Source organism: Pezoporus wallicus, unplaced genomic scaffold (genome assembly GCF_028554395.1).
Source record: "Pezoporus wallicus isolate ANWC-B61680 ecotype Strahan unplaced genomic scaffold, APGP_CSIRO_Pwel_v1 contig_3952, whole genome shotgun sequence".
Taxonomy (NCBI): Eukaryota; Metazoa; Chordata; class Aves; order Psittaciformes; family Psittacidae; genus Pezoporus; species Pezoporus wallicus.
This window is the reverse complement of record NW_026635034.1, coordinates 7,096,282-7,672,997: the sequence shown is the minus strand read 5'-3', so window position 1 is coordinate 7,672,997 and position 576,716 is coordinate 7,096,282. Positions and strand designations below refer to the sequence as shown.

General features: G+C 39.5%; 12 protein-coding genes and 6 long non-coding RNA genes across 37 annotated transcripts in view; 7 read left to right on the top strand and 11 right to left on the bottom strand.

Annotated features, from left to right (window-relative positions):
* Positions 1-9,577, bottom strand: part of MYEF2 (myelin expression factor 2) — a 17,074-nt gene extending 7,497 nt beyond the window's left edge. Inside the window, exons 1-10 of one of the 2 annotated variants that reach the window (XM_057397206.1) lie at positions 9,234-9,577; positions 5,309-5,538; positions 4,058-4,110; positions 2,774-2,781; positions 2,573-2,666; positions 1,521-1,712; positions 784-937; positions 326-375; positions 177-240; positions 1-38 (exon numbers count right to left, since the gene is read on the bottom strand). The exon at positions 1-38 is cut by the window's left edge and continues 64 nt beyond it. In XM_057397206.1, the coding sequence (XP_057253189.1) occupies positions 1-38; positions 177-240; positions 326-375; positions 784-937; positions 1,521-1,712; positions 2,573-2,666; positions 2,774-2,781; positions 4,058-4,110; positions 5,309-5,538; positions 9,234-9,460 (1,110 nt within the window). In that variant the 5' untranslated portion in view covers positions 9,461-9,577. The remainder of the gene's footprint in view (positions 39-176; positions 241-325; positions 376-783; positions 938-1,520; positions 1,713-2,572; positions 2,667-2,773; positions 2,782-4,057; positions 4,111-5,308; positions 5,539-9,233) is intronic. The other variant, XM_057397196.1, reaches the window with a different exon arrangement.
* A 4,635-nt stretch (positions 9,578-14,212) lies between these two features.
* On the bottom strand, positions 14,213-23,202 carry LOC130592676 (uncharacterized). Its single transcript, XR_008970628.1, has 4 exons — positions 23,025-23,202; positions 21,982-22,088; positions 21,304-21,485; positions 14,213-14,311 (listed from the first exon to the last, which is right to left on the bottom strand). It is a non-coding gene; the product is annotated as an uncharacterized LOC130592676 (long non-coding RNA).
* On the top strand, positions 19,316-24,690 carry CTXN2 (cortexin 2). 2 transcript variants are annotated; one of them, XM_057397156.1, is made up of 2 exons: positions 19,316-19,715; positions 24,243-24,690. In XM_057397156.1, exon 2 carries the CDS (start codon positions 24,300-24,302, stop codon positions 24,543-24,545), a length of 246 nt encoding a protein of 81 aa, XP_057253139.1. In that variant the 5' UTR covers positions 19,316-19,715; positions 24,243-24,299; the 3' UTR covers positions 24,546-24,690. The 2 variants fall into 2 exon arrangements, with proteins under 2 accessions (XP_057253139.1, XP_057253149.1); XM_057397166.1 differs by lacking the exon at positions 19,316-19,715 and adding an exon at positions 19,813-20,921.
* A 7,598-nt stretch (positions 24,691-32,288) lies between these two features.
* SLC12A1 (solute carrier family 12 member 1) lies at positions 32,289-78,594 on the top strand. 2 transcript variants are annotated; one of them, XM_057397135.1, is made up of 26 exons: positions 32,289-32,901; positions 38,089-38,223; positions 38,436-38,511; positions 43,089-43,184; positions 43,838-43,977; positions 44,497-44,607; positions 45,559-45,670; positions 46,163-46,290; positions 48,425-48,509; positions 50,181-50,332; positions 51,948-52,055; positions 52,833-52,956; positions 53,901-54,002; positions 57,820-57,975; positions 59,563-59,662; positions 59,749-59,860; positions 61,335-61,475; positions 63,374-63,480; positions 64,339-64,421; positions 66,871-67,014; positions 68,954-69,085; positions 69,311-69,422; positions 71,818-71,904; positions 73,797-73,932; positions 76,237-76,304; positions 77,305-78,594. In XM_057397135.1, the coding sequence occupies exons 1-26, from the start codon at positions 32,491-32,493 to the stop codon at positions 77,438-77,440; spliced, it is 3,294 nt and encodes a 1,097-aa protein (XP_057253118.1). In that variant the 5' UTR covers positions 32,289-32,490; the 3' UTR covers positions 77,441-78,594. The 2 variants fall into 2 exon arrangements, with proteins under 2 accessions (XP_057253118.1, XP_057253108.1); XM_057397125.1 differs by lacking the exon at positions 43,089-43,184 and adding an exon at positions 42,366-42,461.
* On the bottom strand, positions 45,953-73,900 carry LOC130592657 (uncharacterized). The gene is made up of 3 exons (XR_008970624.1): positions 73,761-73,900; positions 67,754-67,861; positions 45,953-46,327 (listed from the first exon to the last, which is right to left on the bottom strand). It is a non-coding gene; the product is annotated as an uncharacterized LOC130592657 (long non-coding RNA).
* Positions 78,595-85,815: 7,221 nt separating the features above from the next.
* DUT (deoxyuridine triphosphatase) lies at positions 85,816-95,577 on the top strand. 2 transcript variants are annotated; one of them, XM_057397110.1, is made up of 7 exons: positions 85,816-85,942; positions 86,471-86,633; positions 87,480-87,571; positions 88,661-88,705; positions 93,758-93,832; positions 94,733-94,803; positions 95,233-95,577. In XM_057397110.1, exons 2-7 carry the CDS (start codon positions 86,473-86,475, stop codon positions 95,287-95,289), a joined length of 501 nt encoding a protein of 166 aa, XP_057253093.1. In that variant the 5' UTR covers positions 85,816-85,942; positions 86,471-86,472; the 3' UTR covers positions 95,290-95,577. The 2 variants fall into 2 exon arrangements, with proteins under 2 accessions (XP_057253093.1, XP_057253085.1); XM_057397102.1 differs by lacking the exon at positions 85,816-85,942 and adding an exon at positions 86,051-86,128.
* Positions 95,578-101,410: 5,833 nt separating this feature from the next.
* Positions 101,411-122,258, top strand: LOC130592602 (uncharacterized). 2 transcript variants are annotated; one of them, XR_008970588.1, is made up of 5 exons: positions 101,411-101,569; positions 104,452-104,590; positions 113,012-113,102; positions 121,787-121,927; positions 122,012-122,258. It is a non-coding gene; the product is annotated as an uncharacterized LOC130592602 (long non-coding RNA). The 2 variants fall into 2 exon arrangements; XR_008970589.1 differs by lacking the exon at positions 113,012-113,102.
* FBN1 (fibrillin 1) lies at positions 120,866-273,002 on the bottom strand. 2 transcript variants are annotated; one of them, XM_057396838.1, is made up of 66 exons: positions 272,663-272,785; positions 272,188-272,465; positions 258,140-258,222; positions 257,126-257,224; positions 250,214-250,309; positions 248,522-248,617; positions 217,020-217,217; positions 213,660-213,785; positions 208,989-209,114; positions 204,169-204,327; positions 200,649-200,807; positions 199,307-199,447; positions 198,409-198,528; positions 194,937-195,062; positions 192,723-192,845; positions 187,796-187,918; positions 186,396-186,548; positions 185,335-185,388; positions 184,424-184,549; positions 181,145-181,270; positions 180,374-180,493; positions 179,281-179,418; positions 178,236-178,286; positions 175,624-175,749; positions 174,697-174,921; positions 173,278-173,403; positions 173,057-173,185; positions 172,410-172,535; positions 172,156-172,281; positions 170,545-170,667; positions 167,861-167,986; positions 167,195-167,320; positions 159,014-159,136; positions 158,344-158,466; positions 156,452-156,577; positions 154,715-154,837; positions 154,008-154,130; positions 152,980-153,144; positions 152,519-152,587; positions 152,282-152,407; positions 150,865-150,987; positions 150,107-150,265; positions 149,264-149,335; positions 147,140-147,265; positions 145,953-146,075; positions 143,170-143,295; positions 142,296-142,412; positions 141,759-141,887; positions 141,431-141,550; positions 140,865-140,990; positions 138,690-138,839; positions 136,808-136,873; positions 135,936-136,052; positions 135,465-135,584; positions 133,719-133,841; positions 133,166-133,297; positions 132,438-132,563; positions 131,687-131,893; positions 130,961-131,086; positions 130,621-130,743; positions 129,594-129,710; positions 129,121-129,249; positions 128,182-128,301; positions 124,830-125,061; positions 123,644-123,818; positions 120,866-122,143 (listed from the first exon to the last, which is right to left on the bottom strand). In XM_057396838.1, the coding sequence occupies exons 1-66, from the start codon at positions 272,768-272,770 to the stop codon at positions 121,754-121,756; spliced, it is 8,814 nt and encodes a 2,937-aa protein (XP_057252821.1). In that variant the 5' UTR covers positions 272,771-272,785; the 3' UTR covers positions 120,866-121,753. The 2 variants fall into 2 exon arrangements, with proteins under 2 accessions (XP_057252821.1, XP_057252813.1); XM_057396830.1 differs by lacking the exons at positions 120,866-122,143; positions 123,644-123,818; positions 124,830-125,061; ... (16 more) ...; positions 142,296-142,412; positions 272,663-272,785 and adding an exon at positions 272,913-273,002 and having other exon boundaries at positions 143,015-143,295.
* A 3,095-nt stretch (positions 273,003-276,097) lies between these two features.
* LOC130592643 (uncharacterized) lies at positions 276,098-287,613 on the bottom strand. Its single transcript, XR_008970621.1, has 3 exons — positions 287,004-287,613; positions 281,336-281,404; positions 276,098-276,391 (listed from the first exon to the last, which is right to left on the bottom strand). It is a non-coding gene; the product is annotated as an uncharacterized LOC130592643 (long non-coding RNA).
* Positions 287,614-289,235: 1,622 nt separating this feature from the next.
* CEP152 (centrosomal protein 152) lies at positions 289,236-314,243 on the bottom strand. Of its 4 annotated transcripts, XM_057396852.1 has the most exons (27): positions 314,135-314,243; positions 312,742-312,861; positions 310,645-310,745; positions 310,351-310,417; positions 309,790-310,134; positions 309,070-309,238; positions 308,143-308,283; positions 307,112-307,251; positions 306,612-306,812; positions 305,036-305,183; positions 304,279-304,370; positions 303,933-304,096; positions 303,150-303,357; positions 302,170-302,283; positions 301,926-302,056; positions 301,620-301,748; positions 301,339-301,474; positions 300,425-300,604; positions 299,648-299,920; positions 299,055-299,186; positions 298,168-298,815; positions 296,406-296,580; positions 292,220-292,301; positions 292,021-292,127; positions 291,097-291,253; positions 290,751-290,854; positions 289,236-290,513 (listed from the first exon to the last, which is right to left on the bottom strand). In XM_057396852.1, exons 2-27 carry the CDS (start codon positions 312,826-312,828, stop codon positions 289,510-289,512), a joined length of 5,235 nt encoding a protein of 1,744 aa, XP_057252835.1. In that variant the 5' UTR covers positions 312,829-312,861; positions 314,135-314,243; the 3' UTR covers positions 289,236-289,509. The 4 variants fall into 4 exon arrangements, with proteins under 4 accessions (XP_057252835.1, XP_057252844.1, XP_057252854.1 ...); XM_057396861.1 differs by lacking the exon at positions 299,055-299,186; XM_057396871.1 differs by lacking the exon at positions 299,648-299,920.
* A 2,862-nt stretch (positions 314,244-317,105) lies between these two features.
* Positions 317,106-348,469, bottom strand: SHC4 (SHC adaptor protein 4). Of its 2 annotated transcripts, XM_057396923.1 has the most exons (12): positions 347,431-348,469; positions 340,449-340,519; positions 333,509-333,572; positions 332,515-332,634; positions 330,848-330,901; positions 327,605-327,656; positions 326,175-326,301; positions 323,574-323,751; positions 322,175-322,235; positions 320,618-320,797; positions 319,064-319,317; positions 317,106-318,330 (listed from the first exon to the last, which is right to left on the bottom strand). In XM_057396923.1, the coding sequence occupies exons 1-12, from the start codon at positions 348,007-348,009 to the stop codon at positions 318,175-318,177; spliced, it is 1,896 nt and encodes a 631-aa protein (XP_057252906.1). In that variant the 5' UTR covers positions 348,010-348,469; the 3' UTR covers positions 317,106-318,174. The 2 variants fall into 2 exon arrangements, with proteins under 2 accessions (XP_057252906.1, XP_057252914.1); XM_057396931.1 differs by lacking the exon at positions 320,618-320,797 and having other exon boundaries at positions 347,431-348,468.
* Positions 348,470-356,142: 7,673 nt separating this feature from the next.
* Positions 356,143-386,641, bottom strand: SECISBP2L (SECIS binding protein 2 like). The gene is made up of 18 exons (XM_057396896.1): positions 386,411-386,641; positions 375,867-376,045; positions 374,184-374,508; positions 373,549-373,684; positions 372,903-373,132; positions 372,792-372,816; positions 371,893-372,008; positions 370,116-370,247; positions 369,738-369,821; positions 368,535-368,702; positions 368,236-368,377; positions 366,425-366,594; positions 365,217-365,349; positions 364,108-364,270; positions 363,197-363,417; positions 362,401-362,555; positions 361,718-361,937; positions 356,143-360,734 (listed from the first exon to the last, which is right to left on the bottom strand). The coding sequence occupies exons 1-18, from the start codon at positions 386,426-386,428 to the stop codon at positions 360,064-360,066; spliced, it is 3,288 nt and encodes a 1,095-aa protein (XP_057252879.1). The 5' UTR covers positions 386,429-386,641; the 3' UTR covers positions 356,143-360,063.
* A 6,885-nt stretch (positions 386,642-393,526) lies between these two features.
* Positions 393,527-416,710, bottom strand: COPS2 (COP9 signalosome subunit 2). Of its 2 annotated transcripts, none has more exons than XM_057396949.1 (13): positions 416,488-416,710; positions 406,455-406,568; positions 405,332-405,409; positions 404,654-404,779; positions 403,084-403,194; positions 402,867-402,944; positions 401,816-401,990; positions 400,595-400,773; positions 400,432-400,484; positions 398,032-398,129; positions 396,230-396,312; positions 395,064-395,122; positions 393,527-394,283 (listed from the first exon to the last, which is right to left on the bottom strand). In XM_057396949.1, the coding sequence occupies exons 1-13, from the start codon at positions 416,539-416,541 to the stop codon at positions 394,139-394,141; spliced, it is 1,353 nt and encodes a 450-aa protein (XP_057252932.1). In that variant the 5' UTR covers positions 416,542-416,710; the 3' UTR covers positions 393,527-394,138. The 2 variants fall into 2 exon arrangements, with proteins under 2 accessions (XP_057252932.1, XP_057252940.1); XM_057396957.1 differs by having other exon boundaries at positions 403,084-403,173; positions 416,488-416,708.
* Positions 416,711-417,576: 866 nt separating this feature from the next.
* On the top strand, positions 417,577-466,750 carry GALK2 (galactokinase 2). The gene is made up of 10 exons (XM_057396943.1): positions 417,577-418,252; positions 420,725-420,813; positions 422,152-422,275; positions 427,073-427,163; positions 430,014-430,160; positions 442,932-443,030; positions 445,714-445,866; positions 450,751-450,961; positions 460,093-460,294; positions 466,384-466,750. Exons 1-10 carry the CDS (start codon positions 417,945-417,947, stop codon positions 466,586-466,588), a joined length of 1,629 nt encoding a protein of 542 aa, XP_057252926.1. The 5' UTR covers positions 417,577-417,944; the 3' UTR covers positions 466,589-466,750.
* LOC130592636 (uncharacterized) lies at positions 427,073-541,961 on the bottom strand. Of its 3 annotated transcripts, XR_008970612.1 has the most exons (4): positions 541,875-541,961; positions 540,263-540,394; positions 444,074-444,128; positions 427,073-428,039 (listed from the first exon to the last, which is right to left on the bottom strand). It is a non-coding gene; the product is annotated as an uncharacterized LOC130592636 (long non-coding RNA). The 3 variants fall into 3 exon arrangements; XR_008970617.1 differs by lacking the exons at positions 427,073-428,039; positions 444,074-444,128 and adding an exon at positions 465,710-465,902; XR_008970618.1 differs by lacking the exons at positions 427,073-428,039; positions 444,074-444,128 and adding an exon at positions 518,378-518,868.
* Positions 501,299-532,569, top strand: FGF7 (fibroblast growth factor 7). 4 transcript variants are annotated; one of them, XM_057397015.1, is made up of 4 exons: positions 501,299-502,830; positions 503,737-503,931; positions 530,998-531,101; positions 531,484-532,569. In XM_057397015.1, the coding sequence occupies exons 1-4, from the start codon at positions 502,791-502,793 to the stop codon at positions 531,676-531,678; spliced, it is 534 nt and encodes a 177-aa protein (XP_057252998.1). In that variant the 5' UTR covers positions 501,299-502,790; the 3' UTR covers positions 531,679-532,569. The 4 variants fall into 4 exon arrangements, with proteins under 4 accessions (XP_057252998.1, XP_057252980.1, XP_057252996.1 ...); XM_057396997.1 differs by having other exon boundaries at positions 503,693-503,931; XM_057397013.1 differs by having other exon boundaries at positions 503,362-503,931.
* Positions 541,962-549,722: 7,761 nt separating the features above from the next.
* Positions 549,723-563,688, top strand: DTWD1 (DTW domain containing 1). 3 transcript variants are annotated; one of them, XM_057396977.1, is made up of 6 exons: positions 549,747-549,874; positions 552,227-552,508; positions 553,556-553,699; positions 554,887-555,163; positions 557,838-558,082; positions 563,333-563,688. In XM_057396977.1, the coding sequence occupies exons 2-5, from the start codon at positions 552,233-552,235 to the stop codon at positions 558,065-558,067; spliced, it is 927 nt and encodes a 308-aa protein (XP_057252960.1). In that variant the 5' UTR covers positions 549,747-549,874; positions 552,227-552,232; the 3' UTR covers positions 558,068-558,082; positions 563,333-563,688. The 3 variants fall into 3 exon arrangements, with proteins under 3 accessions (XP_057252969.1, XP_057252960.1, XP_057252951.1); XM_057396986.1 differs by lacking the exon at positions 563,333-563,688 and having other exon boundaries at positions 549,723-549,874; positions 557,838-559,329; XM_057396968.1 differs by lacking the exons at positions 549,747-549,874; positions 563,333-563,688 and adding an exon at positions 550,291-550,381 and having other exon boundaries at positions 557,838-559,329.
* Positions 563,689-569,666: 5,978 nt separating this feature from the next.
* LOC130592611 (uncharacterized) lies at positions 569,667-576,479 on the bottom strand. Of its 2 annotated transcripts, XR_008970594.1 has the most exons (4): positions 576,396-576,470; positions 575,923-576,047; positions 570,988-571,156; positions 569,667-569,811 (listed from the first exon to the last, which is right to left on the bottom strand). It is a non-coding gene; the product is annotated as an uncharacterized LOC130592611 (long non-coding RNA). The 2 variants fall into 2 exon arrangements; XR_008970595.1 differs by lacking the exon at positions 575,923-576,047 and having other exon boundaries at positions 576,396-576,479.
* Positions 576,480-576,716: the final 237 nt, after the last annotated feature.

Below are 576,716 nucleotides of genomic sequence, written 5' to 3'. Positions count from 1 at the left end.
ACCTGGTCCAAGTCCCATACCAATACCACCAAGACCACCTTGAAAACAAAAGTATTACCAAAAGATTTTCTTCTGTATCATAAAGAGACCACAGTAAGCAAAAGTACTACTAAACTGTTCTAAGACTCTGTATCAACATATATTAAGTGCAAGAAGCAGAAAGCAGAATTACTCACGAGGTAATTGTGAAGTTTTGCTGTCTGCAGCACGGAAGTCTTCATGAGGAACTGATTTGTCATCCTGATAAAACACAGTGATGTCATGCTATGATCCCTTCAGTGCTTTAGCAGAGATGGGCAAGGTAGAAAAAACGTAAGGAACTCACCATTTTTACATGCATGGGTCTATCAAAAAGGAATTGCCCATTGAACATAGCTGCATAAATACAAGTCAAGGAATCTACCTACAGAAGACAATCTATTTCAGAAGAATCACTGTAATAACTTATTTTACTTCTGTACCATTTCTGGGGCCTTATCTTTCTTATCTAATCCTTAGAAGGCCAATTCAAAGGCCAGAAGAGAATATACAAGCTGTTAGGTATATCAAAGTTTCACGTCATATTCCCACATATTTTAATCTTGTTCAACATTAGCAGGAAAACCTTTTCAGACTACAGCAGTAAATTCAGTCACTATTAAAAATGTAATCTGTACAGTATTACGCTCTAGCCCCAACATACTAGCTACAAGGCAAATAAGCACCATCTGCAAAACTACACTGTCAGAAGCCATTCTAAGTCTAACCCATATCTGATCAATTATTTTTCAAACCCAAGGATACAAATTGCTTGAACAGCTTCAATTGCTTGTTCAAAGGTAACTGTTCCCATCCCTCGACTCTTGCCATCCTTATCTTCTTTGATGTCTGCACGCTTTACAGTTCCTGCAATGCTGAATACCTCCTTCAGTTTCTTCCACCCAACTTTAAAGTCAAGCTTACACACAGGAAAAACATGAGTGATTTTGGTGCACATTTCTGTTCTGCTACTACATTTGGGCTAGATTTTCTGCCTTCTTGTAACTCTTCAGCTTTACTAAATGCTTGATACATGTAAATAGTAAGGATTTTCTAATATACACACACAGAAACAAAGTCCAAAACTGTCAACTAAAAGCAACAATTTGTACTACATGTATGTATTTTACTTTAACATACTAACATTGGGAAGTGGATGTGCTCCTATCAAGAGCAGCTGTACTCCCACAAGTCCTGTTGCAGACATAGTACTCTTTTGTGCAAATAACAAACTTACATTCCAACAAATACAACAGCTCAAGTTAGTCTAAAGTAACTAGCAAGATAAACTGAACTGTACATTTAATTAAGAAATGCAATTGTAATTTCTGAATGCAGTTACATGTAACATAATCTGAATACATATCCAGCATTTTAGTTGAATATACTAATTGTGAACTAATTCCCAATTTTCTCTTTATATTAAAACTGAACTATGCAGAGATGTCAGATGCTTTACAAAGCTTAAATATTACAGTCATAAAATACAGTTTTAAACTTACGTTAGCAACAAAAATAGTGGACCCAAGCCTGCCTGCCTGCAAGTTACTGATAACCTCAGGAGGAATGTTTGGATTATTGAGAATAGAAGGCGGTAAATTCATTATTCCAGGTGCCACATCAGGTCCATGTCCTCCTGGAAACTGTCCTCCTCCACGCTGTAAAGCCCTACGAGCATGTTCACCTTCAGGATCCTGAAACATGGGCAAAAAATAATCATGTTAATCATCAAGCGGATTGACAACAACAAGTAGGTAATATTAGAAATTCTACACAAACCCATCAAAATTATCAACTAACATCCTTGTCTGTGTCAGAGGGGTCAAGAATTAGCTTGGAGACCTAACTCCCTCACCTCTAGAGGTGGGTCCTTTCAGATGAGGGTTGAGGCATATTGGCAAAGCACTTGTTGAGGAAGCGTGCACTGCCACTTCACATGCTGTACCTAGCCTACGGACAAGTAGAAAAGATTTCAATCTAAAGGACTGTCAGTCTGGCACCTTCTTCCAAGAGCTGAATTAATTCAATTAAGCTTTTTTAAGAATTTATTAATACTATTATTAAAGTTGTAACAGGACAAAAAGAACTGCATCAGACACAATCATATACGGCAATGCTACGATAAAATTGATATTAATTTGACTCTCCAGTCAGCACAATTTCTCTACTTCCAGCCCCATTTTTGCCTATATGTAGTAGTCTGATACTCGGCTTGTTCTGTGCTGTATTTTGAAGCAGGTAAACAGTGTAAACATAGAATCATGTAAGTTGAAAAAGACCTGATGACACTAAGGTAAGAATGTGAAGTTAAAGAAAAAGTTGTTTCAAAGAAAAATGTTATATTATTTTGATTTTAGGACAGACCTGTTGGCAGTTCATGTGGTATATATCAAGAACTTCTGCAAGCCAACAGGTGCTTCAGCCCATTAAGAAAAGGTCATTAAAAAATTAACCTGGAAATTACAAAGCTAAGATGCTCAAAATGCTATATCATCATCTCAGTAGTTACAGTATCTTCACTATTTCAAATTAATGCCAGAAGCAATAACCATACCTCTTTAATATTCAGGGGTCTTCCACTAAGATCGTATTTGTTCATAGTGTCTAACGCTTTCTTAACAAATTCTTCATCTTTGAATTCAACCACACTTCAAGAGAACAAAGTACGAAGTATTAAAATAAAGTTTAAATTGATAAAATTAACAGCATGGTTGGATAGCAGTGTGTTTCTACACACATATAAAAAGAAACTTACCCACAACCCTACATCCATGATGATTTGTCATCATAAAGAGAGGAGAAAAAAAAAAAAAGAAAAAGACAGTCAGCACATATGATAGATCATTTAAGATTCCAGTTAAAGATCCCAGCTCACTGTTAAATAACTATTCAAGTTATTTTCAGTTTCAAAATCCGTAATACATGCTCTTTACTGGTAGCCAATCTGAATTTATCTTACTTTCTCAATATACATACCTTTCAAGTCCAAGAAAATACACTATATTTTATTCTCTTTGAGCCAAACCAGAATTGGAAAAATGCCACACAGATCCACGTAAGGACAACTGGGGAGAGGAAGGCTTGGGGTGGGGGTGGGAAAGGAGGGCAGAAAGAAAGCCATAACCAAATGCCAATCAAGACACTCACTGTGTCATTAAAAGCTGCCCACTGACTGCAAAGTTCAAGTCTACCTACATCATCAAGTGTACCAGTACGATGAACAAGGAGTCTGAATACCTCTTCCGTATTACTAGCATAATTGAGAAATTACTTTCTAAGAAAACCTTATTGACTGCACCAGTATCCTTCCAATAAAGTAAAGAGTCAAGGATTGCTTTAAGTAAAGCAAAGCTGACAGCGCGTTTTAGTTTTTTAACAAGCTTTAAAGGAAGTAATTTACAACAAAATTGATACAACCTAAGTTAAGACACAAACCTGCATTTCTCATGGCCTCACTGCAGGTTCAGATCTACTATTGGCCCAACTTTTTACTATTTTTAAGAAGACAAAGGAGCTTTAACAATCTTCACTCTTAGTGCCTCATTGCTGGCACTCTATTGGCTACTAACCATTTCCATCCAGTTAGTTTTAAGAAGGCAAATACATTAATCCAGTGTTTAGAGTACCAACCAAGCAAAGCTGTCAAATCAGGCACTTCAAACAATATATTCTTAGCTAAAATTTTATACTCATTGGCCCCAAGAATACTACACTAACAAAATTTAAATAAAATCACTGGGTTATTGAACAACCTTTGTATGAAACAGATTTGTACCAAAACAAAGACATTGGCTAAAAAGAAGAATTAACTAAATGCCATTTGTTAACATTAACAAAAGTATTTTGTCCTTTACAGCCAGCTAGTTTGAGTTGCTTGGAAGTGTCAGACTACTTCTAATACAGAATCCTCAAGACTATCTTAATGAAAATCGATGTAAAAATGAAACTTACTTTCCAATAACTGGTACAGGTATGATACAAAAATAAAACTGCTGAGGAACTTTTAAACCTCTAGCAGATTGTTGCCCACGGCACTTACCCTTGATTTTCCTTCAGCATCCTTAAACAGCTCCACGTATGTAACCTCACCAACTACATAAGACATACAAAGGGAAAATACCAAGAGACAATGCATTTAAACACCAGTATCTTTCTTTACTGTGCCCCTGTGCACAACTCTACAGAAAAACACCTATTATTCACCAACAATCAAAACCAGACCAACGTACCTCCTGTCAATGGCTATATAATTTAGCTAATTTTCAGGAATATGCAGCAGCCACATTCTCAAAAGCTAAAAGCAAACAACTATATTTAACCTAATTCATACTACAGATCATATTTTGGCCAGTATGATATAGTTGGTGAACAAATTCAGATATACACCCTTAACCTAACAAATGAAACGCCAACGTTCACTGGGAAGTGTTACATTTATCATCCTACTCACAACACCTGTTTTAAGGTGACTTTCTACCTGAATGTCTTCAATCATAAGTTTGCCTTCAATAATAACCAAATTTACACATCAAATATTTCACAGCAAGCCACTCACTTTCTAAAGGAGGAAGTTTCAGTAAATAAACCAATCAAATAGTCGCGTCACCTTACAACAGATAAACCAGCAGTTATGGGGGGGTTTGGCATTTTTCACAGCCTAAAAGCCAAGTGTGCTTTGCATTACTTTTGAAGAATCAATTTTTCAAGGAAAACACAGAACTAACTTTTTACAGAATTCATGTATTAGCATTATTTTACCCCAAACTTAAATAAAGTAGCACATTTGGGGTAGTGAGATTACTCTATCAGAACTGCAACAATAGTAACAAGCTTATAATACAAGTCTCCAGACAGTCATGGCAGTAGTGACAATGCAGACAAAGTTAATTCCACAGCCAGATTCCACCAAAGAAATACAAAACAACTTTTGAAAGACGCCCTTTATTATTCATGTTAACACACTAAATGTGTTGCTTAAATACAATAACCCTTTAAAAAAATCTACAAAGACTACAACTAGACAAAACACAATCTCTTTAAGAAGTCATGAGGTCATGCATGTACTCTCTACTGTCACACTAGAATGGCAGAAGATTGTAAGCACTTCATTTACCAATCCTACCCTGCAATGCAATTGTCTCAGATGAAAGAGGGGGAAGGGAGATAGATATACCAAGTAGAGGCCAAAACCAAAAAAAGCCAAGTCAAATCTGTGTGGCTCAAAGGACATACACGTTGCACTGAGGTTCTACCCCTTTCTGTGTAAAGTGTATTATAATGAATAAGTTACCTTTCTCTCTCATAAGATCTTTAATAGCTTGCCATTTCATGTCATATGGGATGTTGCTAATAAAAACTCTATTACGATTAATAGCCTTCTTCTCTCCAGTGCCTGCATTCTTGTCCTTTGAATAGGGGTGGAATCTATTCTTGTTTCCAAGAGAAGGGATTGCCTTCGGTTTTGCGACATACTTTTCTTTAGCAGGTGCTTTCTCTTCTTTTGCTGTCTCATCATTACCCCTACATTAAAACAAATCCAAACAAAAAAATATTAGTTTTGTGTTGGATCATCAAACCGTTATACCTCCTATATATACAGCTGTATACCTCCTATACTGGCAAATGCTGCTTTTCAAGTTAGGAAAAATAAATACACATTACCAATCTAATTCCAAAATACGATGCTTTAGCTAGGACAAAACATGTTATCATAGATTTATTCACTATTGTGAGTGAAGAAAGTACAACTTGCTGCTTCAGTTACATTCCACTTCCATTATGTCTGTCAAGACGGAACAAGACAGTACTCTGAAACTACTACAAACAGGCAAAACAGAATGACCCAGCTGCAAAATGAGCTACAGCACCCATGATTTGGTGCTTCAGTAATTTTTACATCAGGCTCAGTTGCACAATATTCACCACCACAGAAGAGAGACTTGAAACTGCCTACCTTATGGAAGGAAATGTCCTAAAGGACTGTCAGAAGCGACTGACTGTAAACCCTCCTTCTCAGACTGCATCACTACCTTTACAGTTTTCCACCACATTTCAGAAGACTTAGGTTTTAATCTTGCTTTGACACTTTGGAAGGTTTTTGGTGTAAAATTAGCTGAAACAGGCATTTCAGTTTTACAACCACAACATATGGCAAGATCACTTATTCTGATTAACTGCAATGAGTATTTTTCAGCTCCCTGCACATTTATTAACAAAACTGTAAGTGGCAGTCTTAAACCCAAAAGCACATGCAAGTAGCCTTTCATGAAGCTAAATATATTATCTACTCCAGCCTGCACACTTGTCAGGGAGGAATAATAATAATTCAAATACATCCATATTTCTCATATGACTTTTCCCCAAATTCTGAAGTATTCAAACGATACAAACTTCACAGTCCTTGTGTTTACAAGTGGATCAAGAGAGGATTCGCAATTGAGAAACACACAGGCACTCTACTGGGCCAAGTATCTGTAGAATTTAAAACATTCAAAGTCAACAACACATTATCTGGTTCAAGCACCCTCTAGCTTCCCCTAGCATCATTCCTCCTTCACAACAGCATCCTGTCAGTTGTGGCTATATAATTGTGTGGCTTTAATGAAGGGAACAATACACAGAACTGGAGGGAACCAGCGGGAGAGAAGGAAAGAGCAAAGTATCAGGTTTTCCAGTCAGATCAGTCCCTTCCAATCCAGTCATATTTGCAAAAGCAAAACTCCTGCCCAATTAGACTCTAGCAAAATCTGAGTTCCTCCTTAAATTTTAGGATTAGAGCAATGGATTCTCTTTAGCCTTTTAAGCCCTTTTCCTGCTTAAAGGATTATGAACAGCCTCTGGGTGCTCAATATAGCGCACAGGAAGAGCCAGGTCTCCACATACAGAATCCACAGGATCTGTAAGATCTGGCTGTACAAACCAGTAAAGCATAGAGGATACAAGCCTGGCATAAACTCTGGGAAGTAAGAAAACACTTCACTTAGCCTGAGGACCACAGTCAGTCTCCTGAAAACAGAGGATTATTTGACAAAAAAAAATCCGTCTTGCAGAAATCACCTGCCAAAACCAACACAGGCCAGTGAACAAGCTGGAGCCAGAGGTCCTTTTGTGGATGCAGCTCTTACCCTCTTCCTTAAGTATTAAACATAATTTCAATCAAGTACATTCAAAGCAATGTCATGTTAGTGACCTGCAGATCACAGAAAAGAGTCTCAAAAACAATGAAATGACATATTCCTGAGGGAATAACAAGAGTGATTTCTACTTTTTACCTTTTGTATGAGCCAATAATTTGATACATTTCATTAATATGTGCCTGTGAAATCACTAGAAAATTTCTAGGGTTGAAAAGAGAGGTCTACATTAGTATTTTTTTTTAAGACATAACAAAGCCTATCCTCATAGATTAGAAAGAACAATCTTTACCTTTTGAAAAATAACATCTCTGAACATCCATGAAGTTTCAGAAAAAAAGACAAGGTTTCCATACACAAAACTAAAAGCCTAAAAAATAATAAGCATGAGATAATTCAACACAAAAGCCCTAAAAGCTGGTATTTTTATTAAGCAAACTTCTCCTCTCTGCTCACTAGTGACCATACAAATAATGAGATCAGCAGAGAGAGAAATGCAAGAAGTCCACATGTGATTCCAAAGCACACAGATCAGTTCAGCTTTCTTATGCTGAGCAATTCCACTTCTCAATACAATGAAAGTCGGGAAGCACTCAAGACCAGGATTCCTCTTCAATGTAATCTGAGTGCTAAGCAAACCTAGTTACTGAAATACTTTTTAAATGTAGTACATTTCACCTACGCACTGAGAGCTTAATCGTTTGTACACAGGTTTTGGGGAAGACTGGAAACTGCCGTGAAAGAACAGGATCTGTAACTCTGTATTACTTTCAAACTACAATTGTGATTTCTATCGCACAGAATGTCTGGGATTTTTCATTTGCTTGCAATTTGGTTTGGAGGGAAAAGAAGAAAATTACTGACAGGAGGAGGGAACAGTAACGACTCCAAAAGTCAATAAAACGTTAAAAGCTCCAAAGGTGCAAAAGGCTCACAAACTTCCTGTGAAAATCTACTGTAATTTGTGTAGTGCGGAAGCTGAGGGCCTGGTTTAGGGAAAAAAAAAAAATAACCGCAGTTTTATGGTAATGTAAAATTTATAACTTGTAAACTATTTGCATTTCACAGGGAGACAAGTAAAGGCATGAAGCATGCCTTTATTCCTCTAGCTTTATGTTGAACTTGATCCCATGTGCATTTTTCAAAGCCAACAGTATCAGACTGGCCTGCTTAGAACATGTCAAAACTTCACAGCTCTCAACAGCTTCGATGCACTGCAACAGCAAGTCTACCATACGTGCATTACAGAATTATTTGGGTTGGAAGGGACCTCTGGAGGTATCTAGTCTTCCCTCCAAGATCTGAATGAGATTGCAAGAGACTGAAATTACAATGACATAAGGCCAAAAGCTGGTTCACATGAAGAGTGAGAACCCTCAAGGCCAGACATCAAGAACAAACAAATATATAAAGCTATTCACAGCACTGCTCTAGACAGCTGGTACTTCCAGCTCACCTACACTCCAGTAAAAGTCCTTTTAGACCTGCTATGTAAGGCAGTTTGCATATTCCATATATGACATTACAATGGACAAGAAAAGTTTGTGCATATATGCGGGGCTTTTTGTTTGCTTGGTTTTGAAAAGTAAACCGCTATAGGCCTGTCTTACTGTTCTCACATAAACGAATGACTAGTTCGAAGGCTTTACAAAACGCACCGCTACGGTAGGAAGTGGAAACGTAAACAAAACCAGAAACCAGGCAGAGCACTTCTAGGAACGCATCCCGTGAGAACCGTCCTGACCAGAGCGCACTACAGTAGCCCAAGGGCTCACCACAGCGCAGCGGCTGGCGCTTAGCCCCTGCCCGAGGCGAAACTTCACCTCCCTCGAGCCCAGCTCACCGGGCCGGGAGGCGCCTGCCCCGCCACCCCACCGCCTCAACCGCCCGCCGCGGACCGGCGCTCCACGCTCGGGCCGCGCAGCAAGGCGCACCGCCATCTCCGGCGGAGGAGGAGCCCACAGGGGAATGGGGAGGAGGGGACCGGCCGCCCAGCCCCCGCCGCGGCCTAGGCGGGCCCGCTGCACCCTCGCGCTTCCCCGGCCGCGCTACGCGCGCCGCCCGGCCCGGCCCAGCACACACATTTTGACGCCATTAGCGCTGCCTCCGCCGCTCTCGGTAACTGCCGCTGTGGCTGCTGCTGCTGCTGCGGCTGCCGCCGCCTCCTCATCCCGCGGCGGCTGTTGTTGCGGTGGCGGCTGTTGCTGCTGCGGTGGCTGCTGCTGCAGCGGACGGACGGCGCTAGCGGCCTCCTCGGCTCCGCGCTGCGGCGCAGCGGGCGCAGCCTCCAGCTTGTCGTTCTCCGCCATTTCCTAACCGGGCCAAAACCCCGCTACCACTGGGTTTGAAAAGGGCCCGCAACGCCTCGGCCTCGCCGCGCCGGGCCGGGCTAAGTCTCGCGAGAACGAGACTTGCGACGGAGGGAGGGGACGCGCTAGGCGGCTTTACGGGTTGCCGTGGAGACGCCGGTGGGCTGCCGGGCCTGCCGCCGCAATGGCAGCCCCACAGCGCGGCCCCCGCCCGAGTTAGGCTGAGGTAGTGCTGCCCGGCGACTCAGTAGGTCCCACCCCAATCCCCTAAATGGCATTACCTGCCACATGAAAACCTCTTAACGTGAAACCGGCCTCTCACCTCCATCCCTGGGAAACTAATGGAACACCTTATCCTCGGTGCCATCTTAAGGCATATCAAGGATAAGAAGGTTATGAGGGGCAGTCAACATGGCTTCACCAAGGGGAAATCATGCTTGGCCAATCTCTTAGCCTTTTATGAGGAAATAACACGGTGGATGGATGATGGCAGAGCGGTGGATGTGGTCTACCTTGACTTCAGCAAAGCATTTGACACAGTCTCCCACAGCATCCTCACGGCTAAATTGAGGAAGTGTGGTCTGGATGATCAGGTAGTGAGGTGGACTGTGAACTGGCTGAAGGAGAGAAGCCAGAGAGTTGTAGTCTATGGGGCAGAGTCTAGTTGGAGGCCTGTAACTAGTGGAGTGCCTCAAGGGTCAGTACTGGGACCGGTATTATTTAATATATTCATCCGTGATTTAGATGAGGGAATTGAGTGTACTATCAGCAAGTTTGCTGATGACGCTAAACTGGGAGGAGTGGCTGACACGCCAGAAGGCTGCGCTGCCATCCAGCGAGACCTGGACAGGCTGGAGAGTTGGGCAGGGAGTAACTTGATGAAATATAACAAGGGAAAGTGTAGAGTCCTGCATCTGGGCAGGAACAACCCCAGGTTCCAGTATAGGTTGGGGAACGACCTGTTAGAGAGCAGTGTAGGGGAGAGGGACCTGGGGGTCCTAGTGGACGACAGGATGACCATGAGCCAACACTGTGCCCTTGTGGCCAAGAAGGCCAATGGCATCCTGGGGTGTATTAGAAGGGCGGTGGTTAGTAGGTCGAGAGAGGTCCTCCTTCCCCTCTACTCTGCCCTGGTGAGACCCCATCTGGAGTATTGTGTCCAGTTCTGGGCCCCTCAGTTCAAGAAGGACAGGGACCTGCTGGAGAGAGTCCAGCGCAGGGCAGCTAAGATGATTAAAGGAGTGGAGCATCTCCCTTATGAGGAAAGGCTGAGGGAGCTGGGTCTCTACAGTTTAGAGAAGAGGAGACTGAGGGGTGACCTTATTAGTGTATATAAATATATAAAGGGAGAGTGTCACGAGGATGGAGCCAGGCTCTACTCAGTGGCAAACAATGATAGGACAAGGGGTGATGGGTACAAACTGGAACGCAAGAGGTTCCACTTAAACTTGAGAAGAAACTTCTCAGTGAGGGTGACGGAACACTGGAACAGGCTGCCCAGGGAGGTTGTGGAGTCTCCTTCCCTGGAAACATTCAAAACCCGCCTGGACACATTCCTGTGTAACATTATCTAGGTGTTCCTGCTCCGGCAGGGGGATTGGACTAGATGATCTTTTGAGGTCCCTTCCAATCTCTAGCATACTGGGATACTGTGATACCCAGCCACCCCCGCCCGGAGCAACTGCAGGCCAACAGGGCCCAAGGCAAGCGGCTGGATGGGGAGCACAGATACCTCACAGAAAGCAGTTTCATAAAGCTTACAAATACTGCAAAGTCGTAGGGTGATAACAATAAATAACCTGCTGCACCTTTACGATTCTAACACCACCATCAGCCGCAGCAAATGGCTGCTTAGTCCTTACTTCAGTTGAGGAGCATGGCATCTGTTGCTTGGGGTCCACCTGCATTCCAAAGGAAGCACTTTGGAATGGTCACTGCTTCTACTCTACCTCAGAAAATGGACTGTAATTTACTATTCAAACTTTATGCTAAGAATACTCAGTGAATTGAAGTAATGCTAACTTAAAATTTGCCTTGTATTTTTCCTGCGTTTATAGTCTTCCTTCAAAAATCAGTGTAGTAACAAGTAAAGTACTCCTTCTGCCTATAAGATGTTGTATGGTCTTTTTCCAAGCATTTCCGTACCATCAAGAAGGTCTCCACATTCATGAGGACATGAAAGCTCCCAGATCCTGAAGCTCCTGGTGGACCCAAATCACCCCTTAACCTGTGTTGAGACAGCTCACAGATCAAATACAACCTTATACCCAGCCTGCTTTGGTGCTGGTACACTCTCCTGGTATTGGCTAAAATACTCCCACTGCAGATGTCTGACTATTTAGAAACATACAAAACCACAGGGCAGACTTAGGTGCAAGTTCAATTATAGTTAGAGCACTGGGAGCTTCTAGATGGACATTTGTTTTATTTTTAAATATAACCAACAATGAAATATGAATAGCTTTAAATATGAATAGCAATTCTGCTGTAAAAGTTCAAAATCACATAGCTCCATGCCATACACTCAACATTTTGCATTCTCTCTCACTCATCCTGGAAGATGTATTTGTGATGTAGAACCTGCAACTTAGTCCTTTCAGCCTCCCTTGGCTTCTGCAATCCTGATTTCTCTTTGTCACTGACAAAGTGACAAAGGGGGGGGGGGCAAAGGTTTTAACTAGTATTTTTAAAAGAAAAAAACATCTGTCGTTTGGACAAAGTTTAATCACTTCACTAACCACAGGTACCAAAGTATTTCTAAAGGGGTCACCAAATGGTGTATCAACATCTATGATATAATGAAAACCATTCAGTCCCCTGCAGTGACTTTAGATCAGTGGCTTCTTGTTGGTGACCTGCAGGAATCCACACACTAATTTTAAGAAAACCACAACTGAATGTTAGTAAAAACTGAGCAGTTTTTATTAATAGAGCAACAGAGGCTCCACGCCTCTGTCTTTCTGCAAGAGACAGTTAAGAGTCACTGACCTGGACAAATACGGGTTTTGGAAGTTAACTCCTTTATGAGCTGCTGGGACTCTTTGTCCTCATGACTGTCACACCACTATTGGTAACCTCTGAGATTTTGGAGAAAGCTCAGAGACACTGTGAAACACCTTAAAAACCTAGTAACTTACATCCCAGATGAAGGTAGAAAGGCATTTCTAGAGGTCTGATAAGAGGTGTAATTCTGTTCACACATTAACCATAATTAGCCAAATAACTTGGTATTTGTGATAATCATCATCACTGAAATGGTTAATGTTTACTTGAAGTTGCTGCCATTACATTTTACAGCTCTCACTTCTCCAAGATGAAAGGAAGTAATTTTCATGTTCAGGTTAGTAAACTCCATTACCAGACCTCTGTTCAATTGTGCTTCGCACAGGGCATCTCAAGTGTTGGAATCTTATACTCCCTAACCCAGTATAATGTCACTGAGCAGCTGATGCTGAATTCCTATGCCCATGGGCCCATGGATGCTAGTAACAGGAAGAATTATTGACTTTCTTACACACAGTTTTGCCTACTTGTTCCAAATAATCTACTGGCTATTTCAGCCGCTGCCTTCTCAAGTTTGTATGTCTTTTTGGTGCATGTACCGGGAGGCTGAGACAGTTTATTTTCCCCCTAGCAGCCCTCATAGTGCTGCGCTTTGTATTGGTATCTAGAAAGATGTTGATAAGACACCAGCGTTTGGCTTCTGCTGAGCAGTGCTCCACAGCATCAAGGCTGTCTCTCCAATATCCCACTCACCAGTAGGCTGGGGGTGGACAAGATCTTGGGAGGGGACATAGCCAGGACAGCCGACCCCAACTGACCAAAGGGATATTCCATACGCTATGATGTCTGCTCAGCAATAAAAGCTAAGGGAGAAAACATGTTTGTTACTACAGTTTGTCTTTCAGAGCAACCGCTACACAAACTAAAGCTCTGCTTCCCAGGAAGTGGCCAGACATCACCTGCTGATGGGAAGTTGAGAATGAATCTCTTGTTTTTCTTTGCTTCCACGTGCAAACTTTGCTTTTGCTTTATTAAACTGCATTTATCTTGACCCATAATTTTTTTCCATCTTATTTTCTACCCTTCCCATCCTGCTGAGGAGGAGAGTGATAAAGTGGCTTGGTGGGCAACCGGTCCAGCCAAGGTCAACCCACCACAGCATACATACAGGTTTGTATCAGTAAAATTAGTTGTCACTCAATATGCTTTGTAATAAATACTGGTAACTGTACAAGCCATACAGTGACAAATCTATAAATGTAGAGGTGTTTTGTATTAGAGTTGCATAGGGACATAGTTTAGGATAAAGCCTGCAGGAGTGCTACTAGCTCTGCTCTGTCCCCCTCGCACCACAACTCCTATTTACTGCATTTTGTTTCCCTTGGTTGCCTGTGTCAGGATTTTTATGGGAGTCTTGATCCTTTCCCAGAAGTCGCACACATAATCACTCAGTGTATCCGTCTTCAAAGAACAATAAAAAAATGGGAGAACAATACCACAAAGAGCTGTTTTAGAGAGCTGATGGGTGAATTGGGATTAAAAAGTGGGATTTCTTTGGTCTTCAGAACTGTGTTGAAAGAAGTTTAAGCTTTTCCCTAGGAGGATTCCTGTGTACAAAATGACTGAAATAATAATAATAAAAATCTCCATGGCATAGTAAGCGGAAAAAGGAAAAAAACATACCTTTCTATGCTTGTGTTTGTGTTGAGGAAGTCTCCTTCTGTTACACAACCACCGATGCCTCCTGAGAATATTTGAAAATTATCTCTTGATATATAGACTTCCAACATCTCTTCCACCTCTACTCATGTCCTTACAGGAGACAGATGTGGTCTCTGAGGAATGTCCCTGTTAAAAGGGGATCCTTCATTTAGTACAGAACAGTTAAAAGCATTCTTGATCTACTGTCCTAATAAATTCCTTTCGTTGTCCTTTAATGTAAATAGTGTTTCTCAGTTATGGGTAGAGTATATGACATTATGGCTGTATATTCTGGGCAAGCAGAGTTGGCAGCACTAATTTACACAGGGAGTTGAGAATAATGGAATATCATTAGTGTTCTGGCATATATATGTAAATATAAGCAACTGTAAAGGAACTACTCTTGGAAGTCTCTTGTACAAGTAGTAGTTATTGAGCTAAAATAATTACATATGTTCTAAGTATCAGCATTCTTTCCCATACAGAAAATTAAAAGTCTCAAGTCTTCACTGACAAGTCATTGCTCTCAGCTTGCTAATGACCAAATATGCATCACCATCCTTTTATTGGTTTTTGGTTCATCTCTATATTGGTTTTAATTTTGGTTCCAGTTAAGTCATGATCAAAAGCAGTTCATCAACACTTACGTCAGGTGGGACTTGCGAAGAAGTTCTATCTTCTTGAAAGTCAGTTTGTACGGAACTAGAGAGGATGGGATTTCTGAGCCTCATGTTTTAAATCTATTGACTTTTTTTGGTAAATGATTTCAGTCAGACACTGTTCTCACCTATACAGTGCAGGCATGGTCTTGTTTAGTTTGCAATGGTACCTAAATGTGCTTAGCATTTTCTAGACCCTGTCCCTTCTCTGGGAAGTGCAGCTGGAGAAGGGTTGCTTTAACAGATTTGCTTTGTAAATCATTTGACTTTTGCAGCTCATTTAAAGATTGCTTTTTTGCACAGCCACAGGTATTTCCAAACCAGTCTGCACTGCCTAAGGCTGCTCCCAACCTACACTGCTGTACTTTGCGCTACAAGAAAATTAACCCTACTCTGCAACTGGCTCCCTCTTTTACACAGCTATACTGGACCTGTAATAAAGCAAACACTACCTTCCCCAAACACTCTGTTCGCAATAAACGTTTTATTTCCAGTCTGAGAAATTGTTTTGTTTTTTAACTTTGGAAAACAAACCATTTTACACTTCAAAAGGGCAGGCTACCAAGTGCAGCAGCCTGCCTGGTGCCAGCCATCTCCCAGTCTCACTGCAGCAGAGCTCAGCCATCCACACCAGAGCCTTCACACCTGCCACTGCAGCACCGATTGCTTCTTCCATCACTCCCAAGCTGTTTTGATACCTTTCCAGTTTCCTGCTCTGTCTGTCCTGCCCTCTCTCCCCTATACTGAGTAAGTCACGAACTGGCTCAGCCCGCCCCAGATAAAAGATTGTGCAGACAACCTGCTACAGCAATGAAACTGTGTTGAAGCTTTTTTTCTGTGTGGTGTATGCATATAAACAGAAAAACTGTGCAGCATCCTGTAACCACAGTATAGGATCCCTCACACAGGAGACCTGCTCCACTTGACCTGTAGGGACCTTTTCCCCCACTGAAGGCTTAAATCCCCCTAAATCTCATTTTTTCTTTTTTTCTTTTTTTCAGTGTTCTGCAACCCTTGACCAAAGCTTAAAAGCCTAAAACCCTTAAAAGGCTGCATAACACCAGCCTTTGGGGAGCACTTTTACAGGTCCTACGTTTTATAAATCACATTACCCTCTCTTCCTCCATATCATTACTCTATCTGCTGACGTTACAAAAAAAAAAAAAAGCAAAAAGCAAGCCAGTTGCATTTTGGTCCTTCCTTCCATAACACATGTGGTCCTAAACAGGCTGAGTGCCCCTAACATACCCACCACCTCCCCCCTTCACAACAAGGCAGTGAACACCTCCCTCCTGCATCTCTAAGGAGAATTCATCCATTCTAAGGCCTTAGAAGCCTTTTGCCCTCTGGCCGTGGGCTTGCCCCAACCTTGAAGTGGAGGAGCTGGGGCACCCCTGGGAACATTTGCCCCTCCTTCATGGACCAACTCTCCTGTCCCACTCACACCAGGTGGCACTGTTGGTTTTCACTGTACGTGCGCACTGTTCCACCTTCCCCAACACTGACACTCATGGGTGCTGAACCTAAAAGCCGTGATTCTCAACCTTCTTCAGTTCTGAATCCCTACTCTTTTCCTATTTGAAGAGTGGGCCTATTCAGATATTTAACATGGGGAGACCACTCTGTAGAACCTCTTTTTCTGACTGCATTCCTGGCAGTCACCAGAGGAGTACCCTATGGACTCCCAGGACTGTACACAGCCATATGTTTAAGCTGGTGAGGGCAGTACCTAATAAAAGTATGGTCTTTGGACAAGCACAAAGAGAGATCCAGATCTTTTAAGACTATCGAAAAAAACCCACCATGCTAGAACAGAGGTCTTTATCCTTCTTAAGATGTTAAATACCCTGAACTAAATTTCATTAAATAATTCCCACTTGCAACTCTTATCAATACATAATACATAATCTTCCCTCTTTCACTGTGACCTCTGTTACTGCTTTTATCGCCTCCATAAACTATTGCCTTCTGAAGATGCATGTTCTCATAAACTTGCTTTGACTTGCTTAAATTTGTTGGAGGGAAAGGGGTGTTCAGCTTGATCTGTTTCTTCTGTACACAATGCTCTTCATTGACTCTACCCTTGTCAGCCCACTTTGAATTTCTAACAACTGAAGGGACAGTTTGTTTGCTTGTGAAGGAACACCCAAAGAGCTGTTTAAAGCTAAATGGAAAAGCAGGTTACTTATCACTTAATATAGTTACAATTTCCTTGATACTTACACCACTTAGATGATGCTTAAACATGAAAAAGTATTCACTAGCTAATATACCTAAGAGTTCCCTATTGCCTGGCACCCTGGCACCCACTTGGCTTAAGTGTCTTGCCCAACCCTAAACTAGGCCAGTTGAATTTGCAAGTTCAATGAACCAAATTACTAGATAATTATAAAATCTCTATTTTTGTTCAAGGGCTGTCCTTTGAGGAAACACAATACTCCTTAAAATAAGGATGAAATCCACAGCAAATATGACTGAAGTGAAGTGGAAGTAATAGTTATTGTTCCATTGAACACAAGGAAGATGGAGCCTGATAAAGAAATGGAAAGTTAAGAGTAATGAATGCATCATTTGTCCATGTATCCAGAACAGTTTCACATACACTGCTACTGCATTTGTCTTAAAAAAAAAAAATCACTGTTCCTGTGCAAGAGTAAAACTTGACTTTCAAGTGAAAAAGCAATGAAATACAAGGAAAGATTAAGCCATTCCATCCCTTTTCCATTTTAAAATATAACATCTTGAACAGAATCAAATGGTGCTACTTGTCTGCTGGCAACTGGTAGCTGAAGGAGGAGGCTTATTCCCTGTTGCTGGCTGCCAGTTTCTTTTCCAGTCTCACTTCCATGAAAAGTAGATCTCCAACACATGAAAAAAAAAAAAGTCAAGTCTTTAACAAAGCACAAGAGCATCAGATTCCTAGGAACAATCAAGATTTCACCAACCTCTGCTATTGCCATAGTACAAGAGAGGCAATTATTTCACAGTTAAAAAAAAGGAATCTCTTAACATTCAATCCTACAGGAATAGCAAGAGGAAAGGATACTATAACTATGGGGAGGAAGATCTCCAAACCTTTTCCAGGAAAAATTATAATGAAAGACCCACTGTCCATACCCAAAATCTGACAGAAGAGGCAAGATGCATCCACTCAGAGGTTATGTATTTCTACTGTCAATACTGCCCCTCATTCCTAGCCAGAGCAAACACAGCGGTCCTGGCTACTCCCAAGACCCGCTTTCAGTAAGGTTTTCCAAGTACAGCAATGCTCAGTACTCAGCCAAAAAGCCTGGATTTATGTCATTCTCCCAAACAGTTGTGCTAGGTTGAGGGGGTACTGTGAAATTCTGAGCCTTTGTGTGCTAATCTCCAAATCCCAAACTGTAGCTGTTTCCCTCCACCGAGAGACCTTCATGTGGTCCCCAGGTGAATCGGGGTCAGGGCTAAAAAAGGGAAAACTGGAGCTCCTTAGGAGAGGCTCCTTATATACATATTCTGAAAGCACAATCTCACACTATTTAAAACAAGCTATTTATAAAGTCTTCATAGATCTTTAAATATGAGAGGCACTTCAAAATTAGTTTGACTTATAATTTCAGCACCAGACATTGTTTATGACATGACTGATGCTGCAAAATTAGAAGATCAAACTAATAACCTTTAGTGAGTGCATAGTTAACCATCAGTTTAACCATTATTTCTACTAGCAGGAGAAAGCTTTTTATTGAGACTACCCAGTGCTGAGAAGCCCACTGCAGACAGCAGAAGAATCAGGCATAAAATGGCATGCAATGCAAACCCCATTTCCCAGTTCATATTAGGAGGAAAAAGCTTTAACCTACCCCCGCGTTATTGCATTTAGCAAGAAACATGTGGAGCTTTTAAATTATTTTCTACAGAACAAATTCTGCTAGTAGCTCTACAGTTGCCTCAAAAACCTCATGATGCATGGCACAATGATACAGCCCTGTTCCACTGCCCCATGTGCATCCCTGCAGGGCTGTATTCACCAGGGTGGCATACAAATATGGAATCGCTATCATTTAAAACAGATTTGCTGTATATTACTGTGACATACAGATCTCGCTTTGGGAAAAGAAATCCCTTCTCCTTATCCACCTTAAACACCTGCTGTTGTGGCAAATGGAAGCCTCGCTAGTATACAACCAGCATCAGCTAAGCATAGCTAATGAAAGGCGGAAAGCGAGGTCTGAATTCCGCACCGGCCGGCTCCCCGCCGCCTGTCACCGTATGCTCAATGCCCCAACATTATTACTGTTCAAGCTCCTGGGAGGACCCGAGGCCACGCTGCAGGTGCAGGCTCGGAGGCGTTCAGCGCACCCCGCAGAGTAGCCCGACACCGCCGTGCAGACCCCGCTCGCTGACGGCGCGGTGACCGCTACAGGGCTGCACGCACCCAGCGCGGCTCTACAGGTCCCGCTCCGCACCGGCGGCGGGGCTGGGGCTCTGGGTGGGAGGGAGCCCTCCTCCTGCGGGCACCACGCAGCCTCCGAGCCCGCGCTGCCCGGCCCGGGGGGAGGAGGAGGGCTGCTCCCGCGGCCGGCCGGGCCCTTACCGATGCGCCTCACGTAGTGTTTTGTAGGAAGTTTCCACGCTCCCCGGTTTAATCCGTGCACAGGCGGGTTGGAGAGGAGCGCGGCTGAATAGCGGGGGAAGGGGGCGGGCGGGGAGGAGCAGGCGGCAGCAGGAGCGGCCGTGTCGAATGTTTTAGGGCGGCTTGAGCATCTCCCGGCGGGGTCGCAGCGAGGGGAGCCCGGGCGGGCCGTCGGGGCTCCAGCCTGGGCTCCCGACCGCCGGCGAACCGGGCCCGGAGCCGCGGGGAGCCCCGCGCACCGCCACCATGGGCAGCAGCGCGGGCGCGGAGGACACGGGTTGGTAGCGCTGGCGGCGCGGGGCGGGGGGCGGCGGGTCTGACCTTGCGGCACCGCCCGGCCCGCACCCGGCCGGGGGTGGGGGGTGAAGGCGGGAATGTGCTCTCGCAGGGGAGCCGGGCCGGGGGGGAGCGAGGCGGTGTGTGCGAGCCCACAGCAACAATTGCTTTGCAGGAGGCTCAGCCTCTCGCAGGCTCCATCCCTAGGGAAGCAGGCACCACTGGTCCACGTTCACAAGTTAAGCATGATGCGAGTGAACGAACGTTTCATTCTCCTGCCTCTCTGTATTATCTAAACCTAGACCACAAACATGAAGTCACAGCACAGGAGCTCTTGTAGCTGGAGACTCCAGGCTTGTGCTTTTACGGAGGATACAGTCTCATTTCTGCAATCCATTGCTTGTCTGAAGGCTGGAACTGTCACTGTCTGGCTGCTGCGCTGCAGGGGAATGCCATATATGAGAAAAAGTGTTGCTTGCACCCTGAGCTCCATGCCACACAAACACTGCCTGTTTCTGTGGGGATTTGCTCTCCTTGCAGAACAGTTCACCACCACGCCTTCATTTGCCAGACATCCATGCCCTGGCCTTCCTATCTTATACCTCCCTATATGTTTTCTAAGAAATCTTACCCTGAAGAAATGGTCTTCTCCCCAGCAATTTAGAGAATACAGGCAAGCAGTGTAAACCTGAGCATGACAGGCTGGCTGTGTGGTAACAGAGCTGGCTTTGCAGGACTTCTAGCCATGTTTTATTAGCTCAGCTCAGACCCTTAGGAGAATCCAAATTCATGCTGATTTCTGTTTCATTACATCTTCTTCTCCATTGTCTAACCCTTTCGCCTCCTGTGCCCAATTCCTGTAACAGCAGTCCTGGAATACAGTTCACTTTCCTTGACCAGATTGTTAAGGACAAACGAGGTGCTTCTGAAACTCCCAGAGGATACCTGTTTATGTGCCTAACCACACCAACACCTTTTAAGTCAGGTTTGCTGTCACTCACACACAAGCCTGGGACTGAAGCTATTTCAAGTACCTTCAGAATGACCATGCACCAGCAGCTGGGCTGCAGACATCCAAGGGGAGAACAGATGGCAACTGATTCGGTCCATTTTGTTACACGCTGTCGTTTACGAAGTGAGCTTTCGGGCACCTGAGGCTTAATCATGCCAAGAGGATGAATGCGCCCAGCTTGAGCAGACGTTTAAGGTACTCATTTCCAGTACTGAGCCATTACAAAAAAACTCCATGGTGGGTTCTGTGAGGGAAGGAAACCCAAAATACAAGAAAGATCACTGAGGAAGTCCTTCTTTAACACTTACTGGATACTTTCTTAATCTCAGTATCTCTGAAAACATAAGGGTGAAAGCTAGGTGTGGAAAAAGTGACACTCAAACCACCAAAGAGCTGGGGCTGGGATCTTCAATTTGCACCAAACAAACACTGGCAGAGTTGGGCTGGTGATGCTGCTAGAATAAGGATTTCATCATCTTTCTTCTACCTGCCTTACAATATTTAGTGGCCATGGTGCTCCCCTTCACCCTCCATAGGTGCAGCCACCATCCCCAGCTCATACCTCCATTCTGCTTACATCAATGGTCTGTGTGCTAAGATATTTTCCTCATTCCTATTTTCTCTAGGACTCAGATTGTTACTTCCTGGCCTCACAAGGGTCTCCAAAGGCCTTTTATTTCACAGCAGGATGTTAAGGAGACTTTCTTTATGCCAGTGTTTTTATATGGGCAATGAATCAAAGGATGACTAGAGTCTGACCTATAAAAAACATCAAGAGAGATTAGTCTGAGGCTAGCACCTACAAAATGACTCTGCAGATTCTAACTGATATAATGCCTGTCCTCATCATACTGCCCTAAAGGTTATCCTCAAGGATTTCTGGATCCAGGCCATGTTAGTTAGTATTCAGAGTCTTCTGACTCACAACTTGACACAAACATTGCAGCAAAGGAAAGGATATCTGAGTAACTGGGAAAGGACATCGAACCTGCATGCAGCACTGAAATGTGAAAACAATAAAAAGGCACTCAACGTCAGTCCTGGTACCACAGTAATTAGAGCAAAAAGTTTTCCAAACTTTAAGGCTTTAATTACAATTTCTGAAATTCAGGACAAGGAAGAGAAGAACACAAAGCTATATATCAGAGTTTTCCAGAACCAATCCTGTCCACCCCCAGCAAAGCGGCCACTGTTTTCTGATGCAGCTGTTTTAAACAAACTCTTGCCAAATAAGACTAACATACCTATTTCTTACCAATCCATGTTTCAGCATCAGTCAGGCTTTGCTCAGAGGTCTACCACATAACATCTCCTGACAAGCACATCATGTACAAGCAAATCGCACTAATCCCAGTGTGTAACCTGCAAGAGTAGTAAGACTGGAAGTCATATTCTTGGAATATGATGGTGAAGAAATGTCACCTCAAACACATACATATTTCTCTGGACTCGGCTCAAATGTGGGGTTCTCCAAGGCCAGCCTGTCCCTAAGATTTCTCTGTCTTCCAAGACAGCAATTGTTTTTTTTGGGGGGTCTGGCTTCCCCAGGTAATGTCTAAATATTATTTTCCCTTATAAGCCTTTAATTTAATTTTTACAAACCAGTGTCCAGGACTTTTGGAAAGTATTTTTTCCCCTTAACTGGCTCTCGTTCAAATCAACTTATTTGTGACATAAATTTGTGCTATTGAACCTTCTGTGATTCCTTTGTTTCCCACAGAAGGTCAAACTTAAAAGAAACACTGGAAATATGCCCAATACAAACCTGTACAACAGGTGGGCTTGATCTGTGATATGTTTTCAAAAAGTAAATACTGATTGGTTTTGACATTACTTCTAATTCCCATAGTCCATATCTGTGTCTTTTCTGCAACTTGACTTACAACAGTAAGAGAAAAACAAAGGATCTCATACACAGCTCTACAGAATAAACAGAACATTGGGTTTAATCTGTAGTAAATGTGTAAAGAATGTGATAGGAAAACATATTATTTAATACCTTATATAATGAGGGTTATTGCAAGAAGAGACTTTTCTTGCCCTTTTAATACTTGTTTTAAAATTTTCATTCTTTAGGATAAAATTTAGAAATCCCACGAATTCTGAAGTGAGAAAAGAGACACCAAATGAGATAAAAGTTCTGTCCATTTCTGTCTTCTTACGAATACCAAATCCTATTCTTACTTTTTCTGTTGCTCTTAATTGTAGGCTGTCTCAGGAGATGGCTACTTTCAGCTATGACTCAGTACAGAGTAGAGATACTGGAACTCCCTTTAAACTGGCTGCCAGTGCAGGTACCTGAAGCAGTGTAGCCATGGCAGCACCCAGCTCTGACTGGCCTAATTACTCTGCCAAGAAATAAAGGGATACTGGGAACTCCCTGGGGGAAAGACAGTTGAATTGTTAACAGAAAGAATTTCCCCGTGAGGCACGTTTGTTAAATAGGTGTTAACAGCAAAAAAAAAAACTCAAGCTCCAGCCTTTGTCCTTTGGCACTTGTGATGTCCCAGTCCTTCCAATTCTCCTCCTGTCTATAGAGACAAAATAAACATGTGATTTCAATATCTGATAGAAAACCTGAAATCAAAATTATTCCCACCCCAACTAAAATCTATATGTAAGACCTCCTTAAAAAGACAAAAATAAAAGTCTCCTGGCTGGAAACATACACAGCTCTCCTGGTGACAGTAGCAGGGTGGACATCTTGCCTTCCTAACACAGAGGGTCAGTCTCCAGAGGTTCACGAGGAGCATGTGTTTACTATGCCTGTAAAAATGGCAGGATATGGATGCGTTTAATGGGGAAGACCAAGCAGAAGAAACAAATGAGAACAAGATTTTGGGGAAGGGAAATCCCTTCTGTTATCTTTTTTCCTCACCAAGTTTTCCTCATACACAAAAGTGGACACACATAGAGGAAGATGAACGAGCAATTTTACCAATATGCTCATTTTCTTACAAGCTCAGAATGCACGCAGCATTTTTCTGAAAATGGAGCCCAAGACTTCACTCAAATTGCACACACAATGTTTTGTTTTACAAGTTGGATTTATTTATTTAGCTTTATAAGCTAAATTACATAAGCAAAGACCACATTGATTGGCTGAAATTCCCTCTGAGGTCAATGCAAGTTTAACTACTTTAAGGAGTGAGGTGTAAAGCCATTTCAGAATTTCTCCAGGTGGAGACCTTGGTGAATATTGCCAAATCAGAACTTGTAGGTTTAGCCCAAATCTGACAGAATGCTGTTTGAAACAGCCATGTACTGAAATGGCTCCATTTTGAGGAGACAGAGAGCCAGAAAGCTGTGAGTTTGCTGTCTCATAACAGAGGCCAGTAAATGGATGGTGTGTAGAGGCTGAAAGTTGCAACTTTATCACATTAATTTAAATGTGAAAAAGCAACAGGACATTACTAAAATCCAAACTGCTTTTCATTTCCAAATGTTCATATGCTACAGATCAGATATACACACCCCATTCAAATTTAAACAAAATTATTCTACTTTTCTATACAGGCAAAGAAGCAATAGAGGTGCAAATCCCCCAGAGTCACCAGGATGTGATGCCCAACGATGAGCAGTAATTACTGCAGCAACAGTTCAGCCAGCATGAGTGTCAACGAAATGTCTGCCTTCTCTCTGACTTTAGAACAAAAAACTGGCTTTGCCTTCGTGGGAATCTTGTGTGTTTTCTTGGGACTTCTAATTATCAGATGCTTCAAAATTCTGTTAGACCCCTACAGTAGTATGCCTTCATCTACATGGGAAGATGAAGTTGAGGGGTTGGATAAAGGAACATTTGATTATGCGCTTGCATGAAAACTCACAGAATATCCTGCCTTATATTTGATGTTGATTTCATTTTGGAAACCAACTGTTGTTACATTTGTTATACGTACCTGTGTTTTGGAGATATGTTGGTGCCATCCATTTTGTTAAATAAATATTTGTTGCAGACTCAAAAGGCACTGCATGTTGCTTTTGTTTGAGTAACAGTTAAAGGATAGATAAGAAATGGTTAACAGCAAATAAATACTACAATAAACAATTCACTAGAAAGTTACCATGATCAAAAAGTATTTTCAGAATCAAATGATACCTGCCTCTTCAGAGGAGGATCTCTTTTCTACTGAGTCTCATGATCAGCTGTGAAAGGTGAAAGATAAAAGACATTCACGAAGAGTGAATGCTTAAGTGTAATTCCTTCCCATCTCATCTGACAGTTTTCTGAAGCTCACAGGCTGTGCTTGTATACTGAGAATATAAAAATGGAGGACAACAACTGGCTGTGGCTCAGAGGAGGTGCTTGCAAGAGGTGTGTGTCCATGTTGCTGGGACAAAAGGAACAAGGGCTGTTCTATGCACTACAAACAACAAGGAACTAATGGGAAAGCTAATGATCACATCAACTAACTTACCTCTCACCTTCCAAGAAGAGCAGGTGCTGTACCAGTGACTGTTTATAAAGAAAGTGTACATTGCTTCTCCTGTATGAAACTTGATGTGGTCCTCTGCAAACAGTGCGTAACTCATATGAGAGTATTTTTTGATAGGTTTCCCTTCTCCTTGTCTACAGCAACAGAAAGTCAAGCAGAATTAGTGGAAGGGAAACAAACATCATCAAGGAAGTTTTTTGATTCTACAAATATTCTGCAACACAAAATATATTACCTGCTTAGACCTCCATTCTGAACCAACACCACTACAGTGGTGAAAAAGTGAATGTTAGGTAAATTCTTAGAGTCTGAATTGGTCAAAGCATGGCACTTTTTTACTCCACTTGATTATGGAAGAAGATTCAGTTGAAACTCGAGCTTAACCTGTCTGGTTTACAGCTCCCAGCAGTAATTGCACTAGCTTGGCAAGGCCAAAGCAGAGAGAGTCATGCTGAACACACATCTGTAGCTCCGAGAGGGGCAGGGGTCTAGAGCTAACTGGAGATCTCTGTACTCTCCAGCCTCTCATCACAGTTGGTTCTTCTATTCATGCTCCTGTAACTGTGCACAGAGTATGATCTGGATTGTCAGACTGAAGAATCAGTCGTAGGAGCTTCTATCAAGGCAGAAGAACTAACAGTGAAAGCAGAGACTCAAATCTGGGTATTCAAGGTCACCCTCACATACACAGCTGTTTAGCAAGTGTGACAACACTTGACACAAATTCAATTCAGATTTTAAGAAGGGTGGCATTAGAATTTTAAGCAGTCACTTTTGCTAAACAGCTCTGTTTGCAATGAGGAGCAAAGACAAGGAGATCAGTTACAGCAATTGGTTTCTTTTGCATTCTGAAAAATACATATTGTCCCTTTTGACCTATATACTAGGCAGAGGCAGACAGTGGAATAGAAGACCTCAATTGCCATTTTGAATATGAAATACTTGATTGTACAGGGAAGCACATGAATCTCCTGTCTGAAGGATATGAGAGGAACAGCCAACACTAATCTACACTGGTCCATTTGAATTACAAAACAATTTTGTGAATGTAAGAGCTTTTAACCTGCTTCAGATTCTGCGTAAGAAAAAATGCCAGATCTTCAGAGATTCAGGATGTTACATTTATCTTAGTTAATCTAACTGCAACATCAAAGGTAGGGATCAGTACACTGATTCATGTGACCTGTTAATGCTGGATAGGATCATCCACTACAGAGACCTGACACTGCCATTCTTTTTCCATGCACCTAATCAGCACAGCTGAGCTCTGTGCTGTCAGGTTAGAGTCCTGAAGGTATTTATGTTACCTGGGTTAAATATAGTTTGGTTATCTCTAAACTACACAGCAAACATACCCAAAGAACCCCAATACTGCTGTCCTACTTTTGTTCTTAACCCAGTCTGTTGCTGGAAGCAAGTATCAAATTCTCTTACGATTAGAAAGCTTTATCATTTCCTGCCCATCCTCCTCTGCACCCCCAAAAGACATGGGAGTGAGCCTTCCCGGTAGGAATACACAAAACATACTTTTTCAAAGGTTTTCCTTAAGTCGACAGAGTAAAACTTCAAACCGGGTTAGGTGCAAATGGTTTAAAACTGCATGTAGGACAAGGTGACCCATCAATGACTGATCCACTGAATTCTCTGGAATCTCTTCTGCATAAAATTCTTTGAGCAGAAGCCTGAACTCTTATTATCTCCATTATTATATACGCAAAACTGAAAAATAGAGAGATCATTATCTGTGCACAGAATGAGGCATAGCTGGGAGGGAAATGGAGATAACAAAAGTATTTTCAGTCCCCCTTAGAAATTTTGCAATACCATAAACCCAGTAATTATAATGGATAGGGACATTTACTGGTTAATAGTTAACAAACTAGAATGGCTCTCTAAATCACCATCCAGAAATGTTTTAAACAAGAGGGATTGGATGGTCTATTCAGTATATTAAGCAGGAGAAAAATCTGGCCAATAAGGCAGAGTCTGTAATACTTCAAATAGAGGGTCACGCTATACACATGAATAAAAGAGGCAGATTGTCCTTCCCTAAAAACACAGGATTGATGGTAAGTTAAATTATCCTGAATAAGGTAAACTTGAATATTTATGCATAATGCTAGAATGCTAAACACAAAATTAATGGCAAATAACAGTTGAGACACCTCTGGAAATACAGTGTGAAAATCAAAGTATTATTTTCAAGAACCACAGAAAGGTAAGAGACTTTGCTTTTCCTAACAGAATAGTAATATTATGGAAATAAAATAGTGAAATTACAGAATCATTTTACTTGGTAGCAAAAAGCTCAGTGTTATCAAAGAATCAGGATTTCACTCAGTCATGGAGATGGAAACAAACCTACTTTCACTGACCCTAATGACAACAGATTTGTTTTTGCTCCTTCATGCTTGAAGATGAAACACTTCCTTGCAACTTTAAAAGGCCGAAGGAAGCAGACTACTACTGTCTGTGATCAAAAATGTGTAGTAGGAGTAAAAATAATATTGATTATCCAAATCCAATAGAAGTAAAATAAACTAAATAAATGTAACGTGTTGCTGTGAGGCTTACAAAATATTTAACAAGAAAACAAATATAAATATGAGGGGGGTATAAAGTGGTATTATAGCAGAGAGGTGACAACAGAATACTATCTGTAGCTGCTGGAAGTAGTGAGAAAATATGCTTTAGCTATATCTCATACTGAAGATGGAGGACTTTTGATTATCAGCTGTTGAAATTTATTTTGAGATGTGATTTTAGAGAACATGTACATTGCTGAAGTGTAGCTATTGATGCAGCTGTCTTCCAGTGCCAAATGGCTAAATGCATTTCACTAAATTATTGAGAAATTTAGACTGGAAAAAATCTCTGGGGGGTCATCTAGTCCAACCTCTTGTGAAAACACAAAACTTTAAACAAATGCCTCTAATGGATTTATTTAACCAGATTTTGACTTCATATATTCCTTTATATAGATTAAGTCTTGTTTCTAAAACTTTCTGGTTTTACATACTCTTACAGATTTTCAGTGTCTAAGCATGCTCTGTTTTAGTCAGTTTGAACAGACCTGGACTCCTACTGAGTTATACAGGTCTATACAATCACACTCCCATATCCTCCTTAGAAGCATGTTTAGAAGCATGTTTCAAGATGTATGGATTTCCATTGTTTCGATAGCTTATTTCAAAGCCATGTAGGCCATCCTTGTAAGTTGCTGCAAAGGTACTTAACCTACTAAAGGCCTTAAATGTAATTACCCCTTTTGCTTTTGGGGTTTTTGTTTGCTTGTTTTTTGGAGGGGGCTGTGTGGGAAAGCGAAGGTGAGAAGCAGATTGCACAGCTCTCGTATGTTCACCTTTCTACGGGCTGCCACTCAGAGGGACCTAGAGAGGCTGGAAGAACAGGCCAACAGCAATCTCATGGCATTCCCCAAGGACAAATGCAAATCAGACTCAACCCTGCACTGTACGGGCTGGTGTCTCACTGGGAGGGAGCAACTCTCTCGGAAGGGACCGGGTGACCACATGCTACAGAGGAGTCAGCACCATGCCCTGGAAGCAATGCAGGTGAACAGTGTCCTGGGCTGCGTTAACAGGACCATAGCCAGTAGATCAAGAAAAGCAATCATTCCCCTCTAGAAACCTGAAGTTTGTCTACCTGTCCTGCCCTTCCCTGCCTTTACTTCCAAGATATTGATAAACTTGTGCGTGTCTGATGGAGGGCCACCAAGATGGTCAGAGGTGGGAGTATTTGCCCTATAAGGAAATGGGGCTTGTTTAAGCACAAGAAAAGGCATTAGGGGAACCTAAGCAGCCCTCCTGTACTTATGAGGAGGTTACTGGAAAGGTAGAACCTTGGTTTTTACTGAAGTGCACAGAAAGAGAGAGAGAGATGATGATCATAGGGTGACACACAGAAGGTTCTGACTGGATATACATAAAAAAAACCAAAACCAAACCCACTTAGAGGACAATTAAGTATTATAATAGGCTGACAAGGCAGGTTGAGGAATCTGTCCTTGGAGGACGTCAAGACCTGGTTGCTAAAGGCTCTAAGTAAGATGATTTACATTCAATGTTCCCTCTGCTTTGAGTAGGAAGTTAGACCAGTGTGGTTTAAGCCCAGCCACTGCGCTTGTTGCTTGGGATGGAGCAGCCGCATTGTCTGTTGTTTTACCATCAGATCCAGAGACATCTTTTATGTGCTCTTTACAGAACAGGGCTCTGTTAGGTGTAGGCCAAGCCCCAGCACGTTGCAGTGAGTTGTCCCTCTCTGGTATTGCCAGGACAACAGGACACCTTGTCTAAGTGTTTATTAGTTTCTCTGGATTTTGCACTTGTTCAGGGGTGAAGTTCCAAAGCATTGGAGGGGCCCACTGGCCCAGATGCTTGCCCATATAATCTCACACACGCTGCCACTCATGACTGTCCAGCCTCAGGGAAGATCTCCTGGTGGTATTCTTAGATAGTTGTTTAACCTTAGACAAGACCCAAGCCCAACGCTGCTTAGCTTCTGAGATCAGACACTATCAGGTGTTCTCGAGGTGGTATGGCTGCAGGTAAAATATATGCAGCATACGCAGCAACATGCTAGCTCCCAGCAAAAGAAGCAGGCTGGTTTCAAGGGCATTAAAAGAATATCCAAAATCTTTAACATTCTCAAATGCTGCTGTAAATAATCTGGTGGGAGCAAAGGGTGTGAGAGGATGTCTCCTCCATAGATTGACCCTCTGAGGGGGGGAAAAAGAGGTGTAATTGTTAACAATTCCTATTATATGCTTCCCATAGCATAGAGGTGATGGCCATGCCAACAACGCATGCCAGACCAGTTTTATGATCAATAATTCTATTGTATTACAAACCATTATCATAAAGTACAGCAAAATGAGAACCATAACCCAGGCCCCAGAGCTGATAAACACTAAACCAGCAAATACTGACTGCAAGTGAGGTATAACATAATGGAACTCTGAGACCAAGCACAACCCCAAGAGCAAGTAAATCAATATTGTGATGAGTGACTATTAATCCAAAACAATGAATACTTGTCACAAATACGATTAGATACATTCTGCTCAGATCCGTCATTATCTCAACCTTTCATGCCCCACGCTGGGCACCACAAAGAACTGTTGTGGTTTATGCCCAGTCTGTCACTCACTCCCCCACTTCTCCCTCCCCTTGCTCCTGGAGGGACGGGGAGGAGAATCAAAAGAATGTAACTCCCACGGGTTGAGATAAGAACAGTTTAGTAACTAAGGTATAACACAGATCACTGCTGCTACCACCAATAATAATAATGATAAGGGAAATAACAAGGGAAGAGAATATAAAGCTAAAAAGGGAAGGAAAAAAACCCCAACAATAAATACAAATGCTGTACAATGCAATTGTTTGCCACCTGCTGACTGACACCCAACAACCAACACGAGCAGCGATCTGGGCCTTCTGTGTGAGTTTCTATACTCTGATGTGCTCTGGTATGGAATACCCCTTTGGCTAGTTTGGGTCAGAGGTCCTGTCTTTGCTTCCTCCTGGCTTCCTGTGCCCCTCCTCACTGGCAGAGCATGAGACTGAAAAAGTCCTTGATCAGGGTAAGCATTACGTAGCAACAACTAAAACATCAGTGTGTTACCACCATTGTTCTCAGACTAAAGTCAAAACAGCACTGCACCAACTAAGAAGGAGAAAAATAACTGTTACAGATGAATCCAGGACAACCAGATAAGCTCCCAACCTTCGTGATTCTATGACTTGCTACGATTTCTTTCAAATCATCTTTTTGAGTGTACAAATGTGAAATTGACTGTAAAATTCTATGAACTTTTCAAAGCCCAGGACTATTGTTAGGATTTCTCAATAATTACTACTTTGCCATAGTAATTTATTTCCTCCATTATAATTTAGGAAGCCCAATGCTATTTTTGGATCTGTTTCAGCTCTCTCTTTATTATTTCATATTTCATCAATTTCATTTACATGAAAGATGAACGATTTGCTATATCTTAATTGCTTGCTCATAAATTGCCACCATCCTGTAACTACTGAAACTTAGTTGAGCTTTTGTAGTTATTTTTTTACAGATATATTTGATTCAACCTTTTCATGCAAATTTAATTCAAGATTATGAGAAAAATATACATGGTATCATAATATTTAAGTGGAACATAAACAGTAAATGGACTTCATGGAATCTTATATCCTTTTCTCTGTCTTACTAAACATACATTTTCTCTGGCTTCAATTAAATATTGCATTATTAAAAGAAATGCTACATTTGGAAATCAATTTTATGTATGTAATTCTGATCCAAAGCCCATTTTATGTAAATGGCATGATGAATCCTGATTTAGGATCCTGCCAACTATGCCAAATAGTTGCAAATGGGCAATTTAGATTGCTTAAAGAATCACTTTCAAAGGTATTAGCAAACATGATTTTAATACAGTATGGTAAAAGTTACCATACTACAAGGTTATGCAAGGTATCAGTCACTTACTACTGATCTATCACTGGTAAAAAGTTCCTCTGCCTAAAGGAGCAACATTGAGAGGCAACCCAGCTGAAGCGGAGGTCACCACCATGCAGCCACGCTGCCTAGCAGGAAGAGCTCAAAGAAGGCTTATTTAGGCTGTCATGTTTATGGAATACAGTGGTTAACTTGTAGTTGAATTACATGTGATGGCAAAGGTATGCATGAGACTCCTTGTAGCCACAACTTTCTTTGTTCCTTGATAAGTAAGTCCTGGAAAAGCCACCTGCAATTCACATGTTAATTGCACGAAGGCTATTACAAGCCCATCTGCATCAATGTTCACTGTGTTACTCTGCTCCTTTGTGGGGTTTCAGAGAACACGTTGAACCTAGAGGAGTTCTTGGCCTATTTACAACTTAGGCCTCTACCTCCTTTACAGCCTGTACCAAGCTACCGGTAGTTTGATTAAGAGGTCAAGCACATCCATCGTAGATGGCAACAGCCCCACAAACTCAGGCTCTGACTCAACTAGTTTTTCACTCAACAAGTCATAGGATTACAGACTCATGGATATTTGATGAGGCAGGGAAGAGCTTATGGTGGAAAACATATCTAACTGTGCAAGTTAACAGAAATGTTTTATTTATATTTTTTATGGCAGAAACACAGCAGACAACATTAAGAAGATTGCTTAGAGGTTTAAAGAAAAATATCACAGAACTTCATTGCTTGAAGAGCACAGATTCCATATGCAACAGCACTAAACCTTTTGCTGTAGCTGCAACTAACTAGCTGCAGCCACAGAAAAGTAAACGGATCACTGACCTAAAACCACAGCATCCCTCAAGATGTCGATGAATAATTTGCCAAACGTATTTTTGGATCCAAATGCAAATCGGTTTCAAGTTAACATAATTAATGAAAGCCACGACAACAATGAGACATCCCAAGAGGATGTGGGCTCTGACCCACCACATTATGAAGAAACATCTTTTACTGACGAAGCACATAACAGACTGAGAATCAGTTACAGACCAGGAAAAACAGAATTATATGACAACTTTCTTCAAAATGGGGAGAAAACAGAAGCTAGTTTACATCCCTATGATACTCATAATAAAATGTATTATCTACAAACTTTTGGCCATAACACAATGGACCCAGTTCCCAAAATTGATTATTATAGAAACACCGGCAGCGTCAGTGGGAATAAGCTCAGCAGACCAAGCTTATTAGAAATTCATGAACAACTGGCAAAGGTAAGTGGAAAGGAAAGATACAAATTTTCCCTGTTCCATTTCCAGGCTGTTAATTCTGTTTATTAATATGAAAAAGTCCTTAAATTCATGGACCTTGCCCAAGAGAAAAATTACAGGTAATCACTTACCATATTTCCTTTGGTAGCTGCAGTATGTTTTCTGCCCTGTACCCTGCTCAAAGCAAAGACTGTTATTACAAGGTGATAGTAATGTACTTGATTAACAGGAAATCATAGCTTAATCTTGCCTAAATGTATAGAACTACTGAATTTCTTCTGTTTCACATAGTTACGACGGCAGATGATGAATATCAGTTCATAATCTAACCAAGTTACACAATTCACACTTACCATGAACTTGACTTTAACATCAATGCATAACGTTTCATAGATTCCTGTTTTATTCATTTTTATATATGCATTTGAATATTATAAAAAAAATAAGTGCAATAAATGCAATTTAAACTAATGAGAAATCTAGAGCACTACCTACTTATTGCTGTAATGAACCATTCAAACAGCAAGAAAGAACCCAGAACAAGGGTGTTGAGGTTGAAGTGCTTGTTCAGAAAAGCAATAGCAGGCAACAGTTTCCAAGTACTGATTCAGTGAATGAATTTAGGCCTTCATGCTCATTATATCAATGAATTTGGAGAAAATCTGAGGAGTCTCTTGAATGACTACATAGAAAGCTTTTATGAAGGAATAATTTGGCTAAATTCCTCCTCATCTATTACACAGAAGAGCTGTTTAGACTTTACTTATGTAATAGATGGCACAATATCCACGTAAAATATACCCACAGAGAGAACTGCTGAACAGGATACAACTGGCTAACCTGCCTTTGAAAGATTTTCTAGAGCTGTTTCTCCTCTCCCCTTCTGAGTGGACCTACTTTTGGTTAATACAATGTAGGAGTTTACTATTGATGCATATGACCAATGGATTTTATGGACAAAACTTCCCCTTAGCAGACTCCTCCTGTTTGCTCGACATTTTTTTCCACAAACACACACTACAGTAAATGAATAATGAAATACCAAACATGTCCTTTATTAGGATAATCCTCGCTTTCGTCACCCTATAATAAGAACTTGTGGGGACAAGAAAAACTAAATTAAGCACTTTGAAACAGTTAAACTATTAAAAACCTTACTGCAAAACAGTGGAATAACATGATCCTCTACTGATTTTGGTAAAATCAGACTCTTCCCCCTTAAGCCACAAGACCAAGTTTTCTGTAAAAAGCAGAGGAGAGACACAGGATACACTTACTTACAGAATTAATATCAAACCTTTCCTGAGGTTCTTAATTGTGCATTTGTCAGGGCAGGGCTGGAAAGAGAGAGATCACCTCAGACTAGAAGCGCCAATATGCGGCAAAAACCCCTATACGTTTTCTGTGTTGGGTAAGAGTGAAATAAGAAATCTCCAGAGAAAACACACTCTCATCACCATTCCACTCATACTTCTGAGGTCAGAACAACTTGGGCAAGCATCTGATTTTTGGATGCTGGTCCAGATCTTGTTCAAACTCCAGTTCTCTGGAGATTCACCTGTCCTAAGGAGGTTTAATATAAAGTAAAGAAATCAAGCAAAAAATAGCCATTAAGAAAGTAGGACCTGATTCTTTATGATCTTATTAGGACATATTCCTAGTTTGGACCTGACTTGTTTAAATGAAGGCCTCCACAGACCTGCCTAAAATGGAGAAACGGGTTACCTGGGGCACCATTTATTTCCAAAAATGAATGCAAAGTGGATGTGAAAAGGAAGGAATACAAATTTGGTATCCCTACTCATTTGCAGATGTATAATCTGCTACTCAAGGGACTAAATACATTGCCATGCCCAGAAGAAACTTCCTCTCATAGAAATAATTTACTTTAGTAGTAGCCAGAGAGGAGAAAAATAGTGTATTGCCTTTGAAAGTAATGCTGAATGAACATGTACTGAACATTAGCATATTAAGGGATTTTCAGTTTTATCTATTATTAGAAAATTAAGGGGTTTTACTGTTGCATCTCTCAGTGGTTTATTTTTAAAAAGATAAGATAAATTTGTTTAGTTTTTTTACAGCTTTCACTTAGAGAAAAAAAGAAGGCAGATTCCATCCCAGAATAAAATGAATGAAAAATTGCTTTACAGGTTGGGATTGTTAGGGAAAAAAGCATCATCTAGCTTGGTCATTCTGACTTTTCCCAGTATCCAGCTTAAAGAAGGATAATCTTATCCTCACAGAATAGGAAGGTGAATGTCAGAGGTAATGCGATTTTTGCTACACTGGCAACCCGCTGTACTCTTAAGTAAGTGAGTTGTGGCACTGGTCTAAAAGGCCGCTAACCACAGCAGTGGAACAAATGACCCACCATTACCATGGCTGGAGTTTATTCCTGGCTGTCCCATGGACTCACTTCATGACCTTGGACAAATCACTTTGGGCTACAGAGCTTGTTCTGAAGAATAAACAAGCATGTGGTCACTAAATAGTAGATTTGTAAGGAAGGGAATTAAGATGGTATGAAAAGCTTGAGCTTCTATCAAGAGGCAAAAGCATTATGTGCAGCTGGATGAGATGCCTATCCACCAGCCCCAACATGCAGCAAGCTCTCTAGCCATCGCTAAGGAGGGGATGAAATGCCACACTGGGTGTGTATGGGGGCTATAATAACCCAGACTAATAACCCAAGATGCAGTTCTGGAGAAGATGCTTTGTTTCTTTTTACTTAACACTAAAACCTGGGCTTACTACACCATACCCCAAGGCAATCCCACCCCCTTCACCCCAAGCTTTTTTGAAACTCAAAACTTTGACAACTGTTCTGTCAAAGCCCTTTACCAGATTCTGATAAGCAACACATGTTTGACTTTGGATTGCTAAACATCACATAAGCATTCCCATTGTGCTTTGATGCTGGTCTTAACATCAGAAGATAAATATTAATATTTAATACACTTTGTTAATATGTAATTTTTCAAATGTCAGAACATAAAGCAGGCTGAAAAGAACTTCAAATATCCAGTTCCCACACTGCTGGAGTCAAATTTGTGTCATCTTTCAGCAAGATGTGTCATTTTTTTTACACATATTAAGCCACAAATCACCAATTAAATCCCTAAAAAATTGTCTAAGTGCTATTTCACAGCTGATGGCTGGTGATAATTACATGGGCTTAATATTTATCCTACATAAGAAATAATCTAACCTTTCTTCATTCTGGCTATTCTCCACACTTGTTATGGGGACTCGATGAGCTCACCATCTTTAACCCCAGGAGAGATGAAGACTAAATTGTTCTGAAACAAGGAAGGGATTTTATTTTTTTTTTTTTTTTAAGACAGCAGTTAACTTTTTATTTTGGTAGCTTTTCAAAATGTTCTGTCACTTTTATTCCACATCCTTAATGCATGAGTAGCACAGGTAGAGCTGCCTGGTAAATAACCAATCATTCACTAAAGCACACCAATTTAAAATGCATTTATGGAAGGTTTAAGGCCATAATTTATGATAATGGCATAGAGAGCACAAATTAATTCAAAGTACATAGGAAATGACTTGTTTCAAACACCAACCCTCCCCCTTTTTTTTTTGTCTTTAGAATTCTAATTACTGCAGCAAAAACCCCTCACATTATTCTGCTTATCTTCCTTAACTCACTTAATAATTTACTCTATTTAAGCAAACACAACCATTATTATTTTAGGGTAAGAATTGTCAAAATTATTTGAGTAATTGAGGTGCTCAAAGTCACAGCTTTCAATAGATCTCGTATTCCCATTTCCCTTAGATCCAAAAGGGACATAGGCGTCAAGTTTAATCCATGTTGAAATGTATTATCCAGTCACTTATTTCTCATTTGTGAGCACAATCCTGGATTTACTGTGTCAAAGGCATTCCAGAACCTTGCATCATAGTGACTAGAGCCTGCTTCATGAGGGGGAATGACAAATATTAGCATAAGCATCATATACAGTTGGTCTTTATGTCTGGTTTTGGTTTTGTTTGTTGATTTTTAAGTTCATGGACAAAATACAGAAACAGCCTTGAAGCTTAAACAAGACGAAAAAAATCTCGTATTTTTTACAGAATCACAGATATTTCGCTTCCTTGACCTGTTTAGTTAACCTGGAGATATCTTCATCCCCTTCTAAACCCTAAAAGCACCTTGATTCCTTTCCAGAAGTGACACACTCCCCTGACTGTCTGGCAGACTACAGCAAAGTATGTGGTCATTCTTGAAGGTCTTTGTAGAGGCCCCAGACAATACCTGGCAGTTGTTAACCTAATGCCAACTCCTTGCAAAACCAGTCAGAACTTTGTATTAAAAAAAGAAAAAACAAAACCAAAACAAAACACCAACCCACCCCCACCCCCACCCCCCCCAAAGCAACAATGATAACACATATCAACCGCAGACCCATCACTGATTTCTATTCAAGCCACAAGAAACATATCATGATGCTAAATTGCCTCAAAGATTCTGGGGCAGTAGAGCTGAAGAGAAAATAGATTTATATCTGTAACTGCATATGAACAATCTAAACTACTGGGTCATTTATTCTGGTTACACCACAGATGTGGCAATTCTTAAACCTATCTACTATGGTTATACCAGAATTGGATAAACCACAAAAAGAATTTTTGATTTACTGCATTATTTACTCATTTCACTGTCATTTCTCTGACTGTTTTCAAGACTATGTTACCATTTGCTGCTGCAGTTATGTTTGTACTTCATTCAACAGAAAGCATCACAGTTCATTACATAACTTTGCCATACAGCACTCAGCTAGGTCTCTCTTTGCTAGTGAGCAATTATTTCTATCTCTACACTTAGCATTATTCATAAATTGTTGCAGCAGCATATAAAGGCTAACCACAAGACCATCATTACGCTAGATGCTGTACTAACATATCAAGGCGACATATATGTTGAATACAGTTTACAATAAAAACAATTTAGTATCAGATAATAGTTTATTTACTCTGCTTAAGCAATTCTTTAATATTTTCTTGCTGCTAGTAAGCCCACCTGCTGATGCCTGGTGTGAGCAGAATATGGCACTCTTCTCCAAAGACAGTAAAATCTGATCTTCATTGAAATTCCTTTATTCCATGCCTCTCTTATGCAGCCAGGTGTCCTCTGCTTGGCACAAAACTGTATTTGTTTTCTGTGTGATTCTTCAGAACATAGCTGTGAGCACCGGGTCGGTCGAGAGAGTGGCCAATGGAGAAAGCACCACTGGAGATGAGACAGCAGTCAGCAAGGAAGAAGAAAACAAACCAGGATTTGTCAAGTTTGGATGGGTGAAGGGTGTGCTGGTGAGAAACTTACCTGCATTTCTAAAAGAAACAGAAGAAAAACATCAAGATTAGTTTTGCAACATCAAGGTCTTTTATGAAGTGGGAGGGAGACAGACTTCAGGGATGTTGGGGTGCTTTTTAAAAGCCTGCAAAGGAAGCTACTACCCTTCTGGTTGTTAACACTACTTTTAACATTGCACTAATGAAGTATTTTTTTGTTTAAAACCCAGGTAAGATGTATGCTTAACATTTGGGGTGTGATGCTTTTTATTCGACTTTCCTGGATTGTAGGTCAAGCAGGAATTGGTATGTATCTTATTTAATATCATTTTCAACAGTGAAAGGGATAAAGAGGATAAACTATACATGATCATGATTAATATATAATCCAAGATGTGCATTTGCATGTTGAACTAAATAATGTTTTCAAATGCTTGCCAGGGTAAAAGATGTTAATCCTCCAAACTATTGGAATTTTCCAGACTCACAGCCAAATTACTGCTTAGAGGCACGGATCTGTTAACTATGCATATGATCATCACATTTGAGTATTTCTAAGCTTTAGTGAAATTTGTATTTAGATCCTGTAACAGATGTAAACCTCATGACTAGGGCCAATTCCTAATATGTACGTACAAAATTAACCTTTAAGAGTTCACACTTTGCTTATCTGTGAATCCCAAACCTTGTCATCTATATATTAAAAACAACACTTCTTCACACCTCTCAGCAAAGATGAAAACAGAACTGGAAGGAGGTCTCATCTCATCAGGATTTTGTTATTTTTAACTCTAGCACAGCACTAGATACTACTCTATTATGAAACACTAAGCTTTAAAAAGCTCTGCTACAGTTTTCACATAAATATGTACACTTCATTGTGTGCTGCATCTTTGCTGCGGTAGCAGTGTAATTCTGCGTTACATGATAATACAGTCTAGAATAATGGTCCCTAATCTTTGACTAGCACCCAAATGCCATAAAAAACAGCAATCCAAAGGGTGGATGGCAAGTATTCCAGTTTGGATTCTCACAGAGTGGAAATATTAAGTAGACGCAACCTGAAGTCCAAACTCTGGCCTCAGGCATTAACATTCCTTGGTCTTGCAAGGCCGTGGATCAAACTCAGTGCTCAGATTCAGATTGTATATAAATATCATTCACTTACTTGTTAATGGAAGTGAAATGAAACACTGAATCAAAACATCTCCAGAATCCTGCATGGTTGAAGTCTCATTTCCAACAAAGCACAGCAATGTTACAAGAAGTTTCACTTGAGCAAGACTGAGCTTTTAAAAAGAGAAACAAATAAAACACTTATTAAGAAAAATAAACCAGCTACAAATTTACAGAGACATCCATATGTTTAAAAAAAAAAAACAAAACTAAAAAACCTCAACACCAAAGCAAAAACCAAACCAATAAAAGATCCAAAACTAAGCGGAAGAACTTTATTACTTCTGCAGTGCTCCATGCATGGCTCTAGCACTGTGCCTGACAAAGGGGGGCTTGCTGATTTTATGATGCATACCAAATGAGAGCGTATAGCCCAGGGCACTCATAAGTATATGCCTTGCCATGAAAATTCTGCATCTTAATATTGCCAAGATTTTGCTCTGGGGTTTCATGCAAAATTAGTTTTTAAGGGCAGTTTAGTAACTTATTGAGATCATCAAGAAGTATTACTTTGTTTTGAGGTGTGAGAATAGCCATAGGCAAGAGTAATTCATTTTTGAACAACTTACTTAGCAGCCATATGCCTGGTTTTGAACCTAAACTTTAATCAGATTTTAACATTAATTTGCACCAACATCAGTTACAGCCTTTCTGCTTTCACATTTAATTTTACCATTTTAATTCACTGATAAGCAGGTTCTCCTTTCTTATGGTTTATTGCTCTGCTGTTGCTTTTTAAAATTGCATGCCTTATGTAAGGAGGTTAACTTTACTTCCGAAAATGAGACATAAAATTCCATTTGAATAATTTCTCAATGCATTTTCTGAATGTCTTATAAGCAATGAGCTTTAAGTCCCTAGTCAAGCTGCTTAAGGAGAAAAGTGATGGAAGCTCATCATCACAAAGGCTCAGGGATTTCACTAGGTAATGCTACTAACATGGAAATTAAATGAGTCAGTTAAATCACCATCTGGGCACCATTTATATCCCCATCATTTGAGGGCCAAAGAGAGAAAACCCGATTATTTCCACATCCTGATGTGCTGTCTTGGCTAAAAGCTCTTACAAGGGGAAAAAATGTAACATTCCAACAAGGTTCTCCACCTATCATCAGCTGGGAAAAGAAGGACAGTATGGTCCTGACAAGGTTTCGGATCCAAAACTGATTAGGTATGTCCACCTAATCTAGGGACTCTCCAAAGTCTGTACTTGTACCTGTACATGGCATGGTTAGCCAAAGGCAGGAAAAACCACCAAGTTTCTGTTAACTGAAAATCTGGCCCTGAATATTACAATTCTGTTACATTATGTTTGATTACAATGACATTTTGGTCAAGTCACTTTATTTTATGCACTTATCTTCATAAACATTAAATTTTTTTTAATTAACATTAAATTCTTCCCAAGCAGCTGTAACTCATCGAATTAGCAGAATATCTGACCTTATGTAGCATATACATACAAACAACATGAATTGTGAAATGCGATAGAAAATCCTGGAAAAATCCCCTTAGGATGCAATATCCAGTATGAATCGAAGGAATCTGATCTGGAAGCCAGAAGGTAGAAATAGAGCAGATAAAGCAGTATGTTTGTAGTTGCAGGATCACAGTTTTAATTTGGACAAGCTCTGGTCAATAAAAATTGCTACAAGCAGTGCATGATCTTCAGTTCCACACTGGAGACCTACGTATCTTATGGAAACAAGACAGCTATTGCATAAGTGTTAATAAGTTTAGATAAAACTAAGAACAAATTCCATATTTGACATCAAACTGTAACTGTTTCAATTTATTTTTTTTTTCCCTTCTCCTCTCATAGATAGAAATGGGAATAGAAGCAATAAACTTGAGAGGAAAAAGTCGTATTATTTCTTCACCTGGCTTAAAACAAGAAAGTATTTGGCTCTGTAGTTTGCAATTGCAGCTTGCAATGTCCAGTTTGTACACACGGAAATATTTTTCACTGGGCAGGTATTATAGCCCTGGAGTAAGTAATCCAAAGAGGCTGTGGGATCTTTGTCCACAGAGGTTTTCAAGATCCAGCTAGCCAAAGTCATCACTGATTTAACCCTGTGTTGGCTACAGCTCTGCTATGACTGAGAGGCTGTTACAGACCTTCAGAAGTCAGTTCTAACCAACGTTTCTATGATTCTAAATCATACTAGGCACCTTCCACCCATGTCTAGCATAGTTTCATAAAGTTAACAGAAACCTGACTATATAGCTAAAGACTGGAAACACTCAGATTTCAGACACTACTCAGACTGAAACCCAGCTCACCTATAACTAATCACCTGTCACTGATCTTCAGGTGTTTGGTTATTTCTGTTTAATGATACAATTTTGTGATATTAGCTAAAAATAAAAATAAGACTCTAAGCTTATATATTACAGGTAACCTGCTAAAGCAATACTGGCATTTTCATTTATGTTTATCTCCTGTTAAGAGTAAAATCACTTTTTGCAAGGAAAGAGGGAGATGAGAGAGTGAGGAAGCATAGCACTTGATAGGTTGGCATGTAAGGATATAGAAGGCTCACACTCAGGTCTAGTCTCTCTATCTGATAGACTCTTTGTCCTCATGCACTGTGAAACTATACAGTTTTTCTCTAATTCAATATCTAATTAACTGATGAAAGACACTTAAACACACTTAAAGATACTTACACTTAAATAGCCCAGAAGTATATTAAAGGGAGATACAAGCATCCATGCCAAGGGACACTTGTTTGGTCATTTCCTCCAGCTCCAAAAATCACGAGACTCTTAGGCTCTCAGAAAGAATCACCGCTTCAACACTGATGGGAATAATTTACTACTGTGACATGAACTCCTTGGAAATGTTCTGAAACTGCAAGTGGTCAACAAACCATCTTTTCAGTTTATTGCTCTAATTCTGGCCTGAAAATTCAATTTAAAGAGAGTGATTTGTAGGAATCATGGAACATGAGTAAAATATTTTATCTTCTTATTACTGACAGGTCTTGGAGTAATCATAATTCTTCTCGCTACGATGGTAACCTCAATTACTGGGTTGTCAACTTCTGCAATAGCAACTAATGGGTTTATCCGTGGAGGTAAACATCTTAGGGTTACTAATGCTTTCAAGCCCCAAAAGGTCTTTATGTATTATTTTCATATGAGGCAAACCAGAAGGATGATAAAACAAATGGTACAACTAAAGGAACCAGAAGGTAACAATCCTAGCCACCTAATCACAATTTACAGCATGTCTGAGTTGTCACTTTTAATAACCCCAGATTTCAGTTCAGTCTGTGAAGTACGTTTCAGATGTTCCTGCTGAGTAAGAGACAGCTTCTGGCTTTTCAAGTTCTTTTCTTACCTTTCAGCAGGTCTTTCTTATTCAGAACATTTCAGGTTGGACATCCTTGGACAAACTGAGCCTGAGCCATCTCTTCCTCTCATTTTAAAGACTGATGCAGATCAGTGGATAACTTCAATTTAATGCCTTCTTTATAAAACTCCTTACGTTTCAGCCACTCCTTGGAAGATGAGTAAATAATTTTGCTGGGAAAGTACACATCAGGTATTTCATGAAACAAAGTTCTAGTGCATTTCAGACCCTTAAAATTATAACTGGTTTGCTCTAGTCTCTCTGGGAAATGGCAAGTTCTCACTACGTCGTTTAAGGAAAACAGGTATTTGAATATACTTGAATACACTTTCTTTTTCGGATCTTTCAGGTCTTGGAATCATAGTTATTGGTCTGAGTGTAGTAGTAACAACATTAACAGGTATCTCCATGTCTGCCATTTGCACTAATGGAGTAGTAAGAGGAGGTAAGTAATATGATCTCATGAAAAACAAAAAAATCTGCAGATTTGGATTAGGAAAAGAAAAAAGAAATTAAGATAACTGTTATAAGCAAAGCAATAATAAATAAATATCTTTGGAATGATCTCTTTCAATACGTTAACAGTAAATTAAAATGTATATAATCTTAAACATTTCCTGATAATAAAGTATCAGTGAGATAAGATGAAATAATTAAATGACAAAGTAATATGCACCATTTATGGTGTTATGCAAAAAAGATTCACTGTATCACTATGCAGGAGCTTTAACAATGTGCCACAGAATATGATCTTTCATGCTAACATTGGCATAGATCCAGGTAAGTTAGAATCCGTCTGAAAGTAAGGTTCTTTCTGCTGTGTTACTATATTATGTATCATGAAAAATTATTTGAAGGTCTGGTTTTGCATGCTAATAAAAGATTTTTGCAATAGAAAGGCATACAGAAAGGTCTGGAGGCAGACCCAGTACAAAGCAAATTCCTTTTTTTAATCAGTGTTCTCTATTACTATAGGGCAAATAATGGTTATGTTTGTTAGGCTAAAAGCAGAGATTCCAGAGGTATTATTCATGTGTGAAAAATGAGTAGAACCTGAACATTCAGATGTGCTGAAATAACAATCATTTCTGTCTGCAGGTGGAGCATACTATTTGATCTCCAGAAGTCTAGGCCCAGAGTTTGGTGGATCTATAGGACTTATCTTTGCATTTGCGAATGCAGTGGCAGTTGCTATGTATGTAGTTGGATTTGCTGAAACAGTTGTAGAACTTCTTAAGGTAAGTGTAAATCTTTCATGCATATGACTAAATTGGCAGGGTTGTTTTGTGGAGGGTTTTTTTATTGCTTGAGATTTTGGGGGTTTTGGAGGGGTTGGGGTTGGTTTTTTTTGAGGGGGCCTTTATTTTTAGGTTTTTGTTTGGGTTTTGCTTGTTTGTTTGGTTTATATAATAGATTTAAGTGGTACTTTTTTGCTGAGACTTGAGGAACATCTTTAGCAAAGAAGAAGCTAGTCTGTCTAAACATGCTATAGGGTGCTTCTCCATTATTTCCACCTTATGAATATATTTCACACATTTCTCAACAAGAACCTCAAAATCAGAAAAGGAACAAACACCTAATTAGGCAGCCAAATAACCTCAGCTGCAAAGAGCCAGCCAGAACACAAAATCCAAACATTTGGTTTCACAGATCTCAGAAACTTTGCCAGCTCACTGCTTTCTATTTCACCTTATTACCTGATCCCACCAGTAGGGCAGAGAAAGACTGGTTCTAATAACATTTATTACTGCTTTCAGGAGAGTGATACACTGATGGTAGATGAGTCCAATGACATCCGAATTATAGGTACCATAACTGTTGTCTGTCTTCTCGGCATCTCTGTTGCTGGCATGGAATGGGAAGCAAAGGTAAACCTTTAAAAGTACATAAAAGCAAGCAGTATATTAGACTACTGTAAAGAATTTGTATGTGAGGAATGGTAGACAACAGGTGGAATTTTCAAAAGCACTGTTTCAGTTTATGCTTAATCTTTCTAGAAGCAATAGGAGTTTAATTATTGCTTTCAGTGAAAGCACAGTTACTCCATGCTCTTCCCTGTACATACATTCAGAAGGGAAGAGAAAGTCTGTGCTCTGCTGACAGCTTGATTATATTGATTTTTATAATTCATGACATCATTTAGTGTCTTGAGTAAGTGCCCCTTTTGCCCGTATTTTTGATGCAGAGTGACAGAATAAACAGTAGTAAAAACAATATATAGTTTTATCACTGTACTCACTCAATTGTACTCACTCTACTCAGCAGAAGAGCACTATTTGGTATTCATTCCTTAACCACTAATGATTTATGTTATTTCTTCACCTGTAAAAAGAAAAGTTCAAAATGAAAATACTTTAGAGGGTGAAATAACAGCTATCGAAATCAGGTGCAGAAGAGCACCCTTATTTTTACATTCTGATGTGATGAAGACTAGAACTACTTGTAAAAGAGATCAGAAAAATAATTAGATATTATAATCCTTGAAGTGACAACCCACTGCAACCAAACAAATTTTATAACAATATAAAAATGTCTTACACTTGATAGCAATGCATTAGCTATTTTATTTTGCCTTTTCTTCTAAGGAAACTAACATAAAATTAAATTATAACTATTTATTTCATATAGTTATATAGCCCCCTAGTAAAATCTGCTGTTTTCATTAGCTGATTCAGCTATCTTGATGCCTGGTGTTTAAAAAAACTACAGAAATTAGCAATCTGTCATGGGGAACACATGCGGATAACTTTCTATAAAGCCATCTCCATAGTCAATGCAAATTAAAATAATAAGGGACATGTTTTTGTTTCTATTAATAGGCTCAAGTTATTCTTCTAATTGTTCTCCTTATTGCCATTGCAAACTTCTTTATTGGCACAATCATTCCTACCAACAATGAAAAGAAGGCAAGAGGCTTTTTCAATTACCAAGGCAAGTAACCTCACTGCCTATCATAAAATAGTAAGTCTGCATTCCTTTTGGCTTCATACCAAGTTAAGGATTCCATTGAAAAAGGTCACAAGATCAGCACCTTCTACCCGAGTTTAAGTAAGCTTGCAAACCAAGGGACTTTATTTCATCTTTTATTTTGAGTCTGTCTCTCTGCTGCTGAAGCTGACAGCACAGTTACCTGCAGCTTGAGTCATTTATATATCAGCAGAGCACAGACAAACCTTTCCACAGAGCTAAGTGCAAGTGATGCAGTGACACTCCTGTCACTTTAGTACAGATCCGTAGCTCTGAGATGCAGACAAGCACATCCTACTGGGGACCAGACTAAGGAAATCAAATTCACTTGGCTTATTATAAGAGACAGTTTCAAACCCAGTCGTCCAGACATGAAAGACTAGCTTATTCACCTAAAGTTGAGGAGCTTTAAAACCAAATCATGGTGATATGTTTCATTTTCACCTATATTTGCAGCATCGATATTTGCAGAAAACTTTGGACCAGGTTTCAGAAGCGGAGAAGGGTTTTTCTCGGTGTTTGCCATCTTTTTCCCAGCTGCCACTGGCATTCTTGCAGGAGCAAATATCTCAGGAGATCTGAAAGTATGTATTTCATTATCTTCATAATACTAGCTGTAGGCTGAATAAAGAACAAGAAAACAAATTATGAATCAACACTGTATTCAGTTTTAAATCATGTCTTATTCTGGGAAGCAAAACTCTCCCTTTAAATGTGCCTGGTTTATTATTTAAAAAAATCAGTTCACATTTTCTCTCCTAATGCCTTATGGCTATTTACAGAAATTACTGCATTTAGATTTGGGTTTCTGTATCATTTAAAAACATGTTTCAATAACCTGTAATAATATATTATTAATGGTCCATTAGCAGCACACTAAATAAGAGAAATTACATGTGTATCTCTTGGCACTCTTGCAAAATATCCTATAGCATCATCCAAAAAAGCATACCTGTAAAGCCCACATTTGTACTCACAAGAATCAGCAGAGACTGGCTTTTTCTATTCAGGGTCATAGCAAGGGCAGAACAAACAGAGCATGTAATGAAAGCAAGTATGTCCCAATCCCATGTCACTACCGCTGCTCAAAGGAAACGCTGCTGGTTTGCAGATGTGACAAAAGAAAGGAGTCAAAGAGGAAGGGAAAAGAGGTCCAAAGGTGCCCAGTTCTCTTGCTGTGGCCATTCTGCCAGGTGCCCACTCTCCTCTTGCTTTAAAGCAGTGGTAAGATGATATTCCCAATATCTAAACATACTGCTAAATTAGAGACAGCAATTTAGTTTTACCTTTGAGTGCCCTCTAGTTTTCATGACTTTCCACAGTGTATTTAATGCAAAGAGTGTTTAAAGCTAAACGCAAAGCTGAAGTAAGTCAAAGTTCAGTAAGACATTGGGTAAAATATCTCCAATAAATGTGAGGCAATACTTCGTACTATTACAAGAAATTCAGAAAGGCACCAGGGTATCCATAACTCAAGTCTTGCAATCTAATACTAAAAAAAATCAACAACAAAAGCCAAACATGCAAAAACACACACAAACTAAAATAAAGTCACCAAAAAGTTGTAGCTTACACCTAGATAATCCCAGCATGTCAAATGAAGTTATCTGGTTTTATCATACAGACGCATTGTCTTGTAGAACTTGGGGATTCAACCAAAGGTCTGTTATTTCCGTAGTGGCACAGTAATCAAGTTCACTAGATCCTACCAACCCTGACAGCCAGTTCCGTTTCTCTTCCTCACACTGAGTTGCATGTCTTATCTCCTTTGTTTTCAGAGGACTGCTTTTGAAACAGAGCAGAGAGAGCAGCTATGAGATTCAATTTTTTATTAAAAAACCCCAAAACATTGTACTTCTGCCCAGTGAGACTGAATCAGCCTCACACAATTGCCACCCTTTTATCAAACAAAAATAATTCTTTTGCTATATACAGTGCTCTCTACACATAGCAAGCTCCCAAACCAGCAGCACTTCCTTCATAAGCTATTTGAAAGAGGCTGAGCAGACCAAGGGAAGCAGTTCTCCTGTTGGCTGTCTGCATTTGTTTCAGCCTGGCAGTAAGTGGATTTCTATTACCAAGTCCTCCAGGCTGCAGATTCCCCACTGAGCATGTTTAGATGCAGGAGACAGATCTAATTAAATTAACCAGCCTCTCCAGAAATCTAAAAGACAAGCTAAGAAGTATTTAGAAAGTGTAACATTTACCAATCAAACTTTCTCTAGAATTTGTTGTGAACAGCTATGTACATGCTTCTGTAGCCACTACACATTCAGGCAGTGGCCTGGTCCAAAGCCTGCTTACAGACACAGCTAGTCTTCCTAGTGACTTCAGCGGGTTTTGGAGCAGGCCCTAAAGTGCTAACAGCATATTAAATTAGTGTTTAATTATTGATAAAATTTAAAAGTTGTTAAGCTGCAAGAAGTTAAGATTTAATGTTGCAGTGTTTAAGACTGCAGCATGAGACTCCACATTAGACTCCACATGCACATCAGAACTGTGTAAATTAATGTCACCATGATCTGAGAGTAAAAGGTCTCATGCAGCTGAAGTAAGTGACTTTGCAACTATTTTTCAGCTCAATAAATCCCTATTAATTTAAAAATCATATAAAGGTATCTTCAACTCATAGCACAGCAGGACTCCCTCGCATGCAAATGCAATCAGACTGCAGCATACAGACTCACAATGTTTTCTGGATCACTACTTTGTTTTCAGGATCCTCAAATTGCGATACCCAAAGGAACAATGCTGGCCATTGTTATTACAACAGTTGCTTACATTGGCGTTGCAATATGTGTGGGTAAGTACAGAATCTCTGCTTCATGTCTTAATTTATACACTTAAAGTTTGAAAGCCTGGTAAGCAAATTAATGAATAACCTCTCTGCTTTTTCATCTTGTGGATTTATTATTTAGAGAGATAGTAGTTTTGATTTTACTGTATGTAAAAACACTAGGGGGCAAGCAGCAGAAACAGAAGTTCCTGTTTGGCAGCTGGACTTTCGTATAACTTGTACTGTTACTTTTGCATTCAGTGCAAAAGATTCAGTGACAAAGGCCACTAATATATAGTATCCATGAACATAGTAAAGATTAAAGGAACCTCTGATCAATCTGCTGATCTTTTGCTTCGCATTCACACTGAAAATTCACATGGCTTCTACTTTGCTCTCACTTGTCTGAATGAGCACTCAGGAGTAACAGGGCAACACATAGTTCGTACGTTATATGTCAGACAGAAATCAACTGCCTGTCTTAAAGAAGAGGCACTATATTATTAAGTACTTTACAATGTTAGAATGTGATGTAACAGAACGGATACAAAAGTAAAATGGAGACCTGTACTGAAGCCATGAACTGTGTTGGAGGAACATGCAATTAAATTCTCATTACAGGGGTACAATAAATCTCTGTTCAAGAAAAAGTTTTTTTTCCTATTTTAGTAGTTCAGTAAGAAACAGTGTTGTAAATGACACTCTTCCTTATGAGCAAATACCTCAATGCTGCATGAAAGGCCTGTGAGGCCTCCCTTTTCTGGGAGATGAATCTCAAGTCTTCCTGACTTTTGTGGTTCTTGTACTTGAGTCAAGCTGCAGCTCAGGTTATTGCATTATTTGGATCTAAATTTTGCCTACAATTAAAGTTAAAGTACTCATTCTTCATTTTCTGTTACAAATGTGTGTTAATGCATTGTCCTGTTCTCACAGGCAATAGCTGTATTTCAGCTTCAGAACTGTCCATTTTTTCAGTGCAATAGTTTGATGTTTTTTGTTTCTGTTTGCATATTGGTTTGCTAAACAGGTAATGATTACTTTGGGACTCAATAGCAACATTTTTGTCACACTTGAAGATACCACATAAATTTATGTTTTGGCCACTAAAGATGTTAAGATTAATGCTCTAAGTTAACTCCGTATGATTCTTTTGGGGAAAAAGACAAACATTAATAAAACCCAAAAGAATATAGGTAATTCCTCCTGTTTAAAGTTTTTTTAACCATTCTGATATCAGTAGGGCTACGACAACTTGAACAGCTGAGGATCTGAGTCTCTAAAGCAACTGTGTGTCCTTGTTAAACAAAGAAGTGTATGTCTATACCTAAGGCCATCACTGACCTGTTTCCTCTGAATACTGGCACTTGTAAAAGTGGTCACAGACAGTATACTTCTGAGTCAGTTAATTTATTATTGATCTCTGTCTGGTTCTCTAGTCTCAGATATCTGCTAGTTCTCATTAGTCAACTGGCTGGTTTTTTTGAAAGTAACAGAATGTAAATATTTGCTTACAGATAACTTGAGAAATTAAGCCACACTAGAGGAAGTAATCTCTACCCAACACAAAATGTTGGTCTTTGGGATGAGACTATGGCAGCAGTTGTACCAAATGTGTGCAGACTAAAAGTCAAAATGTGTCAAGAACATTCACCTGATGTCACAAGGAAGGAAAATAATAATATATCATTGTTTCCACAGCCTCCTGCGTTGTACGAGATGCAACTGGGAACATCAATGATACAGTTGTACTTGGAATGAGCTGCAATGGATCATCTGCCTGTGGCCTAGGCTATGATTTTTCCAGATGTGCAAGTCAGCCATGTGATTATGGGCTGATGAATAATTTTCAGGTTTTAAGGAGATAATACATATATATTCATGTTTGCTTATGATTATAAATACAAACATGCAAAACCATTGTTTTCTGACAACTAAGTGCAACAGCACATCCACTTCTGTCTAAAACAAGTAAAAATCTATAGGAATAATCAAAGGGGAAAGTCCCCTGCATTCCACATTACCTTCATACTGCCCATCACTAGCCTTACCAGCACTGTGGTAAGATCTTTACCTTCTCTTTCAACAAGTACCACCCTGCAGTGTATATTGTAACATCTTCAAACTCAAAATCTAGACTTAACAGAGACCTCAGAGCTCCTGTTAGATGAGCAACTCATCTCACTGCTCTTTACACATGGATGTGATTTACCTCAGGGGTGCTGCGGTCACTGTTAAAGGTTTGTGCCACAGCACAAAAAACAGAGTTCTGACTTCTTCAAAAAAAAAAAAAAGTATCCAAAAATAGTTGAGTGAAAAATCAAGTGAGAAGTAAAGGGGTCTTTCTCCTAGGCCAGAGAGAGACTACCTGCCATTTTTATTCTTCAAAATAAAGCTTAGGCAAAGCATCAAAGTAAAGCAGTTCTTCTGCAGCCTGACAACCCCAGATGTCTGTTCAGCCCCTGTGCTTCAGGGCCTGCAAGCGGAGCTCACCACCCACCTGCACTTGCTTTTCAAGTAGTCATTTGCAGTGTTTAAAGCCACTTGCTTTTTTCCCAGCTGGCTCTGCTAAATGACAGGGCTGGGTAACCACCTTAAAAGCGATATGCTGCCCCTGTCATACACTGCTTTTTCTTCCTCTCTTTATCATTTGTCGTGCCCACTCCCACCTCAGTTCAGCTGCCTAGGCCCGCAGTGATCCTTAAAATAGGTGACCTCCCTACGGCCAAACAGTTTAACTTTGTGCATTTATCTTTGCCAGGCTAAAGCCAGAAAACAAGTATTTCTTCATCTGACAGATCTGCAGGATTAACTGGTTTCTTTCCTGGAGTACTTCCTATGCACCAAAAAGCATCTGGCAATCACAGCTGTCCACTTCATCTTTTAGTTTTCTTGTCTGGTGTTTCTCAACAACTCTTTTGATTCAGTAGTTGCAGAGGCCAGTGCAGCCCCTCTGGGAGGCCTGAGAAAAGCCTCATTACTGTACCCAGCGCTACTGCTAAGCCAATACATTCAGGCACTTTCTCTTTTTTAGCCATATTAAATAATCCAGAAAAAAAAAACACCAAACCAAAGCAAGGACCTCCAACCACATTTTTATACTTTGGTGCTATTTCCTGCCATTTCCATTTACACTTCTTGCTACAAGCTGACTGTTTACCCATCAAGTAGAGGCTGTTATTTACAGCAATCAGTTAGTAAAGGAGGTGAGAAAATCTCAGAGAGTACTCATCTGCCCCAGCAGACAGCTGTACACTTGTACAAAAATTTGGCTATGCCTCCATTCCTTTTTACTAAAACAGGAATAATAGTATTTCCCTACTTCACAGCTGATTTGTAGCGTATTGAATTTAGAACTGTGAAAAGCAGAGACATGTAGAAACTGAGTACTTAAATGGGTCTGTGATCAAAAGGTGTATCCAAATGCAAGCCTGACTATTATCTTCCTCTCTTTTTTTTTGCTTAAAGGTGATGAGCATGGTGTCTGGTTTTGGTCCTCTCATCACAGCTGGCATCTTTTCTGCTACTCTCTCATCAGCTCTAGCATCTCTTGTCAGTGCACCCAAAGTTTTCCAGGTAAAATTAAATTATCCATTTAATTTTACTCTGTTTTACTTCAAATACATACAATTTAGTTGAAGTCTATGTGCCAAATGTGATATATGTTTAAACAACACTTGCAGACTTGGGAGGAAGAGGCAGGGAAAACAGTATGTAGAATGTTCTTCTACAGAAATAGGCAAGTTTTATCACCCTCATAGGGTGGTGATGTTCCTTTGGTCAGAGCTCAGCTTTGCTACAGGATATATGTGTGCTTGTTATAGATAGTTTCAAGGATACTTTCAGGACCACTTCTATCTTCTTACAGAAAACCATCCTGTAAGCACAGGAGTGCCAGCAATATGCAGGAGCCCTCAGGCCCATAAAATTCAGGTGCTGGCAGATATGCTCAAACAGGCTGTCCAGAAGCTGTGTGGGAAGCAGCAGTGTGGACAGGATGGGAACAGAGGGCATGGGACAGAAAGATAACATGGACAACTTACACCAAACCACTGATTTGTGGTTCAGTTTCCCCCAATTTAGATTCTATTTAGCTATTCAGTTGATCTTTTCTTTAAAGCACTGAATAAATATGGAATGGCTGTGATACTGTTTTCCCACTATATAATAATATAGCAGGATATCACCCTATTTGAATGTTTACATGCCATAGCATTAGATGTACTTGAAGCACTAAGATAGTCTTAATTTTTGTTTAGCAAAAGCTTAGCAAACTGTCACTCACTGACAGCAAACAACTTCTGATGCAAGAAAGCACTGCCTAACAGAATTAAGTTCTGGTTTGTCTACCAGGCTCTTTGCAAGGACAACGTCTACACAGGGCTCCACTTCTTTGCCAAAGGATATGGAAAAAACAATGAGCCCATCAGAGGATATGTTCTCACTTTCGTGATCGCTATGGCATTCATTTTGATTGGTCTGTATATTGTTACGCAACCACTATGATCTCATGTTCTGAAATGGTATGAACTGGTAATTTAAAGCAATTATTAGCTATGGTTGGAAAAATTTCCAGTCAGGTAAGCTCTGACATAAGCCCAAGTGCACTCAGAGCCTTGGTAGCAATTCCATTATTCTTAAATAGGACAAAAAAAACCCAAAACAGCAGGGACTCTAGTAACATCTCTAGTAATGCCACCACAGCCTCATTTTCAAAGGCGCGGAATAGGTGCAATTCCTGTTCACTCGCTGGAAGAGGGCAGTGCTTAGGACTGTACCACATAAGGCAAAGTCACCAACTTTGAAAATAGTTTTTCAGTCTGTGCTGCACAAAGCTCTACGGTAATTCTGAGCTAATTAGGAAGCCTACTCTGCCAAGCCTTTCACACAGTCAGCCCCAAAGCAAATCCCAGTTTGCCAGCAGTGGTGGTAGAAAATCCCTGCTATCATATTTAGGGGATTTTTAAGATTAGTTTTTCCAAGATTTGAAACGCAAACGGTGTGACACTAAGCAAATGGGAAGTTTAGTATAGAAAATTCAGATTCCCATTTAAAAGGCAAAAGAGTAAGTTTTAGTTCTGTGTCTTTTGTAAAATGCAGCTGTCCTCCCAATTAAAAATGAATTAATTCTGAAATTTACACCAACTCTACACCGTTAAGAGCCAGTCTGTAGAACCAGAGTATCAGGTACAACTTTGCATAGTACATCATATTATTAGCATCAGCAGACACTACTCAATATGAATGAAAATATATCAAGGTGGCCTTAAATTAGTACCACAGGAAAATACCCAAGCTATTTCTGGAAGACAGATTCTGACAGTTCCCAAAAATCTGACAGATTTAATACATCATCAGGAAAAAACTATCCAGTCTAGGGAACCAGTGCCTATGTCTGACTTGTGTCTGTCTGTCTTGCAGCTGAACTGAATACCATTGCTCCCATCATCTCCAATTTCTTCCTGGCTTCATATGCTTTGATTAATTTCTCCTGCTTTCACGCCTCATACGCAAAATCTCCAGGTGAGTGAGTCTGCATTCACCAGTGATTTAGATGTTGGCTTCACAGCCTGATCTCTGCAAGGCTTTGACTGTATGTCAGAGAAAGCTGCAGTCCCTGTAAAATACCAAAGCTATGTGATCTGAGGTTTTACTGCTCTCACGGAATACGATGAGATTTTATTTATGTTCAAAAGATAAAAATAATAGCTCTAGTCCTTACATTCCTTACAGTTGTACAGGATGAAAAAGACTTTGGTGGATCCCACTGCAGCAGCAAAGTTCCTCCTCAGGGTGTTTTTACCTCCTTACTATCACACAACGTGGGTGGATAAAAACCTATGCCAACTCTAGCCACATAAAGCAAGCAAGGTATAGTGGGGACCTGTTATGCCTTTCATAAGAACAGTAATTGCATTAGAAGGGAGACTGTCTGAAAAGGAACATGTAGAACAAGACCAGGTCCACCAAAAAGCATCAGCAGAGATCCACAGTTGCTAGTAGCAGAATTGTAAGGTGAGGTGCAATAAGGTCCTGTTCAAGGTTAGCACATTTGTGCAGCAAAGGAAAACATACCGGCTTTCAGGCTTGTGCATCACCACAGCAGAATAATTCTCATTATGTATGATTCTATCTTCATGAAGGGGTGACACCTTAAGGACTAAAGTCAATCATCTGAGCAACACTGGTTTTAGCACACAGGGAAGACAATTTCCTGCCATTGTGAATCAATTATTCAATTCAAGGAGCGAGGAATACATTTTTGATTTCCAGTGTGAAGAAACTGCAGCAGTGACATTAACACCTCCATCAGCTTCCTTCCTATAGATCTGCACGGTGCCATTTGTTCACAGGGCAGAAAAGCTGAGCACTTCTGCTAATTACCTGCACAGCTGAACAAATGCAGATCTGCTCCAGACAGCCTTGGAGCCGAGTAAAAATTACCTCCATAGACTTCATAGAATCATAGAATAATTAGGGTTGGAAAGGACCTTAAGATCATGTAGTTTCAACCCCCCTGACATGGGCAGGGACACCTTACGCTAAATCATATCACCCAAGGCCTCATCCAACCTGGTCTTGAACACTGCCAGGGATGGAGCATTCACAACCTCCCTGGACAACCCATTCCAGTGCCTCACCACCCTAACAGGAAAGAATTTCCTCCTTATATCCAACCTAAACTTCCCCTGTTTAAGTTTTAACCCGTTACCCCTTGTCCTATCACTACAGTCTCCAATGAAGAGTCCCTCCCCAGCATCCCTATAGGCCCCCTTCAGATACTGGAAGGCTGCCATGAGGTCTCCACACAGCCTTCTCTTCTCCAGGCTGAACAGCCCCAACTTCCCCAGCCTGTCTTCATACAGGAGGCTCTCCAGCCCCTGATCATACTCGTGGCCCTCCTCTGGGCTTGTTCCAATAGTTCCATGCCCTTTTTATGTTGAGGACACCAGAACTGCACACAATGCTCCAAGTGAGGTCTCACAAGAGCAGAGTAGAGGGGCAGGATCACCTCCTTCGACCTGCTGGTCATGCTTCTTTTGATGCAGCCCAGGATACAGTTGGCTTTCTGGGCTGCAAGCGCACACTGCCGGCTCATGTTCATTTTCTCATCCACCAACATCCCCAACTCCTCCACAGGGCTGCTCTGAATCTCTTCTCTGCCCGGCTGTGCCTGGGATTGCTCCGACCCAGGTGTAGGACCTTGCACTTGGCATGGTTAAACTTCATGAGGTTGGCATCAGCCCACCCCACAAGCGTGTCAAGGTCCCTCTGGATGGCATTCCTTCCCTCCAGGGTATCAACCGAACCACACAGCTTGGTGTCATTGGCAAACTTGCTGAGGGTGCACTCAATCCCACTGTCCATGTCAGCAACGCAGATGTTGAACAAGACCGGTCCCAACACCGATCCCTGAGGGGCCTACATTCTCCCTAGTCTGTTTTTTATTTGCTACATACCTGTAGAATCCCTTCCTGTTATCTTTAATACCTCTAGCTAAGTTTAATTCTAACTGGGCCTTTGCTTTCCTAACCTGGTCCCTGGCTTCCCGGACAACACCCCTGTACTCTTCCCATGCCACCTGTCCTTGCTTCCACTTATTATAAGCCTCTTTTTTCATTTGAATTTTCCTCAGCAGCTCCTTATCCATCCAAGCAGGTCTCCTGGCCCTCCTGCTGCACTTCCTTCTGGTTGGGATGCAACACTCCTGAGCTTGTAGCAGGTGATCCTTGAGTATCAACCAAGAGTCTTGGGCCCCCCTGCCCTCTAGGGCTGTATCCCATGGAACCTTCCTAAGCAGGTTCTTGAAGAGGCCAAAGTCTGCTCTTTTGAAGTCCAGGGCAGTGAGCTTGCTGCACGCTCTTCTCACTGTCCTGAGGATCTCAAATTTGACCATCTTGTGATTGCTGCATCCAAGGCTGCCCGGGAGCGTCACATTTCCAACGAGCCCTTCCCTGTTGGTGAGCACGAGGTCAAGCATGGCACCTCTCCTTGTCAGCTCCTCTATTACTTGCAGAAGGAAGTTGTCTTCTACACAATCGAGGAACCTCCTGGATTGCTTGTGCCAGGCCGTACCGTCCTTCCAACAGATGTCAGGGTGGTTGAAGTCCCCCATAAGAACAAGAGCCTGCAAGCGTGAGGCTTTTCCTATCTGTCTATGGAGTGCTTCATCCGCAGGTTCTCCTTGATCAGGCGGTCTGTAATAGATGCCCACAGTAATGTCTCCCATAGCTATATTCCCTTTAACCCTGACCCACATACTCTCCGCGGACCTCTCACCTGTCCCCAGACAGATTTCCATACTCTCCAGCCTATCCCTAACGTAAAGGGCAACTCCCCTCCCCACCTGCCAGGCCTGTCTTTTCTAAAGAGCCTGTAACCTTCCATTCCAACACTCCAGTCACAGGAGCCATCCCACCGTGTTTCTGTGATGCCTATTATATCATACCCCTGTATCATACCATCCGACCCTACTCTGCCACTACTTAACATTTCAGACAAAACCACAGCCATTTTTCTTTTCTCATTTCCCCCAGTTATTTTCTGCCAATTCACAGTGATAGATTATCATAATTGCAAGGCTGCAGGACAGCAAATTTCTTCACAGCAGGACCCTCCCATTCCCTCATTATAAAGATGATCCAAGATAAGGTTGCTTAGCCTCTTCTTGCCTCTCCTGTGTTTTTTTCCCTTCTCCAAAGTGTCTGCTCTGCAGAACACCTGGCAGAGACCCGCAACCCATGGAGGCTCACTGCTCGCCTCACCATTTCAATTGCTAGCAGGGGATGGATTCAGTACTGCAGCTGAAGAGCAGCAGGAATAATGTCTTTTTAAAGTCAACTGCAAATGATTTTATTTTTCTGCAGTGAGGCCAGGCAATTTCCAAGTTTAAGGCAGGTGCACTTACAGTATTGGGATAAAACTCTCCTCTCAGCGTTAACTCCCATTAAGAAGTTTTATGTATATGCATACAGTAGCCAATTACCTGGAGTTACAGGAAAATCTATTTTCAGTTCTGAACCAGTGAGCTTTAATTTGGCAAAAAAATACATAAAACCAGAATGGCTACTCAAAGCCAGGCTGGACAATGCAGTTGGAAAAGGTCTGTAGTAAAAAGCTTGTAAGACCCAGTACTTCATATGTATAGAAATCTACATCAGCAAACACCTGAAAGTATCTGTTTATTCAGTGCCCAAGAATTTGTACATATCACTCCCACCCCTTCTGACAGAGCCAGAAACAAATTGCATGTGAGTTTGTATATGCAAAAGAATCAATGGATCACCATTTGATCTATGTATTTTATGCTCTTCCAATTTCCTCAATTCTCTTTAAACAGGCTGGAGACCTGCATTCAGATATTGTAACATGTGGGTGTCACTCTTTGGAGCCCTGTTGTGCTGTGGTGTCATGTTTGTCATCAACTGGTGGGCAGCTCTCATCACTTATGCCATTGAGCTCTTTCTATATATTTATGTAACATATAAGAAACCAGGTAAGGGCACAGATCACTATTGTTTTGTGTATGTGTTATACAGCCAGACTGAATTTTACAGGAATTAATTCTGCTTACAGAATAAGACATTACTTTTTCTCTAATACTTTATATCCCATTATATCCCACTGTATATAATACAGATTAAGATGATAGTATGGTTAATTTTGCCTGTTTAACAGACACTTTGAGTATGGTTCAGGGGGTTGTGTAAACATTGCAGCATACAGGTTTATTCCTACCATGTCTTCACTACATTTGGGCTCTTACTTGAGTATCACTTGTAATATTTTTCCATCCACACATCTGAATTTTGCTGTGTTCTTAGCTGACTTATCTGGGGCCCTCACTCAAAATGCAAACCTGCTGCCCATTCTACAACAAAAATGCAAGCTGAACTGATCATCCTCCAGCACCTCCTTACGATTCCTCAGTAAATCAAGAACGATGGGCACACTTTACTATAGGAAAAAACTGCTTAGTAACTCAGCAGATCACAGGAGCTGTCCTCAGAAATCTGTATGCCAATACAACACTAGTACAAGATTAGACAGAGTGGTTATTCGTATCTAGGACAAAACTAACCCAGGTCCAGATTTCAGTGCTAACCATCTGAATTACTTCTACAGTAGAAAAAATTATAATACAAATAAAAGAAGCAAGTTTTCAGCAAAAGATATGCTTTCATTGCACCTAGCTTGGGACAGCAACACCTGGTCTGAGCTTGTGTTATTCTTTTCTGTGTATATTGCTGCACTATCTGTGCTCCCATACCCAATGGGATGGTCTATGGTTCTCTTGCTGTAAATATCACCAGCTGTATAAGAATGCACCTGTGACAAGACAGTTGTCAAAAGCATTTGAGGATATCTACCCTTTCCTACTATATTACCAGCGTCCTTGCTGCAAAGTAGCAGCTTAAAACTTGGTTAAATTCACTAAAGACACTGTACGAAAGCTATCTATCTCCTGCTCTCTAAGACTGTGACTTTTGCTCAGCACTTAGATAAGATGACCTATACACAAACCTCCACTTGCACTAAGTATTAGCTTTGTATCTTAGCATAATGGGACTTGAGCTGCACTCACATAGATCTCAAAACATGGAAAGCTGTTTCTTATCTGTCTCCATCCACCAAACAACTGCACAATAATGAGAAAATATGTATATGTCAAAATGGGTTTTCAATAACAATTTTAGACCTTAATAGAACAGAGCTAATTTGACCTAGCAGTGTTCATCCTACTGGTCTAATCTGACCTTCCTGAAATCCCACAGCAAATACGTGATTTTATACATGGGAGAATGATGCAAAGTTAATGGAACAGAGAAGAAAACAGTTTCTAAACAGAGGAAGAACATTCCCTCCAATTTTTACATAAAGCATGAAATTATTTATTTGCATATTTGTTTTTGCATCACACGAGCAAAGCCTATTCTATTATGAAGCACAAAATGATAGTTCTGTATCTATGAAGCATGAGAGAACATACCCTGCTTTGGCTCACACATAACATGATTGCTGATCTTTGTACAGGGAAAAAGCCCATGGTTTAATATGTATTCTTTATCTTTACTATACGCAGATGTAAACTGGGGCTCTTCTACACAGGCTCTTTACTACGTTAATGCCTTAGACAGCGCTCTGGCATTAACTACGGTGGAAGATCATGTGAAAAACTTCAGGTAAGATTTCCAGTGAACAGTAGAATGGCTTATTCTGAATGAGTACATCACCCAAGTAAATACAACCTCTTTTTTCCTCCTAACAGACCCCAGTGCATAGCACTAACAGGAGCTCCTATGATCAGGCCTGCTCTGCTAGACATCACACATACTTTCACAAAGAACAATGGGCTGTGCATCTGCTGTGAAGTGTACACGGTAAGCTCAACTCATAAAACTGAAAATCCAGCACCAGTGGGTGCTGCAGATCTCCATTACACACTCCACTCTCACTCAGCACACAATGTTCTCACTGGTGCTGATGGGTGGCAGCGTGGACCAGGAAAGAGATTTGCATCAAGAATTAATTTTGTCATAAGTCTTGACAAGAAAGCTATTGGCTGATACAGAGCCTGCTGGGAAATGCCTCATTGAGATGTATTTCAGAGTTCACAGTAGATGAACTGAAACCGGTTTGAAAAAAAATAAAGCATTATAAGGAAAGATTGGTTTGGGTTTTTTAAATGGACACAGCAAGGCTTTAAAAACCCAAGCCAACAAAAACAACTATCAAAAAAATAAAACAAAAAACAGAAAACCCCAAAACACAAAAACAACTTAAAGGATTATAGCACAAGAGTCCAGTTACCCAAACTCTTTATTTTCAACTTTGTCACTGATTTGCAGCATTGGGTTTGGAAAGTATAGGATCATAAAATGGTTTGGGTTGGAAGGGACTTCAAAGCTCCTTCAATTCCAACCCCCTGCCACAGACAGGGACACCTTCCTCTGGACCAGGTTGCTCCAAGCCACATCCAACCTGGCCTTGAACACTGCCAGGCATGGGGCAGCCACAGCTTCTCTGGGCACCCTGTGCCAGTGTCTCACTATCCTCACAGTAGAGGATTTCTTCATAAACTAATCTAAATCTCCCTCTTTTAGTTTAAAGCCATCGCCCCTTGTCCTATCCCTACATGCCCTTGTAAAAAGTTCCTCTCCAGATTTCTTGTAGCCATGCTTAAGGTATTCAAAGGCCACAATAAGTCTCCCTGGAGCCTTTTCTTCTCCAGACTGAACAACCCCAGCTCTCTCAGCCTGTGTTCACAAGAGAGGTGCTCCAGCCCCCTGATCATATTCACAGCCCTTCTCTGGACTCACTCCAACAGGTCCACATCCTTACCCTGGAGGCCCCAGAGCTGAAGGCATTGTTTTTTTGTCTCATTAAATTATCAGATGACCACTGGAAGAACCTGGTGACAAAGGCACTTGCATGTTTAATTGTATGGCAACAATCCTTTCCTCTGACTATTAGCAGAAAGGAGAATAACAATATATATTTAGATCTGCTGAGACTTGTTTACATAGTCCAGTCAGGGAAGGACCTTATTCACACCAGGATGCTTCAATGTACCTTAGATATTTTTCTAAGATGTTACAATCCATAGTAGTCCTTCTTTGTGTCAAAATCACTATATTTAAGTAGCATTAGCAGCCTCAGCCCTCTTGAACAGAATGTGAATTATGGTAGCTGCACAATTCTTTTCAAAGGGCTGAATCTCTGCGGACCCTTTTTGGAAATGTATTTTTCTGACTCTCTTCATTTGCTCCCATAGCAGACTAGGTAACTCCTTCAAAATCATTGTGTGATGTACAATACAAAGCCTTCTTAATCGTATTTTATTGTATCATGCAGGGACCACGCAAGCTGTGTGTTAAGGAGATGAACAGTGGCATGGCAAAAAAGCAGGCTTGGCTCACAAAGAACAAAAGAAAAGCCTTTTATACAGCAGTGGCAGCTGACAGCTTCAGAGATGGAGTCAAAAGTCTACTTCAAGTAAGCTTTTTGTTTACAGAACACACAGATGAGTGTTACATCAAAGCATCCCTTCATGTAAAGCACTACTGTTTACTTGTTAAGAAGCCCTGTGTGTATGTGAATAATGTTATAAACAGAAAGGGCATTCTGGGGTATCCGTATATTGTATTACAGGTTATTTCATAAAGATGTCTCGTTCTAGGCTATGGAAGTATGAGACAAAGCAGACCGACTCTCTCCTAAATGAACAAAACATTATTATATATAAAAAAAAAAAAAGAGAGGCAGCTACAGGGCAACATTTGTATGTCTTTGCAGCCAACACTTGATACACTTCAAATCAAGTCAATTGTTTGGTATTATGCAGCATATTAAATGTCTGAGAATATTTTTGCATTAATTGAAGACTGAAAATATGTAATATACATTTTCTGCAAACAGAGAAAAGGCCATCTAAATAAAAGACTGCAATATTTTTCTATTACTCTAAGAACACAGCAGATCATTTCCAACAGTCCATTTAAAATGGCCTTAATGAAGGCCCAGAGGCGCTGTTTTCATATTTCCCATCTCCCTCTCTCACATATATGAATATTTAAATATACAGGTACTGAGGCAAAATGTAGAGAAAATTCCCATCCTTTGCACCAAATACACTGCTGAAAAGACATCAGTGTGAACTGAGACAGTAGGGAATTGACTAAAATACTCTGGGCAACAGTCACCCACTGGTAGCCTACCAGGGTTCTTTGTACATTTGCTGAATGAACAGTACAATTGAGCAAGATGCAATATCATTAATAAAGATCCCTTTGTTCTATCAAAGCATCACAAGGACATTTCATCTTGGGTTTATACATTCTCTCAGTAAGAGATCCTTCTGATGTTTTTGAGAACTGTTACAGTCTGATGATCTCTTCCCTTCCATTACTACTTTAACACTATTGCTGAAGTGAACTACTGGACCACAGATAATTCCCTTCCAGCAAACAGAGGAAAGCCACATCATAACTATTGTAACTTAAGGACACCTGCACTGCTCTGCCAACCAATTATTCATTTCAATGTAAATAGTGCAGATGTATCAGCGCTACTCAAAAAAAAAAAAACAAAACCCACCAAGGTTCCAACAGTTTTTACCTATTTTCTTTTTTGCTAGTAGTAAAGATTGGCAAGTGTACCAACTTGACAAGCTGGTGTATTTGTGGGTCTCCTCCTGAAGGTTCCCAATATGTTGAGTATTTAGATTTTTGTAAAAATTAGGTTAGCTGAATCTAGATCTGACAACCCTTACTTGTTCAGGTTTTAGCATCCAGGCCCAGTTTTGGAGGCAGTCTAATGTCTTGACAAACTATTTGTTTTTCCTGATTATAAACTTTACCTGTAAAGCATGCTCAGCTAATTTTGAATAATCTTTTGGAAAGAATACAGCAAACAGAACAGCAACACTTCCTAAGTCCAAGGCAAAAAAACCCCAACATTATATGTTTAAAAAGATATGTCTTCTCTGCATATCTGAAGTTTTAAGGGATTTCAGACCCCGTTCATCTATTGAGTATTCCAAATGTGATAAGAGCTTTATGCTATTACGTTAGAATAAGCATACAAACAGTGCTTGAACTCTCTCTTGATTCCAAGTTACTGAACCATTTTAATGAGAGCATGTCAGAAGAAATGCAAATGAATGCTAATTTAGCAAAACTACATTTCTGTCATCTAAAATCATTTATAGTTGGAATGATTTAGAGCTAATCTTTCTGCTTTCTGCATGGGTATGAGCATGAAGGACATTCATGAAATGCAATCTCATTGTAAGTGTCTCCAGAACATTGCTTCAGTTATCTTTTGCCATTACTTTTCATTTACAGTAAATGCATGTGTGTATACCTTCTCAAGCAGTGTTTTAATATTGCTAGGCCTCAGGGTTGGGTAGAATGAAACCAAATACCTTGGTGATTGGATTTAAGAAGGACTGGAGAACTGCCACTGCTACACAAGTTGAAAACTATGTGGGTGTTATACAGTAAGTCCCTTTTTTACTCCTCTTAGACTAGATTAATATAGCATTCACATACAGAATTTGACGTATAGAAACAATGTAAACAAATGCCTACAAATCTGGGTTCATATGTTAGCTCTGTAACAGAGGTTTCTGCCCATTAAAAAAGGCTTCTTGGCTTCACACACCTACTGAGACCTGCTTAGCAAACACCTGGCCCTGTCAGAGATGATGTGGTTTGACAATGCTACATAAAGAAGCTGCACTGCTGTCAGCAGTGCTTTTGCAGAACTGCATTTTCTCATTTTTAGTCAGCAGGAGCTCAGAGAAGAACAACCCATAATGTACATACATTCTCTTAGGGAATAAGAGAACATCATGGAATTCTTCTTTTAAGCCTAGGAGACAGAGGAAGAGCCTTGCTTCAAATCTCACGTGTGCCTACGGCTCAGCAGGCTCTGTGGGTTGGGATTTAGCTAGGAAACAGTCATTTATAAACAGGCTTCTCATGGATTCTTCCTCAAAGTTCAGCTGTAAAGCTCCACTGACTGAAAGAATAACTAAACCCAGCCCAGCTTTGTTATGTCCTCTGAGAAAGGAAAAAAAAAGTTATCCAATGGCAACCTAGATCCTAAAAAGCATTGTCAGAAAGACCCATTTCAGCAATAGCCTACCTGTTCCCATGCCCAGTGATACCCTTATTTTAAGTAAAGGAAGAAAGTTGATAGTACTTAAGCTTAGGCAGTTCCTTCTGCAGTTTTACCTACAGCAGCCTAATACATGGCAATAACACCTCCCTGGGACTGATCTGCTCAAAGTAGCTTTCCTTGCCAACATGCATAATGCTAAAGAATATTTACTCTTCTTTTTCTTCCTTTTCAGTGATGCCTTTGATTTCGAGCTTGGAATGATTATTGTCAGAATTAGCCAAGGATTTGATATATCCCAGGTCCTCCAGGTTCAAGGTATGTGGTGACTCAGCAGCTGAATATCTATGCAGATTACATACTTAGCATAAGAAGGAATCTGACCAAAACTGAGAGTTACTGCCTGGTTTCTAGAGTAGTTCCTACATCCGTAACTTCCACAGTTGCTGCTTCTGCAGTTTCAATCCTGCCCGAAATCCTTGCTGAATCACTGGCAGTGATAGAAGGTGGCCAAGCCTCACACAATAAGGGGCTCTGCACAACAGAGAACTCAATTCCCAAAGCACTTCCAGCACAGGCAGAGACTAACGTAGTAAAATCATGCTGTGCCACAGCAACCAGTCACTCTGGCATGTTTCCTTCCTGCTCTGTGCACATCCTCCTCCCTCTGCCTACCCAAGATCTCTGAGAACAGTGGGAACCAGGAAGCTGCACTTTTGGTACCATCTGTGGAATGCTGAGACCCAGAAAATTCCGACCCATGCAAAAATTTGGAATCCACAGAAAAAAAATCAGCTCTATTTTTCACCTTTTTGTTCATCCTTCCTTAGGTAAGTGGTGCATATCCGAGGGGGAAAGGGAAAACCTCCCACCACACCACAGCCAGTCAGGGAGACATGCCATCTGTGTGGACAAAGCATGCAGGAAGCTGCACCTAAATGAAGGGCTTCCAAGAGTGACATACAATGGTGGCCTTCGATTTTCTTTTTCAGGACACAGAGTTATTGTTACTGGTAACTTGCTCCTCAGGTACCCTGGAGGGAGCATGACTCCATAGAAAAAAACCATCAGAACAATTCTCCAGGTTTTCAGTACAGTAATTTTCCCACTTCTCAAAAGTTTGGCCACTTGAGCAGACAGATACCGCCTAAACCTGCACATTATTCCTAGCAACCCTTGTCCTCCACAGCAGATAAATGCTTTGTATTATAAATGAATTAGATAAAATCTGCAGACCAGGAACACAGGCGAGCGTAAAAAGACTGGCGACTCTTTGCTGCCGCCTGCTGTAAACCTGCCTCCAGCTTACCCCGTTTCCCAGAGACACAGACCACGCTCATACCTCCTGGGGAGAACATGCAGAAAGGACGTTAAGTGCCTTTGCTAATTATAAGCAAAATTAACTCTCCATTAAAGAGGACAGCTTCCAGGATGAGGCAACTCTCAAAAGCAAATCACCTCTTAGAATTAAAAGGCGCCAGAAACTCCTTTAAGAAGCAAGGGTAAATGAACACTCACCCAGCAGACTGGCAGCTTGCTGTGCGCGCAGAGCTATGGGGCAAAACTACAGGGATTTACGGAAAAAAATCCAAACCATGGGGTTTTTTTCTCCTCCTCACTGATACCTGAAAGAGATCTGCCTGTCTCTTTGCTTGATTTGAGAAACTGACTTCTCAGAGGACACAGACATCAGAATACCAACTTTGCAAATAAACAAATGTTCTCCAAGCATTAAGACAAAATGAATAAGAAAGAATTAGGATTATAGGGGGCGGGACAGTATTCTATTATACTTGTTAAATTATTCAGTTTAATAGAGAAACAAAGTTTTGAGTAACCATCATCATGTCTAATAATCAGAAGCACACGGCTGTCATGGATGCTAAAGTAAAAGAAATTAGATTGCCAACAGAGCTAACAGTGCCTAGTTTAGGAAGGGTTTAGTTTCTTTAAAACACAATGTCTCAAATGAACTAATCTCACTCTTAGTTCATGTATTACTCAAATAGAAGCTTTCCTTACGAGAAAAAAAAACCTTTCTGCAGGCAAATGCCTGGATCATATTAATTAATGTCTCACATGCATATATTCCACGGTAACACGTGATACCTTTTGCTCGACAGAAGTCTAATATTGCTAAGACTAAACTGTTCTTTTATGTTACTGAATTTACAGAATTGGTTATCTAAATCTTACGTCTTTGCAGCAAATGCAAAAAAAAAAAACAAAACCAAAAAACCCAACCCTAAAACATTAGAAACATTTCAACATAGAAAATAGAAAAAGATTGCATCTTCAGGATCCTTACACATTTCCGAGTCTCAAAGTTCAATAGAAGTCAATACCTCAGCTTTCTCACTTTAGAAAAACAGCTTTCCTCTTGAGTTTTCAAATTCTTGGGGAAAGAAACCAACCAACCAAATCCACAAACATGACTCAATAAATAGCATCTGCAGTAACGATAAAATAGAGTAATATTGAACTTGATTTGGAAGAGGAAATCTGAGAACAGCTGAATAGCACTTCAGTACACAACACTGCTATAGATGGGGGCACCCTAAGTTAGGGCTTCCAGAGAGGAATTCAGCTTTCTCCTTCCTATTGCTTTGCAAGGAAAAATAATTTTAAATTAGTTTTTCCTCCCAGCAGCTTTATGTTATGTACAAAGTACCACAACAATTACATCACCACCATCATTTCAGTAAGTGATTTAATTTAAAACAGAAAATTATTTGTTACCAGTTCCCTTACTTTTCCCAATACACAGAGGAGTTAGAGAAGCTGGAGCAGGAGAGACTGGCACTGGAAGCTACCATTAAAGAAAACGATTTTGAAGAAGGAAAAAGTGGCATCTGTGGACTCTTCAGGAAAGCCAGGACACTCAATATCTCAAAACATGAAACAAAAAAGGGTAAGTTCCAAACTGACAACTTCTTCCTGACCCTTCAGTGCATCAGATTGTCACTAATATGCAAACGGGACTTTGACTCCAAGGCAAAAACTCCTGAGCAACATATAAGCCCCTGGAACAGGACCTACTCTGTGCAAAGCTGACTTGGTGGCCACAACAATGTAATGCAGAGCAGAGTGAGAGCCCTCTGCTGGTGGGACATGGTACCTCATACAAGACAACTGTATTTTCTCCCTCATTTGATAGATGAGCTTCTCAGCTCAGGCTTATGTTAAACTCCATTTGTCAAAAATAGCACATGGTTATTAAAGTCTGAGGAATATAGAACAGGTTGGGGTTTGTTTTGTTGGTTTTTTTTAATAGCAAGTTTTCAGTTTTTAAATAGAAGCCTTTTTTCCTTCTTCTTAAAGGAAACAGGAATATATGCACAATGTTCAGGGAACAAGGAATCTCACTTTCCTCAACATACACACACACAAACCCAGTACCCAGCTGAAAACCAGGTAAAAATAGCACTACTGCTCTATATCCTAAGCACAATTTCCTAAAAATGCACAAATGAAAGTGGCAAAAGTACTGAAAGCACATATACAACATGCTGTGAAATAACTAATTAACACATAAATGTATAGGCGATGAAATCAAAATTACATTTCAGATATAGTGAAATTATACAGAAATACAGCCAGAATTAAAGGTCTCATTTCACAACTGCTGGGCTGCAATGATAATGACCCACCTGAAGCCATGCCTGCATGCAGGCAAGTGTTCTCAGAATTTTCACCTGCAGAGACTATAACATCTGGCTGTGCACGCAGCTCCCATGGGTATCAAGAAGATCTACAGACTGAAAACATAAAATGTCATTATTCTTTACTTGGCAGACTCCAGTTCATTTTGCAGGCTTCAGTAGAATATATTTTTATAACAATATCACAAGAATGTACACCCCTGTTTCAACTACTCTTTTCAATTTAGTTCAGAAAGGCATAAAGGAAACACAAATTACACACTTCGGCTCTATATATGAGATAGATGATGTTAATAAATATCTCTGCCTCTCCATTTTACCTATACATTCATCTTACCCAGAGTTGTTGCATCTTCTAGCCCAGATGCTAGAACTGTAGAGGAAAACCAATATCTGCTTTAGAACTATCCTATCCACACTCTAAAAATACAGGAAACCCAAACAAAGTATTTTCAGAACCTAGCAGATCAGAGTAAAACCTCTAAGGAAGCCTGTCTGCTCCATTTAAAATACTGCTCTAACACAGCCTCTTTGAAACCATCGAAAGAGAAGCAGTAATAAAGCCACAGTCGTCAAAAGATGGAATGAGAGAAGATATTATTAGCACATAGGCAAGACTGTACCTTTTAAAGCCCGCCAAGCAAACAGCAAGAATCAAAGTTTATTTTCAATTAACAACAATCCTCTCAAGCACAGAGAAGTTGCCATATATATTTCTGTTTTCTGCCTTTCAGCCTTAGCTTCACCTGTGCTCTTGCCGTACATTAGCTCTTTCTCCACTGTTATTGTGCATTTCAGGGAGCTCTGTATTTCACAAGACAGCTGAGCTTGTAAGTGACACAAAACGATGCCGTTTCCTTCTAAAATCTCTCAGATATTTCCCAATTGTTTTCTAATGCCCCTGTGAACCTTGGGTTAACTAAAAAGATCCACGAAACAAATAATCAGGTAACCCTCCTCAAGATGTTACAGTCTAGCGAGAACATGTTACACAGGCTTTAGTTTCTGTGTGTGTTGGTGTATTAGAAGTCCACAGCATTTGCACTGTACTTTTTTTTTCAGATTTAAAGTACAGAAATTCCCAGAAATAGTTCATTTTCCTAAAGCTTTGTCTCCACTTGGCTCCCTAAAGCTACTTGTTGCCTCACTTGTCAGAAACCCTTCCATGTATTTTCTTTCTCCTTACAGACAGCACCATTAACACAATGCAGTCAATGCATGTGGGTGAATTCAATCAGAAGCTGCTAGAAGCCAGCACTCAATTTAAGAAGAAGCAAGGAAAAGGTTCAATTGACATCTGGTGGCTGTTCGATGATGGAGGTAAGGAACTGGAGTAAGAACTGCAGGGAGAGAGATTTTTGTTACCAAATACAAAAACAGACTTGGCAACTTGCACAAAACTGTTTTAAGATTACACAGTCAATTTTCTGTCTGCCTTAAATGTTTTATGAATAACCTATGTCCAGCACTGCCAAAGTGAAGGATGGAATTTTTACCACACAATGCACTAATATGATTTTCCTGCAATTTCCTGTGTTCTTCCAGGTCTAACAATCCTAATTCCTTACATTCTAACTATCAGGAAGAAGTGGAGAAATTGCAAACTAAGGATCTTCACTGGAGGAAAAGTCAATAGGATTGAAGAAGAAAAACTAGTGTAAATATATTTTATCATTTAGAGAGTTTGAATTGATGATGAATATAATGCATATACAGCAGGAAGCTGGGAATTTCTCAGCACAACTGGTTTGTTGTGCTGTGCACAGCATGAAGAAAAATTATGTACTTGATAGAAAGGTGCTGAGCTTACGGCACAGCCCTCAAGGCTCAATGTAAATGGTAATTACCAAAGGAAACTCACATCCAGCAATTTTTCCCATTAATAGCTCATATTCCCTTCTCTAGAGCAGTGGTCTGCACTCTGTAATGAGAATATAATTAGTTTTATGGGATTTACATGAGATTGTCCAGTTAATAATAAGTGAAATTGCACATGAAGTTTCTCATATGCAAATACCATAGACAGATAGCTCACATAAATGTGATTAACCATGGTAAAATGTAAAGAAGTTAAAGAGCAAGTTAATGAACTTTAAGACCAAGTTGATTTGACTTAGCTTTTTAAAGAAAGCCTAGATTTCATCATCATCATTCATATCCAAGCAAATGAAAGGTACTAATATAAACTCACTTTCATCATCACTGTATGATGACCTTTCCTTCCAAAGCACTTTGCACACTAGAGATACAGACACTTCACCACAGGTGGAAGCAGGCCAGTTTGGGATGGAAGTCAGTGACTGCAGCAGCACCATGTAGTGAGTTAAAAACCAACATATCCAACAAAAATTCCAGTGGAAAACAAGAGCAATGGGTGCAAGGACAGGAGTCAGAATTTAGCCAGGATCACTACAACTATGACACAGTGTCTCAAAGACAGCTACCACAGGGATGCTCCCTTAAGCTTTTGCTTTCACCTAAAGCAAACTTTACTCCAGTGTTGTTCTGCCAGTTGCAAGGATTACCCTAAAGTTAACATATTTCTGTAGAAGAGATCCACAAGTGTTTGTACAGGCTATTCTTATCACTGGGTAAAAAAAGCCTTGCAGCTGCTCAAGCACCTGCAGGGAAGCATTCTCAGCTCCCTGCCCACACTCGACTGTTCAGGACTGAACCAGTGCATAGATCTAGGATCTCAAGTCACCAGAGTTTGAGAGACATTAGGAGGTTTTGGCATCCAATGGGATTTGTCAAAACATGACAGATCTTCACAGGGCCAGTTCTGGCACTTGTATACACTGCTTGTCCTACAAAAGCCAGAGTGAACAGCAGTCAGTACAATTGACAAAAACCTTGTTTGTCTCCAAAAACACTGAAGTGTATGCATTTCTACCTAAATACTAGCTTTCCTCAACAGCATATGCTACCCACCACACACAGAAGCCTTCAAAGAGACAAATCTGGAGGCCAGGTGACTATTCCATTCCGCAGGTACATTTGACACAATGACATCCAACTACAATTTCATCCATCATATTTCCAATTCAGAAATTAAATTTATCTGGACTCTTGCTAACATGGAATTCCCCAAATTAAAACCCTTCCATAGAAGTTGAGACTGTTCTTTTTTTATGTTCAAAACAAGGACTGCCCAGAGGGACATCAAAATTTCTATAAGCAGTATATAGAAAAAAACAGTATAAGCAGTATATACTATAAGCAGTATAGCAGAAAAAAACAACAAGTAAATTCTCAGGTCATATAAGCTTATCATGGTTTGCTCCTAGGAACTTTCTGACCTTTTCAAATTCCAAAGCTTACATACAAAAGCAAACAAACAAACCAACCCACAAGAAAAGCCTCCTCCCAAAAGAAAGGAGAGGGGGGAATACAAGTTCCCTACTGTGCTTCAACCAAAGGCAAAACTGACATAACTAAACCTCTCTACCCTCAGCACAAACACATACAAAGTTATAAACTATTCCTCCTACCAACTGGGGCAGAAAAGCAAATTATTTAGTTTGATGACAATACGTAAAGACAACATATGAATAAATCAATACAAATTCATAAATGAAAAAGATTTGTTAAGTACTGCACACCAACCTTCCAGACCCAATTTTCACCAGCACATACCAGTGATGTATATATTCCATGCATAAAATTCTGACAAGAGAACAGACGCCCTCTCCAAGTGTTGGAGAATTCTGTCCTCCCACATTTTGAGTACTTTTCCTTTATAATTCAAAGCTTTGCAAAAACTTGAAGCACCATTTTCTCCCAAAATGTAAACACCGTGCCCTCTATTTATTTCAATATTTTGTGATTTTCATCGATTGCCAGTTAAATGAGTTATACTACAGCAATCACATTAATCCAGCTCTGTAATCAGAAACTGAAACACTAAGGCATTTAAAATAATTTGTCATACAGTTACAGATAATGAGACAAATGCATTTGATATCTTAACTCATTTATGAGTGCTCTTTGATGCAAAACACTCAAATACGGTTCTCTCTTTTGAGATAAAATGTTCTCTCTTTTGTTTTCAGGATGGCTTCACTTCTAAGCAAATTCAGAATAAAATTTGCTGATATTAATATCATTTGTGATATCAATATAAAGCCCAGCAAAGAGAGGTAAGAAACATTACCCAAACCCATTACTTAGCAGCTGGCCTTTATCAGGAGCTTGTTTCTTTTATGTTGAGCATTTGAAAAAATTAAAACAATCCACAAAGAGTAATAGTGACAATTTATTACAATCATTTTCTAAAGTACCTTGAGCAGGAGAAACAAACAGAACCACAACCTAAAAGGTCAAAACTAGAGGCAGCCTTTTTCTTTACGATTTGATAAGACTTAATTTTCATACAGACTAATTAAACACCACACTTATGAGCCACAAAATATAACAGGCATTTTATTATGGCTTTTCATATCTATTTAGGTTGCAACAGACTTCTCTTCACCGTATCAGTCAGTCACAGTTCTCTTGCAAACTCTCCATCTTTGCCAACTCAGCCTTCTGGGTTTTACCATGAATTCCTAACTTAATATTTTTCTGGCCAAACATAAGCATGCTTCTCCTTTCCTATAAGGACATTATTATAATACTCCCCTATCACCAAAACATAATGAATGTTCAATGCTTGTCAAAATTAACTTGCCTACAGAATCAATGCTGTCAGGCAGAGGTTAGGAAGTTGGTAGAACAGAGCTCAGGAAGCTCCACCTCCAACTATATTAGCTAAATAAAAAAATAAAATCTTTATGCCCTGGTTTTAGAAAACATGTCATTATAGAAATCGCCCATTTCTTCTGCTTTATGTAGACAAAAGTAGGTGCTAGATACCTAAAGTCACTTATTAGTGCCCTCCATTTCCCAGTTAATATTTTTAAATATATAAAGAACTGTGCAGAATACTTCTCTTTTTTCTAGTACCATGCAGTGACTCTACATAAATAAAAGCTATCAAAAAGAGTCTGTATCTGGCATTAACAAACCATCATATTTGCTGCATCAGCACTATCTGAACAGAACAAGCAAATACCGCGCCAGACACCTGCGAGACCAGGGCAACTCTCTCCCAGCTGGAATCCCATTTATTTCACTCATATTAAGGGGATTATCACTATTTTAGATACCAAAACAGATATACTCAGGATGTTGACAAAGTCTCTGGCAACTTAGCAGCAGCAACGTTAAATACTACATGTACTTATATTTATACCGCCTTTAACCCATCTCTTGACTTCCTGGCCATACAGCAAAGTCCAGCCTGTGCCCAGCCTCCTGTTTCAATTCACAGTGATACCTGTCAGCATAAAGTGCACATGGAAATAGATTTACAATAATATAAAAGAAATTTCCTGAAGTCTCTGTGGGACAACATAAACTTTAAACAAAGGGGCAAGAAGGGAAGTACAGAAGGATGATAAGCTTCTCTGGATGATGACGGTCAAAAGCTTCAAGAAATAAATTGAAATTTAGAGAGAAAAATCTCTGGAGAAGTGCAGAAATTAACACAAACCTGATCCTCCATATAGCAAAAAACCTACAGCATCTCCTTCAGCCCCTTGCCACAGGAGATACAGTTTTACTGAAATGGAGAAACAGGTGATATCAGTCAACTAATGCTAAAACAATAATAAAAGCTCAGTATTTATGAGGAGACCCACACTCATTGTTGACATTAGTACCAATGTTCTGCAGTTTGGAGTTACTGTAGAACTCATTTCAATATTTTTGCTACAATTTGAGGAAAATGCAGAAAAATCTCTGTAACTACAATAGGCCAAATGCGGTGTTTAATTATCCTCAAATAACCTTTTAATTACCCTCAAATAACCCCAACATACTAAAGTGGCACAGATATAACTTAGGGCACAATGTAGCAAAGAATAGTTAAAAGATTTTGCACATTTTTCTGCTACAATTATTGTCAGCGAGGCCTGCCATACACAATGTCTGAAATAAGTTAGTGAGTTCATACCCTGCAGCAAGGCTTCCTTTGTAATTCCTGTTTCAGCTGGAAATTCTTTGAAGAGATGATTGAACCATATCGCCTTCATGAAAGCTGCAAAGATATAACAACTGCTGAGAAATTAAAGCGAGAGACTCCATGGAAAATTACAGATGCAGAGCTGGAAGCATTCAAGGAGAAGGTAAAGCCTTGTCTACCTTTTTACATCTGTACCTTTTCTTACACTCCAGATGTTTGAAGCGATTAGTAAGAAAACGTGAAATACCAGACACAGAATTAGAAACATGACACGTACAAACCTGTACTTGATATTTACAAATTGGATTTATATTGTAAACACTGCGGAGGTGTGTTACGATTGCATTATTCAGCACTCTGTAAGACCTTGGCATGTTTACACAGTATTTTCCAGGCTGATGAGAAGCTCTTCCCACATCAGGGCCAGCCAGCCAAAAGCCACCTCTGAACCAGAAGCCACACAATACTGTGCTAAGCCTGAGCTAGTAACATCTGCCGAGAGGTTTCTTGAATGGCTCCACTGTTCTAGAGCTTGAACGTCTTAAAGAGTGTAATTCCAAACATTCACTACTTTGGGACATTTAGAACTGAATCCAGACCCTACCACTGCCTCTAGAAATTTTTCCAAAGGCGAGATTTAACATGGATTCTTACCTCAATGGCAGAGTGAAGACTAAACCTGCCCTCAACGCAGAAGCTCTCCCACAGTTCAGAGGCACTCCAAGGCTGATTTTGGCTGACCCACTGGGTGAATTCAAGCCTGGGCTGCTCTTTTAATTTTGTTGGAACATGCCTTTTTAGTAATGAACGGCACGGCTTCATCAGGCTAATGCCAAAAGGATACTGCAAACTCTTCCACCTTTAAGAGACAAGTTCTCCTGTAACTCACAGAGAATTAATCTAGCAGTTTTATTTATGGTTCCTGTCGGATTAACCTGAGTGCACTGAGAGTTTAGTTATCTCCACTTTATGGTGCTCGTTAACTTCCTCAGTGGAGCAACGATTGTGAGCCTGAGCTCAGAGCTGCTACAGGTCACAGCCTGACATATTAACATAAGCTGAAATCAATGGTGATTTAAGATAACACACTATACTACTGACTGCAGCAGCTGGGAAGCTGACTGACTGCTCACTGTATTACCCTTTTCATAGATTTGATAACCAGAATAAAGCTATGGTAGTCTGCTGTGGGCAGAAAGATTTTAAAGTACTCTCAGCATAAATCATCAAAACTTGGGAGTCAGAGCCCTTAGAACATCTCAGTATAAAAGACATCAGGAATATAACCCCCAATAGACACACTTGTGTGCAGAACCATTAAGGATTACAACGGGGGAAAAAATACATGATTAAACCTGGTCTTGGCTGGGTCACTAAGGAACTGGGAAAAAACTCACAGGTTGAAAGCAGTCAGCAATATGAAAATGCAAAATCTCTCTATAAAATAAGAACAGCAACAAAAAGTTCAGCTTACACACCTGGAAAGATGTGTCCTTTATCTTCAGAAATAAGGCAGTTCTGGGAATTTCATGGAGGACATTCAAAGACATTTAAAATTCAAGAGAGAAAACCTCCGAAGCACAGATAAAGGGTGATGTTATAGAGTGACTCTCATGAGATAACCACTGGCTAAATTAAAAGATTCTTACCTATATAACACATGTAAAAGAACAGCAAAATTTCTGTAGAGAAGGCAAATTTAAGGTCTGGATGGAGAAAAACCAGCTTTTTACCTTCTCTAGGGAAAGAGAGAACAATTTATATGACCAGTTAAGATACATCTATCTCCCATGCTGCAATCTCACTGTACACAAACTTGCCCTGGTCTCTTGTTCCTTATGACTTGTGTTAAGTTAAAAAACTCTGAGGGCCTGAGCCTGACCATAAAGTAATCTTGGCTGAATGTCAAAGTAACAGCCATTTATGTGATCTGTAGAAGTCCATACACATACACAATACATAAAGCAGCTAAGTCTTACTCCAAACTCCTGGTCTTTTGTTTAAGAGGTGAATTTCTGGCAAGATGCTCATTTACACACTGACTTTCAGCTCTGTCAGCATGGTGGCTGGCCACTTAGAAAACAGATGAATTAATACATTAACTACTGTCAAACAATAGCACAAAGGAGTCTCTGTCTAGTTCCTATACCCCATGGCCAAAGAAATACTTAAAAACTACATTTGAGCCAGCTCTGGTACTGCATCAGTACAAAAAAAATTCCCATTCCCAGGAAAACTTACACAGTGGTGAACAACTCTGCCCCCCACATAACTACACTAATCAAGAAGCAAGCTTAGCCTCATATTTTGACATCTTTATCACTCTGGACCACAGAGCAGACCTGGCTTTCAATGATGCCAAAGCCACAGGAGAAAGCAACGGATACTGTAGCCGTGCACAAGGCACCAGAACTGAGGGTCCCTGACCTAACCATTTTTTTTTCCTTCTTTTCCTGTTTTGTTTCAGAGTTACCGCCAAGTCCGTCTGAATGAACTCTTACAAGAGCACTCAAGGGCAGCCAACCTCATCGTCCTGTGAGTTGCAAGATTTTGGTTCTAGCTTAGAGAATAATGTGTAAATGGATCCTGGACTAGAGCAACAGAAACACTTGTGTTAATGCACCGAGGGCAAAAATAATCTTTTAAGTATGTTTTGACTGAGAGTTCTCTGATACTACACTGAACATGACTCTTTCTTTAGTAGATCTTCATATCTTAAAACAAAGCTCTACTCGTGTCAAAAATGTAACACCCAACATGTAGCTTTGCATGTGAAGATTCCATCTGCTTACTTACCTGCAGAAAATACATATTTTTCATTATTTTTCCCCAACTATTAACAACTTGAAGGTAGAGAAAGGATTATTTTGGTTTGCACATAATAAATGGAGTTGTTAGGCAAGTTCTCCTTGGAACTTTGAAGAACTGAATAAGGATGGTGCAATTGCATAAAATTACAAAGTAAAACAAAGCCATTTTCAGATTCTATGTTTTGTTAGAGCCACATATTTTTATACACAGTTTCAATAAATTAGTATTTATGGTGCACAGATAAACCTCTTTAGCTCTATTAATTAAGTCTCCAATAACGGTTATCAGGTAATGTTCACCATAAATTGACCCATACTTTAAAACTCTCATCTCACAGTAATTACAGATCAGAAAGTCACTTGATGGACTGTAACGCTGTGCATGTACTGTATTTTTTCCTTTAAAAAAAGATCATATTATACATGGGTTTTAAGACCCCAAAAATGCTTCTTTACCACTTTAGGGTTACAATCACAAGCAATCCATGTCCAGTACAACTAGCCATGTTAATGACATTAACCAGGTGAACAAGAGCTTGCAGGATTAAGCCCTAATGGTAGCTTTGTGCTTTATAAGATTAAAACAATCTCATATAGTCTAATTATGAATATTCAGAACTGTAAATGAATAGCTGATATTTTCTAGTTAATACTTAGTGACATGCGTGTTATCAGAACTACCCCTGTCTTCATAATGCTAATTTCATTTTTCTCTTTCTAAACAGGAGCCTCCCAGTGGCAAGAAAAGGAGCAGTGTCTGATTACCTGTACATGGCTTGGCTAGAAATTCTCTCCAAGAACCTTCCTCCAGTCTTAATGGTCAGGGGCAACCACAAAAATGTACTGACCTTCTATTCTTAGAAAAACATCAGTGCCTAGAATATCCCTTGCTTGATTTTAACACCTATGTTTTTAATAGCAGTGATTTATTAAAGATGCTTTTATCTAATACAGATCTAAAAACTAATTACTTGACAGAAAGCTTTTCAACAATCCAAAGCAATACAGTAAAGAGTTAGACAAAAACAAAGAAAAAAGTAAATGGTCCCTGCTGATGTTACACCAATACAGGCAAAAGAAGGAAAATCTACATACATATATATATATCTCACATGAGACAGCAAATATTTTGAACACAGAAAGAAGAAATTCCATTAATTTTGAAAGGTATTGAAAATGCTTTTGATATTTATCCCAGAAAGCCAAAATTCACTGCTACAATACAAAAAGCACTAAATCTATAAATAACTTCTTTCAAATTGCATTGTCATAGTTGCTAACAGACACAGGAGGATTCCAGTGAAATGCACTAACCTGGGAGAGAGAAAAAGAACCTGTATGGTATCACTCAGGTCAAAGTCATAAACTGATACAATGCAAGTAGAATACCCATGATGCTGTTTAATTCTAATATTGCCAAATTAAGACGTATGCCTACAGCAGATGCTTTTACCTAAATTGTTATGCTAATTTATGTTAATTCAAATGCGTCTAATTAATTGACAAACAAAAAAGTTATCTATAAAAGATACAGACTTTATATGACAAGACCTGATAATTTTCAAGCTCTGACGTGGCATAGAATGCATGATTGTAATAATTAAATGTGATAAGTAAATTTCACAAAGAAAATAGTGAAATACTAAATACTCTCACAATTTTTGCTATGAATATTAGGGTTAATGCAGTCTGACATTATATGTTGGGGTAATATATAAAGTGATTTATGTGATTAGAAAACAACAAAAACTCCATTAGCTGAGTTGAATGCCTTATTTTTTGATTTATATAAGGTATTTCTTTTATTTTTAGACTTTCTAAATAATATTCATTATACACGAACTTAAAGGAAATCTATTAAGTTGTGTAAGTTTTCTCTTTCCTATTCTGCAACATTATAGTACTTTATAATTTCAGCTGTCGATAAAAGCAGCTTCTCTTTTTAATGGGGAAAGCTATATCCTGTGTGTAAGCATTACTTAAATTAAAGACCAATAAAGAATGCAGCTATTTAATTACTATAGTTCTGTAACTCCTTTGCAGAGATCGACTGAAATCTAAGCCCTAGGAAAGCCAGGGGACCCTGAATTTCACTACATGTTTATTTTCAAGCAGGCCTCATTTCCATCTTTGCTTGAATTATTAGAACTTAACCTGTGGAGGATCTAGCACTCTATCTCCAAAAAAGACAAATATTTGATGCTCATATTTTTCCAAGTTGAACAGCAGCAATTCAGCATAACATGGTAATGTAGCCCAATAATCCATGTTTTATTTTCTCCATCTATTAAAAGTAGGATATGAAATACTGATATTTTCTCATAATGTTCTTCCCTCACTCCTTCTTGCACATTTACAATCAGGCTGAAGGATCGTTTTGCAGTTTAACTGCATGACATAGATATACAAGATACTCAAGTTTCCTAGAGATACTGGGCTTCCTGCACAGCTTTGAGCACGCCAAATCTCACATTCTGCACCTGCAAAACAAGGAAATTACTCTCGTCCTTCGCAGTGATGCTAGCAACAACACAGGAGCTTGTTGCATGCTGTCAGGTCCTTCCACCTTTGTAGAATTGCAATTGCCACCATCATTTCCATCTCACTTTCAACACCAACCAGGAATAGTCTGAATGTGGTACCCAGACAGTCAATGCAAAGAAGAAGAGCTCTTATGTAGACTCCATTTAGGCTTTCTGTGAGTGTATTTCTTATCTGCAGAAGGATCTGGGAGAATTGCACACCTGCATTAAACTCTTCAATCATGTACATGAGCAGGTATTCTTTCCTAAATATTCCGAAATACTGTAATTCTCAATTGACAGGGAACATCAAACCAAACTGACCTGGGGGACATAGGCAGATTCAAAATACGAAACAGCAATGGCACTTGCAACAGTATTTGCAATTCTCTCTCACAAACACATCACTCGTTTCTAATGTGGGCATTACAAGAATAAATCTCAAGAGACACATTTCTAAATTAACAGCATCAAAAACTAAGTACTAACATACACATCTGTGTAAACTCCTTGCTCTTTGACCATGACTGATTAGAAGATGTATCCATACAACTTGCTAGGATTTATAATGAGCATCACAAACTCTAGACACAAGAGCACTTCACTATCTGAAAGTGTTATTTCCACAAATTCACATGAAATCTCAACACAGCAGTTTCTTAGGAGCTTCTATTTCTTGTTCCTCACCACAATTTCCAAAGCATGTGCACAACCAATTTGGAGAGCATACTAATTATGGACTATTGTAAATTGCAACTTCAATTGCAAAATTTAGTTAGTCCACCTACCTCCTTTCCCACTCTGTAACAGACACTTCCTCTTTTATATAAATTATGCATAAAACAACTGCTGAATTTTAATCACCATGTTAGTAACTGAATTCTAATTACAAGTTTGACATCTCTCGAAAAAAAAAATATGACTAAAGCTGTCTAGCACATTTTGAGCTCATATCACACTACCAACTCTGCAGGTTTATATAATGTAGGGTTGATCTGATCAGCCACGACACAGGTAAGAGTAGATAAGGCAACCAGGGACATTAAAGTGTGAAAATACTACTGCAAGCAAGAACAAAGAATATTTTGACTCTTCCTCAAAAGCCTAAGCATTCTGCACAGCTAAGCTTGTGCCTAAGGGCCTTTTAAAATGATCCACTGCTGCTCCTCTCATCAGTGAATCTTACCTTTCCCTTCAGGAGCTCCAACAGGTACCATAGAAAGCATTTCACTACAGTTCAGACAATACATTTTCCTTAAATCCTTTTGCAACCACTGGCAAGTTGCCCATCTTGATCACATATCCCTCCAGGCACAGTGCTTAGAAATGTTAGTAGGTGTCTCCACCTAGGCTCCAGAACAGCTTTCTTCCAACTGTTACTAGGTTTTCAGCCCCAGCAGAGATTATTGGGGGAGGGGGGGCAAAAGTTGTTTATTAGTTCTATTTTTAAAATCAGCAACCCAATAGCACAAGTATAAAATCTACCTAACCAAAAAGGCATCACATTCTGAAGATAAATAACTCCAACTGCTCAAGCTGCATTGTGCAAAGAACATGCCACTACCATACTTCGCACCCTAATGATCATAATAACAAATTACAAAGCTCCAGCCACTTGCATAGTAAATGTCACGTCTTAAACCTCTGAAATTTTCAATACATCTTTGAAAAGACCTACCAAAAGCCTTCTTGGTTAAGCAAAATGTATCAGGCTACCCTTCATTCTCAGAAAACCTGGCCATTCCTCAGCTTTTGTCTTTCAAAACAATTCCATGATCTTCTTAAAAACAAAAGCAGTTTCAGCAACTAATGAGCAGTTTAAAAGCAACAGACATACAACACGTAACACAAATTAGCACTCAAGTTATAGATATGGGGCAAACAGTTACAGAGTTTTAGCTATTAGTGACTCATTTAATTCCCCATACCTGTTCATCACCTGCTCTCTGGCAGAGGTCCCTGATTTACCAACAGAGCTGGGAGAACAGAATTTGAGCAACCCCCAGCCTCTTCAGCTTGAGGTGCAGTGGTGTCCCTCAAACTGCTGCTTAACATAGTTTGACTGTCACTGGACTTCAATTAAGTGACTTAGGATCACTCTCAGGACCTGATCTTTGTCTCCCCAGCAACCAGATTTTACCTTTTATCAGAAGGACACTAAACCCTTAATGTGCTGCAAATGACTGGCTCAGCTCTCAAGTTACAGGTGAGGAAACCTTGTTTGTAACAGTGCGGTTCAGCATACATCAGACCACTGTAAACACCTATCATTGTGGTACCTGGTTGGCATGGCCACTTGGCAGCTATGTAGCCCAGCAAGACTGCATGGCCAGCTCTGCTGAGGGAACATCTCACACTGGGCCTGACTCTGCTAGGAAAAATGGAAAATGTAGCTCTGCCAGCACAACAACAAACAAATACAACAAGTTGTAGCTCACATTCTGCACAAACAAGAAGAGCAATAACCCACAGTCATGCCACTGCTGGAATTTCATCAGAGGAAATTCAGTTTCAAATGAAATAAAGCAAGAAGGTTTTTCTGGAACAGAGTAAAAAGCAATGGCAAAATTTCACAGCCCCCACACGGTACAGCAAAACACACGATCAAAAATAGAGCTTCATTATAAGTAAACATCCTCACAGCAGCCTTTTAAATCACAAGCCTTAATCACTGTGAGAAAGACAGCTGTTCTAAGTTACACTGGGTGGGCAATCTGTCTGTTAAAGCCACAGTTTTCTTCTAAGAAAAACGCTCAATTCTAACACCAAAACTTCAGTGGGGAGAATTTTATGGATTGTTGTCCTGGAGAGAAGGTCTGTGTTTCTTTCTGCGCACAACAAAGCAGCCTCCACTTCTGCTCTTAATCTAGGTAAAGGGCAGATAATTTCAGTTTGTCTCGTTGTTTTTCAAAGGCGGGAGTAAATGCCCAGTGGAGAGCAACACTAATCAGCAATCAAGAAGGCAGTAATGTTGACCAAGGGACTATTTATCTACAGAAGAAACAGCACATTCCAGGACCCACACAAACTTTCCCAGACTTCAAGCAGCTGGGTTGTTTTCCTTGTAAAGATCTGTGGGAAAAAGAAGTGTCACTCAGCTAAAACCTTTCTCCTTGACAACATGTTTGGAGGACTCCTCCTATCTATTTTTCATGGACTTTCAGGATACCATAGATGCTGTTTAGAACCCAGCCTGCCTCACTGAGCCAAACTATTCATAAGATTAGTCCTTCTCTACACTATAAGGCAGGTTGCAGTTGTAACCTCTATGAAGTTCTGCTTGTATAAATAACCATTTATAATTGGGTACTCATGTGATACAACTTAAATTCTTATAAACATCAGTCTGTGGATGGCTTACCTCAGAATTCGTAAAATATTCTAAGTAGCTTTTTCACATGGGTCTATGATACATACATACACATCCTCATTCAAGCAGTGCTCACTATTAACCTGCGGATGAAGCACTCCATAGACAGATAGGAAAAGCCTCACGCTCACAGGCCCTTGTTCTCATGGGGGACTTCAACCACCCTGACATCTGTTGGAAGGACGGTATGGCCTGGCACAAGCAATCCAGGAGGTTCCTCGATTGTGTAGAAGACAACTTCCTTCTGCACGTAATAGAGGAGCCGACAAGGAGAGGTGCCATGCTTGACCTCGTGCTCACCAACAGGGAAGGGCTCGTTGGAAACGTGACACTCCAGGGCAGCCTTGGATGCAGCAATCACAAGATGGTCAAATTTGAGATCCTCAGGACAGTGAGAAGAGCGTGCAGCAAGCTCACTGCCCTGGACTTCAAAAGAGCAGACTTCGGCCTCTTCAGGAACCTGCTTAGGAAGGTTCCATGGGATACAGCCCTAGAGCCCAAGACTCTTGGCTGATACTCAAGGATCACCTGCTACAAGCTCAGGAGTGTTGCATCCCAACCAGAAGGAAGTGCAGCAGGAGGGCCAGGAGACCTCCTTGGATGGATAAGGAGCTCCTGAGGAAAATTCAAATGAAAAAAGAGGCTTATAATAAGTGGAAGTAAGGACAGGTGGCCTGGGAAGAGTACAGGGGTGTTGTCCGGGAAGCCAGGGACCAGGTTAGGAAAGCAAAGGCCCAGTTAGAATTAAACTTAGCTAGAGGTATTAAAGATAACAGGAAGGGATTCTACAGGTATGTAGCAAATAAAAAACAGACTAGGGAGAATGTAGGCCCCCTCAAGAAGCTCTCGGGAGAACTGGCTACACAGGATTTGGAGAAGGCTGAGGTTCTGAATGGCTTCTTTGCCTCGTTCTTCACTGGCAAAGGCTCTGACCACACCACCCAAGTCTTGGAAGGCAGATGCAGGGACTGTGCAAATGGAGGAGCTGGCAAATGAAGTTGCGAAGCCACTGGCCATCATATTTGAGAAATCATGGCAGTCAGGTGAAGTTCCTGATGACTGGAAAAAGGGAAATATAACCCCCATTTTCAAGAAGGGAAAATGGATGACCGGGGGAATTACAGAGCAGTCAGTCTCACCTCTGTGCCTGGCAAAATCTTGGAGCAGATTCTCCTGGAAGGCATGCTAAGGCACATGAAAATCAACAAGGTGCTTGGTGACAGCCAGCATGGCTTCACTAAGGGGAAATCCTGCCTGACCAATTTGGTGGCCTTCTATGATGGGGCTACAGAACTGATGGACAGGGGTAGAGCAGTTGATGTCATCTACCTGGACTTGTGTAAAGCGTTCGACACTGTCCCACACGACATCCTTGTCTCTAAATTGGAGAGACATCAATTTGATGGATGGACCACTCGGTGGATAAAGAACTGGCTGGATGGCCGCACACAAAGAGTTGTGGTCAATGCTCAATGTCCGGCTGGAGACCAGTAACGAGTGGTGTCCCTCAGGGATCGGTGTTGGGACCGGTCTTGTTCAAAATCTCTGTCGCTGACATGGACAGTGGGATTGAGTGCGCCCTCAGCAAGTTTGCCGATGACACCAAGCTGTGTGGTTCGGTTGATACCGTGGAGGGAAGGAATGCCATCCAGAGGGACCTCGACACGCTTGTGGGGTGGGCTGATGCCAACCTCATGAAGTTTAACCATGACAAGTGCAAGGTCCTACACCTGGGTCGGAGCAATCCCAGGCACAGCCGGGCAGAGAAGAGATTCAGAGCAGCCCTGTGGAGGAGTTGGGGATGTTGGTTGATGAGAAAATGAACATGAGCCAGCAGTGTGCGCTTGCAGCCCAGAAAGCCAACCATATCCTGGGCTGCATCAAAAGGAGTGTGACCAGCAGGTCGAAGGAGGTGATCCTGCCCCTCTACTCTGCTCTTGTGAGACCTCACCTGGAGTATTGTGTGCAGTTCTGGTGTCCTCAGCATAAAAAGGACATGGAACTGTTGGAACAAGTCCAGAGAAGGGCCACGAGGATGATCAGGGGACTGGAGCACCTCCCGTATGAAGACAGGCTGAGGAAGTTGGGGCTGTTCAGCCTGGAGAAGAGAAGGCTGCGTGGAGACCTCATGGCAGCCTTCCAGTATCTGAAGGGGGCCTATAGGGATGCTTGATAGGGACTCTTCCTTAGGGACTGTAGTCATAGGACAAGGGGTAACGGGTTAAAACTTAAAACAGGGGAAGTTTAGGTTGGATATAAGGAGGAAATTCTTTTCTGTTAGGGTGGTGAGGCACTGGAATAGGTTGCCCAGGGAGGTTGTGAATGCTCCATCCCTGGCAGTGTTCAAGACCAGGTTGGACGAGGCCTTGGGTGATATGATTTAGCGTAAGGTGTCCCTGCCCACAGCAGGGGGGTTGAAACTACATGATCTTAAGGTCCTTTCCAACCCTAACTATTCTATGATTCTATGATTCTATTAAGACTGAAGAATGGCAATAAAACAAACCGCAAATTGGGGGGAATATTTTTCACAATTGGACTGCAATATGTAGCAATGGTTTCACTGCCATCTGGCTGCATTTGAAACATGTAACATAGCAAGGAGACAATCACATACACTTGAATCTTTAAAAAGTCAAAGAACAGTTGCTTGACTTAATCTAGACTGCTCCATCCTGTGTCTACTTTGCACGAAGAAAAATACAGCCATCAGAGTGCTCAAGGCCAAGGAGGAGGAGCAGGGGCAAGAGGGGCAGCTGAGAGATGAGGGGCATCATGAGGGGAGATCATGAGGGGAGAGCAAGGGTGGCCATGGGGGCAGATCTTGAGGGGAGGTAAAGGGTGACCATGAGGGGTAGGGGGCGGCAGCTACAGTGTGGGTCACTATGGGAAGAGATAAGGGGTGGCTGTGCGAGGGCATCATGAGGAGCATTTTTCAGATGGGATGGCAAAAGAGAGCAGCCAATGCCAACATCAAAGATGGTGAAATCATTAAAGGATTCTGCTGTGAGACTGAAGAACAAGGCATGTGGCGCATTGATGGGTTTTGCTATCTGCCGCCTCGACAAGGAGGGGAAGCGGTTTTGCCTTCCTACGGCAAACGCTTCTGCCGCTGCCTGAGCGTGCAGGTTATTTCAGAAGGACGCAGGGCAGCACTGTCAGACGCCACGCATTCCTGCTGTGCGGATCAAAAACGGGGCTGGGGGACGCGGCAGCTCTGAAGGGGCTGTAACAGCCCCGGACACACCGAAGGCGCCTCCGCGCTTCTCCCCGGCACCGCAGCTCGGTGACACGACCACGCTCCCGCAACGGGCCCGGGGCCCGGGCCCCGCCCGCCGTGCAGCCTCAATTGCGTCCCCCTACAACGCGGAACGCCGGCGGGGTCCACCGGCAGGACAAGCGCCGACTTGTCCCGCGGAGGGCAGCGGTGCCGGGCCACTGGCGGAGGGACTGCATCGCGCCGCAGGACAGGTAGAGCCCGGGAAGGGGAGGAAGCGGGAAGAAGGGAGTGCCGCCGCCCTCCGCCTGCGCGCCGCGGGCCTGTTACCGCCGGACAGCCGGGGGTTGCGCCTGGCGGCAGACGGCGGCACGGCCCCGCAAGGCGCGGCGTTATGCTGTCCCGGAGCATGAAGCTGTTCTTGCGGCTCCGCTGGAGCAGTAAGGGAACAGCGGGAGGCGCGGGGGGAGCACAAGCTGCCCGGGCGCATTGCGGGCCGGCCGCGACCAGGACGGGCCACGATTCGCCGGGACCGCGAGTTCCCCCCTTCCCCGGCGGAGACACCGGTGCCTTCCGGGGCACCTCAGGGCCGGGGGTTTGGGCGCTGAGGAGGAGCCGGGCGAGGCCATTCTCACCGGCGAGGGGTGGCAAGGGTGCACCACGCAGAGAGCGGCCGGGGAAGAAGCGATTTCCCCCTCTGCTTCCGCCTTCAGTGGGCTGCGCCGCCTTTTCGCGGGCTTTTTCCTCACGGGGTGTCTGTATTCCCTTCTCGTCCCTACCAGCGATGCCTTCCTCCGAAGCCGTGCTGCAGCCGTCCCCCAGCAAGAGGCAGAAGGGCTCGGTGCCCGGGGAGCCCACCGCTCGGCTCCGCTTCACTAAGCTGTCTGAGAACGCCTTCTCCCCCTCTAAGGGTTCTGCTCGGGCTGCGGGCTACGATCTGTACAGGTGAGGGTACCCGCCGCGGGAAGGGGCCCACGGTACGCTCTGGCCCGTCCCGGCCCTGCCCGCTTTTCCCTGGGGACAAGCACTGCCACCCCGCTTAGCGAGCCATCATGACTCGAAGCTCCGGCGGCTGAGAGTCCTCATGCTGAGAAGAGCCCCCACGAGAGGCTCGCCCACCCTGTGAAGAGCTGGCCTGTTCGTTAGCTCCTTGCTTCTCCATCCCTCTCCCTTGGTTTCCAGAGACCTGTGGTCCAGTCATGCTGCAGCATCGAGTTCATCAGGTAGCGATGCAGTCTTGACACATCAGCCCGAGCTGCTGTTGGCATCAACATTAACTAGTACCTTCCTGGGTAGTGCATGTGGCCCTCCCTGCCAGCGCTTATGCTTTTCTGCTTTCCTCATGGCTGTTGAGTGCCACGTGCCAGAAAACGTTGTGGCAGTTTGATAATGCTGGTAACCACGTGGGTTGCTGTGTACAGGCTTAAGGTTGGGTTTGCTTGAACTTAAAATAACCATTGGTCAGTAATATCTGAAGCTAGGTATGTGGTGGTTTGCATAGGGCTTCTGTGATCAGGTACAATCACTATATCTGTGACCACTCCTATCTTCCCTTTTTTAGTATTAAAATAATCAGCCCTTTTTTTCCTTTGCCCAGCTTCCTTCCTGAAGCTTTGCTGCACCACACTTGACACTAGTATTTTTGCCTTTACAGCTGGGTTTTTTTTTCCCCTTGTTCCAGTGATGCACTATACACCTGGGAAAATTTCCATTTTCATAAGGAAACATTTCAGTTACAGAGAAAATTTTCAGAATACCCTGTATAAACTAGTGTGTGTTTCTTTAATATAGTGCTTATGACTGTGAGGTACCACCCATGGGAAAGGCTGTAGTGAAAACAGACATTCAAGTTGCGCTTCCTTCTGGATGCTATGGCCGAGTAGGTAAGTAAACAGATTATAAAAAGGCTGCAGAGTCATTGTACCACTGGTTTGACACCATCCTCTCCTTTTGATTCTGCCTAAAACTTTTAGAATTAGTTTACACAAAAAAAAAAAAGCCTCACAGGCTGCATAATTTATTATTAAGCTTTGTAATAGACATTTGCTGTCAAATACACTTGAGGTTTGTATGTCAAATGACAAAAAAAAACCACTAGCAAAAATCATAATCTACATACAACTTAATAGGCTATTCAGTAGTTCATTATTTCTCTGCAGTTTCAGAATTCAAATCACAAAGACCAACAGATAATGGACATGCAGAAAACACATGCTTTAGTGTTTAAAAATTAATCCTGAAGTAAGAGTACTAGTATAGTAGAATTTGACTACTTTTTATGACAGAGTACTTGAGAGAACCTGGCAAGATACTGTGTTAGTTGTGTTAGTTTTGTGAATTCTTTTTCTGAATTACGTATAAATTCTTTAAAAAAAAACAGTAGTTACTCCAATGGAAGAGCATGATCAGAATTTGTGTGTTGTTTCATATGAAAGGAAAATGCATGTGTCTAATCCCAAAGAAAAATTTGAAGAAAGGTGAGTTTTAGCACCTCAAAGTAGGTTGTCATAATAAAAACAAAGCTCTGTACATAATTTGTGTCTATTTCTTAGAAAAATGCTTGCCAAATACTGTTTTCCATCATCACTTGAATGGATGATGGAAACTAATAATCTTTTGAGATTATGCCAAACCAGTGGTAGTACCAAAAATAAACCAAGATTAGACAGTTGTTGTCTGTTGCAGCTGCCTACCTTGGGGAAGCCTACTGTGCACATGGTGGTCTAAACAAAGATATGCTTATATCACTTAAAGATAGATTGCATTTTTGTTGTAGCCTGTAGCAGCTGTCATTTTGTTTAATATGTACATTAACACAATAGTTCCTGTAAAATCATGTTTATTTTAGAAAGTCTGTGGAAACAGTTCTTGCTGCCATGACTGTGTAAATGTACTATGTAACCTATAAATACTGTGTAAGAGTTCTAAAATAAATAAATTATTGTACTTACAAAACAATTCTTGTTTTCTAGCACCACGTTCTGGTTTAGCTGCAAAGCACTTCATAGATGTTGGTGGTAAGATTTTTGTTCTTTTCACTAAGACTTTGTAAACCTTACTGCAGAAGTGCCTTAATTTCACATTGTAATACATGCAAATAAATAATGCTAGCTTCAGTGATGGTCTGGGAAAAGGAGGTAAGTGGGTAATACCTCATAGAGCCACTGCATTGTAATTATTTTAAGACCTGCTGAATTAGAAAAATACTACTTTTTAAAAAAAAAACACAAAAACCAACCCAAAACAAGACACCCCAAAAAAAAAAACACCAGACCAAAACAAAAAAACAGTATGACTTTTTACATTCTTTCTCCATTTTGACTAAGTGTGTGATTCTTCTCAGTCTAGTGTATAATCTGAATAATTAAATCAATAAAACATAGATATTCTTTTAAACAGAGAATAGTAACGATATTCAAAAGGAATGAAGATGGCACTGGAATACACCATTACTGTGGGTATAATTGATTATTAGGATGAAAAGAGCTTTAGTTTACTCTTACTGATGAAAATGTAACAAATCACTTAAAGCAAATGAAATTTAAAGTCATAAATTTTTACATTAATTGACTTAAAAATTGAAAGTGTTTTGAAACAAAACAAAATTAAACCCCCACTTTTACAAGTCTTTACTGTTCGGGGTGTTTTGCTCAGTACTACCAACAGCTTTGTTTTGCACAACAGGGTGTTTCTTTAAATATTTTGAGCTTCTCATTAATCTTGTTTAGAAATTCATGGATATCTCCTCAAAAGCAATTGTTACAGGCATATCTATAAGGAGGCCTTCATGAAAGTCTTGCTATGCTTTTGTCATATAACTGCAACATGAAGTAAATGATGTTGAAAGTTCTATTCCACTTTTGCAGTGGGGCTGATGAGAGCACAGGCAGATTCTCTTTAACTATTGTATTATAAAATGGCATCTACATTGCACAGAAGTTGTCGCCGCTAAAATGACTGTAGAGTTATTCTGAGCACAGATGTAACCACAGCAATTTAACTAGCATAAGTGCATGTTACGTGGTTCTAATTATACAAGAATACAGTTTAAGTTAAATAAAATGTGTTCTGCCACCTAAACCCCTAAGCAATTAATTTTTCTGACAGTAGCGAAGGAGAAGAACTCAAAACTACATTTCTGATATGATGATGTAAAGAAGATGCATCTAATGGATATCTTCAGAAGTGCTGAGTGGCTGAGAGAATGAATTTTTTCTGAGCACATTATAATTTGAGTTATAATGGAAGTTGATAAGAAAAGCATTTTACTTACCCTGCAGAAGTATTTTTGTCACAATGAGGGCATTACCCGTCTAAGTAGAAATACACTGCCAGATGACCTAAGGATCAGGGAGAACATTTGGGATCATGCAAGAATATATTCAGAATTCACATCTGCTAGGTGTAGATGCTTTCCCAGCAAGTAATATGCCCAACTTCTGACAGAATAAAACAGAATGTCAGACTGTCATTTCCAATGCATGATTTTTTCCAAAACTTACTTAGATGATTTCCACCCAATACACCTAGTGCCTTAGTTGTCAGCAATGTATATATTTATTGCAACTTGCTGTTCCAGAATAACATGATGCCAAGGATGTTAATATGTTTTGCCAGTACACTCAATTACATAGAGCGAGTCTGTGACCCTGTACAGAAGGAAAACTCATCAGATCTTCCTAGGTCATATTTTCTTCTTTCTTTAATACAAATAGTGAAATTTGAACTCAAAATCCACATTGTGGTTAAACTTGGTAAGACTATGTCAGTGGAGGTATAATACATTTAAAGAGAAAATGATTAGTAGGGAATTCATTTCACAGAATGTTTAACTAGCTGTGCCTTTAATGGAATTTGAAATTATCATGGCTTTGACACCATGCAGACACCAGTCACTCAGCCCAGCATGAGACTAATTGTTTTGGCCACAACACATCTTTTTAAATGTTATTTTCTTAATACATAACTTCAACTCTAATTGTTTAAAGTTCTGTTTGTATCAGCTTTGCTTTTAAGGAAGAAGCCTGCTTTTCCTCTCTGCATCCTATGGATATATTTCATCCTCAGAAGCGTGCAGAAAGTACAATTCTTGTCTGCTAGAAAATACATCCAATACAATCTGTAGAACCACTGCAAGATGTTTACTTTATAGCTAAGCTTAGAAAATTAGAGTTGTAGTGAGAGCCTTTTTTCCCCTCTAGCGCATAATACAAGTGACTTTAAGTTTTCAGTATGGCTTTCAATTCAGCCACAGAAATATTCATCTGGCTTTTCCATTTTTACTTGTCTGATAGTTTTCAAGTCCTAGAAAGCCAGTCTCTAGCAGTAGTCAAATAGGTGATCAAACAAATCTGGTGTCTGTTTATAGAGCTATGTGTTGATGACAGCCTTTTCAACAATACTTGTAAAATTAGTGTCTATACATAAAGCTGAGGTTGTGCTAATGCTATTGTTTAAAGGTCGAGGAAGCATCTGGCTAGATTCATTGTAAATCAGCATAGATCAATTGCAACACTCCTTTCCAGGGAAAAAAAAAAACAAAACAAACCAAAACCAACCAACCAACCAAACAAAAAAGGTCTGGGGTTTAACAAAGGGTAGAAGTACTAATGTTCTGTTAAGCTCCAGTTACTCCAATACAAGTTAAGTTTCAGATACTACTGAGTTTTCTCTCCCAGAAAATAGCAGCAACATCTGGTAGATCAAAAAGCTTCATTAGTGGTTGAGCACTAACCAGTACATCAAGTGCAATTTTTGTCATTATGTAGAAATAAACTTTCTTACTGTCAGAGACCTGAAGACAGAAAAGCTAATTTAGAATGACTTCAAGTAGCCCCAGTTGTTCTTTTATAAATTTTCTTCAGATAATTCTGGAAGAACTGATAGGCAAGACTTTCTTCTAACCATACTATTTTAATTGGTACATTTTATACATATAAAATCATAATTTCTATTGGAATAGAACTAGTAATCGAATCAGTTTTGAGTATTGTCTTAGAGTAGAATACTGTCTTATAAAAGAAATAAAGCTGTCCATCGTTATTTTAAATTAGCAAATTCCATCATCGATCTCTAGTGCATAGCAATATATATCCCATCTTATGGTCTAGGAAAATGTTGTCTTAGCTGTAGAGAAACACTTGAGAATGGATAAATTCTTAATTTGACAAACCAAAGAGCTCATGTTTGTTGGGGTTTTTTTTAATGCATTTATGAGCATATGTACTTAATTTTTTATGTGCCAAATCTGAATTCTGGCTTCCAGTTCTCCGGCTGATTGCCTCACATGAACAAATACACCAAATTAACAGGAAACTGAATTCAGAATTTGAATGATGCATAGAATTATCTGTGCTGCTATTACAAGTTTGTTGATTCTCTCTTTGTAATGCATCCATGTAGCATGGACTCAGTGTCTCCTATTGTATGAAAAAAAAAGCAAATCATCTGTGTAGCGGTCTTCAGCTATTGTCACCCCTGGTTTAGCAATTAATGTAAGGGCTGTAAGTTTTCTGATATATTAAAAAGGAGGAAGGAGTAAGTACTTCCCTAGAAATAAGAAGGCAAAATTTTCATGTTATTGTTTTATAGTTCAGCCTTTTTTGCTTATACACTTGACACTTGCACGTAGAATTTTATTTTTAATACTTTAAGTATTCATTTGCAACACTGAACTGTGGTAGAAATTGTGCAAGGAATCTGTGATCACCAGTGAAAGTGGTGTCCTGTGATCCTCAATTTAACTGATGGTATAGTTGTTACTTTCTGAAGGCTGGTCTAACCTAAACCAAATGAACAGCATGAGACCTGTGCATGTAGGTTCTGTACATCAAGCTCTCTGAATCAGCTGAACTGAATGTTACATTCAATAATTTAATTTTATTTTTCTTGAAAACTTCCATGCACACCAACCCCTATGTATTGTGCACTGTTACTGCTGAGAGTGCTCTGTAATTAGGGCCCCTTCAAGAAATTGTATGCAGTTAAATACCTGTGAGTTAACTGGAAAACTGGTTTTTTTTTTCTGAATTTTCAGAATTCGGGATACTCCCAGTATTACTAGCACCTTAATTAGGAAGCTGTTCAGAAATGTGATTAGATTAACCTATAACACTGCAAGAGAAAGAGCTGTGTAAATACCTTTTACATACTAGAACTAGTGCAGACATTGTACAGTAACTGTGGACCATATGTACTGCAATATTGTCACACAGCTGAAGAAAAAAAATACCTCAGTTTTCTATTCTTAAATATGTATGTTGTGGTAAAACATTAAAACTTCAAGGTATAGTCATGCTACGATTTCCTCTAGGGTTTATAATCTCTAAAGGTAGTACTTTGTGTGATAGTCCAGGAGTCTTGGAATGACATGTAATTGTAGAATACAAATTACTACTGCAAGGAGACTTCAAAATACATACTTTAGTCTGCAAGGAAGCCCAAACTCCAGTTTTCTTACTGCAAATGTGCTTCCTGTGTCTGGAGAAAAACTCCAAAGAAGCAGAATATGATTATTTTAATGTATATTCATAGATAATCTTCTGAACTATGTATTAATAATTAAATAAAATGTAAGAGGAAGCTTTTGTTACAGTATTTATACTTAAATGTAGCTGAATGACAATTCCTTAAAGCTTTTGTTCTTTTACCCTGCCTGAGGTCCAGGGTTTGGATCTGCACAAATCCATAGCTCTCAAATAAAATGTTAGAGTTTAAAAACAGATTTCTGCTTGATGCGCAAAAAGCTGAAGTTAGCAGAACAAATGGAGCTTGAATTTGGTCCAGCTGTCTTGATTTCAGATAGTGTATTACAACTAAAATTAGTAGCACACTAGTAAAACACTTTTTGATATGTGATTGTGTTTTTTCAGTTCTTTTTGCAGGACTGATTAGCATTTCTAGATATTTCAGGGTTTTCATATGTATTGTTTAATTGTGCACAAGCAGTGCAGAGGACGTCAATACGAGGTACTGCAATCATCTGCTAATCTAAGCCTTATCTAACCTACTTACCTATTACACTAACAACATTTATTAACTGGTTATCCCTCTATCCTTCTTTATGACAGCTGGTGTTATTGATGAGGATTACAGGGGAAATGTTGGTGTGGTACTCTTCAACTTTGGCAAGGAGACTTTTGAAGGTAAGTGTTAAGCTTGGCAGAGCCTGTTTTCAGCCCTCTGACTGGAAATGAGAAAATAATTTTTCTTTAAAAGTCTCTGAAGAGTTACAGCTAGCTGAGAACAATTTTCTTCTCACAGTTAATAAAACCATAGAAACTTAACAATGCCCTGTCAAGGAAAGAAAAAAAGATTCCACAAACCACCCAAAAAAACCCAAAACACACTATCACCACCACACCAAACCAACTCAGCTTAGCTAAGCTTTAGATTCATGAGCTGTAGTGAAGCACAACTTTCTATTAAGCTGCTTTCTTGCTCCACAAAAAATCACCAAACATTTAGCTGATTAGTATGCGAGATAAAAACCTTGGAAACATGAATAATAAAGGTATGATTTTTCCCTTAATCATGCTATCTCTCTGCAAACAGTTTTAAGCCTCAGGGCCAGTGGTTTTGCAGCCTTTTCTGTCACTTCACAGCACAAGCTACTTCTGGCAGTTCTGTGAACCAGTTTGCTAATCAGAAAATCTGTTTTCCTTTTATCAGTTCAGGATTTTTTCCTCCATAGAAATCAGTTTCTGGGACTAGTTCACACAAGGAGTTACATCATACATAGAGCTCTCTTCATCTCTGCAGTATTTATGCATAATGATACTTAATATACCACAGTATGGGTGGCAGCAGGAATGAGGGGGAATGCCTTGAGCTGGTACTGCTCCTGAAACTTCACCTTAAAAGGACTTAAAAACAAGTTTATCTTATCCTGTGTTTTTCTGTCACTATTAATTTCTGTCTAACTATGTTTCAAATAAGTGTTTGCACTTTAGTACATTCTGATACTCTCAAAAGAGGATTATCTAAGCTTTTTATTGCTGGTTTACTTTTTTGAAGCAACTAATAATATTATAATTTCATTGCAGTCAAAAAAGGGGATAGGATTGCGCAGCTCATCTGTGAACGCATTTACTATCCTGAACTAGAAGAAGTTCAAGTAAGTTGCCAAAAAAAAGTATTTCTCAATTTTCAGTAATTAATAGTTGTAGATAGTTCTATAGAAGCTGAGATTTATGGCCTAAATACTTTGCTTTAAAACTGCGTAGTAGCATTGCTACTTGAATAAAAGTTTTGTTGCTTTGCATACATTTATATTGATTTTTTTTTCTCTGTAGTTTTCAGAGTTAACAGGTACTTGAGAAACACTCAGTATACCCTATAAACAATTGTCTCTCAATGTAGGATTTGTTTAAACTTGTACAAAAGGTATTCTGAAGTCTTTAACAACATTTTTTTGTTTAATTTCTCAATTATACCTATTGTTACGGGTAAATGTACTTTCCTGTATGATAGACCTTATCTGTTGTGTAGAAACAAAAGGGAAGTTAAGACACTAAACCAACTTACCATAATTGATGTCTTTCAGGCTCTGGATGACACCGAACGTGGTGAAGGTGGCTTTGGTTCTACTGGAAAGAACTGAAAATTATTTGAATATGTATTCTAATTTTTAAGTTATTTCTAAATTTTCATTTGAAACAGAAGTGGGATTTTGGTGTACATGTAAAAAAAAGTTTCATTCAGACTTACGTGTATTTGTCCTGTCCATTTTTGTAGGCAGTGAATTCATCTGCATTATGGGTAAATGTGCATGACTAACTTGATTGATTAGTTGATGTGTTGTTTTTGCTTTTTAGATGTACAGTCCTTGGTAATAAGAACTCATTGCTTATGTTCTGATTATGCTCTAATAAACTTAAAAATAAATTAATTATTTGATTTTATTTTACTTACCTAAATTAAAATGGCTGATTGTTCCTGTGCTAGTTTGTGTTAGTCTTCTAAAAGCTATCTTCTGTGTAGCTCAGTATTTCATGCTGAGGGCTTATTTCTTACCAAATCAGTGATAATGCAGGTATCAATATGACTTCCCCCTCTGACCCCTAAATCAGAATAAGGCAAAGATCTTTAATACTGTATCTTCTACAGCCTGTGAAAATACTTGTGTTTCTGTTCAAGCCTAAAGTTCTGTCTTTGATCCTTTGCCGATCCTCAAACAGCTGTTTTTTCAGCTCTCTATTAAAAGATAGGAATAGTGATTGAGCTAAGTAACTCAAGTCATCTGGAAATAACTTATATAGTAAACAAATGCTATGAAATATGCTGTTGAAATACACGTTGACAAATTCATTAATAAGTCACTGTATGGAAGAAAGATTCTGAATTACTGAAGTAGTACACAAACTGATTTTTTCAGTTCTGTTTTGACTGCTTAACATAGAACTCTCTTGGAATTTGTTCTGAACCTGATTGCTTCTTTAACTGTAAGAATCCCTTAATGACTCAAACTCTCAGGTGGAAGAACATGCACACGAGAAGGACAAAAGGAAAGAGTCTTGAGTATTTGGCCACTTAACAGAAAAGGATTAGAAAAGGTTGTGATGCTCTCAAATGTATTTCCCCCCCCCCATCTGCTTGTATTCTCCTTTTAGATTTCCTTAGCTGAAAGGTCACAACAGTGGAAAAGTTTCTTAACCTTTTTATAGGTTAAGATGTTCACACCAGTCTTCTGCTCGGTAGTCTCAGATTTTAATAATCTTGTAATCTCGTTGGTATTAGCTTCATGTCCTTGTGAGGTATGCCCAAAATACTGCATTTTTGATACATTTTGCCCCCACTTCCCCAAGGAGGTGGAAAATAAAGTGTAATATGGCAGAACTGAGATTTCTAACCATAGGATAGTCAGTACAATGACTTGGCAGCGCTGAAAGAAGTCATCTTTGACTAGGGTAGAAGTCCTTTCTTCTATGTGCATTGTATGCTTACCAGCATTTTCTTTTCCCCCTCCACTGCTACCACAACACTGTACTGTCTGAACCTAGACCTTCATAAGCACATTTAACACATCAAAGCCTGTTGTAAGCAAGAAGTACATCCTACCAGTGATGTTTTGCATTAATTGGAAAAGTTGATCTTAACACTAGGTTCCTTCTGTTCTATAACCTGCCAAAAGGAACTTCAATTACCAAAAGATATTAAAAGACCTTAAAATAACTGTTATCCTTTTGTGTAAAAGGTTTTTCTCTAGCTGCAGTAAGTTGAGAGCAAGTTTAGGCTTCTCTTTTGTTCCCTCTCTATTCCCAAAGCAAAAAAACAGGAGGGGATACACTGATGAAAGTCCTTCTTAAGAGATACTACAAGATGATCTCGCTTGAAACAGCAGGCTACAAGGAAAAAGTTGATACTTCTCTGTTGTACCTGTTGGAAACTGATCTTGTTTCCGTTTTGAAAGTAATACTTCAGGTTCTAACGTAAGAAGGAACGGTATTTGCTAGAAAAAGCGCTGTTTCAGAAGCTATCTCAGATGCACAAGGAAGAAGCATAAATTTACAAATCAATGCCTTCTGTAAATTGTTAGCATACAGACTGTTATCTAAGTGTCTACCAAAAAAAGCTCCCTTATTTTGACAATTGGTATAGTTGAGTTCCATTCCACCATTTCTCAATACTTTCCTATAGAACCATGAAATGAGTTTTAAGATTTTTGCAAGGCTCTTGCCAGTAGGACCCTGGAAAAGCCTCTTCATCTGACCCAACAAATGCTTTCACGCTCACCTCCACACTGAACTCCTCCCTCTGCATCAAACTGTTGCACTAGGGTAACAAATTCTGATAGTTCCTTTTAGTGTTGGGGTTTTGTTTCAATAAGAGTAGTAAATCTATAGGAGAGAAATATTTCTAACCAGGCAACGAGAATTACATACCAATGTATCGAAAGTTCTTAAGTCAATACTTGCTACTGCAGACCAGGGTCTGTATTGAAATCTGTAGAAACTTTTTGTACTGGCAGTGAGTAGAGAATTCTAACAACAGTATTTGCTATTTTCTGGTTCAAACTATGCTGCCTCTTCTCCCTCCCCCCCCCCCCCCCCCCCTTTTTTTTTTTAATAAAGAAAGTCCTAGAATTTCATCAGTATGAAATTATTTTGGTGTTCCTTTTTCCATTAATATTACCTATGCTACAAAAGTATTTGATCTTGGTATCTGGCAAGGTATCCCTGGCTCTGACTCATAAAAATCACCCTCTCCCTGTAAGCGAGGGAAAAAAAGATAAAACAGCACTTCTTCAGCAAGGTTTAAATTTTGCTTCTTTATTCTGGTACATTTTAAGCTTTAATTAGCACGTTTGATCCTCTTAAACAGAAATCAGAATGTGTGAAATCTTTATATTAGCAGAAAGAAGAGAGACCTTGGAAACAGGTGGATCTTGTTCATTACTATATCTGAGATCTAGCCTTCTCCCTAAATTAATTAGTTGCAAATTAGTTTTGTAATTCAATGAAAAATTGAACATGCTTGAGCAAGCAACCTTCCGAGAAGCTAGACACGAACATGCATAGATTTCAGTTCTATCTAGACAGATTCCTCTCTCCAAAACCTGTCACTAAGGTATAATCCCCAGGGCTCAATATAGGTATGAAACTGAAGAGATGTAAAGCTCCATAGTGCTATTTGCAAAAAAACCGAAATGAGTATTACATTCAATAATAATTATGCTGGGCTGCTTTCCATTATCACTGAACAGGTTCAGACAAAGCTACTGCTGGAGAAGGGACAAATCTCCCAAGAGAAGTTACTTAAAAGCTTGGGGAATGATCTTGTGGAATGTCCCCTGTGTAAATGGAACATGGAGCTTTTGCAGTGGAAAATAATTTGTTGGGAATTCTCATCTACAGCAGAAAACAGCTTTTTCCTGCAGGGAAATGAAAAGGATATTACTAACTGACAATCTGCTCCCTTTCTTTTAGGAATGGATTTGACTTGTTACAAGCAGAGAGAGAGAGAAAATCTGGCCTTTGACCCCAGGTGAATTTAGAGAAAGTAACTTCTGAATTCAGATGCTTGATTCACTCCTATGGCTTGGGTTCTGTTTCGAGACCTGAGAGGTTCTGTTTTCTGATTTAGACTGAAATACATACGACTTGTATTTCCTTAGAAAGCCAGAAGCTGATAAGCTGATGAGGGTCTTGAAGAGAACCGTGATCACTGTACAATTCCTATCATTTGAACTCACAACTTAGGGGCAAAAGAAAAAAGAAGAATCATGGTAACAATACCGTTGGCCTTTAGTCCTTTTCTTGGTTCCCCGAAGTATTAACCTGGTCTTAAGCAGTCGTGAATTTAAGCACTGCTTCCTCAGTTCAGCTACAACTATATGAGCCATTTGTCATGTTAAGAATTCGTTGGATTTATTCAATGCTTTTAGTAGATCAGCCACTAGATGGCACTTAAAGTTTGCTTTCTCTTCCACTTATTTTTTCCAGAGGTATTTTAAAAAAATATCTGTTCATCTATAATTAAGAGTTGATGACTCCCATTGGGACTATGTTGGCAGAAAGCAAGATGCAGCAATATTTGAGTGAAAGCAGGCAAAAGTATAACCATTAAAGGGGGAACAATGACTATAATTTAAATAAGATTTGGGTGGTTGCAGTGTTTGCATAATCCCTCCTGGCATGCAAGAGCAGTAGAGAAGCCTGTGGCTTTGCTCTCCTGCTGCGCTTCAACAAAAATGGAAAATTGTAATGAACAGCAACATTTTTCCTATCTTTCATATTCACTCTCTTCTTAGTCCTCCTTCCGCCAGTCCTTTAAGTGGAATGCAGTCTTCCTTAAGGATTGCATTTTAATGAAAGTAGTGTATAGCTTTGTAAATGGCAATGGATTCTCCAAATCAGATGCCTCTTGCTGTAAGTTCAGGACATAAATTAAAACTTACTTAATATGTGTTAACCCAGTAAAGGCAGGTGACATAGAGTAACCCAAATTATGTGAATTTTTATTAAGGTTCTCTAGTTTCTCTATTGGTTGCTACTCCCGTAATAGCACAGTCTGGTGTTCTTTTATTCTTGTTTTCCCCCTCCTCTTCTAATTTTTATTTAAATAACTATCATTGTATTTTGGCTTAAAGATGGTTAAATAAGTTTCGGTATTAAGTAAACTTCTATGACCCTGCCTATTTCCTGTCCTGTCAAACCTTTCCTTGTAAGAATAACAGTGTCCTTTTATTTGGTGGAGTGTAGCATGATGTTTTTGGCAGGCCCAACATTTTTGACTTGCATAAATTTGTGACCTCAAGTGCAAGAAAAGTGAATGCTTGCTTCAGTGCCTTATGGTTTTCTGCCTAAAAAGAAAAGTGTCCACATCACTAACCATTACAATTTCTGAAGGAAAATTATCAGCATACTTATTCCACCTGATTGCACATGACTGCACTTCCAAAGAAAAGAACCAGAGATACAAGTGTTTCGCACCTAGTTATGTGAGGTACCAAAACTCTGAAAATATAGGGCAGACTGTACTGCCTTACTGGTTTCTAGAACTGGCACACATGGCACTTCCCTCACCAACAGCTCTTTGGCAACCTCTACGTCAGTATGGATGTGATTCTGCAAAGTGTAAATATGGGTCTGCTGCTGAGCAAAAAATGTCATTGCATGGTAAAAGGTTGCAGGATCAGGGCTGAAGTGAATTAACACAATTATTTTCGTAAATTTTCCCTCCATTAACTTTGTAGTTATTTTAGCTCTTTACCACCAAAGTGATGCTTTCCCTTTTCTCTGTTAGAAGAGAGCAAGAGAACCTTTTACCCTGCCAGCTCGGAAAACCTGACAGATTAATAATTTGAGAACCCTCATCCAGAAAGTAACTACTGTATTTTAATACGTAAAATATGCTTGAACAAACATGGGAGCTGCAAAGGCATACTTATTTCTTTCCCTTAAACTTTATTTTTTTTCTTCCGTTATGTCACAAAAATGTAATAATAATCATTGGCTTTTACAGAGCATTTGTGTAGCAGATTTTGTAACAGAAATATGAGGTTTATATCAATTAATATTGCTTGTAGCCTTAATATTTAAAGCTGATATCCTCAAACTGAAGCAAGTTATCTTTTGACTACTATTGATTACAGCAAAGCAATTTCCTTTTGTTTTGTAAAAGGAAAAAGAAAAAACAAACAGTCATGAATGTAGTACCTTCGGCCACATTCTTTTAACATGAGTATTTTGTGGTTTATGGATTCCTAGTCTGAAATGTTGTCTCCAAGTGTCCAAGACAAAATAACTATGTGTCCTAGTTGGAAGAAAATTTGCCTTTTCCTTTGCAGCCAAGCTAATTGTGCCATGTCTAGCAAGCATGGCCGTATGTAGTATCCAGTGCTGCCTTGCTAATACACTTCAGTCCTGACCACAACCTTCTTGCTGTCATTAGCTTGCACCCTGGCCACTGCCAAATTGCAGGTACCCTTCCTTAGGGTGCAGTAACACATCAAGGAACACCACTGTCAGGTTTTCACAGCAGCAAACGCAAAACACGAGTCTCACTTTCCTATGCTTCTGTGTAGAAGTTACTGCTGGCAGCAAGCCGAACTATCAGCAGTACAGCTAAGTCAAGCCATTTAAATTCTGCAAGAATGATTTTTCTATCCTATAACACTGTATCATAGCAATACATAGGCTGGCAGCAGTCTTAAAGAAAAGGAGGAGGTTCTTGTTAGGGGAAAAGGTATGTTGTTTCAGTCCTGTTCTTACCTTTCTTAACTTGCATTAAGGCATTAGCATTGTGAGAAAACTGAAAAGGGAGCTGTGACAATGCCAACAAATCATGGATCCAGCAACAGAGAAAACTCATTGCCCTCCCTGGATTTGAAGAGGAGACAGCTGAGTCAGAATGGACTGAGCTCACATTTCATCATCTTGGTGAGGGTTTTTTTGTTTGGGGTGGGGTTTTTTTGGTTGATTTGGTGGTTTGTGGGTTTTTGGTTTCATGAGGGGGTTAGGGTTTGTTTTTTGTCTTACTAGTTTAATTGATATGGTTAATATTAAAAGTTATCCAGGAAAAAATGGGGTAAACCTCACTGCCTGGAAGACTGCTGCCAGATGAAAAGCCAAACTGCTGCACCAGGGTGGCAGCTAAGTACTGCTATTTTTGTCAGAGCATAATTCATCACCTAAGTGCGTTACTGTACATCTTGATACCAGTTTCTAGCTGAGAGAGGCTTTAAGAGCAGCTGTAAAAAGGGCTTCATATTTCTGGAAGCATGACATGTATTGTGTCCCACCCCAGGTCACCTGCACAAAGCCTCCAGACTGCTGTTCATAACTTTCCCAAATGCCAGCTGAGTAAGCCTGACTAATAGTCCAGAGGCAAGCTTTCACCATTGTATCCTGAGCAGGCTGAAAGTCTGCTGTGTGGGAGAAGTAGCCACTCTTTGCATTTACTTTTTATTTGGATAACCTTTGAGATGCTTAGCATTTATGGGACAGCCTAGACTGAGCAGAAGAACACAGCTCAGGCACTTCTGAGTAGTCTACAGGATTCTGGGTTTTTCAGTCCTGTCTGATCCTGGGCACCTGTTTGCCAATAGGACCTGCCTATTTATTTTTGCATCATCATTTTCTGTTAATTAAGTTGATTTTAAAACTGTAAGAACCTACACTAATAACAATAACAACTAATTGGACTCCACCTCTGTCCCCCTACTCCTGAAGTTTGTTCTTCGAATGCTCAGAACATGTGTTGAGGGCATGGCTATGTATATATCAAAACATGCAAATGATCACTGATGCCAGGATTGCATACAAGCTAAATGAAAAATCATTGCATACAAGCTAAATGAAAAATCATTTGCAATTATTCCAAGAATTTTTGGGTAGCTGCCAAAACAATAGAACAGTTGGATGAGGAGAGGGCTAGGCTCTGTTTAAGCTGGCATTCAGGCTGAAGAAATTCATGCAAAGCCACGGCCATGGCTGTCTGGAAGAGTCAACTTTTTCCCAGTGTTGGGCTGGTGTGCAACAACATGCACTGATAACGCAGCATGCAGCCACATCTGCCCAGCAAATTGGTTACTCTTCCAGCTTCCGATATACTGGAGCTGTTGGAGAACACCGAGTGCCTCTAGAGCCACAGATTAGCAAAAAACAATACAACATTGACATCATGGCTGCCTGGCTGTGGTAGGATTGTTAATCATGACACTGTGTTGTTGGTACTAACCCGGGTTAGGAATGATATTGGGGTTTATTACTGTACAAATAGAATAGATGTGGAGAAAGCCAAGGCTTAATTCATACCTTATGATCCCTTAGGGTCTCCCTGGATAAGATGTTTTTCCCTCATGCCTTTGCTCATTGATCTCTGCCTTCTGGTTTGCCAAACTTTCATTTTCCAGGTGCACCATCAGCTAGCAGGCAATGGTAGGAGTGTTTAAATAGGAGGTTGGAAGATTCATGTGAAACTTGCTTATTTCTAATGAACAGTAGAGAAATAATTTAAGGTCTATTTAACTGGTGCAAAGGAAAAATTCTTACAAATTAGGTCTAATTTTAATTCTAATGCCTAAGAGCAAAATTCCTGGTTTAGCACTATAAAGCATATGCCAATAGCCTAGGGAAAACCCTTTTGTTACAACTCCATCAGGTCTATTAGGTTGCCTCTTCTACTGCTGCCTTATGATACAGTACGTTATATAGTCTCACTGGCCTGTGCGTGTTCATAAAGTCTGGTGCTGTTGCTGGCAAAGCTTTATTATATTCCTACATTACACAGAGTGCTGTGCAAAGCTAAACAAAAGAAAGTGACATCCAACTGCTAACAAAGACGTTGGGTATTCAGATTCCCCCCTTTTCCCCATAGCCAAAGTGGCAGACAAAGGCTTTTTCTGAATTCTTACTCATTGTGTGAAGCGCAACTCAAACAATCACAAAATGGTACTTGTCATGGCCTTCCATAGCTCTACAGCTAGCATTTTTAAAGTTATCCTGCATGCTAGATATAATTTTCAGTGGCTGAGAGCTGTGAAACTGATGTAGCCCTCGTCAGAATACCAAGGGTACTGGCATTGCTTTAAAACTATCACCATAGTCAAATTCAGTTTGTATGCACATAGAGGATTTCATGTTTTAATAGCTATGGAAGTATTTTATTCCCTCTGAAAAAAAAATAATTGGATTTATGGTTGTTAATGCCCAATACCCAAGGTCAAAAAGCACATTCAGATATTTGGTCTGAAGCATTTCCTTGCAAGAGACCAAGATGCCAGAAAGTTACAAATTATCAACAGTAGGTGCCCAAGGGATTTGAATGAAAACATTTGGAAGTCTTAAATCAATAGCTGTCAGGAGTCCTGTATCTATAAATGCAGTTGTTTTTAGTAAACATCTGTTGAGTGTTTTTAATTCACCTAAAGAAAATATGTTGGAATTAATTTTTATGGGTTTCTGGGATATCAGATCACCAATTGCCAAAGAACTTTGGCACAATTAAAAGGAGTGAGAGTCAGACAAAACACTTCAAACACTAGTTAGGGCAAATTCCAAACATTTGCCAAGTGAAATGCAATTGTTCATGGTTTGCGCACTACTTACTACTGAAAGATGACAAAATATGTCTAAGGAATAATTACTGAAAGAGACAGATGTGGGGTGGGACACACTTAGCCTCATATGATCTATATAGAAGAAGTGATTAACATAGAATTATATCTGAGATACAATACAGTCATAAGGCTCAGGGTCCTGCTCTCAGAGTTCCTTTCCTCCACCAAAATTAAACATAGAATGCTTCTGTTATTTCACAGACTCAAAGTTATTCCTAAGGGCAAGAACTAGTCAGCTATGTCACAGTCTCCTGGGAAGCTGTGGTAACCCCTTTGGCTTGATGCAGACAAAGAAGGGAAAAAGCACACCACACTGAACAGCTCTGCACTGGCTGATGGGGTGAGTAGATGACCTAACGGGTCTTTTCCATCTATAATTTTATTCTGTGGCTTTGATGCTGAAGGCCCTGTTGACATCCACTGTGCTGTTGCTTTCCTGGAAGCTTTAATAAAGATCTGGTTTGGAACTCAGAGTAACTAACACCACTGAACAAACAACACCGGTATGGGGTGACAGGCAACAAAAATGCCAGTGGGAACATGCCCCATCATGCCAGTTGGGTTTATCGCAGCCCTTAACACCAGGTTCCCTGAAACACTTGCATCAATACATAGTAACCGGAATGGATGTCAGCATGCTGCGTACTTCAGCGCAGAAGAAATACAGTACACAACCACTTATTGTACTGTTTACCCAAGTTATTGTTTGGATTTATAAGCTCTGGCCTGAAGACTTTAGCTCATTAAGAGATGCAAAAACACACTTAGAAATCCTCACTCAGCAACAAACCTGTTAGTATTTCTTTTCTATTCTTCACCTAGTCTGTTACTGTCAGAAGCGTACTTTCTCTTCACTACAGCATATCCTTATGTTAAGACTGGTACAAGCTCACAAGAGCCACTTTCTCACATTTATTCCACTGTCAAAACACCAGACTTTCTGCTTTACCCTGTTGCCATCAGGTTACTTCTGGGGCAAACACAATTACATTTCTAGCTCAAAGTACAGCAGGAAGACTCAAAATACCTCTTGTCGTCCAAAACTTGGCGTATCAAGCCTTGTCACTTTGCCTATGTGACATATACCACAAGCCTTGACGGTAGAACCAGTCTGTGGACAATTTCTGTTAGTCTGTAGAGCAGAGCTCCTCAGCTAGCAGTCAGGTTTCCAGCAGTTTGGAAAGTCTACAGATATTTTGCCAATACAGTAACTAAATGAAACATGGTAGAATGCTGCCTACAGCAACCCAGATCTGAATTTAGATATCTAGCCTGCAGAGGCATGGTGGTACCAGAGGAATATTCTGACTCAGCTGGAGCAACTTCTCAGATCTGAAAGAAACTTTGCCCAATGGGAACTCACAGCAGGTCACAGCTCTGTTTCTCATGAGGTTGGCTACATCTGTTCCCTTTTATGCAAGAGAAACACTTCATTAGGGCCCTATGTAACCTTACGTTGGGCAATACTAGGCACTCCTGGTTTCATCAAATGATGAATCAGTGGGTCCCGTTATTGCTTCATACCTCATACAGTAAAATTTTGGGTGGGTTCTTGGACAAGAATCTTAGCTCTGAAAGACTCGTTTGATATGGTAGCCTTGGACACAGCCATACAATAATTCAAGCACTTCTTACAAAGTGTTCACTTACATCACTATAAAATTCAAGCCATGTTTTTTGCTATTGTATAAAAGACAAAAAACCAAAACAATACCATTCTGTCTCTTGGAACGCAGGGACTCACACACACAAAAATGCACCTCACTATGTGGCTTAGGAAGGTATCTTAGATTCCAGACCTTTCCATCTATCGCAGAATGGTCCTGAAGAGAAAATCTTCTCCAGAGCTGAAAGCAAGGGGTTCACACAGGCCAACATCCCCATTATTTAGTAAATCAAATTGCACAGGTACGCAAGGCAGAGCAGAGTCTGGCACTTGGTAACAAATAAGTTGTTGGTATCTTTTGATTTTTTCCTACGACTTCAGCAGATTATCACTTGGCTTTATCACAATCTGATTTTGTCCCTAATTTCCAGAGTAAATTTGAACTGTGAATGTGTTAGAAAACACGAAGAAGCACCAGGCTGGTATGTAAGGACTGAAGGTACTGCCATCTTCAAAAATACAGTGAGAGCCTGACTGCTGAAATCAGTGGCGCTCAGACCGGAGTTTAACAACAGAACTACTTTTAGAGTGCAAAGAGATGTATTTTAGTCATGGGCCCTTAGATGTCATCCCTCCTTCCTTCAGTCTGGACTGACATGGACATGGTGGGCTAAGATTCTGACAGTTACCTAATCCAGCACTAGATTAAATCCAGCACAAGTGTAAGTGAACACCAGGACTAAGACTTGCTTCTGCCACAAATCAAGATTAGTTTCTTTCATTCATCCCCCAAGGAAATGGAATAGTCTTTTCCAGTGACTTATACTGGGTCCTGTAAAACTTTTAAGCATGGAGTTGCAGGTACAGACAGGACATCAGTCAGCACAAGTCCACTCTCAAACCTTTCACATCTAAACCTAAAATAGTCATTAGTAAAACATGTAATTGAACATCGTGTCAATGGAAAGCCTGTTCAACCAACCAGTTGCCCACTGCAGAGAAATGTTCTGGTGGTGAAATAATCCGCTTGTTCCCATTCTTACCCTAATGTAATACTGCTGCTATATTTTGTCCTCCAGAAAGCACTAGACTCTGGCTTTGCAGCTTTTTCTTTCCGCTAAGTGCCTCCCACAGATGACACACCCTACCAGTGCTGGGCCTGAGCTTGGGAACATCAGCCTGTTCCAAAAACCAGATTTCCCACATAACTGCATAATTCACTGCTATTGAGTTACTGGGCTAGCCACAAATTGACTAATGTAATACTCACTAAGGATCAAGAGGTTGTAACATGAGTGCTTAATTTCCAGGGGAGGGTGATTTGTCCTTCAGTATCACAAACACTTTAATTATCAGCACACAAATAAGTACTAAATCCCCTTCTGGTAGCCAGGCATAATGCAAAAAGAAAAGGGAATCTGCAACCTTTGACATGTAGTGTATATAGACATTAGGGCCCTCTGAAATCTGTCAGTGAAGTTCATGCCATGGCTGCTTCCCCATTGGTGGGGAACAGGCCAAGGAGAGGAGAGAAGATGGGATTTAGCACTGCAAAGCACTGTTTGCCTTACTGTGACTGAGGAGTGTCATTCTCAGGTTGGATATCATGCCTTCTCACTTGCTGTTTTCAGCCCATAAACCAAACAGCAGCAGTGATAAAGAGCAGTTCCTTTTGCACTACATGCCTAACTGGTAGAACAAAGCTCTCCCTGAGAAATCATTTCAGAAAATCAGATTAGTCTTTTTCTAAGCTAGAAGGGTCTTTTGAATTGTTCCTTGAACTTAGGCTTCACATGGCTCATTTTTATTTCTCATATTCTTTTAGCAACCAAACTGGTTCAAAACCTGCAAAGAAAGACTTCTGCCCAGCTATCTTTTCAACAGCTTAGAATAGAAGACAGGACCTACTTGCATCTTCTTCAGTAGCTTGAAATCCTGACCACAGTGATCATGTTTTCTTCACCAGGCCAGCTCAACAATACCACATATCCCCACAAAGTAGGGGAATGAGAACAGGCTGTAATTATTGCCTGCAGATGTTCACACCAGCCAGTCTGCTGCTAACTACCTTTAATTGCCAGGGTCATAAGAATCAGAATCATAGACTACTCTGGGTTGGAAGGTACCTTAAAGCTCATCCAGTTCCAAGTTCCGTGCCACAGGCAGGGACACCTTCCACTAGACCAGGTTGCTCCAAGCCCCATCCAACCTGGCCTTGAACACTGCCAGGTATGGGGTAGCCACAGCTTCTCTGGGCACCCTGTGCCAGGGCCTCAGCACCCTCACAGGGAAGAATTTCTGCCTCTTTCAGTTTAAAGCCATTCTCCCTTGTCCTATCACTACATGCTCTTGTAAAAAGTCCCTCTCTGGCTCTCCTGTAGGGCCCCTTTTAGGTCCTGGAAGGCTGCTCTAAGGTAATTTCTTGCTCATGCAATTACCTAAGGCTATAAAAAGACCTTTTTTCTTTTTTTTTTTTAACCAAGCAGGGAATATTTGCACTACAAAATTTTAAAAGCAACCCTTAGTTATCACCATGAATATACCAGACAAATGACAGCAAAATAAAAGACAGTTTGAATGCAATGACTGGAAACTTGCAGGGAAAGTTCACTGAATGTCTCCCTGCCCTCTGACCCTCTGCTAGAGCTGCTAGTCCTCTCTAACAACCTGCTTTCTGAAACAGGTTTCTAAGTGTTAAACTATAAAAATCTAAGCTAGGAAGTTATTTTACAGTAGATCGTTCTTCTCTGAATATTGCAATATCAGCAATCTTTCTTGGTATGCGATTTGCACAGTAATCAGTGAAGAATTTAGTCCTAGCACTGTTATATCTCCAGCTAGCTGTTATATTCACTACATTATCTTATTTATCTGAAAATGGCTATTCTTCAGTCTAGAATGATTTTATTCAGTCTATAACTGCAACTCATCCTAGTAGCATCTGTAAAAAAGTGAACTAATTTTGGAAGAAGTAACTTTTTAAACACCACTGGACTGCTACTCTGTGGGACAAAGAGATTTTTATTGCTTGAGATGAGCAAATAAACACATTCAGCTTCCCAAATCAGGTAGATATAGATAGATGTAGGTATAGATATCTACCTATATCTATAGATAGAGCCACAAGGGTTACATGTACTTACTATGGACTTCACAGAATATGTTACTTTCTATTTAACCCCTCACTCTCTCACACTTTGCAATTACCTCTCAACTTCAGAGCTAGCAGTAAGATCTATTTCATGCAGCTGCTCAAATTAAATCAATTACTTGAGCTCCTCCAGCTCCAGGTGCCATTAAGCAGAGCTCACCCTTTCCTACCCACAAATGTGGCAGGCATAGATGTTAACTGTTTTCTGTCTCAACATCCTGAAAATCAGGTCCCAGAGTAAATTACACACAGGGCCTCTTCCTGCCAGCTCTGCAAAGGAGAAGAAGCAAGTGCTTTTTGTTTAGTGCTTATACTAGACCACACAGTACTGAGAGTTAATAGGTCAGTTTATATGTCTATCCATCCTGAAAAGAAATTTGACTTTATGCCACCAGCTTCTTCTGGCCTAAAGGGACTGGGTGATGTGGAAAAGCGTGAAGGAGCTCACATGCTAGGCTAGGTGGAATAAGTTTGGGCACCATTTCATTCCCTGGAGCAACGATTCTCATGCCATGTAACAGTCAGTGAAATGACTATAAAAAGCAGAAAGAAACTGTGTGCATGCAAAGGAGCAAAAGGGGAAAAGAGAATAATGGATTGATTTTCAGAGTCCACCCTTGTATGTATTTGGCTATAAGTAAGAACCTCTGTAGTATCTCAGCACAAGGTGGTCAAAGGACGCTTTTTTCTTTTTAAAGAGACATCTACAGCAGCACTTTAACAGAAAAAAAAAGGAAGGGGGAAATGATTTCCTAATTAGCTTCTATAATGAGAGGGAGAAGTGGAAAGGAACCCTCGTACAGCATAGCTTGAAATTGAGCCAAGTGCTGTACAGCTGAACTTTTTCAGTGGCTATAGGCCATGAGCTAACTTTAATACTCACAGTTGCTTTCTCCATATGTGTGCTTGAATGTCTTCTAGTAAAAGTACAAAGCCAGTAGTCAGCTTCAGCCAAACTGAACCAAGCAGTAAATGTCTAACAACTCCTGAGCTCATGTATGCCTTTGAGGAAAGCAGGCAGTGAAGGAGAAGTTGGTTTAGTTGCCACCCAGATGAAAGGATGCATCATGAGCTTCACCTGGATTAGACTGCAGCAAATGGGAAGGTGCTGCAATTGATGCTTTGTCCATGTGGGGACTAAACCTGGCTGAACTTTAGCTTTTTCTAGACATCAAAAATATCCACGTACAAGCCGTGCCTTTAGGGTGCTAGACTGCTTTTATTTCAGATTTGAGCTCCCACCCCAATATCAGTGTTGAAAGAGCTCCAAATATCAGAAACCCCACAGCACAGCTTAGAGATGAGCTCACCTGTGATCAGTGGGAGGGGGACTGAAGTAGCTGTCAAAGAAAAAACACTGCTTGAATCCAAACATGGAGAAAACCTTTTGGTCAGCTTAGCAAATGGTAAGGTATGGGAGAGTAAGCAAAACAAGAAGAAACCACTCCAACAGCTATTAAATAACAGCAATTAATTTCCTTAGCTCTGTTTTGTGGAATAAAACGCTGATCTTGTTCATTTACTCTGGTAGATGGGAAAATGTCACCAGGGGTCATGCGTGCTGGGATGATGGGAAAGTGTATGAGCAGGAAGTAATTAAGTAGTCGTAAAAAAGCTGGACAGAATATGACATAGCACACCAGGTCCAGCTAATGAACCTGCCTGAATTTATAGGTGGATAAAACATGTTAAGCTACAGGTCATTTGAGTTCTCAAGTGACAGGTCAGATCTGTGGAGTGGCAAGCATAGCATCATTATTAAAATAAGCATTGGCAAGTATTATGAGTCTGCCCTTACGTTTAATAACATTTAATTTTATAAGTGGTTCTGGATGATATCAAGTAGCTGTTGAGTCAATTAAATGCACACAGAGAAGTGCCTATGGAGGCTGGATTACTGGCACAGCGTCAAGGCACTCCTGGGCGGGGGGGACATCCCTCCATCCATAGACATTTTTATTTGTTTGTTACTTATGCTCTGGCCCTCTGAGAGCTCAGGGCAAAGCTCCACTGATTTATAAAGCTCTGCTTCTGTGCCAAAGTATCTCCATCAGCCACTTCAGCTGCATGACACCTATCTCACACCCAGGCCTGTCAGCATTGCCAAAGTGATACTCTCAGCACATCTGCCTGAGCAGGACCCATGTGCAGCTGGGGGAGCGCCAAGGCCCTTCTCTGCGCTCTGCTCTCCTTCCCCCCACTGGAGCTGTGTATGGCTGTGCTGAGCATGGGTGAGATCCCAGGGGCACGTTGAGGATTCGGGGTAAATCTTCTTCCAGTGAAATCAATGGGAGTTTTGCCATTGACTTTGGTGGGGCCAGACTTCATTCATAAAGCGTTGACTGTTATAATAGATTTACCAGCCCCGCAGGCAGCCCATGCAGAAGTGTAATAGATCTCACACTCTTGCTTCTAGAAATGAATCCCCTGGCTCATGAGAAGGTCTGCAGGGAACAGCTTCCCTGAGCCAAGCCCTTTATCTGGGAAACCTACCACATGGTTCTCCACTGTACACACAGGGTGGAGCGGGGCTGACTGTGCCTCCACCATGGATGGATATACATGCATGCCATCCAGCTCTGGGAGAAGCCAAAAGTCCCCCAGAGGATTGGCCCGGGTGGTTCTGCATCACAGTGAGCTGGTCCCTTGAGCAATAACAGCAAGGGTGGACTTCCCCTGCTTGCACTGTGGCCAAGCTGGCCCTGAGCAGCCTCAGCACAGAGGCGGCACAAGCCACTGCGTGAGCCAGCATCTGTGCAAGCAAAGGGTTGAATTCTGGCTATTACAGAGCAGGGAAACTGCTGCAGCAGCCAGCACTGACCCTGTGCTACAGCTGTGCAGATCGCTGTGGGCTGAGTGCTGCCGGACATGTGTACTGCCTGTTCACTTGATTTAAACAGAAAAGGAGACAGGGAATCCTGTTCCATTGTCCCACTGCAAGTGGGAAAGGGCTGACCTAATTCAAACCAAACTCAGCACAGAACCTCCTCCCAGGCAGAGACATTTTTCTGTCAGGTTCCAGCCCAGGAGAATTTTTACAGCTGAGCAATAAACTCTTGAAACAGAGGTGAAGGCCTCACTAGCTCCAGGCTCCTGATACAGGGAGCAGCACAGAGCAACGTAGGACTGTGTCAGGCTCTGGGGGAACTGGAGGGTACGGGGGGAAGGAGAGGGTTAATCACCACAATTGCCCAACAAGCGTTTCCTAATATTGTCAATTTTACCCACAAGTTACAATTTCTCTGTTACTATAGAGGCAAGATGTTGATACTGGATTCATTTTCTGGGTTTTATTTCTTTTTGTCATTTTTCCCATGAACTAATAAGCCACAGTGGATTTGAAAGTATGAGCAAATGTGAACACTATACAAAGCACTTTTATATTCTATTGACATTTTCTTCCCACCCTAATAATTTAGAGCTGTTAACCTAAAAAAAAAAATAAAAATTAAGATGATCATACTTCCCATCACTTTCATTTCCCAAGTTTATGAAGGAAGAATCATGAGTAATTTCCCATAGTTATTGTTTGCAGCACAACACATGGTCTCAATTACTGGGATAAGAAACATAGAGAGGGTATTGGTGAGGATAAATGATTTATCTGAGCATTTCATTCAAAATTCATTTTCCATGCCATAGTTTATATTACTCTGATCAACCATCATCTTTCTTATTGCACTTTATAAACTTAATCCAACTCTTCTGAGCAGGACCCTGGGTCAAGAGAGATCAGTTTGCTGACATGTTTTTGGAGCAGTGAAGCATATGCAGGGTGACCCTCCAGCAAACCTCCTTGCTGCTAAAGGTATCTACATAAGAAGGGCAGATCTGGACAAATCTAGGCTAACAGGACACAAAATAACTCTTGGATTCCACTTTTGTTCTAATTCCAGGGAAAGAAAAACGAGGCAACAGCTAGTATCAGGATCCATGCCCACACAGAACAGAACTTGTGCATTAACATGGCAGTTGAAGGTGTTTCACTTTCCTTTATGCTGTAGCAGTAGATTTGAAGAGCATGGCTGGGACAGGCTGGTGGCACCGCCAAGACTCACAGCAAATGGAGTTTGGCTGCTTGCAGTTTTTGAAGAGGTAGGGGTTCAGCTGACATCACAGCCAGCATTTCTTTCCCTTTCACACTGCCTTCCCATCTGGTGCTCAAAGCACGATGTTCAGCTGCTTCTCTTGTAGGGCTGCTCCTGGTTAGAGATCATGCAGGACATGAGGTATTTAATGCTTAGAGGGCTGGTGGAGAGGTCTCTCTGCTTAAATCCTTTACCACTTCTCTGGTTTTAAGCAAATTCCAGGCTGGTCTGTGGGGAACTCAAGGCTGTGCTCTTTGTTAGCACAAATGAGCCCAAGAGAAATAACTGGCCTTTTCACCAGCGGGTTGTGCAACTCCTGCCAGACTTGGGCCTGGCCATCACGTTGTGACCCACAAGTTCCTCCCAGAGTTTTAGCTGTGCTGTCACTGCAGAGCAGAAAACACTCTTGTTTCCAGTATATTTTGGGATATCAGAGTGCACAGTGGACATACGTATGGGTGACACCATGATCAGTAAATTCAATCTCCTCAATGACATAAATGGGCAAGTTCACATCTAGCTGGCTTTGTTGAAGAGCGAACTTTTGAAATACTGCTCTGCTTCCTGGTACGCAGCATCTTGTCTTTGCTCTGAATACATGTAGCAGACATTTGTCAGCCTTTTTTAATCCCTTTCCTCTCATTGCTGGCTGCTGCTTTCAGTCCTAATCCATGCAACACAGACATGATACACGATTTAAAAAATGAAGACCAGGTCTCCTGGGGGCCTCCACCCATCCCTCAGCCAAGCTTTGCCATGCCACACAGCAGCTCCACTTGGGATTCTCCAGCTCTGACCTCATGACGTGTCACACCACAGTTGCACCCCAAGAGCAGAGACCATTGCTGGTCTAATACATGGCAACATCTCACCTCTGTGCTGCTTTGATGTAAGAGCTCTACTAACAGATAGAAGATCTCTGAGCTTTACATCCTTTGTTGTGAGTACTTCTCCCCAGTGCTGTGAGGACACTGAGATCTTGAAAAAGTACTGGGACATCTTTTACAGAAGCAGATTTGAAAATTGGAGGCAAAAAAACCTGATAGTGAAGAGCTTGCAGTGAAGGGGGTTTATGCCTTTGGCAGGTACAATTTAAACACGTGGAATGAGAAATCTGTTAAACCTTTTCTTTGGAGTTCAGTAAATGAGGAATTGTCTCTAAGAGCTTAATAATCTACACTCAATACTTGCTAAAGTCTCTAATGATCTGGCCCCAGTAGGTCTTGGGTTTTTTCTCTTCTTACCAAAGTCCTGTGAACAGCTCTATGGCCCTTCTTAAAGTGCTGGTTGCCTCAGGAGTGCCAGCTGATGGGGAGGGCTTTGCATCAAGGCTGGCAGCCTTGTGGGCCTGGCTACTCCCAGGGCAGGTGGCTGCTGATCGACATCAAGTCCTCCTTTGCGCAGCCACCCTGCAAAGCCAGTGCTGCTCATTTCCTCTCTCCTCTCTCCTGGTTTCCTGTTGTTTCAGCCTTGCACTGATGTGAATGCAGGCTGACAGCACAGTTCCCTTCGTATCCCATCTGCTCTGTGCTGGCACCTTCCTCCTCTCTTCCTGCCCATCCCTCCTATCACGTTTCTCAAAGCAGCAGCAACTTGTGCTATCACCTTCTTCTCTATATTCCCAGTTCAGCTGCTCATATTTTGCCTGAAAGTTGAAGCCAGCTCCTGCTCGAATATTTTCCATCCACAAAGAACATCATGATGAAGGGATTTAATGATGATACATATTTTTTATTTATAAAGACAAGTTTATGTCTGAATTTCCCTTTAAAGTGCCTGAATGAATCTAAAGAAATCTGCATGAGAAATGCAGCTTCTTTAAGGTATCTTTTTGATCTCTTTTCCATCTTTAAGGTACCTGTGCTGTGGCAGAGCTGGCAGCAGTAGCAAGCCGAGACCCATAACCCTGTTAGGAACCTCTAGGCTGGACAACTGGTACCGTGTTGCTCTGAATCTCAGGAATTCAGGTAGAAAGTCCATTTTCCCACCGTGTACTTGGATACGAGCCACGTTTAACTGCAGAGTGGGGATGAAGACGATGGGTCTTGTTCTCCTGTGTAGATTCCTTAGCTGACTTTACTCCTCAAAATGCAAACGCACAGTATGGACCAGATCTTTGCTGGATAAGCCAAACCTGAAGTCAGTGCACTCCAGGCTTGGAAATCGCACATGTGACTTCAAATTAAGAGCTTGGGGAAGGCTTAATTACTTGGAGGATTTGCTGGGGCAGCATGAGCCATGTCAGACTCCCAGCCAGACATGCACAGCATCACCTGCAGTGGGGGAATGCACCCCACTGCTGGTGCAGCACCACAGGTGTCTGCTCAGTGCATGCAGGGCTTTGGGTACCCACCCTGTGAAGCAGTTTCTGTGTGGTTTGTTCCTGGGACTTGCCTCTGATCTTTGTTTTTATGGTCAAATTCAAAATCAAAGTGAAATTCAGCCAAAGTGCCAAGAGTTCCTGGTTACAGATCGACACCAAGCAGAGAATCCACGGTTTGTATGGTTTCAACCTAAAATCATAAATCATCTCTTAGGCACCAAAAATTTGTTCCAAATTTGCTCGAAACCTGGCCTAGATTTGCCTGAATCTTGGTCCAGGAGTGCTTGAAACTGAGCCCAGCTTCAGAGAGAGGTTCATGAACCTCGACAAACCTGGCCGGAGAACTGAGGTTGTAATGAAACCCAAAACCAGGGGAGCTTCACCTGGTTTGGGTTTGGTTATAGACGTTTCTCATGGCTCTCATATTTATTATGATTACAATAACAACACATTCATGCAGAGCTGCGAGCATACACACAACCCTGCAAAGTAGAAGAGTCTAGACAGCTTTCCTACCTGTCCAAGCTCACCGCTGAGTAATGTACTGCCCTACAGCTCCACTCAGACTCAGTCCCACGTGAGCTGCTTAAAAAATCCAATGTCTCCTGGGTTGTCGCAGACCAGGGGAAATAGAAAAATCACCCTGAAGCACCTCACATAGGAATGAGAGGAATAAACGATCAACCTCCAAAGAAAACTAAGCAGAAGCCATGTTTTCCTGGCTGGTTGACCAGCAGCCTCAGAGATGAGCTGGGGAAGCTGGCAGAGCCCGGGTCCTGCTCACCAGCATTGTCAGTTCTGATTATCTCCACGCAGCCTGCTGACCTGGATACTTACCACAGGTCTTTTTTTGCCAGCACAGAACTACTGGACACTCTCACTCTGGTTTTTAAACCTATTAATTTTTAACTGGTGCTGCTGCATCTGCAGTGGCAGCATCCTGTCTGTGTGGGGTACCTACAGACACAGTGCCCCAGGGGATGATGCTGGAGCACGGGGCCATGCCTCTGGCTTTCTGGAGAATGCAGGGAGCATCTGGGGCTCCATCAGGCTCCATCTGGGACATGTTGTAATGTAGAGGGGCAGTTCCCATGGCTTCTTGCCCATGTGGCTCCTTGTCCTCTTCTCCAGGGACACCTCAGTTCTTTGGGGCTGCTCCTGGCAGAACAGCCATTGCCTATGAGCTCTCCCAAACCATCTGGTTCTCAGTTCCTGCCCTGTAAAACAAGGATGACAAACACATCCCAACCTCACAAGGGTGTAGCGAGGCTCAACATGAGTGTCGGTGAGGCGCTCACATCCTACAGCCCTGGGAGCCATAGAGAAGCTCATAAACAAACAAACCTGCAGATGTGAGAGCTGAGCCAGGGCAAGGGCTGGGCCCCCATGAGTGAGGGAAGTGTCCAGCCCGAGAGAGGGAAGGAGAAAAAGCCCTTCCTGGGTAGTTAGCAACGGTTTAGCACAGTGTGACTTCAGCCTGGAAGCACTGAGATGTAGTTACCTGACTAGACCCTTACGAAAACCACCTGCATTTCTACATACACATGAGTGTGTGTGTAAGCAGGTTGAGGACTTGGATGCTAACAAGCAGCACTGGGAACACACGGGACTGTAGCACCAACACGGAGCTACAGCACAGCTTTGCCAGCATGGTCCCACCAGCTGGGCAGCCCTGGCCTCCACAGCCATGGCTGTGCTGCGCAGGGCTATGTTAGAAATGGAAAGGAGAGCCTGAAAACGAAAGCGAACACTTTGGTGACCTCTCTGGCCTCAGGGTTGCTCCGCTGAACTCAACTGGAAGCTCATAACGGAGGAGTTGGCTTGGCCGTGATATTCCTCAAAAGCATTTGTTCTGAGGGTGTGAAATCTTTGGCAAGTTTTAAGGTCGAAGTAGATCGTTGGAATTTGTCAGAGCTGAAATCATTGGCATCTTCAAGGTCTTTGCTGCACAGGAAGAGGGTCTCATCCTCAGGCAAAGCAAAGCACACAGCCCACCCCATGGGCTCCGGGCATTGCTCTCAGAGCCTCTGGGGGCATCATGGACCTTGGTGGAGCACACACTGAATGCAGCAGCACCGCAGAACCTGCCGCTGACCACCTCCACCTTCCCAGCACCAGCAGTGCTCTGCCTGCTCCAAGAGCAGTGGTGGTGCTTCCCCGGCTGCGGGGGCACTGCTGCAGCATCTGCATGGGGACCTGCAAGCGACAGCTCAGGAACAGCACAAGGCACCAGGGCTGGAGGAGGACCAGCACACCAAGCGAAGCACAAGCCACGTGCACTGTGGCGTTTTGGGCCACTAAGCAACTGCAGCATTCTCCCCCCTCCCATTTTCTTTCCCTTTTGCTACTGCTGCAACCTGTCATCACTGGCGTTCTCATTAGTGTGAATGATGGCATATTTTGCCCCAGATTACAGCTGCCTGCTTGCCCTGTCCTAAGTTTTCACAGCATCCACACCAGAGTGATTCTGCAGTTAACAGGACACCCTGGATCCGCACTGCCGGTGCAGTTTGCACACAGAGCCTCCTGTGTAACCATGGGAGCTCACACAGGGGCCGCATGGGGTCCTGCAGGCATCCAACATGCTCAGGACACAGGGAACAACTGAGAGCGCTGGGATTTTAAAAACAGCAGAGTTTTAGCTGAGTATTTTTCTGCTAAGATTGTGACAATATGAGGGCTTACTCTGGGTGATCACACTGGTAGGACACTGCCAACCTGGATTTACTGGATTAACCTGCTGTACATTGTATCTTGGCCTTAGCTGCTGGCCACTCCTGCAAGCATGAAGCCAACCAAAGCAGAAAAGCTTAGAGGCTTGCTCTGGGGGCAGGGTGAAGTTGGAAGGAACTTAGGCCCAGGCTTCCTGGCTTTGGGATGCTGTTGTGCCCCATTAGCTCCTGTCCTACCTGGCACAGGGCAGAAGGGGCATTGGGATGGGTACACAGCTCCTGCAGCTCCATAGGCAGCCCTGGCCTCGTCGGCAGCTGAACTCTGGCTTCCCCAGCATGACTGAAACCACAGAATCTTCCTGTCACAGCAGTGAAGTTGAAGAGAAGCTGTCTCCTCATCCGGTGCCTACTCAGAAAGCTGCAGCATGATGTAAGCTCTTAAACCTGGCTCGCTTTGGCAGAAACCATCAGATCCACAAGAGCACCGAGAGGCTTTAATGGTTCAAGCACAGCATCAGTTTAAAGGGGGAATCCTACAAACCCTTCACAGCAAATGTCAGTTTCCAAAAGTGGTGAGAAGGGTTTTGCAGTGCCAGCACCACCACCCTCAGCCCAGCCTGGAGCAGCAGTGGGATGTCTAGTACTGCACTTACCTGTGCAGGAGACTGGCGGTGCCCAAACTGGGTCCCAGGAAGGCTTAGGCAGCTGCGAGGCAATAGTCCTGGCGTCCTGCTCTTCAGACAGCTCAGGCCTCTCTGTGTGGAGAAGTCTTGACCAGACCAGCTCTCCCAGAGCACAAAGTTGAACTTCAATCACAGCGTGTTTATCTTAGAGAAAACCTGAGTCCGACCCTTTGGGACCTGCCGTAGGAAAGCAAACACCTCGGGTCCTTTGAAAGTCAGCTTAAAAGGAGACTGGAAACAGTCATGTTCTGCCAAGATACATGTCAGCCGTCAAGTTTACAAGGTACTGTTACAACACACAACAAGAGCATGATCTGACATGTACAGTAACAAGCCATCTGTGTTAAACTCTGTTCATCAAAAATTCTATTTATTATCCACACATGAATCAACGAGCCCTCTGCACAGTCACAGTGGAGGGAAGCCACAGTTATTTCAAACAGTTGGAAATTCAACCATTTCCTTGAATTTGAGAAACATCCTTTAATTGCAAAAGGATCTGCATTCAGAAAGGCCCCTGCTTCAGGCTGACTGGTGCTTAGAGCTGTTCTGGGATCCCACCATCAAATAAACACAGGGAATGGTTTAAAAATCACACTGTAGGCTACAAACCACTCTTTAATGGCAGGTCTCACGCAATATTGTTCTGAGAGTTTGTGGTTCACTGAAACGCCAAAGAAACTGCAGAAATTCAGACTAATGTAAATAATTGTACACATACAGCAACCAAAACTGACAGGCAGAAATAACACACCAGTTAAAGGGCCCTGCTGCAAACAGATGAATAACTGAACGAGAATATGGGGGTTTATGTGCATCTCAGTACAGCAAGACTGGGATTTCCATTTTGAATCACTGAAAGAGACTCAAGATTTCTTGTTTCTGCAAGGTAACAAAGGCAATTTGCAGAACTGAGCAGGCAGCACTGGGGCTGCTGGAAAACAATCACGGAACCTTTGGCATGATAAGGTGTTACAGAACAGCTTAAATGCTGGGCCAGCTCCACCGAGCAGAGTTCTGACAGCGCTTTCTGAAATCACCCTTCTCAGCTCCCCTCAGTGTTTAAGGGCTGGAGAGAAAATACTCAAACCGTATGCTTCGCTCTAAACCGCATGACCTTGCACACTGCCACTGGCACTAAAAATCACTCCCAACCTGCTGAAACAGGAGTGCCATTTACAACTGTGAAGTTCTGATTATATTTCACCATAGTTACACAACATGTGGAAAAAATACACTGTTCAGCATTTTGGCACACTAATAAATAAAATCCAGGCATGGTCTATTAAAAATATCAAAGTAGCCCTGTGCACAAGCTCCTTTTCATATCGTTATATTTGTTATGCAGAAGAAAACAGAGAGCTGAAGTCTAATTACAGAAAATAATACAATTTCAGGTGAATTATTACAGTGCATTTCCCTTCCAGAGCTATTACATCTTGATGTATGTTCCCTGTACCAATACAGAGCAGCTGCAGTGACACCACTTGCTTCATTGCTTCTTCCAAATTTTATGTACAACATTCTGCTGCTGCTAAAAGATACACCATGGCACTTGTGTATACAAGAACACCCTCACCATCAAGTAATTTACTTACTATTAAAACCCAGCTACAGCTTGTGATGGTTTTTGGTATTCGATTTTCCCTTTGTTACCAGTCTTAGGTTCCTTGACAATAGCCATTGAAATAGGGGTGAAAGAATGGAATATTTTAAGTCAAGGCAGTTCTAGCAAAGAAGACTTCTCAAATTAATTGTGTTGTCTGCATAACAACTTAACATCCACTTCTGCGTGTTCTGGCTGTCAGTTACTTATTGACGGGACTATTCAGGTCAAGCCATTGGAAATGTTCTCACTCGCTCTCTGGAGCCAGACAGTAATTTGACAGAGGTCCACTGCCGCTCAGATCTGTGACGGTTTCTGGCTTTCTTCAGTTGTTCTTTGCACGAAGAATGAGCAAATGGCAGCAGCAGACTTGCAAGGAGACATCACCTGTGAACACAGTCAGATACAGAACCAACCCTACCGACAGTGCCTCCAGCGTGAGCATGCGGCTCCTCACACTTCTAGCAAGAACACAAGGCCACAGAATAAACTAAAAAAAAGACTGTTTTATTGTGACATTTATGACATTGAACCCTTGTTGATAGGAATGGCTGTGGGTACTCCTGACACGTTACATAATGTCATGGTGTAGGATGGCACTGATTGTCATCTGACTTTTGAGAATGTTTAATGGTCCCTACTGACCTCAGTGCATTTTGGCAAGTCACAGAAACTTTATCATCAGGTTTGTGTATACAGTTAACAAGTAGTTGGTCTTATAAGCACCATTACAAACCCTCACATTAAGGGTATTATTAATCTAGTTTACAAATGCTTCATTGATAAAAATAGCATGATTACAGTATACACACACTTAATTTACATGTAATGTATTATAGGCATAACTGAGATAAACTACTGAGCTAACTTTGGTTGATTGAAGTATTTAGACTGAATAATGGCAATTTTGGCTTCTAAGTTGTGTAAATAGTACAGTGCATTTATAAATCTAGGTTGAAAATTTACTAGCACCAAATGGATATCATAAATGGCGGACCTAGTAAGTTGTAGTTGGAGAAGCGAAGTTTAAGAATTACAAAAATAGAGCTGTCCATCAGTTGAAAGCACATTCTTGTACCTCTGCTGAAATGATGACGTGTCTCAGCATCAGTGGCCAACTTCCAAGGAGAAAAGTCCCAGTTTTCAAGATTCAACATATCAAGGTAGCTCAGCTACACGTAAAAGCCTGAGAAAGTGGTTGTTTTGAGCTAGGGTATTCATCCTGTACCTTGTTTATGTAATAATATAATAGTGCTCATTCATACAAATGTACTCATGTAAGACTGTACCTATGATATGGAGAATCTGATTGGGAGGAATATTCAGTCCTACCTATCTATCTTTGGTTTAATTATTTGGTCTTTGGTTGATGAATTAATGAAGCAATATCTGAATTTTCATTTTCAGGTTATCTCCCAGCTCACCACTGAGGTAGTCTTTGTCATGTTTCTCTTCAAGCTGGTTAAGTTCCTTCTTTTTATAGAGTGGAATACTACTGATTTGTAATGAATAGTTTCCAGGCACTGGCTTCTTCTTTGTGAAATGAAGGTAACTTATCCCGTCCTTCTTATTGATTCTAAAGAAACCATCTTCATTTCCGGAGTCAATTAAATATCGGTTATGGTTTGTCAGTGTTGTGAGGGCAGGGAGCAGTTCCAGGATGCGGTCTTTGTTACTGAGATCTGAGATGTTGATGGAGAAGACTGCTGCTTTCTCAACATCCCAGCTGGCGAGACTGATGGGCGGCTGCAGCTCTTGCTCATCCTGCACAAGAACAAATGATGTCAGTTGGCTTTCTCAGAGCGCGTTCCATGCATGCCTGTGTGTATGTGTTGCTCACCCAGCTCATTCATTATTAATTAAATACTTTTCAGAAGGAGGTTCTGTACTGTCATCTGTCAAATGCGCTGCTATGGGCCTGGGACTTGTCAGGATAAAGTACAGTCTTTGCTGCTGCTCCGGCATGGGTAAGGAGCCTGAGATGTGATGAAAGCCTATGTGTGTGGGTCCTGCTGCCTGACAAACCACCCTGCTCCGTGCTTGGAGTCCGCCACCGGACTCCTACAAAGACAGCAGCAGAGGGGCACTCCTCCTCCCTGCCAGAGGAGCCACAAGCTGACATGAACAGCAGCGTGCAGGGTCTGGGGAAGGCTGTCATTCAGGTGGGAGTTTTCTGCTTTGCAAGATTCACTTTGTTTGGGTGTGAAGCTGGGAGGGGCCGTGGGTTCAGTGGGAGCATCACCCCTCACCTCCCAGTGATGGTAGCTGGTCTCCCCCCTGAGTTCCCTGCACACAGGTCACTGCAGTGGCAAAATGATGACATTTCAGGCAGCACATCAGCTGTAACATTTTCATTTGGAAAGCAAGGGAAGCTCTAAGTCAAATCCAGCAAATCTGAGACAAATCCAGCACTAATCACAGAATACTGAAACACACTGAAGAAACAGTTTACGACCCCACTCTGCCCAAAATCAAATGTCCACACTCTTCTGGGCAAAAGCACTCTCCTGTCTTCCTGTATTAGCAGAGCACCATGCACTGAGCACCTAATGGGAACAGCTAACAGGATCCCAAATCCCCTGTATTTGTGCGTGAAAAAGCAAGGCCTTCAGCACATACACAGGAGCAAAGGTATGGATGACATTCAGCTCAGGGTAGTGACTGTGTGGCAACATTCTACAAGAGTGCTCAACATCTCTTGATCACATTTAGAATGCAACACACACATTTGCACACCCAGACGTACTTTCACCTGAATAGTCTAGAGACCTGTCATGACCTGCTGCTTCTGTGGTCAGGCCAGAGCAGATCACCTGGAACATCACTGTCACCTTAGAGTGGACAGAGAAGTGAGAATTCAAATGACGATGGACTTGGGAACCCTTCTACAGTTTGCTGAAGTCTGCATGTAAATAATGTGAACCACAAGGTTTTAAATCCAGCCACTTGTGACTGGATGACGGGACTGGGCAATTCTGACTTTAGATTACAAGAAGTGGAAATAAGCCAACATGGGACTGACTCCCCTGGTAATTCAAGGAGTTTGAATTTTGCAAAGGAGGATGACCTTTGCCTAATGACAGTGAACAACTTCAAAAGCCCACACACAGACTGCTCAACATCTAAATCCAGCTCTCCAATGAGCTTTTCTACTTTGTAAGGGGGGTACATTTTTGCTGTGGGATTGTCTCCTGGTGCACCTCCTTTCGAGACTGGCTTTCCCAAGACCACCACAAGCCCCTTCTCCCCAAAAGGGTCAATTACCTCTGCTTCATTTGCAGTTTCATTAGTGCTTCTGCGCTTCCTGCCTCTCTTGGGATAGCCATTGATTTTACATTCATAACAAGCTTCTGGAGAGAGGGAGTTGTCATCTACTTCTCCACTGAGTGAAAGCTCTTGTCCTTGACCTTTGCCTAGCCCCACTCCAGAAACACAGTGTCTGAGGAAGGAAGAAATCCAAAGTTAATTCCAGTGAGACACAGATCTTACCAAAACGTGGACTGGGGTGACTGTGAATATAAATAATAAAGCAATTATGTTGCACTGTTTTCCTAGGAAAATCTGCTGAAGTCAACAGGCAAAACTCTCACTGAATCACAATGCAGCTACCTCTGGTTTCAAGAACCTGGCTCCACGAGGCTTTGCCTAAGAGAGACCTGCCAATATTTAACAGTTTTAAAAACACAGGCTTAAGCTCTGAGAAGTTGTTAGTAATTCCTGTCATCCGACCTGGAACACATTGAAAGAGACCAATTTTCAGAAACTGCTGAAAAAATCTGAAAGGTGAGGTCTTGCCTAATAACCCCAAAGCTTTTAGTCACTTCTGAAATACAAGCCACAAGCTTTCTGCTTTCCATCTGAGTTGCTTGGTCCTACAAGCTGCACAGCCCTAACACTCCCGCTGGGACAACTGAAAATCGGTTTCCTCGATAAAGCAGATATTTATTAAAAAAATGATTCATTTGGAACACAGAAGAATATGGAACACACAAGAACAGAAAAGCGTACAGAACTGCTATTCCAGCCAGTGGGTGAAGCCACTTGTATAATATCATTTGTCTTTGGAGCAGGCAGGGGCCTGGGACTTGTGATACACCACAAATCTCAGCAAGGGGGGTGTGAGCTCCCAGGTGGCAAGCTCAGAGAACTTGGCTGGATGTTGGAGTGTGCAGGAGGGAGGTGAAAGCAGTGGCTTAAAAGAGATGATTGAACCTGGCTGCCCTGACCAAATTCCATTAAGCATTAAAACCATGTTGCTCCCTTCCCTTGGTTACCTTTCCCCTCCCTCATCTCCAAAATCAGCATGTGCACCCAACTCTTGAGCACCTCCACAATCTTATCCCTCTTCTGTTGGTGACAGAACCCCCCTGGTTCTGCTGCTCCACGCTACAGCAAAAGGAGAGGATTATGTCCCTTTTACGTCTGTTAGTTTAAAATGAGAATCCCTTACCCTTGTCCTATTCTGAAGTAACCAGGTGGACATCCACAGACGTAGCCACCTTCTGTATTTGAACAACCATAACTGCATGGGGCTTGTGCAGAACCGCATTCATTGATATCTTGGCAACCTCCACTAAACTGTTCATACTGAAATCCAGTTGGGCACATACATTTATAGCTTCCCAAAGTATTGTGGCAAGATGCTCCTCCACAGATGTGTGCACTGAGGCATTCGTTTTCATCTGGAAAAGAAGCAGAACATACCATACGTTAACTTCTACTCTGAGGTGTAGTCCAACCTACCCCTTCAGAAAGGTTGTGCTCAACTGTTGCTAAACACTCTGTCACATCAGATGGACAGATGGAGAGCAGAGCTTGGCCTCACTTTTGCCTAGGGCAGTGGTCGCTAGGAGATGACTACAACCACACAACAGAGCAACCGTTGGGCTACTCTACAGAAGATATTTCATGCCACGTCAGCTCATGCTCTGGAAAGCAGAGGAGGCAACTTTTTTTTTTGTTCCAGAAACAACTGAGAAGAATAAAACTTTGCATAGCCAACAATCCGGTCCAGTAATCCCATGTTCATAGTGCTGTTCAACGTTAAAGGAAAAGGAGTGAGGAATCAACCTCTGACACCTTTTCCAGGCACTGAAAATCCCTCCCTACACACTCACATTTAAATATGAGGTACAGGTAAGGTACAGGAACAAGCAGTAAAATAAAAATAAAAGCAGCTGTAGATACAAAAGAGTGCCACATTCTGAGCCAGCCCTTTTCCAAACTTCCCAAGAGCAGCACTGTAGGGGTTTGAGGTCAGTTCAGGCTTAGTTACTGTAAATGCCTAGTTTTTTAAATGTAGCTGCTCTGATTTTTTTGTCTGATGTGGCAAATTGGTTTGAAACACTCTGAACACTATTGTTCCCTGATTTCTGTGATAAAGCAACTGCATATGTGCACCGAGTGTGTGTGCACACGTTTAAGAAATGCCATCTGGACACTGTATGGATAAAATGTAAAGCATAGAGCAGCATCTCTGACCAAAGCATCTAAGTTACAGGAGAATAAGTACTAATTCAGAGCATTACTGTCTTTTTCCAAACAATGTGGCTGTTTGTTCTTTGTTTAAATTCAATGCCTGTGCTTCTTGCAGCCTAATTTACAGCATGATGCACTCCGGAATTGCCTGGGCAGGGGATGCAGTCACACACTGCACAAGACATGGGAGGAACCAAAGCATTCTTCAGTGATTATCTAAGTATGTGTTGCAGCAACATCAAAAGTCCCTGAACACTTCATTAAATAAGCTAAAAAAGACACAAACTGTTTGTAGAGCTGGGATTGCCAAGGAATATGAAGGAATTGTCACGGAAAAACCTATTACATGGATTCTTCCCCTGTGGTACACCCAGGAGATCTAGATAAGTATCTTAAGCACATACAGTTACAGATGTTACATTATGAATATGTGGAGACCACAAGGTACTAAAACCTGGGGCTGAATTCTGTGTTACTGAAGCCTGCGGTTTTGCACTTAACTCAAAATGATATTTCAGTATTTTCCATACCTAACACAGAAATTATGTCAACATCATAAATGCATGTTTGGGCCACAGAAAGTTACTGCACCAAGAGGAGATGCTCATTTTAACTCGCTCCACAGCAGCAAGAGTGTGAACGCTGTGCTCTGTAACACACAGCTCTGTTGTGCTCAGCTTCAGTAGGAAGGAGAGACGCTATAAGGACAGAGGAAACAAAGCCTCCTTCCTTCAGTTCTGGGTTTCTGCTGGGCCTGCCTCATGTCCAAAAAGGTGGAAGAAAACCCAGCTGTGGCTCTCAGTGTAATTTTCCCTGGTGATCAGAATTGTGTTGCCGAGGTTGAAGCCTTTCTTTCCATTCGGGAAACACCAGTGCTGGTGCATTCCAAAACTGGTATTCCCTGTATAAAATCTCAATGGTAGCCAATGGGCTCAAAAGCTGGAGTAACAGTGTACACCTCCTTTGGAAATACACTTGGTTAAATGCTATTATCACCCAGGAAGGACTGGAAGCAGCCAAGATGTTTTGTAAAACAGAGCTGCACTTCTTCAGATTCCACAGGGTCCTCCAGCAGCCAGACATGTGGGGCTGTGTTTGTCTCTCTGTTTTTACCTTCCTGCAGATTAAATTCTAATTTAACCCTAAGATCTGCTAGTTTAATTAATACTCAAAACCACGACATGTTTGGGCTCCCTCCTTGTACTCTTACATGTAACAGGCATAGAGTACTGGAGCACAAGCAAGCAAACATCACAGCAAGGACTGCATAAAATGTCATGGGGTTTGGTAAGCACAATTAAAAGCAGAGACCTCCCTAGAGCATGACAGTGATAACAAGCAAAGGCATTTTTATGTTTCTGAAAGCAAAGAAAGCCAAACAAAAGAGTTATGAGGCCCTTTGTTCTCGAAGAGGTCATCAAACACATCTCCGGGTATCCACACAAGACTAGCTTGTATGAAGCCCATTAAATGTGATTAAAAATGACATAACTGTCACTAGAGCAAAATGATTCATGTTTCTCTTGTTTGAATATGCTACATGCCATGTTGTTGAAACATGCAGGGACTCTTCTCATGACTTCTGTAGAGGACCCAGTTCTGCCTGCTCAAGTCATATACAGCATCAATGCTCTGCACATGCAGCCCCATCTATGAGGGCTCAGAGACTTGGGATAGAACCAAGAGCACTGGCATTTGCACTTCTAACTAGAAATGGCCTTTAAGCGATTGTTATAAACTGTATTCCAAAGCTGCAAGGAAGCATCTTTTGACATACAGCAGCAGCTTTGCTCAAATATAACGAATGTTACAGAGAAAAGGCAGCATTCTTCCTCAAGGTGTAATAAGAATGGTAAAAGCACAGATCAAGTAGGATTTTAACAGAATTTTAGATGCTTTGGGCCAGAATTTTCCTTTTATAATTTAACAATCCAAATTTGTGGTTCTGAGCGTGTCAAGTTCAACCCACCATCAGCTCTCAGACAGGACCTGTATCTGAGCAGAGACCGCTGCACGGCCGAGTAAGGCTACTTTTGTTCAGACCACAAAATAGACCAGGAACACAACTTCCCTCAAAGTCAGTACAACTTCCAGCACCCCCATAGGTAATTTTGCACTTAAACACTTGTTGAACCAGGTCACAGGCCATTGGATGCTCCATATCCACTCTGCCTCTCACAGTCGCACACATTTGCAATGAAACTTTGCTGAACATACTAAATTATATTCCGAAAAAGAAAATATGCCAAACTGCACCATTGCCCTTCTTGCTGCTAACAAAGGTCACATTCATTTTAATGTATAGAGTTTAGAAAGTCACTTGCCAACACACTGGTTCCACTGGTAATGCTGGAGATATCCTTGTGGGCAGCTACACCTGTATCCTCCAATTATATTCTGGCAGCCATGCTGACACCGGTGGTTTCCATCACATTCATCAACATCTAAAAAGATGAGTTTGGGGAGAAAAACTCAAATTATGCTACATTTGAAAAGTATGCTACAAATAATCATACTTATTCGTATATCATATACAGAGAGGTATATTTCAGGATCTTCCAAAAACCTGACCAGTGCTGGGAGACCACTTCAAGCCTTCCAGGTTTGGATTTCTGGCTCAACAGCAAGCAACTTAGGGCTAAAAACCACTGAAAGCTCAAATTCAGCCACAATTTTCAGACTTCTTTTCTTTCTTCAATGGAGCAGACAGCACAAAACCATTTGAATAGGGGACCCCCTTAGGTTTTCTTAAGGCTCCCAGCTCCAGAGCAGATAGTCCCTTGCTTTTACCCAGGCACTCAACCCAGGAATCCCGGGATCTAACTTTCCAAAGCAAACCAAACTCTATCTCAGGAGAAGGCCCTATGGACTAGGAGGAATAAAGCCTGCAGGCCTTCAACTGTCTCTCTGGCACTTCAGGACTTCCTGTCCTTGGCAAGTCCCTCAGAAATCCATGCAGGATTCAACAGAAGTTCACTGAACTTACAATGCTTAAATTGAAACATTCCAGGCTAAACTGAAGTCTCTTCAAAAAATACCTGCCCAAATCTTCAGCTGCAATATATCTATTTTTCGAGGCGCATGGAGAGAAATACCACCTTGTTGCTAAATTTCCATACCCCGCTCCCTATCAGTCTACACATGCTTACTCTGTAGGTTTTGGTGCTTACTCCATTGGCCTCTCCTTGGATGACAGTACAGCTGAGAGATCATGATGGAAAGCAAGAGAAGGCCAAGTTAAATGCACTGTGTGTTGTACCTACCTTCACAGCTAAGCCCAGTTTGATCGAGTGAGAAGCCACGTTGACACTCACAGACAAAACTTCCTGGTGTATTCTGGCAAATGCCCTTCGCCCCACATAAATTGATCTCAGTAGCACACTCATTATTATCTGAAGGGAACAAAAACCTCAGTGTTATTTTTTATTCCTTGTTGTGAAGATGATCATTTAGCAATGCCAATAATGAACAGTCTGTGACAAGAGGTAAAGCAACACCAGTAATGTAGCTGTCTTACTGCCCTCTCCATTTTTCACTTTGCACTACAGAAGGAGCGCTTACGTTACCATTACGGAGGGAGGGTTGCATCTTCTGCTCTGGTGGGACTGGGATCAGAACCTGGCCTGTGTTTCCATCTGGCTTCTCAGAAAGGCAATTTCACCTCCCTGCTACTTTGCTTCTGGAGTAAGAGTCAGTTACTAATCCCAAATATGGGTCTACATTCCACGTCACTTACCAATGCAGGCTGTATGGTGCTGAGTGAATCCAGGAGGACATTTACAAGTGAAACCACCAATAGTGTTGACGCAAAGGAACTGGCAGTTGTGCTGCTTTGTTGCACATTCATCAAGATCTAAAATACCCAAGAAAACACCTTTAACTTATGTTCCCTGTGGAGTATCTGAGAGTTCAGCTGGACTTGGAGACAAGTAATTGCATATAAAAAACCCCAATTTAAATAAAGGCTTTTGAATCTACATCTCACTTTCCACAGTGGCTTCCAGTTCCTCTCACATGAAGCCCCACATGTAATGGATGGGACTTTGGAGCTACACCAGTGTCCATGCTAACGGTGGGTTACGCACACTGCTCTCATCTCTCTGAAAGATGCTGTTACATATGTTTGCTCTTACTGTAGTCAATAAATGGGAAATCACCATCTTCAAGAGAAGCAGTGGCAGACTGCAAAACAGTATTGCACCGAAGCATGCTATTACCCCAAAAGAATTTCCCATGCTAAGATCAGAATTGCTGCTCTAATTTGTGCGGTTTCAGTCAGATCTTTGCTACCGAAAAAAATAAATAAATTAAATTATAATGAATATTTCAAAATCCCTCCTGCACTGCTGTCCCTTATTCAGCATGCTGCAGAGGTAGCAAGTTAAAACTCTACTGATGCTGGACAATGAACTGCAAACCATGCTCATCTTTGCATATATTAGGATACATATATCACTGAAAAATACAACTTAAACCAACATGCTTACCAAAATAAGACCAATCACATATACTATTGGTTACAAAGTCTTTTAAGATCAGCTGCCATCAGCCTGCAAAAATTCCTGTGGATCTGTTGTTCATCCAGATTATCAAAGAACTAAATGAAACATCAGTTCCATCCTGTGCAGGCCAATTCCACTGTCTTTAGTGGAAATAAAGACAGTGGAATCAATAAAACAGATTTACATCATTTAAATGTCCTTGGATTGGCATTTGCTGTGAAGCACAGAGTTTCTGCAGTAAATTATTTTCTTGATTTTTACCTTTGCAGCTTCTCCCATCTTCTTGGAGGATGTACCCTTTTGGACATGAACACTGGAAGCTCCCCTCTGTGTTTTTACAGATGAAATTGCAAGGTTTGGGGGACTCATTACATTCATTCAGATCTAGAAGATGCAAAACCAGATACTTCAGTGCTGATAACCAATAGTTATGATAATGTTTTTCAAAATGCTCAGGAGATATCAGAAGGAAATAAAAATTCACAAAGCATTCTAAAGAATGACATTTCATTTTCTCATTTTTCAAAAGCTCTGTATTTCCTTCTTCAAATCATCTCTTGGTAATAAACTTTATACACATACACCATAATAAAAAACCTACCTATGCAAAGAGTGCCAGTTATATCTGTAGTATAGCCAAGGTTGCAATGACAACGATAAGATCCCCTCTCATTGATGCATTCTCCATTACGGCAGACATCATGAATAACCTTGCACTCATCAATATCTGCAAGGAAATGAGGGTTAGTTCACGATGGAACAAGAACTGATTTTATATAGCTTCAATAGATTGCTGTGACCTGACACAAAAAAAAAAAACATATTGTATATAAAATTTAAAAAAATACAATAAATAATGAAATACTGCACAGATGCAGGAGAAATACTAAGTGGCAAAATAGCATTAATCTAACTTTCGAATGAAATGAACAAGCCTTAAGTGGAAGCGAACAACTGGAGCTGATCATGTGCTAGCCACCGTCAATCAAACATCACTTTGCTATCATATACAGAAAGAGCTCTTAATCTGTACCTACAACATACTTAAATGTGAGAATGCAAATTCTCACTCAAGTGCATGTCAATCAACTGGCATGCAAAATATGTATCTGCTGAGTTGGGATGGATGTTTTGTCATCCAGGGCCTTTGGCTATGTACCCTCCTCCCAAAGGACTGTATTCTCTCAACATGAAAACTCTCAGAAAATTTCGACTGATATCCAAAATAGTTAGGACCTCATAGTGTGTAAATATGCAAAAAGAAAGTTTATAATTTATCACCTAATTTGGAATTGTTTAAGAGAGCCGTTAACACAGAAGTCAGTACCTGCTCCATTAGACATGTATCCTCGGCCATGAGGGCAAAGCTTCTTGAAGGCCACAGTGCCTGGGAAGGGGCAGACCTCACAGTTTTGCCCCCAGCCTCGGCCACCATCGCAGCAGCATTCAGACTTGGTGACAGAGTTCCTGCTGCTTGATCCGATTTGACACATACTTTGTAAGACTTCAGTGAAGCAGTAGCCCTCCCTGTTGTCTGGAAAGCAAATTATGCATCAGGGAGAATCCTAATGGTGATGACCTCCAAAGGGTCATGAGATATTAGGAATTTAGTTAGAAATATAAAAGAAAGGGCATACTTCACCCTGGGATTGTGGAACTGAGAGTGAAAGACTACCAGCAGTAAGAAAGAGAGCACGATGTCTAAGGGAAACAAAGATAGGAAATTTAACAAAAGCTGGGAGACAAGTTACATATGCTTATAAAGATACATTTCTGTTCAAGACCAGAGGAAAAGGACTGGCTGAAAATCAGGACCAAAGACAAGGAAGAGCAATTCCCGGCTGACTGAAACCACCGACAGCTTTCACAGCAAATCAACACAAGAGGCTGACTGAAGCAGGCACACGGTTAGTATGGGAAGAATGAACTCGCAGGAGGGCACCTACTTACAAAGGCTCCTTCCTAAAAGCAAGTAAATTCAAGAGCATGTTTACTCACTATCCAGTTCTAAATCCAATTTCAACCACAATTTCTACTGTCAAAGGGATAGCTCATTAGGGTGTCACTGTGTGACTTACCAAGGCATTCGTTCTGGGTGTCACTGGCAGTGAATCCCTCGTTGCATTCGCATCTGTAACTTCCCACTGTGTTCACACAACGGCCATTCTCACAGATCCCAGGTTTGGTCTGACATTCATTCTCATCTGTGTTTTTGAAACGATACGACAAAAATCAAGTCCATTACTGGATTCATACAGGTGAGAGAGGTTTGTATGGAGCTGTGCTTTTTTGGCTGGTTAAACCTGCATATATATATTTTTTTTTAAAAGAAAAGTCTTGTATTCAGTTTTCAGAGGCAAGATGACCATCTTGTTACTTCTTTTGACCATCTTGTTACTACCTTTTGTCTGAAATATATTCCTCACTGGTTCTCAACATTTTTCATAGTTACAGCTGCACTGCTGAATGCCATCCAAAGTTTAAAAACAATTCTGTTCTACTCTCATTCATGCTAGCAGAGATAAAAAGCTTACAGCAAGGGGCTGATTTCTCTGCTTCCTTCATTCCAAGCAACTCAGCAGCAGCACAGACTGTAAAGACAGCTACACCCAGATTTTCTACTTACTGCCCACATGTGCACACCTGAACAGCAAAGCAAAGCATGTACACAGCACCAGTAGATGCATTACACTGGTAGTTGTGTAATTCTTCCCCTGAGTTCCTTAACACTTTGTTAAATGTAAAAATTTCAGCTCTGCTGAGGAACTGTGTGTTTCAAGAGCTTCAACACTTCAGTGTCACTTACCTATACAGCCTTCCCCATCTGGTCTGCGCTGATAACCTGGTCCACAGATACACATATAGGTGCCAATTAGGTTTTTGCACTCCATCTGTTTTGAGTCACAGTCATGAATTCCTTCTTCACACTCATTCTGATCTAAAACACAAGGTTTAGACTTCATTATATAGAGGGATGATCCTGGAAATTCACAACAGTAAATTCTGACTTTGGAATCTCAATCATAAACTCTATACGCACTTTTATTGTGCTAAACTAATCATAAGATATCCTACACTAGAGCAAACCAATTTCTCCCAAATGCCCATTTTCAGGGCAAAACAAAACCGTATCATCTGATATGACCTCATTTTATGCAGATGTATAAATTTACGGGTAGGACAGGGCTAATACAATCAACTGCATAATGCAAACCATAGAATTTCATCCCAAATTCTTTCTGACTCAGTTACTTCCTGGGATTAAAACTCTGGCCCCAAAGTGTAGTGAGTCAGAGACCTACCCCTGCAGGAACTTGAAATCATTATCTCTAACTGTGAGGGTCTGGTAGGAGCTTTACCTCTGCACATTCTCCGGTCCTCGCGCAGAACATATCCCGCGGGGCACTTGCATTCGTAGGATCCAAAAGTGTTCACGCAGCGGAAAGCACAAAGCAGAGGGTTCTGAATGCACTCGTTGACATCTGGATTTGGAGAGACAAAGACCATGGGGGAAGTGAAACATGCTTTTGTAGAACTCAGCAGACTTGAGTGCACAGGCTTCACATATGGGCAGTTCCACAGATCCCCCGGTGAGGGCTTCATTTTAATAGCTAGGGACCCATGGTTCTGTTCCTTGTGGATTTCTGCAGAGGAGCAGGCACCAGGCATGCCAGGATGCTTGCACAGTTACCTGAAGTTTCAATATCTTCAACAGCAAGCAGCCAATGGAAATAATTTCCAGATCCATGCTGCTAGCAGAGTCTCTTCAGTTCAAATTGCATCTTTTCCACATCTCGCCTCTGGTTTTATGACTGGTTATTTTTAAATTCTAGATACACTAGATACACTAAGCTTCTTCATAAACTGAATTCCATAAAACAATATCCTTGGTAGAAACATTATTTTGAAGCCCATTTACATATGCTCTGGGCTACTTGAGTAATTACTGCTATATAATGATGTTTATGCACTCTGCTAACTCCTCCCCTGCAATTTGAGCTTTTACCCAAATTCCACAGGGAAGTGAATGAAGCTCTAACTGAATATAAAACTAATGCAAGCTGATGCAAAAGTAGAAGCCTTCATTTGTATGGGATTGCAAACAAATAGATTGTGGCAGATAATTTAAGAACAGCTGTGTCAGGTCAGAGAAGAGTGTCAGAACGTCCTAGGACATTCTCCTCTCTCTGGTTGTAACAGGAGACGAGTATTGAAAAAGCTCCATACCATGTATGCAAAGATCTCTCCCCTGATAAAGCCTCAAAATTTAAGGACTTCCACAGCCAAAAGCCACAACCAAACTATCAAGTTTGATTTCCACTGATGGATTCCCACACAAATTTGTACAATCTCTTTCTGGGTCAATTTATACTTGCGGCCTCACTAATATTCTGCAGCAGAGAGTTCCACAACTTCTGTAAGTACTATGAATATAAAAATGTTTGCTTTGGTTTGTCTAACATGTTCCCTCTATTTCTGGTACCTTTACCACTTGTGCTTTATAAATTTGAATCATATATCTCTTCAACCACATTTTCCACCCTGAAAAATTCTCCCATCTTTGTTACTCCTCCCCTTCTTTGTGCATTTTTAAATTTTTATTTTTGAAATGAGAGACCAAAATGTAAAAAATATTCAACCTGTGGGTGCTGTGGTAGTTGTCTAGCACTGTATTTGTATTTTCTAGTTTGTTTCCTGTTTCTTTCCTAACAAACTCAAGCAGCCCATTTTCTATTTTCACCATCACTTCACTCTCTTCACTCAAAGGTCATCCAGGAGGTGAGCAAAAACCACACACATAATAAGCTGCATTTCTGGGGACTGTTCTGGAGAGACTGTACCCCAACATGGTCCTCTCCAAGCAGTCCCTTAGCAGATACCACCTGAAATCCTGTTCACCCAATCTCCAGGTAGAAAAAGGAACCACAGCTTAAGATGGATACAGGAAGGAGGAATCTATTTTTCTATTTCAGATAAAGATGTATTGTTCCCAATGTCTGTATTTTTCTTTTTAAGCTGTTTTACTCTCTCAGTTGTTTCTGAAATCAAGAGAGTGTTTCAGCACACAACTACAACAACAGTCCTTCAACACATGGGAGTCTCACCTTCACAAGTCATCATTGGTCCAGGCTCAAATCCCTCAACACAGGTGCATTCAAAACCTCCCACCACATTCCTGCAAGTTCCGTTTCCACATGGGTTTCCAACAGCACATTCATCAGTATCTGCAAGCAGTTAGATCAAGGCAAGGATACATGGTTATACTCAAACAAAAAGGTATAAAACCTATTCTGCTGATGTACAACCAGAAAAATACAAAATCCAAGAACTCACCTAAGTACTGAATTAGTCAGAGACTCAGCATAATTTGGGATTGCTAGAGGTTAGCTGGGTCAAAATCTCAGCCAGAGCAGGACCACTTTGGAACAGATTAGTCAGGGCCTGCCTTGTCAAGTTTTAAGCACCAGCAGCGATGGAGACTCCACAGCATTGGAGTAATGTAACCCCACTGCTCCTTACTCCATGTTTAGCATTCAGGAGATTCTTTAAAATGGGAGATGAACAGCTATACTTACCTACACACTGAGCTCCTTGTAGGATGTAACCATATGGACATTCACAGCGGAAAGACCCATCTGTGTTGATACACTGACCAAATCTACAGTTATCTGGATCAAGGCACTCGTCCACATCTTAACCAGAAACATAAACAACACAGTAAGTGCAACTGATTTCACGTGCTTCTAGACTTTTTTCAAAGAACAAGTGTTGTTCCAGTGAGAAATGTTCCTGAGATCACAAAAAAAAACCCTACTATTTGAATTCTGATGTATTAGGTTTAGGACACAGAATCTGCCTTGCAGGCCAGCTTTCAATATGCAGAAAACAAACTGATTTTAAATGTCAGATAAAAAAACTCTCCAACTGGGGTTACAGGGAGAGGAGTAGATATGAAAAGCAGTAGTCATCCAGCGCTCCTTAAATGAAAGCTTTTGCCAATACGGCTGAAGTGCTGTTTGTCTTGGGAGAGAACAGAATGTACTGAAGGGATCTGGGAAACTGCGGTTTGCACTTCTGGAGGATTAAAACCATTTAGTGTAAACAGGCTACACAGATTGTATAAAGAAAAGACAGGTACGCTATGTGATCATTCTCTAGATAATTCTCTACATAAATTTCCTAGTAAGTCTGCTCAGCATAAATTAAAGTGCCAAATATACTACACTAAAAGAAGTTTAATTTATGAGAGCTGAGATATTCAAGATTAAAGTAAAAATTGGTATGAATAATTGGAAAAAAAAAAAAAAAGAGCATATATGAGTTTCCACAGTTCATGACTTCTAGAAATAGCTGCAGAGGTGTTACTCTCAACTAAAATGGAGAATGGCTTATGGGTAGAAAATGGCATACTGATGCAACAACAGCATTGCACAGCTCAAGCACTTACCCAGTCTTGCATCACCAGGTCCAACGAGGATGCCAATTCCAAATGGACAAATCTGTCTGAATGCCTCTGTTACAAAAAAAATTAAAATATCAAACCATACCTTGGTGATCAGAACTATTCATGAGCTACACAAGTAACCACTGACACCAATTCATCCTCCTCACGTTCAATTCCTGACAGACGGGATGTAAATATATAAACTTATAGTAGTCACCAGTTGGTGGCTCCTTCAAGCATGTCAATCTCTACTTCTAGAATAACTAATACGTTTTACTATAGGTAGGCTGAGAGTAGAATTTCTAGGTTCAGCTTACAGCGAAGTCACCACTCAATTTCCCAATCCACAAGATTTTCTGTGTGGTTTTTGAAGATTTAAAGATGATGTAAGTCTTTTGAGAACAAGACATTCTTTATGTTTTGTTGCAGAAAGCACGTACTTCCTTACCTGTGCAAATCACCTGCTATATTCTTGACATTAGAATAAATAAGAAATCCTAAATTTCCACTCTGCTGGACCAAAATGTGACAGGGATACTTTTTTACAGTGCAGCATTACAGTGCAGCCATAAACATAACATTACACTCTCTTTAGTTGAAATACATTAGCTGATCTTTGCTGAGGCAGAACAAAATAGAACTAAATGTAGACACACACCTGCACTGAAAGTGTCATGCACTGCTAGACTCTGAGTGGGGACCTGCCTGCTGCTCAAGCCTTCAGAAGAAGACTCAGGTGGCAAATGTGCTTGAGCTTTTACCAGCCTGCACCCAGACAGCACTTGATGGAGAACATGTGTGAGACAACAACTGTGTATTTTAGTTTTTTTCAAGAAATAATTCCACTGCTCATGACTTGCCAAGACATAAATTTCCCAGACTCAGACAATTTAAAGCTATTTCTTTACTAAAAGATGAGAAAAATGACCTTGACATCATCCTTTGAGAACTGTTTGGACAGTAAAAAATATAGGTGCTGATACTTCAAGGAAATGCTTTTGCAACTGACTTGCTCCAGGGCAACAAAATGAAACATGCACAAGCAATAAGCATGGGAGAAATATTGCAACTGGCACATCTGATTCTCTTTCCTTCTCTTGGCTTTTGTAAGGATTGTCTGCAGAACTTCTACATCTACTTATTAATTAAATTAACTGCATTAATGTATTGCTGAAACCAGTAACGCTGTTAACCAGAATTGTCAGCATGAATTAAAGTCCATTCAGCAAATTGTACCATGATGGTACAAAGGCCTGTTGACTTGCTTGGTGCCTAGTTACTCAGTCTTACAAAGGGTACTAACAAAGGAAAGTATTTCTTTAGCAACAGCCTAGGGAGACTTTCCCTCATCAAGGCCTGTGTTTTGTCACTCTCTTCTATTTTTGCAAGTCATTCATATTAATAAGATTGCAAATTTAGGGTTTTTTTTAATTACAAAATGTAGTCACAAATGTAACAGGGAGATTCAGACATGGATATAGTTTGACTGCTATCTTTTTTTACATTAGATTTTGTGTTTATGGTACCCCTTCCTACACTGATTTGCAATTAGATGAATTCCATTTATGTCTTGCAGGTATTTCCACCCACAGCCTATCAAGGACCTACTTGCTACTTCCCGCTTTCTGTATGTGACACCTCCAGAGCAAAATACTCAGCTCCTAGTCATACTAAGAAACCTACAAGCAAACAAGGAATAGACCTGAGACTGGACAATGCAAGGAATATGTTTTTTGAGACTGCAGTGGCCTCTGCTTTACAGATGACAATTGTTAAACACCTCCACAAAGTTATTTTTCCTAATTCCTTCTTATAAGAATCCCAATCTTCTTTCAGGTATGAGAGGCTCTCACAACAGTAAGGTAGCCTAGTCAATAAAACGCACCATCTGCTTCCTCTGGGCAGAGTTCACAGGGATCTCCCCATCCCTGTCCCTTTAAGGCACAGCAACACTCTTGTTTGGAATGGTTTCGAGACTTCGGCACAGAACATTTTCCGTCTTCAAATTTGGTAAAGCAGTAACTCACTCTCAGATCTGCACAGAGAAAAACTCATTAGGAGCAGTTAGGGTGACTTTGGCAGAGTTTTCACTTAGAGATGTTAACTGCAAAATTACAGGACACTCCTCCCTCCTCCCCAGACACCAAGCTTCCACCTGAGTCCATCAGGACAGAGCATTATTGTCCCTGACTGGAGAAGATCTGGAGACAGAGGGGAGCTTCCTACCTCAGAAAAGGAAAGCAATGGAAAAGTCATAGAAAAGGACGAGTTTTTCTCTTTTTTTCTAACAGAGATGGAAGGGCTGTACTCCCCCTCTCTTCACCTCACTCCTCTTTGTAAAAGCTGAATATTGGCTTAATTTATTTATATTTCATTATTAGTAAGAATCACTTGAGTCAAGAGATTTTAATCAACTTGCAATGATAATACTGTGTAGTGTTAAAATAAGAAGCAATTTTCAATAGCTTTTTTCCTTCCTCATTCTTCCCTGAGGCACACACAAAGAAAACTGGCCCAGTGGCACTATATTTTACTTCCTTAAGCTGGGTAACCAGGATGCTGGAGCAGAGCTGAGATCACAGACCACAAGCATCCAGCAGGCAAAGAGCTGGCAGCTCCCTGTGTTGGCAGGGGAACAGCAACAGGGCAGTTGTGGAAGCAGCTGCTCATCCAGTTTTCCGGCTGCAGCATCAATGCTGGGCAATGTCCAGATTCTACAGAAGTACGAGGTAATTGAAGTTCTAAACAAAACTTGGTTTGGCTTGAGATACTTGGAAAAAAAAAAACCTAAACCAAGAAAACAACCAGTCTTCTCCAGGGGATGGGGAGAAGCCCACTTACACTTCATACACCCAAGCATGCATTTTCCTCTGACATTACGTGTAAACAGAAGTCTGTTTTCATAAAGGAGAAGATCAGGCTGCATCCTTTTTTATGATTTTGTTTCTTGGGGGGCAGGTATTTTGTGATTTTGTTTTTTCCCTTACCTGAAGAAAACACCACCCTCAAACTGAAGAAACCTCATTTATACAAGCTACAAAAGCACAGCTAAACCAGCTATGCTGCTTTCTTGAAGTTGAGTGAAGTAGCTGTGCCAAACTGTATGGTGGTTTGGAGACTTGGATGAACATTTACTGCAGGTTGGATTCATTTTTACCAAAACCACAGTTTCATTTAGCCCACTGTGAAGTGAAGAATTCACTATGGTGTCAACATGCATCGCTGTTCTGTGCCAAGCATAACTACAGAGGTCCTTATAAAGGTCTTACTCATCAGTGATTCCCACTGTGCACACTGCGTATAGGACATTTAATGATGTATCTATTTAATTATTTCCAAAGTCTTTAAAATAACTACATAATTGGCGATGCTTATTCTCTATCCACAAAATAAACTAACCTGTGGATTTTCATTACAACATGTTCGGCTTCTAGCATCTGATCTCTGTCTTAGTGCCCATGTTTAGACTCTGAACAGTCTATGTGGTAATCCAGGAGCCAAAATGAGCTTCAGACTTTTCTAAGCAGATGAGAGCTTATTGTCCACACAATACTGTTTGCAAATTTTTTCCACTGATCTTTTTTCCAGCCACACACTTGTGGAGAGGAATGGCATATAACAAGTGTTATGGTGAATTTGATAAGTGCTGAGAACAGCCTTATTCCTGGAAATGCTGCCTTTAGCAGTGCACTGCAGTAGTCTCCTGCCTGTGTTTGTGGTCCACCTCCATATAAGACCTGTCAAGTCTATACAGAGTCCAAGTAGCCTCAACATTTCTTTCAGTGGTGCAAGAAAGGGCTGAAGGGCAACGCAATTTCCTCACTTAACCTGGTACATTTAACATTATCTTCACCCCTTTTATTGCAATGTTCTCTTTAATGACTAACAGATGTTAGGGCAAGACAGAACCTGGCCCCAACTAAAGTATTATCATGTTTTCCTTGTGAAAAACACTGTTTGAGCCCAGAGTCTCCTTGTTATATTAGAAACAGACAGCTAATAAGGCTTTTATAAAACAGCAAACAAATTTGCAAATGCCAGAAAATAGGAATGAACTTACCTTGGCATCGCCTTCCTGTGGAAGACAACACAAAGCCTTCTGGACACAGACATTTGAAACTGCCTGGAGTGTTGCTGCATGTGCCCAGGGCACAAATTTCTGGCTGTTCCACACACTCATCAATGTCTATAAGAAAAGTAATTAAAGAGATGAGAAATGTTTACACTGGCAGCTGTACTACCTAAAATGTAACCTTACATCATCACTGATATCTAACATATTTGACAAACAGAAAGGTAAAAAAAAAAAAGGAACAGACAGAAAGAGGAACAAGAAATCCAGGTGCAAAATCTAGGGTTAGTTTTCAAATCCTCACGCAGTGGGCAAACATCAGCAATGTATCATCAACCAAAAAATCTGGGATTAGATTTTTCTTGGGATCAAATAGCATAGTTCTGGTTCAAATAAAAATTGGAGACTTTTTCTGGGAAGTGAGTGACTTATTAGTGGCTACAGTTCAGTACTGTACACTGCCACAAAAGACATTATTTATGTTTAGATGCAGAGGAAAGTGGCAACAACTGGAAGTAGCTAGGGAAAGGACAGGAGGATTGTTCTGTACATACCTTCACATTTGTCATTCTGCAGAACGTATCCAGGAGGACAGATACATCTGAATGACCCATCCAAGTTCTGACATGTGCCTGGTGAGCATTTTCCAGGATCCAATGCACACTCATTGACATCTAAAAGAAAAGATGGACAGTTCATTTGAGATAATAGCTGTTAACTTCTAAGGAGCAGAAGAGTGCTTTTCTCATTCTATTGTCACCGTTTTCTTCTGCCAGGTACAACGATGACAGTGTGACGGTTCTCTCTGACCTCTTCTTCTGTTTTACTAAGAACATATCCATAAGGTTTCCTGCACTTTCTACCCTAAAAGAAAGCACTCACCAATACAAGTCCTTCCATCCAGAGCCACCTCATAGCCATCATTGCAAAGACATTGGAAGGATCCGATTGTATTCACACACTGACCATTCCTGCAGAGCATTCCATTTCCACTTGCACATTCGTCCACATCTAAGAAAGATAATGTTGAAAGATATGTAAGAAACCTGCAGCAAGCGGAATTTGGTAGGTGAGACTTCTATATCGGCACAGTAGCTGATAATACATAAATAATCCCCCGTTTCAAAAGCAAGTGAGGGGAAAAAAAAACACCTCTGCTGGTCTATGTTGTAAAACTGCCAAAGCAATACTAAAAAAAGGAATGGCATATATCACATGCACACATTTAAATGGCTACAGAAAGCGAGCCGTGAACAATCAAAGAGGCCTTCTCAGACCGAAGAAATAGTTTTTTGCCTTTAATCCTGCAGACATGCAAGGTGCGATCCTAACTTAGTAGAGAAGATGTCGCTAGTGGTAATTTCATTAGAAGCAGAAAGTCTTAGAAACAGGTAACTTGTCTCAGCCAGCACTCCTTACCTATACAGTCATTGTTGTGTGAGAGGATGAACCCTAAGTTGCAGCGGCAGTTGAAAGAGCCAATGGTGTTTCTACAGGTTCCATTGCCGCAGGCATCCCTCTCACACTCATTTATATCTACAAAGGAGAAAAAAACAAGCAGCAAGAACTTTAATTACTGATGAAGAAAGGAAAGTCTGTAGCTATCCCACTGCCAACACTGAAGGGAAAAAGGTTGCCATTCTCCCCAGGATTTTACATAGGCTTACACACTTGCTGTTAACATCTACAAAAATAATCAAGGGTCCAACAGTAATTTATCAAACTGTAGCTCCTCTCTAGCCCTTCCCAAAGTAAGTCTAAGCTATCTTTAACAATAAGCATTCTGAAATCTCATCTTGCTCAGACAACAGACACTACGCTAACAGCTGTGAATAGGTTAAATACAGAATCTCCTTTATAAAGATTACTGTTTCTGAAAAGGGCACATTTCTAGCAAGAAATCTATCTTTCACTTACTCTGTTAACAAGTAGTCTGTATACAATTGCTGTATTGCAATATTCATCTATTAAATTTCTTGCTTAAAGGAATAATTGAGACAAGATGGTTCAGAAAATTTGAAGAATGGAACATTTTCCTGAAAAGTAAAAGCATTAGCTGTTCATTTGACAGGAGATGTATTTTTAAAGGTTCACTCCACTGTAATGAGATGTTCATCATTCACTATCAGTTCCTATCATCTCTTAATTGCCACCTATTGGTGTTTCCACACCTTTGCTGGTAGTAAATGGCTCACAATCTCAATTCTTGTAATGCAACTCCTTATGACAGAGAAGACAGACTTAGTAACTATCTTAAGGGAAGCCAAAGTACAGCTTAATTTGATATACTTGCCTACACACATTGTTCTGTCATCATTGGTCTTGAAACCATTGTGACAAATGCAGTAGAAGCTTCCAACAGTGTCAATACACTGCCCGTGGCTGCAGATATTGGGAATTTCTTGACATTCATTCCGATCTGAAAAAGAAGAGGCACAGTGGAAGTTAAGGTCTCTAAACTGCCGGGCTGGAAAGATGTATGAGCAACAGCCATGACAGAATCAGTGCACAGCCCTAATTTAAAATAGTATTTTTAATTTACAAAAGCATTACTAAGTTAATACCAGAAAAGGTTTGCTTGTAAATTATCTTTTATATTTGTGAGGCTGAAAGAAATTTAGCATAAAAATCGTATTTACCAAAACCAAATTCTTACTTGAGGGAAAGTGCATTACCATGGCTTTTGAAAGTAGAATTAGTGGCATGAAGATTTCTGAGTGCTCTACATTGCAGTAGATAAGAAAGCCACATACAAATCATAGTTTGCATCCTTCTCATGAAAGCAACTTCTTGCCTTCAGCTACATTTGATTATAGCAGAAATTGCTTGATTACCTCACAGAAATCACACAAAACAGAAAGGAAGATGAATGCCACACTTTTCTGATTAAGCTTACAGAGAGATAAAATGCATTGTAGATTATCTACTCATTGTGCAGGATCAAACAACAAGAAGAGTTACTGTTATACAGATTCATAAAATGATCTGCCAACATCAAACACTCAACTGCATGATTCTGCAAGAGAGATGGGGAAAGCTATCCTGCCAGCATGTGATATGCTGCCTTATGATGGCAGGGCATCTATTACACTTGTTTAACAGCTGACTGCTTCCTGCTACAAGTGCTTTCAGGCAGAATCCAGGACGATTTTCCTCGTGAAAAATTAGAAACATGAATCAAATGAGGTATTTCTGTTGACCTCATTGCCAGCAAAAGCTGCTTTGATTCAATAGGCTTCCTGGCATTTTGTCTGCTGCAGCTCCAAAATACAAGAACTGAGGTGCTGCCATAAGCCTGTATTAGAATTGATTAGATTTACTACTTCTCTACACGCTACTTGGCACATGGATAATCCTGATGGCCTCTATTGCCAGTATTACTATACCTCAGCTGGGGCCACTAGTAACACACTTTGGATGGGTGTTCACTGTGGACCAAGGTCTCCCAATGTTAATGATACTGCTGCTAATTAGAGTCTAAAGGAGGCAGAAAGGAAACCATGCTGTCTTAAGAACTCCTAATCATCACAGCTCAGGAAAGTTAGAGTTGAAAGAAATACTAGAACTCTCTTTGGTGCTCTGTAGGCATGGATTAAAGTCCAAGGGAAAAGTCACTTCTGTTAGAATAAATAAAGAACACAGCAACTTTTTGAAAATTTGGGAGGCAGAATTGCCTTAAGTGCCAAAAAAGGATTTATATGAAAAAGTACTATACCACAATAGATAGCACCAGAAGAACACTATTTTGATAGTAATATAAATGCACTACTCGTAGTACTAGTGGCTGTGATACATCAGTTTTGGTAACATAAGTTGTAACTACTGGAGTGTGATCAATCTGCATGCAGTAACATAACTGATTTAGCACTGCAAGGTGCTTAGCACTCTGCTCTCAGCAGAGGGCTGGGAATTTCCTTCCCTTGCTAGATCAAGTACTTTATCAACTACTTTTATTTTAACTCTAATTGTGTGACTTTATGTTCACTAAGTATAAAATAAGAGCAAAATACAGGGAAGTATTACTGTTTGTGCCAATTCATGTGTAGTATTGTAACCCATATCAGAACCTTCCCTGGCTCTTCCTGTACTGCTGTAACGAACCCATAACAACAATTGCATTAGGAACATATTGAATATTTACATGTGCCATTGCATAGCTTAACAAAACAAAGTTTTAGTTCTCATAGTAGTGCTCTGGTTGCTCCTACACCCTTTTCCCTAAAGGGTCACATGAAACAATGAAAAACTGTACTGCAGGGAAAAGTACACTTCCTAAAACCCAAGTACTCAGAAGCAAAAACCCAAGGAAAATGTTACCAGTTCCCATTGTAATTATTATTTTGTTCGGAAATATATATAGTATTTACAGCTGCTTGGCCCACAGCAGTCTTTATTATCTCTGTAATTCTTCAAGTAATCAAGATAACATGAATGCCTCTTTGGACTACAATATTATAAGAAAAGCAAATAGATTAGAGAACTGCAGTCCCACTGAGTGGGACTCAGTGAGAGTTTAAAAATAATGTTCAGGGGGCTGTTGAAATCCACTTAAAAGTTAGAAAGTTTAACAATAAGCTTTTTAAGCTGCTTATTGCATATGGGCTAGCAAATAAGTCCACTTTATCAGCAGAGACCCCAGAAAGCAGCAAAGTATTTGTAAAAATACAAGTGGCAAAAAATTTACTAAAACACATCTAGTAAATTATAAGAAAACCCAAAGAATTTATAGAGAGAAAGGTCCCTGTCAGGACCACAGCTGAATTTTAAGTGTCAGAAAATAGTCAAAAGGCAGGGAATCATTTCATCTTTCTTCCCTAGACGTGATATGGGCTAAAGAAAAATGCCTGTAGTTGATAGATAAAGTGGAAGACAAACGTCTTCTCCGGTGATTAACTGTCATTTATGCTTCTGTGGGATGGGTCCATTAGTCTTCTGGGAATTACCAGAATGTTTATGGGATGCCCTAAAAGGCTTTACAAGGAGGGTTCCTGGAGCCCAGATCATCTGGTATACCATCTTTCTGAAGGGACTTTTAAAATCTACTACTTTTTGCACAGTCACACCAGAAGTACTCACCAGTGCAGCGGCCAGTTGATGTGAACCTATAGCCAGGTTTACAGTCACACCGGTAGCTACCAGCTGTGTTGACACATTCTGCATTTTGCTGACACACTGGTCCATTTTGGCATTCATCAATATCTGTCAATACAAAAAGGGAATTGGATTGTTATAGTAAGCTGACACAAGAAAGACATCAAACCACTTCAGTTTCAGTGTAGGAGTATTACCTTACCCTGACGGAGAAATTTCTTTCTAATTTTGGTAAACAAAAAAACCAACCAACCAAACACCAATATATTGTTGAAATCGGGTATTTGGTCATGTTTCCAAACCTACATGCTCCCAAACCCACATGATCCCAAACCTACATGCTCCACATCCCTTTCCACAGAAACTTATATAATGGTTTTCTGAAGGAGGGTGCATGAAAGGCCTGTTGCAACACTTCACTTGGGCAGATTTCAGTCTTAAGACTGCAATCAGAGTAAGTAAGCTGCTATGCCTGCAGAGATCTCCACTGGAGACTATGAGGAGCTCCCTTGATCATAACGGAGAATCAAGATCCCTCTTGGATATCAGTAGACAAAACTTTTGAACTATTTTCCTTCCTTGAACTGCTGCAAAAAGAGAATTTTATTCCTTAGAAATGTAACTGTTTCACTTAGAAGCAGCATCCACAAGATGCTTCTACTCAGAACTCTCGATGTCTTGCTTGCAGTACCTATGTTATCAGTAGTCATAACCCACTCCAGAGTATGACAGCATAGCGCTGTCTTCAGTGTCTCCATTAAACTGACTAATACAATGTTAGGAAATGTGTGAATTGGAAAAAAGTACCATGTGTTTATATTATTTACAGAAATCTTTGTTCCATTAGAAAGAAGTATCTTGGAATTAAAAAGTTGTGCTCATGCTCTGACTCAAGACTACATCTCTTTTCCTGGCTTTATTGTCAAATGTGAAAAATAATATTTCTTCCCATGACTGCTGACTCATAGTCCTTCAAGGCCTTAGATATCTGATGGAAAATCTGGTATTTTCTATGCAAAAGAATTCAAAATGTCTGAATTAACACAGACTTGTTACACTGATACCACTATTCTCCCCTCATTAAGGGTGACTTGCAAGTATACCAGATTCGCCAGTGTCTGAATTGCCAGCTGGTGGAATCCTGTTTCTCTCAATGAGCTCAGCACTCTTACCTTCGCAGATCAGTAGCTTGTCATTGTAGAAGAAACCCACAGGACACTCGCATCGGAAGCTGCCAACCATGTTTATACAGATCCCATTTTCACACACTCCAGGAATCTCTCTGCATTCATCAATATCTGCAAGAAGAAAGTGTTTTAAATACTTGTAAAGCAGCACTTCACAAAATATTTTGCTACAGAGTATGTCCTTATGCATTTATCTTTAAGAGAATTATTAAATATATAATGAGAGCATCAGAATGCTCCCAACTGCACTAGACAATGAGTCATTCCAAACTGTGGAAATATAGATATTTCCTATTTCTTCAAGTTCTGACTCTTCACTGTAGTGAAGATATATCCTGTCTTACTGGAATGCAGAGGGTGGCACACGCCCTTCCTCATGTCTCCCACCCACAGCTCTTGGTGAACCTCCTCATCTTCCTGAGTATTACAGTGGAGTCATTGAGAAAAGACAGAGAGAATGTAACTGTCTTTGGTTTAACACAGGAGAGCACAACTGAACACAGACACTCGTCAGGGTCAGTTTTGCACTGTTTTACCCTTGTTAATTTAAAAAGCCTTTCATATTTGGGTGACATGGTTTAGTGGGAGGTGTCCCTGCCCATGGCAGGGGGGCTGGAACTAGATGATCTTTAGGTCCTTTCCAACCCTACTATTCTATGACTCCATGATTTTTATGAAACAGTTTGAAATTGCCAATGCCAGGCAACATCTGAAGTGCTGCCAACACGCTATTCATTAGATTAATTAAGCCAGGCAGCCAGAAATTGCCAATGCTCTATGTACACCTGGGTTAAGTAACTGATTTTGGCAGAGAAAAACCCCAGCTGCTATTACAATTAAATGTCATGCCTATTTGGTCCCTAAGTTATACATCTTTAACATTCTGACAATATGAAAGAATTCAGAGACTTCTCCAAAATCTCTCCCTTCAGTAAAAATTGTCACAGTCCCATGCCCTGTGCCTACAGAATTAAGGGACATGAGCAACTCCTGTGCAAAAGCAGCAGGGTGAGTCTCACTACAGCTAGTAAGACCTGCCAAGATCCCAAAGCAGCAGGGAAAACCTGTGATTTGCACAGTGTAAAGCTCTGTGTGGACCATTCCCACTATAATGCTGCATGCACTGGGATGGACTGGTGGCCTCTGTGGGATGGTGCTTCAGTTTGTTTCTGACTGCAGCACTCCTGGCACATGTCAGCTGCTACAGATGCAGCTTTTACCTATACATGTTAGCATGATCCAAGGTCTCCTTGGAGATGCTGATGAATGGCCCAATTAGCTTGAGTAGGCTGAGCAACAATTTGGGCTAATGCTAAGGGCTGAAAGGGAGACTTTGCTTCTATGAAATGACCTGGTAAACAACAAATACTGTATATTTCTGTAACTTCTTCAGAAATTACATCCCCACTTTACTGGAAATATTTCCACCTAACTAGCTCAACACTGTATCACAGCAATAGCTTAATGCTAAAGAACCTGATTACTGTGTATATGCTGCCTCTGTTTGTTACAGAGCACATTATCTGCTTCTTATTTGCATTTTTGTGTGAATAAAAACAAAAGAGAGTCCCATCAGGGATTTACTAAACTCCTTGTCTTAGAATTCTTCATTATCTCCCTTCTTTTTGTTTTGCAATTTGTTACTCATGATTCAAATGTTACACACAATAACATATGTGAGAAATATTCCAGCTGAGCAGAAAAAAGGATTTTCGTGTCAAACCAATACACAGGGGGACTGATGTGAAATGGCAGATTAAATCTCTGCTTTAGTTTGAAGGAAAGACTCCTAATTCCTCTCAGACCAAATGCTAGTTGGCCTTACTCCCAGACCTCTTATTCCCAGTATCTGTGCCTTGCTCATGTAGACCTGATTACAGTTTCTTTGGTGCTTTATGTTGCCTTGATCACAAGCAGCAATTGTCACTGCTGCCAGCTAGGAGGAGCTAGGCAGAGCACTCACAGGCTCAGACTTAATGAAGGGTTGAACTCCCTTACGCTGTTTAGTTGTTATTCCTCTGATGAAAAAAATAACTGGGAAAACAAACCTCCCTCTCCCCTGGGCAGAGGTAGCATGGAATTTATTTCAAAACAGAAATTACAACTCACCAACTGGTAATCCTGTATAAATGTCAATGAAGAAGCCAGGCCTTTGACTTCCACAGAGTGTGGAGAATTCATCTGCAACAGGAAAACAAGGCAGTGATTACAGTAGTTAGAATTAATCAACAGTCAAAATTCATTACATCCTTTGTCCAAGAAAATTCTTCTTCTCCTTCAGCACCTGCAGGGCATGCAGACGTATACAGACCCTTCCTCAAGGCTCACCATGAGATGTAGTTAGTATGCACTTCGATTCTCATTCAAAGGCCACTGAAACTAGCAAATAAAAAGATACAGAGGGCTTGGGATCACATGCTGATTTTATTTTGCATATGCTTATCTCTGTGCATTACAGTTTTTGCATACAAGTCCAGATCTGACTTTAAAAAACCTGAACCCTAAGTTGGAAATTATTTGAATAAGTGCCTAGGAAATTTGTTCTTGAAGCAAACTACCTCGTAGCAGGGTGGGATGTCCTGGTCTGAACTTTTCAGTCCTACCCAGGGTAAGAGTTCTGTATGCTCATGCAATTTGCCCAAAACCTCCCACATTTTAACATTTAGCTGCTTGTCACAGACCATTCTCAGAGAAGACCAAGGTACCTCTGTAAACCCATGGCTATCGGTAGTTGAGACACAGCAGACACCATATGTGCATGGCCCACCAGCATGAACACAAACCACTCCACATATGCCTTCACTGTGACTGGGGCTGATCACCTCCAGGTCAAAAAAGTAATCAATCCCTTCATTTCAGACATACAAGAGCAGACAAAGTCAATGCATCTCTAAAAATATTACACCCACTAATATTAAAATGTTACCATGGTTTTGCAATGCAAAAACATACCAGTGCTCGGGATAGGACACTGTTCACAAGGCTTATTCCACGCACGTCCAATGTTGTAGGAACAGCAGCACATTTTCTTGGTCATGTTAAAAAGCAGCTCACCATCACAGGTTTGATTGTCAGCATAATAATTTCTGTAACACAGACTTCTTCTCATATCTGTGAAAATGAAGAAAACCCCAGGCCAACGCATTAGCAATGCCTCCTTCACACAGGTACTTTTTCAAGTCCTGTCAAGTAGATGCTGCAGCACTGTAGAATACTACAGAATAGCTTGTCCCTAGAAAATTACTCTAAATGTATGAAAAAGTTAGCAACACAAATATTCAAGAGCAACCAACATGGCTGTAACACTGACCAGTCCCAAAGAATTTCATATTGGCCTTTTACGCAACACTGAAAAACACAAGCTAGTTCATGGTTCCCCCCAAGAACTGTACACAGCTTGTGACTTCATTCTGTGAGGTCTGAGTAATTTTAGTAGTGTTTCACATATAGAAGCTTTTAAAGCTGAAGTGAAATTTGGAAGGGATAAACATGGAAAACATCAACTTGAAGGAGAAATTCTGATGAGGCACTGAAATATGTATTAAAAGTGATCAGCCTTGTTTTATTTACTGAAATTTACCGAAGAGGCTTGATCTGCCATTTAGTTAATTCTTGAATAACTAAATTCAGAGAAATAGCTCAGATTTGTTCCCCGTAAAGCTCTGGCCCAAAGAACCAAGATAAAGCTTTAAAAAACACACAACCCATACCCATGCAGTTGTTTCCTCCGTTGACTTGCATGTAATCAGGAGGACAGATGCAGGTGTAGTTCCCAACAGTATTGTAACATGTGCCAGGTCCACAAATGCCAGGTGTATCACACTCATTCACATCTAGAAGAGAACAAAAGGCAGTGAGTGGCCATGGAAAATTTCTCATTGTGCTTCTGAAAACAAAAATGTCTCACTAACACCTGAGGTAGGAAGGTACCAGTGGAGGAGAGCTAAGGGGCTCTGAGTGTGGTCATGGTGGAGCAATGCCCACACAGAGAAAGAAGTGGTGGCACAGGTGGCCATGGAAAGCCTGACTCTGATGTGAAGGGAATTCTAATGTCTAGGCAGTCTCAGAGTCAGCAATTTGGTTTTTGCATTTGTTGCACAAAAAAAGTACTTGAGGATCCTACCCATTCTGGATTCCTCAGTCTGGACAAGAACCAAAACTCTTCCCTGCAGAGTGCCCATTTCAGTAAGTAATGCTAAAACAGTCTGTTTGACCAGGGAAGTGAGCAACCTTCCCAACACAAGATGTCATGTTTAATTCATCAAGAGACTTTAACCTTTGTTTAACAAACAACAAACCAAAACAAAACACTGCCCCCCCCCCCCCCCCCCCCCCCCAGTTCTTAACATTTCAAAAGCATTTCATTAGCTTTACCATTTTAAAGTACCTTTGACACACCCCTAAGGAAAAATACAGAGGTAGCTTTTAACATTTGTTGAGCTACATAAGCACAATATTCATGAAGCACTTCACCCTTAATTTAGGACCTGAATCTTTTGTATTTCTGCAGTATCTGACACATAATGAGTATTATATTAACATTATTAACAGTCTAGAAGGATGAAGACAGCCTGTACAATGGGAAATTTAAGGACTTGATTGGTTGCTTCAAGTTTTATATCCAATGCAACCTGACATGTTAGAATGTGATAAATATGCACTACTGACTGTGCTAGCGGAAGGATAATGTTTTGCAGTACAGTACTTTCAACTGGATATTAAGATCAGCAGGAGATAAAATAAGCAGTGGAAAAAAGCATTGACACACTGTAACCAGCCCAGCAGACTCATAGGACAAGTTTGCTTCTTATCTGACTGCTTATTCATTACCCATTACCAAACAGCTACTTTTTTATAGCTGGTTAGCAAATTACGCTTTACTAAAAGAAAAATTGACAGGTTTTCTGGTTTTGATCAAAATCTGATGATTTTAAACACAAATTTGCATATATTGCAACACGGTCAAGAAGGAATTTTCTCTCTCTCAATGCAAGGCTCCAACTTGTTCCAATTTTCCCATCATTAAATTTTACACTGCTTAGTCAACAACAGATTAATTCTACATATTAATCTGTAATCGTTTTCTAAGAATGAAAGCAGAAGACTAGTAAAATGAAGGCTACATACCATCGCACACTCGAGTCTCTTCATTCAAATAGTATCCTGATGGACACTGACACTGGAAGCTACCAAATGTATTAATACACTTTCCTCCTTGGCAAAGTCCAGGCAGTTCTTGACATTCATCAATATCTGTTCAAACAAACCCACAAATATTTAATTCATGCTTTTCCATGAAAAGCAACACTGGCTGAAGAGTTTCATATTTTTAGCTGTGTAAACACAGGAAAATGTAAACATTACCTTCTAATATAACCGTAATGGGATTTGGTCGGAACCCTTCGCCTCCAGGGCATAGAACCTTATACTCAGCTGAAAATAAAATACATTTATGAACCTAAAACAGCAGAAACATTTTCAGCACAATTATTTTTGAAATTTAATCAGATTATTACAGGTAGCTTAAATGTAAAGTAACAAATTAACCAGATATGAACATTAGGTTTTACTCTGTAAAGTCAACTGCTATTCCATTCCATAATGTAGTTTTTTGTGTAACAGGAAACTTGCTCAGAAGTGGTAATAAAATATTCTGACTAAATAATCTTTTAAAAAGACCTGTTAAGTTTTTGGTAAAGACAGGTGGAAACCTGTCCCCTGCATGTACACAATAGATGATTACACCACTATTTGAGACACCTGGCTAAATCAGAAAAAATCCAAACACACTGTATCATTGTGTTTACCCAGGAAAGCTGACTTACTTGTGTTCACAAGTGGGCAGTGTTCACAGGGAACTCCCCAAGCTTTGCCCAGGGAGCAGCAACAGGAGGCCTTGGAAACACCTACTCCAATCTCATTGCTGCAGAAAGTGCCACCGTTATCTCCACGAGTTTTAATGTCCAGGTAACAATTGCCAGATCGTGTATCTATTCAGAATGCACATAATGACAAACACATGAGAGAGGAGAACACATCACATCATCTCAAGATGAGGGGTACCTTCAGATGACTCTCATTTCTTGTAGGAAAGCCAAAGCAAGTAACTTGTGCTGTCCAGGAGGACCCAGCTTTTCCCACTTAGACACGACAGTGGTGCCCATTCCTTGGCTTTGCTGGACTTCTCACAAAGCAGGGAATTTATTCAGTGTGACCCAGAGCAGTAGCCAGGCCTTTTCTTATTCTCATTCACACTTTCACCCACATTTGTACATCCTTCTGATTCCAGAAACCCACTGCTTTCTCCTCTCATTGAGGTTAACAACCATGAAAGCATCTACTAAATGTTACGAATTTCAAATACATTTGAATATGAGGAGCACCCCTACACCCTCTTAAGCAAGCAAAAGCCAAAAAATATCAGGGGATTACTAAGCAGTTGGAGCGTAACACAAAACCATTTCCATTGCTTGTGAAGCTGCACCTAGCCAAGCTGCATTCAGTGCTCCAAGAGCATGGGTGGCTTTGTGCTGTAGCTCCATTCGCCTGCCATCTTGGGGCCAGCTGGATGTTGGTTTAAGCTTGTTGAAATTTAAACTTGACTCACGCCTGCTGTAAACTGCGGACAGCTGTAACAAGCCCCAAGGGGTTGGCTGTGGCAGCCAGGCACTGCTGGCATGCTACATCACTCCCGCTGCACTATTACAACTTCTAAACCAGGGGCATCAGGGTGGGAGTTGGAGAGTATATTGCAGCCCTTTTCCATGACCTGGAACATTATTCCTAAGCAGTTAGCCTTGCAGCCCCTCTGTCCAACTTCACTTAAAAATAACATTTGTAAATGGTCCCTTACCAACGCAACCAACGCGGGTGGGATTCAGCTCAAAATCAGGAGGACATTCACAGGTGTAACTACCAGCAGTATTGATACAGGTGCCACTGATGCAGGTTGTGGGATCTGCACATTCATTAACATCTGCAAGAAAAAACAGCACATGGTAAGCAACTATTCGAGGACAGTGCAGACCATGACGTATCAGCTATCATATGCTGGCCACCACAAAGCCATTAGTTATGAGATACTGATCTCCAGAAAGCTCTAAAAAATACAAACACATTTTAGGAGACCAGTAGTCTGAGATTAATTCACTTCATGGAAAGAAAAAAAAAAAGTGTTTTTCCTGGAAAACCAATCTATGAACTAAAATTCACATAAAGTACTAAAAAAATACCTAAGGAAAAAATACACAACAAGGTCACAGCTTGCCATCCAGTAATGTGAATGGAAACTACAAGGCACAACACACCTTTGCCAGAGGGATTCTCTCTGCTCTGTTTTTCCCCTTCTTCTCTTCAGCCACTGGGATATCAGAGGTTGAAAAAGAAGGTGAAAGAGGAATACAGAAAAGGCAAGAAGGATAATCCTCTGTTATGTAGTAGGGAAGACCATAGTTTCCTATGCCCAGTTTGATTTGTACAGATTTTAAAAGGAGTTTCCTAAGGAACTGACCATGACACTCACAGAAAGTTATAAAGCATGTTGTTCAAAATTATCTTTACCTGTGCAGTTACCACCACTTCTGTCCAACTCGTAGCCCACTTCACACTCACATCGGAAAAGTCCAGGGAGGTTATGACAAGTACCATAGACACAGATGTTTGGAAGTGAGCACTCATCAATATCTGATAGAAGAATGGGAGGAGAAAAATATGAGGTTTCCTTATTTTTTTAAGATACAGAGAGAGAACTGCAAAAAAAGGTTCAGCAAACATGGATCTGGAAGTCAACTGCTTCTGCACACCAAGTAAGACCAGAAAAAAATGACATGCAAGATATATGTTTGGAGTCTAAGAAATCTAATCTATAACCTCTTTTGGGGCAAAAAAGCTTCTTCCAGCATCTCTGCAAGTCATGCCAGAAACAAACTGAGCTTATTAGTGGGCTAATCTGACGAGTAGCAAAATTTAACATGGCAGGAGATAGGCTTTAAAAAAACGACTTTCATTCTAAATCAGTAGTCACCTGTAGAAAACTGGACAACAGCAAAGGAATTGCTTGGGTCCAAAGGTGAACTTGACGCCCATCTTCACGTTTCTGCATTTGACAGATCTTAGGTTTGGCAAGCAGAGCTCGCTTTTGTGCCTATTGTCCAAATCATTGCATCTGACTCAGTATTTACTGAATGCCATATGCACTGTACAAAGAACAACCATTTGATATAATAAAAAAAGTATGTGTTTACAAAGGACCTTAAAATACTGCATTTCGTGTACCCATCTGAGGAATTAAGGAAAGTCTGTTTTAGCAACAGGAGCTAGGCTCTATATAAGTTATTTAAAGTTAGCTAAAAGGTTTGAAAGTAAATTGTTTCATGAAACATTATGAAATCTAATACTGTTTTAGTTTACACAAAAATTCACTCTCATAAATTATTTCTCTTGGTAGAATACTAAAAAAATGCACTTTTCAAGGAGAATAAATCCTATTTATGTGTTTATAGTGATGTACTTAAGAACTCTATCAAATACCAGTTACTGAGAGTTATTACTATGTCAGATGATACGGCTGCTTCTTCTTGACTGACTTAACTGATCAGCATTATCAACTGAAGATTTCAAACGTTACAATCAAGTACAATGACCTTAATCATGTTGGTAACATGCTTATTATTTGATTTTTGTGAATCTTTGCATATGCAAGGCTCTTATGAGCGAGTTGCAAGCAAGTTAACTGACTGACTCAAAACTGAACAAATACTCGTGCGATTTATTCCTTTTTTTGGTGGACATACAAACTTTCTGTGAAGTTTAAAGTTTTTTTCTTTCCAACTCCATTTCTACATCTTACAGAAACCCTCAAAGAATGTTCACTGTATTAGCTACCAAATCAGTCTTTTTCAGCTTTCTATACGCTAAGGCAAAGTAACAACTTTTTCTGTTCAACTATTATGAATAAAATGAAGAACTGGGTACAAATGATCAAGATGAAATGGCACATGACAGTGTGTCGTGGTTTAAACCCAGTCAGGTAACTCATTCACTCAGGACACAGTGCTACTTGGATCACCCACAAATAACGCACCATAAGACAGGCTCCAAAAGCTGTACTTTATTATACAGTAGGTATATAAATATCTAGAGGCCCATAATAAAATGAAAAAAAAAGCAAGTACCATTGACAATTTTCATGGAGCTCTCAACACAAGCACAACTGCAACTAATTGTAAGATTCTTCAAACATAAAATACAATTAAGGCAGAATTTGCTGAGTGCTCTTTAAAGCTTACAGAGAATTACCTTCACATGCTTTCCCATCTGGACTTGGCAAAAATCCCATATCACATTCACAGCGATATCCTCCAGGGGCATTGAGACACTGCCCATTTTCACAGAGATTCAAGTTTTCTGAGCATTCATCGAGGTCTGTAAAGGGAAGAGAAGTTGCAGGTTTTCAGTAAATGTAACATTCTCACCATTCTCACCAACATTTGCTTCAGCTGAAACATGCAGTGTTCCAACGATTTTAATTATTCCCTTAGCTCTGAACACTTGCAGAAGACACTGCAATCTAGTTATGTGCAAAGGCTATTACATGTAACAGGTTGGTATATTTCTGACATGCTGAATATACTGCTTCTAATCAAAAGGAAAACTGGAGAGAGGCACAGACTCCTAAAGTAGCTACAGTTAATAACAATTGGAGGCAGTACACAGGGTCAAATTTAGACTCAGAATAAGCATGTGAATTTTATTATAGTTATTGTTTCTATTACAGCAAAGCCTAGAGGCAGCAACTGAAAAAAGAGGTTTACTGTGAAATGACCAAACATACGGTAATAGGTGGTCTCCATGCCAAACATACAAAACGCTGACAAGTGGCACTGAGGTGAAAATAACTCGATCAAAATTGAATTGCAGGTTAACAGCTGATGAGAAAAACAGCTTTGCTACTGGGCTACGCTGCCCTTCAGACATATTATGGCTCTTACTCTCCAGCTGAAGTTCTATACATCACAAAAACACCCTACTTTTTGCAACAGAATCTGGCCCTCACAGAATCTCACAAGCTTGTAAAAGTCCATGGCTAGCAAATCAAAGGTAGCACCTACAGGGGGAATGCTGCAGAGGGCTTACAGAACACTTGTGTGCTCTAGTCTGAGTCCCAGCCATCTCTTGAATCCATGAACAATTAAGTACCCAAATTAAAAACAAACCCAAAAAGTTCTACTCTGCAAGCACTCTATTTGAAAGATACAGTTTAAAGACTCCTGGAAATCATCATATGGGAAATTGACAAAGAGCACTGGGCTATGAAGGCCACTAAGGAAGCTGAATCAGATTCAAGAGTAAATTAGACAGAGAGAATTAAACAAAATCCCAGGGTCCATTTATAATTTGGAATGATTCAAATTCAGCCTTAAAGCTGCTGAGCCAGATTCTCAGATGCCATGAAAACCTGCTGCAGTTGATAGAGTGCTGCTGATTGGCACCAGCTGAAAACCTGGCCCACCAGCTGTCTATCAGAGCTTTATACCAAACAGGGTCACCCTCATGTAGCATCACTAGCAACACTCATGTCCTTAATGTAGTATCAGGGTTCTTGATGACTAAGCTTACATGAGCTAATCTGTTCTAGAAAGCAAAAGACCACAGTGTGAGTGGGAAACATCTCTCTAGCAATGTTTTATAATCACATTTACTGTTTATAAAATGAGGTTTCAGAAGCAGCTACTTCCACCATCCTAAATGCCAGCACTGCATCCTGACACTGTCTCCCAGGATGATGCAGTAAGAGAGGACCCACACCACACACTCGCTTGTGGAAAGAACAAACATTTTTAGGCGGTTTCACGAAGCAATTTTAATGCATGTGCCCTATTATTTAAATATTAAGGTGGGTAGCCAATAGATTGATTACTAAGTAGCCAATTATATGACTCCAACTAGAGGAGAAGCTCAGGGACAACTTGCACTTTATCAACTGAAAAAAGTAACGGCTTTACGCTAGGTATAATACACAGTATCTCTTTCAACTTGTGGCAACTTAGATGAAGTAGAAGATAATGGAAGATGACACATTAAGTGAATAATTTCAGATGCTTAAAAGCTGTTTTCGTGTATTGAACTGTAGACTAACCTAGGTTGCAAGGGACCACCAGAGGTCATCCAGTGTTCCTAAGAAAACTTACCTGTACAAGTGAAGCCATCCCCAGTATAACCTTCTTTACACAGACAGCGGTAAGAGCCCATTGTATTCTTGCAGTCAGCATGTGGGCTGCACATGTGGGTTCCATTGGAGCACTCATCCAAATCTTTAAAATAATAAAATTTAAAAAGAAAAAAAAAGCATTAGTTAAAAAAAACACATAATGAACACAAACTTTAACTAGCATATGGCTCACAGGTGGTCTACTTTAAATAATCTTTCATAATAAAACCCACACATATATAGGGTCACCTGAGTGGAAAAGTGGGCACAGCTTATTCGCAGCCCAACAAGGTAACTGTGAATGAGGAAGCTGCAGGGCACACTCAAAACTAAGACCTGTATCTTGTTTCCATGGGGAGCACCAGGAGACCTCTCATTGTCTCCCATCAGCTGCCCTCAAAGACACAGTGCCTCCCTCCTTGATCCAGTCTGTTTCACCAACTCATATGCCAAACATGAGATAATGCTGATTTCACAGTTACCATGGCAGAGAACTTGTCCTCCAACAGATCATGTCAAATCAACATTAACAATCTTCATAACCATTTGCCTCCTCAATTCCTAGGTGTGGTATCGTTTTTTTTTCAGAATTTGTAGGACCCAGTCTTGGTCTGACCTTACAAATAAATACAAATGTGTATGACTCTCACCTGTGCACTTGATGCCATTTCCAATCCAGCCAGGGCTGCAGCTACATTTGAAGCTTCCTGCTGTATTTGTACATATGGCATGTCTATCGCAGTTATGGGCTCCAATTTCACACTCATTGATATCTGTAAAAACAGAAAGATGTTTGAAGAGCTCATGGATCAAACTTTCTCATATCCATCTGATACTGGAATTTCCCAAGAAAGACAGTGCAAACATGAAAGCAAGTCTGCATTTCTTTAGAACATGACATTTAAAAATGAAGCAGAAGAGAAAATCACAGCAATAAAAAGCAAAGAAGCATGTAGCATATTTCAAACATGTCCTGCCCTACTATCTATTTTTCTGATGGGCATATAAAGCAGTACTTCTGCAGTTCATTCCAAAGCCTGGTAACTTTTATATTCAAGGAGAAAAAAGAGTAACTCAGGTTTTCCTTCTTTTTCTAACCGGTGAGCTCAGAAAGAATGTGAGGCCACAGCCTTTGGGAATAAGAGGATTAGCATTCATAAAGATTACCACTGCAGGTGTTCAGCATCCTGGGATATGTTTGTCAAGCAGCTTTGCAATAGGTTGTGGCTCAGATTTGATGAATAAGTGGTGTGAAGACCTGTGCTCCTCTGACAATAGAAAGATACCATTACAATGTACTTGCTTGCATCTTGACCATACTTTAACATGACTGAAGGAAAGAAGACAGCTTTCCCATCTGCCCATCCTGGAGTCCACAGAGAGTGACTTGGCTCAGCATCACCTGCAAACTTCTGCTTGGATTATCTCTAGGTATTGAACAAAGCCAGGTTCTGTTTTGCCAGAGACTGTGTGGAAGGTGGAGGATGGAGCTGTACCATTGTATTTAATGTGACGGCTGATGAACACAAAGTTCATCAGGTACGCAGTTTATTAAGAACTCAGGAAACCTTATACAGTGGAGAAAAGTCAGCATCCTTGGAGACACCAGGCAGCAAGTCATCTAAACTTCAACATATGAATTCGTGCCAGCATATTCTATTTCAGTACTTGCTATTTTCACCTTGTTTTCATTCTTGGGCATTCTCTAGCAATGTCAAAATGTATAGACAAAAATCCTCCAACCTGAACTCCATTCTTCCTTGTCACAAAACAGTATTAATGTCCCATATAAGCACTTGAAGAATGTATAAACTCGAAGACAAAGTTTTCAGAAATTATACTGGTAACTAAAACAAAACTGGCTGGAATTTTCTTAGACATCTGAGCTGTGGATTTCACAGTGTTTTCTGCAACCACACTCTTTCTAACTGTGCTTTACTTCTGTGCAGGATATAAATTATCTAGAATTCACATCAAACCACATAATATTTATACCATCTTTTTCAGCCCTTCCAGGTGCCTTTGCTGTTGTAGTAAGCTGGAACATCTAATTTTCTAGAACAGCTGATGGAAAGGGAAAACGGGCTCACAAACTCTGCATGATTCCACAGATGAAAACCCAGCTCAGACCCTTCTTGAGAAGATGATTAAGAAAAGGCATCAGCCATTAAACAAGTAACAACCTTTGGGGTTCTCAGCCCCAAAACCACAGATTCCAGCTTCCATACCATTGCACCTAAAAAACAATTAGCTGTTTAAAGATGGCAAGAAAGTGGAGCCATAGAAGAAAGAGTTCAGGTCCATCTTAACCGTATCTTTCATAACTCTTTCTTAGGTTTTTCTGTCCTCCCTTCTTCAGACAAAAGGCTCAGAGTCCTTTCTCCATGCCCTGTACATATATTTTGTCTTTTCACAAAGGCTACATGTGACTCTGAGAAGCAGACAACATCCATCTGTCATCTTACAATAAAAAACTCAAGAAATTACCCAAACCCCCTGTTGGTTTGGGTTTTGGGATTTTTTCGTTGGTTGGTTTTGTGCTTGCTGGGTTGGGATTTCTTGTTTTGTTTTGTGGTGGTGGGTTTTTTTTAAAGTCTGTATAGTGGAATTGCATCAGAATCTTATTTTTCTGGTTTTCTTTCTAAATGAGGCATTGCTCTGAATCAAAACCCCAGACATGAGTATTCCCATGATCTGAATGCTGATGTCTAGATAGAGATCTAAATCTGGCAGCTGGAATCTACTATTTATGAATGTTGACTGCACCAACAAGCTTGAAAACATGTAAATGGACACTTACTTTTAAAACTTGAAAAAAGGATCAGAAACAGATAATCTCAGAGCATATTTGCCTTTAGCATTTGCAAAAACTCATACAAAGATAACATCACCCTAAACAGGAAACTAGTGTCTATCAAAAATCAGAAAAAAAACAACTCATTTTGGCTTGGACTGAAGGGAAAGACTAGATGGAATTTCAAGAGGCCAGCTACAGTATACATTGACATAGAAAAGCTGAGGCAAACACTCTATATCTTAACCTTTACGTGATTTTATCCCCAAACTGCAAAACCACTGTTAACATTAAGATTGCACTGTATTTGATTATTTGATGCTTTGAAACGTACAAACAATCACATGCTTCCTTATACCCTGCAGAGCACAACGAAACACCACAAAAAACATCATCAGTGGAGAGACTGCTGCCAAGGTTTTTTTTTTTAAACCACCAGCAAACACAAACAGAAACTTGCATGCAACAGCTACACCACAGTGAAGTCATGCTCAGGCTCCAGTTTCAGGCAATCAAACCCAAATTCTCAACTCTACACAAAGTGACTGTGGATTCCAACCCATCCCAGCTCACACTGACCCACTAACACTTTGCTCCTGAGAGCTCCACTAACATCTCTCAGTGCAATAGCAGCATTCGTTCCCCCACAGCTATTTCACACACACACAGTAAAAAGCTTGGAATCTTCTGCAGGATGAAATTTCCAAGCACAAATCCATATCCAAAAACATGGGTATTTATAATGGGATCAACTTTCTCAGAGATCATCCACTGAACTGTTATTCCACTTTCTTTGAACAAAATCCTGAAATCCTCTTCAGCTTTTCACAAAAAAAATCAATAGATTTAAATGCTTTCTGACTGGGTAAAGATCAAATAGGGAATGCAACGTATATATTCTAATACCATCTACCTCTACAGGGACACCAGAGAGCTTTTTTCATTGATGCATGGCAAGTTTTTCAGATACTTAAATGAAAGCTGATTGAGGCATATAAAATACCATCACTGGCTTCATCCCAGATTTTACTTATTTTCAAAGCTATCTGTGTTTAACTTAGATGTTATTTTGCTATAATTCCTATACTCTCCTTTCATTGCACAGCTGAATTATAAGCCTAAATTTATTGCATTGCAATTATTTCCAAGGCAAAAGAGATCTCAGACCAAACACGGTCCTGTGTAAACGGGGCAGTAAAATCAATGGAATTTATGCCTGCTTATACTGGAGCTTAATATGGATTTATGCTGCCATAAGTGTTGAATTATGGCTTCACAGAATGAAACAGAAAGGAGAAGTTGAGCTCTGTAGGGGAAAAAATTAACTCAATATAAATATCTTTAATAAAAGCAAGAGTCCAGATTGTGCTGTCTGTACATGGCAGTACAAACAGTACTACACTCTTCAAACACTCCAACTATTTCTATATAATTGCTTGAAGACAAAGGCGTTACTCGGTCTGAGTAAAGGTATCATGACCTGAAAAGCACGCAGGAGGACACAGGGCTTCACACAATGATGGCCTATTCCTATTGACTTCAGGGGGATTTTCACTGAAGAGTAAAGGAGTGAGTCACTGATTTATATCAGCATTCTCCTTCTGCCTCCAGTATGAGGCCGTGACAAGCCAAGGAAAATAAAGACATTCCAATGAGAGACTGACACTGCATCCTCAGCAGTCCCATTGTGCCCCGGTCCTGCTGCACACATGTTCTCAGCTTTGTAATTGCACAACTCCCATTAATACTAAGGGAGTTGTCTGCCTACAACAGATGAGAATACGCATGATAAATAATATGCAGATCTGACATCATAATAATCCCAAGCACTCTGGGGAAAAAAACCTGTCAGTCACCCTATTTTGTTGGCTCCTTCAGTTCTCTTGACAAATGTTTTCTTCCTCAAGCCTTTGGCCTAAAGCATCTCTCCCATTAATGACAGAGGCACAAATTTTTGGGGCTGTGGATGTGCAGCAAAAATACACGTCACATATACCTGTCATGTTGGCACTGTGTTTGCAAACATGGCAACCAAAGGAAAGAAATGGCTAGCCAGTATCTGCACAGCACATCCCTACGCAGTCTTGAAGTGGATCATTAAACTCAGTCAGAGAGCAGCATGGGGATAAATTGCTGCATTCTCACCTATACTCTGGAAACACCCAAGTCATTCTTCTGCATTTGAACGAATGAGAGTGAAGATTAACCCATGAAAATTCATGTTCATCACGAAGCATGAAATCCTCAGGGTACTCTATGTACGATTTACATTTTCTGAGGATTTCATTTGGGCTTCAGTAGTCTATAAGGATCCTCAGCAAAGTGTCAATTTAATTCAGACTCTGCCTATAAATCAGTAGTTTTGTCACGAATTATGCAAATCCCTTAAGCATTTTCTGACTTTAATTTTTTTTGGCCCTCTCTGCATATTTGTGCATTTTATCACACTGACGTTTCACTGGTATTTCAAGCCTGGGCCCAATTCCCACAGGGCCAGTCGTCTGGTGGAAGTCACAAGGCATTTCCTCCTCCTGGGTTGCTGCCCATGCAATCAGGCAGGTAAAAGGGAAGGCTTTCCAGAGGGAGAAAGCTCTGAATTTCAACTTAGCACTCACACAAGTACAGAAATATATAAGAGAATTACCCTATTGTGATGTCTAAACCTGTAAAATTGTTTTCTTCCTTGGAATCACTGTTGGATTTTATTCAGTATACTGCACTGTAAGCATCTCTTGGAGTTTCACATGGGGCCATTCTGTTGTTGCCTGCTATCCCTCCTTACATCATCAGCACACTGGGGCGCAGCATGTTATTGCTGGACAGGCGCCTACTCACAATACACTCCTTCTGTAATACCCCATTTGGCGGGCAGCATCTTAATATTATTATCTTCTGGTATTTGGCCTGACACAGCCAGCTCCCATATTCACAAGGGGAAATGTATTTGTTTCACTGATACCAGAACTCTCTTGTGCCATCAAGACTGAAACACAATGTGTTATTAATGGCCAGAAACCAAAAGGCAGAGGAGAGAGGCAAGCACATTATACAAGCCACAAAACGTTACAGACTTACTGCTGAGGGCAAATGACAGGGCTCACCTCTTCCTTTCACCTTGTCAGGTCTCCTCCTTATAACTATGTTATTGTCAGCCATGCAAGCCTGCAGTGTGTACTCACTCCTCCTTTATCGACTATCATCATCATTACTTGATGACAGTAATGTTCAAGATCAAACTCTAACCTCTCACCCCACACCAAGGCTGCAGCTGAACATCTTCCACTAGTCTTTCTCCAAACAGCAGCAGCACTGCCCTCGCAGAGTCAGAGCCCAGACTCAGCCCTCCAACTCCCTCAGCCTGCTGTGCAGAAATCCAGCTGACTTTTCAAGCACATTTATTTTTGATCTGAGAATCATCATGGGAAACTTCAGTCCCCAAGTCCTTCCTGTTCAGTTTGACATTGTGAAAAGTGCCCTAAGCCAGTGAAAGCACAGCTCCAACAGCAGCAAAGAGCAGGTCTGCACATACAGCTGTAACCGGCAAGGATGGGTAGGACAGCGTCAGAGAAGATCTTGATCCTCTGTGAAAATACCAGAGCAAGTAAATCTAAGGCTCTACATCAACAGCAAAATATTACAAATTTACATGCAATACTCCAGAGTGGTGGTGAATCACTAAATAAAAATGCAAGTGCCAATACAGGATTTCATCTCTGCACAAGTACGTGTATATTTTATTGACAGCAAAAGCAGAGATATTTATCCTAAAGCTGGGCAATCTGGAACTGGGAAGATTTGCAGTCTTCTCTCTAGTGGCTATGTACCACTGCCTGCCTAGAAAAATCTCAATGGAACTGCTCTAAGTCAGTCTTGCCACAGCATGCCTTGCTCATGGAAATGAAACCATTCGTAGCACACTGTCTAGGAAACCTGCATCTGCAACATATGGTTTTGCATCATTTTTTAAAAATTATATTTTTGTTAAAATCTGTCCACATTCTTACCGAGAATCAAGAAGGGAACTAACATCTGTGTGGGATGGGAATGTAAGTCAGTGGGTGGAATCTGAGTACTGTCGAATGATTGGGGAAAAACCATGTTTATTTGTTAAAATGGAAACAATCAGTAATGACAAGGGATCTGAAATATTTAGACAAAACTGTAATGGAACCCGGAGGACGTTATTTAGTTGTTCTCATGAAACAGAGAACCTCCCATTGAAAGCATTGTACACATTTTTGTAATTTTTTTTTCCTCGGGAGTTCCTAAAAACTGTGGATGATTCTGATCAGTCTTTAAGACAGGAATTGAATCCTGGGGTCAAGATGCTGTTGGCAAAGTCCCTCAAGAAGTCCTGAAGGATGCTCTCCTGGTCTGTAATACCCGAGCATGGGAACTTCAGCGCTGCTCTAACACTGTGCAAATATTTGGTGGGGAATTCAAAAGCCTCCACCAGTAAGTCACACCCTTTAAAAACCAGAATGCAAGAATCTGCACAGTGTAGTCACAATGGGACCCATATCTACAGAGTTTCTTCAGCATGAGACCGGCACAGAAAGTTCCTGCTCTGCTTCCTCTCTTTTCTTATTTAAATAAGAAAGATTTTGGTGATCTGAGTATGTGATCCCATCTGAGCTGCATCAGCAAAACTGATAATTCATATGTTTGTGTTAAACCCCTCACTTCTTTCACATTCCTGAGCCCTCTACAGCACCTGTTTTAATTAAGGTATCCTGGTGGTTTTCCTGGGGAGTGCCATCCTCCCCGTGACACCAGCATAAAGCCAAAAGCAACAGAGGATGGGGCTGAAGTAAAGATGTGAGGTGGTGGGAAAAGCCCACATGGGATGGACACTGGGCTTGGCTGGGACCAAGAGAGAGGGATTTCCTTGTCTCTCCTTTAACAAAAGAGTATTGCTTAGGACATTTGCCACTACTCTGCATTACATGATGCCAAAAGGGCAGCTCTTTCCAGGCACTTCCCCAGAAGCTATATCTCAGATTTCTTCCCTACCTCCATTAATGTTCTCTGTCTTTTGCCTTCTACTAGTTGCTTCATTTTCCTTGACTGCTCCTTAGCTGCCCCATGTGTAACTGATCAGCACAAGGGTTTTCAGGTCTAGAGTACTGAAGATCTTCATATAATTTAGCACAGAAACAAAGAACGTTGAAATGTTGGTCTACAGGGTACAATTAGGGATTTCTTGGATTTAGATCAGTTCATATGTAAGTCAAAGGCAGCTGTTACTAATGCACAAATATTCGTCCACGGTCCAATATGCAAAGTACAACTCCAGCTCTCAGACTGTTCTACGAGAGCTGTAAAAAAACAGCTTCATGTATTTGGGGCACTTACAGAAGTATATTATTAACTCTACAATAAGGACAGACTAGGAATAAAACTTTGTCTCAAAGACATTGCCAGAAAAATGTTTACTCTAAGTCTACACTAAAAATTATATTAAGCATATGTTTGCCTTCATATTTGGGCAAAGCCTCAGACTCTCAACACCTTGGCTAGAGAAACCTGCACGAGGATTATTAATATCATGCCCTCAGAGCCTGTATATTTGAATCTCATTTCTGTTTGCTGGCAATAAATGAAATAATGCAAATTCTGAATTTGCTGATATAATATGTTTGAGTATCTGTATTGTTGCCACTTTGCAAAAACTGAAAATATATTTTAGCATCTATTTCAAGCCATTTGTGTTTGCCAAAATAATGCTTGGAACAGATACTTGTTATTTGTATGCGTAGTGTACAATTAACTAATCCAAATGCACTGAGGTCCTCAGGAGCCTGTCAAGTTATAGCAATAGCATTTTCTGTTCTTTTAAACCAACAACAGTACGGTAATAAGCCTAAGCCACTGAAGTTCAGCAGAAAGCAAGCTCAGCAAATTTGGATAGGAGATACAATATTTAGCACAACTAATTGGAAAGCAGCGCAGTGAGAGGGGCTTTTGAACACTGGAGGAAAAATAAAAAGCATGCAGACTCAGAAGTTTAACTAAAAGTTACTAATTAAAAACATACCTGTGCAACCAGTTGTGCCTTTCTTGCCTGAATATCCCATATCACAATGACAGATAAATGAGCCCTTCGTATTTTCACAGGTTCCACTCAGACAGATGTTTGGATGCAGATCACACTCATTAACATCTAAAAAAAAACATTACTTAAGATTCATTAAACAAAATATTAAAAAATAGCCGAGGAAATCTCTTGAGCTATAATGTTCTGATATAAAACTGGGTTTACATATGCAAAGAGAAAATTGCTTAGGTAAGTTACTGCATACCTAGCATACATTTTGAGATCTGGTTTAACAGAGCTATGTTACCGTATCTGTATCAACATACATATATTAATATTTCCATGGCATGATCTGCCTTTCTGCAAACACTTTCTTTCTGAAAGCACTCTTTCAGCTGAGCTGCATAAAAACCTCACTGGAAGAAGACCCAAAGATACAATACTACAGATCATCATGTTTACATCCCAATCTGTAGGAATATACAGAGATTACATTGGCATTTGATAAACAAAGCTTGTGCAATGGGGCTGGTTCTATGGTCAGGTGGCCAAAATAAGGGCATAAGTGCAATACTCTTAAAATATCACTGTCTGCCTATTTAGAAATAGTGCCTTAATAATTTTTCCCTAGTAAATGCAGTTTGGAATACATGTACTTTCACTCACCTATGCAAGTCTTCATGTCTTCAGATGCCATGAATCCATCATAGCAAAGACACCTGTATTCTCCTGGGATGTTTGTACACTGGCCTCCATCACAGATGTTAGGATTGTCTTCACACTCATCAATATCTACAGGTAAAAATCAGATTAAAATATGCTAACTTTATTCAATGCAACTAACCATAATCATGGCAAGCAAGCATTTTAATGCTCAGGTAAGTACAATGAAGACTGAATCCTTGCAAATAACTGAATGGTACATTGCAGAATTGACCTGAAGAGTGAGCTCCTCATCTCCAGCTGAAGTCAGTGGCAAACATTCCCCTGGGACAGGAATCGACTTTGTAGGTAAAAAAGTCATTGACATAAAAAAAAAGCCCAACAACATAACAGAAAACCACATGGTCACACACAATTGGAAATTTTTGGATACAATCCATCATTGTTGAAGTCAATGGAAGTTCTGAACTCAAATTCAGTGACAAAAATGTCAGACTTTACAGAGCTTAAAAGAGTCATCATACATGTAGAATACCTCCACAGGTATCCAGGTGTGACAGAGCGGAAACACAGAGTTAAACTCATGATGGGAATAATATTTCACTGAGACTTTTTATGGGGATTTTTTTAGCATTTCAACTGACTAGCCCAGCCAGCTATATAGTTCTATCCTCTAGCATGAAAGTTGTTTTCTCAGCTCATGAAATTAGCCATCACTAATTGGGGTCAAGCTGCAGAAGCAGATACTTTATAATATTAATGCAGCCATGCCAAGATCTGAAATTTTTTTCAGAGTCCCTGGGGTTCTATTAGTGTTGCTTCTAAAACTCCCTAGAACTGACCTGTGTCAGCACCAGCATGGACCAGCAGGATCAAGAATCAGAAACTCTGCCTAGTGATATCATGGGAAAAAAAGCAGCACAAAAAGGACAAGATTCAGGAACCCTCTCCAAGAGAAAGAGTGTAACTCATTATCAGGCTGGTCTGCTGTGGATTGCAGTAATTATGCAGCTGCAGAAGATAAACTCACTTTAATTCAAAATACTGTGTTCATCATTCTTCTGTATTTCTAGCAGCTAATGCTTGCGTGGACAACACAATTTCTGAAAGGAAAAAGGCTGACCAGTCCCTGTTGATCTTAACAAACAAATAATGCTGGCATGGACACTACCCTGAAGATGTTAACTTGGAAGAGAATTTGAATTAACATGCAAAAGAAAGCTCTAGAAATGGGGATAATAATGACAGAAATAAAGAACTTTATTTACTAACCTGCCACTGTACTGATTTCACAGTTGGGGGAAAATCAGCTGACAAAGAACCTGTTGTTTCTCCTAATTGAGCAGATTATTTATGCATAACCTCACCAATTCAAACCTGACCTACAACTGACCTGAACGGCATTCTTATCAGTTCAATTATCAAGAAATATATTTTGTAATGGGTTCCAGCTCTGTGTGATGCTAAAGATAAAAGACATGTTCACACAACTGAAAAATAGGTGTTTCACTTACTCAGGTCACAGTGCTACTGTATCCTGTACCATGCACAAACATCTAACACAGTAAAACCAGATACTCAGTGAAATGAGTAGAAAATGCCACAAAATACAATTTTTTCCTGTTTTCACTCAGTTTGGGCAGAGACAAAATTTCAGCATGTGGATTTTGAATATTCAAACCTGTTCAGGTCTATAAATATTTACAAATTCTAAATATGAGCTCTCTCTATTAATTTGGTATAGAAAACTCTCCATTTGTCCAACTATAAAGGCAGCTCTATTCCAAGAGATTAACCCTCTTACATTTCTCACGCTCTTCAACGAGCTCTTGGATGGAATTGGCAAATTGCTGGCAAACGTTCCCATGCCTCAGTGGGCCAGTGGTTGTACAGCAAGAAATCAAAGAGTAGGGTAGAATTATCTTTCCAGTAACCTATGTGGAAATCACCAAGTACAATTCACTTACTGGGATTATGACTCCCAGACTCCCAAAGGAGAATACCCGTTACAGAGCTCTGAAAATTTTCTCATATTTCTAAAGTTTTCTTAGCTGTTTCCTAAGAAAGATTCATGCTATTCAAATTTCAGTTTGTCTGAAAGTCAGTTTTGAGGTAACGCAGCATACTTACATTTGACAAAACAAAGAATTATAAACAGGAATTTTCTAGCTTGCTTAAGAGCAGATACCACACAACCACAGAACAGGGCAATCAGCTCCTTTTCTAGCATTTGTCTATTCTCTCTCCAATATAACCATACAGCAGCACACATGCAGACGAGTATTTTGGCTACTGTTTATGATGATTCTTTCCATTGACTTCAACACATTTTGGATTTTTGATTCAATGCAATACTTTAAGGGAGAAAATTTATCTCCTATTGAAAAAAAATTACAGCTTTTCATTATGAAACTCGGAATCAACCTATAAACTTTCTGCAATTATGAAGAATCAATCACCTTCAAAACAATTCAGTCTGCAGTTGTTCATTTCTGGTACTTTGGAGATGTTTACTTTAGGAAAAGAACTTCACTTGCCATGCACTAACTGCTGTTTGTTTGGGGATTTTTTGTTTCTTTGTTTTTACAGTGTATTTGTTATAAAAGCTTTAATCTTAAAAAGAAGGTCCATTTTTAAACTACTGAAATAAACCCTTCCGATGAAAAAGTTCCCAAAATCTCCCTTACCAGTGCATGTCCTGTGGTCTGGCATAAGTGCAAAGCCTTGTTTGCAGCTACATTCATAGCTGCCTTCCGAGTTTGTACAGAAGTTCTCACAGCCACCATTCATTATGCTGCACTCATCAATATCTAAAAAGGAGAAAATTACAATTAAAACCCACAATACCTTCTATTTTAAAGCATGTTTCAAGTACACACTTTTGAGTCAGTGTCCTGGTTTCAGCTGTAACAATTATTTTTCTTCCAAGTGGCTACTGCAGTGCTGTGTTTCATCCTTAGTTTCTGAACAGTGATGATAACACACTGATGTTTTAGTAATGCTAAGTAATGCTTACCCTGAACAAGGATTTTTCAGTCTCATGCTCTGCCAAGTGAGGAGGGGCACAAGAAGCAGGGAGGAAGCAGAGAGAGGACACCTGACCCAAAGTAGCCAAAGGCATATTCCATACCACAGCACATCATGCCCAGTATAGAAACTGGATGGAGTCACCCAGAAGGGACTGATCACTGATCAGATTGGGCCGGGTATCAGTCAGTGGGTGGTGAGCAATTATATTGTGCATCACTTCAAGCTTTCATTTCTTCTCTTGTTGTTTCCTATTATCTTTATTATTGGTATTCTTTCTATTATCACTATAGTTTATTTTAGTTATTAAATTTTTTTATTGTTCTTATCTCAACCTGTGGGATTTACATTCTTTTGATTCTCCTCCCCATCCCACCTGGATGGGGGGCGGAAACTGGAGGGGTGAGTGAATGGCTGCATGGTGCTGAGTTACCAGCTGCGCTTAAACCACAACAGTCAGCTTTCCAGAACAGCATCAATCCAGAATGTACGCTCAACATTTGCATGCTCCATGAACATTCAAGTGTTTGCAAATATAGGTATTGGGATGGACGTTAGGCAAACCAGCGAGGGAAAGAGATGGTGTTAGCTGACTGCAAAGAAATACTTCCGCAGTTCTTTTTCTACATATAAAAATACCACTGTTGGGTTACCACAGTACCATGAAAACAACAAAGTATTTGTAAGGAGCAAGGGAAAAAAATATCTACTAGGCAGAATTAAAGCCAGTGAATTTTACATGTTTTTCTGTGGCACAATAAAATGTACGCATGTGAAGGAGTGCACGAGACATGATTTAAGCTAAATGTCATTAACAAAATACATCTTTGAGGAAACACTTGAAAGGACCTATATTTGAGACAACTGCGGAACTAATTAGGAAAATTTCAACTGAACCACATGAGTCTGCTCCATGGTCTGTCAGGAATGCTGAGTTTTAATCAAATATAGAACTCAAGATTTAGCAAGGTATTCCCCCTTAACGATCAAAGTCTGAAGTCTTGGGCCGCTTAAAATAATGTGCTATTTTATGCATCATGACTCATTTACTAGAGAAAATAGGCTATTAGTTAGCTGCAGCACTGCCATGATTTAAATCATTTCTTGCAATGGGTGTGAATTTAGGGGTTTTTGCATACTATTTTTGACAGACTCTGCTAGATTTTTGAATCACAGTTAAAAATGTCTTTGTATAACTACTAAAAATGAAACAATTATTTGTGGTATATCTTCCCTATTCACTAGAGATCCCATGTAGATTTTGTCCTTACCGACACAGTATAACTTGTCAGGTGTTGACTGATACCCAGGGTTGCAAGCACACTGATACTTTCCAATCAGGTTGACACAACGTCCGTTTCGGCACAGGTTGGTGCTTAATTCACATTCATTAATGTCTGTTGCAACAGAAAAAGAGGAATAGGGTTTAGGTCTGAATGAAAATGATACTGAAGCAAATGTAAACGCATGCGCAGCACAAGAGCCATACAAAAAGCACAGTATTGATTTTGCCTGCATGTCTCACCTATACAAGCAGAGATATTTGGTGATATCTGATGGCCTGGAGGACAATCACACCTAAAACTCCCCTCTGTGTTGATGCAGGTGCCTCCTCGGCAGAGAAGGGGGTTGCGCTGACACTCATCAATGTCTGTGGGGAGAAGAGAAGGCACATCACTGCAGGGGCCAGCACTGCCACAGCAGCAAGTCCCTCCCCATAGCCTACTACCCATCACAGCACTTCCTTAGTCACCCCTTTCACCACAGTGCAGTTTAAAATAAAATAAAATAAAATAAAATAAAATAAAATAAAATAAAATAAAATAAAATAAGGTTTCTTCTAAATTTTAATCTACTGTAACTTCAAAGTTCAGGATGGTGTCCCATGTAGTAAAATAGGGATTGCAAGGATAAATTTAACATCCTAAATTCCTGATCTTTGCTCATTTATGCTTTGGCATCCTGCAGAAGCAGTGAATTCACATTTGGGGTGGAAATCAAGTTCAAGTGAGCTTTAATAAGACTCACAAAATGAGAGGGACCTCATTGATGAGGGACCTAAATCCAGATGCAATCAAACCTTACAAAAAATATGAAATAAAAAAATAAACCATGCAGACCATACTAGCACACAGCACACTATTGCAGATCTATGGTCTATAAAACACATACCCATGCAGTTTTTCATCATCATAAATCCACTTTCATAGCCTTCAAAGCATTCACATTCAAAGTCTCCAGGAGTATTGACACAGATGCCTTGGCCACAAAGATCAGGAGAAATGCGGCATTCATCAATATCTGTAACACAAAACACATTCACAGTATTTTTAAAGCAGTTTAGTTTCTCCTTTTCAAATCAAAGGTGTAAGAGATACATCAATGCAGTTTACCTGTGCAATTCCTCTCTTCAGAATCAAGGGCAAACCCACTGTCACATCTACACTTGAAGCTGCCAATGGTATTTCTGCATTTTCCGTGGGTACAGAGACTGGGGAACATTTTACATTCGTTGATATCTAAAAATGAAATGGCAAGGACATATCATGTTATCACTTCATGCAATAACAGTGCACAAAAGAACCATGCCAACTTCAGAGTTCATTCTTTCTCATGACAATGACCCCTTCCCTTTTGGGGAAACTGTAGACCACACTACATTAACTGATAGTGACTTCCCCCTAACCAACAATGCAGATGCTCTGCACTGGAACTGCCAAGAGCACTTTTCTGCCATAAAATATTATTAATCTCCCCTTTGTCCTGGAGGATCTGATCTGCAGGTCACTGAAGTCAACAGTAAGATGTCAGTGGACAGAAGATCAAACCCACAAGGGCAAAGGGAGTTTCCAAAAGACCCACTCTGTCTTCTGGTTTCTGAGAAAAAAAATGAGACTTCCATGAGTCACAGAAAACATAACAAGCATAAATAAAATCACATGTTACTTCTCTTTATGGATAATTAATGGCTTAGTAACTGTTTATAAAACTAAGGCTGAAACTAACAACAGCAATTGTCATTCATACATATTTCCCCCTCCTTTCAAACTTCAGTATGTTTATTTTTTGGGTAACTAACTGGCTTTCTCTATAAGCATATTCACACCCATTTGTGCTTCTGACATTGTCCAGCTTAACCCCAGTGGTAACCCTGGTAAAACAGCTTTCAACATATGATATTAGGGTGTCACTGTGATTCCCATTTAACGCTGGAAGTTTAGCAACAACAGTCACAACAAGGCTTGGTTTACAGTAAATTATATTCTGCTTATCTGAGCTATCATCCTGGAAATAATTTTTCTTACTTCTCCATATAACTCCACAAGAAGTTACCAAAATTATTCACCTTCCCTCTCTTGCTCCACAGTGGAATTGAAGTAACTACACTCTGCACAGGTAAAAAGGATTGATCTTTCAAAACATCCAAAGCTAACTGCTCAGTTTGTTCCAATTCTTGTACTTTGAGGTGCCAGGTTTTCAAAGTTATTCCATCAGTCAGAGGTGCCATTAGGTGCCACACAAGAGGCAAAGTCAGGCACAATTTAACCTCTCCAGTAGACACACAAATTTAGTGTTTTGAGGCTGCAGTATTATATGGTATTTAATGGTGTGTGACACAGAATAAATTATCATGTGTTCTACTCTGGCTTTAATTTCCATTAAAATCTAACTGGATTTTCGAATGCGCCTTAAGGTGGGTGAAGTGCCTGACTCTCACTGAAATCTTCAAACCCACAGGAATTGCCTCAGGGAAGAGTGAAAGGAAAAGGCAGCAGGATTTGCTGGCAACGAACCACAAACAGATCACATACCTTTCGAGAAAGGCTTCCCAGTTATCTCTATCTTTGTAGAGAACCCAGATCCTCTTGGACAAAGAGCTTCAAATTCAGGTGACCCCTTCAGAGGACACTCCTCACACTCAAAGCCCCATGCTGCCCCCACTGAACAGCAGCAAGCATCCATTCGGTGTCGGCCTGGTATTTGTGAGGTGCACTGTTCATCTTCATGCTGCAGGTAGCAACTCTCCAAGCGAATGTCTGTTGGGCAATTGAACAATATGTTGAGAGAGAAAGAGAAAATTTAGTTCACCGCAGAACTCTTTTCCAGAGCTTAAGGTAAATTCAAAGCACCATTCTGAATAATGGTGCTCAATATGAAGTTAATTTTGGATCAGAAGGGGATTTTAAATATTCCATCTTACTCAACCTCTATAAGGCCTTTTGATTACTGCAAGCTATGCCTTGTTCTGAGACAAATTTTAGACGTTTACTATCATAAAGGGATAAAGATGCTTTGGGTGGACAGCATGCAAAACTATGATATTGTGTTCCACCCTCCCTTAAGGTATATGGTGTAGTCAGGAGCACCGCATCCCTCCTCAGACACCCAAGTCCCAGCCCACAATGTTACCCATTATCCCTTCCAATCTTGCTGATTTCACTGGCTTTGTGGATGAAGAGCACACAGATGGACTACAGGCATTTGTGAGATGAACAATCTGGAACTAAATAAATGCTATTCACCAGCTAGCAAATGGTGATGGGCTTTAGCTGCTACCACTGAAATCTGTTTGTATTCCAGCTGAACTAAGTTCATGTCCCTGATTTAGTTCATTTGAAAATTACTTATAGCTGACAAAAATAATTTTCCTTACTTGTAAGAAAACATGCAGGGCAAACACTGCTCATCACATAGATTTGCTCTTCCCTAGAAGACCTGTAAATGGAATTAATACCTACCAAGACATGTCCGTCCAGAAGCATCTAAAGTCATTCCACTGGGGCACTGGCAAACAAACGATCCCAAGGTATTGACACACTGACCATTTGTACAGACTCCAGGAAACACCTCACATTCATTTACATCTACATCCAAACAAAATGTGAATAAAAGTAATCACTAGCATGCTAAACATGAACAAATCAGAAAAAATATTAACAACCTAATGGTCGGTTTTTAGGACAAAAAAAAAAAAAATTGGCCCAACAGAATTCCAAATATTTAGGACTTCATATTCAAGTTAATCAGAACCAATTGATTACAGAAAACATCAGAAATATATATGTTGCTATTTGTCATTCCTACATATACTGAAATCAAACTCAAAAGTAACAAAAATGAGAGGAGCATTTGAAAATTGTATCAAATTTCATACTCACTGTGGGCCAGAATTTTGAAGCAAATGGGCAAAGAAACAAAGGTAAGTGCATAATGAGAATATGCATTATTCCAACAGGATTAAATTATGCTATATTTTTTTGTATTTTTAATGTTTGTCTCTTATCAGGCACACCTCTGCATGTCTGAAACTACACCACCATTTATAATCTGGCCCTATGACCCTGTCAGCAATTAATAATTTCACATACAGATTAAAACAAACTCCTTATGAGTGCACACAGAGTTCATTATGTATATATTTCTATATTTAAGTTGCAAATTTAGCACTTTTGGGTAATGATAACTTGATTAACTGTGTTAGCTTGGCATAAATAAATGTTTAGTAATCTAAGTGTGAGGTCCTGTGTGAAAAGCATATGCTTCACAACTGCCTTTAGGAAAAAGCCTCCATCATTACATATGGCCCAAGATGAAGCATGACAATTTTTAAGACAGGAGAGGATAAGAACAAGAAATGAGAAAAGAATGAATCTGATAATCTACAGCTGAACACTCATGTATAGAGTAATCAAGAAGTGGGTAGACTGGACCTGCTAGGCCCCCAGACATAACTCCTGGTGTGAACAGACTCTGCAACTCTCAAACTGCATGGAGCAGGATGGAGGATAAATTTGGGGTGGACATCAGCAGCATCTGCCCTTGATTAGCTATAAGTAAATGGCCCATATTAACTGGAAGACAGGAAGTAAAGCCACTGACTATTAGAAACCACTGAAACACTGTTCACAGCCTGTGAGCAATATTCCCACTGACAATTCCAGGGCTCACCCGTAAACTAGAGGATCATTGCCAATTTAGTTTGCTTATTCCCTTGCACAAGGTCCATTACTCATTTTACATGGGCTGTGTATTGGAGAACTGAGTATCACCTTTTGTGAACTAAAATTACTCCCTTGCTCTGTCTCCTACTTGCCAGTAAATTTCCTAGAGATCTTCTCCTGTCTTGAAAAACGCTTACATTGGTTGAAACCCAAATATGGCTTCAGTATGTTAGAAGCAGGGGAAACTACTCTAAAATATCTGGGGCTATCCAGGTCCCATTGAAATGGGAAAGATTAAAGTATGTAATAGATGTAATCCGAAGTGCTGGTAAAGGAAATGCTGAAAACAGTTATGTCTACATCTTGGAAGGATAAACTTTCCATCGCAGCAGGGCTGAAAATGTTCTAAGACTTTCCTTGTGAAGAGAGATAGGTGGGGCCTTACACACTCCAGAAAGTGTTGCTGAGGTCAGATAAGTTATGTACAGTGGGTCTGCAGCACAGACGTGCCAAGGTATTCAGTCATCATTTGGAAAGCAAAGAGTATGTGTGAGGGTGTTCCTCTCTTTTTTTATTTTAGTTTTTGTTAAGGGAAAAAACAATGTTTCTTTATGGAAGCTACATATGGGAGTAATTTTTAAAAAATATTTTAACTGCAGTGTCATGTCAGATGTTGTCAGTCAGGATGACCCACAGCAGTTTGAGACTCTCTGTGCTTCTGCATGTTATGGAAATACACAGTACTTTTCCACAGGTTCAAATCAATTTAAATGAAGATGAAATTGGGTGGGACCTTCAATTCTCACAGAATAGTATGGAGTCATCTCATACCAAGCAAAAAGCTACACATTTAAGAAAACTTTAACCTTTTCTTTAACCAAAGTTTAATTGTGTCCTGATATATTTTTTCTTCTTTTTTCATAATGAACCTATGCTTTGGAATGTGTTTGATTTCATATAATGTTGATGGAAGAAAGCCAAGGATAAGGAAAAAAAACTCCAAACCTAACCTTCATGTGAAACATAGTCTTTAAAAATTCTTTTTCTAAAGCACAGTAATGGATTGTCATACCTGTGTATCAATAATGCCATGTTTTGTAACTAACATAAGATGCATATTTTGCCCAAATAGGTTATTCAGTTAACAGTATTTGAAGAGAGAGAACCATCTTCTTATACTGGTAGACACTATATTTGCAAGTGTGTACTTTGAGATAAACTGTGAGTATGTAGGAATGTTAAACAAACTGAAACCAAATTCATCTCTGACATAACTCCAATGAAGTCAATGGAACTACACGAGGTAAGAATTTGGCATAGTGTGCGCCTATGCTAAATTAACCACTTAAATCAAAACACTGGCACTTTTTCATTCAAGCTCTGATTTATGTTAAGGCAACAATAAATACCTTCACACAATGTTCCTCTTATTCTTGAATATCCCTTCTGACATATTGGGTCTGTAAAACAAACAAAAGTGAACATTTAGAACATTACAGTCCAAAACTCACCATTAACTTATTGTGCTAAACTGATCATGTGAACTATTATCTAGAGTTTGTTGCTATGAGAAGTCTGAGTGCTTAGACAGTATCTCAGTATTTTCTGAGATAATTAAGAGATAAGATGGGGCAACTACATAAACTATTTAGACTGTCAGCCATTATCCTCTTCTGCTTCTCATGTGTCTTAGCTAGCTGACTCAGAAGTGGTTATACAATTCCTGCTTCATCCACATCAATTAATTAATTTAACTTATTCACAGCACATTACAGCCCTATTTACCATGGATGAGGATGAATTCAGCTAAGATATACAGAGGATGAATTTAACTAAAGATCTGAGCAACACAGCAGCTTTCAGCATATAGAAATAACAAGCCACACACATTTCTACATTCATCAGCTCATCCCTGGGTTCCCAGCTCATCCCACAGTTCAGTCTAATTATCAAGTGAATATGTGGAGACCTCAACCCATTTCTTGATCAACTGTATGATTCTCTAGGTCACCAGTTAATCTACAGAGTATAATAACAAGGGCTACTCCCTCTCCTCCATCCATTACTACACCAAAGATCTATTTGTTGCAAACATTTTCTTGGGAGCTCTGGGGAATATGCATCTATTGCTACATCATTAGGAACTCTAGATCACCAATTATGACAAACCATGGTAAAGTAATGCTGTAAGTTACAGACTGTAGGTGTGGTCCCTTCCCTTCAGAATATAAACTTGTAAAATCTTCACTATAAGACCCAGAGTTAGAACCTTCAATAGGTACCTGCTACCCCTCAAACATTAAGATTTCTCTTTTTTTAGACTGAATGAGTGCTTGGTAATGGAATAAGTAAAGTTACGTGTCTAGCCTGTGCCCAAATTTCTATGACAATAATCTGGACCAACCTCAGAATAGGAAAAAATCCTAGGCTCCTGAGGAAAATGAACAGCGTTACCTCGTTCACATGGTGTACATGGGCTTCCCCAGGCAGCACCCAGCGAGGAACAGCACTGGGACTTCAGAGTTGCTCCATTGATATTTATTTCGCATCTTCCATCCACTATGTTCTGCCAACAGGTACCCTTAACTGTCTCTGTTTGGGAAAAAACCCAGTGTATTGTCATGCAGATCATTTTGCATTATACATTAGTATATTTGCAAACGTGTATTTAACCATGAAAAAGAATCATCCTTTCATTATAACTTACCACATCAGATATGAATTTATTTTAAAAGCTCTTAATTTATCCTTCTCTATGCTGGACTGTAGCCTGAAATCATCCCAGCACAGAGCCCTTGCAATTCCTAGTTTATGTTTATTGACCTTAACAGGGAACATCTCAACACCATGCAAGACCTGAGTCATTGTATTTATTATGACACAGATTAGAGGCACATGCAGAAGAAAAGGGTAGATATGAACCCTTGCTAGGTATTCCATTAATCTATTCAATCCCTCAGACTGGATATCTGATCTTCCTATCCTGGGAGTGGCAGAAGATAGCCAAGGGTCAGACAGAGCTATAGTTCCACAGTTTTCCTCAGTGACTCAGCAACAGCTATAAATAACTGTCCCTCCAAAACAGGTAATGGAAAAAAGTTCACAAAGTATCCGAGTCACAGCACTGTCCATGGCTGCTCTTCTACAGCAGTTGTACAAAAAACTTACTCATGCTCCATCTCAAATAGAAAAGTGGCCTTTCCAGAGAACAGAACTTAATGAGAACCTGCCCATCCCTCTTGCAGAGGAATTAAGTGGGTGAGCATAGTCCTGAAGAAGTAGTCTTAGCATTTTAGTATTTGTTACCAAAAAAAATTATATCTCAAATTTGACATGGAAGCACACCATGCTCCCAAGTGTTAGTCACGCTTTATGTACTCACAGTAATGCTGAGAATAAAGACTTTCTTAATGTTGTTTCTGTAATATTTCCCACTAAATTTATCTACACAAGGGTTTGGGTTCTTTTTAATGTTTTCTAAACTTGGTGTACAATACTTGTATGTTGCTAGACATTTTCAAAATAAAATCTTAAGAAGAAGAAATACCTATGCAGATGGTTCTGGTTGTATCCAAAGTACTTTCAGGAGAACATTCACAAGCGAAAGAGCCTGGTGTGTTTTTGCACACCCCATTAACACAGGGGTTAGATTCGCACTCATCAATATCTAGAAGAGAAACACTGCCATTAGGGCCAGGAAGTTTGAACAACAATGCATATGGCCTTTTTTAGCTTAGGAAAAATAGAGGATGCTTTTCTCATGACTAGCTTTCTTGGTATTCTGTTTTTCTATTATGAGACTCTTCACAACAGACTAATGATGCCCTAAAGACACACTAACACATTAGGACATTAAAACATTGCACTTGGAAACAGCATCTCATTTTTCACTGATACCCAGCTATTGCAGTGCTTTTGATGATGGACTGTGTTGTTTAAATGATCTAATACACATCCTGTCTGTGGATCAGAAAGGGTTCAAACTAGGAGCCATCTGGCTCTGTTCTCCACACAAGATAACAGATTTGTAGAACTTGGTTCTTCTCAAGTTTTTCTCACCCTTAGCACAGAATGGCCCTATTGGTAGCAGTCAATAAGGACAGTGCTAGTACAGACCTAATACAGGCTATTCCAAGAGGTTATCTAATGCTTTCATTTTGGCCTTGTCTCTCCTCATTGCCCTGCTTCCCCCCTTATAATGCCTTTACTTTTTTTTCAGTTTACATTATATCCTTATCAAGGTTCAAAGTATTTCTGGCACAATCTGAGAACAATCCAAATTAATCAAACCAGGAAGAAATGGAGTGTTACCAGTTACCTTCACATGTCTTTAGGTCAGGAGTGTATACAAATCCTTTTGGACAGGTGCAGGTGAAACTTCCAGGGGTATTTCTGCATTGCCCATTGTCACAAAGCAGCATATTCAGTGCACATTCATCAATGTCTATAATGAAAATCAAGAAGTTAAGAAAGAAAACATTTTTGGAATAGAAGCCAAGACAGAATTTCCCTCCCAACAGCTACATTTCTCTATATTAGATTATGGAGAGAGAAGGAGGAGACAAAGAAGGGCAAGGGGGAGAAGAGACAGAGAGAATACTCACACGCATAACTTGCACTAAAGGGTTTTGTACATTCTTTTAGCAAACAGGCTTGGAATTATTTCAGATGGAAACGACCATTCCAAATAAACTAACAATAAAGAACCCACTTACTACACCTTCCTCGTGAAAACTATCAGTGAAATGATGGGAACAACGATAAGTTATGTAATTTCAAACCACATCAATATTACCTAGAGAAAACTTAATGTTTTCATTTTCTTTTTTAAACAGGGAAAAGTAAAAATCCAACAAAGCCACAGCCTTCTTGGTAAATTTTTGTTGACTTTTTCCTGAGCTTTATTCTTTAGCAGGCTGCTTTGCTTTTGTAAGAGCTTGTACCTCCTTTCTACACATACTCATAATACGTGACAGCCACACCATGGTTTAAAGTTAAGCTGGGAATCACACTTTCATCTTGCCTATATTGTGGAATAGGTCTCTGCAGTCTTTGATTCCCCACAGTCCCCACAGCAGCCCCCAGAGTCATGAAAGAAATGAAGAGGATTGGTTTGGAAAGTTTGCTGGTCATCCTGGTCTCTAAATCACCATTTTTTCCAAGCTGGCTCTGAACTGTCTTAGATGTTATGGTTAACAAGGCCAGTGTAAGTCTACATTTGCTTCAGAGGAGAAAAATTTAAATAGAAATACTAGTGACAAATTTCAAGCACTTTGGAACACCTGTATTCATTAAGAAAGAAGTTGCAAAAAGGTGGCAACAGCCATGCGTGGCAGGTGAAGACCAGGAGAGACCCTGAGAGCAGACAGGAACAATTGGCTGGGTCAGAGAGGCCTCAGAAAGTGTTGAGAGAAGTTGGGAAGACTCAGAGGGTCAGCACAGCAGCTGGGAACAGCAAAAGTACTAGGAAAAGCAGGGAGATTTGCAGAATAAAACAGACCATGTGGGAAGCTTCACAGGAGTTCAGAAAAATTGAGAGAGGGCCAGGTGGAACATTATGGAAGAATAGGAAACAGCTGTGATGGAGCATGGATGTGGGCTGCAACAGGGTGGGCTAGGGAGCAACTGGAAAACTCACAGATGGATGGGGAGAAGAGAAGGGATGCCATAAGCTACAGGCAGACACTGAAATGGGACGTGGATAATTAAAGCCAAAGAAGCAAATGGGAAAATGGGATGAATTACAGCATGACTTTTATCAAAGTTAGATCAACTCTTATTTTTTAAAAAGTAAGATAATGGATAGTTTAGACTGGGATAACACAGATGACTTAAAACTATTTAGGTTTAAGTAGAGAATAGAGAACCCAAATAAAATTATTATGTAAGCTGGAAATACAGGAAGGAATTTAAGAACTTCAAGGTGGCTCCAGAGCTGGCTGAAGGAGAGATTACAGCAGGGTATATTAAAAAAGGGGAGTAATCACAATAGAGAGAGGATATTAGCAATGCTTCCAGGAATCAGTCTTGGGACTGGTCCTATAAAATATTCATTGCAATTCAGAAATAAGAAATGAATGGGATCAAACACCGTGGACACACTAAGCTGGAAGTTATTACCAATATAGAGAATCATGCAAGGCTAAATTAAACTTGACAATATGAATGAGAGAAGTAAGAGGAAATATAATCACCAACACTCAAAACCTTGCAATTAGGGACCAACAACAATAATACGCTATAAAACAGAACTCATCAGTTGACGGCTATGGAAAAGAAAAAACTCTGGATGTAACTCCCAATTAGTTTGACTTCGATCCCAAAGTATAACATGTATTTGAAGAAAAAAACGAATGGACTCTAGAATCAATTTAGGCAGGACATTCCTAGGGGCAATGGAGAATTGCTGGCATCGCTATATGTGGCACTGGTCAGACCTCATCAGAACACTGTAGACTGATCAGATCAACTGTGTTCAAGAGAAGGCTGCAGCCTCTGCTTTCATGAAAAGACTGAAAGCATAGATTTAGATAGTTTTGCCAACAGTTTGACAAAGACTATGATGATTCTTCATAAATATTTTGGGGATAATTGCTGACATGCTTCTAAGTCAAAGGATAATATTAATACTACATCAACTGGTAATAAAATGGTCACAAATAAATTTTAACAGGAAACCAGAAGAATTTTCTAATCAGTTGTGTAAAAGGGGTCTGGAGCAATGCACCAATGCAGGAGTGGGAGAAAGTGGAAAACTGAAAGACTCTTAAGTTATGGGCTTCAATAAGGCTGTGTAATGGAACAAGAGAATTGCCAGAATTGAAGATTTTAACAAGAGTCTGCAGGCATCTGATGGGATACTTTACACCCCAGATAGTGAGATAAGAGACTGAACTGCTATTTATTTGAATTCTTATCTCATGCCACAGTGCCTCCCACAGGTCACCTCTAAGGAGCAAAAAGAAATTTCACGTTTTCTGTGATGAAAAATTTGGCTTCCTTTTTTTTTCACTTGCACAGCACAAGAAATCAGCCCTAGCTAGAGATCCTGTGCCTTCGGATACTTCCAATGACAATAAATTTTCTTATGCCTGGCCAGTACAGTTAGAGTTAAACCAATATTCCTGTCTGAAAGTTGAAAGGGAATTTTCCTCAAAGTCAGAGTTGGAAGAAAACACGTAAGCCTTCTGTAGCATCAGTTGGGGGGTTTACATAAATCCCCTGGTCTTGGAGGCACCTAGCAGACTAGAGATCCTAGATCCCTACTGTCAGATTATAATTGCAGGGTCTGGCCTCTTTTGGTTTTTTAAAGCATTCATACTGCAGAGTGTGTGTTCAGTGGACTTAACTGAACTGGATGTTTATTGCCTGGTTGCCAGTGATTTGAGTCACTGACAGCAACGATCCCTTACAGCCCCACAGTGGAGGATTTTATGAGCATTGCAAAGCACTGAAATTAAAACAAGACTTCAGCAGAAACATCCAGAAATATCAGAAGATCAGCTTAGTGGATGTGATGAAATACTGAAAAAAAAAGAGGTGAAAGAGGATAAAAACAAGCATAAAACTGCAAAATAAAAATTAGGAAAATTCGTACCAATGCAGTTTTTCCCAGTTGAATCCACTTCATATCCAGGGTCACAAATACATTTATATGTTCCATGCAGATTCTCACACCTTCCATTTGGACAGAGATCAGTATCCAGTAAGCACTCATTAATATCTATACAAAGGCAAAAAACCCCCATGTAAATATTGACAATCAAGAGGAAAAAAAGCATCTCTTTCACACCTGATTTTAAACCATCTCCAGGCCAAAAACATTTAAGAGACTTGACAATGTAGGTACAAACTGGGGTATTAAACTGGGGACTTACATTTAGAGAGGCACATGTACTAGTAGTCCCCTGTATCTCCTGATTCCATAGCATTTCCAGATGGCATCACTCTCCAAAGCATCAACATTCCTCCTTTCTGAATGTTTTTCCCTCTCTACTGCCAACAAATCTACTAGTGAGCATTGACTGATTTGAAAGTTTGCAGTTTCAAAGTTCTATGACTACAGAGCCTTTATTGCCATCATTTGCTCCTTTGTAATTAACCAGACTTGGTCAGCTTGGCCTTTTTGACAGATAAAAATATGTCAGGAAGCTCAGTGTCAACGTGGCTTTACTCTTCAGGATGATTTCAGTTAGAATGTGCAAATACGATTTCCGTATTTTACTTCTAAGTCATATAGGTAATAACGCTTCTCTAAACTTTGCCATTATTTTGTAACAGTAATCACATACATTCCATGGCATAAAAGAGAAAGCTCACTGGTGAAATGGTATGCTCCACTCATTGCACCCTAAATTATTCTAATGTGTTACAAACAGCTATTTGAATAAGCCTTTCTCTCATTCTATTCTGCCACCATCCCCACCAGCATGTCTAACAAATCAAGGATATCAAGGTAACACTTTTAGCCAGAACTCCAATAGTTTGAACTACATTAAGTGATCTTACCGTTTCCTCCTGCAGTCATGCCAGTTCCACTGCTGCACAGAGCCTGATATTCAGCTGGAAATATATTAAAATACTTAATGGAATGCTCTTTCTTAGCTCATTGCTTTCAGCATCATCACTTACAACATGCCAATTAATTATCTGAATGAAATAACATGGCTTTCAATTATTCTAAAAACATTAATAGCCTCACAGTATTCTGAACCTGTGAAACATTTTAGCAGATGCAGTGTCTGCATGTGCTCATGAAGATGGATGAGTAAAAACTTCACATCATGAACTGAGGCATTCAGGAACAGACATACACTTCATGCTAGCCGTCCTACAGAAATGAACCATAACATATTCACAGCAAGATTCTCCAGAACACATATGTCTAAGCTGTTGCTCAAGGTGCACATTCAAAGTGACCAGGAAAAGGTTTTCCTATAAATCTAGTCCATATTTAACTCCATTTAGCAGGAGTATCTTCAGGAGTTCACAGCAAATCAAGGATCTCTTATCCTTAAAAAAAATAATTAAATATGTATTGAAGTATCTCAAATGTCTCAACTACTCCTAAGTTCAAGCTCTTTTGAGTTTAGAACAATTAACAGAATAGTCAGGCAGATCAGAATTAACTGTTGTCATATAGGTCAGCATTTTCCAATATATTTGCACTTCAGTAACTCCCCAAATAATTGAATTGCTAAAATTAATAAATAATAACTATATTTATAGAATTAGCTATCTTCTACTCAAGATGTTTCCATTACTAACTTAAAAATTACATTTTTTGTTATCCACATCTATCAAAATTGAGGGTTTTGTTCGAAAATCTGTTAATGCATGTACCAGCTCTGGACCCAGACATTAACATTTACTGTTCCCTCAAAAAATTCTCTCCTGCACTCTTCCAACATGCAAAGCAGCAGACTGCTCAAAATATATGATGTTACACAGCAATTTAACTGTCCTAATTTAGGGTGAAATTTTAATGTCAAACTGTATTTTGCCTTTCTAAAATTAGTTTATCAACATAAAGCATAGATTAAAATACGTACCAGTAAATAATGGCATACCTGAATTTTGTGCTGGGCAGGGCTGACAAGGCTCCCCAAAGGCATAGTCAGTGCTGGCACAACAGCACTCTGATTTTGTAACTGCACCAGTTAATGGCCTCACACACTGTCCCCTCTTGTAGCCACCATAGCATGTGCTTCGCATGTGTGTATCTGAGGAAAGAAATCTCTTAATATTGCCATAGCCACCTGCCATAAATTACAAGTATTAAATATAGCTCAGGTGTCATGAACACTGTAAAATAGCTATCAAAACATAACATCTTTCACCATTTCTCCATACTTTTCACCCAACTATACCCTCGCTCTACTCGGGACAGGAAATTCTTTTTTCTCATGCTCCAAAGAGTTCAGACATACAAACTAGTTACTGCATTTAATGACCTAACATGCACTAGTGAACTACTAGGGAAAAAATCATATTTAACCTTGAACTAGCAGGAAGCCATGGGGAAAAAGGACAAAGACTCTGCCGCATGACAAGGACATTACTCACTTGTAACTTGACAGGCCTAGCTGCGGGATCTTAGAGCTAGAACCAAGTATACCTCAAAACTTCCAAAACAACTCAGTACTGTTTACTTTATTCTCACAGTTAGAGGACTGATTTGATTTTAACAAGAAGTATCTGTTCTCCCCCTCCCGACCTTATTAGTTGTCTCTGATTCACTGAGGTTAAAATGACCACTGGCACAACACCCTGGATTAAGCCCACTAAGGTCATACTAAAGCTTTTCTTTTCATTTTATACCTGAAAGAAGGGAAGAATAAGAGAAAAAAAAACCCAAACAATTTTCATTAAAAACAAATCACAAAATATGCTGTCATTAAAAGAATATTTTTCTTTGCTTGTAAAAAACAAACAAAAATTCAGTAATCCTATTGAAGTGTCTAAGATTTAAAATGTTTATCTCTTCAGGTCCAGGTGTGACATTTCTCACTGTTTAAAAATGGCCCTTAATGGCTGTCAGACACATCAGTATTTTAAAATCAAACACCTCAAGTATCTTTTGCTTGTAGAGAAATTGGCAGAAGTGAAAAATCGGTATCTCCACTTTAAAAAGAGGTGAAAGAGTAATTAAATCCTTAAGCTTAGTGAGAAATGAGGAATTTTACATTGGCAGAAATGGGGCAAATTCTCACCTATTCACCTCCAGCAGCACTATGCTGTATAGTCTACCTGATTTTGTGATATGGCCCATGCATTTTATTCTCTTTAAGTGCAAAGTAAAAGAAAAAAGAGCAAAATGGGCTGTTACAGTAAATATCCACTGTAACTACTATCTACCAATCCATGAACAACAGTAAATTCTACATTCAAACTTGATCTGTCAATCAGTCTAGCATTAATGCCTTAACACTGGTTAATTGGGATTTGCCACACTTTAAGCTTGTCTCACCAACACACACGCGCCCGTCCAATCCTACTGCAAGGCCAGGGAAGCATTCACATCTGAAAGAGCCATCAGTGTTCACACAGCGCCCGTTCATGCATATTCCAGCTGTCTCACACTCATCGATGTCTGTTGGAGAACAGAATGAGCTTTATTAGAAATTAAATTACATAGTATTCAATGCCTGGCTGAAACTTGCATTTGCGCAGCTTATTTTCAATGTGTCCTATAGAAAAATATCAGGTGTAAGTGGAAACTAGTTCAAGTAAAGGTTTTATTAGGAATAATGATTAATTCATTCTGTGAAATAGCAGAAGAACACGCAAAATTCAGGAGAAATAAACAGAACAATTTTACTCTCCTTGGAAATCAGAAAGGGAGTACAGTTTCCTAACTTGCTCCCAAGAGGTACATATTCTGATTTAAGGGTCATTCAGGCAAAAACATAATCAGAGGAAGGAGGAAATTGTGATTGCTAAGACAAAGGACTTCTGCAGTGTGTACCAGGGCATTCCCTTTCTGTATTAACAGTTAGTTCATGCTGTAAGAAATGAGTTCCAATAGCAAACTGATTCTTTAAGCCCATCTATTGGATGCCTTTACATGACCACCAAAGAATTTCCATTCTTCCTGCTGCGGGTTCAGTTTTTGGAAGTACATCTGAATCTCCACAGTCAAACCCTGCCCGCACGTAGCGTCTCCTAGTGATCTGCATGACAATTGGGTTTTCCTATCAGATGCTCATTATAGCCCAATTCATAAACTTTCAATGGACAGATTGCGTGCCAGTCCAGAAAGGAATTTGTTAATGATTTGAGCCCTGAGTGATTGCTGAGCACAAGCTACCATCTTTGCCCAACAACAGTACATTGAACAATAAGGCCTTTTGCAATGAAATACAAGAATGAAGCCCCAGAATATTTGACTACCACAAAGGGATGTTAAATTTGTAAAAAAAATTATATAGGCTGAATATCTTGTTACTAGTAACATCATTCTCCAGATACAGAGAGCATGCCATTATTTTATAAGTGATTAAGAAAAGGAGAGTTAAAAATATTGTTTGGAATTATGTATAACCTTTATAAAATAATCACTTCATAACAACTCTCCATAATATATACAAGAGACAGTGTGTGTGACAATTTCCTTTTTTCTGACCTTAAAAGGGCAAATTGAGAGTGAAACACCTCTGTGTTTTACTTAGTTTGTGTTGTTTGGCATAAAACATGGCTTGTATGATCCAAGATTCCTTTTTGAAACTGCATTTTAAAATAGAAGTTAAATTTAAGTACATGGGCTCATTCATTTCTATTTCATCCTGCAATCTTTTGTTCTGTTTTGGACAAATCTTAAATGCTTTTTCTCCACTTTAAATTTAGTCCTTTACTCAGTGCAAGTGAAAACAGAGCTCAGACTTCAAAATGTGCCCAAACGATTTAACAGTGTAAACAGTTATTTTGTTAGACAACACTGAGCTCCTTTGACAGATACAAGTTCTCCTGAAAGGAAAGAAAAAAAAAAACAACCCAAAGCTTTCCTTTTTAAAGGTTACTTATAGAAACAGAGAGGCAGTTACTTTTTTCCTTTTCCTGTAGTTCATTTGCAAAAAAAAATCTTGTAAGCTATTAAGGGGAGAAATGCGCAATCCATTTTCTTTTGCACCACTTTATAAATGTGTTGAAAATACTGTTATAGATGTTTCATAGAAAGGTAAAGTAGGTCACTTAGAATTGTGCTGATAGCTGAAAAACTGGCTCCCATAAAGATGGGGTAAAAAGCCTTTGCTTTTACCAGGGCTGAAATTCCAGTAAATCAATTGCACACGCAGGCAGAAAGTCCAAATTCCTGACTTTGACAAGGCTCTGCCATCTTCCATGGTAAAAATCGTTTGGATGACTTCAAAAATACTTGTTTTTTGATTTTTGCCAGAATATTCCAACCAGATTCTGGAAAACCAACTAATGGACTCATTCTCCGTGTCCAATGAATTTCTGCCTTTTCTGCTTAGCTTGCTCAGTAGTGCCAGCTGGGTACACCAAGTTCTCTAATTTTAACCAGGAAAAATTTACTCAGACTACTAAACCACCACTTCCAGTTGCCTTGCAATAGCTTTCAATTTGGGGAATTCCTGTTTGGTCTGAAGACAAAACAATGTATGGAACAGAAATAATGCTCTAAACCTCTGTCTGCTCTAAGTATAGCTGAAAAATCATCGGCAAATCATCGGCGAAAGAAGCTAACAGTGAATAAGTTTAGTATGTCTTGTATTACAGGGAATACACAAGACTATGGTGTAACATTCTTTTTTGGCATGTTACTTCGTAAAGCCTGAGTGGAATTTTTTACCAGACAGCCAAGCATATGCCTTGTACTTATACTTCAATTCCAATTTTATGAAACTAAGTGTCAATTACAGTATCCCTAATTTTGAGTTAGAAATTCTTCTTAATATTTCAAAATTCAGCTTAGCATGCATCAAATGAGATGTTTATACATACAATGTGTTACATGCTGTGATTCTTATATTCTTTTGTTGATCCCCTACAGGGTTTACCAAAAACACATGTTCAGTTCTGCATCAAAATCACTCAGGCAGGTAGCCATTATGCTGCAGAAGCGTCAGTTTGTGCATAAACACATTCCCAATGCGCATGAGCACTAACTGCATAGGCAAGCACGAGCTTAAGAGTTTAAGCTTGTGTAAGATCTTAATGGAGTCACTTCACAAACAAATTCAGGATATGCAGTGTGAACACTGAGCAGGACAGAGATTATTTACTCTGTACGTGTGGTGTGTACAGAAAGGACTCAATAAGGAAAAACCTAATGAATGGGAAAAGACATTATTAACGACCAATCTTTTAAACTTCCACTAACATAACGGGAGACATTCACCAGAGTTGTGCTCTCTGTAGGTATTATATTCCTGGGAACTGTTTCATAATATTGTGGGCAAGTGGAAGAAATGAGACAAATACGAAGTAGGGAAAAAGTCTAATTGGGGTGTCAAGGTCTCAAAATCTGGTTTGATTTTGACCCAATAGCAATTTTAGAATGTAAGGAATGTTTGCGTGCTCATTCACAGAGAACGAGGCTTACTGTAAGTGTTGAAAAGCAGTAAGAGAAATCCTTCATTTTACTATAAGATCTGTTCCAACTTTCAGTAGGAATCAGTCGAGTTGCCTGCAATTTTTGGATAATTTTCAAATATTCTTTCTTTGATGCACAGAAGTAACATTTCTCTAGGGCCAGAAACCCCTTTTGGGCTGTATCCATACTCCTGTTTAGCCAGGAGGCACGTACCAGAGGCTGTGAAGTTGAGTACCATTGGTTTTTAAGTAGTCTGAAGCAATTTGCATGCCATCTTCTTGGATGGCATTTCAGTACACAGACTGATGTTAATGAAAAAGAAAAAAGAAAAAATGACAAAATATGCTCAGGAGAAAAATCAAAACAAGCATTTAAGCTGAGCTTGCATCAGTGAATTGAATCCCTGCTAACAACACAGAGAGCAAACAGTGGTTTTTGGGAACACAACTGGCTCATATGCCAAGGCCTGATGGGCATTTAGTTCTTCCCTGCCAAGTCTGAGAGCAAGTCTCACTGCTGGTCCCACACACAGATGAGTCAGGACAAAAGCTCTGGCAAAGCACAGACGTACACCTACCACTTGGAAAACACGTAAGATCAGAAATAAAGCTGATTCTATGTGTGCAGCCAACGCAGCCAGTAGCTGTTAAGCTAAGGAGACACTTGTACAGATCTGCACATTTGTTCATTTGAGAAACTAAAGACCAATTCATTCTCCCAATCAGAACAACTCTATTAAAAAACAGAATGGGGTCATCTCTCATTAGAAATACACAATTACCCCATTTGAAGACTGAGTTGTACTGTCCTGCATCCCTAGTGCAAAACTTATCAAGAAAGTTCCGGATGCTTTACTGGACTTACTGGCCTGGTTTGGATCTGAAGTCTAAGTCTAGACACCAGACAGTACAGATCTAAGACTGGTACAATGTTCAAGAAGCAACAGGATCCAAATTAATTCACCTTTCATGTCACTAACTCTCAAAACCAAATTATTTATTCAAACATATAGTTTTGCTATTGGTCCACAACAAGATGCTGCTGTGTAACCCAGTGAGGCCCTTTTTGCAATTTGCCAAATTGTACACAAGCATTTTTTATGCCTTGATTCCAAAAATTAAAAGATTTCAAATTTTTCAAAAGAAAAACCATAAGTAACTTGGCCTAGCACTTGTCTATTCCTTATTTCGACTGTTGCTTTGTGCCCATATAACTTGTTGAAACATGAAGATTTATACACTCAAAACTTCCAGTTCCTGACAGGACTGAACAGAAACTGATGACATAACTAGCAACCAGAATACTGCAGTGTCTCCCACAGGGGATATTGCTGAGCTAGTGCAGCAAATGGGAAAGACAATTTTGCTGTGGTGCTCATGTCTGCATCTCAGTCACATGGAGTGCCAGGCACTCCTTGGAGATGTTGTATTGACTAGGAACACCCAGGCAAGGAATGACAGAAAAACCCAAAGAAGGCAATGAGCCAGGATGCTTGGGTGGCCAAAGGCAGAAAACTTTAAAAAGCCAAACACAAAAAGTGAGGTAGACTGGAGCCAAATTACAGAAGACCTAATAGGTAAAATTAACTGGAGTTTAACTAGATCAGATCACACAGTTTTTCATCAAAGAATGTTTCTCACTGGCTGGTTAGGGCGGTTACTCAACACTGGAAAAGACTGAGTGCTGTCTTGCACAATGACAAATCAATCCAGCTGATTAAAAAAGCATATCTGATGAGGACTTGCCCAGTATTTCTTGTCCCCAAGGATCACTGTAAGGAAATGAGGTGATTCTTGAAGCTACCAGAGGGATATGACTCACAAACTTTTTTTGTGCTCACCTCTGCAATAGCGTCCATCAGATGCTAACTGGAAGCCCGGTTTACAAATGCATTTAAAACTGCCATCTTCGTTGATGCACATCCCATTGAGGCACATGTTCCTTATGCTACATTCATCCATATCTGAAAAAGTACATTGAAGAGATAATGTTTAGAATGTTTAAGTAAAAGAACTCTTACTTATATGCTTTATATGCAAAATATAAACCTCAATTTCTTTCTCAGTTGTCACAGGTACATGATAAACAAACATATGATAGGACAACGTGTAAAAGCAACAATTCTGTTACTTCATAATGAATCATTAACATCTAAAGGTATGCATCCAAAAAGAGAAAAGAGAATGACAAATGGATGAGAAGCTGGACAGCTTAAGAACTGCCAGTTGGTAAAATCCGTTTAAAAAAAAAGTGAGAAAGGTACGTAATTGAAGAAGACTTGCAGTCTTGATGTAAGCAGAAGCTAGGGTAGAAACAGACTCCCATTTGGAATGGTAAACACAATTCTGTTACTAAGATCACCTGACAGGGGAGGACCAGGCATTTGTGTCTGGAGTGAAAACTTTTGTAACCTCCATTGGGTAAGCCTAAGATTCATGATGTGGGAGAATTCCCAGCACTGTGCTCCAGTATTCATTCTGTGGGCGCTTCCATCATGAACTTCTGTTTAAAATGAAACCTACCCCTTCCCCGGATTCAGCATGACAGGTCACATATGTGGGTATGGCATAGCATGAAGGACTTAAATAGGAAAAGGTGGAGTCTCAGGTAGTGCTATTCTGAACCCTACACAATTACTCACATAACCAAAAGAGGTAGGAGGGGAAAAAAAAAGCAAGTACAAAGATAACTGTACTTGATTTGTGTAAACTTTTATATAATTTCAGTCTTTATTTCATCCTGGCACAAATGAAATCAGTTTTGGATGTTACATCCAAAAAAATCAGCATTATTTACCAGTTTCATATAAAGGAGTACACACAGTTACATTAAGGTGTGGCACAATGCCATGGTCTTTAATGATTAGTGTGTGTGCACATGTATTCCTAAGAACAAAATTCAATGCATTACAAAGCCAGAAATGAAACTGTTTCATAAGTAGATGCAACAGACATTCTGGCAACTTATGCAATGGAATTAAAAATGTTTTACCAGACTGCCGATGTCCTGGTTCTTATTACTATTAGCACATGGTATTTGGTGGGAAAGGAAGAAATCAGAATTGAGGGTTTTTTCCAAAATATATTAATTTCTAAATATATTTAGTCAATATAGTTCCATAATAAGATCTTTTAAAAGCAGCTTATAGTGCTAAACTGTATCTAAAAAAGCGTCAGGAAAACCAGAGTCTTAAAATGTCTGTCTCTATGAAGGATTAACAGAATCACTACTAGCACATAAAATCACTGGATCATAATGACATTACAACATATTCGGAATTGTGCTATTTTCCTTCATATTGCAGCTGTGTTGGACAGAAATTACACTTCTAGACATGGTGTGTTTTCTTTTTACTTACAGGCTAAGTCAGACAAAAATAATTTATGATTTAAAAGAAAAAATCGTGTATCTATCCCAACCGGGATTTCTGGCATTAAGTCTTTGAGCTGAATCACTGAGATAATATTCTGCCAAAAATGTTTCTAAGAACAGTGCTTGAAATTCCTTTAACGTATGAATAGATCATTGGGAACCTTCCCAAGGACCTTGGGAAGCATGATAAAGAACATTCTTCTTCACCCCCCCCCTTTACTAAAGGTCTGGGAGGTAGAAACACATCAATTATGTTTACAAATTTTTCTTAAAACAGTTTTTATGGGTCAGACCAGACTGCATCTACATAAAACACATTGCTAGTCACCCAGTAAGATCCCATAAAGCATGCTGTTAAACACACAGTAAAACCAGGCAGCATGTGACTTGCGCTCTGTTTTAAAATGTACCACTCCCACCAAAGAAACTGCATTTTGCGATAGTGGTATGTGCTATTTCTCCTGCTGGACAGACATCCCGTTGATGATTGCCAAGCCAAGGCTCCAGAACTGGCTGCAAAAGACAGTTTACTTGCCCTCCCAAATACAGCAAAAGGTATTTAGAAATGTGATGCTTTGTTCCTTCTCTTCCCTCCCACCAGAGGTCCTTTTGTTTTTCACTGACGTGAATAACCTCTTGTAATTGCAATTACTGACACAGAATAAACTCAGGAAAGCCTTACCTTCACAGTTTTTCCCATCAGCTGCCACCTGAAAGCCAGCATTACACACACAGTGAAAGCTGCCGTCTGTATTTATGCATCGTCCGTTATTACAGATACGACCATTCTGTAAACATTCATCAATGTCTGAAAGCCAACCAAAAAGAAAAATAACATTTTGGGTTTTTTTTAATACTCAAGAGGAATTTTTCCCACTTCCCTTTCCCTTAGGTTTTTAACCCTACATGGAAACTATATTCACCTGAAAAATGATTTATTTTGATTTCCATAAGTGAACATTATGAGGGTGGAAAATGTTCATCAGCTTGAAATTTCAGGTTGCTGTGCAAGAATTTCAGTGACTATTACCCTGCAGCTTGCTCAGACAAGAATCAGACCCCTTCAATTGCTTTTTTGCATTTTCGTTTATCATGATAATTTTTTACTGAAGTTTAACTCAACAATAGCTAACTATGACGGAAAGATGGGGAAGCTTGTCTTTTGCTACTGCATTGTAAGATAACAGGAAAGTTTGAGACTTTCCCACCTCAGAAGATATTTCTCCTGCGTATTTTATATTTGAAACATCAGCTCCTCATTTCCCTCTCTCTGCAGGAGGTGCTTGGCAAGTGCTTTGGAGGACCTGAATAGTGATATCACACCAGGCTGGCAGCTCTCCCTCTCCTCCAAACGAGGGGAGAGGAGATGCTGAGACAGACTGTCTAGACATTTTTCAGATTGCTCAGTGTTCTCCATCAAGGCCTGGACCATCTCCCAGAGATTCCTGCACACAGGGGACTCTGCTCACAGAGATCTCAACCAGCCCATGCAGACCTATCTACTATGCAACCAGACAGTCTTCCCAAATATCCTGCAGGTGCCCTTCCCTAAGCCCTCTCTGCAGAAGGGCATTGCTGTACTTCAGGAAGAAGCAGAGGACAAGGTATCCTCCCAGATGCTCCTGTTCTCTAGACACCTTATCTGAGGGAGAACTGATGCCTCTCAACATTGTGAACCTGTATTTGCCTTCTTTGCAGTGCAATGGTTCTGGGAAGCTGCTAAGAAATCCCTGAAAATAACTGTTTTACAATGAAGAAATCAGGCCAGGAGAGGCAAGAGCTGCTCAAGTGATAAATCACTGTGGTGGCAGCTTGCAGCCCTCTTGACTTCCAGCAAAAGCATACAGGCTTGATAAACCTCCCCTCATCTGATAAACAAGCACTATCATGTTTATCAAGCAATTCTCTCTGCTCAGTCCCTCCTTTCCCCCTACTTTTGTGGCACTCGCTTGTACCTGACCCTGGCTTCAGCTACTCCACCGGCCTTAGGACAAGCAGAAATCCTACAGCATCTCAAGATTTTTCTGGCCTTTTAAAGAGTTTATTGGATTTTGTACGCACATCTGATGCCATCTAAATAATGCTGCAGGAACTAATACAAAATCTTGTTGTTCTTTATGTACACACAGCTGACGGGATGCACATTATTAGTTTATGTTACATTTTTAATTTTGTACTTATGAAATAACATTGTGGATTTTTTTCCCCTCCTCAGAGAAACTGGCAAAAAATCAAAGCTCTCCTCTCACTGAAATATCCATGACTGCAGCCATCTCCATGTCAGGACTGACTTCCTCCTGTCAGAAATGTTGGGTAGATCATATTACGCACTTTGCTATTAAAGCTTTGACTCCTATGCACTCCTAGCTAATCATCTTCTGAAATTGAAAAAGCATTTTTTGTTTTGATCGCTAATCATCATGTGACAACCTTATTCATCTATGTCTCCAATTAACATATTAATTCAGCCAAAATCCTACTAGAATTATAAGGGATCCTAACAACAGTTGTATCAGTTGCTTGTGATAGAGACCGCAATGTTTAATCAGTCACCTATCAGGCTCATCATGCAGAAAACACCCTCCCCTGGGACCTCAGAACAAGGAATAGATAAACATCTGGTCATTGCGGAGACCCCATTTTTCAAGAATGGATGCAAGGAACACATTTGCAAATGTGTATGGGCACAGACACATTTGGGTATCCAAAATATAAAAACTCAACATACAAAATAGTCATGCAAAGTAATTTTGCAGCAAATGTTGATTTTGGCAGGCACCAGTGCTATAGGCATATTTTGTCAAATGCACCCCACCAGCCTTTTTCTTTTCCCTAAACTGGTCCTAAAAATTTCTTCAGAAAACAAGGATTCTGTACAACATTGCATTTTCTGAACTGCCTGTCAAGCAAGCACAGTTCCCATTGACTGCAAAGGAACTGCTAAGTGACCACACTTTAATGCCATTAAGCTACTGGGCTTCTGACAAGCATGTGTTTGTGTAATGAATCAGTCAAATTAAAAGCGTGTGACAAAAATGACTCATGAGTGAATTCATCACCACTGAGACTCCACTTCAGCACTCCTTCACCACTAGTCAGCTGAGCTATGAAGATGCTTCTGCAACATGGCTGTTTGGCAGCAATTAGGTCAAATACTCTCAGCAACATGCAGCAGTGGTGCTGGCTCTGCATGTCCTCCTGGACTGGAGTAAGCTGCTGTACCTTTCCGATTCACAAAGGGAAGAGCAAAAAAATCACACACTAATACAGATAGCTTTCTTCTGGCTTTCTAGAAACACTCTGCTTCAGAATGAACCTTCCTCAGTGCAGAAAGCAAAATATGAAGTGGGACTCTGAGCATTCAGACATCCTGTTTCATTTAGATGCTTCATTTCTTATGAAATTTTAAGTAATCACTCATTCTCCTGCCAGAAGTCTCTCATTATGACTTCACCATAAAGGACTGCATCTATCTTTACTGTCAAATTCTCACCCCAGGACAGTTTCGGAGCCACAGAACCCTGACATAGGGCTGACCACCAAGAAACTACCCATTCACCACTCCATAGAAAGACAGGATGAAGACCATCAGAACTATTGTTGAGCCTGGTTTTCAAAACACCAATAATGGGTACGCTGAAGCTTCCACACCTAGACCTTGCCAGTTCTTCACTACTTTTCCATACCTTATTTAAGTTTTTATTGCTGTAATGTATGTTTAGTTCTTTCTCTGACAGTGCGCAAGGATAACACATGGACATTGTAATCTATTTACCCACTGGAAGACTTATCTTTCCCTCCACTTCTTACTGTCTTTTAACTTTTATAGGTAAAAGATTTCTCCAAAGCAGGGATGTTTAATTGTCCTCAAGATCATCAAAAATCAAAATTAAAAAAATTTACAAATTAAGTTGCTTCCACTTCAAAGCCACAAATGGCACCCAGATACCTTCAGCACAATACAAAATGTCTTTCTCCATAACCCAGTCTATGAACAGCCAGCTCATGCAGGTTAATCATTTTTACTGCCATATCTGATTTATTTTTTTAAAAACCCCTCATATTTAACACATCTGTTAAATTTTGCTTAAAAACTATTTTCCCTCCTGGTATGTATACAATAGTATAGATACAGATGTAAAGCCATAATTTACCTCGGCACTCTGTTCTAGTTGCTGTGCTCTGATATCCTATACGACACTGGCATATGTAGGACCCCTGGGTGTTCACACAGTCTCCACTGATGCATGGATTCTTTTCGCATTCATCAACATCTGCAGACACAGACAGTATATTTTTATTACGACACTGGTTGAAAGTTATTCAGATCTGTAGAGGTATTTTATATGTTTTGTAGTTGAAGAAATAGTGTCTTTCAGTGTGAAAAGAAAGGGGACACCACTGAATTCTCAGCAAGAGGATACCATGTTCTGAGGTAAGCAGGAGCTGGGAAAAACGAGTACTCAGCAAGACAAGAGGCAGAGGCCTTATTCCCGCAACTCCATATTTCCAGCCCCACTGGAGACACAGATTTTGACAGAAGCAAAATCTTATACATTAAAGACAGTTAATCCTTTCTCCTATCATCCAACTCTGGCTGAGTCCCAAAATTAAAGGACTCAAGAGCCCAACAAGATACTCCTGATGAGCTGAAAGATGACTTGTAAATCTTACTAAGTGTGAGATCATGACTCCTTTTTTTAACAATAGATTGTTTGCATAATCAAAGAGATCATTTGCAATCACTAATAAACACATTATAGCACAGGCTGGTAAAATAAGAAAACTTTCTGTATAATTTTGTGGCAAATTACAAGATTTGTTAAATACTGACTTAAAGGCAAAACTGCTGTAGGTTATTTTTGTCTATTATTATTTTTTGGTTAAATGTTTGCAGTTGAAAGCAATTAGCTTGTTGAAGTCTATTTACTGGGTTTTTATAAAGGAGGTTTGTTTTATTGAAGAATTCAGAGTTATACAATATGTGGAAAATAATTTTTTTTTCTTCAAAACAAAATTTCCCTTTGTGATTTACAGCAGAAACCCACATACCAATGCATTCCCCTCTAACATCCAGTTGGAATCCTTTGTTGCACTCGCAGCGGTAGCTCCCAGGAGTGGGAATACAGCGCCCATTAAGGCAGAGATGTCGGAACAGTTGGCAATAGTCAGTCAAGTTCACCGGCAAGATCACTGAAATAACAAGAGTTGGAGAAATACTTTAAAAGTTCACCATAATAATTTTGACTCAGAGATTAATCTGAAAACAGCTAGCAACCACTGATTATTTTTATTATGGCAAGTCAATCTTGTTTTCCTCTTTTACAGGACGAGAGAGGACAGAGTCTGCTCATACCCAGTGGTAAAGTGGGTACGTGGCACTGCAAGGACTCTACTAAAAGCCTACAATAGCAGAAAGCAGTCAGACTGGTTCAGTTATCTCTGTTTTCATAGACAGCAGAGCGAGAGGAGGGCAGGGATAACCCTGGAAGGTGTGCCTATACAGTCTTTGGCAGGCGGTCATGAGCTGGCTCTGTCCATGCTCCCAGCTGACCAGAAGCTGTGCAGCTACGTCAGCGCAGTGTCAGGCCTGAGTTAACATACTTTGCTTCTTGGGCTCATTAGCTCAGCTTGGTGCTGAACCAAGACCAAACAGTTGCAACTTGTGCCAGTGCAAGCAGAGTCTGTCTGCATCTGCACAGAGCATGGGTGAAATGAGCTTGTATTTATGTGCAAAGGAGTATGTGGCTACGCCAAATAATTTCAGGTGGCACATGCCTACTGCAGACTATATGGGCAGGTAGCAAATTCCCTGAGCAAGGGACAGAATAAGGTATGTATCAGTATTTTGCTCTGGCTTCATCCTTGCTCTAGAGAAAACTAACCTATCTATGTGTATCTCTGAAAAACTTATTTCTTTATGTTGGGCAGCATCAGTTCTGCAGCACACTAGTATTTTTATTGGTACATTTCCTACCTGGTCAAACAAGAGTGAGAAAACAACCTGAAAGAAGCCGCTTTCTCCCGCTCTGGCTCTTTAATATAAGTAACTTACCACAACCTAGTCAAAGAGCTATTCATGTTCCTCACTGTTAACATGCAGTAAAGCTCACAACAGCCTCAAAATAACAGTAACGTAACTTCTACAATACGTGGGCCTCAGTACAGACAGTGAGGACGTAATTTTTAAATCCTGTCTCAACAGGGAAAACACTACCAATGAGTTACACATGCTGTAACATACCAGGTAACCAGGGTATCCTTCTAAGATTAGAAGGATATCCAGAGGCTATGTGTCCATATAGTAAGCAAAAGATACCAACAGCTGAAGGGAGCACACTGCTTTTAAAGAGCTAAATGCACGTGGTGCAGGGGAAGGTTATTCCTTTCTTACCATGAGGTGGTGGAGCCCGAGATGGATAGACAATTTCTGGCTGTTGAGGTGGGTAAACACCAGGAATGAGTGGTGGAGGGATGATGTCAGGACGGCCCGGAGGAAGCTCAGGTCTTGCTGGCAGCAGAGCAGCTACTGTGCATAATTTGCGATACTCATCTGAAACGTGAATACATGAATGACTCTTGTGGCCTTCCCATTTAATGCAACCCTCCCCTTTTTCACAGTGTTTCAGATTAGCAGTAGCAAATTTTAAGTAATCTGGAAAATCTGAGCCCATAAATTTGTTTCATAGCAAGCTTTGTTCTGTGAATTGAGTCATTAATCTAGGAGGATATCAATACTGCTTGTCAGAAGACTGCCAGTGAAAAGATAACATAACTGACATTCTGGATATGAAATTGAACAGTGAGGCGGAGACCTGATCTTAATCTACTTAGTCTTCTTTCAGGCAAAATCTCTGGTGAACTCAGTGGGAAGTTTACCTAAAGAAGGACTTCTGGACTTGATCCCAAGTTAATTTAATACAAAGCTAGCCACAGAGTTAGGAAAATACTGAACAGGGGGAAAAAGCCCAGTTTCAACTGGATTTCTTAAAATTTAACTTCCTAAAACAAAGAAATATAAATATAAGCAATGAGGCAAAACCAATTAGAGAATGAATACACAAACACTATTTCCCTGTGAAAATTAAGTTTGCCAATAAAAGCAGAAACCAAATGAGGTGCAGTGTAAGGAGCACAAAGAGAAACTAAGTCAGATCCCCACCAAGACAATCTTTTTCCAGATGATGGGAAAATGATCTATTTTGCTGTAAGCACAGTTTATACTGAGTGTTATGCATTCTCCTATTGTTTATCTCTATTAGTGGCATCTGCCCTACTGCCCCACTTTTCCTCCTGCCCCTGACTCTTTTGTCTTTGGGAAGTGTGTGTTTGGAACTTATTGATCCAAAGAATGCATGCAGAGTATCACAATTAAACACCACATTTCCAGCTGACCTAATTCATGTCCACAATTTGTTCATACACAAATAACTATTTACACAGCCAACATCTTTGGACCTCAAAATTTTAAAGTTTATGGCACAACAGGGGAGAGGAATTATATAATGAAACCAAAATGCTAGAGAGATGCATGAATTCCCAAAACAATATAAAAAATGAGAACTGAAAAATAAATTCAGTGTTGGGAGAACTAAGCTGGATATTTCAGCCTTCAACACTTTCATCTCACTTCTATTTCCACCTGTAAAACACATTAGAAGTTCTTCCTGAATCACAGAGGACTTGTTAAATAAACACAGTAGCCTAAAGTTTTGTTTTTCCCCGTTATGATCTTTGCATCTATTTTAATGCTCTTAGGTGATCGGTTTGTTTCACATGCCACTGCATTTCTCTTTATTGTTCCTTAGAGTGATTTTAATCTTTAAATCATTTCCAAGAAGATTTTATTGCATTATGTATTGTATTTTCTTTCTTTGTTTTTGTTTTTTTTTTCCTCCTAGCTTTCTATTTTGATTATTCACAAGTAAGCTGAAGCTACTCTCAATCAGAGGTCTACCTGTGGATAAAACATCAGTCAGAAGGCACATACACAAATTCCAATATGCAGATGTTTGCTAATGATGGTGGTTTTAATAGTCAATTCTCTGATCACGCATTCTCTACAATCCAATGATCAGTCTCTGTGAGAGAAACAATACTGTATTTTTTTTTTTTATTCTAGATGGGTAATACCCAATTATCCAAAGCCAACCACCAGGAGCCCAGGCCTTCTGTGCAAAAAGAAGTCACAGCCTTAGGGGTGCCCACTGATTGAACAGAATTAGCAGACATGAAGGGACTGCTGAGGCGAGAATTGAACATACACATACACACAGCTGGATGCCCGAGATACCACTTTTGAAGTATTTATAGTGTCAATGGTAAAACCCTGTTACTCCAAATAAACAACTATTGCTGTGTTACGCAAAGAAATACAGTGCAAACCTTTTTTATTGCAACTTTAATCTCCATGTATAATTTCTAGCAGTAAACAGCCTATTTTATAGTAACATCTGGGTCTGCTGCCCGCATTGAAAATGCAACCACTTGGTTACATTATGCAGCTAGTGCTCCACTTTATACTGCAGTGAATTTCCATTTCAGAGTTAGACAGACTTTGGGCCACTGACAGTTCTAAATTCCTCATCTTGTTTTCTCAGGATACATCAAGGAATAACTGAACTTGATTAAATACTGACAGCAATACCTTACATACATGTAAGACCTTCCAAAGAATTTTAAAGCATTTTTGAAAAGAGTAATTTATAGTCTCATTTTATCCCAAGTTGGGGGAAAAGAAAGAAAGAAAAAAGTGGCATGTAACAATGATGTGGAAGACCTTGCATGGATTTATGAGTCAGGAAGTCCTGGGTTCTAGCTCCTTCTCCACCACGTCTCTGTATGTGGCCTTGGCCAAATTACTTCACTTTTCCACCCAGTTTGTTCACCAGTTAGATATGGATAATTGGAAAGTATGTAAAGAAAACAGGGACTGTGTTAAGATTGAAAGCTTTTCCTTGTCTTCTCATTTTAGATGAGCATCAGTAGATTACACTGTTTCATTAGTATTATTCTAGCCAGCTTTAACATTTAACATGTTTAAGTATTATTAATGAGATTGTGACAGAACCAGGAAGAGTCTTCCAAGAGTTCTGATCACAGATTTCTGCTCCAGTATTACGCAGTTTCCCTCAAAGGATTAAACCAAGACTAATAAACACTCCCATATATGACCTCTGACAACTTCTTCAGAATTTCACTGCTATAGTTATGACCCCCAATCCTCCCTAAACTCTGCACCTCCCTTGAGCTCCTGCCATCAATCCTTAAGTTTCTTTTATTCATTTATTTCTAAAGCATTTCATTAGGTCTCCAGTCCTAAACAATCTCAAAAACATCTTTCCCCCACTCCCTCACACTTAGTTGCACAATGCTCATCATCTTTAAATTCAAATCACATGTTATCTGGGGATCTCCACTCACAGGGAGGTGGTAAAGTCCAGCACATTTTGGTAGCAGAGATTGCATTCTCTGCCAAACCTCAGGAAACAAATGGCATCTCAGAAAGCTGTATGTCAGAGGAAGGAAACCCTAGTTTTACAACAAGAATGAAACTGCAGAGGGAATAAGGATCTATCAGAAGGCTGTGAAGGAAGTAACTTGAGCCTGAAGAGGATGTTGATAACAGAATCTGGATCAGGTAATGTCAGAATAATGCGGTTACAAAACATTAATTAGCAACAGATAAAATCTTATGTTTATGTCTGCTTGCCCTGTCCTCCTGGGGGTCCTGAGCAACCTGCTACAAGAGGCTCTCTTTGAGAGCACAGGGCTTAATTCAAAATGACCTTCGTTGGTGCCCTCCAACCTCAGCCATCCTGTGATTTTCTTTAATGAAAACATTACTGATAAAAGAATATCACCCTGACTCAGTGTTCAACCACACTCATAAGCGTATACAGGCAGATTCCTACCAGTGGATCTGATCGGGCACATTTCAGGTGCAGTGGCTGCTCCAGAAGACCAGCACCGGCCACTGTCACAACAGCACTGCATTTTGGACATCGGCTGGGGGAGCTGGTTGTTGCAACGCCCGTTGGTCAGAGAAGAAAAGCAGTATCCAGGACGCACATCTACCAAGAGAAAGAAAGGGATATGTAACCATCAGTCCAACAAGGAGCACAGCTTTCACAGAAGGCAAAGGTCCCATTTTTCTTGGCTGATTACATTACTGAGGACATAGCACTTGAACATTACAACAATAAAAACCAAAAGGCAGAAAACCAGGAAAATTTAGATAATCTTTGGGCCGCTTTGGATTCAGGTGTAACACCTCATGTGAGGAAGCTGAAATGAAGCATGGAGCAGCAATTAATTAATGAAGGCAAAAATAGAACTGAATATATTTTTACATTCAATTATATTCAATATATATAATTATATTCAGAATATAATTGTCATCTCTATTAAAGACAGCACCAGATCAATTCTGTTTAAGCTTTGATTTGAAAGCCACTGACGTACAACAAAATACAGCATTGCAGCTCTCAAAGCATTCATTTTTCATCAGTCATGGCTTTCCCAGGTGAAGTATGTAGTGACTTGACAAGATACAGGCTTGCAGGCAAGAAACAACAACAAAGCTTTAATTGGTGCCATCGCATTTTTTTATGGAGATATTCTGGTTTCCTGTCTGAAAAGGGTAAGCACGTGCTGTACAAGAACGTCCTGTACCCAGATTTCATACACTCAGCTCTAACAACATTGCACAGAGATTCCTCAGCTTAGAGAAAGGAGAGTAAATGTGGATGGGAGGAGAAAAAAAAACCTTAAAAATGTTGTGATACAATCTGAAGCTCTGAGCAATTGTTTCACAATATGTCACATCATGTCCAACTCAGTATAAGCTGTGGTGTGATTTGATCCTGCACAATAAACCAGACCAAGTTTGTTTCTAAAACATACAAACATTTGCTGTCAAAATGCAGACCAAAAAAGTTGCAGATATAACCTTGCAACAGCAGACACCAGTCTCTAAAGAAACGTTATCTCAGCTATCCAGGGCATGGTGGAATCATCTGTCTAGTAACAGGGCTGTGCAGAGTTTACTAGCTACAGTAGTGGGTATAAAAAAAGCATAGGGAAGTTTCTTATTACTTTGAGGAAATTGATATATAGTGATATGTTGGGAAAGTCTGTGATGGTTCTGCCTTTTATTAGCTGGAACCCTGAACACGGATATTACTGGCAGGACAACTAAAAGACTCAGTTGGCCTTTGCTTCTGAACTTTAGTTAGTTCACTCATACTATCATAAAATGGAAATCTGAAACGGAGAAAAAGACCCAAATCTACTCAGTTCTGTTACTGGTCCTCCATTTTCTCCTGGTACACAACTAAACTGCCAAACACGTACACTCCTTTATCTACTATATTAAAAATCAAATAAAGCTCAGATGCAAACTGTTCCCTGGAAAGGAAACTGTTCTCCAGTATCCCTGAAGAACTATTCAGATGCTTGGTATGATGGTGGGATGGATAATAGGGAGGAAGTCCTCTAACAGACCCTATCATCATCCCCTGTAATTCATCCTTCTCACTTCTGGTCAGTACCAAGTTTTTAAACATTTAAAAGCAGTAATGGGCAGAAGTGTAAAAAGCATCTACATAGGATTTGTGCAGGAACACAAAATGGCAGAAAAAGGTAAATACACAGCATACATCTTTGTCTACCTACGGGAGTAAGAGCTTATCCAAAAGCCACACCATTTTCAGAAAAAGACAGAAAATTGGTGAGAAAAATGCCAAATCTTTCCATACTTCCAATCAGAGGTGATTCTTTTTTTCTTTTTCTCTTCTTTCATTTTCTGTTCCAAACAGTCAAACACACAAATAAGGGAAAGAAGAGCAGGAAACAACCTTTATACTGTTTCAGTTTTTAATATTTTAGTACTTTTCATTTTAAAAAAAATAGTATTTTGAAAAGGCAAAAAATTGCCATGAAAATACCTCAAGAAAAATGTGCCTCTTCTATAAAAAATAAATTTAAAAAAGTAGACTGACCAAAGACATCTATGCCAGCTGAAGCTGGATGTCTGGGCTAGTGGTTTTCTTCATAAGACTCTTCATGTACTTGGGCTGAGATGTTCTGCTCTTGTTTCTGCTCTTCAGCTCTAGGAGATATTATCTTTGCTTTCTCTATTTGAATTTTTAAGGTCTGTAATAATGGAACTCCCAGTTCTTCCTCTGGATGCTTGGCTCCAGTGCTGCTCAGTTTGAGTCCCATAAGGGATACATTTCTCAGAAGCACTTCCTCATCTCTAACAGAACAGACATGTTCAGCTAACACTTTTCACTTAAGACTGGCATGTTGTAATTAAATCAAGATCATCCATTTCTCCCAGCTCGCATATAGATCTGGGTTCTGTCCTCGTTAATATTAGACACAAATCCAACATATCTGCAGATAATTAACAGTGCTTCCCATTTAGCACGTTTTGCCTTGAACACACAGCTAAAATTTTAATGATGGTTCACACTGGCATATTACTTAACAGAGCCTGTCAGCATTTAAATACCCAATTCTTTAGCTGAGCTATTTCAGCCTACATATACAGTGGGAAGAAAAGGATGAAAAAACTGCAGGAATACAACATGGGTGTGAATGTTGGGCAGTCCTGACAGAACAATGACTATAAAAAGTAAAAAGCAAACGGTACTTGTGCATCTCTAGAATTTTTTTGTTATAGAAAGGTGAATCTCCTAAGTACAAGCAGCAGTCAATGATTTAATGACCCATAGTCATTTAGGAGCTATTAATTTGAAGCAACAGAAGCAATTCCCAGTGGCATTATAAGTGTATGGTATGGATCCAATCTACAAAAATCCTGTTACTGATAATGGAAGCAATATAGTTCATCTTTCACAACCTGTATAAATAGAATGGCACCCTTCAAAATTAATCCTAACTCAAACTACTTCCAGATCTCTCAGAGAAGTGAATACTATTTGGTACTTGGGTCTGTGAAGTTTGGTTTTTTTTCAATTTTTTTCCCCAAAATATTTTCTACCAAAGTTACTAAACACAGGGTGCTTCCTGGAACCCCAGTGCTGGCACTGTGTGTGAGCCTTTAAATAAACAAGCTAAAACAGAGGAAATAAACCTTCCACTTGATTCTCAAATGACAATAAAATTGCTCAAAATTCAGCACTGGCAGTGAAAACAGAAACTACTACATAAACACACAAAAAAAAATAAAATTTGCATACTTGCCCTGCCTCAGAGCAGGCTGTATGCTTCCCAGAAGCACTAAGTGCTAATACTATTCTTTCATGGCTTTGGCACTGCAGTGGCATTTAGTTAATTCTCACAGTCCTTTGGTTTCTGGCCTTTAGAAGACAGGTTCTGCTCTGCACAATGAAAGCCTGAAAGAACAGCACTGCCAATTCATCATCATGAAAGCAGATACAAATGTCCCACACTCAGCTTATCATGCTACTTCCTTTAATGAAAAATATCTGCATTAAGGTCCTAACAGTTGGAATGAGGAGCTGTCTGGGGTGATTACTTTCTTTCTCAAGTATAGTTGCTTTTCTAAATGACTGCTGAATATAACATGGACTAAATCAAAAGCAAACATGAGAACAAGAATATGAAGGCCAAGGCTGAGCCCATCAGCAACAGTGGTAGCATCTCTGGGATAACATAGTTAAGAAGGGAAAAAAAACCCTGAGCAATTGCACCCAGAGATAGGACCGAGAACATGCGAGAAAAGCAGCTCTGCAGACCGCAAGGTCAGTGAAGAAGGGGAGGAGGTGGTCCAAGCACTGGAGCAAATTCACTGCAGCCTTTGGCGCAGACCGTGGCGGGGCAGGCTGTTCCCTTGCAAACCATGGATGTTAATGGTGCAGCACATATCCACCTGCAGCCCATGGAGGAATCCACAATGGAGCAGTCTGCTCTGAAGGATGCATCTGTAGAAGGGACCCACACTGCAGCAGTTCATGAAGAACTGCAGCCCAAGGGTAGGAGTCATGTTGGAGAAGTTTGTGGAGGACTGTCTCCAGTGGGAGGGAGCTCAGCCTGGAGCAGGGGAGGAGTGTGAGGAGTCCTCCCCTGAGGAGGAAGGAGTGGCAGAGGCAACCTGCAATGAACTGACCACAACCACCATTTCCCACCCCCTGTGCCTCTGGGAGAGAAGAGGTAGTGAATTTGTGAATAAAGTTGAGTCTGGGATGAAGGCAGGGGTAGAGGACTGGTATTTTTAAGATTTGGTTTAATTCTCATTATCCTACTCTGATATGATTGGAATAAATTAAAACTGATTTGCCCAAGTCGAGTCTGTTTTGCCTGCAACAGTAACTGGTGAATGATCACTCCCTGTTCTTATCTCAACCTGTGGGCCTTTTGTTGTATTTTTTTTCTTCCCTGTCCAGCTGAGGAGGAGGAGTGATAGGGTGGCTTTGGCACTGGGCATCTAGCCAGGGTCAACCCACCATGCAAGCAGGTGTGTTAAACAAGTTCTGCCTAGTTTAAGACAACGAATATGACATGAGAGAAAAAGTGTAGTAAGAAAAATGAAAGGGAAGGTCACAGCAAAGAGGGAAAGAGAAAAAACGTCCAGAAAATGGAAAAATCATCTCAGAATACACATACAGGCACATGGTGTACTTCTATATAAAAGGAAGATTTCATGACCATGAACTGAAATAAATTTCTGGTACAGTTACCCATCTTAGATATGCATGAATGTTCATGACAACTACTGTCTTATTATTTACAGGATTGTACTCACCTATGCACTTTAAGCCATCAGGAGCTGTATAAAACCCTGGAGGACACTTGCAGAAGTAACTGCTAACTGTGTTTGAACACTCCCCTCCATCACAGATTCCAGGAACGGTGCTGCATTCATCAATATCTTCAACGCAAAAAGAGAAGCAGGGGCCGGTTAGCTAAATTAGTTCTAGCACAAGAACAGGTATTTTGTAATTAGTCTCAATGATCAAATTCAGCGTGGTCTGAAGCCCCTCCTAACTTATGTACTAGGGGCATAATCAGCAGTTTTGAATTAGGATCTTTTGTTAGGCATCTTATAAACATAAGTGAAATAAAGCCTAAGAAAATACTGTATCTGTAAATTGCAAAAAGCCGGAGGGTTTTCTTTATTGCCTAATAATGATGGATGAAAGTCTTACACTGCATAGGGGATTTACTGAGTAAACCATGACCCCTCCAGTTTGAATTTTGCACGCCAGAATTAAGAAAACTGTCATGGGACCTGTAATGACCAAAGCAATCAGGAGATTAACCGTTATGTTTCATGTTATCTCCAGCAGCATAGTATGTACTGGCACCACACTGAGGCAATGGTTCAATACTGACTCAAAGGGAAGTGTAGCACCTACTGAATTGCCTGTCTTTCTTACTGCACTTGGGTTTTTCTTGGAAATCCCCCATATAAAAGCACTGAGCAGCTAGGCACTGTTTAACGAATACAATCTGACAGGATTATCGCTCAAAGAAGGATGACTGCAGGCAACAAAAATTACCTTTCCTGGCTTTCTCCCCTAAGTGAATGTTGCAAAGTTTCAACACATTTTGAGACAGTAACTGAAACATCAACGGCAGAAGCAAGACAAAGTCCAGAATTCCTCCTAGATTTTGTCAGTGATTTTAAAATAAAAGTCCATATTGTGATGGTCTTCAGTAAAGAATCACAATTCAATACTAAATCATCATCACAAGTCCAGTGCAGAAAAAATTTCAAAGACTGCAGAAAAACACCCTAACACATACCTTCTTATAGCTGATTATAGCTGCATACATGAATAGAGGGAATGTGAAAGGTTTCTTCCACAGCATGGAATTTAAGTTATCTACAATCACATTAATAACAACCTATGCCAGCCCCAATTGCTTCTTAATTAACACCAGTAGCCTGCTTGTGATGTGTAGTTACTTTCCCCTTAGTTTCCAGTGACTGTCTTAACAATGCAGCTGTATCTACTGAGCATTGCTCTCATCTTCTAGGAACCTGGAGTCTAGCTGAGCTTAAAAATGGCTCACTTTTTCCATGGTACCTATGAGAAGAACCAGCAAAGCAGAGTAGAATGGCGGGTTATTCTCTAGAGTGACCAATGGTAACTGCCTGTCACAGCCACCTACAATCACCCAGTTGCTCTCTTGACAGGGAGAACCCAGCCAGGAATAATGGCACCACAGGACTCTATCCAACCTCTCCTCCAGAGATCTACAAACAGATAGACACATGGCTGTAATAATGATTTCACCAACCACAAAAATTTCTGAGATGAAATACTGCAACACCACCCAACACGCCAAGGCAAGGAGTGAATAATATCACAGTCATTAAAACCGATTGGGGGAATTTAAATGGAACGCCTAAATTGGAATTTGGCCCCAACAGATGGGGGAACACCCAAAGTCCCACAGGACCATTAACGAGTGTTTTAGCAAGTAGAAAGGATCTCTGTTCTACTCTCCTCTAAAGAGAGCAATACAAAACTCGGTATTATAAAAATTATCAGTTCCTCCACCCCTAGGTAAAGCATTGGATGCTCCTATACCTTTGTGGCCCCTTGCCTTTGCAGGAAAGGAGTGGAGGGGACTGTGCTGGCACAGATAACCAGACCTTGGAGACTAACCCATCCTAAGCAGTGCAGGGCTTTGGGTCCCCTATGCACACATTCTTCCCCATCATCTTGCTAGCTGTCGTGATGTGGGTCACATTCCTCGCGTGGGTGTGTGAGAGGGGTGTGACTTTTTGTTCAGGGCTACTTCGACAGTGTTGGCAAAGCCTCAAGTCCAAGTGCCCTGGGAGCACTGCTAAGAGACTTCTGGCTCCTGCTCCAAGATTATACTCCACAGGAGTCCCAAAAGTTTCAGTGACAAAAAATGTGGAAATTGAATTTTGGTCTGAATAAAGCCCCTTGATTAACAGAGAAAAATGCAGTTGTAAATGGATCCCATTCAAGCATTTTCTGACTCAAATTCACCAATGTTTATCTTCAAAGTCATTGTTGCCACTGTTTATATAGAGTCTGACCTTTTTAAAAGCAAAATCATCACTCTTTATTTTAGGGTTGAGCCTAACCCAAACAGTATTTCACTATTTATATTAGTGTTGATATTCATATAAGCAACATTGTCATTGTTAAGTATGCAAGTTTTATAAAGGTAAGTATACTTGATGTACTTGCAGACATAAATGTCACTCCAGGAAAAATTACTCCCCCCTGATCACCACAGTAAAGCATTTACCTCAGCGTTAATGTAACTGGAAATGATGTAACTGGTTATATGAAGCTGCAAAATGTTGTAACACTTAAAAAAAAGTTTTCCATCAGCTATGCTAACAAACAGAAATTTGGCCAACACGCTTCATTTCCCATCTTCTTGCGTTGTCTCACTGTACCTAATGATTTCTATCCCAATCTCATTTTAATGGGAGCCTACTGAAAAAACAACTGGTAATTCAGCAGGTAGCTCCCGGTTCTGCCCCAAGGACAGGTTACAGCTGCGAGAAGTCTTACTTGCTGGAGAGGAAGTTAAACCAAGTACATGATCGGATGTTAATTAGTATGTATTAATTACAGTCAATTACTACAAGGCAAATGACTTGTTTTATACTGGTAGACTTCAACTTGACACTCAAAAGACAATTTAAAGAAGCAGAATGGGTAGGCTGTTCTTACGTTACTATACTCAACTATTGAATCCCTATCCTATTTCATGCGGCTGGCATAAGGTTGTTACCTTTCATTCTTTCAATTGTATGAATACCTACACGATTTTAATTAAAATTGCTTGGTACATGCAATATGAAGATGTACTGAAAGCTTCTGTCTGGTGAGGTTAAAAACTGTACAGGTACGGAACTGAAGAAAGAAAAATCTGTCTCATCTTTGCAGCCAGGTGATCACTCCAAAGCAATTTCACAAAACAGGGCAGGAAACTTGTGGCAGGATTTGGGAATGAACCAAGCTATCCCAGGTTCTTGGGTCCAGTCCCTCAACTATTACCAAGCACAGGTTCTAAACATGAGGGTGGTTTGGGTTTTTTTGTTTCACTTTGATTTGGTTGCCGTTGGGATTTGTTTGTTTGTTTTGGGTTTTTTACATGTTTCAGCAAGAGAAAACTACCATAGGAATGCTTCTACAATGCAGCCTATACAAGCCTACAGTTCTTGTTTTTTTCACATACTAATACTTAATAAAGCACTTAATAAAGTGCAGTCTTTCCTATTCACCATGTCCTTCGTACTTCATCCACAGAAGGAAACACTCGCAAGGTTGTTCAATCATAATTTTCTGGGTTTACTTTCTGACAAAACCACTGGCAGTCAATCTGAAAACCAGGCTGTGTACAAACTGTTCTGACATTGCCATCGCTTTCCTTAACCTGCAATTAAATTATAAAACTTTGCTTGAAATTGGATTTTTTCTTTTGAAAGGGTAAGTCATAATTCTTCACAAATGACTACAAAATTTTGAGTGCTTCCTTAAAGGCACCTGATGCAAGAAGAGGTGAAGGATGCACACCTTGCAGCCATACCCGTTTACAATACTGAAAGTTGGCACTAGCCCCTTATGAAACTTGTCTGCCTAAATTAATTTAATTTTTGTCTAATCACTGCAAAGAGGATCAGTTGTGAGAGTTTAAACATTATGTGGACTTCATTGTAAAGATGAATGAAAAATGTGCAATTGACACATTTTAGTAATATGCTCCTTATGTACCCAAAATGGTCTTAAAGCAAAGGAGACATCTATGCCTGATTACTGTATTACAGAGGGGAAAAAATACTATCAAATCACACTTAAAAATAAGCAAGATTCCATAATCATCACTGCAAATTTCCACACTAATATCTAGCACCTGCAGTACTTCCAAAATAGTAAGACCAATAAGGAAAGATAAAATGTTTGTCCTCCTTTAACATCTGCGACTGTAAGGATGATAGTACTGCAGACTTCACACAGCAGTGTCAAACTCCCATTAATGTTAAAGGCAGTTTACATGAGTAGGTGGGCATTTGCTGAACCTTACAGTCATATACAACTTTTGATTAAAAGGTCTACACAGAGAAATGTACCTCAAGCATTTCTAAAGCAACATATTGGTTAAGAAGTATATTTTTGTTTTACTGTTTAATTTGTTTCAGGTTTGCCTTTAAGTCTATAAAATGCTACATGAATACAAGGCTTGGAAAAACTGTAGGCCAATATTTAAGACTCTCTGGTTTAGAAAGAGAAATTACTATTGTTCGTATTCATTGTGAAGCATGCTCTTTGCATTTTCAACACAAGAGACTGGAAAGCTTGTCACAATTACAATCAAAGTGCTTTGATTCCAGTAAGATCAACTTGTCACAATCAAAGTTGGCTCCAGAAAGATGACTTTCCTCCTTTAATTTCATTAGAAAGTTCTAAAAGTTTCTTACCATCACATTTTTGTGTCACTTCATTAAACTTGTGTCCAGCTGGGCATCTGCACTCAAAAGATCCAACAGTATTAATGCAATTTCCCCCTTGACAGATCCCAGGGATGGCTTGGCATTCATCCACATCTATCATATAAAAAAGGAAAAAAACACCCACTTTCAATTCATTTCTCAAGAACAGCCATAATAATTTGTCTACTCAGAAATTAAAGTAAATATGCCTAAATCCATGCTTCAACCATCATAATATTATGATACTTGCTTGTGAAGACAGACACTAATTTTGTAATTACTCTATGCAAAGTATGATTAAGTACAGTACTCTAAATATTTTCTGCAAGAAATCACATGGTTATTATTGTTACAGACATTAAACATCTAACTGCTGTTGCTCTGTTTTTCCAAAACATCTGGGGAATGGTGTGCAGAGAACACAGTCTGTCAAAACTCAGGCTCCTTTACAGTATCTAAAGCTGGGCACCCAAAATCACTTGCCCCTTTGAAAATCTTGGCAACATAGCCCACCAGCACAGAGATGCAGCAGCCACAGAGGAGCAGTGCGCAGTGGGCATGGAGGGAGCCTCACAGAGAGACTTGGGGAGCTGCAGACTCATTACTGACGGAAATTATTAACTCGTCACTCCAGTAAGAGCAGCACCAATGACCTTAGGCTGTGGTTAGGATCTGACTCAAGAAGTTTCATAGCCATAATTAATGTCTCAGGAGGAATTATTAATGAGCTGCTTAGACATCCATAAATCTGGAGGGTTTTTTCCCTTTTATTTCTCTCTCTTTGCTTTTAATTTTTTCACTCAAGAAAAACAACAAAAGATGACCACAGGCTAGGTAAGAAGCTTAAGACAAACATTTTCAAGAGGCCCCAGTTTTTGGCCTCACAGCTATTTTAGCACAACAACGTGTATGTCATCACTTAGCTGCAAAAGTGTTGCTATGGCTTAGTAACAGCTAAAGAAAAGAGACTAGAGGAGGAGTGGCACTGCAATAGCAGACAGCGGAGGTCTGGCTCAAAGTCCCCAGGGCTGCCCTCCGTATGCTGCTCCCTGTCCTCCAAGAGCAAACAGAGCACTCACCACTCTCCAATCCAAACGCCTGTGCTTCCCCCATCTCCCCAAAGAGTACCAGCTGCTGCTGGTAAAACCCAATTTCGTGAATTCTTGGGATTCACACTAGGATGGGTTTCAGTGGAGGGACACAGGCTGAAGGAGATGACGCCTTCAAATCTCCCTTTCTAAATCCCAGAGAGACAGCTGTAATGTGTCTTGTCGTCTGAAAAGCAAAGTATTATGTCTGTACAAAAGGCCAAGAGGCAATTTCCCTGGGAGCCACAAGTAGGAAGTTTCAGGAACGCCAAGGGGCATATCTGTACCACATCGCAGGGCGTTATGTAAAGATCCCCAGGCCAACTGAGCGGGGTCAAGGACGTAGCAGAGCTGGAGCAGAGCTGTGCTAGAGCTAGCCCCTGGACTGGGAGGCAGAGAACTCACACAACTACAGCACTCCCGACACAGTCACACTGCTGCTGGGACTCCAGCTGCAGCAATATTGCACTGTTTTAGCAGCAGTAGTCAGCCAGACTTCATGGCACTGTACTGACCATTTAAAAAAAATAAAATATGAAACAGATATAAGTCATGCTCCTGACTCACAACGTCCGCTTCAAAATCCCACCTTTTGGCTTCCATTTTCCTCCTTTGTATCTTTAAAAATCTCAGCTGTGATATTAATTTAACTTTCACCCAGACAAAGTCAAACTGTGAGCAGTGATATTTTATTTACTTTTTAAAATAAACTTGCCCTCCCCTCCACGTTATTTTTTCTGACTTCTACACAATAATAACAGTTCTCTTTTCAGAGAACCTGGATTTTATTGAACCTGCTTTCCTTTATTTAGATTGAATATGGATGTGAAATCCCTGAAATGTCTTCAGTCTGAATGGATGTTATCTGATTTCAAAAGGACTGGATTTCGTACAATTGCATGAAAAATAAAACTAATCTGTGGTTCCATAGCAGATCTGTTGAAATTATGAACACATTACAAGAGAAGGGAAAACTGGAAAGTACAAGTCAAACATACAGGGCCAAAACTGTGTTGGCGCCGCATACAGATTAGCATAAATGTAGCTGCATGCTAAGAAATGTGCAGCAAGCAGAAGAAGCTTTATTCTGAACTGCACAAACCCATCCAAGAGGTCACTGTAGCTTTCTGTGACACAAACAAGAGGGATATGACTAGGTGGGGCATAAATTCAGGGGTGTGGGCCACATACTTATACACATAAGATTTCAGAAGTGTCCATAACCTCTATTCACAAATTTCTGCACAACAGAATGGCTGAGGTCAAAATATGTGCACATTATGTGGCATACACAAACATGCCCATTTCAAAATTCATCGTGACTGTCTGCAGGCACCTACAAGGACTTGGCCTGTGGCAGAGGATATCTGCATTTTTAAAGCAATGGAATGCCTTGAAGTCCTTCATAAGAATTTCACAATTAAATAAAATCACTCATAAATTTATAATCTTTATCTCAAAAATACTGTAACTTATTAAAAAACGCTAGACAGATTGAAATAAACTAGCCCCAGAGATACGGTCCTGGGAACGTATAATCCACATCAGTTTAATACATAGCTGCCCCTGTTAACTTTCTCCTGTTTCCTGCCAGACATCCAGACAATAAAAGAATTTATACAGCTGGAAGTATTAGAATAAAAGCCAAAAGCAGTGTAAGGACTTTCTATGGTAAGGCATGCTCCAAAGTAAAAAGTAAGCAACATCTGGGTGGATTTTTAGATTTGAAACAAATGCAAATGTATTTCAAACTTGTATAAAATACATAATGGGGCATTTCAAATGGCATGACAGGCACTTTCTGCAGGTCAAACCAGAGTAGCTTGAGAGATAAGACACCCAAGATGAATCCAAAATCAACAAATTTTAGCTAAAAAATCCCACACCGGATAAATGGAACATTATTGCCACAGAATTGTGATGTTTTGAGTACTTTTTGAAAACAGAATAAATTACTCCACAGAATAGTCGAGTGGCACACTCAGAAAAACACCATTACAGAACCAAGGGAAAGGGCTGCTGGCAGTGAGAAATTCATTAAGATGCTGGCTGCTCTCACATGACCTAAGTTACTAATGTACTCACTTGAACATCAGGCACTCACTGAATCATGAAGTAATGCATCTGACAATGTTTTTCCATGCTTCACACATATAACTGAGAATGGCTTAGGACAGGTTATTCACAGCAGCGTAACTCAATTAAGATTAATCCAGTAACAATTTCAGCAGCTTTTGGGGAAGCTCTGCTGCTAACTTACCTTGACAGGCTCCAGTTCGAATGTTTGGAATGAACCCTCGGCGGCAGGGATGCGGCTGGGCAGGACACATTTCACATGGGTGGCCCCATGCTCTCCCAACTGTTGCACAGCAAAGGGTTTTTGTGCAGACTATTCCACTGAGCTGTCCTTGGCACATCTGGTTGGTTACCAAAGTAAAGCAAGGGCCGGTCCTGTAATCTGTGCCAAAGAAAGGAAATCTAATCAGCATCACAACAAAAATACACAACAAAACTTGGAATAAAGCAAAATACCAGCAACAAATTGCCACCAGCCCAACAATTCTCCTTAGCAGTATTCTGCACAGGATTTTTCTCAACTTTTCTTCTCATTCAAATCCACTGAAAATAAGCAGCTCTATAAATCTATTTTGACTATTTTACAAGGAGTATTATATACTTAAGATTCTGCAGGTCCCCTTTTGCTGCTCAGTTTAATCTCTAGCAATACTCTTTGTGGGGTCTATTTATTGATTTGTTTTAAATATTCAGTGTGTTAATTAAAATAATACTAAGTTAGGATACATTTATTTCCACAAGTTTTGTTCTCAAATGAGTCCCAAGGGAAGACAATGCAGACTGCAAGTTGTTTTTTGAGGACTGTTTTCACTGTTATTCAGGCACACACTCTACCAGCTATGTGGGTAAGCTTTGCCTACAGCAGAATGGAGGGCATGTGGAACACATCTGCTTTGATTTGTTTATGGTGGGACAGGCCACTTAGCCAACAGACAAAATGAAACTAAGATGTTAATAAAATACTAGTAGTCTTCCTTTTGTTCCATTCTCCAAGGGCAAATGCCCAACAGTGGTACTGCCAACTCCTGTTGTCTCCTGCACATCCAGAGTGAGCATCCCTGTTAATTCATCACAAGTGACCATATATGTTTTTCTGTTATGGTGCACCAGGACAGAGTCCAGCATCCTGTAAGTGTAGCCAGAAAGTTATGAACCTGAAGGTTGTCTGCACTGAAATGGTTCCCAGGTGCCTCAGCCAAGGTCACCAAGTAATCCACACTACCTTACAGTCATGACATTATAAATTCCTCCAGCTTTCATGCCACTTCCACACTTTGTTAACAATAATATGTTAACATTAAACCACTGATAAGAAGTGTTAAATAGGGCAGAAGAATGGAGGCCTTTCCGTTCTGCCCTATCTCCCCATGTTTCCACATTGAAACCTATCATTTAACTAATCATTATTCCAAACCAGGGATGCTGCGTCCATATGCTACAATTCTGCTGATTAATCAAGCCACTCCTTGATATAATAAATAAAATGGCTTAGAGAAGTCCTGTAAGCCATACAACAGTCTTATATTATCTTCAACAATTAAACGTGTTTTTCTCAGGAAGGACATTGAGTTAGTTTCAAAGATCTGATAAACTTGCACTAAATGACAGTAAATGCCATTTGCTGTTCGTTAACTATGTATTACATACTATAATTGCGATTCTATCTTTTGCCTGTTTAACAGACATGCAATCACCTAGAGCATCTCTTTTCCTTTTAAAGTATTGGAACAACAATAATTTTTTTTCAGCCTCTGGAAATCTGTCTTGTCCTTCCAGAGTTATGGAGAATTAACCTGCATGATATGAGAACCCTTTAGCTAAATCTTCTCTGTTTCCCTCATGCTGGTTAGCTGGACTAGCTATATAAAAATATGTAAATGTAATTACTGCTATTTAATGTCATCCTAAACTGCTATCAGATTGCAAATATGAAGTTGCTGGCCTATCCCCTCCAAACAGTACAGCTACATTTATTGAACACTTCTCCCTGCTCTTCCCTAGTGATTCTCTCAGCCTGATCATGAATGGGTCAGAATCTCTGATAACATCTCTTTCTTTACCCTTGGTTACTTAATTCCTTTTCATCGCCTTAACTCTTTTTGGCTTGGTATTTCTCATTGTGCCCCTTCATTTCCCATAGTAATTTTTCACACTACAGCTTCTGTCAAGTTCTTTTCCCATTTTGAAGCACTTCTGTAACTGCTTTTATTTTCTTAGTCAAACAGGCTTGGTTTGCTCTTATCAAAGCTTACATTGCCTTCTTTCTCATTTCTCATTGTAGAGATGCAGCTTTGGAAGCATATAGTATAAAACCAAATATTACTGACTCTTGACTTTATCTTACTCCTTCAATACACAAATGAATACAAATAAATCATGATCAATTATACCTATCAATTAAAAAAAAATCATTCTGTGATTGATTCTTCATCCTTGATACAAATTAGAACACATTACTTTGTGCAAAACTCACAATATTCAACCTCCCCCTATTAAAACAATAGATGGCGATTTCTTTAGAAACACCACAGTTTTGTGTTGGCAACAGGAAATCTCCAGTGTACCTCCTCAGAATGAAATCCCTTATTGTAGATTGTCCCTATGCCATTTATATATAGACAGTTTAAAAAGGAGTCATTTTGTTCTCTGTCGTAGCGGGAAGCATGCGCCAGACAGTGGTGAATAACCCATCTTGTATTTTATGGTAGAATATGAATGGATCAGCATTTACGATTGTTTGCTTTCAAGCTATAAATGACTTAGCTGTGGCTAATACAACGTAGAAATATGGTAAGCCCAATGAAATTAACTTTATAATCATACAAATCTTTCTGCAAGGTTTCAGTAACAAGTAGGTCAAATATGCACCCAAAACCAAGCAAATCCAGTTCCTATTTGTTATCATCCAAGCTCACAGCACTTTACCATGAATAATTATAGACTATATTTCACCTTATCTTTTGCGTTGATAAATTTTACCCTTAATACTCAGTTTTTCTGCTTAGTACAGCTTTTTTCCATTTTCTCAATACAACCATTTACCTTTTCACAAGAAAGATTTTCTTTTCTGTTCTTAATGAAAAATTCTAAGGGTCAGAAAATGCATAAGAAAAAGACCATTTGGATGTACCACTGATCTATGGCCACAGAGGAATCCACACTTCCAAGTCCTTTTTTATTTGTACAGAGGCTTAGTAAGAAGAGTTCTAGAATTAAAGCATCTTTAATAGTGAGTTTAACATTTTCTGACGCATTACAAGATGAAGACCTATGAGAAGGAAACGGGAGTCCACTAACTTGAAATGAGAATGATATCACATGTAAAGAAATTTCCTTGCGTTACACCATTTTTCTTTGAAGGTGTTTGGTTTCATGAATCATGCAGATTTCAGAAGATGGGGTCTATGCTACAAGGCACTGACTTCGGATATGAGCTTAAAACTCCAATCTTTATTTTGTAACAACGAAGCTTCCTTAGACATCTGTGTCATTTGAGATTATTCAAACTACTTCGATGACTAAAACTCAAACACAAGGTACCAAGTGATCAGTCAGGAGTTAAAAAGAAAGAAAGGGGAAAAGTATAGCTGGAAAAGCTCTTACACAGTTTGTTTGGTTGTTTTGTTTCCCAGAGGTAATTTCATTATACTGAAGAATGTTGAGACTTGAAATTATTTCAGTAAAATTATTTTTAAAGGATGTGCAATTGATAATCAAATGTTCTAAGTCACTTCTAATGCAAATTTCAGCATGTGCAAGCAGCCTTCAGTAGGCATTAGTCACAGCTATCTACAACTTTATTTATTCTTCACATACTTCTTAGATATTCTGATAAGGAATAATTCCACAGGGAGCCTTAGACAACTGAGAAGACGGCAGGAACTGTAAAACCACATTAAGCTCCTGTACCATCAAAAAGAGCAAGAAAGCAATAGAATGAGGCTGGTGCAGACCATGCAAGAATCACAGTATCACAGTATCACAGTATGTTAGAGATTGGAAGGGACCTCGAAAGATCATCTAGTCCAATCCCCCTGCCGGAGCAGGAACACCTAGATAATGTTACACAGGAATGCATCCAGGCAGGTTTTGAATGTCTCCAGGGAAGGAGACTCCACAACCTCCCTGGGCAGCCTGTTCCAGTGTTCCGTCACCCTCACTGAGAAGAAGTTTCTTCTCAAGTTTAAGTGGAACCTCTTGTGTTCCAGTTTGTACCCATTACCCCTTGTCCTATCATTGTTTGCCACTGAGTAGAGCCTGGCTCCGTCCTCGTGACACTCCCCCTTTATATATTTATAGACACTGATAAGGTCACCCCTCAGTCTCCTCTTCTCCAAACTATAGAGACTCAGCTCCCTCAGTCTTTCCTCATAAGGGAGATGTTCCACTCCCTTAATCATCTTTGTTGCCCTGCGCTGGACTCTCTCCAGCAGCTCCCTGTCCTTCTTGAACTGAGGGGCCCAGAACTGGACACAATACTCCAGATGCGGTCTCACCAGGGCAGAGTAGAGGGGAAGGAGGACCTCTCTCGACCTACTAACCACCGCCCTTCTAATACACCCCAGGATGCCATTGGCCTTCTTAGCCACAAGGGCACAGTGTTGGCTCATGGTCATCCTGTCGTCCACTAGTACCCCCAGGTCCCTCTCCCCTACACTGCTCTCTAACAGGTCGTTCCCCAACCTATACTGGAACCTGGGGTTGTTCCTGCCCAGATGCAGGACTCTACACTTTCCCTTGTTATATTTCATCAAGTTACTCCCTGCCCAACTCTCCAGCCTGTCCAGGTCTCGCTGGATGGCAGCACAGCCTTCTGGCGTGTCAGCCACTCCTCCCAGCTTAGTGTCATCAGCAAACTTGCTGATAGTACACTCAATTCCCTCATCTAAATCATTGATGAATATATTAAATAATACCGGTCCCAGTACTGACCCTTGAGGCACTCCACTAGTTACAGGCCTCCAACTAGACTCAGCCCCATAGACTACAACTCTCTGGCTTCTCTCCTTCAGCCAGTTCGCAGTCCACCTCACTACCTGATCATCCAGTCCACACTTCCTCATTTTAGCCGCGAGGATGCTGTGGGAGACTCTGTCAAATGCTTTGCTGAGGTCAAGGTAGACCACATCCACCGCTCTGCCATCATCCATCCACCGTGTTATTTCCTCATAAAAGGCTAAGAGATTGGTCAAACATGATTTCCCCCTGGTGAAGCCATGTTGACTGCCCCTCATAACCTTCTTATCCTTGATATGCCTTAAGATGGTACCAAGGATAAGGTGTTCCATCACTTTCCCAGGGATGGAGGTGAGGCTGACCGGTCTGTAGTTACCCGGGTCCTCCTTCTTGCCCTTTTTGAAGACTGGAGTGACATTTGCTTTCCTCCAGTCCTCAGGCACCTCTCCCGTTTCCCAAGACTTGGTAATCCTGCTTATTAAGTCCACAGGAAAGAATCAAGCCGCGTTTTGATCTAGAGCTCATTCCTGTTTCAGCCGCAATCATCAAATAATTTTAGTTATCTTCTCAAAAAATCCTCTATGTTCCTCAAAGCACCAGAGAGGCTGCTGAAATACACAGTACTGGCAGGCTTTGATCAGAACCGAGCACAGCAATAGATAATGGTAATTGTTGCAAGTAATGCTGGACAGCACCAAAGAGACTCCAAGCACCAGGTTAGTGCAAAGCTTTAGACACCAGATACATATCTTAAGCGCTCAGTTCATGTTAACCTCTCTTTGTTTTCAAGCACAATATAGTTTTTAATGTAAAAATACAGTTTTAAAAAAAATTCTGAACTAATGGAACCCAGATTAAACAATTCAGCTAATGCAAGGGTGCTGGATTAAATTATGGGATTTTTTTCCTCCTTTCGTTCACGATTCATTTCTTATAAATCTCCTTTGAAGAGTTCTTGATGTTTCAAAGTAAACAGCCTGATTTTGCAAACAGATAACCACCTGTTAAGGAGGTTGACAGACTCCTCCACCTCTGTTAAAATGAATGGAATCTGCATGGGTGCAAAGGCCAAAGGATGGGACCCTTGCAAGTCAGCATTTATCTTATCATGACCAAGATCTCATTACTGAAAAGAGGAAAATGCCATCTCTTGCCATCATAAAGAAACAGATAACGGTAAAATGAGTGCTGTTTTTCTCAGCACACAGCATGCACAGCTCACACAGTACCCTGTGCTGCACACTGGCTGAGCAGCAAACCCAGACTGTTGCTTAGAGGGAGGAAACATTCCTCCTAGCTACTAGCACTTCACATGGGTAAATTCTACATGAACCCCCAAATCCAGCCAAGACTGCTGTGTAACTGAAACCACCCTCAGCAACACAAACTGGCAACCTTCCCTTTCTTTAGTACAGGGGAAAAGGGAAAAGAATATTCCATTATCATACAATCAATGAAAGAAAGGTCAAAAAGGGCTCCAAGGCAAGTCAAGTACCTTAAAGCTGATCTTCATTATAGCTTACTTTCCTGCCTAGCAGCAGTTTTGTTTCTGCTGTTTGGTGGGCTGGTTGTGTTTTTATCAGCTGGGGATAAAAGAGGAACATTGGCAGTGAGACTGTGCAAGGCAGAAACACAGACTCATTTCTGCAAAGTCTCCGGAATGCCGCTCATGTGTGACCCACTGCGCTTGACAGCCCATGCCCTTGCTTAGCCAGCCATTGGGCAGAGAATCGCAACTGGCTATACCTGAGAATGCTCTTTTGGAAACTGATCTCAAACAGCCAAAGAATAATGCTAGCTAAAAGCTGGCAGTCTAAGTTTCAAGTAGCAGAATCCTTTTAGCATGGTACATGACTTCAGGCAAATTTCAACTATTTTTCTCAAGCATCCAAAAAGTGTATTTCTGATGGGAGAAAAAAAAAATTAAAAATAAAAATGTTTATAGCTATTCTGTTTTTCAATGGCATTCCTAAAGTACAAAAAAGGATTTTTAAATAGTGAGAGAACTAGTAACTATGCAGTTGTAAGCAGAAAAAAATACTGGGCAATTAAAATGCGGCACTCTGCAGTCCAGTGTGGGAACAGTATAAGAAATCAGGGTGGTGAGGCACTGAAACAGGTTGGCCAGCTCTGCCGTGGCTGCCCCATCCCTGGCAATGTTCAAGGCCAGGTTGAATGGGGCTTGGAGCAACCTGGTCTAGTGGAAGGTGTCCCTGCCTATGGCAGGGGCTTGGAAACACGAGCTTTAAGGTCCGTTGAAACACAAACCATTCTGTGATTCTAAGATTCTATGAAATTGAGCTTCCATCTTCCCCTGGTTGGAATAGTAAGTGCTGAGAATGCTGTAAGTAAGACAAGATTTCACATCACTGCCACTGAGAGGGAAAATTCATCTTGAATACAACTTTTAGATTAGAAAAAGTAGGATTAGGATTAGAAAACCAGATGATGGGATTTCCAAAGGAGTTTCCAAAAATGTCCAGTGGCTGGACACTTATATATGGGAAACATTACTGTGGAAGAAGGGAACTCTGAATATATCTAATTTCACCAATAAGAATGATACGAGAATGACATCAAGCAAATTATGGTTTTGGAACAGGGATAAAGACAGTATTTAAAAAAATGAGCCATGAATGAAGGATCTTGAATGAATCCTAAAAATACACACATATAATCACATTTACCTAAGCTGATTCAGGTATGCTTGTGCAAACAAAACTCCAATCACTTTCCTGAGTTTAAAAACCAGGAATAGAAGAAATGTGTATGATCAGAAAAGTGAATGACCATGCTCAGGATCCTGTGGGATAGCTCTATTTATTTACCTCTGTTTTTCCTAAGAGGAGACTTATTGCATATCTCACTTCACAGAATCAAGACCAGACACACAACACAACATTCGCATGTTAGCTCAATGCACTGACTTCCAACCATTTGAAAACTCAGACACAATAATTCTCCATCCACAGGTGACACTGAAATGCCAGTTGATAAATGCATCCAATCACAACACTCTTTTTTCCACAGGGGCCATTTCCTTAAATAATTACTCACTGTTAAGCACTCCCTGTCCTCTCCTCCCCCCAGCCAGACACCATTACTCACTCCAGTCAGATCCTAATGTGTCATCATTGGAAAGTACATGGCAAAGATATCAGAGGGTGTTCAGAAGGAAAGAAAACAAAACTTTGTAAATATTTTAAAGCTTATTTCCTATGATGTCTAACACTTCTTACCAATGAGCTTTGGTAGGTCTAGCTGTGGTATGTGAAGAAATTATCATCATGCCACTTCTGTCTGCTCCTTTTCAGTGCCAGAGATGGCTTCACATACTAACAAGACCCTTTCCCAGCTGCTTCAGCACACAGTGCAGCACAGAGCTCAAATAGCTGAGATTTAACATTGGCTAGTGCTAAGATGTCACTGGAACTAGGGCCTCGGAATGCAACCACTCAGGCACTGTTTCTGGCAGGGGTATATATCTGGCAGCAGCAATGTCTCAAAATACCACAGCTGTGCTGCGGACAGATCACAGCTCCAAGTTGCTTCTCGTTATTTTAACAAGAGCAAAAAACATCCATGGAAGCCTATCTAACGCTTGCAATAAATAACTTCCACAGGTATCATAATTCTTCATTCTGTATTAGTCAGCCACAATAGTTAGTTACTGCCTCATATATTTCAGCCCCAGGAATATTATCTTCTAATTCATGATTCTGATGACCCCATTTCTGCATGTCTTCCTCACCTTTCCTTGTTGCAAATTGTTCTCATATACTGACTTGCTGGCACACTTCAGCCTAAAGTTATTTTCCATTCCGTAAGCTGCTTCACAAATCCATTTCTGCACAGATGATCTGTTTAACATGTCTATCTAGCAAATATTATCTAGTCTTCCTCGGATACTGGTTAAAGAGCAGGACTTAAATAACAGCTTACTAACCATGTGAGACTAACATTATCAGTTGCATTTGATGTACAGAACAATTCAGGCTTACTACTTTCAAAAGTATTTTGGCAATCCATTTTCCAGAACAAATATACAACTATTTTCATGCCAATTTTGTTCTTGCAACTGACCCAGTTCTCAAAGTCTGTAACTGAAAAGTAATAACATTACAGTAATAAAATAAAAAAAAATAATGTTCAAAAAATTATTACAGAATTGGAGTGATTTGTTGCACACATTTTAATCCAACACGCAGACTAAGCATTTCACCAAAATCAAGGCTTTAGCTCTGTTGTTCCCAATTATGTGCGGCAGCAGTCCAAATACAGAAAATTGTTACCACATTTTATTCTTTTCCATGATGAAGAAAACAGTAAGCAATGCAGCTAAATGAAGAATAACTTCTCATTTGTGAATAATCAGCTACCTGACAAACTCTAACCCACCCTACTTTGCCTACAAAAGAACATTTCTTTGCAGATTTTAATTTTTTCCAATTTTTTTCACAGGCTAGCAACAATGAAATCAAATTCTGAGTTGATTTCCATCTCTCTTTTTGCAAAAAAGTAACTAACTTTGGTGACATATTTATTGTCACGACCAGATGATTATGAAGGAGAATGGATTCAACTGACGAACTCTGGAAGTTTCACCTAAAAAGAACAAGTTGGCTGAAGTATATTACTACTTTTAAAAAACAGCTCTTAAGAAGTGCCACGTTATAGAAGCTCTCTTAACGTACCACGAAGTATTAACTATTAAATAGCAAGGTAAAGACAAAGCTAGTAGACAAGCTCTATGTATTTCTTTGGCTCCAGAAGACACCAATTATAAAATAACTGAGACTACCCAAAGTAGTGCAAACTGTATAAGAAAAACAGATCTAATGACTTGCAGTATACTAAATAGACCAACATCCAAATAAAGGGAAAATGCTTTCAAATAATGCAACACACAGGATTTAAACAGATACTGCTCACATTTTAAAAGGAGAGGGAATAGTGCAATACATTAGAAATAATCTCTTTTTTTTTTTTTCCCCAAATATAAATGTTCCTCTGCAGTGTCATGAAACACAATACAATTGCAGAGCACTGGAATGAAACTCAGTCCAGAGCTGAAAATAGGTTATAAATAAAAAGGGAAGGTAAGAGGAAAGAGAGGAAGGGAGCCAATTTCACTGCACAAGCTAAGTGAAATACAATGAGTAAACATGCAGCAAGAATGGTGAGAAGTCGACTCATTTTTACTGTAGATCACTTAAAGGAAAGGCAGTAAGCATAATAGGGATGTCTGGGGTGTTGGTAAGTATATATTATCATAATGACACGTGGACAAATAACTTTGCGGTCCTAACTGAATGCAGAACTTCCAAAGTCCTGGCAACACTTTAACAAGGTAATTAAAGCAATCAACAATTTCTTCTCATTCCTTTTTAACAGCTGCCAGGAACCATCTGGCTTGTCTGAAGCAAACTCCTTCTTAGCCATAACCCAAAAGGACCAGCACTCCTGAGAAATTATGGCAGTGGAAAATTTCCACCGAAAGAAAGCAAAGGGCACGCAGGTCGTATTCCCATAAAGACTCTTCTCCACATGGCAGACAGCTCCCTGGCCAAATTTCCTAAGCCAGGCTCTTGCCAGGTTTTCGTGTTCTCAATACTTCTCACATACATGTATTTTTAGTGATACTGTCATGAGTGATGACAGATTTGATATGACATAAATAGTGATTTTTTTTTTTTTTTTACTTGCCTGAAGACTTGGAATAACTAATACTGTTCTTTTTGAGTAAGGTTTTAACACAGAATATTACTTCGTAAATAGCCAACTAAAAAGACACAAAAAAATCTGAAAAACAATGACTGTATACAGCATTTTGATTTTCCCAGTAATATTTTAACGATTATTTCATGGTTGCACAATAGCCCAAAAAAATCTCACGAAGCGTTACAAATTTAAGTCAACAACATAAAAAATTGCTTCAGACACCAGTATCTCACCTCTAACTCTACAATGAAACACATCAACTACTTAACTGAAATACCATGCAACTCTCTGTGTTACAGGATCAGATTCCTTCCACAATGAAACCGTAGCATCATTCTGTGTGTTCACCAGTGTAATCGTGACCAGAATCTGGCTCATTTTGCATAACCATATATATGGGATTTGCATTAAGACCGTGATCCAAAAATGAACACAATAATAACATGCACTACTTAACTCTGAATGGTATCTCTGTTGAACTGTTACAGAATACATGCCATAATTCTGGAACTATCTCATGTATTGAATACCTATTGCTAAAAGTAGAAAACATCTCCTTCCAAGAAGATTTAACCTTGACTCACAAGTGTTTAACTAAACAAGTATTAATTTTATTAAAGATATATATTATGTCCACCAATATAAAGTAGTTGAGATGCTAACACTCATGTTTCATTACACTCAATTTTCTGTACAATCATGGACCCTACCTCTTCTGGTGACCTTTGGGTTTCAGTGAGCCTAGGGTTCTCTCATCTTTAACACTTTCCTGTAGTCTTTACTGAAGTATCAAACTGCTTTGTTGCTAAATGTGAATGACCTTCAGAAAATCTAAGATACACACACAGACTTTCTAGACTTTTGTACTGATTGGAAACAGCCAGTGAACATCACCTATAATTAGTATTTCATTTTAAAAAGTAAACTATTTCTTCTTTAACATCGACTGTTATTCCTGTCTTCATTGGCCACTTGGTTAAAGGAATCTTCTTGTTGCTTAGCACTAATGGGTGGATGTCCCCCAAAGTCCATCACATTTTTAATTTAAGGATTACAGAAACTACTTATGACAACTGTCAATTAAATACTCTGTTAAAACCACATCAAAAGCCTGATTTCCCCAAGCAGTGAGAGAGTACAGAACTAATTATCTTAAAATGAGGCAGGGAGAAAGATGAATCCACAATTATCAAACTCAGGGTCAAGTCCGCTTCCTACTTGCGTACTGCAGGCAAGAGCAAAAGGTATTTACTGGCTCTCCTGTTAGTGGTGTAATGAAGAGCACAACAAATTTTCTTTTTTAACTTAAGGTATTAGTTGAGAACAATTGCAAGTCTTTCTAAAAGACTTGGAATTACCATAAATACTCTAGGCAAACATGGGAAACTTTTTGTGCTTTTACTCAAAATGCAAGCAACTCCCCATTCTGAGCATAATGTTTAACACTTCTTAATATTTTAATAACATCTGTGCTGATGCTTTTGGCCTTTTCTTATTTGTCACATTTGCTGTGTATACATTATTGTAGTGTAACAGGTATTGCAGATCTATTTTTACCTCAGCACTGGAAACTGGCATCTCTTCTACTTGCTGATGGGAATATCAGGTCCTAAGACATCATCTGCCTCCATACATGAGCAAATCATTAAAATTGGGGAAACCGTCACCAGCCTGAGTGCCTTGAACATGAACATTCACACCCCAAGACTGAAATCCTAACAGATTTCTGTTTCCTCCCTATTAGATAGGACTTGCTGGTTTTGTAGGTGCCCAGACATGGGCCATCAACATGAAGTCCAGGTCCCAGTTACAAGTGAAGGATTAGACTCATTCACTTTGACAACAGAATGACAATTCAGGGAGAATCCTGTTGCCTGTGACTATGCATCCACACACCCACATGTAGAAAACAGCCAGCGCTGGAGGGATGAGGGGAAGAGAGAGATCCACCCAGCTTCAGAGGCCTCTTTCCAAAAGCTGGGCCATCCTGGCTCAACCAAAAGTGACACACTCCAATTGTGTTTTACTAATTATGTGCTCATGGGGAATAGCATCAGAATCTTGGAAACAATCATTTGTACTGAACGGTCCATTACACCAATCACTGTGCAGTTTTGGATGATTTCTCACTACTTATTTTAGAGATTCTGAGTTGAAAAACAAGGTTTCTCTCACCTCTACGCTGCCTGAATCCCAGTGGTCATTCAAGGCTGATTTCTTTTTATTTTTTTTTTATTCTTTGCCATGACAATCACTGAAATTTATCTGTGTAAATGCACAGAACATCTGGAATTAATGGTTTCAATTAATGGAGTTCATAAAAGTGGTGCTCCAAAACATACACCAGTGAGAATCAGATAAGTAAGTTTTATTTGGGGCATGTGGGAGAAAGGAATCAGGGGTTCAGCAAATGAGCCAAGTGTCTGTGAGTTTCTAACTAGGGCACTGAGGGGAATGAACAGCTCTGGCCTGTTCTTTGTATACACTTCAACACAGTAATGCTGGTTTCACACAGAAACAGCTGAAGGAGGAGGATGAACACACATGCCTATTTATCCACACATACTTGCACTTTTTTTCTTTTCCATTTGAGGTACAAAAGACTAAAGCAGAAGGTTTTTTACACTCTGGCTATATATAGAGATCCTCAATAAAATAAGTAAATGCTCAACATAATAGGAATTACTCAGATTTAGGTCAACAAACCTCCAGCCTCACTGACTCCCAACACAGGAGTACATAAGCTTTTGAGTAACAAGTGTACTGGCCTACCATGTGACCTGAGCCTCCCTTTCTCAGTTTACACCACACCGTGTAACACACTCCATATCCTGACGTAGCTACACATCGCTGCTAATGGATCATTACATATGAGCAGTACCAGAACCTAAAACATACGCAAATTAGAGGCACAGAACACAGAAATCCTTTAAATACATTTTCCACCCTTAAAAAAAATTAAAAAAAAAATTTAAAACAATTATTAAAATACCTTGAAATTAAGTATAGCATTTATAGATTTAACTGTGCCATTTATAGATAAGATAATAATTTATGTAAAATTTACAAAGCCTTTACAAGCTTTGCTTCTGTTTACAGATAAAAGTATCCGCAGAAACTGCTGTTGGTCCAGATGCCTGTCTAATACATAATACTTCACAGCCTTAGAAAATGCTGTGTATAAAAGGATGGAAACTACTTTTTGGCCTACTTTCTACACTGACATACTGAAGAGGAGGGATAGTCTTGTGGTTGAGACACTTGGCTGGGGCTGAGATGACCTGGGTTCAGTTTCAGACTCACTACAGACTCCCTGTACATCCTCACACAAGTGACTTAATCTCTCTGTATATTAGCTCCCCACATGTAACATGGGGCTGCCAATACTTCTGGATGATGCTGTTGGGGTTTTTTTCCTCTTCAGACTACACAGGCTTTGGGACACAGACTTGTATGCTTTGTGTATGATAAAGGGAACCTCAAGCTGAGTTCACGCCTCTTGACATTACTGTAATAAAATGAGAAAAGATTGTTCCTGTAATGCTTTTTGTGTTAAGACCCTTCAAGGGCTTTTTGTTTGTTTGCTTGAGTTTTATGTTGGTTTGGGGGTTTCTTTATGTCCAATTATTTGTCAGTTTCTAATAAAAGCCCAGAGGAATTAGCTCCCAAGATTTTCTGTGCTGGGCAAGTGCAACAGCAGCAGAACACATTCCACAGAGGAACTCATGCACAAGCAATTAGGTCGTCTAATTAATTTTCCAATTCAATAGATGCTGTGAACTTTTTTCTTTTTTCTTTTTTTTCAGAAATGTATCTATACTGGATACACATGTGTAAAAGCAATCCAAAAACTTTTAAAACCTTAAAGGAGGAGGACAGATGATATTCACTTGAAGGGAATGGGCTGCTACATGGGAACAATGCCCTCTCACATGGGATTCATATTTCTGTCATGAAAGAAGAAAATACATATGGGGGGGGATGAGAGCAATTTCCAGGTGACAAGGCTGTGTAATTACCATTAGGGACTGACTTGTTAATCAGTATTTAGAGTGATTTTTGATATTAGATACCCCATAATTAGGATGAGTGGAAACACTGGCCATGTGGAAAGAAAGAGCAAAAGAAGCACTTAGAAAATGGGTTTGAACTGAACCGAAATAGATACTTACAGGGTTTTTAATCACAGATTACACGAGGTACCCTATAGCATCTAACAACAGAGATCCGTTTCTCTAGTCTTAACTCAGAAAAAACTTCAACTAGCATCAGCAGGAGCTGTGTCTGAATAAGGACTGTGGAATAAAGACTAAGACAAGCAGAAGAAGAATGGCCACAGAATTTTATGCCTTCTCTCACAAGGTATTCAGCAGCAAATTTTCAACTGCCATGAATATTCCCCACACTTCCTTTCCCATCATTTTTGATCACCCAGAAGTACTTTGTCCTAGCTAACATAATGAAGTGTTTGTGAGGCTATAGTTGTAATTGTGATGTCTGGATTAAAACAGGGAGTTATGACTAAGAGGGATGACACTGAGTTACAGAGATTACATAGATACTTGATAATCCACAGTTATGGGAAAGATGGCACAGAAGCACAACAAAGCACTTCAGCTGGGATTTTATCACAGGCATTTCTACATAAGCACAGACTAGATTTATAAAGGAACTTAAAAAAGGACTATGGGAAATAAAAATATGATAAATATAACCATTCTCCAACCTATAACACTAACTGGTGCTCTGTCAGTAACCGTTTCAAATAATGTGGTTGCTAGATCAGATGGACAGACAGCAAGCTCTGGAAAAGATGCATGCTGCCGGTAGGTAGGGGAAAGCCAGAGCTGACAGCCTTCAGGGAACAAGTGAGAAGGAAACAAGGATACAAAGAAGCAAAACAGCAAAAGAGCAGCGGGAAGAAAAACAGGAAGGCAGCAAAACCGGGATGGATCAAAGCAAATCTAACAAATGAGTGGGAGGCACACAGGCATAGAGAGATAAACAGCGGGAGCCAGCAGACACCATGTGTGAGAAGGGGAGGAAAAGAAAGGGAAGGGAAGGAAAGGAAAAGGCCGGCCAGCCCAGAGCTTCGCCAGCCTCCAGGAGAGGGAGGTTTGCCAGGACAGGCCGGCCAATTCACCAGTTAGAAAGGAGGTCTAGGGAGCCAACAGAGCGCACCCAGCCAGGCAAAGCCATCCAGGAGAGAGTATCTGCATATCCAGGGGAGTGGGAGCAGTCCTGGCTCCACACAGAAGCTGGGTGATCTGCAGCGAGCACCACGATTTGCGCGAAGGCGGGGGGGGGGGGGGGGTGCGGACAGGCGTTATCAGTGCTCGCCTGCGTTCTCCTAAGAATGTCGAGCAATGTGATGGGCATCTCTGACACAGAGGACCACAGTATCCCAACTGTCCACGTGCTCTGAAATTCTATCCACTGTTATCACTGTGTGACCAAACATGAATAAACAATTATTACATAAGCTGCAGATATTAACCATGCTTTTTCCCAAAAGGCATTTTCTTCCCAACTGTAGACTTGAATTCCATATTCTTTTTGTACTTTCATATTTTCAAGCAGATAAGGTACAAATTATGTGTCCCAATATTACTTGTATAGTTCAGTGTCAAAATCTTAAATCAGGGAAAAACCCAACAGCAGGCCAGAGGATATGAGATAAAAATAGGAGTTACAAGCCACATAAAGAACGGCCTAACACAGCACTGACAAAATACTACTTATCTATTAAATGAGGGAGCTGCTATTTGCTCACCTCAAAGAAATGAAATTAGGTGTATTCAATCTGGAAACATTTAAAACTTCTAATGTCTAATAGAATACTTATAATTTCTATTAGTAAGTACTTGTGCTGTCTTCTGAAGAAAACACTTGAACAATTGAATAAACCATGGCAAGGCTCATTTTTAGTTTTAAAATTCATCTTTCAAAAAAAGAAACTAAATGAGCAATAGAAGAGACAGATTTAAATTATTCCTGAGAAGAACAAGCTCTGTTTCACAGACACCAGGCTGTAAGGCTCATCCTGCTCATTTTTACCTCCCCAGCAAGTTTACCTGCTGTAAATCAGCATCATACAAAGCAGATACTGAAGTTAAGAGGTAGTCCTGTCAAGAAACCAGGACTTACAAAAAGAAGTGAGGTAACCCATGCATAAGCAATGTCTCAATGCTTACCTTACCCTTCTGGATATAGAATGTCATCCACACCACTGACACCCTGAGTATATTTTTCCTTGAACTTCACTTGCCTTTGAATGCAGTATTAAGCCATTAGGAAGCTCACAATCCAGTTCAACTCCCCTAGCCCCCTCAAGCCAAAAGCAGATTCACAGCTGAGACAGGTTACTTTAGGTATTAAAAGTCAGTATCTGCCTGGGACTGACTGCAAGAGAATGGCACATAACAGGCAGCACCCTGGAGTTCCTGCAACTAGTAAGAGGAGACAGAGTAAGCGAAGCAGGAGGGAGCTCTCATCTACTGCTGAGGAGCAGCAAAGGGTTAAGAGGGGTAAGTGCACAGAGCATGGCATAATGCAGTTTAGAGCTCCTCTGTGGGAGCTCTGCCATCTGCCTCAGCTGCAAGGTTTAGCAATTACAGTGCTAATTTAAACTTGTACTTAAAAATACAGGAAGTATTTCCTTTTAATTTTTAATAGAATGGGTATATTTAGGAATCCAGGTGGTCACCAATACACATGTGCATCACTCCCAGCAAAGTCAGTGGAACAACAGACTGTTCTGAGTGGTGTGTACAGTTTCAGCTGCTTGTAAACCTGCACAGTGGGAAAACCTTTAGGTGGCTTTAAAAAAAAACCCATAAAACAGTAGAAAGTTCATAATTTAAGACACTTCAGTGGAAAAGAATACTTCCTCCTGATTATCAGAGGTATTCTGCACTATAAAAAGTAAGATTTCTCCTGGAAATAATGTCTTTTATACACATCATTCTTGTCAGGAAAGTGCCTATTTCATTAACTAAGCTTCAGGTTTTTACCACACTTGTGATAGATAACCTTCACATCAGAAAAAATGTTTTTAAAGCATCAAATAGTTTAGTCTTATAAAATAAAATAAGCTTGCAGTGGTTTAACTGCCTTTACACATGAACTTTTTATTAGCGTGTGAATATACTATTAGCTTAAATTATAATGTAATTTAGCCCACAGGTTTGAAATGAGATAGCCACAGGATTGGAACTCTTGCCTGGCAACATCTTTCCCCCATTTAATTTCACTCAGAACTTGAAATTGGATCAGGAACTTCTAAACAGCTGATTAGAAGTCCTGTTCACAAAAGTTACCTTATATATTATTCACATGAGCATCACGCTGCCCCTCTGCAGAACAGCAATCCTGCTGCCTGCCTGTGATCTGATTCTGCTGCATAAGAGGTGTAGAGAATCATTGCCATCCTGGGTACTCCATCTGCACCTCTGCACCAGTATCACACCACTGCAAAACATTCACAATACTGACCACTTAAAAAATAAAACACACCCAAGCCAATAAAACCAAACCAACAACAAAACTAATGAAAAAACACCACAAAGACATCTCACAGAAAAAAAGAAGGCCCAAAACTCTTCCACATCTGCTCAAATTTGAGTATACTCTAAATCCAAGTAAAACAAATACAAAGATCTACTTTAAGAGGGCTACTTATACTTCATCAGAAGCTATTGGAGGACATGTATACACAAACATCTCCATGTCTTAACCAATGTACATTAACACGCCTGCATTCAAGAAACACATTAGAAATAACACACAAAAGTTTTTACATGCAGCACAGAAGCCCAAAAGAAAAAGCATACTATGTTATAAAAATGCATTTTTTTTGCTATATAGTCTACTACAATGTTTGTTATTTATCATCTTGAAATCTCAAATTGGTTTTAAATAAATACCATTCTGTATAACGTTATTTTCTATAACTTACAGCCACAGATAAAGAGTGTTTTATGTGGCTTATGCCTTTGAGCACATCTCACTTTTATCCAAAATTACTAATTACTAACTGGCAGTACTGTGGTAACACAGCACAGTGCTAATTGCTTTCTCCATAACCTTGCACACTTTCTTGAAACCTGTCTGACCAGATCTGATTGTGTCAACTCTTGATTCCCAATTCAAAGCTCACCCAAATCTTCAGGCATCCCTTTCTCTGACATAAGTAGGTTTTGGATCACTTCCATAGCTACTGAGAAGCATCATCCAGGCTTCACTTCTCTGAACAATGTAAGAACTCTACCTCTGAGCTTAAAGTACTGCCCAGATGTTTGAGTATACAAGTGATATGCGTGTGAGCATGTGTGTGTGAGATGCATGTATAATCTAACCTGTGGACATCACAAATTGAAGAACTGTAAAATAAACATAAGCCATTCCCTGCAGGGTTTTGGCAACAGTTTAAAGTAACTGGCAAATCATTACTGCATTTAATGTTCATTGTAATGTTAGCCATCTTGAGCTCTTTTAGTATTTCCTTGGATGTAACAGGCAGTGGCCTAGAAATTTCATTTGTGGTATTTAATGCAGAGTCACTGCATAACATTTTAAGATTACCTAAGTATATTTTTGAATAAGAAATAGAAGTTGCATGTGCATATGCACAAAACCCATCTAATTAATTTCAATTATTTTAGACATTAAAAAAACACAATTCTTATTCAGGAATTCTTTCAGCAGGCAAATACAAAGAACAGCAGCAGTCTCTTCAGCAGTTGATGTCAATAACAGCTCCTGTAGCTACATTTCAGACAACTATACTTAACGTGTCAAAACTATCTCGTCTTTTAAGTCTCCCCTCCATTATACTGAATTCAAATGAAGTGTTGCCATTTATTTTAAACAGGACCAGGTTTCTACTCCTGGTACATTTTGTGGATAGTCAAACTATTGCAACAGCAGCAAGACTTTGTATCAGAGTAACAAAAAGAAATTCCTCCCAGCTTGAGACTGAAGCAGACATCAAGGCTGAAGGAAGTTGTTATTTCTATTCAAAATTCTAAACAGCTGTTTTCAAGGCAGATTAAAAGATTTTTCAATGTTTGGATTCAGCTCAAGAGCTTTATCTAATGCATACTTTGTATTTGAGTATTTGTTGAATTAGAAATTTAATAGAGCAGCTGAGTATTTTAAAATCTTTTGGAAGATGTGAAAAAGGGATGTGAACTCTAGCACACCCTGTAAAACATAAATTTCTTACCAAAAGAATATGTTATTCATGTGCTCTGTACATTAGGTCAATTATTACTCACTTTCTTTGGAGAACAACCAAGTGCCTCCACCCTTTATAACAGAGCACTGTAATCAACTGTAGTAAGAATAGCAGAATTATTCTAATACACATCAGTGGCTCAGGCCCTAGCTCAAGAAGGCTTGAACAGTAAGAGACTAAGATGGATTTGCCATCATCTTTACTTTTTTTTTTTTAAGAGTGGAAGGAATTAATGTTTCCTTATACACCTTTATAAATAATTTCAATTTCACATAAATGAGAGAAAAAAAAATGTAAAAAGGAACACTTTAAAATGGTTCTCCAATTTAAACACTTCTGTTATTTAACAACAAATTCCATAAACATTCTGATACCAATACTTCTTCCACTGCACGTCCTTCATTTCCGCTAACCCAATTTAACCTCTCATCTTCCTTGCAGTCAGCAGCTGTACAAAGCATTTATTTTTGTACTGACATCAGCAAGTGGCTGAAGTGCTAGTGCTAGGCTTAAAATACCTTCTAAAAACACAACTTTTTGTACTGAATTTGGAACTGACTTTGATACAACTTGTACTGTTGGTTTAATATAGTATCACCTTTCACAGAGCCATATCTTGTTGGATTCCTGCTGGGAGCTGAGAGCTGAAATAGCACAAGGTTTAATGCATGGCACTTCATTTTGCCCAGCCTGGCTCAGGCCAAGAGAAGCATTTCAAATTATTTAGATAACCACACAGATTAAATACCCAGCAAGATAGCTTGCTAAGTCATTCATCATTTGCCATGCCTGGACTGTACTTGTGTCTAGCAATATTTTTACTAGAAGAGCCATTCAGATAAATGGAATGCACATCTCCACTGGGCTTCCCCTGCCCAAGCAGCAGCATAAACTTCTCAACCTGCCTTCAACTCTCAATTCCTGAGATATGTGAAAACTATTCAGCTAGCTCTCCTCTGCCATCTTTTTCTTGCCTATCATAGAATCATAGAATAGTTAGGGCTGGAAAGGACCTTAAGATCATCTAGTTCCAACCCCCTGCCATGGACAGGGACACCTACCACTAAACCATGCCACCCAAGGCTCTGTCCAGCCTGGCCTTGAACACCCCCCTCACCTGCTTCTCTTGCTTTTTCTACTCAATTCCAGCGTATTTAAACATTACCCTCTCCTTATTCAATCCCTCAAAAAGTTTACAAATTGTCCTCTTATTACTCCTTTATTCTTCACCTCAAGAATCACGTAATAGGAATAATTCACACCAGGTGGTACAATTCAGTTTCAGATATAGTATCTGCATCGTTAAATTTTATCTTAAAGATTACTGGAGCCCAAGTAATCTAACATTGACTCTCCTTTCACAGCTATATATCACCTACCTCTTTTAACTGCCCATTTCAATGGTAGATCTTCCTGCCTGTAAAGCCTGCAGCCTGGAAGTAATTTTTGACCCTGTGGTTTCTTTTGAAGCCTGTATTAATCCAACTGTAAAGCTGTCATACTACCATTTTACAAATCTTTCCAAGTTACCACCCATACTGTCCCACCGGGACATGGAGATTCTCATAAAGGCTTTCATCATATCCCAGCAGGACAATTATAATTCATTGCTCCCTGGTTTTACTATTACCTCTTATAAACATTTCAAGCTCAAGTAGTATTCTGTCACTGTATTGCTCAACTGAACTAAGACTTCTGGATGCATTATTCCAGCACAGAGACTAGTCCAATGGCCCTTGAAGAAGCAGTTCAAGGTGTCTCACTTTAAGATCTACTTGAAGAAAGTGCACAGCATGCTCTTTCCACTGTATCTTTACTGCTTCTTTCTTGCTGTAGATCTCAGAAACATCAGCAGACACAGGAGCTTTTGAGATCCTGAAATCTCCCATCACTGAGGGACCGTTTCCTCCAAAGCCAGGTGAAATTATCAGTCAAGTACATATTAGGTCTCTTCATCTTTTTGTTTTAAGTGATAAGCAAGTAAGCACAGCCAGTGGTCAAGTGCAAATAGCAAAATTCCCCTGACATGGAGTCTGTAGTTACTACTAACACTAGTTACTAGCGTTACCAGGCACTAAAACCATTCTTTATCCCACACCCAATGAACCACGGTAATTTTGTCAGTTGATCTTATATTTTTAAACTCATTTTTGCTTTTTAGAATTTTATGGGTCAGGTACACTAGAAATTGCCAGCATAAAACATGCTTTCATTTCAATCATTTGAACTCAATCATTTGCTACCGCAGGACAAACACCCTCTACTTCAAGGCCAGGTTGGACAGACCCTTGGGTGGCATGGTTGAGTGTGAGGTGTCCCTGCCCATGGCAGGGGGGTTGAAACTAGATGATCTTAAGGTCCTTTCCAACCCAACTATTCCATGATTCTATAGTAAGACGCAATTAAGAAAAAACACAAAACATCCAGGATTATGAATGCTTTGACAATGTTAGCACTGGATCTTCCTTAAATGCCCAGCAAGTCTGAATGATACAGCTGGAAGTGTTACAAATCACAGACTAATATATATTTTAACACACTTTCCACAAGGTGGCTGGACATAGTTCCGGGCAACCTGCTCTAGCTGACCCTGCTTAAACAGGGTAGTTGGACCACATGATCTCAAGAGGTCCTTTCCACCCTGAGCAATTCTGTAAGCTGAAATACTGTTAGAAATTATCCCCTCTCTCCTGTAATTCTTATGGCTCTATTTAAAATAAATAAATAAATAGATACATTCTCTGATTGGTAGGAGTCACTCCACAAAATAGTAGACATGCATTTTAGTGTGCTGGTTTTGCTGGAGATAAACTGATTTCCCCAGCCTTGCTGAAAACTCATCTATCAATAGATTCAATGAAGCCATCATAAGCAGTGGGACTGATGTAAAATGACTTACGGCAAAAGCTGGTGGTTTAGTCTTGAGACCAAAGAGCACCAAGAGACTTATGTATATACAGAAACAAGAAAGAAAATTGTAAGTCTAATAAAATACCACTGACTTTATTACACCTGCTGCAATGCCAGCAAAGACCTTTCTGCTTCAGCACAGTGAACAGAGGCTTTGTCCCATGCTGTGCGTAGTGGTGCAGGATGAAAGCATCAGCCACCACTTCCCCAAGGAGGCAAGAACTGCAAACATACAGGCTTCTGCTAAGCTCCTGTTTCCCTACGACTGTCAGCACCTCTGTGTTGGAAGAAAAAGCATTACAAGGTCACAGCAGACAATTCATCCCAAGGAGCGAGGAGAAAATAAGGACAGCGCTGAAACTCCTGGCAATCACTGGGTAAACTTTGCAAAAAACATAAATGAGGAGAATAGGGCCGTTATAAAACGTGACCAAAATCATTCGGTAAGCCAGGCTTACTTGAGTTAAATACTTTTTAAAAACACAGACATACGGTTAGTTAAACATTCAGGATCAAGGAAAATGGTGCAGAGGCCACCAATATGGAATGGGACCTGTAACGGGAATTACATCACCATGAAAAGAAATTACGACTATTGCACAGCAGACTGCAGTTACCTTAACCCACCTGTGCTAGCTTAGTCTGGGTAACACCTGCAATAGACACACAGTAAATGTAGAAGATACCCATTAAAAATGAGGTGCTTACAAGGTTTTATATTTCTTAAAATATAAACCTACACACGTATATATGAGTGCACACATAGAGAGGCACTTTTAAATAACTTCTATACCTTTTTTTAATTACTTATCCTTTGCCTTTGCACATCTTCCTACAAAGAGAAATACTGAATCTTGGTTTCTTTACATAAGGAAATTCCACCTTTTTCCAAAAGGAGCTTCTTCTGGAAAAGGAGTGGAAAGCGAGGCTCTGTTTTACAGCAGAGCAGAATTTGGAGAGAGGTTATTTCTCTTAGGGCTCCTTTCCTTTCAGACCTTATTTAGGCCTCTTTTCTTTTCCTACAGCGTTTCTCTGGAGTGCCAAACCGTACAAGCTGTCACTGACAAAAAATATAAAAACCACTCAGTCATTACTCCTGAACTTCTCAAGGGCAACTGGAAGCATGAATGCAACTGTCCTTACACTCTGCCCTTAGGTAGCTGCTTCCTACAACTTTTTGCAACTATTTTGCTGAGAAAGGATGCAGATCTCTTTCTAAATATAACAGCTTACTTGAGAAAAGTTTATTTTTTACATAGATTTCATCAACTCTGTTGCAAGTATGTTTCAAGGAAACTTACATCTGACAAAACAGTGGCACTGACCATGCTAAGCACCTCTGCTTCACATGCATTTTCATTAGCAGTTTGCAGTTGACCTACATAAAAGAACTGTTTTACTTGGAAATGCCTGTCAGTTTATCCTTGCATTAGGTATAATCTATGATGTTTTAAAAGAGGTTCTCTTTTCTTTGTTAGAGCTGATCATCATGAAAGTTTTAGATCACTTTAAAAAACAAAAAAAAATGAAGTCTGTAAAAAAACTTGACTGAGGCATTATACATTCTGATTTTTGAGTTTTCCTCATGCAACTGTAACAAATACTTTCAGCTTACCAGCTCAATAATTAAAACAGGTAGGAATGGGAAATATTAATTTAAAATTTCAGGGTGATTCAAAAGGAAAAATTTGTTTTCACTGTAGCAAATGGAGGAATTTCAGGTAGCTGTGCCTTCTTCTATCAAGATACATTGCAGCCCAGAGACAGAAGGAACAATTTTCCCATAAATGGCTAAGTGGGCCCTGTTAGGTAAGTCCTCAGCTGCATTTACTCATTCTCCTGTACTATTATCAACTCCAGGAGTCACCATTTTGAAAGCATCTTTTCTATGTAAAGCTCCACAAGAAATTAGTTGTGCTGCACTATTTTATGTTCTACAAGTTTTGTAATGACCCAGGAATCAGGAGATGGCTGAAATTAGAGAAACGGGCCTGTCATAATGGCACTAACAGAGCACAAACAGCTTGAAGACACTCATTCCGAAGGCCTGAGATGCAACACCATGCTGCCCCGGCAACCAAAATCAAAAAAGGCTGACTCACTCTTTCTGCACACACAAAAATATCTGACTCTCATGATACAACACATTAGACAGATTTTTCCCTTTTATCCTTGGAGCTCCACAGAGCACAGATCTGGCACTTCAGGCCATTCAGGGAAATCATATCTTTCAACTGCCTGCACTGTGTATATAAAAGTGATATCTGTTTTAATGTAACATCCCATAACCAAACAAACATAGACATCTCTTTGTGTATATAACGTTAACAAAACCTCTTGATGAAAGCCCAGGCCTCCAATCGTCATTTCTTAAGAAGATATCATAAGGCAGATCATAAGTACCATGAGCAAGCAAAGCCAGTGCAAGATTCAGCCCTTGTCTGCAAGGAAAGTAGAACTGAGCTGCTGGCACAGCAAACCTGTGCCACAGGTTGCCAGTGCACCTGGGGGAAGGCATCAGGTTCAGCAACAAAGCTGCAGTACCAGGAAAATAATCTCAGTGATTCTCATGTCAGTCCCTTCAACATCCGATACAGAAGTATAAAATCTTACAGATTAGAACAATGCAGCTATTTCGTCCTCATTTGTGTCATAATTTACACCAAAATACAGGCTCCTCAATTTGTGATTAAATTTGTTTGCATCTCCACTGCTATAACCAAAAACAAAACAAAACCAAGTCCAAATAACACCTTACTGCATATCTAAAGGTCAGTGCCCTTAGCAACCAATCAAGAAGGCATGGAAATACAGAAAGGACTGCCAAATAGTTGAATGAAAACTTTGGATTTGGATTTGACTGAAATCAAAACTCGATTTGGAACAAAATGTAAGTGTTCAGCTTTGTGTATAAAAGTTGGAGCCCTCACATCTCACAAGAGACCTAAACCCATATGTACTGAATCATTTATTGATCTTGATTAAGCTTTAAGCATTTATCTGAAGAAACATTTTAAAACTTGCTATGTGATGTTTTGAGTTGCATAAAGCATACAGCAATCAACACAGGACTGGTTATCGGGTGTATCTGCAACGAACAGAACAATGGATAAGACTTCACATACACAAGATCCTAAAGATGCTTTTTGGCATTAAGTAACAGACTGAGCTCAATACTGAGTTTGATCCTGACATCTATTGATCACATTGCTAAGTATATAAACCAATTTTAATCACACAGCTATTCTGCACAGTCTGGCTTCTCCACCATTAAGCTACAGCTTCAATTTTAAAAATTATAGAACTCCTCATCCATTTATCTCCACTTCTTCTATAGAGAAGATAATCCAAGACGCTGATACTGATTTTTTTGTTTTAAAAGTGAAAGACATCAACATATGTTGTAATTGTTTTCAGGACAGTAAAACATCACTCTCTGAATATATTTATCTTCAGCCTGAAGCCATTTTTTCACAATTTTTCAGGGCAAAAATGGTGTGCATGAGTCCTTATTTCAGGCCTTCAAGCTTAGCCATCCTTTTGTTTCCTGATATAATACTGGACATGCATTCATGTTACAGGGCTGCAGAAACTACACGTCTATGTCAACAGATGTGTTTCTTGGAAGACAACTACAGAAATCAAGTTTATTCAAATCTTTGCCAGCTACCATATGCTGCAATACTACTTTAAATGCAACATAAGGCTTTGGGAACATACTTTTACTGCTATCTACACTTTGTTATTTACTTTCCATTTAGACTAAATACCAGAGACGGGGCACACTTAGGGGTGCAGTGTCCTCTTTGGGAAAACATTCTACCCGTTGTAGTATTTAGAAAGGAAAAAATATACCCAGCACTACACTACTCTAGACCACTTTCAGCGGCTGCACTTTCATAGAAAGGATCTGGGAAAGATATTTTTACATATGGCATTAATTCTGAGAACTTTCAATAATGGCCAAATATAATTAAAAATTATGCAAAAATTCCTGCCATGAAGAGAGCAGTACAGAAACAACTTTGTTTGAAGAAAAAGTAATCATTTGCTCATAATCTGACTTCAGAAAAAAACAAAACACACGTGGTACATTTTTAATATGTGAACTACATCAGGCCCAATTCTGCTCCTATGTGAAGCATGTGGCAAAACTCCAAAATGCAGCAGGATTGAGCCCCTGATGTTGTCACAAGCATTCAAATAAACAAACAGGGCTGTAACACATTCTAAGCTTCCACTGTGTTCCTCTAAATGGATCCAGACAGGAAAAAAAAAAGGCACATTTCACTGCATTTTTGCAATACATGGATAACAACAATGTACAATTTTATATTATATAGAATTCACCCTCTTAAAGTACAATCATCCAGATGTCCAAAGAGAAACAGATTCAAAGAGTCAAGAAAGGTTTTATGCACAAGTTTGGAGGACACAGTTCTACCAAATCTGATAAGCATGTCTGATCTCCCTGAGCTCCTAACATCGCTTCTTCCTCTGGACTTTCTTAAGTCCATGACATAGGGATGTTTTCACATGACCCAAACGTGGGCATCTCATACAGCCAGCTAAATCCCCTAGGCTATTTTACAGACAATAAATAGAGCTGTCGATGTTCTGAATCATCCTCAGGGGACCATAAGCTAAGTGTGTGATCTCAATCCCTTCAGCAACTCTAAAAGGAACTGCAGCATCTGTATCTCACTCAAGGCATTCAGCATTAGTCAAAGGGCACAAAGTCGGCATCCAGTTATTAACCAATAGAAGAAATTTTGCTTTGCTTGCACATGCATTTTCTGTTACCTGGGATTTCTTTAACTATATGGACAAATGATATGCTAAAAGCTGAGTGCACCTCTCAGATGTTAACTGACTCTGAAAACTTGGGCCAAAATCCAGCAAGGCCTTTAGCACTCATGTAATTTTAGGCATATTGACATCTCAGGTTTGAATTTAAATGCATGTCAAAGCCCATCACTGGATCACAGCCAGAGAACTCAGCACCTTCCAGAAGGAATCCTTGAAGTTGAAATTTTAACTGAGCCAATATTCATGAAATATTTTCCTTTCTGGACTATGTAATTTAAATGTGTCTTAAATTGCTGTAAGAGGCATTTCTAACCCCACTGCACTTTTATGGTTTAGCTCATGTCAAGTTCACCTTTCTGATGATACATGATCCCAAAGAAAAGCCAGGTATGTTCTACTTATGACACACCTGCATATACTTGACAGCAGGCCCAGGAGGCTTTCCGTGCTCAGAAAAGTGCCAAACACCCTGCACAACAGTTTAGCAGCTAATAATAACGTGTACCACTTCCGACCATGCTACAGTGACCAATCCAGCTCTGATGAAGCTTATATAAAATAGTGACATGGTACACACTCCCAGAACATAAAGAAGAACTCCAGTGATAATAATAAACCTAAAAATTCTTTTTGCCCATGTTTATAGTGTTTTGTATCATTATTAAAATTCCTAAGACACACAAAAAGCAATTTGTATCCCAAAACTGTCCAAGGCCAGCTGCTGGCCTCTCAAAGAATGACTGAATACATACATGAAAATACTTGTGCCACAAGTCTGATGGTGTTTGCTACACTGTGAAAGCAGCAGGTTTTTCACCAGATAAAGCCCTTTCATTCTGCATTTATTTGAAGCTACACAGAAGTGTTGTAGATCGTTATTAACAATCATATGGTCAGTATTTACTGAAGCAATACCAATCAGGCTAATCTGTACTATAAATATGGTCCAAAAGTATGGAAAAACTACTTAAACCAGTAGACAAAGCCACACAATTTGTCTCTGGATGTAAGAAACTGGCTCTAGCTTAGCTACAACCACCTGCAACATTTTAATTGTTTTTCATATCAGATTATTGGATATGAATGAATTTGGTTGGCTCAACATTGTTTTATTCAAGACAGTTCTAAGCTATGACATATGCAGCAAAGGCTGGAATTGTCTTTGGTCTGTGACATACGTGCCACAAACACTCTGTGACTGTTACTATTTGTCGATGCTTGTAGAGAAAAGCACTGTGTGATACACAGCAGTAAATTACTTACATTACTGCTAGCTTGTGGCATGGCATAACCTAGAAGTCAAACCACAGCCAAACAGATGGAGAACATGCATGCCACAAAACTGTACCACTTCCCATTACATTTATATCCAGAAGTGGTGTTTTCCAAATAATCTGCCCCTCCTGGTTCCCCAGAAATGGGATAGTTTAAGAGACTATTTCTCTTGAGTAATTTTCACCCCCATCCCCTCCATCCATAGAGAAGCTTTGGGTTTGTTTTGGTTTCTCTCTCCCCTCCGCTTTTTTTTTCCTTTCTAATAAAGACAGTTTTACTCTACAAGGCATGAATATTGTCAATTTACTGGATAACATCCACATATACATCAGAAGCCCACTAGGGAGTGTCACAAATCCACATAGCTTTCCAAAGCTAGATTCAAAATATGGACCTCTTACTTAGCTGACAGATGCGTAAAATTATCTGCAGCCAGACAACTCCCTAATGACTACACAGGTGCATGTGCTGAACAATGCAAGTTATTCTGACTAAGACCAACATTAGCTTACACTTGAAAAGTTATCTTCAGAAAAAGTTTTTCTGATGGCATAATGTGATTCTGGGACCAAAACCCACCACACCCTTGTTAGAGGAGGGGAATATATTAGCTCAGCTAGGTAGAGAGGCTGCAGGAAATCTTTGTGAGAGAAGCCAAATTTCAGAGGTTTTCTAGGAAGATACGACTATCATTTGGCTCAGTACTGCACTGAGCATTAGTCAGAAATACTACAGTCCATTAACGTCTGTTTTCTCTTTTATTGATAACTACAGAATCAAACACATGTTCTAAGTAAAAACTGCTTATGGACGAGGCATATAAGTTACAAATTGCCACCTCAGTTCTGCTCAGTAACATGCATGGGATTTCATAACAGCATGATTTGCTTCAAATGGCTCTGTGTCACCAGTTTCCCACTCCACCCGACACAAGACAGGAGACCTGAGGGACAGGGCTGAAGCTGTTAATCAGGCTTCAGCCCGAAAGTTGCCCCAACAAGGTGGAGTCAAACTGGTCCCAGATCAGGCAACATAAAAGCAGCACTGAACAATCTTCTGAACTTACACTTTACATCTCCTCATTGGACTAAAGGCTCAAACCCTTCACCAATGGAGAACAGTCACTGCTTGAAATTCAAAGCTTCTGCAGTAATACTCAGTACATTCTTTACCTATAAAGCCTTCTCTTCAAACTTAAGACTTTTAACTTAATTTTCCATTCCCCTCACTCCTCTCCAGAAGTGAGATCCCAAGATTCAGAACAGAACTACTCTGAAGTAAAACTTCACCATCAGTTGGAACTACTTTTACAACATCTGAGTGGATAACTAGAAGAACTTCACACAGTGCCAATTTTATCTGCTCTAGGGAGTACAGAAAATACAGGATCATCTTACCATTTGCTCTAGCACTGAACTAAAAGCTTTGGTCCCTAAGATCTGTTGTTCTGCCCTCATCAACCTATGCTGCCCATATGAAAAACTCAACCATTACTCCAGGTGCAGCACCAACAGCAGTGATTATCCAACACACTCACTGACCAAAATTCATGTGCTAAGCACATCCCCAACATGCAAGCCTCAAATCAGGATATTAATGTCCATCCTGTCCATGTTCATATATATGTAACACAACCTATTGCATGAGAAGTACGCATGAATCTCCAACTAAACAGATAAATATATAGCTCTAGCAAATGAAAATGTTTTATTTTTAATACTACAAAATTCAACAGAAGGATTATACCTAAACATTATTCACTATATGTCTTCATGATTGTTAAATTGGTTAAATTTCACATGATTGTTAAATTGGTATAATAACCCGGAAAAAATTCATACACCAGATCAGAGAGTGGTATAGCTGTGTTTTCATCTAGAAACAGCTGTGATTAGCACTATGGATATATGAATAAAATCTAAAATTGATAACAATATATCTGTACAAAATGGGAAAAAGAATTTAATAAATTGTGCCAAAACCAAACATGCCAATGACAAAGGCAAGATGCTGCTTATCACTGGTAAGCAAATGTACCAGATATACAAAGAGCTTTTCTGATGACCCAGAAACTGAAGTTTAAGCAAAAACACTTATCAATATTTTTTTATTTGCCACCTCTTCCACTGGAATATTTTCATAGCAAAAAAGCAAACGAAAGACCTAAATCAATTTCATGTGTGTTTCATTCTGGCCTCTATCCTCATGAAGCTCACATATTGCTAAAAATGCTACTTAAAATTCATTTTCAGTCTTGAGACTAACAAAACCAAATCCAGTCAGTTCAACTATAGATTAGAAAAGGTAAGGGCTCAACAACCCTACTGTTAAATAAATAGTAAATAAATGAGGATTTTTTTCTCTGAAAAAGAAAACTACATTTGGTAAACGTACTGTGAACTGAAGAACTAACCATTAAAATCATTCCAATCAACACTTGTGATATATATAAAAATCACTGAATGTTTTTTAATGCTATTCTAAAGGGTTTTTTTCCTCATTAAAGAAAATGAGCTGTTTAGGAAATGTTAAGGAATGTCGTTACAATTTTAATCTGTGTTATTCCATAACTAATATCTCCACAATTGTCTCAGACTGGAGTTTTCCTTTCAGTAAAGCTTCTTTATCTACAAGAACATGAATTCTATTTTACCTTATTTAGAGACAGCAATAAAATGTTACTATTTAAATATTTTATATTACTATTTAAATATTTTTTAGTTACTATTAACAAATTGGAACATCCAATTTTTTCCCCACTATTTTAGGGCACATACCTCTTTCACACTGGGGTCCAGTAAAGCCATATGTGCAAGCACATCGGTTTGGAGCCACACATCTCCCTCCGTTTAGACATCCATTTTCACAGACAGCTGTATCAGAGGGAAGGTAAAAGCAATGTTTATTGAGCTATTTCCAGGAAGATATGAAGGTTTGTACTTAAAAAGCTCAGGTAAACTTAGTAAAATGGTTAAAATGGTAAACAGAACGGAACTGGATACTTTGTTTTCCAGAATCTACTTATGATATTTTCCCATTTCCTGGCCTCATTAGTATTATGAGCTCATCTTTTCAAGGGAGTAAAATATAAACACAGTAACAGTCACAGCTTCTCTGACCTCTCAAAGCCTTTCTCTTTGGGATGCCTAGACAATTCCATAACTCCAAAATAACATCTCTTTCAAACTTTCAACAAAGCAACACTGATATGGTAGAGACTGCAGACAGAAGGTACAGGAAAAAAAATCATCTCCGAATCCTCAATTCTTTCCCTACTCTGAAGCAAATTTAAAAATTTATTTGTTCTTCTACCACAAAAGAGGAACAATGCAGTATTAAAGGGCTGTTTGCTGATGTTAAATAATTCACGATATTAACTAGAACAGCAAAATGTCATCAATATCTATTTTGACTACATTATTCCAAGATACACTTTCCCTGTATGATGCTGCCAACAGAGTCAGAAGCCAGTTTTCCTCATAAGGAACTCCAAAAGAAGTTGCTCAAAAATAATCATAAAATATAACATTTACATGAGAAAGAGGGGTTTTAAATACATTTTTATGCTCATTGAGTAATATTATTCTTTGTTCCATTTTACATTCACTTCAGTAGAAAGGTTTCCATTTATCCTCCTTTATCCACTTATTATCTCACAGAAAAGGCAGAAATACAGTTCTTAATCCTTTCACCACATGATCCTCTTCCAGATTATTAGGGTAAATTCCTCGTCCCACTGAAGTTCATGTAAAGTGTGCCATTGGTTTTGACAGAGCACAAAAGGTTTTCATTAAATGAGCTAAACACATTTTCTTTGTCAGACCAATAGTTCACTAGATAGCAACATGACAGCCCTGGTTAAAAGCAGTGTCTACATCCTTATTTGAGTTACTTCCCAGCATTCCAGCCAAGCAGAGCAAGAGACCACCAGACTCAGTTTGGGAGAGATTTCAAGCAGCAGATCCAGGAATGCTGTTGGCTCAGGATTGATTGAGGAAATCAAAAGTATGTCAATCAACTCTAATGAGACAACATCAAAATGAGCAAAATTCCTATACAGTATGCTAAGTCTGAAGCAAACCCCTGAAATTAAACAAGGCTTTGTATTAAAAAGCTTAATACTGTCGGTAAGATGGAAACTGAATCCCATGTAAATTCTAAATATATGCCTACTGCTCTAGTGAGTGGAAAGCCCCGAGGTCAATGGGAATTATGGTAGTGTGAGAACTACAGGATCAAGTTGTATCCAATTATTATGAATTCACATGATGTTTATTTTAGTAGTCCTGATCAGAAAGAATTCACTCAGCATTCATTATAAAGTCATGTGTTTTCCTGTAAAATTCCACTGTACCTGATCAAAACCAAGCTCAACACAAGTTGAAATTCAGTGCTAAAGGTTGCCCGATCCACACACCCAAGAATTACTTAAGTGTACCCAGTATCTACTTTAATAATAGCGTACTTACGCTGTCCACAGTGTGTTCCTGTATATCCCTTCTGACAGAGGCAATGGTCATCACTGCAGCTACCTCCATTCATGCACCGGATGTTACAGTGTTGTACTGGAAAGAAAAAAGATTCTCCTCAGTTAAATCAAACCAGTCAGAAACATTTAACTACCTGCTAAGATATCTTTTTTATTTTTAGGAATTGATTCTATGAACTAGAAACCAGTATTAGAAACCAAGGATGTGTATTTTAGACCCGATACTTAAGTGGTAATAAGAAAACAATATTGATTTACAGTTTATAAGGAATATAGGACAGGAAAATAGGTGCAAGAATTTGATACCACCCTTATTCACTGAAGTCAACATCATTTCATATGAGCATAAATCCACAGAACTTTTCTCCTAGTTTGCCATGCTGAGAAAAGCCCATCAGTAAAAGAACTAAACTTCTGGTAGTTACAACTAAGAAGAAAGGAAGTCTTATCATCTGGGCAATGGAGGATGGAAGTATTAAAGGGAAGCATATAAGGAAGCTCCTGAAGACAGCCTGCTTCTACAGACATGTGCAATACCAGAAGCAGATCTGTCCAGGTGGGACTTTTCTTGCACCCCATTTCCACAGCAGCCAGCAGCAGGTTTGTGTTTGGGGCTGTGGAGTTCACAGACAGCATTTCCCCAGAGCCAACACCTTCCCTTGAAAGCAGAAGAAACAAGAGAGCAGCAGCTTGCTCTCCTCAGCCGCAGCCCTACCATTTATACTCACTAATATGCACCTGAAGTCCCATGCCAGTAAAACATAAAAGTCTAAAAAATAAAAAATAAAAAGTCTAATAAAATAAGGACAAATACATTGTTTAAGTAGTCTCTTCATTGGGCACAGAGAAGCAGGCAGACCTCCCAAACAAGTGAAATCCTCCTTACAGGTCCTGCTGTCTCATACAGCTGTGAACCAGGGCACTCCAGTAAGCAGCCAGGAAATGGTTTCCCTCTTAATGGGAACCACATGAAAGGCTCATCCCCAGATAGGATTATGGTCAGATCAGCATTTCAGTAGGTTGTGATGGAGCACTGGATACCTACACCACGCTGTCTGAAAAGCTCAGGACTGAAAATCAGAAATCGTATGTCCCGCCAGAGCCTGTTGCTAGCAAGTGTTAAGCCAACCACTGAATTCTTCCCATCGCACAAAGCCCGTAAACATCATTTGGCTTTTTACAGTCCAGAAGTATGTGAATGGAATTTTATTTTTACTTTCAGGTAAAAGTAATGATTTTAACTGTATTGCCTTCTATAGCAATATGAATCCACAAAACAGAAGTTAAACATGCAATGCGAGAAAGGATTTAAAAACAATCTAACATTTAAAACACTCGTACTCTTAATTCTTCAATTATAAAAGTTAAAACTGTATCTTGTATTTCATGTCTGTCTAATAGTTATGATACATCTTTGTTCTACTTTGGATGTGCTTCAGTACTTCAGGCAACAAAAATGTACTAACATTCCTCAACAAAAAGTAAAATTGTCTGCAAATACAGAGTGAATATCTGGTGAAGATTTTTGGACAATGTCCTAAGTAGGTCAGAAAAGGTGTATAGTTACTTTAAAATGTGTAGTTCAACTTAGCTTTATACAATCTTAGAAAAACAGAGGGGATTACAAGAAGCATAGGAAATGATATCATCTGTCAAGCAGGGAAGGAACTTAAAAACCACAAAACTGATTTCAATTAGAGCACACTATGCCAAGAGCTAATTTCCATTCCCACATGAAGACCAAAGCCATTTAAATAGTTTGAACTACATTCGAGATAAAAAGGTTAACAGTAGCTTATATGATGATTTTCATATTATTTGTTCAAGTAAAAGTAAAGTCTATTTCCCCATTTTGGGATAAGGAGTGGTTTTACACATAACACACACACACAAAGTTTCCATAATTTGTCTTGCTGCTTCCTAAAGGAACTTTTCCAAGGTAAAATATTTCTTCCTCCTTCTTAAACTAAAATCATTACAGGAGACTGCTGGGACACCCAGTCATCTTTGTTAAAATGAGCCATTCAAATCAGTAAACTTTCTCCCAGGCAAGAAAATCAGTAACATACAGTCAGTAAACTGCTAATTTTCTGCCTTCTTTTGAGGGAATGTTGAAAATTGTATTTCCAAAATCATACAGACTATTCTGAAATATTATCCTTCCAAAAGTTTATAGAAACACATGCAAAGGCTGTCTAGAGCTCAGATTATGATTTTAAGACTGCATTTTTGAAAAGTAGCACATTAATGCAGGTCCAGAGTCTCTTTTCTCAGCTAAATCAACAATTCCATTAATGTCAGTGGAGTTATTCCAGTAAGTGAAATAACCTGTTCCAAGGTATCACACTGACAGACACTCAGGAGAAAAGCACAGGAATTGCCATAAGGCTGGTCAATCAATGCACATATCTTTGCCTAAACTCAGCATGCTCAGGAGATGTTAACAATATTAATAAATTATTGGTTTTAATCAACTGATTTTCTCTTTCACATCCCATTTGTAAACAGTCTGCACTGGAAACTTCTGAAGTCAAAACAGGAATGACTGCAGGAACACAGCTTTATAAACCCACAAAACAGCCAGTGAGACCAAACACATCCACACATGCTTTGTGTGTGGGCAATGTTTGCATTGTTTAGCAAAGCGAAACAAGCAGCTCCACGCTTGAGCGTAACAGTTCCTGACTTTTGGAATAAATTCTCAGCAAAGCCGAGTAAAGCCTGCTTCACACCAAGAGCGCTGCGACACCACAACCGCTCCCGAAACATGCTCACCAAGCAGATGAAGGGTAACCCACACGCTGTCTATTCTGCGATTCCAACCTAGAAATCGTGAGGTGTGAGGGTCTGCGACCATCAGGAGGGACAACCAAGCCAAGGGCGCCCTGCAGGTACCGTGAGGAAAGGCCGCCTCGTCTCTCTGTGCCACGGCCAAGGAAACGCTCCCAACCCCAGCCATGCATGACGCAGGGCTTTGCCTGCCAGGAGCTGTAAACAAGGAATGACGGTCTCATCGCATCCCAGATGCTCAGCAAGTTTTCTCTTTGAGTGACTGACTCAGGAGAGAGATGGCAACCAGCGCCAGGATGGGACGCGGGCTGCAGCCACGTGTGGGATACTGAGGAAAGCCACAACAGCCTTGAAATCTCTGGGAACATTTAAAATTCAAGACCTGTTACCACCTCTGACAGCAGCAGACCGTAAAGGAAGGGGCTGAGCTCCAGGTTCTACCACCATTGAAGGGTCACCACACCACTCTGAGGAGTGGGATCCCGGGGCATGAAGCTGAGGGTGCAGGCCCTGGCCTCCCCCCTGCAGCAACACGGTCTCTGAGGAAAACCTCGGTCCTCGGGCAGTCCCTCCGAAGCTGCTGTAGCTGGGGATCACAGCAAGCCCCATTTTGCACTCAGGAGGTGTAACCAACCTGCCAGGGGTGCAGACACTTGTCCCCACCAGCCACCAGCCTCAGCACCCTCCACAGCTCTCTAGAGAGCCTCTGCCATGGCTCCCTTCCTTCAGAGATGGCCCCATCAGCAAACACCTTCCTGTTTAGACCAGCCCAAGCCAGTGTGCCTAAAGCAGGTTGGAAGCAAAAGCAGTGGCTTGGCCCATAGCAGCGTCAGCTGGGGGTGCCTGATGTTGAAAGAGACACACTCCTCCTCCTCGTTCTCATACCCTCTTTCCCAGCAGCAACATGGCAGGGTTGCAGGGTGTGTGTGCAGCACAGACAGGGGCACAACCACAGCACGAACAGACACCACAGAAGCAGTCATGGCCTGGGTGGTTTGACAGGCAGCAGCGGAGCAGCCACCACAGAGCCAGCACAGCACAGGGTGTAAGATATCTCCTCAACACATGCACCTGCGACGCCAGAGCCAGCCACATATCAGGGCCAGAGGGGGGGGGGTGCCTCCACACATGGCAACCTTAGCTCCAAGCCTACCATAAGCATACCCAAAAACTCACTAATTACACAGAAATAACCACTAGTCAGCCAGCAAGTTCACTCATGTCAGAAAAATCCCTGCTGAGAAAACCACCGGTTGATCTTTCCAACCACGAATCAGATTCCCAAAGCTGACTCGTAACCAGAAAAGTCACAACACTGACCTGCATAAGAAAAGAACTTGAAGGCTTTGTTATGCCTTCCAATCTGCATTAATTGATTCTGACAGACAACCGGTCTATAAGAGCCACCACGAATTTGGTTTCTGTCTATGGTTGTACGTACTATAAAACCTGTGTCCATTACTGATTCCTTAAGTACTAAAAAAGCACGTAGCTTAAAATATCTGAAAGACAACTCAGACACGTATCTCATCTATCAGAAGTCATGCATTTAATCCTGCGAAACCATGGCATTGTCACTCATTTTTAATTTGCATTCTGAATGTGGAAAACATATCACTCTTTTGATTATTTTCTATTTTAATAAGAGTTTTCATGTTTTAAAAAATATATAATTAAAGTAAGCATGAATGCATTCCAACAGAATATTAACTGCTATCAATGGGAGTTGATCGTAACCCTTTGATGTCAATCAGTACTTTTAATTAATGTTTATGTTTACTTTGTTTCCTAATAGCAGATCCAAGTCATTGTGGTCTACTGTGTAAATACATATTCATGGATTTTGTCTACAGTGCCAAGATCAAATTATTTACAACAAGTATATGCTCTGTAAGTCCTAATGAGGTTCTGGGTCATAAACATTATTATACAAAAGTGCACAGAGGCGGTGGAGTCTCTCTACAATAACTCAAGACACTTGCTTTTAGATTTTGTTTAATACCTAAAGGTGATGCAACCACACACACAATACATCCTAAATTACTGCACTGATGAAACTCAATAGAAACTATTTTTTTTAAGCCAACTCCTAAGTCCAACTGTAAAGTGTTAATATTTCTATCTTGTACAGAAAAGCAACATTTAAAAGTGAGCAAACCTATGTAGCAATGTAAGGACAATAATGTCAGCATTGATTAAGTTTAGGATTAGCAGAATATTGTTGGAACGAGATGATCTTAAGGTCCTTTCCAACCCTAACTATTCTATGATTCTATGATTTATACCTAGGAGAAGTAATTGTCAACAACCAATACAGCTATGTCATACAGGTTTTAGAAGCTGCTTTACTAAAAACCGTAATAAAGTCCTGCACCCATTTATCTGCACAACTTTGATGAAGGCTAAAACTATGGGGATCATTGGTAGAATATTCCAGAAAAGAGCCATGAGAAGAACTGTAACTTTACTCACACTCTGTTTTTAAGTCTTGACTCATAAAATATTTCAGTGTGGCCTAAGATGAAAATGAGGTAATACTAAGGCCCACACACTCCTTTTACAAAGGTGCAAAAACATGTAACAGATGTAGGGATACATCTCTCCTCTGTACCCTGAAGGGGACTTGGGAGAAGGTCATACTTTCCTTTACTGGTTTACAGGATTAAGGCATATGCACCTGGTAAAACAGTAGCTGCAAACCATGGCAGAAATGCTACAACACACAGATTCGTGTAGCATTTTGCACTCTTCCTCCTTCCAGTAATCTCTGGGAGCTCCGTAGCTCCATACCCTCCTCACGCTGGCCTCTCCCTAACAGACATCACAGGAGCCTGTGAAAGGGGTCAAACTACAAAGAACAATATTTACCATTTTAGTACATGCCATTCCATTACATTCCACAGTTGTTATTGTTTTCCACTGTTATTGCATGAAAAAGATGCTAAAGCCACAAGCTGAAGTGGTCGGTCATGTGGGAAAATTCTTATCAACTAGGAAAGCAAAAAAATAGCAAGGTAAAAAAAATACAGGGGCAAAGCAGACCACACAGTGAGTCTGAATAGATATTCAGAATTAAAAGAATGACCATATTGCATAATATTACAGACCTCAGCTGAGCACATTCCCCACTGCATTCAGTTAATATGTTGTTTAGACAGTTATGGGCATCTGTGGGAACAGCTTCCCCAAAATTCTTCCCAGAAACTTCACATTTTATACAAAAATCTGAATCATCTATATTCTAAGAGACAAGCATCGAACTCAATTAAGAATACATTGGACTTTACAGCTGGCATCTCTGATACGAACTGAGATACAATCCCAAGCAACATCCTACTTTATATTAGATACTTGACCCATAATTAGTCATTGAGCTATCTGCTTCATTGAATTAATTTAATTTTACTTATTTTTTACTGGATCTGGGGAACCTTCCTTGAAAATCTAAAATCCAAACATTGCTAGGAAAAGTCATCTGTCTGAAAAATTTCATTTCCAAAGCATCTTTTCTTTTCTGATGAAAAGCTGTTCCACTTTAAAACTGTGACCAGTTCTGTACATCAAAGCAACTACAGAAGTATCATCTGAATAGGATCAGTCAGTAGATTCAGAGAGCCTGCCATGGAAATGCTATAATACTTGTAGGCCAATATATACATAATACAGCATCATGTCTACCTTAGTAACCCCCAAAATGGGAGCAGAATTACAAAACCGGTCAAATTCAGCCAACTGTCAACAGTCATCTCTCTATATCTTTACAACTTTTGTGCTGCATATGTGTGCATGCCAGCATTGAATAGAGATAAGGCATTTTACAGAAAGCAAGGAAGACTGGAATTAGTGCTACAAATTGGCAAATGAATATAGCTTTCAATAAAACTAATTCAGTTTTGATCTGGCAAAAAAGAGCATCCCCAATAGCTAGCCTCTGAGTCATTCTTCAGTTTCATCACAGGAGGCTACACTTTCTTTCCTGTGGTAAAAGTATGTCTGGTGACTCAGAGGTTATTTGTTTTAAACACTGACCACTGACCTTACATACCTTATTAGCTTCACAGACTCAGAAGAACAATATCAAAGACACAGAAGAAATACTTACTTGATTTTGAACCACAGGAGGGGGCTATCTGACCATTTGGGCATGTGCACATGTTTGGTCTAGAGCAAAATCCATCCCCACAGGAATGTCTGCAGATTGCTATAAAGAAAATATAAATGCCTTTAAAATATGTTTCCAAAACCCCAAACGCATAAAAAAACACAGATAGAAAATTCAGTACCATAAATACCTACAAACTCTTCAAATTGCATACAACAGATTCCAAAACATCTCCTCCTGTTCCATCCTCATCTCTCCAGAGGACAGATAAAACCTAGACCTTCACCATCTGTTATGAAAAGGTCTGGGAATGTGCCACAGGCCACTCTAGATACAGGGAAATTTCCGTGGAGAAGTGAAGCTGGTCCATTTTACCAGCCTACTCTTGGGGGAAGGATAGCACTGAGGCAGCAGTACAATGTCCCCTTTATTTCTGCACCAGACACACACATAAGCATAATAATTCCCATCTGACAGTACGCTGCCTCAGTACTTCTGGAGAGGGTCTTATCAGCCTTAGGCAAAGTGCCTTTAACAATTATTTCTGGTCTCCTGTACTATTACATGGGAATATGCACACAGCACTACTATTGATATACATATATATTTATATCCCTACATATATATTTCAAGGATATGGTCCAAACAAGCACAGAAAATGTACTTGCTGGCCTGATGCTGTTGCCTCCTTCTATTTTACTTAAATAGATTAACATATTCCACAGCTACTCGTTCCCGAGAGTCCACACACCCCTTGGATCCCTTTACCACAGACTTAAACAGAACATGTGGATGAGATTAATCCTTTGTTAAATACTGGTATCACATCACTGTATTATAGCCCACAGAACTTTTTACATTAGCTTAATATATTTAAAACTGTAAAGAAATGATGCGCAGCTGCTATTGAAACCATACAGAAACACATTTCAGTTTTGGTATACAATTAAAAATACCCTGACATAGAGGAACAGAGATAAACCTCACTCATAACACACAACTGGATTAACTTACGGACTATGCATTGGTTTCCACCAGGTAAAGTTTTCCATCCAGGGCAACAGTAAGCATTGTAACGTGATCCACACACATTTGGTCTGGAAAAAAAAAAAAGATGAATTCTTATTTTTACTCAGCAATATGTTTTAAAAGTAGAGGCATAAAAACGGAAAAAGTAAATCACTGCAATATACATTTCAATAATTAAATCTAGAAGTGTTGTATGTTTTTAGCAGAACTGTATGCCTTTGGTTGCTGGGTTTTTTAGGTAACATACACTTTCACAAATTTGAGATTACATTATACACATGAAATCAAATCAGTAACATCTGAACAACAGGAACAGCATGGGCAAACCTCGTCTCATATCACTCCATATCTGGAAAAGTAGCATACAGGGGGGCTGAGCAAAACTCCCATTTCAGGACAAAATGAGGGATCACACCCATCATCATTGGTGAACACAGAGGAAATCTATTGCTCTCTCAATGATAACTTTCAGGCTTCATGTCGCTTTCTCTTCTTTACTCTAAAGTACTATTACTTTCGTTTTGCCCATGAGCAAAACTATGTTCATATAACAAAAGAAACATGCCAACCATGAGATTAGCCAAATAAATGAATTAGCCAAAATATGTAAACGCTTCATTAGTAAAAAGTACTTACTATAAAAAAAAAGAAGTCAAGGATGTTGGTGTACGTAGAGAGATAGGGCCCTGTGAAATGAATGAGGGGCCCACTGCCCTTCTTAAATGATGGATCCATAGGGATTTTTCTTTCCAACCCATTCCCCTCATCCAAATTTACCCTTTCAAATGTCTGTATCACTAGAGTTTACAATGAAAGTCGACAGGATGTGACACTATTCCTATCATGATTTTATTGGTAAAAATAGAAAAGTTGAAACCATTTTATGCCTCTCACAGATTATAATTTTTTTATCATGTCCTATTTAATGCATCTATCCATGCAAGTAAAGCTAGTAAAAATAGCACCAAAAATGGGAAAATGTGCCTCCTTTTGTTGTATGTTTAATGTCAGAGGAAAATTTTACAACCTCTATTAATATTGTGAGCAATTACTCCATAGATTAATGCATCGAAAGCTAACTAAAAACTTCTTAGAAACTGCTTTATTAAAATATCATAGGCGGATTTGAGACAGATTTACAGTGTTTATTGTTTTAGGAAGGGGTTTCTATTATTGTTGTCCTTGGTCTTTCAGAAAGTTCTTCATCCCTAGTATTGCAATGTCTAAGTAAACAATAGTTACCTCATATAGTAAGGCAACTTAAGACAAACAATCTTGATATATACAAACATTTATTCATGCACATTTTCTAACTATCAGACTTTTACACTCTTGTATTTATTCACGGATCTGCATTATGAATGCAATTTCAAGTATTCTGATTATACCTTTGATGACACCTTGTCTTTTCATTAACTGCTCGGCCAGAAACTACTTAAGTCAAAGCAAACACTATCATTATCTTCCACTGGTTCTGGGCAATTACAAAGTGGTAACCAAACTGAATGAGAGCAACACAACTGGACTTGTTGCAGGGCCCTTTTCTGTTACAGACTCAAAGTCTTATTCATATAATTCCAATGTATTCAGTTTTAGTAATGTCAGCTACTTCCCTGCAGGGCTATAACCATGTAACTTTCCTAGAGTTCCCTGTTCATCAATGCCAAATGTTGCTCCACGATCATCTGCCAAGTAAGACTGGCAGGCAGACAAGTGAGATTGCTTTTCACCTTCTCCAGGCAGAAGAAATAATGGAATAGAAATAATGGAACTTATTAAGACAGACAGACTGGGTTTTTTGCTACCTGTTACAACCTACAGGCATAAACCACCCATTTCCAGTCTGGGTTGGTAAGAATCTATAAATGGCTAACCATAAAGTGATGTTTAGGTACTCTGTCCATTTTCAGTCTCGGCAAGTACATGGCTTTGGGGACCATCTGGTCCAAGTTAAGAGTCAGGAGCAGATTTCTGTGCCATGGGGAAACCCAAATTTTACAATCTGTTTCCAAAATAGGGCTCTGGAAAACACAGATGTGCCAGTAATCACGAAGTCAGAGACCCTGGAAGCCTTGAAGCTGTTCACAAGGTAGGCTAAGCTGTACACCCAACTCGGATGCAGCATGCTCAGCTTTAACATAGAAAAAAAAAAAAAGTCATCAAACTATACTTCCATGGAACAGTTTGAGCCTGACAAGTGCATTTTCCAGTGGAACACTTTTTCAGCAGAAAGCTCATGTCTAGCCTATAAAAGAAACTTATATTGAAGTCTGAACACTACTTCTTTGAGAGGGAGTGAGTGTTCGTTACTTGCGCCTATTTGTAAAATGTCTTTAAAAAGAATTAATTTTGAAGGTGAAATTCGTTGATATTTATGAGATAATCAGACATTATGGCAATAAATACCTATAAATAAATAAATTAAAGGGCATAACAATTTAGCTCATGTAAAGTCATTGAAAGCATCAATTAAATTGTAAAGGCTTTATCACGATACTTTAAACAGTTAGCCACTGTTGTGTTTAATAGAGCATACCTTCCGGCTGATATTATAGGCTATGAATACTAAAGAAGCATTTTATATTCTTATAAAACTGTTTTCCTGAACAGCACTACAAACAGAGTTCAGTTATAAAACCTGATTTGTAACGGTAAAATAAGCAAAAACGCATCTATGTAGCCCAAGCCAACTGTGGTGACCACAGAACCCTACTTTCACTCCAAAGCTCACAAGAGGGAGAGAGTATCTCAGGAACAAAGCTATTCCCACTGCAATTTAAAATAGACAGGTGTCTCACTTTAGAGTCACTTACAAACTTGTAAAGTATGAAAGGATTTTGGTAAGGGTATAGTGCCGAGAGACAGTAATAAACTTCCATCTGGAAATTCTGATAACTAACACTTGGGAGTGACAGGTCTGGCTGACAGCATCGGCATGCATCAAACTAGAAGATATTCTTCTTCAGGGACTATAGCAGGGAATCCCCCACCCCCCATTACAAAGTAAAGCTTTGCCTGTCCTTTCCACCTGCATGGGGATGGAGCCCACCAGCATCAGTCCCTTCAGGTGGACACCATGACGCTGCTCCAGGGCAGCGCTATGCTACACCCAGGCTGTGGCTGCAGCACAGCCTTTGCCTGCCACACAGTCTCAGATAAATGGTCTCCTTTCTCCGCAGGGAAACACTGACATTATTTCATGGGGAGGACCAACTGGGTCCATCCCTCCTTTGCTACTCCTGCTCCCGATGCCCCATTTCAGCATGGATAAATGGCTGCCCGGCTCTCCCGAATTGCACGCAATTACCCCGTGAGACCGGGGACGAATTTGTGGAGCAGGCACACGTATGTAGATGGATGGGAAGCAAACCATGATAAACTTGGCAGTGCCTTCTTATCAGATGTAACAGGCAGCAAGGGTACGTGACCACCAGACAAGAGAGGGAGGTGTTCAAAAGTTCCATGTGAAGCTGATGGAGGAACACCACCCAGCCCAGGAGCGGTGGGGGCATCAGCCACAGCCTTGTGGCTGTTCTCCCCAGGGTCCTGGCACAGACACAGCCTGCCTGGGGGTGTGCTAATTCTGCACATCCCCGCTCTGCCCTGCCTGTGACCCCTCGAGGAAATTACAGCCCTCTCCCGAAGAAAGCGCTGCCCATCTGCAGGCTCCCACGGGAGGAAGTCTCTGGCACTGCTGTGAGCAAGGCTTCAGGCAGAAAATCTGTCAGCAGCACTGCCATGCACCGGCCAACACTGGCGTAACCCAGGCTGAATCAAACACAAAGCATGGGTCTCAAATAAATTAGACACCAGACAGAGTGGGTAGAAAGCAGCTGAGAGTAGGAGAGACAGCTGATCACCAGTTACAGCTGAGCTGAGATGTGAAGAAGAGTTTCTAATCACTCACCTCACCTTTTCTCTCCTTCAAAGAACACACAGACTTCCTTGCAAGAAAATGCTTGATGAAGGATTGATTGCAATGGATAGCATATGTTTAACACAATATAAGGACCCAGGTTTCTAGCAGAAAAGATACAACTTGAAGCAACGTCATCAGCCAACAGTTATTTTTTAGAAGACTTTGCCTATTTTTCTTCTTAAGTGGGTAACACTGGTACCTGCTAAACCTGATTATTATTTGCTGATCATTTCCACACAGAATTGGAGTAGTGCTTCCATGCCTGCACTGGGAGTTAAAAAGAATGACAAACTGCACCTGAAATAATGGTAAGCTTAAAACTGTGGTTGTCTAAGTCTGAATATAGCCAATGTATGAAGACATAGTAGCTAAGGCTCTAAAATGTGAATAGGAATAGCTTCTACTGGTCATTTTCCAGAGACACACAATCACATCTATACCTTTTGCTGTAAAGCAGCTTTATGTACCTTCCTAAATTTCTCAGCATCTCAGAGTAAATGCTAAAAGCACAGAGTGGCCCAGATCTGCTGAGTCCTGTGGCACTTTACTGAGCTTTCCCACTGAATCAAGAATTTCCATCCTTAAAAATACTCCAAACCTTAGCAGATGCCGCCATGAGCAACCTGATTTATGTTCACCCTGCTCAGAGCAGGGGTTGGACCACATGGCTTTCCATGGACTATCCCCACCTAAATGACAGAAGTCAGGTATATGGTGGACAAATTAGAACTCAATACCAAAAGCATCTCCTTTTGCTAACACTGGTGCCTACCCACTCCTCCAGGGAGCAGCAAGCAAAGCAGAACTGGGAAGGGAAGGTCTGGTTCCCCATGGGATGCAGCAGCTAACAGCTAGGGCATGTGATGGGCAGCCTTCCCAAGCCACCTGCCACCCTGACACATAACCACTCTGCATATGACCTCACAACTTCCAGTAAGCACAGCCACAAACAGAAAGTGAACTATGTGGATGGGATAGAGCACAAAACACAGACACACATCTGCATTTAATGTGCGTTTCCAGGTACCCCAAATAATTTAAACAGGGTTTGCTTCTCTGCTGTTTAGATAAATTTTAGAAAACAGGATGCTCTTAGTCACTGCCCTTTTTTCATCATTCAGAGAAGATTTATTAAAAGGATTCTTGAAGCTATTTATTTCGATCACATAAAAAGAAAATCCAGGAAATTATTCCAGACTCTGTGAGCAAACACAAAATTTAGCTTCTATTATCCTATAAAGGATAAGCAAGCATTTTTAAGCAAACCAGGGTTTTTTATATCCAAAGGATTGCATTTGATGTACTCATTTTTACCATGCACTAAGCGAGCCTGATGTTTGTGCCATGCAGAGAGCCTAATATGATAACTATTTCTCACTCTGACAGTAGGGATACCGCTGTCCCAGAGTCCTGGCTCAGTTCAACCGAAAAAATAACATGCTGAGCAGCTCTACGGGTATCTTTGGCTCTGGCCTATGTGCAAGTCAAGAGTTCAAACTGACATGCAAGTTTCCTGCAGAAACACTGAACACTTTTCTAACCCCAACTTCCATCACACTGTGACAGCTAAATACAGCAATCCAACAACAGCATTTGACATTAAGTGAATTCTTCCGCACTTGCTCTGAAAATCTGACTGTGTCTTTCGCAGGGACAGACTCATCTAACCTGACAGCCAGGCATTGTTCTTATTCAGAGCCAGGGACAGACGCGTTTCTGGCTCATATTCTCTCATTGTTTCACTTGAGAATGCCAATGGGTCCAGTTCAACACCCGACCCATGTGGCTGTATAAGACATGTAAAGTACATGTACACCAACACAAAAACTATCTGTTAGGCCAGGCCAGCACAGCTGGTAAACAGGAGGGATCCAGCACATACTTCCTTAAAACAAACAAACAAAACTACCAAGAAAAAGCAAGTAACAGAAAACCCCAAAGCACATTCAGCAGATAAGAAATCAGTCTTTCTATCTTGGTGGCACTAAATAGCATCCCACAGGAAACAGATACACCTGTGGGCTAGGCCAATGCTTAGCTCTTAGTCACTTCACCTGGGGAAACAGTGTACACCTCCAGCACCACTTCTCACATTCACCATGTACCTGTTGATGGCTATTGGTTAAGGTGGACCTCTAACAGTCTCCCAAGATAAAGCACACAGGCAAACTCAGGACCTCTGCCAGCCCATGCTGTGCACCAAGCAGAGCGAGCAGCAGCGCAAGGACTGTGTGGGGCACACTGGGCAGTCAAGCCCTAAGGCTAGCCAGCTGCTTGTCCAGGCTTTCACAGAGGCTGCTGGGTAAACTGGTGCTGCCCACTGTCCCCACCTTGGAGCAAATGCAAGCACTTAGGGAGTCTCACAAGGCTGAATTTGTATCGATACTTGTCTGTGAATGCCCTTAGGTATTAAGCAATCCCATTAATTTGTATTTTAAACTGCTTTCCCTTAGGCTACTGGAAGATTAGTTTTTTTATTTTGTAAGACAGAAGCATTTCTCCCCCTCCCCTCACAACACACTGTGTCCTACTCTCTTCCCTCTCTTCCCTCTCTTCCCTCACAGTGATTCTGTGTTTGCAAAAGGGCGGTTACCAGCATGTCTATCATAAGGCAACAGGAAAACCCTGCTGATACAGAACCCACTGTTTTAGTGCACCTTATCCCTAGCAGCTGCTGGTAATACACTCTGTATACAGGGAAAAGAAAAAGATGAAATATCCGAGGGAAAAACAAAGGAGAAAAGAAAGAGGGGAAAATGTTCCTGAAAGGAAAGAAATTTTAGTTTGAAACCTCAGCTGAACATCACTGGATATTCTGATGTCCTCCAGCAAAACGAGAGAGAGGGTTTTCATCCTCTTAAAAAAGAGGATGAAAATGATTAAGGCTGTAGACAAAAGAACTGTGGCTTTCTTTTGGTATTTCTGAGGTTTTAATGGTCATGAATCATTTCATAAAATGAAAAGTAGAAAACGAAAACAACAGATTCTCCAGCAAGTCAACATTCAAAGTATTCTTCCAGATAAAAGCTGGAACTCCTTCATACTTCAGGGAAGATCTATAAGCAAAACCAGAAGGCACAGGTTTTCATTTAACAGGCTACATTTTACCTCTCAATATACCTGCCAAAGATGAGCCCAACTTCTTTAGGCTCTTTAAATGCAACAAAACCAAATTATTCTTCTCATGCCTCTACCTGCACACCAACCTTGGCATGGGCCTTAAAAAAATTAATAAATAAAACCAAAGTGGGGAAGTCAGAATGGATGAGAAAACAACGAAAGGAGACATCCACAATACAAGAGCAAAATGCTACAAATACATTTTCCAGCACAGTGTGATGGTTAATCAGAAACACTCCAGGCCACAATTGTTCCATTCTACAAAAATATTTACTGAGTCTGGGGAGCAAGACCAAAGTGACACACATGTATCTATATCCTCTTCATCTGCAGGGTTCCGCAGGGAGATGAAGAAGAGAAACAAGATCGAAGGTGATTTTATTGGAAAACAAAAAAGCTAATGATTAATTTCTTCCTACTTCCATAAGTAAACTTTCCAAGATCCCTAGCTAAAGTCTGAAGTAGAGATGGCCACCTATTAGCCAATATCTACTACACTTTTACCAAGAGTAAGTTTCCCTGCTGATTGATGTGCCTAGATAGCTTGGGTCTTGTGTTCTGTGTCGTACTATTCTAGTAATCACAAGCTGCCGAGTCCATGAACGTATTTAAAGTGACCTTCGTCATAACCTGTATTGAAGTTCATATATAAAACATTCAAGTTTGCAGGATGGAAGCTAAATGACAGTGAAATAGACTGTCCTAAGTGAGCAGCACTGCTGAAAAACACACCACAGGAAACAAAAATAAGCATACAGGAAAAACAGAAGCTGCAGTTTTATTCAATAAGGATCACTGTAAATGAAGCTGACAGATGGACTGCTCCTGCCAAACCCTAACCCAGTGATGCTCCCATTGCTCCCAAATAAACTGAGAGCAGCCCTATGCTTACCTCAATTCTGCATCCTCAAGCCCAGTATAGCCCCAAAGGTTCTGGCACAGCAGTGTGAAGTTGCACACAGTGTAGTAGCTTATGTAGTTAAGGTGGCAAACATAAACCAGATCAGACTGAATCTGGTGAACAACTTTTGGAACCACCACTGAACAAAATGTATCCTGTGATGGCTAACAAGAAGGGAGAAGTCTACTTTCATAAACCTTAAGTGGGCTCTTGATAGAGGAAAGTGCAGCTGTGGTTAGTATCCCAGGCACATGCTGGAGGCTTCTTCTGCCTCCTCCAAACAATTCTATCTGGAAGCCTGCACTGCAACCTGCAAATTACTGTACCCTGCTACAACTAGACACGCTCTGCAGGTGCTGTTCTTCCCTCCAACCCTTTATGCCTCCAGTTTCTGAAGACCGTCCCCCCCTTAATAGAAGTTCAACTGAACACCAACAAACTGGCATCAGAAAGTTGAAGTCTCCTGAAAGACAACACAAAAGATTAGACGATTCCATCATAAATCCACAGCAGAAAATGATCACACAAGGAAACAAAGCTCAATCCATGACATCTCTTATTTTCTGAATAAGAGCTGCAGCATAAATCTGTTCCTAACCTGCCAAGCAATTAAGTCATAGCCACAGTCAGCCTTACATAGGACCCCTCTGGGTGGATGTGGCAAACCCAATGTGAAATCCTCCATACACTCTGTACACAAAGTACAAACCCTCACAGGCCGGCTGTGACCTATCCTGCAGCATCTGGGTCAGCATATCAGGCCAGCCTGAAAGAGCCAAGAGCTATGTAGACCAAAATAAATAAATAAATAAAGTAATAAATAGAAGAGGAGAGGAAAGGAATCCAATCCTACCATCCTGATCCTCAACATGTCATCTAGGCAAAACGGAGTCTGGTGGTAGGAAACCTGCTTCGTCTGGAGTCCCCCAAGCCAATTTTACAGTACCTCAAGAATGCTGCTACACTGTTTATTGTGGCCTTTTTCCTCTGTTTGTTCTATTTTTGACTTACTATCATCAAATGGGAAAAAAAAAGCATTTCTCTAATACATTTTTGGGGAGGTAGTGGTCTGATTCAAATTTCAAACAACAGACATGTGGCACTTCTAAACCATTTGTGTTCAGCTACAATATAATATGAGAAAAGATCACAGAGAGAAGACAGGCTAAACAGTTTGTAACAGAGTCACATGTGCCTAAAACACCAGTGTAAAACAGATTACAGCAATACCCACCAAAAGTCTTAACCATAGGATAATTTCCCACTGGCATACCCAAAATTAATCGAGTTCTAATCCTGCCCTACAAACTACGTAGCCCCAGAAGCCTATCCCTATAAATTATAAACCAGAATTGGGATTAAAGCCATGCTTTTTAAAGAGATCCTGTCCGAATGACAGGATTTGGAAATCTAAGTGTAGAGTACAAGGACTAAGCCTGAAGATTATTTACTTTTTACTGTTTTCCTTTGGGCTGAAGAACAACATGGAACTATAACAAGAATGCTAGCACGGGAGCTTTGCATTGCTACTGGCTCTAGATAAAGCAATCCAGGGCAGACTATTACCAGACAGCTTTCATTAAATGTGTTTTAAAAAATTCCATATTGTATTTAAACAAGTATATTACAAAACATAACTAAAACCTATTGTGGTAGCCAGGAGAAGACATCTATATGATGAGAACTGAAAATAGTGTGTTATTCCCTCTTTAAATATTAGCCCTTCAGCAAGTGTTAATAACAGCTATTGCCAGTCACAGAACAGATTCTGTGCTGGCTTCTTGCTTGATTCTGTCTGCTTTCCCTGCTACTAATCCATACATCTTGCTCCCCAGAGAAAGTCACACCTACATCAAACCGCATCATGCAGTCCTACTGAAAGAAACATGTACATAAGTCACAGAGCCAAGACCTATGAACTCATTTCACTCTAGAACCAGATGTCCAAGGATAATGTAGTTTGCCATCAGCAAATAAATTCAGAGGACAGAATCTTAACACTATGCGTGGCTGCCAAGGACTTCAGGTTTCACATCAGGATGCACTGGCATTAAAGTTCTTCATCCTCCACATAGACTTTACCCTGTAAGATGCAGAGGAAGCCAGGTGAGTGCTCCAGCACATGAGGTATTAAGCATCTTGCCTCTATTTTTAATTAGGATTTTTATTCCCAAGTGTTCAGGCTGCCTCCTGCTCAGAAAGGGACACTGACAAGGTGTGGCAACAGCAGCTGGCCAGAGGTGTGTAGGCCAAAAGCGGTAAGAAAAATGTTTGCGGTTCTTCAGTATAAACCAATATTTACTGGTGCAGAAAGTCTGCTTTTCTTCAGCAGGCTCTTAGTGGTAAATATTGGTTTAAAATGAAAACCAGAAGCCTTAATTATATAGTTGAGTACTGGAATTATGCTATAGATTTATACGATTTATTTTATTTCAGAAGGCAGTGATGCATAAAAAGGGTCAAATCCAACCAAGCTTCTCCATGTAAGCATACTGGTAAACCTGTGGACTTCATTTAAGATGACCAAAAGAAACTGGTCCAAAAAAAAAACCCATGCAACCCCCTATTGAATAGCTTTACTCCAAGAGTTCTATGAATCATTCTGGAGCCAACTATTCTGTTCTGCAATATTCACTATCATTTCAACTTAATAAAAACAAAGAAATTAAATTGTTCTTGCACAAATGCATTTAATTAGTCTCTTAATTAGAGTCACATCACAATGCAGCTATCTGGACGAAATTTTGGTTCTTTTAAAATTTCTGCTGACCTATTGGTTAGGCAAATAATTGCTTTCTTTGACCATTATACTGAGAAAAGACTAATAAACACAATAAACATTGCTTAAAGTATTATTAAGTACTGACTGAGCCTCATTAGAGTTTGAGGTCTTTGTCTAGCATCCTCAGAAAACGGGAAATCCTAATTAATTCTAAGATCTTTAAACACAATACTTCTTGTACTCAGTCAAGTACCAATCAAATCACCAGCAAATCTTTTTTGTTTACTTTATATTCAAATGACAGAAGCACATATAAATGGTTGACTTCAAGTACATTGTGTTTACAAGGAACTTCCCATCCATGGCCAGTTTTGTAAGGCTTATTTCTTCAGAAGTTGATGCTATACTTAAGACATTTAATGGTGTCTCAGTAACAGCTTATTATTTTAACTTGCTGAATCACAATGGATTCCAGCAACATGAATGGAGAATCTAGTTATATTTTCAAATAATTATTGCCTTTATTCTGATTGCTTTCTGATCACTTAGAAGCACTAGCACATAAATATACATTGTCTTAGACCAAACATTACAAGGACTACATTGCTAATGGCTCCAGAGCTGGAGCAATTTAATCTACATGAGCAGCAAGCTTGAAGTCTTAAAATAAGCACATAAAAGGCACTTCATGATTTCTAATTATTAAACTTAAGATATACTTCTAGATCATGTTATATGTTCAGACAGCTCACTGCACAAACAAGGAGGCAGAGGTCATAAGGACAAAAGCAAACATCTTCTGCAATCAACAGCTTGCAGTAAAAAAATGTTAAGTGAGAAAAATAATGAAAAATGAAACGATCTTAGAGTTCTTCATTTTAACATACAAGACCAATATGCACACTAAGACTAGCCTCAGTACTTTTAAATGCTAAGAGGCTTTCAATAGTCATTACATTGAAATACACATGAAGTCTAAATGTAAAGGGTTTTCTCCAAAAACATATCCCCTTGCTTCTTACAGAGCAAGAGTTCATTGCAAAAAAGTCCTAGTCAACTACAATAACATGAAAATAAAGTTTCCCAGCATCTGTTATGACTTGTGTTACAGCTCTCAGATTCCCAAATGTGCTTGTACTGATGAACAAGTTAAAAAAACAGTATGTCTTCTTGTGAAATCATATTTTTAGTGGTTTAGCCCTTCAGTAACCATGAATTCTCCCTGTCTAATGCATATACAGTTCCTGTACATGCAAAATATGTTTTCCATCTGGCTTTCCAAAGAATTAGTTCCAACCTTGTCTGCTGAAATGACAATTCTTTTTACCCATATTGTACAGTTCAGTACCACACCTAAGGAAGTGTTTCTAAACTGGAAATATCCAGGAGTATTCATCACCCAACAGTGATCAAGATGACTGTGTTAACGATCTCCGGCAAACAAGTTGGGAACCCTACCCTCAGCCTCAAATGAGAGTTACAGAAAAAGGTCTAACATGTAAGCAAACTAGTAACTTGTTTTGTCTTTACTGTATATTATTATATCCTTGTCAAGAACCTGCTTCCCAAAGGCACTCTTTCAGATTTGTGATATTCAAAATTATTGACTAAGATATAAAATACTTAAAATTTATATTGCCATTATGTCTAGATTTGCAGAATTTTAAGTAGATATGTAACTCATAGATAATACACAATAAATCATTGCAAAGTACACAAATATGGAAGGCTTCTGTTAAACGTAAGAATCAACTCATAAGACAAACTACTTACACTAATCCATTTTAGATTCCAAAAATAATTAACACTTGAACCATCACCTCTTCATGCACTATTACTACTGTCTAAACAGCACAGTTTTAGAGCAACAGTTGCATTCACCAAAGACACTTTATCCCTAGCTAATGTGCCTCTAACTCCCACAAAGTCCGTTAAGTCAGCACACATGTGCTAGCTGGCATACTCTGTCCCACTGGTCAGAAAATGGTGATTTTCACTTTCTGTAATGAGAAAGTTTATTAAAACATCCTATAAAATAAGGCACCTTCTGAGAAATATTTTTCCTTATCATCTTTTACTGTTTGCAATTAGTCCTACAAACTTTACTGTACATCCTCCTCACCTCCTAGTTTTTGTCACAAGAAGAATCTGCTTTGTTCAATATTTCTCTTGTGACTAGGTATAAGGAAATGAAATACAGAATCAGACCCTTGAAAAAAAAAAAGAGCTTGCATCCATTTTTTGCAACATGGTGACCTAAAAAATCAGCCTTTTCCAATCAGGCAGCATAAGAAAGTGCCAACATTGCAATTCTGAATATAAATAAAAAGTACTATACAAGTATGAGGAAGTTACAAAGAAACTAAAGCATATACACCAAGGCCTCTAACAATAAAGTTATAACAGCTCCTTTTTGAGGAAACCAGAAAAAGAAAGAAAATAGCTTGCATCCCTTACTGAAGGATAACTACCTCCATATCATGTTTGCTACAGCTGCCCTCTGCCTGATGACTGAAAAATCTGGCTATGGGCTGAAAAGGTGCATCGGAACACCTGAAATAGGAACCCCCTTTTTTCTGCCAACACTGCAAGCTTTTCCCCTTTACAGAGAACTACATTTTCAACTGCACACACATGCAATGTCTTTCAGCCAACTTAAAAACATACTTTTGCATTGGAAAGGTGTTCCATGAGAACTGGGAAAAGTTCACCTGATACAGATTTACCCTTTAAAAAGAAACAATTTACTAAGTACATACAACGTGTCATAATGATTTTAAACTTTTATATGCCTGTAGATAGCTCTGATACAAAAAAAAAAAAGGTCCTTCTTCTTCCCCTCTGATTTCCCCAGGTCACAAGCAACACCAAATAAGCAAAGTCGGTCCGCTTGAGTGCAGGAAAGATGCACATCTCAAAAAGTTTAAAGTGGTGATGGAAGAGGGCAGCTAATGGAAAGGGCACGCTGCGGTCTCCGGGCCTCATCGCTATTCTGCTTTATGCAAAGCAGAAGTACGGGACGCGGGAGGAATGCACACGCCCGCAGTGTGCCTTTAGCTACGGCCTTCCTAGAAACTAAATTTGCAACCTCCGAGCTGCAGCGGCTTATCCTCTCCAAGCATCACCCGCCAAAGGCGAAGTAAGGCTGCAGCACGCAGGGGACCCAGCCCCGCGGGATGCTGTGGGCAGCGCCGGCGCCCCCAACTCACCCTGTCCCTCGGCAGGGGCAGCCCCAACGGGGGATCGGGGAGCTCTCCCCCGCCAGGTCCCACCGCAAAGGGGCAGTGGACATGGACGCACGGACACACACACATACAGCTCTACGCGGCTCCCCGCACCGCGCACCCCGGGAGGGCCGGCCCCGCACTTACCCTTTGAGCGCGTCGTGCCCGCCGCCGCCCTGCCCTCGCCTCTTGGCCCGGCTGGCCCTGCTCTCCTTGGCGCTGCTCACCCCCTCGGCGTGCCCGGCGGCGGCGGCGCCCGCCTGGGACATCCACAGCACGGCAACTCCCAGGGCGATCCCCAGCAGGCGACCCCGCCACATCGCGTCCCCAGAGTCCTCGGGCTGCGACCGGCCGCCGCCTCCTCTCCGCCGCCGAAGTGCGCCGGTCCCCGCCGCCCTGTCTCCGACCAGCCTCTCCAAGGCGAGCTGCAAGGGGATAAAAGGGAAGAAAGGGGGGGAGTTAGGGACCGAGAAAAAGCGGGCGCGGCCGCTCCGCGCCCCCCGGCGCCTGCCCCCGCGCCCCGGCGCCGTCGGCCCCCGGCCAGCCCGGCGCTAGCCCGGCCGGCGGGAGGCGGCGGCCGCGGGAGATGGCGAGGGGCTGCCCGGAGCCGCGCGGACTCTACCTTCCCTCCAACAGCATCCGCGGGGACTCCCGCTCCCGCAGCGGGCAGCCCGCGGCAGCCGTCACCGCTCCCGGAGCCGCTCCGGGACTGGAAGCACCTCCCGGGCATGAGCCCTCCCCGGCTCCCCGAGCCGGGCACCCCTGCGAGCCGCGGCTGCAGGAGCGCAGCGCCCGGCCGGGGCGCGCCGCGGGCAGGGAGCCCCGCGCCCAGCCCGCCCGCCCCGGTGAAGCCCGCTGCGAGGGGCGCGCACCCGCTGGAGCCGCCGCCGCCGGCTGCCGTTCCCGCTGCTGTTCCAGCTGCGGCCGCTGCACCCACCGCTACTCCAGCTGCGGCTCCAGCTGCCCCCTCCCTCCCTCCTTCTCCTCCTCCTTTTTCCCCTCCTCTCTCCCCCCCTCCTCTTCAAGTATCGCCCATGCAGCACTTTCTCGCGAGAGAGAGGTGAATAAAAACGTTCCCCCCACCCCCGACCCGCCGTCCTGGGGGTCCGAGCCGTGCCCGCGAGGCGGATGCGGCGGGAGGGCCCTGTGAGCCCCGCAGCCGGTCACCTGTGGTCGGGCAGGGATGCGCTGCCCGAGGGGCACGCAGGGAGCCGCGCTCCTGCCCGGGGGTGAGGGGAACGCTGCGGCCGGGCAGCGCCGCCTGCTCGGGCGCCCCGCGGGTTCCCGGCGCCCGCGGAGGCAGAAGCGGTAGCGCTGTGGGCTGAGCAGCGGAGTAAGCGCGTAACACAGGACCGGCGGGGAGCTGAAGGAGGTGGACTCCTATGCCTCCGTCTAAATACGTATATACACAAGCCCTAGAGGTGCAGCATTTCGCATCTAGATAACGGCTTAAATAAAAATCAGAATAGTATCCGTTTCCCTTATAAGGAGAAACAGCATCGATGTTGGCTTTACCTTAGAGGCTGCTGCAGGATGAAGAATACACTTTCTAGGAACTAGTATGGCGCAGACACCAAGGCACTGAGCTGTTCCGTACCTACTTCTAAATCCCTACAGCCAGCTCCAGAACAAATGCATGCCTCTTTCTTAGTAAGGAAAACAAACAAGAAAAAAAAAAGCCCTGCAGTTTTTACTTATGCTTTTGGAATGATTTGGAAATCCTGAAGAGCAAATTGCTATCCCACCCCTTGAAAGGTAGGAAGTTTTATACTTGAATAATTTGGGGTGAGGAGAAGACAGTCAGTAATTAGAAATCAAACAGAGAGTATATACTCCAGGCAAGTAGCTCTGTACTAGGATTATCCCATTTCAACATACACAGAGAGTACAAAACCAAAAAAGCCTATTAAACTGAAAAGAGAAATGCATTCTGCTGCTCCTCACTTACAAATATTTTGGCAGAAATGCTGGATTTCCTAATGTGCAGGTATTCTCATTTCTGTTACTTTCAGGCAGGTTCTGATAGTGAAGGGGACTGTGTTATTGAATTCAGCTGCACAGTTTTATGAGCAGGCAGCTGACCACCCATGCACAGCAGCTTCCAAACCACCTTGCCCAAAGATAAATGCATGGTGTAATGTGAACCACTAACTCAGTATGAGGGGAAAAAAAAGGAAGCACCATGTAAGATTTCCTAGTACCAATCTGTGTTTACAGCTGAAATGTAACATTGACACAAAATGTGACAGATGCTACTTGAAATACATAGTTAAATCAATTACAGTAATTTTTATATTGTGTGTAAATATGCATTATCCTTCTAAAGGTACATAGAAGTATTTAAACTAGTACAGGAGATGCTGTATTTGTGTGTGATCAGCACAGTAACAGCAGTGTAATAATTTTGGCTGATTTTTATCATCAAGCAAAGTGGTGGATTCTGCAAATTACAAAACAGTCCATTTGACCATTCCAATGGCACCATTCAAGAATTTAATCTGAAAACTTCCAGACAGACACTTAATATACAGGTGAAACATAGATGTACAGTGAAATACTATGAGATACTGGCACAAGAAAGGAGTAGTTTGATTTTTCAGTTTTTCTTGTTTGTCTACCACAGATAGGAACTATTTTTTCTCTGCTTATGCTTGTTGAAGAGAAAACCTAGCACTGGACAAAGGATTTTGTATTTCTTTTGCAGTGGCAAATTAAAATTGCTCAGAAACTAAAAGAGACCAGGATAAAGGTGGTAGCAACTGCCCCTGCTATTAAGAAATCTCAGACATGCTGTACATTGATATACAATTCTCTTCCTTCACTCTTACCTATATGTACAGCAAAATCTAAACATTTATTTAGTAAATGTAGAAGGTAAATATGTTCAAACCAAGCCACTGCAAAAAAAATGCTGTTGGATGTTTACTAATTAATTATGTTTATGATGTGAAGATAGAATTTAGCAGTAAACAAAAGCGAGTTACGAAAGGAATTCTGCGTTACTATTTACTCAAACATTCTTTTAGTGTCGACAGTTTCTGTTTCAACCGCTTTAGTTTTCTGGATGAGCTACCAGAAAAATATCCAGTCTATGTCACAGGTTAATGGGATGATTCTCTCATATCTTTTAGGACATTTTATGACATATTATTTGATATCTTGCATGGTTGCAGAAATATGGATTACACTATATGAAATAATGTTACATGGTATGTGGGCTGTCCGTTAATTAAGCTAGTGAAATATGTAGCACATCATCAACTTCTGCTGTTCCAGTTTAAAGTATATGTTTATATATTAGAAGTACTTAAATTGTTGACAACTTTAAAATAGCACCCACCTGGGCTCTCAAACCACTAGAAGAATACACTGTCACAAGCAAAAGACTTAAAACAACTTTTGCTCTCTGCTGCTGAACAGAGCTACTAATAAGGGTCATCCACATGCTTTCCCACAGCCACTTGAGACTTTACAAACATCTGGACTCTGAAGAACATCTGGACAAACAGATTCCTATATGGCCTTCAAAACACTTGTCATCCACTCAGAAGTTTCACTGAAGGGAAGAAAAAACCCAAAGAAGCAATTTCGATGACCCAGTTGATCACCATCTCCCATGACAAACACAAAGATGAGCTCTCAGATTAACTGAGATCCAGAAGCTCATTGGCATTTTAGCTCCTTCATCAAACCCTGGAATCACACCCAGAAATAAACGACACCAGGAACACGGCATACAACATCACTGCTACATGCATAGTGGAATTTGCTGTAACACTTAAGCCACAATTTTTCCACAATTCTGATTCTGATTCACCAGATGATACTGAGGATCTTATAGCTGTATCTTGGAGCATGTAGATGGCATAGATTGTGGTGGCAGGGCCCAAAAATTAGGGGAGGATACTTATAGGTAGTTTCCTCTTATCAGGGAATGACAGATAAAACATGAACCACCTTTTGCAGTTAGGTATGAACTTGGAAGCCGTGATCCTAAACATTTACATAACCACATACACACACTTTATATCAAGCCCAGTACATTTCTCTGGTAAAATAAATTCTCCTTGCTAGCTATGTCTTAGTGCACCTCTCTGTGCTTATCAACATCAGGTACACAAATCATTTTATGCAAGTCGTTAAATTATTAAACTGTAACTGATTGTCAGAGAAATACCTCTTTGTCCTGCTCTTCAATTCCCATAAAACCATTGAGCTGAAGTTTGCAGAGCTGATGATCTTTGTGTTCAGCAGCAGTGATGTGAAGTACTGGTCTCCCTCCTTGCTGGCCTTTACCAAGCTGGTCCTTTTCATCTTCTGCAAACATTCCTCCCTCTTCTCCTGTAGGACACTTATCAGAATTTTCACAGTTTAGACAAATTGCTTTGAACCGTTGCAAACAAACCCCGAAATATTATCCCTGGAGGTACTGTGATGGAGTTGGAAGTTCCATTAACTTCCATTTTTATGAACTTTTTCACTAATTGCATTTTTTGATCAGCAAATTTACTCCAACCCAAGTAAGCAAAAATAAGTATGTCCATCTTCCATATTTCTTTATTAAGAAAGCCTTGATTACGCCAATGAAAACAAATAGTGTGGGAAAGTTTTAGTGCGTGTATTTTCTTAAGTAAATAAAAAGCACAAACAGTAATTATAGCCAGACAACCAATTAATTGGTTGAAATCTAAAAAAAAATAAAAAATAGAAAATAAAACAAGCTATCACCCATTTTTATTAATGTTGGTTGGCCAGACAAGCTGATACCTAGCTATGAAATCCATAAACAATAGCTTTTAGGGGACAAACTTCACTGAAGACATTTACTTCATTTTTACAAATTGTTTTATTTGATGTTTTCATCTGTCAGCTGAGCTTATAATGATGAAGGAGGAAATCCAACCTACATGAGCATATAACTCCATCATTTGTGATACTGCGCAAAGTGGTGGCGTGATGTTTCTATAATATTATAAGAATTAAAAAGTCTCTCTTGGCTCAGACAATTAGTGGCCTATGTGCTTCTGGGGAAATTCCTGTATTTTATCTCAGTTGTATCCTAGGTGACCATAAACCTATTACATTTTATACACATTCATAACACATCTGTCCTGTTTACGCCTGCATGGAATAGTTTAGGCACAGAACTTGTGTTGTTTTAAACAAAGCAATTCCTTTATTTACAAGAACAAGGTGAATTTGGTATCAGCCCACCAAAAGCTGTAGAAGTCAAACAATAATTCATTTGTCCTTTCTAAGATCAGAATAAAACAGATGTTCTTGCTCCTCTAAAACACCTGGATTCTTCAGTATCGGTGACAAAGCACAAGGCCATTCAAGAGATGCCCTAATTCAGATACCCTCAGTACTATTTTTAGGGAAGTACCATATTCATAGCTGGTTTCTAAAACTAAGTCACATTTTAAATCAATCCTTAGCTTGTAAGGGTAAAACTGTTGTATTATATCTCAATTTACTAAAGACATGAGATTACATTAACAGTTTTTCCATGGGGGTCCTAAAGAAAACTTAAGCAGAAGAAATCCTATGACTTCTGTCCTCCAGGAAGGGGAAGCACAACTGATTTTTGTAAGGCTAGTGTTGAACAGAAATACAACTAAAATACACTGGAATGGATTTTTTGTTGTTAATCCCAGTCTATCACGATACATAGGTTGATATATTTAATTATGTGCATACAGGTGGAAAACCTAAAGTTTAACAATAGCACTTGCTTCTTTGATTTAAAAAGAAAAAATTAATCTAGCCTTAGTGCAAGAAAGGGAAATACATATACTACTACGTTCTGTCAGCTATAACCCTGTCAAATTCAATGGGAATCTTGCCAGAGTAACAGTTGCAAACTGAGTTTCCTCAGTCTTACATTTGTCCCAGATGACCTCTTAAATCCCACCTGTAAACTCAGAAGCAAAGTGAAACAAATTTCAAGGCTTAGCATGAAATGCCAGCTGCTGGGTGAATTTTCAGGCTAAGATACTAAGCAAAAGAGATACAGCTTTTTATTAGAATTAATACATTCCAAGTGGGTGGAAATCAGTAACTAGGAGCCTCTTCTTGTAGCTCTCATTTATGCAGAACTCCCTACTGACTCTAACAAAGAGAGCTGAATCAGGCCCTACATTCCTTCAAACACTGTGTCAGCAAGGGATTGGGTGTCTCTGCCTCTGTTTTCCATCCCAGTGTTCCTCTGGCTATGAGATGTCTCAGTTGATCGGGAGTTGCCCCATGATGCAGTTGAAATAATAAAAAAGATAAAAAGAGACCAGGGATTAGACTCTGAACCCACCACATTCCATTTGCAAGGCCTTTCCTTTGAGAAATAACACTATGAGAGCATTGCATACGGCTGTCATAGAATCAGTGATGAATTTAGGTCAGAAGGGACTTGTAGAGGTTATTTGGTCCAGTCCCCTGCTCAGAGCAGGACCAACTTAAGAGTAGGCTGTTCAGGTCCTATCCAGCTGAGTTCTGAGTATCTCCAAGAATGAACATTCCACTTTTCTGGACTAACCTATTCCACTGTTTTACAACCCTCATTGTGATTATTTTTGCTTAATACTTAGTAGGAATTTTCCTTCTTAGAATTTGTGCCAGTGCCTCTCATCCTACCACTGCTCACTATCCAGGAGAGGCAGCCTCTACCTCCTCTATACCCTGAAGGCAGCAGTAAGATCCTCCTTAGCCTTTGCTTCCTAAGTTTGAATGAACCCTCTTCTCAGAAAGCATTGCTGTAGCCCCTAACCATCCCAGGGGCTCTCTGCCAGTCTTGCTGTAGATGTCAATGCTTTTGGGGTTTAGGAGTGGGGTTTTTGTTTTGGTTTGGTTGAATTCTGTTCTTGTATGTTGGTGCCCAGAGCTGCATACAGTACTGCAGATACAGTTTTTCAAGTACCAAAGGAGGGGAAGAACAGCTTCCCTCCACTGCCTGGTTACACTGCCACTAATACAGCCCCATATGCAGTTGGCCACCCTCACTGCAAGGGCACGCAGCTGACTCAGAAATGGTAGTAGTGAGTCTCCAGCCAGTGAATAGTTCAGTACGGCTCTGCTCTGCACTTTCCTTTATTAGTAACTTTCCAAAGGCTGACTTCATTTCCTCAGGTTTTCTAGATACCAGTAAATTGAGACAACCTCATCTAAAGTCTGCAATTTCTTACCGGGTATAAAATCATTTGGGATTCCCCCACCCCATCTGTTGAAAGCATTAGAATTTACTTATGAGAATCACTGGGGCGTTGCTTTATCAGGTTCATAAGTAAGTTTCAGCAGCCAGTCATCTTGCCTCTAAATGGCCATCAGATGCAAGGTCTTTTATACACCACGCTGGATAGAACATGATCCATTTAATAATGCATTTATCTTTCTATATTACATCTTGCACTTCCAGTATTGTTATTTGGGTATATTCAGCCCACAAAAGTCAGTAGGAAACTTCCCATTAACTTTAATTTTGTTTCATAATTAGCCCTTTCTCATTTCTGTATTGGCTTAACCCACAGCAAGCTGATTGCGTCCTAAAACAGATAGTTATAAAGCATATGTATAATGCAAATAATCACATTGCCTTTCTTTATAAGAAAACAGGAAATAACAACTATAGCTAATTCAAACACATATTCATTTTACAAGTAACCAAATGAAGTTAAGGAAGCTATTTGAGTAGGAAGTAGCAATAGATTCCAAATACTGTGGCTCAAAGTGGGAATGAGAAGGGTCAGGAAGAAAGCTCTGTATATTTTTGTGGTTTGGGGTTTTTGGAAACCCTTTTTTTCTTCCCTACAAAGAGAATTAAGATATAATGGTAATTTATAATGTAGAACACTTGAAATGTGAGAAATGTAACTTTTACCAGTGTTTCCAGTACAGATTAATCAGATTAAGATTTAAATGGGGGAAGCAATTCTAGCACTGAAAAAAATAATAACCTTTAAAGCTTTTTTTCCTTAATACTGCCTCTAAAACATCCCTAATGGCTTGCAAGTTATCAACACCAGATCCACCCAAAATTGCTATTACTGTGATGAATGGGGTGGAGTTCAGAAGAGATTGCCTTGCTGCATTTCTTTTTTAAAGGGGCAGGTTTTGACACTTCACAAAGCTTAAATGAAAATGTTGAGCACTGGTTTTAGCTTTGTGAACTCCCTTCAAGACCAAAAATAATACCACATAACTGGAGACGAATAAGAGCAGAGGTCGAACAGGCACACAGTCAGCAGAGGAAATGTCATCTGACACCCGCAAGGGAGAGCCAAGGAAAAATACTCATGGGCAGGAGACGCTTGGGAAAAAAAGACATCTATATCTATCTGTCTATAGAAATTTGGATATATAGTAAGGCTGACTTTTCCCACTCCTGTTCATCAGTAAAAGGAAGGAAGTCTAATTTCATGGATGAAACAGCGGGCGATGTAAATAAGATTCATGCTGCCTTTTCAAGATAAGGAAGTCTTCCAGAGGCTCCAGTCTGGACACATTTTATGATAAACTATTGGGAAAACAGAGCTTCCCTGCACTGCAGTGATCTGGAGAAGCTTCCTTTGGCATTACAAACCTAGTCCAAAGACTTGAGATAACTTTTTTCCCTTCCACTTATTTCAGTGGACTTGAGAGCATGCCCTGACTTCACTGTGGTGAACACTGTTCCATCAGTCAAGCTAAGTTAGAGCAGTGAAGTTTCTGAAAATAGAATATTACTTGAATTCTAATGCATTATGGAGAACCAGAAACAATTACTTCTACACAATTGGCAAACATGTCTTTCCTCCTTTTCAAAATATGTGGTCCTCTCCATTCTCTGGTCCATACACAAGGCTATTTACCTGCCTGAGTTTTTGTCACAAACAGCAGAACAGCAACAAGTCCGTGCAGTGTTGCTGACTAAATATTCAGTCCTGCACAATGAAAATACAAAGAGAATTCTTGGCAGCGTTGTGTAAAACAAGGAATTATTGCTTTTTGAATTTACTCCAACTTGTAAAAAAGTTTTTAGAATTCGCATATGTATCATGCTCTAATACACATGCTCAACACTGACAAATTCAGAGCTAAATGTGTCATAAGAACAACTGCGCTATTGTATCAGTTCAGCATGTCACTGATATGCACGTGCTGGCAATGGTCATTCCCCATGGAATCCTAGAAAATGTTGCTTTTTGAGGGCATCTCAGTATTTGAAATCTTATTAGCCTTTTCCACTTTTCCCCCTCCCCACCAGTGGTATCATAAACTGCATTTTAAAGGTAAGCTGACTGAAGGAACCCTGGTAGCTACTTACCTCACTTTGACAGGTTTGTTTCACAAGCTGTCCTACCTCTTCCTGCAGTCAAAACCTGTATAATGGCATCTGCAAGGAAAAAAGGAAAAGGGGAGAGGGGGATTAAACATATATAAAAAAAGCCAAACACTATCATTTATGCCACTGGCTAAACCCATAATATGGGAAAGGTTAGCCCTGTGCTTAATCAAATCCCTGGAGAAGAGAGCTTTTCTAACACATATGGAACTAAATTCTGTATTCTGTTAACTGTGATTGAAGGACCAGAGTAGAAAGAAAGTCTGAGGAACTTCTTCCACTTATGTAGAAGGAAAGTGGGATGTAGCCAGGGAAGATGCTGGGAAGTACAAAAGTGTGTTAATCTGCAAATCCCAGCGATAAACCTACCCAAGGCTGCACTGCTCAGCCCTACTCCTGAGCTATCAGCAGACAGCCCTGCTTCAAGAAAATGCTGTCTGACAGCTGCCAGGTGTAGAAGTTGCTGTTCCTCAGATGATCAGCAAAATATGTTCCACAGTTGCCAGCACTTCTGCAAGAAAGCATTCAGCAGACAGTGTGGTGATTTAATTTATGAGGTTGCTCATACTCCAGAAGCTCTCAGAAACCCCAAGTGAGGCTGTGGCCCTATTGCACTATACTAAAAGCACAGAAAGCAAGCTCCAATTAGACAATGCCATTCGACACCAGGTCTAGGCAAACAGTAGCAGTGGTGGAAAGACGCTCTGACAGCAAGGCAGAAACATTTGCATTAAGTTGTCCGTCTCTAGGATGACTCCAGGACTTCATTCACCATAACCAGACCTTACAGCTTTTTTACATGATCACTTGCATTTTTAAGTTCTGATTTCCTTGTCAAGTTTCAGTCTTCTGGAACCACAAAAAGGGATGAGAATAATTATAAGGGACAAGGTCGGGGAGGCAGTGCCCTCACTGTAGTGCTGGAACAGCATTGCTCGGACAGGCCTGCCTACAGAATTGCCCAATGTCAGGTAGCATGCCCCAAGCAGCAGCGGATCCTTCCCTACCCAGGCACATGCATTCCCAAAAGCAGGCCCTGCCAGCTTGTTTGAGTAAAGAAACTTCTGCATCAGCTGCCTCCTTGTGCGCTTCTTACAGCTGCACACAATTTTATTTCAACATTATGTATCTTACACCCTTCCTATATAAGTACACATGAATGATTTTGATTTAGTTGGACTGTTGACACTGCTGCTCGAGAGAAGAGTTAAGAACAAGTTAAACTCCCTGGCTGATGAATTGGTCACAACTTCCCACAGGGACTGCTCAGACATCCGCAGTGATAAATAGAGTCAAAGCCTCTACTGGCTTAGCTCATGTTTATTAGAACTATCTGCTAATGACCTAAAGGGAACAATCTTGAGAAGCGTAGCAAATAGTTTCCCCAGCTATTGGTTATTATAACATGCATCACTGACACCGGCAAATAATCTCTCATAAGAGTACAGCAGGAAGACAGGAGTTACGTTTTATGAAGGATTTTACTTTTCACATTTGGTTTCCTTCCAGCTTGGAAACTGAGATACTTCAGTTTTCCACAAAAGAAAAAATCATGTGGAAAAAAGGCCAGGTTTGGATCTCCTAAACTGTTTCATTTCAATTTTGACTTTTTAGAGTCGCAAAAGTTTACAAACGAAGACTCACTTTAAAACAAAAGGTTTCACTCAAATAGTGTTAAAATGTTTTGATTCTTGGAACGCTTTCATTTTTCTTCCATAACTGAATATGAAGACAAACACAATTTTGTGAACTATTTTAAGAGAACTGTATTTTCAAATGGAAAATTGTCAACATTTTCTTTATTGATCCCTTTTACTCCCCTTTCTTTTCTTCCAAACATTAGTCCAAGACATTCTAGAAGAAAATGGAAAAGTTACAAGGGAATAGTTTGAAAAGAGGAGCTAGCTACTGAAAACTGAATCCTCTAAATACATTTTCCTTAATATAATCTCTCTGAGCAGAAAAAGAAGAGACAAGCACCTTATGAGATACCTCATCTTCTCCAAGGACACTGTATTAGCAAGTCATTTCCATACCTTTAAAATACAGAAGCAAAATAAAATTTAGATGAGCACTTATCCACTAACTATTGCTAAATTAAGCCTGTGCTGCACACCTGTATAGCACTGATTACAACATCAGCAACTTCAGCAAAGAACCAGGGGATTACTGGAAAAGTAGAAGTTTCCATTCTGATCCTGTAGGTTCTCATGTATTTTCCAGCTAGTGGAAGCCACATCCTACACAAAATGGCCAACTGGCAAGCTTAAAGGAGGAACCCAGTCATTCGACAGTCTCCATATGTCCCACAACTTGCACAGGCCCAGGCAGCGCTAGACATGCACCAAAACTGGCATGTCCCACAGCACAAACATAGAGCAGCACTACAGACGTGACCGAGTACTGCTGATGTTTCTGCAGCCTCGGCCGCAGTTTGAGTCACCATGACATTGACAGTAACACCCCTCATGAACAGATTTGAGGGCGCAGGAAACAGAAGCTTACTACACAGCTTTAAGATTTTCCTGTACATACTGACTTTAAAGCTGTAGGTGCAGTGTGGCCCTCAGTTAAAGCCAATACATAAAAACCAGCATTGTTTAGAGAGTTAGATTGGCAAGAGTCCCAGTCACTGAACAGGTTTCTCTATACAAAGAAAGGAAGAAGGAAGGAGAGGTAGAACTGTTTTTATTTTTTACAGAATATTAACTATTTATAAATTTATAAATATTAATCTATTGTGATAAAGTGTTATATAAAAGTACATATGGCATAAGACCACTAGAGGGGAGTAAAGTAACTTAAAAGTGAATGTTTCTTCTACTCGGTTTTGCTATACAAATTATATTTGCACATGTTAATTAACAGCTATAGTAAAACCAGAGTATTAAAGAATTGCATTTGCTTAACATTCTAAGCAAAGTTGATTAGATAATTACAGTATTTCTGTACCATTGTCCCCTCTCACTAGGCTGCAGGCTGACAGGGAACATTCATCATCTGGATGAAGCCAGAACACCAGGGGTGGCATTCAGCCAGAACATTTGGCAATAGACATAAATTTCTTTACTTGTATTGAGATTTATAAAGAAACAACACTACATGATGGAAACAGACTCATTTTATCAAGTGTGAAAAATGCACCAGGCTTAAAAGCTTGCTTGGTAGGTAAGTATGTACAAGAGGAAGGAGAATAAGAACCCTGGTTCTCACATAGATCACTGCCCAGGTTTACACAACAGTGAAATACTTACCCAAGCAACAAGAACAGAGAGAAAAGCATGATAAATTTGGAAGTGTGAAGTACTCTGCATCAGAATGCTGGGTGAAATCTCACTACAGCTGCAAGTAATGTGCTCCTGTATCACTGCCAGGTTACCATCATCTCCATTGTAACCCATCTAACACTGTGGGAGACAAGACTGTGCAGTGAATCTGCACAAAAGAGCAAACATTTAAAATAAATTTCAATGGGAAATCTTAGCAACTCCCACAGAACAAAGGGAAACATGAGAACACAGTTCCAACAGCAGAAGAATGGCTTTGACAGTAAATTTTAAGGACAAATGACTGAAATATATATATGCCACTGTGTATCTTAATACTTCTGGGAAGCATACCCAGCTTGAGATTTTATGGGAAAAGGGACACTATACGGTGGTAAGTAGATCTCCAAACTTCACTGGACAGTACCAACTACAAAGTAAAGTAAGAGGTAAGGGGATAATAAGATATAACATTCCAAAGGCGTTAAGGAAAGTCTGGTAAGCAAGCCAGAGCTCTCCTTAGCTGCATCTCCACAGATTATGCTTACGGAAGCTGGATTTAATCACATCAGTCTTGAAAGGCTTTTACAACAACAGATAGGGTGTTTTGCAAAGACTCTAGTAGTTGTGCAGAAGAATGGACAACCGGTTGAACCAGTCTGGAAATGATCAAGCATAGTAGGACCATGAGTGTTGGATCTAAATTTTTTCCATTTATCATTTGGTGTCCTTTGGACTAGTTCCACATTTGCACGCCACAGGAGACCTATGCATCTTAAAAGCTGATGCATGGAAAAAAGAATGAAAGCAATGGTTTTACCTAAGCAAAAGAAAACTGAAGAGGAGAATAGTAATTTTTAAGCATGACATAAAAGAAATCCCTATTTCATGTCCTTGGTACACTGGAGAAGCAGTAATGAGCTTAAGTTGCAGCAGAAGAGTTCAGGTAAGACATAAAGGGAATGGGGAAGCAGCCTTCCATCAGTAAGGATAATACTGCAATGGATTTGTCTTGGCAGTTGTAGAGCCTCTGTTTATTGGACCTTTCAGAACACATTGGACAAACATTCACTAGGACTAACATCAGCACTGGTGATTCTGCCTTGCAGGAGGAAAACAGACTGTGTGACTTTCTTAGAAAGGTAAAGGTGGAAAAGACCTGTAAAAGACCTATGATGATATGTAAATTCTAATTCATTAGTATCCTATAACATGATGAACCAGATAACACAAGAAAAAACAGTATCTCAGACTGATACATACAAATGAACCAATTTCCTACCAGCTGAAGAGGATGGGGAGATCCACACCCACCTCTTAAATCAACAGTAAGCTCAAAAGTACTAGAAAAACCCGGGTTTAATTCCCCATTCAGGCTTCCTAACTGTGTGAACAAGCCAACTAACCCCTATGGCCTCAGTTCCTACTCATGTAACTGTTCATGTGCACAGCAAGTTGCTGTGATACGAGACAAGGTTTCAGATGTGCATATGTTTACCAGAAATAAAGAATGTGAAAAATCAGTTTATGTAAGACCTCTTCTTAATTTTCTTCATTAATAGATACAGGTGCTGCTCTTTCCAGCTGAAAGATGCCACCGAAGAGAGAAGCTAAAACATTAGCATCTGTTAACCAACAGTTAACATATTCATTGCTCAAAACATGCATGACTTAAATCATGCGCATTCCTGTTCTGTACGTCACACATAAAGCTAATTGTACATAACATGTTTATAAAAGATGTTCTTAAAATTACCATTTAAATATAGCATTAAAAAGTAATTCAAAAGTTGTTCTATCATATTTTAGTACAAAGTACTGACACATTTTCACGAAGAGGAATGTACAGACATAAATAAATCAGCTGAAGCAAATAAAGATACATCAAGGAAAGAATACTGCTGCATTCTGCTACTTTGAGGATGGACCTGGGGTGTGGTTAAACAATGTTTAAGCTAATCTGCAACATCACTAGCATGAAATTAGATCTGGCTCCTACAGCATAAATGCAGTATTAAAGCAGGCAATTACCTGAATCAAAAAGACATGAGAGCAGGTAATGAATTCTTGACTAAAACACGTAAGTTCTTTCAGCAGTATAACCTAGTGGGTGAAAAACCACGGCAAATTTACTGCAAGAGACTCATCTAGTGGCTCTGTTACAATACTGGCTCAACTATGCAAGTCCAACTACATATATTGCAACACTACATCCCCCTTTCCGACTGATGTCAGCTGTCCAATTTCAGGAGTTGCCACCCCTTATGCTAGCCTGTTATTGCTTCATTTTTTCCTGCTGACGTTGGAAAGAGGGCTAAGGAATGCTTTTGAGTAATTGTTAATTCTTGGGCTAAATATCTTCTTGTTCCTCAGACTTTACTCACCAGGGAATAATTGCTGCTGTTTGGGTATGGATCTTTCCTCCAGGCTTCTGCAGTAGATTCTCATTAAGGAAAACTTGGCAGGTCTGGAGCTCTCTGGAGTTGTCAGTGCAACAAGACACACAATAAACGTTAGGCGAGCAACAATTTAACTGAACCTCTACCCACATCCACCTTCTCACATGCACTGCAGTTTTAGTCACTGAAGTTCCCTGGTGTGGTGATGCAGTAAGATACAACTGAAATAGCAACCAAATGTAGTTGGGCACCTAATGTCTATATTTAAATACTCTCCCTTTTAGTAGCTGGGATTGGAAAGATTTCCCCCTTCCTCCCTCTTTTGCCACATATGCATAACATCTTCCTGCTCTATAAGAGTAGGAACCCTCACAAGAGAACCTTTGCTCACATCAGGTTATGGAGCTGCTGAAGAAAACTCCCTCGTTTCCTCACTGTAGCTGGGATCTGCTGCACCCTTGGCTTTCTTCAGAGCAGTCAGTAAAGAGGAAGATCCCTTCTCATCACTGTGGAACCCCAGCTTCTAAATTAAATACATAAAAATCATCAGCTGTTCAAAGCTTTAGCAGGACTAGAGTTATTAAAGTACTTCATATGCACTAAAACCACTCAGCTTTCAAACACAGGAAATTTTCTTAAAGCTAGAGAACTGACAGTCAGTTCTGCACACAAACAACATTGAACAAGATGACAGAAATCACAAAGTGTTCTGCACAGTGGCACAGAGTGTGGCTTTTTGGGGAGCAACTACAGAGCAGCTCTTGACCACACCACAGATGAAGGATTACTTGGAAAAGTAGGTTTGGTCCACACTGAGGAGTTGGATGTTTAGTTTTACAGACGCAAGCTTTCTTCATCTGGGTAAGGTTTCTGGACTTGCCCAAGGAGTGAATTAATGTGGTGTATTGGTTTAAACACTTGTACAAGTACCTGTCATGCAGGAATAAATGTGCTGCTTCTTTACCTTGTGCAATTTGGGGAAAAATGCTTAAGCTAACCCAAAAAAGCCACTCATCATTGAAAAAAATATCTCCACGTGGGGCTTAGAGGACAACTAGTAAAAACTTTCCTCTGCAGACAAGGCCACAGCTATTTCCTCAGCTAAGAGCTCGGAATTTGGCCCTTGAACTTAACCACTGCCCATGTTTGTTTAGGCACAAGCAGTCTCTCATGGTTTGGTTTGCTCCCACTGACGATGACAAACCCCACCTTCACTAAAGAGGAAACGGGGTTGGATTTATGGGCAACTTTAAAGGCCACCAAGAAATTCAGAAGTCTCTCATTAGCTCGCCCAAGAGTCTCAAGTCACAAACCAGTCCTGCGTACCAAGAGCTGTAATGCATTCTGCCTTGCCAGTTGGCCTGAGATATAAACATGCAGGATGTTTCTGTAAAGGAAGTTAAACACATTTTTCTTCAGAAGCTTTCTCTTGAATCTTGTACTATTTTCCTCTTAAAACCCAAAAGATTCTCAGATGAAACTGTGCTGTTCAACTCAAAGACCAAATGAGTATCCTTATGGCAGTTAAATATTACGTATGAGAGGTATATACATCATCAGAGAGAATATTCAGTCTTTTTTCTTCTTCTATCATCAAAGAATAGCAAGCAAAACCTTTTTGCTTACATCTTCTGTATTACTGCTGATGTGAACTGCTGGCCCATAACCAGACTTTTAATTGCAACAGGTATGATTTAATCATATCCTGCATAAACAAGCAGCAAACCACCTCTTCCTCACAGAAGCACTAGAAATGAAATGCTATCCCAAGGAAAGTAAATAGTCTAGAGGAAAACAATGCATTTTAGAGTTCTCTTCAAGACATGAGCAGGCCTTTAAAAACAGAAATTTCTAAGCATTGCTGAATCTTCATTGATAACCGATGCTATTTAAGGAACACCTGCCAAATGTGATTATTCTAATTTATACCTTTCTTCTGCCCAGTATCAGCTACTTGTTGCTGTACCAGAGGGAAAAATACTTGAAATGTGATTTGTTATTATAATGAAAAAATGCAAGTAGGGTTGCTTTTATTATCAGGACACACACACAGAGGCTTAGGGGGGGTCCTTCAAAATGGGAAGGTCAATTAAAATACTGACTTAAATCCTAGAACATCTCTCATTGAGCTGTGAAGTAATTTTCATAACCATTTAAAAAGACTACCACAAGTTACAGTACCTCTGTTTTAAATAAACACTGCACTGCAAGCAAAACTTACTATAAAAATAGACTCTATTTAATAAATTTGCATATAATACACTATAAAAATCAAAATGTTATTACAAAGGTAAACAAAAGTATGCATTAATATTTCAAGTAACTTTATAGCATTTCTTCAAATTATGTAACATTGATCACAAAATGGACACAGTAGAACCGGTTTTCCCCAATCCTCACACTTTTATTTTAAAAAATCCTTATCTTTTTCCTCCTCCAAAGGAGGAATTGCTGCTTGTGGTTTAGGTTATAAAGTGGGACATCAAAAACATTATCTTGCTGAAGAGACTGTAGATTCCACTGCACTTTTTTCCATGCATTTGTTGCAGCCTTTTCCTGCATTTGAATCCTGCAACATATTGAATTGTGTGACAGTGGAATTCGATTTGTCAGAGTTGAGGAATGAAGAATGTTCTGGGTTAGTTGTCAGGTGGCCTCTACTGGAAACTTTAACGCTGCTTTTTGTGCTGAGAATCTTGCCATTGCCAGTAGAAATGTCTCTCCAAGAACTAACACTTTCATCTACAGGAGAAAATGACCTCATGTGAGGAAACTCCTCACAGTGTGCAGTTTGTGTGTGCGCATTAGCACTGGCTTTTTGTTCAGGATACAAGAAAGGTGTATCACTGCAATCAAGGCTTCCGTTCACAGAACTACATTCACTGCGGCTTCCTTCATCTCTTTCTGGAGTTTCTCGGAAATCAAATTTCTGAGTTCTTTTAGATTTAGTTTTCCATTTTCCGTACGACTGGATACATTTATCCTCTTTCAAGACCATTCTTTCACCCTTGCTCTTAAGCATATGAGTTGGCCCAGAGATGGTATGGCCATTTGTAAAGCTTGGTGCATGCGTATTTTCTAACATTACTTGAAAAGCAGATGGAGAAGCACTCTGATGTGCTATATTACTAGCAGCACACAGGAGTCCTTTGTCTGCATTTACAACGGGGGCATATTTTTCTCTTCTTCCATCTTCATTTGAATAAAACTCTGGCACAGCATCTCTTGAAGCACCATCCAGATTTTTAGAATTATTCCCATTTTGAGTATTTGAAGTCACTGTTTCATGAAGCATATGTTGAGTTTCAGCCTGCACTGCATCAAACTGCTGTCTCAAGTCATGTGGTACACGTTTCTGGACAACTTTATCACCGGCTTTTTCGGTAATGCTTTCGCCACATGATTTGCTTTCCATATGGTTTGACCTAGCCTGAAGCACGCGATCTCTTTTTGTGTACTCAGCTCCAGGTGGCAGATCAGAATTTAACAGCAGAGCTATGAGAGGAGGGAAGGAAATAGATTAATTAAAAGAAAGATTAATGCCAGAAAATAAAGTTCTTCTGTTCGTTTTTAATAAAGAATTATAAGTGCTGTCAAAACAAGCAGCTTATACTGACATTTCCATTAGCAAGCTTATAAATAAATAGTACTTCACTTTGCATCTGCATTTTCATTACTACATGCATTAAATCAATAATATCAAGAAGAGAACAACTACAGAATCCAACATACCTGACCGGGTAGATTTGCTCTGGGGAATGTGTCGAAGAGGCATTTCAAGTCCTTTAGCCATTGTAGCAAGCTTGCTGGCAGCATTCATTATTTTCTTTTCAGCTCTGCCAAGAATTGCAGAACATGAAAAAAAAATTAAAGTTTAAGGGTAATTCCTTTTCAACTCTGCATTTTACTTCAAGGTAATATTGGCAAGAGTCAAAGACTGAAAAGACAGTATGCCAGACTGCTCAGCAGTGACCCCATGCCAATATGAGCAGACTGGCAAGACTTTAGGTCAGACACCATTTGCTCCGACACACCTCTTTCAAAGCCAACAGTAATTTCCAAACATACTTTAACGTACCCTTCATGTTTCCCATTATCAGCAAGCAGTTCTTGAAGGCATGTCAAATAGCATTTGTGCATTTTCCTTGCCATCTCTTGGCGCTCTCTTAAGACCTCCCCTTTGATCATTTCAGCAGCTCGCTCCTTACTTTCACGGATATAACAAAGCATATCACCTAGAAACACAATTAATTAGTAGCAGTTTTCCCCCAGAGAGGTAAAAAGCCAGTACCACAACCTGAGATTGTCTAGCAGACCTGGAGCAAGTCAGCAAAACCCTGAATTTACCTGCCAACATTCCACCCAAATCCCTGTGCCAAGTGTTGCCTACTGGATTAATGCCACCAAAGACCACACTGGGTCAATATGAAGCATCAGACAGGAATTCAGTTGTCTGATTCTGCATCTTGAGCAGCAATAGCAAACACTAAGCACAGGGATTTGGGAGGAATGTTGGCTGGTAAAATGTGGATCTAGGAATTCTTCAGTGGCAGTGTAGCTGGCTTTGGCAACCTGCTGCATTCAAGTAAGGCCCAGTGCTACACTTAACCCTCTCTCTTCATCCAGAAGGCTGCTGATCAAGACACATGGCAGGATATAGGAGAAGAGAAAAGGAGGTTCTCTTTCAGAACAAGTTGCAGGGTAGATGGATTGTTTGCTGGAGAAACAAGATCAGTTCTCAAAATACACTTCACTACTTTACAAGACATAATACAGTGCGACAAAACAAGGGTGGCATAACAAGGCTTCACCCATCGCAGTTAATCTTGTCTAAGATTATGGTGACAATTCCATTTTTCACATCCACTCTAGTAAGAGGGAAAAATTTACTTCTCATGCAATTTGGCTGTCAGATTCCTGTGCAAGTTGGCTGAAGGAGGAGGAAGTGACAAAGTAAATTATTTTGCTCTCCTAACTTTTTAGCTAAGACTTCAGTACTTACACTTAATCTTGCTCACAGCTTTAATGTACTGAGCACGCATTTCTTCCAGTCCTTTCACAGAGTCAGAGGATGTACAAGGTTTTGAGACGCCTCCCTTTGACAGTGACCTGAAATGCATGTAAGTCACACTGCACAAACAAAGCAACTTAAATCTTACCAAGAAAGAAAACCCAGCAGCTTGTTTAGCTTTTTTTATTACCTTGGTGGTGTTCCCAGGTCTTTCAGTTTAGCCTTCATCCCAGAGTTTTCTGCAATTAGAGCTTCTAGAACATTCTCATTATCTATAAAATGAGAAAAGTGATGAACCATAATTCACTGCACTTCTCTAAATTCAAGTTGTTATTACATAAACTGCTGTCTCTGGTATAAGAGCTCAACGTCACAAAGCATCATCAGCAAACGTACAGCTGTTGCAGTAGCAAGCACTTGGGAATCGATCACAATATATTTCAATGAAGCCTGGATATAAAAGTTCTCACACAGTAATTAAATAAATGTAAAGCCTTCATATGCTATTACTAACATTATACTAGAGGCGAAACTTCAGGAGGTACCAGGTGTACATGTAAAGAAAGGACAGAGGAAAAATATTAGGGTTGTTTTGTCGAACTGGAAAACTCTTAGTTTATGGGTCAGCAATTGTGCCTTCTTTGGAATAGATAAAATTGTCTTTGGGCTAGAAAAAAAAAACTGTCTCTTCTTTGGAAGAGATAAAAATAAAACTTGGTTGTTGTTGGGGTTTTTTGCTTTGGGTTTTTAATAGCCAAAAGCCGGTATTACAGAGGAAGGCTGGATTTCCATGATGAACAGTGTTCAATGCTACTAACTAGCAAACAAATATTAAAATGAGCCACCACAGAGAATGAGAAGATAGTGGAGCTGAAAAAGTCCAAAGCATAGGACTTCAAGCTGATACTGAAGACTGTTGATCATGGCATACAGATAGGTCACCTGTGGGTCATCTGAAAGTTAAAGAACCTTAAAACCTATGCATTAGCTATGTAATCTAATTCAAGCAAAAGATTATTTTAAAAAAGGGTATGGGAATTTACTGTAACTTGAAGAATTGCTGGATAGACCCATAAAAATCAACAGTTGATTACCAGCTTTCCAATTTTAGGAAAGAAAGCCAACACGAATACCTACCATGAATGCTGAAGGTACCTCCACTGCACTGAGCCACAGAAGTTCTCACATGAGCCATGGCCTAAGGACAGACTATCAACACACAGTGGAGGGCATGTCTTAAAGACAAGTCTTCCTTCTGGAAGAATCAAGGCTTTCATGGTAGAATATGAGGACCTGAGCCCTGGAAAAAGCATGGACAAGTTTGGCTTTCCTCCTTCTCTAGGATGGTGTGTGGAGAAAAGCAAAAAGTAAACAGCCATCCTGGAACACAGAAAGAAGCAATCTGTGGCTTTCAGGGATCCTCATTTGTGGTCCAAATCTCATTTTGAGCAGCTGCAAGTTGTATCTATGATGACCTTGTGAGACCAGTAGCCTCTGTTTTCACTAACAGACCTCCTATGACCCTTCAGTCTTTCCTCCAGTCCCCAGGGAAGTTTACACACTATATGGTTGTCAACAGAAAGAATACAGAAATAATATTAGGCAAATTTTTGTGACTTACCCACCTGGCCTTGCTCACACATCTACACGCTGGCAAGAGCCTTTCACTTACCAGCGTACAGCATTTTACTCCTCCTCACTAAGCATAAGATTTATTACAGCACTCAAATGAGACTTCTCATTTAAAAAACAAAAGGAAACCACCCCCACCCCCACCCCACCCCCCAACCCACAGCCTTTGGCAACTGAGGCTATTTAGTAACTTGGTACAAGCTACTGCCCCACACTATCTCCCTCCAAGCTGACCATTTGTCAAACCTGCTTCCAGCAGCCGCAGAGACTTTTCTACAGTTACTGTAGAATTGTTACTAAGACAATTCTGCAGAGTTACTGACCCTCAGGATGCAGAACCTTCAGCAAGTCCAATTCCTGCCATGCTCAAGGACAGCCTTAAAAAAATGCCCTGAACACTATTGTGTACAGCTTCAACTGATTAAAACACTGCAGGGAGAATGACCCTCTTATTCAATCGTCAACATATTTTCCTTTGGAGAAAACATCATTCTCTTTGTTCTGATCCTTAAAACAAAGGGCTTCTCCTGACTTCAGTACAGCTGAATAAAGGGATGGAGTTCCTCAGATACCAACTGAATGGGGACTGTGCTCCATATGGTATATTATGCTCAATTAGGAAATAAAAAGTTCTTGAGCACAGGAATAAGAGAAAGCAGGCAATTCTCCTACAAATCCTCTCAGAAATAAACCTAGACAAAAGGAATTCTTACTGATTCATCTGTCTGATAGCAACATGATTTGTTCCGAGTGAAAAGCCTGCACTCAGGGCCCATAGGAGACCCAACTGGAGGAGTAATTATAGGCATGACAAAGGGGTTTGGTATGCCAAAGATATTTTCATCCTTGTCAGCCCAGATTCTACTATGGCCAGAGACTCCCACCAAAGTAAATAAAGCAATAAAGGATGAAGTCTATTATCCTGAGAGGACAACAGGTGTACATGATGCAACAGCATCCACAATAAACATAGGCAGCAGTATCAAGTCAGATAATTTGCAACTGACTAAGCTGATTGATTTCTTAAGTATGCACACACCTACTCCTTCCACTGAAAACTGAATCATGCAACAGACAGACTCATGCAGCCAGCAAAGCAGAGCCACTCAAAGGTGTCTTGAGGTGACTAACAGTCCTAACCTTGGTTTTGCTCTAACTTAGCTACATGTTCCTTTCACAGCAAGCTGAAGATGTCTGTGGGCTATCTCCAGCTCTCTTTTCAAGCCCTGGCACACAGTCTCTCTTATTTTAAGCTCCTGGCAGCAGCATTCATAGCAAAAAACTTCCTGAGACCCAACATTCCTTTTTGTACATTTCTCACCTGCAACAGTAATTGCTAACAGTTATACATCAACCATGAGACCAAAAAAAAACCAAGCCCAATCTTACTATTTCCTGTGCTCTGCTCAGTCTGTCTCTTGCTGGAAGTCATATAACACATTAGTTTAATTAAAATAATCACAAGAGGCTGGAACTGTATTATAGAAAGCACAGCAGCATCTATCAGGCAGTTCAGCCCTCACAGCCTCAATGCATTCCCGTCAGTGATGATTTGAGCCTTCACTCAGAGCTATGAGACCTGTAGGTTGAATGTTTAATTTTTAATTGTTTTTTTCAAAGCACAGCTGCCAAGCAGGGTCTGCTGGAGTCAGCTGAGGGATGCTCTCCCAGCTGGGAAGCCTCACATGCAGCTCAGTCTAGTTAAGTTAAGAAATTCACAAAGACTGGGCTACTTCCAGGAGAATGATGGCTGCTCTTTATAGACAGGACTGAGAGCTCTAGAGGCAGAAGCGCTGCACTGCCTGTATTGTTTTGTCTTAATAGACAGCTTGTTATTCTGATGTTGAAGGAATTCAAGCCATACTATAGGCATAAAGCCAAAGTCTCTCTTGGGTTTTCTTGCTTTATGTTTTTCTGTTGCATAAGAATTCAAACTAAACAGAAAACCCCAGAGATTTCTGTGCCTCCCATGAAGTCTTCCCAGCTAGACTGTCTCCAGCTTTGCCATATAGTACATATGACAGCTCTGGGAAGAGCTACAATGCTGCAATATATACTGGGGGGAGAAGGAAGGGAAGGGGGAAGAAGAAAAAAAAAACAACAACCAAACAAACAAAGAAAACCAAACAACAAAAAAATCACCCAGGGATTTGAATTTTTTCAAGTAAATTCTTGATCAAAAGAATCAGAAAATACCACCATGCCAGGTGACATATAGTTCTTGACACAACAATATCTTCTACATGAATGCAGAATTCTTTGTCTTGTCTAATGGCAAGAACAAGTAATATAATCCAATCTTCAAAGCTCTGATTTAGTATCACCCATGGTTTAGACCATACCCTGCTCATTATAACACTGCCTTATTTATGAGCCATTATACACCAAAGGTATTAGTGCTTCTGTTCAGAAGCTGCAGCAGATATGGCAGCTACTTCTTTACTCCTGAAGGACGGCTTTAAAAAGCAGAAAGCTACTAGCATTTAATAAAACTAAACCTCAAAGCCTAGCATGCAGTTAGTAAGCAGGAGAAAAGTACCATTTGCTGCACAGTTTGTGACTGTGACACAGTACAAGCTTATGCAATATTAAACAAACTTACAGCCAGAAGAACCCCATCTTACTGTATCACCCAGATACTCACTAATTAATTAACTTATATCAATAAGACAATAACTGTTAAAGACTTAAACAAGCTTAATTTGATAATACATAATTTGTCAGATTAAAACCAAACCCAATACCTTTGTCTGTTCCAGTTTCCTGCAAGGGCAGCTGTCGTCTTGGCCTCTTTCGTGCTTCTACTTGGTGTTCAGCACCAGACACAGGAGGTCTCACCATGTCCCCAGTTTCTCCTTCACCATGATGCAGGCATGAGTATGCTTCTTTATTTACATTACTCATTAGCTCTTCATATTTCTGCAGTTAAAAAAAACACTTCCTGAAATCCAACATGCAGCAAAAACCTCAGGTGTCCTCACTATCTTAAAGTAGATTAAGTAGTATGTTATGCATAAAAACAAGCAACCCTGGCCACTAAATAGCTTTAGTAACTGTAATGCAGGTGCTTTAAACCTGCAATAGAACTGTAAATCTCAAATCAAACTGTAAAACTCATGTTTTCCTCAAATCAGGAGGAAAACATGTACTCCAGCATATAGAAATTTTACTTTGCATAATTCACTGCAACAGCAGTACCTGGCTATCTCAAGTTGTATTTTGAAATGTCAGTAGCCCTTAACATTGCACAGCTATAAAACATCTTTGAATACTTGATGCTGACTTGTTCTTTAAAACATATCAAGCAGAAAAAGGGGCTGGACCCATTTAGACCTTCTGCACAAATACAGGTAGTAGGACAGGATTATCTACATAAATGGAGCTCCTTTATTTATTGTTATTATGGTAGCATAAGAGAAGACATTACTAAGAATTTAAAGATATCACTGGATAAGGTGGTTTAAGCCAACCAATGTTCTGAAGTTCAAAGGCATTTTAAAAAGTTTACCATGAGAGATTCATATGTATTACAGAAGGTGCTTCAGGCATAAAAACTCCCCTTCTGATTCTCTTTACCATTGTAAAAATAACTCATGCTAATAAAATCTGCAAGGACCACATTCTGAACAGAATCATATTACCACTAAAAACTGGTTAGTATTGTTATGAGAAATCATTTCCTTTTCTTGAAAAACATGACTATTTCTTTCTCTGTCCTATTCTTGGATAATTCCCCTGCTGCTAAATGCTGGGTGGCAATGGCATTTTCAGTGGGATGCTCCCTGTAACTAAAAAGTTACTACAAGCATAAGCATTGCAAAAAGAGGCATTTGCCAAAACAGACAACAGAAGATTTTATACCAAATCCTACTTAGCCCCAGAGTTCTCTAGAAGAGGGTAAAATGTCTTTCCTCATTTGGGCAGGCACATTGAAAAGTGTTTCCTAGAGCCACAATAAAATTAAGCAAGACTATCATTCCCGAGAGAGATCAGTTTGTCAGTTCAGTTCTACTACAGATAATTTGCAGAAAAGATTTACTGCTTTAAATTTTCTTCCCCTTCTGATACAGACAGAGTGACATGATCTGCAGTTACTGTCCAGTCACCATTATGACCTGCCACATTTCTAAAAAACGAAACACAAAATAAAGAGCAGCTATGCAGAAATTCCACCTATGAGGTCACAAGAGGCCTCAACAGGCTCTCAAATTTAAGATGGTGGATTCATCTCCTTAATTACGAATCTTGCCATTATAGAATGACACTTCTAACTTGGCTTTCTCTTTTTCAGAGACTAAAGAAATCAGAGCTACACCCATCCCTTTTCACTTGCTAATGGTAGTTTTAGCCCTCTTTTGTAGTTTTACAGGACTATTGTGATCAATGAACTCAAATGTTGGATTCTCCAATTTTCAGGATTACATGGATATTTTATTTTGGGAGGAAATGCATATGTGTGACTTCCCAAACTTTCTGGCTGTCAGTTATAATTTACAGAAATATTACCTCTTTCCATTCTTGCTCTCTCTTTTCCAGAACTGCGTAAAGTGAGGATGTGTAGGCCTTCTGTAAGCAAGCCTTCAGCTTGTCTTTACACTGATGGCCTGACTGAACATGGATGTCAAAACACTTCTTCCAAGAAGACTTACTATGTGAACACTTGACAAGTTCTTCATGGATTTCACTCAACAAGTACTCAAGTTCAACCAGAGTCTTCTCCTCATACCGATTAATTTCATCCTGCAATCTCTTTGTCTCCTGAGCCTCCCATTCTCGTTGCTTTTGGTCTAGTAACATCTTTATTTCTGCTTCTTTCTGAATGGAGAGATCATACTTCTGCTTTGCAAGATCCTCCTTTGCTGTTGCAAGTATCTCTTTAATTCTGTTTCTGTGATCATCTAAGAATGATCGGTAGTCTTTCTCATTTTGCTCTTGTATCTGCAGGATTTCTTCTTGCTTTTCTTTGTTCCACTGAGCACGGGCTTTTGCTAGTTCTGCTTTGATAGCTGCAGGGATTTCTTCTTTCTTTAGCTCCAATTCCTTCTTGAGAGAAGTTACTTTTTCTTCAAGTTCTTTCACCCTTGGTCCAGATCTCTCTGTACTCTCATACTCTTTCTTCCATTTCTCTTCAGCAGCTGAGAGAACGAGGGCTAACTGGTGAATACATAACAGTTATTATAAATATATACATACATTTACATACACGTAAACTATCACGTTGGGTCATTATTTATTGGAGATTATGCTCAAATTACTTAATGCAAGTATAATCCTATATAGGAAAAAAAATAAAAATGGATCAGAACCAGAGTACACCAGAAGCCCCTTTTCCTAATGATTCCCCACCAATGTCTGCATTCATTCCTCAGAAATATACAAGTATTTTGGGCTACCTGCTTTGCTGTAGTCTCTTTGTGCTCTTTCTCCCATTTTTCTTGCTCTATCTTTAGATTTATTTTGTACTCTTTGAGGTTTGTTAGTTCTTGCAGCCACCTGGTATGAGCTTGGGTTAGAGCTGCATCTACCTATAAGCAGATTAAAAAAAAACCTCCTTCAGTCACCATCAAATACAGTTTATTATTACTTTCATGTAGCAATGAAAGAAGAGACTTCAATTGGGATAGCCTGTGTTTACAGAAACTAAAAGAATCAGACCAGCACCATCTGATGCATTTCTTGATGCAAAACTGATACCAAAATGATAAATACTAAATTTACCTTTAACAAGGTGGTATAAACTAAGTCAGTGTTGCTCGGTTCTGTTCAAAACTCCTGCAAAGCTTGTCCAGCTATATGAAAAACTAACAGCTAGAAAAAAACAAGCTTCATGCTTCTTTCATGCAGAAAATTTTTAAGAATATATCTCTAATCTACCAAATATCAACTACTGAGCTTAAGAGAAAGTGGAAAGCAACACTTTTTTTTGTGACTTAATTGCACACAGCAGTTTCACAGGCTCCAGGCAGACAGAACAATTATTTGTTACCTGGCTGGCAAGTTTTTTACGGTATTTATTTTCCAGTTCTATTTCAAATTCTTTTAAGGCCTCTTCAGAGACCATCTTTTCTTTCACAGCATTCTGGGTCTGCAGCCTCTGGTCTTCAACAATCCCTTCTAACTCTTTAGTTGAAACTTCATCCACAACTGTTACTTGGTCAGTTTGGCTGCTGCAGTCATTACATTCAACTACAGTTCTTCTCACTTCTTCCAGCCTACTTTGCCATTCTCTTTCTATTTTTGCAAAGACTCGTTCTTTATTCTAAGGAAAAAAATATCTTTAAGAAAATCTTCCCAGTGCCCAAATAACTCAAATTTCACTGTATTTAACGAACAAAACTTTCTTTACACTAATAATCTTTCCTAACAGAAGAAGAGCAAAATCATGCTAAGAGGACAGAGTCTGGCAGCTCATCACAGCTTTATTCCCTGGGATCAGATACAGAAAGAACTTTTATATGGTAAGTGAAAGAAGCAATAGAAAGCATAACCGCTTGCCCAGGGATCAGGGTGGAAGACTCCAGCATATTTTCAGCTGTGACATTCAGGACATTCTGCACGTTACTTTAAAGATCTAGGGTTTTCTTTTTCTGAAATATTAAGCATCCACAATACCTACTGACTTCTTCAGAGGCTCATGAAGTGACAGAACCCTAAAAGCCAGTTCAAATGGCAGAATAATAGTGCACAAGTATATTTACATAGAAGTTCCTTCTGAAAATAAACAGAAAACAAATCAAAACAACCCCTAAAATAAGTTCCACACCTCTTTTTCTTCCTTCTCCCAGTGAACTTTGGCTAATGCAACTTCCTGTTCAACCTGCTGTTCCTTTTCTTCCAGCCACTGCCTCTTTGCTGCTATCATAGAACTGCGGTGTTTCTCTTCAAGTTCATTCCTCAGAAGCTTAAGAGAGTCTTTTTTTTCTTCTAGAAGCTGTTTCTTGAGCTAGAAGTTAAAAAAAAGAAAGTATTCTCCAAGGCATAATGAACTGCTCTGGCAGCAAGTGAGAAGAACGCATAAGAGATATGATTAATGCTCTAGAGCTCTGCACTGATCTTCCTGAGGACACATGAACAAGAGATTCAGCTATCAAAAGGAGGTGGTTTAAGGCATGATATCAGAGGTTATTATAGGTTATTGCTCTAAAATAAGTTCTTTCATCAAGCATCTTTATTCCCAGCATATTTTGAGATGTACCTCTTTGCTGTACTTGCTTAGCAAGATAGTTGACCTACTTCAGTCATTTCGCAGTGTTTTATCTCCAGAAAAATCAATATAGCAGCCAGAATTCATTATTACTTTAAATAACCACAGTATTTGCAGATCAGTTTTATACTATATAGGAAGAAGAAAACTTGTAACATCATTCAGTTTTTTGGAAAACTGTCTCATGAATGTAAAACCTCACACTGAATGAGCAGTCCTCAAGCATCAGAATTATGAAAGTTGACTACATGAAAGCAAATAGTTATTTGAAAGGTTATTTCTACAATATTTTAAAACTTGGGACACTAGTATATTATCTTAGCCACCAATAGGTTGTATTTATGAACTTCATGATATAGCTGCATGCCTTCCAAGTATCTTCCCCTAACAATTGCAAAGTTAAATACATTTATGGATATCAAATCTTGAAAACAGTCTGAAGTAATACAGTTTACAGATATTTCCATTAGTACCTTTTCTTCCTTCAGCTGCTGCTCTTGCTCAAATTTCTGCCTTAAAGTAGCTTCTAAGTTGTCCTTCTCCCCACAGACTCCGATATAACATTCCTTCACTGCAGTCATCTCTCTGTTCAGCTCTTCTATGTTAGCCCTTCACAGGACAGATTATTTATTATCAATTACTCTTTACATTCACAGCCCAGCAATTCTGTATTAAAAAAAGCATGACTAGAACTGAAGGCCAGACAGGAAACGTGAAAGTTTCAGTAAAGTGGAAAACAAATGGTAAGTCTTACTTTAACTCCAAGATTGTCTCTTCATAAGCCTTAATAAGCTGCTCTTTTTCTGCAGCATGCTTCTCCATCAGGTCTTTCTCAAAATGCGCTTTTGTATCCTCATGATGTTGCTGGTAAGTTCTTTCACACCTATAATTTCAAGAAAGGAAAGGCTTTTCTTCCCCTTTTAAACAGGGTTCAATTCTTCCTTAAGAAAGAAACTAGCTTTCTTATATTGATCTCCACTTGTACCAGATTAGCAGGCAGAAGGTTATATATGCAGGCTAAAAGTCCACAAATGGAACTAAACACAGTTAAGAGACTTACCTGTCAATGGCTTCTTGTTTGTCCTGATCAAAATCCTGAACCATCTTCCTCATCTGACAACAGAGATCTCGATTTAAGCTTTTCAGGTTTTCCTCATTTTCCTTCAGTTCTTCAATAGTCGAAGTACAGTTCTGGCCAAACAAGGGTCAGGTAATAGATGAGTTGTAAAGAACCCTAATTGTAGGTTTTAGCAGCGGTGGATGTGTGGGTGTGCTTTTGTGGGGATAAGCAGCGTCTCTCTTACCTCAACTTCTTTTAGCAAAGTTTCATTAGCCTTTCTGAGTCTCAAAACTTCTTCGTTGACATTATCAGAAACTGAAGGACTGGCCACTGAAGTGTCATATAGATTTGCAACAGGCTGAAAACACAACAAAAGCACGGTGATGTCTTTTGAGATATATATGATTAAGATGCTGATGCTTTCAGAAGTTAAAGCTACAAAATAAAAATGGCACTTAGAAGAAATAAACAACACAAAAGGTAATTATTGCAGTGGAAAATAGGATAATATCACTATTACACTAGAGGAACTCTTGAAACTCATAGCATCATGAAGGTTTAAGAAGCTCACACTTGATGTTGAGCTTGCAAGCTGAATGACTACTATCATCCAACAGACAGCACACTTCTCAACATATTAGATTCCTATCCCACATCCAGGTCAAAATATGTAGGTTACAAGAGCAGATTTTACAAGTCTGGTCAATTTGTAAAGGGAAAGTAATAATGGGGTGAAGAGAGATAGAGTATCAAAGAGATTGTTTACTGATCAAATTAGATAGTAAAGGCCATCTGAAGGCAGTCTGTTTAATGTTCCATTATATAACTTCACAATACTACCTACTTTCCCAGAGAAATCACAAAGTTTTTTTGGCTAAAGAAAACCTATTTTCCACAATTAGATTTAGTTCTAAAAAAGCAGAGCAGCCATTAAGTTCTATCAAGTAAGTAAGCCATTGCATCAGAACTCACCTAATAACACTGTTAACACATAATAATAATAATAACATACAATGCCTTCCAAGTCCCACTACTCTGTTTCTTTTGCACCAAATACACAAATCACGGCATCATCTAAATGACAATACTTTCCTTAAAATCAATGACAGATTTACTTAGTTGCTATGAATACTCAGCTGTAAGTAAATTTTTTCATCCATTTTCATAATAAGTTCACTTAAGTACAGCACATCTTTAATTTTTCAAAAGTGTAAACAAACCAACCTCTGACTCTTTGGATGCTTTTTCTGCTTTCAACAACTGCTTGTATTCCTCTGAAGTCTTCTGGCAATCTTTCAGATCATTTTGTAATTGAGTAATCTGGTTTCTCTTCATTTTATTACTGCTCAATAAACGTTCCAGCTCGGCTTTTAATTCTACAATGATTTCATCTTTAGAGAGCTCTTTATCCATGTCTCTGCTCTGCATTGCACTATTAGGGAAGACAAAACTGGTTCAGTATTTAAAAGACAAAACACATTTATCTGAAAAGTAGTGGCAGCAAATAGAAGAGCAACTAACACTACCAGAAATAAAGATGTCTAAGAGGTAATAGTAAAAAGAATGAGAGAACATGAATACAGAAGCCATATGCTTTGCTTTTGCATCAAGTTGCAGTTAGCATACAGAAAACTTGTTCATTCAGCTGTTTCCCCAAAAGATTCATTCTCACATTATGTGAGGTTTTTTGAGAAAACTCAATTGGTCGTTTAAAAAAAACAGCTTCAGCATTAAGTAGCTATGTAGAATCTTTGATCAAAAAGTTATTCACGCATGCAACCCATACAATCCAATGAGTCCCTATAATATCGGAAGATTTATTAGGCAGCAATTAGGCATCCAGTTTATGGTATTAGTTCAGTTTCCTGTTTCCCAGATTACCTGGCAATACAAGCGAAATTTCAAGTGTGTACCAAAATCCCTATATGCTGATCCAGTAAGACTATCTTGTACACATCACTTATAATTTGATTTAACTTTCTTCTTCCAGAAAGAATCACATGATACCTGCAGAACCTTGGTTTCTTCCCAGTGATTTTTTTAATTCCCAGCTCTACATAGGAATCACCCAGGTTTGTATGCACCTCTCCACCTGCATCATTCAAAAATACTCCAAGCTTGGCAGCAGATTCATACAAAGCTATTTCTTCCTTCAGTTCCATTAATTCTTCCTTAAAGGAAGAGACAAAAAAAAAAAAAATTACACTGAGCAGAGAAATTCCAAGCAAACATCCAGGTTAGACAGATGTATGATATTAGATGGGTAAGCCCACAAAGAGTTTCAGCTACCAACCTCAGCTACAATGCTCATCCCCCCTTAAATCAAAACAGTAAGATATTTAATAAAATTAACCTGCAAAGCCTTGTTCATGTTATTGCTTATCATTTGTGCAGACTGAGCTTGTTGCAACTGAAACCGTAACTGATTTGTCTCCTGCATCGAGCCTATTGCAGGAAACAAAAGGGAGAGAAAGAGCAAATCATAAACGTGCAACAAAGACTATGCAATCTGAAAAGAGATCACAAACGTAGCAATGTTGATTCTGGTAACAGGGATTACTCTGTTTGTTTCCTTGACCTCACCAATATCTACTACATACATTACTACTAAAAGATTTCAATGTGTAAAAGCAGACACAAGTCAAATAGAGAGCAGAATATTTCACATGCTATTCCTACTGCTGTAAGTTTCCAAGAACCAGCCTCCACGCACAAATACAATTTCTTTCTCATTGAGATCTGAATTTCACATGGCAATTCAAGTCAAGTGCCTACAGCCTGCTCTGAAAGGCTGTTATTTAGTCCCAAACTGAGTTTACACATATATAGCACAAAACGCATATAAAAAGTTTTATAACTCTTGTTTAGGGTTTTGGTAGTATTTTTTGGCTGGGGTATTTTATTTTTATTGGGTATTTTATTTTACACTTCAGTCTAGATTTAACTAAATTTCATTTAAGTCTGACTAATGCACTGCATAGGAAATGGTCTAGCACACATTTAGCTTGATGTTGATTCTACTTCAATAACAATATAGATGTGCAATTTCAGACGTTGAAGAAACGAAGCCATTTTTGCAAGGAAAGATAAGGTATGAGTAAAAGGCTGACCTGTTTGCAGTAAATTTGCACATTGCTTTTGGCTTTCTTCTAGGCTTCTTGTCAGTCGATTTATTATTTCTGTTTTTTCACATTTAGTTTCTTCCAGCATTTTTTCAAGTTGCTTAACATGCTCTCCTAGATTTTTGCACAGCTCTTTCTAGGAAGAGAGATTTTTTTACTTGCGTTACAAACATCTAGCCATCTAGAACAGTTTCAGATACAGAAAGAATCAATACATACAGGTCACAGGGAAAAAAAAAATAGAATCAATCTGATGCCTAAAGGGGTAGAGGCCAGCTAAATCTATCACTGATCAAATGCTATTCTTGGCTCACAAGTCACCTCTTACAGCATCAAAGTTAAGTTTTCACTAGGAGACAGTAAGTATACTCCTATATAAACATCCATGGATGCGAACCATTTGTAACTTCCCAGAGCAGTTAAGTTTCCAGCCTGTCAGATTATCCTCTGTAATTCTTCGCATATAGTTAGTTTACTGTAGAAAAATCAAGCCTTCACGTTATTTACATTAGACCACAGTTTAACTCAACTTAAGTTTATTTTGACTGAGCTTAAGCCAAGCTTTCAAGTTCCAATGCTCCGTAAAAGAGGAACTGTAGTTTTTTTCACTTGATATACAAAGTAGACCTTCATAAGGCATTATTAACAGTTACCTACACAGACCTGGAAGGCAGAGCACCTCATCTTTACGCCTTTTGACTTTTCTATTTTCTCTCAAAAAACAGGAGGCCTCTAAATACCCCAAATATACTCCATAAAAACCCCTTTTTTGCTGTAGAAACAAAGCTGTGTAAGCTTTGTTAGGCACCATGCTCCTGTTTACATGCAAGAGCTAGTTATGCTTTCAAACGCACAACCCATTTACTTTTATGAATATTTATGCTGACACGAGAATTATAGTCCTAGAATTAATAAAAATAATTCTATTTCCATTATGTGAAAAAAGAGGACAATTTATTAAGGCTTGACTACATTGCTCTGATATTTCTAATAGTGTAATGGACTTTTGCCAGGTAGAATAATTTTAATAAGGTCTATAACCATGTGACACAGTCCATACCAAACTCCATCTCAAAGCCAGCCTTTTCTCCCCCTTCTCTCCTTTCAAATCCATACTTCTCAAATACAGTGACTGTTCAGTGGTCAAATAATTTTTTGAGACTAAAGCTTGGCAATAAACTGTTAAATAAACAGTTCTTGTAGCAAAAATATCACCTCATTTCTTAACTAGGTCTTTTCTTTCCCAGATTTATTTGCCAGTACTCTTTCAAAAAGAGAATGTGCACAGAATGAAAGCTCAGGAGAGAAACTAAGACAATGTATTCCTGCATCCTCCACATCTGCTATGTACGAACTCACAATCTGAGCTCACAACTGCCTGGAGATGTTTATAAAAACATACCACACAGGCTCTGTAATATTGAGACTTACATAGAATTTCCTTTCCATTTGCTTAGCTGCTTCCACAAAGAGTTATTCTAGGTCAAAAAGTGCAGTTTAGGAAACACAGGGAGCTCTACAGCCTCTCCAGTACAGTACACAGGGTCTTAAAATAATTTCCCACCTGCTCTCGGAGTGCAGATTTTGTAGTCTCAAGTTTCTGCTCTAATGATAATACTTGCTTTTCATACTTCTGTTTGAGTGCTGAAATAATGCCCTCATGTTGCTCTCTGGCTCGCTGAAGGGCATCTGATCGCTGAAGTTCTAACAGCTGTTTCTGCATGCTTTCCATGGCTACCTCTGCCACTGTGGATTGCTTCAGTAACTGTAGGAACAGTATTAGGATAGCTCCCAGTTACATATATTCTATTTTTGCTCCAATATTCCATATGACAGTTGAGGATTTTTTTTTGTGCAAGAGTTGCTAAAAGTCCTCAGATAATGCCTGGATTTTAATATAAACTATTTTCCCCCAACATGCCCTATTTATTCATCATATATTCGGGTTCTGCAACGATCATAAAGAGTGTTTCAAGAGACTAGCACTTATGTTTAATGCAAATACACCACAAATGGGACTATAGATATCTTTCACAATAAAGAGTTTAAATACATTTATAGTACCTGCTCCTCATTAGTAGTAAGATTCTGAATTTGAGTTTCGAGTGCCTTTATTTGACCTTCAAGATGCACTTCCCGCTCCTTTCCATTCTGATAGAGTTTTTGAGACTCACGAAGACTAACAGCCAAGCCATCTTTTTCATCTTAAGAGAGAAACAGTATAATTGTGTGAGAATGTGGCCAGCCACTCAACAACTTCTGGGAACATGACTGTTCAGTATCCCTGCTCTACAGAACCATTCACTGTGATCCCGCTGTCTCACACCATGGCCAAGAAGCAGAAGGCAGAACAAAAGCATTCAGTCTCCATCCAGTAATGACTTTCACCATCTGGTAGCTTGAAGGACTCCGATATACTGTACCTTCAGAACCCTAGTGAAACAAGCTCCATTGTGTCAGCACTAGGAACTAGCCCCATCCCTTACATCACTTAAAAGAAGAAATTAAATAACTCCCCTGGAGGAACAGCCAAGACACGGCAAAATAGATGCCAGCTGAGGTTTTCTCTCTCTTTTGCTACTTTTGCCTTCTAAAAATTATATTAAATCTCTAAGCTTCTAACTTTTCATTTGTTCCTATAAGGGAAACCAAGACAACCACCAGTCTCCACTACAGCTTTGATCATTTGGGAAAAGCTTCTCTCTATATACAGTTCAGAAAACAACTTGTTAAACCAGACAGCACCAAAACTCCTTTTTTTTTAATAGATACACAGTTCTAATGAGGCTTTATATATAACTGTACTTTTAACATACTACTTCAGCAAACTTCTCACTTTTCTGTACTTTTTTAACGCCTGGCACACAGGGACTCTGGAATACAATGATGGCCTTGAGAATGCAGTAAAAGAGCGTTATGCAGTCAGGCAGCTTTCTTTACAATAATACTGGGGGGAGAAGGTTACGTCTATATATCCCAAATCAAGTTTATAAATAAAATCAATACCTGCAGAGACACTATCTAAGTCAAAGTTTCAGAATAAAAAAAGTTGCTAGATACAAATGAAATCAAAGAATTAATACAAGACATTTTACCTGTGACCATTGAAAGCTGATGATTCAAATACCTAATCTGCTGTGCACTCTTTTCTAGCTTGTCATTCAGTTCTTCCAGTTGTCTTTCCCTTGCTTTATTTAGAACTTGAAGTTGAAGGATCTGCATATTTTCTGACGAATCTGCCAAATTTCAAATAGCACACAGACAAGTCAGCACAGTCAACTAACCAAGAAACAGTCATAAGTAATTTCTGCCCCAAGATAATCTTTTATACAGTGCCAAATTAATTGTTGGTTCACAAAATTGCAACAATTTTTAACCCACATTTGACTTACATCACCTGAGTTGCTCTGGTAGCAATGAGATGAAGAATTGTAGGAACCATCAATGTGATTCAAACCCAAGAGCAAACCCAGATACAGGTTTACAGGCTGTGAATTCCCAGAGTCTTGTAGAACCTATAGATTTTCAAGATGTCTAACAAGCAAAGAAGTTTGATCATTTGAAGTATGCTTAACAGAAAAGCCCAATGTGGCATCAAGCAAAGTATGCTTCCTAAGGTATAGCAAATCATTATTTTCCAATATTATAAAGACCAAATGCCAGCAAGACTTAGGATCAAGCTACCAGAAATAATTCCATTCACAGTCTCACCAGACAAAACTACATTTTTCATAGCCTGAAATTCAAATACTCTGATCAAAAAGAGCTAATTTCTAGATTAAGGGGTGAACACAGACACAAAAAAAACAACCCCCAAGCAAACAAATAGAAACAAACCCCACATAAACACAAACTCGGGGCTCTCACAGCACAAGCTTAGAGCAAAATAAAAGTCACGTACATCAACATACTTTTAGTTGTCCTCTTACTAGAAATCTACTGAAATAAACAGACTTTCTGTTGCTGGTTTCCAGTGGACTTTTCACACAAGTTTATTTCAAGTCTAAACAGCAAACACTTACTGTCACCACTGCTCAAGAATTCATGTTGCAAGTCTTCAAACACATCATTTCTTCTGGTTCCTTCCTGGAGTACTGGCATTTTTTGATGAATGCCATTTTGGTATGGTTTATAAGTCACTTTGTAAGATTCTGGTGATTGACCACCACCAACATCAGATGCAACAAATTGCTGTTGTGACAATATATAGATAAGAGAAAATACATTAAAACTACAACTGTAGTTCTGCTCTATGAAAACGTTTTTTATTTTACATGCTGACATTAAGAGCTCTAGGAGCTCTTCATTTTCAGGCTCCAATCCAGCACACCATTTCAATGTGACAGAAATTTTCATTAAAGCATCCACTTTAGGAGTGCAGTGAAGTCTGAACTTCAGTAGAGTAAGTACACACTTAAGTGAATCAATCACATTCACTCTACCTCATAGAATTCCACCTAGCTAACAAGAGTTAAAAAAACAACAAAACCTATGCGCATATGAAAATGTAATTATTTAACATTTCATTGTTTTAAATAGACTACAGAATCTCCCATTAATGTTTAAGATGATAATAAGAGAATAAAAACATTTAGAAATACTGGAATCATAGAACAGAATCACAGAATCAACTAGGTTGAAAAAGACCTTTAAGATCAGTAAGAACAGTTAAACTACCCATAGTTAAAGACCTGTGAAAACTTTCCATAAGAGACAGAAAATTACATCAGCTTCTGAAATACCTTAAGATGTTCCTTTGGAGCATCTGCAAAATTTATTACCTTATTTTGCTGGTTGTTAAATTCTGGTTTATGGCCATTTGTATACGGCCTGAAGTTTTCAGGAAGATGATACACATTGTTCTGTTTGTAGCAACTTGGAGCACTAAACTCTTCCCTACCAAGATACACATCATCAGGATCCTCTTGACCATTCTGGCCACAGTAATCTTCTTTAACTTCATATAAAGGTTTCTTTTCTTCCTCGTTATGTAGGCCATTCCAATTATTGCCATGTTTTTCAACATGATCATTTTGCTGGTCACACAAGAATTGCTCAGGGTACAGATTTTGTCCTTCTTCATAAACCTATGAATCAATAAGAGGTTTAGAATTGCTTTCTCAAAACTTGGATTTCTCCCCACCTCCTTTTTGGTAGGGTTACCCTTAAATTAGAAATACTTCAAATTAACAGCAAAACACATTACCTACATGAGAAGCATTTCTCGAATGAATTTAAATACTATTTAGCATATTATGAACAAGCAGTTTCTAATAATTATATGACTGCTCATACAAGCTTACATTTTGAGGATCACTTATCAAGGGATGATCATTCCACCTTCCATCATGCTTCCCGGACTCATGTGATCTAGAGAAATACAAGCAGCTTAACTATGTATTTATAACCTCAGGAAAAAAAAACAACCAAACAAAAAAAACCAAACCATCTCTTTGTTAATCTAGTTTGTTTCTCATGGAATACAAACCATACAGCTCTCCTTTTACTTGGATTCTGTTTATGGACCTCATCAGCTGAGACTTTGCTTTAATCCCAAATGCATAAGACATGTAACAAAATGATGCAAAATTCCTTACTGCTCCTCAGACTCATGTAAGCTACAGTCCGAATAGCTGGAGAGCTGGTCTCCACTGTCCTCCAGCATGTCATGGGGAAGGTCTGTCAATAGCTGTTGCAACTGAAATAGAACAAACAACGTTCATTACATGCCTTTCAAAAGGATGCATACAAGTTCAGTCCAGAGAGACAGAGAGGGACAAAATAGGCCACTTGCACAAAATCCTGTTTTTTTTCCCATTTTATTTCTGGAATTCACAGAGGTACTTATACCATTATATGCTTAATAAACTAAAATACCAAGCAAATGATTTTTGGCAAGCTCTTGCTAAAAGAAAAGAGCCTCACGAGAAAGATGTAAGGAAAACGCCACCAGACAGACATGTCCCAGGGCAGACTACTTTTGAAGAATGATCTGCAAACTAATCACATCAGGGTTTCTCCTTCCTAAATCCCAGGCAAGAGAGGTATTAGACAGTAAAAACATGCTCTTATCTGGATTTGAATCCAGACTTCTCCAAAAGAACTTGCCAGTCAAGAAGTCATCACTGCAATAAGTGGTTTGCTCAGGTGTTCAAATGAAATCACCAAGCAACTAGACATGAACAGAGAGAAATATTACCAATTCTAGTTCAGAAAATAGATAGCTGTGCCACTAAAAAAAAAAAACAAACCCAAACCAAACAAAACAAAACCAAGCACACAACCAAACCACACCTGAACTTACTTGTTATAATGATTCCCATATAGATTGTACCTCTTCTTCCAATTTTCAGGGAGGCTTTGATCTGGGGCCACTCACTGGGCTTCTTACAGATCTGAGCCATGAACTCTTTTTCTTATTAGGTGACTTGAGAACTACACAATATATTCAGAGTTATTACATAGCGTCTCTGAACCCTAACCCTATTTTTCGCTGCACTCTCAAAGCCTTTGTTAGTAAAAGCTGAAACATTAGTTGCCCCATGCTAAATACCTTACTAGCTTTTCTTTGTGAAACAAACAAAAACCATCAGCCAAAAAAAGTTTATCTCAAACATACCCTGTTTTCTCAGACACTATTTTACATGCTCTCTAAGACCAACAGAGAGGTGAGGACAACTTTTCTACATGTTTGCAGGACAGCAGAGAACCAAAAATTTGTTCCTGGAAATTCACCAGTGGCATAAAGACATTTCCCTGTCATTAAGGCATTCTCTAGATTCAGTATATCTCAGCTCCAGGAAGCAGGAAAAGAAGCATCATTCACTTAAGATCCCCTTTCGTTTGCCCTACTTGCAACCAAGAACCAACTCAAGCACCACAGGTTGAAGATTATAATGCTATCTGTGCACACTCTTGCTCACGCACTCTAGCAACACTACAGTTATTTCACTACTTGTTCTGCACAAACAGAAAATCCTTTTCTGGGTTGAAAGTTTGGAACAGAAAACAGATTCCCTACAGTGTTTGCAACAGCGTCTTTCCAATTGGTACAGCTATTGTTCTACTACACATTTTTGTGAGCATTAGTCTCTGTAATACCTGCTCTCCAAACAATCATCCTGAAGTATATACTGGGGATGTTACCTGACATGAACGTGACTTACCACCATGTAAGAAACCATTATACACATTCATGTTAAACGCACACCAATTGTCTTCATGAAACAGAAAGAACAGAAACATCTGAAGTATTTCAACTTTAAATAAATCCCAAAACATTTGAACATAGTTTTTCTACAGATTTAAGTGTGCAATCAGATTTTTAAAAATGGTTTCTCATTTTTTTCTAAGCTAAGCAGATTTTCAAGTAGAGATGTTGCTTTCCAAGTATTTGTAATAAGTGAAAAAAGCTGCCTAGAAATACAAAATATAGGTGACACCAGCCTTTTCCATTTGGACTACTGGATAGGCAAGGAATTAACAGTCTTCCATCCATTACATATGACATTGAAATGCACTTAAGATGCACCATCTCATTATGTCTTTACTTTCTATGCCACCCTTGCACAGCACAGCTTGCACTCTGTTTTGCTCTTAACAAAGCCAGCATAGATTAATTTTTTTTTTTAAACAAAAGAGAGATGGAAAGAAGCCAGATACTCAAGCCTTCAGATCTAATAGTTCTTTTTCACCTCTTGTTCTCTTGCATAATCCTCTTGGTCATAGTCTTCATCTTCATGTTGAGTTTGCAGAGCTGCACTATCAAAGTCAAGAGACATTGTTTTCTAATGTTTTTGCACATCCAGCAAAACCTATCACAAGATAAGAAAACATCAAACATGAGAAAAAGGCGAGGAAGAGGACCAAGAAGTGCCCTCCTCACTTCCTGAATTAAGTAGCCAAACACATACAAAAATATCATCTTTGAAACAAAGATTGCACGTTACCTATATCCTTCACTTAAGCTTTTGTTTCTCAGCATATCCAATGTTGCTTGTTTCTAAGAATTTAGCACATAAAAGATTTGGGCTGTTCCTATGTTGACATTATTATTGTTGACTTACAACCAGGCATTATTTTCTTCAAGTTCTAACACTGTATGTTATGCTTATGTTCTAATACATGCTAATAGTTATGCCCACTTCTCAATCTTGCTTCATTTATTTCTAAAAAATAACTGTATTTTGCACCAAACACTGGAAGCATGCTATTGCTTGCCCATTTGGATAGCGGCGCTGACTGGAAAAATAGTAAAAGCACCCGGGAAACAGGGAAAGTATTGTGTCAGTTCCAGATTTCACTGCTTAATGAAGAGACCGAGACTCCCAGGAACTTGTCGACACTGAGCAGTGAGTTCACAGTAAGGTACAGCACGTAAGTGAAGTGTTGGCCCACATTTGGCTGCAAGGTAAGTTACTCCCTGATGAAGAGACACTCCTGGCAGGCAGTTATGAACTACAAAGGCCTGATGAAGATTTTACAGAATGGCACATTCTTTGGTCATACAGATACAACACATACTGAAGTCCTCACTCAGTATAAAATGAGCTTTACAAGCTGAAAGACATAATGTGCCACTTTACCGTGTTTAAGTGACCTGCTTGCCAATGATATTCAGGGTAACTCCAATATAGCTAGCAGGAGCACTAACAACGCGAGTACGTGTCTCTGGGAACCCCCTAAAGCACCAGCTCCCCCAGTGTGACCACCTGCAACATGTCTCACAGTGAGTGAAGCAGCCATCTTCTCCCGAACCCGCACCAACTGCAGGCAACCACCTGCCCCACTCCCCTCTCTTCCCTTCCTTAAACCCTTTCTCAACCCCACCAGCTGAGGAGCCGGACGAGGGATACAGCCCCGTTTCACTCGCTCATGGCCTGTGAGAGCCGCAACCAGTCAAGGAGCGCCGGGAGGGAAGGGGAGCTCGTTAGCCGCCGCCTCAGCCCCTCACGGTGGCGGCGCGGGGCCAGCAGCGACCGGGGACGATTTCTGCCGCTCACCTCCCGCCAAGGCCTCCCTGCCCCGCTCTGCCGCGGCCTCTGCGGAGCAGGAGGCGAGGAGACAGCCCACGGCCCCGAGTCTCACCTGAGCGGCCCGGCGCCGCGGCCACCCGCCTCCACAACAAAAGCGCGCCCCGCCGCTCTTCCGCATGACAACCGAACCCTGCCTCGGCCGCACTGACTGACAGCGGCCGGAGCCAACCAGAGGCGGCAGCGGCGCCCAGCCGCGCGGGAGGGAGGGAGGGCGGGGCGAATCCGCCTCCGCGGACTGTTCGAAAGCGGGCGCGCGGGGCCGCGGGAACGTGCCCGGGTAGCTGATTGGCTAAGCGGCCGACCAATGGCTGCGGCGGGCTTTAGCAGGGGGCGGGGTCTCTCCGTGACGTTAAGAGTGTGCGCGCAGGAGGGGACGGGCCGGAGTCGCCCGCGAGACCTGGCTGTTGCCTGGCAACGAGCGGTGGCGCTGTCGCGGGGTGATGTCCTCAGGAGGTCGCAGCCCGAGGGCCGGTTCTCACGACATGTCACGATAGGAGCTGCCGGGGTGACACTGGCATCCTTCGTTGTCGAGCAGCGGCTTCCCGCCTGCACCTCAAGGACAGGCGACTTGCAGCCCGCCTGTCGGCCCCTTGATGGCGGAGGTGATATGGTGCGTAGTGCTGAGGGCCCTGGCTGGGCGGCACACGAGGAAGCCCTGCACGGGGATGCAGCCCTCACCTGCTGACGGGAGCAGCCGGGCCGTCTCCAGGCAGCCTTCCTCAGGGTGCTCAGGGAGCCACTCTGCGTTCAGAGCTTCGAATCACACAATCACAGGCTGGTTTGGGTTGGAAAGGACCTTAAGCTCATCCAGTTCCAACCCCCTGCCCTGGGGACACCCTCCACGAGACCAGGGTGCTCAAGGTCCTGTCCATCCGGGCCTTCAACACCACCAGCTTACTTTAATCTGTTTCAAAAAAGTTTCTCTGAGTAAACTAACTTCTTCCACAGATTTGCCTGTAGCAAGCATTAAAAAAAAAAAAAAAACCAAGAAAGAAAGGTTTTTTTGAACAATGGGTGTTTGTTCCGAGATGAGGCAGATACGTAATAGCTCCATCTGGTGACACTTACCCTCAGCAATAATAATGCTGCCTGCTTGATGTTGGAGCAGAAAATGGAAGCTGTGGTAGGGGAGAGGCTTTTGGGTCACTTCTTACAGCATTCTTATTGATGGAAGCAAATAAATATGTGTGCTAATGTGATTTAGTGAAATTTATAGGAGCTGATAATCCACGTATCAGAGCTCTGAAAAAGAATGACCATGCTATCCTTGAAATATGCCATTATAGGCAGAAATAGCTATTCTTCCCAGGGGTTTCTAGTAACCATTAGAACAGAGATTACCAGTTCTACTGCAGCATTTTCATAGCATGAAACCATTAAACAAACAATCTACATGTGCCTTACAATTCATATTCACTTTCTCAAGAACAGTATTTTGAAAATCTTTCCAAAATTCAGGTAACTTTCTTTTTAGCATAGTTACTTCTAAGACTTTCACACAGGAGGTGATAGTGTACTTCATATGAGATAGCTGGTCCACAGAAGATAAAAGCAGCGTTAATAACTAAGTGAAAGCACATGTCAGAAACCAAAAACTGAGTGCCTAGTTCCTGCTCCAGAAGTATGAATGTCATTTATTCTAGGAAAATGTCCACTGTCTGCAATGCATGTATATATTGTATTTGAATTGTATCTAATTAGTTGGGTTCTTTGCTTTCTCATCAAGAGATTTTGAGACACTTGTTTACTGCACTAGCAGCCAATTATCTCCCAGTTTTCTTCCTTTTTTCCTTCACAGTTTTGCTTCAGACACATCCAAAAGCTGCAGCAGCAACAAAATGAAGTTTCTGGTCTTACTTCTTTTTAAGCCAGTGATATTCAAAGAGGGAGATACAGACTGCATCACACTGCGATCCAAACATCACACACTGGCTCAGGATGGTTTTATGCATTTGTAAAATGAAAACTGGTGAAGTGAAATAAGTCCCTAAGTCAGCATCTTGACTGGCAAAGTCATGCAGCTTTGATCTCATAGTATCACAACTCCAAGCATTATTATTCTAGTCACAAGTAACTTTGATCTGTACTAAAAATAGAGATGAAGTTCTGCACATTTTCCTTCTACGACCTGTCATAAACCTCAGGTGTGATGCAAAAGTCAAAACCACCCTACGCAGGTCTTTCTCTCCCCCTGACATGCCACAGAAGTAGCTATTTTTGCTTCATAAAGTCATGTCAAGCACATTATGAAGTTTGGCAAGACGTGAGAATAGAAAGGATACTATGCAGGGGTTTAACATTCCAGTTGTAGTTTCTTGCCAGCTATCCTCACAGTGGCACAAAGCTCGAGCACAAACTCTTGCTGGGGCCTCCTTCACAGGTGAAAAGCTTGCATAGGACAGAACTGGCATAAGCTTGAGTTTATAGTCTGAAGGACTGAGGTATCAATAATGCTAGACTATTAGCAGGGAAATTAACTACTAATGTTTTAAAGCTTCTCACTGCTTCAATATATGCAATTTAGTATTTTAATTATGTCATTATAAAGGAATGAAATATATTCTATGCCTATTAACTTAGGATGAGAAAAAAGGTGTTTTTTAAGTCAGCTCTAAGTGTGGCATTTAACATTGTATTTCCCCCTTCAAGGAAGCTTTTGTCTTCAATAATTTTACGTGTATATGACCACTCTTGTTTTCTAGAGGGAAGAGCTCTTACTATAGTGTCCCATTTAACATGAACACAGGCAAAAGAACAGAATTAGTCTTTTATAGCCAAGTCTTCCAGGAATTACTGAACTCCACAATCATTGTCTGCCTTGTGGAAGTGAGACAGTGGGCTGGGAGACAGAGAGAATGTTCCTGCTCACGACAGAAGACATTGTTTATCTTAAAGGGACAACCTTCTGAGGCCATCACCTGGATGTCCAGTTCATTCCCCAAATACCCCCTGCCTTTCTTCGATTACTTATTTAATCACTGTTTCTTCAGCAGGAGGCCCAAGAAATCACTGTACACTCTGAATACAGGATTGTTCATATCTATTTATTGTGGCAAAACAATTCATAGGTTTCCTTTAAAAGACTTTTTACCATATTTAGGAACAAATGGACTCTACGTGAAGAAAGGGAAAACTGTATCTTGTTTTGGAAAGAACATTGGATAAGGGCACATGCAAAGTTCAAACATCTTTTAAATAGTTTTCTTTCAAAATGTATCATTAGTTTTGTTCCGCTTCTCTAGTTTGTAAACAACTATGTAATCAATGAAAATATATTTAGGCTACGTTTAAAAAGAGATGTCTCCAGTATTAATTGGTAGTAATAGTAAAATCATATGCAAGACAAAAATATTAGGATCTAGCATGCTTGTCCTTTAACAAGTTCTATTCCAAAATTACATATATTAATTTCAACTTTGTAAATGTTGCATAATCTCAAATCTTCGAGTAGTCAGACAGTGATAAAAAATGATTAAGAAACCAGACAACCTTTCTGTATTGGGAATGCTACTTATTTCAAACATTACTTGCTAGTAAAGTGCTGTTACAAGCAAAATGAAATTGTTAGTGTCTATCGAAAGCAGATGACATTTTAGTAATATTCAAAATGTACTTGTTTTGGCAAATAGTTAACAGTGTAGACATGTTTGTTTAACCACCAAAAACTAATTCAGTATAAATAACATTGGTTTCCAATAATCCTATGCTAAAAGGCACGTACTAATGTTCCAGCAGTTCGTTCAAGTGAGCATTTGCATGTAGAGGTTTAATTGTGCTTTTAAATAGTTACTGATTCAGTATGACCTTGAAAGTGACATTTGTGCATGTCTAAAATACCTTCTCACAAATGAAGCTCCCACTCTGAAGGTGTAATTTCATTAAGATTATATATATCTATATAACTATGCCTGTTGATCTCTACAGATCTACATAGATATACACATATACATATATTCATACATACACACACAAAAGGTCGTCTGGAACAGCAGCAGAAAGTACAGTCTCTACTGTTTTGAATTGTCTTCATAATAGAAAGTTCTCGGTAGTTTTCAAACATTAATTGTCTTGGGATTTGTGAGATCCAAGAGATTATTTGTGATACTGCATGTGTCCCACATTATTCTCTTTCCTTACAGGCTGCTTCAAGCTCACTTCACTTCCAGAAGAGATGATTGGCAAGTTATTTTCCATGTGATACTGAATAAGATGACTCACACTATCAAATATATGGTCTTTGGTTCTCACCTAATGAAAGCAAAAGAATATATTTATGGTTAGACTGTGCTTATAACTGGTTGGACATGAACCTAGCACATTACAGTCAAAAGGCATTAAAGCCACTGAACTCACTGGAGCAGGAACATTAGTCTTTAGATAGCAATTTAGACTTATCTTTTGACCTGCCATTAGCTGACATGAAAAACAAAGGGCCAAGTTAAAGACACTGAATGTAGAATTGGGCTGATTCTGCTAAGGGGAATGAAATAAACTCCCCACCCCACCCCAAAGAGAGAAATTTTTTCCCTAAATCCCACTGAGGATTAATTTTCTGATTTACTCTCTCCACTGAGAAACGTCACTCAAGAGTGCTTTTCTAGCCCTGAGCAGAAGCCAGTAGAATTGAAGTGACCAGCTCTACCTTTTCTGTATCCAGAAGCGTGTTACTGATCAAATTCATTATTTAATGTTAGGGTTATTTTTCTAGCAATATAAAAACAACTCAAAAGATGTATTAAGTGTATACACTAATTATCAGCACCTGGATTAACAACATTTAAATACCTCACCTCTATTTCCATGGTACTTTGGTGCTTGTAAGTTCTTGAATTTAACTTTCAAACCTACTGAAATCTCTGGCTAAATTTAAATTAACCTGGATGAAATCCAATCAGTTCCACTTCCTAGAATGAACCCATGCATTCATTTTGACTGAAATATCTGAGCAGCCCTGACATTTCAGCATATGAGATGTTCATACCTTGCCCTCAGGATCCACCAAGAGCAGATGCTTTGCTTGCCCTCCCTGAAGTCCACTGAGGACATACTGACCAGGTGACGTTGTACTCTCTCGCACCAGAAAATCCCCATCATTGACTAAGAGGCTCTCTGCTGCTTTCCTGTTTAATTTGCCATGGTAACAGTCTTCATTCTTTAGCTGCTGCTTTATTTGTGGCAGAACACAGAGACCAGCTGTGTTGCTTGTGGCACTCTGCTGAACAGCTTCCGGTAACTCTAAAATTAAATGAAAGGGAATGTATTGGACACTTCACCTAGAACTTCACTCTAAAAGGATGAAAGACAGTATTTTTTATTAGCTTTTAAAATATTCAACAGTCTTGAATCTGTGCTCAAACCAGCCTTACAGACTGTAACGTTATGCACATATGAATGCTCACAAGCCTCCAGTGCATTAGGTAAAATTATCACACCATCTTCTCCCATACCTTAGATGGGAAAGCTTTGGGTCGCTAGGCAACAGGGATTGGAAACAGGAATTTGTCTGATGCTCTACTGCTTTGGGTTTGTATTTCTTTGGTTGTATTAAAAAGTCAAATCTTCCCTGTGAAAACAAGATTTTTGCTGGGGTTTAGCCACTGTTTGGTTTGTTGGTTTTTTGTTTTTTTTTTTAAAGATCCAGCTCTTTCTTTCTTCCTTAACAAGCTCCGAAGAGATTGTCATGGATCAATGGGAGAGTCATTTTGACTGGCTCCAGCTATGTGCAGGAATGTAAGTCAACATGGCCAATGTAGCCAGAAGGGAAGGATTACAGTATGATGCATCTGCTGTGAAAAAACGAACAATTACTGAATGTACTAACAAAACCGGGTGGTTTGGGATATAGCCAGTCAGACTGCAAATGATTCACAGGCAGGAAAATAAGAGGATACCACTTCTTCAATGGAATTGTGCAACCTAAGACTTCTCAGGATATCACCAGTTCTTTTTAGAGCATAATACAGCCCCGGGCTGGAAATGTCTCAATGGTCACGGATTTCCTTTCGTGCATTTCTGTTCAGTCCTTTGCCCACTTTCTTGTGTGGAGCCAAATATGACAGAGAGAACACTCAATAGGAAACTATAAAAGACAAAGCTAATAAATTAAGTATTTTCAATAATGAGGACCATCAGTAGCAACTATATAGTCATTTAATGGATATCCACCACTTTGAGTCTGTAAATCAAGACTTAATTTGACATACATTTAATACTACCGATCAAACAGTTTGACTTAGAAATTACTGGATGAATTCAAAGGTCACTTATCCAAGAACTGAGAAAAGATGGTCATAATGATCCCACTTTGACTGTGTACTACTGCCTGTGAAGCAAAGGCATCTGAAGCCACTTCCACCTTAAAGTGGTTAAGATCTTCCCTGAAGTATGGTGCAGTCACAAGCTTTCATATTATCCTAAAGACTTGCTTACTATTATGTGTGCAACACTATTATCATGAGTCAACTACAGAAGACACAGATAACAAGACTCCCTCTTTTCAAAGCTTAGGAAAGATAGGTATTGCAATGGGACCTACTGGCCTGACGCAGTGGGCTCCCATGGGTCTGTTTTGTTGCTGTACCGCGGGCTGTACAGACTGCAGACTGCAGGGTCTGAGTGTTGATGTAACACGGATCATCAAAAAGATCTGTTTTGTAGGCAGGCTTCAATAATGTTGCCTCTTTTTTTGTCTTCTGTGATCTTTCAACACAGTTACCTGCAATTAGTATATAGTATGCACAGATTTCCTTTTTTTTCTTAAACTCAATTTAAAATAACTGTAAAAGCTGAAATAGGAATGTTGTTTTTCTTATATATCCACTAAAATCATTCAGAAGGAAAAGAAAAATTGGCAGATGAACTAGTTTTTCCATATGGCTAGAAGGCACAAGGTACACTACCCAAAATTAGTTAGAAAGAAGTTTTCAAAAACATTTCAAAAGATTCAGTTCTGCTTCAATCAATGTCAGCAGTAAAGCCCTCACTGACTGAAAAGAAATTAACACATACGACTTTATAGAGACACAAGCCATATATGTTGTTTGTTGTAAAACCCTTTCCTTCCCCTCTGCACCACAAAAAAAGCTTCTGGGAAGCTGAACAATTCTCTCTCTTGTTAATTCTGGTGGAGCAGAGAAGATGGAGGAGGTTGGTGCTTTGTGGCTCCGTCTAGAGAGCCAAAGCCACATCTGTCAGGTTAGGATCCAAGCCCAGGAACAGGCTAACAGAATATCCCCTGCAGGGTATGAAAATAATAGCAGTACAGCTAGCCAAATAGCACACATAGTTTTGCTCTAGCAAATGTTTTATTCATAGTTCTATTCATTCATTCTTTTATTTATTCACCCTCTCTTTGCAGAATCCATTTGATTCTTCTTTTCTTAAATCAGAAATAACACAAGAAACTGAACTATCCCCTGCAGAGAGTGTAATGGATCACTTTAAGAGCAGTGCAGGTGGGAATTCAAAAAGGACCTCATTATGCAGTGAAAGAGATGAGCTGAGGAAATGTGCTCAGGGCATCAGCTGTAGCAAAGGAAGTCCAGAAAAAGATGCAGGCAGATGATCTGCTGGAGTCCCAGAGAGCAGATACTGCTAAAGGCAAATTGATCTCAGGCACAAAGCTGCCCAAGGCAGCGGAAAGGCCCAGTCACACTGGGAAGCCAGGGACACTGGAACAAAGGGCATGGGCTCCGTTAGAACAACCACCCAATGTTGATAATATGGGTCTCATCAAACATTTGTAGGGGGAAGGAGTATTTTCAGAGGGTGATAAGGAATGAAGTATCTTTCTTTTACAAAGCATATGAAAGGGAATAAACCACCAAAGAGTATGAAAGAATAAAAAACAAAGAGCTACTGTACAGTATCATGACAAGTAAACCAAGTAAGTCTGCCAGCAGACATGAAGATAGATTAGAGGCCTTTAGAGAAGCTGTAAGGCTTTTTTGTCTGTCCTTCATCTAAGGAACTAGAAATGGCCCACTAAGTAGAACACTTCTCTTCATTGTATCAAAAGCCAAGGGGTAGCTCTTGCAGGCAATCTGCCTTGGTTAATTCTGCATATGCACGAGAACGAAAAGAGAGTACATACCCACAGTTTTATTTTCTTCTGGACAGTTTTCATATATATTGATGAATGTTGGGCTGCATGTCTGTAGGAAAATTGTGAAAACAGACACATAAAGTAATCCCTTAGAAACCTCAGATAACTTAAAACATCCATGTACCTGTTAATGGGGATACAGGCAACTAAATGTATCTTCACAAAAAATTCCTATCTCCTCAAATAATATTTCATGCTGATACACTTCTTTCTACAGGGCATCATGTCTGGACATACTCCAACCTTACAGAGGTTAACTGCCTAGTTTTATACCTAAGATTTAGTATATACAATATAACTCCTAGGTAATACAGTTCAGATTTTCTTATAAATGTTTCTTCCAATAAAACCAAGGAGAAATAAGTACAAGCATCATGATTTGAAAGTGAAATGGTCACCAAGTTATTTGTGCAGCATTAAACAGTCATCAGAACTGAGAGGAAAAACAAAAGAGTAACACCCTGTGAAAAAAGGATATTTGCAGGGTAACCGCTTGCAATGACTCTGGCAAGCTTCACATGCAAACTCAGGGTCTCATCAAACATCATTTTAGATGTCTGGGGATGGCTGGGGAGTTGGAGACCACCAGGCCCACAGCCAAGATGTGGTATATGGTTGAAGTCAACAAAGCAGTAAGTGGATGGAACAGTAGCACAGGAAGAACCCAGGAGCAGTTGTTGCCAGACACAGATAACACTTGGGAGCAGCAGATTTTTAGACAGCACCAATGGGATTCCAGCAGGTACATCTGAGTGCACTCCCTCTAGAGCAAAGCAGCAGTGCCTCCTTCCCTGAGTGGGGAAATGCCGGTGTTCCCAAGAACTCACACAGCAGGCTTTGAAGTCTGTACAGTCAGTGTGATTTCTTGGGTTTCATTCCCCGCTATGCCAGTAAAGAGCCACAGATACATGCATCTTTTGCTGCTGTGGCTGATTTAACAGAATTTAACCTCTTGAAATACTCCAAGGGTAATTAATGTTGTATATATGTTGCTAGCAGTTAATGCTGTATGTATAGGTTGTAGAGCGTAATGGACAGGGTGAAATATTTAGCAGATCTCAGAATTAGGAGCCAGGAGGTCCCAGATATTGCAGATGTTCTCTCAGACATGCCATTTTAATCTGTATCTATTTTCTTCTCACAGCTAACAAGAGAACAAGGGAATATTACTTGGTCTCCTAAAAGTACTCTAAGGACAAACGAGTTAATATTCAGAAACTGCTTTGGGATTCAATTATGTACTAAGCATCATTAAATCTAGCCTAAAAAACCTTTTCCCAGGATAATCAGGACCTGGTTCTGATGTTAATGCCATACCACAGTAACACTTTATTATTCATTCCCGTAACAGGCAGTGAACAGTTATCCCAGAAGATGATGTACTTACCAAGCAATACTGCTTTTTGCACGCTGTAAAACAGTTAGCCCTTTGGTCCGTTTGCGCTTTCATTCGCATGTCTAATACTCCACCGGTGGGAGGCTCTTTCCCTGGAATTTCGTTGTAATATTCATGATCTTCCCTCTCCTGTGAATTCCCAGCTGATCCATTAGCATTTGCTGCCTCACTGAAAAAATATGGGGGGATGGGAGGAGGAAGGTGACTGATGTAATCAACTGCTTTCTAGTGTAGGAAATGTGTCCTCAATGTTTGCACATCGCACAACACACAGATTAGCCATATGGAGGCTGTAAAGGGCTTTGGGCCTGAACTTTCAGAGCTTTATTTTTCCACTTACTTCTTCCTGAATTAAAAATGGAATCATAAAATCAACCAGGTTGGAAAAGACCTTGATCATCAAGTCCAACCTTTACCCCAGGACTGGCAAGTCCACCACTAAACCATGTCACTAAGGGCCTTGTCTACGCAGTTTTTGAATGCTTCCAGGGACAGTGACTCCACCACTGCCCTGGACAGCCTGTTCCAGTGCCTAAGCACCCTCTTGGTGAAGAAATTTTTCCTAATATCCAATCTAAACCTCCCCTGGTGCAGCTTGAGGCCATTTCCTCTTGTTCTATCACTTGTTACTCGGGAGAAGAGGCCAGCCACCTCCTCTCTCCATCCTCCTTTCAGGCAGTTGTAGAGAATGGTAAGGTCCCCCCTGAGCTTTCTCTTCTCCACACTAAACATGCCCAGTTCCCTCAGCCATTCCTTATCAGATTTGTGCTCCAGGCCTTTCACCAGCTGTGTTGCCCTTCTCTGGACCTACTCCAGCACAGTCACTAGAGTTTGGGGTGCAGGGAGGTACACTCATTTTCTCAGCAACAGGCAGTCCAAATCCCTTTTCTTTGACTTGAAAATATAAGAGCCACCTACTGAAACGTTAAGAGAAGAGTGCCAACACATCGTTCATTAAGGTATCAAAAATGTAGACCATAAAACTAATTCCTCTGGCTTCTTTTCTCAACTGTATAAATCCAGAGAATGAGGGGGAAAGGGGAGGAAGGCAACACTTACAAGAGAAAATGAAAACCTCATAGCATTTAGTTAGAAAAGCCTGCAACTGTTTAAAAAAATCAAATATTGCTACCAGAAAAAAAAAGTAGTTTTCCTGAATGTACCCTGATTTTAATAACTATAATCAATATAACTGTTCTGTTTCAGCTGGAAGAAAACATGAAGGAGAGCACCCAATGTTTTTCTTGAGCTAAACCAGAATGATGATAGTTTAAATGTACAGCTGATACACTGCAAAACAACTAGGTGCTTCCTGTACTGTCTCCGGTCCCGAAATAAAAAACTCATCTCAAATCTTAATTCAGAATATAATTGGATAAAAGGCCTCAAGCAGGAAAGAGATAAAGTTCAAGTAGTTGATTATGTGATATGCAGTGCAAGTATTTGATTATGTGATTCATAGTAGTTTGGAAGGGAGTGACTCATTCACACAGCAATATTCAGCTTCTGTGCCTGAAGACCGTTCTCCAAGGCTGGCTGCAGGTCATGCTCAAGGAGGGAATCTAATTAGCCTGTTCCATTTCTCCTCACTCTGATGTACTTGTGGCATAACCTAGCACAGTTTCACAGGAAAGGCTTTTCCTCTGGTTATTGTCCCCAAGGAACACAGACCGGTATTAGCAGTGGAATGGCAAGAACCACTCTTGTAGAATGAAATAAATATAAACTGGAGCTGGGGCTGCTGTTATGCAATAAAACCAGTTCTGCTGTCTTGCGTTAGGCACTGTACCAGGGACACCGCCTGCACAGTGACTCCCGGTGCTCAGGATGCGGTTAAGCAGTATTATGGCTTTACCTGCTTGTGGGAGGTGGCAAGCAATCAAATTTGGTGTTACAGTAAAGACAAGACAGAGAAAAATAGGCATGTCTAATGTGTGAGGAGAGCTATAAATTAGAGCAAGACCTACATCCCCAGTGCAACAGAAAAAGGGTAAGTAAGATGGGGAACCGTACTCCTGAAATTAATCTAGGCACCATATTTTGAGCGATGTGCAGAGGACAGGGCTTCATACATTGAAATGCTAAGCAGTGGCTGTGTACACGAGGCTGATGTAAGTCACACCTGGTGGAATCAGAGGCTGCTGCCAGGACATGAGCAGAATAGCAGAAAGGTGAATTACAATGGCTTTTTTCCACCACCACACACTTTCCAGAAATACACCATGTTTAAACTTGGCATGGATCAGGACTGAGTTCTGTGTGTGTTTGCGCTGAACTTACTTGGGAAGAGTAGTTTGAACATTTGTTCAGCTTACTTGCATGACTTAAGAGAGGGCTGTTTTAGCTAAGGTACATTAGAGCTAAATTCTGTTGTGCACCTCTACAGATGTCACAGACAGCAGTGGAGTTTACTGGAATAAGCTAATTTTAGTCTATTATACTGTGTACACACAGCACATATTACAATTAACATATGCCCAGAAAGCGTATCTAAAGCATCTTACTTATGGATCAGTCTTTGGAGTATACTGTTTTCCTGAAAAGTACTAAAAAGAATGAAACCCCCAGTTAAGTGACTGAGAATGTGCTGACCTTTCATTAGATGCAACTAGGCTAGAGGGGTTCTTCAGGTACTGTCTGAACCGGAGCTCAAAAGCCTGCCCTATGGTGTTTATCACCTCCTGCGCCGTTCCATTGGGACATTCCAGTATATGGCACGCTGCAATGAGACACATTAATTAAGTAAATACACTTTATACCAGAGAGACATACGCTATTTTGCTTACAACAGAAGAGCTGGGCATGAAATTGCACAACTAGATAGCTTTAGGACATTATACAGACTGAGATTTTTGATAAGGAAATTGCTCTAAGCATTCTTTTATCATAGTATCTACTTATATTTCAATAAAGGAAATTCTCCATTTATGCTTCCTGCATGGAGCGCTCCTGTATCTCCTTTTCTCTCCCTGCCTGACAGTAAGCAGAAGCAAGGGAGAGAAGCAGCCCTGCCAGTGTGCAGTTTTCATGTGAAACAGCAGGAAAACACAAGTATGGGTGGCTCTGGCAGCCTGGGGCAGGTCTCCCTCAGGACAAAACCATGCTCCTTCCATCAGTCCTTGTTCTCACACACCACCTCAGGAAACTCACTCCAGTAGCAAGTGCCCTGTGCCCAGGTGGGCTCTCCCCTCTGCTGAGCCACCATGAGATAGCACTATGAGGTGGTGCTGGGCCAGCTGCCAGCCCTGCCTGCAGTACATGAGTTCTATACCTCCCAGCATCAATACCAGCAGTATTCAATACTGGTGACCTCGCAGAGTGCCCCAAGTGTTTCAAAACAGCAGCGATGGAGGTACAGAGAGGAGGCAGAGCAGACTGTAAGGCCCAGCTTCTCCAGAAAACATCCCAATCTTCTGAGCCATCCACAGCACCTCAGAGTGAGATCTCCTGTGAAGTGCCACTACCAACTTCATAGCCATTGGCAGTGATGTTCTGAGAACTGTTTGGCATGAAAGCAGCCAAAGGCCAGTCTTTCTTGTACCGTAGGCAAATAATGAGAGTGAAGGAAAGAGATTTTATCCCCAAGGTTAGCCTCCAGAGGGGAGAAGCTCCAATATAGCTGAGTGTATAACCCCACTCTGCCTTCCAGCAATGTACCCAGAAGTCTGGGTTAGATGAGGAGGCTCATTTGCTACCCTTCACACAACTGGAAATTGCCCCAGAGCAACTTGCCAGGCTCTGCCCTTCCTCGCCAGGCAAAGCCAGTTTGGGAGAGTTCCTACCCCTGCATGGGGTCACCAGCTAGTACAGCTGACATGCAGATTCGCACTTAGTTGCACAAAGAATATGGCATTTAAAGCCACAGCCTGCATACCATCACCCATATCCATGCAGGGAAGTCAGAAACTGTACAGAACATTGAACTGTTCAGTAGTTTTCTTATTTTAAAACTCAAACAGTTCCTTGGTACAGGTAAAGCCATCATATAAACATGTATAACAATCTGAAAATTGTCTCCATACCTCTCTGATTAACAGGATCTTTTGCTACATATGCAACGTAGTCTGTTGTGTCCTTTAGGGAAGAAGACAACAAATGTCTTTAAAATTGTCATTATGAACAACCCTACAAGCACAGCAAAGCAACTGAGCATAAAGAGATATACTTTTAGCTTTAAAAAGCATGCTTCTTCCAGGCTAAACAACTGGAGGTACTAGCAAAGTGGGCTAAGGGAAAGATCAGTGACACACCAGTAGCTATGGACACAGTAATTGACCTGGAATCTTTTCCTTTAAATAAATGCATTAGACCATCTGGCATTCTTTGGGTCTTCAATAAACTCTGCATTCAATTCCAAACTCTGCAAAAGGAGTAGAAATACAACTGGTGCCTCATCAGCAGGCAATGCTGCTCTCTTCCGCTGCTTCCATAGAGCTCCAAGCTTCTCCTGTGTAATGCATTAGGGCTGCCAGTCACAGCTTTTAGTCCTTATCAATATCAGTGGAAGATAAAACAGTGTTAAAACACTGCAAGGGAAAAGTTAGAATATTCCTGATTTTTAGAATGAAGATTGAGTTTTCAAGGCATCTTAGAGAAAAGATGCTCTTTAAAATACTGCAGAATACAATAGGTACCTGACCTCAATTCCTGCTGACTGATTTTAGACTGGCTACAATCAGGTTAAATTACTCTGGATCTCAAGGCTGCTGCTGAGATCAGACAACCTCAGTATAATCAGTTGTCTGTTTCACATTCTCTTTCCAGCCAACATTGAAATAATCCTCATTTTTCCTGTCAAACTAAAAAGGGAACTGGAATAGAAAAATTACTGCAATAGCAAGGAGTTGCTTGATAACTCAGTGTTATAGTAAAAATGGTGAGGTAATGAATAACATGTTTTTAATTATTAAGGATTCATTTTGTTATTTTGGATATTTAAGGTGGGATGAGGAAAATGCAATTCACAGCTTAAAGGCATGGCTCTCTTGAGGGAAGATGCAATCAGCTGGCAGGAAACAAGGCCCCCATTTGCAATATGCACAAGAGCAATCATTTAATAATTCACAATGAATGACACGAGAGGCAGGTCTTAGGGCCAGCAGAACTTGTCCCAAATAATTCTTTTAAAATCTCCAAAGTTAACATCATTAAAACTAAATAGTTCTTATGTGTTTAAGGAACTCAATTTCCCTTCTTTTCCTTTCAGGTTTTTCTTAAAGTTTATAAATATTATAGGATGCAATTTCAAAATTAATTAGATCTAGAGAGGTACTAGAAACTAAAGTAACTGGAGCAGTATCTGCTATTTTTGTATCTTTGTAATGTTTATGTACATGCATGGATGACTAGGCTTTAAAATAACGCCAGAGTAGGCTTTATTCTTGGGCAGAATACTGGTACTTCTTAACAGTGCAGAGCAACACTGAACTGCGCTTAGACACTGAACATGGGGGCAGGTGGAGAGACATGTCCTGTGGAAATGGTCTCCCATTTTAAATGTAAAGAGAATCTTAGGAAAATTACCTGAACAAGCCACCAAAATTGCCCCTTACATGAAGTGCCACTGGACTTACAGTTACCACTGCTGAGCCAGACCTCCGTTTTATTATATATTCTCCCAGTAAGAAAAGTATCACAAACTGCACCACCAAGTCCATGTCCTGCAGCACATCTGTGTGCAAGCTCATCTCTCGGTTGTCCTGCCATTAAGCACTGATGAAACCCAGCCGTGCATAGCCTTTGAGATCTGACAGAATCACTAAAGAGAGCCAATGCAGGATAACAATATAAAAACTACTAAAAAAGGTAAACAAGCCCTGAGAATTAGTCATCCAACCTGCTGAGCAGAGGTCTGAAAACACATCCTTGAATTTTCCAAGCTGGAAACGTTACATAAAGACAAACCAGACAGCCAGAATCTAGGACAGGGTACGTACCTCAAAAACAAGTCATCTTAAGGACATATTTAAATTGTTTAACTATCAAGAGAACTGAAATTTGGAAATGAAGCACTGTGATGCTCACCACAACAGTGTGCCAGCACTTGGAGCTACCTGGAAATCCACATCAGGAAGGACCTGCAAAGCCCAAGGACTGTAATACACTGTGGTGTATTAGGACAGCACAGGCATCTAAGGGTGAAATTTGAACTTCTTGGACTTCCAAAATGCCTCAAGCTTTAAAAGCAATCTTTAAGGATGTAGCACTTCAGCACCAGGCCTGTGCTGTTCCTCCTCTCTGGGTACAGGACTGACAGCACAGAGCCTGCACATGTGCTCCCTCCCCACACTTCCCACCACAGCTCCAGAGAGCTCCAGTTCTCAGGCAGCTTCAGCAGCATCATTCTGAGCAGAGCAGAGCAGCTGGGCTCCTTACATCACCCACGTGGCTCTCTAGAGATCCATCAGCCACACAGGGCTAGTTCCCAGCTATTTTCCCTTGCCTGCTCCTAAACTCAAAGGGGCAAATCTCATTTTCCAACCAAAGCTGGGTCTGGCTTCTGCCCCAGTGTTACCAAGAGCATGACCCGGAGCCTCCTCTTTTCCCTGTACCATAACGTGAGAACAGGGAGACATTTAGCAAAATTGAAGGGCAGAAAATTCAAAACTGATTAAAGAAATAATGTTCTCATACCACATGGAGTGTGAAACACAGAATGCTGGCAGGGCTGAGCTTGCTTAGATTTGAAGAGGGAATAGGGCATGTTTATGGATGACAAATTCCCTGCTTACAATCATTGCAATAAAAAGTTTGGAAGAGAATAGAAAACCTCTTGCTTGAAAACATTAGTGACTTCATGAGTAGGAGAAAAACACATCTGCAGGAGGAAGGAGGTTATGTCCCATCTGTCTCACAGGAGATGTTTGACTCAAAATTCATCTAAAAATTTAGAGGTACCAGTGCTGACTGCTTTTGTGACATGTAGTGGATTATAGGGACCACCAAACTGATGCATTTCCTATATTTATGTGTTCTTATTTCTAGATTCCCAAGTCTGAGGGCTTTTGAATGAACAGAGGCTCGCTGACTGGCAACAGGAAAATTAACTATGAATCTATCAAAGATCCACTAAGTCTCTATTCTATGTCTCCTTTCCAGTCTCATTTCCTCAGTTTTCTTGTATTACTGGTCATGATCCAGCAGAGTGGTGTACTCTGTTAGTGCTTGTGGGTAGGAAGTGATGAAGCAAAGTATCTGCAGGTACTTTCAGTCTCATAATAATTTCATTATACCTGCGGAAGTATATCTTTTTAATCAATACTTACTGGGTCACCTCCAGAAGCAAATGAGATGGACTGCATGTGATGGTTGGCAATAATCTGAAAAGCATGACAAACTAGTTAAACATGCTTACGTGCCACACACTTAGCAAACAGCAGAGCATATATCTTAATAGAGCAGGCAATTACGTTTATGACAACCCAATCCATTAATACATGCACATATGATTTGTGAAGGAAGGAGATAAAAATAGGAATATTTTTGAGACTGCCCATTCATGCTTAGTAATATCTAGATTCCCTGAGTAATCTTCCTTAAAGGGTTTTTAGAATTAATTCAACCAACTTCTGGTCTGTACAAAGCTCAATGAGACCTTGAAAAGGAAATAACTGGAGACACTGCATGCATTTACAAAGTCTTCAGATATTAATTAAAAATTACCAACAATTTTATTTAAATGCTTGGTACTTCAGTGTAATGGTGGTGTTTTTACAGCCAGACCCCACAGATACTCTGATCATATTCTCTCTCAACATTAGCACCAAACTGTTACCTGATTGAAATTTCACTAGCCAATGCAGGCATCAACTTTTCTTGGTTTCAAACACTATTTCATCTCTGGAGACAAACTGTTCTTTAGTATAAAATCAAGTGCAATAGATTATGCAGATGTCAACACAATTAAATGTGGTGCCAGCACAAGAATAGAATAAACAGGATTTTCCATTTGCAAAGATCTCTTAATGAAAGACCTAGAAAGAATTTCAAGACAGTGTCTTGCATGTCCGTGTGTGTGGTGACCGGACACATCAGTGTGTTTGGAAGGACATCTGTCCAGCTTTGAGCTCTGTTACAAGCAGGAACAGGTTAAAAGGTCCATACTTTAGCTGCCTACCCCAGTTTCAACTGCTGTGGGGAAGTCCTTTGCTGCTGTACCTGAAAGGAAGGGAAACCTGGTGCAATAAACTTACCCTTCTTAACACAGGGGTCCAAGGCATCCCTGTGCTGCAGGCAAACCCCCACTACCATTTCAGCATGGCATCAGCTCAGTGCAGTGATTCCTTAGAGCCAGCGAGCCAAAACCACCTCCCTGATGGTCCCCTGCTCCAACCTGGACCGAAACCCTGCTGGCCCAGGGCAAGATTGTGCTGGAAGCTGAAGCCAACAGCAGAATTAGGTGGGCAGTACAAAGCTCCTCAGCTCATCTGCCAAGAAGGGAACACACCCCAGTTCCAGGGCAGATCCAGGCTCTCAGGAACACATCTCTATGGAGCCCAGAGACTTCACATAGTATAACTGCCTATGCACATATATTACCCAGCTGTAAAACAGCCTTGAATGACACCAAAGCCAAGCTCTGACTCACTATTTGTATCAAAATTCTTTTCTCTAGGACTTTTCAGAAACTTGTCAGGACTAGCACTTTTTTATTAGGCACCATACAGGCAGAGAAACAGCTTGCCAAGTGCTTAAAGATCCCTCCCTATGGAAGACACCATCATAAACAGAAAGGGCATGTGCTGCATGTCCAATTCCTCCACAGTGCTCTCATTTTTAAATTCAGAGGCATCACGTAATTCAGCTTTACTAGCACAAGACAATTAAAGGATAATGCTTTCCCTTCAAAGCACCCAGCCTTTTCTTCAGATGCTATGAAAAGAGGAGAACACAGGAGCATGGAGAAAAGAACACTGATTTATATGTATCCTACCTGCTGAGTGTCAACATTAATCAAAGTGAGGCTGCTTGTTGAAATGGTCAGCTTTATATTCACACCAGAAAACTGAAGGTTACTTTTGCCAAGTACAGAAGATAGAAACTTCACTGGAGGCTATGAACAAAGAAAAAAAGAAAGAGGCTGTCAGCCGAGTCTGTCAGGGGCAGAAACATGTAAAATCAAGTGGTTTTTACTATATCTGAGAAATTCAGTGGAGCAAGGATAACAGCTTGATCAAATGCAAACAGATTTTCTAACAAATATCAGCTTTAAATACAACACTTGTAAGCATGGGTTTATGTCAATAATGGGGAAAAAAGTTTTTAAACAAAATCCCAGTAAGCCAAATGTTATAGCTGTCTCAGTAAATCAGAATGTGTAATTGTCCTGCTGAACTCTGCTTCATTTCCTAGGCATAAAGCGTTTCTGAGGAAATCAAGAAAATCTCTCATGTATTCATTTTTCAGCAAGTTCATTCCTCCCGGGCCCCACAGTTACAGAAGGGAATCAATAAGTTTCACTGGACACAACCCAACAGCAGCCACTGACGTCGGCCCTCATTACATCCCAGTTACTTAACAAGTGATCTGCCCATTAAACGCTGCCATTTCAGTTGTGTTTAATTTTTTATGTGTATAAATAGCAATCAGGAAATCCTCCAGTGAATGAGCTCCCTCTTGCTAAACAAACCCTCTGACATTTTACCAGACAGAACCTAAAACCTGTAAAGCACTGAGCGCTGCATAGGCTGGTATGAGCAGGAACTGCGGCCAAAGCATCAGACCTGAAGAAAATAGGGTAGGACGTGTCCTCAGCCCCAAACCAAGCAGGCTGAACACCCTGCTGCAAATGCTTTCATGTTATACTGAGTTCAGATGGATCAATGTGCACTATATCCAGCATGGACTGAAGCCTGTTAGGGAATCAGGTATCCAACTTATCAAAAGCAGATACAGAAAATTAATTGTTCAGTTAAAACAGTGTTTACCTTCCGCTTTTTTATAGCTCCATTTGTACCTGACACAGCTTCACACAGCCGGCTTATTGCTTCCCTGCAAACAGAAAAACACAGCACAAACTCTGGGATCATTTCACATGCATCATCTGTAACAGGGCCAGCAACTCTACAATTTATTGTTATCGTCCCACTTAATAAACACTTTAATCTTCTGGAAGGTCTTTCACAGCTGTTTTTCTTTCTCTTTCCTCCCACTGTTAAAGAAAAAACAACCTATTTAACAAGACACAGTGATTCAGCAGCCTGGTTTGGGTTCATTCTTTTTCTTCATAAAACACATCAGTTTCACCTAGTGACAATTTGTTCTTTAAAAAACCCATCAACTAAGCACAAGAAACTCTTAACAACCTAATGCCTTCAAATCCTTTTTCTCAGTACAGTTGATAGGTCTCTTGCTTAGCAGGGAGGATCCCCTCCCTCCCTTAATCCTTCTTATTTAGAGCAGCAGGGGCGTGCTGAGTGTGCTCAGCTGGGTGTCCTGATTGCCTTTCTGGTGCTTGGGGTTCCTCTTTCCTAAAGAGGAAAGAAAGTGGGGGGAAAAAAGGCAGTGTAATTGAGCTTCTGCAGTTCTTCACATCTGCGGTCTCAGTTCATATCTTTCCATCTCTGGCAGGTATTTTCCAAACCAGATGTCCTTGCCAGCCACCCACTATTCTCTAAAGGCGCCTCTCAGTTAGGGAAGCGGAAAGGTAAGGCATAAAGCGCTCAGTGTTTATTGGTCTATATCAAAGACAGCTAAATCACACAGTACACTATAGTGGCCCACTGCACCTATTTTCCATGCTTGAACAAAGAAAATTCAGATACATTCTCATGCAGATGACTGGTCTGGACATACAGTGGAGCACTCAACTGCTCTGATCGAGGTTAGCACAACTGCTGCAAAAACACCTTTTGCTGGCAATCACAGGCTTTCCCTGACACTTACTGTTTTGAAGTCAATGGAAAAATGGTGCTTACAGGCTGGGATGTGCTTAGCACATTTCCTTTACCTTGCCTGGACATCCCTTTCTGAGCCACAGCTCCGTGGGATCTCTCCCTCTGCTGCACCACCATCACCTAGTCACCCTCTCAGGCTTTGGTTCCCTTACTGGGTGATTCCATTTTGAGGCCATAGCCTCAGCCTTTCTCTCATGGCTGAATTAGGACTTGGGCTTTCAAGGGCTGGGATTTTGTTTTGTTCTTAAGGGGAAGGGGATTAATTTGTTTAAGCTAATGGATTATTATCCAAACAGCTAATAAAGAAACAAGCTAGTTAGGAAAGTTTGTCTATTTTCAGATCAGTGCATGGGAGGAACATGCCACTGAGCTTCATTTCCTGAGGAGGTTTGGTTCAGAAGGGCTGAAAAATATCAGGAGACTGCACAGTGGCAGGATGCTCCAGGCAGGTATGTCCAATGAAACAAAGGTGCCCCAGCGAGGAGCATGGTCTGCCCAGGACCCTGCATCGTGCCCAGGGAGCAGATCCGACAGCAGGTAAAGCCAGCACAGCGCCAGTGAACCACAGCATCGCTGCTGCCTCCTGCTCAGCGCCCTACGGATATTGCTATGCTGATGGGCTGTGTGCTTAAAGCACTGAAAACAGTGATGCTACATCAAGTCTTCCTTCCAGAGAACATCCTGAGAAAGTCAACCTGGAGACTATCAAATGAATGGAGACCTCACCCATGGTAAAATAATACAAATTTCATTAAAATGTTCTGAGTGAAAAAGCAGGGAAGAGGAGGAGTCTTATGGTGACCTCCACAAGGTGGGTCAGAAACACAGCCTTTTAAACAATTTCTCCTACACAGCTGAAAACACAGTTTTGAAGTGAATTCCTGATATCCTTATTGTTTAGCTTCCATTTCATTTAGCTGTTACCAGCAGAAAGGCCAAAATTCAAAAAAAAAAAAAATAAAGAAAGAAGGGAAAGGCATCCTGCAGGATGATCTCTCAGATTCCAACAATCAGCTTGGAAAATGAGAGCTCATCTTCTCATTCAATATTAAAGGAAATTAAAATCAGAGCCAAGACATTAAGGCTACTTGGAGCCTATAAGTCTAGCTCTACCTAGAAAGAAAACCAGATACAGATAAATTGGAAAACCAGGGAAGTCATCTGTTTTGGTGTCAAATGAATTCTCACACACTTCAGGCAGCCCATGTAGAATAAGCAATTGCAGGCAAAGTTGCCAGCATCGGAGCCCATTCTTGTACAAGCCAGTGACTGCCCACTTCACCACGCTCTGAAGCACTTGTCCTCCAAACAGAAACCAAGAAGCAGGCAAATTGTTTCTACTTAATAGTTTCTTTTTGGCAGGGGAAAACACCTTCTCACAGACATTTCTTGCAGCGTACCTCTGCCTGGTCTTCCAGGTGATCTAACCTTAAAGGTGTGAAAAGCAAGCAGTTTGCTGCTACACTCCTGACCTTCAGTCATTTCCACGGGGCAGGCAGACCTGAAGCAGAAACTGGTACATGAGGAAGAAAAAAAACTCTGGATACATCTACAACAAATTGGAATAGGATTTATATAGAATCTGTGCCTTCTTGCTGGAAAACCTCTATTAATTCATTCTTACAGCATTCACTTTCAAACAGTTGCTCAGGCAAGTCTCTGCTTTTAGATCTGCATCATAGCATATACCTGTGCGAGGCTGACATAGTTAATCGCCTTGCTCCTGGATGAATGGGCAACCTTATGGGTTCTGGCATTTGCTTGTCCCTTTGATATCTTCCAAATCTGAGGCAGTAGCAGTTATTCCAGTCATGTTGCTGCTTTTTCTTTCTTTTATCCTCGTCATTCACCCCAAAACAAAAAACTTGGGATTTTTATTTGTTTTCCTTTTAAATTGCCCTGAATGAGATAGCTCCACTTGCAGACTGTGCAGCAGCTCTTTCCGACCCTGGGAGCCACACACTGAATCGGGAGAGCTGTGAGGAATTTAAATAGTTCTTGTAGTTTAAGGCAAAGGAAACCCTGCTCCTCAACTCCTCAGGCATCTTCTGCCATTTGAAGTAGAGGCCCTGTCAGTCAGTCCTGCAGGGCCCACACAATTACATAAACTGGCCATTGTTTCATTGACACAGTTTTCACTTTCCGTAGTGAATGGAAGGGTTCTCTTCACCATCCTGAAGAATATTCCTCTGAAGCACGTTGGTCCCTGGGCTGTCACCAGCAGCAGACCTACTGCAGAGCCAGAGGTCCCACTCCTGGCCCCAGCAGATGCCCATCCATTGCAGGGGGAGTTTCCCAAGGGCTATTCTGCTGGGCACCAGTTCAGTGAGGATCCAGGCTGGCACAGTTCCCTGGGGACACCTCTATGGGATCCAGGAGGTGGGATGGGGAAACAGGAACACCTCTTTTTGACTGGGACATGGAGACTCCTGAGCACACAGCTGTAAGCAGCTCCCCGGTTCCTGGGCAGGAGGTACTGAAGCAAGACAGTGTCACAGCCCCTACATGGCTGGGTGCTGTGGGAGCCAACAGCACAGGGAATTCTCGCTTTCTGCCAAAAGCCCCTGATGCAGCCCCTCAGCCCCGCAGGGCACTGCTCCCTCTGCCTGCTGGTTCACAGCAGCCACCCGGCCAGGATGCAGATGCTTGGCAAGGGCTCAGCAAGCTCTGGGGCAGGAGGGAGCGACAAGGACAGCCCCATTTTTGGCATCCATAAGTGTTCAGATCAGCTCACCCGTACAGTTTACAGGTTTACTCTGGGTCTGCACCTCTGCAGTGAAACCTGCAGCCAACGCTCCTCCCTACTCCTCCCCAAGCGTGCACATGCGGGAGAGAGCCACACTGGCAGTAACAGTGAGCCACTTTGTTCATTGTTCCCCCAAATGAGAGTAAAAGAAGAGAGATGGGCTGATGTAAGCAAGGAAGCATGCTGTTGAAGATTTGCTTTTAAGCATCTAGGGCTCTGCCTACACTATCTAACAGAAAGGGATTGTGTGGCTCAACAAAGTTGAAATTAATCTTCCAAACAAAGTCAGCCTTCTTCCACCAGCCCACCCCAGCAGCACATTTCAGATGCCCTTCGCCCTTCAGTGCCCAACCATTTTCAAGTTTATGCCCTTATCTGAGATACAGAATCCCTTTTCCCACAAATGCCCAAATAGAGTGACTAATAATAAGCTTGTTTTAACAGAAATGGGAGATGTGTAAGAGGAAAAGAGCTGAAAGGCTGGACAAGGGAAGTGCACATCCCAGCAAAGACAGGACCTATCACAGAACAAGCCCAAATACATTTTGTACTGAGGACACCAAGCAAAGCCCATTTATGGGAAACCATTCCAAAAATATAACAAAGCCTTTCGAGCAGAGGAACCTGTTACCCTCATTGTGATTTCTAGATGTTACTCTTGTTATCTACATGGAATCTGAAATCACAAGTTTCTGCAAAATGGGAGGGATGTCCTAAGAGCATGTGAGTTGGGTCACAGGCAGGCAATGGCAGAGCTGGAAGGGAAACCTGCTGCAGTGAAATCTCCTGTGCCAGCCTCCTCACCTCACAGCCATGAGGGCTGAGGATGAAAAGCACTTCAGCGCCTGGGCCCTTCCCTTGCTATGCTGCAGTCATTCCGCCTGATGGCCATACAGTATCTCTGCACCCCATGGTCATTCATAGCACTGGAGAGGCTGTTTTCTGCCTTCCCCACCCCTGTGCCTGGTAAGCAACTGGAAATGCAAGTCCAGCAAGAAACCAGAACATAAATCCTCCATGCTCATCTCTTTTGACTCCTCACTCACGGCACTTTGGCAAGCAGGAGTTTGTTGATCTTTCCAACATTCATAAGGGGTAGGTAAATAATATCTTTAATTTTAAAGATCAGGAGACTAAGAAGGCACATACACATAGAGCAAGGCAGGGAGCAGACATAATCAGAGACCTTTTCTACATCACTTTAAAACAGAAGATGCCTCTTTGTTTAGTGAAATGCCATTGGAGTAAAAATATTTTTTACCCCCAGTACAAGTAACACAGATGATTAAAATGGGATCATTTCCAGTAACTCTGTGGTTGGTGCATTGTGCATGCCGTCTATAAACTGACTCCCCTGGGAGAACAATAGGGGAATAAGCAGTGTTATCTTCGCTCCAGTCAGCTTGTAATCGATCAAACCTTAAAGTTTGCATGCATGAGCTCAGCACTTCAGCATTCAGTTTGCAAACAGTTTAAGTTTTGAATTTCTCGTGCACAAAACAGCCCATTAAGGTCAGCACTGGCATATTTTTTAGATGATGGAAATATTTCCATTGTTAAGTTTTCACATAGCTCTCGTTAACAAAACCTTGCTAATTTGGGCCAAATTTAAGGTGGCAAGCTCTTGTCACACAGTAATTCATACTCGTTATTGTCCAGACAGACCATCTAATACATACTTCTGTGTCTTGCAATCAGGAGATCACCTCGCTGAGGCTGTTGAAGAAAACAGTGGCTTTGTCTGAATGCTCCAGGCTGATGGCTTTGGGTAAGCGTACTACATGGCTCTTTTTGATCGGTAAACACCCAGGCTGAGGGAAGGAGATTTGTATCTAGGCACTTCTCCATATACAAATGCAGGAACTGGGTGAGTGTGTGCTTATGCTGATTGTAAATGTCAACAACCACTGATTTTAAATACAAAACAAATCGGGCAGCTTTCAAGTGCAGTATACAGGCATTTAAGGAATCAATTTTTTTCTGTTTCTTCCTTTTAGCTGGTAAGTCTGGGAGCCAATAGGTAGCAAAGTAACACTTATCTCTTCATGTTCCTTTCCTTTAACCACAGTTTCTTTGATACAAACACTTGAGGAAGCAAAAGAGCATCTGTAAATCATCCACCAGCATGAAGGAAGAGTTGGGCAGGCGCAGGAAGCCTCAACCACACTCCTGGCATCCTCAGCATGAACCATGCCAGAAAAATAGCTGAGGGGAGGAGGGAACATGTCTAAAGCCAGGCCAAAATACTCTGCACTCACCCACCCCTCCAAAAATCCTTTGGAGGTGCTGGGTGGTTGCTGGGGCTGCCCAACAGAGCACTAGTCCTGGCTGCTGGACTGTAAGTACGTCCCAGCCACACGCAGCGCTCCAAGATGGAAAGAGGATGCTTATTTTGGTAACTTACACACTCCTTCACTGACAGACTTAACAAGGATCAACATAAAAATAAAACTGGGCTTTTTTGCTCCTGACAGGACATTTCAGCAGCCCCCTGAGTGCACATACTGATAATCTAGAGACAGCAGCAATCTGCAACAGAAGTTGCAAACTTCACTAAAGACCACAAAATATCTCATATTTAAACCATATTCAGTTGTAGCTGAGAGTGAAACATTCATCTTTTTCTGATTTGCAGGCTGGAAAGTTAGGCCTGCAGTAATGGCTGTATTTCAACATGTTTTCCTTGTGACTCCACTGGCCTTGGTGCAGATGGGGTCAAGCAATGTCATAACATCTGATAAAAACTCACTAGAGGACCTTGCTGGATTGGGGGACAGATGGCACTTTCTGTATCAGGTGTGAAGCAGAGTGGCTGGGAGGCTTGTGAGCACCCAGGCTCGCTGTCTTGGCCACCCTGTGCCTTGGGTGAGCTGTGCGGGCAGTGCTGAGCCCAGGTGCATGGACTGGCTGCTGCCAGTACCCAACTAGCTGGGGATGCCTGCGCTGTGGTGAGGCTGCAGGGGGAGGCTTGCTGCATCCAGAACAAGAAGTGAGAGCGAAATAAGGTCTGTGGCTGAAACAATTCCTTTTCCAGTGCAAAAAGCCTATTGTAATGATCAAATAATTCAAATCATCGCTTGGGACAAAAAAAAAACCAAAAAAAAACCAAAACATGAAACTGCTATTCAAAGTGTCTCAGAGCTTGGCGTGCACCCTTGGCTTCATACAAAAATTAGCACTCAGCTTTTTCATTCTTGGGCTGGATTTTAGTTTGATACCACCTACCTGGTGACTTGCGTTCGTGTGCCAAAGTCCAGGGACCTCATTGACTGCAGCACTTCAATGCAGCCCATGTACTAGGGAGAGCAGAGACACAGAGAAAGGGCTTTGTTAATATCTAGCATAAAGGTAAGAGGAGGCTACAGAAGGAAACAAATGTGATTTTAGTCCACTAAGTATATGCAGAACCACAGTCTAAATGGAAAATCAAATCAGCCATCCTAAGGTTGCTTCCTAAATAGCTTTATTTACTGAAAAGTGTAGAGAAGAGCAATAAAGATACCAGTGGTTTCAACAACGAAGCATAAAAAAAAGGTAAAGCCTGCTGGGGACACAAAATCCAATCATTCTTTTTTCCAATTCTGCTTATTCTCAGTGATCAGCCTGTGGCACTGAGCTGGAAGGAATACATGCACATTAGAGAGAAATTCCCCCCGGGGAGCAGAGGGCCTCTGGAAGCCGCGCGAGGCCAATACACTCGGAGCCCCTGTGCTGAAGAGCTGAATGTCCCTTCAGAGCAGTGGGAGGCATTACTAGGCATGAAGAAAACCACTGGCTCCATGCTGCTGCATGTCTGATGACAAATAACCTCTGCAGAAGATGAAGGAAGTAGAGCTGCAATTGCAGCTCATAGCAACAGCTCTTAAGAGCCTGCACTATTAACTGACCTGCTTGAAATTAGAGGCTGACTCCCACATTTCTGTTGCATGGGACAGAGCTGAAGGCTTTTTCTGTACTTGTTTGGGATCTGCATAAGTCTAATTTTCAGAAACATCAAGAATGTGATGGCATGTCAGCCCACAGACTCCTTTGATGTTATATACTAACTTATGGAACACTTTCATTTCAACAAAGTGTGCTGGGATATGTCTATCCACTGAGTTTACCTCTCCCAAAATGTATTCCTAATTCCTTCAGCATATCTGTTGATATCCGTCTCTTTGCTGTTGAAGCACTCAGACATCTCCCCATTTCACAAGGCTGGCAGAGGTCTGGGTCTCTCTGCATGCCCCTCTTCCACAGTGAATTCTCCCAGAGGGAAAAGGGACTTCAGGAGCATCCTGCAGTGCTCGCACAGTGCCCATGGGCTGCAGTGACGAAGTCAAAGCCTCTGGGATACAGCAGACAACTGGGAAATCCCAGGCAGGGCCATGCAGGTCCTCTTGCTCTGAATAGACAGAGGAAAGGTACCATATTTACCTCCTCTGCCTCACTTTGCCTGTGAATTGATTTTTCTGCTGGGCCATTCAGAGGGGGGTGGATTTGGGTATCTCTTTCAGCTTTGGAGACACTCAGAAACGAATGCGTATGTTAAAAAGAGAACATTATGTGTGCAGTCAAGCAGGGATTCCACAACAATTGTATTATCCCTGTTTTGGTTTCCTTCCAGATAGCAATGTAACCCCTGGGAGAACTCCAGAATTAGGTCAGAGACCTGGAAGGACATCAATAAGAATCTGAAGGGTTAGCAGAACTGCTTCGCTAATGAACATTTAATGACTTTGAGATCTCTCTTACTTGTTAAAGATATTCCTGCTTAACGGGAACAAAGCAAATGCGCAAATGTCTAGAGCCTCAGCTTGTAGCACAGTGGTGACCTCTGATCCTATGGTATGAGGTCAAACATCCTGTGAGCTAGTTGGTTGCTCCTCTATCCTTGAAAAAAGGAAGATTCAGAGGAGTAGGTGAGTCATACGCTGGTAAGTGAGTCCCCACTGCATCCTGAACAGATGCGTGGGAAGCTACTCTAAGCAAAGATGAAAAATCAATATTAGGTTTTTGCATAAGTGACCCTGAGTGAAGCTGAACTTATCAATGATTCACAAAAGACCTTTTTTTTTGTCTTTAAAAGCCTGAGTAGGGAAGTGCATTAACATGGCACCTTGCTGCATCCCTCATTTATTTTAGCTGCTGTTGGTTATCCCAACCAGCACGGTTAGTAATGGCTGAACCGTCACATCTCAGCAGCAGGGTACAGAGAACCAGCAGAGCCCGGGGCAGGGGGACCTGCGGGACTGAGGCAGAGGAAGTCAGGGTCACAGAGCTGCAGAGGAGCCCATGGAGCACATAAAAGGACAATGGGGTACCAGAAGCCTATTCAAAAAAACAGTCTCCAAGGGAGAAAAAATGATTAACAAATAAACAAGGAAAAGATTAACCCCTCCATAGCTGAGTCTGACAAGTGGCATAGGAAAGAAAGGGGAAGGCAGCAGACAAGGACAATGCCAGTCTCAGAGACTTCTCGTGTGCCCAGTACTCCAGGAGGGGAAGCCGCAGCAGGGCACAGCCCTTGCCCCAGCCTAAGCTGTCTGCTGATTGTCTTTGTGACATGGTGATAGAGATACCGAGGGTTCAGAGGTGGTGTCCAAGGAGGGGCTTCACCTTCCAAAGAGGGAGCACAACTTGGCTTCAATGAGCTGCTGAGGAAAGCTGGGGAAGCTGGACACAGGCACAAGGGTGCTGTAACCTGCCCAGGACAACAAGCACAGATACAACTGCAGAATTCAGCAATTCAGCTACCTATGATAAAATAAAATGCCAGCACTGAAATAAGCTGAGTGCTGAAAACTTGACGTGGCCAATGAAACCGGATGCTGGACCCACTGATCTGCTGGCAGCAGGATCAAAAGCTCCTGCCAGGACGAGCAACAGCTCTCAAGAAGGACAGGAGAGACTCAATGGCCCTGCTGGAAGGGGAACTGCTCCTCTAACTGCAACATGGGCAAAGCTGTCCCCTGTCTCCCTGCACAAGGCTGGGGAGGGCATCAGCACCAGGGTCTGCTTCATCTCTTGGTGTTTGTATCCAAAGGGTGATCTGGGGCTGGCTGCTGTTTCCCCACGTGGGGGAGAGCAGGGTGGTTACTGAAGATGCACACATCTTTTCACATCCATTTACAAGAGATGATGGAGAGTGACGACAAACAGGATGAGGGACTGTGTGGGAGGAGATGTGAAGGCACTAGGCAGAGCCCATGTGAATAAGCTTTTCAGGCACCCTCTAATCCGGACCCACATCTCATTTCATTCCCTGCCATAACACACTTAGTGGCTCCAGCTTGAATGACAGCCAGTGATTCACCCACAGGAATCACAGAATCAGAGAATCATTTAGGTTGGAAAAGACCTTTAAGATCATTTAGTCCAATCACTAACCCAGCACTGCCAAGTCCAGCACTAAACAGTGTCCCTAAGTGCCACATCTACCTGATTTTTTACGTCTTTTAAATGCCTCCAGAGATGTTGACTCCACCACTTCCCTGGACAGCCTGTCCCAATGCTTGGCAACCCTGCCCATGAAAAAAGTTTCCTGATACCTAATCTAAACCTCCCCTGGTGCAACTCGAGGCCATTTCTTCTTGTCCTGTCACATGTTAATAGGGAGAAAAGACCAAAGCACACCTCACTACAGCCTCCTTTCAGGTACTTGTAGAGAGCAACAAGGTCTCACCTGAGCCTCCTTTTCACCAGAATAAACAACCCCAGTTCCCTCAGCTGCTCCTCATCACACTTGTGCTCCAGACCCTCTACTAGTTTCATTGCCCTTCTCTGGACTGCTCCAGCACCTCAGTGTCTGTCTTGCAGTGAGAGGCTCAAGGGTAAGTGATTCTTGCAATATTCCTCAGGTTTGTCACAGCTATAAGGAACACTGGCAGGAGACATGAGTGCTGTGGCTGTTATGGGCACTGCTTAGAGACAACCTGAGCTCCGGAAGGCAGTGCTGTGGGAAGGCATGTAGCAGGTAGAACATGAACAAGGACAAGGTAAATATCCATCTTGTAAATCCGGCAGCAAACTGCACACAAAGTATGTTTTGAAAGGTAACAGTGTGGGGCATCAGAGCTGCCCAGGCTCTTACTGAAGTATTAAGACTCAGGCTCTCTGTTATTCTGATGAGCATCTCAGGGAACAGCTGCCAATATGTGTCTTGGCTTCCTCACCAGAGCCCAAGTGACACACAGCTCTGACACAGGTGCCCTGTCACCACCAATCACACGGCCAAAGCTGATTTCCCCCTGCATCACCTTCCTATATCAACCCCAGAAAGACAATCCCTGCCTCAACTCCAGCTTCTGCCTTAAGGCATTTCATTACTTCACCATATTATTGACTCTAAAATAACTGTGGATCCTCTCCACATAAGTGTCAAATCCTCTTCAGACTCCAATTAAGCTTTTAAGGCCAAAGATTTCTGGCAGCAGCAGTCCGTGTAATATGGACCTGACTTTCCTTGTAAAATGGTCTCTGTGGAGATCCCAACCATCCCATACCTTAACAGGGCACAAGAAGCTTCACAGGGATAGGAGGCATCTCCAAATGCCACAGAAAGAAGGGCAAAGGCCATGGGGTAAGAACTGGAAGCAGCTCCCACAGTTGCCCAGCCCCTCAATGTCTCAGCCCCTCTTTGCCTCCAGGCAAGACCTTCCCCCTGCACCATGTTCCAGCCACCATGCTGCAGCCCTGTGCCCTTAGCTGCTTCCCAACCCTTCTGAGGCTTCATCACCAGCTCCCAGGGAAGCCTCGTGGTCCCTGGGGAAATGAGCACCTTGCCCATGCTCTGATGCTGAAGCCCCCAAACCCCCAGGCTGCATATTTACCAACCTGCTTGTAATTAAAAGTTGAAAAAAACAAACAAGAGATTGGGCAGGACACATCAGCAATGCTGTTGCAGCTCTCCTGGGGCTGGCTCTTGCAGGCACACAGACGCAGGAGCAACAGTAGAGGGGAGATGCAGGAAAACATCCTGTTTGTGCTGGGAGGCTCCTCAGAGACATTCCCAGTGAAATGGGCTGATTCCAAAAAAAACATACTACAAACTCACTATGAGGGTGATGAGACCCTGGCACAGGGTGCCCATAGAAGCTGTGGCTACCCCATCCCTGGCAGTGTTCAAGGCCAGGCTGGACAGGGCTTGAAGCAACCTAGTCTAGTGGAAGGTGTCCCTGTCCATGGCAGGGGGTTGGAACTGGATGAGCTTTAAGGTCCCTTCCAACCCAAACCATTCTGTGATTCTATGAAATAGAACCTGGGGAGCAGCAGGAGGTGATGAGCCCTTCCCCATTTCATATAACCTTCCCATCAAGTCTTTCTCTTTTTTTCTTCTTTCTTGCTCACGTGCTCCCCAGTGGGTGACACCTCGGTGCTTCTTGCTCTCGGCACTGGGCCACAAACAGAAACCTGGGAAATTCCCCCTGGGTTTCATCATCTCTTCCCCTTGTCAAAAACTGAATCCTTTAAGTGTGCCTCTGGCATTAGCATTCCAGTACTTGAATCTCTATAGGTACCTCAAGGTCTTACTCATGAGCTGCACTGCATTGGCAGCACAGATCACAACACCATCCACCAGCACAGGCCGAGAGTGCAGCACCTGGAGATGCAGTGGCCCCTTCAACTGCCACCTTAAGCCACAGCGTACATGCTCATTCATCTGTCTTAGCAGTTTGCTGGTGTCAAAACCTCAGCTGCTCACATTAGTACTAGAATTTAAAGAGAACATACATATTGTGCTTCTCCTCCCTCCACCTGCTGCATCCCAGGTGAATGTTCCAGGCTTCCTGTGGCTCCACTCACAGCAGCTGGTGCCATGCTGGGACACCATCACTTTTCAGCCAACATCCCATCAAACCAGCTGTGCTATCACTGCTGGATGCCAGGCAGACATCTCATTCCTGCCTGGGGAAAGGTGAACACAGCTATTTCCCCAGGTAACTCTTCCCTCCTCTGGCTTGTGTGCCCTCCTGCTGCATTTGGAAAGTGACTGATTCTTCTTGGCCTTGCACCTTTCTTTAGGCTTTCCTGCTTGTGAAACATCACAAAGGAAACACAGATTTTGCAAGTCTTATAGCTATTTTACTCCTGCTGACACATTTTGATACCTCTTTTACACCAAACAGAGCTTACACACACACATACTCTTACCACTCTGCCTGCAGCCCACCAGGAGAAACAGATGTTGGTTAATAACCCCCTGTACAGCTCATTCCTGAGGTCCTCCTTGTAGCCAGAGACAGGCATGAGGACTATGAGAGCTGCAGGAGCTCTTGGCCAGACCAGCCATTACATCAGTATTTCTGAAGCAGGTTTAGACTGCTTTCTCTGCTATTTCCCCATGGTCTGCACTGGCTCCCTCCATGCAAGCAGCAGGCAGGTTTTGCCTGGGATTGCTTTTGACAGGTGAAACATAAGCACTAAAATGTACAGGGTCAGAGATTCAGAGCACAGAGAAGGAAGCAAAGACTACCAAATGGTGAGGTTTGGCCATAGAAAAGCAGAGGAAAAGAAAATGAGAAAGCTGCCAGGTGTGGCAGGTGTGGAGGGAGCAAAAGCAGTCTCCTCTCAGCCACTGACTGCTAATTAGAAGATGATACCCATCAACCCTGGCTCACAACACGACAAATACCAGGAAAGGCTATTTCAGGGTGTCTTCTGCAGAAATATGGAGGGGTTTCTGTACATCATCATTACCAAGAAAATCAGCCCTACAGCTTCAGAGGAGGGCAGCTTTGGGATCCTGCCTGTTCAACTCCGAGGGCATGAGGCATGGGGGAGAGATGCTGCGAGCAGCAGCAGTGGGCCCAGCATGTCTCCCACACCCTCCATGACAAATGACCGTGACATGGACCAGCCTGCACCTAGTGCCTGGGAGCTGCTCTGTAAGGGATGGGAAGCCCTTTTCATGGGCCTCCTTCTCCCTCCAATATGCATTTCAGGCCAGAGTAACCCCTGTTTGAATTGCAGCTCAGCTACTCCTCAGAGAGTCTAAAGATAGTGTTTTGGAAATGGATGTTGTATTACCTCTGGGAGTGCCTGTGGTCCTTTTAACTCCCTCTGTTAGACACCACAGCCCTACATACACCAAGAAACGGGAAATACATGGGAGAAGTCAGTGTTTTGGGGCACTGACTTCAGGATTGGAAACACGGAGGTCACCCTGCAGCCACCTGAGCAGTTTGCCCTGTCAGAGAATGGAAACCCCATGAGAAGTACTCACCCGCACGCTGTAGGTTGTTCCCGGCTCCCCCACGCTTTCACGGCTGTGTGCAAGGCTCCTGTCCTGCCTGCCCACGGGAGCAGCCTCCTCTGCTCCCCGCACGGCACAGTCACCCGCTGCCTTTGGGATTAGGGCCAACTTGTCCAGGCCAGGCTGTGGGTAAGAGGCCGACAGGCAGCTGATCTCAGGCGAGGTTGGGCTGCTTGGGATGGTAACGCACTCCGTGAGTTTAATCCTTGGCACCTCTTTCATTCCCAAACAGAAGCTTTTCAGCCCCGGCAGATTTGACGGGTTGGCAAGTTTAATGTTAGCCATGCGGGGGATCAGTGTGCACAGGGTGCTGCAGGTGTCCTGTGGCCCCAAGGAGACATCTTCCGCCAGTAAATTAGGTGATGAAGAATGGGAAGAGGAGGAAGAACCTTTAATATTTAAAGATGTATTTTGCGTACCTTCATCAAGGGATGTTATCGAGTCATTCCTGAATCGGCTATACTTAGCTCTGTGCAGCATTCCTGGATATCGGAATAACCCTACATACAGGACGTGTCCACCGAGGCTGTGCTGGCTGCGTTCTCTCATAGCCTTGGCAGGTCTGTAACTGGATAGTCTTGCATAAATTGGCTCTTGTAGATAAATTATATGGAAACCAGGAAAGTCAAACAATTTTAAAAACAGAAACCTAGTGGATGTTGTTACTGACTCCCTCTTGAGTGGTTTATTCTCTTCAATGGACAAGGTTTAAAACTGAATGGACATCTGGTATTTTGCAAACAGTAAGAAAAGCAGCACGCAGGAAAGCACATCAGTGGTACAGCAGCTTAAGCCGAAGAGCCACTATCCAAACTTGCCTTCATTTCTGCCTCGCACCAGGCACTAAATCCCACCTAGCTCTGAGGACTCACAGTCGGAGCATCGTCAATCGCGGAGTCCTGGCTGCAGCAAAAGCTCAAGCATTTTCCACGCAAAGCAGAAGAAGAGGGAGCTACGATCGCCAACGCAGACCGGGAAGAGCGCAGTGAGGTGCCCAGCCCTCGGCATTCCCACCGCCGGCTGCCCCGGAGGCGGAGAGCATCCCCGCGCTGCGCTGCGCCGCTCCTCCGGCCGTCAGGAGCAGCCCCGCTATCTGAAGATGAACTGGGGGCAGCGCCGGCGGCGTCAGCCCCGCTCGCTCCCGCCGGGAAGCCCTTCAGCACCGCGATGCACACCGGGCGGAGCGCCCCGAGCCGCGGGGCAGCAGCGGCGGCCCCCGAACCGCCCCCAGCGCGCCGGGCCCCGCCGCCGCTTTTATGAATGAAGTTGGGTCTTTTTTTTGTGAATGAGGCTCGGCGCGTGCGGGCGGGCAGCGCCGTGAATGGCGCTCGGCGGGCGGCCGCGGCCCGGCGGCCCCCGGGGTGCTCCTCGCAGCCAATCGCCGCCCGCCGCCAGCTCACGCGCCCTGGGAGCGCGGGGAGCGGGGCGGGGGAGCGGGACCGGGACCGGGACCCTCACGGTGGGGCCTCAGTGCCCGCACAAGCCCCTCTCGGCGGCGGGACCGGCACCCCCCTTCCTTCTCCTCAGTCCTCCGCTGCCGGAGCCAAGGGCTGCGGTGCCCCCACGGCAGGGGCTGGGGCAGGGGCAGGTCCGGGTGCCTCTGGCTCTGCAGCTCGGCGCCCGCCTTTGGCTCTGCCTTACCTCACGCAGCGGAAAAAGCGCCCCGGGTTTGTTTCCCTCAGTGCGAAGATCTGGTCCCTCGGCACGAGTTACCGCGGCTCCATGTGCGGCTTCGACGCCTTGGGCGGCACGGCGGGAAGTGAAACGCAGCAGGAAGGGGGTCTGGCCCGGAGGCGGCCCAGCGGCCTCCCTTGCCGCCCTCCGCTGAGTGTTTCCTCACGGTAGCTTTTAAAGACGGCGTTCACGTACCCCGCGCTCCCAGAGGCGCCGGCCTCGTGCTCTCCTCACAGGCAGTGCTGTGGAGGGGCTGCCGGTGCCTGGGGAGAAGCCATGGGCACAGCGCTGGAGGGAGATCAGCACAGACACTGCTGTTTTTTTCTCCTTTTCTCTATTTCATGAAATAGAATAGATTAGAATGGAACAGAATAGAATGACATCCTAAAATCCTAAAAGATGCAATGGTTTCTGCAGTAAAGCAGGGACACCACCTCCCCAACCCAGCTAGTGAAATCTGGCTCAGAGGAAGCGGCTGCTTTTGAATGAACCCTTGCGGGCTCAGACTGCTTCCAGAATCAAACCCAAAGGCAAAACCTGGACCAGGCACAAGTTACAAGGAGTGACTAATGTCTTGTGAAGCTTTAACAACAGCTTTGAGCACAAAAGGATAGAAAATGTTCAGCAGTGACTAGCAGCACTATTGATTGTACATAAGGCACAGAAATTCTCCAAGCATTAACATTTTACTTAACTCTTTCATTTTGATGCCGTGCTAGAACATGGCATCAAGAGGGCTGGAGGAAATATCCAGGATGGAATGGGGAGGCCACGGCGTCCTCAACTGGTGAGGAGGAGTGACTGGAGGTGGCGCAGGCTGTATTTACCATGAAAGGGACAACAAGGACCAGGGCTCAGGGAGATGCTGATGCCCCAAGCTCCTGTCCTGGGAGACATCCCTGGTTTCTGTTTTTACTGCCATGAAAAGCATGCAACAAGGCAAAACAAACCTGCCCTTCCTGTGAGATCAGCCTTAGTGTCCTATCCCACCTCTGAGCACACGGTGAGGTCTTCCAGCCTTACCGCAGCCCCTTGGTGGAGATGACAGCACTGGCAAAGGGCGGCTTGGTAACCAGGGTGCTTCCCCATACCTTACTAAGGTTCATGGCTGTGGGCTGCCCCTGGCCTGTCCTCATCTCCTGAGCCCTCCTGTCAGCTGCACATCCCTCATGAGGCAATTTGAGCTGTCCTTACCTGTGCAAGTAAGAAAAAGGGCAGACAGGTCCCTTGCAGCTCTGCAGCAGATGCAATCCCCACTGTGTCCCACAGCAGCTAAGAGAGCTGGCAGGTGAAAAGGGGTAACAGGATTGGCTTTAAACCAGTGATGTGGTGAAAGGGAACATTTTCAAGAAAAAGAAACAGTTGTGCATCAGCCTGTCCTTCCCTAAGCACTCAACGGCTGCAGCTGGAGCCCTGCATGGCACCAGCACCCGCTGCCTCATGGTGAAGTGTTGTTGCCCGTCGCAGGTGCCAGAGGGGCTTTTCACTCTCTAGAGGGAAGCCAGTACATTAACCAGCCCTTCTCGGCTCACCGGCACCAGCAAGCATGATTACAGTGTGGGAGGTGAAGAATAGCTGGTGTTTTACAGCAAGTTCCAGAGAAAAATGCAATTGTGACAAGCTCTGCTTTCAGCAACGATCAAAAAATACAAGCTCGAGAACAGAACCCAGCAAAGAACAGCATTGTCCAAGGCATAGTAGCCATTGTGGGGAGGAAGAGGAGGGAAAAGAAAAATGCCATGCCTTTGTGAATTAAAGAGCTTTCTTCTCAAGGCTAAAACCAAGATTTCTGTTTAAGATACTGGGAAATCGGCCTTTGACCAGCACAGAGAACAAAGCTCCATTAAGCACTGGTGAAACCAAGCCTACAGCCTTCTGTGCTGCCTAAAAGGAGCCTGTGTTTCTTGCTCACAGCTCGAGTTCCCAGTTGCTCTCAGGGCCCAGGGAGCCACCCCGCTTGCTGCCCACCCAGCAAGACACAGGGAGAAGTCATTCTGCCCCTCACATGGTGCTGACATGTGACAGTGTGTGCTGCCGAAGGGCTGTGCCATGCCTGTTTTCTCAGGCTATGTGGGAACGCCTTTCTCGTGCACAGTTATAAACTGAAACCTCCCTCATTCGCTGTGTTACTGGCCCCATCACACCAAACCCTCCATCATACCCTGTTTACAGCTCCAAACAGTCTCTCAGCCTCAAATATACCGCATGAAGAACTGGTGTGACCCCACTGGTGTTCTGTCACAGGGGACAGGAGCTTTGTCAGGTGTAACCACTCTGACAGGGCAGCACCGTTACATATGAGCAGGAGCAAGCAGTTAACCAGCTGCAGCCATCTCTAACACCCCTTTAAAGGAGGTAAGGTAGCAACAGCCATGTCTGCAGTATCACCCCGGGGAGCCTTTGTGGCTGGGTGGTGCCAGCCCCAGGCACCCTTGGGAGTGACACCACTTCTGATCTGGGGCTGTGAGACCACAGGTCTAGCAGGCAGTTAACACTGCCATGCTACCCTCCCTTTGCAGCACAGGGGCCAGGGAAAGCAAATACAGGGACACAAAGACACAGATGTGGCACTTGCTGGCAGCTGGAGAGCTGAAGGCAGATTGGGGACCAATGTAGAAGAGAGCAGCGAACTTATCAGTCACACGAGGAGCACGTGTGGGCAGCACAGGGAGCAGAGCTGTCGCCCACCCAGAGTACATCCGAGAAGCAGTTGCACTCCTGCAGGAGCCCAGAGGAAGCTGTTTGTGCTCCTTGCAAACAGCATTACAGAGCTCAGCCCTTCTGTTAAAACATAGAGTAAACGGGGGAATTTTTTCCTGTATAAATAGCAACAGCAGCATTAATTTATGCTGAGGTGCAGAGAGCTGATCTGCCTTCCTTCCTCATTGACATGCCTGGCTGATGCTGGTAGAAATCAGCAAAGTGCTACAGAACAGCAGGAAAGCCCCATAACCAGCAGTGTGGTGTCAGGTGCTTACAGGAAGCACTGGAGCACCTTATTTGCACTAACGGAAGTCATGCACAGCCACTGCTTCATTTTAAATGAGAGCAATTTATTTTCCCACACACTGAATCATTGTCACTGGTTTATCTCCCACAGGTACCTTTCCCTTGTTCTGAATGAGTTAAAACTAGGTGTATTTGACAACTGCAGCCCACCTGCTTTTCAGGAGGTGAGAGCTAAGAGGTTTCAGAAGGACAAAAGCACAACCCTGGATATAAAAGCAGAGTCAGAGATTAGACTGACACTGCTTTTCTCCTGTTCTATCTCTGAAGCATCCAACAGTGCTAATCCCAGAAAACAAGGCCCAGGGTGACTTACAGACAAGTTGTAATGTTCCTTCTCGGCACCACGCTGTGTTTTGCTCAGCCCAGTTTAACCATTCACAACATTGCTTTGTCCAAACCCACAGCTACCAGCCAGCAGAATACAGGGCTGGCCTGGGCAAAGGACCCATCCCTGCAGCTGAGCATGGGCATAGAAGGACCCAGCATGGCATGCAGCAGGGCTAGCCTAGACATACTGCATGTCCTCCCTTTTCGTCTCCTCTTTGCCTGGCAACATGGCCACCTTCTTCAAATACTGCTGGGCTTTGCCTTTTCCACAAAGAGAGCCCCCATAGCACAGGGGAAGAGCGGTAAGGTGGAAATTCCTGAGCAAGGGCCCAAAATTCAGAGCCAGAAGGTTGCTCAACAGCCAGCACAAAGCCAGTGCTTGCACCTCTGAGAAAAAGCAGTCATCAAACATAAACCCCATGTGCTTCAGCCTATCTCAGCACTTAAGAAGAGGCAAAAGCTGAACACTGGAGGAGGGAAACAGCATGGGGGACCCCACAGCTGTCCTCCTGTGAGGTGGATGATACCAGCCCCTGGGCCTCAACAAGGATGTCCTGACCACATCACAGCTAGTCAGAGCTGCTGCAAGCTGTCACAAAACAACATTGCCCTAACCGCTGCTTTCTGAAAGGAGAGCTGCATGCTAAGAGCCTAAAGACACATTCAGCAGCACTTGCTGGCTTGCCTCAGCATTGCTTGCAAGGAGGCCAAGTGGTCATGAGCAAAACCCAGCATCATCCAATGTCCATTGTACCACAAAGTGCTGGAAGCAACTGCAGATGAAGCATCCGGTACCTGATGTGCTCAAAGCTGGCTCTGGCTTTGAGCACAGCTCCACAGCAGGAAGGATACAGAGACAAATTTCAGCCTAAAAGTAGCCTCCAGCTTCATCTGTGCAGAATTACCCACCACATGAAACAAGTTTCAGCAACAGCCCCACAAAATTACCATCAGCTCAAAAGGAAGTTGGAAGCAGTCACACTTCAATGGCATCAAGCGCTCGGTATCCATGCAGTAGCAGGCAGGGAACATCCTTTCCTGCATTTCAGCTTCAAGCTATATTTTTATAGAGCAGTCCACTAGGATATATTTGAAGAGAATAAATCTCACAACACAGCTGAACTTCTCCCAGTGTCTCCTTAGCTGTGCAGAAGAGACCCAAGGAAACACTGAAGGATATACCCTCACTGACCATCTCCTCCTTCCATCTGTAGACGCTTGCCTTTAACTTGGCTGTAATAAATCAGAAAGGAAACCTTGACATTGGGGCACCTCTGATTGCTTTACTTTTGTCAATGTGCTCTTCCTCTACAATCAACATTCCTCCATAAGGAAGGCATTGCAAGAGCTTCCTCCAGTTCTTGCTCCACACAGCCTTTTTGCCAAATATCCTTGCCTCTCCAGTGCTCACCTACTCCTCAAGACAGTCGATAGCAGAAGGGACACTTACCTTCTCAACTGCAGCTGGCAACCCTCCATTAGTTTGAAATTATACTCTCATGGGCAGAATCCATCTGAAGATGTACCCTTCCATTGCAAGAAATCAATTATAATGAGTTTAATGATCCAAATAACTTATGTTTAGGGTTTTTTCCCCTCAAAGATGCTGCAAAACTTTTACTGCAGTTCTTTTGGAAAGTGTAAACAACCCCCACAAGCATGGAGTAATGTTTATTATTACTTTATAACTCTGCAAGAAATGAGTAACCTACTATAGGGGCATTAAGCCTTATAGAATGACAAAGTTCTTTTGAATTTAGTGTGGACACCCATTAACTTTCCCCACAAACACTGATGGAACCACTGCCTGCAGGAGCTGCTGCAGCAGCCTCCAGGGAAACCCAACTACTAATGGTTGCCACACGGATAACCGTAGGAAACGTAGTTTACTCCGCACCCTTCCCCAGTTTCCTTTCATACAAGAGCAAGTCTGTTATCAGCTAAATTCCATTTTGCTAAATTCCTCTTTACTCAAAGTACTATCCTTGGAAAACACCAGCTAGAGCCAGGCACTTTAGACAGTGCCCAGATGGACACCCACCCACATCCACCTCCAAGAGCACTCACCGACCACTAGTGTGAAACAGGGATCCAGCAGCTACGAGCACAGCAGTGTCCTGGAGCTGTTGCCAGGAAGTACATTCCAGCTTTGGTCACCCTGTATTTTGTACAGTTTGCTAACTCAAAAGACCCCAAAAGGTCAACAGACTTCACCTGCATCATCTTTAGGGATTCATGTGGGCTTTTTTAAGGCATTATTGAACAACAACAAAAGCACTATTTTTGTTTTTTAAATTCCTCTCTTTTACACACAGGGATCCTAAAAAACTGAAAGCAAGTCCTAAGAGCAGTACTTGTTGCATGAATAGTACAGGTTAACTAGCAGGGGTCTCTCTGCACATTACAGACATGCAGATTCACAACCTCTCGTGACCTTCAGTGCAGCAATAGTGGGAGCAATTTTGTTCTTGTGGTGGGTGTGCATCTTTTACAAAACTCTCCCTAGAGGCAAGGAACACTCCTCAGGAGCACTACAAAATGGTTCATGGTTCTTTAGCCATGAAGAAATGGAGAATTCAGTTTGTAAGGCTTTGGAGTAATAAATATTCTTGTCATTTCCATAGCTCAAGTCACACGGTGCCACCTTCTTTTTGGTTCTTTCCAAAACTCTAGCCAGGTGAAGACACAGGCAAAACCCAGACATGAGGAGTAATTGTGGTACAAGTGATAGCACATACAGAGTAAGGTTTGTAACAGAAGCACTTTCAGCAGAAGACAACTGCAATAGCAGAACTGAAACACAAAGTTAAGGCACATAAATAGAAAATTCAAAATTACAGGATGAAGCTGTATCCTTTATGAATTGCTACAAATATTCTCACACGTGGGAGTTGCAAAACCAGTTAATGACACTGTTACTAGAGCCACGGAAGTGTAAGCAGTTACCAGTGAGTCACTGGAGAACTTCATGTTATTTTCCAGAGGTGACTTCATCCATCAGGATAACAATAAAGGCAGGCCAACTTGCACTACTGTGTATTAGCAGCATGCAAGAAATCCTGGTTTTTGGAGGTGCTGTGGTTATTCCTGCCCACTTGCTCGTAAGAAAATGTTCTTTCCAATTCAATAGACTCACAGCCAGGTCTGGCTTAGAAGGAACCTTAAAGCTCACATCTACCTCCAAATGCACTGACACAGGCTGAGACACCTTCCAGTAGGCCAGGTTACTCCAAGCCCCATTCTGCCTGGCCTTGAACACTGCCAGGGATGGGACAGCGACAGCTTCTCTGGGCAACCTGTGCCAGCACCTCACCACCCTCACAATAAAATATTGTGGGCCTAACTCAGCCTTATGGTCTCTGGCAGTTTTTTCTGTGTTCTTCCAGTCATCACGCAGATGTATGATGAAAGGGACCGGGCTCTATCATGAGAATCCCTCTGCTAACCGCGTTTTTCTCTTCAGCCTCCCTGGCAGTCACCATTCAGTCTGGGTGACTGGAGGGCTCAGCTCCCTGCGCTGGGGCCGAGGCCAGTAGCCCCCACATGGCTTCTCCACCCTGTGGCCAAGTACGGTGTAACACAGACCTTCACCTCCCGTAGTGCCAGGGCAGCGTCTGCAAACAAACCCAGCGTGAAGTAGCTGTGAACACACATATCACAGGAATAAAGCTGTAAATTTCTACAATCATTTTTATTAGTTATGGAAGAATTCCCCACTAGTATTTACATAGTGCAAAAAAGCTGTTATTACTCCAAAAAGTACGGTAGACAGAACAATTATCCTTCATACAGCAAAAAAGAAATGGAACAAAACCCTTCATATTGTATTTCGTAATGATTTTTCTACTGCTTTAACCTAAATATTACTATAAATTTTAAGACATTAAAGATTAAACAGCTTTCCTTAGTTGAATCTATTTAAAAGTAAAATATATGAACTATTTATCAACATTTAGAAGGTGGGCTGTGCCAACTGGGTTTCTACTTTCGGCTTTATCATTCATTGGTGAGGAAGTTTTGGGTTTGACATTCTTGTATTTCCTTACGTGTGGCAGGGCGGGTAGCAGACCCACGTTACATGTTTCTATGGCTTACTTCTGCTGGTTTTTGTTTCATTAACAAATTGTCATGTCCAATTTTTAAATGGCTAACGTTGACATCAACTCGGTAAACTTTCATTAGTTGGCACAACTTCACAGGAAATACTTAATGACAGTTCAGCAAACAGCAGCTTTTCAAACAATAATACTTTTTACATGTGTATTTAAAGTAACATTATTAAAATTGAAGCTTGTGTTAAAGAACCGGACAGAATCACATTGTGTAAGCTCCCACCCACCCAAATAAGCATAAAGACACCTCTTATCTTTACCAGAAGAACACCAACAAGTGCATTACTGAACATTTTCTATAATAAGTTTTTAAAACACAGGTCAATACCCCCTGTCATTGTTTAGCTCCAGTCTTACAACTACCTGCGCACAACTTAAGCAGATAAACAGGCCATCGATTTAAGCCAGTGGAACTAATGCTCTTAAGCACGTGCTCGCAGGATCAGGTCCCTAACCATACTCGGACATTGTTACTTGGTCCATCTAAGGACAAAGTTCTTCAGATTTTTCCCTTTTATATATTTGTAATCCACTTACTTTGACAGAGATACTGAAAGTATTCATATAAATAGGCTGTATACATAGACACCTCTACCAGATTTAAAGATCCCTACCCCTACCACAGATACATTAGTTTGGATTTTACCAGATAAATTAAGTGGTGAAATAATTTCTACAAAGAATGTCTTAAGTAGATTTGTTTTCCAAAATCATTTTCACAACAAAAATATCTATACACCTGTAACTACAGAAACACCTCTTCCTGGGGACAGTAACAACCTGTATAGTACACTGCACACCTTGATACTGAAATAGAAATTCAGCTACTTGTAAAAAAAAAATAATCATGGTATTGTAAAACATTTGTAGACTTTCTTTCTAAATTCTGGTGATAACAGAATCAAAATTACCACAGTGAGATACTCTCTTCAAGTGCTTCAAGTGGCAAGGAACTTTCCTAATTTTAGATGCAAATGGATCACTCCCACAGGAATTGCAATTTCTTTCTCAGAGTTATTGCTCATTCCCAGCTTATCAAAAGGAAGCACTAAAACCAGTTTCCTGTACTCAGTTTCAGTTTGCTCCTCTAAGGGTGATCTGCCACATTTGAAAAAGAGATTAGTTCCTTATTTGCTGGCAAATTGAGAGATATTAGAAGTGCTGTATCACCTTCAAGAACTCTATTAAACCTGTAGCAAAACTGCAGTTAAATAGTGGGCTGAATATTACAAGACTTCTTTGATACAAACGTCAGAAAATTTTAAAATGACAGTCCAAGTTCAGAAAAGACATATAAAAAGATGCGCCTTTGATGTTCGTACTTCAAGATCAAAAGTTATTTGAATCACTGGCACTGAAAAAGCAGAAGGAAAAATTACAAACACCTTTGTTTTTCTGATGTTCTGGTGAAGTTTTGCCCTCAGTGCATACATGGATCTCGGCTGGTGTCGAGACGTGCTTACACATCCAAGGGCAAGTTTTGCTTGTCAGCAGTTCAAACACTTATCATTTCCTAAAGCAAAAACTCATTCAAAACATACAGATGGTAGAAATCTGCCATTTTACATACAGTAAAAGGTTTAACATTCAGGAGGCATCATTCCTTAGTCTTTGTTTTCCTATAAAATGCCTGTTGTAACATCTAGGAAGATTACATTAAGGAACTAAGAACGTGACAGAACAGCCATTTGTCCTAGCAGCTCTCTATACTGCTTATCTACATAGCATTTGCTATGCCTATCAAAGCATTATTTACATAATACACACAGTTTCTATTATATTCATTAGCATCCAAAAAACCCAGGGGTAGATGATTTCTAAACCTGGAGTCTTATTTTCCCAGTGCAACTTAAAATGCCAGCATCACTAATACTATAAGCATTGGTCCCATATTAATATGCGTGGATTAAATACCTAACTAAGCTATCCATTTCTTGTGGGCTGGTTTTTTTTCAGCCTACCCAGAGGATTTTTATGCATTTTGATACAAGTGATCAAGAAAAAGGAAGTGAAATTAAAAGAAACATACATTTACTATGAAAGTGTTACTCATGTGAGTTACTCTTTGGCTACTCCTGTAGTGAAGCTCCTGCTGCTGGCAGTTTCAGTACTTCCCTTGCCAATATAAGACAAAAGTGGAAAATATACTCCTTACATGCAGTGTTTAGACACATACTCCATCTTCAACCTAAAATGAATTCATTATTAGTTAATGGATTTTGCTTAAATATCCAGAACACATGGAACAATTCTCCAGCAACATGTATGCTTCAGAGAGGGCATATTTTTCTTCTTTCACCTCAGAACCACTGAAATACCTCCCCATACTACAGGGCACTTCCTCCTTTCCTGGAAAACGACTTCCTTTTCTACTCTAGAGATCAACTCCCAAAGCTGCTACAACTGCAAGAACAAAGAGAGGTCAAATTTTGAGTAAGAATTGTTAAGATACACCCTGAACTCAACACAGGGGTGGCCAAGATCAGAGCGTGCAGATGAATGTGTAGATACACTGAGCCACCACATTGTTCACACCTGCTGCTAAAGGATTATTCTTGCTTTTTGCAATGTTCTGTAGGTTACAATATGCAAAACAGCATTCCTGAGGTAAGTGACAGGAGAAAGAGGAAGTCATCAGTTTACTAAGAGCCCTGGATAGACATTATGGTTAGTGATTCACTTTGTGTGGTTTGGCAGACAGCAACTGTGGAGAGAAATGAAGAATTTTTGTTTTCTTTGCTGTTTTTTAATGCCATATTTTCACCTTGAAAAAAACAAAACAAAACCACCACACAAAACCCACAACCCAAAATATTAATTATATCCCTCTGGTTTAAAGCTTTTCTGGAATCAAAGTTGTTGTAGCTTATTGTAACCATCTCAACTATCACCAGCTCTTTAATGATGCATTCATCGAGACCAACTTAAAAAGCTACATCTTGGCATAAGAATCATGCATAGATTTCTCTACTATTTACTTTGCATTAAGACTGCAAATGGGGTTTTACAGCTTTTCTTTGAAGAAAACTAAAATTTTACTTCTAGATGGAATCAGAAAAATCACAGCCAAATACACTGATGTGCCTGGCATAACAGCATAACACCAATGTAAAGGGTTGGTCATTTGTCAGTCTTAACATAGGTTATCTGTGTGAAAATGAGCTAAATGGTCACATCTTAATGAATGTTGCTTAAAACTGATCAGTTACAAGATGTTTCCTTTTACAAAAGATCACATGAATACTTAATGACAAATTATCCACAGTTTCTATTCTGGGAAAAAGAGACTGATTAAAAGCTAAGTTAGTTCTTAAATCAAGTAACAGACAACTACAAAAATATTGTTGTGAATTAAATACACATATTAAATGTTTAACAGTGCAAAATGTTGAGATGAAGCGTACGAAATAATGGCTGCAACCTTTACAACAGTTAGTTTTAATATTATTTCTAAAAAGTTCCTGAGTTCCTGCTTATTTTTTTACGGCATATAGATGGAATCTGTGTGTTCTTTACTCAAAGAGCTGCAAATTGTGGGTTTGTGTTGAGTGGTACTTGCGTGCTTATCATTTGTCCATTCCTCACCATCAGTGACTGGATCAGCCTGCTCAGAAGTCTCTAATTCTTCCTCTTCACTTTGTTCTGTGTTGTCTTCAGCACCGCTAAGGGTCTTCCCAAGCTGAAGAGTCTCCATAGTTCTCTGGGTCTCTGAAACCCAAGATTCAATTCTGCTGTTAAGCTGAACCTCTGCAGAGATTGGTTCATGGGCATAATCCTCATCATCTTCCTCCTCCTCCTCTTCCTCCTCTTCTAGCATTCCTGGTACAAGAGTACTGGTGGTACTGGTCATGGAAGAATTCAAAAGATCTCGGCAGCTGCCATCCAGTGATCCTGTTTCTGTACTCTGCTGTGAGGCCCATTCCAGATTGTCATCTGGTTTCACCTCATCTTTGTCACCTGGTGTGGCTTTTCCATGATTTGTTGCTGAGGTAGTGCCAGTTGTAGCCAAAGGTGGTTGTTTATTAATAGTGGCTTTTTCACTTTGACCGTTACCAGCTTTTTCTGCTGCCGCAGTCTTGCAGGAGGATTCTCTCTCATTTTCAGAGGTTTCTAACCCATCAGATGTTTCCACCATATTTCTCCAGTTTGTTTCTACAAGTTTCAAAAGAAGTTTAAATAGAAAACATTAATTCTTTCTATCAAAAAAGAATTTTCCCTGAACACCCCAGAACTGTTTAAGTAGTAGTAAGAGCTAATGATTTTAATATTATTCTATGCTTGCAAGAAAAAATTCAACTAGAAAATGGGAGAAATAGAGAGAAAACAGAAAGAGCTGTGAATAACTTTTAGGTTTTCACAGTATCCTTAACCAGACATTACAAAGTTGAAAGTTTGTGCACTTAGTTTCCTGTGTAAACTGTGGAAGCACCAGATGTATCAGTGAGTCTGGTCAAGGAGGTTACTCTCAAATATAACTTAAAATCGGAAAACTGCTATAGTATTAAGTCATCTGCTTAAGGATTTTTTGAAAAATGTTTAACAAATAAGTCTAAGACACCACAAAAAGAATTAATTAAAACCAAGATTATTTTCTTTTTAATACACCATAAGACTGAAAAAAAGAGGTTGTCTGACTTCAAACAAGCATTCTCCTTTTTATTCCCTCTGTCATCTGGGCTTAAGCAACTGGCTATATAAATCTTCCTTTTGCTCACACTAGAATCACTCACTGCCATGTTTCAATAATTAAGCTACATATCCTTTATTCAGAAACCTCAATAATTTAGTTCCTACCCTCTGTCATTAGTTTTTCCTCAATCATATAATAATCAATTCTGCATTTGGTACCAGTGCTACACCAGTTCAATAAAACTGGAGAAGACACCTCCACTGATGTGAGTTAGGTAACTAATGCTTCTGAGGATTAGAAATTTGAATTACTATTTTTATATAGTTCAGAGAAAAAAAAATTGCTTACACAAGTCCCTGAAGTCTAACCCATTTTCTCTTATCCCTGAAAATTGCAGAACACTGTGATTTATGAAGAAATACTGTATTTCTGGCTACAGTTTGCAATAAGCATCATTTGGAAAATTCAAACTTCTAGTTAAAAAAATAAGTTTTAGCACACTTACCATATTCTTTCTCATTCACTTCAGATATGGGTTCAGAAATAACACTACAGAATGAGATAGCACTTGCTGCAGAAGGGTTACGAGAATGGCCCATATGATGAGGTGCCTTCTTGACATTCTTCAAGGCTTCTTCTGCCTGCTCCTGTTCCATTGCAGCAACCATATCTCTGTATGCTTTTCTGGCCTCTTCAGTCAGTGATACCAGCTTATTAAACAGGTCCTAAGTACAAAGGCAGTTCTTAATTTCATTTTAAATTACTCCTTTTAGTCAGAGGTATACCACATAGCAAGCCTTAAGCTTATTAGTACCAAATACCTTTACTTCAAGTACAAATTATTCTGTATATTAAATAAAAATACCACCCCATGTTTATGCAGCTTTGAGGAAATATAAAAGATACTGGATTTTTGATTTTTTATTTTTTAAATTTTTACAATTTTAAGCCTTCCAGAGAGTTTTGGCATTTAAATCTATTTGAGAGCTACAAAGATGTTGCAACTGAAGTATTTCAACACAGTCTCTCAGTTCTGTAAACACCGCCTTCCAAAGGAAAACACGCTCATATAGGTCAGGTCAGGGCCATTATCAAATGCATATTAGTTAGGTAGGCTCTCTATGCCAAATAAATTCAAAAGGCACATAACTGTTTACTCCAGTCATTTACATGAATGGATTTACTCACCTCAGCACCAGAGTAGTTGAAGATACCCACTACACTAACAGGAACCAGCTTGTTCACACAACGCCCAAGAGCTTTACGGCCAAGAGCAAAGACAAAAGGAATTTCTTGTTCCCGTGCCATGGCTATTACGTTATATAGAGCCTCATCCAGTCCACCTTGGAGAAAGCAATTTTAAATACATACCTAGTCAGTTAAAGTCATAGTATGGTGCTATACAACACTATTACATTTTAACTGCAACTGGTCAATAAAACTTCAACACATACAATCACCAGCTACTCTGTCCTACAGCATAACAAACTGTTCATTTCAAGTATAATCAGTATAGATCAAGGCAACATTCTCTATTCTCTATCAGTCCTGCACACTAATCAGATTTTTTCACAGCTCTTTTCTTGAGCAGAGCTTTGCTATTCTCCTATCTCAGGATGCCTCTATCTACACTTCTGGCTGTAGCAAAATGCATTGGTTGGCTAACTAAACAATTCATATTCCTCTCAAGGAATCCTTCTTAAGAGCATCCAAAGCTCAGAACTCTAGCTATATCAAAGACTGAACAGAATAAAATTGAAGTCTATTGTATTTGTTATAATATCTATTTTTCTTTAAGCTTTTCACCTCTCACGAACAAGTTTCTTCCAGAATTGAGTAGAAGAGAATGAATGTGGAGTGCCAATTACATAATTGATTCTGGGTGTTATATCATACACAGGAACTAAAAAATGTTTAAACCATGCTAATCAGCATAAGAAAACTATAAACAGTTAAATACACCATATATTTTTATCATTTATACCTTTTGACTGGATTTTCTCGCAGTTGGGAGATATGATTACACACTTAATCTTATTTAGCTTCATATGCTTAGTAACCTCACGCAACCCCATAACAAGTCTTCTTCTTGCTTTAGCTCTCATGGGATCCTTTTGATAAATACGTTCCTGGAAGCTGACAAGCTCTTGCAACAGGAGAGTCACACACTCATCTATTTCCTTACTTAGCACTTGGTTACAGTATCTGTCAAGTCAAAAAACATCCAATATTAGCATAGCACATAATCAATACTATTGCACCAAGCCTTTTCTTTTACCAAGTAATTTTACTTCCTTGGAACAATTACTAAACTGCTATTAAAGTTATTAAAAGGATTTAAGACAGCAGACTGTATATTGTAAGATAAAAATCCATCCAGGAAAATTTGTATTTCCACTAACATCCCTCACCTCAAGAGGTCAGTCAAAAAGAGTATTAAAAAATACCAAAAATACCATACTAGGTGCCATAAGCCACTATTCCTTAATTTGCTTCCCTATAAGGATAAAGAAGTAAGTGTGACTATAGTAAGAGTGACTATTACAGTATTTTCAGCATTCATAAGTATTCCATCCCATCCAAAGTGTACATAGCCCTTCTTTAAAAAGATTTTTTTGGAGATTACTTCCACCTAGCTTATATGTTGCAGCAACCAAAGTAGTCCAACATGCAGGTGCGTACATATATACACACACACATTTGGGTATGTATACACGCGCACAGAGCAAGCCACCTATGGCAAAAAAAAGAGCACTTACAGAAACTTCTATTGATGAAAGGGAAGGTTATGTTCATTAAACTCCTCCTAAGCCTATTAAAGCTATCCACACTTAAAAGACAAGGATGACTGAAGCACAAGCCTTTAATTTATATTAATGAATGCAAAACTCTTACTCTCTGAATCTCTTGCTGTGAATTTTAGTTATTGCAGAAGATGCCATTGGACTGCCTATTCCAGAACTAGCAGGTGAACCTTGTGACACTGGGGTCATGCAGTATGGAGAATTCTGACTTGCTGGTGAAAGCGAAGTATCACTAGTCATGCTTAGTCCAGTTTCTGAAAGACAATTGTGAAACATTATAAAAGGGAAAGACATTTTCATATAAAAGAAACAGTATTATACTTCTGGATCACTCCCTTGCTTTTCCCAAATTATGTTCTGAAAAACTGAACAGTGTTCTTCCCTGGACTGGGGACAAGGGGGGATCAGGACAAAACAAGCACACACCCAACATTCAGCATGGGTTGGATAAATAAGCAATATTTGATTATTCATTTAAAATTTCCAAAGCTTAGTTCAGGAAACTGACAGAACAGAAGGAAAAGGTTGCCTAAATACAACTTCTTCCAGTATTTCTTTACTATTTAAATATATATAATATTTAGCTAACTTATTCCTAGAATATTGAAGCTTTTCACACTTCAGTCAGGCAGGTTACTCAGAAGAAAAGTTTTGAACAAATACATCTGGAATCTTGACAGACACCTCCTCCCTGCCCAAATTTGTCAAAAAGTCTCTGGAGTTTCCCAGTTGCTCAGAGCTGTTGCTGCAAATCAATGATCCAGACACTGCAGTTGACTGACAAGACTACTAAACCTTATTTACAGTTTGCAACTTCTGTATCTGGAAAATTTCCAGTCTGCTCATTATTATAAACCACTGTGATCAACATGGCACAGTTGACAACACATCACATTTTGTCTGCTCATCAAAAATGCTACGAACTCTGACATGTTGGGAACATCCACTGAAGAGGAATGAATTAGAAGTCTGTATGGAGATTACGTACTTAGAACCCATCCTGCACTCAGCCTTCCACAACTGAGGGACAGACAAGGCATTTTAGAAGAGGGTTCTGGTTTCTAGTATTTAATAATGTTAAAAAAGTTAAAAGATAACATCAATAAATTATGTTGCATTAAAAAGAGGACAAAATATTAAAATAAGCCATTTAGTGCATTTGGGGGGGAGAAAAGCAAAGATAGAGAGATAGAGACCAACCTTCTTGAGAGGCCAGGTCCTGCGACTGATCAGCAGTCACATTTATATGAACCTCTTTTGGCTCATCAGATCCCAACAGGCTGTGGTCAGATGACAAACGGCCTTTCTTCTCTTCTCTCTCTTTCAAAATGATCTAGGAACAAAACCAACAGCTATCAGCATCTGAAAACTGCTGATAGCAAAGAAAAATGTCTTTTTCCTGAATGCAACACAAAATAAACAAGTTGTTTTGAGCTTTCCTACTCATGCCAGCATAGAAAACCCTGAAATCATTTCAATTTCCTCTTTGATCATGAACAGTATTTCATTTCGGCATTATACAGATTGTCTACACAATACTCATACTTCTACATAAACAGTGCTTTCAACAGTTCATTTTAATATTAACTACTTTCACAATTTTTCTGACACATAACACTCTCATTAACAACCCCTTCATTTCCACCCCTGTAAAGAAACCTTATGCAAGAATACTAGTCATCTTTGTGAAGCACCAGAACACAGAAAATCCTTTCTATACAAGAAAGGGCAGTGCAAAGGTAAGTAGCCATGGATAGATCCGTATTATTGTGATAAATAACAACATAAAGGTATTGACAACAGAGAGCTACGGAGGCAGGGAGGGAAGCAACTTAGCCAAAGCCAGCACAGGCACAGCTTTACTAGTTCTAACTGCCCATATCATAAAGTGATCTTGATAAGAAATGTGGCGGTTAAAAAAGGCTTTCATTTTCCCTTCTGATTTCCATACATTGTGTAAACTGTGTACATACCTACTTCACATGTGCACATACATACATGTGCACAGCCAATCATTTCTAAACTTGACTCAAAAAACAATCTCTAAAACCAGAGAAGGAAAACATAAGGCTACCATGCTATATTGCACTACAAGCTAGGTTACAGCATGAAAAAACTGCAAATTCTTCCAGATGTCCTAGTGCTTACAGTAAAAAAAAAATAAAATTAAAAAATCCTTGCAATCTGTATTGAGATAGATTTGTACCATCTACAACTGATTATGGGACTATGAAAGTTATGCTGCATGCCTAGATCCAAAGGACAGGATATCAAGTGTAACAGGAACTAGGAGGTAGTAGTTCACGACTGCCTTACCCAATGCTCATGGTCATGAGTCCTCAAGTAAGGAAATACCAGTTATTTTTGAAGACAGTGGGTCAAGAAACCCCCCAGGTTGACATATTTACCTTTTTAAGTGCTGTAGGGCGTTTCAGTTTTGCAATTTCCCTTTCTTTTCCTCTTTTCACTTTTGGAGCAGTTGAATCCAAAGGATTAAGGCAACCCATTGATGGCTGTCCTTTTGTTAAGGACTTTCTGTTGGTGGATTCTTTGGTATGAAAGGGAGCAGCACTGCCAACTAAATACAAGAAAGATATTAATTCCACCAAAAGACATGTCAGCTTCATTTCAGCACTGTTTTCAGTATTTCCACTGATGAACTCTCAAAGTACATTTTCCTTCCTTGGAAAAAAGCAGCTCATAATGACAGGAAAATTACATCATCAGATATTGTGCTCCCAGATGTTTTTAAGCTTTCTTCAAACTTAGCCTCATGTTTTAGGAAGCTATGGATTCCAGGAAATTGCAAACTTCATTGGTAAGGGATCTCTCTCAAATTGATTTTATTAGTAAGATTTTAATAGCAAGGTAAGTTGCAGATAGTTATCCAAACATTGAGTTTTAGTTGTCCAAGACTTGATTAGTCGACAGGACAAAACAGAGGAGAGTGAAGCATGTAGTTAGTATATCTTCTGCAGGAGAGAGTAAAACAGACTAAAATGGAAATGCCAACTGTTCTTTGCTGAACTTTGTTTGATATAACCTTGACAACATGAATTAATGTTTGAACACAGCTGAAATTCAAAGCAGGTAAATGAAGCAACACACAAGAAGGAAAACAGTGACTATGGCCGTAACAATGGACTCTAGGCTACGTATTACTGCTCAGGAATGAGATTCATCGGTTATAATAGGTAACTACAATAATGTCAACTCTCTATTCAGCAGCAAACATTACAAGAGCTAATTTAATGTTAAGTGTTGAAAAAGAAATAGAGGGAAAAAAAAAGCTTAAGTAAACCATTGTATATATTCATCATATAACTATAACTTAGTATTCTGTGCATGTCCGATCTTCCTTTATTTTCAAAAAGATACAACAGAACTACAAGGAGGTACAGAGAAAGCAATGTGGAACATGCTTCCACAACAGAATAACTAGACCAGGACTCTTCAGACTACAAAAGATATGACAGACCTTTAAAAATCAGAGGAGAGCAGGGAATGATTTTTCAGTCTTTGTAACAGAGAGGCTATGAAAGCTAACAAAACTGCAAGTGGGGCACAAACCAACCTGACCCTGACCTCCACCCCCACAAAAAACTCCAAAAACAGAGCAGGAAAAGCATCTCCACATAGCATGTGGTAAGTTTAAGACATTCACTGCCATCAGACTTTATAGACAGTAAAAGCATGTGATACAAGTAATAGAAGTGATGGACAGATTAAGGAACAAATTTGGTTTTAGAAAGCCTTGGGTCAGGAGGCCTTGAACTACAATCAGTAGAGGTAGAAGAATATCCTGGAGAGGTATCCCTCTGTGTCAGTCACAGGTATCCTCACTAAGCTGCTTTCCAAGGGAATTTTGTAATATCTGTGGTAATTGTTTGGTTTGACCTAATACAATTCTTCTCATATTCATTTTAGCACTGAATTACAATCAAGACATGAATCCTGAGTTTTGAATAGTAGGTCTTAGGAGAAATTTGTCCTCAACTATACATGGACTTTCACTGCTGCATACTGCAGCTCAGATGAAGACAGCACAGGTGAATTTTGAGAACACATCAAGGAAGTCTTCCCAGGTTTTTATTATGTTTATATTCAAAATCAAAAACTTGACAGAAAAACAACTCAACCCCTATTTCAGATGCTCAGACCCGTCACATTTATATTATCACAAAACACATTCAGCCATGGTCAGGCAGACGAGAAATACCTGTGTATGAGAGAGGCCTGGTGTTGGTGATCTGACGAGCTTTCATTGCTTGCTGCTGCTTTTCAAGAGCTGCTAACATGTCCCCCAGATCTAACTGAACAGGGGTCTTGCTCTTCTTTCCAGCTGCTTTTGATAGAGCTTCCTGTAACACAAACAACATATGCTGATAAATACAAAGAAATAGTGCCTGCAAAACCTTCTTTACAAGGAGAATCTTGGCATTACAGAATAAAGAAGACCAACAAGTAACTGATACACCTCTTTACCAAGTGCTGGGGAGGTGGGGGTGTGCTACTCACTTGAAGTTTTTTCTGCTCCATGCTTATCTCTGAATACTCTTGAGCTGTTGCAAGTGCTGCTGCCAAGGCCTTTTTCTTCTGACTTTTTGCACGCTTTGGTACAGAGGTTGTGATGGGAATTGGAGTTTGGACTATATTGATTGGAGAATTCTCTGGCAAATCATCCAACTAGGATTTTAAACAAAATGCAAGAAAAAACACAATTAAAAGACTTTTCCCTAAAGACCATAGGAAATGTGGCACTCCAGAAACCAAATGAATCATTTCAGTCCTTTGGTCACTAGCATGACATCCCAATTAAATACAGCAAAATGACACAGTAAGTTAACTGAGCTAGAAACTAATGTATTTCATTTTTGCACAAAAACACTACTATATTTCTCTTCAGTTATGCCTTCAGAAGGTTTTCTAGTCTGATTGCTAAATAAGGGAGTGTTCTTACTCCCTCCTGCAAAGATAAGTAACCTGTATGTATGGTCCTGCAAAAAAAAAAAAGTTTAGATCAAGATATTAAAAGAATATCTTTAATAAAAAAAACTGTTCCTACAGCCTTGAAACAAAAAGTTCAGTTTATTTTCATTTCAAAATAAACTACACAAACTGTAGCTATTTCAAAAAACTGACACCATTACTACACATTTGTACACCATACAGTTTTAAGCAAAGTCTGCACCAAAGGACCAGTCTGAACACAAGCCCTTTGAGTCACAAAGAATAACCAGGATATAGTTTATGTATTAACACAAAAAAAACTGATAATCCTCAAAACTAATCTTAACCTCAAAAAAACCCAACTGTTGCATCTACTGTTCACACAAAATTTAGCATGTGACTTCAGAAAGCACAAAACTTGGCAGAAAACCAGTGAGATGGAGAAGCTAGGAGCTAGACTCAATGATCCTTAGAAGCTGCTTCTAACTTGTGACAGTTTATGATACCAAGTGTCTATCTATCCTAGAGTTTCACTTGTTAATCTCATTAACAGACAAAAATCCAGCTGTGTTTTTTTAAAGATGGGTTCTCTGCACCACTTATTTTAATTGGTATTTCTTTAGCATCCAGAGCTGGTAACACAAATACTCCACAAAGAGCCCAGTTACTGCATTAAGTACAGTAGTGGAGACTGAGGAAGAAATTACACGTATCAAGTAGTCTCAAAATTACTTAACTTAGAAACACTTTGCAAAATGAATAATTACTTACTACTTTGGGTGAAATCTTTTGCTGGATGTTACCACTTTTACTGCTGCCATTGTCACTATTCAGCTCTGGAAATTCATCTTCATCCTAAACAATACACAAGAACGAAGAGAATGGAACCAAAAGTCACATGAAAAGCATCAACAGAAACAGCTGCAGCTAGAAGAATAAATTGAATCCTGAAGTCCCACATAAACTAGAAGGGCTTAAAAGTGACACAAAAATAATAAAAAAATAACAAAGCATTTTTGTATTCATTTACTTTTTTTAAAATAAGAATAATGTTTCAAACTAAAGAAATCCAAATCCAATTGGGGGAAACATCATTTATTCCACAACATGCACCACTATAGCACAGAAACAGTTTTCATACAACACTACCTCAAAGTACAGAGGTTCAGGACTCTGCTCTGTTCTGCTTGACTGGCTTGCAGTTAAAGGTTTTTCATGTCGTTTCTGCAAATTCTGCCTTCTTTCTGAAGATGTGCTGTGGTCTCTGCATCTGAATCCAGACTGAAAATAAGGAACAGAATTGGCATTTCACAATTGTAGTTTTTCAAGGTGTGTGTACATGCATGTAAGGCTCCCATGTCTGCCAATCATCAACTAAGGTGACAGTTTTGACAGAATCAGATTTAATAAGCTGTGCTTTTGTGTTCTCCTGGGGTATTTCTGCTGTTGTTTTGGGGTTTTGCTGTTGTTTTAAAACCTGTACCAATATATTCTAGAGGCAGTACCAGATTATTCCCCCCTCCCAAGTCACATGCAGCATCAGAATACATTCACCTCTAAATTTCTAATTAAAAGCAAAACAAAACACAAAAGGTCCTTTTGGCCAAACATGAAGAAAACCACAAGAGCTGCTGGTGAGTATGTAACTCAGACTCTAAGCTTGAGGAACTGTCTGTAACCATGATCAAAAGAACTATCTTCCACTATAAAACTGTTCTGCTTACAATTACTGCCAGGCCAATGTTCAGGCCAAAGTACAAGCACAGAGTTCTCTAAGGACAAGAGACCGCTGTAGTATAAACATGCTTCTGTTTATTACGTGAAAGATTGGTGGTATCCCATGTGCAAGACTGGTTGGCTTAAAGCAAAGCGTGATTTGAACCTCCAATTCTGGATCTTTCATACCAATCTATTTCTGAAGAAAAGGTCCTATAGACCCAGCAAAAATTTAGTTTCAAAGGAAAACTAGAACAATTCTGCCCTGAGGTACAATGAATTTGGCTGGGGAAACCTAATTTAAAACTCTGTGCCTGCTTTGCTCTTAAATAGCAAAAATAACTGCCAGATTTAGAGTCTAAACTATAACTAGATGAAAGGAAATGTGGTTCTTCCTACTCTCCCAATTCTACAAATGACAAATAGTGGTTCTAAAAGCACCTGATTTGACTAGAGATTATAAAAAGATTCTGAACTGCCATACTGAACTGTGTACTGCCCGATACGAGCATCGAGCTTCTTTATATAATAAACCCATGGATACCAAATGGGAAGATTCAAGACAAATTAACAGTTGCATCTACAAAACTAAACAGAGCAAGCTACCTCACATATATCTGAGCATACAGACATCTATGACAAAGCTCCCACTTCAACCTCAGCTACTCGTCTGCAATAACCGTATTCAAGCAAAACCTACGCTTAAGCAAAGGCAGATGTCCCCCTCTGCACACACTCTCCTCCCCTCCCTTCACATCATGATCTCTCTTTAGCAAGTTTGAGGGAGGGTTCAGGGTTTTTTTCCCTTTTGAAGTGTGAACGGGTCAAAAACTGAAGTAACTTTTCTACACCTACACTGTATTCATTTCACAGATTACTTCATATATGCAATGTTCTTCCTAGGTAGATACATATAAAGAACAGGCTGCCAAGTAGAAAATTGCCAAGCACATGAAATTTTATTTTTATATATATGTGTGTATATATATATATATAAAATGTGTATATATATATATGATATAGTGCTAGGCAAAGAAACATGCATGGTAAAAATGTGCAACTGGACTTTTAGGTTGAATTACAACACTTTGCATTCACCATTTTCATTAACTGTTCTTTGCATTTTGATTTTATAATGCATTTAACATTTCTTATTTTCACATATTACAAGAAACTGAATGCTTAGACTTTAGAACCATTAGCAACATACCTGTGCACTGTTCCTTTGCTCAGCTTGTCTTCCACCTCTAGAAAACGTCTGAGTTTTTTCAATCCAAGGTTTTTTTTGAGTTGCCTGGGAATTTACATTAGTCCAACTTATACCAGCTGAAAAACAGAAATGCCTTCATTGAAAAAATTAGTATGACAGAATACGTCATAACAATACACATGCCATCAGAGCCGGGAAAACAATTTTGATATAAATAAAGTTCTCTGAGAAAGTCTAATTCTCCTCTGACAAGGATTCCCCTCTTACTTCTGTAGCTGTATCCAGATGTTAGCAAAATTAAGGAAGTCTTAATGGAAAAGTCAGATTACAGACATTCAAACTGCCAAAAACCGATCATCAGGAAGCTGTCAGGTTCACACTGACATTCATACCGATTTGGATCCAGTCATTAATAGCAGCCACTAGCCCTACTCACTACTACCAGACTAAAAATATTTGTTCATATTACCATACTTCTTTACAGTTTCTATAAAAGCATCAGTACTTCTCAAATAGAGAATGAGAAGTCTTCAATTCTATTTCTACCCTAGCAACTGCAGTTTCACAGGGTAAGGAAGCCTGAGGATAAAACACAACAGAAGCACAGCTTTATCTGAATGCTTCCATTGCAGTCTCTAGCTTTCTTTAATTCTTTAAAAGCAGCTGTTGATAAACCATTAGTGATAGCTACTTATACACCAATTCACTCGACAAATAACTGGGGCCTTAATGGAGGTGGTGGAAATCACAGTAAAGACATATCTTCAGAAGTATCTGATCAATCAGGGTAGCATGCTGGAAGCAGATCAAAAATGATTCCTAGCAAAATGTAACGAAAAATAAATACAAAAGTGACCCAGCTAAATTTTAAACAGCTCATGAGCTAAGACAATACTTACTTGTACTTACTGATGGCTCTACAACCTGAAAAGGGAAAAAAAGTTTTCAGTAATTTTTACTAGTCTTTAAGAAACAAATACAGTTAATTTATTCAGTTATGTATTACATACATTCATTGCACAAGAATCTGTATTTCTTGAAGTCATGGCTGCAGCCTGGTTATTGCCATGCTTAGGACTACAATAGCCACTGTCACTGTCAATGTCCGCTTCACTTGCACCCTGTTCACTAGAGGACTCTGCGGCAGGGTGAGAAGTTCTTCTGCGCCTGCCTTTTGATTTCCAAAGCATTGTAGAAGCACTCTCAGAAAGTGATTTATTGGCTATATCTGAAGGGAAATCTGCAAGAAAAAAGTAAATAAGTTACTTGTGCAAGAATTGTTAAAGGACATGAAAAGCCTATGCATCATAAAAGAATAAGGAAAGCCAAAGTCTTTGCACATGACAACAATCTCCTAAGAAAATTAAAACCAGCATTGTATTTGAACATATGTCTAGATACAGCTATTAATAATAACCAGCTCTTTCAGGAAGAGCCCGCTTTTGTCAGGGGAAAGAAAATCCCTGCAGAAATACCGTATCATTGCAACGTTACAATGTGACATACTGAGTAGGTCTCTGCAACTCTTAGCATATTTTCATTGTATTTTTGATCCACAAAGCCACATCTAAGCCAGAGCCACCTTCTTTTAGGAAGGATGGTGACTGACATGTACTACTAGCTATTTTGTACATCCAGAACACAAAAAAACCTTACCTGTTTGCTGTGAGGCATCAACCAGCAAAACAATCTTTGATCTGTTCTCAGGACCTGAAGAACTGGTCTCCTTTTGAGTGGCAACATTTTTCACTGGAGGACGTTTACTTTTTATGTGCATCTGTAACTGCTGTTGCTGTTTTAAAAGATTAGCCACACACACGTCATATGATTTGACTTCACAGTTGTAAACAAGGCAACTAAAAGTTCTAACGCTCTCTACAGAAGCCACATGTTTAAAGACAAAAAAGATTAAGGGAAGCATTAATAAAAATATCAGACTTATTTGCAGTATTTTCTGAATGAATAGGGTTTTATAATATGGAAATACATAAAAAAGGGTAAAAGAAGTATGGGCATACTTCCTTTGCTCTCTAAGGAAGTAACTAAGCTCAGACCAAACCAGCAAAGACGCAGTGGGAGTTTCCCACATTATACGTGCAGGCTCTATAAACTCACCAACTACTTTACCAAGAATTTTGCTATTGTCCTATTAATACCTACCTTTTCTGCACACCTTTCCTTCCATTGATACTGCTGCCATAGTATCATTTTACTGAAATAAGATGCATTTTTCCTGGGCAAAGATATTTTCTCTACACAGTTTTACTTATCCTATTAAAAAACAGACTCACTTTTTGTATGACTGGTCCCCTGTTGCTGCTTCTGCTCCGCTGACTGGATAACGGAAAGACCTGGCCCGATGGGTTGGGACGCTCAGTGCATTCTGTAGTAACTGTATTTACAGTATTTGCTGTTTGAAAGGGTGCAGAATAAGGGGTAGGGAAAGGATGATAGAAACCCATGACCTGAGCACATGGTGCTGGCATCAGCTGATAATATGTATATTCTGTAGAAACAGGAGGTTGCGCAGATATTATAGGATAAGCAAGGTATGGTCCTGCAGGATTTGGGTTGGGTTGCTGCCATCTGATGTCATTGTTGTATAACGGAAACTGTCTGCAAAAATCAAAAAGAAAGGCAACTGCTCAGGAAGTTTCTCTCTCTCAATCTTTACTACCTCCTTAAAAAAGGAACAGAAAACAACCAATCTCATTAGTTTCATGAGCTCTTAGCTTTTAATAACTAAACTTAAATTTATTAGGACTTCAAGATGCTGATCAACTGATTCACAAGCTCACATTACATTCAAGTGCAAGACAAGTACTTCTGTCGATCTTGCATTTGTACAAGTTCATTAAATTTCCAATATGAAACAAAATGTAGGCATTTATTTTCACAAGTACTTTGTTTCCATTACAATTTCAGTAATATAACCAAAGTACACACCTAAGTTTACACAAGGTAAGCTAGCAGACACATGGAACATTAGCCAACACAGGGGCAAGTACTTAAGTATGTTAAGTTGCCAAGTCACCCTTGGTCAGAATTCCTATGAAAATGCAGGCCTTAAGCAGCACACATGAAAACAGGCATTTAGGACCTTACTACTGAAACCAAGCCCAAAGACTTCTTCCTGTGTTTATTTGTGATACAGCATACTACTAGAAGACCCCCTTGGAAACTACGAACCCAAGTCTCTCTCTTCAGATCCCCAAGAGACTGGGAAATCTACATGGAAAATGCAGAGGCCAGAGTATTAGACAAAGAGTAAGAAAAGGTCCAGTATAATTTTATAGATCAGCAGCAGGCACTTGCTAAGTATTATTTTTGTTCTTCATATTCCAGTACAGCAGCACTGAAGTGCTATCCTAAGCAAACACTAAGTACATTTTTCAAAACCAAACAGCAGTAATTGTTTATGCCTTCAGAGTTGACTATTTATATTGAAGTTGTGCATTTAGTGAATACCGCAGTTGGGTAAGGATAAAGAGCATGTGGGTTAGAATAAAGGAGTTCCTAAACAAAATGTATTATAACTCATTATGCTAAAAAGACAACCCTGGATACAGCTACACAAGTGTCATCTGCACAGTGTTTTGCACCAAGGTTGAATCCAAGTTATACACATGGAGCCTTGCTTCAGCATCAGAGATTCAGATACAGACCTACTGACTGCCCTAGAAGATGCAAGAGCAGAGCAGGTGACATTGTGGAGAATTTCGAATCATAGAATTTGTACCAGACATCTACAGCCAGGGCAAGAAAAGCTGCAAAGAATATGAATAGAGATAAGTAGAGGCACAGAAATAAGTAAAAAAGATCTGGGACAGGGAAACTTCACCCTCGCCCATGAACAGTCACAAAATTAAATAAAGTGAACATAATAAATAAGCTCCCTGACTCCTCTCAAGTCTACCAAAAGTTTAAACTCATTTAAAAACACATCTTTCATGAAGAACACAACTATTTATTACCTATTGGGTTGGTTTTCCTGTACAAATGGATAGCACGTGATCAGGTAGCTAGGGATAGGAGTTGGTTCCATGCCATTAATTCCTCCGCTGTCGTTAGGAAGCGCCATTGGGATCATTAGTGTTTCTGGACCCTTCTTCTGAGGAATAAATGGTTCTACTTCAGCTGACAGCTTGACATTCTTAAAAAAAAATAGAAACAATGTCTTCATTGAATACAACCATAGATTGCTTGGGAAAATTCAGATTCATAATGTTGTACACTATATACCACAAATAGCAGGCAAATGTATGACAAGACTACAGGGTTCCTTAAACTGAAAGAGACGTAAAACAGTTGGCAAGCACTTGTTATATCCTTCCCATCACAGGGTGTAAGACAGATCACCAACATTTGGCATTTGTATTAACCTTTACATTTCAAAGTGCGAAAACTAATTAATTTAAAAGGGACTGAAGTTCAGATCTTGCAAATGATATACTAGTCTGAGCACAGAAAGAAATCAAATTAGCGCTGTAGGTGGAACACAGTTCTGGAGACTTTCAAAAGTGAAACCAACATATGGAAGATATAGTAATGCCTGACCTGCTCTACAAATCTGACCATGTTCCTAGGCAATTATAAAGAAGATTTTTCAGCAGTAAATCATAGGTTTACTACAAAAATAGATGGCGTATCGCAGAACCACCACCCCCCACATATTCCATCTGCACAATTTTAACATATGTTAAAGTGTTAAGAATATAATTATATTTTGCCATGAAGCCATTAAAGACTGCTTCGAAATTAAGTTTTAGAAAGCAATTTAAAGACTGCTTTCAAATAAAAGTATCTCTCCCAGTCCTGAAGGTATCCCCAAAAGCTTATATGGTGTTTTTACCCAAACTTTTTGTCTTGTACAGAATGGCTGGATCTTAAACAATGAAAAATTCTCTATTCAGTACAACTGCAGATCCAAAGTACCCTTAAATTCTGTATTCCATTTTAAGTTACATTCAGCCAAAAAGCATGTATTTGTACAAAGATTTCAGCTTATTTATACTTGTCGCACATTAATATCTCAATGAACACCAATTCTCTCCAAAGGAGGCAAGGATTCCAGAAACTTTTCCTTCCATTTGTCTAAAAGCATTCCAAAGGCAGCGCATAACCTATACAAGTACATGCTCCTATTCTACAAAAGCTTGACTGTTTGATGTGCTGAGGACAGCATTATATCCTTTCCATTACCTGCAGAACATCCACATGAAAAGAAACAATTAAACAATGGGAGCTCTGAAAACATGATGGCGCGTAGTCCTGCGCCTACCACACACTTCTCAGTCCATGTCCTTGCTCAGCACACCCACAGGCAGTCTTCCTGTTCAATATCTGAATCTATAAGCCTACTATAAGTCCCCAACATTCTTTTTTTTTATTAAGATCGTGCATTTCTTTAGCAGCTTGGAGGTGGAGGGCTAAGTCCAAAAAATGTTTTGAAAATACAGTTGTTCCAGTGAGCAAGGAAAGCTACTTTTACTTGATGAGTAGGTAAATACACCAGCATGAACTAGAAAAAGTGAGGTCAAGACCCACTTATGCAGAGTACTAGACCTTTGTTTAGTTAGTCTGACGCGTTTACATACAAGAAAATCTAATTACTAAGCAACAGGTAGAATCATCATTAAGTAAATTACTAAGACCATGAGTTACACTGTAATTCACCAAACAAGCTGCAAACCAACTGGTATTTAAGTACTTTACTGTCACATAATCTTCAGAAGGGAAAGGAAAAAAAAACACTCCATAGTTGAGACTGTAAAAGCTCCCTTTCATTTATTATATTCGCTATTAAAACATCAGAACTACCAGAAGCATTTTCAATACAGATTACCTATGATTACAGTATTAGAATTCCCTGTCAATTTTGAAAATTAAACCAGATGTTTTGCTCAATCCATTTTCAGCTCCAAACACAACATTCAAGCTAGGTAATTGCAAAGATGGTCGTTCTGTAGCAGCTATTTGGATGACTAGTACAAGTGGAATCAAACTTCTCCTATAAACAGTGCTATTATATACAAAGCATCTGCCTCTTTTTATTTTTACCCTTCCATTATCAAATTATCAAAATCTCATACTTCATGAGATTTTAGGCAGTTAGCTACAGTATTAGCTCAAATTTCACCAGCCACCTCCTGTAAACATCAGTTCGTCGAATAATTTTACTTAAGCATCACTCACTTTTTCCAAATACTGAGCACCTAACTAAAAATTAATTACGTAAACACAGCCAGAAGCTTTCTACGTGAAACATTATTTAGGATAGCAGAGAGTTGTCTGCAAGTATTAATTTGAGATCAAAGTTACACCCTTAACAACTTCGATGGTAAGATGTTCTGCAAGCCACAGTGACCAAAGACAAAGCCTGGTATACCTGGACTAATAATAAAAAAGTTATATAAAAAGAGGGGGCAGGAAGCAAAAATCATGAAGTAGAGAGTCCATTGTTATTTTTAACCATTTCCTGAGAGGCTTCTCTAACTTTGGGCTTGTCAAGGTGTGCTAAGAAAGCAGAAATATCCCTTCCAACAAAATGAGTCTCTGCTTTCATAAGCTTATTTAGTAAGAACATCAGTCATTTACAGATAAAATTGTAGCATAAGAGACTTGAAGTTTTAGCAGCAATCGAGAGGAAAACAAAACTTCTAAATAAATAAATGAAAGGATAAAAGTAGAACTAGAGCGGCAGAAAGGGAAACAGTATGTCTTAGTAAGTGACAAGATACGCTATTCTTGTCAAAAAGCGGTTAATAATGACTGTTGTGAAAAAGGTTATGGCTACAAGCACCAGTACAAAAGTATCACTACCTGCTGCGCAACAAGGTCTACTTTACAGTGGAACGATCACCTTTAAATCTTTTTCAGCTCCTGAAGTTACATACAGAGTACAAGCCATGGTGCAGGTGCAGTGGCAGCACCTAACTTGTGCAACACAAGTCAAACGCACTGCTCTACAGAGAGCTTCCTCTGACCTCAGGCACATCCCTCCGCAGCTGGTGACTCACCCACCCCTATGCAAAACTCCAAGGCATTCTCCTCCACACACAGCACCATGAGGATAAACACTTTCCATTAACTGACTAACTAAAAAAAACCCCTCTAATGCTTACGTACACTTACACATAACAGAAATACCAACACTGAAATCCCTCCCAGAAACTAGAAGGGTTCTTTTTATGCTATTTCAAGATCACGAAGCAAAAATATTTAAGAATAGATTCAGTTGTGGGCTGGCCTACAGAGCTGAACAGCATAAACTTTAAAGGAATACACCAAGGCTGTCTCATCCATAAGGAATTTAACAGTAAAAACTGGGCAAGTGCTTTATAAATACGGTGTTTTTCATGAAGTTCTGAAAACTTTCAAACAACTACCCCTAATCTACTGGTCAGTACCTCCTAGCAACATGTCAAGTGAACTTTATCCAAGATACTAATTATACACCACTCTAGTGCTGGTTTGGAAAATAGTCAACATTTTATTTGTGACTGAGGTTGGGAAAAGATCCTTATTTTAAAGGTCTTTTCCTGTCTGTCTGCTCTTTCCCTATATTATTTTGGAAAAATAAATCCTCATTCCTTAATGGCGAGTCACTTGCAGAATGGTCTCATTACAGGGTTTTTTGTGACATTGTATTATACCATCATTTATTATTAGTATTATGTGAGAACAGTCTTTCACATCAAGTACTAAAAGAAGGAGATATAACTGGTCAAAGCAGGAGCCAAATGACTCTCATCAGCAAGGCTGCCATAGTGAAGTATTTCTTGTCAATTTGCAAAGACAATCCCTACCTTACTTTTCTATTTAAGTATTTTGGATGGAATTTAACTCACTTTAACACTTCCAGTAAAAGTAGAATTATTATATTTTTTGTTTCTATTTAAATAATAAAAAACCCCTACAAAACAAAAAACAAAAACCCCAACTCTCTTAAGTAACTTTACAAGCTGAAGAAAATGTCATTGGATTTCATTTCAAGACCAGGTTGGACGAGGCCTTGGGTGATATGGTTTAATGGGAGGTGTCCCTGCCCATGGCAGGGGGGTTGGAACTTGATGATCTTAAGGTCCTTTCCAACCCTAACTATTCTGATTTCTTCTGCTTGATTTTGCTAAGCTTAAACAACTTTGAGATGCCCAAAGTAGAACAACTTTGATGTTTCCTTGCCTGTTCCTCAGCCTCTTCTACAGGTAATGATTAACTATTGCTACGACAGATCAATTGGCTGATGTACTTAATAACCATTTTCTGTACAGCTCATAACATATGTAGCTTACCTGCAGTGCTGAAATAAATATACAGCATATCCTGTAATCATAAACACATATGGGTGTATTTGAAAGTTAATTTCTTTTTTCGCCTACAGAACTTAGATAGGTCTGTTATTTTAGGGAATCAAAACTGCACTTCAAAAATCTTTTACATGCCTTACATCTTAAACACAATTTTCTTGTGCAATTTAACCTGTACCTACAGGTTGGGTTAGTCTGAGGTTTGGTTTATGTTGGTGTTTTTTTTTAAATGCTTGCAAGAAACTTGTTTCAGCAAAAAGAACAATTTGAGGTAAAGCTCTGGTTTTCAATTTTGCAATTTGTTCTGTAGGCATCGTGTAAGTGTGTGTGTATATCCATATAAAATATATATATGCTAACTCACCAGAACAGCAACTAAAAACTTGAAAACCTTAATACAAGTGTTACAAAACCATTCTGTAAGCATAATATAAGCAGTACTCAGCACAACTGATACATTTCATGAAACAACAAATCCCCATTTCCACTTCAGGGTAGAAAACAAAGACAGCTCAAGTGTATTACTAGCTAAACAAATTAACTTCAACATATTACTTCCTTATAGTACCTTACCAGTCCCTCTAAAATACTTAGAAGTTCCTTTTTACATAGGATGCGTCTTCAGATGAGGACAGTGAACTTTAACTTGAAAGCAAAAAGGGGAAGCAAATGTATCAAGTCAGGAACCAAACCAACACATAAACAGAATTAACTCTCCAGTGTGATTACCCAGGCATTTCAGTACTTTTCACAGATGGTTAGTGGTTTCATCTGACACCTGAAGGAAACAAAACAGCAACGCCAAGTAATTTGCCCCAAGTCATCTAAGCAGATTTTTTTTAGGACTATCCTTTACTCATCTGGGAGGGAAGACTGGTGAAGAAAGACAGCAAAGTAACTTCTTTTTTAAATAGTATTTTAGGTCTCCTGGCTCCTAGTATGTTGCCAGAATAACAGGCATAATATTTCCTTAATAGTGTAAGAAGAAAAAGTGAAACAGAAAGCAAAATAAATAATAATCAATTTAGTAAGTAAAGGTGCTGCTAATTTCTTCTCGTGCTGGACAAGCAAAAAGTATCTCCAACAAAGACTTCTTTTTTCTTCTAACAGGTAGTCTCTGTGTCTCTTTGGCCAGACACAGAAATAATGATAAAACAGTTGGTGTTGGATTTGGTTTTTTTTAAATACCATGTTGACAGGCTTAAGACTCAACAGAAAATGCAATCAATGACAACTGAAGTAAACTTCAGAGTAAGGGATGAGATCCTTCTTTTAAATAGTATTTTGTTTCAGAAGCCAATACTAAGTGCATAAACAAAGTCCTTGCAAATATGTATGAACACAATTCCTCAAAGACTTAATCCACACAGTTCAAATGGAGTGACAAGTGCAAATAAAGAGAACCAGCAGGACTGACCATGCCACTAGGTTGCAACCACAAGCAAGCAAAAAGAATTAGACAAGAAAAATTTGTTAAGCACTGAAGGATTTGAGGGAAGGTTTCCACACTTTTCCTAATCCTTTCAACACAACACTTGTGCTACTAACTTATGCTCTAATTGCATTCACAGTACTAAGATTTATTCTAGCCTGCATCCACTAAGAAATTAGTGCTTTGCCACTGACAACAGTAAATACAGGGTCAGACCCTAAACAGTTAATACAGAGTAGTGTATAGTTTTGATCAAGCAGTCTAAAGGCAAACACCGCAAATGTTGCAAGACCAAACTTTATTTTGGAATGTAACCTTTTCATGTTTATTCAACCTTTCACATCACAAAGCTAAACAAAGCTTTATTAGAATTTATCTTTCATAACCAAACTCAATTCTAAATATAACCTTAAGTCATGCTGAAACATCAGATTTTCAATCACTTGCCTGTCAATGGAAGCACACCCCTTCAAAAGAAACCAACGCTTTTACAGAAGTCTCTTTTGTAGATATGCCTAGTTTCGATTTACAAAATGTTTTGCAGTAGCTCATTACATATTTCAGTCCAACAATTACAACTCTTTCAAGACAGCATATATACTGAAGTGATCCTTTGTTTCCTATATAAAAGCTACTGTAGTCATCAACAGCTGCAAAGACAGAAGATGACACAAGCAGGAACAGACTGGTAAACTCTGTCCTGCAGTTATAGCACTGTATGTTTAATCTTAGAAAAGTTTTTGTTCATTGTAGCTTAATGTCATTCAGCATTTTCCATTAAATAGTATCTCTGTCAGCTAGCTCTCAGAAAAGAACACTTGGATATCAATCTTGCCATTTACAGGGTGAGAAAATAGACACAGATGCCACATTTCAGAGGGCTATAATAAAATCAGCTGCTTTGCTGTCTCAAAGTCTGGAAACAAGAAGTCTCATCACAAATATAAGATAAAAAAACAGCTCCAAACTCTCCTGGTTTTAGAAAAACAATCCTACTTCTGAATTTTGAATTTAGTATTTTAAAAGCCATTTTAGTAGTAAGACAGGTCACATTTCCTCTATTTTAAGAGAAACTTCACAAATATGGAAGCCACAGTTTCTATAATTAGTTGCTTCTAAGTGGCAATACTTCAGGAATGGTAAATATGCAGTCCAACTGGAAACACCAGCAGCAGGCCATTTAACAAAGCACAAAATTTAATCCTCCTTATTTAGATTTAACACAGTAATTTCAATGCAACACTTCACGTAAATACTCTATGAAGTTAGTCTTTCCCTTTCCCCTCAGCTCATAAGGGAACCATGCATAATTATCTTCCCTTTCACAGAAGAAAGTACCACGCTCCGAATGTAACAAAGCTAAGTATAAACATTTTTATGTATATGTAGAAATTGGCAAGTGACACAATATGACAAGTTGCCATGTTTAAAACAAAACAAGAATATTCTAGGGGAAAAAAAAGGGGGCTGGTGGTGGCAAAATTTAATGTTTACAGTTACAAAGCTCATCTAAAGATTTAAAAAAGGCTACCAAGAGGATCCTCTTCACTTTAGTTTACAGCATTCAACAGTACATACAAACTTCAAAACTCACACTACCAATGTGAAGTACTAATATCTGAACGCTTTGTAACTTATGTACTAAAAGTATTAATAGAAACCATTCATGTAAATCAGCTTCCTCATCTCCACAGACTACTCAAGGCAAGCAAATTTGATCAAAAAGATGTTCATATATCATATCAATAACATTCAAATTTACTGGAGAAGATGTTCTCTAAAAACGTGAAACTCACAAACTCTAAGTTCTGCCTTTTCAAGGTTCAAGAGAAAAAAAAAACCACACAAAATGTACAGCACAGGAAAGCTGACCTTTTCCAGTTTGCCTCAGTTGAAAATTCTGCTGTGGGTAAGAAAAACTGAAGGAAATTGCAGGGGATAAATAGCACAAAATATAGAACTAGTGCTACTTCTACGGTAAGCATATTATCAAGCCAACTGTCTAATGGTCAAGAATAGTAGAGGCAAGCAGAACAGGCTGTCTTTAAGCAATACTAATACAAAACACAGGTCACTGATTTTGCAACTTCACCTGATTTCTCAACTGCACTAATAGAACTAAATGTCTTAATCATAGGGCAAGACACGCGTGAGAAAAATCAGAGCACAGCAGTGTCTTTGAGAGGGGAAGGTGCAAGTTGTTTCTCCTTAGCTTTCTATCACAATCGGCTTCAATGGAAAGAGTGACAGAGGTCATGTGGCAAGTTCTGTCTCTTGTATGAATATAACCTACACTTAACTGCTGAAACCCATGCACTTTTTAATGGGAACAGTTACAGTTCTGGTGTAGACAAAAGTAAGCTTCTACACCCACCACCAAAAATCACAACACATCCTATCATAAAATAATTGTTTTTAAACAACATGACTATGTTTTCTTCTGTGTCAGCTGTCAAAATATCAGTGAGCATATAAGAATAGGCAAAGTCATACCAGGATTTAGGTAAGAGACACCTGAATGGTTATCTAGAATCTTTGTCGTTTAGTTGTCCAAACGTTCTTGGTGCGTGGCATCTCACATGGATTTACTGAGCCAACACCACAAAACATTCTTCAAATACTTCCCCCCCCCCCCCCCCCCCCAAGCATTTGCTATCTCCCTTTACTCTTGAAATACTATAATGTAGGACAATATTCCTACTTCATATTGTTGTAATTCCACAGTAGTGATTTCTATCAGCATGAACAGTTACCATATTGCAGCTGAAAGAATATTCAGGGGGAAAGGAGAGAAGAGTGTAAGCACTGTTAACATACGTCTGCAAGCTTTAATATTCATATATCAGATGCCATGCAATACATGTGCAGAAAGGCGCCCATATCAAAGAAAAGATAAACCAGCACCCAAAACTGATGCAACCTTATCAAATACACGGGAAAAGGAGACTACATTCAATTGTTACAGCATTAAAGGTTCAAACCTAAAGCATTTAAGGATCTGCTAATCAAAATGCTACTGCACAAGGAGGAGACACAAGCAATAAGATAGTTGAATCACTTTAGAAACTCATCAGGTGTCAATTACTTGTCTGCCTAGAAGCCTTACTAGTGAATAAGGAACCGACAGGACTAGATATGCTGCAAACAGAATAAATAAGACGGTTCTTCCTTTAAAGAGCTTAAACACACCTCCAAGTTGAAACACTGGACTTAGTTAAGGTAATCAGAGTCAATATTTTACACTATGAATAACACAACGATTCTCAGTTTTCATGAGCTATTTCCAACAAACAAAAAGAGAATGGTTTGATAGGGGCATGTGCGTGAACCTCCAGTAATGAAGAACTCAAGCAACAAGGAATAAATATTTTACAAGTGTACTGCAGTACTAATTACAGATGAATTGGGGGGAGGAAAGGGAGCACAGGTAAAACCTTAAACCCAAGATTTTAAAGCAAAAAGGTCAGACTACTGTTAATCTTACAGAATAAGATTAGTTCTATATGAAGGCAAATAAGAAAGCATGAAAAGAAGTGAATTTAAAGTAATTTCCACACCAGAAGGTTTAGTAAGAAAGACACAGCAGGAGCCATACTGTAATATCTTCACAGAGTGCATTCTTACTCAGTATGTACTTTGCTACAGCAGCTTGTGTTATTTTATTTATTAACCCAACTATTAGAATCCCTGGAGATGCCAAACCTGAAAATGACAAAAAAAGCATAGTAATTTGTGAATTTTCAACACATTCTGTGGAAACAAAAGCTCAGAAGTAAGATCAGGTTACTATGGATGGTAGCATTCATTCTACATACACCTTTCAGAAATACCTCCTGATGATGAAACATTTTATTGCATATAAGTAATAAATCCTACAAACTCTTAAGTCCCAGTTTAAGCATCTTCCTAACTACAGTATGGCAAGTCTTAAGAATAACTCAAACAGATTACCTTGACAAAGCTAAGCTAAACATCGAGGGGGAAAAAATAGCAACTTGTAGGATTAATGAGTTATATCCAACTCCTTCCTTCTCTGCTAACCAGCTGTGACCAACAGCTACGTCCCAACAGAGAATCTCAACCTGAACCTGGTATTGCAGTATCTCAGCAAGAGTGACACATCTCGTGTTGTAAAGTTCTCCAAAAGCCCGTAAAAGTCTCTCCTAGTGACCGGACAAGTTTAAATCTAATTTCACTAAATGCAATTATTGCCTAAGCTTGAAACAAAGCCTGCAGAAACAAGACAGGTACAGGCCAAGTCAGACCTACGCACCCCTTCGCGAGCACCGACAGGAGCCGCACGCTCCACAACCCACCCCGGCAGCCCCTGCCCGGCCGGACACCTCTCGCGGGCGGGCAGCGCCCAGGCCGGGTGCTAGCGACCGACACCGCCCGCCGCGCCACCGACCCAGCAATACGCGCTAAACTCCGGTGCGCAGCCTGTAAGCCGCCCCGTCTACAGCCCGCAGAGGGGCCCTTCTTCGGCGGGGAGGTATGCCAGCCCCCACCCCGGCACGGTAGCCCCCGTCGCACCCCTCGCACCAACGCCGGCCCCAGCAGGCCGCGGGCCGCACCCTGCCCCTCCGCTCAGCCGGCGTCCGCCGGGCCGGGCCTGACAGCCGCGGGTCTGACAGAGCCGAGCCGCCGCCCCAGCGCTCCCCTCCGTCCCCCGCCCGGCCGCTCAGCCCCCCGCCCTCACCGCGGCGCCGGGGGCGTAGCTTGCCCCCTCCCGCCACAGCTGTTATGCTCTACTCAGCGCCGAACCCGCCCCTCACACCTTGTCCGCTTTGTCCATGGCTCCAGCTGGGCTGGGCGGCGGCTCTAATAAGGACGGCGGAGAACCCGAGACGCCCCCGCCATGGCGCCCGCTGCCCCCGCTGCGCTCCCGCACACACCCAGCGCGGCGCTGGTCCCGCTCGCAGCTATCACGGAAACCGAGCCCGGCGACGCCACAGCTGGGGGCGGAGCGGGGGACGGTGGGGCGGGAGCCGCAGGGACGGAGGCCGGGCGGGCCCAAGCGGCGCGGAACGCCTTCACCACAGCGCCGGCGGGGGGCTGTGCTGGGTGCCCCCTCCCCGGCGCGTTCCGGCCCTCGAGAACAAGCGAGGCGCTGGCTTAAACGTTAGAGAGAGCTGCGGGGGTGAAGGGGGGCCCGGAGCTGTCCCCTCCGTCCGAGGCGCCGCAGTGTGCGGCAGGTGCATCGCAGGGCCCTGCGCTCAGGGGCGGTGTCAGGGGAGCCTCGGGCCGGCGGCGTCCTGGAAATTATCTGGAACATCGAAGGAAAGTGGAAAAACCGTGGTTCGTTCAGAGGCAGAAACCTAAAATTGAGTCAGAAGCGCCTCGGGGGCAGGCGGGGCTGTGAGCGGGGCCCGGTGCGGGCCGCCACCAGGACGGGAGGGACGTTGTAAGACACGGGCTCCAGCACAGCTTGTTTCTCTTTCATTGCCGTTTTGGTTCTAACTTGTGTTTAGTTACTGTAATGCCAGCACAGTCCATGAAACCGTGTTCGCCACTGAGGCTGGGGAGTACAGACAGTGCTAACAGTCCTCCCATACACACATCCAATGTGTTAGTTCTTACCTTTCATTAAACTAGCATGTCCACTGCCTTGGGCTTAATGGACCTCATGCTATATGAACATTACTAAATCATGGCAAAGAGACAAAAAAAGTGGAACTAGACTACCCTTGTAAAAGCCATATGCAAAGGACATTCTGGAGCAGACTCTTGAACGCTTCCAGGTGAAGTGTGTGTATAAAATACGTAAATGCAAGAAGCAAGCTTCTGCTTGATGGAGGTTCTTGTGAAGAATACATGGAAAAGGACAAAGCGAACCTGTACCTGAATTTGATGGCAAACATCTCTACAGAGCAATTTTGCTAGAGCTTCCTAGATTTAACCTGTATTTTATAATTATTTAATCTTTCCCTAGTTATGTTCATTATGCTGTGTAACAGTTTGTGTTTTCTAACAAAATTATTTCTTGGATTAATCATTGTAATCCTTAGTATTTTCTTAATAAGTTCTTAATATTTTCTTAGTAAGTTCTTAAGAGTTGATCTTCACCATTATAACTTCATATGTAACATATGGTATTATGAAGATGGCTATTACATTGCACAGCAAGTTCCCATCTTGTGAGGTGAGACAATCAGTGCCTCCTCTGCTATACTGTCCACAGGAGGCGGATCACCATCCAAGCGTAACTTTTGCCTTGATGTCTACAACACTACTTACATTCTGTGCCTTAAGCTTTCATGGACTTGCAGCCAACAAAATCATAGGTCCCCTGGATCACAGAGGAAAAGGAGTGGGTAAAGTTGTAATCCCAAATGATAGGATTTCTAGTAACTTCAGTGAGTACAATGTTCTACTACAAGTGGAGAGAACAGACTGGCTGCTGCTGCACCTTAATTAATAGGGAAACCTCATCTTAATGGGAGAAGCTGCAGCAGTTGTACACTTGATATGCACTTCTGTATCCCAGCACTTGACAAGATTAAATAGTAAGCAGAACTAACACAAGTGTTCATAACCCTAGGAAGCCATTTCAAGGTAGTAACGCAGATTAATTTGAGGTTATGATGTTATGTTCCCAGGGGCTTTTACACAATGACATTTGTTATTTCAACACAAGTCACAAAAATAAAACTGAGGATTAAGCTGGTGCTATCAAGAACTTTCAGCTGATGCAATGGAACAGCATTTCATCAGTAACTGATGAACTTAAATAGGAGATGTAAATCTACAGATATATCATAATGAAACATAAAATAAGCCACCTAAACTTACTCTTTGTAAATCAAACAACAAATCTCTACTGAGTGAAATGTATTTTATTCCCAATAGTTGAATGTGTATTGTTTTTTTGTGCAAAATAGGTTGACTGCTTTAAAACCTAGTCAATTTTCCTCTCCCAAGTAATGTGGGAGAACTTGCCTGACTGGACAGAAAACAGTGAAAAAATCCCACTGAAACAACTAGAACAATGTATTCTTGTATTAGCACACCAGCATTTTAGTGTGGAATGCAGCTTAATTTGTCCAAATTGGTGCTGACCACAGAATATATATTATGACATTTGCTTAAGATAGCTGCTGTATTTTTAAAAAATAATGACTCATTATGGCAAGGCTTTTCATTATTAAATCCTTCTTTTGTTCCCAAGATACATACCAACAGAAAGGTCACACTTGGAAGGGCTGTTATGCATACTTAACCAACAATAACAAGAGCTTCTAAGATCCAAATCGGGCAGTGATTAAATAGACATCAGACCCACATAAATCTACAATATATGTAATACAGAAAGTCATGCTGGGTGACCTGAGTGGCCACTTGGGTGAAAAGAACTCAAGTCTCCCATAAAATTTAACTCTGTGTTATCAGTGTAAAGCATACCAAAGCACTCGGAACCAGTTATGTTAGATCCTCTGTCCACAGCTATCACAACTATGTCAGAGTATCTGGTTACATCGCCCTTGATCCAGTCTTGTGTAAGAGAACTCAACAATGTTACAGTCCTTAAGGAAGCCATAAAAAAAGTTTTAAAACCCTGTTCAATTTAAACACACTGGTAATTGCACTAGCTGGTTTTGAATATTCAGTCCTAAGGGTCCAGTTCTCAAATCTGGCAGTTTGTAACAATTACTGCTACTTTTTTATTGCAACATGGAATAAATAAGTGAATAGTCTGGAAGCAAAAATTGTGCTCCAACCTAGCAGGCGCTGACTGCAATTCTGCTAGTAAGTTGTTTCTTGTTACATCTGCTGGATAGTGGAGATACCCTTCCCAAATACAATGGAGGACACCAACCAAATGAAAAATTAAATCTAGGTCAACACAAAGATTAAGAAATGGAGTCTAAACCAAAATTTCTCAGCAGTATGAAAAGACACTTGGAAACGACTGTATTCAGAATTACAATCACAGGATTACAGGGAAATCTAACAGCATATGCATGGTTACTCACACTCTATTTACACTGGCTCTATTTATGTCTACTAGGTATAAAGTCCTGCAAAACACACATGGATGTAATTGAGCATGTCTCACTGAAATCAAGGCAGCTTCTTATACTGAAAGCTGAACATACGTATAAACTTAATCTCACTGGCATAGAAGTATGAAATAAGGGTTGTTCAGTAACACCCCCTCCACCCCAAGGTCTAAGCAGGCTGAGACTGAACTCCACAAATGAGCACTGCAACAGCACTGGCAGGTTTGGAGGTGCCACAGAGAGCAAGTGGAAGAGGCAGCAAGAATGAAGCTAACTCCAAAATGACAGTTATACTGGACTGGGACTAAAATCTTCAGCCTAATTATAGAAAAACACCAGTACAGAAAGCAAGTATATCTTAGCAAATAACATCTGTATCTGTGATGAAGTATGTAGCATCCTGCAGAGGCAGCTAAGGGCAGATGCCACAGAGAACATAACCGAAGTGGGAAGGTAAGCTAGGAACCAGTACATGAAGCCGAGAATCACGACTGACAGCAACATGAGACTACTACCTGGCAGCAGCCAGAGTGAGCCCAGCACTCCCACTGAGAGCAGCTGCAAAGAGGCAGTGGAGTCAACCAGGACAGATCCTGCCTTGCAACTCCTTGTAATACTGCCAGAAAGAGATTAACCTTTACTCTTGCTGTAATGCTTACAGTCATTGCATCTGAAATTTAGTGCTAAATATGCAGTTATAACACAGATGCAGTTTGCAATCTACCTTTCCACAGCTTTAGAAGCATTTATGGCAGCAATAATCCTTTCTGTCAATATCTTAATTAACACTTTCTGACTAGCTATAATGTAGTATTGTACCTAGTTCTCTAATCTGGTCCTAAAATATATTTTTAGCACTTTGAAAATAATAAAGTAACAGCTAAATTTTTTAAAGTCTGTATTAACATCTCTATATGGAAATTTAGTTCAAATAACTGCTGTATTTTCGAGAAAGGGCTACTGTCCAGAATGATGTCATTTTACTCTTAATCCATATTTATGCAGTTGCTGCTCAAGTAAATTAATTCACCACCTCTCAAAAAAAGTGAAAATACAATCTTCAAATACAGACACGTTTTACAGCTGACAATTTCTCAGTAATTACAAAAATCACAGTGTTTATTTACAGACTACAATTCAAATACCTTCATTATATTATTCTGCCAGGTGCATTTCAGCTGTGTTGTCTTTATTCTGTTTTCTTTTTGCTTAATATATTTTTAAGCCTACTTAAAATGAAAATTAAATCCTCACTACACCACAGTTTCAGATCCAATCCATTAGAGAAGGACTTTGAGATGAGTAAAAAATACATTCTTCCAAAGTATGTTTGATAAATACTACTACTAAAACAAATCTAAAATGCATGCAGACACAGCACAGACATCCTCCCAGATTTCATTTGCAATAATGTTCAGTTTTAATGCATAAGCTGCCAGAAACTTAAAAGAGGGGTCTACATATACACAGCTTAATCACTATTGTAATCTTATGTAAGATTACAACAGCCATTAAAATGCTCATTTGCAAACACTGTTGCTGGTACTCGCTAACGCGCCAGTTTGTCTTGTACCCATAGCAATAAAAGGTGTACAAAATCATCACGAAGTTGTGAAAAGCATGGCTCTGACAACTAATGACAATTGCAGAAATTTAATGTCTGGAACCGAGACTGGAGAATGCAGTGAGGCTGGTCAGCACTCCCGCAGTGCAATAATGTTATTTGAAAAACAAATTCAGTCATCCTCTTCCTTCAACTGCTTGTTCACTTTTCCTGAGGTGGTAGAAATGACAACAGAGCCACATCTACCATGGACTAAGCGGGCTAAAGCAACTATTAGCACTTTCTGCTGCAGTTGTATGACAACACAGCTCCTCTGTATTTCCCTGCAGAGAACTCTCATCTTCCAGGTTAAGAATCCTGAGAACACAGAAAAGGGGTAGAATCCCTTAGGGATTATATAATCTTCATTATTTGCCTAGAACACAGATGCTAAGGCACTATATGCATGAGTAAGAACTAAAGTATGCCAAAACACACAACAACTTATTAGAGGTAGACTGGCACTTTTTCAGTCTAAAAACACAGTGTTAGCCCTCACTATTGAAATTAATACCTTCACTAGTTGGACTAGTCCTACTACAATTAGTCCTCCACAACAAAACGATAGAACAAGGGAGCTAGATGGATAGGACAGGATTTACTGCAGTATTTCTATTTCCTTCTTGAAAAACCCAACATGCCTCCTCAACAGACTTAGCTGGGATGGGAAAGGTTATATGAGTTACAACAGAGAGTCTAGACTCTTTTTTTAGGTGATACTAAGTTTATGCACAGTTCTTTTTTTCCCTCCTTTAGAAGAAAATAATTGTTCTTTCCCACAGCAAGGGTGGCAGGAAATGGCAGAGAAAGGAAATGTGCTGAAATAGCTGTCAAGGTCTCCATGGGAAGGAGAACCTTGAAATAGCTGTCACAGTCCCTTGTCCCTAAGGGAGGAAGAACCTTGCAAGATTTGCTATCCAAATTAAAGTCTACCTGTAGGAAGGGTCCCAGTTAATGTGCAGTATTATTAAGTTCAGTTTCACAGCACCAGATCTTGGTGGAATTTTCAAAGTAAAAACTGTGCTGCACATTACAGCACTGGAAGTAAATACTGTCTACAGATTTTATGAAGAAAAACCTTTGCCTTTGCATAAAAACTAACTTCAATTTATATTTATATTTTACTATTAAGTGGATAAATTACAAACACCTATTGGTAAAAATATGCACCAGTGAAGGAGAAATGGCTCACCCAAGATTAAGCATCATGCTACTCATGCAACACATTTAAGTTCTACTGTGTAAACTCTAGGGAAAAAAAGTCACTTGCTTTGACAACTGCAGAGCAAAATAATTTTCTAAGGGACATAATTACCCTTCAGATGAAAGTTAATTTTATCCTATTTAATTATACACTGTTACCAATTTAAATCCTGTCCTAGAACATTGAGTTTTCCATGCTGTCTTGCATGTATGTGATTGCCATGTGTCATTTATTAGGCTTTTCCATTTTTTTTGGGGTAGTGTTAATGGCTCTCACCCATATTTTTTTCCTTCTACTGTACCAGTGACTGTGTGTGGCACTGCACTGTGCACCATTACACCATACCCTCAGCTTTAAAACGGAGTAGTTGCAGTTATGGAAGAAGTGACCCTAGAAAATTGCTTCTACATTTCTGAGACCTGCAGGAGAATTTCTGCCAGCTCCAGAAAACCTGCTACAGGAAGGTAAGTGTTGCTGGGGTCAACACTGCAGCTCTATATTTTAAATGGATCTGATGACCCCAAAAACCTTCGGACATGAAAGGCTTGTGCCTACTATGTGACAGGACTTCAGGACTTGAATAGCAGCTCTGAAGGGACTACATTACAATTAAGCATTTGACACAGATGTGTCTCCACACTATACACAGTGTCATTTTATATACACTGAATTTGGTCAAAACCACCACAGATTAGGGAAAAAGATAACAATCAGAGTCTGCATTTCTATTCCCAGGGTACTGCTTGGCAAACCTGTATTCTTGAAGTACTGAAATAAATACCAAGCATATTCCTGAGAAACACCAAATACCCACCAACATCATCTAGACAGGACTCATAATGGTTGGGTGTCTTGCAAGATACCTGCCAGCTTTTAAACTCTTAAATATTTATGTTTAACTACTTCCAGGAGGGAAGGGGAGTGGAGAAAAAAAAAAATAACAATCAACAGCACACATACCAAGGTTTAGGCTTAAAAATCTCCATATTGTCCTTTGTAACTGGGGTGAAGATGAAGTAATACCTATTTTCTTTTAAAAATAACAAAAGTAAAAAGTATAGCGAAAGCACATCAAGAAACAAACTGTACAATTTCTGAACTGCACTGTTTATTTTGCTGCTTGAAACCTAAGTGACAGTATGCCACTATAATTATGGGGTTTCTTCTAAACCTTTACTACACTGCAGGTACAGAAATATACGGACACATTTTTGGAGAATTGACATTTTGCAAAATGCAGCAAACATTTCAATTTATACATGAGAAAAGGAAGTGTTCCAAAGGGTATGCATTTCAAGTTATTGCAGGTTATTTCTGTGAGAGAATTTCTGTAGGTAAAACATGTTTAAAATTAACCAACGGTAATGTGTCAGTGTATTTAAAATCATGACAAAAATCTTCTCTCTGGTCATTAATTGCCCCTTTGACAAATTACTACGATGTTGTATGTTTAGGGCAAGATGTCAATACAGCATAAATCCCGTGGCATTTTGGTTTTCTTCTGGAGATTAAAGCTGTTTTTTTCTTGGGATAAATGCAGCAGCAAAACACAAACCAGCTGATCAAAAAAGCACTTCTGCCATAACTCCAATAATTTCAGGGCACACCAACCGACAGTAGTTTTGCCATTCCCAGTTCTTTTAAGGTTTACATCACTGCACTGTTGCCTTAAGTACGTTTGTGAAAGCTTGTTTTCTGTTAAGCCAGCTTGCTGACTACAGCCTGGTTGAGAGAATTTAGTTGGTTGGTCCATTTATCTAACGCAGTATACCGTGCACCACCTCTCTTCTGATGATCCAGTTCTAGGAGCTGGTTGACTTGATCAATTCGGCCATGTATAGTGCTGGAAGTAAGTAAGTAAATAAAATAAATCTCTAATGCACATGGAAATAGGAGCTAGCAATAAATCAGAAGTAAAATAAGAGGTCATCTTATGCAAGACAGACATAAAAGTCCATTTCAAAATCCAACACTTCTATAATATATTGACTTGGGTAGTCCTGCCTGTTTAGTTGTCATCATGACTGGAAATCAAATTAACTAATTCATTGGGCAATGCATATTTCATCTGCCAGGCTACAACCCACATAAGAGTCTGAAGCAATACAAGGTAAACAGTCCTTGAAAGTCAAGAAATCGTGGAAAATAGTGATTTATGTAAAAAGAAATTAAACCCACATATGGATTATATTTTCCTAGTAGCTATAACAAGTTATCCTCCAAAAAAAGACTTTACAAATTGTAATGAAGCTTTTAAAGTCAAACAGAGCAGACTGCTAATCTGTCAACCTGAAAACATACTCAAACATACATGGGTATAAGCAGCAATTACTAAGAATAATATTTTTTGTAATTTCATAATATTCAAGTAAACGATTACGTAAATCAAAATTAAAGTATGGACACACTGCTCAATCTCTCCGTTTAATTTTCTTGGCTCATGCCTTACAAATATGCTTTACTGGTTATAAGCCAAGCAAATCCAAAGTCAGCATCATTATCTTTTGGTTCTAGAATCAACTACTATTGTCATGACGACACAAAAATACTGTTTTGTTGCTTAGCATATGCTTTGATTATTTTAAAGTAATCAAATATCAGTGATCAAGAATAAAGTACATACTTATCCAATATGCACTGCACAAGCAAGCTTTCCACATCAGCTACATCTATGTTTAACTCCTAAAAGAAAAAGAAAACTCATTATGCTGCTACTTAGTTTTGCAACATTAAATCCTTCCAGTCTTTATTTTTATATACAGGATTTAATTTGTTTGTGTTCGAAAGAGTCAATTAAGTAATAAACTATTAAGCAAAGGAACTCCACCCAAAATATACAAAGCCAATGACCAAGAAGAGATCAGTAACTTCTCAGAAAAGGCTGAAAAGCCTAAAGCAAAACTCTTGCAAGCTCCAGAAATGAGTTCCTTTGCTGACTTACTGGAAAACAAAGAAACAAAAAACCACCACCATCACCACACCACCTCCCCTCCAAACCTCACACACACACAAGAAATAAAAACCCCAAAACCAAAATCCCTCCACCAAAACCCAGGAAATAAAAAGAAATGATTTTCAGAAAATAACTGGTTTGCACTCAAAACCATTTAAGGGGCTACTTGCATCTTCTAGCTCAGGCAGGTTCTACAAATCTTAGGTTATCTTAAAAAAAGGCATACAGAGTTCTAAAGAGAATTTAAGCATAAAACCCAGGCATCTCTAATACTTCATGACATATTGTGGAATGCTGTGAATTTTTGCAAGAAAAATCACGGACTCACAGGAGATGGAAATAGTCATCTATTGTCACTGGGTTTTGATTTTGTTCTTTCCAGATTAGGGAATGAAATCAGAGATTCTAGTATAATAGTTGGTTTGTTCTATTACCACAGTTCCGTAATTCATACAACACAGACATCTGATGATATCTTTTGAACAAAAGGAATTAAAATTTGGATTTTTATGTTCACAACATTTACATTCATAATTACATTTTGAGTTACACAAATTTCACTTTTTATGGTTCTCTTTGGAAAACTGCTTTTCTATACAAAGTACAACATGGTAATTGAGTATTTTAGAAATGTATCATAGTACCTATTATAAAAAACATTGGGATGACACTTGCAATTTACATATTCGCACTGCAAAGCTGCCAGCAGTGCTTCAGTATTACTTCATGGTTTATATTTTAGATGTTCTATTTCTGGAAGCACTGTATTTACTTAAGAGCTTTTATTCATAATTAATCATTTACTTAAGCAAATGAAAGGCTCCACTGACACATACCTTAGAAATAAAAGGAATATGTATTCTTGTGTAAGGCTTAATTAATTTTATAAGCACTTGTGTTCTGATGTTTCGTAAAAGCTCTGTAAGAGAAAATAAATACCGTAAAAACAACAGTACTGAAATAAAGATGCGATACAGATCCATAGAGAAAGATATCCTAAATACCATGATCTTTTAAGGTAGTAATTCATTGAGGAGGGGAAGATAACAAAGTAAAGGGACCCTTTTTTTCCAGGCAACATGTAATTCTGAAGATGGACAGGCAGAGTTGAAAACTGTTTAAACACTGAGCAACATATTCCCTAATAAAAGTTTGTATTATTCAAACTGGATAAATCCTACAGATTATTGCACAATATATCTGCCCCTGTAATTGATGGCTGGAAAGCTTGTCTTGTCCAGAAGTGAAAAGAGGTACTCTTAAGGCTCTGGAACTTAACGTCTGCGTGCACATAACTTCATGGGGAAAAGTCAGATTTTAAGTTAAAAGATCAGGGCATAATGGTATAATTTTGAGGTGGAATTGAAGTATAAGAGTCTCCATGAAGTGCCTGATTTTGCTTTGATAAGATAGTACAGCCATTGTTTTAGAAATTTCTACATTGTTAAATTTAGATAAAATGAAAGCATAAATTACAATTGTAAATTAACAGAAAAAGAGCTAGATCTATTTTTACCTAACTAGTTATACAAGCACTGTTTATATAATGAAAAATAACACTGAAGTCCAGCTCATGTATCTCAACAAAACTAAGGAGAGTAAAATAATGAGGCAAAGTATGTAAACATTATAACTGTGAATGTACATTCTGTATCATTACAGAGTGAAAACAATGAGAAATCACTAGGCATGTGAGGGGGGAAACTCAAATTCTCTTCAAACATTTGATTCAACTGTCCTCCATCACTTGCTTTCCAGTTCTGTTACACTTTCTTCCTTAAGCATCCGTCTCTCTAATCTTACAGAATCTCCCTGCAAGACTTTGAAGCTTACCAGTAGTCGACACGTAGCAGCAGTAGAGGGGTTATATTTAGTTTCCCCTGCTGTTTGCCATGTTCTCTTTTACAAACAAGAAGTGTAAGAAAACCAGGTCTCTGCTCTTTTCTTTCATGTAAATATCCAGGTAAATGACCTTGCTATGCCACAGTAAGCCCTATTCTTGATGAAAACAGTAGTTATCTGAGAAACTGGACACTACATTCAAGTGAAGAGACTTAAATTATCAGATACATGGTAAATGCAGGGGTAACTGTATTTTCTTATGTTAATGGAATGAAAGAGCATTATAGTGTGTTCCCCTTGTATTTTAAGTACTAGAAAATCCAAACATTGTTTTCTATATTAGAATTATGTGTCTTGTTACCTATTTTATTACCACACATTTATTAATACAACCTTCATTACACTGTTTACATAATTTGTCTTGTCTTTAATCTGAAGAAGAAAAATAACCTTATGAACTATTAAACATCTAACTGTTGAGACTGGCACAAACCACCTTTACAAGTAAGGCCTGCCCTTCTTTCATCGTTTCAATGGAAAAAAAAAGCCACTACTCAAAATATTTAGTGCATAACAGCACCGTAGATACTATCTTAGAATATCCACTCTTGCTAGAATTTTCCCATTCATTCCTGCAATTCTTCATGGTCATTCTACATGCCTGAATGCATGTTGGCCTTGATCAACTTCTAAAGAACTTGGAAACAGTAAAGGAACCATCCACAAGTAATTACAAAGAATTCTTATTCTACCAAGTAATGAAAACAAAAAGGATTAAAATAGCCTGCAAAAATACCTTCAATGTGCTCCCTTATGAAGGGATCGTCCATGATGTTGCTGTGATTTGTTTTCAGAATCTTCTCAAATTCCGTGATGTCGTTATTCTGATAGGCACTGCACGAAACCCAAGAGACTGAATTATTATTTTTAAAAGCTAAACAGACTCCTAAGAGTGTGCTCTATGCTTCTAAAAAACCCCTTGTAGGAAGTGTTGGTGGCAAATAATTTTATTTAGAACCTTTATAAGGAAAAGCTATTTCAACATGAGGTGCAACAGAAATGCTCTGTCTCCCATTTCCATTTGAGCAGTATTTACAAGAGTTCAGTATGAGCATTCGGTTATTCCACAAGTGCACACTAGTTTCAAAACCTCTGTAGTTTAAAAAGTTATTCTTTAAATAAGCCTAGGCCCTAAAAATAGCCAATTTTGAAAAGTATCACTACTTGAATTTTGGCTTCATGAAGCTATACTTTATATAACAAATGTGAGCTAAAAGGAGTCTAGAGGGTTGTTGCTGTTTGCAGAATGTCCATTTTAAGCTGATTTCTAAAAATATGAGAAAATGGAAGAAATCCTGACTGCTAGGATCAACCATCAGTAATTCTGGTGTAGTATTACTTTTTAGGTTTTTATTTACAGCTAATTTTTAGTTTATATATCATTAAACTAGTCAATCTTGTTATCTGAGAGCAGATTACGAAAGGGAGGTGGGTTCAGACACCTGTTGTTCAGTAGTGGCACCACAGCATTAGTTAAGAGCATTAGGGTAAAAGCTGTAACCACTGAAACAAGACTTTTTTCTTCAAATATATTGGTTTTACAATTCAAATCTATCATCTTTGCTTACAAGAACGATCAGCTATAATAGGAACTACCTACTAACTAATTAAACTTACACAGTAATTTAGTTATACTAAGCTACAGGCTATCAATGTTTAACCTGGAAGACACAGTGTCCAATGCACGCTTTCAACTTCTGTTTAATATTAAAATAAACATTTTAAGAACAACATTATTTTTCCTTCCTAGTCTCTGTATGTTTTTAAACTGGTTTTTAAGCTGGTTAAAAAAAAAAAAAATCATCCTTTAATATCAGTAAAACGGGCAAGAAAAAGGCCTGTTAAATTTAATGTGGAACTCGATGAGATTATAAAGAATTATATGAGTGGAATGGACATGAAACCAGTAAATTTTCCTCCATAATTAAAAGGAAATTCAGTCAAGTCTATTTCATTGCTTATTCCTCAAGTCTCTTTTTAACATACATAAAACATTCAAGTTCCCAAAGTAGAATATAGGAAGAATTAAAAACATAATTGTAATCTTTGGAATTCATTTTATCTTCTGCGTATTTCTTATCTACAGTGCTTTAATTGCATTATTAATTTTAAAGAAGTTACACTCAAATGTCAAGATAAAAGACATAAACAAGGAATATGAAGAAAATCAGATTGGGTAAGGCCATCTGGAGTTCCTTCTGCCTCAAATTCACATGGAACTATGACAGTGAAGTAGGAAAGACATGTCTAAAGTGCAGCTATTGGAAACAGTCTTGTAATAAGCTGCTAGATAATTTATTCATGATTATGTCAATAATGGATGAACAGTCTCACTTTCAGAAACAATTTGTATGCATACAGTAGTACACCACAGCAGTATCAGAGTAAGGGTTGTTCCAACACGAGATCAACGGTGTATTTCAAAGTGTGAGCAGACATTATTTCTTACGTAATGAAAAGGTGGGAAAAGTTTTCCTACATGTTGTTTTTACTTGTTCATAGTTTTTACTGATAAAGCAAAGGCAGGATGGGTGGATGGAACCGGTTGGCGTCAAAACACAGTATACAAAACCTGACTCAGTTCAATTTACTTTACCTAGTGATCTTAATATACTAAAGGTTCTCACATCACTGCTGCATCAAAGAGGTAATGAAGGCTTCTTTTGAATTTCACGTTTGAAAGACAGAGGGGATGACCTGACAGTTCAGCTTCATATTCCTAGATTATGAAACTCCTTTAGTAATCATGCCCATGCATCCAGTTAAGTCTGTTGGCTTTGGTATGAGAGGTCAATCTTACCTCAATTTCTCATCTATAACCAGCCAAACGCAAAGAACAGCTGCCATACAAGGTGGGACAATTTTTTTAAGGGAGAAATGAGGTTTTTGTCACTGCATAAGAAATGCAGCATAGTAGAAGATAACAGCACATTTCTGTATCCCTACCTGGTACAGTACATATATTCACTGGCATGTCACAGTAAATAAGTTTCTTAAGAAAAACAAACAGTGTACAAATATTTGCCCAATATTTATGAAATAACTATGGTAACTGCGTAGAGAAAAGCCAAATGCTCCATTTCTGGTTTGGACACTACATCTTATTTTTTGTTCTCCAGATAAATTAAAATCTTACCTTACTAAATTCGTCATTGCTAGAATTTCTGGATCATTTTTGTATGGTTTCGCCTAAGGAGAACAGAAAGCACAATATGCATGTTTACATTTTAAATATTTTTTGTCTTTTGAATAATTTCTCTCTCCACTGGGGGGGGGGAGATGAAAAATTTAAGAAATACCTCCTGAGAGTCAAATGGATTTATTCCAGACTTCATGAGCATGTTTGCTAAGACCAAGTATTTTAAGCAAGTGGTTCTTCTGGGGCTCCCTGATTCATCATAATTCTTGAACGCTTCAAAAAAATCAGTGTGTGCCTTTTCAAACTCTCCTTCTCTTAAGTGCATTTTGCCTCCACATTCTGAAAAGAAAAAACAGATTAAGAGCAAGGAACACTGTGTGCTTGCTGCTGACTACAATAATTGTATTCAGAAGTTCAATGCTATTTCTAAATAGATTACTAAAATATTTTCAGGAGTCTTTTCATTCTCTGAAATTGCTAGGGAAAAAAGAAAAGCATGAGGGCCTTCACATGCAGCATTGCCATTTGAATAAACCCATTCCACAGAAGAAAAAACAAAACCCAACCCACACCATAAATCTGAAAGAACACTAATCCTTACAGCCAATAATTAGTTTAACCTTATGTTAAAATACTAGAAAAACCAAAATGGAATTTATCTCCATTTCAGAGGTAACAGACTTCCTGTATTTATGGAACTCTTCCTATCTGTTGAGCAAAACCACACATTAAAAATGAGAAATTATCTGTCTCCTTTTATTTCTGAAGTACCCACTGCTGCCCAATTATCTATGCAAGTGCCTGCACCGGGGGAAGGGGAAAGGCACAGTATTCTGGAGAGTTTTTTTCAAGTCGAATGGCATGTTTCCACAATCATTCATCATTATGGTTAATAAATAATATTTTCAAGAACATCTTAAAGCCCTTCAGTTTCTGATTAATTTCACTGAGGTGAGACACCAAGCACAAATTTATGAAAGGGGACTGCAGAAATAGCTGTCCCTTCTGCTAGCAGTCCTGTCTAGCCTTTTTTTATCCTTTGCAAATGCCTTTGCATGTATCCTTTATTGCCTGCTGTGGTGTTAAACATTTAAGTTCAAGTCTTTTTGTTCTATTGCTTCTCTCCTACACTGTATGTAGCCACTGTCCTGCCCTTCTGACCTGTGCATCTGTTACTTAGGCACCAAGAACAGCAGAGCTGAAGTCCCACAAGAGGCTAACATTGAATAAGACTCTAGCCAATGCATGTGTAGTTTGTCTGCATCTCGACCTACAGCATCGCCTGTCTTTACAGCTGGAACTGGAAGGAACATTAATTATCCAATTTTCATAAAACCCACCTATGCAACAGAAGTTAATGAAAAATTCAAGATTAACTTGCCTCTGATAACTCCCATGATCAGTGGATGAGGAATGGCTGACTTGATGTGCAATGACTGTTCATATAGTGCTTTAAGTTTTTTGTTATTTTTCTGTGCTGTATACATTTGAATTTCCAAAGCATAGATTTCCAGTAGCTGAGTACCTTTTTTTAGATCATCTTCCCCATCATCAGTCTAGGATAGATTAAGTAATAAATACTGTGAAATTTTAAGAGAACAGTGATTTCAGTTTTATACTAGTACCAAACACTCTCAGTAATTTCCTATAGAAATAAGGATATTCCTAAAGCTTAAAAAGTTTTGATATAGCAGTTAACACAAAGCGTAATGCTCAAAGAACTTATCACAGGCCCAGTTTTGAAGACTCTTATTTAAAAAGTCATTATTTTTATTTAATTAAATCTTTTCCTCAGAACTTTGCCCTTTATTTTCTGTTTTCCTTAAACCACACTCTCAGCATATAAATGCAATGACTGACACACATACATACATATATATATATATATATATATAAATACATACAACTCTCCTGCTGCCTATAACAGAACCATTTCCCAGATATTTGCAACCCATTTTTCATGCTGGAAGAAGAAAAGGGGACACAAACAGGCACAGCAGGCAGCATGGCAAATTTCCACCCCCCTTCCAAATGGAAAAGGGACAACTGTACTTTCAGTTTTTAGTAAAGCTCACTTGGAATCTGCAGTATATTTTAAAATAAGTGTCTGTGCATTACAGATTATTCATAATTATTCATATGTCCTTCTCATCCCTGCAGCTGACTAAAAAGAAACTTAATCAGCAATTGTGACTATCTTTAAAAAATCATCTTTAGGCAAGGCATAAAACACATCCTTTTCTTGTTCATGTTATCAAACAGATAAAATAAAGCAAGCACATTATTTCTTCCCTCTCTACTAAGGCCCAGCAACGGTGCCTCAAAGGCCAACAACAGATGTAAAAAAAACCCTAACAAACAAAACAAATAAAATACCCCTACAAACAACAATGCTGTTTACTAAGCTGCAGTGATTTGGAATATAAGCGTACCTGGCATGACTGATGCAGCTGACGCAAAATCTTTTGTAACTTTCCATATTCTTCTCGTTCTAAATATAATTTGCCAAGCTGTAATGAGAAAAAAAAACAACCAAAAAAAAAGCTGAAGTACTAAGGTCTACTAAGATTTCACAATTATAATTTATAAATAAGAGTCAGCTGAAGGTGTCACAAACAAAAGCGAAGAAGGGTAAGTTGTACATTTTACCTTTGTGTTTGTCTTAAACCACAATCTATCATTCTTAGCATCTTTCAGAGCTTCAAGTGTTGTTTCATAGAATTCCTGAAGCAAATCCATCTGACATAAAAAATCAGAATTCTATAATTGTAAACAGCAAATTTGTACCTGTTAATGAAGTTAATCTGAACAAACTAAAAATGCATGCTTGAACTTCAAAATAAGAAAGGTACCTGCATCTTACTGTCTGCTTTTAAATTATAAAGACCTTCTAAAGTAACAAAACTAAGTGCATTAGCTTCTCTCATATGAAATAGCTATCAATAAAGTATTCACATTTTAAGACTTTAACCATCTATCATCCTAGTGAAAATGAAAGCCAACTTATACAAGCCCATCTTATATAACCAAGCGATAACATTCTTATGTTGTGTAACAGAAGACTAACACTGGCAGCATTGCTCCTACTTAAAAGGAGAAAAACAAAAATAATTTCCATATCAAAAAGAAAATACAATTTACAAAGAGAGAAATGGTCAAAGGAAAAAAATGCTTTCTCCTTTCTACACTACCAATGCTGCATCAAAGAAAGCTTTTGAACACATCAATCATTTCTTTGCATAAAACCCCCAAAATGGAAATCAAGTTACTGAGTGTGACCTTTAACAAAGGTTCTACAGAAAATGCATTAGTATTGTTTATGGCTATTGTTCTGTGGGGGACAACAGATCTGTGCCTATACATCAGGTTCGGATTTTCGGACTGGCCCTCCAGGTCTGACTCCAACTGCATTTAAACCAAATACACTGACCTCTGCCAACAAGGTATAGTCTAAGACAATCCTTTAGACCTTAAGAGTAAACCATCATTCAACTATTAAACTTTCATTTCCTAACAGTGGCAGGACAGGAAGGAATGTGATAATGACAGAGGAGTCATCACTAAAGACCGGTGGTCCTCCATATGCAGGTGCTACTTCACACAGTCAGTTAGGGGAGGTTTCTACTCTCCGTAAGGCTTCTACACCACCACAAAAGAGAAGGAGCTGGGCTGTATATCTATGAACATGTACCTAGCTTGCACAGTATACCCAAAGACAGGCAGTATTTAACACCAACAATTCATTGCAACATTCTTCTAAGGTTCCCTCCTCCCCTCAAAAGAAACAAAACAAAAAAACCCCACACACAACAAAAAAAAAAAAAACACCCCCAAACCAAACAAAAAAAACCAGAAAAGGTATTGTTTAATTACAAATCATATTTCAGAAGGCACTTGCACGTGTAGATGCCTAAAAAACATGCTAAAAAAACAAAGCAGAAAACCCCACAAGAAACCACTAGCATTTACTTTACTTATTAGCATAAAGATACCAGGTAAATATTGCCAAAAAAACCTCAAATTTATGAAGAAGTTACTTGTGTTGACAGAATCCATAAAAGGGGGAAATCTATTTTAACACAGGACAGCAAATTAATACCTCAAATATTCCCTGTTAAGATCAAAAAACTCCAAACCAACAGAGCACCATACACAAAAAAGTCCATAGTTAAAAAAACAAAATGGAAAACCACGAAGAAGAAAGAACTGATGATCTAACCTGCTTGGAAGTAGAGATATAATCAAGAATAGAATTGATGGATTTTTCAGAGTAATTCCTTGTAACTGCACTCCGTATGTAGGTCAATAGCTGTTTATATCTGTTCATCATTTCAGGAAAGTTAGTCTAAAAGAAAAACAAAACTATTTCACAGTTTTTGTTTTAATGATTAAAACCAGAATTATATCTTGCAAATAAACATACAAAAAAAAAAAGCATAACAGAAAAGACTATGCAGCAATGGTTGCTATTAGGAGCTTTTACATCACCACTTTATTCATAAGCAGAATGACAAATAACCTCAGGAAGACTGCATAGAATAGGCATTTATCTCAATGAAGAATGCAGAATTGGCTATACAACTGTTTGGAATGGTTGCATACGTAGCATATAAATTTTTCACTGATTCGTTCTGGTGAAGTACACATATATAGAAACATTACTGGTTTCAGTGGTATGATATCTCAGGAGAGCAAGAACTACAGCAGCTATTTTGCATCCATTTTGTGTTCTGTCCTGGTTTAAGCACTACCTGTCTGTAGTAGCCATTAACAGATGCAGAATACAGGTTCTAGCAGATTCAGTTGCCACAGCCATAAATTATAGTAACTATATAAGATCTCTGGGTCAAATACATATTTATGCCATTTACTCTCAAGTGATAACTGTAATTCTTACCAATTTAAAGTTTATTTTAATCATCTGTTTCAGAGCTTTGAATCCCCATTCTCCTTTTTCACCTTCAAGCTCCAAAACCTGAAATAGAAGAATTTTTTAAATAATATTTATAAAAGCTTTATTCAAACCTAAATTGATTTGCAGCTTGTTTAAAATGCACATGTCGCATACATGCCTTTTCCCCCTCGGTTTGTTCCTTTCAAAGTAATGTTTCACTCTGCCCTGCTTTTCAATTTTACTCTTCCCTGATATTGAGAAAGCTAGTGAGAGGTATGTACCTTATTAGTTTTCACAAGCTGGCTCATACAGGGAGAGTCAATTGTTATTTATAGGCAACAGCAACAAAAACAAGTCTAACAGCAAACATTAAACTTAAATGCCACTCCATAAATGCACATACACAAGAAAGTTGTAACATCCCCTGCAACACTGACTCAACCCACCCCCCTGACTAAATTAATCACAAATTTACACTTCTGGGTTTCTCTATTTTCTTCACATATCAGAAAGGCACCTGGGCTTTAAAGTAACATAATTAAGGGAATGTCTTGTAAGTAAAAATTTTAGCAAGTTTTTGTTTAAGTCATGTATATAATATTGTTAGACACCATGAATAAGCCAAGAGATGCAAAGATCTACTTTTTGCTTTAAGAAGTTACATATAACATATTGCTTTCTGGTGACAGTGTGCAAACATTAAAAACTTCAAACTGACATGAAGGAAAGAAAACTCTGTGTCACTTAGTGTCTATACATTTAAAGCTTTGGAATTAGATAGCAAACTAAATATAATACATAAGACACTGGGGGAAACACCATGTCATTTTAAAAAATAAATGTATCTGGCCTTCTATAGCTGACACAAGAAAACACACTTAGGACTGTTTATTTAACTTAGTAAATCTTGAAGACTAAAAACTCAGTTCTTTGATAAAATAGGACTATTCCATGTCCTATTTATGCTCCCTAAGAATGATCCTGAAAGGCAGTCAGCCAGGAGTCTAAATTGTCAAGTGGTAAACTGAGCACATAGTAAGCTAAAATTGCAGAAAATAACCCAAATGATAACAAATATTTCTAAAATGTGAATTGTTATAAGAAAGAGAATATAAAGAAAGAAAACCTTCTGAAAACTGCTTAATGCTGCTTTGGGATCATCTTCCTTCAAAGCTTTGGAATTGTAGTATTGATTTTCCAGATCCACATTTGGCTCCGAATTGCTGTCCTCAGAATATTCCTACATTTTAAAGAAAAAAAAAAAGAAAAAAAAATTAACAAGAAGAAAAAGTTCAGACCATTTAATATTCTGTAAAAAAATATAGTAAGCTATGTTCCTCAAAATGCTTGTATATTAACAGAAATCTTCCAGTTTAGAGCATGTTAACAGGTATGGACTCTTATGATGGTTTCGCCTCTCTCCTATTACTAGGGCAGCCTCATCATCCACCAACACTTACCTGTCAACAGATTTCTTTCTGGACTGACAAACTCATAGCTCTATAACTTCACTGTTATGACAAGTACAGGTTGTATTACTAAAATTCTGCCAATTTTGGATTTTAAGGACAGATGCCTAATAGCATACATGATTTCTGTATGTGGATGCGAACATGCTGGCCACCAGTCTTCTGAAAGGCACTCAGTTATACGACCTTTGCTATCCACAGAAAAGACTCTGGCTGAGCTGTCACACAAGTAATGATTCAGCTACAGAGGATATAAAATGCTGCCATGAATCTCTCTCTAATCTGCCTTTTTATGCCGTAACAATTCATACTTGTCTAAGGAAATTTAAAAAAAAGAAAAAGAATAATGATGGTAACAGCAGCTGCTTCTGTGCTGAGAAGCAGGAGATGATTGAGAAAATGCTACAGATAGTGCCAAAGAGGGTGGGGTAGGGCATAGGCACAATAATTTAATCAAATAATTACTCATCATGTACCCCAGTGCCAAACAAATGGAATAATTTACTTCTACCAATTATTACTTCATTAAAAAAAGAAAGTACTCAGAGGCTTTTTCTGATTAAAAAAACCCTAAATAATTTAACTTCTTTTGCTGAAGGACAGTGTTGCATGTCTGAATGACAAAACACTAGCTAAGCTCAAATAATAATTTCATTTGAGGTTTACACGATTCAAAACCATTTCATACCTCTGCATTTTCTGAACAGATTGCTTAGCTATCAGGAGACAAACTGTTTTAACAGAATCTCTTAAATCTCAAAAGTTACTGTTGTCAGAGTAACCTCCCCTTTTAACAATTTAAACTGCATAGTCAGGTGCCCTTCTTTAAGTTTGAATTTCTTCTTTTACTGTCCTCCTTCACCATGCACTTCATTTATTTTTATTCATTCACGTATTTCTAGTATTAATGGACTCCTTCAAAACCATGAGAAGGAATGAAAAGGAGATGAGGCAAAAAAGCTCTTTTAAATTTAAACTAGCTCTCTCCTCCCTACAGTGTAAGCAAATCTTTCATAAGTTTAATTATTTTTTTAATTTCCAATGGAAAAACGAACTATGGGAGCTTACAGTTGGCTCAAATTTTATTAAAAGTGGTCCTTGAAATATTTATCCTTCAACCTGATAATATTTCTATTTGTTACAGGCAGGGAAGTTGCTCATGTATGTATGTATTTATACTCAGATGACATATCAGTATTTAGCGATAATGAAATGGACTTTCAAGCCTAGTGTGAATCCCGCAAACCAGTCTTCTAAATTCCCAGAGAACTACAAAGCTTGGTATTGAAAATTGCAAACAAAACGGGAAGCAAGTGTCTTATTCCATTGGGCAAACTTTAATTCTGGTTAGGCTGGTTTCAGTAATTCTTTACCCTATTGATCCAACACTGATGGAGCTGCTACAAAACCATGCACATGATGTTAACAGCTGTAAGCACACCAGGCACCTGAAGAAAATCCAGGCTGTCAAAGCTTAAACAACACAGCATTTAAGATACATGTAATCAGCTGATGTCTTGTTTATACTGAACTTGAGCAACAGGGAGTATTTTTGGCTTAAGTATCTATTTGTAAAGATAAAAGGAGAGCAAACTAAATTAATTCCTTTTAGGAAGCAATGTGCTCTGTTAGTCTAAAGCCAGAAACATCTGGATTTTCATCTTAGCTCTGGCAGTGATTCTGGAAGCCTTTTCTCAGATAATTTTTCTCAATGGTACTTAAATATCCCATAAAGCTATTTTTATAATAGTATTAATACATACTAGTGTTAAGTCTAGATACCTTGATTTTCTAATGGACACCCTTCAAAATGCATCAAAGGTAGTGTTCTATGTTCCCACAGCTGTATTTTTCCACCACTTGATGCCTATTTGCCTTACATCTAATTTAGAATGTTGATACAGACTCATGACTCTAAGGGAGACAGGGCTTTCCTACTTCCAGAAAATGTAATGTAAGGTGCTTACTTTAAAAGACATGTTTAGACTTAATGGCTGTGAAAAAAAATTCAACTACGAACTAAATAGGAGATGATGCTGTGAATCTTTAAACAATTAAAAAAAACTCCAAACCTGCTATGTAGTAGATACTGCATCTTAATTTAAGCACCAGTGCTAACGATACCGATGCTGATTGATTCAGAAGGACCAGCACTCCATCTTCTTTTGATGCAGAGATGGCTTAGTGCAGTATGATACAGATGTGAGATAATTCACAGAATCATAGAATAGTTAGGGTTGGAAAGGACCTTAAGATCATCTAGCTCCAAAGGAGGAAAGGAAAAGTGTGAAGCTGTATCCTCAAAGTTCAGACTAAGAAAAAGATGCATCTCCTTCCCACTACTGAAAACAGGAAAGTTCTTTTAACAATAAATTCAGATACCAAACACCTGACCTTTCTGCACCCTGTTTAACACCCATGCTTCCTTCCTGAACAACTTCCCTGGCTCAACCCTTTTAGGTGAGAAACTTTCTTGCATCAAACAATGCAGTAAAAGTGCACAGAAATTAGGCAGAATATCAGGTTTACAAAAAGGATTTCTACATTAGTCTAAGCATCTCTACTGTACCATCTAGACCTAATATTCTGCATAGTGAAGAGCACCCTTAATTATTAATGTATAAAAGCACCTGTGTGATATAATTTAGCTCCAGCTGACGTAAAAAAGCAAAAGGCCTAAGAACTTTCTTTAATAAGATGGTGGTGATATTTTTAAATGGACATCAACACTACCAGTTCAAATGAAAACAACAGAAGTCTGAGTACATAGAACTGATCTTTGAAACTCATTTAGATCTCCCTTCCTGAGAGGATCAAAACAAACAAGTGTTTTTTTTTATCATTACTCATTACATTAGAAAGCCCTGACACAGCTTTTTAAATATGTAGTTAAAAGACAGGTTAAATATTATTTAAACACTGCGCCACTGAAAATCTGAGTGTTCTAAATGCAGTCAGTTATAAACAATCCAATCCTACCACATAACTTTTGAAGGAAGAAAAACTACCATAGTAGCTAAACTGCAATGGAGACAGAACCTCTGATGTAGCTTACTCTGCCTGGAACACAGCTCTTTCAAATAATGTTAATAAGAGATAAATCAGTACCAAGGAACCAATTTAAGTCTTTATTATACTATGGATTATGTTTTCACAAAATTCATTTCAACTAGTAAACAGCTTTGAGACATTAAGCCTCAGCTTCTAAAATGAACATGCGCAGAAGACAACTCGCCCCAGTCATCTTTAGTCATCCTTTTTATGGCACGGATCCATTTGCAGATCCTCCACTAGCAAAGGCAGGTTAAAGGCATCCAGTACTTCCTGACCCTCTAGTCCTAGCATCCTCTTTCCCCTTCACTGCAGCAATTCAACATTTTATGCTGTACGAGTCCTTCAGGATGGCGGATCCTGCTGGGGCTGAGAAAAGAGGCCTGCCAACGCTTACCCAAAGTCCTAAGGCTGGTGAGCAATGGAGCGGGCAACCAGGAAGGGTAAGAAAACCAGCTGTGGTTTTCTGTAGCAGGAGTCTTAGTCAATGTGGTCTTGAGATTATATTGTGCTCTTGAAGTATGGCAGAATAAGGTACATGAACTTGGAGACCGTTAACACTGTATCAGTGACATGTAACAGTAGATATGTGGCACTCTGGCAGATGACCAGGTTAATGTGCCACTCTAAAATTAAACATGTACGAAACCAAGATAAAACCATTTTGTGAAAACTATCCTTGTACTAACTTTCGTGTCCCCTCTCTTGCCTAAATCACTTCCCTAACCTCTATATGGAAAGTGGAGGGGTGGTCTGAACTTCTGCTTTACTCTATAGGAACCGAACTCCTATTCTGCAAACCTTTTTCCAAAGAAAGGAAAAGTAGCTAGAGAGAGGACAACTTTCAGACAAAAGACACAATAGAAAGGGTTCTATTTCTGTATAAATTTATCCTTCAAGGCCATTGTTAACAATACTTATTACTGTCCATTTTCAATTGCTGGTAGTTTTACCAAATTTCAACCGCTGGGGCTGATTCACACCATTCTTTTTTTGTTGAAGTGCAATTGTTTCTGAGAATAAGTCTGGTACAAATTTTATTTTACTTCAGCTAAGTTTGTTTCATAACCATGGCATTTAGGAGCTCTGCTAACTCTAAGATTTGGAGCAAAGACCTGGTATTTTGCAAAAACACTAGTGATGTGGGCTGGGGGAGAGGGGGCTCTTTGTTTGCTTTTAAAAACACAAAAATGCCCAAATGAGGCCAACAATAACAAAAGAAGACAGTAACTCCTCAAGATATTAATATACTAGCTTGCCAGATAAATTTCTTGAACATTTCACCTACAATAAACATGCACTATTTTCACATAGCTCATACGCACTGGCTGCCAAAGTAACCAACCAAACACCATCCCAGCAGCAAGTACAACTTGCATTTGCTCTTCCTGGACCATTGGCCCCAGGCACTCACACAAAAAGCAAGTAACAGTTTCTATGTGCATTTGCCACTGGTATTCAGGCACATGAATACAAAAAAAAGCAATCAGACTGGAATGCAAAAGAGCAAGGAGGAAAAGAACAGAGGCAAACCCTGAGAATAAAAACAAGAGTCTGATTTGTGTAAAAAGTCTGCAATCACTCAACCATGCACTGGGTATCCAGGTTTTCTTTTCCAACTTCCAGGTCTCTGCTCCTACTGACTAACACTACAAGTGATGTAGTGACTGCTGGCTCACACCAGGGCTGACACCAGGAATCAGTCTGTGAAGCCAGCAATCTGCAGTACAGTCCCGTGGAAGGCCATTGCTCTCTGCCTTTTATTTCTTTTAAATAGAAGTTGGAAGAGGCACATAAATGAGACAGAAAGCTGCAGAAATAAAACCTCTGGTATTATGACATGTGAGGAGTACTGCAAAGAAGTGCCTTTTCGTTCTACCTCTATCACACATATTGTTTGCTGTGTGCATCGTTTTCTACAAGTCAAGGTTTTAGCATACCTTAGATTAATTTACTTGTTTAACACCCAACTGTATATCAGATCTGGGGAACTCTGTTCTGAACACAGAGCTAAATAACTCTCTCAAAAAAAACCCAAACCAACAAAAACCAGAACTTACTGATGCTTGTCAATATTCAGATGCAAAGAATTTACTAATTATTCTCATGCTTTTTGCCTCAATGCTTACTTCTTAGATGTTATTGTAATGAGCAAAATAAGCCCCAAATACATTAATGCCGTGTTTAAAAATGAGTCTGAAGAGAATGCACAAAATAAAATATCAGGACACACACTGAATCTATAAAAATATGAAGCAGTAATTAATTCACAGAACAAGATATCCTGTCCTCCTTAAGCTCACTTATTTATTTTTTAATCACATACCAGTGTAATTAAACCTAACAAAGAAACAGAAGAGGGTAAAGTGGATCTGCTCGACTTGGAATTGTTTGCAATATACATATATATGTATGCGGTTTTTTTAAATGATGGCAACACTAAAAGAGTTGGGAAAAGGTGACCATATCTGCATGAAACTTCAGTTCTACCTATTAAATGCATCCATATAATGTAGGAAAATCTCACTTACTATTGATGAGACTGCTTATCAAGATTGGTAACATACAGAAATTCCTTTTGAAATGGAGTGTATTTCTCCTTGTTGGAAAGAAAGAGTGAACCGATTCACATTTACTAAGCTACCACTCTGAGAGCTTGAAATAAAAAGTAACACTTTTTAAGTAAGAACTGCTATTTGTTAATATTAATGCAGCCTAAAAAAGGAAATCCTCAGTAATCTGAAGGCACGCTCCCATATTTGAGCTGTCTCCATGAACCTGTAGCCATCTCACTGGGGTGCAGACTGCTAGCTCTTCGCTGGAATTGCATACAGCTTTTCTACTGAAGTGACTGAAATAATACAACTCTGTAACATAAAAAGACAAGCTGCTCAGCAAACAAATTTGTCTATCCTCCGGAACACAATAAAATGTCTCATTAAGAGCACCACAGACAAATCCTCATTTATTTAAAACAAGGAAAAAAAAAGAATCAAGTAGATGTATTACAACAACTGTCAATGTGTTGTCATTGTGCCTGGAAGAATCAATTTCTGGAGAAAGGCCGAGTTTAGTCTCAAAGTCAATTCTAAACATAGCTTTTTGTTTGAGACTGAAAACAAAAGTGAAATTTACAATGGTCCTTCCCTTTCTCCTTCTCCACCCTTGAGCAGAAGCTAGTAAAAAGAACTTGGATGGAAACAAGGCACATACAAGGCACCTAACGGCACCAAACTAGAAATTAAAATTCAGTGGTTTTCATAATGACCAGTAAACATTACTCTGGTCATTGAAGCATAAAGTGGAATAATCCATATTATAATCAAGGCTGTCACTGTGCATTACCAGCAAATTGTGAATCTAGGTTCATCCACCCACAAATATAAATGGATTTTTTTCCTCATACCCAGATCTTACCAACTTCTATAGCAGTGGCTGAGGTCATTCACATGCAAAACCCTTGACTTTTAGCCCAATAAAAAAAAAAATAAACAGAAACAGTCAACCCTGATCATAGAACAGAATCATAGAATGGTTTGGGCTGGAAAGGACCTTAAGCTCATTCAGTTCCAATCCCCTCTGCCATGGGCAGAGACACCTTCCACTAGAGCAGGTTGCTCAAAGTCCCATCCAGCCTGATCTTGAACACTTCCAGGGATGGGGCAGCCACAGCTTCTCTGGGCAACCTTTGCCAGTGCCTCACCACCCTCACAATAAAGAATTTATTCCCTGTATCTAATCTAAATCTCCCATTTAAGTTTCATATGGGAGGTGTTCCAGCCCTCTAAGCATCCTCATGGCCCTATTGTATCTCATCTATAAAGTGGGTAGTCTTCAGCTGTTTAACAGTGTAGTAATTAATTATACAAAAAACTATGATGAAACTGGGAAAGAGCTGGGGCTTCAGAATATCTGTGCACATTTTGGTTCACGTGTAAAACATTTGCATACTTAAGGATATTTAACTGACTGGTTCTACATAATCAGCAGGTTCAAGAGCATGTTTAAAGAGGAACTGCTATAATCACCTTCCAGCAACAGCTGACAAAATGAAAACTTTTTGGGGAGTCTTCATTACTATCTTTATGCCAGTAGCTACCCTGAGAGACCTGAATCTAGTTTTGCCATGCTGTATTTTTAATAAATAGCTATATTTTCCTTTCATTATTTCTATAATTATTCGCTCTCCTCCAATCCAAAAGAAATATTCACTAACACTCAGATGTGCTCCTTTATTTTCAATTCTGTACTCACCTGGAGTACTTTGGTTTGTACTTTTTTTTTGTTGTTGTTGATTCAGACCCTTCTGCAGCAGCCTTTGACACTGAACTTGAGAACCACAGATCCCCTTATAGCCATTCCTTAATTTAACTAGATTTGTATCAACATGAAAGGAACAAATTGGGCCTTGTCTTCAGGGCCCCTAACTATTTTCCAAAACAATTTTGTGGTACACTGCTATTACAGTCTCAAGCACATTTGGAAACAACATCCAATCACGGCTGGTTTGTCCGAGAATGCTGAAACTAGTCTGGCTAGAATATTTTTATTCTTAAATTCTGTGTTATTTTGGGGTTTTTCCCCCCATCAGTTATAAACACAAATTAAATATAAATATCTTGTGTAAGTATTATCTGATGCTTTACAAAGAAATTACATACTAAAAAGAAAAAATTGACACACTTGTTATTACAAGCAGTATTTTTTTTCATTTTGGAAAGGTCTGGGCTAGTGGTAATTTATAACAATGAAAACGATCCAGGAAAAGTAACTTAGGAGCTGAAATTTGCCACAGGCAAGAAGTTTCAGAAAGGCTTTCCAATGAGGAAGAAAGCTCTTCAGAAAACAGATCCACAGGTAAAAGCATTAGACCAGTAATTATTCTAGGGGAAAACATTACAGACCATGAGCTGAGCTGCATCCTTACTCAGATTCATATGTAGAAAACTGCATTTAAAGACTGAAAAATGCAATTCCAAAGGTTTCTCTACATGTTCAGTTCTCATGCTGTGTATATTCACCATGAATTCATCTGTTTGTATTCTTTTGTATTGTATTCAATTGTATAACATGAAAAAATAAACACAGTATCTTAAATCACAACATGCATTTCAGTGTTAATGAAAGTGAATGGAAATTTACTGTGGAACAAACTGGATCAGTAACATATTTTTAATAGTCTCAGTGTATTTCCTCCAGAAACCTTGTTTCTAAAAGTTTGTGAATTCATTCATGGACTTAAGTAGGACACTTACAGTTCTTGTAATACTAACATAGGAAGCTCATAAGGTAAAGGTGATAATGCACATCAAACAAGCGCTCTTACATGAATTTCAGAAACTCAAAACCAGAGCTTTTATTCTATAGCCAATGTCATCAATGTCATCTAGCCCTTCTGGGCCGCTCTTAACAAGAATGGCTTGGAAATTATGTCAAAAAAAACCCCAGACAAGTCTTTTAACTGAATCCTTAAGTAACAGTGGTTATTAAGTGATCTGGTAGAAAGCAAATCTTCCAGAAGCAAGTGTCCAGGATTTTTCAGTGAAATTGGAGTACTGTACATGCAGGTTTAGCTGGAATGAATGAAATATCATTCAAAGCTCAACCAGACAGGTTTTTAAACATGCCTCTGTTAAAAAACCAAAACAACCCAAAACCCAACCAACTAAACCCCAATATAAGATAATGGCAACAGAATTACAACTAATCAGAAAGCAGAGAAAACATTTTTTGTTTCAAAGATGACACCTACTTCGTTTACCAACATACCCCAAGATGGTTTTACTAATTGAAAAAAAATTTGGGGTTTAATAATTTAAAGGATACTCACTACATCAAAGCAATCCTATTACATTCCCAAATTCCCCCTGAAAAATTGGTCTGTTGCTAACGGCAAGCAGCGGGTTTTTTTTTTAACTGTAAAACCTCAGAGCAAAATCTGTTGTGAAAAATGTAACCCCGTACAACATGAAACCCCCAAAACACTGCAATTAACAAAAGAAGGGGGGTGGGGCGAGCAGCTTGCTAAGACTATAAAGACAAAAAGTTAAAACCGAGTGCACCCTTGGCATGTTGCATCAGAAACCGGCTGTGTGGCCATTTCCCCTCACTCTCCTTTCTCTTCCCCCCACTTTCCCCGCAGTTGGACGCTTAGGCAAGCACACGAATGACATCTACCCCCAAGGCCCCGCCGCAGCCACGGGCGGGGAGGAGGACAGACAACTTCGTGACTCCAGTTCGTGCCCGACACTCGGGCCAGAAGCAGGAGGAGAGAGGGAGGCAGGGGGTCGGTGCTTTCCCTTCCCCTGACTCCTGCGGAGGACAGCCGGGAGCCCAGGCTCTCCCGGGGCCTAGCTAGCTGTCCTGGGCCAAAGTTGGCCTTTTCTCTGCTAGAGGTGGCAGGGCGCCCTGCGGGGCGCGCTCCGAAAGCGGCACCCGTCCCTCACAGCTGCTGCCGGCTGCCACCCCCTCTCCTCCCCGGGAGGGAAGCTTCATCCTGTCAGTGCTCCTGCACGGGGCAGCACCCGGCGGGGCTGCGGCGAGCAGCGGACGCGCCGCGTTAACCCCGGCCCGGAGCCGCCACGCTCCCGCGAGACTCCTGTCCGCGCCGCTAAGCCGCCGCGCCTCCCCGCGCCCTACCAAGTCGTAGTCCTCCTCATCATCGCACATGAAATCATCCTCCATGTCAGACATCTTGGCCGGAGGACGGGCGGGGGGGGAGGAAGGAGGCACCGAAGACAACCCCTTCTCCCACAACCCCGCGCGGCGCTGCCCAATGTGGCTCCGCTTCGCCCGGAACCCGCAGCCGCCCGCCTCCCTCCCGCCCCCGTCCCGGAGCACACGGAACCCAATCCGCGCTGCACCACCGCCGGCTTCCTCTCCTTGCTAGCAACCAGCCCCTAGCAACCGCGGCCCGCTTCCCTCAATCCCTCCCGCCCTGTAGCGGATCCCTGCGGCTCCGCCTCGCCCCCTGACGCCAGAGGGGCCTCCCCGGCTGCGCCGCGCTTCGGTGGGCGCTGGGCCTCGGCTCTGCCCGCCGCCCGCCGGAGCGGGCCGGAGCCGTGGGCGGGCCGCGATGGAGGGGCCGGTGTGTCCGTGTGTCCTGGTGCGAGCGGGCCGGGCCCGCAGCGAGTGCTGGGGCTGAGCGTCCCCGCGTGGCAAATTCAAACAGCCCGGCCGCGGGCCGATGCCGGCCGCGCTGCTCGGTCCTCAGGGCAGGCTGCGCGCCCCTTGGTGCCGCCGAACAACTTACCGGGACTGCGCTGCTATACACCAACAATACCGCAGCAGCAGTTTTGAACTGCCTAAATGTAAAAGCCACGGCCCTTACAAAACACCGGCTTTTACACAGTAATTTCTGCTGCCACCTTCAACTGGGGAAAAACACCCGGCAGACAAGCTCTGCCTCTCCACAAACACGAGGCCCCTGGTTCTTGTACGTTCACAGTGTTTGTTGGGTGTTCAGATTGTGCTTTTGGTGGCCTTTTTATATTATTACAGGTTTTCTAATGGCGTGGGTTTTCTTTCGTCTTCCTGTGGCTACTAAGTTCTTTAAAAACCTGGTTTCTTCACCGTCAAACACACAAATCGGGAGAGGGTTTTACCTCAGAAAAACACATAAATCCACAGTGACATCTCAGTGTCACTATGTTTCTCTCAGTCCAAGCACTTAAAAGCTTCTTAAGTTGAATTCTAGAGGCTTTAACATAGCAAAATACAATGAGTGAGCATTTGGAAAGCTTAGTTCTTCAGAGTAACTGCAGCCATTAACCTTGAGGGGTGAAGAGGAGCTTCGAGACTGCTTGTTTGAGGGAGGCTGGAAGAACCACGCACCAGAAAGATAAGAAAACCAAGGGGGTGGATACCGCCGCAGGGGACTGCACTGTCAGTTCATTGCTTCCATTATTATCGTGGTTTTCTGGGGAACAGACGCTGGTCGAGCGAGCGGCACTGAGGGCGATGCCAACCCGGGGCGGCTACACCTGGCCCCGCGCATCGGCTTTGAAGTCTCGCTGTTGCCTGCTGAATTCTGACAGGATTAAAGGAAAAACCCTTCCCTTCACGTGTCGAAGCGGCTTTCGTGTCACGCCTGGGCCATGGTGGGCGAGGAGCTGAAGGCTGAGCGGCCCCACAGCGTGTGCGCTGCGGGGTGCCGGTGTGCCTGCCAGCCGGGCCTGGGGCTGAGCGCTTCACCCGTGCCCTGCCACCGGCGCCGGGGCGGGGAGGAGGCCGGGCTGCCAGCTCTGCCGCCCGGAAGGACGGTGTCTGCCTGTCCCGTGACCGGGGTCCAGCCGGAGGCACCGCATCGTGCCGCTGCCCGCCTCAGCCGGGAGCCGGCGTGGGGAGCCGCCATGGCTGCGGAGGCTCCCGCCACCCTGCCGGTTCAGCTGGTGGAGCAGCCCAGGTGGGTGGGTCGCTACCCCGCGACCCCGGCCCCGCAGCGAGAGGCCACGTCTGCAGGCGGGACGCGGAAGTCCGCGGGTTTATGCCCGGGCGGGCGGTGTGCAGGCGGGCAGGGGAGGTGGAAGGGCAGGTGGGACGGTCCGTGCCCGTGCTCCTGGTCTGAGGTGACGGGGTTTTGACCTGTGCTGTTTTGTTTCGCCTCCACACAAACGGGGTGACGCTTGCATTCTGTGTGGCTCCGGGAGCATCCCTTCCGCAGCCACATTGGCCCGGGCGGACTTCGGTTTCTCGGCCGGCCGGGTCCTTTCTCCCGCCCCTTCCCCAGGGAACACGGCTCCCCGCAGCCCCTCGCACAGTGCCCCCGGGGCGGCAGGAGGCACGATTCACTCGGCTTTCCTTCGAGCATCTGTTATTTTTCCACATTTTTGGGGATACCGATTATCTTCTCAACCTGTTGGCTGTAAAAGAAATGTCCATGCCATTCCCTGGAACACCGTAGGTCTGCTTCTGCGTTGATACGCCCACAGCACGTGCCAACGCATGCACTTTCGCCATGGAGCTGCACTGGGTGCGTGGAAGTAGGATGCACAGATGGTTCAAATGAACCTTTTTACCTGTGTTAACACTGGTGATTTTTCCATTTGTGTCACTTCAGTGTGATTGCACGGTGACAGTCGCGTGGCAAGGATGAGTCCGGTATTTCCAGACGTGGATGTGTGAAGTTGCGAAGGATGCCTGCCATTGCTTAACACTTCTGATAATGATCTTTGATGTAGGTGCTTAAAATGCAGCGTGCCAGTTGCAGCATCAAGGCCAAAGTCTGTAAATAGCCTTTCATCAGGCCTGCTTGTAAAACCCACATTCAAAAGAGATCAATCAGCACTTAGATAAACATGCCCCTATGACTGCACTGTTTGTTCTTGGTCTCTTGGTACCAACACCACTATAAAAATATCTGTGAAACAAGGAAGTGTTCTAAATACTGACACAAAAAGGAATAAAGTTAACACCTAAAATTCTGCCAACAGATTTCCCCCTTGGACTATAATAGTATTAATGTGATCTAGAAAAGAGATTGTACAATGAAATGGCAGAAACTGCTTCTGCTAATTGGAATAGGGATAAACCAGTCAATACTAGGGGGGATTATAAGAAGGGGAAATTATAAAGGGACCTAATGCAGCTTTGTTACTGGGCACCACAATGGAAAAGTACTGAAAGATCTGTTGGAAAAAAAAATCACAACAAATAATATTTTGTAGTTTTCCATCTAACCCACCCCCCAAAAATACCCATTCAGATATATGCAGTTGGACAATAACACAGCTTTTACAAAGAAGTACAACTAAATAATTGACTGTGAAATGTTGTAACATCTGTTTCTTGTTGCTGTTTACTTACACTTTGCATTAACTAGACTTCCAGTTCAAGTTTTAGACTAAACGTAGAAACCTTAGCACGGTTCCTGTTACTAGATTCTTGTTCATAGCCTAAAACCCAAAAAAATAAATTTAGTTGGCTACATGCTTGAAAGCCAACAGCGTTTGCCAGTGAAATGTTGTAAGTCCCATTCTAAAGATTATTTTTCTTGTATTCTTAGTGCTTTTTCATCATTTTAGTCTGCTGCTTACAGTAATGAAAGTTAATGGGTTAGTGCGCAACCTAAATTGCTTTAAGGTAGTTTTGAAGTGAATCGCTATCGAATTTCTTATGCTTCACAAAGATAATGGCTCAGTCTCTTCCAGGTCTTTGTTCATCCCTGTTCCTGCATGACACACTAAACCATCCCAACTTTGCCAACACAGGGTGGAAGCTAGATACCTTTACAGTCTTAGGAAATGCAGCAATATGCCGTGTTTTACTTTGCATTGGAACTTTTAGTTCACAGCATGTCCAGCACTTCCGAATGGAAAACCTGAAGAACTTTCTGGGAACTGCTGCTGTAAACCTGTAGAGTAAATACTAAGTAGCAGGGTTAATCTGAGGTTTGGAACTTTAGTTCTCTGTATACGCAGTTGTACAAAAACAGGGTAGTGTCTAATGTGGAAATTGATAAAAGTTAAAACTTAGAGGAAAATGAGTTTGCGCTGGCCTGGTACAGTCAGCTCTGACTCTGAAGGGAGTATTTGTGTGTGTGTGTGACAAATCCCAGTGCCACAGAGGAGCCACTGGTCCACACTGACAAATTCTTCCTCAATGGCTAACAGATTTACAGAGCTGAAGAGTTTTAAATAAGTCACCTTCCATCCTTTTCAAGTGAACATACATATTTCTTATTAATCTGAATATTCTAGTCTTCTTGGTCACAGTTAATGTAATCGAAGAGCAAAAATAAAGAGCTTAATGTAGCTCCTGATGTAACAGAAAACTGTGTATTTCAAAAAGTTAATTTGAATTTACTTTGAGAAACATTGAAACTTCCTGACTTTTATGCAAATACAGTCTTTCTAAATGTCTCTAATCCCTCTTTCAGATTGCAGAAGCTGAAGGAGATGTTTATATCAAAATTTGGATCAGCTCCCAAGTTTTATGTTCGTGCGCCAGGGCGAGTCAACTTAATAGGTAAAAGGGAAAAATTACTCTTATTTTATCTGCCATCATGGAAGTCTAGTAGTTAAAAACGTAGAATTCAAATATTATTAGGCTTAATTTTATAAGGTAAGATAAATGGAAAATAAAATACTTCACTGGCTTTTACTACACCTTGTTATGAGCAACTGCACACTCAAATATCAGTTTTGGAAAAAAAATTATAGACAGTAGTGACAGTTTTGAAAATTGAAGTGACTTCTTGCCAGCTGATGGTTGGATACCTTTTTTTTTTAAAGGCTTTGGAAATGTAACCTAAAGTAGTTGCTGAACAGGGCATCCACGAATGAACTTAGTACATTTTTTTTTTGTCCATTTAAGTTACCAAATATAACCAGCCACACAGCAATGCATATGATAAAGCATGGAATGATTCTATCATAATCTCTTCCTGACTCTTCTATAGAGATGTATCTACAGAACTTAGAATAGTTGGTTGTGATTCACTGGCAGACTAGAGAAACACAATTATTTTGTATTTAGGACTTGTATTTCTGTGGTAACCTTATTTTTGAGATTTCTCTATCCATGTTAGGACTGTGCTGTCCCTAGGGCTCAATTTCTTGTATACTCTTAAAGTAACCCTACGCATTTGGAGACATTTTAAGTAAAAGGATCCTGCAAAACAGAGTTTTAAAAATTAATTAGTCCATTGTGCAATTAATGATAATTTTTACCTTGGTGTTATGTGAACATACCATATAAGTAGACAGCATGTGCTAAGTGGGAATTATTCCCAAGAGGGAGGATGTTTACTACAATCCATGTGTGTTGTATGCACTTATATTAATGATTTTTTAAATATAAGTTTTTTGGATAAAGGTCTAGAAATTCAATGGGGGTGGGAAAAATTCAGCCACAAACCTTATCTAGTGACTGGGGAATCATCCACATGAGCAGAGATCACATGAGGAGTCATATGCTGCCTTTATCTCTTCCAGTCATCAGTTAAATGCAATTGATTTGACTGAATTTTTGTACTGTCACAACAGTGCACAAATAATGTGTCTGTTCTCTTTACGGGACAATAATTTATGTAGTGTTGTTTGAGGGTTTCATTTTTTATTAGCCAGTATTAAAACATGCAGATCTACAAACAGATGCAGTAGATAAAATCACTAAAGCAAGAACCAAAGTTTTGTGCAATACTATGAAATAGGGGAAATACACTCCAATAAATAATAAAGAGTTGAGCCTCTACTCAAAAATTGTCTCATACAGCAACCAACACCGAAGCTCTGGAGCAGCCTTGTTACTGCTATTCTAGGAAGAATTATTCCAAAATATTTTAATTGTCTGTTTCTTTGGTAGGAGAACATATAGACTACTGTGGTTATGCTGTGCTCCCTATGGCTATAGAACAAGATATACTGATTGCAGTAGAGCCTGTAAAAACTCAAGTTGTGCACCTGGCAAATACCAATTCTCTTTATTTGTAAGTAATTACTTTGTTTATTCACTAATCCTGATGGATCTTCTTATGCAATTGAGATCTGACAAGCTTCCATTGCAATATAGAGTTTAATTGTGTAAAATGAACAATACAAGCAGATGGAATCCCACTGACTCTATGCTGTGCATATTAGTTTAGAGCAATAGGTTTGCTAGTTTTGTCTCTCACCTGTTCAGATTTCTCTTGTGAGGCCTCTGATTTTTCAGTCTTTGTAAAAGTGCAATCCTGTCTTCCCTTCTTTTAGCTCATCTTTCTTGATGTAATTCCTATAACTGGCACCAGTTCAGTTTCTCTTGGAGAAGGGATTGAAATGTTCTGTAATCAATTAGGGCATATGCAAGCTAACACTCCCCTGCTCTGGAGAACCTGGGGCTGTATTTTCACAATACAACAGCTTTAGCAACAGTCCTGGCTAAAAACCTCTGTATTCCATCTTTTCCACTTCCTCCACAGCTGCTTGTTTGCAGAATTGTAGACTAATTTAGGTTGGAAGGGACCTTTGGAGATCCTTTGTAACTGTCTTGATCGCCTTCTGCTGGACTCCCTGCAGTTTGCCGTGTCTTTCTTGTATTGGGAAACTCCAAAACTGGATGCAGTATTCCAGCTATGGTCTCACAAGTGCAGAACATAGGGAAATAATCCCACCATTCTTTTCAACTTCAGCCGCATTCTTCTGCCTCCTTCCTTGTAACAGACTGGTATTTGTGTAGTTGCATGGCAGTTCTGATGAGTTCACTCATCCACATGAACTTTTGTGGGCATTTTACAAAAATCAGAATCAGCATAAACATAGTTGAAGCTATTTTTCTTAAGCCAACTATTTGAGCATGTATTCCTGCTTAAAGCTCAATTTGTTATAAGAACATGTTCTGAGCTGCTGCCTGTGGCTAAGGCAGCTGAATTTTTACTTCTGTGATAAGTATAAATACTCAAATATTTTTCAATTACTTTGTGGTGTATGTTTTCCCATTATAGCTGGGCTGACTTCAGAGTTTGTCACTGCAAAAAGGCTTGCTTCTTTTACCCGTGGTCTCCCTTTCCCTGCTTCTAACACTGATTCACCCTTTGCCTTTTACCACATGTAGTACTTGTTTGATCTTACAGTAAAGTGCACTATTCACACTGTTTTTTTTTTTGCCTGGTTAATTTCGTGTCATTTTAATGAATTGAATTGCCATGCACTCAGCACTAAAGCTGACTTAGGGTAAACAGTGGGAACATGCAGTGGTGAAATCGGGGAAAGGAATTGTAAGATGTGAGTGGGACCTTCCCCTTTCTTCAATAGCAGCTTCTCAACAGGCTTAAGCTGTATTGCAAAACCATTCTGCAAGAACAGTTCCAGAATTATAATAGCTTTGATTAGGAAAGGTTGTCATAATGGATACTAAATAAAGCAGTAACCAAAAGGTGAACATTTTTAGTTGAACTTTGAGCTCTGGCACACTACATTGCAATTGAAATGGCATTCTCCTAAGGTACATAGTTCATACTAGATCTAGAATTACAGCCTTTGAATTCAGGCTGCAGGCGTAGTCACTGTATTTTTGTATCTGCCCTTGTTTTCAGTTTGAAATCATATGTTTTAAACCATAAACCAAGCAGAGGTCTCAGAATACAGCATTAAGCATTTCTGTTTTGTTGAGACACTATTGCTTAAAAACAAAGCTGAAACATTCCCATAATTTCATAACAAAGAATATTTTTCAACACTTTGAATGCTACACCACATAACAATACTGTTGACAGTGTGTCTTCTTTCCGATCATGTTGCACTGGTAGATTTATGCTTGTGGTGAATGCATATATATAAGCCTTTGGTGAACAAGAACTATAAGCCTCCACAGAATCACTATTTCTTATTTCATTCATGTTTTGTGAACTGGTAAAATGTTTAACAGTTCTGTAGCCTTCTTCCACCTCAATAGTTTATATTAACTTTTACAAAAACCAGGACAGAGAACAGGTTGCAAGGAAAAGCACCCATGTGTTTTTCATGATAAATCACCCCAACTGATCAGATGCCTTTTATGTTATTTGGGCTAAAATGGTATTCAGAAGTTAGTCTTTTGAAGTTCCTGATACCTCTCCTTCACATGACATTTCTGTAATTGAGAAATACTTGTACAGAGAATATCAGACATGATACTTCTCAAAATACCTTCAGAAATACCAGAGGCTGGTAATGACCAATCAGTTTCCATCTTGTGGCAAAATAGGAAAATCTTTTTTTAAAAACCTCAGATTTATTTTATTTTTCCCCAGAGGACTTGAGCAGAGAAACCAAGTTGGAAAGACAATGAGGTTCTGTGAGAAAGAACCAAACTGTTCTCTCAAAAATAAGGATTGATTAACTATTCAAGCAGTGAATACCACCTCAGCCAGGTGGTTTTTCTTACACTACTCAAAAAACGAATCTAATCATGGAGAATTGGAATGCTTACACCTAGCCTTAAAACAGGGGCAAGCTTTCCCAAGAATCCTTTAGAACAGTAAGGCTGGAACAGACAATATCTGAGATTTTTACTTTATGGATATGTTTTCCACAATTTTTTATTTTAGTATGAAGTCCTGAGAGCAAACTATCTACTTTCCAGTGGGAGGATTGAAGGCAAGCCTGAACATTTACAGATTAAGCATAAAGATCTGGGGATCTTGACAGTTCCACAGTCTGTGTTTGTGTGAATGATGTCCATATGAAACATGCCAAAATCAAAGGCAATTTTTCTTTGATGTTCTACCAGAAGATTGCAGATATGAGCAAATTGCATTTTAAGAAGTCATTATTTTATCTTGAGAACCAGCAAATACAATCGTAGTATACGTCCTCTTGTTTATTGCGGTTTTAGTTTGTCTGATCATACAAAAAGAATGACAAAGATAATATATTTTAGAACTTTCCTGGGGGAAAGGGGACTTCAAATTTGATTTGTATTAAGCACTTTTATGTATTGATTTCCATCAACCTTCCTTTTTTAAATAATATAGAATTGTTGAAGAAAACAGTTGTAAGCAAACGTAGGGTTTTTAAAATCTTTGTTACTTTTGACAAGTATTTTACAAGTACTTCCATGGGGTTTTGTTAATATTATATTTAAAAGCCATAAGCAAAATGTTGGTTTATTCTCTGGGATATTGTTCTAAATACACATGAATTTCCAATAGGTAGAATTTACAGCTATTCTCAAAACTTTCCTTGTACTGTAATCTCAAAACTCCCTTTCATATCTTTTGTGTTACTCTAAAAACCCCAGTAATGCCTGACACCAACTTTGCACAATTCTTTGATGCTGCATTGCTGATAAAATCTTGTAAGTGACATTATTTTGAACAGTTCAGATTGAAAGACAGCAATCTCTGCTATTTCTGCACAATATTGAATGTTGAAATTGAATGTATAACTGACAGAATGGTCATACTGAGTTGATACTTAGAGTGTATGATCTGTCACATAACACTGAGCTAGGAATACGTTATAGACTGGTAGTACAAGCGGAGTAACTCACTACAGCATAGCTAGCATTAGATCATAGGAAGAGGATGCAGGATTGTGGGGCTGTTTTTACAATGGTTGTTAGGTTTGGGGGTTGCATAACACAAAAATTTCAGCCTTTAATTGCACCAGAATAAAGTGAAGTTTTCACCCATAATTTGAAGACAATTATATTATTGTGAAGTTGCTTTATATATTATAATAAATAACTATTTCTTCATACCAATAAAAACATCCCACTAGTATTCATTATAGGTATTGACTTGCAATATTGCTTTGGATAAACATAAACCCACCACATTATTTACAGATATAGACTGGGACTAGCCAAAACCCTAAAAATTCCATCCTCTTACAAGTTGTAGACCGCCTAATTTCTTGAAAGTTTTTTATTCCCATTACACCTAAATATTCCCAGGGAATTCACCTGCCTCTGTTCATGCTGTTTGGCAGACCTTGCCTTGTAAAGCACAGCTTAGCCTGTAATTCTTAAATATTTTTTGTTAGCTTTTCTTGACTTTCTCAGTGCCTCTCCTCTTTGTGTGTTGAGCATCTGCTATAATGACATCAGGCAGATACAGTTATTGGGCATTCAACTATATAGACTTCTGAACAATCTACACTTCTTGGTGATGAACTCTTCAGAGGCCACTGTGCATCACTCCATTTTGGCAGCACCTGTCTTACCATTAGCTTTGTTAGAAACACTCAGGCTTACCATTTTCGTAGTTTTGAAATGAAGATGGAGTAGAAAGAACACTATCAGAATTATCCTGAAAGAAGTAAACTATTTTAAACTAAATTATTTTATCATGTAACATAAATAATACAATTTTGCAGCATTAGGCCTGTTCTAGCGAAGTGCCATTCAGAGCAAAGTAATAAAGATGAATTCCTGAGCAGGGATTACCAGAGAGCCTGAAGTGTATTTATCTCTTTCTAGGTCTGACAAATAGGATTATTTAGATACTCACTTCTCTTAAGGGATCAAGAGAACATACACACATGATGGAAAGCATGCTGCCTTAATTAAGGTTGCCAAAGGTAGCTTTCTTTCTGAATTTATTTAATTTTGCTTAATAGCTTAAGCAAAAAATTCTTATGCTTCCATCTAAGATATCCTTACTGATTTGATTCATAAAGATCTGTAAAAAACCCTTGAAAAACATGGCACAGAAAAAATGCACATCGGAATGCTTTTGTTCATCAGCAGGTGGCAGTAATAAGCCATGTTTTTTAAACTAAATTTACTGACAAGTTAAAGCCTCAAGGTTTTTCTGTTTTTGCAGGGATTTCAGTACTAGTGTTAATAACATTCAGATTAACAAAACCAAACCTCAGTGGCATAACTACTTCCTGTGTGGACTGAAGGGTATTCAGGTAAGCCAAATCCATTTCACTTATGAAATTATGTGGAAGTAAAATACAACAAGCCTACCTATTCACCTTCAAAGTACTTCCCTGCATTCTATAGCTTTTCTTGACATACAGTTAAGTATTTTAATGTTAACATTTGAAGGGGAACTATGAGTGGCTTTGTATTACAATATCTGCAGAGCACTATTTTTATTACATAAATTGCAATAACAATTATTTAGTACAGTCATTACCAAACTCATTATCAAGATGGTATTTTTGTAGTTTGAAGTTAAAAAGGATGCTTTCCAATTGAATCATTTAACTAGAATTTGTATTCAAAAAGGTTTGGGGGCTTAGTCTGTCCGGATACAAAGATCCTGTTTTAGTCTTTTTCTTCCTATGGAAGCATTTTAAAAAGCATAAATCTCCATTAATTTTGGAAATCTACAACTTGGGCACAACAACAGAGTGAAGGTGGTTCATACAGTAGGCAAAAGAAAGTGTAAAAAGTAGGTAAACAGCATAGAGAAGAAATATTCCAGTAAGAATCATTACTCATCCAGCATTTCAGTGTGTGGAATTTGAATGGGATTTTCAAAATTTCCTGAGTTAAGAGTGCAGCTATGCAGGAAACAGCACACTTACGGTAAGGGCAGGAACACTGAACAGACATTTTCCTGAGCTTTATCTTCTCCTTTATGAGCTAGCCTGTCTCCAGACTGACTTGAAAACTGAATGGCTTGTGAAAACCAAGTGCTGATGTTGCTGTTGTCCTGGGAGGCAGCCTGAACTCAATTGAGGCTTCCTATAAATCTCACCTGCTGTTTGCAGGTGATTCATGGCTCTTTGAGGAAAAATATGATGACTTCTGAGCTCCATGGCAATCCAGTGATTTTTCTGGAAGGGCAGTTGGGATAAACAGTGTGGGCTAGGTCAGGAACAGGTCACCACAGCCAGCCAAAATTGTGGGTAAATGTGCTTTTTAAAGCACATGAAGCTTGCCTGAGGATAGGCCATCTAGGTCACCTCACAGGGTGATACCACAGATAAGGACTGCAGGCAACCAACAAAGCCTGCCTCAAACCTGCCACAGGAGTCTTCAAAATACAATATGTGGAACAATCAGTGCCACAAATCACTTTATTACAATCCACAGTTCCTAAAGAGACCATCATCCATGTGTTTAGACCCCAGTAAATTACTTAGGTTTGCAGTAACATAAGTATTTTCAATTTTGTATTGCTCAGTAACACAGGCATTTAAATTGCATTGACTGTAGAGATATAGATTAGGTCTCTTTACAGTATATCCTTTCTTACATTAAGGCTAGCATGACCAATTGACTTTATTTATTTTGCAGTCTGCTACTGAGATTTGTTTCCTAAGGACAAGCTTTCATACTTGAAGGTTAATTTGCAGAGCAGGTTTGCAGACTCTAGCACTGGCAGAAAAGCAGCATAAATGTTACAGACTTAAGAAACACTGAAATACAAGTACTCAGAGGGTCCAGCGGGATAATCTGTTTATATTAAGTTGAACATGCTATCCTTTTGGGACAGAACTATTGCAGAAGTTGGCAAAGTCCATTTTCATTTTTGAAACTGAAGTACGTTTTCTATTTAAACATTGCGTGATAAGCTTGCAAGCCTGATTCACATTCAAGACGATCCAGAAACTGTGGATCAGTTTCTGGTTACTCAAGCATTTTCTGTTTTTGAACAAGCCTGTCTAGTGTTCTTCATGAAGGGGCATGGGCAGCAATAGTATTTTAGGTATGAATTCCCTTATACTTGGAGAAACGGAAATTTAAAATAATTCTAAATGATGGCAAAAGACTTTAAAGGAGGCTCTTTGTGTTTGCTGATCTCTACCATTGGTATTTACAGTTGAAGCTTTTCAGGGAAAGTAGTAGGAATTTTTTGGAAGGCAGGCATTTCTTTATGGAAGTACTGCTGACTTTTATGATTATTCACATTGCACATAGTTTATTGACATACAAATCTGTATCAGAATGTAGCTATTCATATACCCCCCATATACATTCAATGAGTTTCTAATAAGTACTGCATGTTTATTTCAAACTAACAACAGAGAGAAATTTATATTAAAGTGATTCTAAATACAAGGACAGAGCAACAAAAGAGTAATTAAAAGAGTATGTACACTAGGATTTATGACTTCAGATTAAATGTGTAATCTTTGATATCCATTATTATGTAAAAATATTTTCAACTTTATTCTAAAAATAGCACAACAGAGACCACTGCTGCTGGTAGGTATGTCTTTGTGCTTCCTAAGGCATAGTGTCCTTCAAGTACCATTGTGGTTTTCTCATTGTCAGTCCTGTGGGTGCTTCATGAGATCAGAGGATCTGGATTTCAGTACAGCTGCATAGCTACTAGTTCCTCATCACTGTGATACGGCTCCCTGATACCACTAAGTGAAGCATAAAGTGGCCCTTCAGCTCTTTAGGATGCCTTAAGTGAAGAGCTGTGGAGAACAGGACAAAAGTAGGGTAAAAAGTGATTGGTAACCTCAGGTACTGTCACCATGGCAGTTTAGAGCAGAGCCCACCCACAAAGCTTCGTAAATTCTTGGGCGTTTAGCCCATACTGAATTCTGCTTGGGGTACAGTTCTGTTAGCTCATATATGTTTGTGTACAGGAATTGCAGACATATATTTGGCAAAGCCCTATCACTGGGTTTGCTCTTAAGGAATAGAATGAAAATTTTGCTTTATTTTGCTTATACCAGAAGCAGGTCCTTGGTTCCAGCAGCTCAGCTGAACGATTCTCTTTCTAAGTATCAGATAATTGCAAGCCTGAGCCTGTCTGTTCTTGAAACTGAGATTGTTTATTTTTTCATTGTTAGGAACATTTTGGTCTTAATAACCCAACTGGAATGAATTGTCTGCTAGATGGAACCATCCCTCCAAGTTCTGGTCTCTCTAGCTCCAGTGCTTTGGTGTGCTGTGCAGGACTCGTGACACTAAGAGCTAATGGAAAAACCCTCTCTAAGGTAATTTACTGTAAAACACGAGAGTGTCAGCAGTAAAATTCTACTTTAAATATTGTTAATGCCTGTAAACATTAAAAACACGATACAATTGTTTTTGCAAAGAGTTGTTGGATATAAACTTAAGATATTGCACAATTGAGCAAACATCTTTGGCTAAATTTTGGCAGGATTTGAATTTGGCAAGAAAACAGGCTTACATTAAAGCTGAAAAAAGGAGCATTATTGTAAGCCTGTATTTTGGCCAACCATCAGGTCCATGCCTAGACCAGATGTGCTATCTTGCAGGCCAGGACTGAGGATATATGTGCTGAAGCATGTGGACCACACCCCCGAGGCCTTTACCCTCTCCCTGAATGACTTTTCATGGCTTTAACAGCAGAGCATCTGCTGGAGGCCTGTGGAGCAATTTCTTGATAAATTATATAATCAGCACAAAGTAGAGTTAAAATTCTTCCATCTGACTCTCCTTATTCTCTTCACTTTTTGTTGTGTTTTTTTTTTTTTTCTGGATGAACATATTTACAATCCAAAATGTATTCCTCACTTTTTTAAACAAACATTAGTCTAAACACAGACCCCAAGTATGTGACCTGTTAGCAGTACAACTGTGAGGAGAATTTGGCTTGTGTAATACAAATTTCTGGAGGAGTCATGGTCCTTGAAGGTGCCACATGGGAGTGAAGTTCTCTCCAGTAAAAATATCTGGTTAAGTGAAACTAGGATCTTAAATTAGAACACTGTCAGGAAGAGAAAAGAACAGATCTAAATAGGACTGTTACACATACTTGTGCCTATTGTTTAAGGCAGACATTCCCCAGTTGTGGTAGAAGGCCAACTTAAAGTGGTACATGATGATGGCAGCTGTTAACTGGGCTTGTATACAAGCACTTATCTGAGCAATGAGGTAAACAGATCCACACAGAAAGTTTTTGCTGATCAGTTTGTGACTTGCTTCTCTATGTAGCTGCAGCAATCCGCTCATGAGTAAGTGCTCCATCTCACATTGTGCAGCTCACAGTGCTTGCTTCAGGAAGTTACCAAGCAGGGTTAAGACAGAAGGAAGCAGGGCTGGTGAGGCAGGGCACCATTTTTATGTAGGGGGATGTGGCTACAGTCACCGTCACACTGCTTTGTGTTGGTGTGGTACGTGATCACAAGGTAAGTAAGGGATTGGACACTTAACAGAGGCTCTAGTTTGTGAGGTGAGACATATAGTGCAATGGTAGATTAAAACATGGAGTGGAGGATCCCACTTTGATGAATGAGGCTTTGCAGTAAGATGGTTGGAAGTGACAGATGTGCTTTTTTGTACATGTGTACCTGGCCTGGCAAGAAGTGTCTGGTTCTGCACGGATGATCTTACCACAGGTCACCACCATCTCTGATGGTGGTAACCAAATGAGCTAAGCTTGAGAACTACTGATCCAAATCACTGGAGTGCATGTGATCAGAAACTGGGTATCTGCAAGATACTTAAAACTGATAGAGGTCAGAAAGCCCAAATTTTACTAGATAGTAGAAATCTGTATTTGGAAAACCATAAGCCAGGTTTTCATTATTCCAAGAAGTGCTGCACAGCTTTCTTCAGAGAATAAGTGATACAGCATGTATCTTGAGCTGAATATACACATGGCTTGGGAGTGCTGGCCAGCATTATGCCAGACCTGTTTAAAGAAAGGTGCAAAACTCCTTTTGGCATTTTCATAGAAACTTGTGGAGGAACAGAAGGAAGACAGAGACTCCACTGAATGTCTTTCCTTCTCATGTGTCCTGTTCAATCAGCCCAAAATCTCTTTTGCTTGCTGGTTGAAATGTGCTGAAAGTTAATCTTGTGTCTCAAATATACCCGGACAAATACAAGAGACACAGTTGTACATTTGTGTCAGGAAATCCTGCTGTCTGCAGCCAAATATTTTGCACTTGTGAAAAAAAAAAGAGCAATTAATGTACAGATGAGAATTTCCAATAGCCAATGCAGGAGCTGGTAAGAACACACCCGAGGATTTGTGTGCTTGCATAGATGGAGAGACCTGTTCGCGGTAGTTAAGACAAAGAATGACAGCTCCGAAGAGCAATTACTTTTGTCCAGGCTCTTAAATTTCCCCAAATCTTACAGGACAGTAAAACCAAGTTCAGTGTTCTTGGCTAATTTATGATTTAGCATTAGAGACCTCTTACATCTAGCTAAATCCAGATTCTCTGTTGCACTGAATTTATGCTTAGCCTTGCAGAACTGCCTCGGATAAGGCAGTGCTAGTCTGAGTATAAATTAGAACAATCTAGGCATGTGAGGCCTCAGAAGTATAAAACGTGCTCTGGCCACTTCTTTGCAGCTCCTAATGCATCCTGTGCTGGTGTCAAATGGTATCTGTGCAGGATCCAGTAATGCTGGCCGTGTATCAGCTGGGAGCTCCCGCATGGCAGGGGAATTCTTAGCTGACTAGAAATAGGGACTTTCCAGATCCTTTCTACTAGAAAGCAAATCAGGACCTTGCATTTTTAGGGCTCTGAATATTTATGTGTTTATTCTTAAGAAAGAAATACCGCTTTACGTCACCCCTCTGCCTTTTTTCTTCCCGAAATGTTTTAGTGTTGCAAAAACTGTACATGGTGGTATTTATAAGTAACAATATTTGGTCATAGTGGCAATTTTATGAGAAAAGAGATGAGATGCCCCTCATTAGTCTGATGGACTTTGCAAAATCTTAATGTGATGGTTTGTAGCAGCAAGACACAAACTTTTGGCTCTGGAATCAAATTTGGCTGAATTGTAGGGCTTCTGTAGCCAAAGTTATGAAAAAATGACCTTTCACTGAATAGAACATTTATCTGTTTTGTTTCTGTGAAACTATTTTTATGAGAATATTTTAGTTATATGCTCTTTTTCCTGATAAATGTAAGTTTAAAATAGTAGCTGTAGAGTACAAGTTTCTGAAATTCAGAGCTTTTATGAGATAACACTTCCAGTGTGAAGTTCGGGCCTATGAGATTAAGAGCCAAAACCAATAAAAATGAACAATATTGTAAAAGGATAGCTAGAATTTCTTGGTGGCTTACTTTAAAAATAGTATCTTTTTTGATGTTGAAAACAAAATCAGGAAAAAAACTGTGCTCTCACTAATTGCTGTGTGCAGCAGCCTGCAATGGGGCATTGTTTCAGTGTGCATACAGTCTTTTTTTCTGAAAACCCATCACACACATACACAATAGTTTAGGGAAAATACCAGTCCAAGACAATTCAGCCAGATGTGCAGTGCTAACTAGTTGCAGCAGTGCAATAGCATTCAAGTAACAAGATGGAAAATTTAGAATGCAGTCTTTAAAAAGAATCCATTTTTCTCCTCCAGAGTGGATGCCAGTCTAACACTGTGTTGGCACCACTCAAAGAACAGCAATGCTGAGTATTAGCTTTTGATTTTAAAATGATTTTTTATTTTGCTGTTACAAAATCAGTCTTTTGTAGAACTTTTCATCAGGAGAAGATACATTTTGTAAAGGAAATATAATAATGTTCTAAATTGTCCCAGCTTTGTGTTTCATGGTAGGAATTAATGAGTACAGAAAATCACTTAGTACTTTTGAATAACTAGATTTACTTGAAAGATGTGATGATAGTGTTGCTGTCCAAATGTTAAATCTTGTGGTACTAAGTTATCTCCAGCCACCCTAACTTTTTTTTCTGTTGCTCAAAGGCAACTGTGCACACACTGGGAAAAATAGATCAAAGGCTAATAAGGTTTATTTAATTTAATGTGAATAGGAAGTTGAATTATATTTGGCTCTATCTAGACTAAGAAAAATCTTAGGCAGAATGATAAAGGAGCCAAATCTAATCTGTAATGGCAGAGTGTCCATTGGCTTCAATTTTCTCAGAATATGGCTCAAATGAATTTGAGTGTGAGATTTGGAACTAGATGATCTTAAGGTCCTTTCCAACTCTAACTATTCTGTGATTCTATGATTTAAACATTTAAACAGTTACGGTACCTGGTAATGTCACTGATTTCAGTGGGAGAACAGATAGGCTAACTGGGGCCCTTTCAGCTGAAGCCTGTATATAATAAGGAAAGAACTTTAATTGAATACTTTACCATTTTCTAATAATTTTTCTGCTGTGTAGTAGGACTTTAATATCTAGCTCTCCGGCAAGAAAATCTGTGAGTATTCATAATGATAGTATGACATTGAAATTAACAGTGCATGCTGGTAATGCAAGTTAGGATTGTTTTATAATATTGCTGCATCAAAAATGTTTGATAGATGCATGCTCAGGTTATGTATGTGCGAAACTCAAACTGCTTACACAAAAATTGGTACATAGATACTGTACGTTAAAGTACTGTTAATATTGAGAAATGTTAAAGTTCCTTTCTCCCTGTGGAATTAAAACCCAGGGGGTTTTAACTTGGTAAATTTGACTCTGTGTGTTTGTAATCAAGAAGAAACAGAGTACTTTGGAGCAGTGGTAATCAAAGACCATAATCTCTCATCAACCAAATTGATAACCTTCTATTTGAACATGTTAGAGGGCAGACAAAGTCAGGCTAAGATTGCTGTGCTTATGAGGACATCCAGATACTATCTGACAAATATTTTCCCATTTTGGAAAAAAGTAAGCATAATTACCTTGCAAAACATATATGAAGTTCAGCTAATTGGGATTTTGTATGCAAACTGGAAGCAGATGGCAACTTCCAGCAGTCTATTCCTAGTCAAGACCAGATATTAAAAATAAGGACATTCCTGGTGGTAAAAAATAACCTCAAAATTTGGGCATCATTTTATACTTTAATAAATAAAACACAGTGCCTTATAGTTCAGAAGTTATTTTTGCATGTCTATACATATGTATAAAATGTGCACAGATTGAAAAAAAAAATTACCATCTAACTAGACTCTAAATATTCCCTAAGTGATGGAGAATGTTTTCTTCTGAATGTCAAATGCACATCCTTATCTATAAATGTTTCTTCCCTGTGTGCTGTGAACCAAACCCTGTAGAATTTCGTAGAAAATCTACACTAAATTTGCCATAAAATGACCAACATTATTTGTTGTAAAGGGAAACAGTAGACTGAACCTGACTTTTTAGACTAAACTGGCCAGAATGTTCATGAATGTGCACTGGGAACCATTACTGTGTTGCTGTAGAGTGAACGTATGCATAGGACTTACGGCTCAGTAGATATTTAACTACTCCAGTTACTTAAATTTGCATACTGAAGAGACTTTTGGAGCACTGAAAATGACAGTCTAAAATTAGTTTGTATTTACAAATATGTTTTCTTCATGGAGCTTCCCTTCACAAACAGCAAAACTTAAAACAGGAAGAAAATTGTGTTGTTTTTTGTATTTTAAAGATTAGCTCCCACTACTTCTGCATTATTCCATACAGAAAATATAGCATGTTTAACTTGGGCCCAGATGAGCTTACATAAAACCACCAAGGGCGATGTAATTTAATACTATCATTTTATAGAGAAGGTTGCTTTATTTTGGCTGCTGTCATTACAGATTTGTATATATCAAGTTACTGGGTAATGCAGGGTGAACTGTTCCAAAAAAGTACTAAGCAACACTAATTCTGTTTTACTAACAGATATTTGCCTGTCTCCTACTCACTAATTGTCTTACTCTTTTAAGGGGTTTAATCTTACACAAGTTTACTTCTTTAAAGGTCTGTGTGAGATTGAAAGGGATTGATCACTGGGACAGAATATATTGACAGTGACAGTTATATAGGGACAAATTCTGTCACAGTTTACATACTGTCCAGACCCATTGCAGGAGTGAAAATCAGAACAGTTGGCCCTTGGCCTCTTAGTGAGCAAGGGGACTATTAAAGGTGAAACTCCTTTATCTGTTCTCACTCAGATAAATCTTCAGGTTTACATTTTTAGGATTTTTTTTTGTAAGTAACTGATCATCTGTTCACTGTCATTATTCCTCAGATACCTAAATACCTTTGTACATTTAGGCCTTCATATTCATTTTCAATACCATTAAACAGAGAGAAACTGAAATAAATGATGGGGCAACAGAGAATCAGACCTGTATTGGGCGGTTCATAATTTATCATGCTGCTGAAGTATTAGGGTATAGATGGCCAATTTAACAGAATCCTGGATTGTGCCTGGAAACAGTCAGAAAAATATTCTTTTATCAGTTCTTCAACATTTTTGGAAGGCCAAAAATACTTGGTTGAAAATCACAGCCTGAATTTTAGACATTTCATATTGAAGCATAAACAAGCAGAAAAACAATACATACTAGTGAAAAGTATCAATTTTCTGAAAACCCACTTTTTCCATTAAAAATCCCAAACAAGGTAACTTGATGCAGAGCTATTGATGAGTTCATATTACAAGAAATCTCTCCATCTAGAATAACTACACATAAGGCAACTAATAATAAAACATCACAACCCTTCTTTGTCAGACTAAATTGTATCTCCACTAATATGATTTCCCAGATTAGACTTTCTGCATGCTGGATAGGAAATCTTGTGGCTCAAAGATAAAACAGATTTAAGTGGTAGTAATTTCTTTCTTTGTAACCCAAGATTGACTTGCTCCTTATCAGGAAGAACCTTAAATTGCTTCAAACAAAAAGCAGAGGTAGTTAGTAGAGCTCTTAGATCAAAGGCTAGCCTAGGTCTGCACATGGGGGCCTGTTCCCTGGTAGAAAAACTGGTAGGTGCTGCCTCCTGCAATAGGGTACATTCAGAATCAAACTTCTGACAAGGAGCAGTCTGAAAACAAAACCATTTTGTACATTGCTTCAGATTTTTCCAAATGCTCCAACTAAAATTACCTAAACCTGAGAGTTCTGTTTTGAAATTTTGAGAGACAGCAGCTTCCTTAATCAATTACTTCACATAAATTTCTTAATGCTTCATTGCTTATAGGGCATGTGAGTGAATTGTATGCACTGAGATTTTACTCCTAATGTTGATGCTTTGTATTGTTTTCATTACAGATACTCTCACATTTAATGTGTTGCATCTTCTCTTGCTGGATAAACAACAAAAAGCCCTAATCATGCAACTTACTGATACTGAACATGTCCCAGTGAAGCACAGCCAACCTGGCCTGTGTACTTGCCAACAGCTATAAAAGTACTGTTTGCATTTGTATGTATCATATTGGGTATGGCATTCAAGAGCTGCAATATTTAGTATTTCTTGACAGATCACCAGAGAGACATCAAGGTTTAACTCACCTACCAGCTACTACTGCTGTCATGTTAAGCTTGTCCCTCTCCCATGTTCAGAGGCTGAACTGATTAATTGTACAAAATAGCTCAGGGTATTGCTAGATTAGGTTTAGATACTTAACTTTCCATCCCAGCTTCTCTGCTTACTATTGCTTATGTTTGCAGACCTCACTACAGTCAGCAGAAAGGAACAGTTTGTTTTAGCCATGCCACTGCAAAGCAGGTTTAAACAAAGGGACTTTGCACAAGGGTGGCCAACATGGTCACGTAATCTTTCCTGTTGACTGAATGTGGTGTCAGGACGGTAACCTCAATGAAACACATGGAATACTAGTGCTGAACTGGTTGAGATGTCATCACCATATGTCTATATCAACACTAATTAACACACATTTTATGTGGCTCATTTGCCACATAAAAATAGCAAAAGATACAGTGACATTTTCTCTAAGGTAGTTTTAAGAAAGGATGTAAGTCTGCCTCTCTTCTTTCTGATCAACCGAGATAGTTAAACTGGGAAAGATTCAGGGAAAAGCCATGTGGATGATCAAAGGTACAGAATGACCTCTATAAGTCAGCTAGGACTCTTTGGAAAAAGGCACTTGAAGGAGGAAGTGATAGCGGCTCATAAAATGATGAATGGAGTGGATGGAGTGGATAGGAATCAATTCTTCATTGCCCTCACATTATAAAAGCTAAAAAGTATTAAATGAAGCTAGTCAGGTGCATGGTAGTAATCAACAAAAGGAGAGGATTCTTCACCTGATGAGTTGTAGAAGTCCTTATTACTGGATGTTCTACTCGTTAAAAGTTTGAATGAGTTGAAAGGGAGTCTGGACAAGTTCATACATAAGAAATCCATTGTTGAGAACTAAGTGTGCAAAATTTGCATTCAGCTCAGGAAAGCTCTTTTATCAAAAAATAACGTTCTGGGGAAATACCCCGAATACTTGTCCTTTGGTCCATACTAAGCCCACTTTCAGGTACACGATGCAGAACTAGAATTTGCATTGGTCTGACCCACAAAGGCTGCTTTTATCTTAATCTATATTTTTATTCTAACCCAAGTCTTTTTATAAATTTTAGCTAGGTGACACCCCCTTACTAACAGGCATTATATGCACTTCCCTTCTTGGCTAGGGTTTATTTTTTTGCCGGGGTGGGCAAAATCCAAGGAAACATCTCCTGATGTTTGAGCTTTACTTTTTTAATAACTACATTAAATACATAACTTTGATTACTTAATAGTGTAGGTGACAGCTCTGGACTTACTGTCTACATGATAGTTTTTATTAACAAACGATGACCTGATCTAGCCAGTCCTGTTGGAACAACTTTGTGAAACAATAATATAGAAATGCAGAGGGCAGCAGCATATGTGGATCACGGAACAGTAGGATAAGGAAATTTGTGTTTCATCTGGTTAAGTAATTTTTTTCTGGAGTCATAATGCTACTGTTCAGACCCATTTTTACTTTGATTTTAGTATCTTTTTGTTTCCACTTTTCATTACCATCATCTTAAAAAGACCTTAAACTCTCCCTGCAAAGGTTTCCCTGAGACCAAATATTCTTTAGAGAAATAAGCCTCAATATGGGAAATAGGGAGGATTCTGAATTCTCATTTCAGCTTTATGACTGATTCACGTGACTTTGAACAAATCATGTAGATATCTGTGCTATCTCTAAATTGAAGGTAACAGCAGCCTTATAGGAATGCTTTTAAAGTATGTAAAATTCTGTAAAGACTTACATTATGATTTATTAGCATTTCTGAAATACTGCTTTAGGGATGGAAAAACATGCTGATGAATCTTGGGTGTGAAGAACTAGTTATGTTTTGCGGTTGGCTTGAAGTGATCTCTCCACAGATCGGAGTACATGGGATGAAGTGTAGTCTGTGTGCACATGGGGTTTATTCTTGCTACATATTTCTCATGGTGCTTCATGAAGAGCAAATGTCTATTTTCACCTAGCTGTACAAGAAAGCCTGTTTAAGGCTCCTGCAGAAGAACTCAGTAGGGGTGACATTGTTTATGTGATATGCATAACAGTTTACTTTGGACCCTACCAAGGAGGGGCTGGCCCCCTCTGACCTGCCTGCCTGGCAGGTGCTGTATCTCCTGCGGCATGGTCCCCCTAAATGTGGCTGTGAGAATGCTCGAAGTTACTTTGCTGCAGGAACTGCAGTGCAGCCAGGAGGAAGGTGGGGATGTAGGAATCGTTTAGACATACATTTGAGATGTTGCCAAATTGTGCAGTGAAATCTGGGCTCTGGGAAGCTCTGTATTTTTACAGGTGAGACATACACTAGGGATAGAGATAAATAACAGATGATTCAAACAGTCCCTGCCCTAAAGAGCTTCTGAGTGTTGCAAGCTGAACAGAAATAAGGCGTTGCTCTGGAATAGGCAGAAGTTACTTCCTTTGCCTACATGGTTCTAACAGTTTTCTTCCTTACAGATATTTTCTGTGGAAGCCTGAAGTCAGAGAACTTGTGTAGCAAAGTAAGTTTTTTCCCGTCCCGAGTAATGAAGTCACACATATTTATAGCACTGTCTTCTAAGAACCCCAAGTAGGAATTAATAATTACAGAGGGGGAGGATACTCATTTTACTGAGGAAATGGAGCCATGGTGAATTAAAGGGAATTTCCCAGAATCACAGGAAACAATGTAGAGCTAGAAATGGATTCAATTCGGTTCACTGTTTCAGTCACAGGACCATCCTTTTCCAAGTACGAGATACGTACACAATGCTCTCCAGTTTAGTCTTCACATTAGTTTCCAGTGCTACAATTCAGTTCCTCTGAACTTTGCCCTTTCACTCATTTTAGCAAAAAGGCAAACATCTGCCCATTTGTCTCAATAGTAAGTAGAAACTGCTTGCTATACAGATGACGATTTCCTCTCCATTCACATGCTTCTAATCCTAGTATTGGAAGGCCAGCCTGTGTCAGCCAGGGCCTGTTTAAATTAGAAACCAAATAATGTTTCAGGGATGCCTTGGGCTGTCTTGTGGAGAGGGCTCTTCTCAACCCTTGCCAGTTACTACTTGGTGGTCCTGCCAATCCTTGCTAAGTTTCAAAACAAAAGTTGCTCAAGCTCGAACAGCGCTGTTAGCCCAGCATACGCAGCTGGACGGCTGGTGAGCTGGGACGCAGCGAGGCCCAGTGCTTAACCAGGCACAATTCACCACACCATGTAAAGGGACTGGGGAGTGGCACTGTCCTAATTGTTAACATTCCTCCTCTGCAAGACTTCTCCTGATATTTATTTAATAAGCCCAGGATCATAAAATCTCAACGATTTAAGCAGTCAAGTGGTAGCTGATGTGTATATGGAGATGACATGCAGCCAGACTAAGTGAAGGGTGAAATGCTTGATTTCGGACTTTGCAAAGCTTTATCTGGCCATTGCAGATGAAGTAATACCTCAGGCATCTGTGTCCAGGAGTGCGGTATACACTGTGAGTACCTCAGGAACTGTACTTCGGGCCAGGTTTGCACAGCCACAGCTCCTATTTAAGTGTGCATGACCAGTGTGCTGGCATAGTCTTCTCAGTCAGTGTAGAGAAGTTTCTGCTGCTGCCAGTGAGTAATATTCATGAACTCCAGTCTGATGTCTTCTGCCAATGGATACAAAAGTCAGGGATGTGGTATTGCTCTGTTCTCTGAGGGGTGAAAGGCAGGTTCAGCAGAACTGGGTGAAACATGCCAGCACTTCCACATCCCAGCAACAGATGTTTGTAAATAGTAACGCCTTCACATGTAGAAAGGAGGTGTGGAGGTTTGTGCTTTCTCTTCTTTGGAGCTGTTGCTGAGTATTTAGCATTAAATGGGTGAAAGAAAGGCATCACTACATTCATTAGCATTTCATTCAGAATCATTTTCAGCTTGTAATGGAGCAGGGACATACGGTGATTGGACGTTAAACACGGGACCAAGAGGCCTAAGGTTCAAATTGGAAATCGGACTGCTTGGAGTGGACATGGGGCAAAGGAAGAAAAATGAATTTTGGTGAACCTGATCTTCAGGGAAAGTCAGGCACTAGGAGATGGTTTTTATTCAAAAGAAGGAACACCAAAATGTGTGATGTTCCTGTATTTTCTCAAGAAAAAATAAAAGAAGCTTTATCTCTATTTCAGCTCATCTTTAAAATGCACAAAGGGAAAGCAGTGCAGAAAGGGAGAGTCCTTTTGCTGATTGTACTTTCTGTGTTCTCTCATTAACGGTCTTTTTCTTGGGAGTGGTCATTTACCATGTTTGATTCAAAGAGATCCAGTCTGCATAGTTTTGGAGTAACTTTGTTAATGTTCTTTTGGTAATGTCTGGTTATCAGCCTGAGGCTTATTGGCTTTAAATGCATTGTGAGCTGAGTAAATTGGTTGTTAGTGCATTTGCAAACAGTTCAGCCTGATTATATTGATCTAAGCACCAATTTTACAGCTTTGCCTGTGGTGCCATTACAGAAATTGAGGAGGAAGCAGGCAGGCACCCTGCACATACCTCTCTCTTAGCATGGTGATTTACTGCCTCTGTCTGCTGCCTTTTACAGCTGTGTGCTGGCTAATGTCCCTGTCTTGCTGGTTAGTTTGTTTCAGTCCTCTGATGCTACATCCTTAAGTGTGGAATCTGAATCTGACTTCGCCACCAGACACCAGGACTATGGCTTTTCTAAAGTACTTCTCCCATCTTGCCTGTGGTTACCTTGTCTTATAAAAAATAGTAGGGGTCACAGTAGGTGGACACGGATGCTTTCCTTTTGACTTTTTTTTTTTACTAGCCTGTGTTCTTTGACCATTTTCCAAGGCTTCTCTTGTGTATGTTTTGACATGGCTTGATGGCTGAAAGCATTACTGTAAATTATTGGTTTTGACAGTTACATAGTGATATTCCACCCTCCCATAGTATCCTCTGACCTGCTGATATCAGAATGCACAAAGATATGCCTAAAATGTCACAAAAGAATTCAAATCACATCTAGTTACAAATTAGTTCAGATAAACAGTGTAAGCAGAGTACGATATCTCAAGCAGAAATGACAAGCACCACTGATTAGAGTATTTATATTGAGAAAGGGTTTCTGAGTTAGGTTTAATAGGTGAATTCTGATTATGGAGCCAGTGCAGTTAAACAGTAAAATGTTAACAACTTGTTGTTATTCTGTAAGCTACCAAGGTGCATATATAGATGGATTCAACTAATACATCAACAAAATAATGGCTATTGGGATGGAAGGGTGTGAAGGGAATGAGGAAGGTGGGAAGAGGACAGCTGCAAGAGTTCAGCGTCTAAACAGAGATCCCCTGAAAAGCATCTGGCTATGGTGGGTCCAGTGCAGGCTGAATAGTGAATTCTTTTTTGCTTCACAACAAAAGGAAAAAGGGGCCATGTGGCATCCTGGTTGATACCAGCTTACACTAGTTGGTGTGTGGGAGACAGTGGTTTCAGAGCTGTATCATCATCTCCTTTGTTTTCTCACTAGTTCATATGTAAGCAGTATAAAAATACCATCTTTAACCTTGGCTGAAGGTTTATGTTAATGTTTTTTTTTCAGGTGGAACTTGCAGAAATTTGCACAAAGAGTGAACGTTATATTGGCACAGAAGGTGGAGGAATGGACCAGTCAATCTCTTTCCTGGCAGAAGAAGGAACTGTATGTGGATCTTTGTAATCTAAACTAACAACGTAATATTAATTTATGTTCACAAAAATACCGTCATATGTATCTGGCAGAAAGACAAGAAACTGGAATACCTCAGTATTGGTATGTGAATGAAACAGGAATTGTATAAACTTGTGTACAATGGAATATGACAAGTTTGAGAGAGTAAGGTGATGAAAATGAAAAAAGACAAGAAGGAGGAAAGAAAAGCTGTGGGGAAAGCTGTACTCAAGAAGACCACTAGGCTCCACACTATTTGGCTGATTGATCACTGAACTTAGAATGTTTGAGATGTAATGAAGTCTGAATGGTCGGTATGTCTTGTATTCAGTGCAAATGGGATAATTATTACAAAAATGCTTTCTTGAAATGTCTTATAACCAAGAAGTTCTAGGAAGTTTTGCCAGGTTCAGTTGCAAAGACAATGGGGATTTTTTTTCCCCAGTTTTGCTAATTCCAGACAATTCTGTGGCTGGATTCTGATGTAGAAGGCATTTAGCTGTCTTAAACGTGGTGACAGAAGGTGGACTAGCAATGATAAACAGGACCTGCCAAGTTATGCATGAGTGCTTGCAGTGGAATTTACCATGGAGTTCATCCACTGTCCCAGAAGGTGCACAGGACTGTGACTGTTCAAACCTAAAACTTGCCAAAATAATTGTATTGAAATCAGTGTAGCGTTTCATGACAACATTTACTTACTTTCCTTATAACTGTGCCATTCAACATCTACAGCTTTCATTCCTTAATGCCAGATCTTATATGAAATAAGCTATTTCCCAGATTTACACCAAACATTTAATTCTATCACGAGACATACGTTGTATTCAGTTTCACATCTCCTGTACCTACTTTAGACCTTTCCTTCGTACTTTATACTGTTAATAGTAGACACACAGCTACATAAAACCTGAAGGAAGCAGTGTGTTTTCCTGGCATACACAGAGTTGATCATAAAGTGGAGGCTTTTCTGATATATCGAGGTGGGGATCAAAAAGGCAAAGAAAATGTTAGAAAAGAAATTGTGAACACACCTGAAAGTGTCCTTGTTCCAGTATACTTGCAGCTGAATTACTTCTGGCCTCCCATCTGAAAAATAAAAGGAAAAGAATGTGAAAAGTACATTCAAGGACACTGAGCTTGATCAAAGCTGGTTTTTTATATGAGCATTGACTAAATAATTTAAAACTTTTCAGCTTGGAAAGCAAGTATCGTTGCAGGTGATATTCTGAAGCTCTATAAAACCCCTGAATGGTCAAGAGAAGGTAAATTGAGAATTCAGTGTTTTTCGTAGTGGAAGAACTAATAGAAACACAATGACATTAGCAAACAGCTTGTTAAAAACAAACAAGGAAGTTTGGGTTTTTTTTCCCCAAAAGCATTCATTGTTAAATTGGGAAATACTGTATATCATGGAAAGCAAAAGGGTTCAAAAAAGACCTTTCTGGATACTCTGGTAGAGTTCTAGCCTCTTTGTAGCTGCTAAACAGAAGTCTGATGTTTCTTCCAGTGTGAGTGTAACCACCATAATCTTTACTTATGGGAAGCTGGAAAAATATACCTCAAGAAAAAGATTGCTTTGTATCTGTCCCATTTTTATATTCCCCCTAAATATCCATTTATGGCTTCTGTCAGAAACAGGACACTTGACCAGCTTAGTGGTACATTCTGATCTAATGTAGCAATTCTTAAAGGGTATATTTAAATGTAAGCAAGCTTGTCTGTCTTGATAGTAGTTTTGTGACGTGGTCCAGAATCTCAGTGGCAGGGACTAACACACATGCTGTACATAATGTACAAGCGGATTTGTCATTGTTTATTTAGCACTCTAGCTGCTCAAGGAACTCTCTGGGGGTGAACAATGCCAAAACCAGTAAGACATCCGTGCTTGCAGAGTTACAGTCTATTCTAAGAAGCCAAAGCAGGGCACATGATTTACAATTTATCCCAATGAAAAACCAGATGTGAATTTAATCTCTTGATTACATTACATCCTGAAATATTTAATTAATGGATGCCTAGCTTATTCCATGAAAAGGTCGCAAATGTTGGGAACATCTTACGCAGCCATTGTAAGGCATCTGTGAGGCAAGGCAGTCTCATGTCAGAAGGAAGGAGACTAACTACAGTTTGCTATATAGTTTTATTTCACTTCTCTGTTTGACTGCCCATACGTAACATGATTACTGTCTCCAGTCAGTCTTAAAATTTTGGTACTGTACTGTACCTCAGTGGCCTAATCTTGATTTAGTGGAAAGCCAGAAAGCTAAGGGGAAGATGGACATTGGGAAAGGGAATGTGAAGCCCCGTGTTTCTAGTGGCATGCACATTAGCTTCAGCCAGGCCTGGTACTCTTCTGTAGATCAAAGAAAAACTGTTGTCTTGAACAGGCAAGAAAAATAGGTTGGGTGGGGTTCTGTGAAATGCTGAAAAAACCCAAAGACTTAATGGAAACATTTTAAAATCCAGCTACGAGGGGAAGGTTTGAAATGTATGTGTAACTTGGCCAGTGAGGTTAGAGCTCTTTTCTCACTGTTTCATGTCAGTTTTCTTGCCTTAACTGTCCCTGGATTCTCAAGAGAAAAAACATGCAAATTTGCATTTGATTTATAGAACTAAGTGCACTGTTAGCTAGTACTAAATTAAAACTAACCATTCATTTTTCTTTCAATAGGCCAAGTTGATAAAGTTCAGTCCTCTGAGGGCAACTGATGTTAGACTTCCAAGTGGAGCAGCGTTTGTTATTGCTAACAGTTGTGTTGAAATGAACAAAGCAGCAACTTCTCATTACAATATTAGGGTAATGGAGTGTCGTCTGGCTACAAAGGTAACATATGGTTTATGTCAAACTCTAATGAAACCTTCATCTAAAAAGCGCCTTTTTTCACTTCTGACCGATCATATCTTTAACACCTGGCTAGGTGCTACTTTAAGTAGCATTTTTCTTTCCAGAACCAGACACGTCCATCTCTGCAGAAACAGAACTCCTGCTGAGTTTAATGGAAGTGTAGAGACTGTGCCCTTATATAGAAGATTATGCAATTTAGCTCTATTAAATATATTTTGTATTATATGTCAATGGACAAAGTAAGTCTATTTTTCAGCAAAAAATATTCTCAGTTAAGAAGATAGACTGTTTCTAATTAAAGCTGAATAATGACAAATAATGGAAAGCAACCAGTGTGGTCACACGTTTATATATGGCAATAGATGTGTATTTTCTAGGATTTAGAAGACATCAAAGCTGCTAGTTGGAGGCCTGGAAGTAATATTGGAAATACTGAATAGCAGCATGTATGTCAGTGCAAACTTTAAAACCCGGCTTGAATCAAACCCCAACATTTAGATTGTGCTGCCAGTTTACAGCTTGCAATTAGCTCTAAAATGAACGGAATTTGAACATGAAAAATTTAAGTTCCACTTTATTCTGTAGATTCTGTAGACCATACTGTTAGGAATATGCAGATGTAGTGTTTATTTGAATTTGTTACAGGAATATGGTGGATTTTCCTTTGATTAGATTAAGTGAGGAGCAAGCATAAAGATTCAGTGCAGTTATACCCAAAATAGAACAGGATTGGGTCACAAAGTCTAGATTAAAGTTTTAAACACTGCAGCTTGGCACTCCTTGCCACAAAACACTTGGCCAAAATTGAAGCAATACTCAAAAGTACTTTGAGCATCTGGTGGCATCATAATTCTATGAAAAATTACTGGAGTTAATGCTAAAAGAAAAGAGTTAAGGTGCTCAGATACTGACAAAATGTAATATAAAATATCATGTTGAGGTATTTTTTGAGGATGGAAGCTAAACTTCAGATGACTTTTTAAATGGGCTTTAAGAACAAGTATAAAGAACGTAGCTGCATTGTAGGTGTATGTAAGATACAACACAAATAATAGCACCAGTGACCAGAGTTAAAGCTGTCACTGAAGTTCATAAAAAGATTCTTACACCATTAAGAAAGATAAGGACGTGTCTGTGTGTTGGTTCTGGTGTAACTGATAAGCCTCTAATTTAGGAGAGTTAATTGACTAAGTAGGTATTTTAGCAAGAGCTTCTTTTGGAAGTTTTTTTTTTACATAAGAACTACAGAGCCTTCACGGAAGATTTATTCTAAACAAAAAAGCAAACTAGAACAATACATGGAGCTGGAAAACGTTTTGAAGTATTGCTCCATAGGCCACACTTTGTGAATTGAATCAGTTTTCTAAATTGCTTGAAATGATTGGTTCCATGCAATAAACTGAAAAGGTGGTATGGAAAGATAATTGGTTTTTAACATTCCTGCTAGCTATGATGCAATCTCCAAAGAAGTGCCTTTAGCAGATGCTTGATTTTAAGGAAACTAACAACATACACCTGCCTATTTTTATACATATGCTACCCAGATGGAAAGCTGCACACACTATAAAAATACATTGAGCCAGGAAAAAACCCTCTGTTTAGGAACAGGTCACAGTGGGGTGAAAGAGGGCAGGTATGTAAGTGGAAGCAGGGAAGTTTTTTAAGCACCATTAAGTTAATGGAACTATGAAATAACCTGCTGGGCCTCGCAGTAATGCTTTAAAAGAAATTCTCATTGGTAAGTGGACTTTTTTCCCCTTTCTGCTTTAGGTCATTCTAGAATTTCATACTGTTTGCAGGAAGCTCCATGTAAGTAAAGATGCCAGCCAACACAACATATCCCTGCTGGCATTAATGTAGAATATTTTGATGTTACTCTGCCCTAGAGCAAGTAAGCTCTTGATCATCCTCACAGAATTATCTTTCTCCGGTTCTATTCCTTCCCCTTCCCTTCTGGATAATCATTCTTTTCATTATTAGGATTTGTTTCTTTCTCTGTTGTTGTAGCCTCCAAGTGCTTTCGTGTGCTTAAAGGAAACAGTGCGTTTAAAGACATTTATGTTCTGCAGAACACTCACTATTCCAAAGGAAATTAACTTGTACTTCAGAAAACTCTCACAGTAGGTGCTGCAGGATGAACACGAACATTAGCGAACGCTGTGCTCTCCCCTGCTTCACTGTGTGTGGTTCGCTTCACTGTCAGCTACAGAGTAGTGCCAAGAATGTCTGCAACTGCAATGCCATATTGTTAATCAACTTACGTTTGTTAAATGCAGAAAGATGCTCTTATGTAGAAATGTCAAGTGTAAGAAAGATGTTGCTATATAAGTATTCCTATACGTACTTCTAGTCAAATTTTATTTATATTTGTCCCATCATTTATGAGGCTTGTTTTCCTCTCAGCTACTAACAGTTCTACAGTGTGCCTGTGTTGAACAACAAAGCATACAGATGCTATATTCTGGCAGTTAAGAGCCAGCTGCATGATGTCCACGTCTTTAATCTACATGGTCAGAGATCATCAAGAAAATATCCATCTGTGGGATCAGTATTGGGATTACTCCTGTTCATTAAATAGATGGGATTTTTTCCCATTTCTGATCTGTGTCCATTACAATTTGAGCCACTGCAGCTAGACTGTTTTCACAAACCATTTCTGTTTGCCCGTAACACTTTTCCAGGTGCTGCTATAAGCAGGATAGACCTTTCCAGCTAAGCCCTGTCCACTGGCCTGATGGGGTCAGTTTCCATTTGGAACATTTGGCCTGTAAATGCCCAGCATAGTTACTTCATCTAAGATAACAGCATCTCCCTTGAAATACAGAAACAGGAACAGATGTGACAATACCTGTGACAGATTTCTACATGGGATTATTTATTTTAAGAAGTATAAAAATTTTTCTTGACTTATAAACCAGTTTATTTGTAAATTCTTAGTTATGTCTTACTACTGGTAATAATGTCTACAGGATGCTGAGTATTAGGATTAAAGTATGAGGAAAAAAAAATCCATTCATTTAGCACCTTGAAGCAGATTTAAGAACATGTCACAAACATGCATCAACATAAGAGATAGTATTTAAGTAAAACAAAAAAAGCTGTAATTGTTATTCTAACTTACCAGTAAGTAAGCTAAAATACAATTACATAAAGGCTATGGAAGTTACTCAAAGCCTTTAAAAAGCAGACCAGAAGTGACTTAAGCAGTCTTTACAAGAATATTTTCTCCCCCTGCTTTCTGCATTTGCCACTAGTGCTTCTTCCTCTACCACTGAATATACAAAACTGTGTTTTAGATGGCGACAGAGTCATATGATTAGGATTTTGATTGGATTTTGTTTGTTCTGCTCTAAGCCTCACATAAATCTTAGCAAGTCACTAGATGGCACCAAAAGTAGTTAATTTTTATATACTGTAGTAAAGCAAAACTGGAAGAGCTCCTTCAAAAGCACCATTGGAGGACAGCAGGAGAGTGAGAACCATAGCAGATAGTTGGGCAGCAGATCTTCTTAAGTTTCACGCTTTAACTTTGCACAAAGCCAAGCAAAACCTTTTCAGATGTGTAAATCACATGAGGTTTTTTAACCTAGGGAGTTAAGTAGCTTTGCTGAATTCAGATGTAAGTTATTTCAAACCAATCTCAAAACCAGTGTTTATTGGAAAGAATAACAAAACACACTGGATGAAATATTGGCCCTGTTGATGAGAGGTTTTAAAACCGCCTTGAACAGAAAAGGATTGCCTTCATGGGTATTAGTGCTCTGGTTTAAACTGTCTGCAATCATACAGCCTGATCTGGCACATTTGGAGGCTTTAATCTCAAACGGTGCGGAACTGGAGGTACGTCATGTGCCTATGAATACACTAAAACCACATTGGCCTATCTGGGTCTTACTTTGTAGTGATCTGTTACAATTAAAGGTGGATCCCACAATGACCACTTAATATGTAAGTCATAGCATTAAAAATATTCCACATTATGAGGAAAACTACTTTACTCAACCATTTTCATTAGGCACATGAGAGCATCAAGATATGGAACACCCTTCCAGAATAAAGCCTATTTGACATATTTCCTTTTAGGATTCTAGTGTGTTGAAGTAACTGCTGTCAATTGCCAAAACACCACAAATATACACAAAGCATAACATAGTTGTCTGGAGTGGGAAAAACAGATACAGCTATAACCAGTTGGCATCATAGCAATCACATGGGAACAGAGCAGACTCCAACTAACACATCATAACCTTCCTGCAAGGCTCACAACTTCCTTTAAGTTGGATGTTAAAAGAACGTACTCTAAAGACTGAGAAAAGCTACAGTTTATTCACACCCTTACAGCCTTAATCCCACACAAAACGTATGCCTGTTTTCATATTTTTAAGGCTATTATGAGAAAGGATTTTAATGACAACCTTGAATGTTCATCAGAAAACTCCAGGAGCATATTGGAAAGGTTGAACTGAGTTTTAAATGTTAGCGCAAACTCTTAACAGTACAGAAACAGACTTCGTAGGGACTTCTAGTGTTACAGTATCATAGCATTTGCATAAGCAATTGTCTGTGGTTGCAAAAGGTTTGTAAGTAAGTGCTCTGACATCCATGGAAAAGGATAAATCGCTGATTTGATACCACACAAATAATACCAAGTAGGGCTTTCACAGACAACACCTGATCTGGGAGAAGAATTTCTGTCATTCACAGACCTTTTATAAATAATGATTATCTGCTGTGTACTTACAGCAGGTAGCTTCTGATGGTTCCCAAGTAAGGAGTGAAAAGAGCAAATGGGTCTTAATGGTGCTGATGGACAATTAAATAAACAGGAAGGCTCAATATTTTCTTTTATTTTCTGAATTTTAGCTTCTTTCAAAGTCTAAAGGCTTGGACTGGGAAAAAACGTTGAGACTCCACGACGTGCAAACCAGGCTAGGAGTTAGCCTGGAGGAAATGCTGACCATTGTCGAGGAGGTATTACATCCTGAGCCTTACAGCACAGAGGAAATTTGTAAATGCCTGGGAATTAGCCTGGAGGAGCTCCGCTCTCAGATCCTGAGTCAAAACACGCAAGACGGTAAGCACATATGAAATGGTGGGGTTTAGTGCGCGACGTGTGTGTTACATAAAAAGTTTATGTATTAATAAGTAGTGCAAGCGGAAGTCTTGCCAGAATACTTCCCCAAAATTTTGGGTGGCCAGTGACAAAGACTTGACATCATGATTTTCATTCTAGTTTTTAACTTGGTGCAAAACTGGGATTTTGATTGAACTGTTTCTAAAATAGCAGAAGTAGCATCACTTACTGTTTCAGATGAGCCTGTGCTGACTGAGAGTTGTCTCTAAATAACCCAGGTTTTATTCTAGGGAAAGGTCTAAATTAGGCTTCCTTTTTTAGGTGATAGCTCTAATAGAGCCAAACATTTTGGATAGTTACAGCGTTGTTAAAATGACTCCTGTTTGTTCTCCCTTAACTGGTGTTAGAAACCAGCATAGATGGGCTTGTGTTTCTGTTTTTGAATTGATAACTACATGATCACTTCATAAGCCATGCTCTGGGTAGCAAGTCTCTCCTAGAGAGAGAAGTTCCTGTCACTCTCTGTATTGTTTCTTCTTTAAGAAAGACACTGGTGGAGATGAACAACTTACTATTTAAAAAGTATTTCCCATGGATTACTGCTTATGATTATACCATGCATTGGTATGGAATAATCATGAGCATTGGCACATGTGGAATGGATCCTGGATGCATATAGTAGGGTTGCTAATATTACTGAATAATAGAGCATTTATGAAATAATTAATTTACATTCACAACAGGTTTCCAGTTCTGACCAGAATCTTTCTTTAAGAATTTAAAATAACCCTTACTTCCTTGTTTCCATTCTGTAACCTTAATACCTCCACTGTTTTGCAGGTGAATTATATCCTTGCCAGTCCTTCCCAAGACCACTTTCAGGGACACATGTTTTTTGAAGCATATAAATCAGTAACATATCTATGTGTACTTGTGTTTATATTTAAATAATCTGTATATCTGGAACAATTGTAAACTACATATAGACCAAGACCAGGTCCTGAATCTAAAATGCATTTTGGATCTTGGTGGTATCAGAGAGTATCAAACTATCTTAATGGCCTAATTACACTGCCAGAGGGTACCAGGATAGAAAATGATGTCTTAATCCAGCCTTTTATCTCTGTAGAAAGAGTTACGGTAACTCTGTGCTGCATGTACATGAGGAATATACTGAACCATGTACCTGCATGCTGCAGTGTTTTCATGGGAAGCTACAAGGTTGTATATCTTTTACGCTGTCCCCTTACACTCCCCTTCACGAATCAGTGCGAGACTATTAACTTACAGTTGTTTATAATCCTTATACCTGGTTTATAAAACAAAATTCTACAGTTCTGTAGAATTGAATTGTTTATATAGGTGGGTTTTTTTGTTTTTTTCCCAAAACCCAAAGTCTGGATAAAAAATTTAAACATAAAAGCTATAGGAGAAACTCAAACGGAATTTCATACTGTGGCTCTGAATAGCATTTGCAGATGTTTGCTGAATGGAATTTCTTAAACCTGCATGACGCTGATTCCAGTTGATAAGACCAATTAAAATGGGTTATGCCAAAGTCTCTTTGCATGTACAATATAGAATTAAGTACCAGATTTCTGTAAAACTATATGCAAAAAAGAAACAAGACACAGAAAGGAGGACTCTAGATCCAGTGTTTTTGTTACACACCAAACCAATTACACGTTATGTTGTCTTTGGGAAACTAGAGGCTGTCTGACGAAAATATTTTTCCTATTTCCCCTCTACTTTCCCACTATATTTTAATGACAATGCCTGGCTGCTTCATGTGAGAGAAACATACTGACAACTAGAGAATCTCTGCAGAGAATTTCGGAATGCTGTTGAACCGCTTTGTTCAACATGAAGAAAGAACCATAACATTTAGAGTATCTTTCTTCCTTTGTATACCTTTTATCACCTTTTGTTACCATTTTATCAACTTTTCTGATAAAATATTATAACATTAAGGGTATAGTGTTTGCATGAGAATTACTGTTTAGATGATTTACTGGATTCTCAGTGGCTGAATATAAATTGTCAGTAGGTTTAATTTTTTGTATTATTGAAAGCTCAATGATAGCTACAGATAATGTTTTGTACTGGTATTGTCTCACGTTTAAGGATCTGAAAATGCTACATAAATACTATTTTAGCCTTAAGTCTAGCTTCCCTTCGTCTATTCCTCCAGTCATGGTACTGTACACTTATATTTTATAAATGTATAAGGCTAAAACTCCCCATCCCAAGGAAAAATGGCATGGACAGGCTTTGGGTAAGTCTCAGGCCAGCTCTGTATCCCTTTTATAGACAAGTACTTGAGGATTTCTGCAGTTCCCTACTGTACAGGCCACTTGTTCCCCAGGTCTGGAGAAGTACAGATAGTGCATAAAGCCTCTCTAAACTTTGTGCAGTTGTTCCTTGGCCAACTCAAAATCCTGAGTTTCAATCTCCATTGCAAATGTTTACACATGGATTGCACTTGTGGCTTCTGAACATCTCTAGAAAAATAATATTTATTACTTTCTAAGGTGCACTGTGCCATAATTTTGGCTTGGACTTGAGTGCTTCACAGAACATTTAGTGTGTGGTGACTGTGGGACATTAAGTATTTATAAGCTTCACCGCAAAAGGATATTCTTCTGTAAAACACTGTATTCCTTTAACCATGAAGTGGTTTTTTTCCTTCTTAAATGAGATATTTTTAAACCCATTTTTCCTTTTCATGTATAAAACTGTAATCTAATTTTTGACATTTGAACCTGGGAATGAAATCGCCATGGGAGGAGCAGGCATCCATTTGCTGTGCGGATTTGGCTGTTTAATTGCTCTCCTATCTCTGCCCTGGAAAAAGAACTCTAAATCTCTGCTGTAGCCTCAGTGAGTGGTGCTTGAGTAGCCTTTCATTCCCACTGCCAAGTAATTTGTATTAATGGTGAGTTCAGGGCAAGAACAGTTTCCACTCTGTTTGCACAGACAGGCATACATGAAGGTGGACTCTCAAATGTTCTGTCAGGCTGCTCGGTGATACATAAAGCTCTGTTGTGTGCATTAGTAGAGTGTCCTTGTCTTACATAAACAGAAGTTACCTTCAAACTATTAGACCTTAGAGCACTTCCCAGCTTGAAGGTCTAGGTGCCTACTCCAGCCTCAACCATGCCCTTCCATAACAACATGGTTTACTAGGGATAAGCCCCAGAGAGGTGGCTGCTCTAAGCAGATCCCGTACAGCTACCTGAAGGCTGCCTGCCACAGGTGGGTGAGCCACAGGTTAGGCATAGGCACTGACTGGTTTAGGTTAGTTGCAAAAGTCTTGCTGGAGCTAGGATTCCTCTGGATGAAAAATCACTTTAAACCAGTAGTTACCATAATCTCAAAGCAGGTGTCTGCTAAATGGGTCACTGAATCCAGCAATGACTCGTCTCCTGGTTTATTTTCAGAAAGCCAGATTGCAAACAGTTACTTGAGCAGTCCCAGCAGAGTAACTGTTCCCCACTTCAAGTAGGGGGTTCACAATCTGGCTCAAATTAAAGCCATCTGGCAGCATTTTCTTATATACGTTATGAGCCAGAAACCTTCACCCTCATCATGTTCAATCAGCAGGATGCCTAACAGAGAAGGGTACTATTCCACATGAGTAATGGTGGTAGAAACTGTCCCCTACATGATTTTGCGTCGGTGAGTTTTTCCTGTTGTAAATTTCTAACAGTCCCATCAGCCATGTGTAGCTCATTAATCTACAGTGAAACACATCTTTAGCTGCCAAAGCAACTAGAAAACAAAATATATAGCCTGAAGAGGTTGGTCTTTAGCTAAAGGTCAGATAGAATTGTACAGGAAGCCTCTAAAGAAAGGAATCTGCTGAAGTTGAAGTTGTAACAAATAGTATGAGTTGCTGAGAAGCCACAATGCTTAATTATAAAGAAAAAAGTCCCTGTAAATGGAGTGGACAGGTTTGCACATTTTTTGTAAAGCTAAAATTAAAAATATGACCATACATTTGAAAACCCACAGTAAAACTTGTCTGTAATATTTAATTAACCCACAGTTACTTAGGACTAATGGCACAGGATTTTTGTTTGTTTTTGAGAGATTTTTATATGGATTTTGGACAAACTTTCATTAATTTTAGCCTGCTGTATCTTAGCAACTTGGAAAGCTCTTGCTACAATGTGAGCTATTAGGGCACTAGAAAATGTCACCGTTTCTTTTAAGGGCATGTGGTGGTTTGTTAGTGAACTGAATCTGCCTGTCTGTGGATGACATTACAGACCCTCTGCAGAACAGCAAAGCTAGGCAAAGGGTCAGCAAGAGTTACCGACATGCTCTGAAAAATAGGTGAGAACTGGTAATACAAAGCAGTTAACAGTGGAGGAGATTCCTTGTAGAAGATTCATTGTGTCCTCTTTGAAACTTCAGAAACACAGTTATTGAGGCTGTGACCTGGAAGGTGAATTAGATGCTCCTGAATAGAATCATAGAATCATAGAATAGTTAAGGTTGGAAAAGACCTTAAGATCATCTAGTTCCAACCCCCCTGCCATGGGCAGGGACACCTCACACTAAACCATCTCACCCAAGGCTTTGTCTAACCTGGCCTTGAACACTGCCAGGAATGGAGCATTCACAACCTCCCTGGGCAACCCATTCCAGTGCCTCACCACCCAAACAGGAAAGAATTTCCTCCTTATATCCAACCTAAACTTCCCCTGTTTAAGTTTTAACCCGTTACCCTTTGTCCTGTCACTACAGTCCCTAATGAAGAGTCCCTCCCCAACATCCCTATAGGCCCCCTTCAGATACTGGAAGGCTGCTCTGAGGTCACCACGCAGCCTTCTCTTCTCCAGGCTGAATACAGGTGAAACATGTTAAAACCCAGTGATATAATGTCAGTAAGAGCAGGTCCAGGTATAGGATTCCTTGTCCTCCTTAAAATTTTCTTTGGTCTCATTTTGACTTTTCAGGTTGACTTTAATTTCTTCTGATCTGTGTCTGTTTCAATCCATAAATGGTGTTACTCACTATCACTTGAGTACACAAGAAACTTTTTCTGTGTGCAGCTGATACCATACAAAATAAATTCCTATCTCCCTACCTTCTTTTGGGGAGGGGACAAAAGAGACCCTGAGATTCTGACTGTGTGTGTCTAGGTCTAAAGTTAAAGGGTTTATTCCTGCATGGCAGTGAGCTGTGCAGAACATGGCAGAGAGGAAATGCATAATGATTTTCAAAGAACAGTTTTTGAGAGCGTGATTCTGGTCAGAGACCAGATCCTAGCTAATACAACTCTCCACGAGTCCAAATAGCACTACATCATTTTAAACAAGCAGAGCACCTCCACTGGGTATCACATGGATCCACTTAGAGAGGAAACAATACTTCAGCCATGCCCTAGAACAACTGCTCTTACCTCAGTGTGGCAGCCAGCTACTTTCATTACACCAGAGCTTTTAGGTTCCTCTCTAATCACCAGAGCAATCTAGGTCTCATGAGGGATAAATGGTTCCCTAGTCTACCCTTTTCACTGACAGAAGATGGATTTGAGGGTACCTATACCCCCTAATTCAGAAATAAATTTAAGGGGGAGAAACCAAGCCTTTAAAGTTTACTGGATTAGGAAAGTATATTTTATTGCCCAGAGAAGCTGTGGCTACCCCATCCCTGGCAGTATTCAAGGCCAGGCTGGACAGGGCTTGGAGCAACCTGATCTAGTGAAACCAAAGTTTCAACCCCCAGGTGCCCATGGCAGGGAGTTGGAATTAGATGATCCCTAAGGTCCCTTCCAACCCAAACCATTCTTTGACTCACATTTTCAGATGGATTAAGTACCTAATTTACATACACTACAATAGGTTTAAGGATTGACATGCTTTTAAGAATCTGGCATTAGTTCCCTACACCCTGCTTTTTTTGCTCCTTTGAATACCACAGAGGGTTGACACCATATAACCCAGTCCTGTGCAACACTGGAAAGTTTACTTTGAGGGCTTCAGTTTGCTTCTTTCAGCGCACTCCTGCCCTAGCTCAGATATAAACTAATCAGTTGTGTGCACTTTGGTTTTGTTTCTTTTAACTGTGACAAAGTATGGCTTAAGAATTCAGTCCTTTTTACTTGTATGCTCTTTGGCATGTTCTATTAGTTCAGATTTTACTTATGTGGAGCTAATATACAGGCTGTGATGTAGCAAGGAGATTCCAATATAGGTGTAATTCTTGGAAATACAATGCTATCTTTTATTATATAGAGATGGTTAACTGGACTTCTCGTCCAAACAGAAGAGATAAAAGAAGGTTTTTCTATTACCAGAGACATTTAAGCATTGAAAGCCAAAAACATGTGAACCATTTCATTATTTTAGAATAGTACTTAGAGAGTACAGAGGTGTTTGCTGTCCTGACAGTAATTTTGCCTCAAGAGTCTACTGCCAGAGAGGAAAAGCTAGCTATAAAAAAGGCTTTTTAAACACAAATGGAATTTCCTGAAATAATACACAGCTGATAACCAACCAATAGCTAAGGTATGGATACCAGCCTTTAACTGATACATATTCGGTGAACGTCCACAAAGGAGTCTGGAAATAACGTACAGCTTCACTTTCTTGCTCAAGAGCTGCCTGAAAGGATTGTTAGCCAGAGAAAGCTGGCGTCAAGGTAGCATGTTCTCCCCTCCACAGGGCGCTCTCCAGGGAGCTAGTGCCATCAAGGACATGGCTCAGATCTTCTGGCTCGCAGCCAGTCACTGGAGCGCCCTTTCGGGTTGCCAGTTCCCAGCATGACGAGCACAACACAACCCCAGCAGTTTTTAAGGTAATCTGGCCAGTGGAGCATTGCTTTACCAAAGGGTGGTCTCCGAATCAATCACAGCCTTTGGCAAGTCTGTTGCCTGACAATTGAAACCAGACATGTTTTCAGTTCATTCTTTGGGTTACTACTGTTCAATGGTGATTTACAAGAGAGTGTGAGCTATGGCAATCTCTCACGCAACGTTAGATATTCCCTAAACGAATGCACATTTAGAAATCTCCTTGCTCTAAAACAATGGCTTATAAGAAAAGAAAATTTAAAGAGAAACCATCCTTAAAAATAGGCCAAGCTGCCTTTCTTCAACATTCAAAAACAGCAAAGCGGTGCTCTGCAAAACAGAGTGCAAATGGCTGCAGCAGAAACACATTCAGTGGAGTAAAACAGACCTCTAAATGGGAACTGAAGTCTGCTCTTCCCGTGTGATACTCTCACGGCGATGTTTCTTGAGGGCACTCAGTTTTCCCTTTTCCGTCCTAGTTTGAAATGCACTCAGAAGGCCTGCTCAAAGACAGCAACACAGGGCTTCTCAGTAGCAGGCTGTATCAGATTACAAAATAAATATCACCAGTAGCAGAACACTGCTACGTTCAGTGTTTATCATTTTAGACTGCTTGTGTCTCAGCACTGTATTTTCAGCATTTACAGCTGTGAATTACACTTGATAATGGAGAAATAAAAAGGGATTATACAGGTGCTGATGAAGTTTTAGTTTTTGGGTTGCAGTCTGGAGTACACATATGAGAGACTTGGTACCGGACACAGTTTTATTTCCAGTGTCTCAAGGAAGATTTCTGCATACACTTGCAATTGTAGATTGCTGAAGTCATCAGAAGTGGTTCCAGAACTTTGCTGTCTCCACAAAGCAATCAAGTAGGAACTCCATGTGTCTGGGTCAGATCATGAGCTCTGTTTTGGATACAGGGCTCGTCTCTCTTCTTTTACCTCTATGCGAGTGTTTCATCTGCCATTTCAGAAAGCAAAAGAGAACAGAAACTGAAATGAGGAGAGAAACCTCGATCTAAAGGAGAATTTGTGTGTAGAAAGAAAATGAGAGATGCTCTGTGCTGTGATGAAATAAGGCAACATACTGCAATGGGTGTCCCCATAGAGAATAAAGCGCTCTTATCTAATATTTACGGCCCAAACAGCTCAAGCAAATCAATTTAATCATAAATTATGTCACACATGCTTCTGGTGAACAGTACTTCCTCAATAGTAGCCATGGTACTAAACCAAACAGAACTATATTGGGAGAACATAAACAATGAACTGCAACATGAGCTTGAGAAAGGCACATCAGTTCTTGGGTCACAAACCAAACCCTCCTGTAAATAGGAGCAGCTGGAGGAGCCTTTAACCACAGCCATCCCCTTCCTACTGTTCAGGCTTGGTGGAGGGGTCTGTACCCCTGATGGGCATGTAGGTTCAGGTACACCCTATGGTATCCCTATGCTCACTCTTCCCAGACGAATTACTTTTTCATGACACAACTGAAGTATTTTTGCCCAAATCCTTGCACTAGGATTTGATCTCAGCAGGTAAATACTAAGCAATACCTGTGCGGGCTCAACATCTCTTCACCTCCACACAGGCAGCGCTGACACTCCGGCTGGTAATACACACCAAAAATAAACCCTGAAAACCAACCTGAAAGCACCTGTGCTCTGCACTGTACCTGTAATCTCGTGTTATTTACAGTCAGGGTGAGCCTGCATCATTGTGAAAATATTTGAGAGGGCTTCCTTATGAATGCCCCAGGAAACAGGGATAATAGCAGTTTTGTTAACCTCGGCTTCAAGAAACAAAGAAAGAAGTGTTTGATGTTTCTGTGGTTTGGTGGTTGATTTTTCAAGAAAAGGTCCATTGGCACAGTTACATAATTGATGTAGACTTGGCCTGGAGCAGTCACACACAGCACCCTGGTGCTGGGGGCCTTTCTGGTGATCTCATGACTCAGTTTTGCTGGTATTTGGAAACCTGAAAGCTTTAGATTAATGCCCCAGTGCATGTCACTGCTAAGTCGAACTTGTGGCTTGCCTCTGCAAAATCAGAGGAGAGACTGGGTCTCTTTGATGATTCAGCAAGTAACACAAGCGTGTGCATGAAGTTATGAACATGCAAAAAAATGTGTACAGTGTATTTAGATGACCTCTAAAGGGCTTTGAAAGAAGATGTAGGTGAGCTTTTGCAGAAGACTTTCAGCCCAGAGAGTTCTAATATAGAGTACGAATTACTAAAAAAATACAATTCTGCTATGCTTTTGTATGTTCCTTTTGTAGAGAATATTAACGGATAACTGTGATACTTTGTGTTTTCATTTTGCTTAGTTTCCACCTTTAAGTTGTACCAGCGTGCAAAGCATGTGTACAGCGAGGCTGCGAGAGTGCTGGAATTCAAGAAGATATGCAGCGAAGCACCTGCCAATGCGCTCCAGCTGCTGGGAGAATTAATGAATCAGAGCTATATCAGCTGCAGGGAGATGTATGAGTGCAGCTGTCCTGAACTGGATCGCCTGGTAGACATCTGCCTGTAAGTTCTGACCACAAGGAAGAGTAATCGCCTATTGAGAATATTGTTTGAACTGATGAGAAAACATGACATCGCTGGCTATTGCAATTTTAAAATGAAAGTATTCTTGTCTCTTATTACAAAATTAATCTCCTGCAGGGACATTACATGGTCAATTGTTTCCTTACTGACATGTGTGTAATATTTTCAGATGAAAGCTGCAGTTTATGGCTTTATTACAGACTCTGCTTTTGGGCTGACTCATCGTCACAAGTGTTACGTTAGACTGTTGGCTCTTCTTTTTTTAAGCTGTAGAAGTCATGACTGGTTTTCTTAAAACATTATCTTAGTTGTTCTATTTGAACACTGGTACTTTCGGGGTATTTCTTAACCATTTCAGAACTGTCACCATGGGAAGAGCAGAAACTGTTCCACATTCTGAGGTTGCCTTGAACTCATATTGTGAAATGCTATTGCATTTTTTTTCTATTAGAAACATACGTTGTCCAGGGTATCAGGTTGGACAGTATTTCACCATTCAAAAGGTGTATGAGCTGTTGTAATGGCCAACACTCTACTTCTGCTTTCCACATTGTGTGTCTGAGCTTTCCCCACATTATTCAGCCTCCACCTCTGCACAAACCTCATTCTTTTAGCTGGGTACCTTAACTCTGTTCATAGCAAAACAAGCCCTCTAAACTCCCAAACACATTCACTGGGTGTCATTTTCTCCCTTCTCTTCTGCCTGTATTCCTCCTCAGTTTCATATCCTCTAGCCAGAATCAGCTGAGTTTGAGAAATGGCATGAGGTGAGCTTGAAGTCACAGGTGGTTGTGTGTAGCTCCTCATGATTCCAGTTTCATACTTCAGCTTATCTGCTACAATTCCTGCTTCTCCTTGGAGAAGAGTGCACTTGGTTTAGGAAGCTCTGCCCCAAGCAAGAGCGTTACTGCCCTGCCAGAAGGGAAACACAGGGTGCCAGAAGTGTTTTCAGGCCTGAGGTCAAAAAACATTGTTTCACTGTCTTTTAGAAGCAAATATCCCATCCTCTATCTTTCAGTCTTGACCAAAACAGAAACTGTTTTGACTTGAAGCTGAAAAAAATGAATACCTTACCCCCTGAAAATGAAAGTTACAAAATACTCGTTCTTTACCAGCAACTGGCTTTTCTTTTTTTATAAACTATAAGTGTGGATTGTTATGAAAATAGGAATTTAACAATTATGCCATTTGCCATGTGCTTCTTACTTCTGTACTGCTGTGGATTTTGTAAGCTGTAACTCCCATTTACCAGGTTTGTAAATTGGTAAGAGTATGATACAAATGATTATTTAGGTTAGTCTGATTTCTTCAGCAGGCAAGACAGAATGGCCTCTGAGCCAGAAAACTACAAACTTAAAATCCAAACAGGAGACTTTTGGACATCTACAGATTATCTTGCGTATGGGAAACACATGCTGTTTCTAAGATAACACACAGAGGACCTCTGACAGCCATTGGACACCCTGATAGTAATTTAGCAATACAGGTTTTTTTCCTTCTCTTGGTAACCAATCCCATAGGTAACTCACAGGCTATGTTCAGCTTATTGTATCACATAATGATCACATAGCAGAACAAGCTATGATGGTCACTCAGCAGGGCAATTCCACCATGGTCATCCCAGCTACTGACTGCGTGTGAGAAGTGAGAACTGTCCCCACAGTCTCAGCTGAAGACAGAAACTATAGTCCACTGAATTATCAAAACTATTGGGCTACAAATTCGTGATCCAGTGCAAGGTATCAGCACTGCCTGTTCTGTGACACCACTGACAGAGGAAGAGCCTTGAAACTTCCCATCTGCGTTATTTTTAGGTACAGTAACTACCCAGTGTTGGGTGTTGTCAGTCAATAGCGCCTGGTGACTGACCTTTGCAGAAGTAACTAGTGTCTTCACTCAGGGTATCCAGCTTGAATCGCATTGATGGGGGCTGTTCTCAGATATGCTGGGAGAAAACTATCCTGTTCCAAATCAGGAGAAACAAGTAAAAAAAGGGGAGAACCGGTAAGATCTGCACTGCAGCATGGAGGTACCTGTGCTACATTGAAATAAAACTACCATGGATGCTAGCAACTGCCTATTGCAGCACGAAGCTCGACATGGAGATGGAAATTCTGTTTCTCATTTCTGCTGAGCTCTGTGCTTTCACGGCTAGACAGCTGCTGCTCTTGGAGCTAGCTTGGGTATCGTGACACTGGCTTGCAGGCAGTAGCATAGACCCAGCCACAGAACCCAAAAGAAAGGAGTACGCAGTTAGGATTTTACCAAATTAAATTAAAATTAATCAGAGCATTTCAGTTCCAGGGACCAAAATAGCGAAGGAAAAAAATTGATGCATTTGCCCATGTTACATCAGATTTGTAACTTACCAACAGAAGAGCCCACAGCTAGTATGATGGGCATAGCTAAGCACCACAGCAGTGTCATTTGTGTGACATGATTTCTAACTGGCATATTAAAATTACTTAATCTGGGATTTTTTTTTATTACGTTCATTGCACAGAAACAAGTAAATTATTTGTTCATTATAATTTAGGCTTATTCCACCAAGAGAATTTCCACAGAAATGTATCTTTCTCCTTTAGAATTTTGATATCCTTCAGTGCTTTTCTGATTCTGTAAGTATGAGCTTAAGGTTCTTTCCAACCCTAACTATTCTGTGATTAACTCTCTAAAAGTGTATCGCTGTTCTAGATGAATACAGCTAAAGCCAGAATCTAACTTTTGGAGACTACTGGAAAAAGCCTTAATTTTTCTCAAGTTGTACATTAAAAAAAAGGACATACAATCACTAGTCACTCTAGGAAGGCTTGGCTGATGTGATTATAGAAATGGCCAGGAACTACATAAATTACATTCTTTACTTACGATGCTATACAGCTGCCCTGTAACTTTAAAAAGCCTTTCCAAAAATACATTCCACAGAATTGCCTGAGTCTACTGCTGCTCTCTCCTTACAAGGTTTAAACTGTGAAGAATAATCTGCATATCCAGATGTTTTCTGTTTTGCCTAGATCTTTATGTCTTACTCTACAACTTCTGCCAAGAAAGGGATCCATACTTGCTGTGGTTTGTAGTGCTGAAAACTGTAACCACGAGCTGGTCAGTTGTTTTTTTCCCTTTTGCAAAGACAGAAGACTTGTACTTTCTCTAACCTATGTCATGCTGTTAAAAGCTGTTTTACCTGTTAGACTTTTAAAGTAAGCAACACAAAAAATTTACAAAACAAATAAAGAACAAAAACTTGGATCTGAGCTCCTGAGCTCAGTAGATACTTCTGAAAATCCCTCAGAATCCTTGAGTGCTGCAGATGAGTTACTTTCATTCTCTTATTCTCCATCTTTTGGTGGTATAAATCCTGATAATTTTGGTGTTATCAGCCATCCCCCTTGCAGCTGAAGACGTGATCAGAGAGGATTTGGCTAAAAGATACAATTTTTACATTACATCAAATGCCTTATGGTAGCCAAAACACCTCTGCATTTTATCAAGACTCTTACCACTGATGATTCTCCTAGTACTGCAAAGCCTGCATTCATGGCACAGTGTGGAAATTCAACAAAACAAACAGAACACCCTACAGAAAGAAGCTGGCAGCTCTTTCAGAGCCGGAAAGGCCCAGAGACGCTATTCAAATGCACACTAAGCTCATTTACACACCACACCCCTTTCCTTGTAAGATAATTCTCTGTTTATCCAGTGAATACTGGGAGCTGAGTGCCTCAGACTTCTGGGCTACAGACATGTTCTCTTCCTCACATGCTCTGACTCTTCCTCCATTACTTATCCGGACGGCTGCAGCACAGCCCAGGCAGTGCACAGGGCACTTCCTCACATGTTAAATCCACATCATCTGCTGAGTGGGGGAGCACTCCATCCACAAGATTATTGTCCGTTCATATTCCTCTTCATAAACACATGATTTGGATGCTAGTGAACAAGAAGAGTTGGCTCTCAAATCCCACTTCACCAGAGGGGTCTAGCATAGGACTGAACTGATGAAGACTTGAAAGAGAATTTCAGGCCTGTTCCAAAGTTAACTTCCTTGTGTTTGATGTTTAACATTGCACCCATGAACCACATCTCCACTTGACGTGGAATGAGGTGCTCCCTTCTGAACTCATGTGGTATCAGATACCTGGGTTTCAGATGTTGCAGCACTGCCCATCAAAACACCAAGTTCCTCAGCATTAAGCCCCAAGTGTCTCATCACATCCCCACATTTGAAACTGTTAGCCACAGTATTTTGAAACACAGTGACTTCAGCTCTGAGACAGGCATATTTTCTGTCTACATTATGTTTTATTTCAGCTAAGTATTTTAAAATGACTCAGTAAAAATGAGGCATGAGCATGACCACAGAGAATTATGAAATCAATAAAAGGTTCAGAAAAATTCTGAAGGGATTTCAGTTGCCTACCAAAATAAAAGCCAGACACTATCTGCAATACAAAGTTCTGATTGAGGTAACAGACCAAGTGAGTACAGACAGTTGATTCAGGTAACTCTGGAAAGTGGATTGGGCCTTATGAGGTCGATGGGAATTTCCCTATTGATTGCAATCAAGACTGAATTGGCTCCTGCACATTTTAGGAGGTTGCTCCATTGACCAGAAACTACAAAAATTGCATCAGAGGATGAGTGGCTTACAGGAATAACAATAAGTAAAATAAAACACCAACAGGAAATAAAGAATGAACATAAAATCGAGTCAATATGAAGGGTGGCACCACACAGACACACTGAAGAAAGTGTTTCTGTTCAAGAAGAGATGCAAGCATGTTGAGAATCAAACACATATGTAAGTACTTGCTTGAAATACGACCTAAACCTCTATTAACCCAGCAGTATACCAGATTCATTTAACATAAAATGCACATATGAAAAACCACCACAGCCTACTCAGAATGAGCTGTCATTTTCCAGTGTTACTCAAATGATGCTGTCTCCCCTCTAACACATTTGAAGACTGGTAAATCTCTGTGCCTGGCTATTGGAAATGTATCAAAAGTATCTGTTTGCAAATCAGATTAGATCTCTCCTGCAAATAAGGTTTTAAATGAGTTTTCTAAGTCATCCTGTTCTGACTGAGTTAAAAAAGCCCCAAAGAAGGTTATTACACAGTATTTTCCTACTTTTTCTTAATTTAGGTAAAGTTCAGGAACACAGATAAGCAAACTAATGAAATTCCACTACATGATACTGAGAGGGTACCTGAATCTTGCAGAGTAATGGTGTGGGGTTTGCTGTAGAACACTCCTAGCAGGCCAGCATCTTCAGGCTGGGAATGGTTTATATTTTGGATGTCATTTATTTGTCATTGTTCTTTCTATTCACCCTCCTCAGTAAGAGCTTTTTTTTTTTCTTTTGGAACTAAACTTGTTTTACCTCTACTGCTGAAAATCTGTGAAGTTCATGAGGTTCCTCTGGAGAGAGAAGCCCAGCTCTGTCCATTGGGCATGAACAGATGTTTGAGTGCAATGGCTCTGTAGGACTTTTGAAGGGTTTCTGAACTCTCCTTTTCTTGACTGGCATGCTCGGCAGCCTTACAGAAGCCTGTGAATCTTCAGCGTGTTTTAGATCTGTCCTGGAAGAATAGAGCTATTTGTCTTTGCCACATTAGAAAATGGCTTGCATGCCTACATCCTGTGCAATTAGTTTATGAACCCTCTTTTGTTATTTTTGTCATGTATTTCTGTTTTCACTTCTGATGCCTTATGAATGTTGCTAACGCAATTCCTTTCTTCTCCTGCTTTCTTCATCTTGGCTGTGCTGTGATCCTCCAAACAGCTGATGCTGAAGCATTATAAAAGAGGGTGACTCCCAGAATTGACAGAAATGACTAATGACGATAGTACAGTTTAAAGAGTCAGCATGGGTTTTTTTCCTCCAAAATGGTAACTTCAAATTGCTGTAATGTCACATATAACCAAGTATACTTCAGAAAAATCAGATGATGTAGATGTGTTTTAAGTATGCACGTTTCCTATAGGGATTTGCTATATGACAAATTACCCCTTTATGGTTTATTTTACACGATTTTTTTTCTTCTTGTTATTTCATTTTAGGCAATCTGGGGCCATTGGGTCACGTCTGACTGGAGCTGGATGGGGTGGCTGCACTGTGTCAATGGTGCCTACTGACAAGCTGAACGCTTTCCTAAAAGATGTAAAAAAAGCTTATTACCAAAGTGATGTCCAAAGGTTAGCACTGGAGAACAGTCTGTTTGCCACCAAACCTGGAAGAGGAGCTTTGGTTTTTGTTGAGGCCTGAAGAACGTAGAAACTCTGAAAGCATGTAGGGCATTTGGAACTGGCAGTACTTCCCATGCCACAGCAAATGAATGCTTTTGCTGGTTTTTATTGTAACGAGCAGTTTCTATTATCAAAGTATATTCCTAAAGAAGCTATTAAACAAACACTCTTTGATTATGAAGTCTTTTCTTTTTTCTTCCATACTAAAACTATCTTTCAGTATAAACTTTGATTTGCCAAAACCTATTGATAAGGAAAACTGAAACTGAAATAAAGATGATATTTGGTTACAGTGGATCTCTTCTCCATTTACTGTCACAAAAGTAAGACCAGGGGGAGCAATGAGCTTTTTCATTGCAGGGCAGGAGCCCTGCAACGCCTGCAGGCCTGTGCGGTGCTAATTCTCTTTGGGTGCCGGGTATTCTTTTGTTCAGAGGCCTGTAAAAATGGAAGATTAAACTGAAGCATTCAAAAAACTGGGAGGACTTTGCTAAACATGAGAAGTTTTATACTCTCCTCAAATAGGATTATTAATGTTGCAATTAAGTATAATACTGGAAGAACACCTACAGGCCAAGGAAAACATTAGGAATACATTATTCTAAGTGAGAAAACTTTCCTTCCAGCTACATGTCTGACGTATCTTTGTGCAAGGGTGACTTGTTAGGAAAGTTTCAACAAAAACAAATGCTGTGAACTGTGCAGGATGAGAACATATTCCCCTAAGTGAATGAACAAATAATGAGGTGGAGTTTGCTTTTGAGTTCTCCAGACACAGTGTTCTGATGGTTGCGCCCTAGCTGTGCTTGTACAGGGTAGAGCATTTGCATTTTCATGAAGAATTTACAAAGGACTAATATAACCCACTGAGGATCTAAAGAAGCAACTAAAATCAGTAAGGAATAATTAAGGAGATAATTCAGTTGCACCAAGCAAAAGTAAATAGGCAAGACCAAGAGCAAATGTCATTGACACGTTACTGACAAGTCTCAATCCCACTTCACACTCCTTAATCTCAAGGTTGTAGCTGCAGAGCACTGGAATTCAGTGCCTGCAATTCATGACACATCTCTTCAGCAGGGGGAATGATGGTGATTACAGAAAGGTGACTGTACCTCAAGATACCCAGCAATGCCCAAACCCTGTTTCCAAGGGGAAGGTTAGGGACCTGTGCCCTCTCCCACAGCCAAACAATTTCCACTTCTCTGATATCCAACATGAAAACCAAAGAGAAGTTGTGCGAGTGTCACAACCCTTGCAGTCATTAAAGACACAGCAAAATTTGTCCCTCTGCACATTTTTGTGATGCTAAGCACAAGCTAATGTTCAGAAGTCTGCATCAAATTAGAGATCTCTCAGCAGAGATCTTCTGTACATTACCCACGCTCATTCCGGCCAAAACCAAATTCTTAGAGGCTACTAATTCTGCAAGAGGACTCTGCCAAATCTGAGCACAGCAGATGAACAACAGCCAACACAAACTGCCAGATCTTTTCAGGAACCTCAGAGGGGACATGTAATGGCAACACTATCACTAGAGAAGATTCCTGTTGTCTGACAGCCAGGAAAAGTGGAACAGTGAGTGCTGTAGATAAGCAAATCAAGTCCTCAGGAGAGGAAAAGTATAGGGTCTAGGCATAGACACAGGGAGAGATGAGAAGGATTTGGAGGGGAGACAGTTAAAGGATGCATTTGAGAAGGGGAAAGCAAGGGATAAGCAAGACAGTTAAGAACAAGAGGTGTAATTATAGGAAGGTTTACTCTCAGATCATTCATTATTGCTATCTGTGGAAACTCAACATCTTGTGACCCTTTTGTAACGTATAGTAGATATGCCGCAAGTTCAAATAAACCTGTAATCACAGAACTCTAACAAAATCAAACAAGAAGAAGTAAATATTTTCAACAATCTCAAAGATAACATTAGAGATTGTAAGTAAAATAATGCCATGGTTTTGTTACAAATGGCCTTATTAAATATAATCTTCAGCTTAATTGAGTTCCTGTTTATTACCACAACACACAGCCATGGAATCTTCCCCAGCACATGCAGGCTGCAGTACCTTTCCGAATTTTTCTGTCAATGAATGTTATAAATAGATAATTCTCATACACAAAGAAAAGGAAAACAGAAAACTGGCACAGTGTAAAAGAATCATACAGAACATTCTAAATGTCTGATTAATTTCTTTCCTTTTTTATTGCTTGAATGCCTTCAATGTCTCTTGTATTGCTTCAATTAAATGAATCTGTGTTAGTTTTTTGTTTGGTTGGTTTGTTTGCTTTTTAAACCTTTGAAGAAGTTTTCTACATAATGGTAAAATCCCTGATAATCAGAGCATGAGAAAAACACACCAACAGTGTGTAAGGTAAGCAGCAAGGCTATTAGTAGTACTCCTAACAATAAAGCAAGATGATCTTGGTTTGGATGAAAACTTCTGTGTGTAAAGCAGGAACTCCTAAGTGTATTTCCTGAGGTAGTCTTTGCAGATCTGTATTTTTAATAGCTTTCTCTAACTATATTTTCAAACTTTCTTCTGTAGCTAAAATAATGCTAATTGGTATATAGAACCATAGATAGCATTGTTTAGGTTGGAAAAGACCTTTAAGATCATTAAGCCCAACCACTAACCCAGCACTGCCAAGTCCACAACTAAACCATGTCCCTAAGCATCACATCTACATAATCTTTTATGTATCTTCAATACTTCCAGGGATGGCGACTTTACCACTTCCCTGGGCAGCCTGTTCCAATGCTTGACAGCGCTTCTGGTGAGGAAATGTTTCCTAATCTCCAGTCTAAACCTCCCCTGGCACAAGCTGAGGCCATTTCCTCTTCACTTGTTACTTGGGAGAACAGAACAACACTCCCCTCACTACAGCCTTCTTCCAGGTAGTTGTAGAAAGCAACAAAGTCTCACCTAAGCCTCCTTTCTCCAGACTCAACACCCCCAGTTTTCCCTCAGGTGCTCCTCAAGAGAATTCTTCTCTAGACCCTTCACCAGCTTCACTGTCCTCTGAACACAGTCCAGCATCTTCGTGCCTTTCTTGGAGTGAGGGGCCCTTGTTACTTCTCCGAGAATCAAAAGCTCTTACCATTTTGTGATTGCTATGCCCAAGACAGCCTCCAGCCATCACGACACCCACAAGCCCTTCTCTGTTCATAAAGAACAGGTCCCATCCCTAGTTGGCTCTCTTGCCAGCAATGTCAGGGGTTCTCTGGCATGCTTCAGGAACCTCCTGGACTGTTTCCCCACTGCTGTATTGTATTTCCAGCAGGCAGCTGGTAAAGTGAAGTCCCCCATGAGAGCACGGGCTAGCGATTGAGAGACTTCTCCCAGCTGCTTATAGAATATTTCATCCGCCTCGTCATCCTGGTTGGGTGGTCTGTGACAGCCCCACCATGATACCTGCCTTGTCGGCCTTCCCCTGATTCTTATGCATAACTCAATCCTATCATCATCTTCATTGAGCTCCAGACAGCCAAAACACTCCCTAATACACAGTGCAGACCCACCGCTTCTCCCTCCTTGCCTATCCCTCCACAAAAGTTTACAGCCATCCATTGCAGCACATGCACACACATGTATATTTGGAAAACTAACAACATTAAATGTCAGAACATATGCAGAGGCAATGCATCCAGTCAGCATGACCTATTATCATCAGTGGAGTGTGATTTTATCTTACTATAATGTCTGATCGTAAGTCATTCAATCATGATTTTAATCTTATTGTGCAGTAAATGGGTTCTAAATCTTTCCAAAAGGTATTTGGAATGGAGATACTGTTAGACATCTAAGTGCAGCAACATCGCCTGGTGCCATATTAATACTCTGTATTATCTTAATCCCATTGACATGTAGTCTTCATCACTGTACTTGATGACTGTGTATCTTGTACGCAGGAACATGCTCATACTCCAAAATAGAATGAGAGTAATTTTACCATTCACCTGACAGAAGAGGATCACTACTGTATATTTGACATTTGCTGTCTTGGACACAGTGCACATACACACACAGACACACACATATGGCAACCTAATATATAGTAGTTACTTACATAACATCTTCAGGAATATGGGTTTCTCATTCATATGATCTGAATGCCAGATTTTATTTTAGTAACTGCTGTGCACTTACTCAGTATAAACCTTCTGAAATTCCTCTCTGAGTCCATGTGTCTCTTCAATAACATTTTGATATGTTGGAGCAACTGCTGTGCCACAGATCCAGGCAAGTGAAAGATTTGTGTCTTCAGCTAACTACAGTTTATTTGTGTCCTAAATCCCAATCAGATACAGTTAAACAAAGATAGATGCAGAATAAGATTCACAAAAAGCTATCTAGGTGGTTCTAAAAAATGATACTTTGTAAACCATAGCTGTTATGGGCAGGACTGAATTAGTGCTTTCTGAGTCTTGTGATTGTATGCTTCATCCAGAAAAATGAACTCTGTAAAATGACTTACACTGCAAAGTAACAATAGCATGAAAACAGACTGGTAAGGCTTAACATTGTGAAACCTGTGAATCATGCCTCATATGAAATTATATTTTAAATGCTAATTTCGAGATGGAAGGCTAGCTATTGGTAACAGACCAGTTCACAATGTAGAAAGGAGCACACTGGGGAACATAAAACTGTAACTGAAAATCACTCCCTGTGATACAGCCTTGTTTGACAGATTTTTCCCAGCGCACACAAGATTGGCAGAGGAAGTGCTGCCAAGCAATATTGCTGTCAATCTGTCCTACCTCAGCTCTTCAGTTTGGCCAGCTTTTTCATTGAGCACTCTTCTGATAGTCAATATCCCATAAAATAGAGACAAAAGATTAATTCTGTTCTTGATCTTATCTCTTATTCTCTGCCCTCTGCTTTTAGACTTGTGTCAGAAGTAATTAACTATGAGATTCTGCAAGATACCACATCATAGCCTCCAATAACAAAACCGTGTTTACCAGGAGACAGAATCTGCCAAGGTGCTGATGGTGGAGAGAACCTAACCTCCTCTGTAATCTCTCATACTTCAGTAGGACTGCAATAATCAGTCTAACTAAGGTAGTGGGACCAAGCTGTAATTAATGAACAGCTTTTGGAGCCCCTACATCCTCTGCAGATTTGGTCACCAAGTTGATCAGAACACGGAGTTACCTTGAGTGAGAGTTTGCACATAAAACTGATGCACCCAAAATGTCACACATAATTAAAGCACTCATGCCAAGTTTGTCATAAGGTAAGATCTAGTAATGGAAAAACTACAGAGGAGTAAAAAATACTGAAGCTAATCAGATGAGAAGACACTAAGGAGCTTTCAGAATTAATTAACCTATAAAATGTTTGAGATTGTTTTCCAACAGCAATGATTCTGCAGAACAAACTGGATGAGGATCTATACAAAAGGGTTTAGTATATTCACTGGATTTTAAGTGTAATGCATTTTGAGAATTGCAACTGTCTCCTAAGCACTGCACTGTTGGCCAAAATTACACATTAATATTAAAAGGAAAAAAATATAAAACTCCTCTCCCACAAAAGCACGTCTTTCTGCACCTGGCACATGAGACTCAAATAACTCAGCAAAGATTAGATGTACTTCAAACTGAAACACAGCAGTGCCCAGGCAGCTGTCTCCCTTCCAGCCAAGCTGTGTGTGATTTGGGGTGGGAATAAAAATATGTTCTACTAGCAAATGATCAAGCCAAATGTGCGGGATGGTGGGGTTTTTAATTCAAATTAATTTCTGAAGGGACACTGAAGCAGGTTTGAATGAAACTCTTACAGCAGTTCCTGAGGATTATTATTAAATGCCTTACTTTGCCAAATTTCATATAATGGAGGGTTTTACTCGTGTTGTTCTATGTTTTCTGGTTTCTTATCTGTCCCTCGTGTGACAAATATATATATTTATTTTTGTTGGCTAAGCTGTTCCAACTTAAAAGAACAAGTGGGATTTTTGCTCATGTTTCTATTGATCAATTATCAGCAGAATTAAATTGTACTCACTAATGCTGAAGGGTTTTCTGCTGGCTTTCTCCCAGTGAACATCTTTTCTTGTAACTGTGTCCTTCCTGTCCAGACTTCTGTCTAGGGAAGAGTTAAGACAAGAAGACCCTGTCCTTGAGGAAAAACTCACGGAGTCACTTTTAAGCAGCAGTAACAGCTGCAGGAATAATCAGGTTTTTTGATGAAGGTCTGAACCTAATTATATGCTAGAAACATAAAGCTCTAACTTTCATGACTGAATTTAAAACTCTAACAAAGAGGAGCTAAAAGCAGAACCAAAAGAGTGCAGCAAGGATTTACAGAACTTCTGTCAGATGAAGTTAAAGCTTTACAGTAGAATTATAAATTTAATCAGAGCCAAATACCAACACTGAATGGAAAGATTTGAGGATAAAGGGTTAAAGATCAAGGGAAAAAAATACCTATTGTGCTGTTTTTATAGGCAGTTATTGTCAGGCAGTGACCTTAAGATTCTATCCAGTTAAACTGCTGTGCAATGCTTTCTACAGCCAATCCAAGGCTATCAGCAGCAAAACAGATGATGAACTTTCACAAGCCTTGACTTTTTAAAATTTCTTTTCAGGATACCATTTGCAAGAATGAGAGGAGGCCTGGACAGCTTTTGTTTCTGAAGATCTATAACTTGATGATGGCGAACGGGGAGAGAGTGGGACACTCTTACAAATGATTTTCAGTATTTCCTCTAGAGGGAATACATGGCTAGTGTAAGCTGCTTCAACAGATGACTTACAGGCCACTTGCTATTGTTGAAAAACTCCAAAATTTGTCTTGTCTGAAATTCATAAAATATTTACCTTTCTTGGTTATGAGATTTCGGGGGTTTGCCTTCACAAAGCTTATTTTTGGTAAAACAAATTAAATGGTTAAAGGAGTAAAATTTTATTAACAGAAAAAATAGAGTGATTTGTGTGATTTCTTGGTATTGTACTAAACTAGCAGCCTCTTGTACACAACGTGCTGTCAGTGACCTTGTTTCTCCCTGTCTTAGCTGTGCTCATTTAGCAAGAAAAATCTGGTCAGATCCTTGAAAAGTGAGGGCACGACCATGCCAAGGAATGCACATCAACTCCTGCAGCACCCCTGAGTTCAGGGCACTGAGATGCTGCTGCACATTTTATACTTCTGTTCCATCACTAAGAAAGTGGCAGCGACTGTAGACTCTTTCAAGCAAGCCTAAGGGGCTCAGTTAAGAGTCTGAATCTCAACTTCAGCTCCACTAATGAGATTTATTTTATTTCTATGTAGGTGGCCTCTTATTTCTTAAATGCAATTAGCATACAGTTGTTGCCTGATGGTTTTATTTATTTTTTGAAAGTGCCGACTACTGGACTTGCTTTCATAGTTCTGGAGTTTCCAGAACTGACTTTTGTGCTCCACAAGCCTATTTTCAGGAAATATTTTGTAAGAGGCATGATATTTTGACCTCTACTTTTATGGCTGCGAAGGCTTCTCCTTTTTATGTTTCCTTTGTCTGTTCATTAGGGGCCATCTTTAATTCCTAGATGTGTTTTTGGAGACAAATTCCTTTCCTTTGAAATACATACCATTAAAACAAAACATTAAAATACTTAAAGTCTCTAGACAAATTTATGTGTTTATTTTATGAGGTTCTATTCTGTGTGATGGCCTGAGCAGCGCACTGAAATTTACATATTTGTCCATTTTTAGGTTCTCCCTAGACATTTCCTGACATGTTAATTAGATTCCTTTTGCTCATTATATAATTGCACAAAACCCCATCCATCTCACCCTGTCTTAGCTATAAAATGAATAGAAGGTTTTAGGCTTTTAATCAAACTATGAAAAATTTCAACATCCTGTTTTTTGAGGGTGACATAGATGAGTGCTATGGAGTGTTTCTAACTTTTAAGCTTTATTACAGCTTTGCTTTCTCTAATTCATGAATTTATAATTCATACTCTCAAAAAAGGGAACACTTCTGAAACTCAACATCATGCACGTTGCGCATTACAATAAACATGTCAGCAAAAGTGCACATACTAACAGTTCCTGGCAGCTAATTTGTTAATTTATTCTTTTTATATAAATGGACAAATTACAACTGCCCATTGTGGTTACATTAAAGGGAGAATGGTGTGGAAATTTCTGTTCTCAATAAACCCATAAAGAAGTGGACACAACTTATTTTTAGACAGAATTCTGCTCATAATGTGAACAATCACCTAAAATCTGCTGAGAAAATCATAATCAGTTTCACAAGAAGTCTGAAGTTTTCTTTTTATCCCATTAGTCAGCCTAACAACAAGTTTTACAATTTTTCCTTGTAAAGTTCATAAAAACAATATGACAAATAAAAATACCACACTGAAAGCTGAAAAAAAAGAGTTTTCCACTCTTCTATATGATGTTGCGAAACTTGTTGAAGCCGCTGAAGTTAAACTACCATAACACAGAATCTGACACTTAAATATACTGAGTAAGAGTTGCCCTGTTGTAACAAGAGCTGCCGAGATTTGACAGTTTTCCTTACCAGTCAGCAGTCCGTCCCTATGCTGAGTACTCTACATCAAAAGCCAGTTACAATCTAGTTTGTCTTTAATGTGTTGTGTGCAAACACTTCAATAAACAGAAGATCAAAATTCTACTTTCCATCAGAAAATGTTTCAGGGGAACTCCAAAGCCAGCCTAGCTAGAACAATTTTATATATATCAGGAAAAGAACAGAATTAAGTAGGAAATACTACCTTCTGAAACCCTTTTAAGATATAAACAGAAAGGGCTCCGAATATCTGTCCTACAAAACAAATAAATCCTCCCTACATTCAGAAAGGTACATGTCAGGCAGAAATACATGTCCAAATTCAGAAAATACTCTAAAGCTCTTCAAGATTTATAGGTGTTTGGATTGGAAGAGTATAGTTCAGAGCCGCAGTAGAACCAAGTCAATATATAAAGCTAGAATCCAAAAACGATAGGAGTTTCATTACATTTTGTGAGGTTTGATTTACATTTCTCATTCAGCCTTATTCCCCCAAAATCTAACAGAACTAAAGTAACCAAGCTGAAGTGCAGCCTTACTTAAGACATCTTAAGTCATGTGTTAGGGTAAAGGATAACAAGATGAAGGACCAATCAAATCTTTCTTTCTGTATTTCGAAGTTTCTCTCTTTTAGGCAAACCACTTGCTGAGATTGTCTGCATTACTGTGGTCTGTCTCAGTCTAGAAAAGAGAAAACCGTCCCAACTATTGTGGATCATAGCAGAAAAAGGAAACAAAGTAAATGGGTGAGACTTTAGCAATGCATTCTTCTCCCTGCCCCGGCTGGTTTAAACCACCTAGGCAAAAAGTTTTGAATAAAAAAGGTTTTAAACACAACACAGGTTGGGGCTCAAAAAGGATATGGCTGTTTGGAAACCTCAGTACAATTAGTCCTACAATTCATGAATATGACACAGCATTATCTATTTCACGTGCCTTAAGACAGGAGACCAAAAGGCTTTGGCCACAGAAGTCTGAAGAGCACACACTTGCATTCTGGATCTGAACTGATACAAGAGGACTGTACAAATGGAAGCAGTGTCAATAAAGGATATTATCAAATTAACTGCCTGAAAATAGTAACAGAACAGACAGGGAACTTTTACATACATATTATTAAAAAATATTTATGCTCAGATTTTACTTTTTTTTTAACTAAGTTCTACCCCTCCCTCCCCCCAAAACAAAGAACAAAAACCAAAGCACTGTATTGCATAATGGCGATAGGAGTATAAGAAGGGATCAGAATTTCTGACAAAGACTGATGGCAGTGATCTAGTAACACAGGAGACCATTCTCCATTGCAAGCAGGAAAACTGCAGACTGTAATAGATATAAATCCAAGTCTTTGGCGTGGAATACAAACACCTGCAAGTAAGCAGGAGTGAATTTAAAAATCAATGCAGTATTTTATGCAGAGTAAATTAAAAGAAAAAGAAAAAAAAAGAAAAGGTGTGTGATAAATTAAAGTTTTATAAAGAAAGAAGCTGCTGAATCCCATTCTAAACTGCAGTTTATCAGAATCATGCTCTTACCTTAATCTAAATCTAGGTCTAAAGCACTTTCCTTTTCTCAACATCAAAAGCATTAAAATACAGTATAGAGGACCACTGGAAAAAAATCGTAAAAACCATATGAGAACAACCACTACAAGTACAGGTTATAAATATCTAACTTAAATGCAGTACTATTCAAAACCACTGAGCGTAATTTACACAATAAACATACAGATTACATTTATGTCTTTTTTGTCTACTTGAAAAGTCCCCCCACACCTAAAATTACTGCAACTGCAGATCACTAGAGTTTTTTTCAGTTTATTTTCTCCAATTACATGTGTCGCTCTTTTCTCACCATAATCCTCTATATTCTACTATGTAGATAACTTTGCTCTGCAGAGCATTTCAGTACCATAGTTTATAAATATTAACAGAAGCATGGCTTTTGTTCCTGAGCTACGCACAGTATGCTCCTTTTAATATCAGTACATAAAGCAAACTTCTGTTATGGTTTCGGATTCCTTTGGCATATATATTATATTCATAATCTTCACCTATTTCTTCATCTGCTATATATTTCTTATCTTCAAGTAGATTTTTGCAAATTTTATGCTAACAAAAATATAAAGATCATACAGTTTCTCTTACATGCAATACACAAACTTTGCCATAAATGATCTGTTGATTCACTGGAAACTAGACATCATCTTGCTAATACTAGTGATAAAATACAGATCCTTGGCTCTGTGTATCTCGGATGTTTTTAAAAGGCTGCTATTAATAATCCTAGATTCCTAGGGTGGTAGAAAGTAGAGAGTAAATATCCAGTCTCACAAGACTGGCATCTTTCTGCCTGCCTGTCCCATCCCACCTGTCTACAGAAGTGAAAAATAAACTGTAAAACACATGCAAGTATCCAACTTTGTGCAGTCTGAGCAGGAAGCAGGCTGATGGGATTTTGCCTGTGTGCCACACAGAAACATTACACTTTATGCAGTGCACACATCCATGCATGCGTTGTCCAAGTGCAAGCCTTATGTTCTACGAGGCTCCCCCTGTAACTCTGTTACTGGAACAAATGAATAAAGTGATTACTGGACAGAGGGAGTATGCAAGCATGACATGCTGCTTTTTTAGACAGATCTTTGGTAACCTCATGTCCATTCCAAAAAACTGTAAAAGAAAGTTGTTCCCTTCTTGAAACAAACAAGCGAGAGTTCCAACTTGCAGTTTTATGGTAACTTGTCAGGCATCCATGAAAACAAAGCCAGATCTTAACTGGGCAAGTGCATCTTAGCCACAGGTTATAAAGCAGACACAGATGTACAAAAGTATCGAGACAGGAAAACAAAACTTTGGAAGAACAGTGAAAAAAGCTTTACATTTCTGCATAACAGGAAATCCACTGGAAAAAAAAAAATAATTACAAATAACCACTAACATGCCTCATTTGCCTTAAAGAAATAGAAGAGCTCCTAAAATGAGAAATAACATCACTGAAAAAGAACCACAAAGTGAAGACTTTATTTCAAAAAATGCCTTTGAACACAGCGGCTCAGTGCACAGAGAAGATGATGAAGTGGAAGACAAAGAACTGCTAAAATAGAACTGAAATGGAAGCCAAGATGAAATAACCTCCTCAAGTTCTGATGCTGGCAGACAAACACCATTCAAAAGAAGTTTTCCAGCAATGACATCCCATAGGACTTCAAAATAATTTATATACTCACAAGAAGAATGTGTGAGAATGTTTCAGAATGCTGAAAACTAGTGAAAAGGGTAAGGAGGTACCAAGCACTTCCAGATCAGTTAATTTGAATTCTTAGAAAGATGTTAGAATAAAAGTAGGAAGAAAGGTTACTTAATACTGAAATGTGCTCGTTCAGAGCAAACATCTACGCCAGCAGCCTGCATCTCACAACTTTTCCTTTTGCCTTAGCAGCACACACAGGTTACGCAGTCATCAATTTTTTTCAAGCCCTGCTATGTGCACAGTCAAAGGGATATGCAGTTCTTCACAGTTTCAGAAGCATTTAAGAAAAGAGAAGGATCTGTGACAGTGAACATACGTTTGGGCAACATATATAAATTACGGAGTCACTGGAAAGCACTCTTCCCTGTTTTCACTTGTCCTTTTGTTTACACTGTAACTGCGAAGGCAGTACTCCCCTCCAGAAGCTCAATAATAACGTCAAAGTGTGTCTGAGAGTTTTCTTAGCAAAGCAATGACTCAAGGAGCACAAATAAGGTATTTTATTCAAGCACAGAGCTTCAGAAAAACGATGTGTGTAGTCACATGTCTCAGCAATAAAACCAAACGAAGACAGCATTAAAAAGACTTGGTTTTTCAGACATAGCTCATGACTTTGTGAAATCAAGGAGCATGGAAACTCTTTAGCCCTAAGAAAACAAAGACAAAGCAATGTCCCAACTCGAACTGTATTATAATCTAGCCTTGTTCACAATGTGGTGCTTAGAAACCTGCTGTCTGAAAGTAATGCCCTTTTTGAACGGAAAGGTGTGGGGCAGCAAGCAGGTGGACAAGGACCTGAAAAGCTGATCAACAGGAATAACAAGTTTAGATGTCACTGGTGCAAAAACAGAGAAGATGGAGAGCACCTCTGCTAGGGTATTGAAGGCAGAAATGATATTGCCTGTTAAAATCAGGAGTGGTCTCAAATCCTTGAAGTGCTTTCCTGCTGTAGAGTTCCCACTGGAAAGAAGAAAATGGACAGTAGAGCAGAATTGGTAACCAACAACAGGGCTAAAGAAAACCTAATGTCAAAGATGGTGCCAGATAATCAGAGGGAGGAGGGGGGAGGAGAAAAGAATCCCAAAGAACATGAACACTTTCTCTTCCTCCTTCATTTCCCAAAGGATCTTAATATCCCAGGGCTGAGCAAGACGGGGAGAGGCAGCATCCAGCCCAGTTGGCCAGCCTAGTGAAAATATCAATGGAGAAGTCACCTCTCAGAACATGGCTGAGGCCTGCAGCCTGACAAGTCAGTAACGAGGTCTTGATGAGATCTGAGGGCAACTTGCATCACTGAATATCTGTCAAAGCGAAGGGATGCAGGATTAACACTGATATCCCTTCTTTTACTGAAACCACCAAGCTCAGTGGCGCTGCCATAAAAGCACTGTCAGAGGCCATACATCAGTGCATCTCAACATTTCCTCAATTGCTGGCTCTGTCTCTGGTAACATGATTACAATTGGATCTAAAGAAGGACCTGAATGTCTGAAAGCTGACGTTTTCCAAATTGCATCATTTGGTTTAATTAAAACACTACTTCTTCCCACAGATTTCTCATTTGTGTTACACATGAACACTAGATACTCAAATCCTCAAAGAAATTTAAACTTAGCAAGATGGTCAGTATCTCAACAGGACTTCTTTTATAACTCCTATGACCTCGCCCATCAATCCTCATGAGCAATGCAAAAATAATAGCTCTGAGGTTTATTCCTCTTCCTCTCACATTCCTCCACAGTAGGTAAGTCCAGAAACTATTTAAACAGACATAAGTGTTTAAAAAGAGTTAATAAGACTTCATTAATAAAGACTTAATCAATAATAACCAGGACTTGACAAATCCTTACTTTGACGAGCTTCTCATCAACAGAATTAACATTCATTTACAGTCCACTGATGGACAGTTTAACAAAAGACACAATATACCCCAAAGAACCTTTTTACTGCTGACAGTAATACTTGGATTAAAATTAACACAGCATGATTTTTAAATCCCAAATTGAGTCTGCAGAGAAGGCAGTTAAAAAAAGGGTTGGTTTTTTTACTTGTGAACTGAGCAAACTTGATCTGGAAGTCATTAACAGATAATAAACATAACCTTCCCTCACTCACTCCCAAGATGCCATCTCTACAGTCACATTTTAGAATACAGTTGTATTTTTACAACATGTCATCCTACAGAAAAGAGCCTCACAGGCTTTCATTTTATCCAGTTTCTCCCTTACTGCTAAGGAATTAGTGCCTTCTCTTCAACAGAACTCAGCTCCTCATTAGGAGAAAGAAGTGGAGTGAAAGGAGAAGGAAAAGCTGGTTTGCTTGGTGAAATATGTTACTAAATTCAGACTGGCTTTTGTCATCCTAAAGAGAAAAGAGAGCAAGAAATTACAGCAGCTCAACTTTAAAGTGTGCTGCAACAATCTGCCTCAAACAGATACCCAATATACCTAAGCCCATTATCAAACAGACTCAACAATAAGCAAAGAGACCAGCCGCTACTTCTCATAAAACCTTTTCTTAAAGACATGCTTAAAAGTAGCTTTGGAGATTTTTAAACTGTTCTTGTCACGTGATGTATCTGCACCCTTTTGGTGTTTAAAATCAGCTAGCTTATTTTTCATGACATCTTGCAATCTAAGTTGCAATCTGGTTTTCTGCACAGCCTACTGTCACCAGACTAGGCTGAGATGCACATTTTTCGATCCTTGCTTTTCAAATATAAGAATAGTTTAAAAACACCAGCATTGGTGAGCTAATTAGAGATATTTACAATTAAAAGCTAGGATTACTCTGTTAACCACTGCAAGAAATCTAATTTAGTGTCTCAAATCTGTGTGACTTCTTTACAGCCAAGGCAACGTGGGAAAAGGCTAAAGCAACCTTTGTCATTAAAATGAGAAATGCTACCTCTGATTACCTGAACAGAGAAGAGCATTGCTGTATAAAGTGCTGTAACTTCTAACTTTTGAAATTTCATTTTGCAGATATACAAGAATTATGAAAATGCTTTTCAAAATAGGACCTCAATGTTAAAAGAAAGAAACAGGAGATCTTTATCTGAGTGGTGCTATTGCCATCTTATTCCAGAGACATGAGGAAAGGTTTCTATGGAGGCGAATCTACTTTAGCACATTAAGATCCATGAGGTTTTATTTTGACATCGAAGACTGATGAACAGTTTATCCTCCTTCCTCACTGTGTAAGGGACTCAAAATTAGACATGGTGCAAACATCATGTCACCTGCTTCTCCAATTTGAAAATATCTACATTACAAGTCCTACGAGTCTTGGAGAAAAAGGGATTTGCTAAAAGAAGTAAGAATCAGTGACCCAAGCAAGATTAAAGGGAAAGACATTCAGTACTAAAACGACTAAGTTCAGGGTAAGTAAACCACAAAACCAGATGTCAGAGACTGGACATTCCAAGTTTTATGTTCAAGAACAGGTCAGGAATAGATATGTCAAAATGTGACCAACATATCATTCTAACAACAAAGCGTAAGAACAACCTTGACAACCATCAGATACCACTTAATTCTTCTGAATCTTCTCAAAATCTTGGGGAGGGGAGTAAGAGAAGGAAAGAGATGGCTTTCTAAGCAAGCCTGTGGAGCTAAGGTGTGAAGGCTCTGAGTAAGAGTGAAATGAAGTAATCTAAAAATATCAAGACTTGCCATCAGTTCCATGCTATCTAAATATAGAATCTATAGATTAGGTTCTCTCCTCATCTGGATGAGAAGACTTTAAAAATCAAAATGAACACACTGAGAGTTTCTGGGACTAAAAGTCACCAGAGCTATATGCTGCATCTGCTTCACTATACTTGACAAATCTGACTTCTCTCCATAGGAAAAACCACGGCATATCTGGATTGTTTCCTGTTAAAACCAAAGAATACAAGAATAGCTGTACTCAATCAAACCAAAGGTACATACAGCACAGTATCCAATTTCCAGCTCTGACCAATGTCAGATGCCTAAGGAAGACTAAACCCGTGGCAAGCACATAGTGACATTTCCACAGAAATCTCTCTTGGCCACAAGCATTTTGTGGCTCAGTAACCAGAGGTAGCCACTCCAACAGCTTTGTACAAGTTTCTTCTAGCTAGTTCAGTAATCTTTGGAACTTTAAAAAATATAGCATTCTTTGGTGCTTAACAATATTGTATGAATAGCTATTTCTATTTTATTTTAGTTCAATCTGATATTCTAATAGTCTCATTTGTGTTAGAATTAGGAAATAATCAGAGAACTCGCAACATGAAATCCGCAGTAGACAGTGAAGATTTTATATATTAAGACATCTTGCAAACAAAAAGCTCTTCTCCCAAAATGTCCTCTGGCAGAAGGAACTGAGATTCCTTTTCCTGATTCTGCCCATTTAATATTCCCAAACTACTGGATAAGATTTTCTATTTTCTGAATTCAGTATTTTCAACTTCTTATAGCATAACCAAAATTTAATAGCAGTTTTGTAAAGCATTCTAACATTAGACTATTTTTCTGGCAGATTATTTTACACCACTATTTTTCCAGATGCAGATCAGTTATTCTCTCTTTTTATAAATGACGTTGTCCTCAGACCAAGATACAAAGATGCACAGTTGTTAAAGTGTACCTCGCTTATCTCAGTCCTTAAACAAAGCTATCACACCTCACTTAACTCAGTCCTTAAGCAAAACAAATAGCTTAAACGTTAAAGTAAACAGCTTTTCCCAGTAGCTATTCACTAAGGCACTGTCAGTACATAGCAATTTAAATTCTAGTCTTCTGAACAGCCTTAGTGGAAGGAAAAGAGGCAGAAAGAGCAAACTCGATGAGAAGAGCGGAGTAGCTCTGCTCCACAGCGATTTTTCAGGATTCACCGGGATTCGTTCCTAGCAGAACTCTTCCTTTATTGGAATTGTTAGCTTTATGCAGACGTTCTTTCAAGAAAATGTCGGACATTCACAATTCTGTCTAGGAAAACTAGACAATATATTCTGTATACTAACTTACACAGAAATGCACTAACCTGAAAACAAAGCCCACATAACGGAGTGACAAACTAGTTTGCTGCCCAAGGTGTTGCCAAGGATTTATTCCCTTCCTCCCCCCCCCCCTTTTTTTTTTAGTTAGTTTCTAGAAGCAAATTTTCCTGTACAAGATACAATGAACTCATAAAAAACACTTGGAGATAAGTGATCACCTTGATCCTTGAAAAAATTTCTGCTTCCCAGCAAGTATAGGAAATCTTTCACACCGAGCTATTTTAGATGTGGCACATCATAGTGAAACAGCTATCGCATTGCTCCCAAGTTCTGTAAGCTTAAAGCCTTCAGAGACCACTGCAAATTAAATAGTGCAGATGAGCAAATTATATCAGATCAGCAATCTATAGAACTTATCTCTTTTATGAATGTCTAAGTAGATACATATCTATCATGGTCCTTTCATCACACCGGAAGTATGAGCAATAGTTAGAAGCACATACAAAGTCTGCAGTTAGCATCCAGTACTTTGAATCAGCTGCATCTGGTGAACAACTGGGTGTTCGTGCACTTTCAACATTATTACTTTTATATCGCCTTTAGTGTTATCTCCCATAGACAATTAGGAAATAGTATGGAAACTCGCCAAACAGCTATTTATGCCCTAACCAAATAAAGCACTAAAAAAATTAAAACAAATCTGACTGTATTAGCCTTTCTTGAGATCTTACCCACATTTTATTTCACCAAAATCTTAACATGCGGTGGGAAGGAATGAAAAGTGTTGCTAGCTGATTGACCTGAAAGTGTCTTCAGTAATATTCAGAATAGATGACTTGAAGAGAAGACAAGCAGGCCACCCAGAAAACCAAATGTCACGACTGGCCTACAGGATATCTTTCCTCTCTTGCAGTGCAAGGTAGTAACTAAACCAGAGTTCAGCTTTAACATCTGCTGCTGGTTGATATCTCTGACTGGCTTTTCCAGCTTCTATACGAGATATAGTTTGAACATTATTAATTCCCATGACCCAGTGTCAAAGTCTGATGGAGAAAGTGATCTGGTTGCGTTATCTTCCAGTATTTAATATCAGTTCTGGGTAGAAACAGCTGGAAACAATATCATATTTGCTACAATAAATTTTCAGAAGAATTTGTTGAATATCTCTCATATCTACAAAGAGCTGATTTAGAAAATAGACTTACAAGTTGAAGGTGTGTAGAGGAAAAGCCACATGAGCAAATTGCTCAAGATGAGTCCCTAATAAGGTTATAGAGGACATACTCAGAAAACAGTCAATAAACTCACATGGAAGTCTGGGTATAATTTTATCCCAAATTCTGAATACACATTTTTTCAATTAACATGAAGAAGAGTCAGATTATCTCATATTTACTATTCAGTAATAATACCTGTGGAATGGGTTCTGCAATACCTCTTGTGCAGCTGCCATGGAGAAACTCAGAATGAACTCTGAGCTTGTTGAAGCATCATACAGAAATTGAACTACTTAAGCTTTTATGGTGCTGGGGTTTTTCCATCTTAAATGAAATAATTTAACTCTTAAAAATGTTTTCTATTATTTTTGCTTAAAAAAACAGAGTATCTAGACTGTCATTCGTTGTTGTAGCATGACATGTAATACCCATAAATGAAAAGGACATGAAGAACAGTTAACAACTGAAAATAAGGCTTTATTGATAATTACCTAATCAACGAAAGTATGACACATGAGATCTCCTCTCCCCTGTTTTACGAGATGAGGCCAATGACTGTTGCACATGTATCTAAGAAAGTGTTTGCACATATATCTAAGCAGTATTTGTGCTGTCAGGGAGATTACATAGGGATGAATGCTTCCAGAACCTCTCTGAGTAGTATTTGCATGCTGGAAGAAAAAGATGTATCTCTATTTTCAGCTAGGGAAACACTAACAAAACATTTCAACCATCTAGAGCAGCAGATTTTAGGGTAAAGTGGACTCAGTCCATAATTAAAAAAATTTGCTGTCTTTTTTATATTTATTGGCCACAAAATAATCTATATAAAGGGGTTTGCATATTTTGTCATGAGAGAAGAATAAGAGGAGTAGAAATATGGATATGCTTTCTTTCTGATTAAGAACTGCACGTAACCCTGTGACTAACAGCAGGAACCGTATTAGGAAGAAAAAGCTGATGCATTTTTATCATGGCAGCAAACTTTTATATGCAAGTCTTGAAAAACAGCCATTCAAATCTGCATGCACACAAAAGATACCACCCCAAAAAACAGGCACAGAAGTTCTGTTCCCCAGTACTGCCATTCAGATTTCATGATACTTTTGACTAAAAAAGCAACCTCCAACAGCCTTTAGGAATTCAGCTTGGTTCTATTTTTTCAGTAAATGTTGAAACACTCCAAGGCCGTTCTATTCTCTGAGGCTATTTGAGGCTTAGAAAGAGGAAGGAGCTAAGATTCTGGTTCTAATTATTATTGTAATTTTGAATGAACAACTATCAGGTGATGAGAACCTGGTAGCACTTTAATACATTCCCTGATTTTTGAGATGGTGCTGTAGGTGGAACCCAAATGTTTGGGGTCTATTTTTTATAGTGTAAATACCTAAAAACTGTTCCTTTCCTGAAAGTGTTTATGTAAGCCTAGAGATTTTGATCTTTTATATAATTTCCTCTTTTACACTAATGGAAATCCTGCTTTTATTAATTTTTGTCTTCTTGACATTATAAGATATTAGAAGATATAATTCCTAATTAATTAATTACTCCCACTTATACAGTAATCCAAGTGCTTTTAGATCCCCATCAGAGAAAAAAATTATTAAAAATATGCACCCTTAGGATGCCTCCAAGTTGAACACTACAAATTTATTCATATTTTGAGGGTCTGACACTTCAGTTCATACGTAATTATTTCTTGAGTACAGACATCAACATTTGAGCAATATAATTCTGTATCTGTACTACTGTGTCTCATGACTGAAAATAGCGTTAGGTGTCAAATATTGATCATGCTTGTCTTCAGCGTCAAAGTATATGAAAAACATTGTGATAAACTTGAAAGATTTATATTCTTACAAATGACAGTATCTCTGGCTCTGACAATTAGCAGTTTCATTAGTGCAGTTATTGCTGCTTCTCAGTTGAGTGGAAACCTAGAGTTGCTCTCGCCCCAAAGATGGACAAGAAACCACAGACCACCTTTTTCTTTTTTTTTTTTTCATGTAAAACTGCATCTCACTTTTAATCACCTAAAATACAGAAAGCTGGGTCTGGCTAGGAAAAATTAGTATCTAAAATGAGGGTTATGAATGAGAAATCATTTAAGCTTTGCTCCTTATCTCTAGTACTGCTCACTAAACTGCACTATCAATTTATAGATTAGAACATCTGAACACCCAAATCCTTTTAGGCTGAAACGGTAATAACAGTGAAGGGAAGAATGACTGACTTTTATTTTAATCATGACTGGGAAAGCACCATGCTATCCAAGTCTCTGAATGCTGTTGCCCAGAAGGCACTAGAAATGCATCTCCATTTAAAAAGCAGACTAGTTGCCACACACACAGATGTATTCTCAGAATAGCAAAAAGCCTGAACAGGTGCAGCTGGGCAGGGAACTGCATGTGTACACAGGCATGTGGCAGAGGATCTATCAGGAGTCCAGCTCTATGACATCAGGCACTCTCCGACAGTTTGAAACTTTATCTCCAAATATTTAATTTACACATTTATCTGTTTGCAATTAACAAAATAATAATAAAAAAAAAGAAAAAAGCGAGAGAGACTAGGTCAAAGTCCCAAACTGACTCATCGCTTCAAGAAGGTGCCAGAATAATTTATCTCGGAAAGCAATACAACTGACAGAATCCATACCAGCCCTGATTCATTTGTCACCCTTGTGATTAGATTAAAACCACCAGAAAAAAAAAGAAACAGAAAAGCCGCATTACATAGTCCTTACACTGTGATCAAAGACAAAAATCAGCTTTTTGACTTGGATTACAAACAATTTCTCATATTATGAAATGGATGGGATGAAATATATATATCTATATATGGGATGAAATATACAACGAACTCTGAATTAGCTTACATGTCCTTAGACCAAGCATGAAAACAATACACTGATGTTAGGACCTCATTCTGTGATAGTGTTTAATTTAAAAAATAAAATTAATAAAAAAAACCCTGGCCTACTCCAAGGGCAGTTAATCACAAGGGACTGATTTCTGACAGCTGTTCTTGCTTGAAAAGTTAGTATCTAGGAATTTTGTATTAGTTTGAAAAGGCATCTGTTTCTAGAACGTGTAAAGCTTTGATAAAGTAGAGATAATTTATCTGCTTTCATTTTGCACAATAAAGCTGCTCTTAATATTCTTATCTTATAATATTGGATGTTGACTAGAGTGACTTTATCATGCCATCAGTTTTTAACCAAAATGATTGAAGTCAGGTGGGTTTTCTGTTCCAAAATACAGGAATGATATGATCCAGTATCATCTTACTTGTAGTGAGAAAGTGAAAGAAAACTAATGACGTTTAATCGTATAAAATGAAACAGAAGAGGCTTGGGTGACATGGTTTAGTGTGAGGTGTCCCTGCCCATGGCAGGGGGGTTGGAACGTGATGATCTTAAAGTCCTTTCCAACCCTAACTATTCAATGATTTTATATTATGCCACTGATTTATAAATAGTTTGACCATTGAAAAAATAACACATTTTACTTTATAAACTATACCTACATTTATATTTCATTCTATCAAAGATTTATGAAAATTTTTTTACTTGCTTGACTAACCTCTTGAAGAAAGACAGTTCATGTCAAATATTTTTCAGCCTCTCTCCTGCCCATCCTGCACCTTATTTTCTCACTTACTCAGCAAAAAACCAAACTGGCACTATGTACACAGAAAAAATTATTTTAGCAAACCAGCTGTTTCTCAGGACAAAAGATAAAAAAATATCAAACTCACTCCCATAATCAAGACAGCAGCATCTTCCAGAATAGATGGGAAGGTGATGATTTTTAGTGGGGAGAGAGGGAGGGGAAGTGTTCAGATAAAGTCTGGGGAAAAGAGCATCTATTCTGGTAGTGAAGATAAGGGGAGAGTTGTGAAAAACTACATGCTTGAGCTGCAACTAGCTCAGGAATATGTGGCGTAGGGGGGGCATGGAAAAATATTTCTCCAAAGTCACAGATGTTGCATGACTTCATCATTTACCAAACCTTTATCCCATTCTGGGAAAACTAGAAAGCAAAATGCATACACCAAGATAAAGCCCCCCAGGTGGTTGCTCTCCTTCTGATAGCTCCTGCATTGTGGCTCCCTCATTTCATAGCCTCAGAAAATGTACGTCTCTTCTTTACACCTCACTTTCCCCAGCTTTGATCCCAAGTTACAAGGACTGACTCTCTTCTTTCTTCATATGACTGCTGCTTCCATGTGCCTCCTGGGATGGAGTTTGCAAACCTTTTTCTGAAGAAAGTTGCCAGGTTTCAGAAATCATACCTATTGGGAAGCTTTTTTTCCTTTTTATTATTTATTATTTTATTTTTATTATATAGTATTTTATTATTTACATAGTGCTCCCCAAGTATCCTGAAAGCATTTATACAACTCATGTGGAAGTTAAATTGTGATACATATGAGAAAAATATGAGAGGAAATGATTTGAAGTTAGACCACAGAGATCTAGAAATTAAACCAAGGATCTGGAAAAACAAATCTGGGTTGTAATCAGGGCTTAATCTGAACATCAGAAACATTAGCCAATGTACAGCATCTCTGACTTGAGAAGCATCCCAGGCTGGAAACTTTTTTCAGCACCCACAGCTTGAAATTTGCTGCTAGGGAAATTAAAAGTGCCAAATGGACTTTGAGTGATTCTCCTCCCCCTTCTTCAGTAGAAAAATTTTTTGACTTATTAAAGTCCTTTCAAAGCAGAACACTCTAAAGATGAGAACGATTTATAAAATACAGCTGAAATTACATAGTGTCAAAATAGGAATAAAAGTCAAATAACAAAATTCAGTTCACCGAAGTAACTTTTAAGACTCTTCCATCTTTCCATTCTTTTTGATTCTATAATTCCCTCAAGCAAAGTATTTCTTGAAGCTTTCTATAACATCTGGTAGAGAAATATATTATCTCCACAATATGATGAGGGTTCCAAAGTACTTTTGCACATAGTAGGTAGTAATATTTCCATGTATGTACCACTGAAGTGCATCTGTGTCTACTAGGAATGTAGCACAATCTTATGGAGATACTTTCTTGTATATGGGTTGTTGAAAACACAACATTTCACCAATTTAACCAACTCCATGTTTCAAGATGATGGAACAAAGCTATTCAAGATATTTCTTCTGCCTACATAGGGCTGTGATACTATATACACCATGCACTTGTTCCTGGTTTATTTAAAAATGCAAAATAAAAACTTTAGTGATGAGAGAGATTGTGGCTCCCCTGCTTTAACATGGAGTCATTGGATATCCCTGACCTGATATTCTGACCTCAAGAAGAGATTATTTACAGAAGTTCAGACACAGCATTTCCAAAGCTTAGATTCCCTAACATTTGCATTGCTTTGCTCTGACATTTTATAAAATTCACTGTTAGAGCTGTGAGAAAGAATAGCTTATTTTATTCCAAAGAACAAAATCATGAAGTGCTAAGATATTAATCCATTAATTGGTTGTCTCAAGATAGGAAAGTGAGCTAATAATACAAATGAAACCTACTGCTGCATTTAATTTCTGTACCTCCTTCATGCTGTCCTGCCAAGAACACAGACCTTTAGGAGAATTCCACTAATGGCGACTGCAGTTTCAGTGCTCTAAAACACCACCATTCCTGTCTAAAAACTGCACTTTCAAAATTTTAATTTTTCTTTTTATTTCAGACTTTAGTTTTTCCTAAAAAAGATATTGGAGTCTGTTGCTTTTCTGGACTACTGCAAACTCACATGAAAATTGCAGAGATCTCATGTTTCAATTTTACATAATTGCTGGAGTACGTATGTATGCATTAGTCAGAGAAATGATAGCAGTCTTTCCTCTATTGCTGGCTCAAACCAAGACAAGAAATGTAAGTCCTATCACTTAAGGTGGTTTGGTAACCTATTTGAAATGGCAGGTCTCGGTTTAGCTGCTAGCACAGAGTTTTGTAATAAAATAACCCTTGTTGCTTTCTGGCAGTCTTGGCGTATATGCCAAGTACTGAACCAGCTAACGAAGTAAAGAAAAACAAGAGAAAGACCTCCAGCCCTATCACCTCTAGGTGCAGGACTGGAACAAATAAAAGGCAGAACATGTAAACTAGCACCAGGGCTGCTTTACCCAATCTCCGTCAACTGATTACTTTGGTTTCCACAACTATGAGTTTTGCACCTTCCGTAAGTACTAAAATGCTCAGACACTTCAGAAAAAAAAAAAAAAAAAAAAAAAAAGAATTCCTCACAGTTCAAGGGATTTGCCTATGTGGATGTCAGCTATTTCTCTATTATAAGGACCCAGAGTGAGTTTAATCTACAAAGAGATCAGTTGGCCTACATCAACACGCTTCTACAAACAGTGGATAAAACAGTTTTAAATTACCAGAAGTTGCATCATTATGGATTATTATTTTAGCATTGTTAGCCTTCTATAATATGATGTTGCTCCCACTGGAATACTGATTAAAATAGGAACCAGATGTGCTTTTCACGACCAGATTGAAAAAGATAAACAACCAGAAAATCAATTCAAATAAAAAGGATGCCCTGGGGGTGTTTCTCAAAACTGAAGAGGGAGAGTGTATGTATCTTTTAGAAGGGTGGGATAGGAACTGAAACACACACAAATCCATAATTCTCACAAAAAAAAAAATCCTAAGAAACACAAAACAACCTAGTTCTTCAGACACCTATTTTGAGTATACTCCAGTGCACCATTACCTTAAAATTGGGTGCACCAGCCAACACCATAATGAAGAAAAATCACTACTTTCAGCTTTGCTTATAAATCCACAAGAGATAAAGCTCATAGGAAAAAAACCCTAATTTACATTTCGACCTCAGCATTTTACAGGAATACCACTTTGGATTACTGGCCTGTAAGCATGATACAAAGGTTCCAAAAAAATTATCTATCTTCACCTCCAGAAAGACAGTAAATGGAAGCCTTATCTTCAAGTCAACCCTTATGGCAGCTCTTTTTGTGCTAATTGCAGACTAGTATCTGCAATCTTGAAGACTGAGTATAACTTAATGGTGCCATTTCACAAAGTAGAACAACTGTGTTTTTACAAGCATTAGAAAATAGCAGCATTTCCATCCACAAAGGAACAAATCATAAAAGAAATTACAGGACCAATCCTCAACACCACAGCTTCTTCTGCAGATATCAGTGCGGCCCGCCTGAGGCCATACGTTTTCCCCTGCACCTTCACATCTAGGCCAAGAAGCAGAGACCACTGAGGAGGGTGGCAGTCTCCTCTGACAAGCTTTAGAAGAACGGATTTCTTCACTTGCAGAGAAAAACTACCAATTTAAAAAAAACAAACAAACCAACCAATCAAAAAAAAAAAAAAAAGCCAACTTTCTCACCCACTTGACTTAATTTCATAAGACCTAGAAGAAAGAAGCAGGGTTGGCCCTGCTGAGCACCAACTCTAATGATTACTGTCCCACTTGCACCAGGTCACCAGATCATTTTGCTACAGCTGTCACCTCCAGTGGGAGAAGCATAAGCCACACAATCACGCCTGCAAAATTTGACTTGAAATAGCACACCATATAAAGGTAGAAGAGAGAACTTAGTCCTAGTTTTCATGAACATGACCTAGTTTTCATGAACAAACTCTTTTGGGTATCGGCATCTTATTTTTTGTCACCGTGTGGTAAAGTACTCCATCCCTAGAAGTCCTTCACTGCAGATTACCAAAACTAAAATACACTGAATACGAAATATATTTACGCAGAACTCAAAAATGGAAAATTCCGTGCCATACAGCCTAACACACATTGATGTTACTTCTCTTAGATACGTTTTGAAAAAGCATCAGAGAGAAGAAGAGGGAATTTATATGAGAAATTCCTTGATCTCTCCCTGCACCTTCCTAGAATGACCCCAGGATGACACAGTTTACCTCTGTGGGTTCTCCTATTTTCCAATTCCTATTTCCTCTGACATACTTCATAGATTAGGACCTCATTAGTCTCCTCTGTTCCTCCCCAGGTCTCATATGTGTCTTCCTTTTTCTGGGCATTCCCCAAATGTTTTAGCTATTTCTCCTCTTTCAAGGTTTTTAATGTTCCTAATTTCCCTTGTCCCATAGCTGGTTCTCCACTCTCTTCCACATGCCAGCACCTGCCTGCACATTAACAGGCTCCTTGGGCCAACCATCACTACCCTCATGCAAAGGTTTATCAAGCCTGCATACCCAGGCAATAGCCACCATGAGAAGCAGTATTTGTGGATGTTCAAAGACCGTTATTGGATCGAAGTTCCATTCTCTCAGACATCTTCCTCTATGTTTGAGATACTGGTGCTTAAAATTGTAACAAAGAACCTTAGAAGAGTATTAAGTAAAATTCTTCGCCCCTTGCATTGAAAAAAAGAGGCAGAAGTACCCTGAGTTGACATTGCAAACATTCCTCTGGAGGAGTAAGAAACAGTATGTCCACAGAGCAAAACATCTCTAATGGAATTTGTAATGGAAGCTTTGGGGTTCTTGTATAAATTCTGTGATCCTATACTTCCTCCTCCTCATGCTACAAACTGTGCAAATCAACAACTATAATTAACAACTATCCCAATATAAGAATGTCCTGGGTTCAGCAGTAGCAGTCATTTTTTCTCCTTAGTAGCTGGTGCAGCGCTGTGCTTTTGACTTTCAGCCTGGAAACAGAGCTGATAACACCGATGTTTTTAGTTACTGCTCAAATGTTTAGTCTGACCAAGGATTTTCTGAGCCTCATGCTCTGCCAGGGAGGAGGAGAAGCCGGGAGGAAGCAGAGACAGGACACCTAACCCAAACTAGCCAAAGAGGTATTCCATACCACAGCACATCAAGCCCAGGATGTAACTGAGAGTTACCCGGTAACTGCCAGAGTCGGGCTGGGTATTATCAGTTGGTGGGTGGTATTGTAGTCTCCTCCAAGCTAAAGAGTCCCAGCTCCCTCAGCCTCTCCTCATAAGGGAAATGTTCCACTCCCTTAATCACCTTTGTGGCTCTGCGCTGGACTCTTTCAAGCAATTCCCTGTCCTTCTTGAACTGAGGGGCCCAGAACTGGACACAATAATCCAGATGCGGCCTCACCAAGGCAGAGTAGAAGGGGAGGAAAACCTCTCTTGACCTACTAACCACACTCTTTCTAATGCACCCTAGGTTGCCATTGGCCTTCTTGGCCACAAGGGCACATTGCTGGCTCATGGTCATCCTCCTATCCACCAGGACCCCCCAGGTCCCTTTCCCCTTCACTACTGTCCAGCAGGTCAGCCCCCAACCTGTACTGGTACATGGGGTTGTTCTTCCCCAGGTGCAAATGCAAGACTCTACACTTGCCCTTGTTGAATTTCATCAAATCCTCATAGAAGAGTCAGAATTGTAACAAGCCCCCAGTTTTCAGGATAATTTAAGACAGCTGTCTTGTCTCTTCCAAAGGCTTCTCAATCAAGAGAAGATACTGAAAGTTTTAGTCACCAGCAGGAACAATCAGAAAGGGCAAAGCCCATTTTTTCAAGCAGGAAAACTAATCTGCAACTCCAGATTACGGAATACATGTTAAGTTTGATAAACTATTCACTAGAGACTTTTTAGAGACTCAGAATTTGTACCAGGCACTGCCAATGTATTGTTCATGTCTAACAATGCTATGAAACAAACAAATAAACAGCATGCTCTTCAGAGAGGAATTATATTGAAATGTGGTTAATGAGCAAAAACCTGCATATCAGAATTCCCAGTAACTTTTCTTAGATATTTATACCTTCTTATTCTGTGGCTTTCAGTCAACTGGATTAAAAAAAATTAAAATTAAATAAAATCGCTTCCCCCAAAAATCCAAAAAACAAAAACCAAACCAAACAAACAAAAAAAACCCAAACCCAAACCAACAACAAAAACCAAAACCAGCAAAAAGCCCCAAAAAAACACCCCCAAACCCCAAATTTGTTCAGTTGACTGCCATGTTAAGGGACTGCCACATTCTGTACCTCAGCATGATGTAGTTCAGTATGTTAACTTCAGCACTCCAGCTGATACACTCCTACTCTCTGTGAAAAAAAGTTTTCACAAAACGTTTTGTTTCTAGGGAAGAAAAAGGGTGGGCTTTATTTTCATTTAGAAAGTATCTGGAAAAATCAACGTGGTGTATGTATATTTATGGAACAGATCTGAAAAGCAATTTTCAGAGTATTAGTTATTTATGAATTGTTTTATGGACTTGTTATTTGGGGTCAAAAGCCTCCAAAATCACATTATTTCTACTGCCTAAGTGAATACCTAACATTCTTACGACACCTATTCCTCAGAATTGTTTTTCACGTACCTGCCGCAGTTTTTCACCCATAAGGTACAGGGACAGGCAATCTGTACCATTTAAATCTTTGAAGCAAGAGGGTTGACAAAGTAAGATCAAAAAAGTTTTTCTCTCTCCTACAGAAAAGGTCTCTGTTGCACTATCAAGTATGGCCGAGCCAACAGAGATGCAAAAGATACAAACTAGACAGATGCTGCAAATGCATTTAACCCAGTATCATAAAAAGGTGATAAGGAGAAATTACCACTACACTAGACAAATTCCTATCAGGCGATCAAGTTTTCCCTCCTTTTTTATAGGATTAAAAAGCTGTCTCCCATGGGGAGAAAGAAATACGCAAATCCCTTATTGTCCTAGCTTGTCCCTCTCTCCTCCTCCCCCCCCCCCCCCCAAATATTCTGCATTCCAGCTTCACATAACAGCAATATTTAGGTTTGGGTGGAGAATATTTTAGATGCAACAGATAGACTTTGTCAAAAGTAAGTGTGAAAAACCAGCAACTGGAATTAATGTTAAAAGGGTAAAAATTATTTTAGTAATGTGATAGTTATGATAAGCAAAGTAAGCCAGGAGTAAAGAGGAACATCAGTACAACATCAATTCTGATTAAGATCTGTTTCAAAGCCTGACCTTCATCAGTTGCTGACAAAACTCAATCCTTGCTGATGCCACAAGCTAGACAAATAACCATCTAACAGAGCAACAGCTGCAGCAGGAGACATTTAAACTCTTGGAAGTACAGCTGTTCACAGACAGAAGAGATCACTCCTTCGATCTACAAAGCTACATGTACAGAGGAGAACGATGGTGCTTTTTTACTCACAATATCAACTATCTGGTAATTCTCAGTGTAGGCATCTTTAAATTACAGTCAATTTGAAATCAAGTGTCATATGTTGCTTAATTCTCTTGCATGAGCTCTGAAAAAAACTCTGCAGTTTTGGCAGTCTCAATTTTACCCTGCTACTTTGAATGCAAAGGTACTTCAACACTTTCTTTTTTTCTTTTTATAATTAGAAAATCTGTCTCACCAGTCCATGCTCACACTAGGTACCTCAGGAATAATGCTGACATGCTTGTTCTAACCATGCACTTGATATGAACTCAGATCCCTAGCACTTTACCTCCTCCTTTCACACCCTTACTAGATTATCAAATTATTATTCTGGCCTGAATTCACACAGATTTATTAGGAGATCATGGACTTCATTACCAGTAAGTGAGGAAACATGGTGGAGCTCATCATAGTAATTGCAAACTAATTACAAATGCAGATTCTCTAGTAAAGACACTTTTATTGGATTTCCTCAATTCAGCAAATGCTTATCTATAATTAAAATAGTAAACAACTGGAAAACCTTACACTTTTGTGACTAAGTGGTGTTTCTGTCAGATGGGTAATAAATAATGTAGTCATTACAGAGAATTGTTCTTTTTCTGAATCTGCTGGTGAATTTTTAACTCTCTGAAAACTGCACAGCTTTGGACAGGAACAGGCCATTTTTTCCCTATGTTATTTTGCTTTTAGAACACGTGTAATAGTAGACCATACAATTAGCTGAAGGTTAGGAAAGGTCTTACTCCAGCTGCTTCCTAAAACCAAGTATTAAGTACACTGTAGAAATCCAGTAGCACTTCTGCCGCATACAGTCTCTCATTCTGTTATTTTATATTTGTTTGTACTGACTGTACCAACCTGCTTTATTGCCTACTTTATATAGAAAAGAGCCAGTCACTGAAAAAAACGTCTAGGTAAATCTCAAGACCTAAACTACTTGCAAATAACAGAATCATAAAGAAGAAATTCATGCTAAAGCTCACATGAAATCCTGGACTTGTTGAAGTAGATGGCAATGCCAGAAGCTTACTTTGGTAACGCTGGTTTGGTTGTGTCCGAGTATGCATAGACTAATTTTTGTCATCATCATTTTCTTCACAAGTTCCCTCCCTGATTTAATGGACGAGATTGAAAACTTGCATTTTGTGCTGTTGGAGTATTTTACATCACAGCATTAATAAATTTTCAACATAGAGCATACATATGTGTGAGCTTAGATTTTTAAAATTCCTTCACAGGAGCATTTTTACAGTGAGAGTATGCAATAGGGGCAGTATGTATTGCATCTATCACACCTGTTTAATTGGAGAAACTCACAGCTGTAGAAAGCAGCTGTAAGTATACAGAGGCACATAACATTTGGGGCCATGGCAAAAGATTTGCAATGTAGGCCCAAGGGCAGCTGAAGAAACTGCTTTTCTGCAAAGCTTCATTTCACTTAAGGATTTTGGAAGTGTTCCTGTTTTTTTTCCTTGTCTACTGACTCACAACCTCCATACTGAGGTCCCTGTCCTTTCCTCACATTTTCCCCGTTCCCTTTCTGAACTTTCTCCCTTCAGTGCTGGCTTTTCTCTTCCTCTGCACATTCCTGGGAGTGCTCAGTCCCAATCTTCTCATGAAATCCTAGTGCACTTCCAGCCAAAACATTTTCCCCCAAATTCTGAGCAATTACTATCTCTTTGCCCACCCAGCTCACTCTCAAATGAGTCATAGACTACCTTACACAGACACATGTAAGGTTACCTACTACTAGGTGATACTCCAAGTCTTTTCATCATGTACAGGTCTATATCTATATAAGATGTTAAGCCATGTGCCATTATACTTGCTGTACTTTTTTACTAATCCTTTTAACAGTTTTTTATTTCTTACTTTAACTGGTAGCATCTTTGTATCAGAAAATGCAGTGCTTCATGCACAGCCATCTAACTAGATGCCAACAGGTAGTTACTGGAAGCCTACTAGTAATTTCAGCTTTATTGTGGATTAATCAAAGAGTGCAACCTGTGGTGCAGGTCAAAGAGAGGACTGTGTAATTTGCACAGTCTAGCTATTTTCCATGACTAGGTTTTAATTAGAGATATAAACAAATATTTGAATAAGAGAATATTTTTTCACTCTCAATCAACGTTTGTTTAACAAGATTTCAAAACAATTAACAAAAAAGCTGAAATCTGTCCTCCAATATCTGCCTTCAGGTGGGCTCCCATTAGAAAAAACTGAAACAGTTTTCTAGGATTAAAAGAACAGCAGACAGGCATGGTAATAATGGATATATATTTTCATGGCAATAAAGCTTAATTCTTGACTTAGAGGTTATTAGTAAATTGTTTTTATATGGTCCATAAAATGTTTAGCCACCAAGTTACACTTCTAGTTATGCTTTATATGGACCTAGGTGAAGGGTTAAAAGTGGCTAAATTAAAAAAAAACAACACATAAATAATTCAAGATTTGATTGTGCAAATTACATGCCATACTTGTACCTATATATAGCTACACTCTGAATTAGAAACTAAATATGAATACCTTATATTTATTGCTACTAATATAAAATTTAATGATTGCATGGAAAGTCATAGTTTTCTGCAAAGTTTCACAGATCTAGGGCTTAAAGCTGATACTGATCCAACCATCTGTGTATATAAAAAGATGCTGCACATTTGGGCTCTGGGTTTTCGGTCTGGTTTTGGTTTTTTGGTGTTTTGTTTTTTTTTTTAATCTCCACCAAAAATGCACAGTTACAATTCAATTCTGTGGCATTTTAGGTTAGGATAACCACAGTCTGAGTGCCCCAATATCACCACAAATAGGATTACCTGAAGTTGAGGGTTATCAAACTATGAAAAATAAGGACACTTATCATAGCCCCACACTGTACAAGCTCCATTCTGAAAGGAAGGATTCATCCGACTGCCCCTGCATTCTTTTTTTATTCTTCTTCAAAAAATCACTATCATGATACTCCATTGTCCTAGTGAAAAAAGCCTGCATGGCTTTAACCTTTTAAGTTTCTTACTGACTGAGCTACAGTATTCCCAGCCTTTGTGTATCTAAAATAAGCTGTATAAAACACATTTGCTATCACTAACTAACAAAAAAATAGGAAGCTGCTACATAGATGTCAACTATTTGATAGTTTTTTCTTGGAGTTTTTTTTAGTATCTATTGTATCCCATTCCAATTTTCCTGTAGATTTAAATCAGCTCAATATGATCTGGATGAATAGGAGGAAACAAAGAAATGAATGATGTTTCAGGGATCTGTTTTGAAAATTGCAAGGAAAAACTTATTTTTGTCTTTTCAATATGATTTTAATAACCCATTACCAGTTACCAAAACCAGAAAGACATTCTTATAGCCAGGCAGACAAAGGATTCATAACTACATTTTTTTAATCTGAAATTTACTTTTAAGTTTACAACCTGAAAAGACAAACCTGAACCGAAGTGCCATATTATTCATCTCTCTTGTTTTTACCGCCTTGTTATACAAGTTTATTTTGGACATGTGTTGCAGTGTTTTTCACAGATCAATGTTGACAGAAGAAATGCACAAGCAGTAGCACTGTTTTGTATCTTTTGCATGCAGCAAAGATCAACCTTGATCTAAGCCTGATTTCCGAGATCAGTGAACTAAGGATAAGGATTTAACCATGGGAACATTTAGCATCATCACATCTGCGGAATTTTTTCCATAGGACCTTCCAATCCCATTTTAGCTATTGCCACGGGGCAATAAAACCCAACATCTCAGGTTTAAGGTCCAATACAGAGAGTTTTATCTTCCTACTGTCTTAAATTCTGGAAGTTCTGAAAGATGTTCTAAAGCAAATTTGAACTGGATCAGGGAACAAGGAGCAACAGAATGAGTTTCTTAGCAGGTATGTGTTGCCCTGAGGGCAAGCTAGACAAAATGTTTGGTTTTTTTTTAAGGTTGCATTCATGACACAATGCCAGACTTGGGCTGTACTTATCTCAACAGGCCTGCCTTGAGATGAGGAAAGCATGGATCCCTATAGTCCTGTTTCCATCTAAAAGGACAAAAACTCATTTCCTATGTGAGGGAAAAGGGAACAGATTTTATTAAGCTGTTTCTATTTGAACTGGAGGCCTATGCATAATCTTCATAACTGGAAGAAAAGTGCTTGCAATTAATTTCTATTTTTTTCTTTTCAGGAAATTCACTGTAGCAATGCTGTGGACAACTGTCTATTAACTAGGGAGCAGGAACCGATGCATGGGTTAACGTAAGAGAAGCAGCTTTAAATATTAAAGCATGTGTACTTTGCACGTTTCATCTGGTCCTGATAGCTTAACACAAATCTTCAAATACAATTGTGACAAAGAAATGCAAAATCATTAGAATTTTAGGTGGACAACTTCTACATATTATTAAAGACTTGCTTGGGATTGGATTTGCAGAGCCTTGGGCATGTATGCTTGTAAGAAGATAAGAGGAAGACATACCAGTCAAGCTAAATCTTCCATAAAACTAAACCAGTTCAATTTGTGAAGATATCAGTTATGCTTGGGTTTAAACAGAAGTGGGTTGGATCATTCAAGGGATCAGGGATTTATGCAAAGAATCCTGACTTGTATATGCAGATCAAGATGGCATTTAATTAAAAAATACACAGCTGTACTTGTTGTATAGCCCAATATAAAACTTTGTGATTAAACAAAACTGCAGTTAAAGCATTGTGAAAAAAGTTATTCTATAATTACAAAATGTGAGGTTATGATTGTAATCAGCAGTAATTAAAGATTGACTTCATTGTTCACTGACTAAGAGCTAGAGCCTTATTTAAATTGATTTTCATTTATTCTAAATATAAAATTTCTTAAAGATCTGAACTGAGTCGCCGCTTAAAAAACACACAGCAAGTGATTTTTTTTTTTTCCAGAGCCAAGAGAAATACATGCCTATGCCTGGACCACGAGTAGCTCCAGCTTTCTGGAACCAAATCCTCAGGTATGTATTTTTTCTCCTGTTACTAACTGTCAGAAACAATAAGTTAGCAATGAAAAAGAAAAATTAAAACCAGTGTGGACTGAAAGTGAAAGTTGGTATTGCACATTAAAGACCCAGAATATTTACAGTAACATTTCTACTTGCATCCCACTTTGCCGAGTAAAACACAGATCACTTTTCATCCTTGGTTGCTTTCTTTGTAATATACAACAGATAAGCCTTTTGAATACCAAGAATTTTTTTCATTGCTATCATTCTGAATTCTGACTGTGGAATGGATCAGAGAGCACTGAAATAAAGCCAGTACATGTACTGGCAAAATCCACAACTGGGATAAATCACTTCAGTCCCCAGTTTTTGTCAGGATAGTGGTCATGGGTTGACAAGATACAAGTCAAACTGGAAATAGCTGGAATCACAGTTTACAAGAGTTAACTTCATAAAAGCTGCTTCTCTGTGTGGCTACTGCAGCCTTTGAGAGCTGAAGCGCCATACCTTCCATATCAGGAAGGTGCATATATTGAGCCTTTTGCTGAGCTAGGAAAAGTAGGCTGAGCCACAAATTATATGGAACAGCCCAATATGCTGAAATAGAGACAATGATAAGAAAAGTTTATCAACTTTGGACTTTGAGAGAAAATGGTAAAAAGATGAATGCAAAGTGAGTGACAAATGGGATTAATCCAAGTGAGAGCTGAGAATGAAGTTGAGAATGTTAAGGAAGGACATGATGCATTCTGTGTTTGTGTATAAGAAAGGCTGAGTAATAAAAGGTTGCCTGGTGCCGTACACCTTCATGCTCATTTTGGATCCTTCCTGTGAAAAAGCCCGATTCACCTATGTCCTCCTCACCACAAGGTGGCACATATGTACTCCCTATGATTTTTAACTGTCTCTACAGTTTACTTCATTCTTACATTACTTGAATTTTTACACAGAGGAAGGAGTGAGAGAATAAATGCAGGGAATGATAAACTGCATTATATTATCAAGCACAGACTACTAAAGGTAAGCAAACTACTCTTAATATGTGGGTTAATTCCAAACTTTCCTTGTTGCTATTATTTACAAAAGGGTCTGAGGTGTATGCACATCAAAAATGTGGGAAACAAACAGGATAAGGAGGTACTGAAAAATTAGCTCCATTGTGTTTTATAAATACATTCACTGGAAATTCAACAGAATTTAAGGGTGAAATGGACCATAGACTTTGGGTAGCAGACTGGTGCCAAAGATCGAAATAAGCGTATAGAAGCAGAAAATCAGGAATATCTACCCATTATTTTGATTCCCTGTATTTTAAGTCTGCAGCTCAGCCAGTGGTTGATATACAGCATAAGAGTTTTTCTTGCATTGTGGCCACTTCTAGGGAACTAGACTGTTACGTAGAAGTAATTTTTCCTTCATGCTGATAAAGACTGTGTTTGAACAGGTCTTTGAACATCCAAATATACATTCTCATTTTCACCTAGTGGCTGATGAAATAAAAATCTCATGCTATAAAGATCTATTGCATGATCTATAAATGGCCCCAGCACACCCTTTTCCACAGTACATAATGGACCCACATGCTTCATATCCATCAGAAAGGCACTAAGCAGACTATGAATCCACCGAACTGCAGAAGGGATTTGAAAGCAAATGGAGATAAATGTGTGAGTACAAAAGAGAGGAAGGAGGAATTTCTTAAGGACAGATAACTGCTGACCTAAACCAAGCACAGAAACACTGGCTAGTATGTGAAGCAGTTCTATCCACATACCACAGAATATATGTTTTTAGAAAGTAGATTCTTGGAGATTTAAAGTATAAACTATGTACACAGCTCCCTCTGATGACCACTGGACACGATACAATGCGAGTCTCCTTTTATTTTTGTTCGTGCATTCAACTGACAGCTGACTGGTTAAATTCTAATTGCTTCCAAGTGAGGTCAGCAAAGGTATTTATCGAAAAGGACTGAACAACAGGCTCAACACACACATGCACGCGCACGCATAAGCACATACACACCATCGCTCCAGCGTGTTGATTTATGGAAACAATTATAATTCTGGTGGAGTCTTTCTGAGCTGAGAAAGTTTGTAGCTACAGTAGAGTGTCTCATGTTGCAAAAAGCAGACAACAGAAATGGAGTACTTGTGTATCCAGCTCTTATCAACAGGAACAAGTAAGTTATCTGTCCTTTACAAGAACGTTTAACAGTTTCTAAAGGCTAATAACTTTTATCTTCATCTGTATATGCTAGATGTTAAAAAAGCATTCAGAAAACTGTTTCTATTAATAAGCTGAAAAGGGTAGGAATAAAAAAAATACAGAGCTAAGACTATGAGGTCTGTTGAAATTTGAACTAGAGAAAAGTTATGTGATAAATTGTGCTAATAGTGAATATATAGGTATGAAGTAATCAGCAGAATTATACCATGCATGAGAAAGTAGTTCAACTGCATTAATAGCGGACTTTTGCAAGGACTTAAAACTGAAGGCAGAACTATGTTTACAATCAGTTTAAATGTCTGTTTATGTAAAAATTTGTGTGAGATATCTATTGTATAGACATCTGCATATTTTTAAAGTCAGCTCAGCATGTCATACATTTATGTATAGTAACTTTCAGTAGCATAATGTATCCTTGCAAGTTTGTAACAATTGAGCATAAAACTTATACATGCACCTTTTCTCACAGATCTTTTACTTTCAGTGCAAGCAGCAAATTCAAGTAGTACAGAAGGTCACGACAACAAAGGTTTTTATAACTTGTGTCTTTAAAGGATATTCTGACTGAAGAGATATTTAAGAAGCTCTTCTATTTCACCACTAACTATTAAGGAATAACGATCAGAATTCTAGAAGAGGGAACAATCTCATTTAAGTGAATCTGTAACTCGTAAAGACAGAAGGCAGGTCGGTGACCTAAGAGCAACAGTCTACTTGAGATTTAATTTTCATTATGTTGTTCATGAACACCCAGAACACTGCACTATAATGCACAAATGGATACTGACATGGATCCTGCCAATTTTGCTCTACAGATCATACTTTTACATTATCTTTCTAATGGGCACTATATCTTTAGCTTGCAATGACATGACTCCAGAGCAAATGGCTACAAATGTGAACTGTTCCAGCCCTGAGCGACACACCAGAAGCTATGATTATATGGAAGGGGGGGATGTAAGAGTGAGAAGACTTTTCTGTCGAACTCAGTGGTATATGAGGATTGATAAGCGAGGCAAAGTAAAAGGGACAAGAGAAGCAAACAACAACTACAGTAAGTAATATTTTTGCTTTTCCTATATCTAAGTTTTTAGAAAGTTATACATCATTTTCTCCTATTCCTTGATTTATCCTAATTTCAAAAGAATTTTGTACAGTGTACTGAGCATTGTATAAGACAAGTTTTCCAATTGGTCCTACAGCAGGACATTTGTTATTGATTTTGAAATGCGTCATTTTAAATACTACATTGTAGATCTGCTAATGTATTAGTTACAGCTGGTAACTATTAGCAAACACAGAGCCTATTTTAACAAGTGAATTAAGGTTGTAAGTATGAAAATGTATAACCACAAATTCTGCTTATAAAATACTTATGAAACATTAAATCACGTTTATATAGTCTACAAACTACCTTGGTGTGTTAGAGTTAACAATTAAAACATATGCAATACTAGAAAGTTAAATGGAAAGAATTATGTAAACTCTCTTGCAAAATCTTTTAGATAGTTTGCCAAGCCAGGAACAAAATCTATTATAGTTTCTGCAGTTCATTATTACAATGATCATGATGCTGAAAAAAATATTCTTTCCCCTTTCTTCCAAAACCATGACTCATCTAGAGAGAATGGACATACAATAGTTTGCAAAGCTTTACCAAATACAAGTTTTGAACTGGTACAAGAATTGTTGTACTGATCTGTGTTTTTCACACAAACATTTATCTTCCATTTTAAGGCATCAATTCTACAGTCACTTTTTTTGCCACTTTGGCTTTCATGTTATTACAAATATAATGTTTACTTAGAAAACATGACATCCACTTGAAATATCATTATTAAGATACAACAGGAAAATATATAGGATTATATTGCATATTTCAAAACAAAATTGTAAGGAAAAGGAGGCAGAGACATGCTGGTCTAGTGTTTACAGCCAACTGAAAAGACAAGTATATTTCCAAGGATGCTATTAAAACCAGTTTTCGTGTAGGTTGTATGTATTATTTGTCTTTTGTAACAGCAGCAGCAAAAAGAATCAATAAATCAAACTTCAATAACTGTTAGTGTAATTCAGCTTTCAACTGAAGCTGACTGATTATTTTCTGTAAGAACAGCACTTTTGCATGCTAAGCGTCTGACTAGTGGTCTTCATAATTTATTTCTTGCCTTCATGACTACATTAAGTGCTTGGCAACTTGCATGGCTAAAACCTCATTGACTGATGTTACTGTTTCTTTTAAAATTTATTTCCATATGTCTCCTTTCTTCCTGCACTATTACATAGTGAATAACCATATTCCTCTGAAAGAAAACACATGGCCAGCAGCCAAATAATTTATTTGGTCCATATTCAAGAAGACTCCCATTGAGTTTCAGGACATTGCTACAATAGAGATCTATAGGGCTAGTTGTGAAGTGAAATGTTGTTCCCATAAAAATCACTGGGAAAACAGATGCTAACTATTGAAATTGTTTCTTCTAAATTTTTAGAGATAAATGAATACCAACAGTACCTTTTTTTTTGTTGTTTCTGTTATTATTTACAAACACTTCACAGAGATATGACAGCACAGGGGAATGAATAAGTACAAATTTGCTTTTTTTTAGTTCCATGATGCTGAAGTAAAAGCATTGTTAGTAAAGTAAAGGTTCTCAGTTCTCTGTAGGATGCTGGAGCACACTAATGACACCATGAAATGTTCTGTAGTGAAACCGTTAGAGGATATCAGATTATCTTGTGCTAATGGCAATCCATTTTCCTGTATTTTTCTGAACAGTTTATGAATATTTAGTCATGGTAATTAACTATTACAAATTACAGAAAGACAACCTAGTGTTGTTAAACCTTTCCATTTATATTGCAGTGAAAACAGTTTTGAATTCTTTTTCTGATAAATGCAACAAGTATCAGGAGAAAAAACAATCAATACTTGCATGGTTTATCTGGTAACTGATGTGTGCTATGATGATTTGCCTCCACTACATTTAGCTAAAGTATGTGGGAAGTCTCCCACCATCTTAAGTTTATGTCTCTTGATGTAATTTATCTATTGTATACTAGGAAATAATATCCAAATGATTTTTGTTGGACAAGTAGAATAGGAAAATCTAGACAAGGAGGACTGGAAAAATGTGAACACTGATAACTTGGATTTTCTGAGAAACTAAAAAAACAAATAGTGTTCTGAGAAACATTTTTTGTCATACTCTCTATTCAAAAGGGCATGTGAGCAACCTGCCTGAAGATGTGTTTATGGCTTTCTACTAAAATACTTATAAAGAAAATAATTTATTCTGTAAGGGAAAAACCAAAACAAAACTAAAACACACACACCCCCCCCAACCCACCTGGAATGATACACTCTCCCTAAGCAGAATTTTTAACGTTAGAAGACTAATCAGGATACTTGTATCCAGGGGCTCTGAAAAGCATGATTTAAAAATCATAACCTTTACAAAGATGTATTAACCTGGGTGTTCAAATGTTCTTGTTCTCTAATTTCTAGTTCTGAAAGTTAGTAAAAGGGAAATCATACCTGTTTCCCAGGATGGAATCCTAGAACAGTTGCAGTCAAATTAATCAATGGGTACAAAAAGTGTTGCTCCAAGAAGTGTCTTCTTATTTTGCCCTCATTTTCCACTTACATAATAAACAAAATGAATCCTTTTCCCTTCTGTATCACTAACATGTGATACTAACAAGAAAAAAAATTAAAATCATATTTTTAACTATCATAACTTAGCTTCATAAAGGAAGCTCCATTGACAGCTTTGCAGGCAGAGTCAACTACTTGTTTTCAGCCCATGAATTGTGAACATGAATAATGTGAAGAGCAATCTTCACATTGAGAAATGTCTGTAGAATATCATCATCATAATTCTAGCAAGTGCCAGAATTCACAGAGCTTCTCTCATCAGTCAAGACTATAAATGTGAGACTGCCAAGATGGTGAGGAATTAGGGTCTTTGTATTTCAAACTTCTCTAGCAAGTTACAGAACATATATACACATCCTATGAAAGGAGAAGCAAAAATAAAGAAAGTGTTAAAATTTCTTAAGATTTTAATTCAAAAGCTGGTGTATTATATATATGTAGCCTGAAATTCCGTGACAAAATTAAACATTGAACCAAATCCTCACTCACCAATTGCAATTACTCTGTATTTATAATTCACTTGTTTCAAAATGCATTAGAAGTTAACTGCTTAATCCAATGTACAGTTTCAGTGAAAGCAAGTTGTTGAATTCCATTTACAACAGTGATGCCCTTGTTAGGCATCCAAAGAATATTTTTCTGGGCACATTTCAGAGAGCAGTAGAGCCTTATGGTGTACATAAAGGTGGTAACTCAGGAGAAAGGTAAGCAAATTAGAGCACAGTGCTCTCCACTAAGCAGAGGAAATCACTTTGTACCTGACAGCTTTGCTTTCATTCTGAACACTAAAAGGCAGAGTGAGAACTGAGAATCACATACTGAGAAACTAAAGCAAGAATTAAGAAGCTCCCAAGAGAATAGGTCACCCCAAAAAAAAACCTGTCTGCCATTATTCATAAATAGTTTTCTCTCTGACAATCACTTACTATCCTCTGTCCAAGCCTAAACTACATGCTTTTTATTAAAAAACAAGAAAAAAATTATCTTGTTCATGTAAAATATTCTAACACACAAAACAGACTTCTTGAATTCATGATTATAAAAAGTGAGAGTGACTGAACAAATCTTGGGAGATAATGAAGCAATTTGTTAACTCCATCTTTGAGAGAAAATAAATCTCTCCTTATTACTGCTTGCTTACTCCTTTCAGTTTGTGCTTATGAATTTTGACAGATTTTATTTAATTTTGTTCAGAAAAAAAAAGGGCAGCAAAAAATCAGAGTTTGTTTTGACTCTATCAAGAGGATTTACAACTAGCACTGGATGATGCTTTAGGACTTTCCACGCTCTGCTGCCTTTGGAATCTCATTTTAAAGACTTCAAAGAGTCTCTAAGTTACTAGAAAAGCCTTCCTGGAACCTGAATCCTAAGATGTCTGATCCTATCACGATCCATGTGTGCTCTAAAGGCAGAAAGTGCCTATTTCCTCTTCTTTTCAGTGGATAAAACCAACCATAAAAAAAAAGGGGGGGGGGGGGGAGGGGGTGAAGGGAGGGGAAGAGAGAGAAAAAAAAAACAAGTCTACTGACATCTTGGGCAAAATCTTGATTTCAATTTTTTTCTCTGGGCAAAATACTTCTACTTTGATCAAAATCCAACAAGTCAGTTTTCAGCAATACTAAATCAACTGTTTTATTCAAACCTAAACTCTAAATCATGACAAAATAAACTTTATATGCATCTTAGTAGTTGAATACTCAAACTTGCTTAGAAATCAAAATTATTTCCAGGAGCATTTTATACATACTTCTTCGAGTAAAACAGATATTGGACTATGCATGCTATGCCACTATATAAATTTTTATTTCTGTTGCTTAAATATATATTACTTAGAGGAGCAAAAATATTCAGTATCTGAAAATCAGCTATTTCAAGGCAGGTATTGATATTCAGTTAGGGATTCAGTTAGGGTGTGTTCCAACCAAACAGGAAGTCTGCCTTTGCAACTGCATTCTTGATTTTTCAAGAGGCTGCTGGTTCAACCAATACAGTGGCTCCAGAAGAAAACCTTCACTAATGTGAAAGTGCCTTTGCTTCACATTAGTATTCTGCTAATCTTTTCAATTATAAGGGATTTAATTCTCTGGCAATTTATGTGTAACCTCTCAAAACTTAGCCTACAGTGCCGAGGATTACTTTCTCTCTATAGTGATTAATCAGATCTAAATATAACAGATCTCTCTAGCTCTTTGTCCAGCACTGGTTGCAGATCTAGCACTCCTCAAGATTCAGCACAAGAGACTCTCTGCCTATATTTTAATCACAAATCCCAGCCTTTCACCATCAACTGCTGACAAAGATGGGTTTTAGCAAAGATACAGACAACAGAAGCAGCTGAGTTGTACCTGTCTTACAGCTTCTGTTGACTTTTTCAATAAGGGTACTCTCTGGGAGAAGTGCGGAAAAGAACCAAGTGAGTAAAGTCTTGAACCGCTGCAGCAAGACTCTTCAGATCTCACACATCAATGTCCAGATCAGTGCTCAACTGACACAGTCTGACAGGGGTACCACAAAACACAATTAAAACTATTCATCACTTTGTCTGTTCCATGGCATTTACCAACTGAAAAATATGTGTAAAGTCAGAACAGTAGCAGTTTATACTTTCTTTCTTCTCACCATGAATACAAAATGATTGCGTAAGCTCTGTGAGGGGAGAATCAAACCTCTGGGCACAGGCAGCAGACTCACAACATACACCAACAGGGTATGTCATCTTCCTGTCTGTGCTTCAAAACTGGGGTAAGAGCTAAACTCAATACGAGCTGTGAAAAACATTGAGATTGATCAGAAATGAGAAAGGGAACCATCAATCAAGTTCAGCAGTCAACTGCAAAAGCAGTTACAGGATACATTAAAAAAGATAAATTGCAGCCCCTTCTCCCGCACAGCTTTTTCTTCCCCCCATTGTTTAGAACTTCTGAATGTAAGAAAAATAAAAATAAAAAAAATCAGTATTGTATCATTAAGCAGTTATTGCTCCATCCTGAAGAAATGTGCTGAAGTGGTCCTGACCTGAGACTCAAGAGATTTGAGGCTAATTCAAAGTTTTAAGCAATTTGCTTACAGACTTTGGGAAAATTCTTCAAACTCTCTGTGCATCTATGAAAAATAATTATTCAGCTCTGGGTAAAAAGCTTTAAAAATTGTTAGTGAAAAAGCTTCCAAACCTACAAAAGAACTGTGTGCTAATGTTGAAGATATTAGATACTTTTATCATAGAATATCAATTGACTAATAGAATATAACTAATATAACTGACGTCGGTAGCAAGGAAAAGAAAAAAAGAAAAACTAAACACAGAGCTCAGACGAAATTTAAAGCAGCGACTTTTCATAGAGGCACACAGTTTGGCAAAAAAAACCCTAATTCCTTATACAGTCTTGCAAAACAAAACCAATATCTCCCTTTCCAGCTTCCAGCTTTCTGTATTGTTTGAGTATCTGAAAGTGATTCTTTCAGATTTCTAGAATCCCAGAGTACAAACAAACCTGGTTTTCCTCTCTATGTTCCTTAATGCTTAGAAGACAAAGACATCTTAATGCATATAATTATACTTTTCCACACTACAAGATGTATCAACTAGTAGTATATTTTGGAGCACTTTCCTCATCAAAACAGAGTAAGTTTAGGCAAATGAAGGCTGTTACTCTTCTTGGGTGGCACACGGCTTTCATTGCATAATTGACTGTCTATGACTATATTTGGCAAATGTATTTCAATTGTCTTTTTCGACCTTTGACTTTATTTTTAATTTTTATTCTGAATAGGAGCTGATGGAAAGGTCAAGTTAGCCTTCTGGTGTATGTAATTTAGAAACATCAGTAAGAAAAAGTTAACAGTGAAAATTCCTATGGCAATAACATAATAGAGGTTAACAATCATAGCACTGAATTGTCACACTTTAAAACTTTCATAACACATGACATCATTTATACAAACGGAAAAAATCTTCTGTAACAATTGGTGCTGAAAAGTTGGACGTGAATATTCACAGCTGTGGCCCACAACTTCAAGCAAACACACCAAAACCCTATAAAAATACCAATGCAATCAATACGCTGTCTTGACTGTTATTTAGCTTTTGAAACAAAGTACAAAATGAGGATTTTACGTTAATCTAGTACCTGCACAGTTTATTAACAGAAGACTAATATTCTAAACGGGCTGAATCAGACAATCAACTAAATTTCAGTTAACATCAGCAAAGCTACATCAACTTATTCCAACTGAGCATTTGTTCTTTTAAATTTATAATGGGAATCTGGCAATTCAAAACCGGGGTGAAATGATTAAAAGGTCTAGATATTCTGTTAATACCAGTAAATTTTTCCTTCACTATGCAGTCTTTCAAAATTAAGCACAGTCAGAACACTGATAAATCAATGTAAAGGAAAGCACAGAAACATGAACCCTTTCATAGCATTTATAACCACAATAACTTCAACAGGGGACTAACAAACACCGCTTGTCTCCGTCACTTGAATCAAAACACTTCTGAGTGCCCACGTTACCTGTGGGGTTTTCTTCTGAAGGAGCTTCCTAGCATTAGCACTTCTACCTTTAATAGCATACATGCCTTATCTCCCCTTTTTTGTAAGCTGGCTTGCTTTCCTTTAAACGTGTTAATAGACACTGGGAGGTGCTATAGACTATAAAAAGAAACTGATCGGACTTGTCCTTAGCCATTTTGATACCTCAGAATTTTGATATTTTTCTAACTAGAAGGTAATGTATTTTAAAACAGAAAACCCCCACACCTGCTAACAAGCAGCATATTTTCATTAATAGCCTGTGCTAATTTTAGAAGTTTTTATTATGACCTTTATATGTCAAGTGGGATTTGATATTTCAATTAGAAGTAACTGTTTGAAGCAAAATAAAATAACAAAATAAACAACTTTTTTATTGTTAAAGACAGAAACTATTCTAGATGAACATACTTATTATCTAGAGCTGAAGATACTGGGGTTGAGAGGTATTTTGAAAGGCTGCGACTCTGCAGAACTTCCAGAGCTGCTTAAGTGACTTGATCTTGTAGTTCTGTGGGCTGTTTGTGTGCACAGCAGCTGTAACCAATGTAGTGGCAAATGTGAAGTTTTAGATGCTTGCCAGGTGTGTGAAGATGCTTGCTGCAAGAGCCTTCTAGCTTCTTCCAGAACACATGCACTGCATCGCATTGTAATGACAGATCTTCCCTTTGCGTGGTCCACATGAACTCCTGAGGTGGCAACGTTCAGGCTCCCCAGCTAGCCACTAAGAGGATGGATTTGGGAAAGCCATGGCTCTAGCTAAGTGCTTACATAGTTTCTGCAGAAAAGCCATTGTGAAAAGAAGAGTTGTACTCCCTGACAGAATTCTGAAGTAAAGTAGGAAGGATAGCTGAATCCTAGAGAGTGCAGCCAGTACTAGTACAATTGGAAAGTGCAGCTCTCACCAGCAAAAGCAACTTCAATTCTACCATGCTGATTTATTTCCTTTGGAATAGCCTACGCAGCTGAGGGACTGCACATAATGTGTAAGATAATACAAAGAAATCCAAGCAGTTCTTGAGAGCTTATTGGTGAGATCTTACAAGGATTTAGACAACTAGCTATGTATACGCAGCACAAAATTATTCAAATAACAAGACTTGCTTATTATGGCCACCTTGCAACAAGAAACTGATTTCTGCTGTGGGAAAAGCCAGTACAAGATCTTCCTTTACATTTGCTTATGCAGGGAAACTGCATCTGAGAATCCTTGAAGTCATCACAGCCATATCACTTTCCAATGCTACAGCAAAAAAATTGTTATATTACCTTTACATAAGGACAGGAATAAATACCTGTGCCTAAAGTGAGATTCCTCCCAACCGAATTCCCCACCCAGCACTATTGCCTGTATTGGTTTAGCACCATCTTACCAAAACCACATTCTACCAGTACAAAACAAAATCTCTGCCATGTACTAAGCGCATCTCTGACAACATATTGGAACTACAAGTATGACAAATACTAAACCAGTACTCTGATTATAAATGTTGTTTGTAATCAAAAGCTAAATTAGTTACAACTTCAAGGGACTATTTTTAAACTAAGTAGGTATAAAATGCCATTCTTCCAATTAAAGTTAAGATCCATTCTTCTAACGTAACCTTTCATAATTTTTACTGAGCATGAAGATCCTGGTGAATATTTCCAACAAGGACGGAAACCCCAAACCAAATAAAAAGGTACATAACTTCCAGGGCAAGTTAGTTTTCTTTAGAGCACTCTCAACCACTGTATACAAGTTAGAACAAAGAAATAAACTTTTTTATACCTTATGTCCAAATTATGATTCCAAGAAGACAATTCATCCACTCAGGAAACAAATTCTACCACCTACCTCATGAGGTAAGTGACATGATAGAAAATGTGGAGAAAATCACAGTGGGGGAAACAGATGGAGAGCCTCTTCCCTCTAATGAACCCTCTGCTCTCACTGCTAGCCAGCTACAAGGGGCTGTGCCCTTCTTCCTCCCACTTACTAATGTAATCAACTACACAGGTGTGCCAAACTTCTCGCTCTCTTTTACATCCTACAGTACCACTACAGTACAGGGATTACATTTTGAAGTGCTGAGCACTCTGTCTAAGCATCTGTTTCAGCAGTCAGGAAGGAAGTTTTCTTATTGAGGCTGTAAAAGACAGTCTGGCATGTTTTCTTACATTACCAACAGTGCAACAGCCATATATTTGGGTGAATTGGTACTGGCGTTTGTAGTAGTTAATATTTATTAATTCAAAGAAAGTCAAACGTTTCATGAATTTTGAGAGTAGCCTTAGGAGAGCGGGGTCAAATTATACAGTAAATGGCAAGAGTCCTAGGCCTCACGCTTACCCCTTTAAATGTGTTTGGAGTTAAGGAATGAAAATAATACAGCTATTAATAAACCCAATCTTTTAAATTCTTATACACCAATTTCAATCAGAACATTCTAATTAACAAAGTGGTACTCAGGCTAGTTGATTGTAAATACCAAGCTAAAATTACTTAATATACCTTCATTTCTGACTGCATCTTTGTGTGACTTGAGAAATTCAATCTATATTACTAAACGTAAGAAAATTAAAAGGAAAAAGAAAAAAAGATTACCACATCTTTCTAGGAAACTATTACCACATCTTTTGAGGAAATCATGCTCTGCAATTTTTTTTCTTTAGCTAAGTAATGCAGAGTTTTGAATTTGAATTCCTGTATTTTAATCATACTGTTCTAAGAAAGACACGTTCTGAATGATGATCTTAAGGTCCTTTCCAACCCTAACTATTCTATGATTCTATGATTCTATGAATTATTTAATAAGAATTCTTGAACTGCTGGTTTCCTCCAGAAGGAACACTGGAAGCAAAACTGGTCTATTCCAAAATCCTAAAACTAACATTAGAGCAAACTAGACCAAAAGTAGGATTTTTCAGGTGATTCATAACATACGAACTCCCTAATTTAGTAAGGTGGTGAATAGCCAAGCTCTGATCTATCCAGATTATATAAGCAAGTTCCAATGGCTATAGCATTTAAGCAGAAAATGATCTAGTGATAGAAGATATATTTACTATAATTATTGGGAGGAAATTATTGGAGGAATTATTCAGAACTGTTTAACATTTGCAATGCAACAAACACCTCTATTTGCCAAAATAACACGAAATATTAATCCCGCTTTTTCTTCTTAGAGAACAAAATATTCCATAAACACGAGTACGTATTCTGTGCACTGTTCTTTCCACACAGGATCTGTAGACATCCCAGACACAATTTTCTAGAAGTGCTGACAAGTACTCTAGGGACGTTTCAAGAGACATTTCAAAAAGCACTACTTAAGGCTAAACCCCATTGCATATATATGGTACTCTCATTTCGAAATCCCTTCAGATGATATTTTAAAAATGTGCAAGTAGCCACTGTTATGCAACTGTGTGAGACAAAATAAATAATAGAAACCATATTTCCTGACTTTCTCCTAATCACTTGCAAGTGATCATCTTGTATCCATAAGATACACAATTTTTTCTTTCCTGCTAGGGCTAAGTTAAAATGCATGACTTCCATTACAGAAATCTTTTTTCCTTTTCTCCCTCTTCACATTACCTATTCACTTTTTTCTGTCTGTGTTACCATTTTATTTGGGGTTTCCTTACCCATATATGACAAAATTCAACAAACTTTAGTTTTGTACAAATTGCACATGAAAGAATCCTCCTTATTTCCTGAATTACATGCGCAGATTCCAAAACTGAAATGCAGGTGATCACCCCTTTGTGGGTGATGCAGGAAAATGCAGGATATTTCTGCCTGTATACAGCACTGTAAATATTGAAGATTTTGGATCACAGCTTGTTATAGTGTCTGCTTGTTCATACTTCAACAGTGCAGCTATGGGCACTTTCAGTTTAACTCAGCTTAGCAAAGTAGAACTGCTAGTTATAGCTCCTGTTTTGAGAGTTAAAGACCCATCCAGACCCATCACAGTGGGATGGTTTCTTTCTTTGATTTCCTCCTAACAGCTATCTGACAGCTGCATCCCAAACTAGCCTCTATTAGTGGATCCCTAAAGAAGTAATATATATCATCCTCTGTAATCACATGTGCTGCAATTCACCTCACAGGTGGTGGTGTACAAAAAAGTCCAATTTGAGCCCTGTCAGACTGTGCCATATTTATTTCATTAATACAGATCTCTATAGGAAAAAAATATTTCTTTTTCTGTGAGCATGGTGTCTGATTCAAACTTTCTCAATAGCACAGAGATGTAAGGAACATAAGAAAGTAATTATTAAGAAGTACAGCATTAGCTCTCTTCAACAGTAAAAATATGACTGCTCTATTCATATTGACTTACTGATGAACTATAGAGAACTATCAGTAATAGTCTAAATAGTTGCTGTTGAAAGTAAAAAATATTGCCCAGCTGTGGAGGAGTTAAGTTACTGACTAGTGGAAAAGATATCTAACCCTGTGATTCATTAGGAAAAGTTTGCTCAAGAGCTGAAAGACCCATATTAGGAAAGGGACAAATACATGCCTTTTGTAAAAGCCTGGCTCTACTAAAATAAGTTATTTTGTTACTGATGCCTATCAATAGCTTGAGGAGTTAATTTAAAAAGATGCCAAATAATAACTATTGCTTCTGCAAATCCATGTGCTTTTACTTTAAGATATGGTTTTACAACATCAATAATACAGACTGGGCACAAATTCCTGATCCACTATTAATGTCTTCCTGAATTTCAAGTCAGAATGATTTATCTGTATCTTACCAATATCTGTCTAGTAGTAATGTTGCTCTCTATTTATTGTACTGAAGATACAGGATTAAGAGCGCAAACACATCAAAATATCCCAATTTAAGGTATCCAACTTAGTTATTACTTTTCAAGTATAAGTGAAAATTCATATTTTGTATGGAATAAATAATTGGAATGGTTTTTGAGCTATATTAAAACCACAGATCCACATTTCTATACTCAAAAGAAGCTAATTGCATTATTTACATTAAATAGATAATTTCATTGGAGAAATATATTTTTGCATCTTCTGTTCTAACAAAAACATTTGCATTCATATATGAATCAAGAATACATTGATAGTCACAGAGGAATTAAGGCAGCAGAAAAAGACCAAGTTAGGAACAGCAGAAGCACTTTGTTTTGGTTTGTGTGGTAAAAAACAATCATCTTCTCAGTCAACTTTGGTACTTTCTCTCCAGTTTCTGTTGCAGTACAGCTGACGTCACAAGTATTTTATGCAAAGAAAAGATTTCTTCACCACTTTAGCCTTAATTGTTTCAGTCAGAGCAAAAAAGCATAGCAAATTCTTTACTAAGATCAGGGGGTTTGTATGTATTTTAGAACATACCATTATGGGTACAGCCAATCTTGGTGCTGTTCTAACTTCATGATCTTCAAGGCAGTTCTAAAATTTCCTGCTGAGTTCAATGTTCCACAGTAACTTTTATGTTACAAATATTAAGAGAGAACAGCACCATCAAGAGTAGAAATTATCATAAACTCAATGCAGAATAAAAAAAAAAAAGGCTTGCAAACTGAGTCTGCCTATCACAATATTACACAACCTAATGTAAAGCCTCCACAAAAATAAAAAAGAGCTGCAAACCCTTTATTTGCACATACAGCTTCTGCTACCCAGCCCATAGTCTAATATTAAAACCCCCACTAATCTTTATCTGAGTGCCCTACCTCTATGAACCTATAGAAGAAATCTCTACCTTGGTACTCTGCCTCCTTACAGGGAACACTATTCTTCCGTAAACAAGGTCATTGTTTAAGCCCATTAGATGATATACATGTTTTCAAACATCTATAAATCACAGACTAGCTGTTTCCAGATTTTGAAGGGGTCCACATATTCTGCTATAGGTTGCTGATGTATTTTACTTCTATGGAGCTCATCAAAACCTCATGACACCAATACGTATAAAAGCGAAATAAGAATTATGTGAACTGTAGCAGAGAAATTGGAAAGTGAAGCATTCCCAAAGGCCCCTATCTGATGCTGTTATCAAATACTTAAGTGGTATGAAATCTTCCATTTGTCTCAAGATCAAGAGAAAAGTATGACTTTATGCTTATGCCAGTGCAATGCACTGTAGTCTATCAAACAGGTTGTTGAATTACTGTCACAGATGGAAATTTAGAACTGTGCCAATATAATAATTTGCCAGGATGGATCTGAATTTGAGATATTAAATCTTTGAATGGACTGGTCACAGACAACCTTATTATAAACAGTCACCATATAGTGATATAATAGTACCTGTGTGCTCTGGGAGCCAAGAAAACTAACTACTGCAATTTTACAGGCACAGGAGAGCTCACATACTCCCTTATGCAGTTCACGGCCGCAGGAAGCTTTCCTTATCTGGTAAAGGACGTGAAGTAGTTTCTATCAGATTTTAAATACTTTCCTCCAGTTAGTTGAGGGATGAGTTTTATGGCATACCAATTTTACTAATATGTTACAATTTACTTTAATTCTTTGAGGGCAATTTCTATCAAAGTGATTAAAGAATCTTTTTAAGAGACTTCTTCTAAGTTACTAAGGGCTAGGTTTTTAAGAATGTTTCAGTAACTAAAGGTGGAATTAAGCAGCACTGGATATATATGAAAATCCTTCTTTTAAACTAGCCTGTCGGTGGGGTTATTGGTAATACTCATAGAATCATAGAATGGTTTGGATTAGAAAGGACCTTCAGCTCATCAAGTTCCAACCCCCCTGCCATGGGCAGGGACACCTCACACTAAACCATGTTGCCCAAGGCTCTGTCCAACCTGGCCTTGAACAATGCCAGGGATGCAGTATTTGCCACTTCTTTGGGCAACCTGTTCCAGTGCCTCACCACCCTCGCATTAAAGAATTTCTTCCTTATGTCTAACCTGAACTTCCCAGTGGGTAACAACCCAAGGCAGCTTTGTAACTTCATAGTTTCCCTTTTATATGTCCCCTGTATATTTCTTCAGCTGATATAAACAATGATAATTTAACTGAAATAAACTTAACTGCTATGATTCACACATGGGGATATAAAAATGAGAACAAAGGCGATGGGAAATTGGGTTTTGTACAAACCAATAACACATAATAAAAACGTGTTAAAGTGAATAAAAAAGTTGAAAGAAACCTTTCACGCTATTTGGCTAGTCCTTTGCTCTGTTAACTTTTCAGTACTGCTACCTTTATTCTATGACTTTTTACATTTTAGCTATGACTGATAACTTCTCTTTGAAAGATAACATCTTCTCTTTGAAAGATAACATCAGAATAGTAATTCTATCACAACACACCAGAATATGTGCAGCCCTTAGTTCTAGAGTCCTTCTTTCTACTTTTAGGGTGCAAGTAACTTTCCCTAAAAAGCTCTGACACCATTTCTATGTAAAGCTTGAGAAAAGCAAAGCCCAGAAATGCTGTGGCCTCTAGACAATATTTACATGACACCAGTTACAGTAGTTTTCTCACTGACTTCCTGATATTATGCACGTGGGCAAAACTCAGTGTGTGCATGGATATTTATACCATCAGACTCAAAATCATTTATACCTTATTTCCCTACATCCTAGCATTTGAAGTTCAATCAGAAAAAAAACACCACAAAACATGATTTTCAAACTGAGTAATTCAGCTCAATTTTAAAAGGCAGATTAAAAAATTACAGAAATAAATACAAACATAAAAGAGAAATGTGGCTACAGCTTCCATAATACATTTGCTCTGGTAATAGCAACTGGTCCTGAATCAGAGGGATAATTTTCTCCACTGCTGCTGCTGCTGCTGTTTTTCTCAGTTTTGCTATGGAATTGTAAAGCCAGAAGACAATTACAGATTAAGTGGACGACAGTCAGACATTTATAAGTATCTGATCATGTAAAGAAAGAGACAGATTTTGAAGTGCTGCCTGTGTGTAATGGCATATATTCTACTGCCAAAATCTAAAGCCTGATTTCCCTAAAGTCAGGCTTTCATCTTAGGCAAAAATTTTAGACTGGTAAAACCAGTATGTAGTTACAAGTAAATGAATGAGATTATGCAAAATTAAAACAATGAAGTATTAAGCTACTTGGGGAAGGAGGAGGAAGATTGTTGGGTAATTGACATATTTTGCTCCATATCCTGAGCAAGATAGGATAAATATCAGGTACAAAAATCCTGATTTATTTATCATAATTGGATTAAATTTTTAGCTTGGTTAGATTGAGGGGTTTTAATTTTCTCCTTCTATTAGTTTGTATTTCAGTGTTTGGTCTAATATAGATCTTGAAAGTTCAACTAAATATAAATTATTTGTCAGCAGCAAAACAGAACAATTTGAGAGACCATATCATATAAATACGTCCAGTAATGTTTTGAAGGCAGAAAGAGTGAGCCAGATGGTTTCTATCAATTCCCACTCTGCGGTGCAGCAAGGGGTTAGGATGATTTTCTTAGCAGCTTCTTGCATTTTGTACCTTGGAAGGAATTACGCGTTGCCTGCTTGTGTTCTTGTAGACGCTGTAATTGATATATTTAGACGTCTGGATTGAGCTGTTCCTGTACCAAGTAGCAGATCTGATTTGGAAATGGCACTAAAATATATTTAGTTGGCTAGTGCTTGCCCTGCTTTTTATATTACTACTTAGAGTGAGTAAAGATCTCTCTCTCGCAACAGAGATTGCAGTGTTTATGAATGAAGTGCTCTCTTAACTGTGTGAAACAAAATGTCACTGTCCAAAATTTCAAACCATTTACAAGTATTTGGTGCTATGCCAGAGGCCCCTAAGTATACATTCAAGTTCTGGAACACTGCACAGCCTTCTTTCTTATGTGTCCAGTTTCTGAATTTTACTTATTTCAATTAAGTAAGCTACATCTGGGAACATTTTTACTATTAAAAATGCATTTTAATTTATATTTAAATTGATAATACAGTTTTCAGCACCAAGAATGTCATTATGATCATTCTACAAGCATGTAGTAACAGCTTTTAGTAATGTTTCTCAATAATGTATAATTCTGAATTATCCTGAAAGAACAGGAACACAGTTCTCAGATTCAGTTTTCAGAATATGGCTTTCCTATTCCTTCTGTCAAGCCTGTTTCAGGGACCAGAAAAGCTGCTACAGGAATGGCTGAAGACAGTACAATACACAGGACAAAACAGCTAGACCTTGAGGGTGCTGGAATACTTCCTATAAACCCCCCCCAGGTTCTTGAATGTGCTTTTACTCCTTTAACTAAGTCCAGCATACAGTACCATGTTATATTTATGCCACCCTTGCAACCGTTTGCAGATTATACAGGTGATAAGCCATAACAGCACACAAAATGCTCCTGGAACTGAAATTCTTCAGAAAACCATTCAGATAATGAATCATTTGATTTCTTATACACAGAAAAGGTATGTGAATATGCACTCCTGTTTTCCATACAAAAATGGAAAAAAAAGTCTTCCATAGAAATGACATGGCTAATTTTATGTCAGCTACGATTACTAATTCTACCCAGGAAAGGGGAAGGAAATCTAATCCACAGTGATGCTGGGGCAAGACACCACCAGCTCTTTACTAGATGAAAAGACAACATAGCATAGTAAGAAATATCAAAGAACAAATACGTATATTTAAAGATTTTTGCATAATGGAAGAATTTGGAGAAACAAGAGGCTCTGGTCCTATGTGGAACTTTCCAAGCTTCAAATAAAATAGCATTAGACACTGAAACTCTAAATTTGGGAAGTTTTGCACCACTGAACAGATGTATCTCATTTTGCTGTGAGAAGATTAATTAGCAGTGGTTTACATTTACTTTTGCTATTCTGAAGCTAGATCCTAAAAGTCTGCAAAGCTTGAAAAGATCATTTATTCTAGTGAAATCAGCACAAAAGATTTGAATACTAGAAATATCCTTCATCTGAGCTGTGGAAAAGTATTTGTTGTACAGGTTTAACTCTAAACTATTAAATCATTAATTTTCTTACTGCTTGGAAACAATTATATTTTGCAAATGCTCATTCCACCCTTTTTTTTCCATTTTTCATATCAGTACATTATTAATGTTGTAATAAGAGAGTACTTTTTCAGACTGAGAATTAAGACTTGGCTTTTACATGACACTATTAATTCTAAAAAATAATATTATTTTTTATTATAACCACATGTTTAGCTCCAAGGCAATTTTTATTGGAAATGTAGTTTCCTGCAAAAATGAGAAATGACTACGTGCTGTGTAAGAGGCTGAACAAGAAAATACTTATATGAAATGCAGACTGAAGTTCAGCAAAGTGAAGGGTTTTTACAAGTTTAATGAGAAGTTCAACTTCACATCTTAAGGTCCTTTCCAACCCTAACTATTCTTTGATTCTATGATTTTATGATTCACAAGTGAATTACTGCCTTAGGCAGCATGTTGTTACTCAGTTGTTACTATATACTGCTGTTTGCAAGTCAGACCTCTAAATTGAGAAATACTTTCATAATCTACTTCAGTGAAAACTGTCAAACCCTCTTGGTTCTGAAGATCAAATCAAGAGAAATATTGGAGAGACAGTGGTTCAAAATGCTAAAGTTCCAGATTCATATACAGAAGGAGAAAAGGCAATTTAGAGCCAGAATATCCTAGACTAAATCCTATTACGCTACCATTTTCAATGAAGAATGAAACATTTGATTTACACATCTAACTCATCAACATTAGCAAAGAGTTTATATAAAACTGAGGCCAAACATGTTGTACAATAAGGAAGGATACTGAGAAATTCAAAGCTATTTCTCTTCAGCAGTAATTCATTGCAATACGGTCACTGAAATCCTGACTACTATAATTTGTGGAGGTGCGCTTTACTGAGTGTTGTAAACTGATGAACACTGCTTTACGTCTATTCACTTCGAAAAATAACTAGAAAAGGTATTATAGCTTTTAATGTTTCCCAGTGCAGATCAAATATGATAAGTTTGTAAGTAAAAAAGTGTGTTTCCTAGACATCAATCTGGAAGATTCAAACCAGACTCTCCTTTCCATGCTGTGGTACCAGGAACACATATTCAGAAAGCCAGATTATACATTTGATGATGCATGTGAGACTGTGTACATACTTCGAACAATGCAGACTTAAGAGTGGAACTCAACTTACTCCTTCTTTTCTGTCATAAAGGAAAACATCCACAAGTCCAAGTACACATGCAAAGAATAGATCTTGTAAGTAAAATAACAGCATTTCTAAAGAATCATTTTAGTTCCCTGTTGTATCTTCTCTCTTCTGTTCGGTTCTCATCTTGTGGTTTTTTATGCTATCTTCACACAATTATTCAGTTAGCAGTTTCTTTCAGAAACCTTGAATTGGCTCGGATTCTGTAACTAACTTATCTGTCAGCTATCGAATACCACCTGGAGAGTGCTTTATTATAAAGTTATTCTACCTAGCAATGCATGTATTAATCAGTTTGTAGAACTGGCAGAGTGGAGAAATGTATGGGTAATGTAATGTCAACTAAGGAATCTTCTAAATTATCAATAAATTAAAATCCTCAGAAGCACAAAAAATACTTTGCTGGACTTCTGGTTAGCAATTAGTTGATTTTTTAAAATTCAGCATGCCTACTGGTTTGTGCCAGTGAATTGCAAAAGGTAATTAAACATCAGCTACTTATGCCTAATCAAACATGTTCTGCTCACAGACTAAATCTTACAAGCAAATTCTGCTACTTGAGGATGCTTGAACAATATACTGCATCAAGCCCTCAAGGAATATCCCTCTATCATTAATCATGTTTCCTCAGACAGCTACCATTTTTCCTGCTTGGAAATTACACACTGGACAAGCCCCGGAGTTTTGCGTGCTTTGAATATTTGTCCATGGTATCCAGATGTCTGGCACCTCACTGAAGCAGTAGCTTCAACTGCTCTATGGAAAATCCTTGACAGATCTGTCGTTTATGTGTAGATCATTTTTGCAGTCATATTCATATCTGGAGTGCTTCAGATTGTCTACACAGGCACAGCAAATGCACGCATGGATATAGCACAAAGCCTCCAAATAAAAGCTTGTTTAGCCTTTTGCATTGGCCTGTGCTGTAAATAACAATATATTTTGTATGGTTTTATGCTATAAATCAAAATTCTGAGTACCACAAGGAGAAGCAATATATGACAGTTTAGAAAAGAAAGTGACAGTGAATCTCTGAACCAGCTTGTTTTCTGTTACCATAATTACCGTGTTTATGAAAATCATATCCATAGACAGAAAATTCCTGGGGTGGAAACAATCTCATGTCTGCTTTGAAAACCATTATAGCATGTAGTTGTATATCTATTTGTACTTACACACCTTATGAAAATGATTTCTATGAGGTACAACCTGGGAAACTCTTCCAATCTCTTGCTAAGGAAAGTACAAAATACAAATGCAAATTCTACTTTCTGTCAAATGTAATTTAATAATGGGGAAAGGTTAAAAAAAAAATCATATTAAAATATCTGTTTAATTAAAATTTTTTATTTACTCCTTACCATTAGAGTATATCTGAGAGAGAATGAGCACAGAAATTACTCTACCTGAAAATGAGCTTTAGGCCGCATCCATTTAAAAATCTTATTAAGAATCACAATAACTTCAGCACAAGCAAATACTTCACGATATACACACTGTGCTTTTAAAAGAGATATAAAGGGGTAATGCTTCCTGAAACCAGTGACTTAGAAAACTATCCAATGAAAGTATTTATTTACTTTCAGGAAACAAATACTGACAGACTCCTTTGCAAAAACATTTAAGTCTAACAAGCCAGCTAACGAATGTATTCACTGTGCTAGCTTACCAGTGCCCTGATGTGCTAATAACACTGTGGAGGTCTCCAAAATACTGTATGATTGAGCATCGCAGTTTGCATTTTCTTGCTTTAAACAGCACAAACATTAACTTACTAAATCCCAGAACAAAAGAACAAATTACACTAAATACTGTTAAACACTGTTTTGTAATCAACTACAATGAGAGCATTCCTCTTGGCTTTGAATCGTCTGCAAAGGTCATTTGAATTCATAAATACGTGCTCCAAATTTAATTACTTAGAAATACAAGTTAGAGAAATTCAGAAGTTTCAGTTCATTTTGATAATTCTCCATCCAAGTATTTTCTGCCCCCTCTTTCACTATTTGAGATTCTACATATTTCATCTCAAACCAACTCTGCCAAAAAAAGGGTGTTTCACAAACGTTTCTCACAAGTGCTTAACTGTCATTGCCAGCCTCCCTACCCCTAAAAATCAGCAACAGACTGTTTTTTTAACTTCAGTGCACAGAGGGGCCTCAAGCAATAAAGTGCTGTAAATATCACATAAAAGTTGGTATTGTAAAGCATTTAAATTTTTTTTAAAAGCAGCATTAAATATATTATCTATTAGCTATTTTTAAAAAACTTAAATAATGAGAATGCAACATAACAATTAGCTTCATAACATTTGCTTTTCTTCTCTTAAAACCCATATTTTTCCTTCTTCTTCCCTTCTTTCCTGCATTTAGAAGACTACAGAATTCTTCTTAGCAGTTTTCATGTTACCCTTAAACATATTCTCATAATGTATGTTCCTAACAGAACTGAAAAAAATGGGATGAAATTGCTGTCGGCCTTGCTGAAAAAATGCAATGGATGCCAAAATTTTCCTTTGAATTAATGTCTACAGAAACTCTGATACTAAGAAATCAAGAAGTGACCAGAAACATCATATGATAGATATTGATGGGATATTGGCAACATATGAAATGTTTGGAAAAAGAGCCAGCTTATGAGGCACTGAGCACAATGCGTACTTTAAAACTTCTTCCAAAGTCTTCCTGAACAATCTTATAACCTGATCTATTTGGGCAGTTTCTAGCATTTAAAAAGCTATGTAGCTCCACGGTTCTGTTCTCATCTTCCAAAGACCTATGAGACAGGTCATTACCACTTGCTGGATCTTCAATAATGTGCTGCACTTACTAGCTTTCTTGCAGCTCTCAGGAGCAAGAATCACAACCGCTGTTTCAGCCTCTTGGCTGCAAAATGATTAAAGAGAAAAAGCACTAATTTTGCTAAAATGCAAAGCTCTCACTACTTTGTTAAAGATAGGATATTATTATTTGAGGATGTTATGGACTAGCACTATACACTAAACTGCCTATACAGCTATGACTGCACACAGTTAGAAATCAGTTCAATATAATCTGGAAACAGATTGTGTAGCGATAAAAGCAAAGATTTGTTAAAACAAATAGAATTTCACAGTGTAATTTGTTGTAAAAGCAAAACAGTTTAACAAAAAAGAAGAGAAATATGTGAAAATATTTACTAAATCAGATAAAGATTCTTCGTATCAGGTGATTAAAACCAAAATTCTCAAATACCACTTGCCAAGAATGAATTCTCTCACATGAGAATGCCCAATTTTGTATCACCAATGTAGCTATTTGCCATTTTTTTCTACGTAAACTTGCAGCCTGAGGTACCGTTCTGTCTTCCAGGCCACAGTCATGGATTAAGGCCAGACATAAAGTGTCTGCTTGTAAGGAACTGAGCAACTGTCATTCTAGACCAGAATGCCAGGAAACCCACCTCATTTATTATGTAAATTGTCTCCAAAATCTAATACATATTTCACCCACTAAAATTGTTTTGATTCTTTGCGTTTTTTTTTTTTCTACTTAATTTTATTTCAACTTTCTCTTACCTAATTTGCACCAAGTGGTTAAAAAGACTGCTGCCAGCATCCATGGTCATCTTCTGCCAAAGAGAACCTATAGCCCATCTTAGCTTAGCGTCTTTTATGTACAGAGGACGGAATTTCAGCTCCTAAGGAAACTTCATTCACTACAGAAATTTTAAGCTATGCTTGATACACTGACCATGCGACCATATAAAATTGTTTGGAATTTCATGCTGATTTTATAGAAATTACAGTTGTTTTCAATTTTGCATTCTCATTTTCAGTTGTTTGGTTTTTTCTTTTTCTCTCTCTTTCTGGCTTTAATTTGATTTCTTTCCCCGTTACTTTGTGGTATATTCAAGTTTTCTTTTAAAACTCCTTTGAACTTTTATGGGGATGCTTAGATAAAGTAGCTGAAAAACATAGTTTACATTTTCATTTTTAAACTGAGGACATTTAAGTCCTCTTTGAAGTCTGGCCTTCTGAACTTACCATCATCATCATCTTATTAATTTAAGCATGTCTTTAAAGTAATTTTGGTTATTAGAGTATTAAAAGACTATTTAAATTAAACAACCTACATATGAGAATTTTCTCTTTCCCATCCTACCTTGGTGGCTTTCTCCTTTCCATGAATAGACATTGAAAGGATTAGAGCTTTTTACTTCAAAAGCAAGCACGTAAGAATAGACTTACTAATATATGACATGGAATGGTCTACTTTTAGGCTGAGGACAACATTCTTTCCTTAGTAGAATTTTTAACTGTAGATTTTAGTCCTTTCTAACCTCTCTGAAGTATCTGGTGCTACATAAACTAACAATTAAAAAGTGGCAAATGTCACATGTGTGCCTGTTCTGGATTCCTCTATTTCTGTGTGGTTTTTGTGTGAAAAGATTTTAGCTTACTACGCCTCACTGAAGGAACTAACCGATAAAATTCTGGCTCTACTGAGTCAGCAGAAATCCTACTGTTGTCTTTAGTGAGGACAGAATCATTGCCTTTATTGCCTTTTTGTATAAAATGGCCTACAAACATAACACAACATAGTAGGGTTACTTCTATTACAACTTTTCTACGGATGTAGAGGTTTACCTCCTTCCAATGAATCAGCTAACAAGAATTAGCATGAACACTGAAGCCCAGCTAGACTTAGGTTCCCAGTAGAGGAGCAATGAAACTGAAACATTTTAATTCAGTTCATGTCTTAAAAGGCAGTCAAAAATGGTATAATGGAAAAGACACTCTTTAGCTTTTGCTGATTTTTGCTTAACTCAAGTTACCATCCTTACAAAGCTAATCTTTAGAGTATATTACTGTTTATCGGGTTATTTTCCAGTACACCAAATGTCCCTGGCTAGCCTATTAAGGACACTGCAACAGTGCAGAATTTCAAAATGAAAGAGCAGAGAAAAAAAAAAAGGGGGTTTGAGTTTTGGCTTTTGTTTGTTTTTTTTTAGAAATGAACAAACTAAAAAGATCACATTCACAGACTTGGATGAATTTACCAGTCACAACTGTATAACAGACCATATACACTAACACCATAAGGATAACCAGCTCAGATCCAAATTTAAGTCAGCCAGCATCCTGTTGGCAAGAATCACCAGTAGTAGATCAGTACAGAAAGTATAGAAGAAATAGGAAATAGCTGCAGTTGGTGAAAATTTTGGTTGAACAGTTTTATTATCTCTTGACACCTACTGATGGATTAGATTCCTATGTGCAACAACCTTACAGTGACTGAATACCAAGAGCACATACACAGTAAAGACAGACCAATATGACTATAATATCATATAGTGTAATATAATGTTATAACTTAGTAGAGATGCTGACAGGAAACAGAAAAAACAGGGAAAAATACAACTTATTTTCTCTATTTTATGGATTTGATATTTTCTTCTTTTGGATATCCTTTAGAAATGTCCTGCTTTTGTAGTTAAGAAAACGAGTTCCATACAAAAGCCTATGTACTGAAAGATCATTAATCAAATTCTCAGCTAAAATTAGCTGAGATCACAATTCTAACTACACAGTGAAGTGTTACTTTTCCCAGCTTGCTAAAAATCATGCTTCCATTTCCTCAAAATTTATGTCATTTAAAGAAAAAAAATATGCAATGATTTGCAGCAGTACTACATTTCTGAGATGAGCAGAAAAATCATTAAGGCACAGCCACCAGGAGAGGAAAAGAGAGCTTACAGGGTGCTTACTGCTTAAGGAACTTGTGTCATGTGCCTTAAAATAGAGGAACTCAGTAATGAATCACTGGCACATCAAATAGAAAAGTGCACATGAGATGCTGCTTCAGAGTTCTAAATCACATAGATTTCAGCAAAGGGAAAAAAATCATGCTTTGTTTTCCCTTCAGGGATATATTAAGACACATCAGAAGAGATAAGACATTATCTAGAACTGGGAACAGAAAAACAAGCACATTCAGTTGATGATAGGCCGTTTAATTCTGATGTTCTGAGCAAAGAATCAAGAATACACAAGTTACTTCCACTGAATTCTCTGTGGTCTTTTTCCTTCTTTTTAACATTGCTAATACTGCAATATTTTTAATGTGACATAGTTATTGGAGAGTTCATGTGCTGTTCACTCACTAACCTTTATGGAGAGTATCTTTAGGAAAGTGCCATTCAAAGATCTGAAACATTCTTTGGATTTCATATCACCTCTGAGTCAGGGTTTCAAAAGTTATTTATGCAAGTGCTAGCCCTAATTTGGAGAGTACATAATTGCTTAAAATTGTGTAAGCTACATAATAACATAGAAAATAGCACTGAATATGTGTAACAATATATGAATATAAATCTCAAATTATCTGTCTTTAATTAAAATGCACTGATCTTTATGCACAATGGGGTTTTAACAAATAATATGGAAAACCATGTAAAGACCTAAACATAATAAATCTGTCTCACACAGCAGAATAAAACTTTGAGACCTAACTTTTTATTCTGCCATTCCAATTTTGCTATACAGGAGGCTTATGAAATATTTTTACAACCCAAATTTCTATTTTATAACAAATTCTGTATGAATAGTGTAAAATTCCAAATGAAAAATATTTATGTCTCCACTGAGAATAAAACAGAAAAACAAGTATCCAAACCCAAATAAAATAATTCCTACAAGTTGGAATGAATGTCACCATCTACGTCAGAAAAACAAACAAACTAAAAAATAATGTAAAAATTCCAATAATAATATCTCTTTGGACTAAAGCTTTTGGCATTTCCTTTTTAAAAGTAGTAGTATTTCTTACTACTCTAACTTCAGCCAGCATCAGCTTACTTAAGGAAATCTCAATTCCTATTAGCATGCCTTGTTTTAAAAAGTCATTTTGAATCTTTCATTTTTCAAATTCTGTATAAATAGAAAACTCAAACATAGATTTTGAGAAAAGCTCTCCTTAAGTTACTGGCCAGCACAGGCAAAAGAACAACTGGATATAAGCTGTCGCTGAAAAAATGCAGATTGCATGTTACTACAGAGTCTTTGGCCATTAAAATAAATCAAATTGGAACAGCCTTTGGCAGAAACACTGGGGGCAAAGAAGTAACAACTCCAATTTAGCACTGGCAGAGTTTATGAAAAAAGAATGATCTGATGCAAATCCCAGGCTAGCAGAGCACTGGACTTGATGACCCAGAGATCCCTTACACTGCTATGTTCTTTGTTTGGCTAGATGCAGATGTTACTCTGTTTTTCAGTTTCCCTGTGGTTTTTCTAAAGTGAAATTTAAATGAAAGTTAATACAACTTTTGTAAGTTTCGGTTATAAATTACCCTTTGTAAGAATTGTCACAAGGCCTGCAGCAGTGTGGAACTTGTCAAAGAATTCTAAAAGCTTTACTTAAAGTTGGCTCAGCATTATACAGAAGTACAAAAGTGTAAGTGTTCCGAGATGACTGCCCACCAGGGCACACACCATGAGAAGATGTAACTGGGAAGATGTAAATGGTAGGGAAAATAGGAAGAAAAATTAAGCAATACATGCTAGGACTGACACATCAGTAATATCAAGGAAGAAAGCAAAACAGAACAGTACAGCAAAGAACATTAGAATATTAAAAGAAAAGTACAGGGAAGGTGAAATATCCTAAATATGTAGTATCTTTCTAAAAAAGAAAAAAGAAAGGAAGAAGAAATTAATGAAAAATTCCTATTGTGTGGTGCCTGTGAAGAGTCAACACAAACTTGAAGGAGAAAATGAGGAAATGTTTTGCTCAAGAGGAAGGTCACCTTTTAAGTGACATTCTAACACAAACTGCTCTCTCCCCCTCCCTCCCTTGTTTCCCCCACGCTCAGCTGCTGAAATTTGCCTAGAGTTAGCTGGCTTTGAAAGACCCCGTATGGAAAGCCAGAGTCACAGTATTAGATGCTACTGCGCAGTTCTATAGGTGACTCAATATGGAAGAAAAAGCTCAAACTCAGAAGCAGAACTCTAAACTATTGCTTAAATCAACAACAATAATATGTAAACTTGAAAACAACCTGGTGTTCCTTGATAATGTGCACCATCCTCCTGCCTTTGCTCAGATATTTTTTAATTAACATAAGAATATTTTTTATGTCACAGGTAACTTAAATGTATCATAGCAACTACAGCAAGTTATTGCAGACATACATCAGTGAGATTAAGTATAAGTAGTTTATAGGAAACAACTCTAAATGTTTTCTGGTTTTGAAAAATAACTTACCAGCGCAGTTTTTAATGATTCTCAAATACACGTATCTTTACAGCTTCGATCAGCCATAAAAGCATGCAAAGGTCAAGCAAATACTTTATCTTATTTAAGACACTGTGGTCTGCTTTCTGTCACTCACAAGTTCTAAGGTTTACACTCTTTCAAGGAGATGATACTGCTCCATAGGTCTTCAAAATAAAGGCTTTACACAAATTCTGTGAACCTCAATGGCTACATACATAATTCTTCTAAATGAAACCCTGAGCCTGATAAATTCTAATACATGCTGATTCTTTGAAAGCAGAAATATTATTTCTACTAACATCGTAACTTCAGCATACACTTAAAAATCATCACCATACAATTTTCAAGTGGCTTTGTGCAGACACGATCACATGCAGATGATTTTTAAATTCTACCCCTTTCTTCACGTGAATAGATATGCAATTTTCCTGCAATTTTCAATAAACAGAGAAGTATTACAGAATGCAAGTTCAACTAAACCTTCTAAATTGACTGGAGAACAAACAACCATTTTACAGCCCTTACTGTGTGCCTTTGCAGGTATTCTAGAAATCCGAACAGTGGCAGTTGGAATAGTGGCAATCAAAGGAGTGGAAAGTGAATACTTTCTGGCAATGAACAAGTCAGGAAGACTCTATGGAAAGGTATGGATGCAAACTTCTCTTGTGTGTACAATCATCGCATGATAGATACATATCTGTGCATGTACCATCTTTACAGTTTATATAAAGCAGATTCTTAACAAATTAAAATGTCACCTGTATTTATCTCATACATCCCATACTAGACTTTTATGTCCATGTAATAAATTCAGTGATTAGAGCTTAGATACTTTTTAAAAATGTGGAATACTCTGTGGGAATAGACAAAGCTAAATATTCAATACTCAGATTTCAGAAGTCAAATTAGTTATTAAAATATTAACATGTGGGGTTTATAATTCATATTCTTTTCCCATCATTCCTAATCTATATTCAAAAGACACTTGTACTTATTTTACTCTACTTTATTATTTCCTGTCAACAGAAAGTATGCAATGAGGACTGCAACTTCATAGAACTGATTGAAGAAAACCATTATAACACATATGCTTCTGCAAAATGGACACACAAAGGAAAGGAGATGTTTGTTACTTTAAACCACAAAGGGGTCCCCATGAAAGGTAAAAAAACAAAGAAAGAACACAGAGCATCCCACTTTCTTCCACTGGCAATATCCTAATCACAAATGATCTATACAAAAACTAGTTCCAGCAGGAAGATTATTTTTAAGAAGACTATTTGACAAGTTACCAAGAGAGGCTGGAATACTACTGAGAAACTGAACAAGCTGGACTTGCGCATTTATCTTTATTTTTAAAAGACTACATGAAAAAGATTTGAAAATATACACAAAACCAGATTTACTAACTAAAAGTTGTAAAAAATTCTAAAGAGTTGTACAATCATTATCTTAGTCATTGTAACTGGGTAGTTTCTTAAATTAATTTACCCTGAAGAATAAGTCATTACTTGATTATCTGATAATATTTTATTTAAAAAACCCTATCTGCTTCTTAAATATGGCTGCTATAATAATAATAAGCAGATGATAATGTTGTGTAAAATATGTCAGACTTTAAGGCTGCTGGAATGAGTTGTCAGATTATCAAGTCAATAGTAAATGTGGAGGCTGAGCAGTATTTTAAATACTTCCCCAAGAAACTGATATCCTATACATAAACTATATGATCAGAAAAAAAATATAATCTTGTAAATGTTTATTGTTGTATTCAGATAAAAGAGTTAGTTTGGAAAAATTATGTTTACTCTAACACAAAATGTTCCTATCTATTAATGAAACAAATACCTAATGCTGCTCTAAAAGATGTTTCAAATAGTGTATGTAAAATAAGAATAGGATTAAATAATGTACTTCATCTCACTTTTCACAAATTAACATTTTATATAACGATGAAGCAAAAATTCAGACATATTAAGGTTTTTTATGTAACATATCCTATCTTTTGTATAATTCCTGTTAGGGCATACAGCTTTCAATATTGTTTTTCCATCCTTATACATGCTTTTTCTGTTGTTACAGCATTAAACTTTATTTTAAGTTGTATTTGAACTTTATTGTTCTAAGTTATTTAAATGTTATTTATAAAAAAAAAATCCTTATTAAGATGCATCTGTTTCATATGCTTTTAATTCTAAAGGAATAACAAAACAGTCTGGCTGAGATGCATGAATTTGTTTCTGTGACCAGACACAAAGACTAGTACACAACCCTCTTGCCAACATACATTGGAGAGCAGACAAAAATGACAGCCTGCAGCAAATCACACAACAGACATCTGAAAAGAAACAATGCAAAAATGTAAAAAATCTTTGCTGCATACTCTTGCTAATCAAATTACCAGCAGGCTCAGAGTTACAGCAGGTAAAAGAAGGTTACAGCTTGTCGTGGTTTCAACACAGCTCCAGCAGGTACTGGAACTAATCCGTCAGAGGGTAGAACCTGTACTCACAGATAAAAAAGCCTATATGACTAGTTTGAAACTTCAGCTAAAATCAGTATGACCTGATGAAGAAAAGACATCTCCATTTTCTAGCTACTGAAGTGCTCAGCTAATCCCTACACAACTAATGCATTATATAATTTCATTTTGCTCAGATTGCCTGCAAGTTTTCTAGGTATTATGGTAACCATGAACTTAAAGATCACAAAAAAAATTAGCTAAAACAGCTGCTAGATGCCTGAAATGGAGTCAGGCTAATTACTAGCCGTATAAAATGGTTTACTTTTCATTGCAAGTGTCTAGAGTCAACCATTTTTTCTGACATGAGAACCTTTTTTTGTAATAGCACTCACCGAAAATGGTAAAAATTCTCTTTATCAATAATTCTTAAAAACAAAACCAAAACTTGTTTAACAAGTACTATACTTTGGAAACCATTCATGATTTTTGACTTGCTAATATCAAACATCAAAGTGAAGATATAAATGGGTCTATGTAGAAAAAAATCTGTCAATACAGCTACGTCAGTAAACATTCACTGTGCTTTTTTTATCTATTACCTGTTCACTGAAAACAATAGACTGTACTATCAAAGAAACTGTTTTGCAAATCACTGTCTGCACCTTTCTGTGAATATATAAACACTGAAAGAAAGTTCACACTCATGATCAACATTAACATACTGGTGGAAGTTTCTAGACCTACACTAGGTTAGTTGAAGCTTTGAAATAAAAAATAAAAGAACAAAATCTCATTAAGATTTGAAGTTTGAATTCAAACATGAATATGCAAATTAATACATTAATATATATGCAAAAAGCACTTAAAATGAAATCCAGATACAGACAAGCTCTTCTAAAGATCTTTTGGTTATGTAATTCAAGAATATAGGGATGCAGCCAAACAAAATTCATAGTGGTGAACTACAATAGCAAGCTATTATAGGATAAAAGATAAAAGAATCTATTAGATTTTAACAGGTATTATTCAAATAGATGTCAGAAACCCTCACAAAAGCTTCTATACCAATTACATCACAATCCAATCTTAACATCAGTCATGCGATATCCCATCTGGGAGGAAAATATGTTCATATGAAACGAAACAGATATACCTGCCTGGATACAACTCATTACTAACCTTTATGATACTAAAGATTCAAGAAAACCCAAAGTCAGCTATAATAGCCACTCTCAATTGTTATTTCTTTGTTTTTCCTTCAGAAGCATTGGTTTTCATCTAGCTTTCTTCTTTGTTTACCACAGATACTACAAAGCATAAATAGACTGTGGTTTAGAACTGAAATATAAGCTCCTGTGGTTTAAATAGCCATTCTATTTAGCCACCTTCAATAACCATTCACATTTCCCAGAAACTGTTCCATTACGCAGGCTCTTTAAATTTAATTAACAAGGTTCTACTTACTTATCTTTTGTATTAGTGCCGATAAACACTCTGTGACACAAAAATGAGCTAATCTCATCTGGGGAATCTCACACAAGACTGCAGAATCTCCATTCTTGTTGGTTTTAAAGATCTGACTGGACAAAGTCCTGTGCAAATTAGTCTAAAATCAGTGTGGGCCCTACTTTGAGCAGGGGACTGGACAAGACACCTGCAGCACCCTTCCAACCCAAAAGAGTCTGTAATTCCAAGTTATTTTTCTTAAAAAAAACATTTAGAGTTCAGTTCAACCTCTTGAACAGCTACACAAAAAGCATTTTCCATGTTGGGGGATAACTACACATTTGCCTCATAGCTTATCTAAAATACCTTGTGTGTCACTAAAGGTATGCAAAATGGTGTAAATACATTTTATAACACAATAAAAAATGACAATTGGACAATTTCCATGACCTTTAAAAGACATTGTACAATATGGTCTCACTTTTAATTCTGTTGCAAGTACTTTAAAACAACTCTGTGCATAGCATCTGTAATCAGATTACTAAATGATTAATCGACTGAGTAATTATTAAAATACACTTGTCTGTGTTTTAAATAAGAAAATATGTATATTTTTGAATGAGCCAAACCAAAATGTAAGTTAACATTAAATCAATAAAGTAGTAAGAGATTAACAGTATTTCCCTGCATTTGACAACCAGTATCTGAGTAGTCTAAATCCTTCACAGGCCTCCACAATCTAATTCCTCAATACTAACTTCCTAAAAACCAGGATAATTTCATAACATTTAACATAGGTAGAAAATGAAACTGACAGGTTAGATAATTTCCCCAAATTAGGGGAAGTTATCATCAGAGTTGGGATCCATACTTAGAACGAATAATATACTTTTTTCAACTAACATTAAATAAAAAAATAAAAAGGAAAGAAATCAACTGTTTACATCACTGGACAAGTAATAGCAATTTGCATCACATCTTCCCTTAAAACAGAAAAAAAGGTAACTTCTCTGTGCTGTCAGGAGAATTTGAAGATTTCGAAGATTAGGAGTCCTTAAAGCAGAAACTCAGATGGGAAAATATTCAAGGAGTTGTATGAAGTTTTTAACATGACATTTATATTAATTTAAATGATACTCACACAGCAAAGTTTCCAGAAAAAACTTTTTAACACCATGCACTTAAATTCACAGTCTTACACAAAATACAATGTAGTATCCATATAGTATTAAAACTACCAAGCGTTAAAACTTGAGCTCTGTAAATAACCTCACCTGGCTGAGGAAAGCTAGATTGTAAATCTCAGCCATTATAGACACTGAAATGCTTACCGTGCAGACCTAAAAAGGGAAATTTTCTTCAATTGTGTTTGGAAGGCACATCCTAGCTTACCAAGATTGGTTGTTTCACTAAGAAAACTCTTTTACTTAAAGGCCTGACACTTTAAAAGGCTGACTCTTAACAAAGAGAGGAGAACAAGAACTCAATTTAGAGGAAATTATTTCCTCATGAGAATAAACTGTTTTCCTTCAGCACTAACCAGAAAAGCAGAGCAATTAGAATGAAGATGCATAAACTTGTCACATAAATGTTACAGTGTTTTCAGACTGAAGTCCAGTAACAGATAAAACTCTTCACTTTGAAGGTAATTTCTAAAACTGTGTTTTAACAAAGATGGCTAAAGATCTGAACACTGAGCATTCTTCAGTGAAGTACAGATCTCAAAGGATACCAAGTTGCTAAAAGGTGGATATTGGTACCTCGTGAGAATCTGAAGGTATCAGGTTAAGTAGGCTGCCAAAGTCCAGCAGATTTTATAGGAATTATATATACATTTATACATATATGTATACATATACACACACACACATATATATGCACACACAGGAACTAGATATCTAGTGTGCTCAGCTACATGGAGAAAGTAGATATCTGGCTTACCTAGTACCCAGGTAGCTCTGTGAAACTGATTACAAGTTCACTTCACATAGACCAACAGCTTCCCCGTCTTTGAGAAGTCACAGACAATTTAAGGGCTTTGTCCTCTGCAGGCTAAGCTCTCTCTGGAGTTAATAGAGTCTGTTCATTGTGCCACTTGGATGTTCAGAATTTTGTAAGACTAAAACACAAAAAAGCCTTTTTCTAGCTTTGCCAGGTAAACACTGAAAAGAGCTCATTCTACAATGAGTCTTCATTGGTCTGTGCCTATGTTTTCTGACCATACACCAACAACGAACTGACATATCTATGGTGTTATGTTAATTGAACAACTCATGCAAATCCATGTATGTTTTATTTATGCATTTCTGGTTTTATACAGCATCAAAGGAACTACTCCTAGCCTGTACTCCCCTCTCTGAAGGGAAGAACCTGAACCAAAGATGTGTCACTGTCCCACCTTTATTTAACGGACCCTGCGTTGCACTTTATTCACAGAATTACAGCATGGTTGATGTTGGAAAGGACCTCTGGAGGTCTTCTGGTCCAGACCCCCTACTCAAGCAGGGCCACCTAGAGGCAGTTGCCCAAGACCATGTCCAGACATTTTTTTTAATATCTCCAAGGAGTGACACTCCTCAGCCTCTCTCCACAACCTGTGGCACTGCTCAGTCACCCTCACAGTAAAAAAGTGTTTCCTGACATTCAGAAGGAATCTCCTGTCCGTCAGCTGGTGCCCACTGCCTCTTGTCCTGTCACTGGGAACCACTGAAAAGAGCTTGGCTCAGTCCTTTTTGCACCCGCCCTTCAGGTATTTACATACATTGATAAGCCCAGAGCCTTCTCTCCTTGAAGAGAACAACAGTCCCAGCTCTCCCAGCCTTTCCTCATGGGAGACATGCATCAGGCCACTCATTATCTCTGTGCCCTTTATTACTCTCTCCAGTATGTCCATGTTTCTCTTGTACTAAGAAGCCCAGAACTGAACACAGTACTCCAAGTGTGGCATTGACAGTGCTGATTAGACCGGAATCACTCCCTTATTCTTCGAACTAACTCAGTAATATCTTTATCACCACTAGAAATGTTTTTATAATAATAATGTTATATGGTATGATTTTAATCAGAATTCAGGGCCGACTCCCTTTACAATTACTATCTCCTGTCTAAGCATAAACACAATTTACTATTACCTTGGACAGCACCAGTTTTGATGGACAAGAATCAAGTCATCAGCTGGTGACTGCTGAGTTTTCATGGTTCATCTACTGCCCTTTGAAACCTGGTTCCACTAAAGATTTCTTATATAACTTTACACTAGCCACTTTCAGTGTGCTATTTGATAGGTAAATTTGAGTCTGGTACATGCTGCTAAAGCACTAAACATAGCCCCACACTAGCTTTAAACTGCCAGACTAATCACAACAGATCACAGGGACAACAGAGGAGATGTAGCTGTTTCTACCCACACTCAGAGGGACTTCTGTTGCTACACAGGATACCATACCCTCAAAGTTATATGGTTTTCTCTGTTCAAGCTAGCTAACAGGGTAGCCTGTTTATGTCTATATGAGTTGCTGTGATATTATTCTCACCACAGGAACACTGGATGAGACCTTTAGAGGAAAAGCAACATTTGGAAACCATGGACAGTCAATTCTTGTGTAAGACACAACATGTTAATATGACTAACTTGTCTGTACACGCTATCCCTTTTGGTTTCACTGAAAACTAGGCACTAAAGTAGATCTGGACAAGCAACAACTTTTCAGTGGTCATAAGAGAGAACAAATGATTATTGAACAAAACCATGAGCATCCTGCAAGCCTAAAGCAATAAGGTAGACCACAGGATAGGACACTAACAGGAAGAGCTAAAATAGTAGGGCTTCTCCTGTTTGTTTTACTGTCATAAGAAAGAACATGCCATTATATCTTGGAAAGAAACATCAAGATAACAATAGCTTCAGAGACTTTAGAGATTACTGTCATTAAAACAGACTCCGTTAAGTAAGCAGTGTTCTAATGAGCAGCTGAGGTAATTTACTGAACCAACCTCATAAATAATCACTTTTTACTCAGTTTCATACTCTTGTTTTTGTATACTAGTAAAGTACTACAGTGACCATGATCCAAGAGGAAATATGATTATACCAGAATAAAACCTTTGGAATTCATAAAAAACATGCAAATGTTTCCACTGGTTTTAGGTTTTGTAAAAGCATATTATTTTTAAACCCAAATGTTCTTCTGTTCAAAAACATAGTTACATTTCTGTTTCTAAAAACTGTCCTGCAAACTGAGCAATACACACAAAATTGATTCTGTAAACAAGAATTTCCTTTCAAGACTGTAACCTGATGAGAGTAACACTGACTTTCAACTTTAAATAAACCACATTTCATTTTTTAATTGTGCTTGAAAAGAAATACTAAAGTAAAAAAGGAAAATTCTTCAGGAAAGCTAAAAGGCAACACATAACGACAGTAAGATAGGTCACTTTTTTAAGACACAGATGTGCATAGCCAATCCATACAAAGGTTCGACAAAGCTATATTCATCTACAGAGACCAAATCCTTCAGCTAGGCCTCAAAAGCAGCTCTCCTTGTTGCTGAGATAGTCTGTTTCATTGGGGAAAACCCACGCAATTCTCTCACATCTACATTCCAAGAGAAAGCTTTGTGGGAATCATGGCACATGAGAGAATACTTCCTTTCCTCTGATATGTCTGCAGTACTGCACTAATTCAGGATTTCCTGAGTACAGCACGTTCCAAACTTTCTCTCCTTAACACATACAAGAGGCAACCCTCTATCTTTTCCTAAGCACTTAACCATAGAGAAAACATGTCAGTGATAGCATGGAAAATGGTAGAGGCTGGGGAGTGGGAAGACTGCTACCAACAGAGCAGGGTGAGGAGCCCTGAAAAACTGCACAAAGATATCTTCTTCCATTCAAGTAGGTTCCATCACTAAAGAATTTCTAAAATAATTCTCCAGCTTATCTTTAAGACTGGCAATGAATAACCCTATATTATACAGCCAACTATACACTAGAAAATGGAAAATCAAAGAATTACAGACCTCACTGCCTTAAATGACACCTATGATACAAATTTATGAGTTTTCTCCTGAATTATTTTGCAAAAATAAGGTTTTCGTACCTCGATGACTGGGAAATTATCTAAATAGAGAAAAACATATGAGCTCATGAAAAAAAAAGATGGGAGAAAAAAAGGCAGGGATGGGAAAAGTTGTTTGGTTATGGTTGAGGCAGAAGGAAGTTAAAAAGGAGCAAGAGAAGATTGGAAGCATAAAATTATGGCTGTAGTTGTTAGAAGGAAAACAGTAATTTCAGGCAGGGAAAAGAGAAAAGAAGCTGGCTAGCTTGAAGAAACAAAATGTTGCAAAACACTCAGAGCAAGCTAGAAGCAACATCAGCACAAACAGCTTGAGAAGTGGTTAAAACAGCAGCATTGAGAAAGCACAGCAGGCTGGTATGGAAGAATTAAAGTTAAGATCTGATCCATCAGGACAGGGAAGACAAAGGGGTAGAAGTTAGAGGGAAGAATGCAAGACATACTGAAAATGGGAACCAGGTGCCAGAGAAAGGAGTAGAAAAAAAATAATAGCTGTCATTAGTATGAGAGGAACTGACAAAATCAAAACCGTCAGATTTTACTAGCTAGAGTATCAGTACCTTCTTTAAATACTTTGTAATATTGCTTACGGCTTAATCAAATGGAAGTATCAGTATTTGGGAGGATGCATGTTTAGAGTAGATCAAAATCATCAATTCATGTTTAATTGCTATAACATTTTGATTTTGTGCAAAACAAACTGAAAATATTGTTAATAATTTATGTTGACAATTAGATTTTGCAATATACTCTAGATTTCCTTCCAAAATGCGTGGAGTGACATGCATTGTGTGTTTAGAAATATTTACAAGACTTACGGGTTGCTGTAGAACTGGCAGGTGCACTAGCTTGTATTTTAACAGTAGCATCTTTACTAGTATAATTTACTGTGGCAGCCTTCAAGCTTTCAACATTCCATTGCTTCCATACACCTTTCCTTGAGTTTACACCTGAAAATCAAAAATTTAATTTATAAGAATATTGATGTTAATTTTGAAAATCACCCTATGAATATTCCTGAGTGAAAGCTGCTTTATTTCCTGTCTCCAATGTGCAAATTTTTATGACCATGGTCAACCTCATCCTTGGGGTCCAATCCTGTTAACTGAAATAATTATAGCCATATACTTAAAGTCAAACAGGACAGTTTTTACCATCTCCTTTCTGCTTCTGCTTAGTTTTGCACATGAGTGAATATCCTTACTTTGTGTTGTTCCAATTCTGGTAATTTAATATATTTGTTTATGTTTTGTTGAGGTTGTGAATTATTCTGGCAGCAATACATAATTTACTTTATTCAGTGGTTTTCCATATTCACTCCAGTAGTACTTTGCAGAGCTCCATACCATAGGTTTTATACAGATACAGAATCTATGGCGTAGCAGTGGTCTCCCAGTTTCTTGGGATTTTTCTCTGGTCTGACTAAATTTCAGTTAATTCTATCTATTATCTATTTATAGTAGTTACAGAGTACACTGTGGGTTTACCCAGCTCATCCAAGTTAAAGGCCCATTTGGAGTTTGGTGCACACATAACTTTGAAGTATGCAAGCCTTCTCAAATTTAATTTTTCAGGATGATTTTTTTCTACATACAATTTTCTGTGTCTGTAACTAAAAAGAAAATTCTGCCCAACAGTGACTGACACAGAGAAGGGTTTTGAGAAATTATTTTGGTATTTTATATCTACTTCAAAAACATATTTCTATTGCATTTGTCAATCGGCTTCAACATACAAGATAATGAAATCCACATTGGCATGAAGTCTAAATAAATGAGCACAAAAGATAGAAATGTGCTCTAAATCTTTTTAAATGGATATTAAAATACATATACAACCTAAAAATCATAAACTGTTACTGTCAAAACATTCAGAATGGCAATATAATACTACTTCCAATAGGACAGGCATAGTCTGAATCCTGTAAGAATATTTATACAAAGTGACCATTTTTTACAGAGATACCTTCAAAGCCACCTACAAATAGTTACTGGGGAAGTTCTCCTAGTCTGCTGTTACAACACTCTGTTCAGCAGCTTTTCCAGGAATTAGTATAGTTATACCTAGGGCTTGAATTTTTAAGGCTTCCTTCCTGACTGCATTTATGAGCTTACCATAGATTCTTCCAGAATAATTCTCCTACACAGTAGCACAAAGAAAGCAGTGAAATGAAATCGGCATTCATCATTTGAATTATAAGTTATGTCTCTGGGTATGATTATATCCTTGCTGGCTAATTCTGCAATAGTTAAATAATTTCACAGCTAAAAGAGCTCCTACAGAACAGAGTCACTGCAATAAGGCAATGATTGGACTGGACCAGAGCCTACGTATTACCTTAAAAATACAATACTTTCTTTTTGATATCATTATACTTTTATGAGCTGAATCTAACCCATACATCACTGAAAATGCTAATTGTACTATTACCTGAAAAAAAATATCTTCAGCATCCCTGGGAACAAGAAGAAAAATGTGCCACAAAATCTCCAATTCTGTCAAACAATTGGTCTTGATCTTCCTGGTTAGGCTGCAAAGGGAAAAAATTGGGAAAAAGGTATCATCATAAATTCAGATATAGGTGCATGCTAATATACTGATTAATAAACCTCATGTCTATCCTCTAATACTAGCAAGGTCTACAGCCATTCTCTGAGTGCCAAGACATTATGTTTATGCAAAAAAACAAAATAAATTGTAGGACAACCGATTAGTTCTGTATATCAATCACTGTTAACTTCCAAGAGCAGGCTTCTGTTTGTATATAAACACTTTATGTCAAAAATGTTACATTTGTGCACACATTTTGCAGCAAGTACTATCAACAGGTCACTGCTTAGACATAGAATTTATCTAGGCTGCTCAACTATCTGAATTTTATATCTGTCCTTCACTCTGCACAACTTGTTTTTATCAACTTGACAGTATTTGGACTTGGACAAGTAACAGGAATTAACAGTTTTCTTCATTTCTAAGCCAAAAGAAGTCAAAATTCACTCAGAAAAATGCAGTAAATGACATAACATTTATAATATTCTTCAATCTATCAGTCACTGTTTTAACACAGATTGTGAAAGTCTGCATAATACTATACAATAGGTTAATACGTGAAAAAGTAGTAAAATAATCTTTGCTTTATTAGTAACAACCCAATATGCAAAATGGATCAAAAGTCAGGGTTTCAGATTGTTTGATACTAGGAACAAAGTAGTGATTGTTTTATGTTGGTGATAACTATTATCACATGACTATTAGAAATCTGTTCCTCTTATTTCTATGTACTTCTGCAGCAATGCAATCCTACTGATCCTAAAGAATAAAGGATTTTTGGATAGCTGCTTACCAAATTTTTAAGATGTTTCTATAGTGAGAATTCAAATTTGTTCTTAAATTAGTTTTACTCATGTACAAATTTATACTCTCAAGTATGTATACCCACCTAATCTGTACCTTAGTACTTTAAGCATTTAAATTTTAAAGATATAAATTAGGAAAAGCTTACACATTTCCACGTCAAGTGGAAGTTATAAAAAAATCTAACATACTTTATCTTGGCCTTTCACAGTGCCATGGATTCTGATTCTGACTTTCCCAAGTAGAAAGCTACCATAAGTCACAGCAGCATGCCTGAAGCAGATCACAAAGACAGGAGAGGCTTAGTTCTAAAATCAGCCCTAGTTTTTCAACTGTTACTTAAAAAACTGAATTCACAGGAAGAAATACTTCATACTTAAAAAACCTGAGCTTTTATAACTAGATCCCAAAGTTTTGGAGTTCCCAAATGTCTTGGTAATTCTGAAAGTTGTTTTACCTTGAAACCAGGTAAAACAACTCTAAAAAGAAAATAAAATCATTTAGCAACTAAGTTAATTATTATGTTCCTTTTGCATTAAATAGCTGCTCCAACGAGAAAACTAAAGTAAAATTTAATTATTCTACAATAGAGGTGTTCACTTGCTGGTGACCCCATTCGATAAAAATACTTTCTTTAACAGTTGCTTTCTTTTATTACCCTTAAGAGTCTGTTAAAGTACATGAAATAACCACTTCAGTCTTTGTTGAGGTTTATTTCTCATAGGATCACAGAGCCATTTAGGTTGGAAAAGACTTTTCAGATCATCAAGTCCAACCTAACCTAACCATAAACTTAACATTACCAAGTCCTTGTGAGTTTCTTCTTTCTCAAAACTTTTTCATTACAATGTTAATAAACCCATGACAAATTTTCAAGCTGTTTCAAAAGAATCTAACAAAGAATTTGTTATTTTTATATATCTCTCTATTTACTTCAACAGAAACTTTAATTGGCCTTTAATAGTCAAACCAACATCCAAGAAATACCATGTAGTGTAAACAATCTCTTACCTCTATATTTCTACCTTTTGACTCCTCAACAATGTATTTGGCAAGGTGAGAAATGTTTAAATACTTAATTCATAAATAATGCCATTTCAAACAATGCTAGAAATGATATTTTCATCTAAGACAACTTATACTATGAACTGTCAATATACTTCAGAAAAGGAGCAATGGTCTAAAACTGAGACTTTTGGTGACTACAAACACCTTTGGAGATACAAAGAAAAAATAGAGTTTTTTCAAATTGTTTTGGTGTCATCAACATGGCCCAGCTTCTCCCCTAGCAAACGTTCAGAGAATGATGTAATTCCACTTCTGGATCCAAGGAAAATACCTTGAACATTTAGTCTTTATTGTCTAATCTATTAAAAGAAATAAAAATCTATACTATACCTTTGCCTTCCCCATCTCACTTGTCTGAGTCAGAATTTCTTCTGCACCAATTTCCTCAGTAGCAATGTCTTAAAAAAATTAGCAAGGTTTATCTAGAAATAGAGGTTGGATTGATGATTTTACTGGCTACCAGCTGTAATCAGGCAGACTTTTTATATGTCCAGGTCTACAATTAAATGTGTATGTGCACAAAACTTAACACACAACATACATGCAGTAGTATACTTCTACTGCACCATTGGAATTATTGGAAGGCTTAAAACCACCTTTTTGGTCTTTCAGTACTCTCATCTTTCCTTTATAATACCAAGGTCTGTGAAGAACAACATGTTTTCATAGCCTTTTGCTTGCACTTTGTTTAGGCTTGACACAAAATGTTTCTAAAACCCAGGCAGAACTGGGACTTCAGCTTATCAGCATTTTTTAATTTATAAACTTGACACTTCACACTTGCAAACTGAGGCAAAGCTATAACACTTATCTGAGACAATGCCTGTCAGTTTGTCTGTTCAAGGGCATGAGATATTCCTCTAGATATGCCGGTTCACATCATAATGAGAATATTTTTTCAGTGGGTTTCTCCAGTTCGATACTTGTGTTTATTCCCTTCTCCAAATCTGAGTGTGGATGACCATTGATGGTCAATGGAACATACTCATACAGATATTTACATACAGCCCTGAAAGAATAATCGTTTTAGAACAAGGCTCACTGAGAGATGCACAATTTGGCCATTCCTTCGGCACTCAGTACATGGTAAAAATAGTTATTTCTGAAAATGATACAAAAGTAATGAACTTTACTTTGAGAAAAGAATTGTAATACCAGTATAAATGCATTTTACATATACCTTGTAAGACTATAATTTTGGCAACATTGTTAACGTCAACTGCAATTTCCTCCTCTCCCATGTGCTGCATTCAGAGCTGATTACATCATCTCAAAAAGACAAAAACAGAAATAGGACAGGAAAGGGAGGCCCATTAGAGCAGACACCGAGTAATTAAAAAGACTGTAACCTTTTAGTTACAGAAGGAGATAACTCAAGGAAAAAAAAAGTTACTATGTTTCTAAAGAGACAAATAAAATCGTGTGCACTTTAAGTTCTCAGAAAGGACAGTAACGCCTTCCATCTGTTGAGAACAGAAGTGGAAACACAGGAGGAAACTCTGTTCCTTGATCTAGCAAAGAATTTAAACTAACAGCTTAAATATTTGAGCAAATTGTTGAAACCAAGGGTAGTCACTTGAAGTTAATCATCAAACTCATCACTTTTGGAAAATAACTTACTAAGTGCTAATACAGAGTAATTAATGTGGTCTTAAACCCTCTAGTAGAGCTGAAAGACAATGACATGTTCTTTCTTAATAGCAGGGCAGTAAGACAAATTACTGCTTTAAAAAAAAATGCAAACTATTAATACACAAATGTTTATTTTAGGGTAAAAAGAGAGTAAAACCAATTAGAACACTAAAACATAGTAATATTTTGTTTTGACATGATGCCAAATGAAAATGTCTCCACTTTTATGTCCAATTGCTCCTCCTAAAAATATACGTTTTAAAGAGACAAAAAACTTATTATGGAATGTTCTGTCCACTGAAATTCTTTTTATCATTTTTTATTTCTTTGTTCCTGTGATAGAAGAAGTTCTGGTTCATAGCAAAAGAGTAATTTTTCCCATAGCTCTGTAGTTAAAGGCTTTGAGTGAATCAATACTTGAAAATAATGTAGGCAGGTCAAAAGGAAAGTTCTGTTTTCTCTAAAAAGAATGTAATTTCAATGAACCATTGGTAACCACATTATATTAAGTTCTTTAAGAAAAGAAACACATATTCAAGGATTTCCCCAGCAGCCTTATCAATACAAGAAAAGAAAGCAACTCATTAAAAAGCAAAACTAGCTATTCCCCTTTTCATACTCATCAGAGCTTTTTGCCTCAGGGTTCAGGACTTTCTGTTATGTTAGTAATACTGTGGACTGACCAAATATTTTAAACACGCTTGATCCAGTGTCATCACTCAAGCATACTTTAACAACAGCAGAAAATCACTGTACAACAAACAGAAATTTTCCTCCATGGGTTAGCTTTAAAAAAAAGGCAGTTAACAGAGAGACTGCTCTCTTAAAGGTTTGCCATTTCTACAAACCTCTTAGTTTCCAGTGCCTGAGGGTCCTGGAAATACAATCTACGCTCAAACTCAATTCTCAGTATTTACATTCACATGGCTTTGCTCAGGACCTGCCTCCTGCTTCTTCAATTCACCATATACATGGGTAGTTAAAATAATAAGCAGTTGGACTCACCAAATCTTCAGAACATAAGAATTCTTCATAAGTAAAAGGAGGCTCTTGCATTTCCTGCAGACATATAGTAAGAATTGTTTGCACCAGAAAACCCTAAAATAACCTACATTAACAAATATTTAAACTTCAGATAACTAAACATGACAATCAAAAGTTATCACAACAGCACACATAGAGCACCTGCACTGTCATTTCTTCCAATAAGCAGAATACTAGCACACATTCTTAGATGCCAAGAAACATGCTAAAGATGTGGAAAATACGTAAGGACCATTAATCATAAAGGCAGAACTTCCATCATCTTCTCAGTACCTCCATACAAAACATTTACATTGTGTACTACTAAAACATACTGGAAAAAAAAGCAGCACTGTTCTTACATAAAGGTTTCAAAGTTGGAAGAATGTCAGAGTTGCAGGTTAACCAAAGTCTCACTGAAATCCATCACCTGATATCTTCCAAGCTCAGAATAATTAAAACCTCAAAACTACACCATCATATCTGAGCAGAAACCATGTGTGAGAAATACTGGTTTGAAAAGAGTAATAATTTTAGCCAACTGTGAAATTAAGAACCTCAAGCAAAAACGATACAGCAACCATTCCTAAAATCAGTTTTGTTAATATCACAGCTTTTGTGCAAGTAACTGTATAGAATAAAAGTATACAAAGAAGTAATTCAGATTTCAGAGCCTGCTCTTAAGTATTGAGCAGGCTGCTTGCTCCTAGACAAGAAGTACCCAAAGAGATCATTCAAACAAAGTGCATTTAGTAAAACCTACTGAAATTAAATGCAGCAAGAAAGAATTTAGGAACTATTATAGAAGTCTTCTTTGTGTTCAGTAAACATTTTTTATTTTGACATAATTAACTACATCAAGATGCATAGGCACAGCATAAGGAGATAAAAACTATGGTGAAATGTCAACATTTTTTGTACTACCGCAATGCATTTCATAGTGCTGGCATGAAAAACTGAGCAAGTCAAAACAAAACAAACAACAACAGAATGCTGGTAGAAATCCTCTGCTCCAAATGTAAAACCACTGAAGTCAGTGAGGTTTTGGGGGTGTAATTGAGATCAAAGTTTGGCATAAAGTCTCCCTACAATGTCAACTTTCCCCCCTAAGGCTATTACAACTAATATATCACAGACTTCAATTCACTGAGTTGAGAGAAATATTCTCTATACCAAAATTACTGGTTTAGTTTAGCTACTTCAACCTAAAAATGGAGTTACTGAACACTGAATATTGGGTAAATGCTACCGTAGAGCAGCATCCTCAGGCAGGCCAAGGAATTCTGCAGGAAAGATCCCACGCACTATTTAGGGAGAGCTGCAAAACAAGAAAGGAATATACTAACACAATATACTAACAGCTCCTGAAGTCAGCCATAACTATGCAGCAAGAATACTAATAGGCACGGGGAAAAAATACAGGTAAAGAAATCCTACCTAGCTTCCCCAGAGTTAACAAGGGCATGAAGCAAACCTCTCAGATCCCAGCACAGCAGGTTCCAGGTGCTTCTACAAGGCAGACAGACCCGCAGGGTGCTGCCACCGCCCGGAGGAAACGCCTGAGGAGACGTTTCACACGGGCTGAGAAAACCTGGGAGGGAACAGGGGGGATTTCAACCTTCAGGCAACGGGATGTGCTCTCTGTTCAGATTTTTGTCACACAACACGTGAAAGAGCCAGTTCGGGGCCAGATGCCCTCAAATAAACATAAAATCCAACACCAGAGCAGGTCCCTAAGGAGGGAGTCCCTGCCTCGGGGTGCTCTGACATGTCCTTCATCTATCGGGGTCACTCCGAGCTGTCGCCAGACCGCTGGCCACGGAGGCGTGTGGGGGGAGGACATCCTGCAGTGGAGAAGGGCCCTGGGACCCCTCAGTCAGTCTGTCAGTGTCAGTCAGTCAATGTCAGTCAGTCAATGTCAGTCAGTCAGTGTCAATCAGTGTCAGTCAGTGTCACCCAGTCAGTATCAGTCAGTCAATGTCAGTCAGTCTGTCAATGTCAGTCAGTCAGTGTCAGTCAGGCAATGCCAGTCTGTCAGTGTCAGTCAGTGTTAGTGTCAATCAGTGTCAGTCAGTCAGTGTCAGTCAGTCAAAGTCAATGTCAGTCAGTCAGTGTCAATCAGTGTCAGTCAGTCAGTGTCAGTCAGTCTGTATCAGTCAGTCAATGTCAGTCTGTCAGTGTCACTCAGTCAAAGTCAGTCAGTGTCAGTCAATGTCAGTCTGTCAGTGTCAGTGTCAGTCTGTCAGTGTCTGTCAGTCAGTCAGTGTCAGTCAGTCAGTGTCAGTCAGGGTCAGTCAGTCAGTGTCAGTCAGTGTCAGTCAGTCTGTCAGTGTCTGTCAGTGTCAGTCTGTCAGTGTCAGTCATTCAGTGTCAGTCAGTCTGTCAGTGTCAGTCAGTGCCAGTCAGCGTCAGTCTGTCAGTGTCAGTCAATGCCAGTCAGTCTGTCAGTGTCAGTGTCAGTCTGTCAGTGTCAATGTCAGTCAGTCTGTGTCAGTCAGTGTCAGTCAGTGTCAGTCAATGTCAATGTCAGTGTCAGTCTGTCAGGGTCAGTGTCAGTCAATGTCAGTGTCAGTCAATGTCAGTCAGTGTCAGTGCCAGTCAATGTCAATGTCAGTCAATGTCAGTCAGTCAGTGTCAGTCAGTCAGTCAATGTCAGTCAATGTCAGTCAGTCAGTCAGTCAGTGTCAGCCAGTCAGTCAATGTCCATCAGTGCCAGTCAGTCAGTCAGTGTCAATGTCGGTCAGTCAATGTCAGTCAGTGTCAGTCAGTGTCAGTCAGTGCCAGTCAGTGTCAATGTCGGTCAGTCAATGTCAGTCAGTGTCAGTCAGTGTCAATGTCAGTCAGTCAATGTCAGTCAGTCAATGTCAGTCAGTCAGTGCCAGTCAGTCAGTCAATGTCAGTCAGTGTCAGTGTCAGTCAGTGAGTCAATGTCAGTGTCAGTCAGTGTCAGTCAGTGAGTCAATGTCAGTCAGTGTCAGTGTCAGTCAGTGAGTCAATGTCAGTCAGTGTCAGTCAGTGTCAGTCAGTGTCAGTCAATGTCAGTCAGTGTCAGTCAGTGTCAGTCAGTGTCAGTCAGTGAACTCCTGCCTGCCTGTCGCGTGGGCACGCAACGCGCCTCCTCAGCGGCCGCAGCCGGCACGCGCTGCCTCCCGCGCCGCACGCGCTGTCACTAAGGGCCCCTAGCAACTGTTCCCGCCGAACACCGCTCCTCCGCGCCCGCTCTTCCGGTCCCCTCCTTCCCGCGCTGGCCGAGCCCAACACTTTCGTTCCGGGGGCTGCGAGGGCCGCGGAAGAGCTGGGCAGTCCTCTGCGGCGAGCGCCGGCCCGCGGAGGGGCCGGACCAGAGGGAGCGGGTGAGGAGCGGAGCCTGAGCGGGTGCGGAGCTCTCCCGCCCCACCGCGAGGGCGGCGAGGCCACGGCGGGGAGGAGAGCCGAGGGAGCGCATCGCGGAGGCACCGCCGCTTTGGCGGGCGGGGCCCCGAGGCGGCCTGGCCGCTCTCTGCGCGGGGTGAAGCGGCCCCACACTGCCACTGTGGCCTCCACTGGGCCCACAAAGGCCTTGGTGCCTCTGGGAGACAGGGACAGGGCCATGCAGGCGTGCCGGGGCAGAAGTGCTTTGTTGTTTCCGGGAGAAATCCCAGCAGCGGAGGGCTGCGCTCTTCAGAGTACCGGTGCATTTCCTACTGCCTGTTTTATGCAGCTCCGCCGCTTCCTTGCTGCAGAAAGCCCCAGTCCTGTATGTTGTCGGAACCCCTGGGTCAGTGTTGAGGGCATGGGCGGTGTGCCCCAGAAGCTGTCTACCCACAGCCGGACCTAACCGTGCTGCTTCCGCAGTGCTCAGCAGACAGGAGCGAGCAGAGGTGCGTGAGCACCCGGCAGTAACCGGGATGAGCGTTTTCTGGCACTTCATGAGCTTGACACAAAATCACTTTGTCCCGGCTGAGATTTTTAAGTTGTTTTAGGATTGCAGTTGGAATGCAGAGGGCCCTGTGCAGCGGCAGTGATGTGTTGGGGTTTCGGAGATCAGGTGTAGATGTTATTTACAGTCTTAAAATTGTAAACTCCATTGTTGTCTTCTTTTGAAAAGTAAACTGAACATACGCTGCTGTAACTGTGAACAGCTGCTCTTTTGAGACTACAAAAGTTTTCTTGTGCCGTTAGTGCAGCATACCTCCTCAGTATCAATAAAGTGCTTTGGGGTGTCATAGTTGAACACAGTGCCTTAAGACATTATACGGAAAAGAAGCAGGCTGGGAATGCATGCCAAATTACAGGGCCTCTCACTGTCTTTGCTCTGTGTGGAACCATGAGATGTTGGGTATATTTGCTTTATCTAAGAGATATGTGAGAGCAAGTTGCACTATAAAAGTTGTATGCATATTAGATTTTATGCTAATTTGAACGGACCCCCCTGACCTTTCAAAAGTTAGAGCTTGGCAGCAGAGGAGAGGAAGGTATCATAGCATGCATGAGTATTTAATTTTACAAGAAAAAACAATATTTCTGGGATTAATTTTAAATTTTTATTGGAAAGTTAGTGTGTTTTGGTTTTGTTATTTCTCAATTAAATTACACTTGGTTTTATTTAAACACTTAATTTTGGATCACATCTCAGAAATTATTGTTTGTTTGTTTTTGTAAAACATGACTGGTTTGTTACATCATTTCACAAGTGTGATCCCTGACATGAAAAAGTAAACCTAAATTAGCTGAAAGTAAATACTGAGAATGACTTCTTTCATTTCAAGTGATGCAGCACAGAGTGCAAAAGGCAGTTTATAACTACTGCAGGCTGTGCAGGCTCCTGCCTGGGAACTGCTTTTAAGACCAGAGAGTGATCTAGTCAGAAGGGTTCTGCTAAAACTATGCCTGTGAGCTTCTGCACACAGCAGTGCTAATTCTGGCTGGATCGGGTATGGGCATACAGTCAGGTTTCCAAAACATTACTGAGAGTACACAGTGAAAATTTTATGCCAGCTGCAAAGGATGAGACAACATCTGTCCTGCAGAAAGCCTGAAATAAAAAACGTTACTCAATAAATACGAAGTTGCAGAATGAGCCTAGACTGGGTCAGCACTTACTTTCTGGTATATGGAGCACCAAAGCAGTGTTTTAGCTCTTAAGACTTAATTTTTCAGCCTCAAGCCTTGCTCCTGGAAGATTTCTTTTATCTCACAAAGTTCTGTCATCAGGGATTTCATTCAGGTAGTTTGATTTGCCCACACACACTAAAATTCAGGACAGAAATCTGATTTTGTGCAATTATCTCTTACAAATTTCTATCCTGTAGACATTTAATTCATTGTCAGTAGTCATGCTGAAGACTAATGGGACTATTCATCCAGGTAAATGGTGTCTACCAGTGTTTTCACAAGCTTTTAGACAGTGATCCTACTAAAGGAAAAAAGTAGTTCTGCACAGGTTGAGTGGGAGAATTTGCCTCAGTGAAATGATGAATGTGCACATATGTGCATTAAGAATACAGATCTCGAGTTCCTTCTAGCCATTTATCTCATACTCTCCTGAAATCTGTTTGGAGTTCTTGTGCTATAACAACTGAATCAGATGATTTTGTGTTTCTTTCTGTTAACAGGAAATACTTTCTTTGATGAGTATTTTTTGCTAAATTGGATCATACAGAATCATTTCTAATAAATTAGTTCACAGATTTTATTTAACAGCAGCAGCATACTGTCTGTTTCAGCTAACCATGTCTTTAAATTCACCTACACTGGTAAATGAAGAAAACTCTCAAGAACCAAGAAGAAATTCTGAATGTTTGAAAAGTGTAGAACCGCAGGCTCCATCATCGTTTCAAGATAACCCACTTCAACAGCTACAGCTTGCATCGCAGGAAGTACTTGAAAAGGCAAAGAAGAATGGGAGATCAAAATGTCCTCGATGCAGTAGCTCAAGGATGTTTTATTGTTATACATGCTTTGTTCCTGTTGAAACTGTCCCTACCAAAGAAATTCCAACTGTGAAGGTTAATATTTCATACAGATTTTTTATAATGTTCTTGTGCCTTTTAGTTACTAGGAATGGAGAACAGTCTGTCTGTGGATGTTTCATTTCTGATTAATTCAGTAAGGATGTCCATCCTGAACACAGCTATTAAGTACAGCTATAAGATACAGTTAGGTAAAATTCTTCTTATGTGAGGAATTATGTGTACAAACACTGACAGTGTTCCAATCCTCATTTACATATCTGCTGGATGGGAAGGTATGCTGAATCACTCAACTTCTTGTGCAAATGGTTGTTTTCACTTAGTTCTTAAAAGTTTCTGTACAGTGCTCTTACCTTCATTCTTCAGTGTCTAAGAACTCTGGCCAGAACAGAGCACATTGGGAACAAAAAATGATTTGTCTATAATTTCTATCCATAGAAATTTTACATAAAATGGAAATGTGAGCTAAAAGGCATTCCTAAATGTCACGGTTGTATAATTCAGATAACACAAATAAAGACTAAAAAGCCTAATGCCTTTCAGCTAAAGTACTTGGATAAATCATCAGAGGACTGACATTTTGCAGAATCACCTAGGAACTAAAATGCATTTTGAAGACACTCTGTAGTTTGAATGCATCATGAAAATACATATTTTAGGAGTACTTTGGAAATTTGACCTAGTGTATTTAAGTAAGTGCATTTTCACTGAAACAGCCATTTTTGCAATGAGGTGAATATCTAACACAGATAAGCATTCGTATTTACAACCATTATATTGATCAAATCAAGACCACATATTATTTACCTTAGAGATACTATTCCTAAATGTTTTATCACACTAGTGATGCAGCATTCCAAATTGCATTAATTGCTTGCTCAAGTATCTAGATGAACTGAATGTAACAGGTGCTTCATGTCACTTGTCTCTGGTTTAGTTCTAAACCTGTTAAAAACATTGTCAGAAATTGTCAAATATTTCTTAATTACATGTCCATAGGGATTTCTGCTGGATCTTGCATAAAAGTTTGTACCTGCATATATGGTCATAAATAATTGCTGATTTATTTTCTTTTTACTGTAGTTACCTTTGAAGATTGACATCATTAAACACCCAAATGAAACAGATGGCAAAAGCACTGCTGTGCATGCTAAGCTCCTCGCACCTGATGATGTTACAATATATAAATACCCCTGCATTCCAGAATACGAAGAAAAAAGACATGAAGTAAGAAATTCCATATAGATATCTGGGCTTTGTGCTGGGGAGATGCAGAGGAATCTTCTGAACTTCCTCCTGTAGTGGTACTGGACTGTGCTGGATAGAAGTGGGAGGGAAGCACTGTTCTGTTAATCCAGTCCACTCTTATCTTGCACTCTCTCAAAATATACAGTGGTTATGGAGTGTCTTACAAAGCTTATAAAAACCATAGTACTACTTAACCACCTTGAATGTCCTGTATTTGCCACCTTAGATAACATATAGTTTGATTCACTGTGTACCATAAGAAATACTTTGCCCAAACATATTTTCACAAACACATGAAAGTATTCAACTTAGAGCCAGTTGAATAGCAGTTACTTCTTGTGCTCACCCTATTCAGCAGCTGCAGTATTTAAATTTCTTTTAAATTTTTAACATTCCCTATTTCAGAGAAAACCTAAAATGCCTACTTCAGTCAGGACAGAGCCTGAAAATTTGAGCTATGCTCATTTAAATAGTGTGATTAATCTGAAATTTACACATTTGATGTAATTATAATGTTTGACTACATGAAGAAGAAAAGATATGTATCTCATATACACATTATTTTCTTCAAGGAAGGCAGAGGTGGCAAAGAGGTAGGAAGCTAAAAAGGCAGAATAAGGAACAGGGAAGATACTGCAGTAACTTTGTATTGTCCAGCCTTTCCAAGTCACAGATTCTGAACGCTGCAGTAAGCAACTGAAAAAATCACTAAGGCCATCACTGGTCTTTTTCATACAAGATACTTGTGGGACCTGCAATAGACACAAGGGCAGAAGAGATTTTTTTCTTCTTAACCAAGACTCATGAATAAAATGTGAAACTATTTTTTATGGCCTTCCTGCCCCACACATGGCAATGACAGGTGAAATCTGAATTTTCTCAGGGCTGACACCATTATCTAGGATGAAAAAGCTGTTATTTACAAAGTATTAGAATTGGTAGTAGAAGCATGGAGGTGATATCCAAAGATCTCTAACAAGTATTCATTGTTTTAACATAGTCTTTTATCCTTTTAGACAATAGAATATTTTTTATGAGATACTTTTTCATCTTGTCCTGACTTAAATGTTCGTGGATGGGGGTAGAAAATCTCTGTTCTTTAATGAAACAATTCCTGGTGTTTCATTAGATTTTGCTAACATTCACATTTCTTTTTCTTTGTTTAGATAGCACTTATATTTCCTGGTCCCAATTCAATTTCAGTAAAAGATATTGCTTTCCATCTCCAAAAGTATGTTAAGAAAGGCACTTGTGCTAATGATAATGACTGTTCCAGAGAACCATTTCTTAAGCAAGCAAAACTAGAACCTAAAGAAGAAGAAAAAAATCTAAATGAATGCATCTCAACCAATGGGAATGAAGGCACTAGACTGAAGAAAATAATATTTATCGACAGTACCTGGAATCAAACTAACAAAATAATAACTGATGAACGACTTCAAGGTAAAAAAAAAAAAAACAGTTGATATTGAGATGTTTTTGCTACAGAAACAATTAAGGGAAATACACATCTCTAACAGACCTGAGTATGATAAGCATATGCCTAACCTTGTATCTGAATATATGTGAGAGCTTCAACAGCCTATTTCAGTGCTGTAGCCAAAGATTCAGTTATTTTTGGTGTCCTATAATTTGTTTCACACAATGGTAAGACTAGTATTAAGAGAGCATTTACACTGATTTTCTCACTTCTCCATTGAAACAAGTTTCCTCAGTCTGACAGAATGGAAGGTGTCATCTTAGACAACAGAACAGTAGTTTGAATGGCCTCTGAAGGAAGCCAGAAAGATTTCCTTTGCAGATGGCTATCTGCTTTCTCAGGAGACCCAGGAAACATTTCTATACACATTAGGGGCAGGCAGGCCACTAGAAGGTGAATGAGGGATCTAGGGTGCAAGTATGTTGTAGAATGGTTTGGGTTGAAAGGAACCTTACAGAACACTTGTTCCAACCCCCCTGCCATGGGCAGGGACACCTTCCACTGGACCAGGTTGCTGAAAGCCCTGTTATGCATGGCTTGGTTACTTTTTCTAGTAGAGTTCTTTGTTCCATGGTAATTTCAAAGACCTCATCACTTTCCAGACAAAAAGGGAATGCCTGCTTGCCCTCCACACCCTCCCATCGCTGAAAGCTAAACTTGCAATTCTGCAAAGGATTTTCATCTTAGGTTCATTACAAGAAGTTTACATTTAAGTATTCTAAATAAAACCACAAAAGATAAAACAATTTAGCAAGAGCCAGGAGTTTAAAGTATGTAGGAGTTTGAAATTACTTTCATTAGTGAAAAAGGTGCACTTAGCTGGGAGGCAGGCTATCAAGTTTATATGTAATACATAAACCCTGCTTGACAGGCTTAGATGCAGGATGAATGTTGCTTTGCTGTCTAGTCAGCTTATTAAAGAACCCCACATGTTAGTATAATGTATTGGCTAATTAAAATCCTGTTACCAAATATCTCCCTAATACTGTAAGCTTTGATATGAATGATCAGTATTTGTAATAAAGCATTGCCTTTGGCTATATAGATACAGTACAGATGATGGAAACATGCTTAGTAAAACTGTAACCCTTAAGCCCCTTTGATTTTTTTTTTTGTTGTTAAAAAAAAAGAATCCTAAAATTCTGTGTTTGAAATGAACTGATCCTGCATTTGTAGTAAGCTCAGCAGTGTCAGCAGTCTTGCCTTCAATGGACTGTTGTTTGTATTCAAACCACACGTAGGTGGGAGTTTACACTGGAGGAACTATCCCCTAAATTCAGTTCACTGCTGTTAAGGTGGGAACATTGCTGAATTTGATGAAGATTTCACTTTGGTTAGGTCTGAGAATTCAAGTATTGAAACCTCTTCAGGAAAACATGAAGTTTCCTGTTACTATTTAGGATACTTATGTAAGCATTATCAGAGGTAATAATTAGCCTTTGTTACTTTGAATTTTTAGTTCCAAAATGCCAACAATAACATTTAAATTCAATGATGGAATCTCCTGTTTAGGTTGTTCTTTTTTTTCCTAAATGCTGTTGGAGAAATTTCTTTTACTATGCAAGATATCATACATTCCTAACTGCAAAGGAAACAACTAAATCCATCTTGCAATTACACTAGAAAGAATTAAATGTAGTTTGAAGGTAAAAAGTACAGAATTACAAGTGCTGGGCTATAGGCCAGTTTGCACTCCTGAATTTGGATCTTACTGAAACTTCTTTGTAACTTCCAAGCAATCCTAAAACCATAGTTACTTTTACTTTTACTAAACCATCCCATGACGCACACTTAGTATCTGATTTTAACAGTTCAGAAAGAAATAATTTTACAAGCTGATGCTGGTATACACCTTGATGGGTGTATAAACTGTTTCTTATAATGCAGCTGTCCATCCTGTTTACAAAGTGATTACACATTAAGGTGAATTTAAATGTGTGCTTCTTAAGGAACATAAAAAACAAGATAGACATTTAAAATCCATCGGAATAATAAAACAGTTAAGAGACTATAGTAGATAAAAGATTTCCATGTGCCATACAGAGACCAAATTTCGTTCTTTCATCTCAAGTGGGAATGCTTTTAGTTTCTAATAAAATTAATGACCAGATTCTCTTATACTTACTCCCGAGTAATCCCTGTGAGATTTCAGTCACTTAAACAAATGAAAAGTGTCTAGTTCTTACAAAATATTCCTCAGTTCAGCAAAACTGAGGCATTCTGTTTTCCACTGAAAGCTATTAGCTTTGCAAACAGTGAAGTTTATTAATTTTATGAACACTGATGAGACTTTGTATATGTGGTTTTCACTCTTCCCATCTGAAGAGACCACGCAGTTTGCTGAAGGCTATGAACCTGTATGAATGAGAGGATTAACCTACAAATTTAATTGGAGATGAGGACTGTAAACTAGCCTTTACAGCACCTTCGCATCAAATTTCGAAGTGGTACACAAAGGAAAATAAAATTACTGCCTCCATTTCACAGAAAAGAAATTGAGGTACTGGAAGAGAAGTTATATGCATGCAGGCATCGAGCAGGCTCACAGCAAAGTCAGAAAACAAAACTTAAAACTTGTTTGGCATCCCATCCACCAATCCACATTGTCTAATCTATGTCATCTTTTTTTCTTGACAGGGTTGCTGCAAATTGAGTTGAAGACAAGGAAAACTTGCTTTTGGCGTCATCAGAAGGGGAAGCCAGATACATACCTTTCCACAATAGAAGCAATTTATTATTTCCTTGTAGACTATCATCAGGAGATTTTGAAAGAGAACTACAAAGGACAATATGATAATCTGCTTTTTTTCTTTTCATTTATGTACACATTGATTAAAAATGCCAAGTGTTGTGCAGGAAAAGAGTAAGATGTCTATCTATAGGTAAGTTACATTATATTTGATTTCTTTTATGATTATAAACTGCACAAATGTAATCTGGAAATAGACTGTACTCTTAATAATGGTTAAGCGTTTGTCCGAAAGTAAGCTACAGATTTTATGTCCTTTACACTTGAGGTTGTAGAACTACTCTGATGAGCAGTCTGATAAGAATTACTCCTTTGAAACCAGTCAGGCTTTGCTAAGTGTTGTGTCATCACAGTGAGATTATTTCCCGAGGTGGGGATAGGAGGACTTGGCCCCTCTTGCCATAAGGAGTCATGTCTTTTAACTGTGAAAAGCAATTAGCATGGTAGCTTTTTATTGTTACTAATACTTTATTTCCGGTATTTTCATTGTGTTTTATGCAGTAAAACTGATTTCACTTTCATGACATGAAAAGCTGAGTGAAATTGTTAGGATAGTATTTAACTGGGGGTGTGCCAATACAAAATGAAAAACCACATTAAGTGACTAGAATATAAATTATGTATTTTCGAGACTAACTCTGGAAAATTGTCCTAGTAATAGAAAAGAATGCTCTCTTTAAACATTATATAGTGTATGATTTCTGTAGTACCATTCACATACTTTCTGGATAATTTTTTCGTTACTATCATTTTGTGCAACATTAACTTAAATGTCACAGTGGCATATCATGAACAGTAAAATTTTATAGATGCCACATACTTTTGTCTGGAAACAGATATTTTTGCAGGACTCAAGACAAATTAATTTGCAGAGACAAAATATAGGGAAGATACTTGTTCTGCCTACAACAATTCCGACAAGACGTCCTTAATTTAGGCAGACTATCCATCTGCTGTGTTTTTCTTTTGCAGTAATAGTGCAAATTTGAACAGCTAAATAAGACATTGTCTGATGCTGATGGAAGTTTTGATGGTATATGTAGCACTGCTGGCAGAGTCATCACATGTGAATGTAATTATAGAAGGGTGACTTTGCCAAGCTGTACCATGCAGCTGATGCTGGCAGAGGTAATAGTCCTAAGCTGTATCTTTACAAGCAGTTATACGAATATATTTGTATCACGCTAGGATGTTCTGCCAGAAAAAATCAAGTTGGTAAAAATTACAGTCTTAAGACAAAAAAAGAATGTTTCATTAGAGGTACAATGTAAAATGGATAAATATTTATGAATATTCTCAGAAGCACGTTCCTTAAGAAAACACTAAATCTTGTCAAAGTGACACAGAAAAATGATAATAGATAATGCCTTAAACAAGAAATTTGAAGTTTGTTGCATATTTTCCTCAAAAAATTGCCCTAACTTATCAGCTGTACCCCAAGAGGGCCCTGTCACACCCTTGTGATTATAGAAACAATGCCTTGAAAAATAGCACCAGAAAATCTTATGCTGACACAGCTATATACAGGCTCAAACAAAAGATTTGTAGGAGATTTTTTAATGCTTCAAGATACTGAAATCAAAGTTAATACTGCAGTATTAACAGTTGGGCAGCTTAGTCTAGTTGAAGATGTCCATGCTTATTGCAGGGGGGTTGAACTAGATGACCTTTGAATAATGTCCCTTCCAACCCATGCTATTCTAGGATTCTTTAATTGTTTAAAACAGAACATACAAATACACTCTCTGCAAGTCATACCTATCTTCACGAATGCATATAAAAATGCATTTCAGTGGACAACCAAAACACAGTTCCATTTACAAAAAGAAACGCTAGTTAAGTTACACATACGTGTGTGAAATGTGCGGAAACTGTAACAGCATCATGAGAAACACAGGCTTGAAGTCAGAATGAGAAACATCATTTTAAAATATACATACATATTGAGTTCATGTGCCAGGCAATGAGAAAAATCATCAGTCCTGTCTCAGTATTATTGAAGCAACACATTTCTTATTCATTTGGTTCTTATTGCTATTGAGAGGCTATTTTAGCTTTCTACAATGATTAATGCTATTTCCTTTGGTATGAATTTTGATAGTCTTTTGACATTTCCATCTGTTCTTGTATTTCTTAAACAAAGATTGTTGTATTTTTTTTTTAAGTCATACAAGTACAATAGCTTGAGAAGGAAACTTTCACCCACTTTAAACAAACAAAAATAAAATGAACCCACTGACCTAACGTTTTACAAGAACCAGAGAGAAAAATCTGGGGAGGAGGGGGAGTTACTTCCAAGACACATTTCCCTGAAAACATGTTTTTTTATTTAAGAGGCAGAGGTCAGATAAAAGCTTATATAAGCTGTTCTTTGTTACTTTTGGAAAATAGTTTCACAAGGTTAAGAATGGTTTCCAAATTTAAGTTTTGCGTCTCTCACTTTATTTGAACAATGGGAATTAAGAATCTATCCCAAAAGTAAATTAGTCTTAATTCTCAGGTGAAATCAACGTACAGAAAAGATTGTAAATCTGGAACACTGTGTCCCAGAATTGGGTTCAGATTCTTCTTCTTCCAGTGCAACTGCGGTGTAATGCAAGAGTCATTCTTACACAAGTGACAGAGGCACATCTAATATCTGTCATTAATTATTGTCTGTTGATATTCCTCTGATAACCTTTTGTGAGGGCGGGAAGGAGGTTATTGTCACTTTTGCTGCAGATCTGCTCTGAGCAGATGTAGCTCTCCCTCCTCTCCCATATGTAAAAATGTTTAAACCCTCTATTTAATTTCAGTATTGGTATAAGCAGCCAAACTAGCCAAGTCCTCCACCTCACACTGAAAATGTCTCAAAACTGTTGATACATTTTTCCAGCTTTGAGATTGAAGAATAATTTTGTTCCACCAAATGAAAGCGATCAAGTGGTTAATCCTTTCAAGTGCAATTAGCAGCACTGACCTCACTGTTCTTTAAAATGAAGGTCATGGGGAGGTAAAGGCCAGTTCTGGGCCTTCTCTTTTATATCAGAATACCCCTGCACTAACTATCTCTTCTGTTTCCAAAAACATCAGAGAGCAAGGAGGTAAACAGGCTTCTACTTCCATTAGCAGTAACTTAAACAGCCATAAGTTAAAGGGGGAGGAAAAGGAAGAGCATCTCTATCTATCTCCTTTCACAACAGAAGACATCTGGCCTCCTGTGGGGAGGCCCCAGATAACAAAGAACCTGTCATTACAAAGCTCCGCAGTGTGCTCAGAGAACTATTTTACCTGCAGTCTGGCTCATTCATTTCCTGCCACTGAAGCCATCTGCTTTTGCTTATTGTGGGTATTTTTGTTCTTTGTTTGGCCAGGAGCATGAAGTGGCTTCACTTCAGCATGCCTGTATGTTTGGTCAGAGGCACTATTTAATCCTTTTCTCAAAAGGAGTAAGAGGGAGCTGCAAAAAACAATTCTCTTCCTGGAAGGTAGCACAAATGTTCCAAGCCTAGGTTGAATAGAGGATCATATCAGTGCATGGGTGGGGTAAAGATATACTGAGACTGAAAAGAGATGGCAACTTGGAATCTACAGAAGCAGCTTCCAAAGCACTTGTAATCGCACCTGATTCAAATCCTTTACTACTTCTCCTTGCCTTTTTTATTTATTTTTAATAGTTTGAGTCCAACTGGTTTTCCACAGAGGCTCCTCCAGGCCCAACTGTAGAATTAACGCAGCAATCTGTTCTTGTCTCACTGACTTTCAGTATTTTGCCAGAATGCTTTAAAAATCAGTCTATATTCATAAACTAAGTCGTAGCATACTTACAGAAAAGGATGCAAAAATCTATTCCACCTATACATGTCTTTGAAAATACCAAAATAAGGGGAGGCATGTGTGTGTGAAAAACTTCCTACTACTTTCCTATCATTTACTATAATGCCATTAATACACACCATTAACTTGTCTCAGAGAATTCCAAAATGCTGAGCATCAGCTGAATTCAAACTTGGTTTGTGACACAAAACTTAATGGTGACTGCAGCAATGTTAAAACAGGAAAGCTTTCCCACTAAGATGAAGAGATCATGTGGCAGTAAATTACTGATCTATTGATACCAGATTATGAGATCACCCATCAATGTACTGAACAATTCACCATAGTTCCTGAACTGTTATCCCTTGTCTTGAGACACATTATTTGAGTAAAATTCCAATGCTGTTGTAAGTTAGAACGTTGATTTTGACTGGTGACACTTAGTAATGCCACCATTCAAAGTAAGCATTCATATGAAAAATTTACTACATTCTTCCTGTACGCCTGTTGAGAAAGTTAAGATATTGCTGCCATTTTATGGATTCTGAAGAGAAGTCAGACGCTATAGAATTTTAAAAGTAATGTATCACATTAAACTTTAAAATTATGGTGTGGTTTCTTCACCAGTACCTGTCAGAAAAAAAATACAAGTATTTCATGAGTCCCATAGCAAGAAGTGGGAACTACTTCTCTAACACAAAACAGACTTTGTATTTTCACTTCACTGGAAAAGGGAATTTTTGTATAACTTTAGCACTACTGGTGGTGTTCTCCCATTCAAATCAACTCATTTTACTGCTGACTTTTCAGACCACTGGTATTGTAATAGGATGTTTAGAAACATACCACCGAAGAGCAAACAGAAGAGAATGCTCCACACCAGTATACCCAAGTGGTGCTCACCCTATCATCATGTGTGCTTCACTTCCCTTACCTACAAAGTTAATTTCCGACTAACATCTCTACACAGTTGAACTCAGCATGAAATCTAAAGGTTGAATATTATTACTTCAACAGTTCTCATGGTAAAATTTTCCAACAATAGGGCTAGAAGAGCTGTATAGAAGTACATGTGTATGTGTAAGTATCAGTAACATACCTTCATCCTAGCAATAAGTGCATTAGGGCAGAAGCCAAAGATTTTCTCTTATGCTGTTTCTATCTTACGGAACATACAAAGAAAATCAAAGCATGGTATCAGAGTTTACAAAATTAAAGATTAAACTGTTATATGTACAGATCAAATGTATATTTTAATTAGATACAGCCATACAGCTGAGCCTGTATGCAGACATACAGCTGTGCCTTTTAATGTACACAGATGAATACTTTGACTAGAAATTGTTTTGTTACGTTTGGATCCACTAACCAGCACAACTGCTGTATTATCCCTCCAAACAATACCCTGGAAAAAACAAATAGTATTTCATACCTTTTCACCACTCCCAGTATTGTTGCTAATGAGTCTAGTGTAGTTCCCTGCTGCTGTCTGAAAGTATCATGTTTTCTCTGCATTTCCAAGCAGCACCAAAATATTATTTGTTAAAACAGTTTAGCACATCTTCATCCATCTATCCAGGCTTAACAGGGCATGTCAAAAGAGGCCAAAGGGGTAAACAGATTATTCCAAAACAACTACAATTGTAAAACCGCAAAGACAATTCCAGAGCGTGTTGAACTACACAGAAATTCTGACTCACCTGCGCAGAGGAAGTGCTGTGGATCATGCTCCACCATTAGTTCAGCAGAGAAGGGGAGAAAGGAGCAAGAGTGCAGCCTCCCTGGTACGAAGGAAAATGTATTTGCCCCAAGTAGTTGTGGGCAGGAACACCTACAGTGAACATACGTAGATACAACCCTTGATGGAAAATTCATACTGTATATCATGCAACATGATGATTTCTTTGTTGTCTTTTGATTATTTACTAGAGAATAACCAAACCAGAGACAAGTGTTTCTCTGATGTTTTGGGGTTTTATTAATAATATGCAATTAGTTTATAAATTCCTCAGTTTATGCTAGTGTTTATTACATTGTATTTTTCTGGCAAACAACAGCATGTAAACCTATTAATCTGTGAATTTTATACCTTCTGTACTACCGAAGTGAGGCTAGACCTGGCCTTTATTCCGTAAGAATACTTTTTTGTGCATATGATCTGGAATAACGTGTAACTTTTATTAAAGAAGTTGTCTGTGAGGTAAATAATATTAACTCTTCATTTTTTGGTGGCATTTTATGTCTCGGTATCATCTTCAACAGACATGGTATTAACAATGATTGCATATAATCTCTACCCATATCAATGTCTATCTGTTAATGTCTACCAGTCCTGGTTTCCGAACAAACTTAGGACTCTTGAGGCTTTCATCATCATGAGTCAGGCTGGCTTCCATATGGAAAACCTTGCTTCTACTCTATTAAAAATTGAATTCTAAAAAACATTCCTAGGATGCACTCAATTTTGGAGGGTCTTTTTCTTAAACCATACTTGAATGCCACCCTCAGAGCCTAAAGGTCTGCTATAGTACAATTCCTGGAACTATTTGCTTTGGAGACAGATGCTAATGAATTGAACAGAATCAGACTCTTTCTAAGTCTAAATATAATCTATCCTTAGTGCCTTTTCTACAGAACAACAATACTTTGGTTCCAGCAAAAAAGTTTGCTCAAGCTACAGACTTAATTTCAAAGATTGCTGCTTAATGCTACATAGAAATTACATATTTCAAAAACATCATGAATATTTTATTTCTTCCAAAATTGGGGGGGGGGGGGGGGGGGGGTTGGGGGGGGTTTAATTTTCATGACTAAATTGTTTGCCAAATGCAGCATGAATTCCATTTGACCTGAACCTGCATTTTCTAGTGATTAGGCTATGCAGCTGAAACATTCTATCTCATTTTCTCTGTTCACAGTCTTCATTTGGGCCATATCAATGCTGCAGAGCCTGATTTGGGGTTTTGGGGTTGATTTGTTTGGGGTGTTTTTTTTTTTATATTTACAGCAGACAAGGAAGTAACTTGATACAGCTTCGATCATCAGAAACATGTAAAGCACCTCAGTGTACTTAAAACAGTTGGATTGCTTTACTAGCTCTTTTAACCTCAAAACATATTTAAGTGTGGTTACAATACTGGCTTCGACCTGCATACCTATGCAGTTCAGAGTACAAAAAATGCTTGCATTCTGTTTGTCATGACTACGTTGGCAAAAGACCTTTACATTGCCAAAGGCTTCAACTTTTCCTTGAATGTGGCTGACTTGATCTGGGGAGCTGGTTTAAAACCAATGCCTGAAGCAGTTGCCAGGAAATTTGCCAGCAAAACTATACTGTCAAACTCTTATATGCAGAATAATCTCTAACATAGGCATAGCCTGATTTTTATTTTTTTTTTTCATTTTAAAAGGAGAATCCATTGGGGAGGGGGGAATATAATGGGGTAAGAAACAAGAAATCTTGAAACTTTTGAAGTCCATACAAACTAACATGGTAGATTCAAGCAGGCAAGGTAATGTTCAATACTATAGCTGTTTGACATATGTATGGTCCTACGGAAATGGCCAGGATTCCTCTTTGTAGGTCCCTGCAAAGTTCTACCCTCTTTATAGGCAGTGGCCATTTTCAGTTACACAGGTGCCTATGTGTATTCATCTTTAGAAGCATCAGTTTAGATGTTTCCATGTTGGCACTTGCAAGAAATCAACGTAAGTAACACTGTACTGATCTCTGCCATTGGGTTTTGTACCTTTTTGGCTTTCCAGAGTTCCAATATTGGCATGCTAGCAATAACAGAATCAGGGTTTTCCTCTGCTGCTGAGTTCACTATGTCATTTGCACCAGTGACCCGAGCCAAGTCTGTATCTGAAACAAAAAGGAACTATATTAAAAAATGTGTTACTATGAAAGGAAAAGCCACTGCTTCAAGTTATCAAGACAACACCAAAGCGCATTAATCAAGCATACAATAAATGATGACAATTTGTTGTTTCATCTGAATTAAAAGAATTAGGTCCATCTGTTGATCTTCAAACCTAGAATCAAATCTTGGCAGTGACATGTGCTAACAAAAACTATTAAAAAAATTTTGTGCATTCTCTGTGTAAGATACCATGAAAATAAATACTCCTATAATTTAGAGGCAGTCTTACGCAAGGCCCTAGTGAGGTCACTAAATACAGCACAAATGTGGAATCTGAGGATGATATCCACTATGTTGTACCACGTAGTTTATTTCAACACTGCTCACTTACAGTCCAAATCTACAATCTCTATTTGGTTCAGTTCCAGTTCCATAGCTGCATGCAAGGAGCATTCCATTTACAGACAGTCCATTGTAGGTCCAGGAATTAGCCTTGCAGTAGAGCAAGCAATTGCACAGCTTAGGTTAAGATGGTAGAACATACCTCTAAAAATTGTCAATAGTTCCTTCTAGTCAGTGCTGGCGAATGGTGAACTACTGGAGAAACTACTGTGACATCTAAATGTGACATCTGCAAAAGCAGCAGTGACTCATCTGCCAAACACACCCATGTGCCTAGCAATTTTCGTTCTTTTTTTTAAGAGTTGCTCACAGTTTGCCCAGAGAAGTCAAGTTTAATGGTCTGTACATCTGTTCGGTCTCCTAGAGTCCTTATTAAAATCAGCATCACATTCCAGCTCCCATTCCTGTTAACCTTTTTAACAACAGGGCTGGCTATGCCTCCCAGGAGCCTGGCAACCAGAGAAGGCAAGGATGTCCTGGCTGTAACAGAACTGATTTTTATATCTTCTGCAACAGGCCTCCAAGTAACTGAGAGGCATGAGCCAAAGGAATTTAGTGTACTGTTACATAGAGAACAGCCTCCAAGTGAAAGACAACCAACCATAGGTCTACTTTGAGAAAAGGGGAATAAAAGCAGTCTAATACAGAAATATTAGTTTTCCCTGCCAAGTTCCTATAATACGTGGAAATGTAATGTCAACAAACTATCAGATACAACAATGCAAGCAGATCAGCCTCATTACAGCAATGAAGCTACTGCTATTTCAGTCATTTATGAAAGGTGGATACATCATCTTACCTTCCCAGACTGAGTTTACAGGATGGACAGTGAGTGAGAAACATTTTAAGACTGTCAGCTGAAAAGATTTGAGATGGAATCTTCTCAAAGGTAGTAAATTCAAGATCCCATGATATTCAATTTAGCTTGTAAATCTTCCTTCACAAGCTATCATCTGCATATTTGCTTGGAACAAAATAATCTCATTTGACTCCCACCTGTTAAGCTGGGTCCAGAAATGCAGAGCAGCTCTAAAACAGATAAAGCAGTGAAGATTTTTATGCAAAAGAAATACAGCCAGTGCAAGGTGATACAAAAATCTGAGGAGGTGCTGTTGAAATTAAAAGATCCCTATCTGTCAGTGGCCTACATAGGCTCTGGTTTAATAGTTGGCTGCCTCAGGAGAGGGAAGCCTAGAGGCAGTATAGAGCCATTTTTTGCCTTTCTTCCTGATGCTACAGATCATACACATCTCCAGAGAAATAATCACAGCTGTTACAGCCTTCGTTACTTATGCAGTATGGAATATATTAGGAAAGATTTGCCGTACTCCCAAACTTAGAACCTATACAGAAAAAAGTGAAAATTAAAACCACAAATCATTAACACTCTGAACACTGATATGTGTATGTGTGTGTGTGTGTCTGTCTGTGGGTGCTTTTAACACTGCTGCATTCTATTTGGAATTCAGTATTTTACAGCAAATAAAGTCTCTGACCCTTTTAAAAATAATTTCTTTAATCTTCAGGGGAAGAGTATATAAACATCTTGACTAACAATGAATTTCCAGGACTTTGAGTGTTTTCTGTTGGATTTTTTTAATGTGACTACACAAAAACAACAGCACTTAACATTGCTCTGTACAGCAGCCTGCTTTGCTGGGGGAGGCACTTTGGCAGTTCTCTCCCTCTTTTTCCATATCCCTCTCCTTTCAGAGGCCCCTCATCATGATGACCCATCCATTTGGCTAAGGGCTTCATGCAGCTGCATCTGAAAGAAGCCAACTGTATTCTTGGGTCAGCTGGAGAAGTCTGCCTGATTACAACTGTAGGTATGTACAGTGCTTGTAACACCCACAAGTTGGGGAGAAAAGGCCTAGGCTCACCTGAGCTTCCAGCAGAGTGCAAGACATACCAACCACCTACACAGCAAGTTCTCAATAGCTTCAGGCAATCAGTGCATAAAAATTGTTTTCTTTAAGGATTTTTGCCTACATACTTGGAACCATAATCTTTTGCTCACATGCATTCATAAAACACTATAACTTCTTGCAATTTGTTGCAGATTGTTTGCAAAATGAAAGAAGAATGATTTAGCGGACACATTTCAACTCAGTGGCTCTGATGTCCTGTAGATGGGATGTGTGAAAACTGAATGTTTCCTCATCTCTGTTAGTGTTTTCCATTTATAGTTATCCTACAGAAATTAAATCTTCTAAAATAGCGTGGCACAACCTTTTTGGTTATTGTTGCAAACTGAAAATGAACATTTGCCAAAGCTTGCCATTCTTAGGGGAATCTGAGTGAACTACCCTGCATAAACCTCAGCAGTGCTGGGTTACGCATTTTTAGGAAGAGCAAGATATTTTTTATTTTATGAGAATTAACACAACGAGGGACTAACTTCAGTGACTTCACCTCATATTTATTTGTTGTAAACTAAGATTTGCACCCAAATGCGCTGTATCCTCAGCTCTGTGCTCGAGACCTTCGCTAGTTTTTAATATGAAAAAATTCCAAGCAGGGTTCACAGATAATAAAGTGAGGCTCATTGAGGGCTAATCATAAACAGCAAGTCTGACATCATAGCTGGAATATATATCAACAGTAAAGCTTCAAAATTCTAGGATATGACCAGTGGCATAAGCGTGATGAAAGGAAGAGCAGTGCAGTTTTAGGTCTAGGGTCTTGATCAGCCCTTGTGCCCTGTGCTGTATCATCACACACATGGCATAGTCCTGCCAATATCTATGCTGTGTTACCAGGTGTGACACTTGTAGTTAAGCAGCTTTTTTCATTAGAACTGTAATTATGGTTGTAGATCACTACATCACAATCAGTATTCAGCTTTCACTAATGTTGCATACCTCCAGGACACCGAATTAAATGGGTTTACAGGTGACAAGTAGGCACTAAGTCACAAAAATGTTATGCTTTTTAAATACATCTGAACAAACGGTTTCACTGCAAACACTGGAAAGAAGAAATAAAGCCTTGTGTTTTGTGACCAAACATTTGTTACAATCCCTTCTTAGCTTTTATTGTATTTTGAGTGTCCATAATGCATATTTCCAAGTCTCTTGCATATTTGTACATCACTAAAATAACAGTTAGTACTAAGCACTAGTCTGCAACAGACAAGAAAGCAAAATCTGTGCCCTGTAACACTTAAAATCAAGGATAAAATCTGGCATCAAAGAAGAGTAGACTTGTCAAGGTGAAGCTCAGCAATGCTTTAATAGTGTGCACTCAGGTAGTCTGCAAGTAAGTGACTTGGCAGGCTTAGGATTTCACAATAAAGAAAGCTGGTACTCTTCTGGGAAGCTCGGGATACTCCAGCTTCCACAGAAGCAGACCATATACATAGGAACAGAGATGATTAGGCATGATCTTAGAGGTCTGTATTTACGGGCAAAGCCCAGGATGGTATAAACTGCTAACATCAGATGAGACACAGGTCGCATATAAGGAGGGAAGAGGTATTTAACAATTTTAGTATTTACATAACAAGCACGAACTGGATAGATTCAAATTAAGTTGAAACAAGAGTCTGGCGTGGTTAAAGGAAGAGTGAAATGTTATGCAAGACCCCAGGTAAGTTGAAAACCCTACTACTGAGTAACTGAACCACAAATACCTCAACTCTCATCTGCATAACAATAGAATTGGTCTCCTTTATCATTTCAATAGCTTGGTCTAACCCAGTTTCAATGCAAGTTCCAAAATTCCACACGTTTCCTTCCTGCTGTAGATGCTGTGACATATCCCCCCAAAACACGACATTTGGCAAAGATCTGATCATGGCCTAAAGGTGAACATATTAAATGAGCATATTGGTCAAAACAGCAGTTCCAAGTCCATGAAAAGAATACCAAAATAAATAGTTCATTTGCTGTTAGTTCCCATGTAGTTTGTTTGAGAAGGCAGACTGCATATTCTTCAGCTCATTAAAGTTTACTTTAACAAGCTGTGAAGCTGATACAGCAATGGTTCAACAGTTCAGTACTGCATGGCCTTTTCCTTTTTTTTTAAAGAAAAAAAAGCTTCAGCATCCCACTTGGCATAAAAATCACATATTTCAAACAGATTTTCAGATACACCTTTGAGAAAATACTGTTTTCCAGCCCTTTTAAAACTATTTTTCTTCTCCTCCCTAAACTACCTTAACATGTTTCCCTAGCAAAACAAAGATGTTCTTTGTTTAAATAACATCTCCTGTCTTGCTTGTTATGAAACAGCACATTTAACATTTCCCATTTCCTCAAAGTCAGTTGCTGGGTGAGATCCTTCAGTGAAAGCCATGCAGCATTTTATAATATATTACCTTACATTGTTGGTTTTATGAGTAAATCACATTGCTGCTATTGCTTTTCCTAGTTGTTTTTAAAGTTCAAGTGACAGATTCAGTGTACTAGGAACTGTTTATACACAGAACAGCTAGAACTTGGGCAAACCTATGCAAGTTCTCTTAGGGTGTAAGACCACCACTCTGATATGAAGGAATCAACCCTCCCAAGGCCAATTTAATCCTCATGCTGATGTACAAGTGCCAGTCAATACCCAGTCCACCATGCCTGTGACCAGCCACAACTGTACTTGTTAGCATGCTTACACTGTTCAGTGATGTGCCACGTGGAACTGCTTGAGCTCTTCGAGCACACACATACTGCTTGCAATCCTTGAGTTGGCTGGATATCTCTATACAGCTCCACATCATGCAACCCAGACATGCTCTCGTTTCTTTGCTGTTCTTGGCATTTAAGGAGTTCATTGCCAAACCCTAATTCTAGAAAACCCACCAGACATCTATCCAGTTGTTGTAACTTTTCATTATTTACTACCATTATGAGCAAAATTGTCAGGGAGCCAGTCCAGTCATCCAATCTCCTGCAACATCTTATTTATTTTTGAAAGTTTCCAGAGTAGACGCCCTGGTTTTATTTCACACAGAAAAGGGGACAAACTAGTGGTATGTCCTTACCACACACACAGCACATGACAGAATAGCTCCATCCAGAGGAACCAGTCAAGAAACCCACAGTTGTCAAGACTGTTGTCAAGAAGTTCTTCTGCACCCAAGGTTCAGCCAGAGTAACTGGTATTTTAGTAAGAGGCATATTTGCTCCACCTACAGCTGTCAGTGTCAGGCCCTGGAATTTACTAAACACAAAAGGGGAAAAAGATAAATTAACATTTCAAGAAATTATAATTCCTGAAGAATTAAATAAGTGAAACAAAAGCTAATAAAAGTTCATTCAAGCACCCAGTTAGCAGAAGATTGTCACCTTTGATCATTATTGGGTTTGGTCATGTAAGCAGATATGCCTTTTGAACTTTTGATGAAAGATTATACAGCCTTAATAGGAGCTGAAATCATTTGTTATTTTGCAGGACAAGACCTTATTCTTTCCAAAACTAGTCCACAGTTACAGCAATGGCTAGGATTACATATACATCTGACTAGATAAACATCCACAGCTTATTTTACAGCACTGCTGCTGGCTAAAAAGTTTTGGATCCCTGCAGTGTGGTTTGTGGGATCCTGAAGGGTCTTGCAGACTTGTTATGGAATTTCTATAGGGCTAGATAAACATTCTGCAGAGTACTTTGTTGATTCCTCATAATTTATGCCAAATTTTTCAGCTAATGTGCAAGGCTACATTGTGGCTAGCATTCAGCAAGCACTGGATGTGCGTGCAAAAACCTTACATTTATTTGCAATGAAGAGGTCCAAAAATTGCTCTCTTGATACTATTGCCATTATCAAGGGGAGTCCTCTAACACCAAGATCACACACTAATGCAGGGGTGCAGCACGGATCCAATGTAGCAACCATCATACTAGCCATGGATGCTGTGATCAAGCCAGCATTCAACTGATGGTGCCTAAGTAGAAATGGTGCCATGTTCAGCTGGAAGTGAGCATGGCTACTCTAATGCTGTACTGACTTCAGTACTAAAATACTTCAATGCTAAAGTGCTGGAATTTAAGATAGACTACAGACACAGAATAAAAATATCAAAGATACTGGGCTCCTTGGAAATCAGTTTAGCTGGAAGACGAAAGATCCACTTATTGCAAATACAAGACAAGAACTTAGTAATTTTTTTGGAAGGAATTGTCAGAAGTGGAAGTGTATCAGTTCCTATCATTCTGAGTGACTCCTACTGCAGCCTATTAATTATAGGAAACAAAACCAGTTTGATATACGATTGCTTTGTAGTAGAAAATAGGACAAATTATTCATAACAAAAAGCTTCAATAGCTGTATGTCATCACAGTAGAAAATAATTGATACAGAGGGACCTAAAAGATCTTACTATAATTCCTCTAGCCATTAGTTGTTCACATAGGAATCTTAGGAGTAATGCTGTACGGAATCTAAGTCAGACTCTTAGTTAAACAAACACCCTCTAGACAATCCAGCAAACTAAATCCTTGAGACCAACATCAGCTTCTCTCCTAATCAACACAGAAGTCAGTCACCAACTTTCTTCTCCTTGTGTTCCAGTTCTACCAAATTTGTTAAGCTAAGTTGTATAAGGCTACTTCCCTACCCTTGCAAAGGAGCTAAGAGAATTAGCCCTTACCTCCTCCTAGGATTCAACTGTATTTTGAGGAAAGCAAAACAAGGCCTCTGAGTCACCCTAATTTCATGTGACAGACTAAAGAGTACCCAGCAGTTTTCCAGAAGCCACTAAAACAGCACTGAATGCTACATCTCCATACAGTGGCCAGATATGCCACAGTTTTGAGAACCTTGGCAGAAGGGTAAACATCAAGGTGTGGATATTCCATCGCATACTTGGCAATACACATAAGAGCTGTTGCTGCCAAACCAACTAGACTGTGAAATGCAGATACAAGCTGAGGAAGGTCAGAGATTTCAATTCATTTTGCAATGGTAAGACCTGCAAAATTAAATGATTTAGATCCAAAACAAAATATTACATTGTGTTTCATACTCAAAGCATAAACAGACCATTGAGCAAGAAAAGGCTGTTTACTTTTTAATGCTGTTTTCCTTTTAGTGCAATTAAATAGAAATATAATAGTTATAGGAAATTTTAACCTAATTTAAGTCTTTTCCAAAAATACATCGCTAGAACATTTTGAGATGACAGCTTGTAAGAAACAGAGCCAGAACAGCTCTTTTGAAGCCACTGTTTCTTACATATGGGAGAAAGTTGTGCAGATGCATCCGCCAGTTTCCAAATACATTTTGCCTACAGAGAACCAAGGCAGGCAAAATGGCTCTGAACACAATAGAAGACTGCTACAATCTAAGTGACAAACTGGCAAAGAAGTAGTACCTTCCCCTCTTCTCTCTTACCAAGTTACAGCCTCAACCTTTGAGAATGTCTGCTGGCCTCCACAGCATCAGATACAAAATCCTCAGAGATGCAGCATTAAAACTACATGCAATTTTAAAAATATTTATTTTCCTTCAAATTGATAAAACTCTAATTCAGATCAACTGTGGCAGTTCATAGATTCAAAACAAAAATAGCACAGCACACAACTGAACCAAAACACATCATCTGAAAACAAAACCAAAGGAAAAAAAAAATAAGAACATGTATCATTGCTGTACAAAGCTTTACTCTTTGTAAAAGAATACAAAGGCATTGGAAGGGTTTTAAAATCTGGAGGAGGAAGAAGAACCAATAGTTTATTTCAAAGATGAGAAAGGTTTCTTCTCAGTTTATTAATGCAAGTACCCATTTCTGATTGTAAGGCTCCTGCACATTCCTCCTTCCACATTTTCTGGTTTCTGTATTTCTTTGACATCAATCCACCAAGCGACCATGAAACTAATTAGCATCCCAGCAGCTCAGTTGCAGGATCCATTGACATATATTGGAGTACATGTTTTCAATTACCATCAACACTGTCATATTGTTTTCTAATATTAGTCTACAATGCCTCAACTACTGCCTCATTCTTTATTATTTTTCAGGCTTATTTCTTAATCCTCTGTATCAAGAGAAAAATACTTATCACATTAGTTCAAGATGAAAGATATTACACCTTTCCTAGGTTTGTCCAGTACCGGACAAATTTAAAACTGTTTTAGACACTATAATCCTCATGGGCAAAAGCAGTATATTTTATCAAATTAAATATGAAGTACACATTGTCTCTTATTTTGATTTTAGATGTTTTGATATTAAAAATGTTCTGAAATTCCTACATGACTTCATTTAGTAATCATGCAGACTTCCTTTGGTGTTTTAAAGAGCACATGGTGACAATTTTAAATAATAAATTGTCTGTTAACCTGCATCACTGAATGAGTATAAAGTATGGTCAAAAATGATCAGAAAAACCCATGATGCTCAAATCGTAACTATCAGACAAATATAGCCATTGAACATTCTTGGAACATTGTAAAGGCCAAAGACCATGTGTTGGCTGGTATCCTCAAGAAATATTTATGGGCTTTTCAGAAGTCTAAATCCAAAAACGTAAATCTGACAGAAGGGAAACTGTCATATAAGGACATTAACAATGCTGAGATGAAGCAAGTTTTTATATATACTGTATCCTGAGAACACCTGAGGTTAAACAGACTAGCTGTATGATTGTATTGATGTGGCTTGTACTATGGCTTATGGAAAAGATGCAACATAACAAGCAGCAAGAAGTAACAAAACCAACTTCCCAGAACACATCTCAAGTATTCATACGTAAGACATCTAGGAAAAAAAAGTTAGCTTCAGGGATTTCACACCTTATCTCTAAGAAGCAACAATGCAGCATATAATTTTGATCCAGTGTTTAATTATTAGCCTGGTCCTCACAATTAATCAGGTCAAAATCTAAGTGTAAGAATGAAAGGCTCCTTTATTTGTTTGCAGAATATAAACTGAAAATACCTGTTACAGCTTTTAGTTCAGTCTGATCTCTGTCAGTCTTAAATATTTATTACTTTTTAAGATTTTATTCATCTATTCCCTCCATGCATTATAGCACAAAGCAAAATGCTTTACTTTATTCTTTTAATATACATGAGCTATTCTGGCATGGCAGTACAATATCATTTCAAAGAATGGGGTTCTAACATAAAACTAACTGTGAAATAACCGTTTGGAAAATAGCCTTTATTACTTTCTATATTGACTGCCATGTAACCTTCTAGTAAGTTCCAGGACATGCATCAGATTTCCCTCCAGCAATGGTACTGTTTGAAAAACTTTGAAGAATTAATGAAGTCCAACACCTCATTTCTTCCAGATTTAGTGCTGAAATATACCTCCTTTATCTGTCTTCTTTTAGTGCAAAATACCACCTTTCTCTGTCTATACTAAAGATAATTGCCAATTAGAATCTACCCCTAGGAAGAAATTGCTCAGTTTTAATCAGTTTTGAACACCACATGCATCAGGATGTAGATTTAAAAAAGAGCAGATAAAAGTAAATATTGTCTCTCTCCTGATGCACTTATAAACTAAACTAAATACAGATTGGTACTTCTGCAAATGAATTAAATCCTTTGATGAATGCTGCTTTGTAACTAACTGAACATTATGGAACTGGCAATGAAAGGCTGTTTTCTCTTGAATGAAACAGTACAGTCAAAGGAATATGCTCAAATAAGGACAGTAGAAAACAAAAAGGCTATAAAATTGTCTCCCTGGCCCTAGGGATAACAAATTCCATGATCTAATGAAGAAGGGTGGCAAATATTTGCCCATATAAGTGAATGGTTTTCCTGCAGGGCCTAATTCTGCACATATCCCTTGTTCCTCACTGCTCGTAGCATTAATATTTCAGGCAGGATTAGGTTCTTTGCTTGCTCGTATGGCTAGGTTTGCTAGCACAGACCACTCTCCTAGTTTTGAATTACTTAACAGAAGAATGCTGAACATTGAATAACCTGTTCAATGTTATGTTAAATGGCATAGAAGGGTACCATATCCTCCTTTAAATGCTGCTTTAGGAAGAAGGCAGAGATAATCATATTCTGGAGTAAGTTATTGGAAAACATCCAGCATTCTGAATAATTAAGAAATCACCTGTTCAGAAATTAAATTTCACCTGTAAGATTAAAAAAAAAAAATCAAAATTGTTAAAATTTTTATTCAGACAGAGCTCTGAGCAACCTGACCTAGCGGAAGATGCCCTTACTCATTGCAGAGGGGTTGGATTAGACAGCCTTTGAAGGTTCCTTCCAACCCAAACCATTCTATGATTCTAAGAGAAGTTTCCAGCTGGAAACCCTACCTGTGGATGGGTAGTCTCAGTGTAAGAGTGGTCAGACTAAAATATGAAAGTGCATCTTGACTGCAGCTATTTCCAGTGAGTCTCTTGAATCAATTTACCTTAATCTATCCCTCTCTTCTATGCACATCTCTGCAAATATTTTTAGCTACAGGTTTTCCACACCTGAATAGTCAGTCTTACGATCCAGAAGTCCGTAATTATTTTTCACCTTCATGGTCAGCAAGAAGAGACTTCAGGGGCTGTCCTTTTTTAAAAAAAATAAATCAGGTTACTGATTTTGATACCTGATTATTAACAGAAACCTAGCATTAGACATACTGAACTTCAGAGATAAGTATGCTATCGGGAAAATAAGTCTATTATTATTCCCACATGCAGTTTTGTACTTCTATATCATGGCAAAGGCATGTGGTATCTCAATTAGACAAAGTAACCTAGCTACTTGTGTACCAAACAAAGATACTTGTGTATCTTTGGGAAACT

Excerpts from the sequence above, each read along its gene's own strand:
- CTXN2 (XM_057397156.1), top strand. The coding sequence starts at position 24,300 with ATGAGCAGTAATTACTGCAGCAACAGTTCAGCCAGCATGAGTGTCAAC.
- SLC12A1 (XM_057397135.1), top strand. The coding sequence starts at position 32,491 with ATGTCGATGAATAATTTGCCAAACGTATTTTTGGATCCAAATGCAAAT. Across the intron at positions 45,671-46,162 it reads AGGCTTTTTCAATTACCAAG|CATCGATATTTGCAGAAAAC; the intron begins GCAAGTAACCTC and ends CTATATTTGCAG. Across the intron at positions 52,957-53,900 it reads TATGGCATTCATTTTGATTG|CTGAACTGAATACCATTGCT; the intron begins GTCTGTATATTG and ends TCTGTCTTGCAG.
- DUT (XM_057397102.1), top strand. The coding sequence starts at position 86,083 with ATGCTGTCCCGGAGCATGAAGCTGTTCTTGCGGCTCCGCTGGAGCA. Across the intron at positions 86,634-87,479 it reads GCGGGCTACGATCTGTACAG|TGCTTATGACTGTGAGGTAC; the intron begins GTGAGGGTACCC and ends TCTTTAATATAG. Across the intron at positions 94,804-95,232 it reads CTGAACTAGAAGAAGTTCAA|GCTCTGGATGACACCGAACG; the intron begins GTAAGTTGCCAA and ends GATGTCTTTCAG.
- FBN1 (XM_057396838.1), bottom strand. The coding sequence starts at position 272,770 with ATGCCCGGGAGGTGCTTCCAGTCCCGGAGCGGCTCCGGGAGCGGTGAC. Across the intron at positions 186,549-187,795 it reads GGACGGGCGCGTGTGTGTTG|ATACACACATGCGAAGCACA; the intron begins GTGAGACAAGCT and ends TTCTTTCCTCAG. Across the intron at positions 147,266-149,263 it reads TTATACAGGATTACCAGTTG|ATATTGATGAATGCAGAGAG; the intron begins GTGAGTTGTAAT and ends TTCTTCTTGCAG.
- CEP152 (XM_057396852.1), bottom strand. The coding sequence starts at position 312,828 with ATGTCTCTTGACTTTGATAGTGCAGCTCTGCAAACTCAACATGAAGAT. Across the intron at positions 309,239-309,789 it reads CTCCAAAGGAACATCTTAAG|CAATTTGTTGCATCTGATGT; the intron begins GTATTTCAGAAG and ends TTGTCACAACAG. Across the intron at positions 292,302-296,405 it reads GGAAACTGGAACAGACAAAG|ATAATGAGAATGTTCTAGAA; the intron begins GTATTGGGTTTG and ends CTCATTTTATAG.
- SHC4 (XM_057396923.1), bottom strand. The coding sequence starts at position 348,009 with ATGAGAGAACGCAGCCAGCACAGCCTCGGTGGACACGTCCTGTATGTA. Across the intron at positions 327,657-330,847 it reads TTGCTTCTGGAGGTGACCCA|GACACAACAGACTACGTTGC; the intron begins GTAAGTATTGAT and ends TCTTCCCTAAAG. Across the intron at positions 319,318-320,617 it reads GAGCCCACTGCGTCAGGCCA|AGTTACCGGAAGCTGTTCAG; the intron begins GTAGGTCCCATT and ends ATTTAATTTTAG.
- SECISBP2L (XM_057396896.1), bottom strand. Across the intron at positions 369,822-370,115 it reads CTGAACCTCTGTACTTTGAG|GATGAAGATGAATTTCCAGA; the intron begins GTAGTGTTGTAT and ends TGTATTGTTTAG. Across the intron at positions 368,703-369,737 it reads AAAAGATTTCACCCAAAGTA|TTGGATGATTTGCCAGAGAA; the intron begins GTAAGTAATTAT and ends TTAAAATCCTAG.
- COPS2 (XM_057396949.1), bottom strand. The coding sequence starts at position 416,541 with ATGTCTGACATGGAGGATGATTTCATGTGCGATGATGAGGAGGACTAC. Across the intron at positions 402,945-403,083 it reads GGTTTAAGACAAACACAAAG|CTTGGCAAATTATATTTAGA; the intron begins GTAAAATGTACA and ends TTCTCATTACAG. Across the intron at positions 400,485-400,594 it reads ATCCATTTGACTCTCAGGAG|GCGAAACCATACAAAAATGA; the intron begins GTATTTCTTAAA and ends TGTTCTCCTTAG.
- GALK2 (XM_057396943.1), top strand. The coding sequence starts at position 417,945 with ATGGTGGGCGAGGAGCTGAAGGCTGAGCGGCCCCACAGCGTGTGCGCT. Across the intron at positions 420,814-422,151 it reads AGGGCGAGTCAACTTAATAG|GAGAACATATAGACTACTGT; the intron begins GTAAAAGGGAAA and ends TTTCTTTGGTAG. Across the intron at positions 427,164-430,013 it reads GTGGACTGAAGGGTATTCAG|GAACATTTTGGTCTTAATAA; the intron begins GTAAGCCAAATC and ends TTTCATTGTTAG.
- FGF7 (XM_057396997.1), top strand. The coding sequence starts at position 502,766 with ATGTTGCAAAAAGCAGACAACAGAAATGGAGTACTTGTGTATCCAGCT. Across the intron at positions 502,831-503,692 it reads GCTCTTATCAACAGGAACAA|ATCATACTTTTACATTATCT; the intron begins GTAAGTTATCTG and ends TTTGCTCTACAG. Across the intron at positions 531,102-531,483 it reads CAGGAAGACTCTATGGAAAG|AAAGTATGCAATGAGGACTG; the intron begins GTATGGATGCAA and ends TCCTGTCAACAG.
- DTWD1 (XM_057396977.1), top strand. The coding sequence starts at position 552,233 with ATGTCTTTAAATTCACCTACACTGGTAAATGAAGAAAACTCTCAAGAA. Across the intron at positions 552,509-553,555 it reads AAGAAATTCCAACTGTGAAG|TTACCTTTGAAGATTGACAT; the intron begins GTTAATATTTCA and ends TTTTTACTGTAG. Across the intron at positions 555,164-557,837 it reads AACTGATGAACGACTTCAAG|GGTTGCTGCAAATTGAGTTG; the intron begins GTAAAAAAAAAA and ends TTTTCTTGACAG.